The 440,132-nt window shown below is 40.8% G+C and overlaps 3 protein-coding genes and 1 long non-coding RNA gene across 16 annotated transcripts; 2 read left to right on the forward strand and 2 right to left on the reverse strand.

Moving 5' to 3' along the window:
* Positions 1-16,195: 16,195 nt before the first annotated feature.
* Positions 16,196-74,138, reverse strand: LRRFIP2 (LRR binding FLII interacting protein 2). 8 transcript variants are annotated; one of them, XM_055707258.1, is made up of 27 exons: positions 73,605-74,138; positions 63,700-63,804; positions 53,699-53,785; positions 52,179-52,229; positions 49,309-49,362; positions 49,174-49,218; positions 46,067-46,108; positions 45,045-45,110; positions 43,514-43,588; positions 42,728-42,775; positions 42,609-42,653; positions 41,154-41,201; positions 41,002-41,055; positions 38,657-38,794; positions 36,274-36,318; positions 35,488-35,601; positions 34,965-35,036; positions 30,253-30,423; positions 29,605-29,697; positions 27,501-27,593; positions 23,615-23,716; positions 23,231-23,363; positions 21,814-21,863; positions 20,257-20,377; positions 19,125-19,204; positions 17,871-17,975; positions 16,196-17,119 (listed from the first exon to the last, which is right to left on the reverse strand). In XM_055707258.1, exons 2-27 carry the CDS (start codon positions 63,787-63,789, stop codon positions 17,009-17,011), a joined length of 2,133 nt encoding a protein of 710 aa, XP_055563233.1. In that variant the 5' UTR covers positions 63,790-63,804; positions 73,605-74,138; the 3' UTR covers positions 16,196-17,008. The 8 variants fall into 8 exon arrangements, with proteins under 8 accessions (XP_055563233.1, XP_055563226.1, XP_055563227.1 ...); XM_055707251.1 differs by lacking the exons at positions 38,657-38,794; positions 41,002-41,055; positions 41,154-41,201; ... (6 more) ...; positions 49,309-49,362; positions 52,179-52,229 and having other exon boundaries at positions 73,605-74,129; XM_055707252.1 differs by lacking the exons at positions 38,657-38,794; positions 41,002-41,055; positions 41,154-41,201; ... (7 more) ...; positions 52,179-52,229; positions 73,605-74,138 and adding an exon at positions 73,459-73,477.
* Positions 74,139-74,253: 115 nt separating this feature from the next.
* Positions 74,254-166,871, forward strand: GOLGA4 (golgin A4). 6 transcript variants are annotated; one of them, XM_055707237.1, is made up of 25 exons: positions 74,254-74,530; positions 105,105-105,200; positions 114,076-114,174; positions 118,686-118,751; positions 119,885-120,199; positions 122,203-122,250; positions 122,683-122,739; positions 127,356-127,454; positions 127,990-128,128; positions 129,571-129,758; positions 130,761-130,844; positions 131,682-131,829; positions 138,020-138,198; positions 139,256-139,387; positions 140,390-140,545; positions 141,489-145,783; positions 146,544-146,665; positions 147,698-147,828; positions 149,768-149,881; positions 153,355-153,375; positions 153,554-153,622; positions 154,240-154,315; positions 159,155-159,258; positions 164,321-164,407; positions 166,739-166,871. In XM_055707237.1, exons 3-25 carry the CDS (start codon positions 114,088-114,090, stop codon positions 166,790-166,792), a joined length of 6,771 nt encoding a protein of 2,256 aa, XP_055563212.1. In that variant the 5' UTR covers positions 74,254-74,530; positions 105,105-105,200; positions 114,076-114,087; the 3' UTR covers positions 166,793-166,871. The 6 variants fall into 6 exon arrangements, with proteins under 6 accessions (XP_055563212.1, XP_055563213.1, XP_055563210.1 ...); XM_055707234.1 differs by lacking the exon at positions 74,254-74,530 and adding an exon at positions 94,290-94,599; XM_055707238.1 differs by lacking the exon at positions 114,076-114,174 and having other exon boundaries at positions 166,739-166,870.
* LOC129735862 (uncharacterized) lies at positions 79,303-84,084 on the reverse strand. The gene is made up of 3 exons (XR_008731745.1): positions 83,952-84,084; positions 79,881-80,046; positions 79,303-79,449 (listed from the first exon to the last, which is right to left on the reverse strand). It is a non-coding gene; the product is annotated as an uncharacterized LOC129735862 (long non-coding RNA).
* Positions 166,872-186,294: 19,423 nt separating the features above from the next.
* On the forward strand, positions 186,295-416,675 carry ITGA9 (integrin subunit alpha 9). The gene is made up of 28 exons (XM_055707897.1): positions 186,295-186,673; positions 194,913-195,040; positions 196,324-196,430; positions 202,930-203,053; positions 210,989-211,056; positions 213,355-213,484; positions 215,037-215,122; positions 217,712-217,780; positions 221,018-221,155; positions 223,316-223,421; positions 224,867-224,961; positions 227,945-228,035; positions 228,586-228,631; positions 231,616-231,770; positions 238,679-238,839; positions 303,800-303,955; positions 316,938-317,014; positions 332,492-332,642; positions 357,033-357,119; positions 358,537-358,616; positions 361,893-361,982; positions 364,672-364,780; positions 367,495-367,602; positions 384,631-384,756; positions 385,348-385,467; positions 387,147-387,248; positions 395,925-396,044; positions 411,797-416,675. Exons 1-28 carry the CDS (start codon positions 186,501-186,503, stop codon positions 411,893-411,895), a joined length of 3,102 nt encoding a protein of 1,033 aa, XP_055563872.1. The 5' UTR covers positions 186,295-186,500; the 3' UTR covers positions 411,896-416,675.
* Positions 416,676-440,132: the final 23,457 nt, after the last annotated feature.

Consider the following 440,132-nt stretch of genomic DNA (forward strand, 5'->3'; position numbering starts at 1 on the left):
GCAACTTTACTAACAGCAGATCTTACAAGCTATTTTACAATCTGCATATTGAAGCCAATGCAACTAATTGCTGCCTTCAATGTCATGCTGCTCTTCGATGTGAAGAAAGATGTAATGTCTAGTGTTCAGCCAAACTCTGAGAAACAGCTGATAGCCCATGCTATTTTTTGTTAAGGATCAGTTCCAATAAAAGTGAAATCAAACAGATACAAAGGTATTTTTGGAATGCAGTTACTGTAGATTTTAGTAGAATCGTTGATACTACTGTCCCGGTCTCCCCTGCCTTTATCCCTGCTAGAGAAACACTTGGTTGCATTAAGAAGCCAAGATCTCTTTCACTAAAATGATCCCCAAATCCACTTGTCGTGTCTCATACGTGAAACTGAAAGATGCTGTCCATGCAGCGCAGGAAAACAGAGGGGAAACACAGCTTTTAAAGCTTTTTGCACAAACCCCACTGCCTGCCTGCAACCCAGAACCCTGCTGAACATGGCTACTGCCTCACAGTTTCTGGGGTTTCTCAAGTACATGGCTGCAGGTTTTACCTCTGCAACAGCTCACGTGTCCCTCAAGTTTTATACAGACATATACTGCTCATACAAAGTTTTTAATTCTTATTTATTTAGCCCAAAGTAGAGGACGAGTGGATTTTTAAGGCTTCTGGGTGCTGGGATGTTTGTTTGCGGGAAGGTTTGGTTATTTAGTGGAAAAACCCTGTAAACTGAACCAGTCACAACTGGTTCAGAGGAGGTAGGCTGTGATGAGAAGGGGTGATAAGCTGAGGACAGTTAGACCACAGCCGTCCTGCCTTTTACCACAGTATACTTCTAAGCCATTTCCTTCTAATGCAAATATAAAGTGATAAAAACCACATGCCTAAGTTACATGCAAATAACACAGTGAAATTCGCTGTTGACTACGCGTATTGGTCTAACTGCATGCTTGTGATATGTACATGTAGGGGCTATTGCTACTCAAAAACATGGGTGCTGCAGGATGTCTGCAGGACTTGCAGTTTTATTTATCAGGAGTGCAAGTCAGAGTTTGATTGTTATCTATTAAGTGTAAAGTTCTGTTGTCAGGACTTTGTCAACACTTGAAAGACATGTCTTCTCAAGTAATATGTCTTGTCACAACTCATTTCCAGTGATTTCAAGCTTCTACAATTGTAAGCATTACAGCTGCTCTACTCCTGATACAGAGCTGCAGAATTAATGCAATACTACGAAAATGGTCACAGGCAATCTGGTGCTTCCAACGAAAATAAGACGGAATGGGATCAACTTTTGCCGTGAAAGCACAAAGTAGTAATGGGCACAATGCATTCTTTATCTTGCTAGAATAATTTTGTGTCCTATACTGTACAACAACTTACATGCTTGAGAACATTGATAACTCAGCTACCAAAATAACCTGCAACAGGTGATATGAAAAACTACTTGTGGGTTCCCCTCACATGCAGCTATAAACAAGAAAGATCTGCATAAGGATTATAGCAGTCTGCCAACAGCTAGCTACTGGTGATACTAGGTACCAACACTAATAAATTTTAAGAGAGATTCAAATAGTGGACTAACAAGTTCAAGATTTTGAAACAGCTGGGGCACAGGCAAACACTTAGGAAGCGCTGTGGAAATAAAAAAAAAATCTCAGAGGAATAGTTTGAAAATGTGTTCCTTTGCACCTATAGATATTGACAGGGAAACAGGTCAAATGATGATTAACAACAAGGAATTGATTGACAGGTTTTACCTAATGAGACCAAACAATCAGGAAACATAGTTCCACCATAGGTAAGTTTTACTTCATTGTATTACACGTGCCCTGATAAGGCATACAAGGCAACACTTTCCAGTAATTACCTAGTTCTCAGAAGCTTAACCTCAGGAACTACCAGACACCTCTTGGACAAATACTTTCATAACACCTGGAGGCAACCTAATACACATAAGTCAAGAAGATCCATCTTTGCGAGGTATTATTTGCGAGCACACGGGAGCCATTCCCTTTGTTTTCTAATGAATAAACTCTGCTGTCAGCAGCTCCACCAGCAAGTCACCCACAGACTCTATAGCCACAGTTTCCAAATCCCCAGAACTTCTCCCAGAGATTTTCTTTTACAGAAGTCAGGATGAACGAAGATGAGAGTCAACAGGTATTGAAAACAGAGAGGCCCATAAGAAAAGGCCATTCACTGTTCCCAGTGAGCACTAAAAGACTTCAAATCAGAAGCTTCATCTTCTCAAGAAGATTTCGTTCTTCCCCCAGCTGAAGCTTTGCCATTTGTGGCAAAGGGAATGCATGGGGCAAGATAACCTATCTAAAATAAATGAAGTAATTCCCAAAATGAGGAAGTCATCTCTCATAGTCAACCAAAGCACACTACAAGAAGATACAGGTCTCTGCTGTGACAAAGTGCTCAAAGGCCCCAAAAGAAAGCTTAGGTAGTCACAGAGTACGTGCTCCCGTGGGAGGCACAACTTTGCAGGAAGGTGCCTCGATGGATTAGTCACCTCAGGGAGACTTTTCCTTTCCTTTCCTGGAACAGCATAACATTTTGAGGCTCAAATTGTAAAATAACAGTAAGAATAAACTGTTTCCAGGCTGATTGTGTGATACTAGCTGAACAATTACTCAGCAACCAAGACTTCATATCTAGTCCCTTCACCCTTAGTATGAAGTCTCTAACCACTTTCACATAATTTAATGTAATTTCATTTCTCATACCCATAAAGGGTGCTTGGACCAACACTATTTGCTTGACAGCTGGGGCAGACTAGCAGAAAGAAAGTGCAGAAGCTGTTGCTGAGGCTCAAGCGGCAGCTCACTGAGCTCAAAGCACCGCCAGTCACCGGCCCTTCGCCACCACTTGCCATAGGAGGCACAGCAGCCGGACACACACACGGCACGAACCAGGCCAGACTGCAACGGGTAACACATTTGTTCGTTCAACTCATGCGTGGGGGCAGAGAGGAAGAGAAAGAATAGATGGAGGGTGAGTCAGAGACATCAGCCATTCCTATCTTCAAGCACAGTCACAAATAAAAGAGCAAAAGGAAAACATTTCCAGCATGAGCATAGTCTTTCAAAATTTTCTGAATCTTCCAGTTTGACTGTTTTACCCATAGCAAAAGGCTGGACCTCCTCTTAAAAATACTAACTAACAGCTTGTGTTGCATAGTTTTGATCTGCTTTTTTGGTGAAAGCACTCTGTTTCCACCAAGATTCCTCAGTCCACCAGCAACCAAAACCGGATCACTGAGTCTCTGTTGTATTTAACTAAAATACATTTTCCTTTTGAGCCATTAGCGTGGTTTTAGTCCACAGTACTCACAGGGACCATGCCACTGCGTAAGGCTTCAAGAACCTCCACGCAGGAAAGACTGACTGTACCTGCAGCCTCAGCAGATGGCCCGGTAAGCAGGGTATTTCATTCATGACCTGTATTTCTCTAACTCGTGTTTTCCCCTCCAAAGTATCTCCTGTGTCAAAACCAGACCTTAATTTGCAGTGCACTCCTACCGCACAGCATCATGCTTAACGTTGTCCTGATGCTTCATCACCCCTAGACGGAGCTGCAGTCATTTCTTATGCCAAGACACCACCAGGTTTCTTACTGTTTCATCGAGTCCTAACTCTTCTTGAGAAAGCTTTTAACATCCGTCTTGAATACGGTCCAGTTCCCAGGAGGTACAGAGCATACCTACTCGCCTTCATAGAAGCTTGCAAAATAAATGCTAGTAAACTCCTTAATGCAAGCGAAAACACACAGAATGTGCATATGGGCTTACCAAAGCCATGAAAGTTTATGAATACTTTAACCCCAGGGCTGGCTGTCCTGCTTCTGCTGCCCTCTACTTCTGGGGCAAAGAACCTTCTTCCTTCAGAAAGCTTTGGGAAAGGCTGACGGCTGAACTCTGGCACGCTCCTTTAGACAAGCTCTAGCGAAGAGTACCAGCCAGACAACACTTCCACTATGAAGATGCTTTCTGAAACAAAGGTGTGGAAGGAACAAAAATCCCTTCTTCAGCAAAGGTCTTCCAGCCTAGCTCATCATAGTGAAATGCCAGGTCAGAAAGCAAGGGGCTGCCGAGCTTCAGAAGCCAGGTAACCAGCATCTCACTAGGTAGCAAGAGACGCAGCTCAGACTCCTGGCAGATTAGCGTTCCACAGGACACAGGGTCAATAGTTCTGTTTTTCTTCCCTCACAACACCATTAAGAGTGGGAAGAAACATTGGTGAACCATCTAGGTGAATATCATTAAGGCATAAAGACAGTGCTGTCAAAAAACCCCACTCAGAAACCGTTAAGGCAGCAATTAAGCTGTGAAAAATAGCACCAACATTTATAACTTTAAAATTTAAGATGGCAAAGGGTGCTGTTAGTGTTTGGTGGTTACTCCAAAGATGAGAGAGCACAGCATTCCTGGCTGCCACTCACCAGTCACTCCCAAAGGAGGGAAATCTGACCACATGTAGCCAACTCCAACCAAGGACAGCACCACAGAGGACACAGGGTATGATTGCAATAGCTGCCGTGTGTTTGAAAGGTGCCGCCGTTCATTTGTCACAGCCGCAAGCATGAGGCCAGCTCCCCTCCTCCCACTGCACTTTTCCTTTTGTACTGCACCCACACCAGTCGTTTCTGTTACAAACCTCTGCAACACTTCACTGCAAGCTGTTCCAATCATGCGTGCACCAAACACAGAAGTGGTACGGCCAGCTGCTCCTTCCTGCAATACCAGCTTTGCATCAATTTATCCTACAGATGATTCCAGGACTGTTCCTGCCACGGAGCTCTGGGAAAAATACACCACATCCCAATGAGCTCGATGGGGATCACTCTGGGTTAATCTGTGTATTAGTCAATGCACACAAATCAGAAATTTTAAGGTCCGCAAACACAGAGACAAAGGACAGCCTTGGAGCTGGCTCCTCTGGTACAATATCTACTACTGGGAGGGTGACCAGGAGAAGCAGATGGCTTGCACAGGCCCTGGGCACACAGGTTAGGTGCTCAGCATTTAAGTGCACAGCCCTGGAGTCCAAGGCCCTGTCCCTCGTACTCCAAAAGGAAAATCGGTCGTTTGAGAGTCAGGACTGACGGAGTCAGTGCTCAGAGAAAGGAGCTAACCTACAGGAGGGCTCCCAGCCATCCCGTTCCCTCGCTCGGGGGCTGACACAGGGCTTCTGCCCAGCATGGCTCTGCAGCCTGGAGCAGCCTCTCTGGAAAATGGGCTCTTTGGTCTTTCCCACTCCTGAATGAGTCCCAAGCTTGACAAGAGGACTAGACACACAAAGCAACGTATAAACGCAGAAAATACAAAAGATCTCCTTTGCCAACAGGTAATGGACTGACGTGGACAGTGACAGGAGAGAGAAGCTGATTGCTACCTGAACTCTTTTGTACTAATATCAGCACTTCTTGAAAGTGTGGAAGCTTATTGCCTGTACTTAAATATTCCCTCAACACACACACCAGATGCTGTAAAAACACACATGGTGCTCCATTAGATGAAACAAACACACCTACCCTTCAATACATGACTCTTTAGAGCCCAAAGGAAGAGGAGAGCGCTGCCCAACTTCATCTGTCTGCTGCTCCTTCATCTCCCAGAAGTTTACTCTGGGTGCTGAGCCAGTAAGTCCTCATGGAACCACCCCACAGCCAGCCACCAGACGGCTCAACAGCTTCCCTTGTTCAGAAAGCTTTAATGCTCACTAGATCATGCCCTGAAGATAATTCAGGCAAGCGCAGCTCTTTAAAAGACGATGTCTACAACTGGGCTGCACATGAACTCACTCCCAGCTGCACCTCTTGCCATACATCTTGCATTCAAGAAAATGTAAGTAAGTATTGAAGTTAATCCTCCTCGTGGTTTAATTAGCAATTAAAAGAACAAAAAACCTAACTATTCCCTGGCACCGGGAAGTGCTATTAATTCCACTTCTCTCCGACTGTATCTCCTGCCTTTCCCTTTACCCACATCACACCCTGAAACACATCTTCAACACAGCATTTGTTAATTTTTAAGCCACTGTATCTTTTAATTCAAATTATCTATAGCTGTTTTTCACTAGCTTTTCACAAACTACACTGAGAATAAATTCTACAAATGTGCCAGTGTAATGGAGAATTTTTTCTATACATAATTTAAGCAAATATGACTGACAAGTGAGGCTGCCTTTCTTGCAGCCACTGTGCCTGTTTCATAGCCAGGGATGAAGTTCTGTTTCTCACAAGTCACCGCTTCAGGAAACTTCCCTGCTCAATCACTAGCACTTCCAAAAACTCTTCACATTTGCAAATATATTATACCGAAGATTAATTTTATTTCATTAAAGTGATGCCTTATATTGCACTTGATGTCTGAAGATTTTTTTCATGATCACTTACAACGATCACAAAGTTTTATTAGCTACAGTGCAAAATCCCACGGAACATGGTAAACCACACATTTGGAAACATGAAGACCATTCAGGCAATTTAGCTAATGAACTATCAGGCTGAAAAAGCTCCCCTCACCCCAATTCTATTTTACTAGAAAATGGTATAATGAAATGAGGGGCTAAAAAGTTTAAACTTTGAGGTTTTGTTTTTCAATAAAGAGGTTTTGAATAAATACTCAGGTGAGAGAAGAGGAACAACTTCCAAAAAAAAAAAAACCAATTTAATGAATCTTCTATCAGGTCCTAACCCAATGTACGTAAAACTTGCCTTACTTGGGAGTCTGACAAACATTCCTCATGAAAACTGCAGTCTCATAAACAGTGTATGAAGAAAAGTGTCTCACTAGATACTTCATGCTACATTGATCTGGTTTATGCAGGACGTAAGAACCCAAAATATCTTTGGGAAGGTCTTTGGCCTATTAGACTTGTATTTAAGTGGCTTCAACAGGATGAGGTTTTGATGCACATCCTGACATGTCTCATACCCTACTCTTCACTGATACATGCTTTAACTCTCCTGGGACAGAGATGACTGCTGTATAAAACATCATACAGCATGAAATTGAATATATGTACATACATATTCCTCCTTCTATGACATCCCAGACACAACTCTAACTCTACAGAGATGAATGTGGGCCAAAAAAAACCCTCATCACTTGATATTGTCTAGTTAAAATTCATAACCTACTCTCACGAGACTAAAATACACATTCCAGTCTTCATGGCTGATACTTGCAGATACTCAGGTGTAAAGTTTAGGAGGTACTAGGCTGAAAAAAGTCAGTCTTGTGACAAAGAATGTGGCTTTGTGGGATGATTGCAGAGGATTAAATCACGGGTCTATTCAGTAAGAACATGTCAGAGACTAGCTGAAAGGAGTCTCAGTGACAAAAATAGCATTCAAAATGCCCAGGTTAGAGTTAGCTCAGAGCTCAATGTGTAACAAGTCTGATCAACACACAGATGTATTACTAAAATACAGACAGATCCGTTTTATAGCCAGGTCAGATACTACAGTTATCTTGCAACTCATTGGATGCACCCATTTAGCTTCGGAGCCTGTGAAAGTTGCTCATCTTAAAAACACGTATTGCGCGTCTTCCTTTCCAGTTTCAAAGAGATACACTTTTCCCTGATTTTAAAATTGGAAGTTTTCAAGATAGTGTACAATGAAGTCACAGTAGCATATGCAATTTAGCAAATGCTTCAATGGCCAACCAATTCCGTATTTGTCAAATCAATATTTTATACTGGTACAGAAGAGGTTTAACTTAAGTATAACTAAACCTGAGTTACTTTCGACTTCTACTTCGCTAGGTCTGCCTTCAGCATACAGTTCATAGAATCATAGAATGGTCTGGGTTGGAAGGGACCTTTAGAGGCCAACTAGCCCAACCCCCCTGCAATAAGCAGGGACATCTTCAACTAGATCGGGTTGCTCAGAGCCCCGTCCACTCTGGCCTTGAACGTTTCCAAGGATGGGGCACCCACAGCATCCCAGGGCAGAGAGGTTGTGCTGCTGCGTCACAACTGAGCACAGAATCTGCAAGAGGTGTTACCTCCCCTTCCAGTGGCACCAAGAACTATTCAGAAAGCCTACACCCCCCCCAAGGAGGGCCCAGCCAACAATCCTACTGGAAAAGAAGGGAAGACCCCACATTACATTCATGCGTTGTCACAAATTGTACTAACTCCTGACAACCTTAACACATCAATAAACTTGGATTTATCTGCTCAGAGGTGTTAAGTTCTCCTCTGAAAACACATATTCCTTGCTAAGTGCTTATTTTGCCCAATAAATGCCCCTTTGTAACAGTACACAACAGACAGAAGCGATATTCTCTCCCTTTGGAGTCTGAATTTACCTATCATCACCTATCTACTGGTAAGCAAGTTATTTGTTGCACACTGGAAGAAAATCCTCTAAAGCAGGGGTCCTCGAACTTTTTAACCAGGGGGCCGGCGCGCGGATGAAGTGGCAGGCAGCCATCTGCGGCTGCTTGGTTTCCCCCCCCAACCCCCGGCAGGGGGGTGTCTGTAAATACCGGAGGCCGGATTGAGGACCCTGGGGGGCTGTATCTGGCCTGCGGGCTGTAGTTAGAGGACGCCTGCTCTAAAGGGTAAGGCTGCATCTGCCCAGTGTTAGAGAGGCACTCCAAAAAAAAAGGAAGGATGGGCTGTTATTCGTTGCATAAGACTTAGCCTGGGGCTCCATAACCTAAGGCAGAGAAAGCATATAATAAATACACTCACATTTGCTAGATGTCATCTGGCAGTTTCCAGAGAAAACCCCGCCTTGCTTTCTTGAAAGCCCTAAGCATACCACCGCAGAAGTGAGAAGCAGCAGCACCCTAAGTTTCAGAAACCCTCCTAAGCTTCAGGCAGGCGTCACAGAAGCAAGCTTTCTAGCCAAAGACGGCAGTCCCTGCAGGCTGCAGGGGTGCTAAGGTGACAAAAAGCACCTGGAGGGAAGAGCTCCTCCTGCTTGCATCCTTCTGAGACTACAGGAGGGGACAGCAACATCTGGTTTACAGTCCTGCTTTGAACTGGTTTGTACTGCTAATATCAGACTCTTCTTCAAAGGCCACCCTGGAGCCTTCTGCCCAAAATAATCCCTGCCATACCCTGCCTCTTAAGAAAGGCCACAGTGCTTCACCGCGTTACGCTGAGAAGTAAGGCACATACACAATTTGTGGCATCATGTTGCCCATGTTTCAGAGGTGGTGGCCTTTCATGCGCTGGGTGAACAACTGTTATCCCAGTGGTGAAGATGCCACGCTGGTAACATTCTGAAGACATAACCGAGAAGGCTCAAAAGACTCCCCTGTTCAAAGAGTTTCAAGGCACATTAGCTCATTATACACCCAAAGCTTCAAGAAAACACGAATCTTAAGGCATAATATAAACCAATGAAGTAGTAGACATTAAGCAGCTGCCAGCTGTACCTACAACATTCATCTCTCCATTCAAGAAAGAGTAAGATTTAGGCTGATCCTTTTCAAGCCCTGACCTGCCATTAAGAAACACAGTATCTGGCTTTCTCTGGCAACATGCTGTTTATTAGTAGCTCTGATTTCCTGTTTCCCTTCATCCTTAAAACATTGTGAAACACAAACACCACAGTATAGTTTGGTTTTAAGCAGTTTTTCAAACAATATCCAGCTCCCGTTACCTCTCTGCTGACAAAACAAGTGGTTGCATACATGACACTGTCATATAAGGTTTCCAACACTACTTCACGTGCATTTGTAAGAGACGCTAGCTTGAAACAGTCTACTTCCCTAAAACCACAGTCTAGGAAGTACAGAAATTGATCAGGACACAACCCTTTCCAAACTCCCCTTACCAACTAGCCTTGCCCTTGGTGTAGGATGCTCCACCTCCCTTCCATTCTGGAGTTCCTGCCTGGGCTCTGCTGGACACCTCTCAGGTCCAGGTCTTGCCTGCTCTCCCCATGCACCCATTCTGGCCACCAAGTTACTCTTGCTGGATGACTCCCGGTGATGAGGCCTGTGGAGGCCATCATCTAAATCCTCATCAACACTACCCAAGTTGTGGTCGGGGCTCAGATGCATCAGCACTGCTGGTAGTGGGGTCAGTCACCTTCTTCCATCAAAAAGCCACCACCCGTTGTTCCTTCTGAGAAGTGTGGCCCTTACCGCGACAGGACTCAGTCCTATCTGGCTTTCCCTGGAAAGTCTTCACTTGTGCTAGGACTGGTCTGGATCCTTCTCTAGCACCTTCCAGCTTTCTCTCCTGATACTGCTTCTTCCTTACTCAAGAGCCTTTTGCACACAACTTCCCTCAGGTAAGGCACATTGGCTGAACTCAACTGAGCACTTGCAGAATCTACCTGCCTCAACATCAGGTCCAGTTCTCCCACGCTTTCATTTTGTTCAGAAATACTGGGATTTGTGTTTCCAACGTTATGTTCTTCCAGGCTTTGCCCAAGACTTATTTCCTCCTGTTTGGAAAAGGCTTCCAGGCGTCTCTGGAAGAGCAAAATTCTAAGGATACACTACACAAACCGTTATCTCTAAATAGCACTGCCTGATGGACGTTTGTGGAACACATTGCCAGACAGTCCAGACTCCATCTGAAGAAACAGTCTCCAGCTCTAGCATTATGTTAACAAGGAAAAAAAAACCCAAACCAAACTCAGAACAAAAAGTCCTACTGAACTACAGATTAACAACCCAGAGAAGATCTGCTTACTTTTAAAACCCATCAGTCAGAGCAAATGGAGAATTTTCTAGAAAGATTTACAAGACTCAGTCTGCGGTCACCAAAATAAGCTCGCACAAATATAGCCTCCAGAAAGCATCCTGAAAGCCTGAGTGCTCTGCCTCAAGAAAACATGAGTTCTAACACCAGGAGTCCAGGAAATTTGAACTGCGCCTCACAGCTATTCTCCAATTAGCTTTTTTGAATACTGGGCTTCGAAAAAGTAGTTCATCATAAACACTAACAGGCCATGGGAAAGGAGATCTCTCTAGACAGTGGTTCAGTAGATCAGGTCACTAGGAGGCAGGGACACAAGAGTCAGACCTTTCAAATGTGTTCCCCATTCTGCCAGGCATCTTCGCTCAAAACCTTTAGCCTTTGCTGATACTCAAGTCTGCTTCTCACCACAGCTAGCACGACCACAGCTAACGCAGTACAGAATTTCTCCGTTCTCATATCTTATCTCACCATTACGACACAGGAGAACTTGTGATGCATTTGTAGGTACGCAGTCCTCTTCCTTACTTCGGGAAGGTGGAATGCCCAGTACATTTCCTTATTACCACACTCTGGGTATACTTCCTTTATGGCATCAGCACTGGCAGATCCACAGCAATCCTCTGAAACGCAGCCAGTGGGCTTATTGTCACCTGTTGTGGCCTTTGGCTCACTCCGAGGGATTTCTTCACATTACACAATATGTTGTAGAGCTCCCCTAGGGAAAAGAAAAATACACTGCTTTTAGGACAAGGAATTGTTTCTGTTGCATTACATCTGCATCCCCCCCAGTTCACTCTAAGAGAAGTGACAAGTCAAATTAATCAGAGCTACTTACATGCAATGCTCTTGTCCTGTGACAACAGGGATTGTTACAGGCACTGGAGGAAGCGCTCCCACATTCTGCCAGCTAGGAAGGCTTCACCGTGATTAAGCAGCTGAAACAAGACTGATAGACCCCAGGAAAGCAAGGCTTCAGATAACTGGCAGCTGGAGAGAAGAGAAACCAAAACTCTGCCAAGCATGAGCCACAGGCAACTTGCAGGGATGTCTGCAGGAAGAAAGCAATGGGGGTACTTGCAGGGGAAAACTCAGAAAACAGAAGCCCCCCTGACAGACAGAAGGTAAGGTTCAGAACAAAGATGGGAAGGTGGGATGCCACCACGTCACAAACCTCCTGACCTCAGTAATTCCCAAGCAGCTTCTGAAGGCAGGAGCCCAACAAGGCTGACATTGTCTGATGGAGGAACAGCGCAAGCCACGTTGGTGCAGTTATTTTCAGCTCCACGTACACGTATCTCAGTCACGTTATGAGGAAACTGAATGATATATAAATCAGGTGTCACAGACTGACCATTAAACAGACAGCGCTGACTCTCCTTACAGAAAGAGGAGAAGCAAAACCCAGGAAGTATTAATGACTAGAACAGGGGTAAACCAACAAGATCCCTCCTGTGTAGCCAGCTGCTTTGTCAGGAGTCAAAAACATTCAGAAAGAGACCTCAGGCTTATCTGGAGCAGACTCTGACACTCCCCATTACTGCAAAACAAAGGTGCTGTTCAAAATATGTCACTGCACTTGCTGTGACCAAAGCAGTGTTTGTAAATAAAAGATTTCAGACTTCAGGCATCAGTTTTCTCCCTTTAAACACACAGGCTTCTTGGTTTCTGTTGCTTGGAGCTTCTCCTCTCGCAAAGCCAGAGCTAGAGCTCTGCTGTTGGCTTGGTTACCCTTTCAGTTGCACAAGGCTGCTGGCTGCAAGAGAACCATCCATCGTCACACATCAGAAATTGAGGATAAGCACGGGACAAACTGACACAGGCAACCAAAGCATCTTACTTGTTGGCATTTCTAGGCAAGGGCTTGCACCCTGTCCCCAGCCCTGTCCTTTTCTTGTTTCTTTCTTTTATTCACTCTTTTAAGTTGTCCAGGCTCCTTTTGAATGGTGTTCACAAGGACTTGGCCATCTTCTACCTTGGCAAGTAACAGAGGTGAAGAAGTCGCCCCCAACAGCCACGGCGGGGAACCGGGGAGGGGCAGCCGGGCTGTGAAGGCAGCAGGAGCCGCAGGCAGGGGGGCCAGGAGCCCCGGCCACCCGCACCGCTGCCAGTGCCCTGCCCAGCGCCCCGAGCCACCCCAGTCCTCGGGACCTGCAAGGCCCCACATGTCTGGGGGTTATATTGTTGGCATTTCTACTGCCCAGCCTGCCAGGTCTCACCCCTGTAGCTCTTATGGCAGCGTGTGCGCGCGCTCGTGTGCACGTGTGTAGATCAGCTTGCAGCTAACGGACTCCAGGTTTTCAGTGGGAAGTGTGAGGTGAAGGTCTTTCTGGCACAGAAGGTGGATTCACGGGCTCTGTGGAGTGTGGTAGAAAAAATTGTGAGCGCATTAGGCACTCCAAAGGCGGCATTTTGCCCTACAAAAGACAAATCAGGAAAATCTAGTTTCTCTTTACTTTTTCGCTGCTGCTGTCTGCCCTCTAACAAACACTGAATCATTCCACTGGGCCCCAAAAAACCCCCACGGACCAAGCAAAACCCCCACAAGCTCAAGGGAAGAATGAACTGTGGTGGGTGTTAAAAATCACGCCCTCAACAAAAATGCTGGTATTACACCATGTTACAATTATCCTTACGCCCACTTTCTACTAACTTTGTACCTTTTTGTGGGCAGCAATTGGGCATAACCCTGCGTACAAGAGGCACTAACAACCTTCTCTCTCCACTTGCAAGCATCTCCAAAATTATCTGATTTAATTATATGAAACTCAACTTGGTTTTTTGTCAAACAAACACCAGTTAGTCTGACCGAAAATAACAACTTTCCCTATAAACTTTCCATTATTAAAACTAAAGTTTGCTTTTAATTCAGCCGCCACGATTTGTGGTCTCCAGCAATATTTTTTTTTTCATGCCTTTACTTTTATCAAAACAAAATAACTTCATCATCTTTTCTTTTTTTTTTCTTGCTGCTGCTTTTTGCGGTACCCTCCCAGGTCATCTCAACAATCTCAGGAACACTGTGAGATATTTCTGTAGATCATTTTTTGTTTGTAAATATCTATATTCCAGTCCACGTCGCTTCCAGAGGGCAGAAACTGGATACTCCAGTCAGTGAACAACCTCCAAATCCAGGCCCCACCAAAGGGACAACAGGTGAATACAGGACCCCGGAGGGCGCAGTCCGGCCACAGGATGCTGACATGGAGGTTGACAGTGGCCTGGTTGAAATGGCTGATGTTCAGGGGGACACAGTGATGCCTGCATAAGGGGGGCGGTGAGTGAGAGTGGACACTTGTCTCCCAAGATGTTGCCACCTCCTGAGGTCAAGCAATGCCACCTCTTTATTTCAAAGCATGGTCCTGAAATCAAAGACTTTTCTGATCTCTTTGGACTTGAGCAAGATCATGCTGATCTATCTCTGTTTAGAGGTCATTCTCTTGTGGGGGATAGAAAGGTAAACTCCACTACTGAACTTTGCAGACATTACACTAGTACAGATAAAAGCACTTGAACCTTCTATAGCTCCTCCAGAGAGCTGGTAAGATGAATCAAGTCTTTTGAAAGAATTTCCCCCCCCTCCCAGTACTACAGAAAAATGAGAATGAAAAAGATCCTTAGAATTATCAATACTTTGTGATGTGTCCTTTAAAGCCCAATTGACTTGGTGCTTGTAAGATTAGAATCCTGGTGTGACCACCAAGTCTTAAACTCCCTCATGAACTACCCTTCTCTAACAAATTATGTCTAGAAAGCAAACCCAAAACTTTCTTTCTGGGAAGCTTTGGGAGACATTCTGCATTTTCAGTGTTAAAGTAGAGCATGTGGATCTAGCATCCCATCTGCTGCACATGTGTTTTGACTAAGTTATAGAACAGAACACACTTTGTTTCTGTACTGTAGAAAGAGACCACGGGAAGACACTGACATAGAAATGGAAAAGGATGACACCAGAAAGGAAACAACTGCTGTCTGCACTCCTAGAATAGTTATTGACTTGACCGTTGTATTGACTCTTCAGGAGGAAATTAGTAATCGGGCATGTGCAAGTAAAAAGCATTTTTGTACTCAAGATTTTGTTTTGCCACCAACTAAACATGATTGCTTAGACTCCCAAGAAAAAAAAAAAACCAACAACCAATAAAGAGCTGGCCAAGAAGCACCACTGTGCTGCAAGTGAGCTTTACAAACACTTGTTAGATGTCAAGGGCCAAACTTTGCATAGGCAGCTACTAAGCAGCATAAGCCATACTGGAGGACTGGTTTTAAAACTTTAGTATCCCCTGCTAGAATGTATAAAAGGTCTGTCTACTATGTCATTTGCAACATTAACTTGCATCATAACTAACAGCACCATTAAAATCACGGCTTGAAAAGCAAAGTCACACTAATTTTCAAATAAACCTAAGATATGATATAGTCATTACAAAAATGTTGTTGAGTTGCATGATTCCACCAGGAAGTTTTGCAGTAGGCTGGTAACTCCAAATTAGTAACTCTTTATCCAGCTGACACTGTTCAATATTGAAATCACAGTTTTCCCTGTGCCATAAGTTGTCCAACTTCAACGGTGAGGTTTAGGGGAAGTGAACTAAAAGATGTGCTCCCCAACAAGTGACAAATAAGGTTTTAGCTGAATTTTGTCCATGTCAACACTCACAAAAACCCCGAGGTATCCCTTTATCTTCAGAGCACACACCACTAGGAACAAGACCCTGACAGTTTCTTCTGAACAAGTACACAACAGAATGCAAAGAGTTAATGGCACAATGATCTTTGTGATCACCAAACTACAATTATCTCCTACTTAATGAGCAGGCCATGGGAGATCTGCTGCTTACATTGAAAACAGGGAAGGCATTTTCTCTTGCAAGTCCAAGAGGCATTAAAACCAAAAGAGAGCAAAAGCTGCAGTTTTGCACTGTCAAGATGGCTACCCTTTGGAAAGCAGTTCTGGTACAAGCAGAAGTACTAACCCTCTGGACTGCAAAGGTCCCAAAGCCTGCCTTGCTTTGAGCAATACTCCTGAAAGGTAGCAATCTGCAAAACTGCAAAAAAGACAAAAGCATCTGATACAAGTCCAAAACAACAATTCCTCTCAGATCAAATGTTGGGCACCTGCTGGCCTCAGTCCAACACAAGGGCAGTGTCACTTCAAATACTTCAAAATTGCCACTGCAGGTGCTGCTCATTTCCTACTCCTGATATGCCAGCTTGAAAAGAGTGGAAGTTCTTAAGAGCATTCACTGTCCACACAAACTAGGTTCCAGACAAACCCCACACAATTCCAGAAAGCCTCTTCTTCCTTGTACTGCCCCCCTCCTCCACGGCAGTACTGTCAAAAGAGTAGCAGACCAGGTTAAGAAGTCGAAAAAAATTTCAAAGTCACTATTTCAGAGCCAAAAGATATTTTTCAAGATTTTTTCAAGAACATGCAGATTGGAACTGACTGTTCTGCAAAGACTTTGCTTTGTCCTGTTGGTACCTCTGTATTTAAAAGAACACACAAAACATCTGGTTTCAGTCAGTGAAATGTCTATTTAATTAACTCCTCAGCCACATTTCCCACCCCTTCCTCCCACCCTAAAATCTCAATTCACACTTAAGCAGATGTCATATAATTTGATAGTGTACAACAGAAGTTTTTAAATCTGTACTCTTAATACTAAGAGTATCAGGGGCTAGTATTTGACAATTACCTGTAACTCAGATGTGCCCATGCAAAAAAGCAGAATTTTATATACAGTCCCTATTTTTTCTTATAAATTTAAATATCTTACAAAAATGCATTTTCAAAATGTATAAAGTTTAGTGAATACCCCAAATGTATCTTAAAATAAAACATTATCTGATTTCAAAGGTTATTTCAACAATGAAGTCTAAATTGCACCAGATAAAAGGCACTTGTGCTGTGTGATGTCTTGAGCAAATATATGTTAGTTTATAATACAGTAATACAGTGTCTTCTTGAATTCATGCAGTTGTCTCCGAGCATCAAGCATCATTAAAGCAGCCAAAAGAGATCGTGAGTAAACTTGATTCCACAGTTGTAAAAACATTTTCTATCGCTAAATCGAACATACAGCATTGTGCTCCAGCTCTGACGCTAGAATCAAACGCTACAGAGAAATCGCTGTCATTCAAATGGGAATTCAAACTACGTTTCATTCTCTCATAAGTTACAAAAAGAAGTATGCCATTTAGTTATGAAACTATAACACCAATGAACAGTTCAGTGTTCAAATAGTTTGTGCCAGTGAAAGTCTGTATTTAAAAACAAGCTAGGGGCTAGTTATTCAAGGAGCAGTGCATCATATTTTCCATTTCCACTTCACTGTTGAGATAAAAGCGCAGTCCTATTTGCCTTCATCTTCTCCAGCCTTTTCATTAAGTGGTTATTGGTCATCTCCATCTCTTCTATCTTATCCAGTGCTGTTCTTAACTATAAAATGAAAGCAGAAGTTACGATCACCAAGTTTGCTTGGACTTTCTGCTACTCTTAAACTTTAGCAAAGGAAATTAGACCAGGAATATGAGTATTATATGCTTTAAAAGAGCGCCACATAGGTTAAAAACCACTTCCATTATCACAGTCAGATGAACTGGAACTCAACTGTTAAAAAAACTGGGAAGCAGTTGACACATGAAACAAGCACTCATTCCAACAGAACTAGGTGCCTGTGAGTTTCTATTACGTTATATTTCAAGGTAAAGTCCTCGCCACCATTTTTACTTGCTGATGGATGTATACACAAATGTGTAGCAGCCATCACGCTAGTCATGCAGCAGCTCTTAAGCAAGCATGATCAACAACTTAGTGAAATAGAACTTCTTCCCAGCCTCCTGGGAGGTGCATGTTGGAAACTTCCCAGGCTGGCACTTGACACAGGGAGCGTTCCGCTCCCCAGTAATTTTTACAGAAGGATTAGTTTAAATAGTACAAGTTATCATGTTCAGACGAAAATACAACTTTGGATCCTTCCTTTCAACGAAGAACTGCACTGATTGTAATTGTTAGTTTTATGTGCTACAGTTATTGTCTGAATACAACACTGATAGACTTGGACATCTCCTCAAAAGAACACTTAAAAGCTGCAACCAATAATTACAAAAAACCAGAGCTTGGAGGCAGAAGACAAAGCAGTACAAGACTGAAAGAAGCATATAGCTGAAAAGGAAATCAAGTCAATTACCTCTCGCTGAAGCTTCCGCTTTTCAGCTTTGAGTTCATCTTCTACTTTTTCTGCATTTTCTGCTGCATTTTTATACCTTGCAACCTGCCCCTCAAGTCGTCCAATCTGAAAACCCAAACAAGACAGAAGGAAAGACTGATTACTTGGGTTGTCCACCCTGAGCTCACCTGCTACCAGCTGTTCTTCCCTTTCTGAAAATTCCCCACAACACAAGGCATCCTGCGAATTATCCACAGTACCCCTCTGGAAAAAGGGGGATTAACTGTGTTAAAAGCAGCCATAATTGCAAAGAGAGTGTCTAAAAAACCTAGTAAAACAGATTGTGGGCAGAATCCTGGAATACCCTTCACTGCCTGTCCCTCCCTGGTGAGGGTCACAGGAAAGAGTAGAGAATGCAGCATAGAATAGGGCACAGCTAAGAATATACAGAAAGTTGAAGAACTAAAGAGAGGGGAGCTGGAAAAAGAAAAATCAAGAATTGGGGAACACATGGGATTAAAAACAAAAGCTAGAACTTTGAAAAAAGCAGGGACCATGTGAAAAGGTGCAAAGTAAAAAGGAGACTGTAACTTATCATCAAGACATGATGCATGAGAGGTCTTGACCTCAAGCACAGAATTCAGCAGTAAATAGGGGGCTTGAGATAAACCCCAGTTGCAATCTGCAGGTGTTAACACTCACTCGCTGGACTGTTATATTTATAGCTCCCTGCTACCCCCAAATCCATAGGATAAACTAGTAGCCTGTTGCTGTACAAAAGAAAACAACTAGGCATCTCAGTCAAATGATAATCCTTTATGTTATTTTTAGTGATGTACAGAGATGCTGAACTATAATACCACTTTACTGACTTAGAATCACAAAGTGTGCGTAAACCAGTGTGAGATATATATATCTATACACACTCTTGAATTTCAGAGAGTAAATTATGTACCTTCCACAGTCTATACAACTTTCTTACAAATAAGTAAGCTACATAAACTGATTTTCTTGAACTACTAGTTTCAGTTCCTCTTTATATTCTGCCATACATTCACATCTTAGTAAATTTTCTCTTATGGTTAGGACCATGCACAGGTATTGAATTGCAGAAAATATGAAAAAATACAATTGTAGTGCCATTCTGTGCAAAGTAAAGAACAACCAGTAAATCAAATGATGCAATATATTTTCATAGGTTTTGTTGAAGAAAATATTGTAAAAGCATGCAGAGCAAGTGAATTGATAACAATAAATATGAAGATACAGACTTACATTTTGTTCCAAAGTAGTTATATCTTGTTCGGCTTTTGAAAGCTTAAATTTGTATTCACTAATTTGTCTGTTGGCATCTCCTAGACAAAAATAAACATGAATATATTACTCAAGGCAACTCTCTAAAATGGTAGTTCCTCGTTTAATTAAAATTAATTAAAAAGACCATCTTTTTTGAGAAGCCTCTGTACAGGATTATAAAGAGGTAGATGTTCTTTCAGAAAACTTTGAGAGCATGGAAATAGTTTTCCTGTTATTTAGACAACACAACTACTGCTTCTGTTAAGAGTGTGCATTAAATATCAGATGTATAAATGATACACATGCCTTTTAAAATACATTTCTTTAGATCAGCAAACTCATCTCTCTCTCTCTCTCAAAAAAACCAGAGAACACAATAACCAACACACACTGCAAAATGGGTCAAATCACAATAGAAATAATACCAGCAGCATTTAGCATAGAAACGTGTAATAATATTTGAATGATAAGGAGCACAAGGCTTGAAACTGCCTGACAAACTCCAAGGAGCTCTGCAAATTATTTTGGTGTTAATTTTAGCCCTGACATTGCCAGCACTCTGCTCATGTTCATTGCTACAAGCATATTAAATGACAATCTGTCAAATAAGTAAAGTTTTCAGCTGAAGAAATAGCTTGCTTGAAATGGAAAGTAGCTTACATGCTTCTATGAAGCAACACAATATTGTGTTAAACTAATAATTTTTGATGTTTTGCTTCAGCAAATAATAGACTTTTAGATGAAGTTTCTGTATCAAAGACTCCATAATATATAAAGAAAAAAATCCGGTAGAATATATTATCAAAATACCTCAGTTGAAATTCTATCATCTAAAAATTGACATTGTTCCAGTAGTGGCACCCACTCTAGGCAAGGTCATCAACTGAAAAATAACTTCCCAGAATGTTGTTCAACACTGAAAGAGGCAGATTTTTAAGCTATTCTACTGGAAGAAATTTCCTGCAAGGAGTGACATCAACAAAAAACTAGCTGTTCAACAACTGTTCATTCACAATACTATTACTGCACAACAATATAGGAATGGGAGGTGGAACAGAGTCTGTTTCCTCTCCCCAGTAAGAATACCTTTAAGCAGTAACCATATACTTACTCTGCATTTCAATTAGCTGCAAGTCAGAACCGTTCTCTAAGCCGATGATATCTGAATTCATGCCATCGCTTTTAGAATATTTCTGTCGCTCTTCTTCCAACTGCATCTTCAGTTTTCTAACCTGAAAAAGAAGTGTTCTTTTGTGAGACTCCTAGAAATTCAATAGTTGTGTATCTAAATGTTTAACGAGAAAAAGGCAAAGCGGGCTTTAGATGCCACTGGCTGAGATGGTTCCATAAGCAGGAGCAGGAGAGCCGTGCAAAGGAGGCAGGGACCCAGTCCCTGAGGCCGATGGCTGCAGACCCCATTGCCCTCTGTTGGGCGAGTGCCCTCTGCACGCCAATGCACAACCCAAACCCACCACTCTGGCCAGTGCTGCAGAGACCTCTGCGCAATGCAGGGGCACCCAGTGACTCCAACAGAGCTGCCTTTCCAGGGGAGAAGGCGGTATGAAACTCTGTTTATGCCTTTCTTCTACAGTATAGCTTTTACACTGTAAACACGTATGAAGATAACAAACGATATCTTAGTGAGTTTACAGAAAGAATAATCCACAGCTTTTTGGGGGGTCCTTGTACTCCACCTGGAAGCAATAGTCCTAGACAAGCCTGTAGCACACATTAAGTCTTAAATGATTCCATTTTAAGCTACAGCAGCCGTGTCTGTATTTTTCCAGTAATTGGGGAACATAGATTCATCATCTATGTGCTCTGTATCTGGAATTTATGAAAATGAGAGCTACTTTTTGACTCCCTTATTAAAATACTGCCCTACAGATAAGCAATACGGGAGTTATACTTGCAAAACTCCCATTCGTGATGCAAGTCAAATATTTTAACAGTGATTTCTACAACTATATGGTGATAAATATGCACAGAATACTTTCACTTATACACACACATTTTATACTAAATTTTATTGGCATTTGAAACCAACTATCTATACTAAAATTAAGGTACCTTCCCAGCAAAACCAAAACATTGACCACTTGAAATTTGCAATGTGTTCAGCTAGAAGCACAAAAGCTATGGTATTCTTAACAACTGTTCAATGGCTATGCTTTCATCAGTCCTCTCTTCTCAATACTGAGCTGTATTAAATACAACTACTTTTGATAACGTTTATTTTTTATTTGAGTAACTGAAATGATCAAAGAAATAATACCACTTAGCCCTTTGGAAGAAAAGTGCCACTTGAGCTTATGAGAATGTCATTTTACTGACTTCAGTGTTTCCGCATAAGACAAAATAAAAGAAAGAACAACTTTAATTACATGCACTAATGGCAGTCTCAGCAGCAAGTTAGATTTCACCTAACCAATTAGTGAAATGAGCATTCTTTACCAACCAAGATCTAAGTCACATGGATAAGGACACTAGTGAGAGAAGCTGATAATTCTGGTAGCCAGCCAGGTAAGAAGTTGAGTATTTTATTTTGCTTCAGTGCCTAAGTATCTGATTGAGCACCTTTGGTGCTTAATATTTGCTTGTTCCTAATATATTAACATTCTGCAAAAGGATACAAAGTTCTATTTCTGAAAAGAATAGCTTATTTTACCTGGGACAATAATTCCTCCTTCTCTCCAGCCAGTTTTCGTAGCCGGATATCTAAAACCAAAGAACCCAATTAAAAAACAGAGAAATCTGTAAGTAAGATGATGTTTTTCATAACTTTTTGTTCATTTTCTAATAAAATGGTTTTCAAAGTTAAAACTAATAGCACTGGGAGCACAAAACTTTGATATCTCACTAATGACATACCAGCCCTCAGTTAAGAGCAGAAAAAAGGGAAAAACATTCATTCACACTGTTTATTAGTGTAACAATTTTAAAAGCAAGATCTGACTTTAGTAATTCTTCAAAGCAAATTAAAAACAGCAACTTTTTTTTTAATAATAAAACAGTTTTGTCTCAGTATCTAGAACAGCCGTTTCCAACAAACTTGTCCTCTGATTCTCTTGAAGATTTCTGTCTCTTCCAGGAACACACTAAGCTTCCCCATCCGTTTAGAAAGTTTGTAGAAAGTGTTCTCAAACCAGAAAAAACTATTTGGGAAAGTACCCACAGGAATGTTGCAATATCTCTAATCAGTTAAGATGACCAGCAATGGCTACAAAAGTGTCTGTCAAGCAATGCCATGCTAAGATTAGAGCAGCTCCCTTGAAAACTGTGTTTGACAGTAACAAAGCATAAAGACATCTCTATTTCACCATGATGGAGCCACAGCAGAAACATGTATCAAGTGAAACTTCTGTCAAAACAAAAATATGTAACTATTATGTACTACGTAAAAATATAATGCAAGTCTATAGATACGCTTCTTTGCACGTCAACTAGCAGAGTTTTACAGTGGATTGACTACGCATTCAATAACTTGTTAAACTTAAGGATAAAAGCAAGTCAAAATAAAGCTCCCTACACCAGTATCTTCCTGTTGTCTATGTCATTTTTTTGAATGTTTTTAAACTTTTTTTCCTCTAATGTGATGACAGACTGCACTTGCTTTACACTAATAAAGGCAAAAGTATTTCAAGGAAGGGGAAAGCATATCCAAAAAATGGTTTTCTATAACAAGTTTTTTTCATTGATTATACATACTTTTAAAGATTTTTTTTCTTGAAACAATGGAAAATACATTCATACAAAAGATTACACTTTTAGGAAAGATCTTTTCTGACAGTAATAAAACAAACTGGATCAAGAGATCCAAACAGTTGCACACATCCAAGCACATACTATATTTTGCTTTTTTTTAACTCAAAACAAATGATCTGTCTTTTTACTCAACATTTTAAAAAAACCCAACAAAAAAAAAAACAACCAAAAAGAAAATTACAGTCTTGAAAGTTGTGTAAGCATGTATTTCAGAAGCATCACAGGTATCTTTTCGTGGCTGTAAATCACAAACCACTGCAAACAGAAGGGAAACAAAGTCTTCAAACACTCTATAAAGTTATATTTTTTGATATTTTTACCTAGTGGTCCTTCTCCTGCAGATTCCAAGACTTGAGCAGCTTCCTGCGATACAACTGTTATTGCACCAACCACTGATTCATGGTTTACATCACCGTTTGGTGTGCCATCTGGAATAATAACTAATCCGTGTTTCTAAAAATACAAAAGAAAAAAAACCCTATTGATACAAGACCAGTGCTAGAACATAACTGAACAGAAAAGTTTTTTAAAAGCTTTTCAATTTGATCGAAACACGTACAATGAAATGCACCACTTATCCTACCCTAAGGTCAGGTTTTGAGACTGCACAAGAATAGTAACCATCCTTCCTCTTTTTCATTGACCTTGATTTCATGCCAAATGCCTCGAATTTTGTTACTGTAAAGTAGCTGCTACCAACATACCTCTCCTCTCTTCATTGTTTCCTTCAGGTCAGCCAACTCCTCTCTGAGCTCATCTCGCTCATTCTTAATGCAGTCAAAGTAATCTTTCTGTCTTTCTAGGGCCTGGGTTCAGGCAGATCGCAAGAAAAAGAGCGGCACAGAGAAAAAGCACATGACAGAGAGATTTTTCTACAAGTAAATACAAAGAGCTCAATAAAAGTAAAGAAAAGAAAAGGGGTAATTAATAAATAGAAACATACACCTCTGATAACTACCTTTTACAAATTTCATATCTAGCCTTATTGCTGCATGTTTGTCACGACACATTTTTTCCCCAGGTAACTCTTAGTAGATTCTAGCATAGATTTTTCTTTAGTGGATTCCATTTTTGGTAGATTTTGATAAACTAAATTGAATACCAAAAGAGTAAGTGATTCTTTTTGAATACAAGCACTCTGTGGCCAGAAATAAAATTTCATAGGGTATAAGTAGTAGAAATCTTACCTCATAGAAGACCTTGAATAATACTAGTTTATTTACTAGTTGCTTAAGTATTACAATGACTCTACTAAACCCAAAAGCAACCAGTTTTACAGGGGACAAAAAATGCAGCAAACACCAGCAGCACTATTTTAGCACACACAAAAAAAAGGACTGCAGCTAAAAGCACAATATGGACGCAGATGGGTTTGCCCACCTATGCTGGAGCTGTGTTAGCTGGCAGCTAATCAGACACTTGCACTTGACTGGGCAGCATCCTATTATTCCATTCAAATTCAATACTGCATGCATTATAAATAATCCTGACCACACAGGAACTGCAAAAGTGCACACACATTTTGCCAAGAAAATTATCTAACTAAACCTTATGTCATGCATCAATGTTTAGGAATGGACTGATACTGAGAAAGAAATGAAGGTGTGTACCTTTGTTTTGTAACTGCCCCACATACCTGCAGTATGCTGAATTTTAATAGTTATCTAGGATCTGTATATTAGAGCCATGTTTTAATGCATTACTCTTAATTTCAATAGAAAAGTTTAAGAAGTGCTGTTGTACTTGGTTTATTAGTATGTAAATGCAACATTTAAAATTTAAGTAATTTAACATGTATGAAAGCATTAGCTGTCACATCATAGTTTAAGAATTCATAAGATGTCCTTTTGTTTCCTAACACATACTAGAACTCTAACTACATTATAAACAGTGTGAAGAACCCTAATCATTAGATTTTGTGTTCCACTTAAAGATACATACACCTTCACCATTTCTGAGGAACAGAGGCAGAGATGGAGGGGGAAATAAGTTCACTGAGTTGACAGAAAGTACACAGAGCCCAGAATCATACTGCAGACAGATTCTGTATGTTTAGCAGTGCCCTGGGATGCTGCTGACCTTCCCAAAACATCCTGTCTATCCTCACCCCCTATGCACAAGTCTTGGGAATCAGAAAATTTTGAAGGGGAAGGAACTGAAACTGATATAACTCTATTTCTTTACCTATGGAGAGATTAGCAATCATTATTCAATGTTGAAAAACTTTAGTAATAAACTGCTAGTATTTGTATGCTCAGGGATTACAATACATGACATGGATTTCATATGAAATTTACTTCTGCAACTCTGCTGTTGGGATGGGGCACAGAAATCAGGACAACTAAGCTCTGCAGGCATGTTTTAACATACCAATACAATTATATGTGACAATTTATCAAAAAGTAGATTTGTCTGGGGTCCTATTTTCTAAATATTCCAAAAACCTGCACGAAGTCTATACCAAACTCAGATACGCCATTGCTAATTGTAAATTGGCAATGCATGTACAGTTTGGAGCCACCAAACAGTAAAACAGCTGTATATTTCAGGAATATAACCTGGAAGTTACAGTTAAGTGTCCTCAACTTGATCTAATTTAAGACCAAATACAACTGCAAATTTCAATCACTTCGTAGAAACAGGACAATGAAAGGCAGCAGGTGTAAAACAAACTCATGCTATCTCTGTTCTGCTTGCCTCCCTTTCTTCCCGAGGTAGCATCAGGCTAACTTGCATACATGGTAGAACTAGGTCACAATTTTAGTTATAAATTACTCCTCTATGAAGCTTCTCAGATTTCTGAAGCTGGAATAGAGTGAAAATTAAAGCTACTCGGTACTGGGGAGAAAGACTTAAAAACTGTGAGCTAAGAAAAGTACACAAGTGTTTTTAGATAACAGAAGTGAGAAAGAAAAAACAGCAGTATTTTTTTCATTTTAAGAACCAGAAGATTACCATTTCGAGATGGTAAAAAAACCCTCCAAATTAAAAATAAAGAAAAAAATCCCATTATGGTGTTTACAAGAACGCAGAAACTGGCAGGAAAATTTCAGCTAAAGGAAAATGTATTTTTCTGGTCAATCTGGCTGGTAGCTATTATGTTGAACATTAGATAAATTATATGTTCTGTACTAACTCTGGCACAAAAAAAATTGCACAAATCTAGACAGTCCAGAACACAAAGGTGAAGCCTAAGTATGGAAATAATATGGCTAATTAAAGGTTAAAAAAAAAACCACTTTCAGAAGAATGTTCAGAAAGCACTTGTAAATGTTAAACTATTATTTTATGATGGAAGAAAAGATTGAAATACAAATTGAAGGACTGAAACATGAAATAAATATGGATTGAAATAAGACAGTATAACAGGGCTTTTTTTTTTTTTTTTTTTTTTTAAAGTGGGCATCATCAGGTAAAAGATAACTTTTCAAAGTGACTTGAACTCCAGCAAATACACAGATTTCTTAGAAAATTGCTTTATGTCAAAATCTGACTTAAAATTCAATTAGAGCAAAACAACCCTAGAGTTACTAAGAGGCAGAAAATTCCTTTCTGAACACTTTCCAGTCAGCAACCTCTCACCACCCAGGCAATCTACTTGTGGACCAGAACAGCCACAAGTTCAGAGTCCTGTGGTTATTACCAACGATCAGGCTGACTCTTAACAGTTTTACTCCTTTTGTGCTGCCCAGAAGCAAAGCTGACAAACCCTGCCTGACCTACACTAGCTGCATAGTTAGCATCAACAGTTCTTCCTTCCACAGGAGCCCTACAGATGGTCCTCAAAAGGTCCCACTTAACCACTGTTTTGATTCGTTCAATTCCCATACCTGGTAACTCTGGTATTTTGTGTGTGGTATCACCGTACCAGCTTGGTTCAGTGATGCATCCAAGCTAACCAGCCCTAGAAAGATCAGAAGTGCAATACAGGAATGCACAAGTTGACCACAGAAATCAATTCAAGGTCAATTTTTTTATCTCTAGGTATGACAAACGCAAGTGTGATGTACAGTTGTTCAATGAGGCCTCTCTACATTTTGGTCCTTAGCTCCTGCAGCATTCTAGGTTTTCTATTATTTAGAGTATTTAATCTCTCTTATCTCAGGTAGTGTAGACCATTTCAAAATCCACTAATTCCTATGCAAATTGTTAAGATGATGACAGAGGCAGGACTCAAATGGCAAGCAAGCTTTGAAGTGTTCAGGTTCTGAAAACTTGTATTTGCCTCTAGGGAGATTAGATCTTTAAAAACAATTTCAAATCTGCATAAAATTCCTTTTTTTTTGAATAAGGAAACAATGACTTTTTCAAGCCATGAATTCAGGTAAAAGATGTTTTGTAAAAAATTGTAAAATTGTATACATAACAGTTTATTATGTTATAGATTTCATTTGTATTATTCATCATTATGCAAGTAAAGATGAGATGGAGCTCATTTTATAAAGAAGAGAAAGATTGCAAAACATTTTAAATATTTAAATTGGGACTGGCCTTCATTTCTTTGGTGTACACAGCATTCCTTGGGGTGTGGGGGGCATTCATCTACTTCTAAAATGCAAAAATACCTTTCCCCCCATATTTGATTCATACCCCTATTCTTTTATCTTTCCAATTAATTGTCTCCTGGAGATCAAACACCTCTTTGGTTATGGAGTCTATATTCTGCTGCATGCGTTGATTCTCCTGTAGTAAATAGGATGAGGGAAGAGTAAAAGAGGAAAGAAGTAAAGAAATGGAAAAAAACCCAAACATTCAAACAGATAAAGGAAATAAGTAACAGAAGTCAACCAAAGAGTTTATGAGCATGAAGATAAAGAAAAAAAGACCAACTTAATATATTCTTTATGAATTCATGCAAGAGAACAGTAATGAATTTTATTCAATCAGTGTTGATAGGAGAATTTAGTGCAGCTAGAGCTACTTTTCTTTAGTAACAGTTCTCACTGCAGACTCAGGATAACATCTTTCTACAGGAAAATAAACTTCCTTGTAATTTTCAGATACTTTCAAGTACCATTTGGAAGAGAAACTAATGTTAACAAACAGTTTTAGGAGTGTTTTACAAAATAGAAAATCTTCTTGAAAGAATAAAGGAAGTTTGAATCAGGCATCCAGGGAGTGAAATAGGGCTTCTGACTGCTTTCTGATACTAAATTAATATATATCAAGCGCAGTCCTATTTTTATTTAACACTGCATTTTGCTGCTTGCACTGCAAACATAACTACAATTCTTTACTGTGTTCATACAAATATGTATGAAGATGACTTAATTTTGAAGGCTACAGACAATTTTTTGCCCTTCTAGTGAGTAAACTTGATTTTGCACCTGGGAATGGAAGACAATGTGTTTCTGCAAAACACTAAATGGCTTCAGCTAGATCTTCTGTTAATGTTAATAGACAGAAAAGTTACTCAAATGTTAAATATGGGCCAAATCTTTGAAGGAACTGTATGCATTTGGTGAATATTCAATGCATATGCTACATTCTACCACAGCAAACACTCCAGACAAATCTACTGTATATTCTTGTTTCACATACTTTAAAAAACCTAAGCGGAAAAACCCAAACAACCAAAAATCAAAGTAGTAAAAAAGCTTTTTAATTCACATTGAAGTCAAAGAGAACCCAGAGCAAGCAACAAAGCTAACAAACCAGAACCTGCTAAGCTTTTTGCTTGTCAGCATCAATCTGCCACTAAATGCTGCTACTTAGGCTTATCTAATTTGTTTTCTTCTGCTAGTAAATCATATCAACTCCAGGTTCGTGAAGCTTATTATTTCCTCAGTAACCACAACAGATCTGGGACTCTTCAAAAGTCTTTTGGAGTTACTGTACTACTAACCTGGAGAGCACAAGAACTTAGTGGGGAAAGAAACTGATCAATGAAATGCAATATTATATAGCTTTTGAAAATCTGGTAGTGGAAACCTTGGCTCATCAATTTTAACTGAAACCAAATGGCAGTGGGAAAATGATGTATTAACTGAACGAAGACTTCCAGCGCAAGAATTGAAATCAACAGGAAAAGGACACCTGCATACTGTTGATCTCTGTGGACATACCTTGGTGGACCATTCCAAAATGAAGACTCACAATAGCTCTAGGACTTCAGGGAACACCGATTTGTTTCCAGAGGAAAAAGGTGGTGGGGAGGAGGAGGAAACACACTGAACAGGGCAAGGGAAGCAAGAGAACACACCGCACACCCAGTAACATGGTTATGACCCAATACCATTGCTGACCACTGTTGCTACATTTATTCTTGACTGGTAAGTAAACAAATATTCATTACTGGAAACTTCAGTGGCTGATGCTCAAAAAAGTTGAAATAACTGAAATGGAAACTTTTGGGAAAGGCAAAGAACAACATTGTATTATCCATGCATTAGAACTGGCTATGCAAATGTATTTTAGCCATACAAACATTAGTTCTGCCCTTGCAAGGAAGAAAAGATACAAGGAACCTTCATGAGAACCACAATTCTCACAAGAATTAAGGATTTTATAAGATGTAACACACATGAAAAACCTGCAGAGACTTCTTCAGCTTTATAGAGTTTGATATCTTAAGTTCTATGCCCTAGAAGAAAATAAATTCTTTCTTAAAAATGTGAGATTTTGTGTGTGATTCAAATCTTAGACCATATTTATTTGCAAAAGTTCTATCAAACACTATCTCATATGAACATACCTCTATCAATTCATCCCTCTGTCGAAGGCCCTCTTTAAGTTCATCCAGCTTATGCTGCAGAACAAGGCACGTGTGTTTCTGTCTTTCCAATTCCTGTATTAAGTAAAGTATTTTTATTTACTTTGGCTTTGACATTTGCAATATAAAGTTTAAAAAAAAGTTAGTAGTATCACTTAACAAAACATTATCTAAGAAAATACTGTGACAATCTGAGAAATTTTACCTACCAAGTGGCTAAAAATCACAGAATCAGTGTTTTAGGTAAGTTCTCCAGATACTTGCTATACAGAAGACTTTATTTAATAAAATGTAGAGTAGAAAGAAAAGATACACTTAAAGGCTTAAGCACAATATTAAAGAGAAAAGCACAGATACAGAATTTATCTAAATATTGTTGTTAAAAGCTGTCATAACAAAGTGGGACTGAACATGTCCCATTTGATGTAAATGCACAGTTTATCTTTAGTGTGTTGAATTAATTAAATAACTCTTTTCCTGGGGTGGGGTGGTAGAGTTGTTTTCCTTTTTCAAGAAAAAGGACGCAATACTCAAAAAATCTTTGATTACTGAGATAGACTTAGTTACTAGGCAGTCCAGGCTTCTATGGTTTATTTTTATAATTATAAAAAAAGTCTTAAAAATCAGTACCTTTGACTTCTCTTCATTCTCCCTATAGAACTCTGCTATCTGTTCTTCTTTCTCCTCAATGACATCCTTTAGAGTATCCACTTGGTAAACCAAGTTGTTTTTCTCATTGTCTAGTTGAGCATTGGAAACCATAGCTTTCTTGTACTTCTCTTCAACTTCAGCTAGCGAATCCTAGATAATAGAAAAGCTTACATTAGTCTAACTTTCTGATGCATTTTCATAATACTAAAATACCATCATAACACTGAAGGGTGCTATATGTTACACAGCAAAATTATGCAAACATTTTTGTTTCTGAATTATATTCCTGTCTTCCCTTTAGAGATACCAAGTCACAGTTCAACTTCCATTATCCAGGTTAGGTCATACACAGCAAAGAAAAGTTATCATTACAAAAGTATGAAAATTACAAGATAATATTCCACTTGTGTTTTCTACTCTGCCATCTTCACAACTTAACCTATAGGGATGGAATAGTAATACCACAGCCTTATTGTATTTTCAGTGCATGCACGAGAGGACACCTCAGAATGAAGCAACAAATCTGACAGAGAACTCAGACAATTAAATCACTAAAAAAGATCACAGAAATCTCTAGGAGTAAGCTTTAACTTAACACTCATTATTTAAGTAGTGCTGTTACCTCAGATTCCAAGATTTAAGGCAGTCACATTTTTTCAGTAATACTGATTCTCTGTTTAAGCAGGCATTTTGTCTATTTTTTACCAATATTTTTGGGTAAAAAAAAAAAAAAAGCATGTAAAAATCCACATGCTTGATTCTCTGCTTGAAGGTGCACATATGCCTTGCTATGTATTTTCCTATACACGCAATTCTCTCACATTTACCAAAATAATTTTATCCATTCCTCCCCCCGGTACTATAACAAATGTCAACTATTCAAATACTAGAACAGCTATTACTCCAGGAACTTTTAAACATGCAATGATTTTAACATGCATTCTTTTAAATATACAAAAATTTTGTTTCAGAGTCCCAATTTTAGACTTGAAAAAGAAATGTTATGCCATTCTCTTTCCAAAGTAGACCTGTGTCCTACTACAAATCCCTTAGTATTTAATGTAATCTGTTCTTTCAAGGCCTAAATAGCATAACCTCCATTTTATATTTTTTTATATTATGACAGTAAAAACACTAGCACAGGAAGGGCACCAGGCTTGGGTTTTCCAGAAAATGGAACAGTAGGACTAAGGACTAAGATGTTAGGGGAGAAGGTGGTAACAATCTACGTTTCCTAAGGAAACACTAAGGAGTGCTATCTGTTATACAGTAAAGTTACACAACCATTTCTTTCGGAATTGTATTTGTGTCTTCTCTTTAGAGATACCAAGTCACAGTTCAATATTCCAGTATAAAAAAAACAAGAAAGCCCAACTCCCAAACATATTCTGAATCTCCATTTTGAGAAAGTTGTCCCTAAGTATGTATTTTACCTTTTGTAATTTTATCATAACCACATGTTTTTATACCTCTCTGTTCCATTCACTGAATTCTGGAATTTTGTGCTGGAGAAACACAGTATTTTAGAAACTCCAGAAAAAATAACTTAAGATGCATCCTGATAGACTACAGATCAGAAGTGACAATGAAAATATTGAAAATAAAAGAAAGGTACTACTGTAATCTGGGAAGTAGAAAATAGCAAACAGTAAAGATTCAGGATAAGAGAGAAGAAAACAATGAAAAAATGAAGAATATATTAACTGCATTCAAGTAATTCTTAAAGTCACAGAAAACCTCTTTTTTGATGGTGTAAACATGACAAATCTTGTGAAGATTGGTAAAACAAGATGTCAGAGTCAGCAAACCTTCCAAAGATTTTCAAAGAGTAATTCAATTTAGAGGAGAAAAGAAAAATTAAAATGAATGCTGCAGTCTTTTTATGGGGAGATACCAAAATTTAACAAAAAGTACAACTAGGAAAAAAATTCCAATTTGATTATTTCTGTGAGTATGGTGAGTGGAAGCATGCAGTAATTTAGGCTGGCAAAGATCTGGATGCCATCTGGTCCAATCTCCTAATTAAACACAGCCAACCAAGATCATGCTGCTTACAGCTCATCTCCAGTTCATTTTAAGGATCTACAGGGATGTACACTGCAGAACCTGGTTGGACAACCTGTACCAGTGTCTGCCAGCCTGCCTGGTGCAAAGTCTTTTTCTTGAGGTGTAATTAGAATTTCTGCCCTTACAGTGCAACTTATGCCTGTTGCATTTTGCCCTGTCACTGCATCTCTGAAAAGAGTCTGCCTTGTCTTTATAGCCTCCTATCACGCAGCTGAAAACAAAAACGATACTGCTGCCCATCACCCCAAGACTTATCAAATCCAGTTGCCTCAGCCTCTTATTGTATGCCACATGCCCCAGGACTCCAGCCTTAAAGAGGAGACTAGGTAAGGCTTACAAGACTGGATTAAAGTGTCATCAATCAACAAGTTAATGGAGGAGAATATCTGCACTGATGGAAAAAGAATAAATTTATTTTGAGGCAGAAGAGTCAGAATTGCTTCTAAGAAAGAAAACAAGCTATGCCTAAGGGTCTCCAATCAGTTAAATAAAACCTGGAACAGTGCTAAGACTTCTCTGGAACTGTTCCTTCTTTTCAACTGAAGTATTACACATGTTCCCAATGTTCAAGAATTCCATGCAGTTTCAGTAATCTCCCAGTTTCATGAGAAATAATACGGATTTGGAAGAATTTCCAAAACACTTGAATGAGGCAATGGGATGACTAAGGATGAAGCAGTTGGAACAGGCATGAATGGAAATAGATGAGGCTTTGCACATAACCTAAAGCTATGAAGAAATACTATCCGTAATTCTACAAGGCTATGCAATTTAGCATGCTTGGCTAGAACAAGATGATTAAACCCAGAAGACATGAAGACAGTACTCTGTTAGCTTAACAAAAGAAAAATATTGAGGAAAGAAAAAGGATCCCTTTCTAGTTGATGCAAGGGAATATAGAAAGAATCAAAAAACCTGAATCAGAGACATGACAAGGTTTTGAGATCTAACTAAATCAGAACTATCCACATTGGATTTTATTCTGCTGACACCCAGCAGATTTGTAGCCAGATAAACATCAAACTCTCAGCAGCATGAGGAATGAGCAACCAGAGACACAAAGGCAGTGTGATTACAAATCGCTGTTACTTAACCACTGAAAAAACACTTAAAGGTAGTGTAAAAGCAGGTATCCTAGTAACTCTTCTAATGTACACAAGATAAAACTGCTAAAACAGAAATGGAGAAAAAGGCAATACTTTCCTAATCAGAAAGAAAGATACCTGAAAGAATCTCTACAGAAGGCAAATTAACTAAGAAAACTATTATTCAGTACTAACAATAGCATAAAATGCAATTCAGTGCTCTTTGGTAACCGTAATGGATTACAATAAATAATACTGCATCAGTAATGATTCGGAACAGTAGCCATGAGATGCTGGCAAACATGCAGAAGTCTGAAAGTTAGATCTATTCTGAACACATGAAGCAATCTCATGTTTTATTCAAATTTAGTACAATCATAGCTATGTCTAATAATCTTGTAATCTACTGCTCTTTAAAGTCCTTTTAATATTCATATGGCAATATGATTAAAACAAGACACTACATCTGAGCATATGGCTGTCCGATTCCAAGTAACTTATCCTCTAAAGAGGAAATAATTTTTACTACACTGAACAGCTCAAATTATGTATTTTCTCTTCACTATACTAACTAATATGTTGTTTAATCAAGGAAATTCAAGGAAGCTTTTAAATACATTACTGTAACATGGTCTACTACAAGCAGCATTCATTAAATGCTCTATAGGGATATAAAACTAATATGGAAAGATCTCTTTACTTCTACGTGGAATCATTCACAATTAGATAACAGGAAAGAGAACAGAACAAATAGCCTGAAAGATCTGCAAGCCCCATCATTTGCTGTATTCAGTTTCCCTTCAACACAGAAGAGGGGAAAATAACCACACTTTAACTGCAAACTGCTAATTGTGTGAAAATGTACAAAATAAAAGCACGCATATTAATTTAAACAAGCTGAAATACAGACAAATCCCGTTAACCTAACGCTGAAAATATCAACCTGTAATTGAGACAAAGAAAACGGGAATGTAAACCACAAGCATAAAAAAGGTATTTCTTAATGGCAAAGAATTAAAACAAAATTAATCTTCTCCTGCAAGCAACATGCCTGCCCAGATTCACGGCAGTACATCTTTCAAAATTATTGCTTTAGTTTTGCGTTATAAGATGTAGTATTTGCTGAAACCAGTTCTTTGTCATAACCATATACCATTTCATTCTTCCCTATTGAATACATAGCAGTTATTTTGAATATATATTTGCTAACAAAACTCAAAAAAGCCCAATTGAACATCTCATTACCTAACCAGAAAACACCTGCTAAAAATATGAAAGTTTAATACTATTTTAACATAAACCAAATAATGAACATGTACTCTCTTATGTACATTTACATCATATCTTAATAATTTACTCACATGACAAATTTAAATGACAAATTTAAACTGATGTTCTCTATGCATTATAAGTTAGATACATGTTTTAAAGAAATTGAAAAACTTGTTAGTAAAGTGTTATATAGTTAGTGGAACCAGCGATATCTCCATTACCCAAAAAAACCCATACAGAATGCATGCTTGGGAAGAGCCCTGATACCTTTAGTTCTTTAAGTCCCTGCATGTATCTCCCTTCTACATCGTGTATCTGGTCCTTAAGATCATAGATATCCTGCAGGACATAGGAACGAACCATTGCATAAGAAGTATGGGGACATAACTTACAGTTGAAAAAGCATTAAAAGGTTTACATGCATTTTGTCAAATGCCAAAGCCTGCAATAATTCATAGAAACTATAATTGATTCACAACAACTTGATGGAAACTAAGATTTTGTTTAGATCTGTGAATCCAAGCCATGTCAAATGGGAAAGAGTAGTTTCAGATTTGACATAAACAAGGTCTTGTTCTAATATAAGCTGAACTGTTAGCACCACAAATATTTATGAACACAACAAATACAGTTACCAAGATAAATACAGAAAGCTCTCGTGACTGAAAATTACGTTCTTGTAACTTTTTCTTACTATTAAGAAACCAGAAGTTCTATAGCAAAGAAAAATTCCTCCTAACCACAAATACAATTTTAAACTAGCTCCACATTCTCTGAAAACTCTGTTTACCCGTAATTCGCTGAGGGATGCATCAGGATCCACCAAACTGCTTGTGTCTCCACTTCCTCTCCTGGATGAGTTGCCACTCAGTGGAGTTGCACTTACAGAATTGCGAGATGAGGGCTTAAAAAGTGAAAAACATTTTATCAGGAATAATATAATAATTTCTGGTATATATTCTTTATAAATTTCTTCACAGTCATAGAACACTCCTCTCTTTTCTTTTTACCATTTCTTAATATTAGAAATATTTTCCATTATTTTCCAGCACTTACGCTTCTTCCCAGTGAAACTTTGGTTCCTCTTTGATGACTCATCAGTCATCACAACTTTACAGTTCTCAGTAGTCTGTTCAAAAGACTTTCATAAGGAGGCTGTTAGTGCTGAAAAACTAAGTTTAAGATATTTCTAAAAATTCTAATTTCTGCTACCCAGGATTCAGAAGAAAGCCTCCAGTGGAATCTAGTATATGGATTTTTATAGCCCTAGACTCTTAATACTCAACCTTTCCTGCTAAATATTTCTCACGCAGAAGATAAATTCTACAAGAAACTAATAGCTGCTAAAAATAAACTTGGTAAAAAAGAAAAGATTCTTTTCTTGCAAAATAAAAGACACAAAGCACTTATTTTGGAGATTAAAAATACGTCTAAACATTTCATGCAAGCTCTTAAAAATTACTGAAATACACTCTGCTAAAAATACACAGCTTTATACTTTTTGAGCTATTTTAATGCTTGTACATCTGTGGATGAACATTGACTTTTCAGTAATTTTTCAAGGAAAAATTCTTACCCTTGAAAATATTTCTGAATGTGATTTTTCACTCTTTTCTTCCAGCTGAAAGTGAAAAGAGAAAGTGATCACAATACACCTTTTGTAACAAGGGACTACTGAATCACCATTTTCTGTTCAAAGATGCTGAGAAATATTTAAGAACAAAAAATAAAACAATGGGGGAAAAAATAATCAAGAAGTTAGCACAGATCGAGACAAGGAGAAAATAAAAATAAGAATTTAGCCTGAAAAAGCAAGTTTCACCTCAATTGTAAAGTAAATGAATGCTTGTAAAGAAAAAGCCAGAAACCTTTTTTTAGAAGGTTTTAAAAAGTCATTATCCGTATTAAAGTACTGAAAACAAAACATGTTTCACTATTTTAAATTTCAACAGGGTAGTGACTACAATACTTGGTGGCATAACAAACACAAAGCTTCATGCAAGTGCATTTCAGACAATCAGTGACACCAGCGTGAACGTCCTAGTTATTAAAACCCCATTTGTTCCTTCGATCTTCTTGCTGAAACCTGCAGTTACATCAGGACAAAACCAATTCAGGTAAAAGCCCCTAAGTGAAGTGCACTAATTAATAGCAACCTAAAAAAATACTTTCAATTCATATTTTATGTATTGAAGCCTAAGCAAAACAACTACCACAGCCCCTTCTTATTTAGAAAACTCTAATATTGCAAAGTTATATTGTAGATCTCTGTATTTTCTTCATTTCTATGAATCACAACAGGTGGAGTTAAATCAAGACCTTAACATGTCACCATATTTTAAAAAAACAAGTATGATACATTGAGTATGGTATCTCAATATCTTGCTTTCCCAAGAACACACGTTCTTCTCCAAGCCCAGGGAGAAGAGACATGGAAGTCTGCTACAATCACAGTAGAAACAAATGTTGCTTTACGAGATCTTTCTTTTTCCTTCTATTGTGGTTTCACATTTCCGTAGCAAATTCACCATCTCCAATGATGTACTGAAACTGTAAATTGCAAATATTTGTCACCACTGTGATACTAAAATGATGAGAAGAACCCAAATGATCTGAAGTCTCCAGTTCAAAATATAAATTTGGAATTTAATAATACATATAATGATGAGGATGATACTAAAAGCAACTGACAAGGCAGCTTAATTGCCCGTCTCAGCCTCCACGTTTTCTTTTAGCAGGGCATTATTTTCAGAAAAGCATGTTTATTAGAGAGAAAGCTAAAATTTGAAGTGGAAAAATGGTCTCTCGTGCTTTGAGCGGGGCTAAACACCATGCACAAGTTACACAGCACTATAAGAGTATTAAATCATCTGAAAGCAGAATCACAGAACCGGTGGGTGTAGGGGTTACTCTAGCAGCCAACTAGCCCAGCCTCCCACCCAAAGCAGAATCGCTGCGGCTTTATCTAGCTAAGTCTCACCAGTTCCTGAGGGAGGTTCTCCAGCATTGCTGTCACTTGTCAGAGTTCAACACTAACCTCCTCGTGGAGCTTCTCACAATGTCTAGTCTGAACGTCCTAAGCTGCAGTGCGAGGCTGCTGGTCCTTGCAGCACTGCTTGGCAGAAGTATAAAGAATTTGGCTCTTACACCTAATCAAGCAGTTGCAAGCTGCTCATCACCAAAGAGCATCCCCTTTTGCCCAAATAAATAGGCCCAGTTCTCCCAGCTTTACTTTCTACTGCACATACTAACCCTGACTATTATTTCAAAGATGTCTGAAACCAGAAATTTCCCTTTTTTTCGCTACTATTAAACACGGGAGTTTTGACTGGAAGTAGCAAGAATTTCTAGAACTTACAGCAGAAACAAAGAGAAGGCAGCTAGGTTTGGTGTAAACAACGTTCAGACTGAAGGGATGCACAGGGAAGTTGTCATGATAATTTTCCTGTAACACGCCCTATTGACTTGGGATTCAATGCAAGAGCACAGCCAACAAGTGCTCCAGTAACGGATCCTGACAAAATCTCATCTTGGATGAACGAACATTTAAAATGCACTGAACAAGGGCACAGTTGTAAGTATTTATTTTTGTCACTAAACCAAGCAGTATTATTCATAAAATACACACCAAAAATACACATTGATAATTCCCTAAGAAAAACATGCCAATATTTTACATTTAAGAGATGCTTAAGCTTATCACATACAAAAAATGTGAAGGGTTAACATTTGACACATGCTTCTAGCAACAGGCAAAATCCCCTTTAAAATAAACCAGCATGCTTTTTAAAAATTCAGACTCCAGATATTTTAAAACAAAAACCAGCCCCAACTCCTCAACAAACCTATGTGCCATTAAATAGCTCTGAATGCTTTTACAGGATTTACTTTCAGAGTATGAAAAGAAAATCCATGGTTAGTAAGTTTCACCACAGTATAGCAACAAGCATTAAACTCACACTATTCAAACCTTGGACATCATCTGCCTCGGAAACAATGCTTCCCCTGCGGTTGGAACGACTAAAATAGTCAGCAGCAGTTTCACTTTGATCAGAAAAATCAGAGGACTTCAAAAGACAAGAAGAAGGGTGAAAAAACTGAAGGTGATACCACAGAAGGAACAAAAGTTTATTTCAAAAAAACCAAACAGGAAATCCTAACTTAAATCTCCATTATTGCCATTTATTCTTGCTTTTCTAACAGTTTAACAGCTGTAAAATCTTAAACACACTTCTAGAGTTTCGCTATTTTAGTGTCTACGTGAACGCATGCCGCACTGATACAAATACTTGAGCATGCATATGCATTGTTTTTTAAACACTCCCCATGTTTATTATTCTTACAGTTTACAGTAACTAAAAGCAATCAACATTTATTATTGATCCAATTTCCTCATTCGGAGTAATATAAAAATACAAGCATTCCAGATACAAAAGGTTTAGCACCAACAGATTGCCAAACAAGCTACAAAAATTATTTTTTTAAAAAAAGCTTCGTAGATCATAAAAAGATTATATAATCACAAGTCGATAAATAAAAAAACATTTCTATTTATAAATGTTGTCTTTTTTCAAATCAATACAATCCCAACACTATTAGTTATGAATATTATCTGAGTTTCCTGTCATTCAAAACTCTTAAGAGGCCTTGTAATAGAAGGCAAACTTACTCCCCAAAGCTGTACATCAAGAAAGACACGTAAAGAGGCGAGGAAAAAACACTAACGCTACACATCAGTGGTAAAATTGACAAAATATATCTAAGCACATTACAGTAACAACAACTGCCATGGGCATTTAAGTCAAATATTTAACTGAGAAAACATCATATGTATTAAAAATAGTACTTAATGAGAAGAGTAGGTTTACCAAAAGTGTTGTCTTGATAACGTTCTACTTCAAAATGCAGGATTTACAGTGAACGTTATATTTAGCTTTAAAGTGATTATATGCGAAAATACTTAAACGAACAGTTTGAAAATATGTTGCCCTTAACCAATTTTCACCGTTTAAAAAAATAATTCTTTATTTCTTTGTACTTGATGTACATGAGTGATGTAGCCTCATCTTAATCCCGATTCAGTTTAAGAATTATTCAGGTTTTCACCAGTGTTTTCTGCAGTTTCCATATTCTCTCCTACTTTTCCATTCGATTTCCAGTAACTACTGAGCAAATTTCCAATGCACTACCCAGACAGAACGCAAATCATTAACCATAGAAACAGCAGAAAGTGAAAGCAGTAAGATTTTTACTTCATCAGCTTTTCAGAATTATTTCATTAAACCAATATTTTGGACTCAATCATTCATTAGTATGAGTGAATAGTACATTGGCATTATTGATGTCAAATATACATACTGATACCTGGTATGCGTATGTTCCTATATACGTATAAAGAATGTACTTCAGGAATGATTCTTAATGTTAAGAAAAACTAAGGAGACAAGCAGTATTTTCACAGTTTGAGAGACTTTACAGGTGGATGTTAATACCTCTTAGGTTTTAGAACTTCATTAATGAACAGCAAAATTCCCCTTTTCCTACAACCTCAAAAATTCACTCTGACATCTCTTGTAGCTAAAAACATACAGTATCTGATAAATGTTATTATAGAGACTAAGCAAATGAAAACAGATTTAAGAATATGTGAAATGTTAAGAATATGTGAAAAATTAAAAAAGGACCAACCGTTTCAGTTTAACCCATACCAGAACACTCATCTGCTTTTTTGTCTACCATGACAAATAAGCAGCTGTACCAAAGAAACTTAGACAATTATTCTGTGGTAGAAACAGAGTAGAATTATTTAAAAGTTACTGTGCAGCATGAAAAGCCATCTTCGGAATGACACTTCCAGCACAATACAGATTCAGAAACAAATTTCTCTCCGTTTCAAATACTGGTCACTGCAAAAATGAGCCAGTTACTTCTCACTGCATGATATAACAAAGTTTGCATTAGTCCTCTTCCCTGAAAGACTTTTGCAGGCATATGATAGTGAGTTTCACATGGCTGCCCCGACTACAGCATAAGGTGACAACTCCAACTGCGCACTATACTCCGGTTTCCAACTGCTTCCAATTATATACATTACAAACATTTAGAAAAAACAAATTCCTTATTGCTTCTACATTTTACTGTCTTACTGCTAAAACTTTACATCTTGCTAAAAATCACATCTCTGACACTGAATTTTTTTGATGTGAACTGAAAAATCAAGTCTGTGTGTTGGTCAGTAAAATGATCATCAGTGTTGTGCGTTAGTATCAAAGCATTCAGCAAATCATGCAAGAGGAACGCTCACCACAGGACTACTTCGAACTGAGCTTGCTCTTGAAGAGTAACTGTATTCAGATGGCTAAAGAAAAGTTATGAAGGAAATTTTCACAATTTTCATAGATTTTTGTCTCCAGAAAACAAAGATAATGGAAGAAACCAAAAGCCTATTACACTTACAGTGCGAGAACTATACGAGCTATGTAATCCATCACCACACAACGATGCCTGAGAAAGAGGGAAGGAAATACCATCTACATTCAGTCTCAGGAGTAATTATGCCACACATACATGGAAATTCTTATGCACTGTACTCCATCTTATCCCATCTGTGCACATTCCAGTCAACATTATACTTTTTGAAACAACAAACAATTTGTGAAAGCTTCCAGCAACACTTCCTCCTATTATTAGGTATATCTATTTCCAAATATAAATCTATTTCCTTGAAAAAATAGCCAAATTGGTTTTGAAAATACAAAATCTTAACAATTTTCAGAAGAAAAATAAGTATTTAAACTGCCATTTGGTTTTCACTGTTCTGAACCCTTCAGAAGTTTTAATACACCCTGGGAACTGAAGCGCTATTACTTTGTGCTCATGTATGCCAGTTTTCCTGAAGGAAAATATCTCAAGGTGCAAGGCTGAAATCTATTTCAGCAGTGGATAATAAAAGCAGTTCTGAGCAAGACAATTGAAAAAAAAATAAAAATTACAGTCTCATGCTGCCTTCTCCCTACCTATGAAGGGATTGCTAGCCGAAAGTAGAATTAATTATATGTATATCAGAATTATATACTGATATATATATTAAATATCTATATTATATGTATTATATATATACTATTATGTATAATAGCAGTCATTACAGTCTTGTTGTCTCACTGGATCTTCTAATATTTCCTTGAGAATACGCACAAAGCCAGAGAAGTAAACTATCTCTGCTTGCAATCCAGGTTCAGAAGATCTCACTAGCTCTATAAAAATATTACATAAGAATAGGTCAGTTTTCTACACATGTTTAGTATGACTCTACATGGCAGTATAAGTTGAACTATTGTAGCAGCAAAAGCCATAAAGTATCAGGTACGCATGTCACATTTTAAAGACAACAACTTTTTGTAGAGCTATCTTAGCCATCTGTATGGTGCTTCTAGATACTTTTTAGTTTGTGAAGATGCAATTAGATTTTCATCCTATTGCCTTTTATTAACTTCAAATACGACATCTTACTTAAAAATATTTCAAGTGTATTCACCACAAAGTTCTGTAATCTCCTGACAATGATTTTTCCCATTCAAATGCCTAACTTATTTAAATACTTTTTTTAGTATTATACATGCAGTTGTTTTTTAGTATGGTTGGATTAACTTCTTGTTAATCTCTTCAGCATCACTGCTGTATTCATAAACTTTATGCTTATCTGTAAACAGATGAGCAAACCAGCAACTACTGAAATACTTAAAAGAGGCAATTTAATGATGTTAAAAACCCCAAGCTGAATGCCTCCACAAAACAATACACACAAGCTGCAGCTTTATTTAAAAATATGAAAACAATGCTCATGTAATACTGCCAAGCCCCATGGCCATACAATACAAATTAAAAGCAACCATGCAAATGGTGCTTACGAACCAAACTGATACTTCTTATCAAACCAGTGTTTACAGAAGCAGACACCTATAAAGAAAAGCGTAATTTTACATCTGAGGGTCACTCAAACATCCGAAGATAAGATATTATATCGTACTAACCCTGTAACTTCTAGTTGTTGCCACTGGATCACTGTATAGAGAAGATGACTGTAGTGTGAAGAATAGAAAAAGTCAGAAACACTTTTTTCTATATACATTATTTTTTTAATCTATTGCTCTATATTCCCCAAAATTTCTATAAATAAAAATGCTAAGTTTTACCTCTGTAACAGACAGGAGCTTTAAGAATGATAAACACTCCAAGAAAACCTATTACCTTTGAAATCATAATTAAAATGTTAATTAAAGCAATCTAGTATTTTTATCAGAAGATGCGTAGAAGAGAATTATAAGAAATTAAGTCGTTTTCAAAAGGCACATCAATTTCCTCTAGGTAGTTATTCAAAGCTGACCACGACAGTAGCCCCAAGTACAGGAAGATACTACCTGTCTCACAACAGACCACTGATTTATCCTTTGTACTACACTTTCTTCTACAGTAATATATTGGTGCTAAACTTAAAGACTTTTTTTGTTGTAGGACTTTGAAAAGGCAAATGTCACAGCTGCTAGTTGTTTTCTTTATATCATACAGCAATCATGAAACATTATTTAAAATTTAAACCTCACATATGCAGAAAACAGAATAACTTGCATGTTATCCATTCATTTTATAAAAGCCAACCCTTAAAGCAAGAAATACAATTGTAACTACTACTAACTGTAATAATTTGCAATGTTACAGAAAGAAAGAGAGGCAAGTCTGCTGCATATAGCATAAGTAAGCAAAACCAAGTATGTATTTTATACACATTAAAAAAAATAATATAGGAAAAGGAGACAGACCCGAGTATGGTAGGAAGAAACTGGTTTACTATATCTAAGGCTGCTATAGTTTCTTTGATCATAGTAAATTCCACTCTGTGTGGGGAAAAAAAGAAAAGAGAAAACAAAGACTGCATTTGTACATCTTGTAAAAGTTCCATCTCAACATTGCCCAAACATTCCCAAGCTTAGAGCTTGTACAGAACGATGTAAAGAAAATCCCAATGGTTGACTGAAAATCCATATAACTTTCTGAAGCGAGTAAAGCGTAAATAAGCCCAAGAACTACTTATATATTCTGTATATCATCATTAACTGTATTTTTAATGCCATGCCCAAAGCAGTAAATAGTTTTGGGGTTTAATTTCTCTCGAATAAGTAAGAAAACCCTGAAAAGTTTATCTAAACCATGACAAGTGGAGCATGAAAGAAAAAAAAAAAAAAAAAAAATCGACAAAACTTGCTAATAATTAGTACAATTATTTGCTTGAAAATTGTTTTCCACTAGATACCATCCTGCATCGGCACGTTTGGGGAGACAGAACGATAGACATGCCTAAGAATTTAACAAGGGATGGATGCTTATGTGATCAGCATTAGTCTGTACCCTACCGCTGTTCTTTACACCAAGTGCACGTGCTGAAAGCCTAGCGATTACACTTGGCTTACTTCTGTTGGTCTTGATGGTTCCTACACAAATTGCATCTATATGTATATGTGAGGAAAAACCCCAATATATAAAGAAGGAAAAACAAAGAGATGAAGACATGGCAAAAAGTAGAGTTTTCAGAATGTAGTGCTTCATATCTCAAGAGGCCACAGGAGGCAGAAAGATTCCTGTTAATTTTTTAAGAACTGAGGGAACAGGGAAACAGCACGGGGAAGTGCTGCAATACAAATAATTATGAGTAAATATAAAAATTATTTCAGCTTTGTCTCAACAAAGGTGTCCACTGCTGCTCTGACTCCCCCAGTCCCTGACACAATGGCTAATTCATCAGTGCCAAAACCTGCTGAAAAATTGTATAAAAAAATATTTATTTTCTTGGCACTGTATTCATGTTTCACACTGAACTTTGTAAAACAGTGTTTGGAAGATCACAGTAATCCACATGCCTTTCTCAACAGTTCACTGGGATAACATCAGAGTTTATGGTTTATTCAATCTGCTGTACATGGGTATTTAAAATACCTCCAGCTGATAGTGGACAAAGCATAAACAACAGAACATGTATCTCCATCCTGACTGAATAAACTTTAATTCAAATAAGTGCCACTTTTTAAAAAATAGTTCCAAAAGCCTTCCCCCAGGCCTCCAACAGAATGTGATTTCTATTTTGCTGATTCCATTCATGGGATTCCACTGCCACAAGCAGAGTTTCAAACACTCAACTCCAGGTCAGAATTTAGGTCAATACTAGCAATTCCTTTTTTCCTTAAAACATTTATGTCAGTATATGCCAGCAAACTAATAAATTCATCCATAATTGTATCAGTATGTAGCTCTACACAGTTAGTATCTTTATATGCAGTATTACAGTAGAAAACTAACCAATAAATCTTTATGGGAATAAGCAGCTTTCTTCTTTGAACTATAAGATTCACTGTAAGCATGACTCTAAGAACAAAATTTAGAAAATTAATACCACTATATAACAGCCTCTTCAATCTTAAAATAAAGTCAAACATAAGGGTTTAAAACTTTTGTCATCTACAATGGAAACACCACAGAAAATTCTAATTCCTTGATTAGAATAACATGCCATACTTCTATCGCTGCCTAAAACAACTGCTAAGTGAAACTACAACCAACCTTATCTCTGATGAACGTAGACTTGGCTTAAGCCAGTGTTCACATTTCACACAAAAATATAGACCCAATAAATAAACTAAAAAAGCTTAACATTACAGGCTATTTTAAGTACTATATTGTGTTTGCCTATCTGTAGATAATTCAGACAACACTGCTACGTAAACAAAATCAACTTTTTCAGCTGCTTACAAATGCCTTTTAGTGGTACTTGGTGCTTGTCTTTGCTTAAGAAGACACACACAAATCTTACTTGGCACAATACCAATAAGAATGTGATGCACGACCATCACTTCATAACAATAGTAAGAATTTTTTTTTTAAGTAAAGGTATACAAATCACCTGCTTTTTCTCAGGATTTAAATAATTTTCCATTAATTAAGTTAATTTTCTACACAGAAATTGAGAATACAAATATATGCATACACACATATCTTTTTTAAAAAAAATGTATGTCCTCCAAGTCTATTCTGTGTATGTCCCTTCACTACAGAGTTTAGAAATAACAGATAAATACTAAAAAGTGCTTACTGTAATACAGCTGTCTAATGTGAATTCATGAGATTTTCTCACAGGAAAAGTTTATACGTGCATTCTATGTGAAGGGTTAGAATCATACTGCTATTCTAACTCTGAATGTGTGACAGTACAAATTTATATACATTTTGAGATCAATAATTCAAAATAGCTAGTTAGTGTCATTACACCTTAAAAACAAAGCACAACAGCAGTCTTCACTCAGACATGCAAAGTGTTAACATACAGGGACCAAGTATCTTGCAGATCTATCCTTAGCATTGTCATACTGAAGTAAAAAAAAAGACATTAAAATCATGACGTTAAAAAAAAAAAAGATTAAACTTTTTTTAAAAAAATAAATTACTAAAAAGACTTAAAAGGAAGTTACAAGGAAACATATTCTACTAATTATGAAAGTTTATACCTAAAGAAATGCCATTTATTCAATCTAAAGGGCATTCTGAGGCTGGAACACTTTTTAATAAAATCTAAATTGTTTTTTCCTGATAGTATCCCAATTTCTGAAAAGCAAGATTGTTTTGGACCACAGTAGATTATGTGAAAAATGTAACGTCATTTTGGTAACTGAGTTTTAAATAATTAAACAAATTCTCATATGGTAAATTGTATTAAACTGAGACAGTATTTTTTAGGTTATGTGACAAAAGGCTCATCTCCACACAGGCAAAGGAGCCCAGAGGAGCATCAATTATCCCCGCTGTCCAGGTGTGAAACCCATCAGGATGCTCTGAGGGCTCTCCAGGGCACCTCATAGACTGAGGGAGGTTACTGCCCACAGGGCATGGAAGACATTACAGGATGCAAGGATGCATCATGGGATCAAGGGAGGAATCAAAGGTGGGGAAGGGAGGGATAAAAGTGTTTTCAGATGGAGCAAGTGAGTGATAAAGGAGGAATAGTGAGATTAAATGGCCACCTGTGGGTAAAGAGACTGCTCGTCTACCAGATTTGACAACTTTCAAAGATAAACAGCTTTGTAATAACAGCTTAGCCAGTGTCCCTGTGTTTCTTGTTACTCAACAAAGACAAAATCTGTTGTGTTTATTGTTTTTTTAAGCATACAAATCTTAAACTTTCAAAACAAGCTTGTTTTTTCCCCAGTTCATTTAAAATTTCACAGGTGTAACTTGGCCATTCTCAGAGTAGTCAAAGCACAATCCAAAATATTACTTAGTATCATCCTAAACTTCCTTAAAACACCAAACAAAATAAGAAATTGACAGTAGTTTGAGAACATTACATGATATAGTAATAGCATTCTAGAGTACTACCCAGTGTAATTTTCAACATAAGAACTACTGAGAGGATTACAAGAAGAAAATTCCTTCTAGAGATCAAATTAACATCAAAACCTCCCTGGTTTTAGATTTTGTATTCATTCATAAATTAATATAATCCAGGCTTAATTCATATTATTTTATATTGTTTTCTTATTGACAGAACACTTTGCATTTTCTTTGACCCCTCAAACTTGCTCTCACAAAACATTTGATTACTTCAATCATTTCAGCAGTCCAGTTACTACTGTTTTCTATAAACAAGCATGCTTTTACCAAACTACTTCTTTGGTAAGTAGACACAGAAAATGTTATAATGTGAACACATCAAATCATGCTCATTCCAGGCTACACACCACAAGATCTCTCCTTCTGGAGGTACTTGCTCTGCTCCTGTGAGACCCACTGACATCCAAAGAACTCTTAAGAATGAAATTATAAAAAAAATATATCAATATATATTAAAAAAATTAAAAGCTCTATTCACTGAAAGGCACAAAATAACCAAGGCAGTCAAAGAAATTCTGAGTAAGCCACCCAAAAATTAGCCCAGTTATCTGATGGTTCAAACCCTATAATTTAGTCAAGGGAAAACTTCTTAATTTCTCTCTTAGCATACTTTGTATGTTAACCAAGGCAAGAGCAGATCTGAACAAACCTGTACCAGCTCTCAAGTTTAAAAGTGTCACCACATCACATATTTTACATGCTTTTTCTGTAAACCATTTACTGTTTGCAAAGTAGTCAACACTACCTGATTCAAAGGATTCATTTGGTAAAAATCTGTGTGCTAAATTGCAGAAACACTTAACACCAGCACTTGCAAGACCTTACACAAAATTTAGTTAATCAAAGATTACATTTAATTGCTGAAACCTCTTAGTGACAATCACTCTTTTAAAGTCACACAAAGAAACAGCCTACTCCACCTTGCAAATTAAACAAAAGCAACTCTTGTATTTTAGTTATTTTGTCTCTCTCCAGACCTATATGCAGATCCATGACAAGCTAATTCCAAAAATCTACTAAAACCAGGGAAATGTTTGCAAGCCCTCAACAAAACCATTCTTGAGCACCATATATGACCTAAAGAGGATACAGGAGAGCCTGTAGATACAATAAATACTTCCATTAGCAGTCTTTGGTATGCGTTGTATCATTCAGGTAAGTCTTTGCTACTGTCACATTCTCAAGGAAATCAAACTTTGCATCATACCAAACCCTTCTTTAAATTGTATCCTCATGTACTACTACTTGTTCTTCCACAGATGTTATAAGAAGATAAAATAAAGAGTGCAAGAAAAGATACAACAGTGAGCAGACAACCACCAGCATCAGTTTGGAATGAATGTCCAAGTTACAAATCAGTATTACTCATCTGCAGTAAGTGGCACTGATTAAGGATGACTGCATCAGCAGTAGTATTAATTAATTTAACAAAATTTGACTGCAGAATTTCTGAGACAGGAGAAACAAGAGATTTCCCCACCCCCACCACGTGAATTATCTAAAGGAGACCACTGTTTGATCATTAATAGCACCTTCACATCTGACCATGAGATCTGATGTACAGTTGTAACCACAAGACAATTGACAACTTATGTAGGAATCTTAATACTCTACCATTTAAAGACAACCCAATTAATTTTTACTAGTTGGCAATATCTGAAGTCTGAGCACAATTACTCAGCTTTTTAAAAAAAGAAATAAATCATATTAGACTGGAATTACACTAAAAGATGACACTTACAACTTGTTATTAGATCTATGTTATTTCAAATAATTGACAATTGAACTACATCTATTTCCAAACAATTCTGAAACACCTTGTCTATTTTCAGCAACAAAAATATACTGTAAAGAAATATATGTAGAAAAGGAAAAAAGAAGCATGAGCTATTTACAGTAAAAACATAGTCAAAGAACATGTGACAACAAAGATTCTTTTCAAATGCAAAGACTGAAATACATAAAAATAAACTACCTTGTTAACATTGACGGTAATAAAATACTAGATTAACTTTTAACATTAGACATGATGTAAAATACTGACTCTAAAACTGCTAATACTTAGAAGACTTGAAGCATCATCCGCTCCCTAAGAAAATGAAAACAAAACCCAAACTTTTTTTTTTTTTAAAAAAAAAGCCATGATGGAAAAGAATAAGTACACAGTTTGAACACAAACCAAATATGAATGTCGACTGGACCGGTGAGAATACCTGGCCCTCTCTGAATCTTCCTGAGAAAGAAGAAACGCAGAGTTATTCCACAGGAGGGAAAAAAAAAATAAAGACAACAAAGCAAAAGCAAGCAAAGGTGAGCAACATGCTGTTAGCACTTTTAATGCTGTGTATAATTTCAAATAATCAAGTGTGGCAACAGAACTCACTCAAGTCAGAAGAACTGTGATTTCACCCAATTTGGGTAAGTATGCCAACACACTACATTAAGAGACGTAAATAAAGGGGGTTAATAAAATTAGTAATCACTGTTCAGTAGTCAATCCTTTTTCTGATTACTATATTAATGCAGAAAAGAGTACAAGATTTTTTAAATTAAGAAATCAAAGTAAAAATTAAAGAAAAGCTTTACGAAACTCCAAGTACATTAGTAAGAAATTTACTATAATTACTAGTCAGAATGTGAACATTTTAAAAAGTTATTTTAGCCCTAATAGAAATTCTCATTCTCTGTTTCCTCACACATACTTCAGATTTTCTCCTTTATTATAGAAACAAAGCTTCTTAAGCAAATTGGTCAATTATAAATTCTATAGGTAGTTCTGCTCTACAGTGACAGTGAAAATAATAAACCCAGCTTATAAAATTTGGGGGAGGACAACTAGCTGAGGCAACTTATCTTTTGTTCTGTTGAAAGAGCAGAGAACATTCATTTTGCCTCACACAAAGGAATATGTGAGAAGCAGCAGGAACAAAAGTACAACTATTTAAAAATTAAGCATCAAAATGTTTCACATGACATAAGCTTCCCAAAATTTTAGTTAACAGTAGGTAAGCGTATTAAGAATAACTTATTTTAAACTATCCCACTTGAAGGCTATACAACAGAGCTCAAAGGAGGAATCCTTCTTTACATGCCTCACTTCCTACAGTTTTCAATAGGTCAAAATATTCTGAAGGTTGTAAGCCAGATATCTTTACAGTTAAAAGGTCAGCCTCTAGATCATAGATGGATATCCAAAGTCTAAAGCTTGCTTTCATACTGCCTATAGTCACATGGTTATTTGCTACATTATTACTGGGTACATTAACTTGTTCAATATTATTTTGGGACTATTCAAGAGGCTTAGCTAATACTCTACAAGAAAATAATTTCCCAAAGGGTATGTGTGTGTAAGTTTAACTTTCTAATGATACTTTAGTCTTTCTCTCTATAGCATCTACTTTGAGGATTAAAATGAACATTTATTCCGTAGAACTTTTAAACATATTATAGACAGATCATTACCAATTTTAAATATACTTTATGCCTGTGGTCTAAATGGACAAATGCCTGTTAATACTATCTGCAGCTTGCAAGCAGACAGTTTGCTATTTATGCAAGATTCTTCCTAACCACTGGTATACACCCCAGCTAATAATACGATCTTATAATGCAAAACTTCAGCTTCTGGCACAATTTTCTGTACATTTCCGTAGGTAATGTACTTTGGGTAATGAGTCTTTTCCTGGTGTACAATCAAAAATTAGAAAGCCAGCATTGAGTATTTAGCATTTTCAGGTCAAAGGACGAAGTACTTACCACAGTACATATTACAAACAGATAGCTGCTGCCGGTAGCTATCAAACTCAATTTCTAAGTATTTAAGTTTGAAAAACTCACTATCTAAAACAGGTTAGGTCTCCCAATCGAGGAAAGTGCACACATCTGCTCAGAAACCTCCTGCAGCAGATGTGCCTCTTACAAGTGCAAAAAGAAGGTGGCATTAATTTCAAAGTGAACTTGCTCACAAATGCAATCTGCATTCCACAGTTTGAAAACCCTTGTTCTCCAACAAAAAAAAAGCACTCAAATGTGTATTCTACCAAGAGACACCAGAAATTTATGTTATTTACAAGTGACTATAGAACTAATATACACATGAATGTCAGCTAGGCAAAGAGACAATATAAAGTCAGGACAACTGCAAATAAAACCCTAATGATGGTTCTCGGATTTCTCAACAGAAGTGCTGATTAACCATCACGGTAGTTTTAGCTATTTGAAATTATGGTTACTCTTAGCATATACTACTAAAATCTTCTTGGTCCAAAACACTCAGCAAGCACTCCCCTAAAAACATAAAAAGAAACTCACATCTCCCATATGCCTTTTTAAGAGGTACATTAAGTTTCTGAAAGGAACTCCCTAAAGAAATACTGCACTAAATTAACATAAATTGAACAGGAGCTTTCTCAAATTGCAACCCAACTAGCTCTACTTCTTCCTGCTTAGTGGATTTAATCTAAATAAATGAACAGTCAAATATTTTATCATTATTAATTGAAAATGAGGGGCAAAGGGTAGAAGGATACAGATGATACATATGTGATTTTTTGGGTCTGGATTTTTTTGGGTTTTTTTCTTTTATGATTAATCTTTTAAGTCTTAGAAGTGAAATAATCATCAGTGAGAAGACTAGCATTTGCTACATGACTCAAAGCAGCAGCAAATAAAGGCAAGCCTGCTAAGATGAAAAAGTAAAAAACTCAAAACTCTAGAAGTTAATTGCAATAAAAACATTTACTATGGAAAAAATAGTTACCTAGATTGAAACTAATGTAATTTCATGTAAAATACTTTCATGACTTTAACCAGCACATGGCAAAACCGAAACACTTTCCAGTTTAAGAAAATAAATCTCGTTTCAGTTTGTCTTTTGCTGCCACAAAGTACCCTGCATATCCACATCTATACATAGCTTACATGTAACTGGTTTCAGTAATAAAACACTTTGAAATGACACACAGCAAACCATTAGTAAATTGCTTCCTCCAAATCCTGTATTAGTTCTCTGAGTGGCAAAAACATGCACAACAGGTGGTTTTAGCCTACCATCCATTTCTGGATATGAGCCCATTTTCTATCATATGAATGCTGAGAAAACTACAGAACGTAAAAACAAAAACAAACAAAACATTTACAATATAGGTTAATAACCACACAAAACTGGATTCCTAAATCAAAGATTTGGAAAAATTTACGTTAATTGTCATGTAATCTTCAGTATAATATCAGATACCTACAGCAATTAGAAAACTGAAAGTATGGAATAACAAGAAACACATAAAACCTGGGCAAAACCATGTTTTTAAAATTGCACTTGTTATTACCATAGCAAAACTACCCCCAAATTATCAGTAATACATGGATTTGAATGTAATCATGATAAATAGGAAGTTTTCGGTCTTTCGCATGCTGCATCAAAACCTGAATCAAATTAATAACTTTGAAATAACCAGACTGCTGAAAATCTAGTTCCTAATCTTTTTACTCAAGAAATAAGGGGTTTTTTTTAAAAAAAAAGTATGAGGCAACACAAAACTATATGTGAAAATATTATCCCAAACCTACTAATTTTTTTTTAACATAAAGATCCTGACAATAGATATTTACTGTGAATACTTTCAGTATAATCCATATGGGAAGAAATTGAAAACTGCATATCCAAAGGCGCATATCCAAAGGCACATATCCAAATTATCCAGTTGCTAATTATATTATGAATACAGTAAAAACAGAGCAAAATAATTCTCTTTTTCATAGTTGTATGAAAAAGTCATACAGTCACATTTATTATTTATGCTGTGCTGCCAGTTATCCATGTTTACATGGACCTTTTGCACAGCAACAAGCAGCAAAGAATTTGCCATATGTTAAGTAATTACTCTTACAAAAGCACAAAAGTCACCAGCTGACTCAAGACACAGATGTACTAATTCAAATCCAGAGAACATTAAACTTCACATTAGAAGCTGAAAACTGTTCTTCTTTATGCAAAATTTGTTTATGCCAGCCTGAGTTCTGGACATTATCATTATATTCGCTCTCCTGCTCATTTAAAACCAAAAAAGCAGTAACAAGCAAAGCCTCAGCCTTTTAAATATCTAAAGATAAATATTTGACTAATCTTTGCCCATTTTGATTGCTAGCATTGATTTACAGCATTTGTTAAAGGTAAAACATCCAAGCATCTGATTTCGCTAGAATTTAAAAATCACATTTAAAATGTTTTGTTTTTTTAATTTGAAAGCAAGAGTGCTAACAGCCTATTTTGTCTAGATTTTTTTCCACAATACAAGTGTAACTATTAAGGAAGTTAATAATGAATGTTCAGATTAATATTTCATGAGATGCCACAAAACAAAGCAAGTTACCCTTTTAGCTATACAACCTTAGGCAAAAGAGGAGGGCATGTGAGAGAGGGAAAGTGAGAAGCTAGCAGTTGCCTGATGCTGAAAATAGTAGCACGCAGCTGAATTACACCAAAAGACAAAATCTGATGCAAGTACAGAAATAAGGCACATTAAGACTTTTACTAAAAGTCTGCACTATTTACTAATGATTGACACTACCTCTTTTTGCTGTCGCTCCAGCTCTCTCATACGTATATCTCTTGCTTCTGCTCGAGCTGCCCGTTTGGCTGCAAGCCTGGCTTCTGCCTACACAGAAATTGAAAATACGGAAATTTAAAATGACATTTTTTGTATAATCATTTAAGTACTTAATTTAATAATCTCTTCACAGAAATCACTAAGAATCTAACATCATGAAATGTAAGTGGTAAGGAAGTTGAAGTTCTCAGGATGGCATTTCAGAAAGGATATATACCTAACTCTGTAAAAAGAACATTACATCAAAAGAATTACATGTTGATAGAAGAACTGAGTTCAGAAATATTACTATCACTAATCTGAAGTTTTTTGTCTTTCAGACTTTAACAGGACTTTCCCTATGCATAGTATTTAAACAGGCTTGTATGCAGCTGCAGAATCTTCGGCCACAGGAAGACATTAAAGCAAAAAAGAAAGAATCAAACCGAAGATATTAAACCAGTACTGTTCATGTCATATTTAAAGGCTCTGCTATCATTTGCAATTATTTAAAAAAGCGAATATCACCTAGAAATGGAATTACTTCAAATGGCAATCAAAATCAGATCCACTACTGGACAAAATCTAAGAAAGAAATTTAAGATTCCTCAAGAACAAACAGTGACCGTCACCATAAAGGGACTTCCCTACCCATCCATTCAAGCCCTTATACTCCCAACACCTTCTGCAGACACAGCTCCAAGCACTCAAGAATCTGCTGCAAGCAAATCTAACTAATGAGCACAGCAGAAAGTTAACAAGAACAAAAAAATTCTGAGTTTTCTGCTGTATTAGCGAAATGAATTTGCTTGTATAAGGATCTTACGAACAAAAAAAAGACAAGCAAGACAAACAGTAGAGAGACCACCCTTTTTTCAGTGGCAAAAAGCTGTTATATCTGCACTACGTGTGAAACCTGGTTATTGGCTTACTCAACTCTTATGCTTTTACCACTTTCTATCCAGCCTCAACCAAAAAAGAAACAGTCTTTCAGACCCTAAATGCTCCCTCCAATTTAATCAGTTGGTTAGCAATATTTTTTTGACATAAAATTGATAGTTGAGGAAAATGCAAGCTCAGTTTTTTCATGTTTGAACAATGAGATGGTGAAAATTTTCTCTTAAATTCTTAAATCTGTTTGAAGACAGGTTTTCTGCTAAAAATTCCATCGGTCTATCTAAGACTAATTAAAAACTTCTGAGAAATACCAGCAGCCAAAAATTCAGAACTGCCAACATCCAAAATATTTCAATTTAAAAACGTAAAATTCAATGGGATTTTGCCTTTGGTTAAGGATAGTTTTCTTCTGGTTTTGCCTCTATCACAGCATAGGTTTATGTAAAGTATTAGAAACCTGTAAAATTCACTACAATTGCAAGTAACTTTCTTTTACTGTGCTTCAGGAAAAAGGGGTATTTAACTCAGAGTTTAACTTTAAATTACAATTCAACTACAAACAGAAAAAATCTGACAAATTACAACAATAAAGAAGATAAACACATTGTAGCTTTATTACTTGAAATAGTTTTTCAACTTCCAATTACTCATTAAGACTGTTTCCTCTATTTTGCACACTTGGGTGAAATGATTCTGTGTCAGCACTCTCGACTGCCATAATGTAATCCTTTTTCAGAGCAGCATCAAGCTACTTTTCTTCCTACCTGATGACAGCAGACAATAAAAGCAAGGGAATTCCCATGCAACAGGGAGTCTTTTCTCACTTGCAGCCCTACTCTGTTACTGTCTGTAATCACAGGTCAGTGGCATATACTTTCATGTAGACACCTACGCAGCACAGAAAGAGAAAGGACTCAACCAGCTGCTATGTCTAGTTTTAGTTCTGTCTACAGATCAGCAGATACATACATCTAGCTTTCAGACTCTGGCACGGCTTTATTGTTAAAGATAGAAAGTGCATTTGTTTACTGATTCACACTAAAAATCAATTGACATTTCACCACTCTTACTCCTACAGCCAAACACCAAACTTTCACATTCCTACTGTAGAGGGGAAACTAGTTCTTCCAATTGACTAAACCCTCAACAACAGGACAATTCTACAAACATTTATCATAAAATGGGTGCCTGAAATTGAATAATAAAACCTTTATCTTTTTAGAGAAAATTCTAAGCAAAAAATGGTTTGATATTACATTAATTATTAATCTGAGGAAATAGATTCCTCTAAAAAGTACACAGTTTCGAAAAGACCAAGGAGTTAACTTGTCAGCTGAAGACACGGTTCTCAGGCTTCCTTTACCATACCTTAGAGCAAGGGACAAATCACATGACCATTTGAAAGGTCACCATACCAAATAATTCTTTATTCTCAGCAGAACTGTTAGAGCAGACTTCACGCTATTTATAGAGCATGCAGACAAATGTTAACAACTATGTAATTGAAATTAAAAATTAACATAAATAAAGAAATAGCCATAATTTAAAAGGACATCAATTTTCTTCCTGGCTGCTGCTGTTCACTCTACTGTATTGCTGAAGAAGCCCATAAAAGTTGTGAAAAAAGTTTCCACCAACAAGCTCTTCAGAAATTAAATTCTTCAGCTGTATTGAAATGAAGTCTTTAAATATCTGCTAAGGGAAACACAGTGCCACAACAGCTTTGGATAGACAACCGAGCAGAAAAGATGAAGTTGTTTGCACTATAGAAGCAGCAGAGGAAGAAAATCTTGATACCCTCCCCCCCTTTTTTTTTTCTGGGGAGGGGGTGTCTGTGTGTGAGGGAAACAGCAAAAGGACAGGCAGTCATAATGCTTTTCTAATTCAATTAGTATTTGAATTGAAGATCTTTCCAAATATATCACTATACCTTGCTCACTGGAGCTTGGGGGTCAGCCCAGGTTGCTTTCTACAGCTTGTATTAAACAAATCCCAGTCTTAGAAAACCACAGACTGGCCACTACAGTCTCAATTTCAGTTGCATTGGTCACTGTTCTCTATACAGACTTCAGACCAGACACATAAATAAAATACATTATTTATGATAAAGATATATTACAGTATCGTGTGACTGAAGTACAGCTTGTTAAAAAGTGAGAGAACATACCAAATTCCTATATTCCTGAAGTAAAAATTAAACTGTGGATTGTCTAAGATCTAGAAAATCTGACACTTTATTTTAAAAGTTTCTGAAGGGGACTTCTAACTGCTAAAAAGAAATGCGATAGCTGAATTTTCTTGAACACTTCAACTGCAAATACGAGATATCCAAACCTGTTACAGTCATACCAGTACGCTTACACTGGTGGCTAAAATGGAAAGAAATCACTTGGTTATATATTCTAGATGGCAAACTGGAAACCTTAGGTATAGATACAAAAATTTCGCATGGGATTTATTCAGAGAAGTGATCAAGAAAGGAAGTAAAGGACTACATAGAAGATCTTTGTAGCAAAAGACAGCGGGTAGAAAGATATACAAGGAAGGGGCCCTCAAGACTTTGAATAGGAAAAAAGATCAATTAATAAAGAATTAATAACTAAATCTGTAAAATTTTTGTATAAGAACATTCATACTAGTCCTTATCTTCTGCCTTCTGCCCTAAGGATTGATACATGATTTTAGGTCAGGTGCCATATCTGCATTTCTTTGGGTATTAGCTTTGCTTCGAGTAACAAAACAAAGCTATCTGTTCAACGCTGAGTCCTGGAATTCTTCAGTTCAAGATAGGCACCAAAAATTATTATATGAAAAAAAAAAAGTTATGCTTCCTTGCACCTGCATAAACGCCATTTCATTCTGGAAGAATATGCTGATTCTGGCTGTGTTCCAAGCAGCTAAGGAGCAGTACTCACTTTGCTTAGGTTATTTTATTGCATGTTTATTAAACATAGGGGTAGCACAAGGATGTTCTCCTTCCATTACAGGTGACATGGTCAGTTTCTTCATTTTAACCTAATAACCAATTACCAACAACTACTTAACAATCATTGAGAAGACCATCTCTGCTTAACCCATTTTTTTCTTTTTTTTTTTTTTTAATACATATTCAGCCACAGACTTTTGAAAACATTTCAAACCATTTTTTGTCAACTTCCAAGGATAACATCCAAGATGTTTTTGGCAAGAAAGAAAGGAGAAAGGGAAAAAAACCCCAGGTTTTAATTTGAATGCCTTTGTAAAGATTGAGCCTGGAGTATCCCCCTTCTGATGTGTTTTTCCTTCATCTCTTCACCGCAACAATCAAGTTCTTCACCAAGGTAAGAAACATATTAGTATACAGCATCAATGTGGTAGAAGCTTCCCACCATGTTGAGTGAGGAGAAGCATAACGCCCATCTACACTATGGAGACAGATGTTACGCTTCTCCTCACTCAACATGGTGGGACGAATTCACTGGAAAGCAATAGTTTTTGTTTGTTATTTTCATACTGTAGAAGAGGGGATTCATTAATTAGCTCAGATGCAGCAACAGAAGCTTCATAAGGATAAATCACAGGCTATACTACAATGTTATTCACCTCTGAGAAAATAGGAATGCTTTTCACTGAAAAATTAGAATTATTTTGTCATCATGGGCTACAATATGTGTACCTCCTTTGCTCGCTGTGCTGAGGGCTAGGTGATGTTTACAGTCCTGCAGTTCCCGAGGCAGGAGGCCCAGGAAGGCCGGTCTCTCTGTGTTGGCACAGCCCCAAGGTGCGCCGCGTGCTCCAGCAAAGCATCAGGATGAGGGTTTCACAGTCACCGGATTTCTCAGTGCACTGCTACACACTTTCATATAACGTTTATCACATCATTTCTTATTATGTGAACATGCAGCATTATTCTTCTCTTGTTGCTCATTGCTTTGGTATTCTCATTTCCATGATTCTTAACCTCCTCCTCTCCTTATTACCTCTTACAGACACAAGGCAACACCATCACTCATGGGCCAAATGTGTTTCTTGGGCCTCCTCAGGAATATCTGCCTTCCACTTATTACTGATGCCCCTACTCTTTCTCCAGTTGCCTATAATGTAAAGCCTATAAACAACAAAAACTTAAGGTTTATATGACTGAAAGGTTCAGGTTTCTTTATTTCTGCTGTCTGTTATTTTTTTTCTATTTATTATACCAGATCCATATATTGATTAGAAAATCTCTATATACCTTCTCCTGTAAAATATCCTTAAACACTATTACAAACTGCAAACAAAATTTTGAATTAATGCTGAGGTAGAAACAGCTGTTTTACAAATATGTAAGTGATCTCTTATTAAAACAAAAAATCATCTAGCATCTACAAAGACAATCTCTGTATGAGAGTGGAGTTCTTTGGGGTTTTGTCTTCTTAAGAAAAGTTCAAGCTGTATGCAGAGAGAAACATGTACTGAACTTTGAACAGATTGAATGCGACAAAGACTGTTGTCATCTGGTTTTAAAATCATGATATAGTCTTCAAACATTTTAATATTGAACTCTTGGCTTTTTCTACCCTCTCAATTAACACGACATTTTTTACTAAAGGAAAAACAACTATTCCTTACTCTCTGCCCAAAGTTTGAGCAATTACAGAGTGAATTTTAAATCCAAATGAATCTTTATTCTGTCCCATAAAAAAAACCACCTCTTAGGAGTTTCCAGGCTCCTGATCTACAGTGAAAACAGTTATGAGAACAGTTCCCGAACAGTACAGACAAGATACTACAAGTGGCCATCAAGTGAACAGTGATGCAATCATCCCACAACCTCTAGTTCTTTGTCAGCTAGTTATTCATCCCTGAAGAATAGAAGGTTATAAGATAAATCTTGATTGTCCCTTCAAATGCTGCTTATCAGGTTGAGGCTGGTGAGATGGCAAGTCAGTCTTCTCACTATCTGGCATCATGTTCAATGTATCTGACCTTGAAATGAAGTCAGTGTAAGAACACAGAAGTGACTGAAACCTGTACTCTTGCACGTAAGGCTGGTCTTGGAGAAAGAGGTCTCAAGTACTCAGAGATGTCTAGTGACAACAGTTTGTTACTGAATAGTCCAAATAAACACAACTTGTCTGTAAATTAAAAGACAAGTTAAACAGTAATACAGATGTCAGCTGATGATACTCTGTCCTGAAAAATTTTATAAGCAGAGAACCTCCACAACAAAACCCACAGGGAAAACAGATCTTGAGATTTTATCAGCCATATCCAGTGTAGACTGTAAGAACGTAATCTTGACAGGAGCCCAAGTCACACTAGACAATCCCTATCTGTCATTTGGAAAGGCAGAACTTTCCACAAGACAGACTCTGGTTTACATTCTTTGTCAATTTGAGAAAGGTAACAGTTTCAGTTACAACGGCTAGAAAAAGGAACTAGAAGGTGGTATAAAAGGAATTCTTCGTGTTTTCAAGGGATAGGAATTTGTTAATCTTTTTTTTTTTTAATAAGAGATTACCTGACTCCACATTAACCTTGTCATATTCAGAAGACAATTACCAATACTTAACTTCAATGTAGTTGGGTGCATTTATACTCAGAGTTCCTTTTCTCCTTGCAGGGAATGCCTAGACAATATACCTATACCTGTTCCCACAGCTTTTGAATCGAACTCAATAAACTGGTAATCCTCTCTGTTGTACCAAAGAAAGACTTCCAAACTCATCAACTGCAACTAATCTCTCTTAAGACACTGAATATGGAGTACATTGTTCCCAAAAAAGGATTGAGTAGATCCCTGTCCCTGGATAAGTGTATCACCTTTAGTCTTCCTCAGTTTCAGTAAGCACAGGCAATTCAATGCCAGAAAGGGTAACACACAACAGAATACAAAGTAGGTGCCAAAGAAAGAGGTCTGGTAACTGAGAAGTTCTTGGAATAAGGCAGTAACTCCACCACTGTTGATGTTTTACCATCTCTTTGTTTAGTGCAGAGGCACTGCAGAAGAGCTTGTCTCAATACAAACTCTCATAGCAAGGAAAAGATACGAAACCGCTCTGTACATTAACAGTGCTACTGCTACAGTGAATGAAGGGGTAGAAACACAACAAACAGAAGAAAAGCTTTCTGATGCAGAGGAAAGATGGAGAAAATGAAAGAAATCTCACAAAGAGATCCTATGATAGTGCCCTTGCCTTCCATTAAATATTTTCATATAAGATGACACATCAGATTCAACCACTGCAGAAAAATTACTATACAGAAAGGAATTTAAGGGACCAGTACCAAAGAATTCTTTAGACCACATTTTCTAGAAAGCAGATGCTTATTGGTACCAAAAGGAAGATATCACATGTTTTTTGCAAGTCCCATAGAGCAAGAAAATCTCAATTTTGTCAAGTTAAGAGCGGTGAGAAAGATTAAGATTACTGCTTCCCAAAATCTTAACTTTTGGAGGAAAACACCCTCAAACTTCATATACTACACTAGAATTCTTTGCTGGTATTACAAACTCTGATAATTCTTAGCACCTTTTTGTGATCGCTGTGAATGCCAGAGCACTCCTGTGCAGTTCTTCCATGCAGATCATCCCGAGTGCCAGCATTTTACTTCAGCATATTCTGTTTACCATCTCTTGATACCTAGAACATCTTTTAGGAATGTTTTCCTCACAAGACATCTGACTTCTGGATTACGGGACTCAATTCAACTGTTCTAAGTAACATCTGCTATATAGGTAATTTTAGAAAAGGAAGTTGAAGAACAAAACACCCTTTGACAATAAAAAGATAAGCAAGCCATGCTGCTGAGATAATGACCTCAGAGCAGCAAAGTACATCTACTCTGTATATCCATGCACTGAGAACTGGCATGCCCTATGTCAGTGTGGTAACTGAAAACTTTTCCCCAGCCTCAAATGATAGGGCATATGTACAGCACAGGAAAATCAGATGTTATTTAAAGACTGAACTTAGTTTCATTAACTGGCTTCTGCTGTTATATCCTAAGAAATGCATTCTGTTCCTTTACAATAAAAGTTCTCTTTAGACTAAGTTGGTTAATACTAGGAATTACAGCAACCAATTCAACGACAACAGCTGCTGTCTGACCTGGGATCTGTGGGCCAGCTTTCCCTACACAGACCAAGGGATTAACAGCCTGACAGTAGTACATATTGTGATAATACAATATTCATGATGACATACAACTTTTCACACTATTTAAAAATTGGATAACAATTTTAAATTAAGACTCTAAATGGAATCTGGATATGGCAACACAAAAGAAGCAGTGGTGCAACACACCATCGCAAACCTGTATTAAAGGTAACAAACCATTTTATTCTGAAATATGTTGAATTCTCTTCTCCCTAACAAGCCATGAAAGGTGACCCATGAAATACTGAAATATGTGACTATTAGACAGGGAAAAAAAGAATTCTAATAAGAAAATCAGAAGGAACTTCAAGAACAGTTTAATTCAAACAGGTGTTAAGAATTATTAATAGATGTAAACCTGTTAAAGACAATATGAAATGCCTACCCCTTAAAGAATATGCTTATCAGCACAAAAAATTAGTTATCAGCAGATTTAGATTAATATCAGAATACTTAAGTTATGAGCTTGTCAGCAAGTTGCTTTCCAGTTCATTTTTGAACAAGGAGGAGGGAAGACTTCATATAGATTACTCCCTGGAACAGAAATGTTCGACCAGTTATCTCTGTGAGATAACACCTCTAGCTGTGAGGCCTGGTACTATTTTAATTTAGCATTACGCAGGGGAGGGGGGGAACCCTGAATTTTTGTTTAATTTACATGCACACTCAAACTTTAATTAAGGGGGTTAGCAATGTAAGAGAACAAAGCCTCACAGTAATTTTAAGTAAGATAATACTTATTACACCTTGCCTTCGAGACCCCTTTTTTCTAGGCTAAATTACAAGCTGATGTTACTGTACTGGAACCGTGCAGAGAATACTCAAAAGAAATTTAAAGCCAGACTCCTTCTCCTTCATTAACTTTGTTTTCCCCAAAACCAGGATATGGAACTTGATGAGCGATGACCTAGAGCCCCACATAGAACATTTCTCATAGGGCAAGAACTTTCATTAGATTTGGTGTGAACATAGATTTCTGGAAAGTTACGAATTAAATGAAAATTATTTTTTGCTGACAACATTTCCTCTGCCTACAGTCTGATGGCTAATTTCAAAAAGCATACAGATGCTGTGTTTTCAATGACCTGTCTAATGGTTTCAATCTACCTATTTTGTCTTACTTACACCTATATGTATATACTGTATGCACACATATATAGGCAATGTACATTACAAAGCCCATTAGAATCTGCATTTTGCACTCATTTATGTCATCTGTGGTGAGCAACTTTGTAGATGATGTAGCTCAAAGCTGCTGTATGCACTTGTATACAAACAGTACTAAGGCTTTTGTTTCCAAGTCACAGCACTTCCTCCCAGAAAAACTCAAGTCCAAATAGACATCTGTAAGACTAAATCCCAGCTGCCTCCTCCCTACATCCGGTGGGGCAAAATTCCCCTTTGTATCAAGTTCTTGTTAACTGCATTTTGGCTGGTTCCCCCGGGTCCCTATTTTTCAGGTGGTGACTGTTAATAAAGTCCTGGTATAGAGTACATACTAGGCTTATTTTGACAGAAATGTGACTTACCACATTTGAAACAGAATATATTAAAAATACATTTTAATAATTACTATTACTTATTCAACACTAAAACACTGGCCATCTTAAAAATATTACACACTTTAATGGGATAAGTGTGGTATTTCTTCAGTTTTAGATCTGACATAACTGGATTTCTCATTTATTTTTAACTATGCATATAACTATCTGTAGCAATACCTCCCAAGCCTGAGTGTGATCCTGTAAAGTTAAACTATTCATACAATTAATATCTCACTGTGACAACAATTCAATAAATGTGATTATTTGATTGAAGATACTCTTTAGTTTGTATTAATTCTCATATTTCGGGCTCATTACACTTCTTAATGCACAGCCTAAAAAAAAAATTAATTCACTTTCTGAATAACAAAATAGCCTTCATCCCTATTTCTGAATTTAAGACAATTTGAAATAAACAAACCTCTCTGGCAATATTACTCAGCGCCTCATCTTCTGCAGAAAACCTGTCTTTCACTGGAGTCCTCTTCCGTCCTGATCCAGGAGTTCCCATGTTTATTCTCTGGTTCTGTATTTGCAAAAACAGACAGGAAAAACTCAGTTTTCAGATCTGGAATTAAAAACCAATAAACAATCCACACCACAAAATGTAATTGATTTTCCAACATTTTAGTTACATAATGTTCAAGAAACCTAAGTGCCATTGGCACAAATTCATCAAGTAGTTATCACAACATTTTATGACAGCTTTATAGAACAGTGCATCCTACAAGGTACGCACAGAGCATTTTTCTACTGAACACAACCCATCAATTTACTTACAGCTTCAAAGTTATGCACGACCGTCAACTGCTCCTAGCTCCATGATGACAGCTAGGTACCCTGTTACTTTTCACAACTCCTAAAAATAAGTATCCATTTAATTTATGGACATGAAGAAAACCTATAGGCAACAATGGGTTCAAGAAATAAACTTACACAATCATTAGAGCTCTCTCCAAAACAGAAAAGAGATTCAGCAAACTGTTCAAAGCATCCAAGCAGGTAGATGAGGCTTATTTACATTTTAATGCAGTTGCTCTCATGCAGTCTTCTACTCAAGTTTTACTATAATAGAGGACATTTCTAGACAAACAAACATTATTTTGCCAAACAAGATTCCTAATTTGGCAAGTGAAGAGAGAAACATACTAGCATCATACACCCAGAATAATACATTTTATTCTGCTTCAAATTCTGCAGGTATTTTAATATTCTGTACGTGCTTAGACAAGAGAAATAGAATATTTATTGGTGAGAGAAAAGACAAAGCCTTGAAACTAGATGTCCCCCTTCCTATAAAAACCTGCATAGGACAGATAAAACAATTACGCAATAATCTTACTCATTTCCAGTTGCTATTCTGAGACCAAAACTAAATGTACTCTATAGCACAGGTACACAACAACTCCATTGTATAAAAAACTTGAAGGACAGCAAAGCATTTGCAGATGAGTCAGAGGAATAAACCCACAGTGTCTGAAAGGGCCAGAGAAGATGCAGTTCTACCAGACAGTAATGAACTTGCTCCTGATGGGGAAGAGCAGACATAAGTACCTTCCTGGATTCCATCCATGACTCCACAGGCTGCTCATTCATTTTTGCAGCACAGAGTGTTTGGATAAAACACAGGTATTTGGACCAACACACAGGACTCACCTGCCAGGAAGTGTTTTTACCATCTGCCTGTGGCTCATGGTTCAATTTATTTGTTACTCCCCCATAACATGATTTTTTTGTGGTGTTTGTTTTGGCTTTAATTCTGGTGTTAGGTAGCAGCACACTTTCAGGAAGAAATACAAGACTGCAGCCTCACTTTATCAGAGGTTGGGATGGGTCTTGGAAGCAGGACAGCAGAGCTTAAACTCAGGTTGAAGCGAGACTCTGAGATAAAGCCTGGGACAAGTACTGCCACTTAATCCATTCAGTACGAGTCTGTCTTTTTAGTCTTAAAAAAAAAGCAAGTCAACTTATGTTTTGTACTCAGATTAATGTAGATATACATATGCAGAAGAAACTTTGGAAATCTGTGACAAAAAAAGCTCAGAGCTCAGGTTGCTGCCCACATTTGGAAGAAATGCCTCCAAAAATCTGCATCTTTTCCCAGTAATTTTTATTGGCTGACTTCAAATAAGAAAAGCAGATAGGGCCCAAAGTAGAAGCTGCATCAACACAACATAATACTGCCCTACTACAGAAGGTTTTCACAAGGTTATATATTATAAAAACAAATAAGATCAAGAAATCATGCTATTACAATGGATAGTTCATGTAAGCAAAAGGACTCAGGCCTATCTACTAAAAAACGCCACTAAGCATAAAATAGAAAATGCTTTTAATTTGAATGTTAAGGTTTTTATTTCCTAACTCAATTTTTACCACAAATATAAACTGCACAATAACTGCACACACCGTAGACTTGCACTGCATTTGTGGGCATTCTTTAAACAACACACAACTTCTAACAGACAACTAACTTTGGTTTGATAATTCAGCGAGATTCTCTTTGCTGACAGACTGATTCGGGGAAACGGAATTTAACAGGTTATACTATTTTTAGTATAGCTATATTCAGACTGACAGTAAGTGCTAATGTATATACATAAAGTAGTGAATTTATAAAAATCAGATGCTGATGCTTTAAATGAGCACTTTAAAAAGCACTTCATCTTAGTCTCACTGTAGTACTACAAGACAGACATTGAGATGCTGGAGTGTGTCTAAAGAAGGGCAAAGCTAGTAAAGGGTCTAAAGTCTTATGAGGTCTAAGGTTTTACAAGGAACAGCTGAGGGAACTGGGGTTCAGCCTGGAGAAGAAGCTCAGGGGAGACCTTACTGAGGTTATAGCAAGGCAGGCCAAGCAGCAATAGGACAAGAGGAAACGGCCTCAAGATGCGCCAGGGGATGTTCAGGTTGGCTATTAGGAAAAATTTCTTCACCAAAAGGGTTATCAAGCATCAGAAGAGGCTGCCCAGGGAAGCAGTTGAGTGACCATCCCTGGAGGTATTCAAAAGACACATACATGTGGCACTTCGGGACACAGTTTTAGTGGTGGACTTGGCAGTGCTTGGCTAACAGTTGGACCCTTAAGATCTTAAAGGTCTTTTCCAGCCTAAACTATTCTATAATGGTGCCAAAGTCACTGTGGAGGAAGGCAGCTGTGGCACCCCTGCCAGCCATCTGCCACACTTCTCACATAGGATGAGCACAGAACTCCTGACTGAGCCCAAACCCAAAAAAGGTATCAGGGACAGATTCCCTATGAGTTATACCAAGATGTTGCCTTTGCCTACAAGGAAAAGATAGGAAAGCCAAAGCTCAGCTGAAATCAAAACTAGCGAAGGCTGGTAAGGACAAAGAGAAAGGCTACCACAAGAACTTTGGGAACAAGAGAAAGACTAAGAAAACTGTAGGGCCATTGCTTAGTGATGCAGGGGACACAGTGGGGTGTGCTTGCAAGGACCCTCCCTTGGCAGAATAGTCTGGATAATAACAAATGCAAAGACCATTTTTGTGAGTGTGAATCAAACATGCAAAATTGTCTAACAGGACATTTGCCCCAAACCAGTCATGGTGAAGAGCAAGACTACATCAGTTAGATTAAACAGTAACTAGGCAATTAGAAAGAAGTGTTTGAAATTAAGGGCTCCTCATGAAAAGGAGTATAAAAAATAAGAAAGTCTGTAGCAGCGGGAGAGACCTTGGAGAGGAAACTGCATCAGTCAAAACCCCATTTGCCACTGCTGTAAGTCATCCCACTAAGTGCATCACGGTATCTGTCCAGGCCAGAGAGCACAGCATCCCTTCTGGAAGATGCAAGGTCCTGCATTCCAGCTAGCAGGCAGTCAGTACAGGGCCCAGCAAGGGAGGAGAACCCACACCTTAAGTACAACAACGGGAGCTTGTGAGCTACACTCTCACCGGAGTGTGCAATAAAGCGTTGCAGGGAGCAGCACAGGTACACACAAATCTAGAGCACCCACATCTCCAACAGGAACCATGCAAATAGGGAACCCTGGAGTTGAAGAACTGAGAGTGTAGTTAAACACTGGCCTGGCAAGGCTGTGAAATGTCCAACCCTGAAGATACTAATTTGCCCTAACGAACCACACATTGGGCAGGGGTGACCTCCAGAGACTCCTTCCAAAATAAAAGGTTATGTGGTTCTATAGTTACTATTGCTTCCAGCTTTGAAACTAAGCCTCAATATAAACTTTCTTTAATAAGATGTTTTAATAGTCCTTCAAGAGTCTTGTCACAATTTCTTCTGTTTCATGTAACTTTTAATTGAGCTGATGCATGTCAGAGTATTTAATATTTTACTATACAGCTCAGCACTAAAGAGATCTAGTCCCATTGCTAATAGACTGATTAGTCTAATACTAAAGGTATCATGATGTTATTTCTCAGAAAAATATAAGGTGCCAAATATTTCAAATGCATGCAGAAATATTTCTTAGGTGCTTCACTCTCATAACATGCTAATTATGGATAAAAATTGCTGCATGTTATAAGGAATACATACAGCAACATCAGAATTCTCACAGAAATTAACTACAGGACCCCAAAACAAAAAACAACCACACAAAGAACAGTGTTACACTGGCCTTCCTAAACTGTAAGAGATAATATAAGGAAAGTACATTACTATCTGCTACATTTACAGTTCAGAATTCCTAAATCACATCTATTACTTGTTCATCAATTACTGTAGGCAGAGTTACACGTTGTATTACACAACTGATGAAGTGACATCCTGTCGTATTTCATTCCAAAAATCTGCAGTGTCTGAAATCCCTAGACAAACCAGAAGGCCTGTGGGGAAATCTCTCAAGTTCCCTCTTATTTGTCAGCACCTCAGACATACAGAAATTTTACCTTTCCTAAGTCTTTGCTGTCTGCTCTTTAACTTCTGCCTAAATGTTCTCTTTGTATCTTTATCACTTCGCGGGGTGGGGGGGGTGGGGGGGGTGGGTGGGGGAGGGGGGGGGAAGTGTGACCTGTCTTACATAAAACAGAAGCTACACTACAGTTTCAGGCCCTATCACTCACCACCTTCAATGGCACCACCTGTTCTGATGCCTGGGTCTACGCCAGTGTGTTTGGCATCACATACATGCAAGGCATTCAGACGCTACAGTGTGAACAGGCTATAAATAGACTTAAACTCTCCTTTTCTCTTTCAAGTAAGACCACAAGATAATTAAAATTCACCTGTGTAGAAACAATCTCTGTATATTTGATCCAACAACAGAAAAAAAGCAGCTCTGTTCTAGAACTACGGGCTGTTAGAACCAGCTTCGGTTTCCTAATTAATACTGGAATATAAACCAGCAGCCTTGCATTTCAAGTCCAAAACCACAAACATAGAAGTTTGCATCTTTAAAGCAATAAATTATTTTAATTCTGAGAAGGAGTTGCACCTTTTCTCCACAATATCCAGGCAAAGTTTCTTGCTGTTGCAGCTGTCCACTTGCAAAATTAGTGGTTTTACCTATTATAGACCTTTAAACACCTGAATCAAATGGACCATAAAAGAGGTTCTACAGAATACTGCAGTAGCACTAAACTGCCCCTGTTGCTGGAAATTGTTATCTTTGGCATGTAATAAGACAGATAAACACTACTGGGAAGTTGTTCATCATAAAATGTTATTTGAATGTCATTTCACAGTATTAAAGTACATAAATATCTAGGTTTGCTACAGAATTTTATCTGACATAGCCCTAAGCATTTTCTCAGCGTAACCCAAAGATATTACAGAATAAGTAGTAATAGACTGTGTGATCAATTTCGGTTATAAGTTGATTCAATTTAAAACTAGTGCTTAAATTCTTTTATTTCAAAAGAACAAAAAGGCAATGAAGCCAGTGGGAGACGAGAACTTAACAGACAGGAAGGCCAGAATTTCTTGAAAAAGAACAGTCTAAGAAAACCTAAAAGAAAGAATCTGAATGGAGGTTACCTGGACAAATAATGTTAGAAATATTAATAGATAAGGAGGATGAAATGTAGGAAACAGAATAAAAAAGCCCAGCATTCCTCACCAGCAAACCAATCACAGGTTACTGATAAAGCACAAACAGTGATAGCATTTTGATTTTTGACAGTTCCACAAATACTGAAAAATACACTTGTGAGATCTACTAAAAAAAGGAAAAGCTTTTCCAAATACCTAACTAAAAAAAAAGATCTAAGAAGCAGGAGTGCTATGTAATGATGACAGAGTTTAAATTAAAGAATCTAAATATACTTCACAACTTAACTGAACACTTGCTCTTTACTTCAACAAACGAATGCTGCAGATGAGCAAAGGTATGGAAGCTACCATGCCCACAATTAAAGTGAAGTTCTAAAAGCTGATGTGCTCAGAACAAACAGTGGGAAACCCAACCCAGCAATTTTAGAGAACTGTCTCATGAAACTGCAGCTCTAGCAACACAAAGCTACAAACAAGCCTAAGGTAATATTACTGCAAAACAGCAGAAGTAGCGTTCAAATTTAAGAAAGAGCAGAAAGAATCACATTGGAAATCACGTTATTTGCTTAACCTTTGGTGCTTTGTCAAAGCAACCTAAAAGGAGACACAGAAATAAATGGACATAGCATAAAGGTACACAACTTCATGCAAATTAAAATTATGCAAGACTAACATAAACCTTCTCCAGAAGAACGCTCTATATAAGGGTACAGACTTTGGAATTAGTATGTTTGTCTGTGGGCCCAAAAGCAAATGAGAAAGAAAAGGAGCTGCATGAGCACCACGATCCAACAAAGGATTGTGTGGGGAGACAGGGAGGGAAATAAGAGTTTTAATGCAATAGTTTTAAAGACTTATTTAGAATTTTCATTCAGAACAACCTTGTTGAGATAGAATTAATTGAAGCTAGAGCTATTACCAAAAAAAAAAAAAAAAAGCTGCTAATGTAAGTAAAAGAGCCTAACATTAAAGGGAAAAAGCAAAGACTGAGGAAAGCATATAATTACTGTCTGCCAAAAGATTACAGTGCTTACCACTATGATGGAGGCCAAGTTATTCCAGTTCACGTACAGTGTTTCCATTTTAAATAACCTGTGATCTCTAATCATGGCCCACTTGAGAAACCCTTGGCACAAAGTTTGTGCTCTCAGCAGACAAGCTCATGTTAGCTTCTCCAGGAAAGAAATTTACTCTTTGGATAGTTGACAGTTAATCCAGTACAAGCTGACAACTGCACAATCTACTGCTTCAATGTGGTGTATTAGCAGTTTATTTGCCATTTTAAAATCTGAGAATTGTCATAGAATGACAGCTACTTAGAGGGGGTTGAAATCCCTCAGTTTGTGGGTGTTAGGAAGCTATAGGTGAACAGAAAATCACAAGCTGAGACAACCAAAAGCCCTAATGCAGTCGCAAAACTGTTGCCTGCCAGAGCCATGACTTAAAACAATGCAAGACCGTAACTGTACCAATGTATCCTACACTCCCGTAGAACTACCAGCTATCTTTGGTGACCTTCCTCTGTCTTTGCAAATCACCAAAATTCCAAGACAGTATCATGCAGTGATGCACCTTCAAGCAGTGGTACTTACTTTATGAAGCACAAGATCTCTGCCAGTCAGTTGCTAACAGCTGCGCTTTGAGATAGCGTTACTCCACAAATTAAAACATGACATACAGGATATTGTCATCAGTGACAAGAAGCGTCTGCAAAGCTCTTATAATAGTCCCTTCACCAGAGGAACTCCGAGGGCATGATGTAAAGCATACATTGATTCTCTGAAACCTGCGTAACAGTTGGACTTTTCTAGAATCAGTGCTACCATAAATGCTGACGATCCAGGAACAAACTAAGAAACTAAACATGATTTTAAAATATGAGGAAATGACAGTACTATAATGAGCACTGTGAAAAATGACAGGAATGCATAATAAAAAGAAAAGTCACAAGAATCTTCCATAAGTCTTTATTCTAAAATGGAACCACCATCATTTTTACACTGTCAGCTTTTCCAAAATAAGTATCCTGTCATTTTGCAAAAGAATGATTCATTACTCATTAAAAAAATCCAAAAACAACCCCCCAAAACAAACCAAAACACTGCTGTTACATTGAAGCTCCTTTTTTTAATGAAACAAACAGAGCCGCCCATGGTAACAACCCACATTCAGGAACAAGCTGCAACTATTTAAGATATTTTTCCATTACCAATTTAATACACTCCTACACTCTTTTCTACTACTGCTACAGTTACAGTACAACTAAGAAAAGCTACTGAAGCAAGCAGGACAAATCCTCCTGGGTACCCCCTTAGAGCTTTCTCCACCTGCTGTTTCTTCAATCAGCTGAGATCACTCCTGCTGACTAGTCCTCTGCTGTGGTAGCAGGCTGGTAGGCTTAGAAACACTTGTTCCCACCTGGCCCTTTGGGAGGTGCCTCTTCACCTCTTCCTTTGGAGCAGCTCTAACTCTGTATGCCCAATACAAAAAAATATTCACTTTAACATCTTCACAAGCAGACAGCACTATCTACATAAACTATTTTCAAAGATATGTAATGGATAAATACAATCTGTCCATTAAATACACAGACATGTTACCTAGTTTCCAGAAGTTTAAGCTAATAAATTTGGATTACTTTCTCAGAAAGCATCTCTGTTTTTTTTTTTAATGTTAAAAGACTGTACTGATCCGTAATTATCACATGCACCTTCACATCAGAATCTTAAAAACACAAACAACAACATAGTATCAAATCTGTTAGTGGTTTCTAATCCTCTGCTGGCATTACATACCAGAGATAATCAATTATATGATACCAATCTATGTTTTTGAGTACATGTACATGACAATTTGTGCGCTATGTGAAAGTCTAGACCTTAACATGTTCTACAGATCCCCACTGACTTGGAATCCAATATAAACAGAACTTCCTAAAAGTTCACATCTGTTAACATCTCAAAAGATGGCATAGTACTGTGAGAGCCACTGAAGAAAAAATAACCTCCTTTGGAGCCAGTTCAGATGAAGTACTGATGATCAGAGCAACAAGCTTACACCTGACACATTTCACACAACTGTCTTCTATTCACAAGTTCTCAACTACAGCCAAGAATTCAGTTCACGTAAGACTGAATTCACACTCTTAAGGTAAACATCTTCGAACCCCAGTAACACAACACAATGGAAAAAGCATGTCACGTACATCAAACTATTTCGCACTGCTAAAGCGACTTTCATCTGTTCTTACATCATCACTAAGCAATTACATTAACCAAGAATGCAGATGAATAACAGATGATAACTGTTTCTGGGCCCCAATACCTTTAATTACATCACTCTACAGTTAAGACACAATGAACATCTAAAGAACTCACCAGACAAGTGTTGATTTAATCTTGCGGGAAATTTGTAACAAAAAATGCCACGTATCTCCGAAGATGTTCATTGGTACTTTAAAGGGATAAAACTGATCCTAGACTATCCTCATGTCAAGCCAAAAACGTGTGTCTCTCTAAATTGAGGGAGTCACTGAGTAGGTCGTACAAATTCAATGTAGTACCTCTTCATCTACAACGTGTTGCTGTTATCAGTGAGACACATAACACTGGCCTTCAAAGTACAACGCTAGGATTCACACTGGAAATCACTTGAAACACACAGAAACCACAGCCCAGAGCTGTTTACCGACTCCTTCCAAAATCACGAATGTGCCCATCTCTCACCTTTGCAATGACAGCAGCAGGGTGTACTAAGATTAAAGAAATAAACGTGCTCTAAAATATTGTTTAAAAAAAAAAAAAAAAAAAGCCCGACTATGCATCAGAAAGCCTGGCTGCACCCTACCATAGCTCTCCACCGAGCGGGCACGCCCTGCTGCTGGGGAACGGCGGAGCTGCGGTAACGTGCTTCGAGGAAGTGCGAGAGCACCAGGCACTGCGACACACAGCCGTGATCCCGGGACACCCTCCTTCCCCCCCGCCCGCCCGCCCGCCCCGCCGTGCCCACCTGGCGCGGAGAGCGCCCGGCGCAGGCTGCGGACCGGCAGTGAGCAGGGCCCGGGGCCGGCGGGTGGCTCCCGCCAGCCGGAAGGGCTCGGCCACTGCCGGCTTCCCCTCGCCCGCCCGCAGCGGGGCTGACAGCGGCCACCGAGGGAAGGCCCGCACGCCGCCGGCGTTACCGTTTCCCTTTCTGCTCACCTACCTGACGCGGCAGTCCCGGCTGAGCCGCCGGGCCCTCCCCGCCTCCCTAAACCCGAAGAACCGGGTTCCCACCCTGCCTCCCCGCCCCGTCCGGGTTTGTATGTGTACGGCACCCTCCCCCCGCGCCCGGGCCCCAGGGAGCCTCACCTGCGGGCCAGCCCGCCGCGGCCCCAGAACGCCTCAGCGGGGGTGGCTCACTCTCCCTTCCACCCCGTTCCACGGGTGCAGGGGGCTCGTGGGTCCCGGCGGCGCCGCAGGTTCCTTCCTTCCCTCGCTCCCCACGCCCAGAGTCCAAGGAACAGCGGCAGAAGCCGCCCCAGGGCGAACGCAGTGCCCGCCGGGCAGGAACCGTCCAGGGGCCGCGGCAAGGCGGCTGCTCCTCGCTTCGACCTCTCACGGCCCCCGGCCCGCTCCGAGGGGCCGCTGGAACAGGAGCTTTCGGCAAAGACGAGCCGCACCGCTCCAGGCCGCCCTTCTCTCCCCCCCGCTCTTGCCTCCTCCCCTTCAATGCCGGGCGGTTACGGCCACATCGAGAACTCGTAGAGGAAACAGCGGCTGATTTCAAACCGCCCGCAGGATCCTACGGGAGGAGGAAGAGGCCGGCGCTGAGGGGAGGGTACGCGGCAGCGGCGGCGGGACCGGCGCGGGACCGAGGCCGGTACTGCCGCCCGCCCCTGCCCCTCACGGCGGCCGGCGAAGGAACCGCGCAGGCGCCGGCGGCCGCCCAGGGGGAAGGGGCGAGAGGGCGGCGCATGCGTGGGGCGGGTGGCCGCGGCGGCGGGGCCCTCCGCGCCGCGCCGCTGGCGAGGGGTCCGCCCGGTCGGCCCGGGCGCTCGTGTCCTGAGGCGCCTGCTCAGCCCAGCTCAGGGAAGGCGACGACCCCGGCCGGTAGCCCTGGCGTTAAGTGCTCTCTGTGCTGGAGGAGAAGCGGCCTCCTCTCCCCGCGTTCCTCTAGCAGGCAACGGAGGGCGGCGGGTCGCGCCTCGCGGTGAGGAGGGCTGCGGCAGCCAGCTCCGCCGCGGCCCCCTCGCTTTACCCCCGGGCAGGCCGGCTGACTGCTGTAGCGGGGAGAGGTAGGTCTGCCGCCTTCGCCTTTTCCTTTTCTTGTCGGCTTTAACTGGGGTTTCTCTGGAGCGGCGTTCTCCAGCGAGCGGCCCAGCCGGGGCCCCGGGAGGCCGCCGCCGCCTCAGCGCGCCCCGCCGGCCCCGGCCCGCAGCGCGGCGGGGGCTGTGGGGGCGCCGGGCAGGGGCTGCGGGCGCAGCTCTGTGGGAGCATCTACACCTGGCAGCGGCCCAAACGCGACCGCACTTCTGCACTATCGAAATTCCAATATTAGCAAGCGTCAGAGTCCTTGCGGATAATGCATTTAAAAAAAAAAAAGTAATCATGGAACCCTTAAATTTATTCGAGTTTATACGCAAAAAATCAACTGAAGTTCACGGAAGTGCTGGTGGTGCTCTGCTGTGAAAAAGACTTGGGATCAGACCTGGGGGTCATTTGCTTTTCAGCACCTCTGTCAGTAAGTGCAGGGGGTGTGTAAGAACGTGGAGATGATCGGAGGTGTGGAGGAGGTGGCATTTTGCACGTTAGAAATCACATGGGAATGAAAAAGCACTGTTGAAATGACAAGACTACTGCTGGGACTCAAGAACATTCACCAGAGTCCTTGGCAGAGGTCAAATGTCTTACTAAAATAAGCTCAAGTGGATGTGCATAAAGTAAAGAAAAAAGGACATGCAAGTAAATTAAAACTACTATAGTAGAGACAAAACAACTGCCTTGAGTTTCCCTAGTATGTTATAACTTTCTGTCTGAGAAATCCTATACAGCCTCAATCTTTCCTTGGTTGATCATGTATCATAGCATCACCGTGCTTATTTTTAACATCACATTAATTTCTGTAGTAATAGGTGATGATCTCACCACAGGGAGCTGGAGTAGAAAGTTTCTTGTGGGACATCTGTAGGAAAGACCAGAAAAAGTACTGGCTTAACAACTGTGGTTTTATTTGAAGTTAGTTCTTACAGAAGGACTTACCTGCTGATTTTCTGGGCTTTATGGAGAGTCTTCATTAAAAACATCTTAGATCATTTTGGTTTGGCTGGGAGAACTTTTTGTTCCTTCTGCAGTGGGGGGGTTGTGTGGAATCTTCTGAAATGTGGGATGTCCCAGGTCTGTGTGGAATGATCCTCCGTTAATATATTTCTATATAAAGGGGAAAAAAGTTTTCAATTGTTTGTACATTTTTTTCTGATGAGGTGTTACTATCTGCAGACGTTTAGTCTTTTGATATCATAGGCTGCACATTCTTCTTTAATGATGCAGCAAAACTCATGTCTCCTTGAGAGCAGACATGCATTATTTTTTTTTTGCTTGAAAGGGCAATTGTTTACTTGACTGAGAAGCAGTGCACAGTGTGTGTATACACAGTGCGGTTACTACAGGCAGTGGTACAGGATGTCACAGTAGCAATTCTGAGTTCAGCATCATTAATGAGTAGTTAAACAGTCAAGTTATATACAGTTTCATTATAAACCTTTAATGGGCAGCCAGAAAATGAAAGTTACATTTGAACTTTTGCTGTGAAACGGCTACAGTTACAAAATACACAGTTGTTTATGAATTACTGAAGCTACTATGAAGCTTGCTCTGTTAATGATGAGTTTCTGCTAAAAATGAATGAAGGAATGAATAAAGTATCACTGGATCTGCCTTTCAATATATTTTTCTCTTCACTGTTGTCTTTTTATATGGTAGGTTAGTATAGATTCTTCATCGTATGTAATTGAACCTGCTGATTTACACTCTCCCTTTTCTCTGGAAATCTCTCTGTAAAACAGTTTGGTTCAGTTGAGGCATTCTGTGGGTGAAATCTTTGTTCTTAGATGGTCACACAAGAAAGTATGTCTAGGATGAATCTAAGTCAGTTGTATAGAACACTTTCAACAATGTCAACTTCCCACAATAGTTTGTATACAGTTTTAAAGTGATTTTGTTGCTGAAACAACTTTGATGAGAGAAAAGTGTGTTTTCCTGTATAACATTTGCTGTTTGTGCAGGTTTGAATATCTTCTTTTTTTGTCCTCTTTTCTAGCATTTCTAGTCTTCCCATGAAACTTTTGTTTCATGATTATTATATCTTCTGCTTAACACTGTAATAGTGATGGCACACATGTAGGATTATAGTCTTGATTTAATCCCTGATATCATTCTATGTATTTCCCCTTCTGTCTCCCCCCTATTCTTCACTCTCTCTCTCTTACCACACCACCCCTGTCACTTACGGAAAGAATAACTTTTTCAACTGGTAGATTGGTTTACTGGTGGAGGCCCATTGGTTTAACATTGCATTTTAAAAAGTTCTGACCGCCTACATCCACTTACTTCTCTCATTCTCATTTTGTCCCTTTCCTCTAGTTTCCATCTCCTCAGTTTAGATACCATCACTCAACAATTCATTTGGCACATTTGAACATACATTCTTTTCCAGCTGTAGTAGATCCTCTCTTAGAGATTCCCAGTGTTCTTAGTAACTGCTTGTTCCCCCTGTCCCCACAAAAAAGGTGTTCTGCTACTCCCTTGTGACAGGTGGAAAATCAGCTTTGTGTGGCTATACCATAAAGTAAGTGCAAACCCCTTTTGTAAAGCAGAGTGTAACTTTTGCTTGTTTGTTTGTTTTGTTTTTCAAAACAGTTGGTGGATGTGCTTACAGGAGGCTTCTGCTCCCCCACCTTTTGTTAAGAGTTTAATTTCTGCTAAAGATACATTTCTGTCATAATCAAAAGATCTTTAAAATGATTCAGTACTGGTTTTGTTGAAGCATTTGTCTTTATTCAGAGTAATGTCAATTTCCAGTTACATTCAAAGCAATAAGCAAAGGGTTGTATTACTTAAATGTAAATGATGGAAAACAATTTAAGACTTTAAAGAGAATATTTGAAATAGTTACAAGGCAGAATGCATGCAGACTGTATGCTGAATGTTATCACAAAATTCATTTAAGTCTTTTGTAGAATTCATTGGAGTGCCAGAGGACTACTACCAGGCTTCCTCTGTAAAGTTTTTGCATACATATGACATTTACCAAATAGTGGGAAAAAACAACCGTTCAAAGTTCCTGGCTGTTTGTTGTGGGGTTATGCAAATTTCACAGCTGTTCTTGTAGGGATTAATATAGACAGGAAGGTTTCTGCTACTGGTAGGTAGCTGCAGAATCAGTGAGATTAAGTTTTTCCCTTTACCTCATTTACTTCTAATAGTGCAAAAAACTGTAGGGCACAGTAGGGATGATGCATTCTGATGGGGATTAGCACCCACAAATCTTGTTGGTGTTTTCCAGCAGTAGAATTGCATAAGTTGCTCTGGATCAGATTTGTTGCATCCTCAGCAGGGAAATGGGTTAGACTGTCTGTTGAATGGCTGTGGGTATGGCTAACTGAAAAATTTGCATTTTGGTGTTTTCCCAGAAATCTAGATTTCCAAGTAAATGCAATCTTTCGTAGAAAACTTCATTTTTAACACATATTTGTTAATTGGCATAACAATTGAAAACAGTGCTTCCCACTTTCTAAATTTTTATCTTTACTGTTTTGGTCGTCGTTTTGTTTTGTTTTGTTTTTTTAAGGTGTTTACGTACTAGAATATTGTGGTTTATGTTTATAATGTGTTTATAGGAAGATTTTTTTAATTGCTATGGATTAGTAACAACTTTTATAGAGTAAAATTTTAAGCACTAGAGTGTTCTGAACTGGGTCCCAAGGTCAGCTTGATAAATGAGATATAAGGGGAAGATACTGGCATTATTTTGATTGATCGGATTTAGATGTAGATAAATTATGCAATATCTTCACAAGTTTTGTGGACTGAGAGTTTGTGAGAAACCTTTATTTTTTTAAGAAAGTGATGCTATATTCTGGAAAAATTAATTTTAAAATGAAAGTTTTCCTTCACAATTTGAAGGTTTTTTTATTATACATAGCAGTATATTTAATTTTCCTCTAGAGTTTTTCATTATTATTGCATTGTAAAAACAACTAGAGACCCAAGTATTGTCATCCTTACAGACCTGATAGATGCACTTCTAAATTGTCTTTATGTTCTGTTTGATATATATGGAGATACTGATAATTTCCTATGCTAAATACCTTTCTTGAAAACTCAGTCTGAAGTTATGATCTATTCTTTGTGTTACGTATCCCGCAAAAGAACTTGTTTAAATGCTAGTTAATTTTACTGATGACACACAAGCCACATAAAGGAAATCACCTCACTCTTACATAGCTGAGTTTGCAAAACTAACAAGCAGGGTCTATATTAAGCTTAAGTCAGTAAACGTGGGTCTTTTAGTATGTACTCACATGTTTTTCTTAGCCAGTTTTCTGATAGCTGTTATATTTTTTATGTAGAAATGCCATTAGAATGTAAAGTTTAAATATGACTTTTCAATACATTTAGATTTTATAACACTAGAATCGAATGGGCGTTTATCAGAACTCTCCTATGCCTGATACCACCACAACCCAAATTATCTTCACCTACTACAGTGCTCCCACCAGCTTTGCAGAGGTGAACAAATTATTAGTGTAACTAAGATATATCTACTATGATTTTTTTGTCTTCTTTAGAAAATATAATAAAAATAAAACTACTCTTTTATTTTTGCTTGCTACCTGAAGGAACCACTCCTTTACAATTCTCTTCAAAATCTCAAGTCCGCAGATTCTCCATGCAACAAAAATAGCTTACACTGAGCCTTCATCTTACTTTCTCCAGCAACAAAGTTGACCCTCTGTCAAATGTATTTATGAACAACCAAATGGAATAACTGCAAGCCAAACAGAGAAAGATGCTTCTTTTTGATCGGTATTGAGCCTACACGCTGCATGCTGCTGCTCGCTGCTCCAGTGCATTTCTCCTCTTCTGTTGCTGTATGTCTGACATAAATCTGCATCATTATTTGAAGGGGAAGGTGGATGTTTCCTTCACGGAAGTACTGTTAAATTGGAGAACCAAAAGAAGAGTGTAATTTAAATTTTAAATGTCAGGCTCTGAACTGCACTGCACTTTAGAGATTGTCAAATCTGTATATTGGTCACAGAAGCTAGTCCTGGGAATTCAGGAAAATCTGTCTATAAGGTATATGCACTCAAGTTCTAGAGCAAAACCAGCTTTCCCAGGTGGTAATTAGAGCAGGTAGTAGCTCCAATGCTTGAGATTTTAGGACTATCATACTGTACAAATATTTTAAAAAATAATGCTCCTATTCTTGACATTTTAGAGAAATGCAATGCTAATGGAATTCAAACACTAGGAAGCAACAAGGAAGAAGAAAAATGTGAAAAGCTCACAGAAATGTTCATCATACTTAATTAATTTAAATTAAATACAGTTAAAATCGTGTCTTACTTGTCTGTAAAGTCTAACCTGTTGACATTTGTCTTTAGTTTAGTCATTCACTTTATACTGGATTTTAATATAGCATATTCCTCTTCAGTCTTTCTTATGACGATATGTGGATCTTTCATTCAGCTAGGGAGTGAAGCTACTAGAAGACTCCAAATGTCTGGTTAAAACACTTGAACTGGCCAACCTGCAAAGTGGATATATAACTTGAAAGTATTTCTTAAAAATAATTAAACTAAATTACATTTATAATATTCCTTTAAATGTACATTGCATTTTAGAGCTTGAACATCGGATTACTACTTAGATTTTGTAGCAAATTTATCTCTATGTGTACTCATGTTTAATTATCTGAGGGTTATGGCAGCTCAGCCTTTGTGACTTGGAGTAAAAAGCAAGTATTTGTCTTTATGTAATGTCCAGTTCTGATCTAGGAAAACTTTACATTGCAGAGTTCTCTATTTGATACATGAACAAGAAAAGATTATTTGCAATTTCTAAGGGGTTTTTTTTTGCCTTTTCAGAGGTTTTTAAGATGATCATGCAAATAATCGTGATTGTTAAGGGATATCCTGTTACACCTGTGCATGATATCTGTGCAACTCTGTGAGACTTCTTGAATTGCATTAGCAAAAGTCAAACCAATTGAAACGGAACAAAGCTATAGATGATGCATCAGAAAGAATCTGTCTTCTGCTGTTTCTAGGCTGAGCAAATGTAAAAGCAGTATAAAAGCAAGCAGATGTCATGCCACATGTATACTGGGCAGTTCTACTTGCAGCATGATTTAATTTTGAAGAGTGACACAATGGTCTTGCTCAATGTTTCTGTAGCATTCAAAAGGAGATCCAGTAACTTTTGTGATGATTCATGCCTGAGGATTTTCTACACTTACTATTTTGAGCAGTTCAGCTCAAAAAGAGAGAGCACACACAAACTGGATTACAATTTCTTGTGCAGACTTGTTTATTAGCATCCACCTAAAGAGACCCAGTTGCTTACTTATGCAACCTCAGCTCAGCTTACACAGGTGTCACCAAGGGCATCACTTTTGAAAACTGGGATTACACAACTGTAATGAGGACACCATTTGGCAGGGAGAACTTTTGTTACAGGAAGTGAGACATGAGCAGGAAATAATGCTGGGTGACTACAGGGGCCAAGGTCAGGTTTGTGGGCCTGGATATTTCGGGAAGGGGACTAACCACCCCACCACTGCCAAAAAAAAAAAAACCAAAACCCCAAGCTTTCTACATGACTACAGAAAGCATATCTGGTGTCACAATGAAGGCGCAACAAATAAGGATATTTTTTTAATACTGTTTTTACAGTAACTTTTCAGAGCAAAGCTGTACTTTGAACCACACCTTAAGCTTTTATGCAACAACCTAGTTTTGTTACTTTGTTATAGACTTCAGATTCTTTTAACTACTTAATGATGAAAACATATACTTTTAGGGTTTATTAATGAAAATAAAACATCTCAATCCATTGATTTAAGAATCCTTCAAGTCACCAACAGAGATTGTAACTTCTGTTTATATATATATATATATATTAAAAAAAAATACACATAAATGCAATATGTATAAACCAGGACATAATGTACTAAAATATTAAACTAGGCTAAATGTAATCTCAAGCAGGTTGCAGTGTCTAATGACAAGCAATTTAAATGACAATTTCATGCTGTTAGGTTACTCCTTCACTGAAGGTGTTGCAGTATTCTCCTAACTCTCCATGTCTGCTTTAATTCAAAACCTTTGAGAAGAAATTTAAATAGTCACCAGACCAGAATAAGTAAGATGTGTGCTGACTTTTCAAGCTTTGCCTGTTTCCTGAGGAAAATACCACAGCTTTCAATTCCTGGTAAAGGAAGACAGCCACGTTCATTTTTAGAACGACCAGTTTTGCACCTGCGTTTATCTACTTTTGTATGTTACAGAGAGGACATTTGGCTGGGTTGCTTGTAAAAGATGGTACCAGGCTTAACCAGTAGGATAATAACTGCTACCTAAACATAAAAATGTGGTTGATACAACTAAAATTTAGTTACTTGAAAATACATAACAGTTGTGTTCCTTATAATTTGTCATCTATAAGTGTGGAAGTAATGTGTGGACTATAACCTAGAACAGGAAAAAAGTGGCTTCCTATCTATATGTTTTTACTGTTAAAACATGCACACCTCAATTTAAAAAAAAAAAAAAAAGCCCCAAGGGGGTGTGAATTTTTCATGCGGGATGAGGAAAAACAGTAGAAACTCTTATTTCAAATTAGCTCTTTGAGGTTTGCACTTGTTCAATATTTATCAGATTTAAAGAAGTAGTATAGTACTATATCCAGAAAGTATACTATGAGATGTTTTTATAAAGAGTTACCCCAGAAATTATTGAAATCAAGAAAAAAGTTGTAAGGAAGACACTGAACTGAAACTCATCTAAGTTTTTCTTAGATGCAGTTATTTTACTTACTGGCTCTTTTTTTGGGCAACAATGTATAAGATTAAAGGGCACCACTGAACTAAACTATTTTACATCCGCCAGTGACTGTGCTAGGTTAAGATGAGAAATGTGAGTTTTGTTGGGAGACTTTGTAAAAAATCCAGAGGCTTTTAATTTGAAATTACCTCAATACTGAGAAATAAAAGGTTACAGCCCAACATATGGCCTGGAAACTAACACCAGTGGCTCACCCAGCTGCTCTGACCCAGCCTGTGACTGGCGCGGTGCTAAGTCTGTAGGAGGTCAGCAGTTGGTGGGAGGCACTGTGGGCTTCCAGGTGCCCCACAGTGAACGTGAGAGTAAATGCAACCCAGGACTTGGAACTCTTTGGCTGAGCACAGAGGAAAAAAAAAAGGAGTGGAGTTTGTAGGGGTATAGTAAAGGTACGAAGAGAGAGAAGTAGGTGCAGAAGTATAAGCCTTTATCTCTGATAGCTGATGAAAGCTGCTGCTGTTTGCAGCCTCTCACTGGCCAGGAGTAGGCTTTTGCTGCAGGCTGCTATAATAAAAGTGCTCCGAAGGTCAGGATCACAACGATGTGAAGGCTGTTAAACTGTGGTACTGAAGACCTGACAGTGGTATTCTTAACACTGGGCAGTACCACTGCTCACATTTCTCAATGCTGTACTGTTATCTCTGCAGTGATGCTGTTTTCTGATCCTTTGTCTCTTCTGTATTTGCACTGTGAGGTCTGATTCTGAGTCCCATGTTTTGGATTCTGTTAATAGTTTATATTTTCAGTATATATACTTTCCCCCTATTTCCAAATATGTCAACAAACAGAAGTATACTTAAGTATTTAAAATACAAGTCAGAAGGTGGTGTTAAAAAGCAAACAACTCTTGGTTTTGACTTAAAATCTAAAACTATTTTTTGTGTTAACTAATGTACATGGTATGTTTCTCATTCCTGAAAGGAAGCATTTCACTTCAGTCAGCAGGCCTTTTAAGTGTTTACATTCTCCTCCCCTGCACGTGCCCACCCCCCCCACCCCCCCTTCCTCCACCCAAATCATCTGTTCTGGAAACACTGGAAGCAAACCTCAGTTTTCTGTGCTTTTGGTATTTGTATCTTTGAATAGCCTTCGCCTTTGAGCAGTCTTAGTGTTAGACAAAATTAACAAAGCAACAAAATTCCTCCACTACAGCAAAAAAGAAATTAATTACACTAACTGGAAGTAAAATTACTTGTTGTCATTAGTGGAGTTTATTTCACAGGAGTTAAATTTCTTGTCTGCAGTGGTAATCTTCTCAAATAAGCATGAAGGAACTCTCTCCCCCTTCATTATTTCCTTTGCACCCTATAACAAAGCTTTTGACTTGATCCTTTCTGCATTTGTCTTCTTTAAGAGTGTGTCTGCATAAATGACGCACCTGGATTCATCTGTTTGTAAAGCAGTGCTAAAAAAAGACAAAACTGAATGCAAAAAGTGCAGATCTTTTAAGTTAAAAAAATTTATTCACTTTTGGACAGAGTGATTTGAAGACTGTTCATGTACCTGTCTCTCTGCACTGGATTGTGTTTGCCGTCTACCACCTATCTGTGTTCTCTTTGCTCTGAGGCTTGTGTTGAACAACCACTGTGTTTACCTGTATTATGTTTGCTTTTCTAGTTTTGGTTTTGGAGACTAGGTATTCTCCTGAAGCAGCAATTTCTCCTTTGAGCTGCAGAGAAGTACCACCTTGATTCTGAAATATTTCAGGCTGCTGAGTGAGGTAAGAGAAGTCACTTCCAAAAAGTGCTCGGTAGCTTCATGGCAGGTTTGCAGGCTGTAAGGTGATGGCAACAAGAAAATGCTTATAAGTATGCACTTGGTACTCTGGATTACCAACACCACAGAAGCTAAAGCAGTCTCGTTCATGGTGGTTTGTTATTTTGTAATAGTCCACAGTTACCTCCCTGTATTTAACTTCCTGTGTGGCTCCACCTGTAATCTAAATGGACTGTACCAGAAGACCCCAAGACCCACATGGCTTGTGAGCAGTATATTAACCAATGGGACTTTCCAACATTGCTCGTAGCCATAAGAAATTAAAAATTTGTAACAAAGGTTGGCAAGAACAAAATTTGATCTTACATGCAGTATGTTACTTGCTTAGTATTGTCCTTAATGGACTGGCAAAAGTTTGGACCACTAGGCTATAAAGAATTAAATATCTATAAAAATAGTTCAAATAATAAAATTAGTGAATGCATGAACCTTCATATTGTGCCTAATCAGATTAACTGAAAGCAATTTTTAGTACATGGAGGAAGAGGAGAAATTTGCACTTAAAGTATTTCCTGCAGTACTGTTAAGAGTACGCTTTGAACAAAGGATTATATAATAGCATGATGGTGGTTAAAGCATTATGACAGCAAGTGAAGAGTTATCTTGCTTGCAGTATCTGAACAGAGCCAAAAGGAAGTTATGCCTTCCTTCTAAGTATTTGTGTGCATATTTATAGTATAATTCTGAAATTTTGTTTGCAACACTTTTTCTCACCACAATGGGCTTTTTCTCTTCTCTCAGTGTCCTAACTGCAGGATTACCTTGTGGCAGTTTATGTTGAAGAATGAGTTGAACAGAGGTCTGGGGAGCTACATGATGTAGGAATAACATTTTTTGCTATTTTGGATAGTTACAGGGATTAACTGAATAAAGCAGAATAACAGAAGAACAATAAATGACACTTTACACTTGGAAGTGGAAGACTTGATAACATGTCTCTATTCTAGTCATTACTGGTAGGGGATAGAATTACATCTCAGTGTTTCCATGAGTTGTTTGTTGTCTGTATTTTGACCAAAGTATCCACATCAGGCCCACCTGTCTGAGCAGAAGGTCTGGCCTTCATCTCTGGTAAATGGGTCAATGTAGCACTTCTCTGAAAAAGTATTATCACTTGCATTTCATATAAAAGATTCACAGAGTAAAAATTAGAAATTCTTGTCCTTGTTTTGGCTGAGATAGAATTAATTTCTTATTAGCAGCTGGTACAGTGCTGTGTTTTGGATTTAGCATAAGAATCATGTTGATAACACACTGATGTTTTTACTTCTTGCTAAGTAGTGCTCACTCTAAATCAAGAACTGTTTAAGTCTCCCATGCTCTGCCAGTGAGCAGGTGCATGAGAAGCTGGGAGGGAGCACAGCCAGGACAGCCGACCCAACTAGCCAAAGGGATATTCCAAACCACAGAATGTCACACTCAGTATATAAACTGGGGGGAGTTGGCTGGGGGCTGCTGATCGCTGCTCAGGGACTGTCTGGGCATCGGTCAGTGGGTGGTGAGCAACTGTATTGTGCATCACTTGGTTTGCTTTTTTCCTTTTTTTTTTTTTTGTCTCTGTTCCTCTCCTCTTCATGACAATTACTATTGTTGTTGTTACTATTATTCTTTGCTTTATTCAGTTATTAAACTGTTCTTATCTCAACCCACAGGTTCTAACTTTTTCCTATTCTCCTCCCCATCCCATCAGTGGGGACAGGGATGAGCGAGCAGCTGTGTGGTACTTAATTGCCAGCTGGGGTTAAACCGTAACAACTCTTTAGTAAGTAGTGAGTAGCATTATAACTCAGAGTTTCTATGGTTGCATGCAAATTGCTGCTAAATCAGAATAAGAAGCTTACAATATGGTTCCTGGTTTCATAAGAAGGACCTGGCAGTATCTGACATAATAAATTTTCTGAAATCCTTTAATTTAGCCAGACAAGTAAGAAATGACACAGTTGTCTTGATCTTCTTGTACCAAGCTAGTTTCCTTTATGTTGTAGGACCAAATGAACTTGTAAAATTGCCGGTGTCTTTCTAGCACTGAACTTTCTGACTACCACCTCAGTCAGATGCAGAGACAGTGAATGCAGGTTAATACTGAGGCAGTCCCCATCAGCTCAGCATCTTTTTTACCTTATCTCCCCCTGTTGATATGCTAAATGAAGTTTCAGCTGCTGGAGGACAAGTTGAGGTCAGCTTAGTTTGTAAATTGAACTTTGTAATTGAAGCCTTTATGTTAACACCCACTCCCCTTTCAGAGCCACAGGAAAGTCCAGGTGGTTTTAAGCAGATTACTGGCGGAAGTACTTGTGGGAAGACTTGTCACTGTTTCGTGGTGATAGTTTGTTGGTTTGTGTGGGGTTTTTTGTGGTTTTTTTCCTCTGTAAATGTAACATTGTAATACTTCAATTACAGGCATCAGTTTGTTTTGGATATTTGGAAAACTGGTATTTTGCCATTTAGAAGGCAACTGATCCATTTTAATAGATATGCTCATCAATGTAGAATATTTTATATTCATAAATTAGAAGGTATATTTTATATTAATAATTAAACATAACTGTGCTGTGAGCTGTACCTGGTATTTTTTAAGCCAAATGCAATGTCTCTGGCCTTTTTGAAATAAGCAGGGAAAAACCTCATGTGTGTGCGAGAGGAGCGTGGAATCAAAGTGACAAAGTAAGGTGAGCAAAGTCTGAGAACAATTTGATTATTACAATTTGAGTGTAATTTGAAATAGTGCATGTTAACAGATGAAGATGGAAGATCACATAGTTGGAACATTCTGAACAGTTTGATAATTGCTTCTTTTTAAATAGTAATTTTCTCAAGTAAAGAATTGCTTCATATCTCAGGATTCTGCATTGGCAGTATTTCTTTGCAGATAAGGGGGATAATAAAAAGGAAGCATGTCAGCATGCCATCCTTACATACAGGCAAGCTCCTAAAGACAATGAAATAACATGAGAATACAAGGGGAGCATCTCTTTTCATCGTGTGTATACACAGTTAAGTAAGGATGTCTTCTAGACCACAGGGTTAAAGATACTTTAAATGGTACATTTGGGAACAGTATCAAATGGTCCATGTTTCAATCCCATATCCACCACCAAGTTGCTGTGCAGCACCTGGGGCTTTCCAGAACTCTACTCACCTGTAAAATGACTCATGTTTATTTTATGGGCATACCATCAGACCTACCACACGCTTGTTTCTGAAGCACTTGCTGTCAGAAGAAATCCAGATATCGTATATGCAAGTGAATACTGAATAATAACTCTGCTCCTGTAGTAGTTCAGCAGAGCTGATGAAGTATTAACTATTTTCAACTGAAAGGTAAGTTACTTTTCTTGATGTAGAAGTGCCCTATGGGCCTGTCCTTGAGGAGCAGGTCAGATGTGAAAGGAATATCAGGCCTAAACCCCTCAGTCTCTTCAACCAGATATTCCATCCTACTCAGTGGATGGCAAAGCTTGTCATAAATCCTGGGAGTTAGGAAGAGGAGTAAAGGAGGATGAGAAACATTTGCCTCCAAACCATTTGAAAAGTAAGAGTACTAGGGAATTTAGAGTATGACAATACTAGAGCAACATTATAGCAGTATTAGGATATTATCTTACACGTTGACAAATTCCTAATCTGAAATTAGTCAGGTGTTCTTTAGAGATAAGTTACATTCATAACCTTCACATGTCCTGAATTCAAGTACTGATTGATAGATCTAGCTACACAAAACTGCTGTCTTTGTGCCTTTATATGTAATGGCTTTGTGTAATCACAGAACAAAAATGTGTATTTTTTCTGTTTTGTAGATTGTAGAAACTGTGATGCAGGGAAGTAGTATAATTATTCATAAATCACTGGGGTTTTTTGTGTTCTGCATCCATCAGTTTTGTAAATGTGATGCCACAGAAGGAAAGTGAATGTTTTCCTTAATGACTTATCAAACTATACTGTATTCTAATTGGGAAAAAATATTTCCGGAATCTCCTTGAAATAGTTCCTTACCTTGATAGTTGCAAATGTTATTCAGTACGCTTCTTTAAGAATCTGTCATGCTATGACTCAGTGACTTTCCTCAGCAGTGAGTTCTGGTGGGTACAACATCTGCACTGATGCGATTTTAGATGTTCTGCATTTTAGCTAAAGGGGTTACACAAATTAAATCAGATTTTTTAGCTCTTCTCAACTGAATAACCTCAGTGTCTCAAGACCTTTGCAAGTATTCTTAGCCCTGCTGACTAGAAATGATTAAGCAAAGTCATTTGCTGTTTCTTAATGGCAGTGCTTTAAGGGAAAATATGATAATAGAATCCGAAAAATCCCAGCAGGGAGATAATTGTGCCTTAGGAATGTGTATCTCAGTATGTTTGAAAAGTATCTAAAGAAGCAGTCATTCCTTTGACCTTTCTATCAGCATTTGGGCAAGCAAAATGGAAAACTAATCATATGTTTGTAGGAAATTGGGTATCTTCACTGTTCCTGATCAAAATAGCAATAGAATCACTTCGATGCAAAATAGCTTGCCCAGGGTGGGTGACCAGGCCGTGGGGAGATCTGGGAACAGAACAGAGGTCTCCTCAAACCCAGCCCACTTCGCTGCCATGAAGAAGCTCTGTCTTCAGGAGCAAGGTATTTTCTCTTTTCAGATACAAGGTCCCTGCCCATACAGATTTATTGGAGGAGGGGTTATGTGTTTGTCTTTTAAAAAAATAATATTTTGATTTTAGAAATAAGAATTGAAGTACTCAAATGAGAATCTGCTGCCAGCTAATTTCAAATCAAACTCGTGACTAGCATCACTGTTGGTATAAAGGATCTGCTGTTTTATAGCATCATTGTCTCCCTTTTTGTGGCATTCACATCTTATAAAGTACAATTAAAGTGAAATGGAAGTTAGGAGAAGGGTTTTGATGCTCTAGACATAGCAGAAAGGAAGTGGCACTTAACAAGGTAGTAATAAAATTACTTTTGTTTTAGGAAAGTAGGACCCTTGTAGGATGAAATCCTGTCATTCCCTTTTAAATCTCTACATGTCTTATATTCCCGTTCATGAAAATATAGCTCATGGTCTTTCAGCTGAATAAATCCAAGTATTTTTCCTCCTTTTGCTGTCCTAACTACTGACTGAACTTGCACTTTGTACTTTCAGAAAGAGGTGCGTAGCATGGAATGTGATCTCTGAGCAACTTTCCCACTATACCAGAGAGGTTCCTTTCCCTCCCAAGGTGCAGAGCTGCATTGCCTGTCAGCTTTTCTTCACTCTGAAGTGAGTTAATTCCTTTTGTCCTAGCAGTCTGAACAGCTGCAGCCTTTAGGCTGTCTTTCAGCTTTCTTGGACAGTGCCCTTACTTTTCTTATAGCCTTGTGCATTTTGAACACACTCGTGAATCTGAGTTTTCCCTCAAGTTACTCACTGTCTTTATTCAAAATGGCTATTAATGAACAGTTTTGCTCAGGTTTACTTTCACTGAGATCAGACCTATATCTGAGCACCACAGGTGAATATATGAATACACAAATACAAGCAAAGAGACTGCTAAGCAACATGGTAAAGAAATTTACTATTTGATATCCAGCAAGTTACTCGGAGCAGCCCATACTTTGTATATGGAAGGATTGTACAGTTGGTGTAGAAACTTTGAGTTTTGTCAGTTTCCTGACCTGAATGTTTTAAAACTCTCATCCCACTGTTGGTGTAGTTTTGCATTTGTAATACTGATAATGACTCTGTAGAGGCACAATCTTCCAGAACACTGTCACCTGGTGGTGCTTGTAAGTCACAACATTAGAGATTCAGAACTAAAAATGGCCATCAAATCAAGCTAGGCAAATGCTCTGATTATCCCTTTTATTCATATGAAAGCTTTTAGGGTTCTAATCACGGCACTATAAAGGATTTACTCTGCACAAGTGTTTCTCCTCGTTCCGTTGGCTGCTGGTACAGTGAGTTGTCACAGTTTTCACTGCGCTGTCAGATAGTGTGCTGTCGTTTGTAACCTTTGTGCTGAAGTAAAGATCAAAATACTTCCAAACTGAAACTGATCACCTGTGCATCTATATATGGTACATTCTAACTGCTTTAACATCAACATTAGTATTTTGAATTTTATGATTAGGAGTAAAAACTGCAATTATTACCAAATGCAACATTCCATAAACTGTCTGTAAAGAACAGTGGAGTATACATAAGCTCTGGACAGTATCTCCTGTTACAGGATTAATGCTCCCTTCTGCTTAGGTTTGTTTACTCTATTGGCAGTTCATGTTCATTTATTTCTAAAGTAACTCCCTCAATGGCAAATACTATCCAGTAGGAATAATAAGAATATTTTGTATTAAACATTATTTTAACAGCCTGATGATGATGTAAAGAAAAATTTAAACATGGCAAACATGGCAAACCTGCTTTCCAAACAAAATATGAACCAACATTAAAAAGTTATCAGAAATGCTACATATGTTATGTTGCTTTCTTTTATGTCTTTCCATATTTGTGACGGATGACTGGATTGAAAGAACTAGCTGCTAGCAAGTTCATTCATTTTTTATAAAGTACTGGAGTTGTAGGTGTGGAAAAAAGAGTATTGAAAGCCATATTCATAATTTATGGCCATGGCTTTTTTGTGACTTCCAGAAAGCTGCAGTAACTTAAAGACAGTATCTTAAAAATCGGATTAGACTGGGCTGGAGGCCATATGCATGAATAGTTCAACCATCATTAGCAACTGGTTGAGATAGTATCAGTTCTTTGGGTAACAGGATTACTTGTTACCTGAACTTGAAGTAGCACTTAGTAGGTTTACTTCAGTTTAAAGTTAAGCAAATTGCTCGGCAAAGAATGTTCCTGAGCGATCTGAATTAACTCTGGCAACATAAAGCTATCCAGCTTGTGCCTGCTTCTGTCTTTCTTGCAGCAGCACCTCTACTCGGGGGACTTCACACAGTTAGTCAGCAGAGAAGTATTTGTTTTTGTCAGTTTAATTTTCTGCAGACTCAACATGCAGAAATGACTAAGGGAAGGGTCTGACAAGGACTGGAGCTAGCACAAGGCAAGGAATGGGACTGCAGTGGTGTGTGCGCTACTGCCGTTGACAATTAGAGCAGTGTCAACTGCTATGAAAACACAGTCTTTTATATGTATGCTCTGTTCCCTTTCCCATGGAAATACCTTAATGACTGCTATAGATTTAATTTGGAACAGACCTGTATTCTTAATTATCTACCAGAACCAGTGCTGTTTGCAGATGCACATTTATCTTTCACAGACAGTACCATAATGTCGTATTTCTCTTGTTTAGCCTATGTTAACTGGTGTACTTGAGGAAGATAAAAAAGGAGACGCAAGTCTTCGCTTTGAACTACTACTTTTAACCTCACAAAGGAATCTACTAAGATCAGATCAACCTCTAAAAATAAGGTACTGTTCAGTTAAGTAAGGGATTTTGACACCGTGTGTAAGAATATGGTTCCAGACATTTCCTCCATGACTTCTGTGGGGTTTATAGTAAATGCTTTTTATGTTGCAATACATTTTAACCAAACTTGCCTAGGTGCTAAAACATTTAAAGCCCTTTTAGAAGGCTTATGATATTATTTTGTGGAGTTACAATATTTATCTTCAGAATTTGTATACTACAGCTTAATGTGGGGTATGGATTCACGTGTTTCATGTGTATTATCTGAGCAACACTAGACACACAGCTGTGTATCACAAAATACCACTTTGTACCAATTCAAAAGGACAGAAATTCACATTCTGCTTGATTTTTTTTTTTAAATGCCACCAATCTATATATGATTAAATGGTACATACAAATAGTATCTCATCTTTTCCTATAACGCAGGTTAGGCAACTGCTGTGGAGAACAAGACGTTATGATGTACACTGGCATTTACACAACAAAAGACCTTGCTGTGCTAAAAAAATCCCCTAGAAAATATCAAACTGCTCTACAATTACCACATTGGGTTAGTATTATTGCAAGCCATTAACAGAGTTCCAATTAATTAATCACCTTACCATTTTCTGCAGCAACTAAGACTTCAGTGTAGGAAAAAATAACTTATCCATAGTTTCTGGTCTTGTACTTGTTCTCTTCTGCATAGCCTGTAGCCCTATGAAAACATCTGCATTATGAGAAATGGTCAGAACATACTATCTCAAGCTCTAAATTTTCCAGGGAAGTGATACAGAGCTCTCGTGTTGGATACATTCTACAAAAGAATTTAAAAAGTTCTACTTTTGTATTTGACAGCTGTAGGAGCTAGCGTCCTTTCAATTATGCATCTATCTGTCAAACTCCCATACATTTAGTGACTTAGGTTTAAAATTAGAGTGTAATTTGTAGATGCTGAAGAGGAGAGTCTGAGCTAGCATTTGTAATAGAGCACATAGGTATGAGAGAATCTTGAGATTTATTAGGAGACTGAAGGTTGCTAGAGGGTTTCCCAAAGCATTCATCAGGCAATGCTCCTCTTGCTTGCAAACCTCTGAGTTGTACAGCTATGCTTCTGCATGTTATATTTAGAGGGAACTGAGGGTACCTGACTGAAGTAAAGAATTTTTGCTTTTTATGACTGCAGTAAAAGCGTATTATTTGAAATTGCTCAGTTTATCTCATTTTTCTCATAGACTACTATTCAGGTGGGGTTTGCCCTTTTAGTCCTGGAGACTTTTTCCTATACCTCTGTTTCAAGCCCACCTATAGAAAAGAGAACATAAAAATCTTTAAAATAGTTATCTGACTTATGGCTTGTAGGTTCAGACGAGCTTTTTTGAAAGTGTTCCAAATCAACAGTTGTTTTCACTAGAAATCAGTAGATGTCATCTGATGTATGCACAGCAGCCTTAATGGGAACACGGGGGGGGGGGGGGGGGGGGGGGGAGAGAACACTATCAGTCTCAGTTTAGCTACAGCTAAACAGACTGCTGAAAATTACCTTTTTTTTTATTATGTAGCAAAAAAAATAGGAAAAACTAAGTGGTTTTGTTTGCTGTGGATTTATCGTGGTGGGTTTGGTTTGATATTATTTTAGTCAGTGTACAGCAAACAATCCATTTCTTATCCAGTGTTTTGGTTTTTTTTCACAAATTACTCGAAGATGACAGGACTGCATTTCAGTGAAAACATCTCTGGAGGTTTGTGATTACTGTGTTACAGCCTCCTTAGCACGGCACTCCCAAGGAGACCACACGGTTCAGCGTTTCTTCCAAACAGCAGAACGTATATCTAGCCTTAATAAAATAGCAGAATGTCTACCTAGCCTTCATAGAATAGCCGAGTGTCTATCTAGCCTTCATACAGCATCAGCAAGTTCCAAAATAGTCCCATGTTGGGGGTGAGTGGCAGCTGCTGCTGGCAGCTCCGCGCCTGCAGGCACAGGCTGCACACACGGAGGCACACAGATACACACAGACACACGAATCTTATCCAACGAGGGCTCTGCAGACATAAGTTCTAACCTTAAGTGGCCAAGAACATTTCCCCCCAGGTTTTAAAGAGTAATAACAACAGCAACGGCGGCAGACGTGGCGCGCTACCTGTAAATACAGCTCAGGCTTACCGACTCCCGAGTGCGCAGGAGGTTTCAGGGAGGACTAAATGGCAACAGCGTGACTTTCCTGTCGGCCGACAGGTTTTCAGGGAGTTTCAGAAAGCAGCTCCCCAGCATTTTTTAGTGGGAGGCTTTCACAAGCGCCAGCACGGAGCGCCTCGTCCCCCGGCGGGCGATGGCTGCTGCAGCCGGCTGTCACCGGGGCCTGGTGTCACCGCGGGCGCGCAGAGCCCTCCGACCCGGCGAGTCAAGGCTCGGCACTGACTTGCCGTACCGCCCTTGAGGTGAAAAGGATTTATCGATCGTCGCTTATCCAGCCACCACCGCGGAGCAGCCTCCGCAGCACGCAGCCCAAAGCGGCGGCCGGCGCGGCCTCGCCCGCAGGACGGCGCTCGCTGCCCCTCAGCGGTGGCGAAACGCGATGACTCCCGGCGGGCGGCCGGTACCGCCTCCCGCCCCGCGGCCGCCGGGAGGGAGCCAGGCGAGGCGAGGCGGCGCCCGCCCTCCGGGCCGGCAAGGGGCGGGGAGGCGAATGGCGCCCGGCCTTCCGCCGGGAGGTTTGTACCTCGCCGCACCCCGTACCGGCCGGGGCGCCCCGCGGCTCCACGTTGGCCGCGCAGGCGCGGTAGCCGTGGCGTTCACCTGCCCCGCGGTGGGGGCACCCAGGAAGGAGAGGCGGCGGCGGCTCCACCGGGCCGGGGCGAGCGGAGGTCAGCCCCGCCACCGCCACCCTCGGTGCCCCTCGCCCGCCGCACGGGAGGCGCTGCCGAGCCGGCCGGGCGCCGCACCCCGCTCCCCTGGCCGCCGGCCCCGACCCCCTCCTCCCTCCCGCCACCATGTTCAAGAAGCTGAAGCAGAAGATCAGCGAGGAGCAGGCGCCGCCGCGCGGGGCGGGGGTACGCGCCGCCCCCCTCCCGCCGCAGGTACCGGGGCTTTGGGGGGAGCGGGGCGACCGCATGGGCCGGGCCGGGGCCCTGGGCGGCCCTTAGCGTCCGGCCGGGCGCCGGTGGCCTGTCACCCGGCGGGGCTGGGCCGCGCGGGGCCCGGGAAGGCCTCGGCGTCACGCTGACCGCGGGCGGGAGCGGGCCGGGCGCGGGGGGCTGAGCGGCAGAGGGTTCCGCCGCGGGCCGGCTCTGCCGGGGCCGGCCGGCTCGAAAGCCAGCTTTGTTGTTACCGAGCCGCCTCTCGGCCTGGAAACGCCTCCGGAGGCCTCGGGGGATGCCGGCTGCTCTGCAAAGAGGGGTCTTCTGGGGGTGGAAAAAACGTCACTCCGCGAACGTGAAACGGGATGAAACAAGATTTTAGAGGAGTGACCGGCTCCGTGCACTGGGTAGCAATCCAGCACCGAGATGGCTGGCTACCTTCTGATGGAACTAACACATTTGTTCTTTCAATTCCTTCTGTTTCCATTGTTCACACGGCTGGTCCGCTTACCTTAGCCTTTTTTTTGCTTTTTTTTTTTTTTTTTAACTGTGGAAACGTAGAGAAAAAATACATATAAAGCTGGCAGCAAGGCTTTTTTTTTTTTTTTTTTGTCATAACTCAATTGGCTGTTTTTCTCTTATGTGTACTTTCACAAAATTATAATTATTGTTGGATACCAGAAACTACTGTTTATAAATGACAGTAATGGACATTAGATGTGACACAGGTACAGAGTATCTTGGAAAGTGACAGCAGGCAAAAAAACCCCGTGATGATTTCATGTGTGTGTCCAAACAGGATAAATTTCTATCAGTTCAGATTTGGGTAGAAGGACTTTGAAAAGTTGAGTTTGTATTGGAAAACTGTGCTGAGAAAGATAGTGTCTGCTTTTGTGGCTTTTTGCTGGGTTAAGCATCTTAGATTCTAAAAGAATAAAACAGGTATGAACTCTGTGTCGTGTGGATATTAAGCTGTAGGCAGATAATTGGGTTAATTATATAAATAGGCAATCGGTTGCTTGGGATTGATCTGAATGTAACTTGAACCACTGGGGAGATCTGACACTGCATAGTCTCAGTATTAGACCATGGTTTCAAAACTGCTGACGTTCAGCTATGTAGTTGTTTTTTTTAATCACTCGTTTGTTAAATAGTGGTGGTATTTTTGGAAATGGATCTACTGTAAATCTTTGTGTAGCTTGTTGAGTTTGATTTTAAGCCCCTTCATAGTTAGTAACTCTGGGTTTTCTCTAGTTAGTGAAATTAAGCACATTTTTGTCAGTGGCAGTTTACAGTGCTGTCCTGAATTGGCATATGTGGTGAACTTTCAGCGCAGTGTAAATAGATCTAGCTGCAGAACTTAGTATTTTCAATAAGCAGCAGCTAAATTGTGAAACCTTGCACACAATATTGTAACCCCTTTAGTTCAGGATACTCGGTGCATGTGTTAAAGGGTTGGTACTTGCTGAAAATCAGACTTGTGAATAAATTTGGCCCTGAGTGCACATGTGCACCCAACAGCATAATATATTGCAATCTTTATTTGGCTGTTAAAATTAACATGGACAAGTTTCATGAAACCTAATATAGGTGCTTACGATAAATGATACTTGCACCTAGTCTGCTATACTAGGGACAGAGTCAATCATGTAACTCAGTGGTTGACACGAAGCAGAAAATGAGAACAGATATTTATTTTCATTTTCATGTAAAATAGTTTCTTGCAGTGTTCCTTATTCTTCAGTTGCTCTCAAGTAATGCTAAAGGGGAATTGAAGTAAAATTTGATCTGAAAAGTAAAATAGGCTAGTCTGCTTGCTCCTCATAGCTCATTTGAAAACAAGTCCTGTAAATGAGGAAGGAGTGAAAAGGTTTTGAGGGCTGTAACATGTGCTGGAGCTGGAGTCTTGCAGAGAGCGTGGAATATACTTTTGTTACCTCGCTATTAGGAATTCAGATCCTTAAAATGCATTTCATTTATTGGGTACTCTGTCATCATATGGTTTATCAGCTACTTTCTATTGAGACATTTTCAAACCAAGTTTTCCCATCACTTTAACATTTCTTGGTTTTATGAGACTTCTGTTTGCATTAATTTTTGCTCTTTTCTTGCCTGTACTGTGTTGTAGGGAGACCTCACTCATGCTCTATTTGTATCTTCACTTTCAGACCTAGAACTTTGCATTTGTACTCAGGTTTGTAGTGTCTGAAACTAAATTTACTGACCTAAGACTAATTAAATCCAGAGGTAAAATTTCCAAACTGTAACACTTTCTGAGGTGGTCTTTGTAGGCCTCCCTCTGTCATGTGAATGGCTTATGAACTGATGTCATCTGTCAGATTGACTATCCTCACAGGCTGAAGAACATGTGAGTTTCTAACTGCTGAAAGGGAGAAAAAATACTGCAATTCTAGGTGTCTCTTCATCATACTTGATGAAGATGGTCACCTGACAACAGATATCAAGAAAAAATATAGACACTCAATGTATTTTTTCCATTAGTCTTTATTAATGCTAGTAGTCTGTATATAACTAACAATACTAACACCCCCCCAGTCATCTACAGGTCTTGGGAGTCTGGGGAGGTCATCCCTGACTGGAAACCAGTCAACATTATTCGAGTTTACAATAACAGAATGAGGGAAGACCAGCTAACTACACAGCTGTTAGTCTAACCTCAGTTGCTGGAAAAATTATGGAGAGGATCGTACTGGGTGCTATTTAAAAGGCATTTAAAGAACAATACAGTCATCATGGGTTCATAAAGGGAAAGTCCTGTTTAACTGATTTGATATCCTTCTATAATCAAGTCATCTGCCTAGTGGATGAAGGGAAGGTGGTGGATGTAGTTTTTCTGGATTTTAGTAAGGCTTCTTGCACGCTCCCCGACAACATCATTATGGATAGGTTGTCCACCTGTGGGATGGGCAGGTACACAATGCGCTGGGTGAAGAAGTGGCTGAAGGGCAGGGCTCAGAGGGCTCCAGTGACTGGGGCTACATCTGGCTGGTGACCAGTTGCCAGTGGTGGTCTTCAGGGCTCAATTCTAGAGGCAGTTTTGTTCAATATTGTTATTGATGATCTGGAGGTGGGAGTTGAATGCACACTTGGCAAGTTTGCTGAAGATACAGAATCATGAGGTGTTATTGACTCTCTTGAGGGACAAGAGGGCCTTGCAGAGGAATCTACATAGATTGGTGGAGCATTGGGCAGTCGTCAATGGCATGAAACTAAACAAGAACAAATGCCGGATCCTGCACCTGGGCCGGAGTAACAACTGATGCAAGTGTAGATTGGGAGAGGAGTGGCTAGACAGCAGCCCTGCAGAAGGGTCTGGTGATGCTGGTTGCCAGGAGGCTCAACAACAGTCAGCAGTCTGCCCTGGCAGCCAAGGGGGCAAACCCCACCCGGGGGTGCATCAAACACAGCATAGCCAGCCGCTCACAAGACATGGTTATCCCGCTGTCTTTAGCGCTGGTGCAGCCTCACCTTGAGTGCTGTGTGCGGTTCTGGGCCCCACCATTCATAAAGGCTGTGAAGGTCCTTGTCTGCATCCCAGGGAGGCACCCAAGCTGGTGAAGGGGCTGGAAGGCATGGCCTCTGAGGAGCGGCTGGGGACATGGGGCTTGTCTAGTTTGGAAGGAAGGAGGCTGAGGGGTGACCTCACCGCTCTCTGCAGCTGCCTGAGGAGGGAGGTGGAGAGGGACTTGCTGAGCTCTGCTCCCTGGAACCCACTGCCAGGGTGTGTGGGAATGGTTCAAAGCTGCATCCATCAGGGGAGGTTTGGACTTGGCATGACGAATCATTTCTTTAGTGAGAGGGTGGTCAGACCCTGGGACAGGCTTCCTGGGGAGACAGGTGATGCCCCACGCCTGTCAGCGTTTGAGGCATGCGGACAGTGCCCTTAATACCACGTTTTAACTTTTGGTCTGCCCTGGCGTGGTCAGGCAGTGGGACTAGATGATCGCTGTAGGTCCTTTCCAAGCGAGCTGTTCTACTGCCTGCACTCTCCATGAGTCAGATACCAATGGGACTGTTGCTTCGCTGAAAAGTCGGGGGGGTTCAGCTCCAGAAACACTTCCAAGGACACACAGCACAAAATTGACAAGCAGGAAGAGGCTATTATTTTTATTTCTGTTGTTCTGAATCTGTTCAGAGTCAGTGGTCACAAGGAGTGACACAATGCGCATGTGCAGCCAGGAGCAGGCTGATGCGTTCCTCAGTTTAGCTTGCAAAAGCATCCCTTGCCGTCTGGCAAAGGCACGGAGCTGCAGAAAGTAGCAGCAGGGACTCAGACAAAGGAGTCCCAGTTTGCTGAGGAATGACAACGTGAGGGATGAGGATCAGGACCAACCCCTCATGAAAGAAGAAGAAGAAACGTGTGGCACCTTTGGTTACTTTCCAAAGTATGACAGGTACCAATCAAAAACGTACTTTTTGTCTTCGGAAACGTGCTCCGCCGCTGTGCTTCTTGGCCAGGGATGCACGGGAAGCGCCCTCGTGCCTGCCCTGCGCTTGCCTTGCAGGCAGGGAGAGCTGACAAGGGGCAGCTCCTGATGGGGCAGCGAGCCTGGAGCCCTGCCAAGCAGAGGCTGTTCTGCACAAGCGAGAAGCCCTGGGGAAACGGAGCCGAGGGCAGAGCAGAGCTGGCTCCTGCCAAGGCTTGTGATGGGCAAGAGAGCCAGAGCGCCAGGGCACGGGGGTGCCTCGGAGGTGCAAGCGCAGCAGGCGAGAACCTGGCCGAAAGGGCTCGGAGGAGCCCTGACAAGGGGCTGTGCTCGGTGCGACAGAGGACAACAAGCAACTCCTGGGGGGACCACACTGGGCCCCCCTCCCCGGGAGCCCCGAAAGCTTCCTCCCCCCGCATGCGGGGCATGAGGCCACCTTCGTGGAGCACGAGCAGCGGGCACCCAGCCAGAATGGCCCAAAGGAGCCCTGGCCAGGGGCCCTGCGCGGTGCTGCAGAGGCAGGCAAAAAACCCCCGGGGCGGGACGCTTGGTAGCCCACCGCGGGGGAAAAAAAGCCTTCCTCCCCCCAGCTGCAGGGCACGAGAGGCCACCTTCGCGGTGCACCAGCAGCAGGCGATGACCTGGCCCGAGGGACCCGAGGAGCCCTGACAAGTGGTCGCGCTCAGTGCTGCAGAGGAAGGCGAAAAACCCCCGGGGGCCAGTGCCAATGTGCCCCGGGGGAAAATTCCTTCCTGACCCCAGGCAGCGCTGGCGATCGGCTGTTCCCTGAGCATGTGAGCGGGACCGGCCTCCTAGTCCCACGGGCCAGGCACGCCTCCCGGGAGATGCCAAGCCTCTCCCTCTGACCTGGAGCCATCGCAGGGGCTTCCAAGAGTGACCAAATGCCCCCGGCCCGAGCTACTCAGGGGGCAAGACTCCTGCTGGCACCTGATGGGACACCAGTGGGTGCTCCAAAGCTCCGGGACCCCTGGCAATACCGCTGCATCTTGTTTCTTACGGCTGCTGCCCCTGGCTCCACGGGGATGAGGACGGCGAGCCCTGCGGCGCTCCTCAAGAAGGCGTTCCCGTGGTGTTGCCACCGCTGTCCAGCTGAGAAGGCCCGACAGCCTCGGGCACCCCCAGGGGTGGGTGGTTCTTCTCCTCTCCTGAGGGGCTGCTGTCTGTCCCCAAAGGCTGAAACAACATTTCCACCCATCGGATGGGCTTTGGCCGTGGCCCTGCCGGGAGCTGCCCTTGCAGCGGAGAAGCTCCAGCAGCCTCGTCCAGGCTCCAGGCTCCCTCCCTCAGCCCCCAGGGAATTCCATGATTCCCTCGAGGGCTCCCTCTCGGGTGTCTTCAGGCCGGTGCCAGGCCAGCTCTGGCAGGGCGACACGGGACGATGCCCCTTTTATACTCCCCCGGGGCACTGTGACAGCGCGTTGCCGTGTGACGGCACTGTGACATGGGGTAACACGGGGGGTGACACATTGCCCCATGCGCAGCCCCACCCCCACCCAGCACCCTTGGGAGGAAGGGCTCTGGGGTGCCGGCCCCGAGGCAGCCCCTGTGCCCAGGAGGCCCGGGGGGGCTGTCCCTGCCCTTGGTGGCCATGCACAAGGCTGTTCCTCTCTCAGGTCATGGCAGGCACCGTCCCTGCAGCCCAGAGCCCAGCCCTGTCGCCGTCTCCTCTCTGCGCCAGTGGCCCCATAGCCAGGGGGAACAGAACCTAGATGTGGCTGGATGCAAAGCCTTTTGCTGGGGACTAAGGGGTGTGATTTTGGCAGTCACGGCCTGCAGGAAAGCCAAAGTGTAACCAGTACCATAGGTTGGGATGGATGGTGCCAGCAGGCCCCCATGGAAGTGACAGTGTTTTTGATAAAGAAGTGAGCGGAGGTTGCACTGACGTGTTTGAAAGGTCAGTCAGTGCACAGAGCACAGCCAAGCAAATGGTGACTCTTCCACAGCGTAAAAATAGCCCATTGCTGCTGTGGCTGTTGCATCCCCATATCCCACTGAAACCGAGCTGCGCAGCTCCTCTGTGAAATGCACATGTTGGCCGTGTTTATACGAGATGCAAACAGACTTCAGCCATAAAACTTCCACAGCTCATTTGTCACTGTAACCTGTCTGAGAGTTACATGCCTACCTGTGTTTGTGGGCTGATGTTTACATCTTACCTAAACCCTGGGAAGTCTCTTTTTTTCTTTAGGACTTAGCATTTGAAGTACAGAAAGAGTAAGGTAGCTGCTGTTCTTGTCATTTTGTACATTGGTGCCAAAACTGGCATATATGTTGAGACTGTTTAAAGAAGGGCATTTATACCATAGACATTTACTTCGTTGTGGTGATGCCAGAGGTGAAAGACAGGGGTTTGTTTCCCTGTGTAGGAACTTTGCAGAGATGTAAAAAGTGTGTGTGATTTCCTCAGTGTGCCTTACCAGTGCACCAAGGGACTATGCCGCTGCACTGTTTATGTTGAGATCATCTTCTTGGAAAGTAGTCCTGGATTATTTCATGTTCTTTTACCGTATTTATCCTTGCACTTCAAGAGCTGTTTTCCTCCTTTGGCCTTCATCCTTGATACCTTCCTTGAAAGTGGTGGCAGCCTTGTCAGCCTTTGTCTTGCTTCTTCCAGTTGTTGTCATCTTCTGTAGGACCTCCATGCCCCCATTCAACTGCTTAATCTTTGCCTGCCTTCATCCCAGGCAGAATTTGTCATTCTCAAACCTGAGGAATGAGAAATGTCTGTAATGGTACAGGTGAATTCTAACCAGGGCTTTGCATGATGCTTGCTTTCCCTGTGGAGATATCTTGCCTGATGCACAAGAATCCATTCATTTGTATCATGTTAATGGCTCATAGTCACCCTGTGATTTACTCATTCCTCCAGGAATGTTTGCCTACTCCCCAGTGCTTCTAAACTGGAGCAGAAACTCATGGTGCCTCATCTGACATTGCATTACCTATTTCTACCCTGTAGCTCTTCACTCAGAGTTTATTCACATAGCAGCTCTCTCTTCTGTTAGAGCTTCCAGCTGGTAGGGAGAATGGGGGCCAGAGAAGTATACCATGAGACAGAGCTTTTTATGCCTTGTGGGTGCCATGAATATGAGGTGGGCCAGGAAGGCTACATTTCTTGAATGATGGTTTTCTGCAATCTAAATTCAAAAGACCTGACCCTGAACCTCAGTTTCCTACGTTTGATAACAGCGAAGTATGAAGGGTGGAGCCTGAGAGATGTGTTAAGGGGGCTTTTGCCCATCAGTAGCCTGATTGTGTCCAGCTCCACACAGTCCCCACCAGCAGATCCAGCTCTCCACTGGCTGGGCAGCAGATGGACTGTGTGAGTGGGCTCCGAATATGAGGCTGGGGGTGTCAGTCCAGTCACTTTCAAAAAGGATGTCTGCCTCCCAGGGACAAAAGCATCCACAGCTGCCATTAACTGAGCTTCCTTTTGGGAAGTTTCACGGAACAAAGTGCCCAGTCACCCCAGATACTGAAAAATCTACAAGAGGCAAAACACTGTGTGTTGCTGTTCGTGGCACTGCCGTCTCTGGGGTTATGCTTTACTCTCCAGGCGTGTGAATAAATGTTGATGAGGATTTGTTCAATGAATTCTGCAGGCATTTAGTCAAGAGGAAGGTTCTTGCTGGCAACGCTGATAGGGGTAAGGGGGTGGCTGGCCAGGTGGCCATCTGGTACTAAAAGGCAACTGCCTGTCTTTAAGAGGCCCTATGCATCTGTAAGATAGCTGCCAAGAAGGACTGAAGATTCGGCATGTCAGATGCTCACCTGAAACTGCCTGATAATGTTGATGTGATGAAATCACTGATGACATTCAGATGCAAAGGATTATTTTTTTTTTTTAATAAATAAATTGTGGAAAACAGTCTTCTAGCACACAGTGGTCTATTGTTTTACAAAACTGATGCAAGGAGTGTGAATATCTGCCAGACTGTGTCTGCTTAGATACAGAATCTCAATATTTTTGATGCAAGCCCAGTGTGTGACAAGACAGACCCTTGCATGTGTCCAAACATGGACCTGAGAGATCAGCAGGCAGAGCAAGGCTAGGGAGGAATTCACTTGCCATGAGTACCCCTGCCCAGAGAGCGCTGGGGGAAAAGACTTGAAGGAGCAAGGATTTCAGACCACATCGGATTGACGAGCTAAAACCTATGCTTTGAGTTATGTTTGAAAACAAACCCATAGCCAGTGCCTTTTAAGACCTCTGCTAAGGGCCACACAATATAAATGCATGCTGAGATAAAAACATTATCTATAGCTGTAGTAATTGTGTTCCCTTACTGTGTGGGATGTAATCCCCTAAATTGGGCCTCACCATGCAAAAGGCAGATTAAGATACTTGAACACATTTGAAGGCGGGCACCCAAGCTGGGTACCTCTGAGGAGCAGCTGAGGACTGTGGTCAAACCCCGGGACAGGCTTCCTGGGGAGGTGGCCAACGCGCCACACCTGTCAGCGTTTAAGGGACATGTGGACAGTGCCCTTAATACCATGCTGTAGCTGTTGGTCAGCCCATATTGTGGGCAGGCCGTAGGTCCTTTCCAGCTGAATTATGCTGCCCTGTTTCACCTCCTCTGTTCTAGCCGACTTCAGTTGTATTCAGTCTTTCTGTTCATTGCATAAGATCGATGAATATTTGTGCTGCAGAGTTTAGTGCCATTGAAATGGCTGTAAATTGACAAGAAGTCTGAATGCAGCAGTGAAAACTTTAAAACCATTGAGGGGAGTGAAGAATCAATATGTTCATACTCCTAAACAGTAGCAAAGCAGCAAAGAATGTTTGGAAACCGTTTTTCTTCTGTATGGCGAGGGCCAGAAGCAGTCTTTAAAATTGCTGGCATTAGGTTAGGAAGTCAGAATAAAAGGAGGAGAACAGGCTATTGGCACAAATAGTTTGTTCTTGTTTTTCAAACCCTAGAAATAGCTCTGGTGTGAAATCTTTCAGCGGGACATAGAGTTCCATGATGAATGGTTATTTGTTACTAGGTGAGGTGTTTGACTTTTGGGTTGTATTTTCATATGGGAACATGGGGTCCACTTGGTCAGACTGGTAACTGTGACTGATTTTGGAATTATCTTGTGCTTTTTATGATAATGGCATTAATTCGTTAGTACCCATATTTTACAAAATGCACCCATACATTTAGGCTGTAATTGAGTCTAAATCTCTGAAAAACTGTCTTATTAGGTAGTATTTTTTCATTCAAACTGTCACTTATGTTTTAGAACATGCAAGTTTGTCTTGTGAGACAGGCATTTTGCAAGGCAGAATTTATGTATGCAACCTTAGCGATTGTGCTGCAACAGCGTTGAAGGACCTGTGGTAGCTTTTTTGCCTGTTTGGTTTTTTTTTTTTTCAACACTTTGTTCATTCTGGTTATACTGTAGATTATACCTAATGAGAGAGCTTGCTAGTTAATTTCTTTGTATATAAAACTTATTGATATTTTAATGTTCATTACATTTAAACTAAATTTTTTTGTTTGAATTTTGAAGTATGAGGCTGACAAGCTACATTTGGGTTGGGTTCGTGTGGCTTGGTACAACTTTAGACAGCATGAATTTGTGAAATTTCTTCAAGTAGTTGCTTAGTGCTGACAGTAACAAGTTCATGTTGACATCGTTAAATGTGTCATTTTCTTCTGCCCTTTTTCTTTGTTTAGATTCAATTTTATAAATGAGTTTTTTTGTTGTTAATAAGTAATAACTGTACTATGTTGCTAAAGTATAGGAGGCTTGAGTTTCAAATCTGGTTTGAGAGGACCATGGTCAGAAATAATCAAAGCAAGTAGTTTCATTGCATGCTCTTGTGGCTGATTCATGGTATGTTCTGCTCTAGAGGCTTTGTACTAAGGTAGAATTTGCCATGGGCAGTATGTGGAACTGGTTCTCTTTAAAAGGAAGTTGTAGATCAGGCTTCACTGACATGTTATAGTTAGTAATTGTTGAAGTATATTATGATACAGAATAATTAATTCTGGACTTCACAGTTATTGCTTACACATATTGATATATGTGATCTCTGTGTAGGTCCCATCCAAATCCCCTCCACCAACTGGCAACAGAAGCAGGACATCTTCGTTTACAGATCAGAATGATGAAGGCACCTTAACACCAGACAAAGAGGTCAGTTGAGAACTGTTTTTCTGTCTTTTTCAACTTAAAAAAAAAAAAAAGTAACTTTGTGTCCTTGATTAACTTTTTTTTAATTCCCCAATCTCACAATTTTCTGTTTATTTATAGATATAAATATTCTAATTTTTAGATTAAATATCATAGTGCTTAACTTCAGTAAATCAGACCTTCTTCAGGCCTTAAAAATCTTATGCCTGAACTGAACTCAGTGAGGTAGTGGGACAGAAGTTACATTCATGGAGGCTAACTTTGGTTTTTATGCCTCTTTTGGTTGAAAAGTTGGGGGAATCCGGTTGACTACACAGGTAACTTGAGGCTGGTGAGCCTAAAGGCTTAAACTGAGCCCTTGTGAATGTTTCTAACCATGCCAGTAATAATTGTGAAATTTACCACCCCACTCCCCATAAAACCCAACCCAAAAAAACCAAACGACAAACCAAACTGAGTCTAAATTGTAAATCATAAAATATCATTTAAATCACTGCCAGGATGATAGATAACCCTGACTTGCATAATAGAGCAAAGAGAGGAGGTAATCTGCACTCATCTTATTTCATATTGAGTACTATGGCTTTATTGAAATGGCTTGATTAAAACAGAACAAACAAACAAAAAGCGCCGACTGTGTGAGCATGAAAATTGGCTGGTGGAGGAAAGCAGAGGACTTCTGCGATTCTGTGAACTTCAGAGGAAATACTGAGTTCCTAGCTGGAAAATTCAGTTGCTGGGTTTTGCTATAAAAAAGATTGTTTTCTTGCAGTGGGACAATCCACTTATAATTTTTAACACCACGTCTTCTTCAGGAGATGATCCTCTATACCTGAAATTTGTCTGAGATTCTGTTATGAACGCTACCTGTGATTACAGCTTGGCAGTGTGCTTCCTGCAGTGATAATAGAAATAAAAGGAAGAGTACCTTGTGGTTTTGTTTTGGATTTTGGAAATGCAGTATTGAGTTTTCTAATAAATGCTTGGTTTTTCTACTGTGTATATATATGTATGTAATAACTTCCGTCATGGGTGGAGAGAAGTTTTATGTTAACTAATGCTCCAAAATGTCAGCAAGCTGTGCCACTCAAGTTATTGAGTGTTTCAGTAAGGAGAGTTTGCTGGTTTTTTGGAGTTGGTTGGTGGTTTTTGTTTTCTTCCCCAGGAAAAACAACCTGCATTTCAGTTCTTGATGCAGAGTATAGAAGTGGTATATTACTGCATGAGAACTACCACTGTGGCCTAGAAGTAATGAGGCGGTGCTGAGAATTGGTGTCATCTCCTATTTCAGTTTTATCAATTGACTTAGTAAAAAATACTAGCGCTCATCACAATTTGGATAACATTTTAAAAATAAATACATTTCCAAATGTTGCTGGGTGCTACAGATATGTCACCTGTTTGTATCGATGCTTTCTGCAGTGTTCACCATTTCTGTGGAGAGCTACATTTTGACTTTTACTGCTTCATTAGTTACATGTTGCCCCCCAGCAGACAGATTTTTTCAGACTGCTTTTCCAGACAAACAGGAGAAGCAAAGAATTCCCCACAGGACATGCCAAGTTATGTTGGAAGAACATTATGCTCTAAATACAGTGGTAACGTTGGAACAATCAGAAAGGCAGAAGGAGAAAAAAGATTTAGAATGAAAATGGAGTACTAAAATGACCTCAGATTTACAGTTATCCTTGGGCTTAGGAAGCTGCTATGAGAGTTATACTCGTGAAACACACACTGTAATTAGAAATTCATAAGGTAGAGAAGCTGCTAAGGGGGTGAAAACCTCTTCTTTTTCTGTAGAGACTGGTTTTACATCAAATGGAAAGTTCTACTAAATAACGATAAATTTAAATTATCAAGACATGAAATCTCCTTTTTCTAAATATTTCTCGTAAATATTGACAGAATGATTAAAGGCAAATTGTCTTTGAATTTATTTTTTTATTTTGGCTTTTTTGTTGGATTAGATTTTCATAAAATTCAGTTCAGTGGCAGTATTACTATGCTTAAAAAAGATGCAGATATGACATACTGTCTCTGAAAATATATGCCCTGATTATATGGGTATGTTACATCTTTTGGGGGGCATTTTTTGCAGTGTTCTCATTTGATCAGGCAGATGTTTGTGTCATTGGCAATGGCATTACAATGAACTGAAGTTGGACAACATTTAGTACACTGAAAAGGATTGAAGAGTTTCATACGCTAAAACATTCTTGCAGTATATGAATAATGGCTAACCCTTTTACTGAAAGCTAAGCAAAATTACAGTGTTTCATAGTTCTCTTGTATGTTCTGTGTACTCCCTCTGGACTATTATGTTTTAGTATATCTTGAATAGATCATGTTTTCAGATTTTTCTTGCAGAAATAGCGAAGTTGCAAGGATTGTATGTGAAAGCTTTGGTTTAGATTCAGAATATTTTTAGAATAAAAACAATTTCAGAGTGAATTACAGTTATAAATGACAGCATTAGTCTGATCAAAGAATTACAGTAGAACATACAGGCAAACATTCTTCCTTTATGTTCTGCAATGATGAAAATTTTTTGGGTTTAAAGTTCCAGATCATTTCAGTTTAAAAAACCAACACCACTTGTGTGCCTCATTCATGGAATACTGAGTAAGTTTCTTTTTCATGCCCACTCTCTTCTTCAGCTTCTATTTTAGATGAGTTGTGGATCTCCAGAGGCAGTATTACAGAGAAGCTCGTAATTTTTTTGAATATAAGGAAAAAGCAGAAGTCTAGTTCTGTATTCTGTCCTTGCAAGTGGCCCATAAAATATGATTACAGTATGAGATAGAAGCTTATACTGGTATTTCCATAGAACGTCTTCAGACAATTTGCATGTCAGATGCTTTCTGAGTTGGTCCTGGTGCCATTTGAAACAGCCCTGAATGATTAAAACACACTTAGTGTTTCCAGTCTTTTCTAGGGAAGAATAGTGTTTGTTTTTCAAACTGTTACTGAGTTGACTCTTGAACAGAATTTGAGGTGAAATAAACCAATCATATTCAGTATAGTTCCTAGAAGTTCAGCATTTTCTTTGTGTTCTAGAATATACTTATTTATAAGTTGGGCCCACCTGCAGAAGCTAACACAGCTAGTTTTGGAGCGATCAGCTGAGAGCAAACAAGTGATAGCTTGCTGTGGATGACCTACCAGTCATGCAGATCCAAATACCACTCACATCCTCATGAGTGTTATGGAAGTGACAGCAGAGCACAATATATATAGCTCTTCTTAGAGCTAAAGATAAACTAGCCTCACTTCAATGCTGTATAATGACTGTTTTTTTAAAATTAATTGAAATGTTTTTCTAGCATGAGCATTTAATAAAGCAAGACAAGTAAAGCTGAAATAATATTCCCTTGATACCTTTGTTAAGGCTGCATCTTTCCTGTATTCATATACTTAATTTGAAGTGCTTCTAAAGAGGTGTTGCCATGCAAAGGGTGGTGGTTTAGATATGACTATATTTTTTTACCTTTCTGACATGAGAGTTTAAAAATAATTTTGGAGGCTGTCTAACCTAGTTTGTATCTAAAGCCTGGAATTTACAACTCCAGATGCATACAGCAGCATGTTGAGATTGCTCATCAGAATGAAAACCTAACCAGAACAGCTGTGTTTGGGTTTTGTACTACATCTTTCTGAAAATGCAGTTCTGTGCTTTTAGATTCTGGGGCTTTTTTAATTGCAGAGAGAAACTTTCAGCTCTTCAGTTTTTCCTATTTGCTAATCACAGTAGGGATGAGGCATAAAAGGTTGTGTTGCAAATTGCACAGACCTTCTATAAATAAATACTTGTGTAAATCAGCAAATTAGTGAATTATTCACAACCTTTTTCTGGCATTCCCCAACTTGGACAAATAACCAAATTTATTTATTTATTTTACTGTGGGGAACAAGTTAATTGTCAGTAAGAGTTGTACTCTGCACCTTTGGCCTGACAGCTGTCATCTCACAGTTCCTTGAACTAGATGAGCAAATACCGGCTTGTCTCTTAGACAAAGCTTAGTCTGACCCATTTCCCTCTGTCTTACTGTGCTTGTATACAACACAGCAAAACTGCCCACATACAATTATAGAAGCCTTTAAGCATTAACATACTACACATGCACATATACCATGATGCAATTTGCTAACAAAATGTATGAATTTTCAAAGTTCTTGATAACAGATTAATCTGAAATTTGGAACCACTGATTCTCCTTTTATTTTCTGAAAGGGATTAAAGACTGCTTTTAGCTATCAAACCTGTATTATATGTATGTAACATGCATTGATCCAGCTACTGCCATTTCCAGAGCAAGGATACTTGGGTCAGACTCTTAATGCCTGTTAAATTCTGGGTTTTGTTTCACAGCGTGTTAAGGAAGCCCTTTGATCTGGGGATCACATACTTTGGCCTTTATGCCTGACTCATCAGAATCATAGCAAGGGAAGATTACAGCATGGTAATTCTTCAGAGGGAGGAGCAATAGCAAGAATAATACAAACGTAGTTGGTTCTGGAGTTCAGAAAGTCCATAAAGAACAAGTAAAGCTGCTGAACTTAGGCCAAACTTGAGGGCTACAAAAACTGTTCAGAATTTTGGAAATACAAAAGTTATTTGAGAAATAACTTTGTTGTTCTTTGCTAATACTGAAGGAAGCATAACATCATTTGGTGTCTGGATTCATCACCTAATTTACCGCATTTGTAACTTTCTTGCCAAGGTAGAAATGTTTGTCGGGCAGTAAGATTTTTACTTGCAAAAAAAGGAGTTAAATACTGTAACGAAAGATTAGCAATATCATAGCCTTAATTTGGTGCCTAAGATTAAGGTTGGGATGGGATAGGGAGTTCGTTTACCTTGGAGTATGTTTGAAACAGAATGTTGGAAGATTTTAGTAGGGTATCTACAGCAAGCTTCAAGTACAATTTGAAGGCATTCAGAGGATTAGAGGAGGTTAGTTAAAGGATTATTTACATCTTTGCACATTCTGTCTGTTTCCAGTATGCTTCAGCCCAATTGGATTCCCTGCTTGTCTTGTTTTATTGATCACTTTACTGGCACAGCACTAATGTGGTGCTAGTGATACATTAGACAGTATACCACCAGATATGTTTAATGTTTCTGAAGCTACTAAGGTAATTCAGAGTGGGTTTTAAGCCAGAATCTGAAGTGCAAGAATCCATTGTGGAAATATTTATATCTATCTAATTTTGGCAGACTAGCAGGTTGGTTCTTGCCTTTTTTCCAGGCATAGGTGAATAATTTTTAGTGACTTTTAATACCCCCTCTCCCCCCAAGTTAAATAGCTAGCTTTAAAGCCATACTGAATAGGTGTTTAAAAAAATTTTGAAGCGCAGATAAAAACACATATATATATTGGAAAACATTAGGTAGTGTAATTATAGGACTCATTAGACAGCTCTGCCTATAATTCAGCTGTAAAAATGTAGCAGGTAATGAGCTGGTAGAGTAACAAAAATACTGTGAGCAAGCACTTAAAATATTTTCACTGTTGGGCACCCAGCATCTGAGAATGGTGGATGAGCTCACTAATGAAGATGCAGCCAGTTCCAAATGTGCTAAGGAAATATCACTCTTGGACCGTGACTGAGGATATTCCGTCTTTGGTAGCTCTTTGAAGTGTGAAACTTGTCTTGGCTGCTGGGAAGGAAATATTTTGCCATGTTGTATTGATACAGTGATTACTGTTCTGCCTCAGTATTATTGTTTTCTGCCTTTATTTGTAGGGTTGGCTCCTTCCCTTTTGTGCTTGCCTTTACTCAAGCAACAGTAGGGTGGAGATGATAATGATTTAGTGACATTCTTCCATCAGGGTTCTGTCTAACATCTGTGAAACTTAACAGTATTGTTAATTGCATCCTACTGTTCATGTAAACTGTTAGTTATGATGGAAACCTTGGAGTTGTATGTCTGCATCAGTTTATACTCACAAGCTTTTTTTCTTACTTTTTCTCAAAACCGTAACAGTTGGTAACATGGATCGGCATATTTTAGGCTGTTGATAGCTTGGATCTTCCAATCTTGCTAAAAGGGGGTTACATACATTGCCTATCAATTGCCTACCAGGTAGTTTGAGTGAATTTTTTAAATTAACTTTTTTGTTGTTTAAAGCTTTTTTTTCATCTTACCCTTAAGTTTTGGGGTTTGTAATTAACGTTTTGTGAAAGACTTACTGTCTAAGCCTCCTGTTAGAACTTAGCTGCACTGACATGGTCATGAAATTCTAAGGGATGACTGAAAATATAGCAATTCATGGATGCTGAACATACTGACAGATTTCTTTTTTTTTTTTTTTTTTAATTTCAGATGAAGAATTAACTTGTTAGAGATTGAATAGGAATTTTTCTTAATGCAAGTCGCTTGGTGAACTATTTAATGGAACTTGGATTAAGCAAAATCATTCTATGGTGGAATGTCAAAATTTAGTATTTTGAGAAGCAAACATTAGCATTTTGTTACTGTGAGGAAGAAAACTTGAACGATATGTAATTCCTGAAGTTCTTGATGGTTGTGTTTTTAAAAGTGACGTAACTAAGCTGAAGATAATATATGTTACATGTTGAAAATGTTCATAATCTCTTGGTTGATGATATTTGCCATAACCCATTTTTGAGTGCTTTGCAAACTGTTTCATCACCTTAACTGGTCTTCTCTAAACATACAAAGCAATTTTTATCACAAGGATTTCATCGTTGTATTTGTGGTTGAGAATTTGCATGCTTCTAATTGACAAGGCTTATCAGACTTGCTTGTTGTGCTACTGCTGTGTGTTCGTACCCTTGTGCATACATAGTATTTGCCATTTCTTTTTCTGGCATATACCCTTTTCAAGAGGTATGTCTAAAAATGCATAGCATGGCCAAGGCTGTGAGCTTCTACAACCATCACCACTTGACGAAGATTTTCTGGAATCATTAACACTTGTCAGCTTCCTTCTTTTTGTTTTGCCGAAAAGCTCAGAGGAGGAAAGAAACTTACGTGGTTTTTATGCACTTGAATAAACATATGGCAGAAGCTGTAACACAGATTACTCTTAGGAATTACACTTCTAACAGGCTGGGAGAACGGGACTGGTGACCAGTCTGACCAAACTTGGCATATGGTTGCAATGGGCAAGTGTGTCTGGGGTGAGGAAGGAGGAAGTCTGGGAGCAAGAAAGATGGGACCATCTCTTTTGTTAGCAGCTTGTCTTTGTAGTTGCTTAAAGGTGAGAAGTTTCACTGGAGTTTCTCAGACCTAGCTAGTTTTTGGCAAAGCAAGTTAACTATTGCAGTGCTTGTCCCATGCCAGCTTTGGGAATGCCATGACAAGAGCAGCTGAATGGTAGAAGGCAGAATTAATTGTCACTGTACTTACCAGTTTGAGAAGTAAATGTTGGGCATAAGTTCTCGAATTAGTGCTCTGCAGATACCTGGTCTGTCAAGACAGTGCAGTTTTGTAGTGTTCTGGGTGTTGGTTTGTTTTTTCACCATGAACCAAAGCTGCTTTTCCTTTTTACCTTTTTTAGCTCTAGAAGGTTTCCTGATAGAACTAGCAGGATTCTCGAGCAATTGACACTTGTACAAAGGGTGTGTGTATATGTTTGTATATAGTATAGTGAATCAAATAGGAGGCAATAAAATCACATTGTTTAGGGCATATTTTGCTTTGTTTTCTGCAGGATTGGTAATTTTGGTCCCAGTTACTCAGGTTTTTCAGTAATTATTTAGTTTTTTCCAGTGTGGTAGTACATTAGAGAAAAGACACAGGGAGTTACTACCAACATTCAGAGGCTATTGTGTATGACTGTCCCTGAACATGAAGCACTTAATACATTTTCTAAAGGGATTTTGTGGACACAAATTGCAAGTCGGGTAGCATTCCAGATCTTACACATGAAAATATTTTTTCTCTCTCAATTTGAATTTATGTATTAATCTGCTGGAGTCAATGTAACAGTCATACAAAAAAAATCAACCTCTAACTTACTCTGTAATAGATTTGATTCCTAAAATTACTGTTTATTAACTCAAAATACAATTGTGAAATAATGAGAGAGAAACATACTGTGTTTTGGCTCAGTGAGCAGACAGCATAGTTCCGCAATCTCAGGCTATAAGAAAGTTGAACCTTGAACTTTAGTGTGAGTAGTAAAATCATGAGAGGAATATCTTCAGAAATCTTTTACAGCATCCTAACAGCATTAGATTGCATTATATTACACGTATATATCCAGTCTGAATTCAAATTCCAGTCTCTTTATCTTCATGTTTTTCCTCTCTAAGAATTCAAATCTCTTTGATACTGACTTGATAAAATTGTTAATTTAACTTGTAGTGTTTTTACAAAATGGTCTGCTAGTAGTTGGAAAAAATTAGTAAGGAGGATTTTTTTTTAAATGTAGTTAGAGCTTTACTGAAGAAGAGCACTGGAAGATAAATAGTCAAAGCATGCAATTTATATTGTTTATAATGGAAATACTGATAGAATTTGTAGAATAATGAGGTTTTTCATGCGTAACAGAGCAAAGAAGGCTCAGTGGTATTTGAAGATGAGTCATCCACAGAAGTTTAAAAAAAAGTACAATATCCATGCCTGAAATGTCTTTATTTTTGGCTAAACTAGGATCATTTTTGTTTTTTAATTGTGTGTTTCTTTACTTCTAAATAATGAAAACAGTGTTTTGGCTGTTCTAAAATGACCTAATGCATATTTTCTGGTTACATCCTGCCTTTATCAATATCTGTTGTCTTGTAAACTGCTGCATTGTTTTATGATGTTTTTAATAGTGTGGGAAAATTGAGTAAAATTGTGCGACGTTCTTTACCTTATTACTTGATTTATTTTCATTTTCCTGCTTTTTACATTGAATGACAGCTGCTAGCCGGGATGATAGCAGAACCTGCTTTTCTCTCTGAGTATACTATCTTTGCTTTGGATCCCACCAAACAACCTAAGCCACAGAGTGATGGTGTGGTGAGTCCTCCCACCCCTCTTAGTGATGCCTTTAGCAGGGGGAGGCGACTACTGTACTAGAAGGCAAACCTAGTGTTGCTTGTGGCTTGTTCTCACAAAGGCATCTATCTTAACTACCCTGTTGCTAACCCTGCACTAAATTTCACGGAGGTAGTACCTGATAGCTCCTGGCTGGTGTGCTGTATGATGTGAATTTATTGTAACATAAAAAAATTAACATGTTTTCTGTTACACAGGTAACCATAGTCTATACAACTTTTAAATAATTGTTGCACAAGTTGTGTGTTTGTTGCATAGAATTCATTAATGCCATTGAAAGTCTTCCTCTTCATTTCTATGTATGTCTGTATGTATTTAAAGATAAATGGATGTGATAAACGTTGAGATAGTTTTTGTCTAAAAATTGTATTCTTTTTGCTGTGTACAGTGAAAAACTCAAAATGTTATTTACTTCTAATGGTAGCAGGAAACATTTATCTCACATAGACACTGAAATTCAGCTACTTCTACTTGGTAACCTGGCAGCGATTATTGTGGGAATAAATAGTCCTTTTTTAATAGTTTTTATTTTAAGTATGCATTTCTTTGCCTGGAAATATGTTTATAGTATGGTAAATAGAGAAGCTCAGTGAGAAGAAGACAAGGAGTGGAGGAAAAGCTGCTGGCATAGGGAGGAAAGCAGCCTTCTGGCTTCTAATGGACACACGTACAAAGCTGTGTTCTGCTCAATGTTGTTACAGGGCTGGGATGGCATCTTTCACATGCTTTGGAGGCCTGGCATTCCTGAGTGCATATTGATTCAAAACAGTGTCTTTTGCAGCCCCAGCTCATCCTCATATGTCACAATTACTTTGCTTTTCCAGTTTAGCAGGTACTTTTTGCTACTCATGAAGCGGGTGACAGTGACAAGTCAGTGAGAGCTGTAACAGGATAGAATTTTGATAAGCAGATGGACATAGCACAACACAGCATGTTGTGGGGGACTTGTCTCTCTCAAGCTAGATTAAAAAGGTGATCTGTGGAAGGTCTTCATTTGTTATAAAGGGTTATGCTTGTTTAGAGCATGCCCTTAGAGCACATACTCTTTACTAGCTCAGTCGTGGTGTTCCCAAGATTGAGCTTTTTGATGGGGAGCAAATAGGACATTCAGACTGTGCTGAAATCTTTAGTTTTGAAATAGGTACTAGATTCTGTGCGACCCCCCCCCCCCCCCCTCCCCCTAGGTATTTTGACCGTATATTCCAGGTCTAGTGATTACTACTAAAAGTTTCACTGCAGATTTAATTAAGCTTTTCTACCCTTACAGCAGTAAACAGTTGTGGGCTGTTTGTCACTACACTACAGAATATCCCTAGTACAGTTGCATTTTGAAAAACATATTTCTGTGAATGCTCAAATGTTGCCTTTTTGTTATCTTTTAGTACATACTTTAGTGGCAGGAATCACTGATTTGCATATTTATATACAAGACTGCATACATAGCAAATAATTATAATGTAAGAATTATCATTAGTGTGTTGCCAGTGTGTATTAATACTACGTTACCAGTAAAACTGATGATGTTCTCTGAAGTTTTTGGGAGCTCTAGAGCTGTACTTTCACAGTAAGAACTGTGGGGGAGAAAATGATGTAGACGCTCATAGGGAAGAGGAGGGCCCATTATATACAAATATGTATTAAAAAAACCCAATTATATACATTTGGGAAAACTAGATAAGCTAAAGATGCAGGGGAGGAAAGTTTTCATCAACACACACAAGTGCATATTCTGCTAAAACAGACCAGTATTTTAACCGTGTGTGTGCAAGAGGTGTGATCCAAGAGCAAACATCATCAAGAACTGTCTGTAATTGTGGAATTTTTAGCATAGATGAAGTTAGTGTAAACTCTTTACCAAGTAACCTGCATGGTTTATGTCACATGAAGAAACAGCTCAAATATTATCGGAGCGTTTTTTTTAAAGGAAAATTGAAAGAAAATGAGTGAAGAAAATGTGTACTAAGCTCTCCTTGCTCCATCATTTTGGAATACCTCATAAAGAGGGAGAACAGTAAAATGTTTTGAAATGCAGATATTAAGTTTTCACGCTTTACAGCTCTTTAGGCTTACGAATATATTTATACCATTGAGAATTATTTTATATTTCAGAAATAGGGACGTATGGAAGCACAAGTGTCACTAGAACACCCTGATCTGCTCCAGTTAAACTTGAGTTCTGGTTTATACATCTTAATAACAAAAAGCATCCTTTTTATTAGAGATTGGAAGTGTAGCTCTCTTTGGATACAGATATAGTTGCCTATGTTTTATACGTTCATAGAGGAAAGAAAGAATTCTGCTGGTCTCCAAAATCTGTGACATCACCCTTTTTAAGACTTTCAAAACACCAGCCTGTGCTCTGTGATCCTGGTTTTTCTGAAACATCTCTGAAGGCTTATGAAAAGCAAGGGCTTTTAAGCTCTTCAAAGACATGAATCTGTACTTACATATAGCAACTTCCATTCATGCTTACCTTTCACTGTGTGGACACCAGAATATGACCCTTTGCCCTAGAGCACAGTGACTTAGAATTGCAGTGGCTAGATACCTGTGGTGTTTCAGTTTTTATATAAAAGATAGCCACTGTATCCCTTTTATGGTTAGTATCAATAGAAAGTCTAATCCCAAATATAGGTTCTACTTCTTTTCACACAGATTGAATAGAAAGATGTCAGTAAAATTAATAGGAAAATCTTAAAAGTGGCGATATCAGTTATAGTTTTGAAATGACGTTTTTTAAGGATTCTCAGAAAACAGCATCCATGGTTTTTATATTCATGAACACCTTATGAGATTTAATAATTACTTAATCTTGTGGTTTGAAATAGATCTTAAATATTAAATTATTCTTATGAATTAGATGTACAGACTGTCCATAGTTTCTTTTACTTCTTGTTACGGCTATCAGAATATTTGATTTTTGAAAGAAGCGGTTGTAGTTGGTTTGTATTTCTTGGTAAAGTATGTGTCTTCCGCTGTTGTCGGTCCAGTACGAGCACGGTAGATGCTTTGTAAACGATAAAGCAGAAGATAAATCTTTTATTTGGATTACCCTTATTATTAACTTTCCAGTTAGGGGACGAAGAAGATCAGGTAATGGAGCCAACAATGAAATGTAGGAGTGCTTTAGTTTAAAACTCAGTAGGAGCCGTTAATCCACTAGGAGTCAGTGCCCTGTGACAGGACAGTGCTCTGAAGCAGAATGCCCATTTTGTTGAAGCCAGGTGAAGCGCAATTTCCAAATCCAAACAGATTTCCTGTGTGGCTGGTATTGGTCATTTAGCTTTGTCTGAATCAGGGTGTCTGCTCATTTCTCTGGCTTCCTTAACTCTCTGGATTTCTCTTCTGTTGTGGTTTCTAAGTTCGCTTCACAGCAAACCTGTCTGAAGCCCTTTTACACCAAATCTTTCCTCTTCTACATTTAGCATTTGTGTATACTTACCTGGGTGTTCACACAGAGTAGAAGCTGTGGGTGTGATCATGTAGCAGATACACCCCTGGAAGATTACGATTGATATTTTAGTTGTATATACACCTTAGATTTTACAGCTTGCCTATAACTATCAGGGTACATCTTGATTAAAAATTAAGTTACACTGCTTTTAGCCGATTTCTGCATATTTTGTTTGATATGTCTCAGTGATTTGCTTCTTTTGGAAAAAATTCATATCCAAGATGGTTTCTGGCATGTTTTGCTACTTAGTTTGACCTGGTTTAAACACCAGAAAACCATCAAGATTTGTACAGATGGGAAAAGCAGAGTAGACAGACTAGCAACAGAAAAGTCTGAACGCTGAGGGGGAGAAAAAAAGAAAAAGAAAAAAAAGAAAACCCCTGAAAAACCAACCCCCAAACTATCGTTTTCTGTTGTGTTGGTTTTGTTGCTTTGAGTGGAGGATTTTTTGGCTTTTTTTTTTTTTTTTTTTCTTTTTTTGGGAGCGCAGAGTATGAGTGAACTTTTGCACAGGTTGTTTTTTCTCAAAGTCTAATTTTCTTCCTGTGCTTGTTTGGAATCTTAAACAGCCTGTCACCAGCACTTTTTTCCAGGTGGTTTCCACATACCACCACCACCTGCCCCCCCTGTGTGTTTCCACTGTTACTCACGTTGGCTGTAAACAACACTGGTCATCAATTAGGTTTTTCCTGCTATCATTTTGTCTTTCTGGTGTTTCTTTGATTTGTGCATAAATGTTACATAAATAATCATTATGAATAATGTAATTGGAGATGTCAGCATTTGCAGATGTCTCATACTAATCCATGCACACATAGCCGCTTTGTAGTTCTGTATACTGCAGCAATCTGTTTTGAATTTAACAAACTAGCTTGTTTGCATGAAGACATCTTAATAAACATTCAGCAGAAAGTACTAAAAACACAGGCAAAGAAAAAGCACAAATGCTATTTGTAGGAATTGGTGAATTTCAGGCCTTGTAGTCTATTTCTTCTAACAGTTGTTTTTCCTCCTGTAGAACTTGAGTAAACAACCGCTCCCCAGATCCACAGAAAACTATGGCAGTGGACCTGCCTCCCCACAGGTATGGCATGGATGTGAGGGGGGTGTTTCCTCCTTCACTGCCACATTGTCTTTGTGTTATGTTATCTTAAGTGCCCGGTATGTATCTTCGTGCTGGAGTAGGGGTGACAAGTACTTGCCCATCAGAATACTAGGCTGTTTTGTTTGCGTCTGATCTCATGAGCTGGTATTAGGCATTGTCACTGATGCGCAGAGCATTTTTTTGTAGGGCCAGGTTAGCAGTACTGCAGGCTGCCTGTGTTGAGGACAGCCAGCACGAGGTACAGGACATTAATCTCACTTTCAAAAGTAGAGAGCATACTGCATAGCTAGAAAGCTGATTTCTAGCTGAAGGTGAAGAACTGGTAGGCTTAAAAAAAATTTAGTGACATTCTTTAATACGTCTCAGAAAAAGTTTAGCTTGCTGAGTGGGATTAGCAGTGTGTCCCAACAGTTGATTGTGGGGGCAACATCATGCAGTGATGCTTTCAGATCGTTCTGTAGCACCAGTACTATTTGGTACCATAACACAGAACCTTTTGTTGTAGAACAGCATAAATGCTTTAGCTGCATAAATCAATAATAGCATTTTTTAATGTTTTTTATATATATATATGTATAATAGTAAAAATCATAAAGTCATTTCAAATAAAATAAAAACTAGAAAAGGACTGTTTAAGACAGCATGCTAGCACTATCATACAAGGTCTTTACAGTAAAGTTGTTCTCTTAATCATAGGAAAATATCTTTGTGTCTTTGAGATAAATACAGTCTTCTGTTCAATGCACCAAGAAGTGAGTCACAATATTTATTTTTTTAGATTTGGGACAACAGTAAATGCAACTTTATTGTAGTTACATCTTTTTCACTTTTTAAAGGGCTTACACAGAAATACATCCGTTTAGAAGTTTAAACCAGAGCTGTAGTTCATTGGATTTGGTTGCTGTCTGAAATTGCCCACATCTGGTAGTTGCATGCTTCATTTTTCTGCACAAGGAGGTGATTCTTCTAAGGGAGTGGTCACTGTTTGGTGTCAGGCATGTGTCTGGCAGTGGCTTTTCCTTTGCCCAGGTCAGGTCTGTTTCCTGGACTTTGGTGTGTCTTGTCTGCCTGAAAGCAGTGCAGAAGTAATTACTTGCTTTGTATTTTTGCAGCTAAGTGACACTCAGTCTTTCACCCAGAGGCTTCAGCTCCGAGTTCCCTCCATGGAGTCTTTGTTTCGAAGCCCAGTAAAAGAGTCCCTGTTCCGCTCTTCTTCTAAGGAGTCCCTGGTACGAACTTCCTCAAGAGACTCATTGAATCGACTGGACTTGGATGCAGCTGGTCCCACCTTTGATCCACCATCAGACATTGAAAGTGAAACAGAAGAGCCGCCGGGCAATGTGGACAGCCTCAGCAAAGAGCAGTTGCTGCAGCGACTGCGCAGAATGGAGCGCAGTTTGGGCAACTATAGGGGAAAATACTCAGAGGTAGGCAACGTTGTGACTCACTTGCCTGGGCAGAGAGAGGAAAAAGATGGGGCTAACAGATACAGCAGTAGTGGATAATCTTTTTGTTTTCCTGTCTGGAGCAAATGGATCAACTTCTAGCTAACATGGACGTTAAATTATTATTGTAAGTCTAGTTATTTTTGGCCTAGATGGGTCAGATGTTTTTCTGGTAATAAAACTTGGAAATCCGTTTCTTCTCTTGCTTATAAATATTGTCATATTATCAGCAATAGAAATTAATTAGTGGTTACTCAGAGCAAGTAGGCCTATGAAGGTTTCCGCTGAGAGCAGCGGCAAGCATAGCTTGTACTTGCATGGCAGCAAATTCTCTTCTGAAACTTGGACTTGAAATGCACAATGTATGTTCCATGCATGAGTGATAGGCAAGTGTTTTGGTTTTAATAAGTTCTATTCCCCATAATTTCCAGATATTCCCTGGAAGGAGTTCAGTCAAGGACTGTTTCTTCCGCTATTTTAGTGAAAACCAATGATACAAGTAGTTTTGCCACTCTTTTCCAAACGGTTGAGAAAGGTGAAGCTTTCCAAGTGGTGGTGTTGCATTTGTTTACTTATAAGTTTGTGTCTGTGTTGTATTTAAAACTGGATATTTGCACTGTTTTTTACAGTTCTTTTAAATGTTTGTTGCCCTTCAATACAAAAATTCCTGTGCAGACTTTTGGCTATTAGTGTCAAAGTCCCTGGAATCTAAAATATCTATACAGCAATTACAGTACTCAGCATGTGCCTGAAAAAACAGGTGTCTTCCATTAATTCATTAATTGTTGCCTCCCATTGATTTTTCATTCTTTTCCAGCAAGCATAATAAGATAGTTCTTTAAAAAAGTGTATGTAAAATGTCTTGCTGAAATGAAAACTCTTCAGGTTGTGAGTTTGTTTTGGTGAGGTTTTTGTTGTTTGGGGGTTTTTTTAGTGTAGTCTGTCCAGCAAGTATTAATTTTCTCTGTCAAAAAGGCCTCACACTACTTTTTTGAGTTTCTTCTGTTGCAAAGAATTACTCTTTTGGAACTTGGGAGAAATTAGTCTAAATATATGATGAGTATTTGAGATGTAATTTTTTTTTTCCTCAATTAAAGTAGGATACAAAGTTAGCATATCAAAAATATGGTAAGGGAAACTACCCATTGTAGTTTTAGGGTTTTTTTAAGTGCAAAATAAGTATGACCTTGACATTAAAAGTAATTTTGAATTCTGAAAAATCCTTATTTATTTTAAATAAGAATTTGAAGATCGCTTTTGACTTAAAGAGTTCTGGTTTGGACGTTTTAAATTCGTTTTCAAATTATGAAAAATTAAAGGAAAACAGAATATTCTAGTTCCAAGTGCCATTATGCTACTTTAGCTTTGGACAGCTTAGGCAATTGTGATCAAATTTTTAATTAAACTAAATTGTGTAGTTACTCATGAAGTCCTTCTGTCAGCTTACAATGAGAAATATTGTCCACTTCCAGTCTGTCTTTGTTGTCTGGGTATATGCAAAGCACATGGGATGAGAACTTTCAGTATTATGCAGACCCTTTTTGGCTAGATTTGTAAATTTATTTTTTAGTTTTGTCTCATTGTAAGACTAATTTTACTTACGCTCTCTGGGACGCGTACCCTTACAAATGCACATCCCTGTGGGTAGCTGTCTGGGATGTAACTTTCTGATACAGTCGAGTTTTGACTGTGTGTATTGAAGCATGGCTGTTCTTAGAGGTCTTTTCAGTGAAGGAAAAACTGCATGAATGCTGAGTAACCTCACTGTTTCGTCACGTAAGCTTTGGGTTTTTAACATGTTGGAGATATTTTATAAATGGAAAAAGGAAACATTGAGAAAATGAGAAAATGTAAGTACATTTCTGTCAGCTTTCTCAAGCGAAGTGAAGAGTTCGAAAATGCAGATAGTGCTACAGCTAAGTAAATTATTTTGATAGCTATAAGCAGATGCATTATCATCATTGTACCTGATTTCTGTATTTTAGCTAGTGTCTGCTTACCAAGTTATCCAGCGGGAGAAGAAGAAGCTACAGGTAAGCATTAATTTTCATCCTCTTTTACCTGAAGGCTTTTCTGAATCTTAAAGTGTGTAGTACAGATACGGATTTAATTTTCAGTGCACTCTGTGTGTGGTTACACAGTATGTTGTGTACGTATGTGTGTGTGCATGTATAACAAAAAAATCTGGGCTGCAATTTCTAAGGAAGCCAAGATAACATTAGTTTGTCAAAATAAATGTGAAACTGTTGTACTCCAGCCTTTGTTATTGCATCAGCTGAGTTCAGGTGATAGATTACCAACCCACAGTTGGCGTTTTATGGTAACACTTACACATCAAGCTTGGCTTGAAAGAGAAGTATAAAGCTTTAATGCTTCTTCTGAAATACAATTCAGTTTATTTATAATTATTTATATATAAAGTTACATTTAATAAACCTGATGTTTATTCTTCCTTTTTTTTTAAGGGCATTCTGAGTCAAAGTCAGGATAAAGCACTTCGCAGGATCGGAGAACTAAGAGAGGTAGTTCTCTTTATTCATTGAATATTTACTTTATACCACATATACGTAGGATCTTTCTCTGCCTAGTTTTTGATTATTTTTTTTTGTTCACTTTACAGAATATTTGATACCACATAGCAGGGGTTTTTGTTGCATGTTTTCATTTATTTATCTGGGGTTATTTCTCTGGCTTCTTTCCTATTCAGCAGCTTATTGTCATACTCTTCAGACAGAGCAGCCCATCATACCAACTGCAGTGCTTTTCTATTCATTGTGAAATCGGTAGAAATGTGTGTGGTTCTTGCAGTGTTGTTTGGCCCAGCAGTAGACACCTCTGTGCAATTTGTTTCTCTTCTAGTATTGAGAAATAATAATGTTGGGCAAAAGCAAGTAATAGGAACTTTTAAGTAAAGATTTTAAGGAGTACCAGTAACAAAATTTAGGATAATTTTTTTTTTAAATACTCATCCTGATCTCAGTTATAAGTTTTACTTTGGTTTTATGGATTTGTAGTATAGTTTGATTTCAATCATAAGATGAGGTAGGTTGTGTTATGATTATTGTCTCCTTAGGTTATAGTGAAATTAAAAGAAGAAGCTCTAATGTATTTGGTATTGATAATAAATACGTTGGTCTTAATTAAAAGACATGTACAAATTATTGGGTGGAGGAAATTAAAAGGGCGGGTTCACAAAAGCCACATTGTCAAACCTCGATGAGGCAGAATGTGAAGCTGAAGCCTTTTTACTGCCCCGAGAGCCAGTGCAGCATGGGGTTGAGAGAGGGGCGCGAGGGTCTCTCTGCTCATGCTCTTCCTTTGCTTGGGAGCTGGGTCCCAGCTCGTTCAAAGCCATGGGCTTGCTCTGTGGCTGTGCTCCTGATTAGCAGCAGTGCTGGCACGGAGGTTGCAAGAGCCATCAGACCAGGGGAGGTCCCACCTTTGCCTGAGGGCAGACTAGCTGCAGGCAGTTGGGTGTCCTGCCTGCAGATGGGCCAGTGTCTGTCCCTTGAGGGCAAGGGACAGGGACTGTGAGCATCCAGCCATGGATGCACCCAGGGCTTATGCTGGCTCCCAGGGGCTGGCCCTGTGCCACTGCTCGAGCAGCCAGTCATTTCGAAGGAGGTCACCGGCAAATTGCGGGGCATTCTTCAGCCATGTGGGGTGTAATGCAGGTAATCAGGCTGGGAGTCATGTGTCCCATGGGGATAGCATTTCGGTTCAGATGTGTGCTGCTTCTGCCCCAGCAGCTGTGAACAGTGGGCAGCATGCAGGGTGTGCTGTGCTCATCTGAGCTGAAGCCAGTGCCTGGGCTGTTGCTCTGTCGCGAGCTAAACTGTCAGCCCGTAGTGCGGAGAACACTCAGCATTACTGACAGAAGTAGCTTGCCACTGTTGGGGTTTTTTTTCCAGCTCACTACAAGGTTAAATGAAAGAATCTCTTTCTGTGTTAAGGCATGTATCTACGTGCCTTAGTAGGTTTAGTTTTCTATCTTACTGGTATTTGGTAAAGTTTGTAAAGCATATATATATGAGTTAAAGCTTTTGATTATGAAAAAGGGTTGGATGTGTGCATACTTATTTTTCACTTCTGTCATATTCCTGATTCATATAGATATGTTATATATATTTCAGATTTTATATATATATATTTATAAAATTATTTGGCATAAAATTTAATTTCATTCTTATAAATCTTGTAGATTTAAAGATCCCTCAAATCTAACGCTGAACTTTTTTCTTATTAATTTAAAACCTTCAGAAAGTGTTTTTTGGGTCTTTTGGAAGACCAGGTGTTACATGGTGTTAGGTAAACCAGACTTAAAAGAAAAATTACAAATAAAATGGTATGTTTCCTTTGTGGAAGCTAAAATGCTACTAGTTAGGTCATTCATTAATGTAAGAATTTATCAGAAATTAGTTTTAAAAATCTTCATCATACAGTCCATTTCCCCCTTAAATACATTGAATCAGGTAAGTTTCTTCTGACAGGGCCATGCAAGAATAAACTTAAGTCTCCTTTGAGGCCAAGTTGACGGTGTGAAATAGTCCCTGAAATTCAGCCTGTCTTTTGCTTACCTTAGTTTTCTCCTTTTAAGAGTAATTCCTCAACAGCAGTCTTCAAGCAGTCTTCAGTGTTGTTAAAACAAGGATCAGAGGGGACTTTGGGATCCAAAGAGGACTATTTCTGTGTTGATTTCAGTAAATCTCTTTGCTGCTTGTTCTTGCACTGAGCTGTGTTGCTTTGCTTGGAAGTTTTTGTTTCTAAAGCTCAGAAGCACAAGGCAGAAGTGTGACCAGTAGCTCTTGAGAACCTCTGGCTATGCAGGGTTAAAAAGAGGATAATAGTTACTTGGGAAGACAGAGGAATGGTTTTCCCAGTGTCCTCCTTCCAGCACTGTCCTGTCTGTGCATGGCTGGGCAGGCTCAGCTCCCACAGCTGCGGTTCTCACGGCTGGTATCAGGCTCAGCTACGGCAGCCGGGATTCACCCTTTTAGGTAAGGGGCAGGCAGCAAGACAGCAGAGAAGCAAGAGTCAGAGATGAAGAAAAGCAGTGCAGGAATTGTCCAGTGCTGTGTGTTTTGTCTCTTGTTGCTTTTTCATCCTTTCTATCATCCTGTATCTTTGCCTAGCTAACAGAACCCGTGTTTATGGGTGTTACTTGTTTTTATACAAGGGATCTTTGCAGAGTAAATGGTCATAGAAGCATTAGCTTTGTGGGTTAAATCACTGGGGAAATATATATGATGAAGTAAATATATAAATAAAAAAAACCCCAAACAAATAAAAAAAAGCAAGCAAGTTTGGGCACTGCATGCATGAAATGTATGTGGTTCTGATTCTCTCGATAAGCAGTTGTTTGAATTAAGTATATTTATTTTCTATTAGAACAATAATTATTTAAAGAAATTAAGATACTTAAACTTTAAAAGCGTAGGAAGTAAATAAAAGAAACCTCCCTAACGCAGTATTTTGTAAGATTATATAGATCTGACTGCTTCGCTTAGGCAAACATCTACAAGTTTCTAAAGATGTTCAGCCAAATGAATCTAAGTAAGTAGCAAGTTGTAGTGGGTTTGCACGGCAAGGGTTTGGTAGCTGGGGGGCTGTGGCTTCTGTGAGAAAATGCCAGAAGCTTCCCCCATGTCTAACAGAGCCAGTGCCAGCCGGCTCCAAGATGGACCTGCTGGTGGCTAGGTCGGAGCTAATTGGTGACGGTGGTAGCACCTTTGGGATAACATATTTAAGAGGCGGGGAGGAAATCTGCTGGAAAAAAACCTGCAGTGGAAGAGAGAGGTGAGAATATGTGAGAGCAGCAATTCTGCAGCCCCCCAGATCAGCGCAGGAGGAGGCAGGAGGCGCTCCAGGCACTGGAGCAGGGATTCCCCTGCAGCCCATGGTGAAGGCCATGGTGAGCCAGGCTGTCCCCCTCAGCCCATGGAGCCTGCAGGGGAGCAGATCCCCACCTGCAGCCCGGGAAGGACCCCACGTTGGAGAAGGGGAATGCCTGAAGGAGGCTGTCACCTGAGGGACGCCCATGCTGGAGCAGGTTTGCTGGCAGGCTTGTGACCCTGTAGGGGACCCACGCTGGAGCAGGTGCCTGAAGGACTGCACCCCATGGAAGGGACCCACACTGGAGCAGTGTGTGACAAACTGCAGCCCATGGGAAGGACTCACATTGGAGAAGTTCATGGAGAACTGTCTCCTGTGGGAGGGACCCCGTGCTGGAGCAGTGAAAGAGTGAGAGGAGGAAGAAGTGGCAGAAACAATGTGTGATGGAGTGACTGTAACCCCCATTCCCTCGTCCCCTTGCACCCCTTGCGGGGAGGAGGTAGAGAAATGGGGAATTAAGTTAAGCCCAGGAAGAAGGGAGGAGTGGGGGGAAGGTGTTTTTCTTTATTTGAATGGTAATAAATAAAACTAGTTTTCCCCGAGTAGAGTCTGTTTTGCCCGTGACAGTAATCACTGAGTGATCTCCCTGTCCTTATCTTGACTCATGAGCCTTTCTTTGTATTTTCTCTCCCGTCTAGTTGAGGAGGGGAATGATAGGGCTGCTTTGGTGGGCACCTGGCATCCAGCCAGGGTCAAATCACCACACAAGTGAAGCCACATAGTGGAGTTCCTTGATATTCTCTGGCTTTTCCACTTTAAAATGTTCGCGCAACAAAAAAAGCCAACTTTCTGCTCTTATAAATGGCATTTCTCATGTTAGAATGCTAACCTGGTGAATGAGTGTAAAACAAAGGTACATTTCTGCTGTTTATGTTGACTTAATCTGGTGGCTAAATGAAGAATCCAGTTTACTGAAGTGCAGTCTTCAACGTCCAGGAGAAATGTGTGCATGGAAGACAGTTTTAAGGAGCAGGCTTGAAGTGACCCCTACACAAACTTACTTTTAGGAAGGAAGAATCCTTTGCTTCACATCTAGAGTCTTGCTGTTTTAATGTTGGTGTTGTAATAGGATGTTCTTACTACATTGTGTGGAATGCTGTATAGTAAAAAAATACCCACTTCATGGTTGCCTTCTGGGGTCACGAGTGCGAGGAGGTATTTTTAATATTATTTCTTAATATTTCGATATGTCTTTTAAATTCACATTTCAGTTTTCGTTTGAGATGCATTTATTTATGATTCTCAGGAGCTTCAGATGGATCAACAAGCTAAGAAACATCTCCAAGAGGAATTTGATGCTTCCTTGGAAGAAAAGGATCAACTTATTAGTGTCCTTCAAACTCAGGTAAGATACCTTACTCAAGAGATGGTTTTTAAAACTGCTGTGCCTACCTTTTTCCTTTTTTTTTTTTTAAATTATGTATTTCTTGTAATGCATATCCATGTTTTATTTTAATTGCTGCAATGTTGTAAAGGTTATTGAGAATGTATGATTATCTAGAAATTAAATGCATCCTTGTGATAGAGGATACCTTTGTAAAATGTCACTCCTGTTAAATATGATTGCTTGATCTGTGCTTAAATACCTTTGTAATGTCTTTGTAATCAAGAACATAACATTAACAGGTTTGAACTAAAATTGCTTTGGCAAAATGTATGTATTTTCCTTAATTGGTGTTTGTTTCTTCACTCATAGTGGTACTATTTTTGTTAATTGGAATTTTATAAATTTTGGATTTTATAAAATACAAAAAAATTTCAGGTATTTTCCTTTCTCTACTTGCTGTTACAAATTTCATTTAACTCTAGTTTCGAAGATGAAAACATGATCTACTTAGAATCCTAGGTTTTTTTCTTAACTAAAAGAACATTTTGTTTAGGTGTCGTTGCTGAAACAGAGGTTACAGAGTGGTCAGATAGGCACTGAATTGCCTGATCCAAATATCCAATCTGAACCACAAGTTCAAAGTCCAACAAAAGAAATCAGTACAGAAAACACTGTGGAACCAGGAAGCAATGGTAGGTATTGCAGCTTTTCCAAGAGATCTTGAATTCTGGGGAATAAGCCTGCTGTTATTTCTGATGGAATAACAATACTTGAGGCTGAATGTGTCATAGTAAGGATGAATTTTCTAGAGGGAGACAATTGTTTTGAAGACAGTGTGGCAGCTAGAGGACAGGACGACCCTTCTAAGCTACTAAATTTGCTTAAGAATTCAAATTTCATATGTCTTGCCTTTGCCAGTAGTGATGACAGTATAATGATTATTGCTTTTGCTGGTAAGGCTGTTACTATCCTCACTTAATAGCAAGGACTTGTCCCTGGAGTTTAGAGGGAAGACTGGTTGCCAGTCTGTCACTCTTCACACCCCACACCCCTTTTTTTTCTTTTTTGTTGGTTGGTTGGTTTTTGCTTTCCCAGGAACAAGTAAAAGCAAAGCAGGTTTGGTATTTTTGCTATTGAATAAGCTGAGTGTTTCTCACGTCAGGAGGTTATTTGAGTTATGGGACTCCCAGTATTATGTATATTTGATTACTAAGCAAGGGACGTTACAATGCTGATACCAATGAATGACACTTTTATTATGTATCCTTCGTAAGAGGTAGTGTTCAGGCGAAGGTGAACATGCATCTTGAAATGGTCTTTGTTGAGCATCTGCCTTGATTTTTGTTTATTAGGATGATATGAAGCGTTAGATCAGTGATTTTTCTTATCCAGTGTCATGTCTTTTGCAGTGCTTAGGAAATAACATAAGATTCACTCCCTAAGAATCCGGGTTCATGATGTTTCCTCTGTCGGAATCTGCTTCTGGATTATAGTGTTACACTAATATATAGGGTTTTATATATATAGTTATACTGTTACACTTATGGTTGTTAAATGAACCTCTGAGTTTGATCCTATTTTCATGCCAGGTATTCTTACAGCCTCCAGAGCATCAGAGCAGAACACACAGTAAAATATTACCCAATGTGCTAGTTACGCAGAGAGGAGTACAGCTCAGAAAGATGCTAAACATGGCCTACTGAATGTAGTATTGCAAACTTGGATACTTTAGAATTAACGTCATACCTAGCACTGGGAAAGCAGGAATCTGTGTGCTTGTGCCTGAGAGATGTGATTTGCTTTGCTTCGTGTTTTTTCCTGCCTGTGAATATTCTGCTAGTAGTATCAGGCAAGTTTTTAAACCACGATGACTTTTTTAATTGCATAGAAAACCTTGTTGAATAATAGTTTGGTTTTGGAGCTTCCATAGTAACTGGGGTTTTGTAAATTGATTTGCATTAATTTTCTGTGTGTGTGTGTAGCGTGTTTCTGGCAGTTACTGTAATCACTAGGAAGTTTTGCAGACTTCGCACAACTGTAGAGACCTGTGAGTTGCCTGCAGCGTGAATGATGAATGCAGCTCTACATTTTAGAAATGGTGTACATATGATACCATTGGTATGTTGCCTTGTAGAGGGTAATGAAGATTCTGCTAAAACACTGGAAACGCTTAATCAGAGGGTGAAGCGCCAAGAGAACTTGCTGCAACGTTGTAAGGAGATGATCCGGTCACATAAGGAGCGCTGCACACAGTTAACCAATGAGAAAGAGGCACTTCAAGAACAGTTAGAAGAGAGGCTTCAGGAACTGGAGAAAATGAAGGTATTGAAAAATGCTCTTTATGGGTAGCTAGTAAAATATGATAAGAATTCCGATATTTCAAAAAATTATTAATAGGGCAGATCATTAAACAAATTGTCCCTGTACCTTTTTGGAGTTAAAGGTGCAAAACCACCTGGAATGAACACATTGAGCAATTACTCTTCTTTACAGCTTTTTGAGTGTGAAACCTTACTGTATGAATAACATGCTATTGAAATGGTGTCAGTAATAAAGTACCTGTGGGAAATTGGGGTGAGGAAAAGACTGTCCTAGCACAGAAGACACAGAAGGGAGGTAAAGTGAGGAAAGTGGAGCAGAGCTAAACCTTTAAGACGTAGTGGAAGAGGCATCAGTTATGTAAATGAATAGAACACACAGAAAGGCGAGCACAATATCGTGAAGATAACATAAGTGTAGTCCCAAAGCTAAATTAATATTGTGCTCAGTTTTCCTTTTAAGGCCATTAATGCTGAGTGTGGAGTAAAGAGTGAGGTGGCTGATAGTTCATGGAAACATGAAAATGTGCTAAGTATAGCTGTACTCAGCTTCAGTTCTGGAGATCAGATTCTCTTCTCTGAGCACTAGGGTTTGAAAGAGCTCTGCAAGACTTTATTTTATGAACCTTTTCCACAAGGCCAGTAATAAGCATTACGTTACTTTGCTGAGATCCTCCTGTAAGCCAAGATACAGGTAATAGAGCAGGTGCCTTGGGCATGTTTTTTGGCCATTTTACTGTAGTAGCTCTGACATCCATGCGAGAACTGTGGAGGCTGTAACAAAGCCTTCAGATAACAGATTTATTATGGAAGCCATGAGGCAGCCAAGCACTGGGGGATTTAAACGTAATTTAAAGCTGCCTACCTTAATTTCCCTGGTTTCTGTTCTGTGCTGTTCCTCCAAGGCATAGTGCCGGCTGAGAGTCAAACCGAAGCTGTTTGTCAGAAGGAGGTATTTTCTTACCGATGGCAATGCTTTAAACTTGTGGTTGGGGGTTTTTTGCAGGACCTTCACATGGCTGAGAAGACTAAACTGATTACACAGCTGCGGGATGCCAAGGATTTGATTGAGCAGCTAGAACAAGACAAGGTAAATAAAAGAGTTTTCTTCAAGCTCTTGCGTAGTTTTTGAAGATGTTTAAAACTCAAAATACCTGGCTTTTGGGGATTAGAAGCTGTTACTAGTAGTCTGATGTGATTTGGTTTATGTTTTAACAATCAAGTAATTGAAGCTACTTGAGAATTTTATTGTATAGATACTATAGGGTATTTGTTAGGCTGTACTTAATACTGCAAGGTTATGTTATTTAGGGCGGAACGATTATGCCAGCTTTAAAAAACAAAAAAACCACAAAAAATCCTTCCAAACACTAGTGAAGATGAGATACAATGTAAGTGAATTAAAAAATGACCAGTGAAGGGAAAGTAACTGTAATTTCTTATGAATATGAAAAGTTTCTCAGGGTACTTTTTTTGTTCCTTAAAGCTTTTTTTTTTACCACAGTCTGGCTACTTGGAGTAACTTCTGGTGGTGTGATAAGCAACATGACTAACAGTCACCATATGTGCATGTTCTCTAAGAAGCCGCCACTCTACAATGCTTTTAGGTTTGGTTTTTTTTCAGAATACATACTTCAAAGAAAAGTGTCTGTACCAGAAGGAGGAATTTTTCTGATGGTCCTTAGTTGTTGGAGGAGTTCTTTTCACCACTAAGATAAATTTTGGCTACTCTTCAAAATAGCGCTTGTTCTTACCTTCTTTTTGTTAGCATCTTCTTTTTTCTGACACAGGAAAATACTGCTATCTCTGGTCTTGTAGTAATAGACTAAATTTTATTCCTGACAAGGTTCGTGTCCTGGCTTGAAATTGTTTCAGCTATATGTTTTATTTATTTGCTAGCTTTTTATCACAAGGACCTTTTCCATAGGGCATGGTAATTGCAGAGACAAAGCGACAAATGCATGAAACATTGGAAATGAAGGAGGAGGAGATAGCCCAACTGCGTGCTCGGATCAAACAAATAACTACAAAAGGCGAGGAATTAAAAGAACAGAAAGAAAAATCTGAAAGAGCTGGTAAGAAATTCTGGAGATTATTAGCTTTTGCATTTAAACATGAGAAAGCTTCAGCGTGGTCTTTTTGCACTCTTTCATCAGTAGTTGTTTGGAACGGATATAAAGAGATCTTCTTTTCTCTAATGTTCTACATATCACCCCTGCTAAGCATCATTACTAACTTCACTTCTGGTCAGCAGAGTTTAAGGATGTCTTTGACTAGTTGGTCTCTTACCGATTCAGCTGGAATTAGGAAGGAGACTGCTGAAGGGCAGCTGTACTTTCCCGTTTGTAGGACAAAAGTTTGATAGTTTTGTGTTGGTGTAACTTCAGGAGGGAAACCTGCAACTCCCTATAAATTATCATTATAACGCCACCCATGTTTTACATAGAAAATACAGCAGTGTGTAAGAGGTTGGGAAGAAGCAGAAGCAAGAGGATGTATTATAACCATAATAAGCACTTTCTTTCAGTAACTATAGCAAAAGTATGTCTGATTTCTTTGCAGTGAAACAGCAGCGAATGACTCCTTTTGCTTCAGGCTTTGGACCGCGCGCGCGGTTATGTAACTATTAGACGCTGTAGTTTGCTTTTGATGGAAGTTAGGTAGCATTAATTATGTGTGCTTGCAGTTCTCCTTTACCTGTAACAATTTTAAAAGGCCCATCTGCCCCACCTTTGTTTTTTAACAGTGAAATTGTTTTGGACTGTATCTACAATTTTTTTAGAATAGTTTAGTTTGTTCTCATAAGCATTTAAAGGAGTTCACTCTTTTGTTAGAAGGTCAGATGTGGTTAGTTTGCATAAAACATGTATTCTCTTTCTCTAAAACGTGATGAGATGTTCTAACAATAGAGTTATTTTAGATAACAGAGGGGGTTATTTTCAATCTACATAGATTTAGATCAGAACTTTCAATTTTAAAGATCAGTTTGGGTAGATCATTCTGCTGTAATACAGAAAAGCAGCTTGAACACTCATTGTGTGAAACATTTTGATTAGATGTCCTACTCTCCTATGCTTTCAGGTTGAATATGTCTTTCACTCCGGAAATTCATATTTCAGAAGTCAGTCAGCAGTCAGCCTTGCTAAAGTTGAATTTTGTTCAGTTCTTAGAGACTAGGAAGCTTTTCTTCATGATTTAAAAAAAAACAAAAACAAAAAAAACCAAACCAAAAACAAAACAAAAAAGAATAGCTGAGAGTATTTTAATACTTTTTTAGATACAAAGTTATTGTCACAGTTGTTTGAAACGCAGCGGGTTTTGGTACAGTAGAAATCTCTTAATTATGAACTATTATCTACACACTCTGGTTAATAGTAATTTCCTCAGGTTTGTATAGCCACAATTTGAAAATGGGATAGAGATGATGCTCAGGATACATGGAAAACTTAACTATTGTAGCAAGAAGTAATTTTACTTATGAATAATGTGTTGAGTACACCACCCTTTTTTAAGGGGGATTTGTGTGTTGAATATGCTCACTTTTAAATAAATTTGGAGGTACTTCTGGTGACTTTTATGGTGCATAGGCATCCGCTTTGCGTTTGAGTGCATTTATGTTTGTACTCTGTTAAGCATGCATATATGAATATTGGAACCCTTGGAAAATAAGTTAATACTACTTCTAAGACAGGCAAAATTATATGGTGACCTTTATTAGGTTTTCTTGGCTTTATGCATTCCAAAAATCTTGTGACATACAATAGAAGTATATTTCAGTACAGTTGAACTAAACTGTTCAGGCATGTGAGAACACCACCATCAGTATTGGGAGAGCCTGAAATTACTTCTAGGTCACAACTTTTGAGGTGCACTGGTTTTAAGAATTTGGCAGTTTCTTGTGTTTGAGGTCAACATGTTTTAAGTTCTGTTTCTTGCATATTTAATGTGAGATGACTTTAAATACCAGACTTCTCTTTTTCAATATCATGGTTTAATGAAGAATTGACTTCATGGAATATTATGTTTGTAGAAATGTTGATTTCATTGATGTTATGGCAGAATAAGGATAAGCATAATATACTTGGATACTTTTGCAGTGCTATATTGTAGGCTAAAAAGTGGTATATTCTTCCACTTTATGTTTTTAACTTGCCCAGGGTTACATGTCTGGCTTTTTTCTTTGTAATTCAGTGAACTTACTGAAACGCTCCGGTGTTTGATTTAACATTGATGCATTTTTGTCTACTGAAACAGTGAAAATATATGTATGCTTGTTTTGTGTGTGTTGTGTAAACTGTAACTTGGTCTCCCCAGTTAAGTTCATTTTTTTTTGTAGTTAGAGGTACATTATGTTGAAATCTCACAGAGCATCTTGTTTTTGTGCATCCACACATGCCAATAAGTGAATCATGGTGCCTTTCCCAAGCCTTGTATGAACAGGACTGGGGTAAGGGCTCTCTTTTCTTACATCACACATTGGGTGCTTGAACTGGGCTCTAAAAAGTAAATTCTGTGCTTCTCAGGCACTTTTACTGGAAGTAACTGCAACTTATTATTTTATTTTTTTCAATGATTTGCAATGTACACAGAGTATTTACATTTTACTTCAACAAAGGTATTTGTAGCATTTATAAATATACTGGCAAACTGAAGTTTGTGTCTCCTGAGACTACATGGCATAAGTCCTTTCAAACTTGTCAGGATGCAGATTATTGACTGAGTTAATATCTTGTACAGCATACCCCCCAAAAAAAGTTATTTAGCAAGCAAATTCAATTTTCTTTCCTTTGCCATTCTTTGTAGGTGACATTTCCTTTGCAAGCTTAATTAGCATATCTTTTGCACCTTTCTACAGGGAAACAAAAATCTTGTACTGTTTATTCAAAAACCTGCCTAGATGCACTACAGGAAAGGAATTCAGCCTTTGTGTCTCAAACTTTTGACAAAATGCCTGCTCTCAGCCTTCAGTAAGAAAACATCAGATCCCTCCTTTGGCATCCTGTTTAGCACTTTCTTCACGATTTTCAGCAGTAGATGGCACTATGGTTGAAGATACGTGTCTGCAGCACTGGGAGAGTAAGGAAGGAGTCTTTGCAGTATGGACTGGTGTTACACCGGGTATGGGATGCAAGGCGAAGGGAACAGGGACTGGTACTTCGGAGCAGCATATGTCAATCGGTCAGGTCTCTAGCACATGTTTTATAAAAACCAGTTTTACAACCTTGCAGTTCTTAAACTCTGCTAAGGCTCCTTTTGTGTAATTTATATACTGCACAGGAAGGTTTCCAGTTTGTCTGGCTTGGTCACGTGAATGGGATTTCGCAAGACTCACCTGAGACTCTGTTGGTGTGCTTGTTACCACTTTTTGATTTGCCACGGTGACTTTGTGAGACTTTGCGAGACTTTGCTTAACCTTGATTAAAAGGTCTTTCCTCAACAGTAGCTCTGCTGGTTGGGGAAGGATACCGACAGTGCCTTTACTCTTTGCATCCAGAACTGACGTATTTGCATAAAAACATGGACTTTTATTCCAGGCTTTTATCCACGGTAGAATTAAAATCTCCCATAGATCAAAAATAATAGTAATCATTTAGACCATGTTATGTGTACATGATGATAGTTCAGCCCTCTGCTGGTTTGTTGTTACGCTACACTAGAATTAACTACTTCGAATAAAAATGTTCCGTTTTGCTTAAGTGCTAAAAGTGCCTGAGATGCATATAATTTAACTTTTAGACAGCTAAGTGTGTTCCTGTGAAGTGTTGCTGCTTTGTGCTTTCATAGCCCCTTGGCATTTTTATCCATCAGCTTTTGTCTAGCTTTTGTGTTAGCATCCCGCTTGCGATGATGGTGATGCAGCTGTCATACTGCATGTTGCTCAGCTATTACTGATAAGTAGTCAATCCTAGTGTGAAGCTAGGTCTTCTGTTTGGCAGATTTGTGGGCTGTGGCGAATGCATTCTCTTTTCTTTTGCAGAAGTAAGGTTTCTGAAGTGAAAATAAAATATGTATTGCTCAGAACAAGGGTCAGAAAACACGTATGGAAAAGTGAAATAACTTAATCTTTTACTTGCAGCCTTTATTTTCAAGATACACTCTGTAAAGGTCTGTAAGGTTTGTTTGTGTGTTTATTTAAGAAAAAAAAGAAAAAAAAAAGCCATGTATGGTGCTTTAATACTGAAGGACTTAGCCAGTTTTGCCAGCTATGCATGCTTCTGTAAGGGCTGAGTGGAGCATCAGGGTAGTCGGTGTGGCACAGGCTGTGTACGTAACAGAGTTGTGCCCAGGGTGGTGAGGGGGGGGGTGACTGGAGTCCTGTGGGTCCCAGGTGGCAAATGCCCTGATGGAGACTGTGAAGAACTCTGCTTGGAAAATAAGGAAATACAAGCCTTGTGCATGGCTTTCATTATGTTTTTAACTGTTTTCCTGTTTAAAATAATCTCCATTGCTCTTGATTTTTTGTGATGAGTTTTAATATTTATTATTCAGAGTAGAACTGGGAGTGAAAAAGTGGATACAGTGATAAGCTTTAGTATTGCCAGTCAGTAACAACCCTTTTTTTTCGCTAAAACACGATTGTTGCTGTGAGTAGTCAGAAAAGGGCTTCCTCAGAAAACAGAAGAAGATTGGGTGAATGCAATTTTATGGAATTAAGTTACTTGGAAACATATTTGCAGCACTGTCTCAAAAGTAAAAAAGATTGTGGTTAAAAGCTTCGGTTTTGAATGTTATCAGAAGATGTGGAATGGAGAATGTTGCTTACTTCTCAAAATCATGCCTGAATGTTATTAAAGATAGTTTCAAAAAATCAAGGTTTATGAGAATTGCTGTCAATGTCTACTAAGTAATGGTGAATCAAGGAAACTAGAGATGTGTCTGTCTGTTATGATATTTCTTTTTGGGATAGAACTAAGTGGAAGAAAGCTTAGCATAATAAATTAAATTTTAAAAATTACTTTGTTCTGTCTGCTCCCAGAGTAGTATCCAAGTAGTACAGGGTATAGTAGAATAATATTCTTTTAGGATTTTTGTGCTCTGATAAATTACAGTCTTGATATTGACACTGTGATTTTGAATTTTACAGAGGTGTTTTGCCAAAGTTCTTTTATGCAAAAAATTAACCATATAGTAGATTGTTCTGAGACTGAATTGTCCTTTGATGTGCAGCAGGAGTTTTCCACATTTATGATCCATTGAGAAAAACAGGTTTCCCTAACAGTGATTAAATTCTAGTCTTGCGTAATTCTGTATAGATTCTGCCATCAGTTTCAGTGAGGAACTCAGATACTGTTACTGATGATTAATAATAATATGATAGTGATGATGATAATAAACCAGCTCACAACACAGGAATTTATTTTCTTTGTTTTCATATCTAAGCGATCATTTATGAAGTGAATACAGTATGTTAGAATATGTTTCCTTAGCATGGGAAAAAGCTGTGGAATTATTGCTTCTGATTTGTAAATTAAAATGTGTTTCAGCAGACTTGTGCATCTTGTGCAAATGTAAATAAATCACTGCAGCTTGAGTGTTCTTCTGAAAAATTTTCTAGATTTTCAAGTTTTCTGGAAGCAAATCTTAATATTTTTTTCTTATATTTTATCTGCAAGTTTTAGAAGCACAGGCCATTCTTCATAATGCACAAGCATTTTCCCAGTGTCTCTGAATTGCACTGATAGTAGTTTACATTAAAAGTAAATAGTGAAATAATGAAATTAGCAAAGCTATCTGTATGGACTCCACCAAACCCACAGTTCGAAGAGAAGATTATCTAGGTTGTACAGTTTGAAATGAACAGCTCTAGGTAAATAAAGGGCCTGGTATTATACTTCAGTGTTGTATTGAGGAAGAGCACTTTCATGAATCAGTAAAAACTGACTTGCATGGCAGTCATTCCTGGTTTATGCTTCTGTCTGCTTGTTTTACTGGAAGAACTACTTGTGAATTGCCTTCTCATCATGCAGCTTTTTTCCTCTTCTTCAGAGTTACTCAGCAGACATAGGCAGAAGAGGAGCCATAGTTTATTTATACGGTTTATGTATTTTATAGTGATTTTAGGGGAAGAAATAGAAGCTACAGAATGTATTGGAAGACACAGCTATTTGTCAGTTCTCTTTCCTTTCTAGGTAATAAACCCATTTGATGGATTCCTAAGTTCATTCATCTGTTTTTTCTGCTATTTACAGTTACTGAGAACTCAGTTCTTCTGTCAGGGGACATAGATATTTCTTGACCATCATATATTTTTTTTTTATTTTGCAGCTTTTGAAGAGCTTGAGAGGGCTCTGAGTATTGCACAAAAGACAGAGGAAGCCCGGAAAAAATTACAGGCAGAAATGGATGAAAAAATCAAAGCAGTAGAAAAGGCAAGTGAGGAAGAGAGGGTAAATCTTCAGCGGGAGTTAACCAGAGTGAAACAAGAGGTGGTTGAGATTATGAAGGTAAAAGCTGAAACTCACCCTGTATTACTGGCTTTTAAACTAATCATTCAATTACAATTAAACTATAGTTGTAAAATATATTAGTATATCAGAACTTTGTTCCAAAATATTTTCTATTTAACAAATTCTGTAAAAAGTAATTTATGGGATTAAACATTTACTTAAGACAAAATAGAAAACTCCCCATATAGACTTTTTTTCCTCTAATGGTGAAAGTATGTTAGAGGCATGTAAAAATGAACAGTATTACTCTTTGTTTCACAGTATTTAATAAAATTATTTACTAGAGGTACACTTGAGGCTTTAAAGGGAGTCAAGAAGAAGAAATTAATGGCTCACACATCTCCACCAGGATTTGGGGTTTTAATACTAAGTACTTCTAATGATTATCCTAGACCAGTATGTGTAAACATGTAAGAACTTGTTGCCAAACCGTTTGCTAGTTAAGAATTGCTAACATTTGCTCCATCTGGCTTATTCAAGTAGGAATTGCCTGAGTTCTGTGTGTGCTTTGCAGAGCTGTAAGAATTTGAACACCTTTAAACTACAGTGCTTGTACTGACATTTTGTTTTGTTATTAGTTTTTTACACTAATGCTTTCAGGGGATGACTGACTTCAACTACATTATTCTTAAATAAAGCACATGCGTAAGCTGTAGATAGCTGTCTATGTAGAGTATCACCAGTTGACTTTCTGGCTCGTGAAATAGCAAGAACGCATGGAAAGCTACAGACAGAAGTTTATTTTCCAATTTATTATCACATTTCAACCAAAACTGAAAACACTTAAGTTCACCTTGATAGAAGAGTCTTTAGAACATGTACTGTTTCTTTTATTTAGTAGAACTGCGAAAGACTTGATGGGGAAGGTGGATAACTTCAAGCTTGAAATGAGAGCTGTCAGGGCTTAATATGAAGCGCTCCAAGTGATTGTTGCATATTCAAAGACATGGTTCTGGTTTCCTCTCTGTTGCACTGGTTTTCTTATTAAGAAATGATGCAAAGTATTTTGTTTCTTAGTATTTTGAAAATAGTTTTTTCTGACTTGGATTCACAGAAGTCTTCAGAGGAGCGTGTTGCTGAACTAGAAAAATTCCATAAAGAGGAAATGGCTACCAAAGATCAAGAGCTAAATGAGCGATTACAGGCCCAAGAAAAGGCGTTCCAGGAGAAGATGAAGGCAGCTCTCGTAAGTGTTCCTAAAATGTGTAGAAAGACATTTCTCTTAAGTGTGAGGTGGGGCTAGAAATCTTAATCTGACTCTTCCGCAGTGAGAGTCCTTCAGTGCTCAGATATGAGTGTCCTCCAAAAGTTAAAGAGCTCAGAGACTTCAGCAATATGAAGGGAAAGCGGCTGCAATGATCCAGACTGAATAATGATAATTGGTCGCTATCACTGCTTGCTAGCAGCTGCATCTTGTGGGAGAGACTTCCTTTTTTTAAACACTCTTCTTGTTAGACTTGGGGGTTTTTCATTTCTTCCTCTGGATCACTGGCAGTTAGCCACAGTAACCAGAGTAAAAGAGGTACAAAGAATGAGGCTGTTACTTGGAAAGTGTCGGTAGCATTTTGTCTGGTTGCATTGTGTTACGTGAACAGGTTCACTATTCATAGTGTTTGACCTCAGAAAAGAATTTTCTTCTAGGTCAGGCTGGGAGGAATCATTGGGATTCTTTGCTTTTTTTCAAAATCCACTTTAGATCATCGTGTGATTTTACCTAACAGATAGTAGATACTCTTTTGTGCTTCTCTGTGATGGTTGGTGACTAGGACTGAGGAACTTGGACAGTCCCTTCCAGACTATATTTTTCTCTCTCTCAGGTTGTATTTTTTAATTATAAGGAATAGAAGCTTAAAAATACATTAGCAGTGGAATCAAGTGAGGACAGACCTTTATTCCTCTAAGGTGTTACTCTCGATTAGTCATGGTGAACAAAACAAAATGAAGCTGGATTGCTTTATGGTTTTCATTCATAGAGAAGTAGAAGACAAATGGTTCCCAAGAAAAGAAAATGAAAGTGATTTATAACAGTTTTGTTTTCACATATGAAATACAAACTATGTGTGTTTGTGGAGAAAATACAGGTGATTAGTGCATGACTTCTATTAATTGGTTTGTAAATACCCTATTTTACTGGTTTTCAAGGTGTGATGACTATAGTTGATTGTTTTAATTGTAATTTTTGATACAGGAAAAAAATCAGAGTGAGTGTTTAAAAACCCTTCAAGAACAAGAGCAGCAAGAATCCCTAGCCTTAGAAGAATTAGAGCTGCAGAAGAAAGCAATACAGTTAGAGTGTGACAAGAAAGTTCAGAAGATGCATCAAGAAGTAGAGACTTTTAGAACTGTGAGTAAAGATTCCAAAAGAGAATGTTTACAAGAATTCCTTTCAGTATACATTTAACTGTGTCAGGTTTACAAATACTGTGGATTTCTTGTGATTGGGTTGGTTTGTGATTGTCACAGTGCTGCTTTTTGTAACAGAAATTTACTGTATTGCCATGGTATGCTGTAGCCCCTTGGTTTTTTACAAGATTAGATGGCAAAATACAGAAGTGCATTCACTTTATATCATGGCATGGGATATGAATTTGTATCCATCTACACAGTTTTTATGTATGTTATGCAGGAGCGTTAACACTTAAACTGTTCAACTTCTGAGTACTGATACCGTACAAACATTTGTAAGGATATTGAGTAAGTAAAAAAACTTGCATGATTTTTTGAAATGTCCTTTGCTTTATGTAATGGGTAAGATTATATTATCTGCTAATGCAAGTGTGTAGTGTGTACATTATCCCAGCACTCCCAAATGTTAGTTTTTAAGTTATATATATAGAAGTGTTTTAACTTTACAGTAGCATTTCCATGAGTGATGGAGTTAAGATAACTCAGTAGATATGTACAAAGTTCCATAATACTTGAGCAGGCTTCTAATATCTTTCATCCTGTGTATTGGTACTTTAGCTTAATAAGAAAATGTGAACATACCTCTCATAAACATGTGAATTATTTTATTTGAATTGGTTACATTGTTTCCAAGCTTGTATTAGATCTGTTTTCGCTGCAGTGAAATAGAAGATTTTTTTATTAAATATAACACACCATAGTGGAAGCAAAGTTGAGAACAAACTATATGAATGAAAGGCTTACATAAGAAGTTGATACTCACTAAAAATAATGGAATAAGTGACTTGTAGTTATGTGAACCTAGTGAGACTTTGTTAAAATTCAGTCAAATTGATAACTTTTGAATATTCATATTCTTTTAAAACTGTGTTCTCTAACAGAGGATTCTTGAACTGGAAAGCTCTCTTGCAAAGTATTCACAAGATGACAGAAAGCAGTCGGAGGAATTAAGTACTCTGATGGAGTCTGAAAAAAAGCAGCACAATAAGGAAATTAATGATATGGTTGAAAAACACAAGAAAGAATTGGAGAACATGAAACAGCAGCAGGAAAAGCTTTGGACAGAAAAACTTCAAATCTTAAAGCAGCAACAAGTAACTGAAATAGAAAAAATGAGAGAGAAACAAGAGCGAGAGATAGATACAATTTTGAAAGAGAAAGAAACAGCTTTCTGTGCACACATAGAAGAGATGAATGAAAAAACGTTAGAAAAACTAGATGTGAAACAAACAGAATTAGAAGCGCTATCTTCTGAGCTATCAGAAGCACTGAAAATACGTCATGATTTAGAACAAGAGCTCTCAGAATTGAACAGCAAAATGTGTGAAACAAAGCAAGAATTGGAAGGGAGGTTGGAAGAGGAGAGGAAAGGGCACAACAAAGAGGTTGAAGAGTTGTTAAAAGAGCACGAAATGTCTGTTCAAAGCATTGAGAAGGTACTCGGAGAGGAGCTCAACAAACTCAAGCAATCGTTGGAGGAGAAAGACAGATATCTGGGGGAACTAAAAGCACATGAACAGAAACTAAAGGAATCTGCAGAAAGATCTGAAGCTGAACTTGTTCAAGTGTCTGCAAAGCTAGATGAGCTTTCAGAGTCTCATCGGAGTACATCTAATGAGCAGGCAAAGATTTATGAAGAGGAATTAGCAAAGCTGCAGCAAAAGCTGGCAGGTCTTGAAGGTGAAAAACTGCAGCTTAGTGAACGCCTAGAAAGAGCTGAATCCCAGCTGAATGAAGTCAGGAATGAGTTGGAGGCATACATCTCTCAGGTATGTGACCTGAAACAGCATTTGCAAGAGCAAAGCAATGAAAATACACAAAAAGTAACCTCTCTGACACAACAATATGAATGTCAACTGAAGGATCTACAAAGAGAGGCTGATGAGACAAAGAGAAGTCTAACTGAGAAGGAAAATGAAATTGAAGACATGAAGAAGTTACAGAACAAGCAAATGGAAGAGCTTAAACAGAAACTTTTAGCTGCAGAGGAGAGAATTACTGCTTTGCAAGGAGAATATGAAAGTAAACTAAAACGTCAGGAGAACAAAATGGAGAAAATTAAACAGAAATCAAAAGATATGCAGGAAACTTTCAAAAAGAAACTTGCTGAGCAGGAAGCTAAACTAAAAAAAGAGCTTGAGAACACGCAGTTGGAATTTAGTCAGAAAGAGAGTGAATTCAATGCTAAAATGTTGGAAATGGCACATGCCAGCTCTGCTGGAATCAATGATGCTGTATCAAAACTGGAATCTAATCAGAAAGAGCAGCTAGAGAGTCTCGCCGAGGCTCATAGGAGGGAGTTGGAAGAAATTACCCAGAGTTGGGAAACCAAACTCAGTCAGCAGGTTGAAGAGCTCCAGGAAAAACATGAGATGGAACTGCAAGAGAAAGAGCAGGAGGTTGGAGACCTGAAACAGAAACTTGCCACTGTTAGCGCTGAGAAGGAGGGCTCCCAAACAGAAATTACCCGTCTGAAGGAAGAACAGGTGAAAAGGGAGGAGTCCCTGAAGGAATTGCAAGAACAACTAAGGCAGTCAGTGGCCAAGGTGAATGCTTTGTCAGGCAAGGAGAGTGACATGAAAACACAGTTGAAAAAATTGGAAAGTGATCTTGATCAGTCCCTGAAAGAGCAGTCAGGACTTCAGGAACAGCTCAGCAAGCAGAAAGCAGTTGAAGAAAAGGACAAAGCCAAAATTTCCGAGCTGGCTGATACACTGAAAACACTTGAAGAGAAACTCCAAATCGTGCAGTCATCTCAGCACAAAGATCATGAAAATTATGAGAAAAAAATAGAGGCAATTCAGCTAAAAGAAACTGAGTTTAAAAGGCAGGCAGGAGAACTTGCAGCCCAGTTAGATGCTTATTGGAAGAATGCTGAAGCTTTATTGCAAACAAAAAGCAATGAATTAATTGAAAAATGCTGTGAAAAAATTGGTGTAGTAACAAGAAGAATCGCAGATTGCGAGCACCGAACTGCGAAAGTTAAAGAAGCAGTGTTAATTAAAGCAAGTAAGATTCTTGAACTAGAAGCTCAACTTCGAGAAGTTACAGAGCATCATTCTGTTGCAAGGACTTCTTTGCAAAAGTCAATGCAACAGTTGCAAGAGAAGGACAATTTGATTACGTCCATGAGAGCTGACATTGAAGGCCTTGTAACAGAAAAGGAACAATTGCAAAAAGAGGGAGGGCATCAGCAGCAAGCAGCATCCGAAAAAGAAACTTGCATAACACAGCTGAGGAAAGAGTTATCGGAAAATATCAATGCTGTCACCTCAATGAGGGAGGAACTCCAGGAAAAAGAATCTGAGATCTCTGCTCTCAACAAAACAATCAATGACCTTAGTGTTAGACTTGAAAGTACAGTAAGTTTAACAGAGAAGGAAGCAGCCATGGCTCTGTTAAGCAAGCAACATCAAGAGGTTCAGTTGCAGTTGTTAAACCAGGTACAGGAGTTATCGTCCAGAGTTGAGACACTGAGTCAAGAAAAAGCGTCAGCTCTTGAGCAAGCAGATCATTGCACAGCCGAGCTGTCAGAGTGGAAGATGAAAGCACAAACCAGATTTACACAAAATCATGATACTATTAAAGAATTGCAGAGCAAACTTGAATTAAGCAATACTGAAGCCAATAAAAAAGATGAAGAGCTAAATAAACTGAAGGAGCAGCTGGCTAAACAAAGCGAGAATCTTGATAGTTTAAAAAGTGAATTGGAACAAAAGCAAAGCAGGAGGGAAAAGCAAGAGAGTGAGCTAACAGCAAAGTTAAAAAACCAAGCAGCAAGAATTGCTGAACTAGAAGAACATGTTGCTCAGAAAACTTCAGAAAATGATTCTTTGATGGAGGAACTTAAAAGGTATAATGAACAAAAAGACACACAGCAGAAAGAGGTAGCTTGGCAACTCCAGCAGGCAGAGAAGGTGGCTTTTGAAAAGGATAATAGATTTAAGGAGGCTGAAGAAAAAGTGCTTTATCTTGAGAAGCAAATAGATTCACTGAAAGCTGAATTTGAAGCAAAAGAGAGGGAATTTCATCACACGAAGTCAGCGCTACTTAAAAGCAAAGAGGAGGAACTGAAAGAATTAGAAGAGAGACTGAATGCAGAGAGCAGTACTAAGCTGGCAGATCTGAAAAAGAAGGCAGAGCAAAAAATCGGTTCTATTAAAAAGCAATTGATATCTCAGGCGGAAGAAAAGGAACAGCAATTTAAGCAAGAGAAAGAAAATCAGTTAAAAGACTTAGAACAAAAAGTGCAGGAGAGAGAGGCCAAAATTGAGTCCTTGGAAGAAAAAATGAAGTCAACAAGAGATCCCACAGAACTGGAGAAAGAAATGCTGCAAAAAGTAGAGAGTGTAAAAGCTGCTGTAGAACAAGAAAAAAATACTATGCTTGAGGGTGTCCGACAGACATACGAAGAGAAAATGCACGTGTTACAGAAGGGCTTAACTGGAAAAGATGAATTGTTGCAGAAGTATGAAAAGGAACTACAAGAGAGTAATGACTTTCATTTAGAACTGCAAAACAAACAGGGAGAACTCCTTAAAAAACTTGAATGCATTGAGCAGAGCCATCGGGAGGAGCAGAGCAGGACTGAAAGCCTCAGGAAAGAACTTGAGGAGCAAACCAAAAAATACTCATTGTTAGCAGATGAGCATGCACGTTGCGGTGGTGATTTAGCAAGCAGTAAGGAAGAATTAAAAGCTAAAGAACAAAAACAATTTGATATGGAGAATATAATTGGAGACTTGCAGAAAAAATTGCAGGAAAAGGAGGCAGTCAGTCAGTCTTTAGAACAGAAGATAAAAGAGTTGGAGAATAATCTAGCGAAGGAGAATGAAGTGCATAAGATTGAGATGGATGATAAGAGTTTGAGATACGAAGAAAAACTAAAAAGTTTACAGCAACAACTGGATGAAAGAAATGACAGTCTGAAAGCTTGTGAGGAAAACGCTGAAGAAAAGGCTAAATCTGGTTTGGAGCTGCAGCAGTTACTAGGTGATATGCAGAACCAGCAGAAGGACTTGCAAACTAAACTGGAAGAGACTGAAAGGGAGAAACAGAAACTACGCAAAGAAGTGAATAATCTTCAAAAAGACTTACGTGCTCTGCGAAAAGAACATCAGCAAGAGCTTGACATAGTAAAGAAGGAGTCCTTAGAAGAAATGGAGCAGAAAATCAGGTAAATTCTTTGTTCCTGGACTTGTTACCATTTCTTTGCTTTATCTTTAACCAGTAAAATCTCAAGAATACTTTTTTAAAGCTCAGTTTGTAGCAATGAAATAACGACTGGTGTTTTCCTGTCATTTTTCTAAATACACTTAAAGAAACAGCAAGGAAGAGCTACTTGAAAGTTGATCTTCATAAACATGTAAAACTATTTGAGTCATCAGTTTAAAAAGTGGTTTGTCTTTCGGCAAAGCACTTTTGTTTTTCTTATGTGATGGTCATTTTCCGCATTGCCAGAACATAAAATACAGTTCTGTTTTTCTCAAGCAGGAGACAAGTGTATTAAATCTTAGTACTGAGAGCTTCATGTTCAAATGATATCAAGAATTGTTCATATGTACTGCCCAAAAATGTGCTATACTGCTCAGCACTCTAATGGTTTCTCAAGGGAAGAATTCCCTAAAAATTCTGTTTTTCTGCAGCACGTTCTTTACTTCCAGTTCTTAATCTTCTTCACCAGAAATTCCCTGTCTTTTGGAAGGGTTAGTTCTGGGCTGTTTTTTAAATGAAACACCTATGCCTTCCAGGTGAATTCAATAGGAGGAAAACAAAAGAGCCTCCCTGAATCCCACAGAATTCATATAATTCAAACCCATCCCATTCTAAAATAGTTTTGGAGAAATTCCCAGATCTCCTACCTTGCTAAATTGTTCTTGCACTCTATTTAAACATTTTATTTCCTCACTGTAATTTTTTTTATTTTTTATTTACAGATGTGAACAAGAAGACATTGAGTTAAAGCACAACTCCACCTTAAAGCAATTAATGAGAGAGTTCAATACTCAGCTGGCTCAAAAAGAAAGAGAACTGGAAACAGCAGTAAAAGAAGCTATCAGTAAGTGAAATACTAATATAAGTGTAATCAGTAAAATAGCCAGAAAACCAGATCTTCAGATGTTTTGAGGAAGGGGTTTTACCTGGGACTTTGATAAAGTCAGCATGTTTTATTACTGCCTTGAGAACTCAGGGAAAGAACTTGCCTTTGTTGCTCAAGAAGTAATGTATAAATGTTAATTGTAGCAGTTAGGAAAACCCCTATGTAGGTGTTCTTCCTTACCCTGCAGAGTGGTTCTTTGATCTAGCACTCCGTATCTGTCATTGCAGAGTTACCTGTGATAGCCATAGGTACCTATCTTTTTATTATAAATTCAAAAGGAAAAGGGAGTAGAGTTTTAGAGGTGAAAGTACATTGTGAGGTTTTCATTGTAATACTGCTTTGGCTTCAGCAGGACAAACCTTTAATGCTCCGTTGTTAACTATATGGCACTGAAGGGTGCCTTTCAGAGAAACTTCAGTCCGTCTGGGAATCAGAATTGCATTTTCTTAGCTGCATCTTGCAGACTTCATTCACACTAACTACTAACAGGTACCAGCTGGATATGGTGTCAGATTGCTCTACCATGTGATTAGAACTAGAGCACAGCATATTTCAGCTTCTCTGTCCATCTCTTGCCACCACAGGGTAAGTTGGAGGTTGAAGAAGTGAGCTGAAAGTATCTTTTGACTCAACAGTTACTGGAAGTACCCCTACAAGTGAGGAATTTCTGAAGATTTGCAGATGTTTCAATCACTTCTCGAGATAGAATTAGTTGATAAGTATTGGTTGTGATCTTAAATTTTCTCTAAAAGTTCCAGCATCGGGTAGAAAAAATTGCTTCAGATACCAAACTGCAGACAACAAACTTCATATATGTTGGGATTGAGTGACTTAATTGTCACTGACAGTGAGGAAGAATGAATATTCTTAACAATTTGTCCTTACGGATGCTTTCCACAGTTGTCTTTAAGCTTTTTAAAATACTGTTCTGGCATAATTTAACAAAATAAATATGTTTTTTTTAATATGGCCTGACTTTTTCTTTTACAGGTAAAGCTCAGGAGGTAGAGACTGAATTGATAGAAAATCACCATGTAGAGACAACACAGCTGCACAAAAAAATTGCTGAAAAAGACGATGATCTGAAAAGAACTGTGAAAAAATATGAAGAAATCCTTGAGGTATCTTTCTGAAAAGTGATGTGACTGCACACATTTTGAAATAACTCTTCCCCTTTTCTCATTGCTCATCTAGACAAACTAATTCTTACTGGTATAGATCTTACTTCTTGAATTACACTTAATAGGTGTGGTGACCTAGCTTGCAATTAAAACATTTGTTTCTGTGTTTTATGAACATGAAAGAATTCTAAAAATTAAGCCCTAACTCTGGTCATTCAATAGAAGTTAGATAGGTTATAGAGTCATAGAATAATTAGGTTGGAAGATACCCTTAAAATATCATAAAGTCCAACTTTTAACCCAAGACTGCCAAGTCCACCACTAAACCATGTCCCTAAGCACTGCATCTACATGTTTTTTAAAGGCTTCCAGAGATGATGGTTCCACCCTCTCCCTGGGCAGCCTGTTTCAATGCCTGACCACCCTTTCAGTGAAGAAATTTTTCCTAATATCCACTCGAAACTTCCCCTGGTGCAACTTGAGGCCGGTTCCTCTTGTCGTGTCCCTTGTTATCTGGAAGAAGAGACCGACCCCCACTGCCTTACAGCCTGCTGTCAGGTAGCTGTAAGGGAGCAATGTGGTCCCCCCTGAGCCTCCTTTTTTCCAGACTAAGCACCCCCAGTTCCTTCAGCCACTTCTCATAAGACCTGAGCTCCAGACCCTTCCCCAGCTCTGTTGCCCTTCTCTGGACACGCTGCAGCACCTCAGCATCCCTCTAGCAGTGAGTGGCCCAAAACTGAACACAGGATTCCAGGTGTGGTCTCACCAGTGCCAGGCATGGGGGGATGATTGCTTCCCTGCTTCTGCTGGCCACACTGTTCTGGGATACAAACCGGCAGAAGTTTGTCTTCCAGATTGAAATGAGGAAAGTGAGCGAGTTAAATTTAAGCTTTACTGGAGTTGAGGTGGTGGTCATGGTGTGTTGTTTCTTTGACGGATTTAAATACAGTGCTTGTGGGCCAGCCTCACGCTCTAGCTCCTTTCTCTGATGCTCTGTCCAGATTAGCATTATAACCCTTGAAGTAAGGTTCTGTTCCATGCAGTGTGCCGTCTGTTTGCATAGTTGATTAATTGTACTAATTTAATCTGAAGTACTACTGCATAGCAGAGCAGGCAGCTCGCTGCCCTGGGTGGTTAGCGTGAGTGAAACTAGGGTTTTACTTTAGTTCAGCAGCGGAGACGTGCACTTTGAACTGGAGTGCTGTTTTATAAGCTCCCTAATGTGCTATTTCACAAAAAGGCCAGAGGGGACACAATTTTAAAAAATAATTTTTTCTGTACAGTGCCATATAGGTGGGTTAAGTTACTAGGATTTAGGTCATTGTATTTTTCTCTTCTAAATTTACTGTTCACACTGTCATAAAATATACAGGAAAAGTTCATTTCCTCCCTGCCGTTCTTGCCACTGCTTCTTTCATCCATGCTGCACAGTGCCCTCCAAACCCTTGTGAATGGGAAGTTACTGTTTCTGAAAATGTGCTTAAAACTTTTTTAGGAACTTCTTTGTGCAAATGGCTGAGGAAAGGGTTTAAGTCCTTGTCACTTCCATAGTATAGGAAGTGATTCTGTATCATTGTGTGTTCCTTTCATGAAAGTCGTACAACGAAGCACATACTCCAGTAGTAATTCAAATGCTGGTTTAGTGCCTGATAGAAATGGCTCTTTTTAAAAAAAAAATTTTTCAAAGAACTAACTGTAATTCTAACTATGTAATCTTAACTGTTGGAGGCCTGCAAAATCTGGTTAAGCTCCTGTGTTTGTTTCTTGTTCTTTTCTATAGCCTTGTAGCGTAACTAACCTTTACACTGAATTTCAAGCATATTCTTCTGTATATAGCATAACTCTTTTGTTTATTGCTTTCTGTCCACTGTAGTTAAGATTTTGAATGGTTAGATGATTAATTGTGTAAGTAGGGTTTTTTTGCCCCTGTATTTTCAAGGCTCGTGAAGAGGAGATGACAGCAAAAGTTCATGAGTTACAAGCACAGCTAGAAAACTTGCAAAAGGAATACAAGCAAAGGCTGGCAGAAGAGGAGCATTGGAACAGTGAAAAAGTGAGCTGGCACTAACATTTATTTTTATATGTTTAGGTATGAAATGCTTAGTCTTCATAAAATTCTTTAGTTTGTTCTTAATTGTTTTAATTTATATATCTGGCCTTCACTTTCCCGTAAAGTTTCTATTCTTTTAGACATTAACTTCTTCAAAAGTGAACCTCTTTAGGATCTGCAGTGTTTGATACTACGTTGTTTGAATGGCATGTTAAAAAGTCTGTTTGTGTTGTGGTTATTGGGGAGGGGAGGGTCCCTCTACATGTGTTCTTTATGTTTACTGGAAGCCCTTTAGAAGGAAAGGAAATCACATTGGGTCATTTTTAGCATAATATTTTAAAATTCAAATTCCAAATGGCTCTGAAGTAGTGCCTTGAATATATCAATTATGGATAGAGAGGTCTTCATTGAAAGAAGATGGAGTACGTGCTTTTGTCTTTCTGAGACTATGTTTTAGTTTGATGAATTCTTTGATGAAAATATTACTACTTATTATTACACTAAAAAGAGGAAAATTATATGAGGTATTGGGTCATTGGTGAGAGTTCATATTAACTTCATTTTTATTTTTTTTTATTTTGACAACAGGAAGCAATGGGGATACTAAATGTTTTTATTTGATACTACAAACTTACAGTACAAATTACCTCGCTGTCCTAATGTTTGTTTCTTCTGCCTTGCTTACAACACCCTTTATATTACTTTTATTAACTGTTCCATGACATGAGTGTTGCTTTCATAACAGGAAAAGAAGAAATACTTGTATCAAACTGCCGTGTATTTTTAATCAACCCTTATCCACCCACTGATGACAATCTTGCATAAACTTATTATCTGGAGGAAGATTCTTTTAAGAATCTCCTGAACCCTAAAACATGATTCTGAAAAGTATGAAGAGTACTTTACCTTTAGGACTTACTTATTAACTGTTTCACTACTTACTTTGTTACAGAAGTTTTCTATAAATACAGGTAGTCATTTAGCATCATATTGTGCATGCATCTTCGGGATTACATATTCACTGATAGGTCGTGAAAGTTACATCAAATCTATATACCAGCAATGGTATTTGATGTATTTCTCAGTTCCTCCCAGAAGTGTATCGCACAGGTTTGCAATGGTAACATAGAGCTGTAAAATATTTGAATATTGCAAATATTACATCTCTACGTAAAGATGAATCTGCTTACAATAAACAAAATAAGGAGCTAATTTTGCCTGTCTTTGGAATCTTGTCCACAATTCTCCACTCCTTGGTATTTCCATGGCAGACTTTGGGGAAACTCAAAAGGAGTTTTTCCACTTGTGGTGGGTATAAACCAGCTGAGAGAACTCCATTGCTGGTAAATAGCTTTGTTTTAAAGAATAAATGATGTCTCATTTGAGGGGGAGGAAAACCAGGTTGTGTGGTAGTGCATGTACTGAAGCGCAGTTAAAGCATCCAGGTATGAAGTGATTGCAGAATAACAATGGGATTTTTTGGTGAGTTTATGACAGTTAAATATACATGATTTTGCTGCCGTACAGGCATCAAGCTTTCTTAAGAAATTTTGAGAATTCCAACTAAATTCAAATACAGCAAATGGATAACAAGCTTTCTTTTGTACAGCTCTGATTTAACTGAATGTGAATTGCATATTTCATCCTATTCGCAATGGTGACTGAATCTCAAAACAGCATTACTATTCTAGTAGTCTGACTGTGCTATTGAACATGCAGATAGCTCCTGGTACATCCTCCATTCCAGTCAAAGCTCAAATGTTTGGACTGTTGTAAGTGGGCTTTCCACTTATTGTTTTGTCAGTATTTCAGGATTGGATTCTCACTCTTTGATGCAGTCTGTTCTGCGGCCAGGAGGTAGTTTTCCTTTTTTCCTCCTTTAAAATTAAGAGGGTTAAGAAATTAAGAAATGTTCTTCTTAATGTCTTAACTTATCCATTGCCTGTCCTATATATATATATTTATATATATATGAAACTAATTTTTCTATTACCTGGTACAATAGCATACATTTAAAACTGATACAATAGCATATATTTGCAACACGACGGAGCTAGACGAGAGAATTGGAGGGGGCCTGTAGACCTTGTCCACATACCTGAGCAGAAGTGTCCACACCTACATCTGGATTTCACATGTGCATTCTAATGCATTCTGTCATCTTAATTTGTCATGGTATTTTTTGGTGTGCCTTATTTCTCTTTTGTTTTGTAACATTTTTTTCTCTCTTTTTTAAATTTTTTTCCCTTAGTACTAGTAGTAAAACAACTCAGAAGTCTTCTGTTGACTATTAGCAACTTTTTGTGGGCAATTGATTTGTTTTCTAAATTTGGAGTCCCCTGGGTCACAGAAGTTTGTCTTACAAAACCTGCTGTGATGCTTGTTGTCAACCTAGGCCAAACATCACACATAGCATGTCTGCTTTGACATGAAGCATAACTATACATTTGAACAGTATTTTTCTGACTGTGATAAACAGTTGGCAAATACTGACATCCTTAAGTGTTAGTGTTGGGATATACAAATGTCAGAAACTGTCTCTTCATGAGAAAACAAGTGTGTGGTCAGATGATTAAGCTCTTCAGAAGCAAGAATTGCACTTACAGGTTTGAGATCGGTAGAGGAATGATTTTCCTCTATATTCTGTTATCAGAGTGTAGGAAAACCCACAGGTTTTATGAATCTACAGAGGTGGGGAATAGCTTCCCTTCTCAGCACAATTCCAAAGAGGCTCGGGAAGAAACAAGTGGTGTGTACCACTTCTGTGTTAAGGTTCAGGTTAACTTTGAAAAAAAACCAACAAACAAACCAAAAAACACAAACCCCAAAACACACACAAAATATGTGATGTTAAAATTATTTTACAACCTTGAGCTATACCCATGAGTACTAGAGCATTATTTTCCTTAGAGCTGCAACAAGGAAAGACAGACATTTAAGCTTGAAATTGCTTCTGTACTTCATAAACATTGCTATCTTTGCAAGATGTAGAGCTCATGAAGCTCTTAAACTGAAGCTATTCTAAGATAAACGTTCAGATTTCCAAATGAAACTTGGAGAATTAAAGAAAAAGGTACAATATTGTGAGTAGTATTAATAGTTGTTAGGGTTTTCTGGCTTGTGCTTCATACTCATTCAGTTATCATTCATCTCCAATATGCATTTTGTAAAGACTTGGAAACACAAGGTTCTTGAAGTTATATTTATAATAATTGTCTTATGGAATCAAATGAGATAGTTTAAATATCTAAACTTTATGTACTGTCAACACAAATAAGTTAAACTATTTATGGGACTATTTATACAAGTGTATGTGTGATTTGGTCGTTTCAATGTGTATCATCCTTAGTTAACATAGTGTCACAACTAGGAGATTGAAAAAAGGTGATTTATTTCTTGTTTTACCCGTGTCCAGTGCTTGATATACTCACTATTTTTCATACATTTTAATCTTAATTTTTTTGTTGTTGTTCTAGGTCACAATAACAGATCTTCAGGTAAGTCTTAAATTTTATTGATTTTGCTCTGTAGATAATTGTTTCACAGCAGTTTGAAAGCAGAAATAACACTCAGAAGTCTGTGTTTTAAAAGGAGAAAGAGGTTTATTGAAAAGGTGCCTATGATATATATCCTCAGCAGTTTCTTGATTGTTTCTGTATGTGGCTGTTCTTTCAGGCACAGCTTGCACAGAAGACAACCCTGGTCAATGACTCAAAACTGAAAGAGCAGGAGTTCAAAGAGCAGGTAAGAGTGCCGTTTGCGCGAGTGAAAGGTGTTCTTGTTCAATACTTTGTCTTTGCAATATTTTGTTTGTTCAAGTGATGATGTAGCACATCTCCACAGAGGCACTGTGGAAATAATAGGCATGTACAGTAGTTTTGACTCATACTTGCTCTCGGAAGATCTCTGTGTTTTCCAAAGTACTCCTCTAACCCCTGAGAATGAAAATATCATTGCTTGTGATACATGTTAGCAAAATGTTTGCATAGTGAAACTGAATGGTGCATTTCATGGATCTTTTTTTATATACTAAACCTTTTTTGATGTTAAGTACAATTTTTGTTATGTTTTCTTTTTTATGTATGTTTATGTGTATAAAATAGAGGAGTATATGTGTATATAAATATGTTAATATGCATAACATGCTATATTCTTATGTGTATATACACATGTAGACACATTTCCTTAAGTAGTTTAGGGATAAGTTTTTAATGACACAATTTTTAATGTTTTTCTTCCTTAAAAGGCAAATGTATTTCTCTTTCGTAGAGGGAGATGATGTTTAGCTGAAAACTGTTACAATTATGCTTATTTTAGATGCTTGTGAGCACAGTTGATCATGTTGACTGTTCTGTATTTAGATTCATGTCCTGGAAGACCGTCTGAAAAATTATGAGAAGAATATGTATGTCACATCAGTTGGAACACCATATAGAGGTAAGTTCATACACATTTTTCATTTGTTTGGAAAACATGCTTTGGTTTAGACAATTCATTAAAATGTCAATCCCTTTAAAACACCTCTGTAATATTTTATGACATCCTTGTTTTATCTTGTCTGTTACAATAGAGCTGCTGTGTGATTTCAGATGGGCAAATCATGCAGCATTTGTTTTATGCTTGGTTTTCTGTCATACAGGTAAAAGAACTCTATATCAGAGTTCTAAAGCTTTCTCTATCCCTAGGGGGAGTGGTATAGGCAGTGGCACTTGAAAGTGGGTGGGGAGGAATTGTCCATTTGTCTTGGCTAATTAAATACACATTTTATGACTCTTTAAAATTTTAACAATACAAATATTAGATTAGACGTTTCTTGTGTTACATGTCTGGGCATTTCTCTTCTTGTGATTAGAGTTCCTTTGCAAGACTGCTTGCTCTGACACAGTAATCAATAAAATATCATCCAATTTCCGCCTGTAACCTTTGTGATATGTGTCCTTGAAAGCATTTTTGGAGCTGAAAACCCCTGTGCATATCAGCCAAATAAGTCTCGTCGGTATTTGACTCGTGGTGAGTGTGAGGAATACAACACAACAGAACAGAAGCGTTACGCCACGTTGTGCCTGGAGTTCTGCGTGACGAGCTGTGACGGAGGCCTGAGGGGTCCCTGCAGGAGAGCAGTTCCGCAGGGCAGGGCCCAGGCCCAGCCAGGAGACAGGGGCAGGCACGGGCACACCTACAGCATGGCCCGGGCAGGGACTGAAGGGCCCAGGCTGAGCTATGTCCCCTGCGCCCTTGGCAGGAGATGGGGGCACTGGGGGTCCCAGGAGAGGCTGGTCCCAGCCATTGAGGCCTATGAGCACCCCCAGGACCCTGGCAGAAGTAGACCCGCACTGGTTGTGGGCTCTCCTTCTAATGATGTTTACAGCTGGCCACTTCGAAGACAAGAGTATTAGGCCATGGACGTCTGAGGGAGTACTGCTGTTCTCAGGATCTTGAGGTTTACCTTGTTTTTCCAAGGAAAACATCTCAGGCATTTCTTAAAATGAGTACAAGGAAATGCACAGGGAAATGAGCAGGTATTGCTCACCTCACAAGGGTTTGCAGCCATTTGGTTGCGGAGCATGTCCTGCTTCAGACTGAGGGCTTGGTCTCAGCCTCCCCAGGGTCAGAGATGGAGGGTTTTGCCATCCTGTGGAAACCCAGTGAAACTGGATGAACACAGAACCCTTTCAAAAGCCACCCGTCACACCTGCTCTTTCCAAATTTGTCTGGATGGTCAGATGATCTGGAGACGATCCACAGCCCTACCCCCATCCGAAGGTACATGTCCCCTGCCCACAACGTGACGGAGGTAATGCCCAGGCTGGGACACAACTGCCCGTTCAGTCCCTTCTGCGTGGGCAGGCCTGGGAAGAAAAAGCAGCAGAGATTTCCTCAGCACGCACTGGTAGGGAAAGGAGGAGGTAGGAAGAAAATGACAAGAGAAGAGAACAGAATATTTAAGCTGGAAGGGGCATACGACCATCATCGAGTCCAGCTGCCTGACCGCTTCGCAGTGCTGACCAACAGCTAAAGCGTGGTTATTAAGGGCATTGTCCAAATGCCCCTTCAACAGTCACAGGCGTGGGGCATCGACCACCTCTCCAGGAAGCCTGTCCAGGGACTGACCACTCAGAAGTGCAAGGAAAAATATGGTCAAGAAAGAAGTCACATCTGGGACGTCCCTTTCCAACAGGATGACCTCACCACGAGCAGGGTAGGAGCAAATGTCCCTTGGTGCATCAGTAAGGAATGGTGAGGAAATTCTGTGCGTTCTTTCTACATCTCTGCAAATTTCATGCAGAGGGAACCAAAAGCCTGTCTGTCGCCTCTCGCATCTCCCCACAGAAATGAGCGTACACAGTACAAATGCCCTTGAGATCGTATGGGCATCCAGCTGAATTGACAGGGACGCCCATCAGCTGTGCCCCGTGCATGGCCACTGAGGGCAGGGACAGCCCCCCGGGCCTCCTGGGCACAGGGGCTGCCTCGGGGCCGGCACCCCAGAGCCCTTCCTCCCAAGGGTGCTGGGCGGGGGTGGGGCTGCGCATGGGGCAACTGTCACCCCCGTGTTACCCCATGTCACAGCGCCGTCACCCGGCAACGCGCTGTCACAGTGCCCTGGGGGAGTATAAAAGGGGCATCGTCCCGGGTCCCCCTGCCAGAGCTGGCCTGGCACCGGCCTGAAGACACCCGAGAGGGAGCCCTCGAGGGAATCATGGAATTCCCTGGGGGCTGAGGGAGGGAGCCTGGAGCCTGGACGAGGCTGCTGGAGCTTCTCCGCTGCAAGGGCAGCTCCCGGCAGGGCCACGGCCAAAGCCCATCTGATGGGTGGAGATGTTGTTTCAGCCTTTGGGGACAGACACCAGCCCCTCAGGAGAGGAGAAGAACCACCCACCCCTGGGGGTGCCCGAGGCTGTCGGGCCTTCTCAGCTGGACAGCGGTGGCAACACCACGGGAACGCCTTCTTGAGGAGCGCCGCAGGGCTCGCCGTCCTCATCCCCGTGGAGCCAGGGGCAGCAGCCGTAAGAAACAAGATGCAGCGGTATTGCCAGGGGTCCCGGAGCTTTGGAGCACCCACTGGTGTCCCATCAGGTGCCAGCAGGAGTCTTGCCCCCTGAGTAGCTCGGGCCGGGGGCATTTGGTCACTCTTGGAAGCCCCTGCGATGGCTCCAGGTCAGAGGGAGAGGCTTGGCATCTCCCGGGAGGCGTGCCTGGCCCGCGGGACGAGGAGGCCGGTCCCGCTCACATGCTCAGGGAACAGCCGATCGCCAGCGCTGCCTGGGGTCAGGAAGGAATTTTCCCCCGGGGCACATTGGCACTGGCCCCCGGGGGTTTTTCGCCTTCCTCTGCAGCACTGAGCGCGACCACTTGTCAGGGCTCCTCGGGTCCCTCGGGCCAGGTCACCGCCTGCTGCTCGTGCCCCGCGAAGGTGGCCTCTCGTGCCCTGCAGCTGGGGGGAGGAAGGCTTTTTTTCCCCCGCGGTGGGCTACCAAGCGTCCCGCCCCGGGGGTTTTTTTGCCTGCCTCTGCAGCACCGCGCAGGGCCCCTGGCCAGGGCTCCTTTGGGCCATTCTGGCTGGGTGCCCGCTGCTCGTGCTCCACGAAGGTGGCCTCGTGCCCCGCATGCGGGGGGAGGAAGCTTTCGGGGCTCCCGGGGAGGGGGGCCCAGTGTGGTCCCCCCAGGAGTTGCTTCTTGTCCTCTGTCGCACCGAGCACAGCCCCTTGTCAGGGCTCCTCCGAGCCCTTTCGGCCAGGTTCTCGCCTGCTGCGCTTGCACCTCCGAGGCACCCCCGTGCCCTGGCGCTCTGGCTCTCTTGCCCATCACAAGCCTTGGCAGGAGCCAGCTCTGCTCTGCCCTCGGCTCCGTTTCCCCAGGGCTTCTCGCTTGTGCAGAACAGCCTCTGCTTGGCAGGGCTCCAGGCTCGCTGCCCCATCAGGAACTGCCCCTTGTCAGCTCTCCCTGCCTGCAAGGCAAGCGCAGGGCAGGCACGAGGGCGCTTCCCGTGCATCCCTGGCCAAGAAGCACAGCGGCGGAGCACGTTTCTGAAGACAAAAATGTTTGTCGTCACTACGTACCATAATTGGGGCAATACCCCACAGTTCCACGCACCACCTCCTCTTCTTCTTTCATGTGGGGTTGATCCTCATCCCTCACGTTGTCATTCCTCAGCAAACTGGGACTCCTTGGCCTGGGTCCCTGCTGCTACTTTCTGCAGCTCCGTGCCTTTGCCAGACGGCAAGGGATGCTTTTGCAAGCTAAACTGAGGAACGCATCAGCCTGCTCCTGGCTGCACATGCGCATTGTGTCACTCCTTGTGACCATCGGCTCTGAAAGAGATTCAGAACAACAGAAATAAAAATAATAGCCTCTTCCTGCTTGTCAATTTTGTGCTATGTGTCCTTGGGAAGTGTTTCTGGAGCTGAACCCCCCCCGGCTTTTCAGCGAAGCAACAGTCCCATTGGTATCTGACTCATGGAGAGTGCAGGCAGTAGAACAGCTCGCTTGGAAAGGACCTACAGCGATCATCTAGTCCCACTGCCTGACCACGCCAGGGCAGACCAAAAGTTAAAACGTGGTATTGAGGACACTGTCCGCATGCCTCAAACGCTGACAGGCGTGGGGCATCACCTGTCTCCCCAGGAAGCCTGTCCCAGGGTCTGACCACCCTCTCACTAAAGAAATGTTTCGTCATGCCAAGTCCAAACCTCCCCTGATGGATGCAGCTTTGAACCATTCCCACACACCCTGGCAGTGGGTTCCAGGGAGCAGAGCTCAGCTCGTCCCTCTCCACCTCCCTCCTCAGGCAGCTGCAGAGAGCGGTGAGGTCACCCCTCAGCCTCCTTCCTTCCAAACTAGACAAGCCCCATGTCCCCAGCCGCTCCTCAGAGGCCATGCCTTCCAGCCCCTTCACCAGCTTGGGTGCCTCCCTGGGATGCAGACAAGGACCTTCACAGCCTTTATGAATGGTGGGGCCCAGAACCGCACACAGCACTCAAGGTGAGGCTGCACCAGCGCTAAAGACAGCGGGATAACCACGTCTTGTGAGCGGCTGGCTATGCTGTGTTTGATGCACCCCAGGGTGGGGTTTGCCCCCTTGGCTGCCAGGGCACACTGCTGGCTGCTGCTGAGCCTCCTGGCAAACAGCACCTCCAAACCCCTTTGCAACTGCTATTTCTCTGTCCCAGGTGCAGAATCTGGCATTTGTACTTGTTCATTGTCATGCCGTTGGTGAAACTTAGATTCATGAGACTGACTGTCAGTATAAATATTCTCTTATTTTTGTTTACACAGATGGAAACCTTCACCATACCGACGTTTCCCTCTTTGGGGAGCCTACTGAGTTTGAATACTTGAGGAAAGTGCTATTTGAATATATGATGGGTCGTGAAACTAAGGTATGGAAATTTGTATATATGTTTGACATGTGATTTGGGTTAGAATACAGGTTAAGATCCTTGCACTGTAGATTTGAAGTACCATGTGCTTGTGATTCGTTATATTCTGTTAATTACTGACAGAGGGTTTAATAGGCTTTCATGTTTTTTTTCCCCGAAGAGGCATGATCTGTATCTTAAAAACTTTTTCGGTATACTATTATGATTGGCAGGGGGAAGGGGGGTTGTCATTCTGTCACTGATGTACCTGTGAAGACAAAAGCCTTTATAGGTAGGTGTGTATTTATTGGATAAAGTCCTGTTGTTGGTGAAGCTTAATGTACTGTGAAAGCTGGTTCGTACAGTATTAGCGAAAGTGCTCTTTTGATGTCATCTTAACACAAAGATGGTAGGTAACAGGGGGATTAAATAAAAGTTTGTCCGTAGCTCTGAAGATGTTGAAATACCTATTTAATTGTTGCTTAAAAATGTTCCATAGGGCTCCCAAATCTATAAACCTTCTCTAGGTAGTGTTAATTTACTCTTAAAAGTAGTGAAAAAATGCACAGTAGGCTTCTTGTATGTTGCAAGCTTGTGAAATCATTCTTAAGTTGGAATTTTACAAGCTTGTAACAATACTGATGCTTAGAAACTGACCAGGTTCAAAAGGAGTATGTCATAACACAAACATTTTTCTTGGATGGTAAGTGCTATGTGGCTGAATTTTTTCTATTTGTTTTGTTTCTCCTCCTGGAGTTCTTCCATTCTTTCTTGCCCTGCTTTCAACTCGGACTACTATTAAGCAAAGGGGTTTTGTGGCGGTTTCTATGTTAATTAGCATTGTTCTCATTATCCTCTGTACAGAATGAAACTTAGTCTGTGCAGGACATCTTGTTCTTATAGGATTCCTCTTTTTCTTTTTATCCCATTTTTCACTTTGATATTAATTCCTTTTTTATTAAAAATACAAATCCCTGATCCAGAAAACCCAGAATCACTATTTACCTTCTGATCACAAGCCTGTGGCTCATCGGATGACACTCCTACTTTTAAGAACAAACAAGTGAAATCATTGAAGAAAAACACGTACATTACTGGATGTTATGATCTTGAATTGTAAGGGACTTAGACGAGTGAATGCAAAAAAATGTCAGCAATATTTCAGCTTCAAACAAGTCTTGAGACAGCTGCAGACGACTACTGCAGATAACTGATGGACGTAGCAAATTTGCATTCAAGAAAACCTTATCTAAAACATCTTTTTCACGCATTAAGGCTGTTTCTTACTGATCTTCAAAACATTACTATACGTGCCTCAAAACTTTGGATTATCTAGTTGTGAGGATATTCTTTTTCCCTTTTAACAGTGATGTACTAAAATTTGCACTTGATTTCTTCAATAACAGCAACAAACAGCAATCAGTGTTAAACTAAGTTGACTTTAGCTCTCTTCTGTCTGTGCATAATCAAATGCTTTGATTAAAAGCTTTGTGAATAAATACGTATAACAAAATTTATGGTTTTATGCATTTATATTTGCGTATGTGTTTGTAGACATAGATATGTGATTATTTACCCTGGAGATTACATTGTATTTAACCAGAAGATGCCATTGCAACATTGCCTGCACACTGGCTCCTAAAAAGCAATGAATACTGGGAGGAGAAAAAATAAATCAGAAAAGATAACATTCCTATGATAACTTGAGAAGACATTGTTTGACAGTTGATGTGATTGAAAAGGGAAGTGTATATTTAAGCAAACAACCAGCAGAAATAATTGTCAAAGGACTGCAGTGTTTAGCTTTGGGAAGTGAAATGTAGATAGTTAAGGGAGAATGACAAGTGTTGTTCAAATTGAATGTGTTTGTATTTCTCTCTATTGTATGTTTATACTAATTTGATTACCTCTTAGCAATTTTTAATTGGTATTGTCTAGTCCTCTATTATTAGATGGTCAAGGTTGTAGCTGAACTGGTATTTACTAGTGGAAAATTAAAATGGAATGAAGGCTGGCATTTTTACTAAATATGAAGATACTTTGGTCTCTTCACTTTTGCTTCAATAAGTACTTCCCAGCTGACTTCATCTGCTGGTTTTCTTTCAACCATTAGATGTGTTGCTGGAAGACACTGAGCTTAGTGTCTGCTCTCATAGGGATTGTATAATATAATCACAAAATTTACTGAGTTGTGTCTTGAAAACTGGTTTCATGCTGCTACACTGGAAAATCATGAGCAATGACAATGTGATCGATAAAATCAATACACAATCTAAGTGTGTTAGTAAAGTATTAACATACATTTTTTACTTTTTCCACAACACAGTCCTCAAGTTAAGAGGTCTGTATCAAGATTTACCTCCTCAGCAGAGACATACCTTTCTCTCAGCTTTTGCTTTCTTGGACCAGACAAAGCAAATTTTTCTAATTTTCTCTTGTAATATCATTCAGGTGGCCTTTCTCTGTGCATTTCTCCCTTTATGGTGCAAATTATATGCCATGTCTTGAAGGTGGTTCAGCATTGGAGTTAGTGATCTCTATAGACATAATTTTTCCTTTATTGAACGTAGTTCAGAAGAATCTGTGCAAACTGTCTAGGGTGGATTGCCATTTATGCAGCCTGGTAAATTATCCTGGGATTGTATTAAGTAGAGACATTAATGAATGTATCAGTTGTATTACAGCAGTAGAGGCAGAGGAGAAATGTTGATAGTGGTTCGGTATTTAAAAGTCAGGAATTCTGGTCCTAATGTGTAACCTGCCCTATCACATCCTTTGTAAACTGTTTGACCACGGTGTGCATGTCTTCACTGGGGGATTTTACGGGCTTGCCCTCCCATTCAACTTTTTATTTTTTGCCTCTTCCTTGACAGGATATATGAAATGAGATTGCCAGCTTTTTTCTAAGCATGCACTTTATTCAGAATGTTTGAACCTGGAATGGTATATACACTACCAGGTGAAAGAAAACAATATTTTCTACAGACACGTGAACAGTTTTACTGTCCAGCTGTACTGCATACTGAATCTTAAGTCTCACAGAAATCCTAGATGCTGTACTTCTAAATTCACTGTGCTGTTTGGAGGTGCTCATTGTGCTCTGTGGCCAGAAAATCAGTCCAAGTTTTGTATGTCTGTAGTAAATGTGTGTGTTGATACAGCTAGGTGCGTGGAACAATATAATGGAATACATGTGTCGGAAATCGTAAATTTATGCAGATCTTTTTCTGGCACCTTGACACGCTCTTGTGCATTGCAGAAAAACAAGGGGTATAAAACAAAAGGTAAAACTTTGATTTTGGAGTTTCTGCCTTTGACCAGCAGATCTTGAATTGTGAAGGGGGCTGATCATTGTCATTGTAAAAATATTATTTTCAGAGATTTCATATTTAAACACATCAACCTCGTAGAAAGAAATGGGAATGCCAACTCATCTCTTAAAGCAGAACTAGTTGTTACGTTTGGGAAAGCCCTAGGGTCTTTCCATAGGTAGATACGGAGATGCACAGAAAGGAACGTATGTGTGTCTACTCACAGACTTAAAGAGTTATTAGGGATTTTTTAGTGGCAGAATAGACTATTAGAGTGATAAGGTCAGCCTATATTAAACATAATATCCTAAGTTCTGCGATCCTTGTAACTTTGATTTATAACTATGCAACTGTGAATAGTGTTGAATAATTCTGCTTCAGAAATCTCCCTTGTGACATCAAAAACTTGGAGAATTTCAAGTCATTGCTAGTGATAAATTACAAAATCGATGTTTTCAGGAAAGAAGGTTTTAGATAGCCCCTATTTAAGTTGGCACTTACATATCTATGCTTTCACGGAGTACCTGCAAGTGTTAGCTGTTTTTTTCTTTAAAATTTGCATGCCATTGTGTCCTGTAGAAAATGGTTGAGAGGACTTCCTTGATAACACTGTCAAAATGAGTTTGAATAGATTGTAAGCTCAGTGCTTTCTAATTGTTTAGCCCTAAATAAATGTGATGAGGCTTTTGGCAAAAGAAGTTATTAAAGTGTGATGTTAGTCTGTAGCATTGAGCACATTCCTTTGTATATCTGGGAACTGCAGTAGAGGCACTTCCTACTTAATTATAGGAACTATTGGTACGTTAATGTTTTTGAGCTGAAAGTGTTCAACGGGGTTTAGTTTCTTTTGCTTTCACTTGGTTTCTATCCCTAATTAATTGATATACTAAAACAATTGTTGCACATTAAAGCTTTACCTCTCCATTTTAAGCTGCAGTCATTTTTGTCCTAGGACTGCTTTGTTGCTGCGGCCTCCCTCTTCATTCCACATGTGAGACTGGTAATAAACAGCAGACACTGAGAGGAGCAATCTTATCTCATCCACATTCTTTAAGAGCAGCAGTTACTGCTTTTGTAGCAATCACCTTGGTGCTGAGCTGCACTGCAGTTGTTTGACCTTTCCTGCAAAAGTCACCTGGACCTTGTTTTGTGCCTTTTGGAGTTTCCCACTCATCTGTTTATAAAATGGAAATAATAATCATTGCCTGTTTTGCACAGAGATTTGTTACTCTTGCATCTTCTGTCTGAAGATGTTTAAATATTCACTATTTAAATACGGGGTTACTGTATACCCGCTAAAAATATTTACACAACTGGAGTTCCACATCTGACATTTAGATCCACTTTCTCAGTGTTTAATTTCTTTACAAAACATTCAGATGGTGCAAATATAGTTGAATCCGTATAGTTGAATCGCTCTCGGGTGCCATTCACCTGAAATGTGCTTTTCAGAAAGGCCACGCTGAGAACAAATGTGGTAGGAGCAGTATTTGTAACAGCACATTGTCTTATTAATGGACCAGTTGTTAGAGCATGGATAACACAGAGCTTACAACTTACATAGTCTTACAGTAGCTGGAGTTTGAGACAATGTGAAATGAAGACGCTTCATGGTTTTCATGTAATTTGCATAATGTCATGCATATACAATGTAATTACTCATTTGACATTACTGAAAATAGTATCCAGTCGTCTTAAATGAAATGTGTTTTAAAATATTACAAAGCATTTTAGTGCGTTGTATTACTTAAAGAATACCTGTTTCTTTTTAGACAATGGCCAAGGTTATAACAACAGTGCTGAAATTCCCAGCAGATCAGACTCAGAAGATACTAGAACGAGAAGATGCTCGACCGTTGGTAAGTCATATAAGTAAACCAAATTTATGCAAGAGGTTAGGTTGCAAGAATAAGGAAATAGAAACTTTCTTTTAAGTCTGCTTTTCTCTGTGTCCACATTCAAGAGAACTCCTTTTCTTCCTCCTTTCCTCTTCTTCAGTGGGATGTTAAATTCCAGCTGTAGGTTTGAGTATATAGCAAAAATGAGAAAAAAAGCAAGCATATTTTCTTAACTAGTATTTCTTATCATCATTGAAGCTATGTTTCTGATAACTGTGCATACAACAGCACAAAGCAGGTTCAGTTGTCACTGCTATTCTGCAGATTCATTTTCTAATCAAAAAATGAATCTGACACAAAATTAGTTTCTTAAATTCAGAAGTTTCTGTGGAGTCATACCAGTTTTCTTGAAAAATATCTCGAGATGTTTTTCAGCCATGAGATAAAATCTGTGGCAAAACTAAGAGCCATTTGGCTTGTAGAATAGAAAACTGATTACCTCAGTCACCTGGGATACGTGTGTTTGAAGTGGGATATGTACACTTTATGTCTTAAGTGACTATCCTAACAAGATTGGGGGTTTGTGGTTGTGTTTTTTAAGAGCCTGCTTTATTTTTGTACTTAAAAAACATCAAAATACATCAGGTTCAGTCTGGGTCAGAACAGGTCAAAAAAAAGTGTCTTAAGGACTTTGGTTTTGTTTCAATACACTTCTTATTATGTGACAGTTGCTTGTTATTTACCAGCTGGTCTATTTACCAGAAAGGCGAATTTGTGTTTGAGAAGCGGACCCAAAAGAGAGGAAGAATATACAAGTACAAACATTTCTTTGGTATTACTATTTTATGTATTGGAGCTATTTTTCATTAAGGTAAAAACTGCAATAATAGTCTTCTCTACATTGTATCTGGAGTCAAATCCCTCTCTTTGTGGGTCAGCTGAGTGAAATATGTAGGAATTAAAGTGAGAGGAAGAATTGTGTTCTATTTCTTTCACTGGCCTTGAATATATATTTATTTAGCACTTGCAGAAACAGAATAAAATAAAAATTCTTACATTTCAGCTGAAGTGGTTACATTAAAGTCCTTTTGATCCATTGTAACAAATTTAAAAAAAAAAAAATCTATTTCTTCCGCTTGAAATACCAGCTTTGAGGAAAGTGTTAAAAGTTCAGTGTTTCCCTGTACACTCAGTCAGTTTGAGTGTCTTGCAATCTTAAATATTTAAAATAATTTTAGAATTATATAAATGCTGATAGTACTGCAGCTCCAATAACTGTCATGCATCCCAGACATGATTTTCTGTTGATGCTCTCTCTTTCTGACCTTCAAGTAGAAAGCTGGTGCCTTTTTTTTGGTTTGTTTTTTTTAAAAGGCAAGCTAGAATACTATCTAGGAAACATTTTAAGTTCTCTGTTGGCCAAAAGTGAGGTTAGAGAGGTGGACCTTATTTTGCAGTCTCTTCAGCTTACTGATATTTTAAACCTGGTCTTCCTAAAGCAGACATTCACAATTTCTGATACTAAATAAAATTCAAATTCATCCAACAAATTTTGGTCCTTGATATTTAAATTTTGGCTACAAGATACAGTGACATTTTTGCAGGCTGCAAGTGCTTTGATTGTTAAGAGTATTGTCATTCAAAGAGCTTCATGTCCTGATGGAAAACTTCTTGGGTTTCACGTAGCAGTCCTTTCCTGGCTCAGCTCTAGCCTAGGAATTTTCTCCTTTTGAAATCCACAAAGAGATTACATTGGACTTCTAATGGAAACTGAAATAATAGGGCATATTATGGAAGTTTTAGTAGTATTTTTTTTCTTTGCTTTCAAAGTTACAAAGTTTGTTTACTGAAGCACAAATTATTTTGGGGGCGATTGTTTTGTAATTCTCTTCAGGAGTAAAAAGTTGGAGGGATCTTCATAAACTATTCAGTCAAAAAATATGCTTGATTTTTGGTTTTTACTAACATGGCAGTAGTGTATCTCCATGCTTAGTACTGAAGCGATGCTGATGTTTGAAAATATCCAGTATTTAGATCTCATGAGCAATAAAGTTCTGAACTACAATTTAAATATGCTTTGTCAACATAAATCTTTGTTGTTTCTGTATTTTAGTTTATAGCCAAAACATCTATAACTAATATTGTGTAAATTGTTCATTGACTAAATGTGTGTAGTACTAAGTATCTGTGAGTAACTGTTTACCCTCTTAGTGGGCATATGTTTAACAGGTTTTTGAAAACTTTTTAACCAATCCATAGGTCAATACATTGATCTAGCACGTTTATCACCTTCACTAATCTAGCATTTATTACGTAGTTATTGTGATCTAACTACAGCAGTCTCATCCATAGGCAGTAGATGTCCACAGAGTTCTCATCTACACTGTTAACCAAGTAGTCCAATAAGCTGTTTTCTTCCTGGCTTTGTAGTTTGCCTCACCTCGCAGTGGTATCTTCTGAATATCCCATCAGTCTGTGCTTAGTTAGCATGTGGGTGAGTGAAGCCTAATACATACTTGTTTTATTTAAAGATTAAACTTGTAGTCTGAGATTAATTGTTCTTCTGCCTTTTTTTTTCTTGCCTGCTTCTTTTTGTTTAAAAAAAAATAAATTTTTTTGTTCTGCATGTGTATGATAACTTTGTCCTACTCTTAATCATGTTTTGTTTTAAAAAGCCAAGTTTAAAAATGGTAAACAAATTTCAAAGATTCAAAACCAATCTTTCAGAGTTATAAGCATAATTTCAAATGTTGGTTGAGCTACAGAGATTATTTTTTTTTGGTAGGAAAAAAACCAAATCAGATTTTAAATCAATTAATATGTAATTGAATTTTATTGTGCTTGGCTTTGTTTTGTCTTTTTTCACTTTCTGGGCATCTTTTTTGAATAAGCAAATAAATCATATTTATGGGACATACATACTGTATTGCCTGAAATGAATTATTATATCTAAAACATAAGAGAACGGATTATTCTAATAAACAATTGATGAAATATTTTTTTAGAGGAATTTGGGTATGGTTGCATTTAAACATCAGTACCTTTCCAAATCATAGTATGTGGTATCAAGAGAAGCTAGAGCAGAGAGATCAGGAAGAAAAATGTGGGGAGCTTTACGCACTCAGTTTATTGTGTGCTTTTTCAGGTTTTATTAAGCTACTTCCATTATGAATCTGTAACGCTATTTGTAGCATTACAGAAAAGAAACAGCTGATTTAGGCCTAAAGATGCAGGTTGCATCAGACTAGCCGAGCTAAACAAGCAACACACGAGCAGCAGCAGTTGAGAGAGGAGGGCTGTGGAAATACAAAGGTAAAACTTGATAAGTTTATAAAAAACTTGATAATTTGAGTCATTAGTGGTGCATGATATTTAATAAACTCTTCAGATGAATTCTACAGGGGTAAGGTCAGCCCAGCTTTCCTTTTCCTGCTTTGCAACTGGAAACCTTTGCACAGTTGCCGGGAAGCGATTCAGGGGGTGTTAAGCAATCGCTGTCTGTCAGCTGAAATGCCATGCGGTCGGCACGCACCACTGCTGGGGCAAAATGGAGCAAAATGGATTAACTGTGGTGGTTTCCATTGCCGGTTATCACGATGCAGTAGACAGGCTATCTTTCTCTCTTGCAGCCATGCAAATTTAGCCTTCAGTACAGAATAATATCTGTTTCAAAGGAAAAAATCTCCTCATCTTAGCAAGCAGTCATGGTTTCCACTTGATTTTGTGTTCTTTTGAACTTTTGAATACAATAGCAGATGCACTTTATTGCACTTAAAGCGCAATAGAGTTTGGACTGTTTGCCTCCTAGCCTTGATCACTTCTTGACAAAATCAGCAACTGTTTTTTCTAGCCCTCTGTTCAAAATAAGTGAACTGTTGGTAATGATAGGGCAAAGCTATTTACAACACTGTTGCAAAAAGCATGTTTGGAACTTAAGTTTGCGTCATGCTGTCTGTAGTGCTCGTGTAAAAAGTTCAGGTGTTCTCAGCTGCATTTGAAACATATCACAGAAGGGCTTGATTTTGACCCTAATGTCAGCTGTTTCCTGTTACACTTTCATAACTTAAGCTAATATGTATGGAAACCTCCGACTTCATTATTGGATTGTAGTTTCTTACTGTATCCCAAATATTTTTGGTGACTTATGTCAGTAGATAGTCAGCAAATGGGATAATATTCTTGCATGTATATAACTGAGAAATTTAGATTATGCTGACTTCAAAGCAGTAAGTATTTGCCTGGTAGAGGAGGCTTTTTGTTAGCCCCAGAATTTTACTTCATCGTTTCAATTTTGATGATAAGCCTCAGGCAGAGAGGACATTGTTGTTTTTCATTGGGTTAAGATGCAACAGTATGGTAGACTGTCTATTTCCAGTGAGACTCTGGACTGTTTTTCTACAGTTTATTTTATTTTCATCACAGTTTCTCAACTGTTTTGCAGATACTGGAATGGAATTACTTGCTCAAAATCAGTTAATAATTTGGCAATTTGACTTAGCTGAAATTCTCCATCTCCTATTCCTATCAATAAACAGTAATGTCGTCATGATTTTAATATTAAATGCTTCTAAGTTGCTCTCAATAATGTCACATTTGTTCATTTGTTCTAACTTTTCCTTCTTCCAGTCATGGCTACGACCATCTTGAAGAAATTGCGACGAGAATGTCTCATGACACTGCTGCTTAGAAGTATGTTTATATCTCTGTTGTTGTCCCTTGAGAAGGGACAAGAAGAAAAGCTGTTATTCACGGTCACAAATGGAATAGCAAGAACCAAAACTCAGTGACACCTTTGGACCATGAATATAGATAAAACTGCCTTGACAAGAAACGCTAATCAGGGGTTATTTGGTGATGAGTCTTTTTTTCTCTTCTATTGAACACTGTCTTCTATTTTGTGTTAAAGGTTATTTTTTTAAAGGAGAGAAAAGACTTTATCCTAGGAAGGAATTGCCCACTACTGTATCTCTATACAGGCTTTACTGGGTGTTTTTTAAGAGTTGAAATAAATGGTTTGTTTCTTCTATTTATTTTTTTATTTTTGAATGAATTGTGCAATACATTTTTGGATGGGTAGCGGTTGAGGTGATTTTCCTGATGAACTAGGCACTCTTGATGACTACTCTTTCCCAATCTGATCTTACGATTGTTTGCTAAAGGTCACTTCTATATGCTTTTGCCTACAATAAATCCAAATTGCAGTACCTCATTTGTTTACTCCTAGCTTTTGTACTTATATTTTCTGGATAAAAAGTACGTTACTGTAAATTGTAAATACTTAATACATAACTGTATCATATGCTGATCTGTGACTGTTGACAGGACTAATCTGACAAGAGCTGAGATGAAATAAAGTTTATTTACTGTATAATTTTGGAACTTCCTTGGGGTGACTTTTTCTTTTGAACGGATCCACCGGTTTTGTTCTTATTCCTGTTTGAGACATCCTTTGCTGAGAAATTTCCAGGCTGAAATCCCTCTCATAAGAAGAGCTATTCAGGTACATCGAACTGTAAGAAGTCAGTGGAGACCTTCAAATTTTCAAGTGGTCACAACCTGTGGAACAGACACATGGTGAGCTGAAAAGCTGGTGTGAGAATATAGCGAGTAGGGAAGTTTGCGTTGTAAAAGTTTTGAATTATCTATTTTTGTTCTTTTAAGTAATGCCTGCCTGGTCATTTTGGCATGTAAGTTGTGTTCCTCTGAAGCGATATGCAAGTATGGATGAACTGAACTCGTTCTCCACCTACTTTGATATTTATCAATAACTGTCATCTGTACTGCATGTGCTCATTTGCCAGGATGGTTCAAGGTGATCAGTCCTCCATGAAGGTAAGTTTTAGAAGTTTTATAGGAGCAGCAATCCTCTGAATAGCTCATCTCTGAACATAAGCAGGCTGCCTAAATATACTGCCTGCCTGAAAGATTCTTCTGCATACTGTTAGGAGGTGTTAGTTGCAGATAATGTCAGGCCTAGAACCTTCATCCTGCTACAAGGATGCTCAGTCTGTTCCTCTGGGTGCTGTCCTGTTAGCCAAGGATAATAGGGGGTCCTCCTGACTGCAGAAGCAGGTTTGGCTTGTGTGCAGTGGTCCAGAGTGACAGATTTGATTTGTTGTCCAGCTTCAGCTCTTGTGCCCAAGGGCACTACCCGGAATTTTCTGTTTCTGTGTACCCCATTTCAGTATTTCTCACACAGTTGTCTAGATAATCTTAGCTTCCTCCTGTGATATTTGCGATTACCTCAACGTTGTTGGCATTTCAAGACTCTGCATCCCCAGTATTCACTTCTGATCACCTATGGAGTTCAGCCTTTTCTGCATAACTCTCCCATAACTGCTAATCTTTCCCCCATAACCATCTGTTAGATCCAGCAATTCCTCATAAACAACACTGCCCTTTTTAGCAGCTTCTCAGACTGTTCCCTGTCAAGTTCAGCTATTTCTCTTGTCATGTCCAGTGGTTTTCCATGTCCTGTCCAGTTAGTTTACCCTCAGGTCAGGGCACAGAGAGCAGCCTAATATTTGTGACTCCAAAACAATAAGTACACGCCAGTGACATGTAGGATGTTTGATACCGTTGGGTTTTATTTTGGTTTGGGGGTATTTTTTGGGGTTGGAGGGCAGAGGCGGGTTGGGTGGATGGGTCCCAAATGGGCTGGGATTCACCTTTTTTGTCATCTGCAGGAAAAGAAATAAAAAACCTGATTTTTTTTTTTTTGTGCAGTTTTGTATCCTAATGAAGCTGGGAGAAGGTGCAACAATTTGAGTGCTCTAGGGTCTATTCTGGCTGCTAGCTGTCTCAAGAATACGTCTGGTTTTAAATTACTGCTCATGATCTGAAGGGACATGGCTTGCCTTTGATAGTTAAGGGTCCAGAGTTACATCTTTATTTCCCACTGCCTTGTCTCTGGCAAAATCTTGCCATTTTTTTGCTGCTTTATTATTTGTAGCTTTGGGAGGGTTTAGGTGAGTTTTTTTCTGAGCTCTTTCCATTTATCAAACATCAAATGTATTGTATTTGGTTTAAAAGACCGATACTCTTCGTAATGGTTTCACTTACGAGACCTCTTTACTTCTGTTGCGGAGCAGGATGGCATCCTCCGGCGTGCTGCCTGACACAGCCGCAGCCTGGACCAGACTTGACATGGGTGCATTTGGCTCTGAAAAATGCATGTTCCTTTCGTGCCTGGCTGAGGATTTGTAGGACTTTGCTATCACTGTCATTACAGCAATCTAAAACATGATTTGAGTTTCAGGTTTCCACGTATGGTATATGTTGTCTTAGGCTTTGGGAAATTAAATACAGGGATCTGTTATTTTGACAGTATCACTATGATTGCTTACAGTTCTCTTGTCCTCACAAATAGGCTATTTTTCACGTTTTCTGGTTTTGTTCTTTTCCCTCTCCATGAAAGATACTACTTACAGACTGTTCTTTGTCAAGCGTGACCTAAGTCCAGCAGAGCAAACTGGAATAATCTGTGTAATACTCATACAACATTGGATGGAGTAAGTATTTTTTTTTCCCTTAAGTGACCTAAAAAAGAATGCAAGGGGGATTATAGAGTTATCTTTGATTCTTTATTTTAAGCTAAAATCAGATAACCACTCCCCAAATTCACTTTTTGAAAAAAATATTTTTTTTCTCTTCCATATATAACTCATAGGCAATCGCATAACTATTCCTTAACATAATGGGAAAGTGTGTTAAGTACAAGAGTTTTTTCAGACTGAAATTTTAACTGCTGCTAGATTTTTTTTTAAAGAGAATATATAAATAAGACATTGTTTTAGAGTTTAAATAAAGGAAATTAGTTAGGGTGAGAGCAGGAAAATGAAAGCTTCACTTTGACTAGTGATTTTTGTTGTTGGAGTGTCATAGAATAATGCAAGTAGTGCCAGTGTGACTATAAACTAATACACTCCAGGCCACAAATATTTCTGATTATAAAATAGCCTTGTTTAGACACATGTAGCTAAAAGCCAAAGGCTGTGTCAACGTTTTGGCTGCCTTTTTAGCAAAGGTTGGAGGATCCCAAGCTTGTTCAGATCAGATTGTTACATTCTTTTGCAGCAGCATCTTTTATTTGGACTGTCTTATGTTGAACTTTCCCCTAGTCTGAGATGCAGTGTACATCGTATTTATCATTTTATGGACTCATACACACATGCATAGAAAAAAAGTGTGCATATAAAGATAAGACTTCAGATGTTTATCAAGCGTCCTCTAGTGTCCTAAGGATTAAACATTGTGAATTTAAATGAAAAATACCTGTATTATTTCAGTGTCTATGCTGATGTTTATTGGCAACATACTATGTCAAACATTTTATGAAACGTTATCTGTAAATCCATCCAACTTCCAGTTCTGCCATTTATGGTCCCTCTTTCTGTAAGCTATACTAAAATGTGTTTTCTCTCCTACATAGTATGTGGCATCTGGTTCTCTCCTCTAAAATAAGGATTCCAGATTCTCCGAAAAGTAGGGTGAATACTGAGATGATTGATTTCATTTTGTAAGTCTTGCATACAATCTTATTGTCCATCCATGTGTGCTACGGAAAATATTTATTTTCCCTCTATGGAGTTTGTTAAATAGAGAAATTTGGTTTTCATTTGCACATCAGGATGATCAAAAACTGGCAGCCTCTCCTCAGTGCGTGGAATATCCAGACGCAGCTATATAAGAATCCTCATGGCTGTTCCTAGACACTGGTCTTCAAAAGCATTGCTAGCGTGGAATTTTCAAACTCTTATTTGGTTGTGTATATTCATAATGCTGCAAACTAGAGATGCTAGAACAGAAGTAGGCATGAAGTTGCATGTTATTGCACATTGTGTCTATGATCTAGGAGATGCCACCTTTAATACTTTCTTCTCTCACAGGCTCCCGGTTACACCAGTTCTAGTCTTCCTTTGTTAACACTGAGTTCATTTCTCGGATGTGTTACAGTGATCTCGAAGGCATGTTGACTCCAAGTAACATGTCTCTAGAGATTTTTTTCAGTTGTAGAACCGTGACAGCTATTATGTCATGCAGTTGCCGCTTAATACCAGGTGACATTTCAGAGGAGCGGTGATTAAGCCCGCGGTAACACCGTGTTACCTGACGGCCCTGCGTGCACATCACGGTGCAGCAGCGGGCAGTGATGGAGGTACAGGTGCGGTGCAGACATCTGCTCTAACACTTGACTTGCCTCTCTTGGTTGCAGCTTCCAGAACAGCCCAGGTCCCGTCATCACCTGGGGGCCCTTGGGCAAAAGGACGAGGTGGTGGGTTTCTAATGAGGCGCCTTGCTGTGAGCAGATCCGCTTTGGTTTGGCAGGTACAGAGACCAAGGCCCGCGCGGCCCTGGGGGCTGAGCAGGACCAGGGTGTGGGGGGCACCCTGGGGGCTGATGTCAGAGCAGGTTGGCACACCTGCGGCACCGACATCTCTGCCTGCTGAGCTGTACCAGCCTCTCTTTGTGGCTGGAAGGCTTGAATTTCCAGCATTTCTGTAAGCGTTTAACTTCACCGAAAGGAAAAGGGATGAATAGCAGAGTGTATGCTGTAATCTTTGCCACTGTTTATATTTTGGAAACTTCAGTGGTCCAAGAAAGTATTTAGCCTTCTTGTTTAGATCTGTGATTCCTACTTGTTATAGTGCTGATGTCTGCAAGAAAAATAGCTGTTGAATTTAGCTGCATTAAGCATCGTCCAGCTTTATTGGAGCAGGGGAAGCACTTAGACAGTTTCTAACTTGGTTGAGGCGGTAGTATATCTTTTGCAAATTAATCAAAATGATCAAACAAACAGCACGTATGAATTTAGAACAGGCTTCTCTCTGTGCAGCCAACATGACATGAGCTCTGTGGTTCCTGAACTGTAAGTTCCTGGTTCTGCCGAGTCCTGCCAGTCTTTCTCACTCAAGCCACAAGCTCTGGAGAAACAGCTGAAATGGGAAACTAAGAATGAGTATCTAAATGAGGAAAGAAGTAGGTACAGAGTAGTTATTTGAGATTTAAGGTTCATCATGGCAGATCAGATGAGAAGTATTAAATATATTTCTGGCTTTGTGCTGAAGTTGTGAGTTTACCACGTTGGCTGTGTCTCTGACCAACGCTGTGGCTGCTCTCGCAGCTGATCACCCATTGTGGGAGGGGGTAGAAGCCATCGGTTGTGAGCAGGCACAAGCTGCCCAGAAGCAGACCTCCCCACTGGCCATGAGATTGTGTGCTCCAAGACGTGAGAATTGCTGGAATGGAATATCCTGTGTTAATGTAACTGGATATTCTGGTTCACTTATGCATCTATATATATCTTTATGGATCCTACCAAATTATCGTCCTTGCTGATGCAGCAAATTTTTCTGGAAATGAACTGCAGGATTGAAAATGATAGGCTTTCCTTTATCCCTTAACAAAACGGGTGGTGCTTCCCTAGGCCCAGAAGTGAAAAAGCCCACTGGAGATGGTTTAAAAGCTTGAAATAGATAAATTGCAAACAATACAAAACCAAGACATAGCCAATGCAACAATTCTTACTGGTGTATGTTGTTGTGATGGCTGTCTAGGGCTTATAATATACAGAGTAGTGTGCCTTAAAAATAATGGAGGTTATTTCCCTTCCTCATAGCCTAGGCTAGGAGCAGAGCTATATGGTTCTTTTAGAATTTTAATAAGTGGCTAAAAAAAAAAAAAAAAAAAAAAAAAAAGAGAGAGGAGGAAAGAGGTGAAAGACTAGAGTCTTCCTTGTCTTTCTTTACAGTACTGAGAATAGTAATAGGCTGAGCTATCTTCAGAGAGCGAATGTTTTGCTTTTCACACTGAATTCCAGCTTTGACTTCCCTGAAAAGTGTTTACACATGGAAAGAGACTGTCCTCACCTTGAAGCCCTGCAGCCATGGCCAGTTATCTGCTCATTATTTAAAGCACAGCATGCTTCAGCCCCCAGATTCCAGTGCTGTTACTCACTGAATTCAAACCTGATCCAGCCACAAATTCAGTACAGGAGATGTCTGGCTTGGTTAAGTGTGGGGTTTTTCCCCCTCAGCTTCGGGTAGCACGTTCAGGAGGTGATGATTCTCAGGGTGTTACACAGTTTCAGGTGAAGCAGAGTGTCTCAGTATTTTACGCAGGTTCTGCCGTGGTGGGACCTCACTTCTAGAATGGACCAGGGAGAAGTTGCTATAAACACAGGGCGAGCAGGAGAGATCCCGGTTGCCTGTACTTTTCCTCAGGATGAGGATATCCCCATGCTACCTAAAAATACTGTGGAAGTTGTGCTGGTCTTACAGAACTCTCCTTGTTCAGCCAGTGCGTAAACACAAAACTGCTGTGCCAGTCCTGGGAATGGGGCCGTGCCTTTCTCTGTGGGCCTGTCTGACTGACAGCTGTAGGGGATTTTAATGTTTTGGTTTGGGTTTTTCTTACTGTTACTTGCTTAACACAGTAATAGAAGAAGAGGGGAGAATGCACTCTTGGCAAGGCCAGCATGAAGAAGGCCTTACAAGGAGGCGCGTGGTTGCTGTGTAGCATTGCTGCACACGGCCGTGTGTAGGACCAGCTGTGTTCAGGCTTTCAAGCACGGGCAGATAATCCTGCCTTAAGTTACTCGTGGTGGTGCGAAACCACCTTTTAAAAAAACAAGTTTAGTGATTAGAGACAGCCTTTTTGCTTGGAGAGCTGGACTGAGCCTCGCGCCTCCTGGATGGGGGGCACGTGGATACCTCGATAAGCTGGCAGGGCGAGCCAGAAGTTCTGGCGGAGCCAGCAGCATCCTCTGGGCAGGAGCACTGCGTGGCACAGCGCTGCTGGGTGGCAGCAGCGTCACCTTGTACAGGTGGTCTGCTCAGCCCCTCTTCTATATGCTGCGATATTTTTTTCATTTTTTTTTTTTGGTATGTGCAATTTTTTCTGAAGTGTTTCAGTTTGTCTTTGCTGTCCCTTGCCAGGGCTTGTGCATCAGGGTCTCTGTGGAAATAAGTTTTTAAAGAGGCAGAAGGTGGGGGTGACTTTCAGGGACAGCATGGGTCCTCTGCTTGTTTTATATAGGGTGGGAAGACTGAGCATAAGCGGCCAATGCATGAAGTCACTAGCTTATTTTTAGGTTCAGAATAACAGTGTGTATTTCTGGGAGGGATGCTGATTATAGGGAAGACGGAATTAATGTTTACTTTAGATAAACTCTTAATATTGACTCAAAATAGAAGTCAATTTATGTATTGTTATAGACATCCTTCAGCGGGATCCTGATGGTTTTCAAAAAGCCCTTTGTGGCTGCAGTAATGGCATACTATAGTTAGGGAATCAAATAAACACAGTGGACAAAAGGAGGTAAAAATAACTTCAGTTCATGCCCTTTTGACAAGGTGACAATTAAACTTGGCTTAATATCTCATGTCACTGCTGCTGTCAACTAATTGTGAGCATAGTTTGTTTAATGTATCGCACTGGGATGCCTGGACTAATTTATCATGTGTCAGGGAAGGCAAGGTAATTAAACATCTCACCTGATTTCATGCATGCTGTGACCGGTCCAACCAGCGTGGTCCCAGTTTTGTTGGTGATGTTGCTGAGGACAGGGGCATGGCTTGTTTTCACCTGGGACATGCAGCTCTGTAAGCACTCCCGAGGAGGGTAGGGAAGCATCACCTACTCTTTCATTTCTTTCCAAAGGTTCTGCTCTTCTCTGAAATCGGAGATGAGTTTGAGCTTGGACTATTCATTTCTTACAGAGGAGCCTCTACCAAAACCCCAGTCTCACAGCTTGGGCACTACAGTCACCGTCTCCATTCTGGAAGATATCCCAAGCCTTTTCTAGCATTGCTAGTGCCACCTGGTCAGTCCCCATCACCTGAGCGAGAGGGCTAAGAGTGTGCAACTTGGTTTTAATAGGGTGATGCTAGAAGTGACTCAGTAGAAATCAGCAGGTGAACCACGAAACTGTGTCACATCAACCTCCAAATCTGTAGTATTTTCTTGCTGGTCTGTGGGATGACAGGCTTGTTACTGCCAAATTCCTCCCAGAACCTCTCTTATACCAGGGCCAGTTGCTGAGGTGTGTGAATTATGTCGCTCATAAACAAGAGAGCCTGCTGTGTTATCACAACTGCTGTGTTTCTCTCTTCATGTTATTCGTAGCGAATACCACTCTGGGAATTGCAAATTCCTTGCCTTAATTCTGCTGATTTTAGTTGAATTACACCTGCAAAAAATTTTGTCCCCAGGGTGTGGGGGGTTTGAGGGGTTTGGAATGTTTTTTGATTTTTTTGTTGTTTGGGTTTTTTTAAAGTCGCTGGCATCAACACAGCATCTGTCTTGCTATCTGGATGCTCAAATTCAGTGTTTTTCACATTATTAAGCTGGATAACTCTGCTGCTTCTGGCATATCTCATGCCGATAACAAGTCCTATGTGGTCCCACAGTTTACTTTTCAGAACTACCGTGTATGTGCAGCACACCCCAAATAAAACCATAGTATAGTAGACAATTCAGAAATAACTGGGTCACAGAAGGGTCCTGTGTATCCCAGATTATTTTGTTAAGGGCTCAAGCTTGGAGTGCCCGTGCAAAAAGTGCCTTTTCTGTGTGGGGAGGACAGGTTTGGATCTCTCAAAGATGATAAATAGGTTATTGTTCACCTGAACTTTTCACACAAGGAGTGTATGATAGTTAACATGTGGAATAATAAACATTGAATGGCTGGCTAATGGAAAGCAGATGTGCCAGGAATGCCAAGCAAAACGTTTGAAAGCTGCGGTATAAACTGGACCTTTTGACAGTGGCCAAAGCTTGCATGACCACCCCAATCTCAGACTAATAGATTTAGAAATGGAGGCTAACAAGGAAATTCGACACACCACTTTGATGTATAAATCAGTGAGATTTAGTATCCTGTAGGAAAATGGTGGATCACAGGATCCACCATGTGGCCAGTATTTTGTGACTTTCTCGTATCTAGCACAGATTTTTCCACTTGTGAATTTGGTTTTGGTGCAGTGAAATGAGATAAATGAGACAAAATCAACTTGCATTTGCCTTAAAAACTTCTAAACAGTCCAGATCCATTAAAGCTTCTGGTAGCCCTTCCCTGGGTTTTTGTGGTTTGGTCCAGGCTGTTGCAAAGGACCTCTATCCCTGGAGGTTCACTAAAAAGTGAAAACCAAATGGAGGAGAAAATGAACTGTCTCTCTATAATTATATACCTAATGTCTTTGTCTTGACCTGTAATTTTATAGAAAAATAAGACACACAAATTTAATGGCACGTAAGTTGGTGTCATCTTTAAGTCTGGTTACTTCCACTTAGATTTAAAACGATTTCTGAAAATAGGGTAGGTCCTGGGTTATAATATTTGTGTTTGTTTTGCAGGTCTCATCATCAGCTAGTCCTCTGAGCATGGCCACAGTGCAGCTAGTAGGAAGGCTTAGCTCTCTGTGAAGCAGCAGTCTGTAAGCTGCTGTGATAGCTTGCTGGAATACGAGCTGCAGCGTGTGCGGCGTGGCTTTTCCCGCCCTGGGGAACCGTAGACTCCAGCTGTGCTCAGCACTTGGAATGTGCAGGTTGAAATCAGTGGGATTTTTGCATGGGAGGTGATGCTTGCAGAATTCTGCTTACAGTTGATCCTTTTCACTGCGATGTTGCAGCACGTTGGTTCTCCTTATGAGACTGCCCCGTTGTCCTGAGGGTCCTCTAGGAGAAAGGGAAAGAGCTGTCGGTGCTTTGCAGCTCAGCTACAGACTGGGGATAGGGCTAAACTACTTAAAAAAACTGTGATAAGGATCCATTGTGTCTCTGTGTCAGATACCCAAATTCCTATCAGCCTTCGGCTGATATGGAAACTGCAGGTTTTGTGGCAGATCTAATCCCCTCCCGATGCTGGACAAAGAACAGTAATCAGTAGGGGGATTTCATTTATCATTTCTTTGATGTATTTCTCCAGGTAGCCCCAGAAGCCTCAGGGCTAGCAGTAAAGAGGTAGTCTTCTGGGAAAAAGAGCTTTTATGTGAAAAGTCACAATTTCAGCATTCACCTCCTTTCCTTATAATCACTATGAGGTTACGATGAAGATTATGGAGAAAAGCTGAAGGCTGGGGCAAAGCCTTTTGAGAGCTAGCGACACATTTTGCTCCGACTTGCACGATACATTCAACAGTCTCATCTGGTCTGGGTTTAAAACCCAGCCATGGGTGAGAGCTGGCTAGTTAGCCAAGAAACATCGTTAGACAAGACTGAGACAATGCCAGCAAGTGAGCGCAAGTAACAGCCTATCGACCTCCTCGAGTATGGGGATAACCACGAGTTACAGTTTAGGGCTATCACATTTTTGGTTGCATTTCAGTGGTTGTTTAGGAGGTACTGACAAAGGCTTGCCCTGGTGTAGTGCAGTTAGTATTTCTGGAGTTTCTCTGTAGTCACAGATGAGAGAGGGGTTTTGTCTTTTGACTGTTTCTGAAAGCCCAGCTCCAGATGCTCTGCATTGTCCACTGGTGGAGCTTCCCTTTCCCTTAACCATATCTCTTGTACCTTGATAACCTGTCCCCTTCCTCAAAGTGATCCTGATGGACATCTCTCAGTGGACATGAAGGAAACAGAATTTCTTCATCGTTTTGCTTAAAAGAGGCCTTGTGGGGCTGGTGCAGCTATGTTAGGGGTAACTGCCTGACTCACCTATGTGCTTTTGGAATATAGTGCCACAGGGCTTGGTTTTGGATCTACGCATTTTTATCCACTGGTCTTCCTTATAACATATATACATCAAAAGAAAAAGCACATAGAGGATTTGACTGCAGTATATTGCCAAATAAAGGTGTACCTCCTCTTGTTATGATCGTATTTTTGACCCATGGATCCCTGGGCTGTGGTAACGAGGTTCGATCAACTCAGAGTAAGTAAACATATGATCTCACCTTTGCCAGTGTGGAATAAAACTGGACAGTGACAGGCCTGGTAGTGAGACCAACGCGTGAGCCAAGAGCATTTCCAAAGAAGCCTCTGTGTGTTTGGTTTGCAACACGTGTGTGTACATTTTAAATATCTGGTATATGAGTATGTACAGCAAGGTTGTAATTCTAACCACATGCAAGCAAACATATGACAGCTGTCAGAAAGTATGAAAGACGCAAAACGTGGCGACTGCGTGCGGTTAGCAGTGTATCCGAAAGATAGCCTGAGTCCTGGCTCACCCTAAACACGTGCTTGGCTTCAGGTCTGCTGTTCAGGTCCTCTTAGGTCAATAAAGCACAAGCATGCACTCAGATTTAAGCGTGTACTTTATGAAGCACATAGCATAGCTGAATAGAGACTTCTTAGCAGGGGTCTTCTCCATGTCTATGAAAATGCAGAAATCTGGACGTACTAAAGAAAGGAAGAAAAAAAACCCAAACCCAAACCCTTTATCAAATCAGAAAAACTTACCTGATGGATTTGTTTTCCTTTTTCCTTGGCTCAGATAAATTCCTTCAGTTACTGGTATACAGTGTATAATAAATGTTTTATAAATACATTTTACATTAAGTGATGCAATTTCATTTGGGCAAAAATTGACCATAAATCAGGCTGAAATATATCCCAACATTGAAAGCCAGGGCAAGTGTTTAAGTGCCATGTTAATGCATAGTTTTTAAGGGGGTAGCTCAGTGGTGAGGCTGGATCATGAAATAAACTGGATTGCTGCTGAAACAGTACAGTTTAAGAAAAGAAATCCCTTAAAGACAAAAAAAGGGACAATTGATTTTTGCATGTGAGGCTCTGAAAATTCTAGCCTTCCACTCTATTCTTTAGCTATCGTTATGAGAAGGTGATTTTTTATTAAATCATCAGTTTCTGTTTCACCTAGGTGTTGCATTGGCTCCGTCTTCCATCCAGATAAAACTTTCTGGCTTCTCAGTCTGTTTGGAAAACTTGCGGAGCGTTATGAGAAAGGTAAGAGACAGCGGCTGAAGAGGTGACAGCAGCAAATAACAGGACCAGCAAGAGAAAAAAAATTCTTTCTTCTCCATTTACTCCGGCTGGAGGACCAGCTACAGCCAAATGGAAGAACAGACTGGTAGGAATTAAATGCGTATGTTATGTGAGGAGATCAGCATAGGCACCTTGTTCAGTTTTCCAGTGGGAACTCAACCTGGACATGTTACCTAGTAAAAGTAATTCATCTTGCGTTTGATGCAAAAATTGAGGGTGACATCTCCTTAATGTAATGGGAGTAACGTAGGATGGTACAGTTTGTGCCATGACAATCACAGTCTAGATTTGCCAGGAAGTCTGGGTGCTGCGAGTGATTTGATGCCTGACAGGCTGAAATGGTACAAGCTGAAATGCAGGCGGCTCCTTTCAGTGTGACTGTAGTCGTTTTGGAAAGACAGATCTCTGTCCCTGCCAATCCATTTCCTACCTCATTCTCTGGTAGGCAAGTGAATGCAGGGAGCCCCTTCTTTATCCAAAATATGTGCCATTAATCATTTATATATATATATATATAAAATACTTTGGCCTTTTGTAGTTACTCCTTTTATGTACTTTTTACAAAGCAACAACCTTCTTTCTGACAGCTTCAGCAGTGATGAGGGCTTGCAAAGAAAGGAGGAAAGACAAGTCTTTTCTATTCACCTTACAGTGCACTGAAAGGTGGCAGTGCTTTTCTCTCCCCCTCATGGGGGAGGCAACCACAATCATCTTTTGCATGAAGCCACAGCGGGAGAGGAATTGAAGAGGATGCTCTTTACCTGGTAGGCAAGAAGAGCTACAAAAATATGTCTGGAAAACATCTCATCCGCTGAAGGACTAAAGAATTTCGATCTCCTGAGCTCCTTACAGCTGGGTCTGGAGGTGGATTAAACCACACAGCGTCTGTGGGAACTGACTAAAAAGAAATTGCAGCATTATCATCAAGACCTGATTTACAAACGCAGTCACAGATCTCCTTGTACAGAGAATGCACGTGGAAAATCAGCGAGTTTCACAGCTGCAATGGGAAAACCTTAACACAAATTCACTTAAAACCTCTTTGCTAAGCACGTAATGACATAAACTTGTGGATAACGATGGGGAGAGGCAGCAGCCTTTCTGCTAATGAGCTTATGGGATGACTTCCATCATTAGTACGTCCCTGCTGATGGATGCTGGGGTGGGAGAAGGGGATGTAGCCTCTCCTCAGCTGTGGCTGAGAGCGAGCGAGCAGGAGGGAGCTGGGAGCAGATTAGAGAAATCCACACCTGACCAGCTAGGATTCAAAAAAGATGGGCAAATAACCTTACAGCAACTGTACTTGTAAGTTGTGGGGGCATGTGGGAAGTCAGTGAAGGTGCAGAGTTACTTCTGGATATAGCTGGCTTAAAACAGACAGTAAAACCTCAACCACAATAATACCACGGGAATGCCACAGCACCACTCCGATACAAGTGCAAGGAAAGGCAAATGATTAGCATACCAAAAAGCAGTGTATTAACATTCAGTAATGTGTTGGTAAAAATAAAGAGAATCGTACCGAGTTCAATAGGTGCAGCGCTGGAGAAAAATTTTATGTGTGTGTGGGTGTGTATATACTTATATATATGTGTATAAAACAAATAAAAAATCATGTGCAAAGCAGCATTTGGTGAGGAGAAGCCTCCAGGAGGGAAACTGCCTGTTAACACTCAGTCTGGGTGAACCCAGTCTGTGCACAGCTGAGTCCGTACGCAGCGTGGGCAGGGGGGCATTTGTTTTACAGATCACAGAATGGTCGGGGCTGGAGGGGACCTCTGGAGACCACCTAGTCCAACCGCTTGCTCAAGCAGGGTCACATACAGCAGGCTGCACAGAGTCACGTCCAGGCGGGTTTTGGATGTCTCCAGAGAAGGAGACCCCACGGCCTCTCTGGGCAGCCTGTGCCAGGGCTCGGTCACCCTCAGAGCAAAGGAGTTCTTCCTCACATTGAGAAGGAATTCTTGCGTTTCAGTTTGTGCCCGTTGCCCCTTGTCTTGTTGATGGTCACCACTGAACAGAGCCCGGCCTCATCCTCTTGACCTTAACGTAGTTGTAGACATTGATGAGATCCCCTCTTTCCACAGTCAGAACATTACTGTGTTGTTTGGGTTTGTTTTGTTTTGTTTTGTTTTTTTTTTTCCTCAGTGCTACAATTCAAGTTATTAATTAAAAAATGTTGTCAAGGGTGCTGTTTCACTGACGGTCCTTAATCTACAGATAACTTTTCTAGTTTAAAAACTAATCTGGAGACTGAGCCCTTCCAAAACTAAAGCAGGTTAAAGTCCACTTGAATGCTTAATTGATATAGGTGGGTATAAGCTACAAATTAGCCCTATGGTGCAGGTATGGAGCCTCCTTAGATGATGTAAACATCAAGGTTCAAGCAGCAAGAGCAGGGATATAGAAACACAGATAACAGCTCTTCGTAGTTTGAATGGTTCCTTCACAGAGGATTGGCATACCATTTAATGTATGTTTCTCAGCCCTGATTTTTGCCATCATATTCACTTAGCAGTACGTTATTACTATGCTTGTCATTGCAGTTGGATGCTTCCCATCGCTTCTGGAAATGGCACACCATGATTTTATGAGCTAAACCTATGCCATCAAGACAGGCAGTTTCTGTTTCTGCTCAGACTGACAAAATTCCCATCGAATTAAATGTTGTGAGATGACTTCAGTATTTGGATGCACAGTAAAAGAAAGAAATGGATGGAAGTGCGGTGTTCCTGGCCTTTCTCTGGATAGTCTTCCTTGCCAAGAATGGAGAGCTGAATTTTTTTATGGACTGACACAGTTCCTTATGTATCACTTCTAGTTGAAATAAGTCCTCCCGAGAGCGCCCTACGATGTGAGAGACAAGTGTTTCATTCACCTCATCCAGCCGCTTTGCTTCCCTCCTCCCTCTGGAGATGGATGAACCCGTCGCTCTCTCCAGCATGTCAGCCCACGTTTCCTTTAGCTTTGTCAGAGAGGTGTCTGAGCATCATTTGGTGCCTGGGTAATTAATTGAAAAGCCCCGTCACTTTCTGGTTTCAAAAGGCAGAGAATTTGGCTTGGTAGTGCTAATGGGATTGCATGTCATTTGTGGAATTTGCTTAATCATGGCGTATTGACTTTCTGCCTGAATCAGATTACTTTTATCCATGTTGATTGCACAGTTATAAAACCCCCGTGAAAATCTTTTCATTAAATGTTATAAATCTCCCTGTTAATATGATGTAAATGCCCTGTTGTTTTCACTTGGTGCTGTAATGAGAAAATCAGTCCTTTCAGTTTGATCATACACTAAAAGAGATACATATAAGGGATTTCTCCTCATTATTTGGTATTGATTTATACTGTGCCACTTAGATCTGAGACTGGAAAGTGGTCACTTCTCCATAACCCTGGACATACATGAAGAGAAGACTTGCACCACCCCAACCTTTTTACAAGACACTTTGAACAAGAGCTTTAAATAATTATACCAGTAGGCTTTATGCAGCTAGTATAAAATACCTTGATGACTGGAAGCCTCTCTTCCTCCCTTGATCTGTTTTGACCACAGAATTAGGTCGTTATTACTTCTGCGTTAAACTTGTCCCTGGAATATTCCTACACTAACGTCCACTTTCTGGCATCACGGTCAATGTCAAAAATGGCAGTTTCTAAACAGCAATGTGTCCATATGGCCCCAGGGTGCTTGCTCTGGGGGTGATGCTCAAGGATGTGCTTATAACAGTCTTTTGCTCGATGAGGATGCTCCCCTGCAGGAACAGGCTACGCTTTTGAAAGAGCCCCGTGGCTATCGTGAAACAGCTTGCCACAAAATTCCCTCCTCCCCAAATGTGCATCCTGGTGCCAACCCTTTGCAGAATACGACCAAGCTTTCACCGAGGGCCTTCCTGCACTGAAAGGCGATGCAACCTGCAGCAGCGTCTTCCTACGCCAGCTTCCAAACAGCCCCACCATCCCTCACTCTTCCCTGGGGAAACAAACTCCCCACCAACCATCACGTACCAACCGGTAAGTGAGAAGTACCGGTCCTGGGCGCCTGTCCCCACAGGGGCCCGCCAGGAGCAGCAGTTCCCATAGTACCGGAGTTCTCGTGGCTCCCAGCGAGGGGAGAGCGTGGGATGAAGCAGCCCAAGCCAGGGCTAACAACAACGAATGCTCAACCCCCATTACCCCCGAAGGAGCATTTCTTCTCCAGGATCCTGGTGTTGACCCCTAAGAGGGATCTAAACACCATTTCTCATGAATCCTGAGTGCTAAAATTTATTGCTTTTTACTGAGCAACAGCGGGACAGGCTCTGGGGGCCCAAGGGGTTTGCAGCACATACCCACCGCCCGCTTCTCCTGCAGGGTGACATGGCACCCATGCCTCAGCCACCCGGCGGGGCTGTCCTCTTGCCTTTGCTCTGGCTCACCTTGCACCATGTCTTTGGGGTTGCTCTCAGATACTCTCATTATTAAAATATTACGGAAATTATTTTCAGCTTGTACTCAGCGGCGAAGGTTGCCGCTTCATTCCCAGTCCCGAAGGACTTCGGCCGGCAAGGCCAGGTCTCATTTCCCGCCCCCCCCCGAGCGCTTTCGCTCCCGCGGCCCCGGCAGCAGCGGCCGCACCGACCCCTCCACCGCCGCCCCCCGCCCCTCAGCGCCGTGCACGGGTCCCGCGGCCCCCTCCGCCCGCGGCCGCCCTCGCCCAGCAGTGCCGGTGCGCCGGGACGCGGGAGGCACAGGCGGGACCGGGAGGGGAGGTAGCGACACCGGGAGGAGGCCGGAGCTGGCGGGGGGCGCCGCGGGAGAGCAGGATGCGGGGGGGCGGCAGCGGGAGGGGCCGGGGAGGGGCGCGCCGTGGCCCCCGGCAGGGCCGCCTCTACCGGCGGGCGGCGGGTGCGGACCAAGGCCGCCAGGGGGCGCCGGCGCGGCGGGGCGGAGCGGGGCGGGCGGACGGGGCGCGCAGTCCCCGCGCGTCGCGGCGCGGGGCGCAGCGGAGCCGCGGCGGGGCCGGGCCGGGCCGGGCCGAGCCGAGCGGAGCCGAGCGGCGGGGCGGGCACAAAAGCGCCGCGCCCGGTCTCGCCGCCTGGGAGTCGGCGCCGGGGGCAGCGCGGGCGCGGCGGGCCGGGGCTCAGCACTCAGCGGCGCCGGGACGGGCGGCTGCCCCGGGGCTCGCGGGATGCCGGTGGCCGCGGCGCGGCGCGGAGCGCGGGGGCTGTGGGCGCTGCTGTGGGTGGTGGCCCTGGCGCGTTGCTACAACGTGGACGTGGGTCGCCCGGTGGTGTTCCAGGGCCCGAACGGCTCCTTCTTCGGGTACTCGGTGCTGCAGCACTACCACGACAGTACGCGGTGGTGAGTAGCGCGGACCCTGCGCGCCCGGGCGCAGCGGCGCTGGCGCTGCCCGGGCATCCCCCGCCGCGCCTCCCCTCCCGCGGCGGGACCCGAGCTCCCTCGGTGGGGCGGGCAGCGAGGCCACCGCGGCGCTTCCCCGCGCCGCTCCCCCGCGCCGCCCCCGCCCCGTCGTGCGGCCGCAGCCCGGTGCAGCCCGGGGTCTCCAGCGCTGGGGCGGGGGTGCCGTCCCCGGGCTGGCAGCCGGCGCTCGGCAGCGTGAGCTCGCTGTGCCCGGGCGCCGGCGGTCCCGCGGCCGGTGGCTCGGCGCTTCCTCGCGGGGAGTGCCTGGCAGCTCATCCCCCGGTACGAGCGCACGGGGTGTGCGAGCTGACGGGCCGCGCCGTGCTGACGGGGAGCGGCCGGTCCCGCAGCAGCGGCCGGACCGGGCAGGGGCAGCGCCCCGCGGGCTGCAGGGACCCTGCCTGCGGCGGCGGCCGCCCCCTCTGTGCCCGCGCTTGGCGGGAGCGGCCGCGGGGGAAATGGCTGTGTAACTAAAAAAAAAAATTAAAATAATAAAAGAAGAAATAAAAACAACGATAGGAAGTTTGTCTACATCTCAAAAAATTATGCAAACTGGCAAGCTGCTTGTTTTTCCCGTTGAGTGAAAAGAGCCTTGGAGCGTAGTTAGGCTCTCTCTTGTCTGGGTCAGAGGCTCTTTGTTAGGTTTAAACCGGATTTCTCTTAATTGGACCTAGTTGATGTCATCTGGTGCACTTCTAATGCAAGTAGGAGCCGCTGCTGCCAATAAACGTCCACAAAGCTTGTCTTTATCTCTTACACTTAGATATGACCCGATTAATCAGCTATTGATGTTGGAACTGTGGTGCACTGTGATATAAATAAATGTATTCGTGCTGGCGTCCAGTTCTTTAAAAATGACTTTCTTTCACACCCTTTAGTTTGCAAGTAGTTGTATGCTCTGCCTTTCTCCATAGCGGCTTTCATGGAGCATTCACTTCTAAGGACTTATCAGAAGACCTCATAGAGGAAAAGCGCTGCGGGAGAAGAAAAGCTCTCAGTTTAAAGCGGTGCTTATCTTGGGGCAGGATCCAGCAAAGGTTGCGAAGGCTGGATGTGACTTGTATGCAGCACAAACTGCTGGGCATTCACAGTGGTGTGACTGAAATGCTGATCTCGTGGGGTGTGGTGGAGTGAAAATGATACAATTTGTTGCTCCTTGCATAGGTGTCTGTCACTGGTCGGTACCAAGAATTCTCTTCAGATAGCACCTGTTGGCATGTTCTTTTTTGAAGGGGAGGTGGACTTGGGAGGAGAGTCCCAGAGATACCCCACTTTGTTTGGAAACGATGCTGGACTAGCAGCGCTGGGCATCCGTCTGACAGCAGGTGTCTGCAAGAAGTCTCGTGATCAAAAGTAAAAACTCCAGTTATGCAAACTCTGGTTTTCTGAAAATGGAGCTTCTTCATGGAGCCTCAGCTACGGCACCCGGGGGGTGTGTGTGTCGAGAAATGTCTAAGATCACAAAGTGCTTTTAAAAAAGTAAATTGCTAGCCCTAACACCCAGAAGGGTTAACAGCAGCTTAATACAGTAAGCATCAGCACTGGCAAAAATGATGAGGGTGGGGATTTTTCCCACTGATGGGAAAGCTCCTCTTTTCAGCTGTGGAACTGGGGAGTTTGTTCTCATGGGTGCTTCAGAATACCGTGCCAGGAGAGGCTGGGATAACAAGTTTGGGGAATACATTTTTTACACTCTCCTTGATTCTAGTTTGCTATGTGCAGTTGTGCTTTTAATGTGTGCACATATCCTGAAGGTCAAGGGACAGTGATGAATATCTCTGGTCTTAAAAGGACATGCAGCTGCCTTCCAGTTTTCTGAAGATGCTCACCCCTGTACTAGATGGGTGTATTTTGAGTGCAGGCACGGGTTTTTTTGCATACTCCAACATAATATCCGTTTTATAGCGTCAATTTTAAGCTTTTAACTTCTGGAAAGCTTAAAAGATCTGGCCAAGCTTCCTTGGCATTCAGACCATCGAAGGGCTGAACCCTTGTCAGTGCCTTTAGCTATGCCCACTTCAGCTGGGCATAAATGCTTCCAGTATTATGTAGTACTACTTTAAAGCTATATTTATACTGTACAGAATCTTATACATCCCTTTGGAGCATAAAGTCTCGATGATTTCAAGTCTAAACTGATTACCAGTTGCAGGTTATTGAAATGCAAGGTATGATCCCAGTTTATTGGATGAGTGCAGAGGCAAATGCTTGGTAGAGCTCCTTCCATTTTTCAGTTTTTGTCAGGTTTTTGTGTGTGAAGCTGTTGCATGCAAAGCTATAGAGCTATTTCTCTAACTGACTTGTAGAGTGACTGTGTGACTTTTTTTTTTTTTTCTTTTCCCTTTCAGATGTGTTTTTCTGGGGAAAGGCTGAAGTCTGTTATATGGAATATGTAGCAAAAATGTTTTCTGTTCATCCCATTGTAGCATACAGCTCCTCTTAATAGTCATAGGGTTATTGTCTGGGTTTGTGTGTCAGTTTTCTTCTTAGATTTGTAGCTTTTATGTACCCAAAGAAGAGTTATGATTTCAGTTTTCTCATGTCTGGTTGGACTATGCGCTGCAGTAGGCAGTAGTTAACTTTAGGCAGTGATACTATGGACAATCATGGCTTGCCTGGTGAGCTGTGCACTATGTGAGCCTGAAAAAATGTGATTTATCACATCTGAGGCTGATAGGGTTCTGGTCTATCTAAAATTATTTAATGTGTTAATATGCTCTCAAGCTTTTAAGTATCTTGTGATAGTTCAGGGCTTCTTGCTCTTGATTGAGGGCATGATACGTGGCTAATGTACCTCTGATCATGAGAGCTTCTTAAATGAAGTGTTATTGTCAGTAGCCTGTCCATGTGCTGGTGTGTGAATACATATTTGTTTGTATATATATATATGTAGTCACTGATTTATATTAAAATGGTATCTGTAATGGCTAGGTCTTCAGTGTTTCAGCTGTTGGATTTCTAACCCGGCAAAGGCTTCTATCTCTATCTACCATAGACCTGCAGGTTTTCAGTAACTGATTCAGGGTTTGGTGATTCTTGAGGATTTATATGAGCCAAATGTTCTGGCAGGAGGAAAGAAAGGGGAGGGTATTTGGTTTGAAATATTGCATCAGATTAATGTGAATAGTCAGGAGGCTACACGGTCCTTGACACAGAATAGTGGAATATGGGTGTTCAGCCTCCGCTGTGGCTGTAATATAGTGGTTTTATATATATAACCATCACATAGTGGAGTAAGTTGGTGCCTCTGACCTTTCTGAAACAGTTAATTGCAACGATGCTTCCGTTTAGGAGTTGATTTTGCACATTTTTTTGGTCTCAAGAAAAGTTTGGCATCACAGATGTGCTGAGGTTATTGTATTTCTGACAATGTCTCCTTTTCCTTCCTTAAGCGGGTTTTATGGCTGTAAATCTCGAAAGATTTACTCAGTTCCTCATCATTGCCATTTTCAGCCGAGTAAGGAACCAGGTGGCTGCTTGCATTTGGAGCACAGACGAGCTGAAGTGCTTCTGTTCTCTGGATATAACTTTGAGGCCTGGAGTAAAGAGTCAAAAAAACAAGAAACAGCCCCAGACAGTTTAAAAAGAAACAAATGTCATTTTTTGCCCCAATTCAAAAATGTTAATAATATGACATTGCTGATGGCTCTCTTTTAAAATAAGATGTTACTTTATCTCTCTCCTTTCCCCTCCCTATGCCCCCTTCTTGCTGACACCCCCAAATCCCTCAGCAAGTCCAGGGTGACAACTTTATTCTTTCTGGCAACATGATCTGGCACGAAAAAGTAATGGAGGCAGTTTAGTTGCATGGTGTCCTGCTGTGAGTTTTGCAATGAGGAATGAGTCTGGTTTCTGTGCTGTGCTTTGTTCCTCTGGCCCTGCTCTTCACCGGGGTGCACTGCCGCTGGTGTAACGAAGGCTGTTCTGCATCTCTGGCTTGATGGATAGGTGTTGTTAGTGCGTGGTGTACTTGTGTGCAGCCAGAGGGAAGGTGCGGGAACAGACCAACTCTGTGGAGGCTGGGTGTTGTGTTAATGGTATTGTGTTGCATAAACAATGTAGTGATGCTCTGGGTGCTGCCACGATGTTTTGGGGAACCAGGGCTTGCTGTGGTTGATCACAAGTCATCCATCCCGCTGCCCAAATAATAACCCTCCTGCTTCTTGCTCTGCACATAATGGATGAACCACTCGGGTTTTTCTTTTGAGGGCTTAGCAAGTGACAGAGACCTTTCTGAAGGGAAGAAACTCAGCTGTGCTATGCTGGTGGTGCACCCTCCTCTGGTGCTGCTTTTGAAATCGGCTGTGGCATGTGAGGGTATTTAAAAGACTTTTTTTCTCTGCCACTTAACATTGCAGCGAGGTGAGGTACCTACACTCCCCAGTCCTTGAGCTGTGATTGCCTAATCACTGCTGGCATGCTGTAGGCTGATACTTAATGTACTTGGCATCTCTCCATGCCATTGGTCAGTTCGACACTTTTGTTCACTGTTCCTTCTGCTAAATGCAGCACTTAATTTCCAAATCTGTATGTCCCGAGGGTCAATCATCAGCAAAGTGATAGTTACTGTTCTGCAGGAAGTAATTTTAAGGAGGTGTGGATTTCCCTGTGGCCAAGAAAGCTTCTTGTCATCCATTAATATTGGCTGATGCCGCTCCTGCAGTGTGACGGTTTCTGGCCATGCAGCTGTGTAGTTGGCTCCATACAGATGAGGGCATTTGTCCTTCATCGTGCGAGTATGAATGCAAGAAGAGAAGGTTCAACAGCCTCTCTGCCTACTGCTCCTCATGTGGACTTAGACCCCAATACTTCGCTCACAGAGCTAGTGGGATATGGCCAATTCTTACAGATTTCTGTGCACATCAAGCAAAAGCAACCCTAAAGTGGCCCCAAACCCTGCTCCTACTACCTTCAGTTCCCTTCCGTAGAAAGTAATCTGTTTCTCTTGATGGGGTTTCCCCTTCAAGGCGTCTTCATGCAGTTACTCACAAATATCGTCGGGGCTTCCGGCAGAGTATCGTGGTTGTGGTGAGAACCTGCACTTATCAATAACCCCTTAGGAAGGCCCAGATTGTAAGCCTTTTGCCAAAAGGCTGGAGAGCTGCTGTTGCTTACTTGCTGACAACCCAAGTGGTCCTATAGCAGCACTGGCAATCTGTCCCACAAAATTAGGCTGTTTTAAATGAGAGCTGGTTATACTAGTTGCACTATGTTGGAAGGTTGCCCAATCATAGCAAGAGGACAGGGTTGTACTTCTGCTGGCTGTTTATGTATCTTCTGTGTTTATGCCAGGCAAGACTCCATCCACAGCACTGAAACGTAAGAAGACTGTATTAGACTCTAAGGCTTTGTTTTGAAATGTATTTCTGTTTTGATACAGTACCAGAGAAAGACACCTTCTCTGGTTGCAGCTTGTTTCGTAGAAATTGCAAGAGGGTGTTTGAATATGTAGGGGAGATACAAAACAGGCAGGTTTTTTTGCTTGATGAGTCCCAAAATATTTGGATGTAAACGAGCCTTCTATCCAGGTCTGTTGCAAAGCCTCATGACAGTTAAATAGGTGAGTTTCTTTCACAGTTAAGCTGTTATATGCAGAAAGAAATGAAAGAGTAAAGGACTCTTTTCTTGGCAAAGGAAATATTCCAGTCTCAAACCTTTGAATAAAACCAGAGTAAGTGGTATGTGGCAAATACCAGCTTGACCAACTGAAAAGCATGTAAAACGACAGAAAACTTCCCACTTCCCTGAAGGTAACTGTTTTGGGGGCCTGGTGAGCATAGGTCATGCCAGACGGAGCAGGAGATCTGCAAAGTTTTTATCTGCTGGGGTCTAAGTGCAAGAGTGAAAGAATAATACAAGATCCTGAGATGATATAGGGCGTGATGAAGGTGAAATACCAAATTAGAATGTATGGGCATTCAGGACAATCCAAAATAGATTTGGTTTTGGCACGTGTCACCAGTTGCCTTTACTGGCTGCTTCCTTCTGCTCAGTACACATGAAGAAACGGCAACAGACGTTTTCTTTTTGAAAGGTATTTTTGCACAAGACAGCAATATTATCTCTGCCAGTAGCCTACTCAAATCATTAATAATAATTTCTTCCCATTCAGCTTTTTAAAGAGAGCTGAAGAGTGTTTGTGATTTAGGCTCCTTCATCTCCATCTTGCATTCTACAGCTCAAGGTATATTGTGGGCTAATTGCTGAATCATACTTAACTTTTTTTAGGTTAGAGCAAAGATGCTTTTAAGCTGGAGGTCGATGTGGCTTACGTTATCTTATTGTTGTAACAGGTCATGGAAACAGTTTCTTGCCATTTGCAACTTGAACCCGTAACTCTTTAAGCTAGTAATATCCCCCCTTATTTATTTTTGTTAGACCCCGTGAATGTTGATAAGTGAATGACATGCATTCATCGCCTGTGTAATTGAAATGATTGGCATTTGATTTTCTGCCCGCTGCTTGCCTAGTGGGATTTCCACTTGGAGCTATTATTTCAGACTCCTTTGCTCTCGCTCCCCGATGTGTGCAGGCTTTGTAGGTTTTAGCAACTTAAGTATTTTGGACATTAATTCCTCTCACTTGTGAAAACATGATGTGCGTTGTAGAGTGCAGCCCCATCAAACTTCTCCAAATGATACAGCTTAGCTCATGAAACTTTGGAGAAAATGGTCACTTAATGTAGGGGTTCCTCTTCTTTTTGTAAATATATTTCCAAGTGCCACAGGACAGTTTTGTTGCATCCCACATCCAGGGAAGTGTCTAGGGAGTGGAAATGTGCTGCTGTGTGTATAGACCTGACTCTGATGCAGGAGCAGCTCTTCCAGGTGGCTCATGGACATGTGTATGCCTTGTGCCTCTGCTCATTTGCGTTTACTGAGGTGGTGATGATGGGTGGTGGTTGGGGATGGAACTTTAAATGAGAGGATGAAGGACAAGTTGTTTAAAACAGGGAAAGCTTCCGTTTTAGAGCTGCCGCCAAGCTGTCCATCTGTGCCATGGGTGGGCTGTGCATGCAGACTAACTTGAGCAGTGTCTCCTTGGTCGGCTGCTGCACCCGGCTGGATCTGCACACCTGACTGCTGGAGGCTTAGCCTTTCGGAGGTGTTTGCCCTTAGTTCCAGCCCTGGGCTTAACTTCAGTGAGGATTTTGTTGCATGCAGCAGCTCTGCCCTGCCTCAGCAGTGCAAGGGCTTCAGCAGAACTGAAACTCAACTACCTGGTGCTCCCCACCATCCTCCCTGGGAGCTGCCTTGCTCCTGCTTAACCTTCCTCCTCATCCTTATGTGCCCAGATCCGGGCTCACAGTGAGGTGAGAAAGATTGTCCCTTTAATGAGGAGGCGGTAGAAGGGCTCCCTTAATACTTACGTTTCCACTGTAATTCTCCTAAGGGATGCTTTTGGAGGGCATACGAGCAGCTGCCAGCTTGCCAAACAGTTAACTGGATCATAACATAAGTGACTGAAAAGTGCTCGTCATCTTTCAAGAGTACCTTAAGGAACCCTATAGTCAGAGCTGTGCATTGGTGCTTCCCAGAGACCATAGCTCTTCTGTGGGATAAGTAGTCTAGGTAAAGTCTTTGTGGCCTTAGTGATAAATACTGGTTGATAGCAACCTGTTGTGGAAGAAATTTGCTCCTGTGCTGTTGGCTGGGGTTTTTTTACTGTTGTCTGTTGTTGTTTTTTTAAAGCTGTAATTACGCAAAGTGTTCTGAGAATGGGGTGCCCCAGCTCTCTAAACAAGCTTATTAATCTTTGGCTGGTTGGCAAGCACACTGATTTCATCCTCTCGTGGGTATGTGTATTAACTCTGGTGGGGTTTTGGACTGATAGGGATCTAGCTAAAACTGAGGAAAAATGGATGCAGCTGCTGTTGTCCATCCTAATACTTTCCTTAAGTGCTTTCGGGGGGTGAGGTGCGGGGATTGCTTTAAATGTGTTACAATCCTAATGGAAATTTAACTTGTTAAAGTATTTGTGGCTTCGTTGGGGAAAAATGCCTTTATTGTGTGTGGTGGTTTCAGTTGGTGTAAAACTATGACATTGGTTCAAGGTTGCTGAAAAAAAGTCCTTTTGCCAAGGAAGCTCTGGCAATGTGAACCTTGCTGCTGTTTGTTTTATTACTATTTTTTCTTTTCTCCTGAAATTAATCATTTGTTACTTTGCTTTTGGTTTCCAGGGTCTTGGTTGGTGCTCCCAAGGCAGAATCTAAATACAGCACCTCTGTTCAGTCCCCAGGAGCGGTGTTTAAATGTCGAGTCCACACCAACCCTGACAGAAGATGCACAGAGCTGGATATGGGGCGAGGTGGGTAGTTACGATGTTTTGGAGGGAGAAGGGGGGGGAACCAAAAAGACCCAACCCAAATGGCTAGCAATCCTCCTGCCAGCTTCAACAAGGCCCCAAGACGTTGAGAGGGATTTGTCAGCCTTTCCTGATGGATTTCGAGCACCGGTAGCAAAGGTGTCATATTCTCTTCAGCATTACAAAATGTCACCTCACCTGGTGCGGGTGTCCTCCCAGTTCACTCTGCCCACACTGCTCACTCTGTCCAGTGACTAACCAGGCAAAGGTGGATTTTTCCCTGCTTGCCCTAACCTGCTGTCTTTTCTCCGCCTGCTTCAGTATGACTTTGCAGCATGTTGGAGGCTGTGTGAGTGGTTGGGAGTGCTGCTGCCTATCCCAGGCAGTGCTGAAGTAAGGGGGTGTGGGATGATCCCGCACAGTGGGGTGGTGGGCCTGTGATGGGTGGCGTTACTGGCAACGAGGTGATCTGTGGGCTCCCTCATAAGGCAGCAAATCATTCCTTGGGTTTGCTGTTTGTGCTAAAGGAAATAAGTTTCTCGGTGAGAGCTGTGCTTGTACGCTATTGCACGTGGTCAGGACTGACTTTGGTTTCTCTGACGTACTGTCTGAGACAGGGGAAGATGGAGTCCTAAAGTAAAACTGTGATCTAAAACCTTGCGCTGGATTCTGATGGAGAAAATGGAAGCCTTTCAATATTTTGCTTTTCTTGATGAAGCGTGTGTTACTGCTTTCTTAGCCTATAGAAAAGGCATGTTAGTGTTCATCTTTTCATGACTGAGTCAAGCAGAATTTATTTCTATGAAGCTTACATGTTTTAAAACAATGTTTTGGCCAAGTTTGATTTTTCCTGCTATTGTAATGTAAACTGCCTCTCATTAATTTGTGAATACTGCCCGACAGGACTAAAGATTTAGACCTCAATTTTTTTTTAAGTGCCCAAGATCCCACTTTCCAGAGGGCTTTGATTGCATTCTGCAGGCAATCCCACATCTCTCCCATTGACTTCAGTTAGGCTGTTGATTCAAGTAGAGCTATGGACATGCTGTAACAGCTGCTGGTTGTTTGGGACAGGGTCTGTCCTCTGCTGTGTATCTGTTTGGTGCCTGGTAAGACTGAGAGCATCGCCCCAATTAATGCATACAAGAACTAATCAGGATGAAAGGGAAGAGAAAAGCACTGTCAGGCAGATGTTTGACGGGCAATCACTTTTCTTGTAGGGGTTCTTTGGTGGGTACTTAAAACTCATACCTCCTTGCTTTGCTGCCTTTTCCCTCTTTCTGTAGGCAATTCTCGGGGCACACTCTGTGGAAAGACCTGCAGAGAAGACAGAGATGACGAATGGATGGGTGTGAGCCTGGCTAGACAGCCAAAAGCTGGTGGAAGTGTGCTGGTAAGCCCACTCTTTTCTTTGATCTCACTAAAACTGTTGCTGCTGTCTGACTCTCATGCTAAACATGTCACGATTAATGTGTTCAGCAGTGACTGACGGAGTCCAGCTTTACAGGCAGCAGATTCTGTAGTCCCTTGCTTCAAGTGGAAGGAAAAGTGAGCCCCAGCCAGAAAGTTTTATTTGTAGCGGGAGGACTTCAAAGCTGTCACACCTGACTTGTGTCACCCAAGGGCTTTCTCCTAAATCTGACGGATTAAATCTTTGAACCAAATAAATGGAACTTTGTCTGGGAGGTACCTGCTAGTTCGCTCTTATTGTCGTTTGCCTGTGTTTTTGTAGGGAGTATGTACACATCCATTTTCCCTGAGTGTATGTGTTGCGTGTCAGAACTTAGAATGAAAAATGTAAGATGAGTCTTTGTGGCAATATTTTTTCTTTATGTATATGAATTTTCCATTAATGAGGCAGAAGAGTTGCGAGTAGAGATGACTTTGTTGTGTGTGGGTGGCCTTGTTGTCTTGCCATGCACATAGACAGGTCAAGGAGAGCAGATGTGATCCTTAGGATGTGGAATTTATCTTTGCAAAACAAAATTTCCTGTGTTGGAAAAAAAATAATTATCAAGAGAGCTGGGCAAAAACCTCTCTAAAATACATGGGTATATTATGATCAATAGTTGTCTGTGTTTACATCCACAGTTGGGTCAGATGGTCTACTCCAGTGAGCCTGTCTGCAGGAATGTTAATTGAAACACACACACAAAAAAATTGCAACACAAGTTGTGCGTAGTATATGTGGCAGGCAAATTTCAAGCTCATGTCGGGGTAACCCTGACAACAATCTAATTCTGAACACTACTGTTTAGGAGTTGGAAACTCGCAGTACAGCCCCATCTTTCCAATGAGAGAGGGGATTGCCCTGGTACGTGGCATCAAACTGTCACAAAGCTGCTACTGATGTAGATCTCGTACAATGGTTACTGTGCCCATGGCCTCTGTAAGGCAAGTGGACTAAGCTGTTTCACTCAAAGGTGGTTTTTTTTGACATATGCTTAGAGTCCAAACACTTATCGCCCCAAGTCATAGCACACCAGTTTCCCCATGGGGGAGCAGGATGTTTTGATACCTTTCTGCAGTAGTACTGTGGTATTTTACCTGATCGTCTTTTTCGGTGTACAGCTTACCAGGGCTATAGGGGCTAGCCGATACTTTGCTTTTCTTGGGTGTTTAAAATGTGTTCAGCACTAGAGGAGGAGAGGAAAAAGTGGGGCATAAATAAAATACACTGTAAACATGTACAGCAGAGCACAAAATTACAGCATTCGTGCCAGTGTAACCAATTCACATTTTCAAGGGATGTCTTGATCTGTCTGTGTGTTCAAAGTCCTGTGTGACAGTGAGGAGTAGCTTGAACAGATCAGGGTAACACTGAGATACAGTATCCTCTCCATTTTCCAGTCATCAGGCTGAACTAGACCAATTCTCGTACCATTTTCAGAAGCTAGCACATGCGCCTTTTTTAGGCAATGGCGAAACATTTTGGTAGAAGTGGTATCTAAAGAATAATGATTTTGTGTATTTTGGTTTGAAGGAGAATGGGTAGCACTTGATGCTTGGGTGTCGTCTCCATAGGCAGAGGCAGCAAAGGAAGGGAAAGCTGGTGGGATAAAAAGCAGGGCAACTACCAAGACTGGGGTTCACTGGCTGAGGGGAGGCTACAAGGGTGTAGCAGGCTGTGAGGGCTTAGATTGGGACTGAGGGGATAGAAAAATATCAGACATAAAGCAAGTTAAAAGCAAAATGCAGCTAAAATAAAATGCATAGCTGGCAGTGTGCTTATTCTGATGCAGTTTAGGCTGGTAAAATGTCTCCACGCTGATTTAAGGCAGTCCTAAAGCAGCCCTCTGACAAGATTGTACTGTCCTCTCCAAGTAAATCATGTTGGGATGCTAAGGATGTTTAAATATCTAATTCTCATTTATATTTATCCCCTAAGCACTCGGTCTGAAACTACTAATTATACATCTGTGCACATCTGTGTGTAGACAGAGCCTTTCCATCCTTCATGGATGGAGAATACCTGGCTGTTTCAGGGCATTGTTACTTTCTGGTTTAAGATAAGTTTTTGATGAAAAAGATTAATGACTTTCCCATAAACAGATGGTTTTTAATACACATGTTCTTCTAATTTTAAAGATTGGGATTTCTTTAAAATGTGGCTCTTCTTGGAAGCCCCTGTGAGAAACTGGTGTTCTGAGAAGACCTCTGAATGTGTGTTTGTGGCCCTATCTGCCAATTGTTAGTGTTTTAACAAAAGTACTAGCTAACTCTCGAGCGATTCCCTATAGTTAGGAGTGTGTGCAGACTTTATTGTCAGGCATTACAGCTCTACTGCATTTCTTGCAGGGATTCCTTTAAGTCAGAGTGGTATCTTTGTGGTCAATAGCCCTGGATGAACTTTTTTTGTTGCTTTTGCATAAATACAAGTAGTTGCTTTTTAAACGCATGTGAAATATTTATGCTCTTGACATCCTGTATTAGAGGAATTAGTCTCATAGCTTAACTGTGGATTGTGCAAAGAAGTTGTTGCTTTTGCTTTTGAAACTGCTTAGTGGCTTAAATTTCTGTCTTATCAGCCTTCCTCAACTGCCCGATAAGAGTACCGGCTTCAGTGGAAAGGGGTGGTAGGGAAGGTGAGGAGTGTGCGGGGGGCTTTAGCTGGTGTTTGGTACCAAATGGATTGTGTTTGAGTCCATATTGTGCCAGGATGTTACTGAAGCAGAGTTTTACATTTGTGTGACAGACTAAATAGAAAAGCATCAAACAATGAGGATTTAAACAAATGAAGTAGTAAGATTAGCTAAAAAAAGCTCTGGGTTTGCAGAGCTGGCTTCCTGTCCTTGGGTGTGCTATCAGTCAATCTTTGCATAAATCTCTGTGCTGCAATAATACAGCTGAGATTGCCAGCTCTTTCCAAACTGAAATGGCAAAAGTCCTCCTTCTACTTTTGCTGGGAGAGGAACTGGGTGCAGAACATTATGATTTGGAGATAAGCCACATTCTTCAGTTTTGCTCTTCCTAAATACCTGCCACGCCTGCTGTTACTCTGTTTATAATCAAGTGCTGCTATTTTTCATTTTAAGTAGTTGACTTACTGGCACATTTAGTGATTGTGTGTATGTCGGTAAAACACCCCATCGCTGCAGCAAAGCCAAAGTCCTCCTAGGGAAGAGCAAACCAGAAGTGGTCTGACAGCGGCAGGTTCATAGAGTCCCTCGTTTGGACTCTGATTTTAAGAGTCAGTAGAGGGCTCTGTGAGGACCGTGCATTCAGGTGAGTCACTCGGCCTCTGAAGTGAAGCCTGAGTGTTTTTGTGTTGCTTTTCCTATGGTGCAGAGCTCATGGCTGGCATTCAATACCGAAGAGAGCAAAGTGGTTGCAGTTCTGAAATGGCCTATTCATTATATTACAGTAATGCAGTGTCTGCCATCAATAAGAGAGCTCCATGTGCTTTGCTTAGAAGCATTTTATTTTGCTGCAAGAGTTTACATCCTTTCTTCCCTGTTCTGTGGCAGAGCCAGAGTCTGTGTCCCAGCAGCAGCTGCTGAGCACCAAATTGTACTGATGGTGTACACAGGGTATGCATGTATACACTATGGTCTGCATGTAAAGAAAGGCGTATAAGCTGTCAATTGTTTGCAGTCACTTTAAGGGAAAAAAAAAAACCCAAACCAACCAAAGAAAAACCCTCTCCACAGCATCTAAGTTCGGGTGACTCATCTCTGTTCCCCAGACCTGCTCAGACATGTGCCATTGGAGAAGGAAGGTTGTAGCCACCTTTGGTAGCACATCACCTTGCCTCAGCAACACTGAATAATGCAGGGACCACATACTGTAATCCAGCTCAGCATTTTTGGGAAGGCAGGAGAACAAAAAGCAGCTGTGGACAAGCTTTGTCATGGCAGGGAGACAAATGTGCTGGTTGCCTGGCTGCAGAAAAGTGTTTTGGAGAGGAAGAGGAGCTGCTGAACTCTGGTCCATTGGGAAAATGTCAAAATCCACAGCTGTGGTATGGGGGAGTCTGGGGAAGCCCCTGCTGAGATTACAGAGGTGGAGCTCATCTCTTGGAGCTGCAGTTATGAGCTGTCTGCAGACTCAGGCAGTCAGTGGTGAACTGCAGTGTGCCTGAACACATGGCATGCTGAGGTATAGAAAAGTGATCATTAAAAAAAACCCCAAAACCAAACCTTAACAGCTTAGGTAAGTATGCCCAGAAGTGTTAAACTGAGCCCACAGCCTGCAGCTGATTTTGAACATACTTCTTATGCGGCAGCTCCTTTTTTTTTTTTTTTTTCTCCTTAGTGTTCTGTCTTTCTTGACCTCCTGTGCCTCACTCCTGAGCAAAGCCTCCTGCTTGTGATGAAATGCTGCTGCTTTCCCCGACTCTGTCATTTGTGCTCCTCTGGGAGAGATTAGCAGGTTAATTTATGTGAGTCCCTTGCAGTTTCTGAGATATAAAATGTCGAGGAATTTACAGTATCACAATCCTTTATTTATCTTTACATAATTTTAAAAAATACTCTTGGTCTGTTTCCGTTTGAGTCTATATCCGGAGTTGGGGTTGACTTGATTGTCACTTTAATGGTATGTGTCTTTATGATACTGTCTTTAAAAGGGCTGTGCATGTGTATATTTATGCTCGCAGCACAGATCCATCAGGAGAGAAACTATTTTCCTGGTTACTCTGAAAATGAGTGTTTCATGTGCTGTTTTTTTGTGTTTTTTTTTTTGCTGTTGAATTTTAAATAGGTGATGCATGGGGATTAAAATCCTCACCGGGCTTCCTTAAAGCCCGTAAGGGAGTCTGCAAAGCTGCTCTTGCAGGACTCCTCACATGCATTTGGCTGTTGAGCAGAGTGCCATCAGAAGCATCCTTCATGTCATGGGTGGCAGCCTGTGACACACAGTGTGGTGCAGAGCTTTCCACAGCCCCCGGAGCCCCCATTATCCCTTTGCAATAGCTATCTTCAGGATACGTGCTTCTCCTTTGAGTACTGGAAGTTAGGAAAGCAATAAATACAGAACTCCAAATGCAGCGCTGCGAACAGCAGAGCAGGCTTGTGCACAACTGGTTTTGTTCTGTTTCAGTTAAATAATAAAAATTCAGTGTTATTACCCTTTTATGTCTCTCTGGGGTTAAGTATGTGGGAAGGGGCCTGTGTTGATTGCTGGATTGAATTTTGAGCTTCCCAGTGGTTGATACGCTTCCCAGGTCCTTTACTGGGCAGGTTACATGACTGTGCCTGTCTTACGGGTATATTTTTTAATGATGTTGAGATGCTCCCACGGGCAGCTCTGAGATGCTGCGGCAGAAAAGTAGGGTAGCACAAAGGGAAGGAAGACAGAAGGTGTCTTGTCTGAGGAGGATTAGGTCGAATGTGGGTATTGTGACGGGGGCTGACACAAAGTTTCCAGGAGAAGCTGGAAGTACGTGGAGAAGATTTGTAGCATAGAGGCTGCTCTGTTCACACGGGACCAAGCCTGAAATGATATGAATTGACACATCTACACTGACTTCAGTGACTTAGACCAGCTGGAGCTACGGCCCGGCATGTGCTCAAGTTCAAAGCCTTTGCTGTTTCACATTTCATTTCTTTTTATTCCAATTAACCCCTGAGCATCAGGCAATTTGTGGCTTGTCTAGCAGCAATGCAGTGTTAATTTTTGTAGCAAGTGGGTTCTGAGGACTTGTATGTGGGACTGTGTACGGCGGTTGTAGGGAGCAAGTGTCCTGGTAACACTGGTTTGCCTCTGGTTTTGCAGAGTGATCTTATTCTTCACTACAAAGAGAAAGGTACCCTGATCTCTGCAGATCATCTGCACTTTGACTGATATTGCCACTGTTGTGACAAAACCTCTGGCATTTGCACTTAAATTTGTTACCAGTAAATGAGGCCTAGCTCTTCTGTCACCAGAAACAAGGCTGCCCTTCCCAGAAAGACAAGCCTTTGACTCGCACGGGCATTTTCTGGCGGGATGATCTTCTAATACGGTCTTAGTAACCATCTGAGTCTAAGCATCCATTCCGATCTTCTTACGTGTATTCTTAATGTCTTTTTTCCTTGTTTCCCCCCCTTTTCTGGCTTGGCTGAGTTCTGTTAGTGTATCTTTAGTTAGAAAAGCTTCATGGGCCATAAGGATTCATACACAGTGAGAGATCTTGAAATCTCTAGCATGGGCTCTGTCCTGCTCTGAGACCTGTTGCTTTCCTAGTCATGCACATGTGAAAGCTGAGATCTGAGCTGCCAGGTCAGGCAGCATCCTGAGTTGCAGAAGATAACAGTGAGAAGACACTTTATCTAGAAAGAGTGGGACATGAGGATGTTGTGGGGTTGTGGGGGGAAGGTGATGCTGAGAGGTCCTGGTCATGCATGCTGTGCCTTGGTCAGAGGCTGTCCCGTGTCTCTGGATCAATAATGTACGTGATCTGATCTGTTTAGGCATGTGCACATCGCTGGAAAAACATCTACTATGAGACAGAGTACATCCTGCCCCACGGCTTCTGCAACATCATTCCCCCCAACCTGCAGCCCAACGGGAGGAAGCTCTTGCCCTGTTATGAAGGTAAGGAGTGTGGGGGCTGGGAGTGGGGCTTACCTGCCTTGCTGTGCTATCATTTTACAGCTGTTGTGTTTTCCCTTTATTTCCAAAACCATCCACAGCAACCATCACTGCTGGTTTTTGTTTTGTTTTGTTTGTTTGTTGTTTTTTTTTTTAACATACAGCTGCCTTGCAGCCCAGCTGGTGTGGTGGCTGGGTTTGAGATGAAGTTGGGAGAGTAGCACAATGACTGGATGAGTCCTGTGACTCGCTGTGCGTGGTCACACTTCTAATTTTAACGTCAGCATTTTAATTTTTTAGCGCTTTGGTGCATATGAGACTCTTGTGTCGTGTTTCCTTTCCTAAAGACTTCAGAGGACAGTGTCTGCTCAGCCAACAGCAATTAAGTAAACCAGAGGCATGAGTGTGGTGTTAGGAAGAAGATAGGATGTCTCCTAAGATTTCTTGGCCTTCAGAGAAAGGTTTCGGGGGAAAGCACCTTCTTGGTTTTTCTTGCCTGTCCTGGGCATCTTCTCTCCCCTCTTGCCTGTAGGAACTTGAAGAAGCGTGGGAGTTCAGAAGTCAAAATGCAGCAGAGTTTGTTGTAGGCAAGAACTCTGATTTTATTTATTAATTCCCCCGCCCCGGTCCAAAGATGGCAGCAGCCAGCACTATGCCAGTTGGTGACATTACTAAGTGGGAGAGGGATAAGGCAGTGGATGTCCAAGCAAGTTTCCCTGATGCTGGCAAGCAGCCGCATCCCATCTTGGCAGCCTGTAAAGCCAGCTCTGTGACAGAACTTTGTCTGCTCCATGCCCGCTCTTTCTCCTGAGGTGGCTTCTCCCCTCCCTCTGGACTTTGCTCTGGGACCTGCCACTGCAAACTCATACATCTTGAGATGGCCCAAACTCATGCACTGAGCATTTCCCAGCCTTGAAATTGGTCATTATTTGAAATGTGAGGGGGATTGAGTCAATTGACCCAGCCACGCCAGCTGCTCTGCAGCAGAATACAAGTAAACTATGTAAGCCTTCCTGTTGTGAGCACCGTCCTATTGTATTTGCCCATTATTATTTTTTTTTCTTTTGCATTTGTCAGCAAAGCCAGGATAAGACCTCACACTGAGGTAGTGTACGGCAAATCATCCAGTATTAACTTTATGGTCAATTAGCATGCGTGGGGAAGCTGCTGGGGCTCCCTGTGTCACTGCTCCTGTGCCACCTTAAAAGCAGCTTGCTTGAAGTTGTGGCAAGGAGGTGGTTTCTGGAAGAGATGAGCCACTTGTGTTTTTCTGTGCGTCATGTCTTCAGAGTAAAACTGCTGCTAATCTGACAGGATATTTGCCAGGAATTGCTAGAAAATAGAAATGTGTGGGCCTAGTACACGCAGAGCAGCCAGTGGAAAGTTGGCAGGGCTGGTGCAGTACGATGTTGGCTTAATTTCACTCCATGCTAGAGTGAAAATTGGAGGTTTGGGACTGATTTTCTCCCCTCCCCCCCCCCCCCCCCCCCCCATGAAATAACAAACTATCATGAGGAGTGGCTGCATTTGTGTACTCCTGGATCTTTTAGGTTTCGATAAAAGAAGCTCAAAGAGATAGATGTGGTACTTCATGCAGAGGGGTTTGGTGTTTGAGGTGTGCTGTGAAATAAGATTGCAGTCATCCTTGTAACTAGTTTCCTTCACTTTCTGGAATCAGCAGAAGAAATTCTCCTCCGCTGACCCTGGGGACAGCCCAAAGGGGAGAAGCGTCTGGTAGGGGTAATAAACACGATGTGTAATGCAGCTGAAGTGCTGTTACGCAGAAAGCCTCTGCGGCCATCGCCGGGCAGCTGCCAGAGCCATGGCTGCAAACCCTGCACTGGGGAGCACGCCTTCAGCTGCCGAGGTCCTGGTGTCTCAGCCTTACCTGGGACTTGCCATGCATGAATGGGTGCAGGCGGTCACATGCTCGTTTCCAGAAGCCCCCTCGTTAACACAGCTAAGTTGACAAGCCCCATGAGAGGCTCATGTGGCCGCATGGTCCCCAAGCAGAGCTGACCTTCACCAAACTGGCAAAAGGTGCAGCCCAGCTGAGTGCACATCAGTCCCCAACCATTTCTCTGTGTGTGTGCGTCTTGAGACAGATTATTCGCTTGTGTAACAAAAGTCTTGTGCCAGAAGCGGAGAGGAGTCTGACCTTGGAACAGACATACTTAATGCATACGGTATGTTTTCTGTCCGCATAAAGCAGGATTAATAATTAAAGACAAAGGAGGAAATGGAAATTTCCTGACTGGATGGTAGTGGTGCAACAACATAGTAGTCTCAATCCATCTTATTCTTGTCCGGCTTCCCTGAAAGGGCTGACAGAAGTCTGGAAGCGATTGAGAGCTAATGAGAACAGCAGCAAGCCTAACAGTTAAATGCAATCTCTCTGAGTAGGAGCTAATCTGGTATAGATGAACTGGATGTCCTTTGTGGTATAGCTGGTGTATGGAGCCACAGCCTTCCAGGCAGTGCTTTCACTTGGTTATTTTTCTTGTAGTTTTAATGGCCTTCTAAAAAAAGGGGAGCTGTCTCTTCATTCCCCCCATGCATTCAGTTTGCAAAGCAGAAGGGTGGCGGTGTCTACTGTGAGAAGCAGCCCAGCTGATAGGGAGAGCTGGGATGATTTCCTACTCCTCTGCTGCGGTAGGAATTGTTGGTGGAGGTGGGGAAGACTGATGGACCCTTTGGTTAGTAAATAAGGGGAACAGCACATGCTCACGTGCCTTGCCTCCAAAGGGATAAACAAACTTTCCTACAGGGTCCAGACCACATCTGTTTTTTTGCAAGCCATCAAAACATCCCTGCTTTGTGGTGCAAACCCAATACCACAATGCTAGGTCAGAAGATTACTACTGTTTCTTCCTAGAGTAGTAAAGCACTGTAAGATGGGAAGGAAGAGGCTTCCAGTGCAAATTATAGTTTACTGTAACTAGTCACTTTGCTTCCATCTGTGAAGATGGTAGATACAGGATTTTATTGCACTCTGGTGCTTATGCTATGTTGTGGCATTGATACTTGCTTGGAGACTTTTAGAGACACTTGCTCAGAGGGGAAGTTGAGGAACATTAGCTTTTAGAATCATCACACATCACAGCTTATCCATTTTGTTTGTATATAGTTTTATCCAGTTACTTCTTCCTCAGCCTTACCTCTCTTATAACCTGAGATCATCATGGCTACAAACTGCTACCATCCTCTCTCTCTTTTTTTTTTTTTTTTTTTCTTTATGTATGTATTCATGGCACATCTTCAGTGTCAGAGAGGCGAGGCAGTCACCTCTTCCAGACTCAGCCACATCTTACTGCTTTGCTGTCAGCTGTTGCTGCAGCAGTTAGTTTAGTGGCTTGCAGCCTGTGTAATCAGGGGTGCACAGCAGTCTGCGGGCAGATGAGAAAGTACAATAAAGAAGTGTAAAAACAAAGGCTCTGTTCATGACAGCAGTTGTTGCCTGGAGCTACATGAAACTACCAAATCCACTCTATGCAATATCTAAACTTAATGCAAATGTTGCTATTCAGGTGTGCAAAAGCTGTGAGCTGACACAGTGACTACACAGTTTCCTGCTGGCTGATTGTTTCACTGCATTGATGGATGGCTGGCACTGTTGTACGAGTGACAGGTGTCACTGCTGTGCACCGAAGTGGAGGGGATGTAGAAGCAATCTTGGTTTTCATGCCTCTTTGGCTCACCTGGTGCTTGGGAGAAGCAGATCAGCTCTAGGGAAGAGGCAGAAGCCTGTAGTGCTGGGACATGACTGTCCCAGATGGGGGGCTGTGATCATGGTTGCATGGGTGGAAAGGAGCCCTGCTTGGCGGGGGGGGGGGGGGGGAATGTACTGCTTCAGATGGAAGTTAGGTGGGCTGATGGGGAGGGATGGTTCTGTGCTGAAAGGGTTATGCTGGAAATCCAGGAGCCTAGTGTCTTGTCTGGACTGGGCTGTTGGCTCCCTGGAGAACTGTATCTGTCTGGGTGCCCCCACACCGTGGTGCTGACCTCTCCTCTGTGTCAGTGGAGCTTTAAATGCTTGAATAGCCTTCATGTCTGGGATGTTTGGGTCTCTGTGCTTCTGTTTCCTCTTGCAAAATGTCACTAAAGCTGTTTTCCCTTTCAGAGGTGTTAGGGAAAGAGGTTAATCTCTGTGTGATGTTCTCAGAGCTCATAATGATAGCGTGGAGGCTTGATACCTGTAGGGAGGAAGGATGGTCATTGTTTTGCATCAATACTGCGTGCTATACCTCATTACTGTAATGAATCCATTTATTCTTCTTCTGTAAGCTGTATTCTTTTTCCTGAGAAGTATTGTCAGGTATTTATTCAAGTCAAAATGTTTTGATGTCTTTTCTTAAGTTCACAGAAGCACCGCGTATATCCAAACTCTGCATTTACTTGAAATGCTGCGATCCATCTATCCACTGTTTAAAACCAAAGCATAACTAGTTATTTAAGTGAAATGTAGGGCCATTAGTTTGACAGATAGTACTGGCAATGTAAGTGACTTTAAAAACACTGAACTTCACATAAAGCCATGAACAATGTTTTTGGAAGTATGAGCTTCAGTGAGCGTACCGACTCAGTTTACTGTGCAACTATTATCATGCAAATCTTTGCCATTCCTTATGCATTGCAGTTAATAGTAATTCTGTTCATTTAAAGAATGATTTGGGTTTTTTGTTGTTTGGCAATGAAAACAATGATGTGTTTCTGTTCTTTTTCTAATACATTTATTGCTGATGAAAATCAGCTGTGTTGTGTCCTCTGATATTGGGACTTTTGTTTCAAGTTACTCTGAGATCTGAATTTGGTCTCTCTTTTCTTTTTCTTTTTTTTAATTTATTTTTAAAGTAGGCAAATTTAATATTGTAATGAAACAATGCTGTGAATTCAATAAGCTTTTTGACTTGATTGGAGAAACAGTTTAATTTTTGTGCACATATTGCTTTATCAGAAGAAAATCCTGTATATCTTAAGTAACATAGCAATTTTGCACATTATTTAAACACAACCACGTGAAGCTACGGATTCAATAACTGCCTTGTTCCATTGCTGAAGCTGCCACCATTCCTTCTGCCCTTCTACGGTTTTGCATGCCCTTGTTTTTAGTTTGCAGCTGAATTCAGGGGCCAGCTGGTGCGAGGGGGACTGCTCGTGGTCATGGGCACTGTGGGAGGGGGTCTCTCTGGCAGCTGGGGTTACTATGTCTATGGCAAAGCACTGATGGCTGGGGAAGCCGCCATTATGTTTGAGGCTTTTGTGTGTTGCCTGTTCATAAAAGAAGAAAAGGAGACATTTGAAAATCCAAAATCAGAAACAAACTTGATTTGCCATCCATCCCGCACTGAGGCATTCCCTGCCGTTACGGCATCATTGGCCTGACCTAAATCCTTCAGTGTGTGAGTTAAATGTCCTATGGCAGTTTCCCTCTTTCATTTTAAAGCCAATTGAGCTGGTTTTGTTTTGAAGGAGGCACTTAAAGAAACAGTGAGCCAAATGTAATGCAATTTTATAGGGAAGTATGACATTTTATATCCATCAGATTGTCGATGGGGTCCACTTGCCGTGGTTGATTAAGGGCCTTACACAAAGCGCCGTCAAGGCTTGCTCTCAAAACAAAAATATTCTTAAGAAATCCTCTGCCTTGTACCCCGGGTGATGGGTGGGCTTATTTGGCTTTTAAGAGGCCATGTCATCACCTGGGTGGTGAGTAAGACCTAGCCAGGGCCACAGCCTCTGGTGCCCAAGGGGATGGTGGGCGCTGTGGTCTTGTGGTGGCTGGGGGCCTGGAGGCCATGGCAGCTATGGCTCTGTGGCAGGCTGGGCACAGCTCTTGTTTGCCCTCCATAAAAATAAATAAATAAATGTGCGGTGAAGTGGGATTTCAGAAGGCAGTCTCTAAAGCCTTGAGCTCAGCATTACAAAAGCCTCCTGCCAAGCACAGCAGGTGAGGCAGAATGGTGCTTCCAGACCTCTGGGGCCACAATGGCTAGTGTTTGTTTTGAGTTACAGTAGGTCTAGTGCAGTGCAAAACCGGGAAAAGGCAAAGTCTGTTTGAAGTTCAGTACATTGTGTAAAGGGAAAACCTTGGCTGGGAGTGAAAGCCTCTGAATGGGATGGATGTGGAACTTGCGTTTTGTCCTGTACAAAGATGGGAACCCAGCCATAGCGATGGCAGGGCCTTTAGGCCGTGCACGGCATTATTTGTCAGGAAATGCCAGAAGGAGAAACCTCATCTCCTCAGCCCTCTGAATAAAAAAATGTTCATATCAATAAACAGATATTTTTTTCCCCAGGCGAGAAGCGCCTATTTCTATGTATGTAGAAAACTAGTGATTCAGAGTCCTAGCACTTTCTGAATAGATATGAGCAAATACAGTCTTCATTTCTCAGTGGAATTGTTGTCATGCATTCCCACTAGGAATGTAGGACATTTGTGTGTGTGAGACCAAGTGTGCTTCTGGCCCTCCTGGTCTGCTGGGACACACATCTGTTTTGATAGGACCCTGCCTCAGCCAAGGGTGTTAGGTATTTTGCCTGTAATTTGTGGATCAAGTTACTGTTATGCAGGATCTCCAATTAAACCTCTCCCTGTGCAACTGGTGTGACTTCAGCACATTCCTTAAAATCTGAGCATCTTTATGATGCTGGGAAGAGGCTATATATAATATATAAAGGGGGAATGAGTGTGTGTATGTATGTGTATGTATGTATGTGGATATCTATACACGAACAATATTTTGAAAAAATTATGAGAGAAGGCAGCAGTTCATAATTAATTCCTCTTAATCTTCAATAAGATAAAATGCAACTGAAAAGGAACTTGCTTGGTTCCAAAGAGGCAATTGCTTATTGATTTCATTAAAATTTTTATCATTTAGCAATGAGATAATGGTGCTTATGGAAAAAAAAATTTCAAATCACAATTATCAGGCTATATGGTGAATGTTTTTGGAGCCTGAATGACTCTAATATGCAGGAAGTGGCAATATGCTGAAGCTGGGCACTCATTAGTATGGTAAATATTTGAAAATAATGCTCTAGAAAAAACCTGCAAAGGTTCTGATCCAGCTTTTAAGTTTCAAATGCTATTGAACTGAAAACATTTGGATTAAAGCATGGTGGAAAGTTATTTTCTTAGTCCCCTGCCCTCAACTTAATGTATTTCTAAAAATATTTTTTCTTCTTTTGCAAAAAGATAAAGTAAAAAAAGTAAAAATTCCTCAGGTTTGATAGAGGAAACAATTGCTACATAAAATACAGAAACAAAAACTGTAGTGATGCTGGTTGGGTCCCCTGTGGACTGGGAGCTCTGAGCAGGTGGCCATTAAAAGCAGCAGACTTGAGCATCGCTTAAATGAGACACTTGTCTGATCACTCAGAAATGCAGCGGCCTCTCCTCACTCACTACCTCCCTCCTGGGGCTGGTGTCCTGAAGCATCTATTTACCAGCAGTGTTTATGGGGGCTTGGGTGACTGTCATTGTAGGGGAAAAAATCACTTCATTTCTCTGAGGTAGCGATGGGCCTGAGAATTAAACCTTTTAGTGCAAGGTCAGTGGCATGTAGGCATGTGCCTCTCCTTTTTCTCCTCCCTTTCCAGCTGTGCTCATCTGGCTGCCAGAGGTGGAAGCCTGTTCTTACGCACCTTTACTGGGGTGATGCTGCTGCTGTTACCATGTAACTGTGATGCTGCTTGTTTAGTGTCTCCCTAGGCAGCACACTGGCTGTCCCCCCACTTTCAGGTCCCTTACTTTACCCCACAGTGTGGGTGAGGGTGCCATGGTGCACAGTGGTGCCAGGCATTGTTAAAACTCAGGAGCCCTGCATGCTGGTATCTCTGCAGGCTCTGTGTGTAGTGGTGCAGAGGGCTCAGGGGGGAGAGTGTATGCTGTGCCAGGGATGACCGTGGTTTGTTTTCTTCCATTCTCCCATCCAGAGTACAAGAAGAAGTATGGGGAGGAGCACGGCTCATGCCAGGCAGGGATTGCGGGCTTCTTCACCGAGGTGAGTAGGGGCGCACACACAGAGAACTGATGGGGATGTTGAGTGGCTCTTCTACTACATGCCCCAGGAGTGGAGTCCCGAGCACAGCTTGGAGAGTGGGCTGGGTGCTGGAGATGGCCCCTTCCTGCCAGCAGACACCCTCCTGCCTTGTCTGGCCTCCAGGGAACCTGCATTTTTCACACCTGTTCAGTGGTTCATATGTAAGTGTATGTGCCTCTCAAGGTCTGTGGACAAGAATAAATGAATTGACTCTGGGAAGCATCCTCAAGGAATGTTTTTATTGTGTACATCCCAAAAATTTTGCATAAAGGTATTTCTGTGTCTAACATTAACTTGTTAAGTGATGATATAAGACAGTCCTCCCTGAACAGTTTTGTTTATGTATGTGTAATGTGGGTATATGTATATATGTGACTATGTATATGCACATATATGTACATAAGCTAAACACTTTTTTTTTCAGTTCTTTATTGCAAAAAGATGGAGAAAAAATAGTGTGGTAAAAATATATGCTCCAGAGCTGTTTTAAATATTGGGCCATATTCTTTCCTGGACAGAAGTCTATCAGCCATGTTTTATTTATGTCAAAGATGAATTTGTTCCCTTATGTATGTAATGTTTTTTGTAACGTTTTAGGGTTGGGGTTTTTTTGGTTTTTTTTTTTTTGTTTGTTTGTTTGTTTTGTTTTGGTTTTTTAAGGAAAAATAAAAGCTATTTCAGCATCAGGCTCCTTATTACTGTCATGTCAAGTATATACTCACTTTTCTAATTCTGCAGAATTTATTGTCCAGGCTGATATAAGCAGAATAAAGGTGTCCTCTCTGAAATGGCAGAAGGTGATTTCTGAGTAAACTGGGATGGCAGGCAACGTTGCCACAGTGGCACCGTCTGATAACTGGATGTTCAGCCAGCAGCAGCTGTTTCCTGGCTCGTCTGCTCTCTCCAGCCTGTTTGTGTTCCCATGCTTTAAATCCTTCTTTGCTACCCTAGTTCAAAAGATATCTTTGAACTTTCATTGCTTTAGCCTGATGGCAGCTCACTGAGCAGGAAACGTAGATAAATGACTTTTTGGGTCAAACAGGCAAGCCCCTACCGTATATTCAGCACGGCTGATGGTAGTTGTTCCTGCCGGTAAATGATCCTTTGACCTCAAGGGCATGGCCCCTCCCAAGGAAAAAAATCTGTTGCCAAGTATGTCCTGCTCTTTGGTTGGGTTTGCAGTCCTGTCCCCATAGTCTTAGTAGGAAAATCCCTTGTTTAACATCTGCCCCTGACTGGAACTGGTCACCCGAAGGGATCTCAGACATAGGAACATTTTCCCACAAGGATGGAGTCCACCCATGGCTTTGCATTGGACAGAAATGTGAGGCAAAGCAGCTGTCCTTGTGTCTCCTTCAGGGATGAAGAATTTACCTTAATGCTTCCCAGGCTTAATTTGGTCCCTTGCTGGCAGTATTTAAAACTACATCCAGGAGTAAGGTTTTTCTGCAAGGATGCTAGATATTCTGGGGCAATGTTTTCTCAGTCTCTCTTGCGTGCAAATGTACCTTGGATTTTGATTAAAAAACATTATCCATGAGCATCTGCCTTTGGGTGCTGGATCAAACTTTGCCTGATTTCTAGTCTTTTTAAATCCTGCGTCATGCTGGATGTCTGTAATGAACTATAGCCAGGTTGTCTCTTGCAGAGTGTATCTGATGACACAGAAGGCAAAATGTTCCAACCACAGCATAACACACATGCTGATTGTTGAGTGTATGGCAGCTCTTTAGCTTCATAGGCGTAAAATCAAAGTCCTTTGTGCTGTATCCTTCATGATTAGTTGGTATAGCATGTCAGCCAGCATAGTGACATGGTCTGTAGCTGAGTGGTGGGTCTGGGTGGGCTGGGGCATTTCTGTCACTTGGTGAAGGTCTTCTGTCTTCTGGAGGATGGTTGGGAAAGGCAGCAGGTGGAGAGAGATTTTTGGGAAGACTCTGTTAGTGGGGATATATTTGATGGTTAGTAAGGCTGAGGAAAGTCTTCTACTGAAGTGGTAGAACAGCTGATTTAGAAGTGGGCCATGAACGGGCAGACCATATATCTCTAGGATGTGTGCAGTGACCTCTGTGCTTGGAAAGGATACTTTCTACATGCACGCAGAATGGAGATCGCTACAGATGGAATTATAATTGGTGTTCTAAGTTAGTATTCTGTCCCTTCTCCATTACTGTGTAATGCATGAATTTTTGTGCAGTTTTGATTTTTTTTTTTCTTCCTTATTTTTCCCACCACACCCTTCTGTTTTTCCTGTTGTAGGAGTTGGTCATCATGGGAGCACCGGGATCTTATTATTGGACAGGAACTGTCAAAGTACTGAATCTCACTGACAACACATATTTCAAGCTGAATGATGATGCTGTGATAGCCAGGCGGTACACGTACCTCGGTAAGCAGTTCTCTGGTGCTCACTGTGAGAATGGATCAGTGCAACAACGTAGTCAAGGCTTTGATGCTATAAAGGTGATACTGATTTTTTGGGGTCATGTATTTTTATGAAAAACATAAAAGGAAGAATGTCTGAATTAAAGAGTTACTTACTTGGAAAAAATATAAGCAAATAATATTCCATTTTTGTTTGCTTGTTTTTAAAAAAAACTTTGCTGTGATTTTTTTGATTAATATAGAAAATGCAGTTCAACTGAAAAGCAGGTTGGATGGTAGTGGGCCTCCTACATTCCTGCCTTTGCCCTGTGACAAAAAAGTTATTTGTCATTGTTTAGACTGCATGTCTGATTAGATCTGTCTTTAAAATGTGTACAACAAATAATTACAGAATGCATATTGCAGATACAAATTTATTTCACCAAAACCAGCACCATATAATTGAGTCATTGGCAACAGAAGGAGCTTGTGAAAGGATTTGCTGTAGGTTTGAGTACGTCTTCAGTTTGGTTTTACTTGCTCTAAAACCAGCTAACGTCCCTAAAATACTTAATTTAAAGGCTTCCACCTAATCCCCAGTGCCTGACTGCTGAGACCTAGGAGGCATTTCAGTCAGTAGTTTGATATTGTTTGACTAAAGACTCACACTGACCTCTCATTTTCTCCTTAACCTTTAGTCTTTAAAAAAATACCACTTAGAAGATACGGCTTGGTGATAGCTAAAGAAGTGTATATATACATATTTGAGGACATAAATAGGATTTGCCACTGATAGACCTGAATTATAGTGTTTACCCTGTAGACAGGAGCCTCATAATTTACAGCAGAAGAGCAAGGCAAGTACAAGACAGCCTTAGAAGGAAAGTACTCATCTTTAGTCATTATATATCATTTTAATATATCAAATAAGACTGAATCTTTGATCTCCTTCTTTCAAATACACTCTTTCTTTCTTTGATCTATCCTCCCATATTTCTTCTTGCCTAAATAAAAGTCTTTTTAGGCCATTAACTTCTCTGACCTCTTTGCCTACTGTCCTCCACTCTCCCTGTTGACCGAAAAGGCATGTAATTTTCCAAGCCATCCTCAGCAGTGATTTTAGCCAAAGGAGGACACTTGGGTCTGGTCGATGTGGGACTGTTGCTCTTTGATGTGAAACTTTCTCTGTGGTGATGCGGTTTCTTTGGTCTCTGCGTGTGTGCTTGTTCCTGTTTTACTGCTTCCCTTTCTGGACTCATGGTTACCAAACTACTCCTTGTACCTGCTTTGTGTGTTCCATGCCCAGCTCCACACACACCTTTCTTCTTCAGCTTTTCGAAGAGTACTGGAGGGCGTACTGTCACTTCCCATTGCTGTGAACTTTTGAGCAGAATATTGGTGCATCCCAAGCAGAATGGTTGTTGAACGCTGCCAATATGCAGCCCAGGAGGAGCAGTGAAACCCAATGAGCGTGATCCAGCTGGCTGACCTGTTTCTCAGGCTCTTTCCTTTCATGATTACTTATTTATTTATTTATTTTTATTCTCCTCACCTACCCCACCCCATCTCCCGCTCAGGATATGCGGTGACAGCAGGTCATTTCTCTCAGCCGACTACCACGGATGTTGTTGGAGGAGCTCCCCAGGATGGAGGCATCGGAAAGGTGCGGCTTTTGTGAAACAATAATGTGGTCAGATGCAACGGGGCAAAAAAAGTAATACTGATGCGGTTGCCACATATCTTGGGAAGCCAAGAGATTTTTGCCTACAAGGTAGTTTTGGAGTACTGAGCAGGGGAGAGGTGAGGTAGTTTGATGAAGTAATCAAATTTTCTTGACCTGTCCCTCCTGGTGCCTCACATCCCTCACCCCCCTCTTTCCTCTCTCTCCCACTCAATCCTTACAATAGTTATTTTAGCAAGACATAGGCAACATTTCTCTCACACTGCTTTTGTTTAGCATTTGTAACATATAATTATCACTTCAACCTTGCCTGGAAATGAAAAAATCTTGGAAAAGAGAGTTTGGCTTCTGCTTGTTTTCTTCATACATTTGACTATTTCGGTATTTACTTCAGGGTAGCATCTCTAATAGCATGAAAAGCCATTTACTAGGTGATTGATGTCCCTCTTAAAACTTAATAATACTTTGATGTTTAGTGGATTAGAATCTGTGTTGCTACCAGCTGTACTTAGAAATCTTGGTGATAGGCTCTTGAAAAGGAGAAAAAGAAAAAAAAAAAAGTTTTCCTGTAGGTATACATATATTTGATGTCCCAAGATGTAAGAAAGTGAGTGGCTAGTTGGAAATGGCTGGTGAGTTAGGTGTGCCTGGTGTTCCTGTACCAAGTACCCGGCTGCTATCTGGGGAACCCCGTTGAGGGTGAGCACTGTGACCCTTATACACTTCTGAACCAAAGGTGGAGAAGTGGGAACTGGAAGAAGGAGGGAAGGCTTGTAATGGATCTGCTTTTGTCCCTCTTTTTTTCAAAGTCCAGTCCTCTGGGGACCTGCTACCACTGTGTGCTTGAGCAGAGTTGTCCTGCAGCCGCCTTCCATCTTCCATGCTCCATAGGGACATGAATTGTAGCTGAGTCATACCAAGAAGGAGTGAGAGGTCTCCACTACCAGGAACACTATCCCTTGGCTTAGGAAGATTATTTTTGGTGGTAACCATGTCCCAGGGGATAGCAGTGCAAGTGGGAAAAATGGAATAAAAGTAGAGGATGAACGTGGCACATACACCTGATCTGGCATGACTAGGACACATGGAGTAGCAATGCAGTTGCTACTGAGAGGATATGTGCGTGGAAAAGATGTAGTCTCCTTTACCCAGGTGCTCTGTTAGGGCTGCTCTAATGCACCTTCCTTCCAGCCTGTTTTCTGTGTGGAACACATTTAATTTCTGTAAAAGGAGAGGGGAAAACCAGCTGCTAACATGAGTTCCATGAGAAAGCAGCTGGCCCTGCAGTTTAAAGACTGGTGCTCTAGTTACAAAAGCTCGTATTACTCTCCCTTGGCATGGGTTGTGGGTAGCAGAAACCCATGGCAAAGAGGCAGTAAGAGGTGTTGAGTACAGGACATTATGCTGAGCAGTCCTGTTGTGCTTTCCACACTCTCTAATAAGCTAATACTTTCCACTTCCCTGATAGAGAGTGATCAGCATTGTCACACCCTTTTACTGAAGGTAAAGCCAAGATTCTTAATGAAACTGAGTAATTTCTCCAAAGTCACCAAAAGTGTCATTAGTTAAGACTGATTTTGGAGCTGTGACACCTGGTTCTCGCTGCTAAACATGTCACTGCAAAACCTAGGCAGCCCTTTATACCTGGGGCAAGTGTCCACAGTGAATCTGTGCTGTGTTTTCAGCTGAAAACAGCTTTGAACTCTGTCTTACCACCTAGTAATAGCTCGCCCCATATTCAACGATATCAAGTGCTTGGCTCTGCCACCTGGCCTTGGAAGTAACGGATCCTCTGTCCTGTAAACTGCGTGAGCGCTTGCTAGGAGGGAGCCTGTCAGATGCTGGAAGATTGTAAAGGCTGACTGAGCCAGCCTTTCTGTTGAAGGGAGTCGCTTTCTACAAGCCGTGAATTTTAGATCTCAAATTGTGGTACAAGATCTGTTACTGAACTCATGTCAATACTTTTATCCCCAAGAGTTCCAGGTTAAACAGTTTCTGCTGTGCAAATGAGCAACGAGTGGACTGTTTGAATAGTTTTCTGATTTACAGATTGTTTCAGACAGAAACAGTGCAAGTGCCTTGGGTGGTCCAACTGGGATTTCTGCTCTGACCTTTGCTAAAGCATCGTGAAATTTGTAGTGCAGTACGTGCAGGCACGTGTCCTTGAGAAGGGAAGGCTGGATAAGGGAAGGGGAGCAGGGTTATGCCTTTTCAGCTTTTTCCCCTGCTCATTTCCAGGCAGTCTCCAGATGTCACTTGTTTGAGGATTGGAAAGTTGCTTTACTAGTTGCTTTTAAATACCCACATGTGCACATACACATATGCGCACTAAAAAAGTAGATGACAAGTTACTGTTCAAGCATTTCTTATGATAAGAGGCCTGTGATTCATCAGGGGAATGCGTAACTCTGTTTTGTCTTTTAAAAGAAGGCTGAGCAGTAAAGTGGTCATGAAATTGGATCTTGACACACCATGATCATGATATAGATATTATTTGGAAAGCACCAATGCCATGCCATTATGCGCTTTGTAATTAGTATTTGTTAACTTTTTTCTTTTTTCACATTTCAGGTTTATATTTTCAGAACAGACAGACGATCAGGCTCTCTAATAAAGATTTTTCAGGCTTCAGGAAAAAAGGTGAGCTTTTACATATGTGTGTTTTCTTTTAAGTAGAGAAGGTAGAAATAATGGCAGGGTCATCTCAGAGCATCATTTACATTCCACTGCTTCATGAGTTGTCAAGCAAATTCTGTTTCTTCTTATCCTCCCAGAAAAGCTAAACCTGTTGTGCAGACCAGCTGTACACCCTTTCTCCTGTAGCAGTCATGACTGCAATGTCTGCTCAATGCCCATGTGACTGAAATTAAAGCTCTTGTTGAAAATTGTTCTAGTCGTTTTCTTTAGCCTTACGCAACTGTAGCAGTGTGTTCTGAGCTGTGGGACTTGGGGTGCCAGGTGAGCCTAGATGCAGAGATTTCCTCTTAGTAGATGTTACTGGGAGATGTGGGTAGCCTGGAGCTTAGTTTAATACACAAAGCCCCAGTCTGTTTTTCTGTGTCCTGCTGTGACAGCGGGATATATTAGTTATGCTGTTTTCTGAAGGAACAGCTTCATTGCCTCAAGAGATGATGATTTCCCCTTTCCCACCATGAATCAGTTCTGCATTTTGCTGTTAGGACTGTTGTCTCAGAGATGAACTACTTTCCTCCCCCCACCCCCTCAATGAAATTTAGTGAATGCTAGTGAGATCCAGCTTCCCCCTGTGTGGTGCTGTGTTTGAATGGTGAACAGCTTGTATTCTTCGCTGTGGGCTTGCTGGAGGTGTGTTACAGGGGCAATGAAGTGGACAGTATGTCTAACTATAGGTTAATAGCAAAACAGCGTCTTTGGGAATAATACAGTGAAGAAATGATACCCCTTACCTGGGGTTGCCTGTCTTCTCCTGGAAGGAGAGGAAATACAGAAGAAAAAGGTTACTGGGGGCTTCTGGCTCTAAGAAAACCTGTCATCCTCAGAAGGATCTAAAGTGTTTGGCTGTATTATCAAGTTCAGAGTGTTAGCATATTTTGTTATTTTTCCCCAACAAAACACAGTTGCAATCTTTAAAAATGTGCCTGAAGCAGGGAAAAACTGCAAGGATGTATACCTACAAGGATGCTGTGACTTGTATTTTAGGGTCTCTCTAAAATTTGTCTTTCTCTGCTCTAGCAGAATTGCAGACAGCTTGAAAGGAAAATACCTCCCAGTTCATCCAGGGCATCTCCTGTGTTTGATTGCTTCCTGTTCATTTCTTTCCCTGTTGAGTTTTAAGTGTCCCTAAGGATGTGCTCCTGGAGAACTATTCCTCAACCTAATAAACAGAGCTATCAGGAAGTTTCCCGGTCTCAGCCAAAAACTTTCCTTTTTCAATTTAATTGTGTTAGTCTTATATGTAACTTAACTAATCAAGTATTTACATCCTTCAAGTAGTTCTAGGCTGTCCTTTCCTCCTTCTGCGTTAGCATCTCTCCTACAAATTCTCTAGAATCCTAATGAGAATTTTATTCTAAAGTGAAGGCTGTCCTAAATCATGCTTTCTTTTGGGATTGAAATACAACCAGACATGCTCAGCAATAAGCGCTGCCTGGAAATGATCTCTCACAAAATGCTGTGTCTTTCCCAGTGGTGTGAAAGTTCATTGCTCTGACATTCTTGTTAGACAGATGTTAAAAGCAGGCCAGTTTCTTCCTTCCCTTTTTTTATTGCTGGAGGGTGAACTAGGAAATCAAATGCAGACAAGAGAACAGAAAATGCAGTGCCTTGGTACAAATGTTAAGTGCACAAACTTCAGGTTCTCACAGCACCGTGAACTCACCCATGCTTCAGACATACCATGTTGTAGTTAAGTAAATAATAACCTTTCCCTGAAAACTGCCTGAATACATAGTGAAATGCTTCTCATAACTTTCGCTCCTTACCCATGAGAAATTTGTTTTAAAGCCTTAGTGGATTAAAAAACCCCAAAAAACAACAACAAATAAAAAATCCACAAGGGAACTGAAGCTACAAAATAACTGGAATCAAATGATGTTTGAGGTCTGACCTTAAACCCACACAAACACAAAAATCTGAATTACAAACTGAAACTCTATCCTTAAGTCACCCCAGTATATATATTTAGCAGCTTTTAAATCTTAAGGACTGAACAGAACAGAGTTGCTGCTGCCCATCTCCTAGCATGCCCAGTAGCTCTGGCTCGTGCATCTAAACTTACCAGGCCTGGAAGGCAGTGGGTCAGAGATCCACAATGAGGAATGTAAAAGCATGCAAGAAATGTGATTCATTCTTTTTAACCTAAATAATTATTTCGGTAACCTCAATTTTTCCTGCTACGTAAACAGCTTTCAGTTTCAAATAAGAAGCGGTATCTTTCCAATTTTCCTGTGGAAGCTGCTTTTAATTTTGAGACTATGGTTTGTACTTACTCTCAAAGAGTATGCCTTGTAGTACCTTAGCAGAAGTGAATGAAATAAGGGTGGAATAACACTCTTGCTTTTGGTTTCCTCTTTGTGTTTGAATGTGTTTTCAAATTTGTAATGTGAATGCTGGCTGGGAAATTGTTAGCATTTACTGTTAACCCATATAAAAAAATATGTAATGAAATTTATTTCTTAAATTTAAGCAATTAACTTTTATCAAGTAATAATAACTGGAGATTGAAAGTGGCTTAAGTTTTTTTGTGTGTCAACTGGAAAGCTTTTATTGGAAGTCTTTTTGTGTCACCTTACCTGCCTGTACATGAGAGGAAAGGCTATGATCAAACCCCATAACTGGTACCGCTATTTGAAGGTGACGGATACAAACAGATACAAATAGAGCAGGGGAAGATAGTCCACAATAGAGGTAATTTTAGATGCCTCTTTTCATGGGTACCCTACCCCTCGCCTATTTTTCTTTTTTCTTTTCTTTATTTGTTTAAGGTATTCCCAGAAGATCTGTGGTACCCAACTTCAAGTCTCTTTAGGAAGTCTGGCACTGGGCATGAATAATCACTAGCCAGGTCTTAGTTTGGGAAACTTATTTCACATATTCCTGGTTTTAAGCTTTTGACAAGTGAAAGCTAGTCTAAGCAATCTCTTTAAGTGTCTCACTTAAGCATGGCCCAGGATATAAGTTTTATTCTGTTGGTAAAACAACCAAGCTGATGCAGTGTTACAGTGAAGTGTTTAATTCCTGCCAGATTATCCCCTAAGCTTTCTCTGTAGGACTACTTGTGAATGATAAAGCAGCAAGTCATCGATTTTTAAAAAAAAAAAAAAAAAAGCAAGCCTAAATGATTTCCTCCTGTGTGTGGGCAGATACTGAATGCTTTGTTGTGACTCGGCTTGGTTACAGATGGGCTCTTACTTTGGCTCCTCCTTATGTGCAGTTGATCTGAACTCTGACGGGTTGTCAGACCTGCTGGTCGGAGCACCTATGTTTTCTGAGATCAGAGATGAGGGTCAAGTCACAGTCTATATCAACAGAGGAAACGTGAGTATGTACAGGAGATGACTTGGTAAGGGATGAGGGTGTGGGTCTGGGCAGGGTAACGCTAATGTCTTTCCAGCACTGCCTGGTGAAACTTGATGTCTCAAATAGTTGGGCTCTGGAGGTCTCTGGCAGAGGATGAAGTCACGGAAAACTCATCTGGTATCGTGGTTTCCCATATGCCAGCCCACATTTATCACAGAGCTGTGAATCTTTCGAGGAGGTCTGGGCAAGTTTCTGGTTTTGTGTTGAAACTTGGTGGTATTTGTGGCTTTACATGAATTTGATGCCAAACCCAAGTAAGACTCAGCAGCTTTGACTGAGTTTCCTTTGTGTTTTGGGTGGTCATTAGGACCTACAAATTAGAACACAAATGTCTGGGGATTTAGGAGACCTTGTGGAGAAAAATCAGAGATTGAATTCGTGTTATATTTACATTATCCCCCACAGATCGACTTCAGGGGAAGTTCCTATCAGCTGGAACTGTTGAATTTCACATGACCCAACAACAGTGTTGGAGAAGTCTGAACTTACTTGCATGGGCAAAACAAGATCATTCTCATGTTGTATTTATAGGAAAACAATGGGGTCTTACATCTTATTAAATATTTAATAATTGTTCATGTCCCAAACCTGCTGTCTCAAAGAAGTTGTTATGGACTAAAATGAAACTTGTTGGTTTCATCAGTATCTTGTGAACTTTGATGTATGGAGTTTGTTTATGCTGGACTTAACATTCACCACAAGTCTGACAGGCAGCATTTGGGAGACTTCAGAATTGCTTTTCGTGTAATTTTATTTTCTGTTATCACTTCTCCTTTAAAGGAGCTTTACTGTTTCAGTTTGATCCGCAGGCTCTCCCAGTTCTTATACTGAAGTGTTGCTGCTGGGCCCTCAGGCCAAGCAAATAGCCCACATTTCCTGCTCACAGTGAGAGTGTGTATAAGTTATTTATCTTTTTTAATAAAACAGCCAAGAAGCTAGCAGGAGTTTCTTATGCTCCTGCAGCAAGAATTACTTACAGCAGCAATGGTTTGCAGGACTGTGGGTTTCATTTTGGGACTTGGACATTTCAAACTGTTTCATACTGCAAGCACCATTGCTTAAGAAGTCATTGCAGCCGATCAGAGCAAACTGCATTGTAATACAAGCATGCATAGTCATACTAGATTTAATACACTTATATTTTGCCCTTCCCTGTGAGGACTGCAAAGAAAGGAGTTGCACATACAGGCCTGCCTGTCTCCTCTCTGTTGTGTTTCAATTTCATTATGTGGGATTTTCTTAAAGTCAGCAACTCCCTGCAGCCAAGAAAAAGATTTTATTACATGTTCCAGAGGGCAGTTTACTCTCATTCACAAAGGAAGCAAAACCAAACCAAAACAACCCTTGAGGTGGGTACAAAGTTGGATTGCATAACTAAATGTTGTTTTCTTGTGGAAATGTTCCTTTCCCCTTGAGGGAAGACTGCAAGAAACTAAAGCTTATGTATCTGACCAGAAACTGGGTGGTCAAGAAATACCAGATCCATATAAGGCTTCTCATGGCATAGGAGTACAAAGCTACTTTATTCTGAACTTTCCTCTGAATGTTTATTTCATTGAATCTCTTTTCTTATTCTTAATTTCAGAAGGCTTTGGGGGGACTTTGCTTTAATCCCTCTGTCCAATACTTAAAGAGTTTTCAAATCCAATTGCCCAAATGTTCTTTGCTTAGGGGAGAATTCTCCTCAACTCATTGGAGTTTAGCTGAATAAGCCTGGACTGAGGATTTCACTCCTCAGATGTAATCTGCCAGCAGAACAAACTCTGGGCTGTTACGTTTTAGGCATCTGGAAACCTTCATGAGCTCACCAAGCCCTATGACTGCTTTTAGTTACATCATTGGGTTATCATTTAGTTAAATTAGCATTTTAGTTGTATCACTCGTGTGCTTCTTCACCCCCCTGCCCCACCTCCCTTAAAACAAAAAGACAGAAGGTTAAACATCCAAATAAATACTATTTCTAGCACCCAGGTGATCCATGTGTAGTGAGGGTGAGAGCTAGGCTGCAGCTCTGCCCCAGCTGCTTCCCACAGTGCATGGGCACGTCCCGTGGGAAAGCTCACCTCATCCAGGGCTTGCACCGTTTCCCTGACACTGTTTTTATTTCCTGCTTGCTAGGGAGTGCTGGAAGAGCAGCTTGTCCTGGACGGTGACAGCGCCTACAACGCACACTTTGGGGAGAGCATGGCTGCCCTTGGTGACATTGATGATGATGGCTTCCCAGGTTGGTGTGCTTTCTTCCTGGGATGTTTCTTTGGAAATGCCAGCAGGACTGGCAGCACTGCCAGTCTGCTTGCATGGCTGGGTGCTATGTGGCATCTATTGCTCCTCCAAACCCTGGACTTGCACAAAGGTTATATGTGCTTGTGTAGGATTTGTCTGCAAAAGTCTTTTGTAACTGATTGTCCTTGAGGTGGGTTTAGTTCATGTCCTTGCAGCTTGCACCCCAATCTCATTAACACTGCATTGCTTTCCTTGCCTGTTGCATTTTCTTCTTCCCTGTATGGTTTATAAAAGGCTTTAGATACCCACAACCTAAACAAAACTTATGTCTGACTTCTTTCTTCTTTCCCATTTCCTTATGTCTTCAAGCCTTTCCAGTTTTGTTGACCTAATCACGTTTCTTAGCATGATGTGTAATTTAGAAGTAGCTTCTCAGTCTTGATAGCATGTACTCTATTAATAATTTCTCTCTTTGCTTTATTCTATCTCTGCTCCTTTTGAAGGCTACTTGGTGTGAGGCCCGATGCTGTGATAGCAATAGGTGAGAGCAAAGTGTTGACGCTGGCACCTTTCTGCCCTGATTTCTGGCAGTGCAGATTAAGGACTTCCAAACAAAGGATGACTTACTCTGTGTGCCTGAATTGATTTTTTCCAGCCCACTCAGGGCATGGTAGCCCATTAAGCCTAATCCAAACGTTGCAGATTGCCCTCACAGATGGTAGGCATGCTCTTGCTCTGCACCTGGACATGCATTTTTGTGTTCTTGCTGCTTCTTGTGGGTCGACTGTGATGGAGAGAGAGCAGAGTGTGTTGAATCAGTCCGTGGCTATGAAGCCATTGGGAAGAGTTTAATGTTAGCAGCTGTGTAGTCACTAGATCCGACGAAGAGAGGAGAATGGGAGGTGGGAGCACTCTTTCTGCAGGAGTTTGCAGTTAAATGGGATCAAATGTAATTTGAAAGTGCACCCTCAGCAGCCTTTTTTTCTTCCTGCCTATCCATTTGATATACCCAGCCTCATTCTGGAGCCTTGGATTTTCAAGCAAACTTAATATAATACTACAATAAATGTTTTGCCAATGCTGTCTTGGTTCACAAAGCTGGTGTTGCCCTGGGTTGGAGATTTTGATATGAAAGGATTCTAAAATAACTTTTTGATCATGGTTGCTAGTTAATTAACACATTTTCATAACAAGCACATTTCTAATTAGGCACAGCAGAGCCACATGCATGTGCAAATTCGTATACATTTGTGGGTTTTTTTAAGTTTATCTTAACATGAGTTCTTCCTTAAATCAAACAGTTCCTCCTAGCCAGGTTCACGTGAGCTGCTGATCATCTTTGTCATGGGGAGTTATTTTCCTATGGATAGCTGGCTTCTAAAATTGGGAGAAATTTGGATTAATGGAATGAATTATGAAATGTTTATAATCTGTACTGTTCTACAGATGTTGCCATTGGAGCACCTAAGGAGGATAACTACATAGGAGCAGTGTACATCTACCATGGGGATGCCAATGGTATCGTACCTCAGTATTCTATGGTATGTGACGTTGTTGTTTATGATACCTATCTGAAGTCGCTTTCCCAGGGCCTGCAGAAATAAACCATACTTAGGGGTCCCTTTATGGGTAGCTTTGTCATAGCTCTACATTCTTTTCTCAGTCCTGTGTGAAGGTGGCTTCTCCCGATGTTTTTCAATATCTATGCTTGTAGGGTAAAGTTATGTTAGTCAGAAGATATTTTTCGCTATCTTTTGTTATAGCTATCAGCTGTAGCTTCCTTTTTGAAGCAAATAAAGTCTTAGGGTTTGACTGTCAGTTTCTAGAAATAATACTGCCGCAGAGAAGAAGTTAAAACATGGAGACGTTGAGCATACAAATTATGGAGAGCCCAGTGGGGAGTTAGGAGGCTGCATTTTCTTCCTGCAGAAGCAGGCTTAGTGAGAAGGAAGAGGTAGTCAGTTTTCTTTTGTGCCCTGCAGAAGCCTCTTTACCCATCTTGTTGGCCTCCTCCTTGCGATGTGACAATGTATCACAAGGCCGTTCTTGGGTGCCATTCCCCTAACCGTTACTGTGAAGTGAAGTCTCAGCTGGGATATGCTATAGCATCTTGTGCAGAGATGACACAGTGCAATTTAGCTGCTGTAGCCAGGCGGTAGAGAAGATTAATTTTGTGCTCATGCTGCCCAACATGTGTCCCCTGGTTTCTGTCTAGCATGTTTCTTTTTTTCAGGGAGCCTGAATATTCCCTCCTTCCATGTGTTTGAAGTTCTGGTTGTTTTGTTTTGTTTCTGGGTGGGATCCTTCATGGTAAATCATTTTAAGAAGAATTAAAGAGTTTAGTGGTTATATTGGAGACTCTTCTAACAGTCCATAGAAGTTTAGTCCTTCTTCCTTTGACCGTGTATATGCCATGTGCTGCTTTTTAGAAAAAAAAAAGATGTTGAATGACTTTCTGGATATTTCTGAAATGCATTACTGTGTGGCATGTGGAGGTTTCTGCCCATTTCTTGCTGTTCTTCTCTGGCTGTTGGAAAACCTGGAGATTTCCAATTCTTGCTGAAAAGGGTCAGATTTTTATCTTTTTTTCGTCATTCATGGGAAAATTTTACAGTTTTGAATGAGGCTAGATCAGCAGGTGGGAAGTGAAACGTCCGGCTTGCAATCTCTCCCTCCCCACTGGACCAAGGCCAGCAGACATAGTGTTTGCCTCTCTGCTTGGTCAGTGGGACAAAGCCCAGCTTGAGAAGGTGGCAGAGTACTGTGGTCATTGACTCTTGATACCATTCCTTTTATTGTCCCCTGGCCTGAGGCAGCTGAGGGGGCACCACTTACGGGCAGTGTCTCAGTGCCATTTCCCAGTGTGTGCTGCAGGGCACCAGGCGCACCACCAGTTCATCTCCCATGTGCAATCAAAAAAGCTGTGTAACAATCCAGCTCTTTACCTGCCTGCCCTGGAGTTGAACCCAGAGGTGAAAGACGTTTTGTATCTTATTACTATACTCCTGAGCCATCTTAATGCCTTGGATTTCCTTTTTTAAATAAGCTGAGAGGTGAAGGGGGACTGCAGGGTATATGTTTTCACCCTTTTCACTTTGTGTCCTCTCCTTCATCATTTAAATTGCTGATCAATGTTGTTCCCTCACGTCCCTTCAGCAGCTTTAGTGGTGGCTTTGAGCAGGAGCAGCTTAATTGGCCTTGTGGCCTGCTGTTTTCATTCATGGCACTTAAAAGCAGAGCAGCATTATACCTCTGCCTTCTAGGCCATAATAGCCTGCAGATGTCCACTGGGATGTCTGCAGGCGGGATTTACCACCCTGACTGGGACCCCCCAAAAATGTGAATGTATCGAGTGTAATGTGGGGAGGAAGTTACTTCCAGTTGTCTTAATCTTATCTGCCCACAAGTAGGAAAAGGACATCTGTACACGGTGAAGCACTGGCTTCCCTTTTAACTGGTTGTCAGGACTGCAGGATATCTTTCTTCCCCTCAACTTGCCTTTTTTTTCCCCATGAATTTCCTGTCTGACCTTTTGTCCAATATTATGTCCTTTTATGGGAGGGCCAGGAAAAGCTGGTTGCATGTCACAAGCTGTGGAGCACCACCAACAGCCTCAAAATTACTTCATGGGATAGGTTTCCTCTGTCTGTAACTTCTGCAGTCAGATGTCGGTTTGAGTTCAGGTCTTCCACTGGTGGCCCAGCATAATGAATGAGAGCTGGGATACATCTGATTGCCTTCTTAGAAAATGAGATTTTGATATATTAATTTGCTTCAGACAAAGGTGTTTGCAATTCAAAACGTTTAGATAATGTTTTTGTTTTAGTAATTAAGAAAAAAAAAAAGAAGCTATGTTAGAAGTTAATTAATCTTTGAGTTGGGGAGGCAGAAATGAGATGCAGCTTCCAAACTGACACAAAATACTGCATAATAGCTGATGGAAACCAGAATTTCCAAGTGGGATGAAAATTAATCATTTTGATTTTGAGTATGCTGGCAAACTCTGTGCAAAGGAATGGCTGTGCAGGATTTTCTGTTTCAATTAATCATTAATTTTGTGAAGATGCCATTAAAACTTTTATTTACAGAAATAAAGGTAATGCAGAGAAAAAAAAAAAAGTGAGAAAATCTCTAGGGTGCAGTTAAATTTCCTCCCCGCCCCTCCCGCAAGAAATCTGTTTGATGTGTTCTTTATTTTGCTTGGGTCTGCATGAGGGTTGTAATGCAGGTGTGTTTTTTACTCCCAGTCAACACTGGCCTCCTCCTAGCCCAGAGCAGAAGGGCTTCCTGCAGTCAACAGCCTTCCTGCTCAGGGCTGCGTGGGTGCAGTGTGAGCCTGCAGATGTGTGGCACTTCCAGCCCATGGAAAAGAGCCCCGGTGACCATGAAAATAGGGCTTGAAGGTTTTGGAGGGTTTGTGGTTTTGGGTTGTGGTTGGGTTTTTTTGTTTGTTTGGGGTTTTTTACTTTATTGAAGGATGCTTTGTGTTACTGACTGATTTCTCTCCCGTGTTTTCTGCTGCAGAAGCTGTCTGGGCAAACAATAAACCCGATGCTGCGCATGTTTGGCCAGTCCATATCAGGGGGAGTTGATATGGATAGCAATGGTTATCCAGGTATGTCTGCTGCTCTGGCAGTGAGAGTACTAGGGAAATGCGACCACAGGATAGAAAAGAGCAGAGGTGATCATTTTCAGGTTGCTGGTTCCTACCATTGTGGGAAGCCAATGAAGCTGAGCATTTTCTTTCCTTTTCCCTTTGTTATTTGAAGCTCTTGGTAAGAATTTGAGCTGATTGCTTAATTCAGGTGTTTGGGGAGTCATGATGAAGGACCAAGATATTAAAGTAGAAAATTTCAGTATCTGGCCAAGGTTGTAAGTTTCTTGGAAGCTACTCAGTCATGATGACAATGTTTTAAAAAATAATGTAGACAATAATATAATAGTAATAATCAAAATCAAACAGTGAAGTAGAAGTGAAGTAAAATCACAGATCTAATTCTCCAGTTATAATACTTATGACATAATTATATTTGAAGGGACCAACTGGCTGATTTAAGTCAGAAAAATGCTTTTTTTAGATATATGCTCAGCAATTTAGCGACTGTTTTGAGCCAACTGCATTCTGTGCCTCCTTTGTAACTGCCTCAATATTATAAAAATTTCAGATATGACTGTTGGAGCCTTCTTGTCAGACAATGTGGTACTTCTGAGGTGAGATGAACATCTTTTTCATCTGCTGTTGTCTTCTCTTTGTCTGTTTTCTGTTTATATCTTTTGTGGTCTGAGTCCTCCACCACTCCAGTTTTCTCCCTAAGTTACTGTGGTCAGAAGCAGCAAGCTGGATTACTTTTTAAGTAGAACCTTAGACACGGATGATGTCAAGTAATGTACAACCTAATTTAAACAGCATAGCAAGGGATGGCAATACATAGGACTCCCAAGACTATGAAGAAAACAAAGGGTTAGAGCCAGAAGGAGATGTGTTGCATCTCAGTGCCTCTTTAGAAAGGTTGCTCTGAATTTATAAGCAGGCTTTTTTATTGTTCATACATTTACATAAAGTAAATAAAATATGATTTAAGGGAATGCAGTTGAGTAAAAAGCCAGCTGTATATGATGCCAGGAGTAATTTTGCAAGTTATAATGGGATGCAGAATGAAATGGGAGTCTTCAGGGAAATGAAATACAGGGACATTTTCAATGCACACAGGATTTGGGGTGCTGTTTCGGGTATATGAGTTAAGTGCAATTGCTTGTTTCATCTGATGGAGAGAGGTGTGACAGTTTGGTTCACCAGATTATGCAAGTGGAGAGTTAGAGTAGGAGCAGGCTTGAGATACGCAGACCTGGGGAAGAGAACAGGAAGTTTGTATTATGCCAGTAGCGCTGTTGTTACACTTGTTAATATTTAATGGAAAAATCCTGTCAATACCTAGATGTCACTAGGGACTCCTTTATCTCATTGGAAGACACAGGGGTGTGGTGAGACGGGCAAGACAAATGCTGGAGCTGCAGAATGGATGTGCCAGCCTGCTTTCTTGTTCAAGGCAGGAAAAACTTGGCTCTGTTTCCATTTGAATCTGTGAAACAAAACAAAAACAAAAAGGAGGGAGTGGAAGAAGTGCTCTTGATGATCAGTGTGGCAGGTGGTCAAGTCTTCTGAAGAGTTTTCTCTTCCTTCATCGTGCACAGCCAGTTGCTGCTTCTGTGAAAAGGTGTGCCATGCCCCAGATGGGATCTTGCAACCCTGTATCTCTGAAACTACTAGAAAGAAAACTGTGCATTTTTCTCTGGCATTACTGTTACTTGGGGGGTGGGGGTGGAATCTGAAAGGCTTGCTGTGATGTTTAAAACAACATGCATCACAACAGCATGGTGACCTCTGTCCACGTGTTCAGTCATGCTTGTGCATTTCAGAGGAAATTAACACATTACCAACTGACTTTGTGGGCAGCCTGATTAATTGCTGCTACTGGCGATTTACATGTGTCCTTCTTGCTGTTTAGATTCAGATTAGGATAAAGAAATAAGTTTTGGGGTTTTTTCCTCACCCTTACCCTTCCAGAAGCCTTTGTGAAGTCCTTTAGCCAAAACCAACACATGTTTTGCCAAGTGACATTAAAGGCTTTGGTGGAAGCCGCGGTGACTTGGGGTGGATCGTTGTTGTATTGCTCGTGTGTGTGTATGGCCATTTGACAGATGCATTGGGTGTTTTTTTTCCCAGTGAATAACCAAGTGAGCTAATGTTAAGGAAAAATCACACAGTGCAACATGGCTGGAGAAGTATTGTTTTTTTAGATCAGTTATAGCATTTACTCTTTTACGTCTCCCCAAGCATTTGGAAAGAGGTTTTTTTGAAGGTGTGAAATGATCCAAGGAAGCTCACTCTCTTTCCTCCTTTTCTTCTCCCCCTTCCCCCGCCTCTCTATATATTTCTAGAGTTAGTATTTATCTTCGTCCTCCATCTGAAAATGTGAACTTGCACTGTTATTTCAGCTTGTGGTAAAATAGTCCAAGCAGCTGTCTTACAGATTGATGTGAATCTTGTTCCACTCAATATGAATTAGGTGTAACCATAGCCCCCACTCTCTTCTCCCCCCTCTCCCCTGCCTCCGAATAAAGTGGCTTGTGGAGTGAGAGTCCTGAAGTGGTTTACTTGCGTGGTCTGGCTTTGCATGGCTGCCGGGACTACGTTAGAAGTGAATCTGCTGGTTGCTGCACATTTTTTTTTAATACTGGAGTTGGTTTTGGAAGAACATGTTCATGTTGAACATGTGCAGAATTGAAACCATGAAGAATAACACTCGGTGAATTTTTGAGCTGAAGTCCTGTGCTGGGGATGGCTCAGGAGAGCCTGGGTTTCTGGGCTGGTTTTCTGCACCAAGCTGGTGGGGCTTCCATGTTGTATGACAGAGGAGACCCACCTGGGCTCTGATGGCTCTTGGCTTGCTCTGTGATTCTGGCCAAGATGGTCTTCAGCTGGGAATAATTGTAGCAATGACCTGGTGGTGGAATTGCAAGGGTAGAAAGCTTTTGTTCACAGTGCACCAGGTGAACAGAGTTCAGCAGCAGGAAAACAGTATTCAATCCTTACCACTTGCCAGGAGGGAATCAGCCAAATGTTCCCTCCTCCAGAAAACATGAATTTGGTGGGTTTTGTCGCCCTTGTACTGCCAGAAAAATTGTATATGGATCCATCTCCTACCCGTGTGCTCCCTCATTGACTTTCAGGCCACCAATTTGACTGTAGACCATTCTCTGAAAACCTAAGGTCTCCACTTGTCTCCACTTACCTGTTCCTGGTCATCTAGACTGCTTAGCAAGCAGTCTCACTTGCATGAGCATGTTGTCCTTGGTTGCCATTGTGCTACTTTTGTAATCCTCTTCAGTCATCCCGAAGGCTTTATGCAACTTTTGCTGGAGAGTATTATCACTATTATCATCTGTTAAGTTTCCCCAGATGCCTGCCTGCAGTCTGTATCTGAGCACTGAACTTCAAGCTGACATTTTGGTTTTTATTCAGACACTAGTAGTACTTGCCAGCTAGGTCAAGTGCTAATTTATCTTACATTTGAAATGCACTCTCTTATTTTTCATGTCTGCTTGAAATCATGTGGTTTACGGAATTTATTTTCCTTTGGTTGAGAACTTCCCTCTGAATGATCACTCAATTCCACTTCTCTGTTGATCTCCAGATCCAGGCCTGTCATTACCATGGACATCTCCATTTTCCTGCCTGTATCCATCAATATCACAGCTCCTCAGTGCCATGATGGCTTGCAGCCAGTGAACTGCCTCAATGTCACAGCATGCTTTCGCTTCAGTGGCAAGCGTGTTCCTGGAGAAATAGGTAAGGTGTCTGCACCATCCCTGGGCATGCTAGCAGGTTGACCTGGAGTTGAGGGCTCCCTTTGGAGTCAGTTACAGAGCTTTTATGTAAAATAAGTTGTTTTGAGGTGAGCTGGGCTATACAATTCCAGAAAGTTGGAGGCTCCCTGAGAAATTTCTTAGGCATGCTTTTACCTTCTGGTGAAGCTGATTTAATACTAGGGCAGTTTCTTCCTCAGGGAAAGGAGGGAAATGTGTCCTTGGGCTTACTGTGAGGATAGAGAACACAGAAGCAATTGGTGTGTTATAAGTTCAATATTCCCTGTTTACCTCTTGATAATGCATTTTTGTATTCATACCCTCTCTCAATGCTATCAGAAAGCAGCTGTGATTTGCTCCAGATTAACAGGTTTTGAAACTCTACAAGGAGCTCTTGAAACAGAGCTCTATAAATCTGAATACCTACCAGACACGAGCGAATCCTTTTCTGTACATCAGTTTACTTGTCTGGAAAATTATTATAAACAGCCCAGTATTTTACTGATGTCAAAATATCTTCCAGGTTAGTCTCTGTAAAACACATGGAGTTTCTTGGATGAATGGAATTGTGTAAAGGCTTGCACAATTACACACCTTAGGTCTTGGCTGCGTTGAAATAACACTGAAGTCTTTTACATCCCAGTGTTTAGAAGTCTTAGGGTATTGCCTGAAGCGGTGTGGGATAGATACAGTGTTTCTAAATATTGTAAAGTCTGGGTTTATTTAATTCAGCCACGGTATTTTACTTTCACCATGCTTTAGGAATGGCAGAGGACTTGTAGTGTGCTGCTTAAGGAAGATACCTCAGTCTAACTGTGCTGCATTTTTTCAGTGGATCTGATGAGGAGCTCAGGGAAGCAGTGCCTCTTCCTGCTTTGTGCCCCAGCCTTTCTGAGCCGCTAATTGAAAGAGTAAGAGTTGCATCTCTGCATCCCCTTAGGCAGAGCCTGCTGCAGTATTTGGATTTTAAATGAGTCTGAGAAGGTGGCAGCTTCTTGTTACTTCTCCTGCCATTCACATGGAGTGAGAACTACAAACTGTTTATTGAAGTTGCTCTCTGCAGTTTGTCACTTTGTCACCTGAACAGCTCAAAAGAGTGGAGTTACTAAATTTAAGGTTCCTCTGGATTTTAACATATTGGTGCAATTGAGACTTCAGTTGCTTTTTGCACTTTTTCCTTGCCTGTAAATGATGACTCTCAGCAGACAAATACGTGCTTTGATAGAGTAGTTTTTGTACTGCCTGGTACTCTGTCCGTTAAGAAAACACTTATCTCTGAGTGCTCCAGGGGTGTTAATTCCTTTCTGAAAATTACCTAATAGATTTTCTGAATAACTAGGTTTTCTTATGTTCCTGGGAGTACTGCTTAAAATGCGTCCTTTGCTTTAATTTCATGTCTCTGGAGCTGTGGCTAAGAGGTGAGCTGCCTTTTTTTCCCCCAGTCTAAATATCTGTTCCCCTTGTTTGCAAAAGACCTATCTTCCTGTTCATCATGTCTTGTAAGAGCCAATTGAATTCCCCTGTGTTGTGATACAAACTGTACTCCCAATGATTTATTGTGGTGAAAGCACATGTGCATCTTCTTTGGCAAGTAACATCTATGTCATTACAAGGAATTTTTTGACTATTAAGTGAATGATTATAAAACTTCCAACCATTGTCCTTTTATACAATGCTTCTAGCAAAATGATTTGTCTTGAAAAAACTGCAGCCAGAACTATCTGACTGTATAAAACTCCTTGGGGATATGATTTGGATAAAATACCTCAAATAAGCTTTCAGTTTGTAGTCTAACAATCAGGTCAGGCCATTTTAATTATGTTGCAGTTGAAGAGTGTCAATTAACAAAGGGTGGAACAATTCATGGAAATACTGCAGTGGTTCCTCTCCTGTGTGGTTAAATGTGGGGAGAAAAAAAAAAAGAATATCCCTGTAAATGCATAATTGTCCAGTTCGGATTCTGAAAGGCCGTAACACCTCTGAAAGGAGATATTAAAATGCTGTGTCAAAGGTTTGTGGCTAAAAGTGCTGGGGATCATCTCATCTCTGGATGTCTGGGGGCAATCTGCTAAGTCAGGTAGGGAGAACACAGTGCTCACTGGAAACACTGCTCCCCTAAGGCTTGTCAGTATGGACACTCAAGGCTGCTGCTTACTGGTGAAAAGCTGGGTGTTGCTCTTGCTTTTGGGCAGCTGAAGTTGGTAACCTACTACATAATGTTTAGAAAGCCAAGCGGAACGTACAGGCAGCATTCTTCTGTGCAAATGTTTATCTTCAATGCTTATTTGAATGTGTGGTTATTTTGTTAACTGGCATGTGAAGGGAAGTTGTCTTAATCTAGCACTGCTGCACACTTCCATATAAGCATATATACCTCCCCTACTGTCCTTTTCTTTTCTTTTCCTTCCGCTCCCCGCCCCCCTGCCCCCCCCCCCCCCCCTCAATTCTAGTGGTAGTTGCAATACTGCTGGTCATGTAACAGCTATTTGAGGATCTGTGTTCATAGATACTGTTTGATACTGCCAAAGACAGTGTAATTCCCATCCCTTTTGTGGATACTCTTTGCAGACTATGGTCTTCAGAAGTATGAATTTATTGCTGAAGGGTTTTCATCTGAACAAAGAGCCATGCCCAAGTGAAGCATGCACTCTGCACTGTGTGCCAGGCATTGTCTGACCCTTCACTCTGCCTCAGCGCTTGCTGGAAAGCTGAGCATCTAGTCATAAACCCACCAACAGAGACAGCCTCTGGTACGTCTTGGATGTGTGAGAAATATGGTATTTTAAGTTTTCACCCTTTCATCTCAGAATCTTACTCAAGCTGTTCCTCCCTCACTTGAGGGGCCATTGCTTTGTCTCCTCTGAGGTCTCTGTATCTGCAGGGAGGGCAGGGATGAGGGAAAGGCCTTTCGTAGCCTGGATGAGCAAGCTTCAGCCTGTTCAGACCCTGCACTCCTGGGTGACTAGGACAAGAAAACAGAGGCTGCTGGCATCTCTGCATCAGGTGCTGCTTCTGCATTCATCCCTGCAGGAGAATGGAAGTAAACTTGCACTCACTGTCTGGATAATTTCCCCTACAATAATAATAACAATAATAATGGTGCCAGGATGAGAAATAGGTGAATTTTAGTGGCTATGAAATGAAGGGGTTGGGGCATTTGGCTAGAGTTAGATGCACTAGATACTGCTTCAGAGTTTCTCCTGTGCTCTTCACTTGAGATGTGCATCACTTGTGTGTTGATCTGTGTCTAGGGTAGTCCTCATGTCCCAAATACTGTTGCCTGGAAGACTGGTGTGAGATTTAGTGTGGGCTGGCAGGTTGTTTGATATTTTCACTGTGGTTGAATATGTTTCTAGGACTGGAGAAACATGTTGGATCCAAAACTTGACCAAAGTGGACACTCCTCTTCTTATGTGTAGGCTGCTGTAGTCTGGTGCAGGAGTATTATTTCTGTCTGTCTCTAGTGTTTCTAGTCTGCTTGGATGCAGGCCTGTGTCAGGGCTGCTGCCCTCTGAACGGCTCAGAAGCAGGGATGCTGTAGGGAGCTGTTGTTCAGTGTATAGAACAGCAAGGATGGTTCCCTACTTAGTAGGGACGACACTATAAGGGAGTATTTGAAACAAGGTTTGAAGCAAGGGGAAAAGCAAAGCTTTTTGGAAGAGGGTGGGGAGAATGTCCTATGTTTTCATTTGCTAGGGCAATTTTTTTTAATACTTTAATTACCTAATGATTTTCTCAGCAAGCAAAGTTCGTGAATCATTTTCTCATCATTACTGGTAGAGACCACAAAGAAACACATTCCTCTTCCAATGGCTTTTTCTTATTATTCAGTAAGTTCTTCATCTTCTCCTTGTGGTGCCTCCCCTCCCGCCTGCGAATCAGCACTGTAGCTAGTAGTTTAACTAGCACTTATGGATGTACTTATTCCTGCTGGGCATTTTGCTGTCTGCTTTTTGTGTGCTGTAGCATCATCTGAGTGGGTGATGAAGAGATGTGCCGGGTGGCTCAGGGTGTGTAACCCCTCCATTAGCACAGCCAGCTGTGATCCCTGTTTTAGCTCACTGAAATCGCTGCCCTGTTTCAATCCCTCCTCACTTCTGTCTACTTCAGAGCTGCCTTTAGTAGGGGCATGACTTGCGTCATGTGTATGTGTGTGACACTTAGGGTGAAAATCCATTCTAAAATGCCTGCTGCCATTTACTTGGTGCATCTGTTACTGCTGGAGTAACTTGCTTGGTCTGCTGGCTGATGGTCCTTTTACAGGTATGACCAAAAATTTCTCAGAGATAGCTGTTATGGAAGCTTTTAGGCATTTAACTTTAGTGATGGAAGAGGAATAATTAGAAGAATCAAGCTATTCATCTGAGCTCATCAAATCCATGCCAGAGTTTTGTTTTGACCACGTGAAATTGGGTGGTCAGATCCCCAGAAACATTTCTAACCAGATATGCTTAAAGCTGCTAGACAAATATTTGAAGGCATTACCTGGAAGAGTTAATTTGCTAGTGAAAACTTGCTTCTCAGTCTCCTACTGGAGTGCACAGGAGGAACTGACACCAGCAGTAGTGCTAAGTTTGGACAGTTATCTCCCCACCCTGGTTGCTTTTTGGAAGCAATGAAGCTGGGGAGGGGAAAAAAAAAACCCCAACACCTCCTTACTCATGATATTTCAGTTTTTCCACTGATGTGACATCATTGGATATAACATAGAAACAAGTTGTCAAAATAAAGGGGAGGCAGGGGGAGGATGGGAACTATGCTGCTTGATTGAAAACATCCACTGCTGTTTCGGAGAAATGGTAGCTGGGATCGCTTTTCTTGGAGGCCTAGGCCTCGGGTTGGGATGTGTCTCTGCGCCTGCAGCGAGGAATTGTTCAGTGTCAGTCCTATGTTGTGCTTCCTTCAGAGAGCCTCCGAACCTGGCCAGGCAACCCTGCAAGCTTTCCAAAGCTCTCCAGACCTGCCTTCCTTTGGTGCTCCTCCTTTGAAGAGGGCTGTGTCTCCCTACGGGACTCTTTGCCTCTGCCTACGCAGGGCCTGGTTTTGCTAACGGGTTTGCTTGTCTTTATTCTTGGGACACGGGTGCAGATCTTGGCATGCGTGTGTGCATGTGAGGTCTTGAAAGCAGAAGGGAAACAATTGGGGATGGGTGTGGGGTGTGCACACTTTAAAAAACTAAAAAAAAGTTAAGAAAGAGACTGCTGGGATTTTAAACAGGCTGAACCCTGTGTTTCCTGTTTAGGCGGTGCTCTTCAGTGGGACTGAGCACACACTACTTCAGTGAGAGTTTTTGGTGCTGAGCTTGTCAGAGTTTGAAACACTTTCAAGGCGTTATTCTTTTAAGCAAATTATTCTGCCAAAAGCAAGGGAAAAAAAGAGTTCAGGTGGAGCCCTGTGGTGGTAGTGAGGCTGATTCCTCAGCTGTGGCTTTTGTTACTACCTAGGGTATGTCTCTGGTTGCTTTGTGTGAACTTGTGAGTAAGCTTTTCATCAGAATATGACGCACAGCAAATGGAAGTGAGGTCAGTTTAAATTACGTGAATTATGAATGTTCACCAAGATTTTTGCACCAAGTTTTATGATACCGTTAAATAAATGCTTCAACGTAGTGAAATTTTAGTGGAGAAATGATTGAAGGTGATAGCATTGACAGCACTGTTAATTTAGAGAGATTAGGATTTTCATCGATTTAAAACAGTCCACCACCACAAAACCAAATAAAAACACAACAAAATCCAGCAAAGATCCCTTGCTGAAATTTGGTATTGGAGACCCTGATTGAGGAATATGTTACATTTACATTGATTGTTTATAAAATTCTGGCTTCAAAAAGTTTGCCTTTATGGGGAGTATATTATCTGGCATCAGTGTTTAGAGCCTGTAAATAAAAGCCAAAGCAATAATTTGGCAAGCACCTTACAATATGTAAGGAATCAACACAGGAGCTGGTGCTGACTGGTATTTATCAACTAATTAAGCCATTTATATTGAGCCAGTCTTATGGTATTCCCATTATTGCCCTGATAACAGCTGAAATCAATGCAGGCTGTGGTCTGTGATGGGTGAAAGGACCTCAATGCCAGCATTTTCCCTCTCTGTAGAATGCAGCAGAACAAGCATTGATGCTTCTATTGTAGTTTCATTGCTCCTGTTGTATTTACCAAAAGGAAAGTTGTAGTCAGCTTGGATTACTCAGTTGCTGTACGACTATTTCAGGTAACAAATAAGTTTTCTTTTGGGCACAAGATACATGCAGTCACAAACCAACCGATTGTATTAAGCTTCTTATCCTGTAGAACAGCAGGAAACAGGATTTACAGAGATACAGCTCGTTAGTTTGTGGGAATGTCTTCTATGAACTGCTAGGGGTGTGTAACATCGAAGAGGGGGATACCGAGTACAAGGCAGCTACCTCTAGTTAAGATCTAAATGCTAAGATGACTGCAAATCAACAGAAGTAATCATCAGGAAGTGTCACATCCTGGCTGACATTTGCATGGTTTGTGCTTTTCTAGAAGGAAAACGAAGCTTGAGGCTGCAGCTGCTGCTTGTGTTGTGGTTTTGCTTTTTCTGTTAGCAATGTAGTTTAAGCATCTTTTGTTTCTTAAGTGTGTGTGTCTAGCTGTATTTTTATGCATTATTTCCTATGGGAAAGGATGGGCTGGGGAATGGTTGGGGAAAGTAGCAACACAAAACCTGGGAGTTCGTTAGTAATTGGATTTGGGTTTGTACAGCCACAGGAAACTTAAGTGATTGATTGAGGGCTTGCAAGGGTTGACCTTTCTTCAAGCACATATGCCCTGGGGGCAACAGGATCCATTGATACGTGGTTAGAAAATAACTATTGTTCGCTGACATCCTTTGTTTTCTTCTTCTTCCTTTTTAAAACAGGTTTGAATTATAACTTGACAGCTGATGTGGCAAAGAAGGAAAAGAGCCAGCAACCCAGAGTTTATTTTGTGACTTCTGGAGAGACAGTGGGGCAGATTACAGAGAAGTTACAACTGTCATACATGCAGGAAAAGTGTGAACATTACCTAGCATATGTCAAGGTCAGTTCATTCCTGTCCTTCCTTATGTTGGCCTCTCTGCATTTCCACTCTTTTATCTATTTATTTATTCAACCAATTATAGTGGTGCTGCTTGACTTCGGACATTCTTTGTTTCCTTGACAGTTAGATGAAGTTTTTTGGGTGGAAGCTCAGAACTTTTTGCTTGATGTAATTTGCCTGTCTGAGGACCACTGGGTCTTCAAGACCTGGTGCCAGGAATATATATTTTATTTACTTTTGATCAGGTGCATTTGCAGGGGAGTTCGTTCTTCTTCTGGCTTGGTTTGTTGCTACACTTATTATATTCAAAATAAGGAGGCAAATTTTTGTTTTGGCAGGAACAGTAGGTTTAATGCTTAATTTTGTGTAAGGTCTGACTGCACGAGGGGCTGGAGATGCAGTCTGCATGGGAGTGACAGGATAGCATGGAGTCTGTCCTGAAGCAGCTGGGCTCTTGGGTTTGAGGAGCACCCTGGGTTACATCTGGGCTTGAAAACAGCAGTGGCATAGCTTAATTTCACATGTGTCTATGGGATAGAGAGAATGCTTTCCAGACATGCTGGCGCATGGAAAGGGTCTGTTCTTCCTGTGACAAACTCTTTGTCCAGGGTCTGCTAGGACTGTAGTATCTTTGCTTGGCAGCAGTTGTTGAGGAAATTTCACCCAGGTACCATTGTGCTTGCAAAGTAAGCACAACAGTTTCCTTTTCAGCTAAGATATGTACAGAATAGATTTAAAAATTATTTAAACCACCTGTCTTACAAGCACTAATCTGTATCCCCAGACTAGTGGGAAGTATGGCTGTGTGGCGAGTTGATTATTGTCCTTACTGAAGGACATAGTCTCATAGATGAATGTGGCTGGAATTCAACGGCTATCACTTGGCACTGTCTTGTTTTGAGAATCCAGCAGGTCCAGACATCCCAAAATGTATAAACTTTTCCAGGAAGCTTCTTTGTACCTAAAAACTGTGAGAGCAGGAGATACAATTAATCCTTTGTCTTTATCAATGTTTTGTGCATGGCTGTTGAGAGAAAATAAAATAAATACAGGGACCACCAAGGAGGAAATACTGTCCTGTTAGGTTGTGTGGATCTCTGGGAAGCCACTAAGTATCTTTCATTGTTTTTTGTTTCTAGAAGAACCTTTGCTTTCTGCTGTGGAAAAGCTCATTAAACAAAATGTAGACCCATGAGATTACCATTATTTAGAAAATATGGCTGTGAGTTTACTAATTCTGGTCTTTCTCAAGTGAGCACACTGGTTAGGCTTTAATGTATTGAGTTTGGATGAAAAGGAGCCATATGCATTTCTATCTTAACCTAATAATAATTTCTTTCCCACTAGCCATGTTATAGGTTTTGGGTACTACACAGAATTCATTAAAGAACTATATATGCCCAGGAAACTACTTAATTTATTGTAGCATTTCTAGCTGATGTTGGGAGTGTGAAGGTAGTAACTGTAATTTCCTGGGAAATTTTATTTTTGTAAGCAAGAGAAATTTTTGTTTAAAAACACCAACAGCTTAAAGCAAACCAGCTGCTTAACAAACAAAGCTTCTGGCTTTCTATATGATACAAGCAGCTATTTTTCACAGTTGGAAGAATAGCAGGAAGTGTCATTTGTTTGCGTAAGGGAGATCGCAAAGTAGTGAAGAAAGATAATCCCTGTGCTTTTGTGAGAAAGGTGATACGATCCATGAGTCTACCTAACATTAGAAACATCAAAGAGACCTCTGCAGATTCTGGAGGAGTGGAAATGGGGTCATGATCTTTCACTGCTATCCTCAGGTAACAGCTAGTAAAACAAAAACAAAACCCCTGAAAAACAAAAAACCTCCCCAACCTCCAACCGGAAATCTCCTTGATCACATAGTTTTGTGTTGCAATGGGTGATAAAAGATGTGGCCTTAAAATATATTAAGTATTTCACTTAAGCGTTCCTTTTATTTACTGTATGCCTGTTTCGTTCACCACCATGGCAAATTGTTTGCATTGCATCCTAATCTATTCACTTTATTGTTCATTTGAAACCCTGGTGACAAATAGGTTTATACGGTAACATGTGGATGTCAGTTCTGGACTGCCTGTGGTCAAGGATAGAGAAGCTGTTTGGACTTGTGCATGACCTCGTGCTAGCCTGACAAACCCTACTGGGTAAACAAGGTGTCCAGTCCACATGGCAACCAGCAGAGCTCCGTAGGTGACAGTAGTTAAATGAAAGCCTGTGCCAGGCCTTGCTTGGGTGATGTTGTCTTACCAACATGTAGTTCTGGCATGCTGGGAGGCATAAACCTGAAGGACTGAGAAAAGTTGTGAAAAAACTAGACCTATACAACCTTGCTGTAATTTCTTTTGACACATTTGATCTCAAGAGACCCCAGTGAAATGGAGACCTAAAAGAGTTGCAGTCTGCAAATAAACTGACAGGGACACTCATTACATTGTTTTGTGTTGATAAGTGTCAGTGTTTTGAGCATGACTCCTTACCTATTTGTGATTCCCTCTCAGGACAGGAGCTACTGTTCTTACTGCTGCTACTAAATTTGAGTATCAATGCCTGGCTTTCCTTATAACTGCGACTGAGATAAGTGGATTCCAGGAGGTTTGTAGGATATGTGTAGCTCAGAACTTGATCTTGTACAAGGCAGGCTACCAAATTACAGCTCGAGTTGCTAAAATTATGGTTGTTCATGAGGAAAACATGTTTTTCTGGTTGAGAACAGGGAATGAAATGGAAATGCTTGGGGACTTCAGAGTGCTTTCAGTTTGGTTTTGTAGCGAGCATGGGGAGGTAAAGGAGAGATGCAGTTTCCTGCCTTTACCGCCCCCCCCCCCCCCCCTTCATTGGCACCTGTTTGATGATTTCTCGTTAAGAAACTTTAATTCTTTAGTATACATAGACAGTAATTCCAATAAGTGCCTCAGGTGTCATCTACAAAAGCTCCATCTGTTTTAAATTAAACAACCTTTGGAGGTTTGACTGGTATGTTCAGTAGAAAATGGACAGCTGGTGCAAGTGGCTGTTAATCGAGAAGCTGGGGAGCGTGGCTGGTTTTCTCCTGTCAGCACATAGCTGATCCCTGCGGTCTCTCAGGAGGTGCTTTGCTGCTGGACAGTTCCTCCTCTGCTGTCTGGGGATGATGGTGCTGCCGCTACAGATCTTCTCTCCTTCAACAGTGATAAAACTATGAGCAGCAGATAAAACATGTTATATGGTAGCTTTCTTCAGTTTTGCTGGAGGAAAATGAGGTGGAGGTTTAGATGACTAGCATTTTTTGTTGGATGTTTGGGTTTTTTCTGAAGGGATTCGTTTTTTGGTAGAGGGAATGGCAAACATAAACGCCAGTAAATGGAATGTGGTACTAAAAGAAGAAGCAGAGGTTGCAGAAGTGGGTAGAAGCAGAAAAGATAAAGAAAATAAAGGGTTTGGAGGCTTTACAAGTGTCTCCTTACTCTTAATAACTCGGCCTGCAGCTGAAATAGAGTTTTCTCTTGGGAACTGCACTCGTTTGATGGTGCTCAGAATTGAGATGTGTGTTTTATTACGTGGTGCGATCAGGGCCTGGACTCTGAGGAAACATTGTTTCCCCTTTCCAATAACTGCCCTGGTTATTTCCTGCTTACGTGGGCTTCCCTAATATTTAGTATAGATTTATCTGTGGATAGAATGAGACAATTTGATGCAGATGGCAAAGCACATTGTGCCTGTAGATTTATGTGGGGCGAAATCTCATCTTCCTTGATATATCACAAAGATGTAATGGTGATGATGGTGAACGCCCTTCATAAGATTCCTGCATTTGTTGAAGAAGTATGGTCTGGTTTCTTACGCCACCGTGGGCCAGCCAGCTGGGCTGCCTGTTGCTACCAGTCACCGCTGTCTATGTGCGGAGTGTAATAGCTTCAAACACCATCAGCAGTCCTGGCACACGATTAAACCAGACACAGCATTTATATTTTCCAGAGATCTTTATCGTGATGACTGTCTGGTTGTTTTAAGCAGTCTCATGTTGCTCATTGTATTAACTCTTAATGGACCCGGCTGTAGTTCAAGGAGATAACAGGGCTGAGAAGCAACAGAGGAGCAGTGATACCAAGGGCTTTTCATAGCGGCGTGTAGGTGAGGAGCTCGTACTGTGTTTGTACAGGCAGGTTTGGAATAAAATGTTGCCTTTTCAACAGAAATTGCACAGCCGTGTTTTGTTTGCTACTGAATTCTGTAGCCAAAAATTCACATTTTTATAAGTATGTTTCTGGCTTTTGTCTGCCATGCATCACTGTTACCTCAGGTCTCTAAAGATACCTTGGGCTGCTGATCTCTTACAACTTCATCTCTAGTCCTTGCCAGTTTTAGTCACTGTCTGTGGCTGTGATTGTTTCTCCTTCTGTAGCTGTTTGATCTCATCACAGGGGGACACATATATTAAAGTATTTTAATTCATAGTAATCTGGCTTTTTTCTAGAATCTGGGTAGCAAAGTATTCAGTCTCACAGTCAGGTGTGATATAGAGATGGTACCACCTTCACCATTTGCAAGAAATCACTTTATTCTGAAAGTTGTTTGCCTGTGAATTAGCATCTCTGTGTGGCTGGTGGTGTTACAGGATAAGAGACATACATACATATGAGACACATAGCCAGGGACACTTGAGCTTATTTTGAAGGTTGGTAGGTTTTTTGGTTGTTTTGTGTTTTGGTTTTTGGGGTTTTGTTTGTTTTGATATTTTTTTAATGGAATGGGCTTCTCCCATACTGTCAATGCTGATCTTTTTAGAGAGCTGGGGGGCGGGTTTAGCAGAGCTTGATCACTTACATCTAGCGAGGCCTTTCCTGGGGCACTGATGCTGTGAGGGGATGAGTCATGTGTTGGATGTGGATGGTAACCACTGCTTTGTGGAGAAAGAAGTGAAAACCAGACCCTTGGCAAGTGCAGCTCCCCTCAGCAGTGACCCAACTGTCTTGCACACCTCTCCCTTTAAGAGAAGAAGAGAGGAGCAGGTCAGGGGATGACACTTGAAGCTGACGACTGCTTTCACAGCAGCAACAAGTATGAAAACTTAGTCATGATTATTTAGGATTTCACAGAGTCTGGACCACTAGGCAGGCGAAGGGAGCACTGACCTGTTCCAGCCTGCAGCAGGAAGTTTATCGTCGCTGCAAGACAAAAGCTGCTGTGTAGTTTTGCCAGGAATGGTGACTGCAGTGACATTCAGTGCTAAGACCAAGAGCAGAGTTGATATCATTGGGTTTGTTACTTTTTGTTGGTTTATGTAACTTTCTTTTTGCCCTTTTGCCAAGCTGACTGGAGAAACTGTTAGGCTGAGTCAGATGCAGTCACAGCATATGTTCAGCTTTAAAGGGCTGTGGAATAGGTGGGAAGATCATGAAGCACAGGCATTTATTTACTGAGGCATGTTTTCCAGAACAATTCTGTTCCAAGACTGCAAAGTGTGCTCTCATAATCTATTAGCACAGCCTGCATCCCCTCCAGCAGAGCGAAATAAATATAGTATTTTCTGTTGCCTTACTTTGCAAAGTAATCAACCCTCTCCGTTCAGATACATTCTGGCCAGCACTGTGTAGACCTGATGTCTCACCTTGAAAAATAAACCAGGGAGAAGAGAAGCTGCACTTTTTCCCTGAGTAGCTCATATGGGCAAGGGAAGAACCATTGTTACCTGCATAAGTCTGGGTTCCTTTTCATTGCCTCTAAAATACAGGGATGTAGACATGCCAGAAAGAGTATTAGGAGTTGGTGGGAAGACTGACATCTTTGAGCTAGGCATTAACTGTATTAAGATTTAAATACTGTTAATGACCGTGGAGTTGTCTTTGGCTTTTCCAAAGGTTTTTGCAAGGTTCACTGAAACCAAGTAAGATTGTCTTTCAAGGGTGAGCTTATACTCAAGTTCAAAATTGTGCTGCGCTCAAAATTGTTCTGTGCAATGTGGCCAAAAGGAAGCTGCCAAATATGCCTGGCACTAGTATCCTTTCAGAGGGGACCCATGCTGCAAGTAGTTAAGTGCTGTAAAATCTCTTAGGGCTGGCAGCACAGATACATGGGAAAGCGAATCGTTGCAGATACTGTGTTGGGGCTTTTTGTTGGGCAGTGTAGTTAGTAGGGCTGTTTGATAGCCCAAAGGGTCTTGTGTTCTGAGGCCAGTGGGAGGTTTTCAGTTGTGAGATGAAGGCAGAGGTTTTGCCCAGATGCCCTCCTCTGCCCATCTTCCCAGGTTTTTAATGAAATCACTTTTTTTTTTTTTTTCTCCTCACACTGGTAGGTGACATAACTGGGTGGCAAATATCTCCTCCTTTCTGGTTGGAGAGTATCTTTGAGTGTTTTCTGCTCTGTATGAAGCTTGTCCATTATAAAAAACCAAACAAACAGCCAACACCCATCCCCTTTCAAGTTTAGTGAGGTAACTAATTTTACTTTAGTTCACTGTTGCTCATTGACTTTTGCCAGCATGTATGAAAAAGACCAGGTATGTTGTTTATGCCCCAGACAGAAACTTAGTTGCTGTGGTGGAGCTGCTCTCAGACAAAGTGCCTGGTTAATCACATTCATGAATCCAAGTAGAGATTTTATGGTCCCCAAATGAAATAAATTTAATCTTGAATGAGGGTCAGTCAGCAGACTTACAGCACAGGATCTGCTAAAATTCTGCTTTGCCTGCCTTGTATTTCTTTTTACTTGTGTTTTTTAAACTGTAGTGTTCCATGTTAAACCCTAATGGGATCCAAATCTTTAATCTTGAGCAAGCCCTTTGATAACTTGACCCTTTGATATATTCTGTAATGGGAAAGAAATATGATTTATTTTTCAAGGACAGTCTCAAAAATACATTTTTCTTAAGTTTTAACAGAGTTGAGAATTATTTCTATTACATGTACAAATCTAAATGAAGTTTGACGCTTCACCGCTGCTCTTAGACATACAGTAGCAGGCATATGCCTGGCTTTACTGTCTGCCACTGATGTGTTTCTGTGTGATACTGTAGTTCCTCAAAAAGATTCATTTGCAGATTAAACCTTCTGGAGACTCAGGAGGGGCAGATTTAGGTCTGGATGGAGCATGGCTCTTTTAGGGAGGAGGATACCAGAGCCTACAGTTTGGAGAGGCCATCCATGGGGCTGTTGTTTGAGAGGAGTCATCACGTTTGCCAGTGATGGCACTTTTAGGAAGTGAATGACCAAACAGAGATAAAAGAGGTGCTGCACTCTGTGCTAGGAAAAGTAATTTCAAAAGGCAGGTAATGGTGGACAGGAATATTTTTGCTTTCTCTGGCACTCCTGGTTAACCAAAGAGCTTTTTTTCTCAGGTGGAAAGAAACAGCGAAGAAGGCAACACTACCATTTTAGGCACTTTCTAAGCTTGTTTTTTTGTACAGTCACAAAAACTAAACACATGATGGCAAATTGTCCTGTAGAAGTTTATTAGTACTTCTTTGGGACAATTTTACACCTAGGGGGAATACGCTTAATGCTAGAGTATTGCTGCAGAAAATTACAATAGGGAACAGCTTGTTTGTCTTAGTGGTTTTCCTGTTTATAACACGTGGAGGAATATCAGTCTGTGCGGTAATCTCGGTCACACACATGTACACAATCAGCTTATCCTGTCCAAACTGGGAAGTGCCTAAAATTATCACCCTTTCATTTTTCTGTCCTTAGGAAGGAATGAGCAGGGCACTTCATTCAGGAATCATTGGAGGCAACTTCCAACAGAAAACTCCTCTCTAGGCTAAAAAGAAAACAATTAATTTTGCTGGCTGTGGCTTCTGGGTATGTTCCAAACTAGAACCTCCTCATAGTCAGAACAGACTCAAGTCTCCTGGAAGACTCTTAACAGATGCTGTATTTGGTTTGGGTGGCAACACATAATGCTAATCCAGTGCCTTAATTCATACCAAAAGTGCCTGACAATATGTTTGAAGAAATGTGGGAGTAATAGGTTGCAGGCATAGAACTCCTTTGGCAGAAAATGCTTTTTCTCCTTTTCTCCCCTACTGCATAACTTCAGTTGTGGAATTGAATTAATCTTGAACTCCTGAGGTCCAGAAACAATTGAGGAAAGGTGCATACCCTGTGCCATTACCTTCACCCCCATATGCCCACCTTTATTTCTGTACAATGGGGTAGTTACAGATGGTATGGTTGTGCTGGTGATCAAAAGTTACATCCCTGCTCATAGGCTTCCACTTTGTTGCATAACTTTAATTATTGATTCTCCATGTAGAGCTCCGTGACCTCTCCTGGAGTCCCAGTTATTTTAGGGAATGTTTAATATTCTGTCCCTGGAACCTGCATGTTGTTCTGTGCTAGCTGTGCTCCTCTGGAGATTTGAAATAGGTAGTTATCCAGACGTTCAAATTGTTTTCCACTTGCCCACCATGTCTTTGACCTGATGGCATATGCTTAAACTTGTTTCCTTATTTTATATACCAGATGTTCTCATGGATTGGATGCATTAGGCAAACTAGCTTGTGCTGCTTTGCTTTGGTGTGTCATGATTTTACAATGGCCTTTTCTTCCATCAAATGTTTGTGGTCACAGTGCTGGCTTTCAGGGGTCATTTTTGCTTTGAAAATAGGATCAGTTTTGAAAATAAGCATACCTCTGAAAGCTATCCTCAAAGCAGTGAAGCGGTCACATTTTAGAAATACGTGCAATCTAGTTTTGAAGGGTTTGTTTCTTATGTTGGCATCCTTTGGTTGGCTTGTGATGTAATGTGCCATTTGTTTTCATGTAGTGTTAAAATTTGTATTGTTGCATGTGAATTACACAACTTTAAAAGAAAAATTTTCAGAAGGGGATACTGTAAAGGCTGCATAGAACATAATTAATTGATTGATTCCCAAGCAAAAAGTAACTGTGACTGCACCAGAGAGGTTTCTCTGATCAAGTTCCACCAAGAAGGTAATGTAGCAACTTGAGTGTTTCACAGAAAATTTCACCAGAGGATCTTCTAGTCTGCCTTTATTGTCAAGTTATTGACCACTTTCCCCGCCAAAGTTGCACCTACTGGTGTTCATGAGTTCTGATACGTATCACAAGCAGTTTCTTGTAAATAAAGTCCTTGAAATAATTTGTGAATGTTTATCTTCTCCGTGAAAACCTGAAAAATATTTAATAATGAACAGCTTTTGCATGCTTTTTATGCAAGTTGGTTTATTTTATTGTCATTTCATTGTCATCTTATTGTTCTAGCTATTTTTAATCTCCATTTATGCATAGGTTTTAAAGCACTGAATTACTCTGTGATGTGTGAATGTGCCTGATAGCATAAGGGTAGGACTGGGAGATAGCCTGACTTTAATAACAAATAATAATGAAAAGGAAGAGAATCATGCAATAGTTTACATTGCCTTTTTTTGTCCTGTGAGAAGACCCAGGTCTGGTGTTAAAATTCTAGACTGAAATGTGAAGAGTTAGCTGTAAATCTAAGGGAATTTAATGTGAGAGTAAAGTAAATTTACTACTTCCTCCTTTTGGCACACACACTGCATCACTTAAGACTTCCTTAGAAGACAAAATAAGTTAAAAATACAACTGGTTAAACTTGTCATGACTTAGTAATTTTCATCCTATTAGCAGACACACAGCTTCTCATTTGGCAAGACTGACTAAAGGGAACTAGCATTAATGTAACTTTGGTGAGAAGAGTGTAAAAATAGAAACAACTAAGACTGTAAGTTAAAAAGAGGGTGTATGTCTTACATAAATTCATACCTTTTTTCACATATTTTTTACTTGCTAGGATATAGAAAGCACCAAGTGAAATGTACTGTTAGCCATGAAAAAGTAGTTTTGGTGATGTCCAAGTGTATAGGGACAGGTCTGATGGAAAGGCTTTTAAAATCCCTTCGTTGTAAGAGACTAAGCTCTATCACTCTGCATGCAAATTTGTCTGGCATGCTCCTATTCTGGGAGCTAGAAAAGATATGAAAACTGAAAAGCCAGAAATTTCATTGTGCTCCAAGGAGTGAAAAAAAACAAAACAAAGGTGTTGAAATACACGTGAAGTTTTTACCCTCTTGCATCTCCACTTTTCCCAGGAGACAGGCAGTGGATGATGGATGCTTTGAGAACCTCAGCTTTCCAGTCAGTTATCTGTAAGATAGGCTGGATGTTTTTGGGAAGTGTTGAGGTTTTCAGTCCTTAAATAATAGTTAAAAAATACAACATGGCAAGCGTTCCTGCAAGTGCAGAAACAGCAACAGTTTTGAAGCAGCACAATGAGTAAACTTTTTTTTTTTCCTTTGGTCGTCAGGCTCTGCTCTGTCCTTCAGGTACAAAGTATTTGAGACCAGAGTGAAAAATCATAAAACGGAACAGTTTTTGTTGGTGTTTTCTCGTAAGGATTTTCTTTTTTTCAGAGAGAACAGGTGGCTTCATGCAACTGTTATAGCTATAAACTGCTCCTTTAAAATCATTGAGCAGATCACTGAGTGGTTCTGAATCACTCTTCTGGTAATGTGCCACACAAGGGCTACCATTGCTTCATGCCCTCATAAAATATAAAAGCCTGACAAATTCACATGGTAACCAACCCGATTTTGTATGAAAAATATTACCCCTGTGAAACTGAGTGAGTCCAGTTCCTATTTGTGGTGCATGACCCTCCAGCCCAGAAGCAGCTTGCCCAGGGAAGGCTGCTGGTCTGCCCCCATTCAGTGAGCTCTGCAGTTCATGGTGAAGGGGAGGCTTGAGCCCTCCAGCTGTAACTGGCAACCCATGAGCTCCCTGTGAGTTGGATATGTCAGTGGGGCCCTCACACGTGAGCATTCAACCCATACCCTGCTCAGTTGCAGGAAGGGAGCTGGAGGAAGCAGTTTCCATTTCCTTGTGTTGCCCATGCAATCAGTTCCATGAAAGCTGCCCCGTCCACTCTTGAATTGCAGTGGCAAAAATCATGAGCTGGCTTTGAGAGTCTGAGCCCTGGAGCACAGCCAGGTTTGGGAAGCCGGTCCAGAGTTGGTGTCAAGACAACACAAGCACTGCAACACTGGCAATAGAAATAAATGTCAAAAACTACCCCAGGCTTGTAAGGGGTGGGGATCTCTCCTGGAGACCAGAGCAGACCGTACTGTCATTAAGACAGCATTTGCAAAGCCTTTCCTGAACTCAGTAAATATTTCTAGTGTGAGGGAATGAGTGAGTATTTAAGCTGATTGGGACGGTGCTTCCATGTCTGGTATTTCCATTCCTACTAAATGCACTGGGGCAGGTTGTGCTGCCTGTATCTCTGTTTGACCAATGCATACGTAGTCAACCGTGGCAAAATGCATCCCTGAAATACTGCGTGAAACTGTGTGGTGACACCGTAGCCATAAATATTATCCAAAGCACTGTTTTTTATTTGTCCCTTCCAAGAACCGAGACAAATGCCAGGATTTATTTTTAAACTTTAGATAAGCGACTTAAATATTTGTGATGGCTCATTTTTCTTTCCTTACTATTTTTGGGGACAGTCTTAATTTTGCCTTACATTGTTTCTGTTGGTCTTTTTTGATGTTGGTTCTCTCCACTTCTGTAAGAAAATGACCTCACGTCCTGTGTTGATTGAAGGAAGGCTGGTGGGTTCAACACAAGGTTGCTTGCTTCAGGGAATGAGCAGAACGTATTTTCAGGGCTTCTGCCATGTCCCTCTCCTACCCACCAAGACAGCTATTTAAAAATGTAGTGTTTCTGACTGAACAATCTGTATGTAGCTTACCTTTGGTGTTAACACTGTCTTTTTCACCTTGAAAGGAATACTGAGTGCAGCTCTGGAGAGCTGCATGGTAGGCACACAGCTTAACGCCTAATACTTGTGTATTATTGCTATTAATCTGTTACTCTTGTAAGCATTTATCTGATGTCTGTTCTTAATTCTTTAATACAGTGGTTCTTACATCATCAGCCTTGAAAATGTTGCCAAGGCAATAAAGGTAAAATGCTGCTTAGTAAGGTTCTGTAGATCTCTTCCTACTGCTTTTCTGCCTACCAGTACCGTTTGGGAGCCACTGCTCCCACCTGTGCCAGAGGCACAGAAACAGCCGTGATTCATCATTGACTTCATCCCACAAAGTCAATGGGATTAGTAAATTACAGCAACATATCTGCCTTCTGTGATGATGCCTCCTAAGACCTATATGTCTCTTTACTGACTGCTTGCATTGATGTAGGATTTTGGACTGCATGCTGTAGGGATCAGGGACAACCTGTAGAGGAATTATAGAGGACTGTACGAAAAGTTAATTTGTAAAAAGTTTGTGAAATGTTAAAATGAAAAAGAAAAAAAAAAAGAGGGAATTATAGAGGACTGTATGAAAAGTTTATTTGTAAAAAGGATGTGATGGTTGGTAAAAACATGAAGTATGAAATGTTAAAAAGGAAAAAAGGGGGAATTGTAGAGGAATTATAGAAGACTGTATGAAAAAATGTATTTGTAAAAAGGTTGTAATGATTGTTAAAAACATAAGGTATGAAATGTTAAGAAAAAAAGGGGGAATTGTAAAAGAAGGAAGCTGGGTTAATTATCATTGATAATATACAGCTGGGGGCTGGCTTCAGTGGCGGTGGGTTGGCTGATGTAGATAAGGTGCAGCTGTGGCTTGTTCTGTTAAGAGGCTGGGCAGCCAAGGAAGAGGGGGCAGCTGAGGAAGAAGCAGGAGAGGAGAGAGTGGGCTCTGCGTGAGACAAAGAGAAGGCAGCAGAGGGATTGTATGAAGAGTATGCTGGTATGAGATGGTAAAAGACCTTGTTGCAGCTTGATAGTTTGGAGAGTGCTGCAACAACAACCTTGGTACAGATCTTTTTATAAGCAGCAGCAGTGTTCATGGCTATAAACAAGCAGGGAGACTGTCACTGTGATGGATGGGGAACTTGTAAGGTTTGGATGTTTGAGGGGTTGTTTCCTTAAAATAGACATCCCCAAAATAATCCAAGAAAGTATATATAAGCTGTCTAAATCTTTTGAGAAAGCAAAGTTTAGGGCGGAGGTCCCGTGAGAAAAAGTTTTCCTCTCTTACACTTCCCACTTCTGGCTAGTCTGTAGATGCTTTGTAGGGCTGTTTCTGGGAACATATGTACTCTCATCCTTCTAGTTCCAGTCGGAACCAGAAAGAAAAGTGGAAAAATAATTATCTCATTAAGAAAAAATAAATCCAAAGCTTGAAAAGGCTCATGTAAAGCTTTGTTATGTTTTATTTTTGATATAGCTGTAGTCCTCACCTTCTGAACAGTGCAGTATTCTGCTTGTGGCTGAGAAGCAGAAAATAAAAGAAGTAGATATGAAGAAGTTAAAAACATCAGCGATGTATATATTTAGAGATGTGTATCTCATATACTTCTAATGTCAATATGCAAGGAGTATTTAAATGAGTTTAGGATATGATGATGTGTTTCTAGTTGTCATACTTCTCTCATCTTCCTCTTCAGCCTGGATGTTTTTCTCCCCAAATCCTCTGTGTGTAGTTTTGGAGAACTTAGAGATCTGTGTTACACATGATGCAGAGGGAAATCTAATCAGTCGGGTAAATGCTTATGCTTTGCAATGTATTTTGCAAAGGACTTGTTACAAAATATAATAGATTGATACCTGGGAATCCTCTTCACAACAAAATGGGTGTTGTTTACCATGGTGGTTTTCTTACTACTGAATTTCTTCTCATTCTGCTGAATGCATTCCTCCAGTGCTAGCCTGGATGAAAGGTGTAGGCCATGAGATGAGCATTGTGTAGCAGTTTTCCTTTGCCAACATCTCAGCGTTATCCAAAAAGAGCTTGATTTATGATCCTTGGAAAGCATGGCATGTAGGTTAGTGTAGACTGCCAAGAAGCGTACTGCCAAACTTAGACTCCACCTAGGAGCTCATTGCTCTATGTTGGACCTACAGCTGACTCTAGGCTTTGGCAGCGGAATTTAGTGTAGCTCTATTGCAAACTGCTGCTTCTGTTTTAAAATCTTCTTGTCAGCTCACAACTGTCAAAACTGTGCATCTGTAACTACAGGTTGCAGAGTTTCAGGTGAGTGTGCAAATTTCCTTAATGGGAATGTAATTGGTAATAACATAGTTAAGGAGAGGTATGATCAGGTTTTGCTAATTTGTATACTACTTGCAATTTTGAACAGAACTTACAGCTTTATTCTCACCATTTGATCTGCACTCCACACTCAGGAAATTTTGAGGTGTTCCAAGAAGTTATTTTTGTGGATGCATGCTACGGAATTTGGGTCTGAAAGGCAGGACTACATCAAGCTGTGGGCTGCAAATTATCTTACATGTACAGTAAACACGTTTTGACCCACTGGATTGCTCCACTTGATAGATGGATGAAACTAACTAAAAATACGCAAGGTTATTTCATTCCCTTAGGAAAGGCGTTTGGTTCATAAGGTGTCTATGCAAAAAAAAATCTTTATTTTTACTTTACCACTAACTTATTAATATTGTGAATAATATTGCTACTTTTTAATATGCATTTTCAGCTTATCCTTCATTTTATACAGGCCATACGTTTCTGAGTAATAAGCTGGAATAAACTCCACTCATTTGCATAACTAAGCCTTCTGCTGTTCCCCTTTTGCCTTGGAGCAGTCTTGTTCATATGAAGAGAGAGGAGTGATGCTGATTTTTATGTTAATTATATTTACAGAAACCACCCCTAATCAAAATTTGAAAAAGAAAGTTTGTTTAGAAGGAAGTTTAAAAGACATCTTCTCTAGGAAAAGAAAACCAGTAAGGGTATATTATAGTAGTGTCCAAAAATTCCTAACAAGACATGAACTTTTACTGTGCTAGTCATGAACAAAAAACATGTTTAGGAACAGTCCTTTACCGTTTGGATGTGATAGTCTGTCAGGACTGTTCTTACCCTCTTTGCTTGAGAATCACCACTGGGTAATCCAAGGAAGGAGAAGGCACTGAAGGGAATAACAGATGGCTGCAACTCTTGCATACAACATGCTATATTCCATACTTATCTTGGATAGACCTCTTTTGAGCCTGGGTTTTACAAATGTAATTTGAACATGTAAAGGGATAAATATCCTTGATTTTTACCAGCCAGTGGTTGGGGAACTGGCATTAAGCCATTCCCCCTAGAAGTTTTTACCACCACATGCAACAAGAGTGTACCAGGCCCTTTCCTATGAAGGCAGTGGTGAGCAAGAAGGTGAGCCTGGCATTGGGAGTCAGCACTACCCTTCAGTGGGAGGGCAGCTGTAGAGTTCACCCCACAACCTGTTGTAGCTAGATAATATGTTTGGATGAATTTTGTTTAATCGGTTAAGTCTATACCTATTGCTGATTGAAACTTTGTTACTTTCTGTATGTTCTTATTTGTGACTTTAAAAAAAGTACATTGATGTTTTAATGCTGCATTTGAAAATGGATCTTTTCAGTTGAGAGTCTTCAGGTTTTGGTGAAGCACTGAAAACAGGTGCAATTTTCCTTTTCTGTGTACAATAAAGTGGTTTTTTTCCCCATGTAATCTCTTTCCCATACAGTGCAAAGGGACTAAGCTATGATGCTGAGCATATTTCATTCCAGATCAGTCATTAAAGTTTCTTACCTCATAGCACGTTAGGCCCCCTAGAAGAAATAAGTGATTCTACTTGCAGGAGAAGGTAGTGTGACTTAAAATATTTTTGTGAAGTCTGTCTGGAACAAGATGCGTGAGTGGTCACCTGAGAGAGAAAGTGACAGCAGTGCTGGCACAAAGGAGGCTGACATGCATAACTGGGTGATACTCATCTCATCACATGTTCTGTGTCCATAGCTATTCACCTTTGGTTGCCCTTACAATTAATAGTAAGGAATAAGCATTTTTAGGGCATGATTCTCTTGGCCTGCTCCACATGTGTGTTTTAGGGCAAGACAAGTCATACTCCCTTGACTAGTTCTCCACTGGCTTGTAAGAAAGCCAAGGGCAACTTGTTGGAGGTAAACATCTGTATTCCAGATGTCAACATTTAGCCAAATGAATCCCACTCAGTTCAGTCTAGTGTTGTCTGACATTATTTGCAAGTTAAGAAGGGAAAATGCCCAGTTGGTAACGATGCACTGATCTGTTTCCAATGTTCTATTTATTATTAAGTGAATCAGATTGAATTTTAGCCAAAGGACTGGAACAGAGAAGTGGTACAGTCAAAAAACCCACTTTCTACCCTTCCCACCCCACAGTCAAATAACAAGAAAAAAATCAGGCTTTGCAGCTATAAATCTGAACTCAACGTGGACATACAACGTCTAGTTGACTGAAAAGAAATTAAAGCATAGTGTAACTGCTGTCCTGTGTTCCTGTCTCTTCTGTCTGGTGGCTGTGGTGTAAAAGAGATAGGAGTCTTTTATACATCCAAATCCTACTAATTTGCTTTGGCTTCACTGAAATGCAGTGTGATGGCTATCCATAATCAGCAAATTTGTATTCCTGTGTTACACCTTGCTGCTGTAATGGCAACCAGTGTTTGTGGGAACTCTTCACAGCCTTTCTATTGGTAGTTGTAGTAGTAGTTGGATCAGAGCCCCAGTGAACAACCCAACAGCTGTGAAAGATGTTAGTTACATGATTTTAAATAGTTTATATTACGCTCACTGAAGAGCTTAGTGGTAGCATTGTTATGGTCTACTACTTTATGTTTGAAATGCCTGTAAAGTTACCTTGTGTTTGAAACCAGCCATATTTTACACCTCATCTTTTGAAAATTGAGTGGGCATAAGGGTAAAATCAGCTTTGCTGGATGTGAGTTGTACATGAATGCAATAGTACAGTGCTCTTACAGTTTTTGTCATCACTTAGGAGTTTGGAGAACAGATTGTGGAGCATAGAAGGCAGATGGTGTGGCATGGCAGTGTTAATCCAAGGGGCTAGCTGAGGCTTGTGTTTGGACTCTGCCAGGATAAGGTGCCATCAGCTTTTTCTTCTTAGCAGTGTCCACAGCTGTATTAAATAGTTTTGCAAATAAACCTTTAGGAGTGCAGGCACAATAAATTTGGGCATTACTTCTGCTCTAAGCATTCAGAGATGCTTCCAGCTTGGTGTGGAAAGGAATAAATATATTTTATTTTTCTGTGAAAATATTATTCCCTCTTGGATAGGAATAAAATCTTTTGTGTTGGTGGTTTGTTTTTTTTTTTCCCCTCTGGTTGGTTGGTTGGGTTTTTTTTGGGGGGAAGGGGTGGTGATGTATTGTGAGGCTTAACCAAGAGGTGAAAACATGCACAAGGTGTTTTGGATTTTTATAACGGATACATAATGTGGCATTGAGAGCTAATTGAATAGATTTATTCTTTTGTCTCTGTTGCTGTGTGATTAGACATTTCTCTAGAAAGTTGCATGACACTTTCTTGGCCCCTCAAGAAATAAGGTATTGATGAAACGTCTGTTCTCATGTTCCAGTTGAGTTGAGATTTTATGTCAAGATTTTGCTGACTCACTTGCTTTATAGGATTTACTACTAAGAGCTTTTTCAGATCTCTCTCCGGTCATGGGAAAATAGAGAAAACAGTTAAAATGTGAATGAGCATTACTGAGTAAAGCCATAAGGAAGTTCTTCTCTCCCCTCGTTTTGTTGTCACTGGTTTTTTTTGGTTGGTTTTTTTTTTTTTTTAGTTTTGGTTGGATCTAAAATGCTTTAGGTTGTTTTTACTGCCTGATAATTAACTAGATTCATGACAAAATAGATGGTAAAAAAATTATTTAATCCATCCCTGAACAGTTCACAACGTAGTTTTAGATGTGCTGTTAGAAAGAGATAGGAACAAGGTGAGCAGCAGCATCCCTCTGGCAGACTGAACTCTTAACTAGTTTCAAAGAGAGGTTCCTGGAGTGGGAGAAACAGTGATATGACCTTTATTTACTGTGGTAGGAAGTTACTGTCTGTACAGAAGCATGCAGTAGGGGCTTGGAGGGTGCCTAGCTGACCTGCTGTGTAGATGAAAATAAATAAATTAAATTATGTTCATGAAAAATATTAGTTCCTTGTGGAAACTTTAGCAGTCATCCCCTTTATTGTTTTTCTTCATGGAAATCTACAGTTTTCCATGGGAAGTAAACATCTTTGCAAAAAATCCACAGGTTTTCCCTGGAAAGCTTTTACTTATCCTCTTGTTGAATCATTGTCAACTCCTTTGTTGAGCTGAAATAAGTAACTATTGAAACTGTACGTAAGACCAAAGTAATATTGGTAGTACATGTGAAGCTAAAAGATCATGGGGCTGGTCTTGTAAAAGCTGCTGTATTGAGGTGTACAGTGTACTGAAGTCAATGGAGAGAGCTGTGCTAATCTGAAATGGCTTTTGCTGAGTACTGTGACAAAGTGGTGGTGTTTGGTGGTGAGGATGAAGGTGTTGGGGATAGTAATGAGAAATTATTGCCTTTCTATAGCAAAAAAACCCCAAACCCAAAACCTTTTGCTGAGAAATTGCATTTTTGCTTCAGCAGATGTACTTCAGCCTCTTTCTCCAGTTTTGTTGCCCTGTAAACGAAGGACGGGGTTGGCTTTGCTATGGGAATAGGCAGGGAGAGGACAGAAGAATGCTCGAGGGGAGACCTGGAGAGAAGGAGTTCTTGGTGTCAGTGGGCAAGCAAAACAATAAATAAGCTGCAGTAGTGACTTCTGGTGTAGGCAAGTATGTTCCTACAACTATGGCTACCATCCCATGTGGCCTGGTCCAAACTAGAGCGCTGCAACAGCCTGGATTTTAGATTATTGACAGTATAAGCAGGGACCAATCTACTGCCTTAGTGGTTACCAATGTGCCAGTGATGAGCACCATCTCTGAGGACCCAGGCACTTGCAGCACTGCGCTGGTGCTGCCCTGTCAAGCTCCTTTCCCCCTTCCCAAGAGAGAGCATCCCCTGCCTGTGGGGCCCCTGGTAGAGGGTTCATGCAGTGGCCATGAATCACAGACCTGGCACTTCCATCATTGGTAGCAGATGTGAAAATGACTCCTGGGAAGGTTCACTTGACTTTGGCTGACTTCAATCTGTCCTGTTTGCTCAACTTCCTAAATGCCTGGTAAGGAAGTTGTTAAAACATGCACTCTGTGTCTTTCCTTCCCAATAGTGTTCATCTTAAAAGCCTTAGAAATGCAGAGAGAAAGAGACAGTTTCTCTTGTTCTGTGCCAGCTTCTTTCAAGGTTAGGCTGCCATGATAAAAATAAATACCTTTCTGCTGGTCAAACACTGCTTTCAGTGGAAAATGATGGCACTTTAAATTTTTATTTCTATAACCCTTTGGCTTCTATAATGAAACTTAAAACTTCCTTCATGTCTTTGGCTGCTGCTTTTGCTGAATTAGTATCATGTTTCCTGCCTTAAATGAACAGCGAGAAAAACTTCAAAGGAAACAAGCAGACAGGCGAGAAACGTGTCAGCAGTCAAGAAAAGTCAAGCAGTTTTCCTGCTTAGCTAAAGGACTCTTTAGTCTGCAGGGCCTCCGCTGCAGGGATTAGGTAGCAGGGACTGAGGATGAAGTGGAGCTGGTAAGGGAACGTGTCCATTTTTCCCAGTAGCAGTTTGTGTTTAAACAAAGTGTACTCTCTGTTTATATGGCCATGACCACACATGTGACAGATCTAATTTGCCACCTTGTGAATAGAAAAGTTAATCTCAGTAAGGTGGTTTGTTTTTCAGTTAGTCTACCAAAAAGTAACGTTAAGGAGAGGCTGAGCTGCCTTCACAGTATGCTGGATTAAAAAGTCTAAATTTGTGTCTAGCACAAAAACTTTCAGAGTTTATTTTCACTGTTTCTTTTCTATACTAAACACTGCTTCTTTCAACATAAGAGCAATTCCTTCTTCTTTCTTAGCCCTGGCAATCTTTTTAGCTTTTCCTTTTAGAGATCACTTTGCTTCATCTTCACTCATCAGTGTGATTAAGTTTTAGGATCTTGATCCTTGGTTGCATTGCAAAGAGGAGGTTCATTTCTTAAGGGACCCTCACTGCTGCTGCTTGGCATGCTATTCCTGTAACACACTTCAGAAGGGAGAGTTAGTTCAGGTTGTTGTGATTATTTCCTGTAAACCTGGAAAAACTACTTCTAGTTACTGGTGGGATGAACTTCAGTTCAGCACCTCGATGTTAGTAACCCCCAAACTTTCTGAATTACATGTAGTTACTCAACTTCACCTTAAAACAACTGATTTTGCATCATCCAGGATGTCTCCATTCCTACTGATGAATTTATCTTCACTGCATCCTTGCTGACATCAATGAGGACTTGTAGCCTCTGTCTGCAGGTGGAGGAAACTGAGACTCGAGGTCTTTTTGCTCTCCCTGCTGGCTGTGTGGCCAGCTAGTGTGACATGTCAGGCAGGGATGTGCTAGCTGAGAGGAGCAAACATAATGCCAGGCTTGATCAGGTACTAGCAGCTTCTGACAAAGCAGGGAGCTCGCTGGCATCTCCTGGTTCCTGCCTGAAGGGCCTTCTCACTTGCTGCCTGTGGGAATGCATCTCTGTTCCTAATCCTAATGGTTGCCCAGAAAACCTGCCAGAATTAACACTTCTAGGTATTTCCATAGAGGCCAGGAAATGCCAGACCTGTGTACAGAGAAGTGGGGAGAAGCATTTCAGCAAGTTAGAGATGCTTGTGTGGGAGTTGGGTCCTAATCATCACAACAAGTTCCCCTCCTGCCGCTGGGCTTTGGCCTTATTCCAGGGTTTCAGCTCACATCTTGGAGATGTTGGGTTTTTTTCCCCTTTGATAGACTTAGGAGTGCATCTCAGAATAAGATGGAATAAAATAGTTCATGGGCCATGGCATGTTGCCATGTAAATGAATGGTGGGTTTTAATAGTTTTCTTAGAAAATAAAAAGAAAATAGTGGATACTTTTTAAAAACAACAAAAACAAAACCCCCAAACTAAATAAAGCCTTATAGTGTAAGCAAGTGCCTGATGTGATGTTTCTTGCTGGTAAAATTTTGTAGCCCTCATCTGATCTGTAAACCAGGCATGGCAAATGCTGCTGCTGCAGAAAGCTGCCTTGGGGCTATTGAGTAGGACTCGTAGGGGAGAAGGAATGTTACTGAAGATGCTGCTCATGCCTATGCTCTCCAAGATCTGTTTCAGGGATGCCCCCCTTTTCCTGGGCTGGGTGGCACAGGGTGTCCCTCACCACATGGTTCATTCCTGGTGACCCTAGGGTGGTTTGGCCACCCTTGTTCACTGCAGTGAGGTGCTGTGTGGTTGCTGGTTCAGCAACTGTCCTGCAAGAGCCGTGCTTCTGCTCACCCAAATCCATCTGGCCTGCACATCACTGAGTGTGTCCCAGGAGGTTGCCAAGGGGCTCGTGCAGCTGTGGTTCTTCCACCTTCTCCCTCCTCCTCTCCTTCCAGTCTGAGGGCATTCCACTGGTACGGGGTCTGGGGTTTGCAATGCTGCTGTGCAGTCTTGTAGGAAGGGGCAGTGGGGGGTGAGCTGCCAGCAGCAGGTTCAGTGGGGCAGGTTCCCACTGGCAGTCAAGACCCACATGTGTGAAAACTGGTGACAAGAAAGCACAGGCATCAATTTTTTAGGCCAGTACTCACAGGATGGGAAGCTAGGGGACAGTGATAGTCAAAAAAATGCTGACAGTCCCCCAGAACCATAGAATAATCCAAGCGTTCTAGTATAGGATTAAAATGTAATGAAGAATTTGGTAATTTAAACAAATTACCTGAAGGCACTGGAGTGCTGTTGCTGCAATACGAGCTCTCCGCTGCTTTTGCATATGACCTTGCTGAAGGGAGCACAACTGTACATGCAAGTAAGGTTCGGAAACCTCCTTCTGGGGCTTCTAACCAATGTTTTTGTGTGAAGATTTATAGCTGTGTAATACACATTCCTCCGGATTAGCATGATGATATTTTAGGTATCAGGGCTGCATCAGTAAGTGTGTGAAGAAAACCTTGACAGGGCTGGAAGCTGAGATAAACTCTCACGTTTGCAGCCATAGCACTGGCAGTCACACAGCTTTGTGTTCAGTGGTACCCATGGCACGAGGCAGCTTATAAAAGGCAAAATTGTCCCTGAAGGCTTCTGATGAATTTCCCTGACCCCCAAGGGAAAGAAAACAGCAGTTAATAAAGCAATGTAGTGGGTTGCATTGGCTGTAGCCAGCTGATTCTACCTACCAGTATCACCCAGGATATGAAAAGGACATTGTAGGGAATCTGGCCTCTATAAGACTCAAAAAAGACCACATATGATTGTATTTTGACTCTTAGGAGGTAGGATAGAAGCTTTCGGTTTGGGGTTCCCTGCATGTGTTAGGTGACGCTTTCCTTGCCATAGGCTTTGTCTTCCTCTACTTTCTATTGCAGGTCTGTTTCTGTGCTGTTTTCTCACAGCCCTTCTTTTTGTTCCCTTTTTTCTCCACAAGAGCCAGAACAGATCTGGTCTTTGATGTTTTTATGGCACTGCTGCTTTCCCACAGTGTGTGGCTGCTGTGTCTGCTCTGACACCAGTCCTCCTAGGCAGCAGCTTAGAAAATGTCTTGTTTTAATGACTGAATGAACTCGCACTCTGTCCTATGATTTTTGACATTCATTAACCATTTTATGCCACCATGTGTAATATTGCAGAACAATAGTTTTATGTCCCATTATCTAGGAGCACAGTCCTGATAGTGTTATCTAACAAAGACTTCCATGTAATCAGAAGCACTTCCCTTTATGTCGAAGCTTTGCTTTACATGGCTTTCTTGAAATCACAGACTGCTATCGTGCAATAATATATATAAAGCTATGTGAAGTCATCTGTCACTCGTAGAATTAGCTAGCAGGTCAGCTCAGGAAACTTTACAAATCACTTCAGTGTGTTTCTTAAAGAGATGAGCACAGTAATGTGCTCTGCTATTTTCAGTTGCTACCCTCATTTACTTACCTTTTTTTCTTCAGTTGAATTTCATGCTTTTGGCAGAGGGGCTTCTTTTCTTGTTTGTGTTAGGACAGCATCATTCTCTTCTACTGTAAATGAGATTCTGTATCCTGTGGTGTCCAGTTTCTGCACTTCCCAGAAAAAAATATAAAGATTCCTCTTTTTTTCTGGACATATTTGAAATATGAAACGTTTACTTTTTTAAAAATCTATTTTGTTCTACAAGAATTCCTAAGAGCCTAGGGTACTGAATTAAAAAGAAATAATGAGAAATGCAAGATCAGAAAGTAGATAATCTCCTTTTGTTCCACTGCTCCTCATTTGTTGTGTTTCAGATACAGTACTTATAGTGTGCCCTATTGCCATATAACACTAGCAGAGATAATTTTTAGTCAGTGTTCCAGACAAAAGTGAAAACTGCCTCAAAATTCTCTATTTGTGTAGTACCTGGTGAAGAAAAATGCCACTCAAAAAAAAAAAAAAGTTATCCATTGCATGTGCGTAGGCAGAGCTACAATTTTACTTAATGATCTAATCCTGGCAATGTGTTGTCTGTCTGTACGTCTGTCTCCTGAACCACCAGTGGCAGAGAATGCAGTTGCATTCTCAGTTCTTCATTTTCATCAGATTGCTTCATCAGGGTCAAAAGTATTTCAGGAATTTAATCACACAGCATGTTTTCCAGAGGATCCCATGGGCGTACGGCATGTGGAGTTATATGCCATTGTACTCCAACACAGTGTAAACAGGATTACTTGAGACCCTGGCCAAGCACCTCTTCAGCCAGTCTTTCACTAACATAACATTTTCAATAAATATTTCCTTGTTTTTGAAGTCAGTGCAGGTCATTCCTTTTACGAGGCAGGTATCTGAGTTTAGTTTCAAGCTGCAGACACTGGTTCTTGTTGTTATGCTTAATGTTGGCTTTAGACTTACAGATGTCAATTTGGGGGTGCATTCTAGACATACTGAAAAAAGAGAGGGTTTTCTGCATCAGAAGATAAAGGGACACACAAGGATGCTCTAGCTGCATAGCAGTAGCATAACTATAGCTTCAGCTTCTTGTCATTTAGAAATAGATGATGGATGAAGAATCTGTTATAAAGAAAACATGTTAATTGTTCTAGTTGCTTAAGAAAGATTTCAGTCGTGCTGCCATGTATGTGGGTTGAAAGGAAGGTTTGACTTGGATGAATTTCTGAAAGAGGAAGATGCACAGGAAATGTGAATGCTGAGATGTGTGGGAGGAGCAGTGAAGCAGTGAGCTGTCTGCTTAAAAGCTGAGAGGGCTGCTCTGTCAGGTCACGGCAGTGTTGGTGTAAACTGTTCGTGGGAGATGACACAAGTGCAGGCAGTGACATGGGGATCAGCCTGCATCATTTCACAGAGCAGACCTGCTTCCAGATGTCAGCAATGTGATGTGATCCTTCCCCCCAAGGATTTTTGTGGGAACCTGAACTTTACTTTAGGTAGGGGTCAAGTTCCAAGAAAATTTCAGGGAAGTAGCCAGGCTGTTGCTTCCCCTTAGGACTTAGGCTACAACAGCAGAGTCAAAATGAGCGTAAATGGGGAATTCTGCACGACAATCAATGGACAAGGTTGTGTTTCTGCTAGGGACTTATTTCACAGTTGGCTTCTGCAGGTGGTTTTTGGTGTGATCGGGTCAAACTTAAGTGAGTCTGTCTATGCTGTGCTGTAATGTTTTTATGTGCTAGGGATACCATGAATGAATAGTTTCAGTATTTTCATATCTATAACTCAGTGGTTGTCTACATGTGCAGGTAATATGTTGAAGACTCCAGAGCGCTTCCTTTTCTAGAAATGACTTTGGGTCTTTAATTCTCTTTCTGTGTTCTAAAAAAGCCCTTTAATTTTCCTGGGGTGTTGAGTGGGCTCTCTGAGGAGCTTACCCATCCGTTGCCTTATTTTTGAGGCATGGAATTTTCAAAAGGCTTCAAAGATGTCAATTGCGTGCATGGTGTTTGCTCAGTGTTAATATAGATTTGATCAGAAACAGTACAGATGATGTGTCTGAAGTAATTTCTGAAAATGGTGCTGTGCTCTTTCACTGAAAATGCCTATTCGTCAAGGAAATTAATTTTGTCTTTTCAGGAAGGAGAGCTTTGGGAAATGTGGAACTCCTGGGTTGGTTGGTTGGTTGCTGAATAAGAAATAGACTGAAAAGAAAAGCTCTCCAGAACATACTAAACTCCTGGTCATATCTCAAAGTGTGGAAGAAAAAAAGACTTTCTGGATGAAATACCCAAACTTAAATTCATTGCTTCATCTAACCCAAAGAAGCTGCACTTGCTTCTCATAAATCTTTTATTGTGTTGGGCTACAATGGGTATTTACTGTAGATTTGCAAGTCCTGAGTCAGTACATTCATACCCAGGAGCCATGTTGTATGGATTTATTTTTACTAGGGTTTCCAGTGCTTTTCTTGAGTGATGTGATCCACAGCCCTAGAAATTAATCCTTCTGTGGCAGAGATCGTGAAGCTAAGGATTATTGTGAAGGTTGTAAGCTCTGTCGTATATAAAAATACCAAGTAGTACAGAAAACCTTGCAAGAATTACATGAAATTAGGTCTGAACTAAAACTTCCCCTAGTGTGGATGTTTGAGGCAGGACTGCTTTCCCTCTGTCCAGAGCCAGACCGGTAATGCACTCTTCACTGGTGAAACTTTGGCCTGCTCTTCAGCTAGAAGACTGTATTAGCCAGTTTCTAGAAGAAAAATGGGGAGCCAGTGACTGATTCACTAACACACCACAGAATTAACTGGTTCATGTTAGATAAAAGCATCTGTGCTTTTCATATCTAACAGAATCTCAACACTTAATTCAAGTGTCTTTTTTCAGGTTACAGCCTTGCATGCCGCAGGAGATGGGTCTCCTTGAAATGTTTGCAGTGCTACCCACCTTCTTCTCTTGAATGGTACCCAACAACATACATTATTTCTCTAAAGTGGCTGTTACCCTAGCTTTATCAAAATTAGATTTCATGTGCTCCAGCTACCTTTTCCCATTCTCGATATGTTTCTAAATTTCTCCATGGTCTTTTCTATTTTGGCTAAACAATAATTTGCCATCACTTGCCACTTCATTGCTTGCTTATTTTTCCCAGTCATTTAAAATTGCATTAAACAGTGGTCCTCACTCTTTGAATGCCAGACCACACTCTCAACCTCTTGCTATGCCTCTTCTGTTAAAGGTTTAACATGATAAAATTCTGGCATGAATCATCCAGGGAAGGAAAATGTTCATGGAACAGACAATGCCTGGAGTGTGGACCTGAAGTTCGTAGAAATTGAATCACATCACTAGGAATTTGCCCTCATTAACCTGTGCCCGCCCGCCCCCCCCCCCCCCCCAAAAAAAAAAAAAACAAACCCCAACCTTAAAAAAAACCAACCTAAAAGCAAGCTAAAAAGGCAAGAGGTGCAGGTAAAGCCTTAAGTTTTAAGCTTGATTTTTTAAAATTTTTTTTACACAAAGAAGTTACTTTATTAAAAGGAAATGGTGAAATAATCACCTTTTTCTCCTCTCAGACATGTTTCATGCTTTATAAATGACTTTGGAAGCACTGAAATGTCATCACTGAACACCTAAAGGTAGGAAGTGTCTGTTCATCTCCATGCTTTGGGTGAATTCAGTCTGGTCTGGTTCTTTTTCTTGTGTTCATGGGTCCCACCATGGGCCCCCCATGAGACAGGCAGTAATGTTCCAAGTTTCCCGTTTGACAAACGCAATGCTAAACATGCCTGGGTAGTTACTATCTCTAGCAAAGAAATCCTGGCGTTTGGTCTCCAAGGCATGCCTGCCTACCATTTGAACTGAAGGGATCATTTTATTAGCTGCTACCATCAGCAGTCACCATCTCCTTTGTGAACCAGCCAGCCACTAGCCAGTGTATGACAAGCACTCCTGACCACCCAGTTTGTTGTTTAAATAATCCAGAGAGTTTTTTTAAAAAAGGCAACCCAGACTCTTGCACCACCACCGCCACCACCAAACTTGGCATGTCCTAGAGAGCTTTGTTTGGAGCTGTTCTTGTTTCCCTAAGAGGGAATAATGTTGTATGTTTGAAGTCCTGGGCTGGGAGTTCAGTAATCTGAGTTGAATTCTCATCTGTAAAGCAGTAATCTGGTGTGAAGCTGGAAAGGCACTTACCATTTTTCTTTCAATTACTGATCTTTGCATTGCCCTCCTCTCTTGCCCTTGAGTCGTCATGCCTGTTTGCTCCACAGGCTTTTTGCACTTTGAGGACAGTCTGTAACTCGCTTGCAGTTCCTATGGTAACCATTTGTTTTATGCATTTGTGTATTACTGGAACATTAATTCTCTGAATCCTGCTCAGAATTCAGTGTGGTTCTCCTAAACAAATTAATTTGTGGTTTGTTTTTTTTCTTTTTCCTTTCCACTCTTGTTTTTCTTACTTTTTTTTTTTCTTTCCTCCCCCACTCCCTTTGGGTGTTTTGGCAAAGCCAAATCTCAGTGTCATACACTGTGGTACAGAGAGCTTTGGTGAAAATGTGCAGATTGGTTGCTCACGACTGCCAGTGGTGTTGTAAGAGATGGAGCACTCCAGGGTCAGGGGCCAAGGCAATAGATCACAGAGATGCTTTTAAGTTGGAGGCATTGATTGTTTGCTTTAAAATTCTTCTCATCTTCCACGCATTTTGTGTGTGTGCACGTATCTGCCAGCTGGGCTACATCAGTCTCATTCTGTAAATATCTTTTTCATAGTGCTTTCAATTGTGTTCTCTATTTGGGACCTTCTGTTAGGCTGCTCCACTCTATTTTAGTGCTTTGTACAGCCACAGCTTAAACCTTGTATGCCTATTAGAAATATCTGTTAATGTTTCTCAACAAAAGCAGAATAAGCTGTTATTTGGCCTGTTGATAGCAAAGAATTGCACTAAGGGGCTTAAGCTATAACACCTCAAGCTGTGACCTTGCTAGATCTCCTAAGTAAAAGACAGCCTAGCAAGCTGGGAAATGGCATAGGAAGACTTGAAGACTGAAAAGCTGTAGCAAAGTGTGTCTGGGGCTTTGGGTTTTGGCCTGCCTTCCTCTGACTTAGCAATGAGCCAGTTGCCCAGTATGATAGTGCTCTGCTTTTATTTCACATAGACCAAAAAAATTTTAGGCTTAGTTTATCCTTCCTACTTAAGACTGTTGTAAAGCAAGGGCCTCACTGTTGCAGTCTGGCTGTGTTGCTAAATGAGGTAGGCAGATTCCTCCACGAGGCAGGTGACTTTGTGTCTTGGTGACCAGAGAGAGTGTAAAAGAACAAACACCTAAGCATCTAGTCATGAGTCTCAACTGACGCTGTTGACCTTAGAGTATTCCAAGCCTACTTTTCAGGAGATATCAGCAGCACAGGAGTTGATGGAGCCAATATTTCATTTGCTCCTCTTTGCTTCCAGCATCTGGTACTAGCTTAGCCCCAGAGAAGAACCAGGGGAGATAAAGATGTTTTGGTTATAAGATGGACCTGGGAGCAGTGTATTTCACAGCTTTTTCTCTGAATCCCTCTCAGAAACCTGGAGGATGTGTTTTGAGAAACTCAGATCTCCTAACTCAGTATGGCAGAAGGCCTCTGGTTGAGATTGAGTTCCTTGTGGATGCCAAAAACTTACCTGGGTTCACAAAGTGATCACTTGAATCCATGGCATAATACTTAAAAGATAAATGCAGAAATACTTCCCTGGGCTCAGGGATCCTTTACATAGTGCTGGAGGCTGAGACAGTGTGTCGGGGGTGGTGGTGTATCATTGTGTGCTTGGCCTTCGCTTATTCTTGTCTGATGGGATTTGCAATTGGCCATGGCTGGGAATAGGCACAGGCTGAGACAGGCCTCTGGTCTTACCCAGTACTGTTACCCCATATTCCTATCCTTGTGAATATTTTAAGTTAATTATAGTTGAAATACCAGGGTCACAGAGATCTTTAAACAGGGTTTTAATGCATTTAACATGTCTGCTGGTTCTTCGGTTGGCCGACAGCCATTTTTCAGTAAGCAGCTGCATAAATAGTGTCTTCATCCAAGGCTGCACTCAGTGTTTTACAGTGACAGGTAGAAAGATACAGAAAACCTGTGCCTGTAGGCACATTACAGGCAGGATAACCTGCAGATGTGCAGCAGGGGCTGAGCTGGGAAGAGGGACAGAGATGAAGTCTGTACTATAACCTGAGGAAGGAACAAAAGAGCTTTTTACAGCCAAAGGAGTAATTGTCAAAGGGATGTGAGACACGGAGGTCCAGGAGTTGAAGTCAGAGGGCTGTTTGAAAGGGCATTTCCTCTTACTGTAGTTGACCCTCCCAGTTTTCTATAAATGTCTCATTTAATAAAAAGATGATGGTGGCAAACCATTCTGCAGTGTTCCTTTGCAGGTGTGTATTAGTTCCCAGAGACCATGAGGGAGGAGGGAAAGGTTCTAAACTGACCGTATTGTTGAACAATCCTAGTTTTTATCACTGCTTTTAAGAAATCAGGTTTTTGCACCGCTTCCTGTTCCCATATCAGCTGGAACTGCTTTTACTAACCAAGTAGGAAGCAAATATTTAATTAGGTTGTGAGTGATGTGAAAGCGAAGCTGGTTTGAAAGCCCTTCTCCCTCTTCTACCTCTTGTTTAATATTTTCTTTTTTCTCCAAGTTACCGTTGCAGAGGCTGAGGATGAATAGCTTGGCAATTGCCAAAAGAATGAGAAAATATGTAAGCTATTCTCTGGTTTTATATTTAGTTTTAAAAATAGTGGCTGTGTTTGTGCCTGGTCAACAGGTTCCTTGACAAGGCAAACACATTCTTTTCTATTGCTGGATCTAAAAGAAATCCTGTGACTTAACAAAAGGGGAAAGAAAGGCTCCCAAAGAGAGGTTGAAGCAGCTTTGGAAGCCTTTTGTGGTGTAGTATTTGGCATCTTAAAAATAAGGGGAAAACCTGAACTCCAGGGGAAATGACTGAGCTGGGGAAGATTGTGTGATTTCAGATATTATTAAACCCTGGCAGATGCATTGTGTGATGGGCCAGGCAGCTGAGAAGTGCTGTAGAAGATCTGATTTTTATATGGGATAGCAAAGAGCAGCTAAAGCTGATGGATATGTTCATCTAATTCTCAGAAGGCAAAAAACAGTGACAACTGGCAATGCTCAAACATCTGAGTGTGTTTGGTCCCTTCTTGGATTGCACCAAAATTATTAATGTTCTCCTTTCCTGGTATACACAGAAACTCTGATGACTGTATCTGAGGGATTCAGACTGCTTAGGTTGTTTCCATCTGTGGAATCCCAAGAGCTTCTGTGCAGGCTCCTTGGCCCATGTACCTCACAATCTATTAATCTGAAATTTTATAGGTCTACTTTGGAATAAGTTAAGGAGGCATTTCCCCTCGACTCAGGGACAAGTGTGCCTGACAGCAGGTGAAGAACATTAGTTTGATTCTCCATGGTCACTTTGAAGAGCAGGGGTGAATGACCAAAGAGGAATGGTGAATCTTCCACAGATTATTTCAAGAGGTACAGTGCCAGAGGGGAGGAAGACCATGAGATCTTAGTAGTTTTGTACCCTGGTGTTGTCACTGTTGTATCCTTTCATGCCTCAGAAATTGCACTTTCCAAAACAGATGTGTCCTACCCAATGATGGTATCTGCTGTTCCTAAACGCTACATAGGATTTGAGTCCTAAGGGACTGTGAACTGATTTCTTCGTAGCCATATATAAAGTATAGGGTCTGAAACAAGGGGTTGCTTCAAAAAGAAGCAGCTAGCATTTAGCAGGCTTGGAAGAGCCATGGCTGGGAGCAGAAAGGATGCCAGAGCAACATGAATAGGCAGAGATGGAGACTGGCTGGGTTTTGGACAGCCCATTAGGGCCGATTCAGGAGCTGAGAGGAAGCACCCTATGGCTTTAATGAAGACTTTCGTTTTCTGATTCATTTGCGAAGTAGTACTTATATGTCATTTCCTTATCTGGTGAATGCTGGTTAATTAGAGGCTATGTGAATGCTAAATGAGTTTTGGCTCAGCCTGACACTGGAAAAGGGGGAGGTAAAGGAGAAAGAAAACTGAAAAAGAGAACAAAGGTTGAACAGAAGTGTTCTTGACAAAACTGTCCATGGAAAATAACCAAAAAAATGAAACAACTCGGACATTTACAAGTCAAATATTTCATTATGGTAAAAGCAATGGATGTTTCTTTTCCTTGTTAGAAATGGTTTTTACAGAAGGGAAGTAGTAGAAACAAAGAATTAAACTTCAAAAGCATTTACAAACCTATTGAGAATAGAGGTAGGTGGTGGGCTGGTGGTCACAGCTGCTAACCAAGACAGTGAGTAGGATATTCATTCTGGGTATGAAACGAATGTTAGCCTCTCTCTGCCTGAGGAGAAGCAGCAGCCTAGGTGAGAAACAGAAAGATCTGTAGAAGATGAGGCCCTGAAATGAGGATTTCCAGATAGCAAAGCTGTGGCAGAAAAATGTCGGTCAATTCTTTCCATTTAAGCTCCTTTACAAAATGCTTAGAAGGCTTCTTATGTGATTCTTTCATTATGGTAGACAAATGAGGTGAGTTGTCTCCAGCCAAAATGGCAGTGGAAGAGGCTGTGTGACAAACTAATGCAGTAAATAATTGTCTTTGCATTTCCAGGACCAGCTGGTTTTCACTCAAAAGTTCTGAGCGAACTTGAATAAGAAATAACAAACTATCAACTGCAGTTCTTAAGTTGCCACTTAATATGCTTTTTGGTATCAGAACAATGGCAAATGTGATACAAATTTAACAGACTTCATGGAGACTAAATACTGTTCATCTTCCCTATGTACCAGCGAAACTGACAAAAAGTTTAAAAAGAGTAGAATTATTACATCTGTAACTGGTATGATGGAATGAGGAAAAATCAATGTGATTTTCATAGGAGGTTATCCATTTCTCACAAATCTGTTTGCATTCAGTAGAAAGGATCAGTGAAGATACCATCCTGAATATTGTGTAAATTAATTTCTGAAAAGGTAGCCTAGTAGAAATGAAGCCCTCAAGAGGAAAGGACCTGTTGTGGATTAGGAGCTGATTGAAGAGTGGGAGTAAATAGTCTGGTTTTGTAGTCAAAAGTATTATCAGGGTGTCATGGAGAACTGTTTGGCCTGTTCTTCATAAGTGATATAGAAAAGGGATGAATGGTGAGATGATAAACTCTGCTGATGATACAGTAGTATTCAGTGTAAAAAAAAAAAGAATAAAAATTGCCAATGATATGGTAGTATTCAGGGTAGAAGAAAACTAAAGGGTGTTATTCCAGATTTGCAGAAAGGTTTTGCGCTGAATGGGCTTTAAAATGGCTGATTAAATTTCCAGTAACGTACATGGCATAAGCCAGCTCTAAATACACACAATTATAGGGTTTAAACTAGTTATTACAATTCAATATAGAAATGTTGAAATCATGGATAGGTCTTTGAAAACATCATCTCGAGTGGCATCCAAAAAGTCCACTCTTGATCAGAATTTATTAGGAGAGAAGCAGAGTGCCAAACTGAAAATTCGTTTATGTTCAGGATATCTCTGTGGTGCATGCATATGCTGGGGGCTTTCACCTTGCTCCTCTTTCAGAAAAGGGTATGATAAAGCTAGAAAGAAGTGTGGAGGAATAAAGATAGAGTGAGATGACTTCAGAAGGTGATTCAGCAAAATCAAGGAAGAAAAGTCATGAAGGGTTAATAGCAAAAATTTCAGGTAAAAAATAGTGTCTGAACTTGGGAATATCTAGCAGGAGTAGTTGTATTCCGTCTTCTCTCAGCTCTTGTAGTCTGCCCCTCAGTGTTGTTTGTATACGCCATACCTGCTGGTTCATTTGATCCCGTACAGCTAGTCTGGGCTCTTAGCTGAAGCTACATTTTCTCGCTGCCCGTGGGAGGACCCTCACCACAAGGCTGGCTCTGTGCTGTTTTGATCTGGGCTTCACAGTCCAGTGATGCTATTCTACTTCCTATCAAGCGCTGTAATATTTGGGGAGAAAAGTAAGCATATGACCAAAACTTGATGGTTAAATGATTAACTTGGTGGTGTGCCCTGAATCAGGCTGAGAGTGGGTATAAACTTTTCTTGCTCAAATTGCTCTTGTCCTGCATCAGAAATAGGGGTTCTTCGTGGGAGAGAAGGATGGGGAGCCAGTTTGAGATTTCTCTTAGCAGTTTTGGCTGGAGAAAAAAAAAAGCATTCCTCTTGGATTTGTATCAAGATGGTGAGAACCTTTTTCACCCTTTTTACACTAGGGTCCGTGTGCAACTTGGTGCATGCTGGCTTGAGGAAGAGAGCTTGTAGTCAGTCTGACCCCCTCACAGGCAGTTTGGAGGGTCTGTGCATTTCATTCAAGCAAAGCACTGTCACAGGAAAGGTTTTGAAGTCGTGCCTTGGGATGGACTGATCCCTGGGAGGCTACAGAGCACTGCAGTGTTGATTGCTTTATAAACCTGGTGGGGAGGAAGAAAAAATCCATGCCAGTACTTGTGGGTGTCCCCTCTAATTTCTGTAGAGGGTAATTAGCTACCACTCTTGATCACAGGAAAGAGTTCCTACTTTGTAACTAAGACTCCATTGCTTCTCAGAGGTTTTCATACTTGTTTATTCATCTAGTCTTCTCTTGTGAAGCCTGTCACACCCCAAACCAAACCAACACCACCAACAAAAGCCTGGTAACATACTTGTAAAGATTGATACAAAATGAACCAGTAAACTGAACTGGCATAAAGCCATGTTTTGTTTACCAAAAAAACCCCAGTGTGCATGTGAAAAGGAAAAGTGGGTCTGTGAGTGAAGACTCAAGCTCTATTCCAACAGTCTGTTGACACTGCAGGGATGAAATATGGTTGTTTATATTATTCAGCAGGGGATTTCAGAGTAGATTCTTTGCTTTTATCTGCAGGGGGTAGGAAGTGCTCAGGCCCTCGCTTGAGGTAGTTATAAATATTAACTTTTAAAACCAGTGTTGAAACTCTACAGAAACCTATAGAGCCAGACAGCAGAACTCATTGATACAGATGTTTTTGAGAACTGGCAGAGCTGTCTACAGAAGAAAGGAAAAAGATGAAGCCTGAAGACATCGTTACTTATCTGTAGTGTCAACTGCAAAGCAAATGAGACTCCCAGGGTGCTGCTTTGCTCTCATTCTTTGATTCAGGTCTGTCATGTTAGGTTGACTCCTACATCTGATCATGGCAGGAAAAAATAACCTTAACATTGAATTAAACTCTGATATGTGGGTTTTCACTGCTGTCAATATAGCTACTTTCATATTTGCTAATCTCTAGAGGCATTGAAGTCAGGAAAATACTATTGGAGAGTGGGAACGCAGCACGCTGAGGGCTGGGTTGCAAATAGACTGTGTATTTCACTTCTGTATCAGGATGTACTGCAGGATTCAATGTCAGGGTAAAGAGAACCAGATATTTGCATCATTATGAGATAACGTAATAACTATGTTTGACTGAAAGGAACAAAGTTTTAATGGCTGAACAAATCCTCTGGCGGCGCAGCTTTTTCCATTCCAAACACTTCCCCCCCCCCCCCCCCCCGTCAAACTGTGAGGAAATTTTGTGACGCTGCTTGTAAAAAGTAACACCGGTAAGCTGACATTATTTAGGGGACAGAAGGTCATGCCAGCTGCTCTTCAGAGAGTGCAACAGATGTTCCTTCCTAAAAAGGACATGCTGTACTCTTTCTCCAGTGTTCTGGTGTCTCCAAAATACTGTATATCAAGTGCAGCAGCTTTTGCGCAGAAGTCTTGGCATTAGGTATTTATAGTTACTCCTACACATGATGATTCAGCCCCTCTTTTACACAAAAGAACACAGTTGGTTAAAGCCTACCAAAAATTGTCAAGTGGGAAAAAAATGGATCATGCCCCTGGGGTTTTACTGCTGTATGTTTTGATTCGGTAATGAAGTCCTGTGGTGGTTTTGGTGCTTTGGTGGTTCTCAGCAGAAGCAAACAAAAGGAGGAGGAAGATACACTCCTTTAATGACTTGGCTACTAGAAATGCCCAAACCTGATGTAAAGACTTGCTGGGCTGATTTTAGGCTGCTACTGGTTAACCTCCACTGCTTCTATGAATTGTCGTAAGCCCGCTGGGGAAAGAAAGATGCTGCAAATGTAGACAATAAAACATGCTCCATTTAACTTCAGTTTTGCATTTAAACTGACATTATAGGTGGCTAGTTCCCTTCCTACCATCCCGGGATTCCACCTGCTGTGTTACATGATGCATTTTTACCCATTTACTTTGATGAATGAAGTATCAACATGTGTTTTAGCTGAAGGTTGATTAGTTTGGTGCTCAGTACCGATTTGGCCAGCCACCAAACAGGGTGATGCTGGGGAATTGCAAGGCTACTGAGCAAAAAGAGCAGTCACTTCCATGTTGCTGCCCTACACTTTCTCTGACCTTTGGGAACTTGCTGTTCACAGTCCAAAGCAAGTAACATCCAGCTGCTAATACTTTGATTTACTGGAAGTTGGAGATAATAGGGATGTAGTCTTCCTTGTGCCAAGAATTTTAAAATGTCAAATTTTTGCTTAACAGACCAAGTGTCAATACGAGAGGATGATGGAACGGGATTCTGGACACATTATGAAATGAAACAAGTTGGGTTTCATCTGCTAATTATTGAGTTAATATGCTTTCTTTCTTTTCTCTCCCTCTTTTTATTTTTTAATTTAAACAGTACTACAAGGGCTACACAGTCCTATCACAGCATTCGGTCACTTAACTTGTATGCTTGTACAACTCCTTTCCTGAGACTAAAGTCAGATGCCAGTGCTCTGGAGGATGCAGATGCAACATGAAGTCCCTTTCTCACCTGAGGTTCAGTTCAAGCACAGATTTTGTAACTCAAAGGCACTGTGAATTAGCAAATTAAAGAACTGCAGCAAGAATTAAGCATTACAAAACTGAATAGTCCATAGTCCCCAGTCATGTCAACGAGAGTCAACTACATGCAGTCATTTCTGTATTTGACTATAGAAAGTTCACAGAGTGTACTGGAGCTCATTGATTTTCATGAGACGTTAGGTTACACTGAGACAAATCTTAACTGCTACTTCTGCTACTGTGCTTTTCACCATTTAACTACTTATTTAGATGAAATAAACTGGAGAAGTCGGTGGGAGATGGACGACTTACAGAATGGCAAATATTTAATACAATTAAAATAATTATTTCATGGTTTTTTGGCAGAAAAAGAGGATGTTTGTAGCTATGGTATTTCCTAAACCTCGCTGTCGTCACCAGAATCTACTCAGAAATTAGTCTCAAAGGCAACAATATCAGAGATGAGTTCCTTAGGAAACCTGGAATCTTTCCTATGTGTGTCGTCTTAATCTGAAATGTTTTCTGTTTTTTTGTATTAAAAAACCCCAACCCACAACACGTCCTGTAGATACACTGTTTCTGCTCATGTTACCAACAGTGCTGATCATCTGGTGAAAGTCCCGTGTTTCTTTCTTAGGATCTAATGTCCCATTGTAACTCTAATTTTGAAATGGTTTCCCTTATTTAGTAACCATTCTGTTTTTCTTGCTGCTTTTAATCTCTGTGGGTTTTCCTGCATTCTATAACAGCACTCAAATCTCGTGCCAATGTTGCATCATTCACTGTGCAGCTGAGTCTGAAAGTAGCATCATCAGACTTTTTCAGTTTCTTTTTTAATGGGAGCTGTAGTTGTTCTGAAAACTCTGTCTGGGAAATCTTGCAAGATGAAATCCTCTAGTACAGCTCGAGCTCTGGAAGTGCAAGGTCTCCTTCAGTGCTCTGCTGCTCTGTCTCATCATTGCACACCCTGTCTGCAGCTACTTCGGTAACTACATTTAAGATTTGCACCTTGAACCCTGACAGCTGTAAATCAGGAATATGTCCTAATTAACCTCTTCCCCTCCTCCACAGGGTTGCTGTGAAGTGACAACACATTGCACAGGGAAAAAAAAACAAACCCAAAAAACAACCCTCATATCTTATTTCCCACCTCCTGAAACAGCCTGCACCTGGGTTTCAGTAAGTCAGCTGCACTGGTGGCCATGCCATTGGTACACAGGGGCTTGGCTTCAGCCCAAGAGCAAGACAGTTTTTCTACTGGTCAGATGTCGCCTGTGAAGCGTGCAAGTGCTCAATTCATAGCAGCGTTATGTGGTGTTCACCCGAACGCCGTGTTTCTATTGGTGCACTTTGCTCTGGCCTAGTGGGTTGTTTTTTTTGTGATATGAATCAAATGATGTGTGATTACCCTGGAGACTATTTAGTGTTTCTGTGAGCCTCATGGGAAACAATAGCCTCATGCTTTGTTTTTAGCTCAGGTGTTTTCCTCTTGTTAACAAACAGGATGGCCGTGGGAATTTAGGCTGAAAAATGTTTTGCTTTGCATTTTTATGTATTTTTCATCAGGGTGCCTAGTAGACAGAATCATAGAATCATTTAGGTTTGGAAAGGCCATCAAATCCAACCATTAACCCAGGACTGCCGAGTCCACCACTAAGTCATGCCTGTAAACAGCACATCTGCGTGTTATTTTAAACACTTCCAGAGATGGTGATTCCACTACCAGGGCAGCTTGTTCCAATGCTTGTCCACCCTTTCAGTGAAGAAAATTTTCCTAATACCTAATAAAAGTCTCCCCTGGCACAGCCTGAGGCCATTTCCTCTTGTCCTGTTACCGACCCTCACCTGCCTATGGCCTCCTTTCAGGTAGTTGTAGAGAGCAATAACGTTCCCCCTGAGGCTCTTTTTTTTTTTTTTTTTTTTTAGCCTCTCTCCCCCCCCCCCCCCCCCCCCCCCCCCCTAAACAACCACAGTTCCCTCAGCCACCTGTCAAACTACAGCCTGTAGTTTCCTGGATCCTCCTTTCTGCCCTTCTTGGTAGATTGGTGTCACATCTGCTAACCTCCAGTCTTCTGGGACCTCCCCAGTTAGCCAGGACTGTTGATAAATGATTGAGAGTGGCTTGGTGAGCACTTCTGCCAGCTCCCTCAGTACCTTCAGGTGGATCCCATCTGGCCCCACAGACTTGTGTGTGACCAAGTGGAGTGTCAGGTTACTAACAGTTTCCTCCTGGACTATAGGGACTTCATTCTGCTCCTTGTCCCTGTCTTCCAGCTCAGAGGACTGAGTACCCTGAGGGTAACTGGTCTTGCTATTAAAGACTGAGGCAAAGAAGGAATTAAGTACCTCAGCCTTTTCCTTATTCTCTGTGGCAATGTTCCTCTCAGCATCCAATAAAGAACGCAGATAGTTGTTGGTCCTCCTTTTGTTTCTAAGGTATTTGTAAAAATACTTTTTGTTATCATTTATGGCAGTGGCCAGCCTGAGTTTTAGCTGGGCTTTCACATTTCTATTAATTAGTCTCAGGAAAGTTCCTGAAAGATAGGTGAATAGTATTATCTCTGTTTTACAGGTGGAGAGGTGAGTTAGTGAGACAAAATAATTTACTCAAAACCACTAAGGAAGGAAGTGTCAAGATCCTAGGATTAAAACTGTAGCTTTGGTTCAGTTTTGGGTAAGGTTCAACAGGAGCAATAGGACAAGGTCAGACAGTAAACAGGGGGACCTTGTCCATGTCGTGCCCTGTGCAAGCTGCACCCAAGCACTGAGGTCCCCAGTGGTCAGTTCATCAGAGATAATTTGTGTTGGAATTAGTTATATTATGTAATTGAAATTTTGTTAGTTGGATGTAGTGGAATTTCTTTGTTGCAGGAGCTCTCTGTTCAGCAATTATTTGAGCTGTTTAGATGTGGCCAAGAGGCTACATAAACCTCCAGAATTGTGCAGATCTTTTGAGGGAAGTAATTTCTGACCTCTTTTTTCAGTTTCCTATTCTTTACTAGACTGCTGAAGAAATCAGAGTCTAAGTTTGAAAGCAAAACCAGGCAAGAAGAGAACACGGTGACATATTTTGCTCAGACTTGAAAGCTTCCTCTGCATGCATTTCTCCTTGATGTAGTTGCCTCCAGTCAGTAAATTTTGGTAGGTTTTGGTAAAGAAAGGTATTTCTTCTTCATGCATGATACCTTTGATATTTTGAAACTTGGTTCTGTTCCAGTTTGGAATGAAAATGGCAAGTGTTGCTGGAGGAGGATGGGGACTACAATGGTGTATCATCCTCTTGGCATCTGCTGTCTTGCAACTCAAAGTTCCCAGCCTTAAGGTGGTTTGCATACCTGGAAATCAGCATATAAATGTTTATGGATTCAAGCACAGGACTTAGTTTTTATGGCCAGTGCTATTGAACTAAGCATCACTGGGAAGTTCTCTGCTGGCTGCTGTGGTTCAGTCACCTGTGGCACCATGTTGTAGCATAGTTCCTGGCATAGTTTTGGACCAAACTACCCTTTTCCAGTGATTCCTGGGCAGACTTTGGGAGCTGGCATGTGCCACATATGGCTTCAAGTGCTTTGCGTGTGTGAGGCTCGGAGGGAAGAGAGTTGCCAGATGTGTTTGCTTGTCATCTTATCAGAGTCCTCCCAGGGGCCTGCTCAGGCTCTGGAGTTAGAGCAGGGTTGAATTTGACCTATTAAGGATTTTTAAAGGGTTTAAAAGCTCTTCTTCTGTTACTGATTTTTCTTAAAAAATAGCTCCTTCAGTGATCTAGGCTCATTCTGAAGTAATTTTTATTTTTTTTTTTAAACTAGGCATCAAATGAAGAACAAGTCATTACGTTATCTCTGCTGGTGACTTAGCCCCAGAGGAGCTGTCATGTCAGCTTGTGGGGCATTTCACACTGGGGAAAGCATTAGCAGGCACTCTGCCATCTTATTTTCTCTGTCAAACTCCCCCAAAACCATACCATGATTCCCCAGTGGCAGCTCAAGACAGCTACAGGAGCCTTGGGGCACTGATTCTGTTATTGTGCCCTTGCTGTTAAAAGGAAAGAGGAGAAGGGAAAGCAGAAACAGGGTGTGTTTCCTGCAGCAAAACCCTGATGCTTTAATGGCGCTGTAGCTTGCCTCACCTGGTCCTGGAGCACCTGCAGCCATGGTGTGTGCTGGCCTCGGGTGCAGAGAATTTAGAGAGATGTTTATCAGTGGAGGGATTTGCTTTGCATTTGACAGGCTGGTGAAGGCAGGTAGTGTGGCTGGGGTGGTTTGCAAGGGCACCCACTGGGATTCATGTGGGAATCTGAAGGCCCATGGCATCCCATGCTGATTTTCTTTCTGTCCCCTATTCCTCCAGTGAAGGAAAACTCTCTACCCCTCTCAGGGGAGCTCATTTTCCATGCCCAGCTGCATTTGGGTTCTTTATTTATAATACTGAAGGTGAGGCTGGTCATTAAAGCAGCAGCATTTCCCAAGGTGTGTTTTTCCATTCAGAGGAGGCTCTCTGGAGCTACTCCAGATCACATGTGAAAGCCTTTTTTCCATTTTAGTGAACCTGTTTTTCCACAAGCAGTTCCATGCAGCCCTTGTCCCCGTGTGGAGCTGCGCCCAGAAAGGAGGCACTGCGTTGTTCCCAACACAGCCCTGGTGACAGCGAGGTCCCCTTCACATGCTGATGTGGCATGTGAAACCCCTCTTCTGCAGTGTCTTAAAGCCACCTCCGTCCCACGGGGCTGCACTTGGAGTTAATTTAAACCTCCAGGTGGTTTAATAATCCTCAGGGGACATATAGGTAGTGGCTAGTCCCCAGAGACCCTGGCAGAAATTAGGGATTAATAAAGTACAGATACCACTTTTTATCCTTGACCGGGAAATGAGTCCCTGGAACGTTTTGGGTCTGTGCATTTTGAGGCTTTCAGAGTGGAAGAAGGCGATGACCCTTTGATAATTTTTGAGGGGAAGTACAGCAGCAGAAAGTGCTGATTCAGGCATGTTCCCTGCCTTGTAGTGTGTCCTCCTTTGATTTGGATGGGTTTAATGAGAGAATATATGGGGGTTTGGTCAATAAATTGAGATTTCTGCATCCCTTCTAGAAGCTGGCTGTGGCGAGACTATACCCAGGAATGTTCTTGGAGAATTTAAAAAAATAAATTGGAGGAATGTAAACATATAAATCCTTTCGTCAGCTTTGCAGGTGGTTCTTTTCCACTCAGAAACATCCAGAGGTCCCTCAAATTGCAAAACTGCAGCTACATAGTTGTCAGTAACTTGGTTTAAAGCTCCTTTACCTACTGCTACAGAGTTATACTCTTGGGATGATGATCTTTTCCAAATCCTACTGATTATTCCTGTTTATTTTATTCTGAATGTTCTTTGCTTTTTCTGCACATCTAAGGAACTCTTTTCTTACTTTAAAAATATGTCTTTGCATGTTCACATTTTTTATTTTAAGTTGCCTATACCTTTGAATTGTAAATAAACTACCTTTCTTTTTAAGGCAGTTTAAGCAAACAGACAGATCAAGAAGCTTAAATTTCATTTTGTATTATTACTATGTAGTTCTTCTGAAAGGCATTACTTGGAATAGTTTGAAAGACCCAGTTGCCTTTATAAAGCAGGGACCACTTCTTATGAATGCCATGCCAAGGAGGGGAATGTTGCTCTCGAGGGTTTCATATTATCAGGTTGAAGGGAACGTGACAGGTTGTACTTTGTCATGGGGCACTTTCTGTAACACAGTGAGATGTATATATGAGCAACATCTGACCTGGCCTTGTTAAACCCTCAGTACTAAAGCAGTCTTTCTGTGCCAACACTAGAGGAATCCAGAAACTTTCCCAAACCCAAGCCCTTTGTGTGTCCTGTCTTTCTGATGACTTTGAGAGCAGTCTTTATGTTACTTAGATCGATCAGCATGGGTGGTTGAGCGACTTTTTGGTGGGTAACATTGTGCTTTAAACACAAGCTTTGGTGGCAAGCAGGGTGGCTTACAAAAAATGAAACTGGTGTCCCATCATGGTCAGCTTGGCACAAACAAAAAAGGAAGTGTTTTTTTTCTTACTCTGCTGTGTAAGATTATTGCACGGCAGTTGTCGCTTTTGGGACAAGAATAGTCAAATGTGTGAGACAGACATGTGTATAGCTTAAAAAAGCAGGAACTTTCTGGTAATAATGGGATAATTCTGTTTAAATGGATTTGCATGAGGAAGAGATATAAAGAAACTCTAATACTATACTACTTTTTGTGAAGAGAGCTTTTTTCCTACCGACTTAGTTTGGGTAAAAATGGGCTTGGTTTGATATAAGAAAAAGCTGCTTTAATAGAAATGTACATTTTCTCATCTTTTGGACCTCTAGAAGGAGGAATTTTACAGTCTAGTAAAGCTATGTAAACTCAGCGATTGCAAGTGATCAGTCAGTTGTTCTGCCAATAAGCACTAATGCTTTTCCATGTGAAATTCTTCTGTGCATTTCTGTAACTCCTTAAATACACTTTAAAAATGCTTATCCATTATAACGTTTATATTTGGATTAGAATTTTTTCTCTGTTTATCAGAAATGGAAGCTGAGTCAAGTCATATGCGGTGAATGGTGTTTGCAAGTGAGAAGAAAATTGTAATGTAGGAAAGTTGAGATATTATGCCTAAAAGGTACAGGGAGTAAGGAGTGACTGAGGTTTCCAGGAAAGAGCAAGTTATATGCAGACATTGACGTGGCCTTGAGAAAAGACACTATGTAGAAGTGGAAAACATAGGCTTTTTATAAAGTTACATAAATAACCAGAAGTTTAAAGATCAGAAAAAAGATCAGTTTTTGAAGCTGTGGACATTTCATGCTACAACATTAGAAAGCGTATTTTTTGTCTGTCTGTTTGCTTATGTGGGAAGATACAGTCTAGAACAAAAGGGTGGTTTTTTGGTTCTCCAACAGTGGTTGGTGAGGTTGTTTTTATCACCTTATGGTGAAAGTATTTTTCTGTTTGGCATAGTGATTTCCATGGGAAACGGTTGTGAATTGTTCCCTCATTTTTATTTCCACTTTTTTCCCCTCAAATTCAGAATTAATTATTTCTAGAGTTGGGTTTTTTTGTGTTTTTTTTTTTTTAATTTTATAAGTCCTTTCAAACTTTTCTGTAAGCAATCACAAAGAGTTTTGAAAATTTATTTTTGTCATCAAAAGAACTCATAACTTTTCCCCCCCAGTTTAGCAGAAAATTTTCTGAACCTTGAATATAACTGCTTTTATTGTTCTATCAGAAGAGAAAGAGAAGCAGTCTCTGGATTCCTGCTGATCTGTAATTACGGCCATAATCTCTGGTAGCCTTTTATTTCAAAAAAATCGGTTTAAAAATGGAAAAGAGAAGATATGGAAGCAAGCAACACAGACTTTATGTTAAGTAGTTGGCTGATATGAAGAGGTCAACCAGTTTTTTGCAGTAATATTTTGAAGTTCAAGTGACCGAAAATAGCACTGTTTATTTGTAAATGTGAACAAAATGATAACCTGTACTTTGCAACTTTTTCAAAATGGATGCTTGGACACGGTATGAAGTGATATATGGATTTATTTTTTTACAAAGGTTTATTTGTTGGCTAATCCAGCAATTTATGTCAAATAAAGGAAAAATAAAACACATTCCCTTTTTATAGAATTTTTAGTTTAGAAAAAAAACCCAAACACACACAATCACAAACCCTCTAACCAGCTGCAGAAGATACATGAAGAGCAACTAAGGTGGCACTTTTAAAAAATGTGGTTAAGTAAGTATGATCACATTAATATTTCTGTATGACTGCCATTTTGACAGCTGGGAATACTCAGAGCTCATAAACTGAGTCAGTGCTATTCAAATTTAAAACACTACCTGATCTTGCAACAGTGCTGAATTTTGGGCAAATAGTTGATCTTACTTGTTTTAGCTGCAAGCAGAAGCATGAGGCCCTTACCTGAATTGTCTGCTTCAGCTGAGCATATCCCATACCCTCTGATCCCTCTCAGCATATAGTATGGAAGCTGAAACAGGTCCTTTTGGAAACTGGGAAGTTATAGACACGGATAAAATGTTTAAAGCAGAGATTTATGGATTGCTAGTGTATCCCCTCACCCTAAGGAGGACTGGAACCACATCAAGTTATTCTCAGGAATTTTCTTTGGGCTGTATTTATTGTGCTGAAGATCAACAATGAACTCTTAGAAAAAAGAAGGAAAAAAAAAAGCAGATCAATGTAAAGCCAATAGCCAAAGAGAGCAAAATTTCGTTTCATTTCCAAAGATTTGACTTTTAACTTGATTGCTGGGTTTTTCTAGAACATGGTGGAGGTCTGGGAGGTCAGGTTGGTTGTGTACATCCTTCAGCCTGCATTTTTCAGTGAGGCGTCCCCTTGCAGCTGTGGTTGGCCTGACTGACTTGGATGGAATTCTCGTGCCTGCTTCTTCTCTGTTCCATTAGCTTGCAACATTCTTCTGATGTACTCTATGTAAATTAATAGCTACTCTGTGGCCATAAGAATATAAGCCGTTATGGAGCCTATTGCAGTATTGGGAGTTGTTGTGTGTTTAGTTGTTTTTTTGTTGTTGTTGTTTGGTTTTTTTTTTAAGATCATTGATTTTTTAACTAGGAAGAAGAAAGATTAAATTTAGGTAATGTTCCAGATGATTTACAAATATTCTCTAATTGCATTATGTTGCAAAAATAGAGAAGCCTGGATCCCAGCAGAGATCATTAATATGGCTTTCATGTGTCTTCATGACCCCACCCTTCACTACTTTGATTAAACAGCAGGAAAGGAAAGAAAACCTCCCTCATAGCTTCCCAAAACAATTGCAGTACTTCTGTTCCTTTTGCTTTAGTTTGGCTTGCAAAAATTACAGCCTTGGCTTCATAGAAACTGCTATAATTACAGCTGCAAAAGGATTTCAATTATAGCACCCTTTTTTCACACTATCATACCTTTTTGGTAGACTGCTTTTTGGGGAATGACATTTTCCGTGTGGCGTGGCTGTGAGAAAAGAAACGGGACTTTCTCTACTTGCCCTTGGGTTCGGGCAAAGTTGGAAAAATACACACTTGAACCATTTTGGTTTTTCATCTTTTTAATGTCTACACAGACAGCTTGCTGGCTAAAGCTAAGAGCCAAGTACCCAGCGCTACATCAGTGGGTCTGACTGAGAAGTAGAGACAGTGTACAATGATGCACATGAGCCTTTATTTGGCCTCTGGTACATTTTTTTAAGGGGTCCTTTTGTCTGATTTTCTATGTTGGGTTTTTTGTGTGTGGTTTTCGGGTTTTGTGTTGTGGGTATTTTTTTTTATTTGGTTGGTTCGTTGGTTTGGGGGGGGGGGGGGGGCGCGGGGTGTAGCTCTGTAGCTCTCATTGAGCAACTAAGATTGTGAAGTGCCAGTAGATGGTTATTGAGGAGACTGAGGTCTTTAAACTGACTCAGTAAGACTGGGAATTGACAGTGAGATTAGTGAAAAGTAGCACACATTCTGCTTGGACTAAAAGGTGAATCTGGAGATACAAACCTGTCGTCCTCCAGAGTGGCTTGATGACGTCGTGACTCCCAGTGCATGCAGTGTTGCTCACAGCACACAGACAATGTGAAGATGCTGGTTTCGTGCATGCATTACCTGGTGAACATACTTCTTCCAATTGTTTACAACTTTGGAAGCCTAACAAAATGTTAATCTGAGGGTTTTTTTTGCCTGAGTTACTTCAGGCACTGCCAGGGAAGGATAGTGGGGCAGATACACTTTGTAACTACAACAAAAGCAGAACAAGGCAATTATCAAGAGTTGTTCTTAGAAGCAGAATCCCATTTGTGTATTTGCTTTTTCCTCATGTGTGCTTTCCCATGAAGTGGAGGTGAGTTGCAAGATTCAGGAAACCTATGGCTAGACAAAAAAAAATGGAGTCATTATTCATGCAACTGGAATTAGCTGGGATAATCTGTGTTTCATTTGCAGGTCAAGTACCTGGACTGTAGCTCTGTTTCTGCCCTTGCACCATCACATGCTGTGCCCTCTGTTCTGCAGGGCTGTGAGCTAGATCATCAAAATGAACTGCCTCTGAAAAGACTTTTTAAGGAGAAGGCAGCTGAGCCCAATCTAAAGCCTGGCTGTGCGAAGAGCCATGCCAGCGCAGCCAGGAGAGTGGCCCTGCAGATATAAGGCGTAGCCTGATGTTACAGCCAGATGTTATATAGCATGGAAGTACAGCTGCTGTGATTGGGGGTGTATGAATGGTCTGGACAGTGCTCAGTCAGTCTGCAGCAGGGTTCCACATGGGGGGCTCTGGGGCTGCTTTTTAAGTTTGTTGAGAAAAATGCTTTTGTTTTTTATGCTGGGTTTTTCACACACACTGCCTCCACTCATCCTCTCTCCAAAAGTATTTCCTTCTTCTATTGGACTTTGTATTTGTTGTTATCTGGCTAGCCAGATATTTGTATTGTGATATTAAAAAGAGGTGGTTTTAGGAAAGCAAGAGTATACTTTGTACTTAGTTCAGAGACTGGTGATCTATTTTTGATTGGTTTATGTCCTGCTTCTGGTGGGGGTGGTGGGATGGAGAAGGCTGAATAGGTGAATTTTCCAGCAAGAAGACGGCTAGAAAGTAAGGAGAGTTAAAAACAGCACCAGGAGTTTTTAGGAATAACTTCCAAAGGGGGAATGCATAGCATCTCCCTTTTTTGGTTTAAAGGATACACAGTGTATATCTGAGAGCTTCGTATATAAACGACTTCTGACAGTGTTGTTGTAAATGGCTGTGGAGATGTTCTTCAGCCTGACTAAAGGCCAAGGGCTTTCAGTAAGTAAGAAGCGCCCCAGAAGGTTTATAAAGCAAAAATGTCATTTGTCTGCCTTTCCCACGGCTGTCTCTGTGCCTCTTTCCTTTCCATGGCACAGCTTGTCAAGGCCTCCTGACACCCACTTTCCTTGGGTGAGCTTTGCAAGATCTAAGCTGATGAACAAAGAGTGGGTTGAGGAACTATGGGATGGATTGGCCCAGCCCTCACGCTGCTCTTAAAAGCATACATGTGTTCTTACCCCCAAAAAAGTATATGAGGTACAATTTTGCCACCTTGAAATCATTGGGTATTGTGGCAGCATTTTGAGTGGTAGTGATGATGTAAAGATGTGTCTCCAGTAAGGTCTAGGTTGTACCCAATCCTGAGCAGTGTGGTCTGAGGGCCTGGGAATGGGCTCACTGCAGGCAGTGACGGGGAAGCACTGGAAGGCCAGAAGTCTACTCTAAGCAGGCTGAAAGAGCCTGGTGGCAAGCAGTGCCATGGAGAGGAGCTTGGGAATGGTTTATTGCTCTATGTTACTGCTGTATTCAGAGAAGTGGGACTTTGCATATACTCTTCAAGTGAAAACAGAAGCTTCTGACTGCATCTTCAGTCTCCGCTCCTAACAGACATGGAACAGATAGTTTATTTTTGGTGTATTAGTTAGAAGTCTGTCCAGTCTTCAGTGTCACCTACTAAGGTATTCTCTTTCCATCCCATCCTTTTCAAATGGTCTGTATTTTTTGATTGTCATGCATTTGGGGGTCTGTTTGTTAATGTACTGTTTACTCTCAGTAGGGATTGCTCAATCATTTCCTAAGTAATACCTTACATTCAAACCATGTATTATGTCTGTTTTGAGAGAAAGGTGATTTTAAGTGTTCGTGGGATTTGTGTGTGTGTGTGTGTAAGAAGCAAGCCTAAAGGGGCTAAGCTTGAAGTTTGAACATGATTGATAATTGAGTAGAGGTCTTCCAGAAACTTTCAAGTGTCATGTTTTTGTAATAAATGCTTAGTATGTTACAGTACAGTGTAAAAGACAGTGAAGAGATGCAGAATATGTTACCGTTCTACCAAATGGAAACAAAAATTGGCCTGTTTTGAACTGCTGCACTTTTTATAGCTTGTTCTGTTCGCTCAAGACTTGGTGGGAGCCCATGATACTACCCAGGATTTTTCAGTGTGGGGAAATGATCAGACCAAGGGCGGATTTTCAAAACTATGGGTGCAAACTGCATCTGCACTCTCATAAGAATAAAATAATAGCTATATGCACGGTCAGTTGGGAGGGTAATCGTTTGATTTGTGTCAAGCTGCACGCTCATTTACCCAGAGGTCCAAAGAGAATGCAAATGGGCAGGTACCATTTAGGTAGTGATTTTCAGAGAAAACTGTTTTTGACTAGTGATTTAGCTGTGTTTGACTGTGACAGTACTGCTTTGAAGGTTGTGATCAGAGACATCCATATGAGAACCCTTGGTTGCTGGAGTCATTATTTGAGGTGTTTAGTAAATTTCTATCCATCAAATTGGAAAGTATAAAAATGTTTTCTTAGACCAAGTGCTTTAAAAATAACTATTAAAGGTGAAAGGGAGTGAAGGATGTGTGAGTTTTTCGTTGTGGCATGTCACAAATGTGTTTCAGGAATGCCCAGCTGCAGTGGGACAGTGGTGTTCACCTGCACTTCACCTTTGGGGCAGCGGTTTCATCAGGTGTGCAGGTTTTCACTGCTTTCTTTGCCTTTTTTTCCAGTAGAAATTATTTCTGGACTTACTGCATTGAGTAACCCAGATTTTGTGTGAAAAGGACAGTTTTCCTGTCTGGGTTTCCAGGGAAGGAGATTAACGAACCTTTATAACTGTTATTTTGAATCCGAAGGTAGTCATGGCCTCTCCTGGGTAGCCAATTTTCATTTTAAATTCCATTTACGCTAGCCAAGAAAGTAAACTGGCAAACCTTCAGTCTTTATATAATTTCATCTTTGCAAAACATTATGTGGTTTTTGTAGTATACAAAGAATACCACACTTATCTAAATTACTATTTCCTAAAGTATTAAGGTTTAACAACATTGTGTATCTGTCTTGCCCAAGGATTTGAACCTTTTAGTAAAATGTTTCATCCATCTACAACAAGCTGGGGAATTGCTGGCAGCAAACACTTGTTACTTTAAGATCCTCAGGAGGATTTGTAATATATTTTTATGTTGTTTTGGGTTTTTTGTTTATTTTTTTAAATGCCCTTTCCAAGGAAAAGATGTGGTTCTTAATTTGGTCAGCTCTAAAGGTAGACCTTAGAGATTATATGTGCTGCAGACCAGCAGTTAAAGGAGTGGAAAAGTCAATTGAGGCTATTTCTACATAACGGAAAGGGTTTTCCTCTTGGACGCCTTGGAAAAAATTGCTGGAGGTGGATACCTACTACCATAATATGAGCTTTATTTTTCCCTTTTTGTTTCTTCTTTAAATGTCATATGCTGAGAGAAGCCTCTTCTTTACTGATGATCAGTGGTAAAAACGGGTTTCTCTGGAAAGAGAATTCCACCCACTTTAAATAAAAAGAAAACCTAAAAATCATTCCATATTTTTAACAAAAAAGAGCTAAGTAAGCCTTTTCTTTTCATCCTGTCACTTGTGATGTCTCATTTTATTCTTTCTTGCCTGACTGAGGCCTTTTTAAAAGGAATCAGATCACTTGTGGGTGGCCATAAATCACTTCTGACATCTAGGTTTAAACACCTACTGTGTTGCACGGAGCTTTTTACAGGGCATTTTTCCATTCTTAGTAGAAAGTTTTGTGCCTGTTGAGCTGTACTATACCAGTAAGTCTAGGGTATAAAATTGCCTTCATGATGTTATTTGTGGGTGTTTTAGTGATTTCAGATTACAGAAATTTCAAGCTGTCACACTTGAAATCAATTTGGATAGTGAGGAAGCTGAGAGTAGTTGTTTGGACACATACATTTTTCCTTACAGAGAAAAGGAAGAGGTGCAGTGCGTTTTTAGGGAGTTTTTTTAACTCATGTCCCTTCCTGTGTTGTTCTTTAAGATGAAAAAACATTTCTGACCTACTGCCTGGCTACTCCATGGAATCCATAAGTGGGGCAATCGGTGTTTGCGATACTGCAGCTGTACCTTGTCCCCTCAGAATTTATGTGGGCGTCTTTTCCTCTGTGATTATAGCCTCTTCAGAATAAGATTGTGATGCATTAATGAAATGAATCCTAGCAATAATATTAGCCCATCATTTGATGATGGTAATAAAACTGTTCACGCACAAAGGCAGAAGTATGCCTTTTGTAAAGGAGAAGGAGAATGCACTCATATTTCAGCAAGTTTATGCTGTGCTTTTAATGCATTTGTAAATATGGACAATGTCAAATACTGTTTACCAGAAATAAACACATTAAAGTAGTCTGGAAACTTAAGAGTCCCAAAGACCGGGTGAGGAACTCTCTGACTCCATATTGTTAATTTTTCCTAATACTTGCAATACAAGGGAATTTCCAGCAAGCATTAGGTGTTTTGAAGTGTCAATATACCAAAGAAGGATAGGAAAGCTGATAGGGCTGTAGATTGACATAATTGTACAAGCAGTATAATGAAAATGCAAGTATGTCATGATGGCTCAAGAAATTAAAGGAACAAAAAATACAGTTTGATTAAATAAATAAATAAAAACAACAAAGTCATCCCCCCCTCCCCCCCAAGTAACAAAATAATGAGGTTGCTCAGTTAAGGTGTTTGTAAAGATGTAATAGAGGTTTAGGGGATTGCAATTTTACTTTGCATTTTAGGTACTATGATTAAAAAAAAAAAGAAAGAAAAAAGGATTGTACAAAATCTGTATATATAAAAGTTAATACTTGTAGAGGAAAAGAAGGTCACCAGGAACAGTCAACATGGGTTCACCAAGGGGAAGTCATGCCTGACCAACCTGATAGCCTTCTATGATGGAATGACTGGCTGGGTAGATGAGGGGAGAGCAGTGGATGTTATCTACCCTGACCTCAGCAAGGCTTTTGACGCTGTCTCACCTCACGCCCTCATATGTGGACTCAGGAGGTGTGGACGAGCTGAGCGGACAGCGAGGTGGGCTGAGAACTGGCTGATGGCAGAGCTCAGAGGGCTGTGACCCGCGGCGCAGAGCCCAGCTGGAGGCCTGCGGCTCGCGGTGCTCCCCAGGGCTCGGTGCCGGCTCGGTCCTGGTCAGCTCATCCACCGGTGACCTGGATGCAGGGACAGAGGCACCTCAGCAGGTTTGCCGGCGGTACAGACCGGGAGCAGCGGCTGCTGCCCCAGGGGCTGCGCTGCCGCTCAGCGAGGCCTGGGCAGGCCGGAGAGCTGGGCAGAGGGACCTCATGGAGCCCAACAGAGGCCCGTGCCGGGTCCTGCGCCAGGGAGGAACAAGCGCCGCACCAGCACGGGCTGGGGCTGACCCGCTGGGGGGCAGCTCTGCGGGGAAGGGCCCGGGGGGGCCGGGGGGCGGCAAGTTGCCCGTGGGCCAGCAGTGTGCCCTGTGGCCAGGAAGGCGGGTGGGACCCTGGGGTGCCTCAGGAGGAGCGTGGCCAGCAGGGCGAGGGAGGGGATCCTGCCCCTCTGCTCGGCCCTGGTGAGGCACGTCTGGGGTGCTGGGCCCAGTGCTGGGCTCCCCGCTTTGAGAGAGACGGGGAACTGCTGGGGAGGGCCCAGCGGAGGCTACGAAGAGATGAGGGGCTGGAGCATCTCCCCTGTGAGGAAGGGCTGAGGGAGCTGGGGCTGTTCAGCCCGGGGAAGGGAAGGCTGGGAGCGGATCTTATCGGTGTCTGCAAATGTCCTAAGGGCGGGTGCCAGGGGGCCGGGGCCGGGCTCTGTTCGGTGGTGCCAGCCACAGGGCAAGGGGCAACGGGCACAAACTGCAGCACAGGCAGTTCCGTCTGAACGTGAGGGAAACCCTCTGTGCCTTGAGGGTGACCGAGCCCTGGCACAGGCTGCCCAGAGAGGCCGTGGGGTCTCCTTCTCTGGAGACATCCAAAACCCGCCTGGACGTGACTCTGCAACCTGCTCTGGGAGAACCTGCCTTAGCAGGGGTTGGACTAGATGGTCTCCAGAGGCCCCTTCTATCCCCAACCATTCTGTGACAGCATAGCAATCTAAAAGGGAGTTGTCAGTGTAGTGTTATTAAGTGGGGTTACTTCTAGCAACATTCTTCAGGGCTCAATAGAAAGGTTAAAATTGATATATAGTCATTAAACATCTGAAAATAAGTACAAAATTATTTCTGCATTTTGCAGATAACACAAAAATACTTGGTTAAAAGGAGAGGACAGGGATTTTTTTTTTTTTTTATAAAGTGCTTTGGATTAGCTACAAAGTTGAGCCACTCAGGCAAAGTTTATTTTAGGCTAGCTAAGTGTGAGGTCATACATCCAGGAACGAAGAATGTGAGTTCCACCTACAAAAGGGAAAGGGGCTTGTCTCCTGGAAAGTGGGGTCCTTGAGAAGGATTTCAGGGTCATAGCATACTGACAATTTCACGTGACTTCCCAGCAGGACGGTTGGCAAAAATGAGTAATGAGTTTTCTGGGTATACAAACAGAGAGAATGGTACCTTGGAGCGATTCTTCTTTATAGATCACTTCTTTGGCCAGGGCTAGAGCTGTGTGTTCACTGATGAGATACTTTCTGTTTAGATGATGTTGTAAACAACTATAAAACCTGTTCGTGTCCAAGGGAAAGCCTTAGAAATCTGAACTAGTCACAGTGTTTGTTTGAGTGAAGGCTGAGGCACCTAAGAAAGTGTTTGTAGTCTAGCAGAGAAAGGTGTGACAAAAACCTGTGACTGAGAGGTGATGCCACTCTCACTTAAAGAAGCCAGACCCAGGACTTTTTAAGTTCAAGAGGAATTACTATAGGACCTAACTATATGCATGTCTGGAAAATATGCTGTAACTAAACAAATGATTTCATATAGTGGAAGGTTAACAAATGAAATGTAATGTCTGGGATATACAAGTAGGCAGACTAAATGATACAGCCTATTACTGCCTCTTAGGTTCATTTATTTTTACAAAAAGCAGAATTTCAAGGACCATCATTAGTATCTCAGTGTTTGTTTCTAAGAGTTTCCTGTTGATAAAATAGGGACAAACTATAACAAAGCAATATCAGTTTCTCTGTACTGGATTTTTGAAGCATTACCAAAGCAGAGAGATAGGACAAAAATCCCACAGCCAGTGGGATTAAAAAAGAGCAGGATGTAGTTTATGTCTGGGATTGAAGACACAATTTCTGAACAAGAAATACAGAAATTAAGGTAAAGGTAAAAATATTATAACTTGTCAGTGCCAGTGGGTATGTATTTAATACGTTCACAGCATAGTTCTGTGAATATAACATGCTGCTGGTAAATGTCCAAGTGTAGGCAAAGCCATGCAATATGAGTTAGTGCTTGAGCTGGCAGTGCTGGGAGTTGATACATGCTTCTGGCCTGTGACTGTTTTGTGAAGGAGCATCTCCGTGTCTTGAATCTGACTGCTGAAGCTTCCTACACAACTATTTTCCTTCTGTTTTCTGTAGCTATCATAAGCATTTAGAGGTGGCTGGTGGTGATTTAGTATGCCCTGCTTGTAGGGTCAGAGCTTTGCCATCCTGCCCTGTGGCTTTGGTTTCCCTTTATTCTCCATGTCCCCTTTGCTTTGTCTTTCCCAAGCTCCGAGTGCTATGCTTCTAATGCACTTGCAGCTCTCTCCAAGTACTCTCTGGCCTCCACAGTTGTTCCTTGCACTGCCTGATGTTTTTCCTCCGACATGCTTACTGTTCTCTGATCTGTTCTTACTTCAGCATTGCATTGTAGCCAAATTGGAAATGAACAGAGCCTGGAAAATATGCTCCAAAAGTTCATGCAGCAAGAAAACTTAAGGCTTCACCCCTTAAAATGAAACAACCTCAGCTTTGACCTAGTTTCATAGCTAGGGCGAGCATATATATTGCTGTTGGTGCTGTGCACTGTAACAAAGCTGCTTCCAAGCTTGGTGCTGCCGAGCATGCAGCCTTTGAAAGCTGAGTTAACCAAAGGCAGTGCTGCCATGCTATGTATTCCCAAACTGGAGGGCAGTGAAGAGCTCTCGTTCCCTTTGGAGCTGGAAACAAGGGTCAAAGGGATACATACCTCTTTGGCTGCTGCTGATGAAAGTTTATGCTTGAGACCTGGATAGATACCTTTCTCCACAGTATTTGCTCTTGTTTTTTAATGGGTTGCTGTTTGTGGAGGAGGTAATTTTGTATCATAACCCTTTAGAAAAAGTGTACATTGTGCTCGGGGTACCATGCAAATGATAGAGGGAAAGTAGTGGTTATTTCTGGGACATCCAAGGAGAGTAGCCAAGCAAAAAGAGGGATTGTGGAACAGATGAATTTCATGATAATGTTAGTGCTAAGTGTGTTGTCATGTATTGTTGAGATTAATTTGAAGTTCCTTTCTACAGTGAAAAAGTAGAATTAGCAGGTGAAGCCACTGAGCCTCCAGCAGTTTGAATGTTGTTGAAATATAGCACAAGCTATTTCTGCTCCTTGGGTGCTGGTGGCTATTACCTGCAGACACTCTCAGGCATACTGTGAGCTGTTTGCAGATGAAGTGGTTGGGAAGTCAGACACAATTGCTTTTTGGAATCTAAAGTAGTTTTGCTGCCTGACAGAGACATTTCACCCTCTCTCCATTCTGGTATTTGTGTAGACTTGCATCTTGGCCTAATGTGCTGTACACAAAATGAAATAAAAAATAATAAAAAAAAATCAGCTCTGGAGGTGAGTCTGGCTGGCTTTGCCTCTGTTAGGTAAGAGAAGGATGCTTCTGTTCAGAAGAATAATCTAGACACATCAAGATTATTTTACAGCTCTACTATACAAGATAATATCTAGTGCAGACAAACTTGTCTTTTTATGATTTTTTTATTATATCTTCCCAAAACCAGAATTTAAAATAAAGCCAATCCCAAGTACCACCCCCGCCCTTATTACTCCCACTGGCTATAATCTCTTTCAGACCTCTCCCCAAAGATTTGTGTGTATTTAGCTAGCAAAGTCTGCAGTTGAGTAAGGGCTAACTCTGCCCTTTCCCAGCTTTGCTGGCATCTCTTGTCTTGCCCCAAGTCACAGCATATTTCGGTTATCCAGTTAGAGTCACTGCATATCATCTAGAGCAGTTTTCTGCATAGGCCATAAATTTCTGTTGCCACCAGTGTTACATGTTGTGGAAGTGAAAGACAGGACTTTGAGGAAGTGCTGCTGTTAGGATAGTCATTCTTGTCCAGGTGGACACTGTATAAAACAATCAAATGTAGGCTGTAGATGTGTAAAGTAGCAATACCTGCACTTAATTGCATTTGGTTAAAACCTTATTACGGTAAATGCAGTATTGCCATTGTAAAGGGCCAGTTTTTCCATTCTCCGTGAAAGCACCTCCAGCTTCAGAGTAGAGCTCTCTGCTTTGATCTGGGGAACGGTATGGCTTGCACTTATTTGTGGAAACATTTGCCTTGTTTGTTTTTAAAGCCAGCGGAACTTGAAGGGAAAGTTTTGTTTTTTCTTGGTTCCCCTGAGAAACACTCGTTCATCCTGCTCCCGTCCATGGGTTTAAACAATCGTCCTTTGTTGTCATACAATATCCTCTAGCCCAGCCATCTCTGAGAGCCGGGTAGCTGTATCCGCTGATGTGGTTGCTGAGTGGGAGCCTCTACCTCTACCATGGAGTGAAACCAGGGGGAAAGCCTTATCCTTGCTGAAATGAATGATGAGCTTTCCATTCAGTAATTTCAGAGGTGAATGGGCTAAAATGACCGTGATGTTCCTGAAATATGTTCTGATTCCTTTCTCATATTCCTTTTGGTTTTGTGTTGAGTATGAGCAGAAACTGGGAGCCTGAAGGGAAGAGGGTGTTAGCAAAATGGTGTTTGAATGATTAAAGGAGAATGGAAAAGGAGGAGAAAAGTGGTGGGCAGGGAGAAGGCATGGAGGCAGGGTGTTACTGAGGTGGTCTTGAGCCTGCTGATATTAGGTACATACAGGATGGGAGAGCTAGAGGCTAATGAAATGTCCTTGGAGTCATCCATAATGCTTGTGCTATGTAATAGATAAGTTTCCTTCAACTCTTTTCCTCAACATTATATGGTTAGTAATATTAATTCCTGTTAATTAGGTTGTTACAGAGTAACGAATGGGGATTTGTCATCCTTATAAAGATTTCATTGTTTCCAAAACAATATGGTTCCCTCACCTGCTTCAGTTACCACAGCTCATGTGTGTGCAGAAGCCATAGCACAGGCGAGTGAAGAGGTCGAACTGTGGGTCCTGCTTTCAGAAGGTTTCTGGCAGATACCTAGCATGTGAAACTTGAATTGATATTAAACATACAAGTGGACATCACAGAGGAGCTCTGTTCACATTTTTAAATTCATGTGGCAAAGTAGACAATGATAACATTTCGTTTAGCCGTATTGATTTGACGTCCTGCTCTCAAGACCGTTAGAACCTACCTCCTCCATTTAATAGTGGAAGAATAGACTTGTGTCACGTTATTGCAGCACTCATCCCAGGCCCCTATTGTGGATCTATTCATTCTCCTGTGACTGAATGAAGGATTTATATTTTTGTGCATAGCGGATTTTTTTTTTTTAAGTAAACTTGTTCTAATCTCAATAATATGTCAATAAGAGTAAATGAACACCATTCTCTTGCACACAGCCTTTCTCTCTGAAGCAGGCAGGCTATGTGTTGCTTTCTTTGCAGGACTTCCAAGCACCGTTTCTATCAGCTCTATTCAACTGAATTAAAATACTGTCAGTAAAAATGTCAATGATAACCTTCTTTCATCTCATTCTATCCTCTTCTACTGAGGAAGATTCTGCTTACTTTCAATCCTGACACAGTGCTACTATATTTTTCCTTTAGCTGTTCTTTGTAGGATACTGGGCTTAAGTAGAACTTTCTCTGTTCCATACATGTGTTTCTTATAAAGTTGTATCAATGGAATGCTTTTTGTCACAATGGCATTGAAAGGATCATAACTGCATATTGTCAGGCCTTTAATTCTAGTCACCTAAAAAGAAGAATCCATCAAAATATTTTCTCCACTGCTATTGTGATGCTTCATAGCTGTCCAGGCTTTCTGTCTTCTGCCCTGACTCTTCTAGCAGATATTCAGTCACACTGACCATTTGAGATACCAGGGTTAAAAACTGAGGGGACATTTGGACATCTGCCAGTTGGTACAGACCAATGCTGTTCTCAAACAAATCCACTGCAAGTCTAGGGAATGCAGCAGGATAATCTCATTCAGGCCATAGATGTTTGACCTACTGATAATAAGGTGACCTGCTAGATGTGAGATAGACATACTTTATAACAGTGTGAGATAAAACGTGCTCTAGGAGCCCGATCCCAGAAGGGGTGTGGATCCTGTCTCAATTCACATAAACCTGTTAGATGCTCTTGAGAAGTGATAGGCATCTCCAAGTGGGAGCTGGCATTTAATCAGCTGCTTTGTGGGCTGGTCAGTGGGAAACACTGAGGAGAGGAACAGGTCCTGTATCTTAGCCCTCCCTATAGCTCCTGTGTCCTCTACAGAGATTTTGGGAGAAGCCTTTTGATTACTTCACTGTTGCCTTTTGGGATGCACTTGGAAAGGTGCTCCTGCTGTTTGGTTATTTTTTTGGTGGTTTTATTCAGAAGGAGGAAGAAATTCTATCTGGACAGCAAGGGAATGAGGGAAGGATGGCTGCTGTCTCTTATAGAGCAGCTCAGGGGTTTACTCTGTGTAGAAGCAGGCTGAGCTCAGGCACAGTGCCGTGGAGAATCCCACAACCAGGAGCTGTCAGCTGCAGGACAGCACTGTGCTTCCAGTCTGAGCTGCGACACCCAGCAAAAGGAGTATAGGACCAGCAAGAAGGGTTTCTGACCACCTCATTGGGCTGTGGTTTTGGGAGGGGGATGGGGTGGTTGGTCCTTAACCTCAGTCCCTGGTTCTGAGGGCAGCTTGTGTGAGATTTTGCACTGGAAGTTTGCTGGATGACACATACATGCAGCTGTTTTTATCTTTTGCTAGATGTATACACGAAGAAAGCGAGAGGTGAGCAAGCAAATACAGTATATGAGTGCTAAAGTTAACTGTGATGTTTTGACCAAACACTGCTCCCCCAGGTCCATGGACATGTTGAACTTTTAGCAGACTTGTTATCATATATGATGATCCAGGAGCCAAAGGTCTTAAACACATCCTCTAAGAGCTTCATACACAGAAACCCCTGTGTTCAGCTTCTGCATCAGAGTGGGAGGGAAATGCTGTATAAAGGGAAACAGGTAGTTGAATTAACTCATATTCTGGGCCCAGTGCATTTTAAGACACTATTGAAGGAAATGTCTTTAAAGCTTGGTTTAGATAAAATCTTGTATCAGCAGAATACAAAATGTGGTAAATCCAGTGGAAAAGACAAGTATATGATAGGGTTACATATGTGCAGGAAGAGTCTGGATTTAATTATTGTCTCTATCTGCATATAATTCCCTGCTGAAATAGATCATATTTGCAGAAAGAGAGTAAAATAAGTAAATGTTTGAATTGTTACCCTATTCTTCCTTCTTTTGGGTTCTCTTTGTTCACCAAAGTTCAGGTCTTCATTTCACAAATGCCCATCGGCTGCTGAACTTCCTAATTATCTGTATTTCTGTAGTGTCAGTATTGCAGGTATCCAGTCATATGTTTCAGAGATTGGCTGCATCTGGCCTGGTACCAGGAAAAAGTTGGGCATCTGAGCCCAGCGGAGCTATTTTCTTCATAGCAGAGTGACACTATTTCAGATAGTTGAGGAATTTCCCTTATTTTTCATCTAAAAAAAACCCAACAAAAGACTGAAAATTAACTATAAAAGAGAGAAAGGGAATGCGTGACAAAAACATAACTGAAACATTTGGTCCAATAAAAGACCTGAAATTCAAATGTATAGATAATCTGTGAAACTATATTGTCATAATGCATGTTAGTACAGAGCTGGAAAGTCAAGGTCTGAGCTCACTAATACATAATGTTGCATTTGGGTGGCGTGTAGTGACTCTTCTTGCTGATTATCATGAAAGGATTACCAGTAATATATTGCTAAGCCTTTGTAACCTTTGACGTGGAATATTTACGCTATTGATTGCAATCTCTCCCTTGCCGACATGAGTAATACCTTTATCATTCCCCAGCTGATAGCAGGAAGCCAGGTGCACCGGGGGGGGGGGGGGGGGGGGGGGGGGGGAAGCGCACTTATTTAAACTCAGAGTGCAACTGTACCCAGCTGGGGTTTGGACTCACAGCTCTTCCCTCGCTGTCTCACGGTGTCCTCTCAATACATGCAGGCTCCTGGGTGCCTGGTGTTTATTTAATACCAGATTCCCTCAAGATTTGTGGGTTTTTTTTTTTCTCTCCCACAACATTTTTCCAGTTATCAGTGTTTGTGAAGAGGGGTTGCTGACCTGATGGAAACAGTTGTGTGCTGGAGTACACATTTAAGAATCCTGTTCTTTCAAATGCTAACTCTAAATAACACTGGAGGGTATGACACCCTGCAAATCCTTTGCTCTTTTTTCCCTCCCTTCTCTAAACTTTGGGATTCTTCAGAAGCCTTCTAATGTTTGAAGTTTAGCAACAAAGGCTATTTGCCTACTTGTTGAATTGTAGCTGTCACAAGATCTTAAAAGAAAACAGAAGCATGTATTATTGAAACATCAGGCCTCTGATTGCCTTCATATGCTATTAATTTGACAAAAATTTCACCAGTAATATGAAAATGAGCTTTTACCAACCAAGTAAGCGTCTAGTTTTGCCTTTTCTCTGGAAAAGAGTTTTCAGTTGGGTTTCTTCCCCCTTAACTACAGTAACATCTTTAACAAAATATAAAATTATATATATATTTATATATATATATGTAGATAGGTAGATAGATAGATAAAACACCAAACCCAGCTTGTGTGTGGAATAGGAAACTAGATCTTTTCTAGACAATTTTGGCATAAGCATGTTTTGTCTGCCTTTGTAGTGGGGAGATACCAATGCTCAAGTTGCGCCAATCTGAAATAAATTGTTACAAGTCGTAGAATATCTTCATCAAAGTAAATGCAGGACAGGGGAAAGCTCTCATGACAGAAATCGTTTTTCTTTTGCACAGGATTAGTAGAAGGTTGAAAGTATTAACTTGCACTGGGAATTGGCTCCAAGGGATCTAAACTTGCACTCAGTAAGTGTGGCAAGGAAGTTAAAGTTAAGTCACTCCTTACTCATTTTCAGGTACAAGAATAACATGTATGCATTTGCCTGAAATGAATGGAAATCTGTCTTTCAGTTTAAAGCCAATTTGTCTAATTGATGTTGTCATTGAATTGCATGGCACTTAAGCCTTGTGTCCTGAATGACTCGTGGTTTAGAGAGGGAGGCTGAGATAATAGGAGAAGGTAATTAATTTTAAAGTCAAGCACTGTCATCATATTGATTCATAAAACCACAATGTATGTTTATTAAGACGTACAGCTGATATTCCATTTGATAAATTGTGGAAGTAGTGGCCTTTGGCTCTGAAGGCTGGTGGACACTTGAGTCATTTTTGATATCCCTCAACAGGGAACTGTTTATCTCTTGGCACCTGAGTTGAGGACTTATGTGATAGCGACCTGTGAGCTGATTAAAGTGTTATGCTGGATTAGCATTAGCATGCTGGCTTTTATTTGTTTTACAGCATTAATATGTTACCTATTAAATCTGGATTGTCAAATTTATTTTGTGTGTTTTAAGGCTGTAAAAATTCCTATAGTCTATTATTAGTGCTTGTTTAAAACTTGAAATAAATATGTTTAGACTAAAAGTTTCAAAGTGTTTGAAAAGCCAGGTTCTTGAATTTGTTCTTAGTCATCAAACTAAACAGAGCTTGGTTCTCAGAAGTACTGAAAAGCTGTGCTGAATTCAGTAAAAGCTCTGGAATCTATGCATGGGTTGATGTCCTCAGGATCAAGTTAGAGGGAGAAGGAAGAAGGCCCAACAGATCAGAGAAAGAGGAGAGAAACTCCAGAAGGACATGAACAAGGACGAAAGCAAGGGGCAATCGTAGAAGTCACACCAACAGTTATGTGTATTTCAACATCACTTGGTGCTGTTGAAAATGACTTCATATTCATTGCTTTAAAGGATCACATTTCATCCTTTATTTCTGCAGGACTCTTGCTGTAGATTGTGGGGATTATTTACATCTCAATTTATTTCTCAGCCCATTGGCCGTAATTAAAAATGGAATTTGGCACTCTCCAGAGCCCCTGCTGGAGACTTTCACCTTGCAGAAGAAAGGGAATTAGATGTGATGATTTATTGGGCTCATGTACAGTCCCCTGACTGTACTGTGGCACTGAGCTGAAAGAAAGCTGAAATGATATCCAGCCCTCTCTGGCAACCACTCACACCATGAGCAGAGTAAATCCTATCCCTTGACTAAAACCCTGTCTTGTTCCATCCAAATTTGCCTGAGTTTTTGATGTGTGTGGGCTCTTGGTAGCACAAAGTTAAGGTTGGAGAAGAGTGGCTGCCCGCCAAGGCAGTGTGTCTTTAGGATGTTGGAATCTGTGCCTGTGTTTGTATTGTCACAATATGCCTTGGGCTGAGCCTGTGAAAAGTGCAGAAAATGATTTCTTACAGTCATCGCACTCCATCATCAAGAGGGAATTGGAAATGATGTTCAAAATCACAGCTCTGACGTTTGATTGCTGCTCCGTGATTACTTTTCAGATTTTTAGGACTTTTTGGTACTAAAGCCAAACAGAAATGCAGTCATAAATCTGGCAGAGGCTCTGCCTGCTTGCTTTCTTCTCCCCTGCTAAGCCAGAAAACAAAAAGGAAGAAATATGTGGCCATGCACAGCTTCTACGACAGCACTTAAAATGTATATTGCTTTGAGGTGATTGTTCTGGGAGAGGAGATGGCAAGCCTGCTCTTTTTTAGGGTGAGCTTTCAGGACCACGGTGTCTTTTGAAACAACTCCAAGCATCTTATTGCTTTCTTAGGTCTGAAGTGTGCGCTTTTTTGGACTCAGAGTTCTTTGTCTTTGCTAGATACTAGTGAGGGATCATCCTGTAATACCTTTGATAAAACCCCTGCTTGTTCATACCAAAGGACCTTTTTCTTCAGCTCAGAGTGATGTCATGCAATGTGCCTCACAGGGCAAGATAAAATATTCTGATGAAAGGATACAGCTGGCTAGGGCTGTTTCCACTGCAGAAAGGTATACTGGCAGAGGGGTATTTTACTGGGACTGAAGTGTATTGGTTTCTGCAGAAGCCTTATTGCAAAAGTTTCATATGTCTAGAATGAAATCTGGTCTGAGAAAGAGAGAAGGGAAAATTCCCACCACCCTAAAAAAATTGTTTGTAAGAACCAGAAAATTACATGGGATAGCTGATGGCTTGCGGGAAACCCAGCTTCAGGTCCCTGGTGTAATTCAGACACAGTGAAAACTTACAGCAGTTTAGTGACAACCAGTCTGTACAGACTGGATATTTATTGCTATTACTCACTAAACCCTTGTTACACAGTTATTTCTGTTGATAATATGAACTCCTTGGATATTACACTTGTTTTAATGTCCTCCAGACATTTTTTCCATTAATGAAGCTGTGCTGTCCATGTGCTATGATTTGCCAAGGATGTTTTTTCATGATGCAGAAGTGTCTTCAACTTCCGACACTTCCTCAGCATAGCAGCATCATGGTGAAAAATGGTGAATACACGTAAAAGCTGCTTGTGGAAATTATTTCCCATGGCAAATTCATTAGGGCAATGTAACTGATGTGAAAATCAACACATACAGTTTCCTTGAAAGATTTTTCAGTCTGTCTCAAACCTGATTATAATTGCATCTTTTGACTTGCTTTTAGAAGTCAGTAATACTTAAAGCAACCTGTGGGTTGTGTCATCTGTATATCATTCAGCCTCTGAAAACTGTACATTTGGGTAGACTGAAAGAGAAAGAAACTGGCTGTATTTGTCAACCTAAAATAGTACTTCTTCAGATTGTGTTTGGGCAATTATTCATCATTCTTTTTATGTGCTCACATCCCAGACAGTCTGTGGTGTACCTGTGAGGCAGAACTGTCTTATCTCTGCCTTACTGAGGACAGATCCCACAGATTGTTGCCTTTGTGTTTGTAGGATTGTGAGCAGAAGGGACTGAACATGTGGCAAAATTAATAACTGGGTAGCATTCATACTTTCATCCTTAATTAAAGACAAGTGGGTATGTGAAATATATTTCCCCAGGGCTGTGGTGAGGGAATATCCACACATGTAATTAATCTAGCTGCTGGAACTCACAATTTCACCACTAAAATGAAGCAGAAAGAGACACCAGCAAACAGTATGGGCTCACTCCGACATTCATTGAAGTCAATGGGAAACTTGTCTTTTGACTTCAAAGGGCATTGAACTGAATCCTGCAAGATCATATTAAAATGCTTAGAAGTCATTAAGCATTTATTCTTGCCATACTGCAGTAATAGAGCTAGAAAAACTATAGGTGGATTTTAATTTAACCCACACCCTACATTTTTAATTGTTCCATGTTTACACAGTTGGTTGCATACAGTTGGATTAGGTGGTGATTTGCCCAATGAGTTATTGTGTTTGACTGTTGCTGCATGGCATGCTTTCTTAGTCTTGTTTCTCTGTGTATGTAGTCTAGTATGCTGATACAATCCTCGCTTAAGTTAATACACGTGATTTTCTATGACAGCAAAGCTAGCAGCTTCTATGAGTTGTAGTATTGTTATTCAGTAATCTCAGTATGGTACAACTCCTAGCTGATGGTGGGACTGTGGAAGGGGCTAAAAAGTGCCAGTGTCTCTTCTGCCAAGGGGATTAGCAGTGCCCCAGAGCATGCATAGCCCTTTTTATGGGATAGGGGAGAGGTCATAGAGCTGCCATCATCACCACCACTATGTCTGCTGTGGATCAGTGTCCCTTATCAAGACAGCACAAACCACTCCAAGCAATGCACGGTCTAAACTTCAGGTGCTCTGGGCTGCTCCTGGGCATGGGGGGGCTAGCAGGCTTTGGTAACAGGGGAGGGAATTCTGGGGCTGGCTGGAGGCTTCAAGGTGCAGGAGGGTAAATGTCATTCAACCTGGTCTCTGCTTTTATTCGTCTGGCTAACCAGTGATTTGGGAATTTGGTTAGTCACTAATCTTCAGTCTACTTCAGAGGTCTGTGGCCAGTCAACGTATTAGGGAGAGCAAATGGTTGCCTTGAAACAGATCAGACAAGGTGGTCAGAAAGCCAGTTTGTGCCGAGGTTTTCCACATCTGAAAGATGCAATTTAAATTGCATTGCATCTCAATTACTTGTTGTGGTTGGCAGGCTGTGTTCAGAGAAGCCCACTGACTGATGCAAGGTGAAGTTGAGAGTTGGCCCATCTGAAGATTTGTGGTGCTTGCTTATGGTATTTATTTATTGCTTCCATTTCATCTGTGCTGAATTCATGCCAAGTTTTTAAGTAGCTAAAATTTAAGAGGATTGTTTGCCTATGAAAAAGTAGAAAATTTGCCACTTCTGTTTTCTGGTAAATTGGATTTTGGAAGTCAGGACTCAACAGCGTATGATGAGCATTTTGTCCTCACACAGTAAACTGGATTTAGATGTTGCATATTGTGACAAATGGTAGGAGTTTTGTGGCTTAGGCTCAACAAAAGGCAATCCTTTCGTGCCATCAGATGAATAATGTGGCACTATTTAATACATCTGCTATGATGCCTAGAATACAGCAAATAAACTGAAAAACTTTCTTCCTTTACTTACTGGAAATGTTACTGTGCTGAGGGTCAGGGGAGCTCTGAGTTTTGGTTTCAGAACTGTGCTGGAAGATGGCTTTGCTTGGTTTATAGCCACATTGGTATCTTTACCCGTCCATTCAGTTCATTGATATTGCAAAACAATGAGGCAAGATGGATTATTTTTTTTCTTTTTAATAAGTGAAGCACACTGGAGGTGATGTCAATTGAAGTCTAGGATTTAGAAACCCCAGAGATGAAGATGATTTACTTTTTGCTTCCACATTGTGCAGGACTAATGGAAACACTTCCTATATTTTTTTTTGTTTTTTTAAAAAATGTCTTGGTTTCATTGAAAAATACTTGATTTATGGGTGTTCTAAATATGCTATTACTTTTGTGGAACCAAGAGTAGGTCCTAAAAGAATAACTATTTTTTTTTTACTTTTTTTTATTCTTCTGCCTTGTTTTGGTATAATGTGCTTATTCCTGTTTGGCATGGAGAAGAATAAAGGAAGTAGAGAAGCCGCCTTCTTGTCTGCAGTGTTGATTATAAAAATCTGCTTTAGTTGTATGTATAATTGTTGTATGTATAATTCTGCTTGCCTTTATGCATAGGTGCAATGTCTGTTTGCTTTCTTTTACAGAAAAGAGTCAAAGATGTCATATCTCCAATTGTATTTGAAGCTGCGTACAGCCTTGGGGCACATGTGATAGAAAGAAGAAAAGAGGACAAGGAACTACCTGCTCTTAAGCCCATTCTCCGCTGGAAGAAAGGACAAAAGATAGCACAAAGGAATCAGGTCAGATTTGGACTATGTTATTTCCCTAGAAGGCCTGTGGCTGAACCGATAGTGGAAGTGGATGTAAAAGAGGCTTGCCAAGCTCCGGGTCGTTGGCACCCAGACGCCTTTTTGCACAATCCCTGCTGTTGCTGATGTAAATGCTTCTCCGTGATGTAGTAAAGACTTGTGCTGACAAGGTTGGGCAGCGCAGGCTGAGGTTGCTTTCATGTTTCAGGGTGGGTGTTTGTGCTGGGAAGAAGGAGACTGAATAAGGGAAGGGGTGAGAAGGGTCCTGCTCTGGCTGGTTCTTCCCTTTCTGTAGGAGGTTCTTGTGAAAAGCTTGGCCCTGGCCCTCTTTCCAGGTTGAGACTTCATTAGTGCCAGAAGGACAGGGCTGGCTCCAGGAGGGGACATAGGAATTTGCCCCTCTGTGTGAGAGCAGAATGGTGGACAGAATAAAGAAAAATTTGCCTGGCCTAGCTGCCCTGGAGGGCTCCTCACATCCAGTCATGTGGCAAGGGAAACCTGCTCCTGCTGTTAGGGGCAGGACATGCCATGCTAAAATAGGGTGGGTTTGTTTCAGAGAAAGTAAAGTGTAGGTGCAGCAGTGCACTTATGAGGATCCTACTTTGTTCCACTGCAGTGCAGAAAAGCCTTTTTTCTTAATTTTGCTGAGAGCAAGAGAGTTCCCTTAATGTTTGAAATACTTCTCGTTTAGAGAGTAGAGACCCCCCCTGCCCCCTGCTTCCATATTGTTCTCTAAGGAATTGAAATGTATTGGATTATTCTGCCTTTCTTGTTTGTCTGTCTTGACCTCACTAGTATCTTTAGAAAATGCTGGTCAATTTTGGCACGTTTTGACAGGAGTGATCAAGGCAGTGCTCATGAAGGCATTAAACACCTTCAGGGTTCATGAAGCAGGAAGTCATGTTGAAGAAAGAGACCCTGTTAGTGACCTTTTGAAAGACTCCAGTTTGAGCGCAGTCCTTGTTAGGTGCAGGACACTCTGCCCAGGAAGGAGCCTGCAGGACAATTCAACCTCTCGCTGGGCTAGCACTGGCACATCCAACCATGAATCTCCAGGCTCCCCAAGGAAATCAAACTTCTTCTGTAGCTTGTAAAACTTCTTGTGTGTCAGAATTATAGGATAATTTAGCCTGGAAGGGACCTTTGTAGTTCCAGTTCCTTGCTCAAAGCAGAGCCGGCTTAAAAGTTAGATCAAGTTGCTCACAGTTGCATCCAGTCAAGTTTATTTTCCAAAGCATACTTACAGAGTTACGAGCTGGCATTGCTTGTGAATAGGAAACTTTTTTTAAAAAAACAACTCTGAAATCCAGTCTGTCTGGATTTTGAGGCTTTTAGCAGTGAATTGTTAGATCTGGTTTTTAACCCTGGGAAGTTCATGTCTATTAAGATATGCTTGCATCATCATCTCACATTACTTTCTGGTGCTGCTCATAAGGATATGTTATGTTGTGTTGAAATTACAGGTTCCTGAATATTACTATAAAAAAAAAAAAAAAGTAGTAACGAAAATGCTTAAAGAGATTTGCTTTGTCATATACCCAAGTGTTCTGAACTGTATTTGGCTGTAATCCTTGTGCTTAGAGACACATTCAAGCATGCTTTATTTTTATAAATGTATGAATGAAAGATGAATCTAAGAATGACATTTTTATGAAGAGGGATTGTGTGGCTGTTATGTATCTGAATGCTGTATTATTGCAGTGATATGATGGGAATTCATGGAGAATTCCTATCGTTTCATTGTGGAGCAGTGTGCTGAAAACCTAAGTGTTACATGGACGAAACTGCTTGGATGCTTTACCACTGGGTTTAAACTCAAAAGGTCACATCTTGCCCTGCAGGCATAGTCTCAGATCAATATTAAAATACCTAAATGCTGAGATTATAGAGCTGAAACAAAAATACTTTGGGAATTTCCCCGACTTGTTTTCTTGTGTAATTTGGATGATAGGGAGTCAGTTTAACAATCCCTTTCCATTTGCTTTCCAGATGTTGTTCGCTTAGCTTTGTCAGAAAAGGATTTTGACATGGGGTGTGCCAGCAAGTGTGCTTTCAGCTGAGGAAGTGGGAAGAGCTTCAGAGTTAGTGTGACAGTCATGGTGACAAAGCCCTGACAGCGTAGCCTCGAGGTGTGGTGGCGGAGTCCTCAAAGACTGATTTCATGGGAAAATCAGGGCATAGTGTTCTCTTTCAGGCTTCTGGTTATGTCAGAAGTAGAAATTGTTTTAAAAGGCCAAGAGGAATAGTAGGAACCAAAGTTGATATAATGAAGGATTAACAGTTTCAAATGATCTAATGGTTATGGAGGGACCTTACAATTTTGGAAGTCCAATTAAAGACAGGTTCAGTAGGCTTTGTTTTCAGAAGACACAGCACAGGTGAGGGCAGGTGGATAAGCTTAGTGTTAGCTCTGAAGTCTTTAAATACAGCTAGCTGTGTGTGGTTTTCAAAAGCCCTAGATCCTATTGATCCAGTAAGAAAAGGCCTTTTGAAATCAGAAATGTTGCATCGGTTGTTTCAAGGCACCATTAAGATACTGTTAAGAGATTGACACTTTTCTTAAAAGCCCAGGTGGCTGGTTTTTGTGAATGAATGCAGGAGAAGCAGCTGGAAGTAGTGAATAGCTGAAGAAATGGGAGGGAACCATGACTGGGCAGGAAAGTGGGAGACTTCTATCTCTCAAAATCCAACTGCAGGTCTACTAGACTTACTTGAAAAGCCAGTTATCTCGCAAATGTGGGCTTTATAGTCACCTCGGTATGATTTTTATTTAAGCTAAAGTGATGTTAAAGCTGAAGTGATCAATTTCACTGGGATTTCAGTTTGTTTTTCATGAACCAGATGTTCCCTGCATACACGCATGACTTCCCAACAAGAGTGTACAGCCCTATGGCTCACAAACAAGGAGGTAGGAAAGCCACTGAGAGGCTTCTTGACCTGAAAATTGAAGATTGTATTGAGCATATGAAGTTCTTCATGGTGCTTTGCTCTAATCATTAAGGAAGCTTGGAAATAATGTTCATGGATACCCACCACCAGAAGTGACATCCCTCTAATGACATAATTGCAGAAAAGGATTTTGTTGGATATTCGTCCTTTAAATCAGTATTATGTTCCATGTGAGCAGTCAGATCTTGTACTAATAATTTAAACCAAAACAGAGCTATAGTAGTAAAGCAGCACATGGATATGGGACACGATTGAAAATGCTTTTATTTATTGGTCACCTTTATTTTAACAGTATGCAGCTTTTACTGTAAGTCAGTTCAAAATACCTGTATTTAAGAATAAAACAAAAGAAAACCAAACATTGACTGTTCAGTGAAGGAGCCTGCTTCTATTCCTAAATGAAGTGTGCTTGAAACAATCCAATATGATAAATAATTTGAATGCCTGATTGATTTGAAGAAGAGGACATTAACTGAGGTTTCCAAAAGAAAAAGCATGCAGTTTTGAGAATTCATGTGTTCATGTGTTGTCCATTTTTTGTAAGCAAAGATCCTCTGATACTTCAAAATGAAGTAATAATGTAATTAAACTGGCCTGAGGGACTATTTAGCCCAGGATACAGTAACAGTTGATTTCTCAGGGACTTAATTATTTTCTTGGTTCTTGTATATGCTTACCAGAAACAATGGTTGCTATAGCTTGTTGTGGGGTTTTTTTTGTTTGTGGGGTTTTTTTTTGTCTGTAGCAAAAGCAAATACTTAAGGGTTGTGTGTACGTGTCTATTGATAGATGTCTCTGCCACTTGTACTATTGTTGGGTGGAGACTGATTGTGCCGAGAAGGTTACAGTTTCCAAGTTGTAAGTGGCTAACGGGCTCAGTTTTATTCAAACAGAAAATCTCTGATGGGTCAATACTGGGGCAGGGTGGTGCAAGGAAAGATTCTGCTTTTTGAGTGTGTATTATGGACTTTAAAACTTACCACCCTAAGGATGACTTTCCATTAGCTTCTTTGTGTCCTCCCAAATCCAGTTGCTACTTCTATCCACTGGAAAAAACTAGTAAGTCTTCTTACTTCAGGGAAATTAATGTGTATTTAGAACTTGGTTTGGCTTAGTACGTTGTAAGTGATTTGTACTATAACATTTATTTTTGTATACCCATTGTATAAATACTTGTCAACCAAGAAGGAGAAAGATCTGCCAAATACAGTGGGGATTTGTTCCTAGTAGTGTCCAGTAATGTATCTTAGAGTTCAAAATGTGGTATGCTAGATTTCTGCCTGTTCTAAATACTGTAATAAAATCACCTGCTGTTATGTGGATGGAGACACCATTTTTTATAGGAAAATATTCTCAGTAGATTTAATTGCGTCAGTGTCTTCAGGACTTCGTGAATGGGCTGCCACAAAACTGCTTGTAAGTTATAAGAAGAGACAGAAAATGTTTAGGACGTTCTGTTCCCAGCTGTGCCATTGACTTGCAGTGAGAATTTGGGTACAGTGCTGTACTTCTGGGTGACTGAGGCTGCAAGTCTCTAAGATAACCTTCACCTTTTTAAAGCAGAGGACTTTTTTTTTGGAAATACTTGTGTTTGAAAAGCTGGTTAAGTATTTGCACATAAATTAGGTTAGTTAGCAGGTATGAGAAAGTATAGGAGGATTTTTATGGAGCTGAATTATGAATACCTTTGCTGATTTTTGGTTTGCTACACAAATAATAGCATGCTCTATTTTAAAGCACACACACTGCTGATCTCATACTGAAGACAAGGCAATGACAGATCTGGACAGGCTGAAATGTAGTGTCCATACAGACAGCGTGGTCCAGGTTTGTCAGTCATGTCTTCTCCAGAGCAGAGATCCCAGTGTGCTTGCTTGAGTCAGGTCATGTCCCTGCCAGTAAATTGAGCTGTGCCTGGGGCACTTATAGGCATTGGAGTGACATTTTTATGCTGACATTTATAAGCTGATGGAATGGCTCTTGGCACAGTTTTAGCCTGTGCCAACTACTGCAAAGCATTCCCATGCATGGGTCAGGAGTTAGGATGCTCCTGTCTTGGAGGCCAGGACAGTTTACTGGTACAGCTGAAGCCTCAGTACTTTAGCATGCCTTCAGTAGCTGGATAGGTGGAAAGTTTGAAAATTAGTTTACTTAAACCAAGGCACATGGGAAGTCTTGGGGAGACTGCAGGAGTCGGCTTAATTACCATGTTCTAGATGAAATGTCTTGCCACTAAACTCTTTCCTCCTTGGGCAGGGCAGACTCCCAAACTTTTCTGTATTTATTCTTGCAGAGATCCACTGTGTGCCACTCTTCCTGCTTAACCACCATTGTTTTCCCTTTGGTAGGAGTGGGATTGCTGACAGTGATTTCCACTCCTCCCTTTGGTGGTGTCTGTCTTTTGTTTGATCAGTCAGTGCTGAACTGGCAGTGACTGGCTGCTGTTCATTCCAGGAAATCTGGAAAGGACCCACCCTGAGCATGTACATTTGTCTCCTTTTTTCCTTATTCCGCCCCCCCCCCCCTTTTTTTTTTTTTTTCTTTAATGGCAATAAAGAGGAAAAATTTACAAGTCTGGAAGAGATTTAGAACTGAACAAGAACAGCAGGTGTCCAGACGTATTGTACCTCTGAAATGTTTATAATTAGCAAACTTACTGAAGTAAGAATGAGTGGAAATCAGTGCCTCTGGTATGCATGCTTCTATATGCTCATTCTTAAGCAATGACAGGCTTGACCAGTAATTTTCCAACTTGTTCATATTCCTATTTAACAGAGAGGAAAAACAACATAACTGAGAATGTGTAAGACATGGTTTAGTCCCCAAGTTTAGATCTCATGAGCTTCCTAAGAAACAATAGCCAATATCATATACTAACATACACATGAATACACATACATAGATAGACCTACATGTCTCTGCATATGTGCTAGCGCAGGGTCAGACTACAGTGTAATCCTTTCTTAGGTGGTAGGACGTGAATTAATTTAATTTATGGGTGGTTCAAATAAATAGGTAGAGAAAGGAGAGATGATCAGATAAACATCTGCAAGCTGAACTCTAACTTAAAGTCCTACTGGGTAGTTTCTGTGGTTCAGCATACCAGCTTGCAATTTCCAAACTACTCTGTGGATGGAGAATTGTAATTGTAAGAAAGAGGGAGTTCCTGCTTACATGTGGAGCTATAAAAGAAAATTGTCATGTTCTTAAAAAGCCAGAGAGACAGGTGACAGACTTCAGGAAGCCAGGCTCCATTAGCTCTGTTCATATATTTTCAGCAGTTATGTGAACGATCAGTAAAGCTTAATTGGAATAGCTAGTATCTTGAAAGGAGATAATATGACAATATTAGTTCATTCAGTTCAGAGTACCTCAGAGCCAGAAAAATCCTTGTCAGTTCAGAGCAGCATCCATAAATACAAAACCACTGAAGTGCAGGTGGATTATAGAAAAGGACTTTCACATATCCTTGGGGGTCTAAATGAACTAAAGGTAGACATAAATTGCATACCTGATGATTTGAAGACTTCTTTTTTTGCATTTTCAGCTGACAAAACAGCTGCCACATTTGCTTTTCATTTGTTGTTGTTATGCTTTTATACTTTTAATTACGCAGTTGTGTGATGAGTAACAAAGGTTTTGACTCCTGTTTTAAAATGTCTAAGTATGAAAGCATCCTGAGTGAAAAAGATACATCTCACACAGTTCCACTTTTAATAGTAGAAATAAGGAGGTTTAGAGTAGAAAATGTTCTCAGATATCATTAAAGAACCCTCCTGAGATGACATAATTGAGTTATTCTGTAGTCATACCACGTAAATGGAAGACCATTTAAGACAAGACAGGAAAATATATTGAGAAAAGTGTTACAGAAATCCATCCTATAATGGTATGTGGAGATGGGACAATTAACCCAATAGATCTTTCCCGTCTATTGTTCCCTGAATTTATAAGGTCTGAAGTCTTGTAAAATGAGAACACTATTTGGATGATTTAAACTGTTAATGATTTAAAAAAGAAAAAATTGCCTCAGCTTGAAAAATGAGTGAGTCAGACTAGAAATCTAATAAAGCTCTGAAAAGCTGGGGGTGTATTTCTATTGCCACCAATTGTAATTCTTCATCCCAAAGGAATATGAGGACAAAAGATGGCATTGTTAAATCCACTCACTGCTGTGAGAAGTAACTCATACATATGTTTAATAATTTATGCTTGCCTTCATAGCTAACAGGTTTCATGCCTGATCTTTTCTGAACAGCTGATTTCATTTGGGAGTTCCTGTTGCTCTTACATGAGCGTCCTCTCTCCTTTTTAGCTTGGTGCTCCAGCCCAGCTTTTAACATTTAATGGAAAGCAGGATGCAGCTGGAATAGAGGAGAAATGATTGCATTTGGCCTTAGATGGCTTGACAAGTGGCAACGTGCTAGTCATGAGCCATGGGCCCAGAGCCTTCTGCTCAAGAGAGTGGATGAATTCCCCTGTAGCCTTCCCCAGCTGGAAAAGTCTGACTTAAATGCTTGCACCCTTACTAGTGTAGTAAAGTATTATTTGCCAGTTTCTGTTTTCTTAACACTAATGCACTACAAGTGAGCATCTGTTTTCTTTGCATGAAGATATGGTCTCATGAAGTCTGCACTGAGCTGAGGGAGCTTACTTGCTAACCTTGGTCCTCCACACCACGCGGTACCAGCATGGCTCTTTGGTTTCGTAGTAGGATTCTGTTGAATGCTTATTGCTCCCCTGTTATTCCTGCCTTCATCATGTGTTTGCTCCACTACTCGCTAGGGGTATTGTGGAAATCATGTGTTTGCATTTGAGCCAGCACATCTGATGAAATCCTGTGAAGAGTTTTCCACAATATTGATTAATTTTCTAGTGGGAATTTAAATCATTCTGTGCCTGGCTCAGCAGGAGATACGAACGGACCATTTCCATGGGTAGTATAGTGAAGCATAGGATATCTGGGGAGAGTCAGTTACTGTTTCTGTGCTCAGTAGATCTGTAGGTAATAGCTTTATTTTGCAGGCAACTTGAAAAATTTCAAGACAAAATAAATGCAGTTCTAACATTAGGCTCCTATCTATATTTAGGCATATTAAAATCTGAGTTACTGATTTGTAAAGCTATAAAACAGGAAATATTTCCTAGAAAAGGCAGTGAGACTTGCTTACAGCTCAGTACTTTTGAAAATCAGATTGCATATCCTGGTCCCTAAATAAGGACCCAGAACCCGGATTTCCAACAGATAACATGGTAGTAGCCATATAGCATCAAGATCTAAAAAATAAAGAATTGTTAGATTAACAAGCCCCATTATCCTGCATCCTTCAAATAGAATTGCTGTTGTGTTACTGTCATGATCTAATTGCTAAGTCATCCCTGCACATACCATAGGGTATGGTGACAATTTACTGGAAATCGGTGGAGAGGCTGGAATACTGTATTCTTAACCCAGATTATTTTGCCTAGCCTGCGTTATCCTACTGAAGTACATGGCACAGTTTATGAAGTTAAAGGAATTTATCCTAAGTTACCAAAGGCCAGCTCTGCCACCTTTTAAGAGGTGTTATGTGAACCTTTTGGAGAGTGATGTGTGAGGAAGTAAAGGCCTGATCTGGAGTGAATCACTATTCTCTTACCCAGACCATAAAATGACATGTTTTTAAGGGTTCTTTTGAAAAGCCCATTTCTGCCGCATCTCTTCAAGCATTGTCCTTCAGCTGTCATTTTCCCTTTTCTGTGAAAGGATAGGCACTGCTCTTACTGGAGCTCAGTACTAGCAACCTCTCAAAACTCTTGATTGTGCATTTTGGCTACAACCTGAAATTTCCATGTGCTTCCTTGATTTTAGAAGGCTGAATGTCTTAATACTTTTTTTCTTCTTCTTTGTTTATTGGATGATTTTCAGTATTTTCTGTGGGCAGGAGTGCCATAAACACAGGGGTTTTTTTGTTTTCTGTTTCCTGTTCTCTTCCCTACTCCCAGAAACATAGGTGTGTTTAATTTTAGATAGCCATTGGAAGAAAGTGAAGCAATTTACTGAGCTGGGTTTGAAATCCCAGATCACCTTCCTCTGAGAAGACAGCTCTGACCATTAGGCTGAAGCCAGGCTCCTTCTTGGTGTTTTACCTCCTAGAAGCACTTCTTAGCAGTCCACCTTCAGCAGGAAGGAAAAGGACGATATTTTCACACCTAATACCCAGCAGCTTTGTGCTTAGGATGCAGTACGTAGGGATTCATCCTCCTCCTACTTCCTGGGGAAGAGGACTGTATGTTTACCCCTGGGCTTTACCACAAAATGTGAAATTTAATCCACTGTCTCTCTTCAAGAGGCAGAGTCTTGCTTTGAGGCCCTGATCCGAGTGTCTGCCTAGACACATCCCCTTCTTATCAGCAGGCTCTAGGTCTTTCCTTATAGTACATTTAATTGTGTACAGACGTGTATATTCACTCTTTATAATGAGTATATCTTAATGTAGGCTTTATGACCTACCCTCTGAAGAACATGGGCAACATCTGTCTCTGTTAACCTTTCAGGATGTATCTGCCACATTCCTTGACCTCCCAAGAAGCATCATCTTTTCTACTTAGAAAAGCTGCCATGCAGAGTTTGAGAAAACTGTGCTTGTCCAGGAAGTTTGACCACCTGGTAGGAACTGCTGTGGAACAATTCCCCATAGCTGCTGGGTTCTGTGCAGCAGGGGAGAGCGCAGAGAGGAATTCATGGAAACACTGGATTTGCTCTGTGCCTTGCTGTAGATCTGATGATAGCAGGAAGTCTGACAGAGTCGCTTTGCATATAATTTAGGTTAGCTTTGTTACTAGAGCACACTTTTACTGTAAAAATGCATTGGGATTATCCTGTCCCTGCTACCGAGCACACAAACACCTATTTCTCTCCTGGAAATGCTGGACGGAAGTGTGGTGGCTTTGAGATAAGAGCTGCTGCTGTCTTTCTCATCCAGGACAATTTTTGCCCCTTCCCTCCCTCCCCCTGAAATTTTTCTTGTATGTATTTCTTACATAAAGAAGCTTCCTGGCCATCTCTGATACGCATATTCAAAGCTGTGAGGTACTTGGTATAATATAAGTGGAATCCAGTAAGAGTCCATTGGACTTTAGTAAAAATGCTGTTCAGAATTGCTCCTTTTCACTTTGGATAACAGTAATGGCAAAAATTATGAGATGTTTCCACAGTGCAATGAATTTGTTTTGTCCTGTTTCCCTTTTTCCAGTTCTGGATAATACATACAACCCACTGGTTACCTTGTTCAACACTTTTAATATGTAAAGAGCTCTATAGATCTCTATAACAGGTATTGTAAAGCTGAAGCCACTTTTAAGATTGCTTAGAGTTAAAATTAGTGATTATGTTGTAGTAGGGCCTGTGCACATCTCAGGAACGGACTCTTGCTCTAACAACAGGCAGTATTGAGTTAGGTAGTTATCAACTATTTGGGTAGGCCCAAAGAAACTACAGCCCAAGTAGACCAAGTAAGGACACAGTAACAGAGTATGTTATGATGTTATGAACATAACAAATGTTGTGATGACTTAAAGCATGTTTACTCCTTAAAGTTTTAGGAGGGATTTGAACAGGCAAGAATTAGTCAACTGGAAAGGCAGAAGCAGCAACAGTCTGGGGATGGGGGACGCTCAAGATAGTAAATGGACGAAGTAGACTGTGAGAAGCTACAGGGTTGAGGCTGTAGCAGGCAGAAAGGGGGATGGAGCAGAGTCATGGAAACATGTATCCAGACTGGGGAAATAGTGGAAAATAGCTAAATAATCCATAGATGTCATTAGCCTGTGATGGAAGCGGGCTGCTGAACCAGCTGCAGCTGCATTGATGAGTCCTAGCATCTGGCTGAACTGGGAATCCTTTCTCCCCCCAAACCTGAACTGGTTTAAGATCCTCCACAGAAGCAAACGGTTCACTCCTACACAGTTATGGATCTGGGGACTCATTATCCTTATTTCTGTCTCCCGTCCCAGTACTGTGTAGGAACTTGTGTTTCTGTGACATAATGAAATACTCCCAGTATGTTTCAAAATAGCCTGCTGTCTAGTGCATGATATGTTGGAAGAGATACGTGCCCAGTAGTTTTAGAAAATGAGGTATTTGTTCATTCTTTGTGAAGAACGGCGACTATAGATTTAGTAATAAAATTCCAGGAATATTAGGTAGGTAGTTAAATGTACTTACAGTACTTTATTCTTTGAAACATGCAGGTCATATCTTTGATCACTCTGTTTGCTTTGCCAAGATTTCTGCGGTGGAAATAGGGAAACTTTCAGGCAACAATATTTTTATAGTTTATTTTTCTTTCTCTTCTGAAGGTCAAACAGTCTTTCCTATATATAGCTACTATGGTGGTTGAGGATAAGTTCTGAGGACATTTGATACTATACCTCAGAAATGTGCTGTGTGTTGAGACTGATACCTTGTGCCTGTTCCTGTCTCAGGGCTATTCTTGTTCTTTGGTGTGGTAATCTTAAGGAAGAAGGGTAAGTTTCGCCCTTGTGTTTAAATCCTCAAAAATTTCCACTTTTGAGATTCTGAGAAAGCGAAAATTGGGAAAGTGAAAGGGCAAAGTAAATAGCCCCAAATGAACTGATCATCTCCAATCTTTTTTCTTTTTGCAACTCAGTACCATTTACAGCATAGTTTGATATCTGCTAGTCCAACACCAATGGACTTCATAAAGGTCCAGTCCTTTTTGGAGAGCACCGAGCTGCTTCCTTAGCCAGTAATCTTTCTGGAGAGACAAGGACTAGAAATCTCGATGCCCTCTGGGTTTAAGATTCAAAGTCTTTCTCCAGTCCTGGTACAGTTGGGCAAAGCTCTTAAAAAAAAATGTATTAATTCTGTATATTCTTTTACTGATTCCCCCCCACCCCCAAGTCTCTCCAGTGCTCTCTGACAGTTATGTGTGTCCTGCATGGATTTGCTTTGTCTTAGCATTTATGATCAAAATATATTTGCTTTGGTAATAACAGTAAGGAAGCCAAGTGTGTAGAAAGGAACCTTCGTATTAAAGGAAGAGAACAGTGGATTGTCAGGTTTCCTAGCTGAACAGTGTTGGCAACCCTATAATTTGGTAAGTTGAAGAGCATTACAACTCAGAAAGAATGAATCCTTCAGCCTGAAAAGTCTATGTTCAGAAAGGTATTGATCTCTGTTCTTAAGAGCAGGAGAAAGTAACTATCATCTTGATGATATTTGGGTTTCTTGGATGCCAGGAACGTGTTCCTGTCCCCTTCTTTCACTCACTGGTAGCTGCCTTGTTTAGCCATGACAAACTACTGCAGAGATTATCATAGGCTCATAAACTTCTTATGTATTCCCCTTCTTTTTGTTGCTTAAATAGCACGCCCAAGTCTAGTGGCATGTCGTTCTTTCTCACAGTTCTTATCTTTATCAATCTGTTAAATTTCCTAAGTGATAGTCTTTACCAGAGTTCAGAAGATTGACAGTGCTTCCATTATTTGAGGGCATCGCTGGAACATAACAGTCTGTAATTTTCTGTTGCTTGCAGGATGGCAGAAATGTTTCCTACCATACATAAAATCTAAAAAAACCCCCCAAATTCCTTATCTTTAATATAGGCTAGTGAAGACGTTTGGTGCATAATTTCCTTACTTGCACGTCTTAGGACTGAAAATAGTTTCATAAATAGTTTATTTTCTGTTTCATTTTCATGCATATGCATTGGGAAGAGAAATAAGAGTGCCAGAAATATTGTGTGTGCAGTAATCCTTGTCAGATGAGAAGTGGGAATGGATTGAAGAGAACCTCTGAGAGAGTCTGATTTTGGTGAAACTTCTTGTTCACTTAGAAGAGAATAAAAATGGTTCTGATAAAGATGAAATTTGCCTGCCTTGGAATTTCTTTAACACTGACACCATATAGTCCTGTATCACAGATTTTGGTAGGGTTTTATTTCATCCAAGCATATTCTTTCTTTGAATTTTGATCTTACTCTTTTCATGCTGTAACAGTTCTTTTCTCTGTTTTTCGCAGACTGTTTTTGAGAGGAACTGTCAATCTGATGACTGTGCTGCTGATTTGAAACTTCAGGGTAAATTATTGCTGTCTAGGTGAGTAGGTGAACTTTGTTGTTGTTCTTTCTTTCATGCTAGTATGTCATTCATTTTATGTAAAATGGCACTGAAAAATCAACATATAAACACAAACGTTTTATATCCAGACTAGAAGGATGATGACAGTGATACCTTCTTTAGTGCAGAAAAGTCTTGACATGTACACAGAATCTGAACTCTTGTGGTGGTGGGTTCTGTGCACATACCGGGTAAGACACCTTCCCAATCACAACAGACAAAACTGGAGGGTAAAAAAACCAGCACAGCAGAGAGGGACAGGGAAAGTAAAGATGCACACCCTAATCAAGTACTAATGTGGACCATGGGATTTTTCAAAGGTGATAAAATACTGTTTGTGGCATGGTAGGAAGTAAAACTGCCTGCAGAAAAGCTATTTTGTTAAGAAAAAATGTCACATGGAAGATTTAAGAAAACCCTCAGAACATGGCAAACTATCTTTTTCAGTTTCTGAACTTGTACTTTTCTAACTCTCCTGAAATACTGCTCTCCTTTGTCAGAATCTTCTTGTTAGCAGCTTGGGGAGGGGTGTCTGATTTCACTTTCTTCTGGGATAATAAACCTCATCAAACAGACCAGAGGTGAAGTTTGTGTTCTGTCCGTTGTGACTGGTGATCCTAGGAAAATGCCTATTGTTTTGCCAGGATGTAGTTATTCAATTTTGGGATAAATCAGGCTAAAGGTGAATTTTACACATCACTTCTGTTTCCTTTTTTTCCAGCATTTTTAGCACATTTTTAGAGATGGAAGTGCTGATGCGAGTTATTTAATTGTGTGCCAGAGGCTCTGCTGTTTGATGGCGAGGCTTTCTGTGAAATGCTTTGCTTTCAGGTCAGGAAGGAGAGGGGAAGAGACTTCCCTGCTTTGGGGGTGGGGGGAAGGAAGAAGTTGTAGTCGGGAGATACACACACATTTTATGTATGTCTACAGCATGCTGTAACCGAACTTGGAGGCAAAACTGAACCAGAGTCAAGTCTGAGAAGTTATGGACTTCTCCAGACACGACTAAAGTCCACAGGAATGTTTTGAGGGATTGGCTGGGAGCAGGGTTGGGTCTCAGGTTGCAGAGTCCGAGTTTTGACTGCAGTTAGTCTGGATTTTTGACCTTGCACTTGATCTTTGTGGTGAGCAAAATCTGTTGAAAGCTGGCAACATGTCTGTGTGGACTAGGGAAGCTAGTGAGAGATTGTGTCCAGCAATTGAGGAATAATCAATAAAAAGCAAGGGACAAGTCCTAAAACCTTGTCAGTAAGTATATAGTAATCATAGCAGTAAGAGCTGTATTTGTGATTGGAGCGTTATACTGTTTATTTTTACAGCTCTTATTTATGTTATCTTGGCAGTTTAAAAGCCACAAAGTGAAAAAAGCTTTGGATATTCAAATACAGTTTCTACCTTTGTATAGCAAGGTGTTGAACAAATGCTTTTGAATTTTCTTTATCCAGTGACACCCTGAAGTCCTGTTTGAAATAGACAGGATGTCATCAAATCCATGAGTCTGCACAGAATGGGTTTTCTTTAGCTAAAGGGCTGTGTAAGCTTCAGTTATTAAGAAATGTAACACAACAGATATCTCTAAAGAAAACAGATTTTTTTAATTATTGTTACTGTTATAGTTGTGTGTAGCAGTACAAAAAAATGCTAGGGATTCTGATTTTAGAAAAGTGCCAGTCTTGAAGAATATGGTAATTTTTCCATCCCAGTGCGTTTTGCTAAAGAATCCTATCAGCATTTTTCCATGTTATTGCTATTTATGCTAAGTCTGTGTACAAAGCAGGTTTTTTTTTTTTGTAGGAAGAACAAAAAAGGTAACTTGTTTATTAGTATCTGCACTAAACAATTGACTTCATTGTTAGCAAGGTTATGGCAATGCCTTTGTCTAAATAATTATGTCTGACTAAATTTGGTGGACTTACTGGAAAGAATGCAATTAATGACACACTGGTACATTGGCTTGAAATAAACAGGATGTTTATGGGAAAGCAGCAGTAAGTGCTGTCTGTTGCATCTGCTTCAGCTCTTTGAAGATGCCACTGGACATGTGGATAGGGTGACCTGGTTAAGATGATCTATTGGGGCTTGCAAAACTGCATTTTAAAATAACTTTTATTATTTCTCACCAAAAGTTTACAAAGTAAGTAACTTGCACAGGTCTATTACCACCTAATTAAAAGGTAGTCAACAGAGAGAAGGTGTAAATAGTTTGTTTTCCTGGTGGAGAAGACTCCACAAGTGCTTGTGCTGGGGCCAGTGGTATTCAGCATATTTCATAAATGATCAGGGAAATAATCTGCCAGAAAGGTGATAAAGTTTGCTAATCATACGAAACTATTCAGAGAAACTAAAAGAACAAACAAGGAAGTATGTTTTCATGAAGCATGTGATTAATCTGTGGATTTTACTGTTGGAGATGTTTAAATGCTGAGTTTACATGGTAGAGAAGTGGCAAATAAGAATGCTGGAAGCTGTGGAAATATATCAGCAAATTAACACTCTGTGCTTGCCTTGTTCTTCATAGGCCACTTGCTGTTAGACATAGTTGGATACAGGGCCTCTGCTAGATGGACTGACTTGGTCCGGCTGTCTTATAGATTTTTCATGAATCTGTAGCATGTTAGAACGAAAAGCTGTGCAGAGAGCTGTATATTGTAAGGTATCGTTTTGTCCATTGCTATATAATATGCTCTCAAATGTGTGCTGGTTAAAGCATATATGTGCATAGGAAGTTAGCTCAGATTACATTATCATCAAGAGAATTGCTTGTTGAGGTCATGCTTACGAGCTCAGGAGCTGCACAGCTACTCTGATACAGAGTTCGCCTGGGATGTGTTTGAATCACTAGAATTATTACCTAGTTAAAAGATTGCACCCAGCTTTGAAGAGGCCAAGCTGGCATACCAAATTACTAATAGGAAAACCAGCCCATGCTGGCAAGAACTAACCAGCTCTGCTCTGAGTTTGCTATTCTTGGGATCCACCTCCTCCTCTGAAAAGTTCTTCATCTGCCCTCAAATTGGGAGCACTTGCATGTTGATAAGAAATAGACAGCCTGGGACGCTAACAGTCTAAGTAATGACCTAATGCGTGGCTGTTTATCCAAAGTGCTCAAGCCAAGCAAATCTGCATGTGTATGTTAAAAACTTCACTGCTGTTCTGTCCAGACATGATGGGGTTTGCCTCATTATCTCCTGTTGTCGAGGTGGTGCTGCATGTGGTTATGGCGCTGCTGGGCAAGCTGAAACCTTCCACTGTGAAGTTGGAGGAGATGGCAGGGTAGAGCTACTTGAAAGTGGGTGATGATAAAAAACATTATAGCCTTCTAACTATATCTGGAAGCTTTTGCCAAGATTTGGGAGGGTGAAGGTGGGATGTGGTGGTGATTCCTGTATTCTGGTTTTTTTGAATACTTCTATTATAGTGAAAGGTGTTCTTGAAGGCTTGGGCTGAAGACCAGGGTAACATGCTGTACTGGAGTGAGGAAGAGTTAGAATGTATTTATATTTGTTTTCAGTTAGCAGATGAATCCCTTTAAGGCTAGTCCACCTTCGTTAGCATCGGTTTGCATGTAAAGCCATCCCAACTTCCTGAAGGGGTTGTGGGATGAAGGAGACAAGCTCTTTCTGCTTGTGGCAGATGGTAGGAGGGGCAAGAGTCATGCACCAGAGACTAGGAAAAACCTTCTTGTGCAGGCAGTTTGTGCTGGGTGGCAATGAGGTGTGCAGAGATGGTGTGCTCTGTCATCCTGAGTTTCAGGACTTTGCTAGATAAGGTCCCTACTGACCTCATCTGTTGCTGGCAATAGTCCGGTGTTGAGGAGGATGAGGATGGATTGTATGGCCTCTAGAAATCTCTTCCAACCAACTTTTTTGCCGTTTTCTGCCTTGTCTTGACATAAATTCTCTCTGTAACCTGAGCAAAGTGGTCTTAATAAAAACCAGCTCTCTGCCAACACAAAACCACCTGCCTAGGATGGTTATGGGCATCTTCCAGTGCTGCAGCTGGAAACCTGCCGGTGGGACTCTTTGCCTCTTGCAGATACCACTTCTGCCAGCGAGAACATGCAGCATCATGAGAGGGGACAGTAATATCAAAGGCTGGACCTGGAAGAGCAAACTGTGGGGCTTTAACTTCCTACAGCAGACAATACGAGATGTAGTGCATGTAGAAACAGCTACAGTGGTGTGTGCTAGCATTGCTACAAATGGTCCTTTTAGTGATTGGCTGTACTTACTTGTTTGAATATGAATGATGTTAGCCTAAAACTACAGATGGCAACTTAAGAGTAAGGGAAAAGGACCATGGAGTCTGCTGTGGACTTGGTGAAGGCAGTGTTGGGAGAAACTGAAGGAGCAGGAAAGAGTCTTTTCATCTTTCCATTTATGACTCTTCAAATCCATTTTTCTTAAAGAATAAACATGAGGTTTTGGCAGCACAGAGCAGAGATACTACTCATTGCCTCCCCTTCAAAGAGTTTCCAGTGTTAAATCTTGCAGCTGTCATAGGAGATAGCAAAATCTGTCCCTGTTCATGCAGTAATGCCCTGTGTTGGGGGTGGAGAGGGAGCAGGGCGATTTCTGAAGGATGAGACCTAGAAGTATCTTAGTGTAAAGAAATTATTTATTGCATACAGGTAACTTTAATGGCACAAACTGAAAGAGAAATAGGAATAGAATATTTTGCAATAAACTTTTTTATGGCCATAGCTTTGGGACAGCAATAGGAAACCAGTTTTCCTTTCCAGCAATCCAGTACTGAAAATCAAAATGCAATTAAAGTGTTCTGTTAGCTATTATTTTCAAATATTGTTTAATATTAAAAATGTAAATATATTTATTACGCACCATGCTTGACTTCAGTACCTCACTCTGTTTTCTCAGCACAGCAAATGTCTTTTCCATCAGGCTTCTGTAGCAAATAGCACATTTTTATTGAGCCTCTCTGCAGCTACTTGTTTAGAAGCTGAACTGCATCTGTTTCCTCAAGATGTGCTGGGAGAAACTGAAGTAGGTGTTCTGTAAAAGATGAGACCTCCCTAGCCTTTAAAATCTACTAATCCATTCCTCTGGTATTTTATATGAGAGAAAAGCACTCTGGCCTTTTAAGAAGAACCAGTAACTGCTGAGGGAGCAGGGTTGACAGGAATACACATCATGTCTGACATACCAAGGCAGTTTTCAGGTCCTGAGCTGACGACTGTCTGCTGACTGGCACTCTGCAAAGGCAACAGCAGTTATCAAGCCATGTTAAGGCTGTGATGGGAACCAAGTGAAAACCCTGGATTAGACGTTTGAGTAACAGTGGTGGTGTTTGAAAAAACAGACTTTCTTCCAGCTATAATAAACAAGCCAGCTAAAAAGACTAGAGGAGAATGGGTGGTGGCTTCGCTGTGAGATGCAGCTAGGAAGGAAATCCTGTATGGCTGTGTAAATATACTGACAGCCCATGTGTCACGAGGAATAGAGCAGCTTTACCAAAAACAAACAGTACAAGAAGAAAGATGATGTTGCTGCATGTCATGTAGCTGCTGTATTCCAGCACAAGCTGTGTGCATGGTATTTAGATCAGGTTGTAAGCACAGACTATGAGCCCCCTTGGATAGAAAATGCTGTAATAAATATTGCTATTCCTGAGAAAGGTTCCAGGAGGAAGTCTGTCTTCCATATATTTATGTGACATGAGATTACCCTTCATCTGTCATTAGAAACAGAATTACTCACCCATTGGAGTGCTTCTGAGTGTATGTTTGGCTGTTTAGAATAAGCAGCTTGCTTTTTATTTTTTGGTTTAGAGCATCCACCATTCATTAGACTCAAATTTATGTTGTTCCCCTACAGACTGGCTGGGGTTCCCCTATATACTGCTGAAAATTGTTTATTTTGGACATGTGAAATTGGAAGCAAAAGTTGTAGAAAGTGAAAGAGGTGACAGGTGCATTTTGCAGAATTTTTCAAGTTTTTTCAAATTGTGAGGGGTTTTTGTGCTGGAGACAATGCTTTCAAAAGTTCTTTTGTGAAACAAGATTTTTGAGAAATGCCCTTTTCCAGCTGAAAGGTCAAGTTTGTGACTTGGGATGTTTCTGGTTCTGTTGCTCCCTCTGGAAGTAGCCAGAGAATGCACAAAACCCCAGTCTGTCAGAATTTCATTGAATTTGAAATGTTTCCCTTTCAATGAAATGGTAATTTATGAAGAAAAAGTATTTTCCAGTATTTTCTGGTCAGCTCTTCAGAAGGTGGTTGCTTTTTTGTCCTCCAGTTCCTTCTGTGACTTACTGAAGGATTGACGTGTTTTTGTATTTGATAGGCAGGTAAATGATTTGATGTGTTGTTTTGGTATGTAATCTCAAAGTACTGAACCCAGACCTCACTGAAAAGACTGGGGGAGTATGTGCACCACCTCCCTGTGCCTGCCCCCCCCCGCCCCAGCCCTTGAGCTTACAACTGAAGTTCATAGGCATACAATTTGTATTAGTGGTGAATGAATAATTTCACAGAGGTGACTAGCTGTACAGCTGCAAAACTGGTGTTTTTGCAAATACTGTGTATAGATGCAAGGATGGATATGCTCATGGACCTATTAAAGGTGGTCCTAAAGGACCTATTCAGTGGAAGGACTCCCTCTGGTTCACTGGGCACATCATCACACTTTAGGCACCTGGATTTGAAAAATGAACCTCAGCAGTTTCGTGTTGACTTGTCAAATTATTACAGAACCTGAGCTGAAGGAATCCAGAAATCATAGATAAAAACATGTGTTATGACAGCTTTGTCCAATTTGCTTTTCACTAGCACAAGATGTAATGGCACAGAAAATAGGTTAGTGCAATAACAGTGCAGAAAGTTAGTGCCATCTGAAGAAAGAAGCAATAACATAACATTTTGATCAGGAAAGTTCAAAACTTTTTGAGTGTATCTCATTAATATGGTAGTATTTTATATTAAAAAAATTAATAAAGGTTTTCACTGATCATAGGCTTTTGCAAACCTATGGAGAAAAGCTGCAAGCCTGTGGTTTAATGTGGGAAGCAAAGCTGTTTCATAAACTTGACCAGGCTCACGCCTCAGTGCTTATCTTCCTTTGATCACATAACAGGGATTTGTTTCCAGAGCGGCCTCATGTTTCATGGCATGCCCATTGAGGTTTTATGCCCCTGAAGTCCATCTTAAAAAAACAGTCATGATGAGGAAAAACAATATCCTTCCATTTGGAGCTTAATTACACGCTCTGATAATATCAGTTTTTCCCTTCCTCTTCATTCATAGCAGATGAAGAATTTATCTTCACTTATTTTATCTTTCATTGAACAGACGCTTCTTTCAAAACTATTTTTGACATTCTGTTTACCCTAGACATGCTATCCTAAATAGCTGAGCTGCTCAGATGGAGCTAATTTTCAGCTTTACCAAAAACAATCAAAGAAAAATGAGCAAATGCTATGGTTTAGCATTTCTAGTGCTAGGAAAGTGGTCTTGAGCTTTCAGTCAAGACTTTGTGTGTATAAAGCTGTGTACACCAACATGGATATTCCCAGCCCCCAAGACACCAATACGGAGCCATGACTGAACTGACTGCCGTCATGTGCTGCCCACTAGTTACTTGGTCATACCCCAGTGCTGTCCTAACTCATGATCTTTTACACTACCAAAGGAGTTATTTCCAGGGAGAAAAGAATGACAAAATATTGGGGAAAATGGATATGAGTGATTGCTTTTTTTTCCTCAAAAACCAAGTTTCACACTGTGATTTAAGTGATTTCATAAATCATTATGTAGTTTAATGTTATTTCAAAGTAACGTGCTGTACTGTAAAGAGTGCAATGGAAAAAATGCTTATACCATTTCATGTATATTAGTACATCTGTAATTCTGTTTAGAATTTAAATTTTTTGGTGAATCCAAGAAGCAGAATTCTGATTTCTAATTTATATTTACTTTTATTTATCTTTTACCTATAGACAATTGTTATTAATGTATTGGATACTGTGTTTATTGAATAATGTGTTTACTAGGCACATGGAAAACTTTGTTGTAGCTCATGCAGGATTGGATTTGCTGTTTCCTGAAAGGATTGCCCAGCGCAGCCCACAATTAATCAGGATGTAGTACAAGTTGCAGTGGGAGCATTGTCTCAGGAATGAGTGAATGTTTTCCCTTGTTGAGGGTGAATGGGGATAAAGGAATGGCAGCTTGGTTTCCATCTGGTTAGTTGCGCACATAGCTTCATAAATCCCTCCCAAAATAAATAAGTCCAGTTTGATAGCAGTGGGCAGTCCTGTTCCTTTTCAATGTACAGTGATTAAACCCATATGGATGATGATAGAGTCATCAAGTGATGAGTGGTAACAAACCTCAGTAGTCCACATCTCATACAAGAATACAGATTCCCAATCTCTATTTTCTAGTAACAGGACACTGATGATCAGTCAGGGATGCTGTACAAGCCAGTCTTACAAGACTTTTTTAATACTGGGGTGTTTTTTTTGTAAGAATCACTTGACAGTATCTGCTGGAGTAGGATTTTACGATTTGTTGTTTGTTCGTTTTTGTTGGGGTTTTTTTGTTTGGTTTTTTTTTTTAACTAGACCCTAAAGAGATGTTATTTCATATAATTTGAATTCATTGCCGAACTAATGTATAACCTGGCCCTTCTTGTGAACATCTCAACATCAGTATTTTATGGACCTAAGATAGTTCAAGTTGCCATGTTGTTTTTTGCTCTAGCAACCAAAGGATACAGCTAATAAAACAAAAGCTTTACCTTGGGCAGCACTGTCATATAAGCTGCTTCCAGAGGTGGAAGTTTTTGGTACTGTACAGACCACAATGAGAAGCAAATGCACAGTTATGTATTTTCAGAACAATTCTTGGCTGATGCATACGTGCATGTGTACATACATTCATATACACATACTCTTTTGTGATGCAGCTACGTTAACTTTTTCTGTAGTATGTCCTTTTGCTCCTGCAAAACAAATTTCCTGAAGTAAGAAACCTGCACTGTTTCTAACATTTCATCTCTGATTAACTGCCTTTTTATTGACCTCTGAAAGTGGTTACTGGATAGGGCACTGGTCTTTTTCTCCCTTATTGATGCTCAGCTGAGTATGCTTTTTAAATTACATATTGCACCCCAGCATCCCAGGAATGGGCAATTGATAGTTATCTTTATTAATTTAGTAATTTAGTTATCTTTATTAATATTAATTAATGTAGGAGATCTGTTTCTGAAGGCACAATTTCTATGGTAAATACATGGTTTACATGATGACTTAGTTAATTATCTAATTCCTAGAATTCATCCTCAAATTTCAGGGCCAGATCTGTGGTCAACAATCACCTGTTTAAATAAAGCTCTTCAAGTATTTTAACAAACAGGGAAAACATTTATCTTTTGCATTTCTTTCTGCCACTAGTAACTAGTTTTTGTTTGTGTTTGAACCTTAGGATGCTGTCTTACATACATACGCAAGGATAACTTTGTCCTGGGGGCACAGTACCACTGATTTCAAGTATGTTGCTTGTGGTGATAAAAGATGTTGGTTTGTATGTGTGTCTGCAAGGGTGAAAGATTAGATTAGAGCTTCTGTAGATGTTGTGCCTCATCTTGGTTTTGTGTGACAGTTTCATAAACCAGGGTAACTCCATTCAAAGCAAAAGCTGTTCCCTGGAGTAAACGCTGTGTGAAAACAGAGACGGCTCTTTCCCCATTGATTCTTCGGTTCTGTTTATAAAGGATTGTGAACATCTGGGTACAATAGGAATTAGTGATAATAATAAAAGGCACCAGATTTCTGTAGGTTGATAAGATAAGGGATACTTTTTATGTGAATGTTGTGCCCGGCTCTGTCCTTTTTACTTAAAATTTTGAAGACAGAGATAGCTGGGACTTTTATCTGTTGTGTTGTTACGGGGGATTTCTGTGGAGAAACTATGTTTGGGGGAAAGGGGACGATTTCCAGAGTAGTTCTGAATAGATGGTAACTAGCTGTAACTAGAAATCGGTCTGTTCTTTCAATACCATAAAAAAAGAACAAAAAGTGTTTCCTAGTGTGCTCCCCACCACCAATTATTTACTACTCAAATGCATTAATTTTTAAAATTGAAGCTTAGGAAAGGTAGAAAAAGTAATGCTCTGTGCCGTATTCCTGAATTACAATATATATGGGTATTGAAGTGCTAGAGATGGCAGCTGTGCTCCAGAAGGGTGCCAACACAAGCAGTTCCACCTCCTCGGCCCTGGGCTCACCACAGTAAGCGCTTCTTTTGTATGGGATATTTGGTCCCTTCCTATGGGGAAACATTGGCACATTGTTACTTAGTCTTCACAGGGAGGAATATTGGTATGATATTACTTCCAAACTGTTCTCTGCTGACACAGAACCTCAGCTGGCCATGCTGCAAATTCTTTATGTTTTTCCCATCTCCTCATGTTATCTGGTACTCAGAGCACACTAGAAAGTTTCTGCTTGAGAAATAGAAATAGGAAATCTCATTAATGAAATGATCTGATGGGCTCAGGGCTAGTTTACCGTGGCTGGCTTAGTGCATCTCACATAGATTGCGGTCATCAACTTCATGAGGTCTCTTAGCACCTTTGCTAATGTAGGTTTCAGTGCGAGAGGGGGGAGGCAGCAGCTTAGCTAATGCAGAGTAAGCCATGACATCTTGAGTATTCTCCTGAGACCTTAGTCTAGATTGGCTGTGAACTTTGCAGAGAGAATTCACCTTGGATGCACATGCGATGGCAAAGCAGTGTAACCAAGCAGGGTAAAATCCAATAGCTTTTCTCCCTGTGGAGTTATCTAAAATTTTTACTCTGTTTGGATTTGTTTATGGGGCTGCTACCTCTCAGTTTTGCACTGAGACATCAAATGAATTCCCGGAAGATAGCTGAGGTTTCAGCTTTTTGTTGGCCCTTAAGGTTTAAGTATTTGCAGAACTCCTCCTAAGATTCAACTGACCCTAAAGCCTGTGATCAAAACCCAACAGAAGAAAGGTGTTCAGGGTTGATGTAAAGAGTCTGTGGAGACAAAATTAATATTCAGGTATCATAATAACTGGAAAGACCAACTGCAGTGCTGGTTGGTGAAGGTAGAAATCTGTTTGGATCTGTCACAGGACCAGTGTTGTTGACTCCTCACACATTTTACTAGTTTAAAAGCAAAAGGTGGGACTCTTTGTTTAATCTGATGGAAATGGAGGGCAGATGGGACTTCAGGTTTTTTAAGCATTTTTACCACTTGCAGTCTAACTGACCCCAGCTGTAACTTCCACCGTCCATCAAGCAAGAGTGGTGATTCATCCATGTAGGTGCTGATTTGCTGTAAGGAAAGAAAGGCTCCTAATATAAAAGGGAAAGTCAGTGACCCAGACTAACAGGGTAAATGTGACCTCGTCACATTCCTTGCCCTATGTGTGATCTGTGCAGGCTGAGAGGAAGTGCTAAATGCTTTTTCAATTTTTTTTAAAAATTCTCTCTAGTGCAGGAAATAGAGAAACATGTCCCTGCGTACCTTTTGGAATGCAGATTATGTCTCCCCTGACCCACGTTAATAAAAACACCAGTATCTTGGGGGGGGGGGGGGGGGGGGGGGGGGGAATGAAAATTGCAGATCTTTTCACTTTGCCTTTCCCAGCTCGTCTTTCTTCCCTCACTGACCTGCACTGCACTGACCTGCAATGATGTGGTGCAGGCATTAACAAAGAACGTTAAAGCATGCAAAAAAGATGATACTTGTTTTATCCTGGAATTTAGTTTCCTTTTCTTAATCACTTAAGAGGAAAATGTTCAATCTTTCTACTTAAATTTGATGTGTAGTACCATGGCCAGTGAATTCAAAACGATGGCAGAAATTTGGAGCCTGATTTTCAGAATTGCTTGTTACCTGCAAGTCTGGGTTATGTGCATGAAAGCTGCAGGTATTTAGCACTTCTGAATGTCAAACTTCTTTCCCTTTCCATGCAAACTTTGACAGCTTGACATCCTTCATATGCCTGAACATACGTGTATATAAATGTGATTGCCCATATTTAACGTATGTATACATCTACAGCCTATCCAGAACTTTTCTTCAGTTCATTGTGTGTAGAGCTGGATGTAATGAGATAGTGGTGTTCTGTCCAATTAAGTTGTTATATCTTCATATTTTTCCCTTCTTTCTTTTTTGAGCCTGTTTTTATTTTTAACCTCCCTTCTGTGATGTGAGCAAGGTTGCAAGGGCCATGGTGAGGATGCTGGTGGCTTTATAGTTCTCATCCAACAAAATATAAACTGAAAACCATTGCTTGATTACGTTTCTTAAATTGTTTGACATATCTTGTTGAGTTGAAAGAGTGGCTTTAGTTTGTTTTCTTGTTTCTGGTGGTTGACAACCATTCTTTAGTTGACATATTTTGACTTGGCAGCTAGGCTACTTAATGTGCAGCAGGTGCTGGAGAAGGATGGCACCAGGCTGGCAGCAGAGCTCCTCCAGCACCACAGCGGGCTGTCCACACCCCATGACGTTATTCTTTTAAGCAGCAAACAGGGCCTGGGAGCTCCCCTGTGAACAGGGAGATTCCTAATCCTCCTTTTACTACAAGTGAACCTGATTCATTCCAGATGTACACAGATTTAATGACTCTGAAAGCTGCTCTCTTAAAATGGGACTTAGAGGACCATCTCATATAGCCTTTCAGAGGAAGAACTGAACTCATCTTCTACCCTAAAATCAGTGAGGTTTTCCAGAGTTTATTAGTGTGTGAATTTTGTGTAGGAGCAATTACAGCGTGCCCTTAGAAAATGGATTTTCTTTCTCTGCTGAGGAGGATGTTGTTATAACCATCATATTGGTATGATGCACTTTTAACAGAGGAGTTATACCTTTAGAAAGGAGTAACACAACCAGATGGTGTTGGTTTTGACATTATTTTTTGTGGGTTTAGCTTTAAATAGGATTTCATTCCGAGTATTTTTTATTATTCAGTGGAGAGTATTCTCAGTTGTCTTTCTGTTAAATTTCAAAGTGCTGATACCACCAGTTCAGAGAGGATTCTATAGTGTGCATTGCATTTAGTATCAACTCTGCATAAGATAAACAACTTGTAATACTTATTTGCTTACTGAAGTGATACTTCCAGATTTTGCTAAAGGTTTTGATAAATGCTGATTCAAGCTCTGAAGTAATTGCAAGAAGTGAGATTATAAAATTCATGAGAAATAATTCACAGTAATAAATGGTTGTTTTATTTCTATGTTTCCAAATATGCACTTCTGATTATTAGAAAATCCCAGCAGATTGTTTAGCATCTTCATAATTTTCCTGCTTTTTAACAGTAAATGTTGAAGTTGAGGCCAAAAGGTGAAATGCTTCTGAGTACTCTCATATAGTTGTGCCATTAATTTGGTATATGAGGAGCAACAACTTAAATTATTTGGACCTCTCAAACTAGTTTTGCAGTCGATCATGCACTGTATATGCTTTTGCAAATGTTTATTTGCACTGATAGTTGCCTATAAGAATAAACTATAATGTTTAAAAAGCAAAGTGTACAATTATTGGTAGAATTGCTTGGTGTCTGCAGTTGATTGTAAGCGTGAGAAAGCAGGCACGTTTCCTGGAGACTTACATCTGTCTCATAGGAAGCTGTCATTGAAATGTAAGCCATAATTTTGGGCTTAATAAATGAAGATAATCATAAATGAAGTACAGGAAACAAATATGCTATACTGTCTGCATTACATGGAAAAGTTACACTCACAATCCACAGGCAACAGCTCTAAAGCCTGAATCTAGACCATCTTCCTCCAGGCTTCTCACTCACCAGAGCCCCTGGCTGCTTTGGTATGTACCTCCAGGAACCCACGCCTAGAAACTTCTTGGCAAACACAGGGAGCCAGAGCCCAGCAAGCTCTGCCTTTGGAGGTCTCTTATGGCTGTGCTTGGCAGAAGATGCTGAAGGGTTTATAAGCACCGCATTCTCAGAAACACCAATTTTATGCAGATGCTCTGGCTGCAGTACCATGAACAAGGCTGGCAGAGGAGGGCTGGCAGCAATGGAGGGGCAGGCTGCTTTTAAACACAGCTCACATCCTGCACCCCAGCCGTTTTCAGAGAGCTGCTGATATGCAGAGTAGCAGCATGTGCCAATGTGTATCCCCAGCACAACCGTTCCTTCATAGAAACTGAGTGAATGAAAGGTGGTTTGGTCAGCTACTGATTTCTCCATGCCGTTGCATGCTCCTACATGCACATGTGTTGTGCAGCAGCGTCTGGCAGGGTGGGTGGTGTTGAGGGTATGTTTCCTCAGAGGTGGTTCCTCCTTACTTTCAGGCTGGCTGTCCCCTAGAGGAAATAATTGAGAGCCTCTCCCTGCTGTGTGCTGGAAGTCTCTGCTCTTTTCTAACCAGCTACTCAGTGTTTTCTCTGTGACAGTCTCTGTTTTTCTGGCATGTATGAATGGTCTTGGATTCCAGTTATGATAACTATAGCCAATTTGATATTTGGGCTATTTTTGCATATTTTTATACTTAGACCTGGTGTATTTCATATTATCTTTTACTTTAGTTTTAGTTCCTAGACCTGCAGATATGTGCACTGGTATTGTATTTTCTTGTGATTTATCTTTAGCCTTGATTCCTAATTGTTAGCTTATCTTCTGGAGAGCCCAGTGTGATTAAATATCAAATAATAAATGTGTGTGTATGAATGTATATTTATATTTGCCTCTGTGTGTGCAAGTCTGTTTACTTATAATCTGTTAAATAAACAGACAAAAAATCTGTGTATTTATTATCTGTGATGCCATATTACAGTAGTGTATTGATTCATGATATATGGCTGTTACTGTAATTCAGCCATTCTCTTAGTATTCCACTTGTAGAAGATGACTCCGTCATGTTAGGACCAGCATAAACACCTGAAGAAAGATTAGTCACATTCGGTGGACATTTGTTGTAATTTCCATACATTTTTCCTCTTATACCAGTTTCTCGATTTTATTTGACCCTCTTTTCAGTTTCTTCTATCCATAGCATAACTGTCAGAAGATTTTTTTTTTAAGTTACTAGAATGTTCAAAATAAGTTTAAATTATTGAGAGACAAACTGAAATGCCTCGTGTATTTGAATGTGGGCATAATATCTTGCACTTGCTGCATTTCCCCAGTCCAGTTACTTTGCAGACTTCTACAGTTTTATTCTCACGAGAACTGTAGTAACAATAAGTCACGTGAAGTTTTTCCACATGAGGATCATAGGGTTTCCTTACAGTGACAAAAGGCAGTGTCAGAACCAGGACTCAGGAGCAGCTCGTTCCCAGTATGGCCCACCCACACCATGCATTGGCCATATAACACATTCCTGAATTACCAATTGCCAAGCTCTTGAGCAGTTGAGTTCTAACACATCCGTAGGAGGAGAGGAGGCCTAGAGTGTAAAAGTTGCCCAGAGTTAAACCAGTGTAATTGTTTCTGCTTACAGTGTTGATGACAAAACTGCCTACCTGGCCCTGGGAGCAGTGAGGAACATCTCACTCAACATTTCCATCTCGAATGTTGGGGATGATGCCTATGACACCAATGTTTTCTTCAATTTTTCTGGGGAGCTCTTCTTCATCAAAATGTGGCAAAAGGTAAGAAAGACCAATCTTGCTGTGAGCAAGTCTCTTAACTTTCAGCCAATTTAATGGCAAGATTTAGGGACAGAGGGTGGCCTGGTCCACACTGTGGAGACATTTGGAAGTTATTTCTGCTTCTGCTGGGCTTGAATTTCTTCCAGGCTCTTTACTGAGTTTTTTTCTTTTGTGGGTTTGATCTGTGTAAATTACAGTCTTTGTGTTTCTGTAGAAGACACAACACTGTTATTTGGGGTACAGTAATGAAAAAGAAAGACTGTTTGGTTGAGGTGTTAAGAGGTAGAGGGAGGCTGATTTGGAAATCGGTAGGGTACCAAATGGCACTGAAATACAAAAGATGCCTCTAGTTTGAGTGGTGCCACACTGTACGCAGCAGTCCTGGTCACCTCCTGGCCTGGGCTCCTAGGTTTTCTCCTTGTTGAAACCAAGATACAAGGCTGTTCTTTGCTCACATCCTGGTGCAAGTTTGGGTTGTGGCCATGGCACATCGTTAAATCCAAGAGCCTGGAAGTGCTTTTAATTTCACTCACATGGAGTCAGCTGAATATTTTGAATTTTAGTCTCTTTACATTTAGATTGAATACTCTGATGTTTTCATTAGTATGAGTTAATTCAGAGATAAAGTTGTTGAAATACAAACACTGAATTGAGCTTTTTGCAAACTGATGGCTGCAAAAGCTGTTTGAGTGTGAATAATATGAAAATAATTGTGCAAAATGGGAACTGTGCAATTATAACAACATTTGGTCTGTCTGTTCCTGCTTTTCACAGTCGGTTGTCTCTCTGCTGGAGCTTTGGAAGCCATAAGAGTGATATTAAAAACAGTAGTACAAGTGTTGTGAAGTATGGGATTGACTCGGTCCATTGAACCAGTGACATTTGGCCATTATTTGTCATGGTTTATGACAGATTTCAGTTATAATAAACCTCTTAAATTAAGTCATTACATAATAAACCAAAATACGGTAATTTCTTATACATGTTAATTCTTTTAGTGTTCAGTTTTGGCTATTATGTTTAATACGGTTGCAAGCCTCAGAAAGTTGACTGTATTATAAGCTTCATTTTCAGACGTTATGTGCTGCAAGTGTGCAGTTTATCAAGAGGAAAAAAGCAGGGGATAAAAGAGACATGCCTTATGTCAATGTGCAACTTCTCCTTCATGGAAGTTTTATGTGAAGACTTTTAGGGTCTGGCCCAGCTCCCATTGAAGTCAGTGGGAGGGTTTCCATTCCTTTGCACTGGAAAAGAAACAAAGCTTGATGCATGTTCTTCTAAAAGGTTGTAGTGGGTTTTACACATATGGATTAATTGGATCACCAGTTGCCTTTGTTGTTGTTGTTGGCCAACACTGTGAGGGAACAAGCTGAAGGTGATGTGCTGTGATTCTGTTTCCCTTGGTATTTTACCTTGAGTCTGGGTCTACAGCAGACTTGAAACATCTGTGCTGAATGCCGCCTAGAAGGAGCAGTTTCTGGAAGCAGATGACATTGTTGTAAGGTTATCTCACTACTGAAGGTGTCTTCTGCTAATAGAAGTTAGCATTTCTTTTTTTAAAAAGTACAGCACACAGCAAGGAAGCATGTAGGCTTCCTTCTTCCTCACGTCTTGCAAACAGGACCAGGGTATAGTCTGCTATTATTCCGGCTGTTCCACTCTTTTTGTGATTAACTCGATAGGATTTGGGTTTTTTCTGATAATTGTTTTATTAACTTTTGAAAACCGAGTCACAGGGTTGTGCTGGGCTATTTTACTTCCTTTTAGTTAGCTTTTGCTTTAGGACAAACCAATATATTGTTGGCTACACCATTTGTCCAGTTGGGAAACTGGATTGTGACCTCATAGCCTCAATTAGTGTTACCCTAAGCTCTTTGAACAATTTTTATTTTATTTTTTTTTGTAAAGTCTCACAACCTCCATGTTTCATAACCTACTCCCGTCCCTTGACATCCATGCATAATATGTACTGTGCACGTACTTTAAATAGATTTTGTTCCTGGTTGAACATTGCCCAAGCAAAAATCCAGAATGTAAAGCCAGGATTGAAAATGACGACTCCTAAGATTTCCCTTCGTGGAGCAATTTTGGAATCAGAAGAGCTGCTTGTTGTGGGAAACTTTCAGCAACTGCCTTTTAATGAATAATGCTGACATGGAAGAGAACAGTCTCTTCCATGTGGTTGCTTGATCCTTTTGCTGCAAGGTGACTCCGAGAACAATGATCATGTGTTGAGCTTTTGTAACCTGTCTCTGGAGTCCTTTCAAGACACCGTGAGTCCCCTCTGTGTTTTTCCTGTGTCCCCACTGGGGACATTTCTAGCAGATTCAGTGTGGTTTTGTTTCTTTCTACAGAGTGGTTACAACAAGACCTGACAGTGCAAAAGTTTAATGCTGGGGTTTTTTTCAATAGCTAGCGAGACAAAATGCCACATCTTGTGTTCGAAAAGAAAGGGGTGGCCTAGCTCAGGAATGAAGATGATGATAGCATTCCCTGAAGGGTATGAGTGGAGATAGCCCCTCTTTCTGCAGACTTGAAATTTCATGAGGTGTGGTGGATAGAGACATTACTAAGAAAACAGTCAGCCATTGGGATAATGCCACCAGGGAAGTGGTGGATTCTCCAACACTGGACACTTTCAAGATTCAGCTGGAGACAGTGCTCTGGGCCATCTTGTATAGACTGTGCTTTTGCCAAGAAAGGTTGGACCAGATGATCCTTGAGGTCCTTTCCAGCCTGGTATTCTGTGATTCTGTGATATCTGGCAAGGCTTTGCTGCATCTCTGCGAGGTGAAAAAGCATTTGCCAACTGATGTTTGGGAGACTCCACCTATTCCACTGTCTGATTTTCCTGTTGTGCTGCAGCCAGTCCTCCCTGTCTCCATGGACAAAGCCAACATTTTCTTTCCATAGCTTCTGACAGACAGTCCCTCTCTCAAGAGGCACAGTATGTGACACAGGCTGACTTCTCATTCCTGCCTGCACTCCCTCTAGTGCTTTTAACTCTTTCACCACTGCTGCCCCTTGAAGGGGCTGTCTTTACCAAGGTGGTGCTGTCCTGCACTCAAAGCATCCCTCCACCCCTTTTAAATACAGGGGGACTTCTATGGGGAAATGGGTGTAAAATACTAATTCTGTTAACTGAGGAAATTCCTGAAGATGTAGGATACAGCTATAGGTTTTGTCCCCATTAGCTTAGTGTGCACATTCTTTTCCTTTGTGTTTACATTTACTGCCTTACAGGTAGGCCAGTTATTGTACCTCTTATTGGGCATGACAACGCTTTTGTTGTGAACCCTGTTTTTCAACTCCTAAATTTGGTGGGGTTAAACTCTTTGAGATGAGATTTTAGAAGGCAGTTACAACTTCCATTGCTTATTTTAGAAGAACATTCAGCTGAAATGACAAAGCCCTTTCAGGGCTGGGCTGAGCCTGGGGTGTGGTTTTGAGAGCTAGGTGAAGATCAGACATTGATGTAACTCCTGTGCTAAGTTTCAAACCCACTCTGTGAAAGCCGGTTGTTTTATGGGTGTATGGAAGTACTGCACTGAAGTGAATTTCAAAATGTATCCACTAAGAAGAATGCTTTCTATACTTTTGAAGTATAGAAAGATTTAATTATGTTCTCTTTAAAAAAGAAAAATGAGAGAGGGAGAAAAACACTTCACCTGTCCACTTAGATTTTTTTTTTTCTTTATCATGTTGACAAAGAAATCTTAGTCCCCTCTTCTGTGTACAGTAGATCTTTTTTAATTTTTTTTTAATCCTAAAGTTTATTGTCCTGTAATTTTGCAGCTTTGGGAAAGCATCCTATTTCAGAGTCTGAAAAATCCACTTAACAGAGGTGATACCACTTTAGTATAGAGGAATGCAGAGTGCTGCTATGTGCTGAGTCTGGAAAAAGAATAAGAAGCTATTGCTACTAATTTCTACACCATTTCACATCTATTGGAATTGCCTCCTGGCTTGTGATTTTTTGCTGAAAATGCATGTCAGCAATAGGCACTTTGCTAAACGTTCGTTAGCTGCTGCTCAGCGCGGAGGGGTACTTGCAGTGCAATTGCAGAAAAAGCACTGTAAGCTTGCTGGTAGTGTCAGTTAACGTGGTGTAGGGCAAAGCCATATCTTTTTTTAAATCAGCTTAGCTATGGCATGAGATTTTTTTGGCAATAGTATAAAAATAGCATATATGATAAAATAATAGTAAACCCAACAGCAATAACCCAATATGTATAGCATTAACCTCTCGCTGCTCTGCGAGGGCTGGCAGGAATGTTATCAGCTATAACCCCATTTCAGAGCTGGGTACGGAAAGAGTAGGTCAGGAAATCCCATTGCTGACCGTCATTTCCAGCCATGGATTGCTCCTAAATTTCAGACAAGCTCCCAGCATCCAAAGCCAGCTGTGTGTAACATTCCTACTGCTTCTCACAGCAGCTTTTGCAAGCAACAGCTGAGTGAAGTTAGTGGGGCCGGGCCAGGACAGGGTGAACAGTGAGGTTATGCTTTCCTCAGGCGCACTAATTTCCCATGATTTCTTCATAAGTATGTACCTGAAACTCTGGTGTTGAGTATGAATATTGCTGATAACCGGAGTCACACTGCTTACAGGCTCTGGGGTTTTTCTGCTGACAAGTAATGCGGTACCATCTCTTTCTGGCTTAGCAGGCAGGTCATGCAATTTGGATATCAACTCTTTCTTCTTTGCTCCCAGAGTGCTGGCTGGCGTCTCTTGACTAGGATTGCCCAGAAGAGCCGCAGACGCAGGCAGAGATTAATTTTTTCCAAGCTGGAAATTCTCTTACACCAGTTTCCCATACTGCTCATACTTTCTAAGAGTGTTAAGGCTGGCAGAGGCAAGATTCTGACATGGCACAAAAGCCAAAGACACGTGCCCTCTTTTGGATCCAGCTGTACCACTGGAATAAAATCTAGGTCCTGTGAATTCATTATGCCTCTTTTTTCCAGCAGTTACTGCCCCTTCGGATCCCCTGGCAGACAAGCTAATGTGATCAGTCTCAATTCACATCCAGCTGGTTAGCAGAAACCTTTTAAATTAGTGGTTTCATTTAATCCAGCTGATTTTGTGTGGAGTGACTTGGACTGATGCCTGTAAACCATTCTGCCAGAGGGTCAGAGGGAAGCGATGCCAAGTAGCATGGAAGCTGTGACCCCTTGCACTGATAGAAGGTGCATCTGGGAGATTGCCCAAGCCATACATCACTTACGTGAGGGGATCTGAACCCTTTTGCCAGGAGAGTTTTTATAGCGAGGTCTGGGGAATAGGAGTAGCATGGCAGTAACCATTCCACGTGCTGTCTCTCTGTTTTTGCAAATCTAATGCTAAACTTTTGCTCCAGAGTGTACCAAAATGTTTTGCGTCTCTGGAGGAATATTGTCCAGTTTCTTATTTAGGAAGAAACCATACCTGCAGTTCAAGCTATCTGACTTAGTCATTTAATTTTTTACTTTCTGTGAATTCTCAACGCAAGCTTCAACTTTTATGCTTCCCCTAGGGATAAGTAAGGAGCAGCACCTTTTTCAGGCCAGGGGCTGTTAGAGCCATCTAATATCCTTCTGCTCATAGCAGGTAGAAATTGAAGGCTTTTGATGCAGACTTTCCACTTGGGATTCATGTATCACACCCACATTCAGGGAATGGGCATTGGAGACTGGGTTTAGTTGTGTAATTAGTACTGATTGGCGTGTTGTAAATTTTTGTCCTATACTGTGATTTATCACGTACATCTGAAAGAAGTCTTTGTTGTTTTTCCCAACAAATTAACTTGATGAATAGAATGAAAAATCCCTAAAGTCTTTTGGCAAAATCCCAATTAGAATAAATTATTCAGAAGCTGTGATTTTGCAGGACTTTAGATCTTGTTCTGCTCAGTGTTGGAAGAGCCTACGTGAGTTTGATTGTTAGATCCCATTTTCAGGAGCAGCTTAACACTTTGAAATCTCACTGAAGGTGGATAGTGGCTAAGGCTGCAAAAGCTCAAATGACTCCAGCTTTGCAGAACCGAACGCAACTAACTCCAACTACCTTTAAAAATCCAAGTCTTTGGAATTTTAAGCTACTTTCAGGGCAACAATGAGTTGCAGTAGGGATTCTTCCCCCCAGGCATTTCCGTAGAAAGCAGTGAAACCTCAGATTCAAGAAGACAGGACTTTCGTTGATATGCCTGTTTCATTGGGGGGAGGTTAGTTAAAATGTATTTTGCAGTACAAAAATGTGCTATAACCTTTTGTGAGGGTTTGGGAAGGGGGAAGTTGGTTGGTTGTTTTTAAACAGTTTGCTGTCAGTGAGCTATTATCCAACATCCCTGTTTTTAAGGACTTGATGGTCCTGGGATAACATATGTGACCAGATATATTGGGAAGTTTTATGCTAATCAGCTGGGGCTGTACTCTTGAGTTGCGTGATGTGGAAAGTGTTTGTCCTGGAAACAGCTTGCCATGACTCTTAATTTGACTGTTTGCATGTTATCTGCATAACTGTTTTGAGGAATAGCCTGGGATGCTTTGTGTGGCTCAGATGATTGAGAGAGGTTTTGTCTGACTGCCTAGCCCACCTCTTCCCTTGGGGCTGTAGGGGAATGGTTTTCTAAAGAACAGCTGTGTGGATGAATACAGTAATGCAAGGTGTACTTTTTGTAGAGGCTATAAGGCAGCCTGTGCTATAGCAAAGCCTGTGTACCGTGAATCCTGACCTTCTGGCTGGTGTACCACCCAAGGTGAGGTTTCACCAGCGTTGGCCACCAGCAGAAGTCCTGGTTTCCATCCTGGTGAGGGTGGGCAAAAGAGGGCTGAAGCACTGAAATTACAAAACTTCCTCGAGGGGGTGGGGAAGGGCTCCCTGGGTTGCAGGCGGTAGCTGCCTGCCCCTTTTCAGTCCCTGTATCCCATAGCTCACTGGCCGAGTTGCTTCTCCCTGCATCCTCAGGAGGTGCACAGAGCCAGGAGCTACTGCCACAGGTGCATCAGCGCCGGCCATGGGAGAGGGCTTTGGAAAAGGGATTCAACTGCCTCGGTTGCTGAGATCCAGCCACACCAATCTAAACTATTATCTTGATGAACTGCATTGCCAGGGCAAAGGGGAAAACCATTCACAGAGGGTAAAGCCCAGTATACAGCAAGCTCAATACACGTGATCTGGAATGTGTTTATTTAAAGGCTATGCTGTCCCTATGGAAAGATCACCAGTGACTTTCCTGTGTTCTAGTGTCTCTCTTTATTATATTTTGTTCTTAAACTCAGTGGAGGGAGACTTGCCAGTGTTTGAGGTAAGAAATCTGTGGGGCAGGGTTTGTCTCTGAGTTCTTAGCATGAGGCTTGAAATTATCCAAACTTGGGCATCCTTTGAAAAAAGACAAGTAATAATTGATTTGTATGGCTTTCAATGGCTTTCCTTACAGCAAGAAATGAGGATTTGTTTTTGTTGTAGCTTGATTCTTAAAGTTTATCAAGTTTCTGGTATGAAAGGTCAGTTCTGTTCTTGCTGGAGTTTCTTTTGGTCATTTCTAAGACAGGTGGCTCGAGATGGTGCCAGAAGATAAATGATACCCTGAGTAGAAAATCCAATACAATTGTAAACGAATATATATGTATGTTTACACTATATATAAACAAATAATGTATTTGTATGTATAACATACATGTATACATATATATATATATATTTACGTTGCTTAGTCCTGTGGGATGTTGAAGCCACTATGCTATGTGGCTGGACGTGGTAGCAAATACTCTCTCACCTAGTTCAGCTTTCTTCTGTGGTGCTGATAAGATTTATTAAAGAGGATTTTGGTTTTATGTATAGATCCTATCAAGCACAAGGCATGATCCTGCAGTCATACTTCAGGCGTAGCCTCTCTGAAGTCAAGAGCAGTTTTGTCTGTAGAAAGACTTAAAAAAACCCAGCTGCACAGTCAAAAAGATGAGTAAGGGTGTGAAGAGTTCTTGGCTGAAAATCCAAGGAGGGGCCAGCGCTGCTTAAGAAATCACAAGCTTTCCTTTCCTTGGTTTGACACGGGCCCTGGGATTTTCTGACTTTCTTGCAAACTCCCTGGGTTCTTACGGTGTGAAAGGAAAGTCCCAGCCTTATTTTTCCTTTCTGTCACCTCTCCCTGTTTCTTGCTCATTTTTGCTTTTTCCCTTCTTTCAAAAACATGGTGGAAAAGCTCTCGGGAGAGCCTTGATTTCTTCTAGGGATTTAGGTGAGGCAAGCTCCCTTTTCCCAGAGCGGCTGGCAGTCAGCCATGTAACCATGGGTTCAGCTGGCATCAGCCTGCGTTCCTGTTAGCAGAAGCAGGCATGTTAACCTGTCCCTCCAAAGGAGGACTTTGAGCCCCAAATCTATGGGTTGTTTGGGGTTTTTTTTTTATTAGGAGAGGGAGCTTCCTGTGGTGTTTCATCAAAACCAGAGGTGTTGAGCAAGACAGGGAGGGAGAGGTGAGAAGCATTTCAGCTGGTTCTGTTGCAGGCTCCAGGAGCAAGCGGGGGACCCCACCTCCAGGCTGCTCAGCGGACCCCCCGCCCAGGCAGGCTGCAGGGGACCCGAGCCAGGCACGTTCCCAGCCGGCAGCTTTTGCAGCCTGCCTTTGGGAGGACGCCAGAAAACCTGTGCTTGACTTTTGGCTGTAACCATCTGCAGAAGAGTAACGCAGTGATTTCCACTTAACAAGGGAAAAAGGAGGAGTGCACTAAAAAGTTGCTCTGTAAAGCAGAGTGGCACCTCTTAAAGTAAAGCCTCACAAGTGAACTGCTAAGCTTTTGTTTTACAAAAGGAAAATCTATACATTAAACCCCCCCTGTTTCAATATCCCGGTGCAGTCGGTGATGGATTATACCTTTGCATTTCAGCAATGTCCCTGTGTTATGTAGTTTTATTGTGTCATCGGGTTTTTCTTTACAAGTCCAGGTACGCCTTATATTTCAGTTTCTGACAGAGAAAGACCAAAACCCCCAAACCTGTATGTGCTTGCAAAAGGCATCTTCTGGGGTTTCAGTTTTGGCTTTGGTTCTTGGGGATTGTAGGCTGAGCTAAGGCTTATTAATTCCAGGAAAATAGCCCATGCCAAACTAATTATTGTTATTACCTTAATATTATTCTTCACACTTGAAAATTACCACCCATGAAGAAGGAGGAGAGGAGGGTAAGGCTTGATTTCATTGATTGTTATTTCCTCATCCAGCTTGGTTTTAAATATATATTTTTTTAATTTTTTGTGAGGTTTTCCATTTGATTTTTCATGGAACCGTGTAGTTGATGACATCTGAATTTATTTCCTGAACTTGTTATTAATTTAAACATTTCATTATAACACTAAGAGTGAATAGCTGTGGTAGTGAATATGTGTGTATTCATCTGTAATTGATGCCTTATGCACCAGTATATGTGGACATATATTATCCATGCTTTCAGAAACAGCACTAGGAAAAGAATGTTGGTTCATTTCTTTGATTTCTGCTGCTTTTTTTCTCCTGCTTTTAATTTTAAAAGAAACATGTTTTGAAGATATGTTTTTATTATTACAGAATAATGACATGTATAAACCGTGGGTTATCTGTAATATTTTTTAAAAAAATTGTTAATGTTGCCACACAAACATGATTTAGCAGTGTGAGATGCATGTGTGTGTGAACACGTATATACATACATCTACATGTGAAGTGAGATGAAGGAAAGCTTACCCCAGAGCCCTTTCTCCTCCCAGTGGCTTCCCTGGTTTTTCCTTCTCTGATTTTTTTCCTGGATTATTAGAGAGCATGGACTCATACAGACAAGAATGCACTGCTGTTATAAAGCTTATTGTAATATTCCTATGCACCGATCATGAGGGAATAATAAAGTTAAAATGGTATGTGTTCATCAACAATTTTTTTTAAATAAAGGTGTAATCAATGCAGTTCACTGCTGACAGATTACAACAGCGTATGTAATTTGGATACGCATGTAATGATATAAAGAATATAGGAGCATGCCAGTGTATAATTCTGGACATACTTATTTTGATTCTCAAGATTTGAGTTTTCTTTTCTGGATAATTTCATTCTGTCTGGACAGGCATTAATCCAACAAAGTTTATGCAGTTTTATAGAGAAAAACTTTTATTTTAGGAATAGCACTGCTGAACTTAGCTTAACATGTGTCAGGGATATTTTGTGTAATTATATTTATGGTTCTTTTTAAATATATCACTGTGGAGTCAGAAACCTGATTTTCTCTTTGTCTTTGTTTTCCTCAGGGGGTTACTATGGTTTTGTATGTGGAACTTGAAGGACGTGGCGAATACACAGAAGCTGCTTTAGGCTTTGTAGTATAAGGGTGTATGTACTAGCCAGTGTAGTGTTTTCAAAAGGTGTGTTTTCACATTGATACAAGCAAAGGTTTTTTTTCTTGGTTGACAAACTGATAGGGCATTACTAAGTAGGCACCACTTTGTAATGCTTTGGTACGTATGGATCGTGGATTTTTTCCACTTTACACCTAAGTCGCAATTTTTCATTAACTCTTTGGCCTAACTTGAAAAATATCGTGGCAATGCATGATTCATAAGACTGGCAGTTTTGCACCAGGTTGCCTTTTGCAGGTTTCTTTTTTAAGATGAGACTTGTAATCAGGGGATGCAGATGCAGCAAATCTACGTCATGTCCAACTGCTTTTAAGCATCCCTTTTGCAAGGGGTGGTCTGTGTTGAATTTCCTATCACAGCTGGCTTGTAGTCCAGCAGTTATCTATGCATGGGCATCTGGCTGCTTGGCAGAATTGTTGGACCCATCCAGTAAAGGGGCCAATTCTGAAAGAAGGTGCAAGTACATGGGGAAGATGGAGTTCGGATTAAGTTTAGTCCAAGTTTCCAATTTTGTGTTTGGCTGCGTTATTATCTCAGGGACTGTTCCTGATGCTGTGGCACTTGCAGCCAGCACTGGGACCCCCCTGGAGAGAAGCATCCAGACTAGTGCTCCAAACAGAGAGTAGGTTGCTGATTCCACTTCCATTTGCCTTGTGGGTGGTGGGAGTTCAGCTGGCCAGCTTGCTTCCTCGTTACTTTGTTCCTGTTTACTTGTGGTGTTGTTGGGTGCAAAAGGCTGTTGCCTGCATCATGCCAGGAAATGACCCTGTGTACCTTTAGAAGGGAGAGCTCTAAATCTCTTGCAGTAAGTGAAAAACAGTATTTCAAGTGACGGTAACAAAAGATTTGTTTTCCAAGGTAGCTACCTAAGACAGTAGCTGGGGAAGGAATCTAAATCACCTGAGTGCACTTGGGAGGGGCAATGAATTTTTTCTGCTATCCTGTTGTCTACGGTAGGAAGCAAATGAAAGGTGTGCTTCACACCACTTCTGGTCTGTGCAGCCCATGGTACTGGTCCTGAAAAATAAGAATATGAAATGATTGGTGTGATTAAAATTCACATTAGAAGCAATGGTTGCCATCCTTTCCAATATTGAGCTGGAAAACTAATGCAAAGGTAAATGGCATGTATAAAACTACTGCAAAAAAAACCCCCACAAATGTAAGCATAACCTGCACGTGCTTGGCTCCTCAACTGTGATATCTACTGATGGTAATAACCTCTGGAGTACAAAATAACTGCTGTAAAGTGGCTGTGTTTGGGTCATTTACCTTGTGTGTGCACGTTACTGATTTTGGCTCCAGGAAATAGTTTCTTTTGCTTGGCTGCAAGTACACAGTTACCTTTATATTTTGCTTTGTGTCTTGCTAATGAATAGGGCAATGTATGTGTGCGTGGATGTGTGAGTACGTGTATGGAAGAAAGCAGTGGAATTTGTTCAAAAAATGGTACAATATGCATAGACCAAAAATAGAAATACTTCTGATAACACTCAGTCAACTCAGGGATTCTTTATGTCCCTAATCCTTCTCCAGCTAAGGCAGAACAGCCTATTCTTTTTTTTCATCAAAAATAAACTTTTGGTAGAATTGATGGAATAGTCAGAACTTCTGAAAGTTGAATGATTGGTGTTTCCAATTCAGCTCTTTGATGCAAGAGCAAAAAAAAGTCTTAGATTTTTTAAATTTTTTTTTTTTATGCAGCAGCCATCAATCTATCCATGTTTATTTGTAGGGCAAGGAGTATAGCAATAGCAACATTTATTTTGAAAATATTTTCAAGGTCAGGTGTCTGTGAAGGTACCTGACAGTGTGATATCTTACCAGCTCTGATACAATTGTGATGTATCTGAACTGCCTGTGGAGGAGAAAATAAAAATAATTAGGTTATGGTCATGAGTGGAGTTAGTGGGTTAATCCTAGTTTGTAACCAGTATACTTTTGTCTGTCTGCCTCAGCTGGAAAATAGTGTGAGCAGTAGACCTCAAATGAAGTTTGATGTTATCTTTTTTCCTTTCTTTCTTTCTTTCTTTCTTTCTTTCTTTCTCTTTTCCCCAGTGACTATACATAGTTTTGAAATGCTGCATGCAAAGCAAAGCAAGAGCAAAGGGGCCTGTTTATTGTTTTAGCCAGAGAGTTCCAAGCAAGGAATTCTTTCTCTATTCCAAGCAATAATTACATTTTTCCACTATAGAAGTACTTATGTGAAAGGCACTTGTTTCTTAATAGAAGTTATGAGCCTGATTCTTTAGTGAGGATTACAAGAACAGGTGAAAACTGGATCACTGGAATGGCTTTTGTTTGGTTTTATTAGACATGATTTCATACAGACTTAGAAAGGTAGTAATTTCTTGGTAATGATGGACATGAATTATATTAAACTGTTCAGTAAGTAAGTCGAGCTTGCAAAACTGTTTTGTATTCCAAGGTGGATGCTTTGCTAGTTTGCATTTTTAATGTTTTTTTTTAATTGTGGAATGACAGTAACCACCCCATCCTACAAGCAGGCAGACCTTTTGCATTTCTTGGCCCTCTGAAGAGGGGAAATGACACTGTGAACAAGAAAGGCCACTTTCAAGAGACAGCTGATCATAATACAGGCTTAAATGAAGTTGTCATGTTAGAAGTAACTTGTCATTCCTTAGCATCCTTTAAAGGAATGAAGGATGAGAGAGAAGGTCCATTTGCAATAGGGAGAAACTAGAAAGGGATCCAAGTGCAAGCAGGGCTCCCTGCCACCACCTGCTGAAGATGGATTTTGCTTAAATACTGTGAGGGACAGAGGAATTAATCTTGCATCCTTCCCACAAAAATACCCGTCCTTTTTTGGTAGAAAATGAATGAACTGACTTTGGGAGCAGTACTGATGTTCCTCCATCTCCTAGATCGTTCTTCCATGGAAGCAGGTAAATCCTACCCCAAAGCCACCCCCAGCCTGAGACAAGTGCTTAAAAGCAAGGAGGAGAGTTGGCAGAAAGTAGTTGGGGGAAGCTCTCAAGCCCTTGAGTGCTCCTCCAAAGCCTCAGATAGCAAAACATCCAGAAAATGGTTTGACAAGAAGCTTCCTTGGGAAGTTTCCAGTGCCTGCAGTCAAGGTAGCTGCTGGCCTCTTTTTTGCAGCCTTTCAGCTCAGGTGGTTCCTGCCCGATGGAATTTAGGAATCATTGGAGGCTCATGGGGATGGGAGGGAAAAGGTAGCTTGAGCTTTCTGGTCCGGGGAAAACATTTGGTTTGAGTTGTGTTTGGGAGTTAGGGAGGCCTTCAGGAGCCTGAGGTTATCCTGACAGGATCAGCAGCCCCCTGCTCTGAGAAAAGAGGCGCGAGTGCCAAGCCTGAGCTAACGTGTCTTCCCTGGAGCATGGAGGTAGCTGCAGGGGCCAGAGCCCCAGCATGAGTTCCCAGACTGATGGTGTCAGCAATGATGTCACTCCTCAGATTCTAATTGCTGCTGAAGGGGGCGGGGTGGCCTCAGAAATGCAAATTTGTCACTAAGAGCTGGATTCCAAAAAATACATAGTTGATCTGCTGAGAACTCTTTTCCTCTGTGACTGCTTTTGAACCACTGTCTGTGGAAAGGATATAAAAGAAAGAATAAGGCTCTCATGTCTATTCCAAACTTTTGTGAGACATAGTAAAGACATCACAGTGAAAGTCTGGCTGGCTCCAGCTGGCTGTTACTTGTCTGGACAACTCCGCTGGAGCCAGTGGTCATCCACCACTGTAAAATAAGCTACCACCCTGTACCTGGGGGGCACTCCATTAGTTTATCCTACATAACGAGCTCTATGCGACTTAGTCATGTTGGGCCACTGTGCCCAAATTTAAAGCAGATTCCTTATGTTATTAACAACACCCAGGTCACATCCAAGGTTGCTCCAGTGGATGAGTGTTGTTGTGTGGGCAGGTGGAAGTCTGATTTTTAAGCTGCTCCTGTTCTGGTGGCATAGTATGTGTAGCTGTGCATTAACATGTATGGAAAAGGGTCGTACAGTCAGGCCTGACCAAGCAGCGTAGCTGAAACATGGCCAGCCTTGCGATGAACAAGGGACAACTGACCTGACAGCTCTGTGGGGATGGTGGATCCTGGGGATGTTCCCTGGATTATTTCCTATATCTTGAAGAAATTAAGTGCAGCAGTTCTCAGCAATCAGGGAAAAGAAAGATTTAGCTTGTGTAGTACAGTGAAAGCTGATGTAAGTCTAATCAGTCTGTTAAAAATCAGAGTGTGACAGCAAAAGAGGTGAAACTTCTCAGAGTGGCACCAAATCCCCCTTTCTCCTTATAGCTTCACCACCTGCCTTGCAGGTCTCTTAAAAGATGGGAGAAGCAAAAACGTGGATCAGTTTTGTTGACTGGTTGTGAAACTTGGGGTTTAATCACTTATGTGAGCTGAGTGGACAATTTCTGCTGTTTCTTCAGCTTCTGAGACAGTGTGCTTTAAAAACCTGCTGCACTAGCTTTTCACCAGTTAAGTTAAACGTTTTTGAGAGAGAGAGAGAAAATAAGCATGTTGGGAATATCCAGTAAATAGAAAAGTTTTTGTCTTTTTCTCTCTTTTTACTCAGAGATTTGCTGTTTCGGCTGGGATTGGTGAGCTCATGATCTATAAATAGGTTCCATCCAGGGAGGGGAGGGAAGAGGCGGGAGGCTCTAATTAATTATATAGAAGTAGGTTTTTTTTCACAAAATAAGCAGCAAATCCAAGATGTTTGAAGCCAGGCTTGCTGGGCTTGGGGGTGGGGTGTGCCTACAGCATTTACTAGTGAGATCATGGAATAGGACAGGAAATCTCTCCCTAATGCCAAAGAAAACTTTTTTTTTTCCCTAGTTCTTTTTATGAAACAACTGTTGAGGTTTCCCAACCCCTTTTCAAGCTTATTGTCTGATTATGAGTTAAAGGATCAATTCAGTATCAGAATACAGGTCCAGATGCTACGGTCCTCCAGATCTTTATATGCACATTTGGCTGTGTGCATGTCAGTGTGCTCGGGTCTGCGGTTTTGCTTGCTCATGTAAGTGCTGGGATGACAAGGGTCTTTGCTGGTGAAACAGCAATTTGTGGAGCTGCAGAATTTATGATGTGCAACATTCACATTTGCTGATTTGGTTTGTTAGGCAGTATCTGTGCATTGAAAAGTAAAGGAAAACTTTTGGTCCCTGTGACACCTTTAAAATTAGACCTTTGCAACACGCGTACAAAATCTTTTTATTCTATTGTATAATTTGATTAGGCATCCAATATTTTTAATTATTGCATTCAAGGATAGATGCCAATTTAATTACAATGTCTAGCTAAGCAAGTCTGTATTGAATCTGTATCTCCCTCTTTGTAATGTTTCTCCTAGCAGGTTATGATTAACAGTAATTTTCACACTATAGTTGCTATTGCTGCTGTTTTATCATTGACTTGTCCTTCATCTTATTCACACTGTTGCATTCACCTGTGTTTGGAAATTATTTCCAACAGAAGAAACCTGTGAAGCTCAGGTGGCAGACCTGTTTTGTTAAAAGAGTAGAGCCATCTTAACTACTTTGTCATGAATATCTTTTTCCTCCTTATGTGTGATTCTGTCACACACTTTGGCAAGTGAAGTGCATGCAGAAGAGTTTCTGAACACAAGATGTTTGCTTGAAGTTGCCAAGTAAACTACGTTAAAAAAAAATATGGAATAAAACTCTTGAGATTTTCACTCTGAGAGCAGAAATTTTCCTGGACCTTTGATGGCCACCTGTGCTGGATCACTGCCATTCATCTTCAAAGCTACTGTCAGTAGTAGGATTATTTTTATTCCCTGTACCCTTCCCTCTTGCAGCTCCCAAGAGGCCCCATGGCCTTCCCAGGTGGCCCGGTGCCACTACTTCGTGCCACCACCACCACCACCTGGGGAGCTGGCCTCAGGGAAGCAGTGCATCCTGCCACCATGTGCAGTGTTCCCTGTCCCTTTCTCTGTCCATCCTCTGGCGTGTGTCATGCTGGGAGCTGGGTGTTGATGACTGGTATTTGAATACTATGTGCATTTTTGACTCCTGAAACAGATGAGCAAAAAAAAGAAACCCAAACCTCAAAACTGCTGACTCAGTTTGTGGGACACTGAGATTTCCAAATGTGAGTGAATTGCTGATGCCTTCGGCGCTGGCTGTGGGCTGAAGGAACTGGGGAAGGTCCGTGCCTGGCAGGGGCCAGCCCAGAAACACAGAAGAGGTATTGACTGTCTGTTCAGCTAACAGAGTACTGCTGGCAAAGAGGCAAAGCAGGCATCAGACTGCTAGTTAAACAAAAAACCCCAGGGGCTCAAAGGGCTCCCAAGGATGATAATCGGAGCAACTTTTAAGAGGTATCTGAGGTAGATCAGACCCACCATTTTGGTCATTTCAGATTATTTTTACTTGTATTATCGTACAGTGTCAGGAAGAGTTCCCAGTCAGTAATACCACTGATCCTCTTTGTGTTCTTGCAGTTCTAAAATACCCAGTGAAGCCCCATTTTGGAGGAAAGTGTGGTATCTGTGGAATTTTGAGTTAGAAAAACCGAGATGTTGTATGCATAAGAAGGGGCCTCCAAGATTAAATTACTCTGAGCTGCACTTGCTCTCAGTCATAGGGAAACTCAGCCTGAGCCAATCTTTTTATTTGAAAAAAATCCTCAAGCTTTCACGAGCTCAGGCATCCCTAATTGCTCTGTACATGTGGGTAACTATGACCCACATTCTTTGGTGACCTCAGTTGCTGTGGAAAGAAAGTGCATCAGTATGCTCAGGGGATGGTTAGTAAATGAATTGAGAAATCTTCATATCCTTGAAGCCTCGGTGAAGGCATTAAGAGGATTGTGAGGCAGGGAGCAGTAAGGTTAGGAGCAAAATAAAAAGTTATGCTCTCAAAAAACTTAGGGAAACCCACAAGCTGTTGATAGCACAAGTGAAGGGCTTAGAACAAGATTATGAAAAGTGAGTTGAAGAAGCCACCTAAAACATCATCAGAGAGGTGAGCCTTTATTTTAGATTCCTGACATTGGAGGTGTTTGTGCTACCTGGCTTAGCTAGCTAAGCAAACTTTGCTAGCTAACCTTTGCATAGGAAGCAGATTACCAGCTGTGAACAAACTTATGTTCAGTGATAGCTCCCAAAAGTAACATGCTCTTAAAATGCAGGTCAGGTCTATATAACTGTCCTGTTGGGTGGAACAAAACATCCAGATGTTCATCTAAACTGTCATTTGGGAAAGTGTCCCTCTTCACCAAAAGTACAAACTGAAATTACTGAGGTATAAGTATGTTCTTTAAGTCGGGGTCCACGATGAGAATTAAAACCAGTACAAAGTTAGCCAAACTGTATTATTCCCAGCGCCTGCTGTAAACTGCTGCCTTTGGCACAGGTCAGAGAACTCACATTTCCAAGTAACTATTGGGAGAGTTAGTTGTAAAGTCTATATACTGGAGAGCATACGACAGGTAAATGCAGAGTATCTAACTTTTGAGACTTAACATAGCGTGGACAGTGTAAGTAGCCCTCCTTTGTGGTATTTTTTAGTATATTTGTTTTAGGACTGCTTGGATGAGGGTAGTGTTCATGGTTCCCTGTGGAGTCAAGTGTAATGGTTCACAGACAGGCATTCTAGAACAAGAAAACCAGTGACAACATGAAAAGCAATAATGAGAGCGTGTGCTCTGGCAGTAAGTGCAGGGTTCCTCAGTATTCACTCTTGTCATTCTTCTTTTGTACCCCTTGGAAAACATGCAGCAGTATAAAAACAAACAAAAAAAACAACAACAAAAAAAAAACCAACCAAAAAAAAACCAAACTAACAAGTTAAATTCTCAACATCTTCAAAACAGGAGTGTTCTGCCAACATATTATCAAGGCTTCCAGGAAATTTTCTCTGCTGTTCCAGAGTATATGTGCTAGTAGCCAGGACTTGCAGGGGAGATTTTTTCCCATCTAGACAACATCAAAAAAGCTTTAATTTGCGTATAGTTAAGCAAAGAGAAATATAAACTGCTGGTAATTTATTTTCTAATAAGTGTGTATGTGGGGGGTGTTCTCCTTAAAAAATAATACACAGTTTATCTTAACAATTCTGCAATGAAGATATTTTCAGTGCCTTTCATTAGTGGTTTTAATCCATTTAAAAATAACAGCTAGTCAGAAGAGTATTTAAAATGGTGAAATCAGCTCTGGCACAGATAACCGTCAGTATTCAGGGTAGTACTGAACTTACCCTAAGTTCAGAAGTTAATATAACTTTCTGTTGGCTATCTGTATGATTTTATTTAAAAAATCAGAGCCATATCTAGCACATCCTTTTGCAAGTTTAGTATTGCTCTGTTGCACCCCCTTGTTGACAATTCAGATGTAGTATCTGCTAGTAGCTTGTGTGCTTAGAAAAGCAGAGAGCTGGCAGACCATAGATGAGTGTTAGCATAGCTGAATCCTCACTTTCTGTGAGGACACTGGTGAGTGCAAAGTAACACAGGTGACCTATACTTCTATATTTGCTTTTGCTGATAGTCATCATTTGGTAGAAGAGTTGTCAGGTAGATAAAAGCCTGATACTGGGGATTGTTGAAGAGGAGTTAATGGGCTGGGGGGGAATCCTTAAGGAGATGCTTGAGGTAAGGAGCTTGCAGCCAGTCATAGGTGGGGATAAGGGGTGGAAACAAGTTGAGGAAATGTGCTGATGAGTCTGGGTTGGGGCCAACATCAGCCCAGAGGAGTTGTTCTACCTTTGGGGAAGGAAGGAATGACCCTAAGGGTGGGAAAAATAAAACCACAGTATGATTATATGAACTGCCAGATCAAGCTCAGGAAGGTTGAAGGGTTTGGCTGGACACAATTGAGGCAGAGAAGGGTCAGAGCATGTCAGCTGATCAATAAGTCATCACATACAAGCTATGTGAGACTCCCTCGGGGAAAAAAAAACCCCAACCATATGCAATCTGACTTGAAAATTATTTAAAAAATATATTTTGATATCAAAATTTTGATATAAAAAAAAAGTCAAGGTGAAGCTAAGGAATTTTCAATATTCTTCTTTGGGCTGTGCCATTTTCACTTGTGATGGCCATTTTTGGTCATCTGCATTCAGGAAGAGGGAGCTCCATTAGGAGCAACCTGTTGCTTTGGTATGTCAACATGAAGACTCTTCCCAGAGGCAGTCTCTGACCTGTGACTGTGTTTTATCCAGAGCCAGACAACCATTCTTCCACCAACAGTTCTCTCTTACTGTTTTCTTAAGGCATTCTCTTTTCCTTCTTCTTAAGTCTTAGATTTGGCAGCTAACCAAGTTGAAAAGAACTCTTCAAGGTCAAAGTAAACAGTATTTAAGAAATCTTCTAAAAATGTTTGTTTCGGGAGGGGTGGGGGCAAATGGCAGCCATCTTTGAGAAGAGTTTGGTTCTAATAAGGGGCGTTTTGTAGCACCATACCTAAAGTAACCTGGTCTTGCGCTCCAGCTGGCACTGGTCCCACCTTTGTACCATGAAAGCATCACTATTAAGTGAGCATACTATCAAGGGAAGACAGGCTTTTTAAATGCCAAAATACATGCAGCGAAAGACTTATTTGGTATGACCTGTTCTAGTGCTGACAAGCTATTTTCTTCCTGATAACCTACCTTATGTGGCCAAAAAAAAATGCAGTTCTCTTGCAGTTGAGTCATGATCTCTTTGACAGGAAAAGAGCCAGAATCTGGAGTAGTTCAATGTTTTATATTCCCAGATAACCAGCTAGGTGAAGCCAGCAAAAAGATACTGTGAGTTATTCCAGGGTAATGATCCTATAATCCAGCATCCCATCAATGTGGTTAAAATGCTTTACTCATGTTGAAACACTTCTGGACCAAGCTGAATGCATTGTTTAAAGCATTCAGCTTCATCTAGCTTGTTTACCTGCCTTTAAAAAAAAATTACTGTTAGCACCTGACTTTCTTCTGGTTGTATCAGAGATGTTTGGGGCAGTAAGGACTTGACTGCGTGTAGTGTGGGGCTCAGAGACAAGAATATAAGGAGATACGGCTCCTAGACACATCCCTTGTTGTTGTTCTGTGGTCAGATATACTTAGAGCTCCCATTTTCAGCAACTGCCCGCTTCTGCTGAGGCAAGTATGGGCCAAAGATGCTCATGGAGGAGACACCTGGTGTCCCACAGTGCAGACTGCACCAGGTGAGTGTCTGAAACAGCAGAGAGATGGGAAGAACTGGGAAAGAACATGAGCATTGCTGAAATTTCTCCTCTCTCAGGTTTTAAATGTAGCGAATATCAATGTTCCAGCTTGCTGCTTCTAGGCATTATATTAATATGATTGTTACCAGCTTCCTGCACTACTTATTTAAAACCACACATAATATTTACACTTCAAAACACTTATGTCCAGAAGTAAGGCCATTGTGTTACATCTCTGCTTATACCCCTGATCACATACCCCAAGGAGTATGTTTGACAGCATTATGCTACAGAATTTAGGTTGAGTTGTTGTATGCCCCGTATTAATGGAGTTAGAACTTGACCATTTCATTGCTCATGTTGTAATTATCAGGAACTTTCTTTCTGTGATAAAGGACTTTGAGAAACACTGTGAACCAGCTTGAGCTGAATGTTTCTCATACCCAGGTCTGGATTTGTTATGTAGTAATTATATAGCTATTTGGCTAATTAGCTGGCTATTTATCTGATTGACTGTCCTAAGAATATAAAATGCTGTGAAAAGTTTCAGAAAGAAAACAATTTTTTTCCAGATAGAGCTTCTGTCTCGTTGGAAGAGAAACGTCCAACTCCTTTGACTATGTTTTCTGAGCAAACTAGAAGCTGCTATGAAAACGCATGCAATAAGCTGAAATCTCAGCTGGGTTGTATTGTCATAGAGAGAAGCATTGCACACTAAAAGTGTTACCTAACATCAGCAAGAACTGGCATCCAAAATTTCTGTAAGCCCTGAGTTGCTCTGCTTAAGATAAGACAGCACCAACCCTTCAGCCTGCTGGAATAGTGTGAAAATTGAATTTATTTAGTGCTTACAGAAACGTGAAGAAACAATTTACTCTCTCTCTCCAAAACAGTGCACTGCAAATAAAGCCTGAAGCCAGACAGTGAGCACTGACAGAAAACCAAAATGTTTACTCATTAGCTGAGCTTCTCCATCCTAATCACATAGCAAGGCAAGAAGTCCATGAGAAAAGTTTTCTTTTAGAAATGTGCAAGGGCTGAACCACTGTGGTGCAGGCAAACTTATTTCTGCTGTTTCTTAGCATTGAACAATTTGACTTTGCAGCATTAATGGAACCATAGAATACCTCAAGTTGAGAGGGACCCACAGGGATCATTGAACCCAACTCCCTGCTCCTCACCAGACTACCTAAAACTAAATTGCATTACTAAGAGCTTTGACCAGATGTTCCTTGAACTCTGATAGGTTTTGTGCCATGACCACTTCCCTGGGGAACCTGTTCCAGTGACCAGCCTCCTCTCAGTGAAGAACCTTTTCCTAATGTCCAATCTGAACTTCAGTAATGTTGTATTAATACTAATTAAACTGACTGATATGCTAATGAAACCAGAAGGTCATTCAAGTCAATTTTACTGCATCAGTTGAACTGTTGCAAGCAACAGCAGCAAAACCAGCCAATGCAATGTTATCTGACATTTCCTTAATGGACCATTATAAAACCACTGGCAACTGCCTGCCTGCTGCCAGGGCTGCAAAGGCAGGCAGCCACCAGCATGCCAAATGAAGCAGCACTGCACTTCTTCCATTATCAAGATGATAATTCTTTCTGTTATCCTCTTTTTTGACATCTCTGAAGGGATATGGCCTTGAGGAGAGGAGGCAGCCGCTTGGGTCTGTCTGGTCACTGTCACCACCAGACAGCTATGTAAATAGAAACCTCTCTTCAATGAACAGAGGCTGGGAGTTGATGAAAGAGAGTTCATAGGTTGCCACAGTTAGACAGCAAGGGACATTCGAACAACACAGAACCAAGAATGTTCCCAGAGGAAATAGCTGTGAAATTTTTCATTTGGTTACACAGCTGCTTAGAGTTGGTGTTCACTTGATCACTCGTGTAAAACTGGAGAACCTCCCAGGCTGCTGAGAGGCAAAGGCAAGTGAAGGGGATGCTTCACCCATGAAGCTCTTGCTCTGCTGTTTTGAGTTAAATGGAGGAGAAAATCTAACACAGCGTATGAGAATGTTAGCTTTGTATGACTGAAGGTAGATTTTTGATTTTCTGGGCAGTGCTATCTTTTGTGTTTGTGAAAACAGAAGCCTACTGAAGATTGCAAGGAAATAAATCCATAAAGAAGTTGAATGGGGAGGTTGCTGCTCTGGTGTTTGAGTAGTACTGGAGTACAGGCATCTCCAAGCATGCATTGATTTTCTCCTTATGTTGTTTTTGTATGAAACTAGGGAAATACTGTCTGAGTCAGACAGGAAAGGTAGCATTAGGTCTGTGACTTTGTATAAATGCGTGCCCTGATTTGAACTATGATTTCAAAGATAAAGGAGATCTTGTCTTTCAGATATCCAGGAAGCAGTTAAAAGATCAAGAATCTGGATGCTGTCAGACTCATCATTAGGATAATAGTAATGTCTGTAGAACACTAATGTTGTGCTTGGGTCAGAACATGAAAGGCAGAGAGGCATTCCCTGGAGATGATGGACTCATAGCCTGAGCCCATGGTTCAGGAAGCTACTTCCACATATGCTTGTTCCAGCTAAGAATGGTACTCATGTAAATTTTAAGTGCATATTTAAAGCAGAACTCATATCTGAAGTGATTTGGGAAATGTGCATAAGGAGACAGGGTCTGGGCTTCGAAAACTGATGCAGGTACTGAAAATAGGTCAAATAAATCATATGTGCTGTAGTTAAGAGATCCTCAGCTACGTGTTTAGAATAGAGTTAGTTTCTAGATTCAGTTGTCTAAGTTTAGGCATTCATTTTGTTGCTGCATACTATCATTACCATGGCTCCAGTGATGATCTAGTCAATATTGGAGCCTAGAGAGACATCAAGCCCAGTCTAAACTAAACATCTGCATTTTGTCTGCTGAACCATTTTCTACATCCGTGGACTACAATGGGAGCAGTGACACATAGATCTCATAGCAATCACTTGCTGTGTAGGTACCTAAAAATGCATATCAGATTCCAGAGCTGAATCCCACTCCTAAAGTCTAGTGAGATGAACTTGTCCACAGTGACAGAGCATAAAACTGTCCCTCGTAATCTGGAGGTGAGCATATGCTAACCTGGAGCCAGACACTTACTTTATAGAGCAATGAAACACTCTGCATTCATCGGAAGTACTTTTTGCTGTTGTAGTGGAGTCACCAGTCACTCAAGATAGGGTTGCTCCAACTTTTTTTATTTGTATTATTTGACAGTGTTCATAGTCTGTCAGTGTTTAACATGGGGAGAGGCTCATCCCTCTACTTTATCTGTGCCACCGATGTATCATTAAATAAAGGGTATCCATACCAACGTGGTTCATCCTATGGAGCAGAGAAAGAGGGTCAGGGCAGTGAATGACACCAGGACCAAATTAATGTTTTCTGCAGCATCTGTGTGTGGCACGGTTTGGTCACTGTCACCCCACACAGTTCTCTCTCTCAACACAACTCGGACCATCTGTTGTTCCCTCTGTTTATTAAAAGACAGCTTTCAAATGTGGAACCTGTATTCTGGACCATTTGAAAGCTGTCTTTTAGTAAACAGAGGGAACAACTGATGGTCTGAGTTATCAAAGAACTTGGGCTGATCCCCTGATTATGTGTTTAGTCATGTGGTATTTCTCCATGGTCTGTCTCTTGGAGCAATTTTCTGATTGTTGTGAGCTTCTCCAGGCTGACCTGACTGAGGCAGAGTAAGGAAGTGCAGCCCTGCGCTTTTCCTTATTCAATGAGTATTAGTTTTCTGGGAATAACAGTGCTATGGTGGGAAACATTTAGTCTTCTACTACACTTCATCACAATGGTATTTTTTAGTAATCCTCTTTTTCTCCCCAAATCTATCATCTTGTGTTCTTCTTTATTTTCTTACAGGAGGAGCTGGGCATTGCCTGTGAGTTGCTGGAGTCTGACTTCCTCAAGTGCAGCGTGGGATTTCCTTTCATGAGATCAAAATCTAGGGTAACGTTGTGATATTTGCATTTGCAGATTGATGGTTCGTTTACCTCCTTGTCTCCAAGGAGTGGCTGGAAAGGCAACTGCTCTGGTAAATGTCTGTGACTGACACATTCTGTAGCTTTCTAACCCAGATATCCAAGCCTTTCATGGTTACCAGAATATGCCCACCAGATAGAGCCAATGACGGCACTGTGCGCTGCAATGCAGCGCTCTTGAAAAAGATGCAAGAGTTGCAGCTATGAAAAACTTACATTATTTCCTTTGCAGAAACTTAGACAAGGACACTCTGTCTTATTTGTGTTGTCTTATTCTGTTTTTATTTTTGTCTTCTTTCACATTAAAGTGCAACTGAATTTGTATGAATTACAATGAAAAAGTCTTACTGACTTTTGCGTATTATGGTCTCCTGGTAGCTTTTAAAGAGGATTTTGTTCAATAATAGATGATGATGATGAACTCTCTCATAATCTTTAGAAATCTGGCTGGGTTCTTTCTGTCAGTAAGCTGAGTTGTACAAATGACCAGCCCAGAAAGATGAGAAGATGAGGAATAACTTCAGGATGAACTGAACAAAATGAGTCTGAAATTTTTCAGAAAACTTCAGTTTCAAAAACTAATCCTTTCCATTTGAACTGACATGTCCTTTGACCCAACATGAAAATTTTTGTGTTACGTGTTTTAATGAGTGCAACATGCTCTCTTGAAACATTTAAAAAGATTTTAAATGGGATGGAAAAAAATAAACACAGCAGCAAAATATCTATAATGTAAGAATTTCAGTGTTTTGCTTCAGAATGACATAGTTGGGTTATCCTCAGGGTTGTTTTTTTTCAGCAAGTCATTGAAATTAGCATGAATTTGGAAGCTATTTCACTTGGCCAAAACCTGTTTTGGAGTTAGGCAGAAAAGTTGTTGCATGGAGAAGCTAATGTAGAGCTACGGTGGTCATCAAAGTAGGTTCTCTTTTCAAGATTAGCCCTTGATTTTATCCGTTATGGTGGGTTGTCTGAATACTACTTTAGCTTGTGTGGGTTGCTCCAAGTCTCCATGCAGGCCTATGGCGTGATCTTTGTTCCCCCAAAGAATCTCTTCACCAGCAAGTAACACACAGATGAGTGCTGTGGTAGTTTCAGGTAGTGATCCCCTTCCCCTGGCAGATGATCTCAAGAAATATTTTTGAATGGCAATTCTAATAAAGGCCTTTTCACAATGAAGGAAAAATCAAATTCTCTAGTATTTGAACAGAGACACAATTGCTAAGATTTAAAAGCTACTCTACAGTAGAGGAAGGTCTCTCTTACACATTTCAAAATACAGTACTTTTATACGGCTAGGCCAGTAAAATATATATGGAGCTTCAGAATATATACATTTTGAAACAGCATACAGTGCCTTTTAATACCACTTTTTCTTTGCGCAGTATGACTTCAGCGTGATCTTTGACACAAGCCACTTGTCTGGGCAGGAAGAAACACTTACCTTCCTTGTCACTGCCCAAAGGTAAGGGAGCCTTTATGCACCTTGATGACATGGACATTCCTTGTCACACGCACTGTGCATTGCATATGCTTGACAGTTGCGTGATATTAGTTGTAAATGTGTATGTGTAGTAAATAAGGTTAAATTACTGGGGCTAAATGCATGTCTTTTGGTAATACAGAGGAACCATGTGGCACAGCTTCCTGAAAAATTAGGTGGGATTATACTTCGGCTTTCTTTGGCAGGCAGTTGCAATTCTGAAGGAGTATTTTGTGTTCTTTCAGTTGGAAGGCCCTTGTGTTTCTGTGCCCATCCCTTTGGTATCAAGCTCAATTCAGCTGTGGCTGATGAGCGGCACCAGGCAGACCCATTTGTTCCAGCATTTGAATGAAATAAGTATGCTTGGACGCAAACCAGAAAAGTCAAATGCTTTCATCAGATGGTCAGGGATCTCACCAACAGTTTCCAAAGTTGCATGTCTGTTTTTTCCCCCCTCTGGGTCTTTAGCAAGCTATGACAGACTGCGTGAAACAGCTGGATAGGGTACTTCCCAAGGGCACTTGGAGCAGGCGTTGAAACAGGGTGATGCCAAGTATGTGTGCACAGGGATTTTATCTTGGGCAGAATAGAAGGTGTGACACCTAGTCTGTGCCTCCTAAGGTGATGTGCCACAAAGAAGCAGGTTCCATGTGTAGTTCAGTCACAGGCACTGTTAAGGTGTGTATGAGAACTGATGGTGGCACAGCTACATCAACCTGGGCTCTGAACTGCTGCTCTGATGTGTGACTTGTTCCTGCTTGTGCTTACTGTGTAAGTGGGCCAACTTCATACCCTCCGATGTCAAAATCAGGATCTCCAGCCTGGACTCTCCTCCTCGATTTGATGACACCTCACCAACCGGATGGAGATGAGAGACGAGATGTAGCAGTTGCTGAGTGATTGCTCTCACAGGGTGTAGTCCTCCCCTGCAGTAACAGCTGTAGGCAGGAACAAGATCCTGCAGCACGTGGGGCTGGTATGAAACACTGAAAGTGAGACCTCGCATCAGAAGGGCAAGACCATGTCTTGCATGTTAGAGAAATTTTATTCTTCATAAAGAGAAGATCAACATGTGTTCAGACGACCCCATGATACTTCTGGGACAGGGAGATGCATCAGTATTTAAGTGAATGCCAGCTGTTGCAAAGATGGGTCATCCCTGCTTTAAATTTGCCCAGCCAGTGTTTCCCAGATTGTACCGCTCATTTCCCCGCCTTGGATAGTACAGGGCTTTCCTCTGTAACCTCGCTCCTCAGATTTCTGTGCCCTACCAGTGAGAAAGGTTAGTCAGTGCCTTTAGATGGAGCAAAGAAATAAATAGTACTTTGTACACATAGTGCAAATGCTCAGTGGGGTTAAAAGAAAGTTTCTCATTTCAGAAGGATGGCTGGGAGGATAGTTGAGTTTTGAAGGATTCAGCTGAACCTCCAAAGACAACAGTGCAGGTCCCAGTGCTGACTGCCCTCATTTTTGCTGTGACTTTGGGGAGGTTGCTCAATTCCTTTGCTGTCCAAGTGGTGTAATAAAATCTTTCTACCACAAGAGTTGCAGGGAGCCCTGGGGTAAAGTCAGTGATAAGGAAATGGAGAGGAAGTGTCTGTGCTGTGGCCAGACTGCAATGAGTGGGGACATTGTTTCTTTCCACACAAAGCTGGAGCTAGTCTGGCAGAAATGGCTGGACACAGAGAAGCTATGTCATGCTGTCATGGGAAAGTAAGTATTGCCCTTCAAGTGGCCACTTAAGCGTATCCCTTGAAGCTACAAATTTGGCAGTAGCATCTGTAACGAGAGAATAGTTCAGTAGTGGGAGAGATCAATTGGAGAAAGAACTAAACATTACATTCCATTTACTCTTTCTGTTTAAAAAAACCAAACCAAAATTCAAACCCATCTTCTGTGCTTCATGGCGTGAACTTTTTTTCTAGAGATATATTCTCCTTTCCTCACAGTACCTTTGCTCCATTTGAAACAGATAAGCACATACCTATGAACTCTGTATGGAATTCTACTTTCTTATTCTGCTTGCCATCATGGTATCTCAGTATTTGTGTTGGATGAGAAGTGTCTCTATTTTGGACTCTTCTTTGAGCATGCTCAGAGGAAAAGCTTTTACTAAGTGTTTTTTTCCTGGGACTGAAAGTTTGTGGGTCTTTTCCATCTGGGCCATAGTTTTATTAGCAGACATGGCCAATGTGTCGGTTGCAGAAAGCTGAGCTGTATCTATGCATGTATGTAGCCGGCAGGCTCTATTTTTGTAATCTGAGCAACTCAGCATCTGCATGGTATCACTTGGGATGTTACTGCCTGCTGTTGCATCAGCGATACTGTCCTCAAATAAATAGGATAGTATCTTTTGTTTTGCCAGTTTGATTTGTGAATAAATCCAATGAACTGCAAGGCAAAAGAGATTCCAGAGTCACTGCTGAAGAAATCGGAAATAGATGTAACATATCTTTCAAGATTGTTCTTCTGAACTGTCGCCCACCAAGTAGACTCACCATCAAAATTAGAATAATTACAAGTTTGCGTGTTGGACGTGCATTTCAGGAACCTTTCCCAGACTTCATACATTAAGTGTTCACACTGAAATAAACTGACTCAAATGGGAGATGATTGCTCAGTTTTCTCTTTCCTCCATCTGTTTTCGACCAGTTGTGGCAACTGCCTTTGAAAATGTAAAATAGAAGTGCTTTTTTTCTGGAAACTAAGTACAGAAAGGGGGAATGAAACCGCTGAGTGGTTACAGCCAGTTCAGTACGAGGGTTTTGCCAAAAAAGCTGCTTGTAGTGGCACCGAATTGGTGCTGTGGTACAACGCAGATACATAAAAAGCACAATTTCATTTACTGAGTCAAGACCCTCTGTGGGGTTTGTGTACCCCTCCCAAAGTGATGTATAGTCAGGCTGGGAGAAAATGAACCCTTGCATTGGAGTCTAAATGTCCTTGTTTCTCTCCACTATGTATGATGGTTGCTTTAGTTGTGCACTGCCATTTGAATTCACACCTTGCTCCAAGATAGGTGTTTTGGTGTGTGCCTGATCTTGTTGCAGCCACAAAACTCCTGCTTTCTGTGTGTGCCCTCTCCAAAGTGGGTGAACAAATGTAACTCTTCATCTTTTAAGAGGCTTCTTAAGGAGAGCTGACATCACTGAATAGAGAGGCTCAAAGTACAAGGCAGGAGATGATAACTGTAAAACTGTGTGATATATTGCAAAGGCTGTCAATTTATGGCGTGTTTCTTTTTCCTTTCTGGCACAGTGGAAACCTAGAACGGACTGAATTTTTGCATGATAATACTCTAACCCTGTCGGTGCCCTTGATGCATGAAGTGGACTCATCTATCAGTGGGTAAGTACTAGTCACCAAATGAAAACAACAAAAATAATAATAATCCTAACAATAACAGCTGAGTCTTTTCCAGCGAAAAACTGAATTCTTCTCTCTGTTTACATGTAGCCAGACTGTTGTTTTTTCCCTGCTTCCCAGACTCTGGAAATACAACCTCATTTGTAATCTGGGAGTTTTATTTGTTGTGCCTTTCATTCCAACACACTGCCTCTTTCTCATTCCTTCCTAGCTCACACTAATTAGTTACCATCACATCTGTAGATATGATGGACCTTAAAATAAAATAAAAAGAGAACAAGTAAATCACATCTTGTTCCTTAGGGCATGTCTTTAAGGATATGGTTGAGAATTACCAGGCCAAAGTTAGGGTCAAATGTTCTGGGATTCTAAGGAGCCTGGTGGAGTCTAACTGTTTGCCTTTCTGTTTAATTTCACAATCAGAATTCACTTCTGCTTCTGTTAATTTTCCCACTCCCTCTGCTCCCCAGCCTGTGAGGCCTCTGAATACCAACTGAGGAACATCACTCACCCTTTTACTGAAATACTTGTATAACACATAGCTGATGTCCTCTCCCTGGGGCTGCATGTGTACAAGTTCCTGCCTTTGTACTCAGGGGTCTTCCCTTCCACTTCTGTATTACAATCCTAATTCTAGAATTAAAGATTTGTGGACAGTCCCAACAGACAGACTGTCCTTTAGCATAGGCAGTGCTCGAATTTAAACTGGGGGACCCGGCACTCGAGGTGAATTAGCATCCATGTAGAGTAAGGAAGTTGACATTCATTCCTGAACTGGGGAAGCAAAAACTCATCAGCAGTGTCCCCAAGAGGTCAGTGTCTGTTTTAGCTGCCGTTTATGGCAACCATCAGGGAATACATACTGTCTAAATGACCAGTGCAGGTTGGCATCAGCAGAAGTCAAAGATTCCCTTGACCAGCATGCTACATGTGTAGGAGCAAAGTTACCTGCACTGACATGTGATTTGTGTGTAAAGCTGGGTAAACTCAGATTCATGGTCTAGTCTGGGTTTTATCACATAAAGCTGCTTTCCTCTCTTGTTGCATAGAAATAAAACCCCTTAATTACTGCCACAATAGTCGGAGTGGGTGGAAGATACACTTGAGCCTGCTCAGAGGAGTGAAGAGTGCTGTCAGACCTCACTAGATGACTAGCAAGGAGAAAAATCTCCTCTATATTGAGAGTGCAGTCTCAGGAGCATGTTCTGGAAATATTGAATGCTTTCATTGTTGCAGATTACGTAGAAATTTAACTCTATATCCCTTGCTTCTTGACGCTTTGATACAGATGGATTTTTGTATAGCTTCACAGATGAAAGCATTTGTATCTCTATATTTAGATTTCTGTTTGTCACCTACAGAATACTGCGTGCCAAAGAAATGATAAAAATTGGTCTCTCTTCTTTCTCTTTGGAATGTACCTTTTTAAAATACAAGGTATCTGAATTTATAAGCCCCACCCAACTGGCTACGTGGATTATTTCTTTCTCATAGACAAAGTTTAGTTAATTCAAGTTCACAGAAATGTCCAGCTACCAGGGAAAAGTTGGGCTTGTTGGAGGGCACAACATTCCCAGGCATGGCAATATTAATAATACTGGGTTTTGGACAGTGTTTTTTTAAAGCTTATTTTTATTAGCTATCCTGCATTTGAGTCTATGAGAGCAAACTTCATCCCTGGTCATAAATAGCCCGGAAGGGCTTGTACCATGTTTGGGAGGAGACTTCTGGCACAACGCCGTAAATGAGAGAAAAAAATCTGCCTCTCCCTGTTTCCCCTAGCAATCCCTGGGATAGGAGGCAGGCCGGGAAAAAGGCAATGTACCTAAACAGGCTCAATATCCTGCCTCAAAAAACTCTGCCCCAAAAGGACAGCTTTGGAAGGAAGCAGAGGTTTAGGCAATCCCTCACCAAGGTCTCTCTGAAATTACACCAGGACCCTTTCCAGCCAGTGGAGCAGCCTGAGATTAGAAGAAGGCGCAAAGGCTGCTTAAACCATTCCTAGTCCTCTCCTGCAGGATTTCCAAGTACTGTGTGGTGCTTCCAAGTCTTTTCCAATAAAACCCTACTGCGTTTTCTTTTGTGATAAGATGATAAGGGTAGCTGAGGAGACTTGGCCTGTGCCACTGTAGTTGAAAGTAAGTTATATCCCCCTCTACTCTTCCCTTAAACGATCTGTTAAGCATAAAGGTGGTGAAGCTCAGATAATTAATGAAGTGTTTATTCATGCAATGCGATGTAAATGGTAGATAAGATTGAAATGTTGCTTTAGTGACTATGTAACTGGAAGTATTCCTGTTAGTAACTGTTTCTTCAGATTAACTTGGTAGTGCAATGATTTCGTGTGTTAAGAGAAGCTATAGGGCTTGCACAAATCATCCATGGCAGAGGATCCTGGAGAAGAGGTTTTGTGACAGGAAAAGAGAAAAAGAGATAAATAGTCAAAAGAATTCTGCTTCAGTGATGGGATTTTAACCCAGGTCAGTTGAGATGTTGCTTATGTAGTCCAGTGTGGTCAAAAGGAAATCAAACCACAAACGATAGATCAATATAAAATACTTGCAAAGAATTTGACATGACCAGAAAGCAAGGGGTTCAGTTCAGCTTGCCACAAATACAGTTAATTTTGTTGACAAACACTGCTTACTAAACCTATGTCTTGATCTTTCAGAGAAGTCTTCCCTACTTCATTTTTCTATGGTGATTCTGTGGAAGCATCCAACTTTGTTCAGTTGGAAAACCATGAATGCCTTTTCCAGTCTCTCAACTTCACACTGCAGGTAAAACGGATCCTTATTTTGACTGCTTTCCTGCTTGATAGAGCATTCTGGTTTTGTATATCTTTTTTTTCTGAATCACAGTATGCTGGGCAATGCATTCTTGATTGGATGCCATATTTACAGCGTGCAGGAATCGTGCATTTCCTTATCTGAATGTATTATAATTAGAATTGCAAATAGGGCCTCTCACTTCCATAGGAATGAAGCTGCTACCGTTTGTTTCTCCTTTACCTTTCATTACGTGCTGAGTAAAGAGCTCTAGTTACTGAAGTGCCACATCTTGGATGCAGTTGCAGGTTCAAAAAGGAGGAGTAATTCTTTTTAGTGGAATGGTCATTGAGCGGAGGAGTGGGCAGCCTTTATCCATGAGAACAAACGTATACCTGTGCAAGCGATTCAGACCTGCTAAATGCACCCGGCATGAAAATATACTATTACTGATACAGTACAGTACAGGGAGGAGACTATGACTCTAGTAAGACAGGTGTGAGAGGGTTTCAATAAATTGCTCATAGCATCTCAGCATTATTCAAGTATTAGCTATAGATTACACTTCACATGGCAGTTAGGTGGGTTCCTGATGTGGCAAAATACATGAATGATTTATTATAACAAACTCTTGTGATACAGCCAAAATGAACTCATTTTGCTGCTGTAACTATTACAAGCACTTCAAATCCTTTTTGACCGCTAGATGGAACTAGGGAATGATAAATCATGCAGAGGTGGGGGACTCATTTATTGTAAAAAAAAAATAGTCTTTCACCTTTTTTCCCCTTTCTGTTCTCCTAGGCATGAATGCCACTTAGCTCGTAATGAGTAACACATGTCTGCCCCCGTGGACAGACTGTGGTCCAGAGCAATTAAGCCCCCACTGTCATGCAGTGCCCTTAGCTATTTACTGAAAAGGAGTGAAAGCAGGATTTCAGGACATTAAAGCTTTTGTAAACCAGGCTATTAATTCTTGTGATTCTGATTTCATTCTTGAGGGTTTATAGGTCTTACCTCCTCCCTCCGCTCCCATAGCCAGTTATTGGTTAAAAACAGATAAAGAACAGATGTACTGATGCTTTAACTAGATGAATATTTTTCAACTAAAAAAAAAAATGATGAGAGGTAAGGAGGTAAGGGAGAGAGAATCTGTATGTCGGCAGAGCCACCATTTGTCCTGCACCATCCTCTTGTGTCTTATGCACACACTTAAAGACACAATATTAATATTTTTTTCATATAGAAGTAGAAAATTATACTCTAACAAGTCACAGACCTGCTCTCCAGTAACGTGGTAAACCTCATAACTGTGTGTGTCAGAGGGGAAGGGTAGAGTTTCATAATGGGCAGAGCATGGTTTGTATCACTGTTTGCTTAATTGTTTTTAATGATTTGCCTGCCATTTATTAAACTTCTCCAGATGGAGAAAAGTAATAGTTTCTTAACCAAGAAAAAGAGATGACTGACAAAAATAAGGGGCTTTGTAGTGGTTTTTATAAGTGAACATCTATACCATGTCCAGTGTGAATAAGGAAATATATCTATGCTTCTTTTTTTGGGTATCAAGATGTGCAATGAACATGTCTTTTCTGCATTAACTCTTTTATCTGACCTCAGATAATCAAGTTTTTTTAAAATGTCTAACATGAAACGTTATGTTTTTATTTCATGCAGCATTTATCATGCTCCATTGTAGCGGGATTTCTCCCCCTGCCTGGAGCCTCAGGGTTTTTGTAAGGATTTGGCATTATGAACCGATTCTCTTTATCATTCAGGCATTTCTTCAAATATAAGCAGTGTTTGAAGAATGAAAACCTGTTGGTTTTAATATTTGTACTTTACACAATTAACAACTAATTGCTACATCTTTTAACAGTAGTGTCTTAGTGTGGATAAATACTCTAAGGGGCTTGGTGGTTTTACTGTATGCATTTACATTTGTGTTGTTAGAAACAACCAGAAACTTTCCTAATAAAAAAATTTAGATAGACATGAAAATGTATTTTCATTGAATTTTTTCCATGGATTGTTTCTTTTCAACAAAAACCCACAAATTTTGGAATTTTCACTGGATATGTTTCAGTGATGGACTGGAAAGTCTTTGAGTTTTTGTTGAAAATTTGTGGGGGGGTTGATAGAAAGCCAGTGTTTTCCACTAAGGGTTTTGTTTAATTGGAAACGCCAGAACTTGAATGGAAGATGTTCACATGCATTTCCAAGCAACTCACTCAGCAAACCTACAGTCCGACAGTCACAATCATCATTACTTTGGCTTCTGCTTCATAAGGAAAACATATAAAGAATATAATGCAGTGGTTACCAGATGGAAATCAGAATGTTAACTGAGAGCGATATTTCTAACAGTCTTCTGGATGGTATTATCAAAATACTCAGCGTACTAGTAGTGTCTCTGTGTATAAGGTAGAAATTTCATGCTGCTTGTATTGCTGACTGGTATTTATCCTGCAAAACTGCTTCTCACTTGATATATGAGCTGTGCCTAAAGACTGTTAGATAAGCTAAACCTTTGACTTCATCCTGATACTTACGAAAGAAGTCTCAGTCTGAATGCATAGAAAGACTTGCACAGTATTTTATATTTTTTCAAGTCTACCTGTACTTCCAGCTCTGGTTCTACGGTAGTTTCCCATTTATGAGTAAACATAGGTGTCATTTTATTTTTATTTATTTATTATACATTTATATACTTTATTGTCTTATAGGTTTACAATGCTGGACCAAGCACTCTCCCTGGAGCTTTTCTTGACATCTCCTTTCCAAACCGCCTCTCTGCCACTGGAGCTGAAATATTTCACGTTCAGCAGATGATGGTGAGTACTTTGTGATGTGTTCTGAGCCTAGAGAGGCAATGAGAACTATCAGTGACTGAAATAAAAAAGGTCCAGCAGAACTAGATGAATCAGTTGCTTTTTTAGACAATAAAAGGTTCTTTGTATCTGTGGCCAGATAACCATAAGTAGCTGAGCCCCTCCAGCTGTTGACTGCTTTCTCTCACCTAGGACAACCAGCTGCTTGTGTGTTCCTGGTTTCTTACAATGCAGCATAAAACTAGGTCAGGCTAATCCTGAAGGAAAAGTGGAGAACACTTCCCTGAGTCACACCTCCAAAGAGGATTGAGTCTTAATCAGCCCTCCCTGATTAAACGGTGTATGTAGTATCAGCAGGATGTGTTACCAAGCTGACTCATCTTCCCTGTCTTTTCCTGTGGTTATTGTGGTTTAATACCAGCAAGCAACTAAGTACCATGCAGCTGCTTCCTCACACCCCCCACAGTGTCATGGGCAGGAGAATCAGAAAAAAATATAAAATCTCCCATGGGTTGAGATAGGAACAGTTTAATAATTGAAATAAAGTAAAATATAATAACAATAATTGTAATGAAAAGGGAAATAAGAAAAAAAAACAAAACAAGAGAAATAAAACTCAAGGAGGAAACTCCCAAAAAACCACCAAAAAAATGAACTAATGCACAATACTTTTGTTATTAAACAATTTTGTTTAAAAAAAAATTGCTTGCCACTCACTGACTGATGCCCAGCCAGTCCCTGAGCAGAGATTTCCACCCCCAAGTTTATATACTGACCATGATGTCATATAGTACAAAATATCCCTTTGGCCAGTTTTGGTCAGCTTTCCTGGCTCTCCCCCCTCCTGGCTTCTTGTGTTCCCCAGCCTCCTTGCTGGCAGGGCATGGAAAGCTGGAGAGTTCTTGACTTAGTATGAACAGTACTTAGCAATAACCTAAACCATCAGTGTGTTATCAACGTTATTTTCATACTAAATCCAAAACACAGCACTGTACCAGCTACTAGGAAGAAAATTAACTCTTTCCCAGCTGAAACCAGGACAGATGCTATCTGCAAAAACATTAGCTGTGTCTGAATACATTATCAAAATCTATTTTTTCTGTGGTCCATGTTATAATTTGCTCTTTTTGAGTGTTCTTTTAACAAATGTAAGTAACAGAGAAAGTTATGCTTTCGACAGTGTTTTTCAAAAGATGATTTTGTCAACTACAAAGAAAATCAAAATAAATTGTGGTGAAGGAGACACATTCTAGATTTCATTTCTAATATTTATTTATTTCAAAGCTTTTGTTAAAACAATAAAATATCATCATTTATACTGAGGTGGCCAAGAGAGGGAAACCTCACTACTGAGATGAATTTATTGCTGAAATTCAGAGTAATCTTTGTGAGATGGAACCAGCTCTTTGGACTTCTTGAGAAGAAGTATTATACTTTCGTTATTGTTAGCTACTTTTCTAGCCTTTTGGATTAATAATATTACCATCCTCCATGTGCAGGTGACTGTGTCACTGAATCTGTGTAAATATAGATCCAATAAGACTTTTCTAAGCAGGTTTCCAAGATTTGTGCTGTTGAAAGGTATGAGATGAAGATATATATAGATATATATATATATATACACAAAAATGGCTTACAGATGGGCACTAAAGACAGAATCACTGACAAACAGATTTTTGGGATACTGTATGAGACACCAGTATTGTATAGACTGAGTCAGTTCTCCAGCTAAACTGAATTAATTCTCCAGCCTATTTCTCATTTTCCATGGCATTGCATTTTCATGTTTTTTTTAGTCCAGCCTTATGTATGAAATATCACCTTCCCTTTGACACACTGTCTGTCAAGGGATCGTGACTGGTTTCCTTGTCCCTTCCCTGGTCTCTGTGTGCTGTGGGACAGGGTGCGTGTTTGTGTTTGGGCAGCAGCAGAAAGGTGGGAGTCTCCTTAACGGATTTTGTCTGCCCAAATATCAGTGTCTCGTCTAGTCAGTTATCCTATATGTTCCTGTGTAGCTGAGAGAGGAATAGAAAACTCAGCCCATCTAACTTCAGCTGTGATAAACTCCTTCTAGGCATTGCTTGTTTCTCTGTGTTGGCTCTTCCAGAACTCTGGACAAATTGTCTTAGACAAGACACCTGTTCTACATGCTTGAATTATCTGGGGTATATGCTACCCACCTGAGTAGGCAAGGGCTAATTTCCAGACATAGTTTGTCATCATTTCTATAAAGACTAAGTTACGCTGGCAAGGATGGGATGGACTGTATGGTTTTGAATAGCTGTTAGAAAAACAAGGCAAAAACCTTAAATCTTGCGCTTAACTTGGTTTTGATTGCTGTTGTACCTCAGATGGCTTGCTTAAAGGAGGCCCAGCTGGGTGGTGTGGTCTTGGGCACTGTGATAATAAATATTTGCAGGGTTTGTATCCTTTTTTGCTAGGAACAGGTTGCATTTGCCCCCACGTTATTTCATGTCTGGCTTCTACTTTGCAGTTTGTCTTTGTAGAAATTTCAAACTGCTGTTGTGAGACCTATTCGCATGGCAGGCAGAGGAGTGCTAGTAGACAAGTATGGTTTTATGAGATGTCTACATGATACACTGGCATACCCTGGGTCATTTCGAGCACTGGTTTTGGGTATGTGGTCAGAAGGAGTCTAATACATGACTTTTTGAGCACCTTTGACATGTTAATAAATGTTATCCAAGCAAATCCTGTTTGGGATAGTGGTTATCCCTGCTTTACAGATAAATAATTGAAACACCAAATGGTTTGCCTGAGGTCACACAGGAAATTTCTGTCAGAGCCAGGCACTGAACCCATGTCTCCCTAGTCTTGCTGTTGTAACAGGAAAAGCATCCTACTCTCTTTCCTCCTGCTTCTCTCCCACTGAGTTTTTATTGACTGAAAAGGGAACTAAAATCATGGAGCTCTTCATCTTTTCACATACCAAATATACTTAAAGAAACAAACAAAACAAAACAAACCAAACAAAAAAAAAAAGCAAGCAGCAGATCGGAATGAACTTTGGAAAACAAGTTATAACAGCTGTTTTTCAAGAGCATTTTTGTAAGAATAGTCATTAAATATTTCAAGCTTTTGCTTAGTTTTAACTTCCCAGAATCTAAACTGCAGTAAAGCTGGTAGTATCCTTTCAGACAGTGCAGGTGTTTCTGTAATTGTACCTTTACACTGATAATCTAACCATTCTAGGTGTCAGTGTTGCTGGACCTTTCAGAATAACTGACATTAATACAGGGGATTAGGAATTGTCATTTATCTGTGACTGAAACTGTTGATACAGCAATTGGTATTTGATTACATCATGGGTTGGGGTTTTTTTAAAGTTAATAATTATTTTGCCACTTCTCTGATATACAGTACAGCTGTGAAATTTACGGGTGAAAATGCATAGTGAAACCAGTAGAGTTTGTGTCTTAAATACACATACATCACACAAGATAGTGCCAGGAACTAATTCCTTCATATTGTGTTGACTGATCTAGTCTTTCAGGCACAAAAAATAATAAAAGGAAGAGAGTCACATATGGCCCACTGGAATGGCCTTTATCTCTGGGAGGTGTTAATAGGAATTATTATCTTGCTGCTCTTAGAGGAAATGACAGTCCTCATGCTTCCTCTGTTCTTGTTGCTCTAAGCTTTTGGCTTTATTGCAGAAAATGCTTTAAGATTTTCTTCCCGGGAATTTCAAGTCAGAGATGTTTTTGGCATTTGGAGTTCTGCCTTAGAGATGTTCAGACACTCTTCAAAGGGTCTTGGGAGTTTCTGCAGCACTTCCCCCAACAAACACCTTATATATAAAGGAAACAAGTCACCAGTGAAAGCCAGAAATAGAAAACTAGAAAAAAAAATAATCAAGTTAACTTCCTCCCCATCAGAAATTTCAAACTAAAAGGAAATGCTAGAAGTTTTACAAGTCATTTTAACTAGGGAATTTCACTAGTGACATTTGATTTTACATAGTAGATACTGAAATTCTGCAGTAGTAAATGGTATTTTGGAAGCAGATAAGAACAAATTAGCACTCGTTTGTTTTTATGTATTTTTGTATTGCTTTCTTGCAGAGGTTTCAAGCCAGGTTAAAAACATAGTAAATGAAAGAACTCAGCTTGTTGGTAAAAGTGTTATGATGGGAACAGTATAGGTGATGGCACAGAAGAGCTTCACCCAAACAGAGTGCAGTGGAGTTAGTGTTAAGAGAGAGATGTATATTCTCCACACTTCAAGCCATTGATTATCTGTTCTTCCACAAAGGGAAACAGTGCTCATTATGCTTGTGTGTGTTTTGGTTTTGAGCTGAAAGATTAGTAATTTCCTTTGGGTATCCAGCTAATTTGGAGGGCAAGGGAAGTGCTACTTGACTTGCCAGCCAAGGAGCTGCTTTCCAGGGCATCCAAAAAGATTGTCACAATGGGAGTTCCTACCAAATTAGCCAGGGTATTTCCTGAAGCTGTTGATAAATTAGCAATATGTCTGGGATTACTCTGATGCTGGATTTATGGAACTGGATCAGATTGTTGCCTGCCTATTTATTTAGTTTCCAGCAAAGGTAAACACGATTGTGATGAACGAGGGACGAACAGTTGGAAATAGGGTTTGTCTGTTTGAACTGGAAGCCAACTGCAGTGCAAGCAGATGATTGTCACCCCTCCTCTGGAGGGCCCAAACTCTGCAGGGATGCCAGGTTGTTTAGACTCCACTCAGACAGTTGTCCCCAGCATCAAAGACACACGGTGTTAACCCAGAGCAAGTACCATGTGCACTTGTGGGGTTTTGGAAGGAGCTATTGCTGCTTCTATTGCATGCATCATGCAGGCCAGCAAGTGCTGATTTATTATTTTTTTCAAGAGCCTGTTTAGGTGAATCAATACTGAGGATATAAAGAATTGTGTTGTTATTGCTGAGATGATAATCTTGTTGTAAAGTGAGATGCATGTGTTGCAAGACAGTCTCTTCAAAGAGTTTCCAGTCTAGGCAATGAAATAAAAGGGAATTCAGAGAAAGGAGGGAGAAGGAAAGAAACAGTGTCCTCAATTTTCTGATGAGAAACTCCCTCCGTGCATGTAGCTTTTGATATCTTAAGTGTAGTAATTAGTGTTTTAGTAATTACTACTAATAGAATATTTTAAAATTACTATGTTTTCTTACTCTAGTAATTAATGGGGAGAGAGAGAGAGAGGCATCGAAACAACTCTGGAGAAGCACTTGCCAGTCTCCATTGACAATACAAAAGCCTTCTAGTCTCCCTGAGTTTCCCTAGGTGTCTAAGCTTAGCCTTTAAGAATTGTCTCCACAGACTGAAAAATGGGTTAAACCTGAGTCTTGTGAAGCCTGCTGCCGTTAAGGATGAGCGTGCCACTTAGCTCAAGCCCCTATTTTCTGGTCCAGCGTTCCCATCACTTTTTGGTTAGGGAGCAAAATAACAAGTGCTTTTGTTGGAAGGACAAACAGAAGTCCTCCAGTTGTTCTACTTGGCATTTTCACTCCATACTTCTGTCTGAGAAGGTGAGACCTGGATTGTGCCTTTATGAAAGCTGGGTATCAGTTAGATTTAAAAAATAATAATAAAGAACAGCTGAACTGGAAATGAATTAACAGCATGGAGGAGTAGAAAATAATTCCTTTTCGAAGTTGCCTTTTAACTTAATGGCTGCCTGAGCATGGGACTGTAGAGAAGTTTGTCATGTTCAATAAGGAAAGCTGTTGAAATGAACATTATTCTTTCCCTGTGAATGTTGAAGCAGAAAAAGTAAAATGGAGTCAGTCCCAGAGCCACAAGTCTTTCCTGGCTGATGACAGGTTACATTTTTAAGGCCAGTTTTGTGTAGCGCTCATGTCATTTTTCTTTCTGGCATTTGCACAGTAATGTGTGCAAGGAGCAGGAAGACATTAAGGGGAAGAGTTAAAGCTTGCTGTCTTGTTCTGTGAAAGGTCTCAGGCTGCTTGAGGTTTTTCTTCACTTGTATAACGAAAAAGAAATCTTTGCAATTTGAAAACCTCAAGTGGAATTTCTGCTTATTATCTGTAGGTTATTATCTTGCAGCATAAGAATAAGATGCTTCAGCTACTGCACTGCCGATGTTTAAAACCATAAGCAAAGGAGGGCTGTCAAAGCTCTTTAAAGTGCTGGTAGTGCACGAGTGCTCCTTGAAGCATATGTTCAGATTTTCAGGCTCACTGTTGCACACTCCATGTACAGAAGCAAACCTGTATATCATTATGTAGAAACCCCCTTGTTTGTTGGCAGCCAGTTTAAAATTGTTTAGTTTCTGTCTTTTGAAGTTTCAGGTCTTGGCTGTAAAAACATATATACGCAGTCCCAGCATGTGAAGGTATAAATATTTGCTGCTAGTACTTCATGTAGCATTTTTTTTTTCCAGCAGCAATGTAAGCTGCTGCTGGTTGCCACTGTTGATACGAGGATTGTATAGGAACATTTTGGATTTACAGCAAGATTTATTTTAGCCCTTTGTATTAGTCATCCCCCCTGTAGTCTCTTCATTTCAGTGTTTGTTATACACATGCTGACATACACATATTTTGGCACCATATTTAAAGGCATAGCTAGATTGCAGGAGGAAATTATTAATTCCAGGGAATGTATTATACAGAAACTTGCTGACCTTCCTGCCTCTTTCACTTTGATTACTTCTTTAAATGGCTATTCCAAAACATTTTGCTTAGGCAGTTGGAGGTGTCTCCCCCACCTCCTGTTTAGAGCACCTCTGCGATAGCAACTAAATCTGGTTTTGCCTGGGAGTCCTGTCACTTGAACTGGTGCATCTGCCTGCTCCTGGGATGGCTGTGAGGGGAGGCAGAAGCATACCCCTTGGTCCAGCATGGCATGACATGGGAAGCAGGACCCCGGAGCAGCTCAGAAAGAGCTCTCATAAACATCTTCCTAATGTCAGCATGATAAACTGAAGCTCTTTCAGTGAAGAGGAGCTTAGCTCTCGTTTAGTTTTCATTGTTATACAGGAAAGGGTGCCTGACCATAAAATTAAGTTCTTTCCTGAGCTGGGACCTTAAAATAAATATAAAGTGGAGAAAAAAAAAATCATGGCATTTTTGCTTTACAGGAGCCATCTGAATCACTATACAAAAGCTGTGTCTTGTTCAGAGTTCACTGCAGTTAGAGCATTTCAAAATAATCTTTTCATGCATTGCTGGATAGTCCCTTGAGGATACAGCAAAATGGCTTAACATGGCAGAAAGTTTTCTGTGACTTCCTAGTTTGGATTTTTAGCTGAAAACTGGGTTTGAATACATTTTTTATTTGTTTTCACCAAATCTTCTAGCAAGGAGAGTGCTGTAGTATTTGCATAAGCTGTGATTATTTTTTTTTTAAATCCTAGAGTATGTTTGTGGAAAATATATTTTGAATGTAGAAAAAAAAAATATATTTCAAGAAAGGCTAGTACTAAGAAAATCAAGGCCATCAAAACATGGAAAAAATGCACTGTGATCTAAGTATTAAATCAGACCATGGCAACATTTGCTGTGTTCACTGGTCACAATTAGCTTCTAAACTCAAGAAGTGAACTCTGTCAGATTACTTAGTTATTGAAATTTTCCAGCACTCTCGCTCCCCATGACCTTCTCTCATGACCTGTCGATACGATGTGCCAGTCTGATAAATGGTTTGGATCAACTAAAAGTGTTGCTACTTTGTGAACTGCCTATAGGTCCTATTTTCTTGGCTGAGTGTGTGCAATTTCAAATTTGAAAAAGGTGGCTGATCTGCCTTTTTATAAAAGTTAGTTTCAGATAAAGAAAGAAGTCTTATGAAGTGAGTTGAGTATATACAGTAGCTCTTATCAAATTAATGAGGGAAGCAGATAGATACCACAGTAATCAGGAGTTTTACTGAGGTATGGAAAAAAATATATGGTAGACTTTTTGTAGCTTCCCAGCCAGAGAAGGAAGCCTCTCCTGGTGAAGGAACTACTGAATGAGGAAAGAAGAGAGCCTACAAACTATTATTATTATTTTATATATATATATATAAAATTTTGAAGGAATGTAAGAATTGCATCCTTTCACCATTTTCCCATTGGTGAAGGTGTTCCTGCCAAAAAACAATGAAGGAGGAAATTCAAGAAAGAGCTGATCGATTAATTCTTTTAGCTTACATGATGATGTAAGGTTATTCCGATTCATAAACTAGCCTTTCTCTTCTGTAATAAAATACAAGATTTGTGGTTTAAATGTAAATTTGGAAACCAAGAAAGGAAGGGTATTTGTGTGTAGAAACTCTAGTTCCCATTTGATGGGAGAAGGATTTTACGCGCTGTTCGTGTATCACAGTGGAAATCAGCATCTTTTGTCATATTTCTTTCCATACTTTGAAAGTACAGCATTCCAGTCTTTTGCAGGGTACCAGGTAGTATCAAAAGTCTCAGTAAATCAGAACTTTGAGGATGTCCTGGAAACAAAGGACATCTACCTAACTTAAAATACAACACTACCACACCACCCCCCAAGAGAGTTGTTTTAATGAAGATGACTCATTTAATCTTCGAGTGTCTACAATAGATCAGCAAAATTGTCCTCTTGAAGGTCCTACCTTCTCTCCACTGCCTCTAAAGAGAACTTAGATCTTCAAGCTGAGTTCAGGTACCTTTTTGATACAGGCAAGTATCTGCTTTAGCAAAATATCCCACCTGAACTGTTTGAGCCCTACAGGAAATGTATTTATCTGCAATCTTCAGAACTTTTCATCCTAACTTCAATGCAACCCATGAGGAAGGTCAAACAATTAAGTAAAGAAAAACTATGGGCTTATTTGTGGTTTATGCACCATAGGAAAGGCTGTAGAAAGGGATGTGCTGGAGACAGGTGGAACCTAGCTGAAGGAGCATGGAACCCCAAGTGCTCTCAGGGGCTTTTTAAATAGAGGCATACCTTAAGATCTATTTGCTCCCTCATACATTGGTTAGGTATTTCAACAACTCATCATAGTGGCAATGTAGCTGTCAATCTCTTGGATTTCAGCTGTTAAAGGCTTATGTATAAGGAGCACGTGACTGTTACAGGTAAACTGGTTTCCATGTAAGATGGTGTTCATTCATTCGGAGGTCTGAACCTTCTGTGGACCTTGCAGTTAAATCAGATGAGTGGTCAGTCTTTCTTCTCACTGTGTACATATGGCAGTGCCCTCTGCCTAAAAAAGAAGCCGCTGTCTTGTAAGGCAGGAACTTTAAATCAGACATCTTAGGTTTTTTTGCTAAACTGGGTAGGCAGCACTAGTTCTTGAGAGTGGTACTTCTGGGGATTGCTGCTAAGTATGTGCAAAGTGGTTGCAGGGCCAAGACCAGGCAAATGCTGCAGGATTATGCTAATCAAACACACTTAACAGGTTATTTAATTGAGCTGTAGGGTTAAGTGCACCAGAAAAACATCTACAGGCGTTACAATCAGGTTAGCACAGATTTATGCCAAACACACATCTGGTATTCTTTTCGCTGGAAGAGCAAAAGCCAGAGCTACAGTGGAGTACTCTATGCTGATTTAATGCTTTAGCATCTCTACTTTGCTGTTTAAATCTTGCCTCTCCTCATGCTGTTTAAGTTTACCTATTGGATGTGTAGAGTACTAGTTTTCCTTAGTGGCATTGCTATTTTTAGTCAAAGTCTTTCAAGAGTTGTGTAAAATGGGTTAATTTAAAAGTTTCTTTTCTGTTGTTTCAGTGGCTTTTAAATTTATTGCCAGAATCAACAAAACTGCTCTGATTCAAACATGTTTCATTATCTGTGAATATTAAACGTTTTTGGCATATGGAGCAAGTACTCAGATAACATATTTACATAACTTATTTGTCTACTGTTGAAAGTCTGACCTTGTCTGGAATTTCTTGTCAGTACCTTTTCTTTTTTTTTTTTCTCAGCGTGACATGTTAGGTTAACCATGCCTACCAATTCATCTCTGTTCGCCTACTAAAGGGTGAATCAGTATCTTTATTCAGGGCACACATATACATTTTTTCCTTAATATTAGGATGAATGTGCTGTGGTTAGTAACAAAGAAACAAAAGTGCATCTGTTATTTATTATCCAGTTTGCAAACTTGAACCACTGATCAGGCATTTGTACATAAAGAAAACAGTAAAAAAAAAAAAAGAAAAAAGAAAAAAACCAACACAAAATAAAACAAAAAAAAAAAAACTAGTAAGAAAAAAGAAATATGTAAAAACTATCTGGCAGCAATTTTGAGAAGACTATGGCCAAACTGTTGTTTGGAGCCAGCATACCCCAGGGCTGATGAGAAAGGCATCCATTTCAGAGCTGAACAATGTTAGCAATTTTCTGAAATGACTGACCTGTGTTCAGACCTTGAGCATGTTTCCTGCAGCTAAAATTACTATTTCAAATATTTTGTGTCTCATGACACTTCCCCTGAGCTTGCCCCCACACTTTGTCCATGATCGGACATGGGTTTGGTTCCATACTTACAGCTGGTTTCCACCTTCACCTTGCTTTGTGTCAGCTTAATTCTGCTGGCTTCCAGTCTCTCACTATATAATAGCTAGTGATGATTTAGTTCAAGAGGGGAATCAGGCTTACTGGAAGACCCTGGAGACACTTAAGTTTTAACACCATGATGAATTCTTTTGCATTAATGGGAGCTATTGTTGTCTATAAGGAGTAAGCTGAAGATACACATTTACTTGCCTGTTTATCTTGTAAAATGCTTATCATTAAGTATGGGATTAGCCTTTGGTTTCTTATATGCAGCATGCAGCAGGGAGATTGTACCTAAGGCTTAACTGGAAGCAACAGATAGTTTCCTTTTATTTTTCAGTTTCATTCCTCCAAGAGATTCCTATCACATGCACATACTTAACCCTATGCCAACTGCTAATTTCTTCTTCCCTGTGCTTGGTCCTCAGCTGACCTTCCCAGCTCCCTGTCTGGAAATTCTATTAAACTTCCCTCTCAGGCTGACATCTTTTGGAGGATACAGGGCTCCGAAAAAATGGAGGGGCTCACCTTTGATGCCTGTTGAATGAGTTGAGGTTAAGTCTAGAAGAGGCCGCTGTCTTTCAGTCTACCTGTGAAGTTTATCCTACAGGCAGTGTGTCCTGAACCCTTAAAATGTTTGCTAACAAATGCCAACATGCCTTTCTTAAAGGCCCCAAAGGCTTGCTAGCAATTGCCATGTTCTGACAGTAGCTACGGATGAGCAGAAATGAGTACCCTAAAGGTGGGTGACAGAGCTGCTAGTAGAAGGGGGATATGCTGAGGCAGTGAGGTGTATTATTCCTGCTGCAAACTCCAACCCCCCTAAACCCATGGCTCACCTGAATTAGAAATGTTCAAAGTGTTTCATTGACAACCCTGGGAAGTCAGAGAGGATGAACCCTGTGGTCGTAGTAAATGCAGCATGCTATTCCCATACAGCCCAATTAAACATACTGCAGCTTTTTTTAGGATGTAATGTTTATGGAGCGTACATGATACGTTTTACATGCAAGTGTTTCATTCAGAAATGTCCTCCTGCCACTTTTTCTAAAGGGTGGTGTAATCGGTATGATTAAAAATTGTTGCTATTTTATGGGTTTGCCCCTGCTCTGTAAGACTTTTCAAATATTCAGAGTCCACTAAAGTTGTCCTGTGGGAATTTCTTCCTTGTTGCAGACACAGCATTTTTAAAGTATGAAGTAACGCACTTGCTTTCTCCAGTGGTTACGTCTTGTCTCTGAGAAGCTTAGTGGTTTGTGCTGACAACAAAAAGTTGGCACAGTAACCCATTATATAGGCTGTCCTGTTTAAACATTGTCTCTCAAGTGTGTTTATGGGCCCTTTAAGGGAACAACAACTGCCAGTAAATTAACAAAGCTAGAGACTAACTTGTCTCTGAACGTGTGGCCATTTATGGGGAGAGTAGGCAGCATAAGGGATATTCCCCTTTTCTGTATGATGATGGATTTAGTAGTGTTATTAGCCTTTGCAAGAGTTATGGTGCCCTTTAGAAGCCTGTTATGCAAGGTGCCATTTACAGTCTGTGTAGTACAAGTGTTCTGGCTTATATGCAATGTGCGTAAACACAGAGAGATATCTATGCACACATTGAACACAATATAAAAATACATATATACACACACACACACTCTCTCATGAGTGAGTAGTGATTTTTCAGTCCCTTAGATGTTGGATGTCCAGCTAAACCTCTCTAAAAGGTGGTGATTTTTGAAGCGTCACGTGTCCACCTTCTGAAGGCAGGCCTGTTGGGTGTCTCAGTGAGGAACGCAGCCATCACATCTCTGTATTGGAAATTGTAGATGGCTATTTTGGCATCCAGTGACGTTCAAGAGTGCAGGTGAGATCTGAATGCAGGCTGTGCTGGCTTGAATAACTCTGATATTCCACAGTGGGAATATTAGCGTGATTTTTTTATTATTATTATTTACCTTTCTTAGCCTTGGGGCTGAGCAGTTTGATAAAAGTTCCTGTGAACTTCAGATTAAAAACTAGGAAAAAACTAACGCACTTGAAGCATTGATGTTAGGTGTTGTGCAGTCTATGACAAGGTGTTCCTAGAGAATAGGAACATCCCTACATGTGGACAGCCTGGTAAAAAGAAACTATTGTCAGTAAAAACTTGCATAGGAAAATCTTACTTTTGTTCATGTTGGTTTGCCTCGTGTGGAAGTTGAAGACATTGTTCGAGATGGTCAAAGCATGCTTCATTCTAGTTAGAACAGTGACAAATCATAATAAATAGTCCAAGTTATAAATTTTTGTGGAGATTTTTAAAAAAAAATATTTGGGTTTCCATCAGAATAATCACCCATTACGAATTTTTTAATTTAGAATTGAAAATCTGAAAATGTAATTTTTTTTGCAAAAATACAATTATTTTTTTTTAATTGGAAAGTTTTTCCAGGAGTTGAAGTGTGGGATCGGTAGTTGCTGATGTTCAGTTCTGTGTCACAAATGCTATTACTCTGGAAAAAAAAATTATATATGTAGCAGCCAATGCTATATGTGAGAGTGTAGACTATTGTATGTAGAGAAGAAGAAAAAGTAGAAAATAATTTAAGGCATTTGGAATTATTGTTATGCCATTTTTTCTTCAGTGTAAATCTGCTCAATGAAATCTGCTAGGTCAGGTTCAAAAAAAAAAATCGCTTCCAGTTATGGAGGAATTCTGTATAGTCAAGACTGACTGTAACTTTTTTGTTCAAGAAGGGTTTGCTTATGTAGACATATAACAGTTCTAATATCTAAGAAACCATATGAATTCCAGGAGTCCTGTTCATAGGAGTTAATGCAATATCCACACTCACGGGTGAAAAAAATGAAAACTTGTTTTTAGCAAGTGTGCATAATGTCTATTTTGTGCAGGTTTGGAGTCATCACCCTTTGCAGAAGTTCTGCTGGGCTGAAGACCAAGGTGTGCCTTACAGTGCTTCTTTACTAACATCTTAGTTCAGTCCAGAAAGTGAACTCTGAAAGCAAAATCCCCAGCCCTCCTTACGCAGGGAGTTGTGGTTCACATCGCAGAGTGCACCAACTGGATTCCTTTGGGGGCAAAAGAAACACAAAAGAGCACTCAAAGGGTGCACTTAACACTCACTTGTGGCTGCAGCATAGGCAGGCCACAGCACCAGACTCAGAGCGACATAGGAAAGTATGTGATATGGACATCAGGTGCTGAGGATGCTACGGTTCACCTTTTTGTCTGACCAACTTTATGTGCTACTGTAGACTTTGTCTACATCTGTCTGGGTACAGGTTTTAGGTACGCTTCCAGTACAGGAGGCTTAATTGTATTGCCAGTGCACCACACTGCAAATGATTGTATACAGGACTTTAAAACAGGTAGGTACCTTCTGGAAAACAGAATGAAACAAACTTCAGCAGAGACAGCTCTGACACAGCTCCTTGAAAGTCCCTCCTTGGGAGGCTACAGGGCTGCTCCTGCTTGGTACCTTGCTCAGGACAGAATTTTTATTTCTCAAGCTGCAGTCTTAATGTCTTAAAGGATTTAAGAGAGCTTCCCTTCCGTTCCTGTTCCCCCTGCCCCAGTTTTGTTGTTGGTTGTTTGTGTTGGGATTTGGATGTTGATTTTCCTCTGTGGTTTCTGTATAGTCCTTGTACTGAGTACAAAGGTAACACACATCTCTTTCCACACCCTCTGCACTGCTCCGAAAACCTCCTCCTGCTATTTCTGTGAGATGTTAGATCCCAGGTCCTGGGAAGATTACTTTGAGGGTTGTTCCTTTCTGTTTATTGGCTGCTGAGATGACATGGAAATTTCAAAAAAGCACTAGTATGTCACGTACCCTGAAACTGCAAGACTTTGTCAAAGAGCCGTTCAAAAGATGTGTGCAGTTCTTGCATCTATAAATCGTAAACATTTGCTCATGTAAAGCCCTTAAACTTTGCCAGAAATGTTCTTCTCTATGTACCAGATTATGGCGTTGGTCACAAGGAATAAAACAGGTGGCTGGGGTAGCGCTGTGTTTGAAAGGAGAGGCTCACACATGAGGCCAAATCCTGATTTGTATTTCAGAGATGCGGTTCAGTCTCAGCATAATGCAGGCAGGAGCTCTGTGCTGAGATGTTATTTAGCTGGTTGATTTCCTAGAGCTGAAGTTTTAATTGAAAACAAAGTTTAATGAAAAATTACCGCAGTTATATCTGACTGGTTGAGTGAACCATTAAACTTGTAAAAATTGAGGAAAGTAAGAGATGATGTGAAATGTAACTGTCTGACAGTCACCCTAACAAAACCAGCCAACCAACCAAAAATAATTAAAAAAAAAAAAAAAAAAAAACCAACAACAAAACACAGCTATGACCAGTCCTTTGGAAAGGCTGAATTTCCTTCTGCCTCAGCATGATCCACCCATGTGTCAAAGTTTTTAGTTACTTTTTTCCTAGTTCTGTGGCTCTGCTGTTTCAAAGAGTGCTAAAGGGAACAGAGTGCTTCCCAGGTGCCTGGCGTTCTTTCCTGCCTACTGGCTGTCTGCATACGCTGACCGACCACAGATACACGGATGAGTATGACCTAATTTCTGCCTGGTTGAATTCCCCAAATTCTGCAGACCAAGCAGTAGTGTCTGCCGCCTTCTAGGAAGTGGCATCTGCCTTTGGCTACCAAAACAGGCTACAGGTGACCTGCTGGTCTGTTCCAGAGCAGCTCAGGTGGCAAGAGGTGCTTGGTTCTTGCATGTGTCCCTCCTAAGATGGGTTGAGGCATTGAATTTAGTAATTGCCTCGTGTAGGATTGCTACATACTTGGCAGAGAGAAAAAGGTATTCCCAAGTTCAGACTTAGTCCTCTGAAGGTGCCTGCCTTTGTTTCAGCTAAAATGTTTTAAAAAGGATGAGATGTAGCCAAGCTTCAGTTTAAGAAAAGATAATCATTTAGAGAAAAAAGGGCCAGGTTTATGTTGCTTCATGCCAGATAATTTATTTTAGTCTTGTGAGGCATTTCTTCTTTGGTTTGTTCTTACTCTGTGTTTGTACAGGATGTAAAGCAGAACTATTTGAAAAGTACACCAAAAGCTGGGATAGTGCAGAAGCTCATACTGTCCTTTCTGTATCTCTTGCATGAATCTAATGACATCTGTCCAGGTCTCTCTAATAATTCAAACTTTCAGAGAGAAAAAGGAAATAGTGAATAGGTCTTGACTCTTTGCTGTTCTTGATTTAACATAAACCTTCTGGTTGATCTGGATCTAATTCCTATGTGAATGAAAGGAAAATAAATGTCAGCAGGCTTTGTGAATCTCTTACCCATGATAAATAACGAAAACTCATTCCAGGTGATCTGGACAAATGGAGAACATCATAGTCTTAGTTTTTAGTTGATCCCAAGGAGACTGTAAACTGCAGGTAGCTACCTGTGCCTGTATCTGTTGGGAACGTAAGTACAGGTTATGTAAAGATAGGTTATGAATACGTACTTCAAAGAACAGATATGAAGGACTTGTAGACTAGTGAAGCAGAAAAGGTGTATCTTACCAAGAGACATAGATATCACTTGTCTGGAAAATAGCATTTAAGATCTCGATAGACTTCTGGGGTTTGTTTGCTTTTTGGCAATACTTTGGTTAACTCAGCTATAAACTGGTTAATGCAGAATCAGACTCAGAGTGTGCACTGATTTCATATTTGTAGCAATTTTTTTTCTCCCTCTTTCAAGGTTTTGTGATTTGAATAAGGTACAAGTTTTCATCTTCTCAGTGTAGAGGTGGTGGGGAGGTCAACAGCAGGATGTGTAAGAATGTCACTTGGTGGTTTGTGGGAAAATCTCTCCCACTCTTACAATGATTAAGGGTAGCAGCGGGAGGAATTTGCTGATACTTTGTTGTCATAGTTTGTATTAAATTCCAATAGATATTTTTTTCAGTGAATATTCATAAGCCGTAAAAAGAGAGGAGGGTTTTCTAGTGCAAGGTTTCTTGACTGAAGATAATTTTATCAAAGCTTGGTAAGTTTCACTTGCTTCAAGCATCTGCTTTTCTGGACAAGTGAATAAGCTAATGATACAAAAAGTTTATTTTTGTACTATTTATGTTGAAGGCAAAGGAGCAGATTTAGTGTCCAGACTGGTGCATTTACACAAAGATTTTGTTTCTCATTAGTTCCGATGTAAGCTGTGAAACAGGCAGACTGGCCAAAGCACCAAATAATACAGTTATGATAAAGGTAAAGAACGGGGTAACACTGTTGACTTAAAATGCCATGTGATCTTGCTGAGATTTTCCTCCCCTCTCTTATCTTCAGGCTCCTACATGTGAGCTAGGTTAGATACATTTGTATCCTACCTAGTCAAGAGGCACAAGCATATCCAGAGCATGACTGGTCTGGCTTGCTTCAGATACTTTGTTTAGGATTATTTGACTCCCAAAATGCTTATTTGTCTCTTTTTACTACTAATTGGGAGTCCAGACATCCAACTCGGATGTAGGTGTGTTTTCATGGACAGGCTGACCCCACCTTCTTGTGTCATTAATTGAATTCAGAATAATAATTGTGATTTGTAATTGTGCTTGCAGGTTGGTCAGGACAAAGGAAGCTGTTCCTTTCACAGAAACCCCAGCCCATGCGTTGTTCCTCAAGAGAATGAAAATATTTTCCACACAATATTTGCTTTTTTCACAAAGTCTGGCAGAAAAGTATTGGTAAGAAAGTCCACTTAGGGCAAACTTGAACATACAGTGGGGCTTACAAAAGATTTTGCGTGGCTTAGCATGAAGAACTCAAGCAGATGCTCATTATAGAGCTACTGTTTGGTGCCTGTGTACCAATACCGATGATGTGCTGTGGGGATATCTAGCAACTTAAACAATCTGACTTTTAAATGGAAATAGGAGGTTTCAGGATGTGCAGTGGGGAGGGAGTTACCTGACACGGCAGCACACACTCGGTGACCAGAGCCCTCGCTCCCATGTTTTGCCAAAGGCACGTGAGGCAGCAGGGCCCCACACCATGCTCAGCACCTGACCTGTGCACAGGGCTGATGTGCAGCAGTGGCCCCGCTCCCCTGGCCCCAGGCACTTTCCAGGCAAGAGGGCTGAATCTTATCTGGCTTGCTTTCACGCAGGTCTCTGCCTAGCTGTCTTCAGGTCTTGAAAGTTGCTGCTATTTCAATGCAGGAGTGCTGTATTTTAGAAGTTTGCTATGTAACTTAGCTGGTGTGCTTGCTAATTGCACACAATTTGTCACTGAATTTTTTCTTCCTTTGCCTAACAGCTTTTTCTTATTTCCTGTAGGACTGTGAAAGACCAGGCAGGTCCTGCTTAATTATACGCTGCAACTTAAGCTCGCTAGCCAAAGCAGAGTCTTGCGATATAAGTGTCTACACGCTGCTGAACACTGAGATACTGAAGAAGGTACTTGCTGCGTGTGTAGTTTGTCTTAGATACCAATTTCAGCATGCTTATGGGTGCCAATGGACTCAAAACTTGCATTCCTTCCTCTCTTTACTAATGTGTTAAAAAAACACCATGGTGTAAAAAAAACCCAGATCTGTTTATCAACAGTGTGTATGGAGGTGTTAATCCTAGTTCTTACCCATTAGCCATTAAGACAGAAATAAACTGAGAAATTTATACATTGAGAAACATGAATGAGGCCCCTAATTGTATGCATGGTGTTAAGGCTAGAGACTTCTGAAAGTTGAAATGATTTCTCAAAGTTCTCATTCTGAAAAATGAAAAGTAGAGTAAGTGCATGTAAACTGTGACAAACTATCATTCCCTACGTGTAAACAGAGACGTGGCAGTTTTTTATAATTTTTAACTTCAAATAATTATTATTCAAAGAAGATACGTAGTGACCATATTAATGCTGACCTTGACATTTGTGACAAGAAACAAATGGTTGCAAGTTAATTCCTGTCTTCTCTGAAGCCACTGAATGAGACAGCAACTCTTTTACATTTCTAGTGATTGACTGTGTCTTGCCCCATTTTCCTTTACTTACAAAAATGCTGACGCTGTAATTGTGGCAAGATGCTGTAAGATTGTTAAGGAAAAAGCTGATAACACAAACCTACCTTTGATGATAGCTGCTAGATTAAAAGCATTGGAGAGAGCACCGTTATTAGAAAGCAGTTACTAAAGCAATTGATAGCCCTGAGTTATTCCAGCTGAAACCAACCAGTCTGCTAATGTTTGTTACAGGAAATATAGGCAAGGCCAGAGGCTTCAGGTATTTGTTACATGCTTATAGAAATGCTGAAGCATGTAAGCAAGTAGCTGAGTGCACACGAAATGTGCTTCTCAGAAATTCAGCCCTGTCACGGCATGGGTTCATCCTGTCTGCTGGGTCCTTTCCGAGATGAGCATTAGCAACACTCCTTTAAAAGATGTGCAGTGCTTCCGTGTCTCTGGGTCAGTATCACCACCGCATGCCATTTGCTACCTACCACCCATCCTCCCCAAGGTGAACAGCATACAAATGGCAAATCTATGAGTTGAAATGGCAGCTTATTGGAATGTGCCTGTTAAAATTCACTGTGTAAAATATAGGGAAAGTATGTATTAATAAGGGGAAGTGTACACTGAATATTTAAGCTATTTGCAGTGCACAGGTTCAAATAATTAAGAGGTTTTCACCTTGGGATATAGTTGAGTTTATCCCAGGTTTCAGGTATCCCTTTTCTATTCACCTGAAAACCAACCAGGAACTTTTCTCTGATGGTTTATACTGAGCCTGTCTGTGTTGATTGGCAACATTCTGTCTTTTGCTTTTGCAGTAAACGTGGGAAATGTTAACAGTCCAAATACAAATGATGTGTTTAAAGTCCAGTGTACATAATTTTGTTTTAATCCGAAATAACGTGCTCAGTTTTGTCTGTCTGTTACGAGTATGAGTTATACTTTTCCAGACAGGGTTTTTAAAACCAGGATATTGCTTCAATGTCAACCCAGCCTCCACTAAGCATTGTCTAGATGTGTTTAATGTTTATTACAGTGGCAAATGTTTGATGTTTTTGTTTGAAGGGGGTGGTGGTGTCCCGTCCCCCCCCCAGCCCTGAAATTACATTCTTTCTCTTTTTACTTCTCAGGACAGTTCATCAGTCATCCAGTTTGTCACAAGGGCGAGGGTGCAGGTGGACCCTGACCTCAGAGTTGTGGAGGTGCCCAACGGGAGCCCAGAAGAAAAACCAGTAAGTAAATAAGTCTGAAGAGAAAGGTTTCCTGATCCCAGTGGGCTGGAAATCATGGAGTGGTCTATGCAAACTGGAATTTGTGGCTGGCCTTGGGCTGGGCTAGCCCATAAAAGTGCCCAGGCTTTGTCTGCCTAGACTAGCAGTGCTGTGCATTGTGCTTCTGTGGTTTTGCTCTCTGTGATAACCATGCCATGACAGTGAATGATGTTATGTGGAGCAGGAAGATCTGTGTTGTACTAGCCAAAAGTGTAATACTTTGAGATATTCATGCCAAAATTAGGTTTAGCTTCCTTTTCTAGGGTTAACATCTGCTTTAATCAGATTTTCCTTGAAAACCTAGCAAAGACTTGAAACCCCAGCAAAGTCTTTTCAGATGTGCCAGTGTGAAATATTTGGAAGTATTGATGATATTTTTGGAGTTGTGAAAATGGGACAGAAGGTCTAAACTTTCAGAGATCCACTTAGCTGTTCCATTGTGCTGAGCTGGTGGAATTCATGTACGACCTGATACTGCATTTTGTGTTGATCTGTGTGAGTCTGTGTCGTGATTTAACCCTGGCTGGTAAATAAGTACCACGCAGCTGCTCGCTGACTCCCCCCTCACCCAGAGGGATGGGGGGAGAGTTGGAAAGGGAAGTAAAACTCAAGGGTTGAGATAAGAAAAATTCAATAATTGAAACAGAATAAAAATGAAAGAACAATGATAACAAAGGTGACAATAACACTTCTAATCAAAAGGGGATAGGAAAAAATAAAATTCAGAGGGAACGGAAGAAGGGAACACGTGGTGCACGGTGCAACTGCTCACCACCCACCGACCGATGCCCAGCCAGTCCCCCAGAAATGATCTGCCCACCCCAGCCACCCCCCCAGGTGTCTATACCAGGCATGATGTCCCATGGTATGGAATACCCTTTTGATTAGTTTGGGTCAGCTGACCTGGCTGTGTCCCCTCCCAATTCCTCGTGCCCCTCCAGCCTTTTTGCTAGCAAGGCCTGAGAAACTGGAAAGTCACACAACAGAGCCAAAACACAGCACTGCACTAGCTCCCAAGAAAATAACTAACTCCATCCCAGCTGAAACCAGGACAGGCTGGATTGAAAATTGAAGGGGAAATATTAAAGTTCAAGGTGTGGTTTTGACTGTAAGCAAAACTGTACAGGGTCATGTACAGTACAATCTACTGGAGAAAGAGGAGGTAATGGTTTGGTGTCCTACTACCAAGTTGCCTAATATTTATGCATAAAAATTGATCAGGATGCCACACCCAAATTCAGCTTTCTTTTTGCCATTTGAAGTTTCATTTCTTATTTCTCTCACATGAGGATCAGAGGTAATCTGGACTACTTTCAATTTCTCCTTTTGCTGTGTATTTTTGGAACATGATGTAGATCTCTCTCAGTTATCCTTTTTATCCCCAGTGATTGTCATTACCCACAGCCTATGCAACCATTCCCTCATTGGTTCCATTTCAGTGAGTGCAATTGAGGTTTGAGCGTGAGAGTATTGAGTTCAACACAGTTTTGGGAAGCACTGATGGACCAAATTAAAGCACTCATCTCAGACATACTGAATTTAAAACCCTACAGACAAAGGAAGAATTGATCCTGCATCTACTTCCTACCTTCAGTCTGAAAGTAGAGATGCCACTACAGTGACCGTCTTCACCATCATGTCTGCAACCCTAGGCTTAACTTTCTATTTTATTAGACGTGTCAGAAAAAGGAATTCTTTTATATGACAGGACCTCATTTTTTCCCTTCTGTTATTTTTTTCTTTGTCAGGTTTCTGGACCATTCTAAGAGCATTAAAAAATAGACTTGGCAGCTGAAATGCAAAACATAGCTAACCTTCCCTGGGAATGTGCCTTAGAAGTGACCTGCAGCCCTGATTGCTAATATATTGCTTGATCTCTCTTTAGCTCTGCAGCTTACATAGAGCAAATTTTGCAATTTTATGGCAGAATTTCATTAATGGTTAGAGTAACACCTGACTGGTATGCCGATGCTCCAACTGAAATGGCAGAAGCCAGGATCATTCTGACAAATAGTTTGATCTGTAAAGGGTTTTAGAATGTCTCAGAATGATAGGCACAATGGAAAATGCATGGGATTACTATTATTTAACATTCACAATTTAGAAATGCTTTTATCTAGGAATGCAAGGTCTGCTGTATTTCATTGTTATCTAATGCTTGAAAGAAAAAAGACAACAACAACAAAAAAAAAAAAACCCCAAACCATTGTCCTTTTCCCGTTCCCGGAAAGCCTTTTGTCAAGCCTTGATTTGCAATGATTATGAAGTGCACTGTGTATGCTGGGAAGCTATATTAATCTTCAAACAAGAGCTTGCTCCTAGTGCCTGGGAAGCCCTAGCTGTAAAGGAGCATGCTTGACATGTTGTAGCCATGTAGTATCAATTTGTGATTTCAAGTCTTTTCTAATGTGAGTGCCACTTGCTTCTCCTTTATGCTGTTTCCATATGTCCGTTGGCTTCGCCATTGCTGCGTGTTTTGCATAGGGTCATGTTCAGGGAAAAATTTAAGACATGTGGTTTGGCTCAAGGCATTCATTTTTCCCCCTTTCCCTTTTCTTGTGGAATGCAAAAGGGAATAGTTATTTATTGCAAGCCACAGCTATTCAGCTGGAAGTAGAGACACGAGAAATAAAATGTCTTTGTCCATACTCCTTCCTTCTTTTTTAAAGCTCATCCTGTGTTCATTTTATTGACCAGGGACTGCTGTACCATATCTGTTTGGACAGCAGCTCCTTCTGAACACTTGTGCATGGACTTCCTTAGAATCTGTTTATGAAAGTGTTCCCTAACAATGGAAAACATTTATTTTCTTAGCCACTTTGTCATGGTAAATGTGAAAAGTTTTGCTTTCTACAGCCACATGTAGACTTATTAGCACTTATTAGACTTTAATGCTTCTTTAGAACTGGGTACCCTTACTTCACTGGGCACTTTTACAATGTAGTGTACAATATCGGAGTGTAAACTATCTGTGAAGGAGACAAGAAGAAAAGGAAGACTAATCATTTGTGATGCTAGTGTAAGTGCCACCGGTGGTGGCAGGACCAGCTTTGTCAGAAACACTAGTAGACTGTTTGTGAGGGAGATGCAAAAGCTTGTGTAAATATCGGTAATCTGGATAGCAGACTGTCTTTGAAAGGAAGCTATTTAAAAAAAAAGATCCATTTATGCAATTTTCAGAAATAATTTCTCTGGATTTGGATATGGTTTTATGTGATTTGGAATGATATATTTTCTGTCTCCAGTTACAACAGGCTGTTTGAATTCTTATGTTGAACAAATCACTTGAAGGTGAGCAGAGTTTGGATTTGGCTCTGTGGTGACAGTTGTATTAACATGAGTATATATTGGCTGAAACCAGTGGTGTGGTATTTTCAGGAGACATACTTTCTTTTCTTAAGCATGTGGGTTTACATGAAGGTTTGGCTTCCTCCTCCTCTGCATGTGAGGCAAAACCAAGAAAAAGCTCCATGAGACCACGGTGGTCAAATACCAGATCCAAGAATTCACATCCTCTGCTCGATGCTTGTGTGCAGGAGTAGGAGTGCTCTTATGGCGCAGAAGGAGTTCCCTCAGTGAGTGCCATTGTGGAAGGAGGAATAGGCTGGGTTTCGCTATGCCAAAACCAGCCAAATGTGTCCAAGTGTCCCTGTCTTGAGAGTGAGGGAATGCAAAACTGAATAGATGAAAAGGGAACCCCAGATAAAATGCACACAGCTCCTGCAACCAAGTGTCCTGTAAAGCTGAAGGCTGCTGTACAGCTGTCTGGTGCTGTCAGCTCAGCACAGGTATGTTCTATCGACCCTTTGAACCTTTCTCTCCTTTGCGTGGAGTTCATTGTTCTTTCATTTTCAGCCCAGTTGTAATTCAACAGGGGCAGGCAGTTGCCTTACATGGATTTTTATTTTTTTTATCCATCCCCCACCCCTACCCCAGATTTAGATGTGTTTGTGTCTGAGATGAGAAACAAATATATTTCAGGAAAATAACAACAAAAAAGAACAACTTAAAATAATGACGTTTATGGCTCTGAAGACCTACAGAATGTTTCTGAGAGGTCTCTATATGCATATATATATGCAGAGATGTTTAAATGCATGTTCATGTGCCTAAGCTTGGTAACTTCTGCCTGCAGTGCAGAGGGCTCCTGACTTTGTCCTGTTCTCCCTTGTCTGCACTGGAAGGAGCAGCCTGTGGTACTAGACAGTGCTCATGATGTCCCAGCCTTTTTTAATGCATACCTCTTCCGCTCAGCCAGCAACCCACACCCACACCCGGCTCTTGCGTTTTAGAAACAATCAGCATTTTAAGGCACCTGTTCCTTCCAGCTTACCTCTGGGATTGGTGCAACATCCTAGCCTGGCTGGAGCCAGGTATGTGCTTCCTCCAACAGCTTTGCAGCCTCCCTGCCCATGGCTTATTTGCTGCCCTTATTGTTTTCACCATGTTTTGGTTTTCATTTTGTTATTTTGCCTTTCCATCTGTTACTGTAACAATCCCTTTATAGATTTTTCTGGTCTTTACAGTGCAGTCTCACAGGTAGAAACACACGCTTGGGTAAAGGAACAGAGCGATACACGACAGCAATAAAATACAGTTAATTTCCCAGGGATAGAGACAAGCAGGTAGCAAGGATTCCTCAGGTGTGTATTTTTCAAGAACTTCCAAGGTTGTTCTTAGTGTATGTAAATAAATAAATATATTAAAATGGATGCATATACATATATGTACAGATGTATGGGAGAATGGTGTTGCTACTGCAAGTCCCCCAAGTATAACAGCACTTGAATGGACAAGTCAGCCAGCAGTGCAGTGTGGCTTGAAACACCAGAAATATTCTGGGTGCCAGCATTTTTTTGATAAGCCAGCACCTTCCATTGTGCTGTGGTTCATGATGCAAGTGCATAAAATGCATTTAGTGCACATAAGCAAAAAGAAATGAAAATTTTGCAGTTAGGTATTTCTAACCAGATTTTGCTGAAGTATGTTTCTTGTCTTTCTGAGTCCCAGTGCAGCAACATGTGCTTATTCTGCAAAGGACTTCAGCACAGTATGAACTTTAAGTATTTGCAAAATTCCTACTCTGTTAACTTCTTGCCTGTACATTTTACTGAAATAGGGTGTTTTAAAAGTGTTAAAAAAGTACAGAATTCTGATTCTTTTCAATTTGTTCACTAAGACTATCAGAATATAGCAAATGTTTGGCACAGGCAGAAGATGAACTGGTAAATTCCCTTGTCCATGTGGGTTCAACGTTTCAGAAGTCAGTGGTAGGCTGCAGACCTCTGTGATTTCACAGAAGGGCAGTTACACTGTGTAAAACCTGACTGATGTGTGAGCTACCTACAGGTAAATGGCAAGCTACACTGCCTCCTGGGCTTCCTGGCTTTCAGATCCACAAGTACAGTGTGAAATGCAAAAGATAAATATGAAACTAAACCCCCTCATACATCGTCAAGACAACTGTGTTTTTCACTGCCTTTCCCTGGCGTTTTGTCAGAGTCTGAAAACAAGCCTGTAATCCGCTCCATATTTTATGACCGTTGCCCGTGCTTTCTCTGAGCTAGACTGCTGCTGCTCCAGCCGCCCTCTCGGGGATGCTTTCCCACCCCCCCTTATCAGTCACTGTTATCACTCCTGTCTTCTCCTTCGGTCAGGGCTGTGGGAAGTGTGCTGGGCTGGGGACTGCCTTGTGCTCCCCAGCGTGTTGGCTGCCCTACAGGGGCTGTGCTGCTGGGGTGGATGGGATGAGGAGCTCATGGTTCGCTTGAGGTTGGCTTTTAGGGGCTGCGCGATGGCCAGTGGGTCAAGCGGCAGGCAGCGCATGGCACGCTTCTCTTCAGTAACATCACCCTCTGGCTCCAACCTCCCCCTGGGGATGCCTTGCTTTCCTGGCCTTCCGCCACTTACTGTACTGGCTTCTTGCTGATCCTCTTGATATGCAATGTATGCTGACTCTGCTCAGTCTGGTTTGATTGGGGTTTGGCTTGGGGTTTTTGTTGTTGGTTACTTCTTCACCAAAACTCATTGCAGTGGCGGCGTATTGATGCAGGCAGATTTTGAGGGCTTGAGAGGGATAAGGACATTAACATGCACAACATCTCTGCTCCTCTCAAAACCAGAAAGCTGTGAACAGGGTTTTTTTATCCTTGTATGTTGAATCCAGACTGCTAGAAGAAACTGCATGGATAAGAAGCTGCCGTTGCTCTCTACCCTTATAGCTTGAGCTGTGACTGCAAAAGCTACAGCCAAGCTATTCCAGCCAGTGTGCTTCAAACCTGAAATGTGGGGCTCTTGCTGTAGAGATGATGTATGATTCAATCTCTGCAGCTATTCCTGGCTTTGCCTTTTTGGCAGCATGAAGGACATACAGGTCTATTGTACTGGAGGTTGTGTTACGTTAACATTTACTCTCTGAGTAATGGATAGAAAGCACCACCTCATTTTGCATCCAGGGATTACTTGAAAGGTCTCTTCACTGAAGTTGGTAATACTTAAAATGTCAGGAGGGTTTTTTTTCTTTTAAAGTCAGAAAGGAAAATAACATTAGTACCTTATCATCTAAGAAATAGTCATCTGACTTGTGTCCGCAAGATGGATGCTAACCATAGCCTCCGTGAGAAATGGACTGCCACATCAGATCGTCTTTCCAAGCTGGCTCAGAAATAAGAGGGAGGCACAAGATTTGTGTTTGATCTCTCCTTCTGGTTTTTCCCTTACACTCATCTTGGCTATGAGGGAAACTCTGCTGCTTAGGAAACTCTCTGTTCAGCAAGATGTCTTTAAAAGTCTGACAAAGGCTTTGTGCTAATGTCTGAAACACTAAAACTATTCTTTTTCTCAGGTGAAAAACTCATCTGTGTTTGAGAGGTATTTTGAGCATTGTGACACTAGTTATGGGAATATATTTGGATGATGCTGTCTGTGTATGGCTTTGTTCCTGTCCATTTGTTGTTTTCACGTCTTTTTGTCATCAAATACTTGATAATAGCTTATCGATAAAAACCGGTGTGTGTAAATCAGCTGTGTTCAATTTCCTCCTCCATAAAAGCTGTGGTCTTAATCAGCCTGTGAAACTGAGATGAAGGATCTTTGAATACTTCTTTGTGGGAACACTGTGACAGAATATAGCCTTACTCACCTGCTTTCTCTCATCTGTGCCTGTAATTTTTGTGGGTGTTCGCTGAGGTTGCATATGCTTACAGAAAAAGACATTAGTGTGATCCTGGGAGGCTGTCCTCTCCCATTTCCCACTTGAAACAGGGCTGTTGCCCACACTGGCTCAGGATCCCCACGGCTTTGTCTGAGTGAAGCTTGGAACCCTGCAGGGATGGAGAACCCAGAGCCTCTTTGGCCCCTCTTCCAGTGCTGCCATCACCTCCCTATTGCAGCCTTTTCCTGAACGTGCACCTTCAATGTCCACAGGGTTGTGTGGGGCCGTGTTCCCTTTGCTGTCTCATAAATAATGCAGTCTGAGCAGTGTCACCAGTGACTGGAGGTATTTCATGGGCCTTCCACGGGCTTCTTAAGATTAATATCTTGAGGTTCCATAATTGTATCTGACTCTAACTGCCGGATTTTCTCTCACTTTTAACTACCAATTTTTGTTTTGTTTTGTTTAAAAGATTGATTTAACAATTTGTATCTGTGAAAGGGTTTTGATATTTTTAAGCAAAGATGAAGAAAGCGGTTTGTGAAGGAGGGAGGAAAACCCACTACTTTGCTTTCCAAAAGAAAGCCAGACAAAGCAAACATATTACCTTTAAAAAAATCTGTGCTGCCTCTCTGCATTTGCTGGATATTAAATTGCAAAATTTAAGATAGAAATAGCCCTCACTGAGGAGAACTGGTTTTGAGTTTTCCACTGAGGAACTGGTTTTGATTGAAACAAGAGACTGGAAGTTCACATAGCGTATATAAGCAGTATAATTTGCTCCCATTTTCTTCTTAAGGCAGACTGTTAAGGAAAGCTCTTTGTAGGATGTATTTCCCTGCCATATACGCCATACAAAAAGGGAGAAGAGAACAGCAGGAGACTGCTTTCTGCATTCCCAGAAGAACCCATGCCTGCACGCACCCTTCCCTCTTTCACACAATGTGTCTGGTGAATCACAGCAGGGACAATTTTGTATTCAATAGAGTTGTATGTGTGTTGTCTTATTTTTTGCGGAGAAAAGTTAACAGGCTCAGTGTACATGAGTGGTTAATGTGAAGCATTGGGCTGTTTGGCAAGGCTGGGAATGTGATAAGTAAGACAAACCATGTGAGATGTCATGGCCATTCCTGCCAATCCAAGGGATGGAGTTTTTCATGCAAACCTTTGTGCACCTTTGGTGGCCCAGCAGCAGAACAAGTTCATTGTCTGGGGTGGGGGGGGCGGGGTGGCAGTGTTAAGAGTTTTTTTGGAGTGGAAGCTGATATCCTTTGGATCCAAGGCATGCCTACTCAAAAGTCCACTTGAAAGCTTTAAATCCCTTGCAAAAAATAAATGGAAAGCATGAAATTCACATTCCGTATTTGTTTGGCAGACAAAACATGATCAGTGAGGCCACCATGCAATGTGTTTAATAAGATGAGTACATGAGAAAACAATACAATTTCCAATCATAAAAAGATCTTTTTCTAATTGCTTTGTAGGTGGTCTTTGAGGCTTTGCACAATCTGGAGCCTCGTGGGTATGTTGTCGGATGGATCATTGCCATCAGTTTGCTGGTGGGAATTCTCATCTTCCTGTTGCTGGCTGTGCTCTTATGGAAGGTAAGGTAACACATGCAATGTAAACACCAAGGCTAGTCCCAGGAAAAAAAGCATAAATTCACCCTTGCATTTAACATCCATTTGCTTTAGGAACTAAATAATTGTCCGCTCCATTACAGGAGCCATTGGCCAGCAAAAATATTTTCATATCCAGGGTTTTGTGAGAGACAGGGAGACACTCGTGCTGTAGAGAAGTGGAAAAGTGGATATTTTATTTTTTTTTTGTAGGACCTCTATTAAAAGTTGAAGCCTCTGATACCATTTCAGGACAAGTGAGGATGCCTCTTAGAAACCTGCTGTTATCTCGCACTTAGATATTTGGTATATCTCTATGGTTTTCTGATGTCTGAGGCTCACTGATTTCAACAGGGATTCCTGAAAATCAGGTCACTTTTTTTGACCAGCTAAAAGATTGGGTGCCTGCCTAGCAAAACCCAGTTGGTAGCTACTGTTTTCAAAAGGTAAATGCCTAGGGGAGAGGAGTATCCAGCAATAAATCTTCAGATCCTTCAAACAAAGAGTTCCAGATGAGTGAAATGCATTACCAGAGCAAGAAGCATCAGGGACCTGTTAAAAGCCAGCCTTCACACCATCTCTGATAAGATACAGTTCTTGTACCCAGGCACTGTTACACGGTAAAACTGGGCTGATGCTGACACTTAGCAGCAGCCATCTGGTGTGGTAAATATGAAGGGTAAGGAGCTTCAAGTGTTTTCATTCCTCAGTTCCCTGTTACCAATCCATAAATTTAAAAGGCCACGGTCAAGGTCAGGGACTGTCTTTGAGAGAAGTAAATCTCAAATGTACATGTGGGAACAAGTCCAACCTTATTTTGCTTCCTGTGGCGGAGGTCCAGCAGGCTGATTCGCACTGTTTAGCAGCATGTGCGCTGCGGGCTCTGCTCACCGGCTGTGCCGGGACTGGAGGTCGCCGTCCCGATGTGCTGTGAAAGGACATTGCGCTGCAGGTCGTGAGGCTGTGAAATGGATTTGCAAACCTGGGCAAAAAACGGGCCCGTGCAGTTGTTATTCTAAGTTATACAGATGTGTGTATAGCTGTGTTACAGAGTATACACTTACTTCGTATATTATATAAGTTTTGTATGGGTTATAGATGTAAAGTATTTTTTAGTTAGTTTTGAAGATTTTTAAGCATATACTGGCTCGCTCAAAATTGACTGTGCTTCCCATTTGGAAAACAATGTTTGACCACAGTCTAGAATATCTTGTAACTTCTGTTTTTCTGGCATGCGGGAAATGCTTTTGTTTTCTGTGGCAGAAAGAGTGAAGGGAAAAAAAAAAAGTCTGTGCAGTTGAGATGGCAGAATAACCATAAGAATGGAAAAATGTGAATTGGAAGAGGGCCAGGTTTTATGTCGCAATGGCACACAGTTTTGAAAAAGGAGTTACTGCCACTGATACCTATATGACTGATTTCATATGCTTCATTTCCTGAAGGTAAAAAGGCACTAGATTAACTGTTTGAAAATGTGCAGGCTAAGAGGAATAGCACCTTTCACTGAGAGTTTCTATGAGAATCAGACAGAAGTTCAGTTCTTGGTCTCCACTAGAATTAATACAGTCCTTTGCTTCCTGGCTTTATCTTGAGACTTGAGCTCTTTAAAACTTTATAGGGATCATCCTAGTACCCATGAAGCAAGTGCCGTTTCATTGCATGAAATCACTGAGGGAAATTCTGAGTGACAGCAACAAATAATTACAACTAACACCAGGCTTACATAACCCTTTCTGCATGCCATGTTAAAGAGGCAAAGGAAGGAGAGGTGCTTTTTCCAGAGTCCTGTGGCAGAGATGGCGATAAAAGGCAGGCTTTGTCAGCTGCACTCCAGGGCTTTATCTGTGGAGTTGCATGATTACTAAAGGAACCAGTAAATTCAGGTTTTGTTTTAAAGAAAACTGATTAAAAGTGTGTAGCTGCTAGTATCAGCCAGTATTTTTATTTAAGTCTTAGTCTGGAACATAAATATACATAAGTAATACTTTGCACTCAGTAGTTGCTATATTTATTAATGTTACTGGCAATCTTAAAGTTGCCTGAGATAAAACTGACATGGGAAAGTTGCAGTCCTGCAGAGGAATCTTAATTGTCTGATTATAAATATTTGTTAGACAAAATTGGCCAAATATATCCTACAGTCATTCCTAAAGTCTGTGTGTGAAGCAGTAAAAATACCAACTTACATTAGAAGTGGTTTAGTCTTTAAGTGTGGAATGAGAGAACAGATTTGAATTAGATGGAGTTTTGGGCATCTAGTGAGAACTAGAAATGACCCACATTTTAGGACTAGAGTATAAACTAAATTGTATTTTTATTAAGAAATTAATTAGAGCTGAACCTAGAGTGGTCCTGGAAGGCAGCTGTTTACACAAAGCAGAGCAGGAGCTGGAGCAAACCCATGGTAAGGGGACTGAGCAGTGGCAGCAGCGCAGGGCTTGCTGGCAGTGGCTGTGACAGCCTGCCGTGGAAGGTATGCTCTTCCTGTGTGCACGGCTGCACTGTGAGTGGTGCAACACAACGGGCAAATCCTCAAACACGCTGGTATTCTGCGAACAGAGTAAGCAGCTCCTTGAAGTTGCAGGAAGATGTTAGAACACGTGTAAATATTTCACATTACACACTGGTAGAATGAACGGCGTTAGCAGGAGTGAGATCTCGGGGACATTCCAGCCCAAAATCCTAATTTGAATCTAAATTTCCACGCTTTAGAGGGTCCATGTCAATGGAAGTGATGTTAAATGCCTGGAATAAAAGCTTATTTATTCACATGCAAGACCACAGCCACATTTATACACACATAATGAGCTTTTTAGCGTAAACTTGATCAGTTTTCAACTGGCTTTGCTTCTCTGTTTATTTTAGTATTTCATGTAGACACCGTGTTTCCTCTGGTTTAAGTGTGTGTGGATTCAGAGGGGGTGAGCAGCTTTTCCCTGACTTCCACGAGATGCCATGTGTAAGGCAGGCTGGCAAGAGTTGGCCCCATTTTTGCCTATTTTGTTGGATAGCCCAGTTTTATCCTGACACTTGTGGCTATTCGTATCTTGTTCATCCACTCCAGAAGCCTTTGTGCAGGCATCGATGGAGACATGCTCCCAGTTTTTCCGGTTGCTCTGCAGCACAGCTTGCTCTCCCCACTCACGTCTTGTCTGTGGTCTCCCATGTGCAAGAGGAGCAGGGGGGGCTCTCATGCTGTTGCCCATAGCAATACATCTTGTTTTTTACTGTGGAGATTGGCCTGCAACTCTTTGGTGGCCTCCAGATGCTTGTGGAGAGTGGAGCAGGGGAGGAGGTCTCTTTGCTTCAGGCCAACTACCCATGTGCTAACCGAGCCCGTGGTTTCACAAGCACTGGCAAAAGTTCAGAAGGGAAAGGCAGTCGTGGCTGGGTTATTTTGGGGAGTGCTCTCCCACACACGCTTCCCTCAGATGTCAGGACTGCAGCCGTGTGTGGGGACAAGGTCCCCTTCGGTCATTGCAGATTTATGCAGGCGTAAACCCAGGGGGGAACTGGCATACTCCGTGCAAATGAAAAACTGAGGCGTGATATATCATAACACAATAAATATTCTATTAATAAGAATAGTGCTTTACAAGGCGGTGGATTGAAGTTTCTGCGTTTGAACTGGCTTGAGTTGTGGGGTGAATTAGATTAATGCATTTTAGATAAAGTGCACAGAAAGAAAAAAGAATAATTATTTGTACCCAGAGGATATCTAAGAGGGGATGTGTAAGCGAGTACCGGACTGGACATTTGGGCAGCTGATTGATCTGTGGAGCCAGTTGTGGAAGTGATTTGCAAAACAAAGGTTTTTATATTCATTGCAGTAACATTATTTTGTTTCTTTGTGGCACGTTTAACACAGGAGCTGGACTTTTATCTGAGCCTGTCTCTGGTATCCAAGCTCCAACTTGTCTAAAATGAGGTTTCTAGCACTGTTTTATAGCTTTTGTATTCCTGGGGTAAATAGTTGATCTCTGGCTTTCCCTTATGTAATAAGACACTTCTGCTCCAAAGTCTGGATCTTTGACGGGATTGCAGAGAGAAGGACCAGCAGAATAGCACCCACGTATGTTGGTTTTTGATTAGCCAGAGGGTTCCTGCTCTTCAGTATGTGCCAGACAGAATGTTTTTGCCCTTTCTCTTAAAATGAGCATTTGAAGACTCTTTTTAGTTTTTAGGAGAAATACTGTGAAGACACTTCTGTCTACTCAGCTGAGTTAGTGCAGGCTTTGAACTGGTTATTTCTAACAGGGAGCATTAATCCTACCAAGTGCTGGACTAGCGAAGTCCTCATTTAAGCAGAGATGGTATGTGTGGCTGTAACTGCTTGCTAGCGCTGCTTTAGGGGACAAACTTTGAAATATAAAGCTTTCCTTATGAAATATGAAGCTCTTAAAAAAAAAACCAAAAACAAACAAACAAACAAACAAACAAAACTACCAAAAAACTGAACAAACCCAAGCAGGTTTTTCAAAGGTATGTTTGGGTTTCTTGCTTAGAGAAGCCTTATGACTTTTTTCTGTGAGTGCACAGATGTCTTTTAAAGAACACCTTGTATTCCTACATGGAGTAGTTGCCATTGCCTCACATATTGTTTCAGCATTCAGAAAATATCTGAAGCTAACAAAGGCTAAAGCTAACTTGAAATTCACCTATGCAGCAAAACCCGCTGTTTTCCCCTTTTTGAAAGGTGACACTTCCCTTACTTAGGGCCTCAAACATTAAGTCTCTTTACATACAGCTCACCATTTTCCAGCAGAGGGGAAAAAAAAAAGGAAGAAGAAAAAAAAAAAGAGAAAAAAAAAATCCCAGCCAAAAACCTCTGCACTTATTCTTTGCCGGCGGTTGCTCTGTATGCTGTGTTACAAGCCTTAAAACATTTTCTCTCCCTTTTATCTACGTACAGCTCAGGTGGCAGAGGCTACCTACCATCTCCTGGTCAGTCCTTGCACCAACTCTCTTTGCAGGTGGCCAGGTTTTGGAGTAGTAGCTCTGCATGAAATAAAAGTATTTAGGGGTTTGTTTATTTGTTTGGTAGTGGGTTTTGGTTGGTTGTTTTTTTTTTTCCCCAGAGTTGAATAGGCACATTCACTTATGGTAAGAAACCTCTTCGGATTTGAGCATAGGAGAAGTGTTTGCTACACCTCCCGCTCTCTTCTTCCTCTCCCTCCTCTCCATATACCCATCTATATCTATATATCTGTAATCTATTTATGTTTGTAATCTTTCCAGGAAGAACACTTTTCAATTTAAAAAGTCTTTATTACATTATTATAATTATTGCCATTATCACAACTGTATAGCTTCAAATGTTGGTTTTAGAGGTAGGGACAGAGAAATCTGTTAAAACTGACTGACATTTCATATCCCTAATGAAAGTTGTTGTGCTTATTCAGAGTTCGCATGCTTCTTCCTTTCTGTACATATAATTCCAAGAATAAACCATTATTTACTATGGTGATGCTTTAAAATTCAGACTATAATTGAAGTTCAGATAAACAAGGTGATTAGCTCAACTTGCTGTGAGAGAGCACTTACTAGTGACGAGTGATGGGAAGGATGGATTTCACAGCTCACAAAGGTCTTCGCTGTAGAGATGTAGATAGATGCACCAGGTGCCTTAGAACTTGAGAGGTCTATACTACTTTGTTTTTTTCTTTTTTTTTTTCTTCTCTACTATCTCTCCTCAGTTTAAAACCATGTCAATACTAATTTCTCACACTTTCTTCCAAGTTCCTGCCCAACTTTGTTCTCTTAATTGATTTTTCAGCTTGTTTCACTTACTAAAGTGTGATCCCTACCTGTAGTAACTACACAGGTCATACCTGTCCTGTCTGTCCATCAAAACTGCAAAAACTGGGACTTCATTTGTATTCTCCAAAATTCTTCTTTCTGTAGCCCTCAAATCATGGCTTTCTGTAGAGTTTTTTCTGATAAACTTTTCATCTTATTGCTTTTGTTACCCACTTATCTAATTGCTTCAAGTAAGTTGTTACTTGCTATCTCATATGTAGGCTTCTAGGGGTACTGGTTTTTTGACACAAATTCTAGGTTCAGTAGGCCTAGAATTAGACTTTTTCAAAATTATCCTGTTATAATAAAGATACAGTCAGTTGATAATTAACTTCTGTGATTCAAAACCAAACCCATATTATTTCCCAGACATGGATAGGTCTTCATTACATAAAGCAGCTGAGAAACCTTGAGGAAGGAATGGGGCAGTGGAGGTGGTTGGTTGTCTGTATAAATTTCATGTTTCACCATTAAATGTTTCACCAGGCAGAAGTTAGGTGGATCATTTGAAGCCTGCTTATTTTCTTAAAGAACAGTCAAAACTGTGTTTCATTGTATTTCCTTCTCCTGTAGCAAAGTGTGCATCACAAAATGTTTGTAGACTCTTGGCTTCCTGAGGGCAAAAAGGTGTCTATTCCTGCAACAGTGACTCAAATGTTGGGTTTTCCGTAGTAGATTATTTGGGTGATTTGCTGTGCTTTTTGAATTCTGGCTGAATGTTACAGGAAGGCTGCGTTTGGGCATCTTTTATTTGTTCCTACACAAGTAAACGGTTAATGCTGCTGTTGTAGCCAAAACACTGCCTTCCCCAGTGAGTCTGCTGGCTGCCATGTAATATTTGTTCACCACCCTCAAGAGCAAGGTTGGCAACGTCTCGGTGGTGGTGTGTGTCCAGTACTTGTGAAATGCCTCTGTTATCTTTCTGGATAAAATGAGCTATGTAAACATACAACGGCAGTGTTGTGGCTGAGTGTTCTCTCTGGTCTCAGTGTCCTCTAAATGAGAGCTGTGCAATGCCAGGGTACTTTGAGACCATCACAGCCATTGCAGCTATGTTGCTGTCATCCTGGCAAAGTGTGACCAAACTGAATCCACTGGCAAGATAAGGTAGTGATGTGATTCAGAACGTCTTTCTGAAAAGTAGAAATATAGCCACCATTTTCAGGAGCCCAAACCAGAAAAAGAATACGTGTGTAGACTGCAAAATTGCAAATAAGTACTTAAGGTTCCAAGGTTCCTTACTGCCGGAACGCAACATGTGTATTTACTGGAAGTTGTTAGCATCCCTCAGACCCAAATGCCAGTAACAGTGAAAATGTGACTTGCATAGTCTGAATTCTCTCTTTAGGCTTGGTGTCACAGTGGGAAATGCTGTATTATGACTTACACCATCCATAGCCATTTCCTCCTGGTTAGGCTAAACGCATGAAAGTAACTTGTTCTGATAATTATGGACGTAGTAGAACTTTCATTAAAATATTTCTGGCAGGCCAAACGTTTCAAAATATGATTTTAAAGCTACTTTTTATTGCATCCAGAAATAGTCTTTAATGTTTAGTCTCTGGTTTTTAAACAAAGCCAGAAATATTTCAGTAGTTTTTCTTTTTTTTTTGTTTGGAGAGGAAATGGAAAATGTGGATTGAGATATGTCTTAAATTAATTGCACTTACAGAAAGTATACATCTAATTACTGCCCTATTCTCTGCTGAGATTTAAGAAATCAGTATATAATAATTTGTTCAGACATATATGCACTAGACTTTATGTTCTTTCTCATTTTTGAGACTGATAATCAGAGATAAACTTTGGATGATGGTTGTGTTCATTCTATGACTTCTTTTTAAAATAAACTACTTGGTAAAATTTTGCAATAGGAAAAAATCCTTAAACTATTTAGAAATGTTTATAAGTTTTAATGTTGGCTAATTCGCTCTTTGATTACACTTATAAGCATATTGGTAACATCTGTCATGCAAGTGACTGTACAGTGTTACCATCCTGCAAGAAGTTCATGCTTTCATTAAACTCAAGCTACCAGAACTCAGCACTGAAAGATCTTTAGAAGTCCAGTCACTGGAGTTCTCCTTATTTCTAAAGTACTCTAAGTACTAAGTCCTTAACAAAATATATTATGTATGCACAAATGAACCAAATGCTAGGTGAATGAGTCGTGTCTGAGGCAGGCTATATCTTACCTAACGTGGTAAAGATATTCCAAGGGTAGACACCAGAACTACTAGCTTTATTCACCACATTAGCAAGTAGGTCCATTGAAGCCAACTAAACAACTCCTGGGAGAAAACTTGCAGAGAAGTGGTTAGAGGGACAAATTATTGATGACTGGGCTTCCTGTTTAGAGTGGGGTGACGCTTGAGCATCAGTGACAACAGAAAAGCATGTTACATTAAAAAAGCCAAACTACTAAATGCGATTGTATGTACTGGTGTCTGTCTCTGTGTGCAGACACACATCTAAATGCATCTTTTCCATGTATGCTGCTAGTGAGAATTGTGTATCTGCCTTGAGGTACCTAGCCTTAGTGACTGGCTTTTGAAAATTTGGCCTTCGAGACAGACATAAAGCATTTGGTTAAATTAATAGTTTGTTTAATGACTGCTTGAGCTAAGTTTAAGAAATGATTGACTGTTCTTAGCAAAAAAGAGCACTTTTCTTATTATTTCAACATTACAAAGTAACTGCCTAAAACTGTGTGTTTAAAAACTGCTTGTTTTACTACTTCAGCATGTAAAATAAATTTCTTCCTAAAATCTATGCAGGACTACAGTTTTTCCCCCTAGGTGTCAACAGTAATATCTTAAGTCAGTTAGCCAAGCTATATGAAAGTAACTTGAAAATTCAGTACAATTTTGTGTACGTTGCTATTTCTTTTCTGCCATAGCAATGTCTTTCTGTTGTAATACATTGGGAACAGATACAGATGCTAGGTACCAAATTCTTCCATAGTAGCTTAGCAAAATGTTTGTAGAGGAAACCGCCTCTTTGTGCAAGCTGCTGGACTTCTTTGCCTAGTTCCCCATATAGTAAGTACGTATCGCATTGTGTATATGTACAAAGTATGTATTGTGTGTGTGTATACACACACACACACACCCACCAGCCACTTGTGGAATGGTGATGTTTGAAGCACATGTATTTATTTTCTTGTACGTGTTTCATGTACATGAAACGTGTACAGGTACATGTTCCACTGAGGAAATGAGGACCTACATGACAGGAAAGTTAAGGGATTTGCATCTCAAAGTCAATGAATGACAATAATCAAAGCCAGACCCCTGGAGTACTCATGAACTTACCTTAGCTACACTATCATCCTTCTTCCTATATTACATATACAGTTTCTGCTATAACTAAAGGCAGGACCTGTGGCTGCTTTCCAAACATTCCTTTTCCTCACAGGGGGGCCTAGGCAGTGGCAGTTTGCCAGTCTCCTTTTGAAAAGCTGATACACATTATCTGTTTGTGACCCCTCGTACTGTGGCCAGGGTTCCTTGATTGGGAGGAAGGAAATAGTGCATCCTCTTGGAGCTCGTGACTTGCCAGAATTATCCAGGGCCATGCAAACCCAAGTGAAAAGTACTTTTTCCTGCCTTCTTGGTGGTAGTAAAGTGAGATGCACTTAACCAGTGATCAGTCTCTGCATGGGTAAACACTCCATGCTTCCAATCCCAGCAGCGCTGCTTTGCAGAGATTGGGGGTGTTGCTGCTTTGCCAACAGGTGACATCTTGCTTGGGGTGAGGTTCCTGGATTATCTTTGAACCATGATAAGCTGCCTATTTTTCTAGCTGTGGTACTGTTTATGAGAAGAGAGAAGTGCCCAAGGGGCACGGACAGAAGAGTAAGCTAATTCTTTCTGAAGGGCCACAAGGTGAATAGCTTGGGACCTCTGCCTAGATTAAAGAGGTGCAGCAGTCAAAGATTGATGATATAAGCCTAGACTGTTCATCAGGTATGGCTGGATAGTGCTTGCAGTATATGAAAAAACTGTATAATAGAGAAAAGACATCTTGTCATTAAGGCAGTAAGCCCAAAATATCTTGTCAAAACCTAGTTCAATGGGAGATTTCTTCAGTGATTCTTAAATTTTTGTTTCTTTGTTACACCTGTGTCAGTGCTTACTTCACTCTCTTTCCTTCTTACTTGTTGGTTTGTGCTATGGTCAATATCCTCTATTAGAAGGCATTTGTCAGCAGAATCATATTGATAAAAATCAATAATTTATGTGTGCAGCTTAGTACCTCCATATACACTAGAGAATTAAAAAATTGTACAAAGTGGCAAAAATCTGATGTAGTTTTGGATTCTGTTTGAACATTACATTTCACAAACCTCTATTCCTAGCTCAGTTAGAGTCTCAGAACACTACTGTAAATCAAGGTATAATTTCTTTGTATAGCAGTGTATAACTATTCTTATCAATTTTTTTTTTTCTTAATGGATTACGTTAATGGGAAAAAGACTTTTAAAAAAATACAAACCATAACCGTTCCTCTATGGCCCATGTCTCAAACTATTTCTCTTTCTATTTTGATTGGGAGAATAAACCTCATTGGGCATGATAAAAATGCTTTAGACATTTACCCAACAGTGAATATAAGAAAGGCAGTGATATTGCTTGCCCTCTGATCAGATTTGGGTTTCTTCCCAATTACGGATTAAATTTTATTTTGTAATATCATCATTCTTCAAACATACTTAAAACTGGCACCCTAGAGAGATAGTCACAGGATGGTACTACAGGAAATGTTGGCTAAATGTATATTTTTCTAAACGTCAAAAATATAAAATGTCCAGTAATTCAGTGATCAATCTTCAGATGTGCAGAAGATAGCAGCAGAAAAAAAGACAATTTATTGTGATGTTAATTCAACACTTTGAAATCACTTTGATGGAAGCTTACAGTTTCTGTGAGTGCTTGAAGAATGCAATTTTATGCAACTTTGTTAGATGTGACTTTTCTGTGATTTTTAAGGGATTTAAACCTGACATTGACAGCTAGAAGGAGTTGTGTGTGCTAGTGAAAGAGGCTTTAGATACTCAAGATGAAATAGAGGACTTGACAGTGCTGTCGCATGGCAAGAAATAACTTCACAATAACAGGTGTAAATTCCCAGGCTACGAGTAACACGGATTTTTTTGTTGCTTTATTGTTCAGTTTTGCCAGGAGCATGCTTTCTGCTCAGCATATACTGTAGATGGCAGTAAGGTTATGCTAGAAAAGGGTACATGGGCTGGAATAACTAAACTAAAGGATGTGTGTAAAACCTATGGATGGTTTCAGGTTTTGAATCTAAGCCACCTATTTACAGCAGCTTATACTTACTTGAAGAACCTCCAGAAAGGATGGGTTGCTCTTTGTAACTTCCGATAATGACCAGGTCAGCTTTGTCATTCCTTTTTGTTTGGTTCTGCCTGAATTTGTTTGGATTTGTTTAAAAGCAAGCAGACATCTTTGCTGCTTATCATGGCAGATGTGAAACACTTCTGTGGATTCACAGACAATTCAAATGCTCTCTCCTTTCCCTGGCATGGGGTAGGAACACATTGTGAGTGACACTGATAGCTCCAGAATTTTGGGACTATCCCTATATCCCCAAAGTCTTCCATGGCCCTCTTTCTCCTTTGTGTTTGCACACAGAAGAAACAAAGTAGGACATGGTGCCCTTGGCACAGCAATTCCCCTCTGGTGAAGTCTGCCAGGGTTAAGAGTAAAGCACGGTGCATGCTGAGCAGTGTCCTGCTCCCAAGACCTTTCTTTCAGCCACACTGACCCAAAAGGCCCGTAACTTGAGGGCCTTCTCAGTGTTCTCAAATAATTTTCACCCAACTCTGAAATGTTGGCTGTCGTTCGCTTTTTTTCATTTCCTGCATTGTCGTTGGTGGCTGATGCCTCTTCTTCCATTGTAACCCTTCAGCTTCCCACAGTACCCTTTCCTTGCCTCCTACGTGTTCTGCTATTGCTCTTCCTCTCATGAGTGCCTTCCCCAGTCGGATGTTTACCCACCAAAATATTGTCATCAGCCTGTTCCTTGGATGTGGTGGTGCGAACTCACAGACTGTGTGATGGGATCACAGCTCTGGACTTGGGCATTCCTTTGCCGTTTCCATACATCAGTATGTGTACATGCACACACATGCATATGTCTGTATATATGGAAAGCAAAGTCTGGGAATGTTGAGCAATGTTAGAGACTCATTGCCCAAGAAACATGACTTGGAGACTATTTCCCCCCTGTAAACAGCCATTCCATAAGTGACATTACAGCAATGCTCCTGTTAAAGCTGAGGACCTCTCCTCCCTGCATGAAATCCAGGACTGAGTCCCCGCACTGCTGTCCTCGCTGGGTTTTATGAGTCCTCTTAAGGGCTTTGCATTAGCCACAGAAGAAGGATCCTCTGGTGTCACTTCTGCCCCAGTGACAAAAGAGCCAGTGTATACTTGGTCCCATGTTGCATCAGTTCTCCTGCTTTAGTCCAAGTGTCCTCCTCCTCGTTACCCCTGGATCTCCTCACTGTCTTTTAAATTCCCTTGTTCTCTCCAGCTTGCCACAGGCACTGATCTGCCCTCACCATATGGGTTAATACTGCTATCATTTTTTATGAAATCACTTTATTGTAAGGAGATGAACATGTGGGTTGTGTGTTCTCTGGTGAGACAATGACTATGTTGTGATTTCTTCACAGCCATTACAAAGAAAACCCCTTTCTGGTGATGATAGGGACCCTACTGTGTTAAGTGGAAATATACAGCGTTAACACTAAGGAACAGTATCCCGTAACAAAGCACATCCTTGCCTTCCAGGGATGGGAAATACATCTAATCCCTGATAACTATTTAAAAGAAAAGGGTAAAAAATAAAAAATCCTTTAAGGTCCAGTTTCTCTTTTTGCTTGCACTTAATTTAAGTCCTCTACATAATTTTAGATTATCCACATCATTTACAGCAAGTAAACTTATATAGATTTGTAGTGGAGTCACCTCTAGATGTAGGGTTTTGTGCTTCATTAATATTTATTATAGTCTTCAGCTCACTTTTTTGCCCTACTGGAAAGTTATACAAAAACATTCTGTATCCAGAAACAAAACACTAAAATACCAATACTATCATAACCAACTTTTAAAGATAATTCCTAAAGCAGATGTTCACAAACAGACAATTTTTATTAAAATAACAGTGGGAAGGAGTTTGCTTTTGTTTGTTTGGCCCTCAAGGAAATTAAAAAGCCTTTCTATAATTTTGATTATAACTTCAAGAGAGGATTTTATTGTATCAAGGATGTGGTTGCATGAAGAATGGAAACCTTAAGGGTTTAAAACCTGTTTTTAAAAGCTACAAATTGAACTTCTCTTGTTAATCTTAGGAAACAAAGTCCTGTGGCAGTTTTCTTTTCTAATGTGCAGAGCATGTAGGTCTGTTATAAAAACTGCCAATACAAAAATGGCACCCACTTCTTCAACACATCTGCTCCCTGAGCATATATAAGGAGTATCTGTAGATTCCTGTGACTAAAAGAAGTACCTATGATTAATCCTACTGGGGCAGAACAACGAAGGAGTAGGTTCTTATGCTTTTTTTTTTTTTTTTCCCCATTATCAATAAAATAATTCACCTTCATTTTAGACTATGAAAATTTAGGGGAACGTGCTATTTGCTCTAAGTTTCTATTGAACCAAAGAATGTTGGCATCAATGGTGAAATTTCACTGGGATTTTATGATGGTGCTGTCTTGAGGACATCTCAAAATACATCCTTTGCACTGGTACAGCTTGTAGGTACAAGTACAAAAATTACTAGTAGCAATATTTTTCTGCTAAAGAAAGAACTTGATCTGACTTCTGGAGCACATTTGAAAAACAGGGAACCAGGGAAATTCTTCTTTAATTTTCTTTTTCTGAATCCTTGCATACAGTGTTCTGAAAGATGCTGGGAGGTGAAGGAGATGTGGCCCTCCAAAATTCAACAGTGTCCCTTTTGTGAGGTGGTTTTTCAGAACAGAACCACCATTATCCATGCATTTGCATGTCTTGAGCAGCAGATAAAGCTTTGCTTATGATAGATGGGAAAGAGACAATGTCTGTAGTCTGTACACAAGACTATGAACATTTGTTCCTGGAGAATTGGGCTTTTACAGTCTAATTCCGGTTATTAGTGGGGACCTCCAGAAGGTCATGGGACCTCTGTAAAATTGAGATCATAGGCATTTATGTGTATTTCTACGTATTGTGTATTTTTAAAGTGGTTGTAGGTGTGTGTGTAATGTACATCTATGCACTCAGCAGGGTGCACCTGTCTCTAGATTAACAGCATGCCCCAGGGCTGTGGTCCACGGTTACCCAAACAAGGGGCTTGTTAGGCCACACTGCAGAGCTTCTTTGTCCATTGCACGGAAGCCAAGCGGCAGAGGCGTGGGGTGGTGAGAGGACGGTGTGTGTCTGGTCGTATGTTGCTGTGCCTTCAGGGTGTATCTGGGGGCACTGGCATGGACCTGGGCTTTAGGAAGCTCTGCTGGAGAAGCACCCTCAGCACTTTGAACAAGCTGTCTTTCAGACCTCTCTGAATTAAAATGTACTTGAAGAAAATTAAAGTTGCTAAAGAACTGAAACTGAAAAGCCCAACTTAACAGAAACTTAGCAGTGACAAAACTGCACAAAATATTCATACATATAGCCAATTTGGGAATAAAGAATGGCAATAACTGGTTGATAAAGGAAGACTAAAGCATCATGTTTTACACAGCAGGAGTAAGAAAACAGGTTTAGAGTGGTAGGAGTTACATAAATGTTTAATTATGATGAACAAAATATTGATTCAATGTTCTCAATAGTGCACTGCTAAGCTTGAGGAGTTATTCTTGCATGCTTACCAAAGTCTGTTATTAAAATCATTTTTGTTTATTTGAAAGACTTAAAAAGCCAAGGATACGAGAAGTTTTTATCCAAACTGAAATGAAAACTACTTGCATTTCTTTAACTAAGTACAAAGGTTTATGAAACAAGGAGATATGCAAAAGTGATTATCTGCCCTGCAGCATCTTGAAAGCTTGTGGAGGAGTTATTGTTGATGCTCCAAATTTTGTAGGATCAGGCTCGTATTTTGCCTTCCGAGCTGTAGATTACGCAACTGGTAACACCGAAATGAGGGAAGCTGTTTAGCAAAAAGAAGAGCCTGTAGCTATCGGTTTCCTCCAAAGCATCTAAAGATAAATGATCCTTAGATAGAGAATTTGAGACCTGAACTTAGAGTGGTTACTGGCAGGAGAAGAGGTACCTGTGGTTGCACACAGCAGTGGGCTGATACTTCTGGAGACAGGTACGCCAAATGGCAGCAGAGCTCTTCAGAACGGTGGTGGGGCACCTGTGATAGACAATAGACCGTGCTGGCTTTTCTGGAAGAGTTTCTTACAAGAAAGGCTGATAGTTGGAATTTGGGTGCTGGGAGGTGGGTGCACTGTATTCCTCTGATCTGTTGTTTTGTGCCATTGTGGACACTGAGAGTACAGTTCATAAAGCTCTGGCAGCATTTACTCAGGACCCAGGTGCTAGCCTGGCTTTAGGTTCAGATCCAGATTATGCGTTAGTCTGTATGTGAAACCAATAAACCTGTATTCACCTCTTCTGGTCTGTGTTTATTAGAAATACTTCATATAATATTTTTTTTAAAATGTGTTTCATATAAGAGGGCTCTTCCCTCAGAGTAGTTCATCAATAAGGAGCAGAGTACCTGTGAGGATTTGGGACCCAGTTTGATCTCATTCATATTGATGTAAACAAGGAGCTGTGATTCCAGATTACCACTAGGAGAAATTAGATATGAACACCTGTGCTTTTTTTTTTTTTCCTGCACACCGTTTTCTGACAAAGTAAGCTTCAACTTAACAATACTGTTACTTACCGCTGTCATCTCTTCTTGATTTGCAGATGGGCTTCTTCCGCCGGAGGTACAAAGAGATTATTGAAGCTGAAAAGAGCAGAAAGGAGAATGAAGATAGTTGGGACTGGGTCCAGAAAAATCAGTGAACTGCCCACGAAAACTAAAGCCCAGTCATGTGACACGCGCTTGCTAGCCTGTAGGTCCTGCTCTCGTATCTTCCATATGTGGAAGAAGGAATCTTCTCCAGATTTTTCGGAGACCCCACTGACGCTGTGTCTTTATCACTCCAACAAGCTAGGGAACATATCCTGAGGCAACCACTGCAGCCATGTCAGGTGACTGGAGCGATTTACACTTCATTTAAGAGCTGAACTTTGAACTTTGGTAACCAAGCTGCAGTGCAGAGCAATATTTATGAATCCAACTATGTGGTATACCCTCAGGGGAAGACTGTTACCTAAAAATATTTTTTATAAATATAAGCTTTTTATATTGATTATGTCTTTATATTTGTATCAATGTTTTATAGTTTCTATTGAATAGCTATATAGTTCACTCAAGCACTGATATCTGGCTAAATCCTTGGAAATACATATATGTATATATAAAAATCCTATTGTACTTTTAAACTTCAACACAAGAGAGAAAAAGAGAGATTTGCAGATAAAAATAGCTGAAATCCTCATACACTTAATTTGCAAGGCTTGGTAATGCTGTATATAGACCGTTTAATGGCAATAAGCCAAAGTCTTTTCTCTATCTCTCTTTTTGAGTTGAATTCGGTGTTTGGTTTATAAACTATAGAACCTAAAGTATGACACAGATGTGATGTTCTGTATCTGAGTTTATCCTTTACTGGCCTGAATGGGAGAGGATGAAAATGCTTCCTCGGTGGCACGTAGCAAGACTTGTAGCTTGCTTTGGCTCACTGAAGAAAGAGCATCACAGAATGTTTTCCTTTGGGAAGTTTCTCTTGCAGTCCCTAGTACTTGATAATGGTCTAGGACTGTGCAGTTGAGATACCAGAGGGATGTAATTGGGCCAACCACTATGGCATTGATAAATTCCTTGGAATTAAAAAACAATAATGAAATGACGCTACTGTTAATGATTGTGATCTGTTGCTATCAAAGCAAATGATAAATTGCTACAAGCTACAAGTGTTATGACTGCCTTGTGAGTTTTACACAGGAGTCTTGAGTTTGTTTATATGGTGATTTTAAAGAGAGATAAGTAGATGCAAGGGTTAAAATGTTGGAATCTTTCGGTCTTGAGATTCCCTATCTGTATGTTCCAAGTACTGAATGTCATCCTTCCTCAAGCGTTAAGAAGGAAGTTTAGTCAAGGTGCAGATGTTACTGGATCTCAGATTGCCACTTTGTTCACTGGTAATTCCTTAGTAGAACATTTGCTGCATTAGAAGAAACTTAGTTGTAATTAATTCAATCACGTTTTTTCAAAAAGCCCTTGTATTTCTGAATAGGAATAGTAGAACTCTGTAAGACTTGGGTTTAGATTCTACTTGTACTTTGCACCTTGTGTAAATAAGAAGCAAATGTCTGGTTGGCATAAAATCCACGTAAGGGAAAGAAGGGTTGAGCTCTGTGGTAGCAAGTGGAGGAGAAACAGGAATGAATGGTTGCAGGATGTCTCCTTCCATGAGGGTAAGGTAAAAGAACTGCTGGAAGTTTGGAAACTTGAATGCAGAGAACATACAAGAAATATGCTTGAGAACAGGTCTTATTCTTACTCTTCCTTGCCAAATTCATTACAGCTTCACATTTAAAAAAAAAAAAAACAAACACATCCGTATTCCTGTTTGCTGTTTTCCCCCCACTGGCATTAAGTGCCTGCTATTACTATAGTATTGATCAATATTTATTAACTTAACTATCTGCACCCATTAGGCAGAAGATGGTTTTTAAATGAATGAATGAAGTGTATTGATTCAACGTTTGACAAGAAAAGCTATTACTCTATTCAGTTATCTTCCTTAAAACAATCATGGGTGATTTGACAGGTTTTGTATGACAAATGAATATTTAAGCCAGAATCTGAAAAAAAAAAACCTGCTGAGGCAAAATCCTGTTATAACCACGTGTAATGGACTGCAGATTTCTCATCAGAATGCAAAACCAAAAGGCTGATGGCCTTTGACTGTTGTATTAGAGGCTATTGATTTCCTCACAGAATGATATTTCTGACATCACTTAGCTTTGCTAGTATTTAAACCTAATGTATCTATTTTTTTGGTTTTGAAAAAGCCGTAAGACTGACAGAAGTTGGACATGAGATTGATTCACAACTCTGAATTGAATAAGAAATTACTTAAAATACTTGCTGAAAAAAAAAAAGTCCATTTATTTAGAAGGAATTTTCAGTATCTGCTCTCTTTAAAACTACTACCATCCCCAAATTATCAAAAAGTAAATTTGCCGAAAAAATAGTTCAGGGGACAAGTGAAACTAGTTGTGAATTTAACTGAATTTGAAAGTTTCTATCCAAAAATAGAGAAATTTCACTTTGAAAAGTTTTAATGCCTCATTTCCACTTTCTAAACAGAAATTTACTTTCACATCTGCCAAAATGCAATATTTTAAAATTCAAGATCATTTACTCCTTTGGAACATCTTTTTAAAGTATATGAAGAAAAGACTTTAAAAAGGTAAAATGCCCATTTAGCATTTTATATTGTGGTGGACAATTTTTAATTTTTTTTTACTCAAAGCAAGGAATGTTTTTCTTACTTGGTTATAGTAAAAAACAAATAAATGTAAATCCCACTTGATATTGCCCACACTGGAATTTTTTGCTCTCTGACTTGAATTGTCTACTCTTGATCCAGCACAAGTTGTCACACAGTGAAAATGTAGTTGTTGGCCAGATTAGTGACATATTCTTGAAATAATCCATAAATTCTTAGTAGTGTCGCTGTTAGGTACTCAGTAGTTCTGTTGTCACAGATGCTTTTGTTTTTACATGTATACTCTTCATTATTTTTTTTTTTTTTGGTGTCAAATTCCATTGTCGCTCTTGCTTGGTTCCAGTTAGGATAGTCAGATTTGACAATGAAACATACCAGTGCTTAGTATTAAAGTCCTGTAGATGCACTGTTCCACTCTTTAAAAAGTAACCGAACAAACCTAACAAAAACACCCCACTAACATCAGTTGGTTGCAATTAGTTTCTAACGCAAAAATCTTATGAAAACTTAATATACTCCAAGAATGTGTAGGAAATAGCTGGGCTATAGATCTGCTGGTTGATTTTTGTTGGGTTTTTTTTTTTTTTTAATTAAGAAATCATAATAAATGTAATGGTATCAAAAACTAGAGACATGGTTACTTTGGAAATTGCTTCCAGGGCTCTGGAAGTTCCCATCTGTCAGCTGCTTGTGAGTTTTGTTGTGCTGTACTGCTTGTGCAGGCAGAGCTGGGGCAAGTCGTTGTACTGGTTCTCTCTGGTTAATCCATTTCAGGACAAAGCCATCAATTGCCTTGGACAAATTTGATTGAAAGGTTTGCTGAATTGGCATCGCGTTCTTTTTGCAGCGGTCTGACTTTGCACTGGCTCTGAGCTATGCAGATGGAAGCTTGGAAGTGGGGCTGTAACATTTTCAAATGCGTCATCTGGCACCTGAGAGATCTTTTGTTTGACCCCTGAAGCTCGCAGGGTGGCTTCTTACAGATAGTACCCTTGAAGTTGCTTTTAGGGTAGGAAGGAAACAATCTCAGTAAAATATGATCAGGAAGAAAGGGGAAAAAATATTAGAGGAAAATTCATTTAACGCATAGCCCATGCTGTTGCAGCCCTACTTAATTTCCATCTTGATATCAAGATCACAGTCACTGCGGAGTTTTGTGGCCCACAGCACAGGGATTAATTTCAATACCTGAGAGCTGAAAACGTTTGCCACCTTTCACAGTGTGTTTTGTGACCATTCCATTTGAAAACCAAGCGTCTACTTGGAGGTGAATTTCCATCAGTTCACCCCTGCAAGAGCAGGGGTGGTGTACTCTGAGACTGTGCCAATGGTATACTCTGGTACTTGGCCATCGTAGCTAATGAAAATACTAGCTATGTTTTTCTGAAGAAACCTAGTTTTTAATTTGCTCAATTACAAGGAGGAAGTCAGCAAACTGTAGAAAACACTGGAGCAGTCTCTGCATCGAAATCGCCTCGCAAATCACTTGGATTATCTGAGAGAGAATTTTTTCTTGATGTGAACCCCAGGCCTGTAAACCACTTAAGCGATCCTTTCATCTCAAAGTGGCAAAGGCTTTTGCAATGCCAAGCATACCAGCGAGGACAGCTGATATGACACATGAGTGGGAAGGATCGTACGTACGAGTCAGTGATGCGCAGGTAGCTCGGCTTGCTGAAAGCAACAGTGGCGCAAAGATTGTCTTGGGCAATATTTAGCATTGACTTTCTCGAATGTCATCTTATTATGGGCACTTTTTGGAGTCTTGCACAAGTTTCAAGCATCCAAGCATAGTATCCGTGTGGCGTGGGAATATATAATATTGCTTTCAGTAAAGGAATAAAGGAGTTATGGAACTAATTTCTACCTTTGTCCAAGTTCATCCGCTTGCTAAGGTTTCTTGGAAAGTAGGTTTTCGTTCATTTAGTGTACATTGATTAAACTGGCATGAAGACTATAAATGCTTTTGGAGCATGGTTTGCATATGCAGTAGGGCACCTGCAACATCGTCACTCCTTTTTCTTAGAATGTCACTCCTATGTATTGTAAAATTGTGTGTTTCTTTTTGTGAACTTGTGGTTGGAAGAATGTGTTCACTCTTATTGATGTCACCTGTATTTAGAAGCTTGTGTTCACCTGTATTCTAATTCACTTGCACTGTTTTGGAAATGTCAGGTTTACAAAAATACAACTTTTTGGAATAAAAAGTGGCTGCAAAATTATCCTAATAATATCATTTTGTCACTTAATTTCCTTGTCCAGCTGAAGTATTTTTCCATTAATTGGGTGAGACATATTCTCAGTATGTTTGAATTAAATGGTATGTGCATGTGTTTATCTGTGTGTGGATAATGGACATCTTTTGTCATAATTCTGTGACTTGTATAAAATCAAGCTATTTGGAGAGTAAGAGTAAAAGTAGCTTGACTACAATATTGTAAAACCATGGAAATAAAATAATAGCCGTTGGAATTATTTATATTTCAACAGTATTGCTCTATCAACATCAAATAAACCCCCAATGGTGGTGATAACTGCCTTATGATAAGTGTCAACCTGTGTAACTTAAGTTCTGTTTCAATTTATATGAATTTGACTGGAAGTCAAGTTATTCAGCTTCGTGTATTTTTTCTGCAAGGCTTTATATTCCATGGGTAGCTAAATAATACATTTGAAAGATTTTTATTTTTTTTTACTCCATACATCCCCATGCTTACTTTGTCAAAGGGAGTAGAAGCTGGATGGAAGCAGTAAAGAAAGCTGATTGACACGTGTGGCTGTGGTGTACCTCTTTCTATTTAATACCCGTTAGAGGTCACATCAAAGTTTTCTCCTCATTTTGAGGATGGGTAAAACCTCTGTGGTAAAATACGAACTGACCTGAACCTTGCTTCTAAAATGAAATCTAAGAACTGGACGTGAAATTTCAGGCTCTCCCTTTCCTCATCTTCGGCTCTGTTCCCTGCTTGTTGTGGAGACACTCTGTGTAAGTCTTTAAATGTTCTCCAGCCATACAGAAACTGTGCTTTCTCCACATTAGGCTGTTGGCTAAGTATCTCAGAAAGGCTGGGCAGAGTCAGGACCTAACCTGTGCCTCAGAGCACATCTGTACCGGTGGAAGACCACGGCTCTACATACCCCAAAGCCAGAGGCGGTAGGAGACCTGTGAGTAGATGTGGGTCCTGGCATAGCTGGCACCCTCCGAGGTATAAATAAATGTTCTTGGTCAAGAAAGCATTCTTCAGCGGAAAGAAAACCTTGGCAAAAGCTGGAGGAGGAGGATGCTGCCGAGAGGAGTGCAATGTACTGTTTGCTTTTGGAGATGAGTGGAAGCTTTCGTGGAGCAGCAGGTAAAATAATAATCAGAAAGTGTTAGATCTACTAATAATACCTTTCTTTTATGGTGGGAGTGTGTGTGGGGGAGCAGGCGGAGGGGACGAGGACAGCTGAGCTAACAGTGCCCTCTGTGGGGCTCACTCGCCTGTCTTCTGGTCCTGAGCAAAGAACAGCAGCCTGTAGGTTGCAGGATTTTGTGTGCTGCCCTCCCCCTAAGCGGCATTTAGAACCTCTGAGGACTTCCATGACAAAGTGGCTTTGTTTTAGAAAACAAAACCTTTTGCAGATTTCTTCCAGTTTCAAAACCAGGTCAAATTTGAGAAAAGGGACATGTTCTTTTACTACAGAAAAAACCATGCTGCTGGCTCAGCCTGGACACCTTGGCTCGCTACGCTGGCCGTTGGGCTGCTCCCAGGACTGGGCATAACGGTAGCTCCTCTGCTAGATCTTTTCCGTTTAGTAGTAAAATACCCCATGAGAAAGAGAGACGTGACTTTTCCCACACCTCTGGGGTCTAGCAGGGTGGATACTGACCTGATTAGTCCCAGGTAAGTTGTTTTGATGTGTTTAAAGTTCTGAGTGTCCGTAACACGCCAAGTAGTTGAGTCCCAGAACGACTAAAGACAGGGTCGTGGGAGTCATTAAAGGTGCAAAGTAGATCTTCTGGGCCTCTGCCCCAGTTGGCTTGCTACCAGAATTAAAATACAACAAAAGCAGCTATTTTATGAAGACTAAGATGCACAAATAGATTTAAAGTTGTATGACTGCTCACTCCTGCACATCCCAGGTTTTAACATTTTAAATGGCTGCAAACGGAGATTTTATTTGCAAGTGGTTTTGACAGAAATAAAGCGTGATAGTGGAGAAATTAATCATCTTAACAAAAGAGCAATGGAAATCCATTTTTCATGTCGCAGCCATGCTATAATTTCATGTGACTGTTGGAAAGGATTAATTCATGGATTTCCAGTTCGTTTCTTCTTTGCTTTTGATGTAGTTAGTGTTGTTTTCATGCCTGGACTTCTAGATGTGCAATGTTTTGGTAAGTTAACCAGCAGTTCAAGAGCTGTAAAGAATCAGAAATTAATGAAGTAGTAACCCTGAGCAGAGATTTCCCTGCTGCAGACATGTATTCAGATATGATGTATTGACTTTCATGAAATTATTCTAGATTTATGCTAACACAAGTGAGAAGGGACTCAAACAGGCTCCCTTGAAGCTGAAGGACACACATCGTGAGATGAGCTTTGCACTAATCTGCATAAGTGGCAATGTACAGTAATTTCTGTCATTTAAACAGTATTCCTCTGGGTTTGCTATCTGAGAGCTGTGTAATTCAATCCTAATGATGCTGCTCCGTGTTATATTCAGAAAGAGAAAAGTAATAGTAAAAAAGTGATCACTTTATCCAGCAGAGAGACCACTTCATAGTAAGGATATATTCTGTCCTACATCAGCCTCTCAGTGGAGATGGGGCACATGAGAACTGGACGTGATCTGCCCCCTTACCTTTGTCTAACCTGGATAATCAGGCCGACGGCTAAAATTCCTGTTACGTATTTTGCTGTGTTGATTTTAGGAGAATGGCACAGAATAAGAAGCTGGCAATAAGGTGATTACCCAGTAAGAGATCAGAATACCTGCTCAGTATTTAATCAATGAAGTCTATGTGTAGGGTTGGGTAGAAGATGGTAGAAATGGGGTAAAATACTTTTCTCCATTTTAATTTTCAAGGTGGGAGGTGAGAGACTGTATCTAACGGTGTAAGAAAATACACGTTTTGTGTAAGATTGCCAAATGCTAACATCAAGGTAGCGTGTTGCCCTGTTTCTTAGATCAAGACTGTGTCCATGACATGGCTTCATCAAAGGAGAGACCCATGCTTCACCTTGACCAGGTGGCACATGTCACCCTGCAATAACCTTGTCTCGTACTCCACTGCCTGCTCCGCTGTGCTTGTCCCACTCTCATTCTCATCTTACAGACATTACCGACTTTTTCACCTGGTCTCTTCTTAAGTTTTTCCTTTGCTTCATAGGTGTTATTACTCTTTTCCCTCTATTTGTCTGAATAAAAAGGCTAACTTAAATGTAAGCGTGTTTTCCCAACTTGCACTTAGTTTGAAATATATCACTTTTGTTTCAGATCCAAAGAAAGATTTGTCCTGAAAACTTGGCAGTTTTCCCAACGACATCAGTAGTTCTGGGGCCTGTGGGCGGCCGTGTCAGGTACTGTGGTCCTTTCCTCAGCTGCTTTTTCATCTAACCCATTAGCCAGGTTGAAGCGTACCTTGTCAAAACGCTAATGAATGTGAAATCTGAAACAGACAGACAGACAGATAGATGTGTGATAGATAGATATACATGCATATGACTGAAACTTATTTTGGAAGTGGACAAATCATATAAAAAGACCAAATCTGCCAAAGCCTCAGCCCTTCAGAATAACGTAAACATTTTGTTTGGAAATTCTGAAATGCAGTTAGGAGCATGGGATTGGAAAGTCCTCAAGTCCAGTCTCCTATTTTCATTGGCAACTACTCCTTGTGTTTCCTTTCATGAACTAACTGAACAAAGTCCAGTTGAACCAGTTAAATTCCTTTTCCTTATTATTCTTGCTAAAAGACTATTCTAGCACCTCGTTTTGATGGTGCTGTTAATAGTGATTTTAATCCAAATTTGTTCTCTTGCCAGCAAGGTCTTTTAATTTAGATGGTTCCCTTCCTTCCTTCCTGTTCTGAATTGATCTTTCCTGAATACCGGTGACCAGAAGATGACACTTTCTTCCAGATGAGGTACCAAGTTCCTTGTTCAATGCCTTGTACATCACCTGTACGTAAGACTGGCTCTCCTGGCTCCATGAAGGTTACCAGCTCTCTATGAGATGTCTTGAGTGATGAAGGACATTGAAAACTCTAGCACAAACAACCTTTCTCAAGAGCTTTTAATCTACCCTTTTGTGGAGTCTGGAACCCAAATATTGTACGTGCCCCATGGAGAAGGCTGTTATGAGATGAAGAGAACCATCCCATGGCTGCGTCTGGAGCTGTAGACATTTGGAGTATGATGCCTTCCTGCTAGGTGAGCTGAAATGGAATCAGAGAAATTCTCCATGGGAGGCTTTGGTTGTATTTTAACAGAAATTAACTGAAATGGATATATAAATGCATAAAGTGGTTTGACTTCGGTGGTTTTTTTAATCAGAAAATTCCCAACTAGTGTTGACCTCATGCTAGATGACCAAAACACCCATTGGTCTTATATATGCTTGGAGTCTTTCCCAAGATATCATGCACTTAAAGCACCATTAATCATTGTCTGATTACTTTCATCAACGAGGTATGGGTGGAAAAAAAGTGCTCTGAGCTGGTGAGGTTGTCAATTATAGCTGACAATTAAGGGGCCAGGTGCATGTTTTATTTAACAAGATAAGTATCTCCCTAGATGATGAGTATGTGAAAGTTTGTAACCACACAGGTATTTGGTACTTGATGTGCCAAAGTCACCTCATTTATGATGGCCCTTTTTTTTTTTTTTTTTCTCTGTGCAGCGGGGTTTTTGTTGGCATATGAGCACATCGCTTGTTGAATGATCATTGTCCTCTTTCTCTCTCTGAGTGCAGGCTAATTTACCTTAGTATGCACTGGAAATGTCATTTTAATTTATTTATTTGGTTATTTTTCTGACTAGAATACCTGTCGCATACTTCTGAGTCTTGATATACCCTGCAGAGAACATAGTCTTGCAACAGGGTGATGAATTCTTAGCAGTGTTTTAAAAATAATGACTTTTTTTGGCAACAGGTAACAAAAGCTGACATATACTGTGAAAGGGGCACTGTTAGTTATCAAACATTTCTGTTTGGAATAATCTTTTCTTCAATAAAATGAGAAATAAAATGGTCACAGTGTAAATGGGTCCTAAAGCTCACATATTTTCGAAGGAAAGAATGATGGTAGGTTAAGTGCCATGAAAGAATCTGGAGTTACCCCTTTCTGGTGTGATTTTTTTCACTAGGTAACTCTGGATGTCCTTATTCCTTGGCAGTGTAGCATTGAGCTTGGGCTAAGGCTTTGGAGACTGCTTAAGTAATATTTACTAACTCAGTTGGACTAGATGATCACTGTAAGTTCCTTCCACCTGAACCGTTCTGTTCTAGTTCAATCACTTTTCGATTAACTAAGACCTTTATGGTTGTGATTTAAATGCAGCTTTGCATTTATATATTTATTAAATGTGTAGCTGTACAATTTTTAGAGATATTTCCGTAATGCCTAGTGTGGAGAATTCTAGAAGGATTAAACTGCTTTTATAATGGGACAGAATCCTACCGTTCTCATGAAGCAGTGGTGCATGCACCTTTATACTGGCAGAGTGGGTCTGCCCTCAGGGATTAGGGCGTGTGTATTTAAATTGAGACATTTCTGGGATACGGAGAATACACAGGAAAATAGTCAGAGACCTACTGACATGTAGAAGAAAAATCCACTAATGGTTATTAAAAGGAAATAGATCACCTCTGGCTCAGGAAATCCTAGAGATTCCTGTGCTGGGAGCCCGACGAGTGTGCTTGGGAAATGTCAGTCCCCACTTGACCTGCTCTTTTTTCTGCGTCCACCCCCAGCCAGCATTGGAGACAGGATGCTGGACAAGATGGACCTTAGATCTGGTGCAGATCAGGCATTTATACATTCTTATGGCTTTGAAGTGGCCTCCATCAGCAAGGGGAATTCTTCAGATGAGCTATGGCACCAGAGAACTCCTCTGGTTTCCTAAGGGAACTCTCTTTGTTTTGTTTCAGTGGTTGCAATAACAACAACAAAAATATCCTGTTTCCATATAAATAGGAAAAAACATCCCCACTCCCGTGTAAGTCAGCTGTCCTCTGTCTTAGAGTAATAGAACATAGTAAAAGAATAAGGAAGGCTGAGGAGACCACTTTGGTGGTTTTTTAAGCTTGACCTTTGTGTCTTGCAGTTGGAGAGTGAATTATTTCAACAGCTCCTTCACCTTCCCAAAAGACTACTTCTGAAGGAAATTAATATTTCAGACTAAACCTACAAGAGGCTCCCAATATCAAATATCCCAAGTATCTTGTATCTAATGCTCTAAACCTCCAAGTTCCCTATGTGATTGAGACACCTCGAACCTCACCAGTGATACCTAAATAGGCTGTTTCCATCATTTAAAGTTTTCACTCCTTCTGGTATAGCTCTTTATAATACTTTTTACTATCTAGCATTCTCCCATCATATGTCCAATAGTAAATACCTTCTCCCTGCCACCCGGAACATATGTTACTGCAGCAAAACATTTCAGATTGTTCCCAGAGGAAAACTGTCATTCAGATGCCAATCAACAGCATTAATAATGACAATGAATTGACTTCTACTTTGCTTAGCTCACCCTAAAAGCCAAATTGCTGCTAAAGGCTAGACAGGAACATGACTGAAAGTTAAAGGTGTTCACCTAAAGAATATTGAAGGGCTGTAATTTGAACTGTGACTTGAGTCTCTGAAGAGCAGGTGATGCTTCTTCCACGTCTTTGTGTTGCAGCGTAACGTGAAGTGCTAATAAATGTTTATGCTTGTTTCTCTGCTCTTTTTTTTTTTTTTTTTTTCCAGCAGAGATGTAGCGCCTTGAGAGGTGGCAGGATGAAAGCTCAGAAGGACAGAGTCCTCTCCCTTGGGAGCAGGTAGGGCCTCGAAGCACCACCAGCGTTGTGATGAGCATTACCATAGCAAGCATTTGAATACTGAAATTACAAGAGATGCTGTGTGGGAATATGAAGCTGGATCCTAATTTTACTTGTGAGTAAAATTTCAGTGGAACTGTCGGTGGTAATGCGGGCGTGCACATGCTGTTCAGCAGAATCAGTCGTAGTCCTTGACAGAGCCTGTGACAGCAGATATGGCTCAGAGAAGTTCTAACTAAAGTCATAATCAGTTTAGTGCTGGCAATTTTTTACCAGGGACTAGGCAGACATCAAAAACTCATTTCATGTAGACCACTAACACATGTCAAATTAAATTAACTACTGGGTAATGTTGAATATGTACTTTTAAAGCTGAATAACAGCAGGCTCTGCTACCTGTCCCCTGAGCCATTGTTTGTACATTTATGTCACACTAGTGCCCAGTCGCTCCAAGCTCCAGATCCTGTTGCACGAAACAAAAGAAAGGCTCCATAGTTCTGTGGTGTCCGAAGACCCTACAGGATTTTGATCTTTATCCTGTTGATTGATCCCGATGACATACAAATCTGCCAGACATTGAAAACTCCACGGTCAACACAAGGAGTGTGAAAGGAGAATGAAACACAAAATTTTGGTTTTTAGAAAAAGTGGTGCTGGCCCTACAATTTAAAAGCAAGGTGTTCTAGTATGATGTAGTATTCTCTTTGTCACTTCTGGACACACGTTGAAAGATAGCTGCAATTTTAGAGTAGCATAAATTTTGATATCACTCAAGTGTTCATTGTATTTTATATTTACTGGTCTGACCTCAATTACTAAAAATTTGACTACCTAACTTTGACAACCAATGAGTCTATGCCCTGCTCAAACAGTGGTATGCTACAATAGTCTTAAAGCTGTAGGCTGAGTTAAGAAAATATAGGTCATATCCTCTAATGTGAATACTCTCCTCATTTGTCCTGAATTTGAATCACTGATGTATTCAAAGCCACCTTGGATAATTAGGAGCATCTCCTTAAATTGCTTGAGTCTCATGATGCCTACAACAATACCACAACAGCATCCTGCTGTGTTACTTACTGTAACACCCTGTGTCTTTCTGCTGCATCCTATCCTGCTTTCCTGAATCCAGTCATTTTATAGAAACTGCAGAAGTGATGGGGCAGGGATCTTTTTTTCGCTATTTGGCATGTCCTCAGTTCAGTCTGTGACTTCAAACATTATATTATGGATACAACAAACCTCAGACTACTTGAAACCTGGATAGGCCTTGAGTCCAAGATGGGGGGGGGGGGGCGGGGGGAACCCAACATTTGGTTGCTAAAAAAACATCTTGTTCAGTTTAGGTGTTTTCATTTCTTTATGGCAAGCACTTCCAGCACAGCCCCAGTGGAGGTAATTGGAACAGCCAAGTGAATGTAAATCTGAGGAGGATTAAGCCGACTGTCTATAAAGCTCATGTAGCTCTCGAGCAATCCAGCAGTGATCAATTCATTATCATTACAAGCAGCCTGCCAAAGAAAACCTACAGGCTATTGAAGGCAAGATGACTGTAAAATTAGAGATCAGACTAACTCTAATGTTCACTAATGGACATGAACATTAGCCTTGCAGCTTCAGCCAACAGCGTTCAAGGAGACCCTGGTGACATTTTTTGACAAAGTCCTTTAGGGATTGAAGATTTTCTTTTTTTTTAATTTAACATATTTATTTTTTATTGGGAGTTAAAGTGGTTGAGGAAAGAAAGAAGTTGGAAAGGATGCTGGAAGTGGAAAGGAATGAAGATTGCCCACTGGCTTGTCTTAAATATTCCTTTCCTAGGTTTTTGCAATATTCAGCCATGGAATCTCTGAGTGAACATTTTCTCCCCACAAAATCTTACTTTATTTATTTTGCAGCCCAGTGCTAGCACTGTCAAGCACTACATGCCAAATGAAACATTGGAGGCAAAACTGACACCATATAAACTCAAAAAAAGCCAAGTCTCTGTGTACAGAGAGCTACTCACTGTTAGTGAGCAGATCTTGAACAGTAAGTAGAAAAAACAAATGATTTCTGCTGTCATGACTGCTTTATTGTTAAAAAGCTGTGATGACCTCTTAACAGAAATTATGATTTTTACGGTCTGTAGGAGGCAAGTAGCCTCTGCACAGCAGGTATAAGACCAAGTGACTTGAAAAGATATCTTGGTGTGTAAGCAGCAGTCCAATTTCCCTGTTACGTTTAGCATTGCATCAAGAAACTCACTCCCCTTCGATTAATTTTTTTGTTGCCAAAATGATGCTGAAACAAAATTTGTTGCGCTCCTTTTTTTCAGCTCTGCTGTGTCCATTATTCTGACTAAACTACTTTTACGCCATTAGCTGTCCACAGCTCCCCCCAGGATTAGTTCTGCCCGTTTTAGTTCTTTCATACACCACTTTATCATGTTAACTTATAGCGGGCCCCATTATATAAAGTAGCACGGCCTCAGCACTAGAGGTTACATGCAAAAGCCTGGGCAGGACTTCTGCACTGGCAGCTGCTGAGATTTTGGGTTGGTTGCATGTTTGAGGAATTTATTGTCTTTGTGTGGACTTCAAAAAGTGCATTAAGAGAAACCCAGGGTTGTTGAAAAGCTGTCTTTTTACTGAGTTTTCTAAAGGCACTAAACAGAGATTTCTGTAATTCGTGCCAGACGCCTGTGCTGTCACACACTACCACAGAATATTTTGCATCTTCCCTGCAGCAGCTCCGTGCAAGTGCTGCCGGCGGCAAAGGGGGACCCACTGCTCCCTGGTCTGGAGCTTGCCCCCGGCTGCTGCCCCAGGTGCCCCCCCGGCTGCAGCCCATAGAGCACTGGCCGTGCTGGTGTGCAAAGCCCAGGGTTACGAGGGTGAAATCGGAATCAGCCTCACTGGCTTTGCAGTGTGCTTTCCCAAAGATATGCCTGGAATAAAGCTGAAAGCTTTGGGACTGTGAGGCTTGGGCAGGGATCCAGGAGATGCTGATTCCTATGGAGTCCCCATCCTTAAGAGAGCTGCTTTGGAGCTGAAGGCAACAGGGGTGGCTGAAGGAGGGCAATGGGTGAGGTGTGCCTAAGGGCTGGGGGGAGAGCGGAAAAGTCAGGGAAAAGCTCGGCATCAATTAGGTCCTTGGCTAAACTGGCCCAACAAGGTTTATTTTTAAAAGAAGTGCTACGTGTGAAATTTTTCTGTGATAGTTACACACTCCACATCTCGGAGGGGATGCAACTGAGACATACCTCTTAATGCTGAATGAACACTGCCCCAGCACTGACTGAAGCGCAGTATGTCCGAGACACCCCTCAGCTGTGTGTGGTGTTCTCACACCAATATGTTTCCTTCTCCCTCCCATACTCCTTCTTTCTCTATATTTGTTATTCTACTTCCCTTTTTCTCATATATTGTTGTAATTACTCTAACAACAAAATCCTGAATAAATTAACAGGATGCAGAAAATAAGGAGTGCTTACCCCTTTCCTCAAGAAATGTTGCTAAAGCCATAAGTGATTCACCTTATGGAGGCAAGACAGCCATGCCCGATCCATGTCTTATCATAAGCTGCTTGGTATTACCTAGCTGTCACCGAATCGATGGACACCCGTTACTTTAGGGGAAGGGGGGGGGCGGGGAGGGGGGGAAGTAAATTTTACATTTGTGTGGCAAAAAAGGAGAAAACGCTTGTGTTGAAAAGCAGTCAAAAGCTGGGAAAGAGCAGCAGAAGGGCAATGCACTATCTGTGTAGCTGTGTGAATGAAAATGCAGTCCTGTGGTACCAGAGCTGCTTCCAGGACCCAAAGCGAAGCAAGTCCCCCATGCCCCCCCACTAGAGAGCTGCTGGTCTGCCTGTTGTAGGGTGAAATCCTGTCCCCTTGAGCTCACCGCAATCCTTTGTTGTTGATTTTGGCGGGAGCAGGGGCGTAACTTAAATATTTTATGGTACCATCACATAGCATAACATCTTATAATTCTTGGGGGGAAAAAAAAAATAAAAATCAGCTATTCATTTGTGATGCCATGTGGCAAAGGATGTGTCCATATGGCCGTGTTCACAGCAATCAAACAGATAATGCCACTGAATTCAGTAGGCACCATCGCAGCACAGCCCTGCGGAGGCTGAGAGAGAAGAAAAAAACCCAAATACCCATTGATTCAAATGAGGCCAAGATTTCACCTCATGTTTTTAGTGTAGCAAATGTTATTGCAAGCCCACACAGAGCCAGCGTGAAGCACAAATTACCACAGGAATTTGTCATATTCATTACCAACCTAGCATCGTTAGTTTATATGAGTGTAGGCAATTAGAAGAGAGGTTTCAGTTTCTTTCTTTGAAAATGTGAATTTTATTAACAAAATGACAAGCTTTCTTTCAATGAAAGCAAGTCATATGCTGCAGGAAGCATCATAAATTTGAGGAAAGAGCTGAGAGCCAATGTTTAACGAAGGCGGCATCATTCCACATACTAGAAAACAGGCAATAACTCAATTCCTCGTGTACATGGGAATCCAGTAGAAGAAAAGTAACCATGGCTGAGGAGATTTCATTTGCAAAGGCAGATTTAAAGCTACTGAAGACAGAGTAAAGACACTCAGGGGACATCAGTTGACCTCACTGTGGGATACCGTACCTAGATTTGGTTATCTTCTGTTGATTGCTCTTCATTTTTTGGTTATTTGCTGATCCCCCCATATCATATAAACCCCTGTATGTGAAGGGAAGCTGCACTACTTATTGTGCGTGATAATATTTCTCCCAGCAAATGAACACAGCTGGTGAAGGTGCCTCCCTTTCCTCCTGCGGGAGTTAGTCCCACCCTGGTACGTTGCTGTTAGCTCAAGTCCAGTTCCAACAGATTTTTTTTGAGTATCGGTGCGAGAAGAGGAAAAAACTATAATAGCAGTTTTGCCGGTGGATGTAGAAACATGATGGATGTTTGAAAAAGCTGCACGCGGGGGGGGGGGGAGGGAAAGCCAACCCAGGTTGCAGTCTGGTGTAAGCACGACAGGGTAGCTGCGCTCGCTGGGGCTTTGTCAGCGCGCGGGACCCACGGGAGCTGTCGGTGGGAAAATCCTGTTCTCGAGCGACCTCTCGCGTCACGCCGGGTAACTCCTGCTGGCGCGGCCTGTTCCCTCTGCCCGGCTTCCAGCAAGGTTACGCCAATACCGCCAGCTCGCTCCGGGGGCTGCTTTTGCTCTCTGCAGCAAGCTCAGTTACACTTTCGCCCCTCGTGCTGGTTGCTCTCTCAATGGGCTGCATTGCACTGACTCCCTTTTTTTTTTTTTTTTTTCCCCTGAAATCATCCCGACAGCACTAGCGAGAGGATTTCCCCCCTCTTTTAAATTAATTTTCATGTATATTCACTTCTGTTCGGAGTCTTCACCTTTCAGTGAAATGACCAGATGTCTCAGAAAGCCTGGAGCAATGCTTGCATCAGGAGACTTCGCCCCCATCCTGAGTGACTGCAGACTGAGATGCCAATATGTTCTGGTTTGTAATGGATGATTGATTTGCAAGGCTGTTTTGCTCTGATTCTTTGCTTAAAGAAGCATTGGGCCATTTTTAATTTTTATTTTTTTTTTTATATACCAAATAGTATTTCCCCTGTCTGTGGCCTTGTGTCCAAGAAAGCCAATCACATTACTTTTCTGTGTAGCTGCTCTTTTGTTTGGTTGTTTGGAGTTTTTTTCCTCCAGAGGGATTCATATTGTTTGAATCTTTAATAGCAGTAAAATTACGTTAGGGAAATAACCAGGTCAGTCGCCTAAATACCTCTGAATGTACAATGGTCATCGACGGTGGAAGCCCGCTCGCCTCTTGGCAGCTGAGTGGATGGAGCACCACGCTTTCCATCTTATCCCTGGGCCCGCTAGGGACCTTCTCCCCTCGTCTCACACCTCAGATCCAAACATCTAAGATCCACACTTCGTAAGACTTTGTAAGTTGTGTCTTCAGGCACCATGGACAACCCTGTGGTGAAGACCCCTCAGGTTCTGCCAGGGTGTGTAGACGTGCAGCTACGTTCCACCTGTGCTAGTGGTAGAAAGTCCTCCACACCCAGTGAAAAGAACATAAAATTGTTTCCCTGTGTGTAACCCCTCTCCCTATGAACATTCACCCCTGAAATACCTGTATGGGCCAGGCCACTTCTGGGGACAAGCCTGCAAACAGCCAGAAGGTCGGAATTTGGACCTTAGTGGCAGCTGCCATAAGACTGGAAGCAGGATTTAGAGGTTACAACCTCCCGGTTTATAGTCCCCCAACTTCTCCCTGAGAATTGCAGCATAGCTTGGTTGAACAATAGTAAAATTACTAATTTAATCCATTCCAGCTCCCCAGAGCTTTTGAAATGCGTGCTACAAATTAATTACACAACTTTTACAAATAACAGGGACTGAGCTTTTAATTCCTCATGCAGCGGGGAGCGTGCTAACCCCTAACCTGCCAGCAAACACAGCACTCTGCTGTACGGACCTTTGGTGCTCTCTGGCCAGAGAAAGGAGTCTCTGAGTAAACGGTAATCAGATTTCCAATGTTTTAAATTGGAAATGGGCTCTCACAAAGCAACACTCTCACGTGATCTGCTTTTAGGTGCCAGGAATTGCTGTTTTATTTTTTTAAAGCATTCTTTTTCTCGCAGGACTGTAGCTGGAGCTCCTTTGGGTAGTAATAAATGATCTGGAAGCAGTCACCCATCACGCCCTTTGCTCACTAAGGTGAGTGTGAGTTTTTCCACTGCGTTCAACAGGCAGGGGGTCTGACTGTAAAAAAAAAAAATAAATTTTTTTTCCACTCTGAGATAGTGTTCTTAGTTGGTGACATTAATCTGCCTTCTGAGAAGCAACCTTTTTTGTGTCAGGTTCATTTTTTGAAAGCTTTATTCACAGTTTACGATATATGGATGCACTGGCCAGCTCCTCGGGGAGGATTTTTGGCTGACACCAGAAATAAATCCTCAGGAGACCCCTTTTGTGCCGAGGGAAGAGGACGCTCCCTGCGGAGCGAGGCAGCCCTGCAGCGGTGCCACTCACCCCTAGAGGTCGCTGCGACCCTGGGATTCGGGCGCGCCCGTCCGGTGCGCGGCGGCTGCGGGGGACAATGCGCTGTCCCGAACTCGCCAAAGAGCCTTTCCCCATCCCTCTTTCCTTTTCCTCTTCCCATTCCTTTTTCTCTTTCTGGGGTTTAAGGCTTGCCGCTAGGAACCAGCAGGTAGTCGGCTTTTTTTCTTTTTTTTTTTCTTTTTTTTTTCTTTTTTTTTTTTTTCTCCAAATAAAATGGGTTGAGTTCCGTTGGCTGGGTAGGGTTGTTTGTTTTTTCTTCCTCTTTTCTTCTCTCTTCTTCCTTGACACTTGGGAAAATGAAGGATAAATATCGTCAATTCGTTGTTAATTATTTTAAATTCAGTAGAAAAATCACCTTCGGCAGGTGAAGATGAGTTCTGGGCTCTTCAGTGTAAATTCCTCATAGGAGTGAATGTTACTGCGCTGCACAATTTAGGCTGCATCTGATTTAACGTTCTGGCACGACTTACCAGTATCTCCCGTTTCTTAAGCATATGATTCCAGATTTTTTTTCGAGTTAACTCTTCAGTTTTGATGCAGATTGTCGGTAGCGCTGAGGTTCAGTATTATGCGGGCTGGTTCAAAAGCTGCATGCTACTTTTGCAAGGATTTTGTACAAAGACTTCTTCACACTTTTAGTTTTGTTTTGCCTTTTAGAACAACTCAAGGATGGCTGGAGTTAGGCTGTCAGTAGCATTCTCATGAACTGCAGGCTAGCGTTTTAATTTGGTGGGGGCAAGATACCAGACTGTCCCACTCCAAATCACTCTTTTTCAGGCTTTTCCAGGTCTGCTGAAAATTTTTGAAACACCTTGAAATGTAAGCTTCTTTGTCTCAAATCTAGAAAAATAGAGATATAGCAAAATGTGAAGAAATATCTTTTCTGACTTTTCACAATATTGTGATCATATTCTGCCCACAGAAATTTGCCAAAGTTCTACAGTAAAGCAAGTATATCTAGCCAGAACAAGTGAAAGAACAGTTGGCCAAAAATTCCTCCATAGAAAACTTTAAACATGGAAAAATATCCATGGCTAGAAAGCAGCGTATTTGTGGAGCTGGGTAGGCTATGGTCCCTTCTATATGACATGCATTGTAATTGAATAGAGCAGAACCCCACCTTTGCATCATACTGCAAAATATGCAAATTCCTATGAATAATGGATTTAATCCTATTAGAAAAGAGATTAAAAGTAGTTAAACATGTCAGCCTTGATTCTGCTCTATGACTTGTTAGCAGAGACAGAAGTATATGCTTATCCAGTTGATGAACTGTTGTGGCATCAGCAGCCACAGCCCTCTCCTGGGAACCTGCCGTATTTGCAAAACCTGGCTGTTACAGTTTCCTTTATCTGAAATGACTTTTCAAGTAGCATCAGCTATCTAATACTATCCATTCTGGTGATAATCCTATGCTCATTTGTTTTGGACTGGCCTAGCGCTTGGAGGAGAAATCACAAATCCAGAAAGGATGCTGTGCATTTTTTATTTATTTTTTTTGCCTGGCTTTGCTACCGACTCTTGGTAAGCCCTTTAGCAAGCCATTTAAACTCTCTACATTTTGATTTCCTAATGTGCCCAATATTCAGCATAGCTACACTAGTAAGCGATGTTGTGTGGGAATGACCAGTTATTAAGACAAACTGGATTATCCTATTTGGACAGTATTTGAATTATAGGAAATGCAGGCATTTGGTTACCGAAATATCTGCTATCTGACCAAATAGCTGTGATAAAATATCACAGTGGTGTAAAGAAGACATATTGTGAGGTATTACATAGTTACATGGAAAAACAGGAGAAATGCCACTGCCATAGCTCACTTAAATAAAGATATAAATACAGAAACTGACCTTTTCTAGGTTCCTAAAATGAGTTGTGTATGTTGGGGGTGGGTAGGGTATATGTATAACACTTAATGGGGTGTAAGAACTTAGGGGGGGGGGGGGAGGAGGAAGAGGTGATAATGTTGGCTCCGATCACCTTCTGTTTCTTACGAAAAAGGGAATGATGGGAAAAAAATGTGAATTTTAGAGGTTGGTTGAGTTGAATAGAATGGGGCATCCTCTAGTAAAGACTTTCTAGGCAGCTCCAGCTGGGGGAACCTAATGACCTGGGCTGGCCACAGTGGAAGTAGCGGGCTGCAAAGGCTGCAGCGCTGCAGTGTCCTGAGGCAGAGCCACAAGAACCCTCTGCCAGGGGAGGCCACAGCAGCCAGGCAGCTGGAAAAGTCAAAAATGTCTGTATTCATACACAGTATGTGGGAACCTACGTGGGTATTTTGCTAATACGTGAAGTTATACCAAGAATCAAAGTTCTAAGCAGAACTTTCTTTTAATCCTTATTTTTTGCATTTTCGTTTTCCATTTCAATTTTTTAAAAATCTTCTTTACTTGTGGCTGCTTAAATGTTTGGCAATTTGGCCCTACAAAAGATCATTAAAACCCTGTTGAAATGTGAAATGTCTGGAAAGTATCTGAAAAGCTATGCAGCTCAGTCGTTCGGTTTTCCTTCAGCATGGAAAGCTTTACTTTTTGTGAGATGGGTTTTCTCTGCGTGACAGACCCCTGCTCTTTCCTGTAGTGTTGATTTATCAACTGTCTGCATTACTTTGCCACTGTTTTTGCTCACAACTGTTACGACGGAGGATGAGACCGTATCATTTTTTAGTATTGGTGGCAAAAGTCTTCCCGCAGCACGCCTGGCCTTTGACTGCGAGGTGGTACCACCCGGGAGAAAGCAATGTCCTACTTTCTGAATTTTTCTGCTCTTGTTTAGCGAGAGAACAGTGTGTTTTATCATTTAGCCGTGACATATGATGGGGCGAGGAGATCCAGAGAGATTTCTCAGAGCTGCCAAATTTGATGCAGTTCTGTGAAGGATATTTCTTACCAGTGAGAAACCCTCCCATTTCTTGCTCCCTTCTCATCACCAAAAATGTATCTGTTCCTCTCTCTAGGTCAGCCTACTTCCTGGCAGGCTCACAGTGCTCCAGAAGTAGGACGTTGAAAGGGAGAGAAAAACATCAAATGGGAGGGTTTCATCATTTCTCAACTAGCTCCCACCAGCAGGACCAGCAGCACTAGCTCCTCTGCCCCAGACTGTGCTTCCTTGTGTCTCATTTGGGACTTTTGAGGTTTCTGCTGTAATTAGGGACATAAGGAGGATGCTCCCGCAAAAAGCAATAGGGTAGTAGTCCTCAGGAGCTGTAAGAGGAGATGGACAGCTGCCCTGAGGGTTGTGGTCCAGCAGGACCAGCAACAGGGGATGCTCTCAGGGGCCAGAACAGAACAGAGAAACGGGTGTTTCTGGTGGCTGCTGCAGTGAGTAGCAGAGAGGAGAGCGGTGACCTGGCTGCCCATGAGACCCTGCTTCTAGGACACCACAGCAGTGCCAGCCCTGGGTCTGTTTAAAATGGTGATTTTACTGCTGTGAGGCAGGGAGGAGGAGGCAGAATTGGCAAGAAGGGTGGAGAGCAAACAGAACAAAAATGAAGTGAGGGGAAAGCGAGGTGTGCAGACCCAGCTCGGCTCCTTGCACAGGGCAAACAGCACTGGAGAGTCCAAAGACAGGGAGAAAGAGCAAGGAGAAGGAAGAGCCGAGGGAAGGGGGAAGGGAGGGGGGCAGTCCTGCCTGTGCTGCTTACGGGCTCAGCATCGCTTCCCTCTGATGTTGTACCTTCCCTTCCCACCCAACGGGAGGGCACCAAACTGCCCAGAACAGAGGGGAACGACCAAGTGAAAATGCCTGCCTTTCATGCCACAGGCACAATCCAGGTGAGGATTGTTTTCTTCCCAGCATGTCTGCTGTGCTAGACTTAAATTCACCTTGTCAAAGAGCAGGCACCTGCCATTTCTTTAGAAAAAAACGCAGCCTCTGCCACGGTCCCCGGGGACCAGCAGAGACAAACAGCGCAGCAGCTTGCTGCGACGCTTGCTGTTACGGGGATAAAACAGCGCGGCAGAGGCCTATTGATGCCCGATAGAAACAATGGAAGCCAACTGCTGTGGTGAGAAAGCGGCCATTTGCCGTGCCAGCTGCGGCCAGGGACGGCGGCGGCAAGGGCCGGGAGCGCACACCCGGGCCGGGATGCTGCAGCGGTACTGCCCAGCCTGCAGCCCCGCTGTGCCCTCTGCCACGGCCCGGGTAGCTGCTTCTCAGCAGTTACTAGCTGGGGAGAGACGTGAGGAAAGGAGAACCGTGGCCCATGTTGCCTGTAATCTGATTTTTCTGTCTAAATTTTACCCTGCTGCGGAGTTTGTGTTCTTTGAGGGAGTCGGTGTGGGCTTGTCAGATGGAAAGCAAGGCAGACCTTCCCCAGCCCATAGCTCTGGCTGGGTCGCGGCTCAGTGACACGCTGAGAGGATCCGTGCAAGTGCTTGGCGGGGCTGTGGGCTGCCTGCCCTTACCCTTGCCCTTGCCTCTGTGGCAGGCTTTGCATATGATGCCGAACCAATCCTCGGTCTCTGTCTCACTGAGCGGAGTGCTCAGATCTACCAAAGAATTCCCATTTGTTTCCCTCCGGGATGTTAGTGCCGCAGGTTGTGTGGGATCACACCTCTGCTGCAGAATGACCCCGAGTGCAGGAGAGCGCCTATGGCAGAGCGCGCTTTTTGGCCAGGGCTTGCCAAGCTGCCATGCAAATTCTGTTTTAGGCAGACGTCAGTGCAATGTGCAGATCCAGGTTTTCCCCCAAAGCTTTACATCATTAAGCTTAAAGCCTTGCTCATGATTCACTAACTAGACCTGACCCTGACACAGAGCAGTGACGGGAGCATGTGGGTGCTGCTGTTCTCCAGCTGTTTAGCCACAATATCAGGTGTTCTGAGGGATGGAGGATCAACAGGGAACTCCATGCATTGTCACACACCACCGAACCCTTCTGAGACACAGTTACAAGCTCAAAACAAGTAGCAGAAGACCGACAACCATGAAAATAAGGGGAAATTAAAGGTTTGGGGGTCTGGTCCTTTCAACAGGTATTACCATGTGAGATTCTCCCAGGACTATAAAAAGTGGGCAATGGTCCATTCTGCTCATAGCTGTGGCCAGTCTTCATAGTTTCAATGGAAGAAAGTGAAACAATGTCCCAGAAACCACGCTATGTGTCCAAAGATGGGGCTGTAATTAAGAAAACTGAGTTTTTTCTGGTCTCTTAGGTGATCAGCTGAAGCCCTGAATGTGGGGATAATACCCTGTAACCATTGCAGATCACTAGTAGGTAGGTGATGGTCTCCTTCCAAATACCTTTGGAGACCTCATCACATCAAGGGATCTCAGGATTCAGCTGAAAAGCTCAATTCTCTGTTATGCCATCCCTCCCATAAACTTATGGGGCAAACTAAATGAGAAGAGAAATGGAGGCGAGAGGATGGCTTATGCCAGGCATAGCTGGGGAAAAAAATGGTAAAAACTTCCAGACACATCAGCATTTCTCCTGATGTCTTCTCCTGACCTGTGATAGTGTATATAGTTGGGGGAAAAAACACAATACCAACTCCTACAGTAGCTGTTCTGTAAGGCTCATTGCTAGATAAGAGCATCGAGTTGTGGAGCGAGGTCCTGCAGCCCACTCTTCCGAAGCATACGCGGGGCTGTAGAAGTGTGTGAGGAAACCACAGCAAGCATGTCATCCACCTAACCTGGCGGGAACGGCTGGAAAAGCAAGCAGTATAGCCGACAGGCTCGAGAAAATGATTTCTTGGCTGTACCTTTCATGCTCCCTAGTGTTATAGGGAGTAGTGTTATAATGAGTAGACGTCAAAATGATCTTACTGATTATTTACATATTCATAAACAGACTTCATATAAGAGTTTCCTATTGGGCATATTTATAGGAACTGTGAATATGAAGTTAATAGTACGAGGAAAAATGAAACCTTTAAATGCAGTCATTCACTGGCTTCCTACTTCTGAGAACCACTGTGAAAGGCAGACATGAAACAAGTAACTTGTGTTCCAGTAATAACTAGTTGAATCTGCCCAAACTGGCATATCAGATGGCTGCTCAAAATTGATCATGAGCCATGTTTGGTTGGGAACAAAAATGGCAGCAAAATTCTTCTAGTATTGCAGTAACTGCAACAGAGAAAAATATCAAAAGTGGGTAGAAAATGATTAAAAAAATAATAATGTAGTATTGACCAAAAAGAGGGGATAAAAAAACCTGTGTGCCATTTTTAGCTAATTCTTTAAGAATAACTAAAAAAAAAAAGTGTCACTCAGTGACATATTGCAGACAGAAGACATCGAAATTTGTTAAATAAATTAAGAACTGTGAAGTACTTGCTCAGCTTTATTCAGTCCTCTGCTGTATAAGAAGGAAGCAGGAGAATGTACTTGAGTGTTCTACCAGTTTGCTTCTTCAACAGACTCATTCATACAGTGAAATCTTTCTTCTACTAGGGAAAAAAAGGGAGAGAGAAAGAGAGATCTCTGGTCAGTACAGCAGGTTTCCATCTGATTTGTTCCCAGTACATGAGAAAACCATAGCAGATTGTATGTTGTGCTTACTAAAGAACATACACATGCATTTAGATCACTTACAGCTCCCTTTTTTATGATGCAATTGTGAATTATGTTCTTTTTGCATTTGTAATTAGAGGGCAGAACAGATGTGAAAGCTTAGTTTAAACTGATATGTCCATTAAAATAACCTAGACTGCCGAGTAATTGTTCACTATAATGGGGGAATGTGCCCATTGTAATGGTGGTTTTGTTTCCCTTCAATGTATTGAAGGGACACAAGTTCTCAGCAAATGTTGCTCAGATTGAGAAAGTTCCTGAAAGAGGGTGGTACTGGACTAGTTCTTGTTTGTTTTGGAGGAAAAAAAAATATTATGCCAACATTGCCATACCTTATTCTAGCACAAGGCATCAGGCTGACAAATTTGTGAGAAGTTCCCTGTTTTTTTCATAAGGAAGCTTTTGTTTTCCTCAAGGGGGACTTTTACTCACAATGGTGCTTAGGCTATGCAATATTTTAAAATATTAAGTGTTAGGCTTTCCATTTTGAACCAAGACTGAACAAGGACTCAGGTTCTGATCAAAGGCAGCTGCCCAGTAATCTGTAGTTATGCTTGATTGAGATAGGCTCTGACAGCCAACATAACAATAGACAGACCATTCTTTAACATATTAACCCTTGTGACCTAATTATCCATCCAAAAAATGCAAATAAGATCCTCAGCAACCTTTTTAACTATTCGCTTCTCAATGACATTTGATTTTCCTTTTGCAATGTCAGTGCGCTTGTGTTAAAATTTTAAAGATGTTTAGCCTTTCTGCTGAACAGATGCACACATTAAGCACTTGCATGGCTCTAATTGAAAACCTCTGTCTTTAGACACCAGTGTTCACTGTAACATTTGCAGGCTCAAGGTTGAAGATCTTGGCTAAAGAGAATGTTAACCATCTCAGCTACATCGTTTACACTTTTGCTGATGATCAGTAAATACAGTTGAAATTGTAAACAGGGGATGGGGGGTGGCGGTAAGGGAGCAGAAGGGAAAGGCGAGGGGAAGGAGGAAAGGAAAAGCTGAAATCACGGTGCCCTCTTTTTTTGCAAAGAAGTCTGGATTTCTCTGAGTCATTTCAAAAAAGCTGAAAGGGGATAACTCACACGACATGATGGAAAATATAATAATGAAAATAAATTCCTGCCAGTGAATTGTTTTTTAACTGGCATTTCATTGTTAACTGTAGTATGTCTTCGGCATCTGTCTTTTTCCCTTTTCCCCTTTGGAAGCAAAGTCATAAAATCCACTGAAAGTTAACCCTGGTCTGCTCTGGGGTCAAGATGATTTAGGTCAGGATCTGATGGACTTAAAGGTAAGGTTTGAATTCAAAGTGTGACAATCCCCACGTAGTTACTCATCGCCCCTAAGTTATCCTAGTGATGTGCTCATTTGCAGATGCTGTTGCACCCCTTCCCATTACGTTTTGTGGTGACCCATGGCGCGAAAGTACGCAATGGTTTGTTGGTTGTCTGCTTCTTTAGTTTTTTTCCCTATTTTTTCTTTCTCCACCTCCACGTGGCGCCTCCTGCCAGCACTTCGGGTGTACACATGGTTCTTCCGTGAGCCGGGCAGGAAGCCCTCCGTCCCAGTATGTCTGTTTTTTCTTTATCCCATAAGCTCAAACACATCATGTGCCTGTTCCTTTGGACTGGGTAATGGAGTAATATCACAACGAGGAGTCGTGGGATAAGAACCTGATGTTCGCTCAGCATGTGTTAGCTTAAAATGCTCTGTTGCTGAAGTAAACCGAAAAAACCCTGCCATCTAAATTGTTGGTGTAGCTGGGTTTTGGCCTCTCTGAGACACGTATTTCCTAGAATTTTGATTGTACAGAAAAGCATACATTAGTGCAAGCACAAAGCATGACAAAACTTGCACCGGCATTCACTGCAGAGACCAGCAGATGAAGTCTTGTAAGAAGTGCAGAATAAATCAAAACACAATGAGCAACACCCTGGGCGTCCACCCCTTAACGCAAAATCTCTGGAGTTGCTTGCCTTTTCATCTACTGCTTGGTTTTTTGAGAAGGAAGGTCTCACTTGCTGACTTTTTTCCTGGCTAAAGATTTACTTTTCGCTTTCCTTTTTATAAACCGGAGACTGAAACTGCTGACACAATTGCATGATTCAAAAGTACTGGGATTTCAAGAGAAATCCCAAATATCTCATCATTGGCAAGAAACTCACAGGAGCATCTTCAGCTGAAGACGTTTGTGATTTCTATGGTGAGACTTGTGACACACTCGAGTGTGTATCCACCCAAGAGTGGCCGCTGCGCTTGTGGTGTACCTGGGCTGCCTTTACTCGTGCTATCGGGGGATGCTCAGCAGGAGCTGATCTGTCTCTTGCCGTCTGTAGGGTGGCTCTGCCTCCACACGGCTGCTGGTTTAAAACTAGCTTGGACCGTGGGCAGAACTCGCCGTCTTTGTTGTGACTGCAGCGCAGACACATATTGTGTTTCTCCGCCTAAAAGAACAGAAGACAAATGGGGATTTGCGGCAATCTGCATTAAGAGGTTTATTCACTGTAAGTGTTAATGATAACTAGAGAAAAATAATGTGCCAGAGCGTGGTGGCAGCTTACGCTGTCAGAGAACACATCTCATCGCACCTCTGACCAACACAGCTGTGCTGTCAGAATGGGATGGAGTTGGCCTTCGTAGGGGAAGCGAATGAGAAAAGAAAGCAGCAACCATCAGCAAATAGTGCCAGAAACGCTGAGCTCCTGCCTGGTCGCGGCTGCGGCGCTGGCAGCCCGTGTCCCCCTAGCAAAGTTCTGCCCCTTTTTTGGAGGTCTGTCACAAGAACCTCTCCTCCTCCCGACTGCCCGGGCATTTCCAGCCGGGATTGTGCCTTGACTTGACTTGTGCAATTTGTGAGCTTAGCACAGTCTTTCCCACAGAGGGAAAACCACAATGAATGCCCTAGTGCACAGAATGAGAGTGGGCTACGATATTAGTTTTAAGACTGTAACAGGATTAGGTATAGTTCTGTAGCTTTGCCAGTCTTCGAAGAGCCAAAATCTGCCATGACTAATTCACTGATAAGTCTATTGCCATTTCTTCCCCCCTT

The sequence above is a fragment of the Falco cherrug genome, chromosome 4, assembly GCF_023634085.1.
Source record: "Falco cherrug isolate bFalChe1 chromosome 4, bFalChe1.pri, whole genome shotgun sequence".
NCBI classification, from domain to species: Eukaryota; Metazoa; Chordata; class Aves; order Falconiformes; family Falconidae; genus Falco; species Falco cherrug.

Excerpts from the sequence above, each read along its gene's own strand:
- GOLGA4 (XM_055707234.1), top strand. The coding sequence starts at position 94,513 with ATGTTCAAGAAGCTGAAGCAGAAGATCAGCGAGGAGCAGGCGCCGCCG. Across the intron at positions 94,600-105,104 it reads CCGCCCCCCTCCCGCCGCAG|GTCCCATCCAAATCCCCTCC; the intron begins GTACCGGGGCTT and ends ATCTCTGTGTAG. Across the intron at positions 147,829-149,767 it reads AATATGAAGAAATCCTTGAG|GCTCGTGAAGAGGAGATGAC; the intron begins GTATCTTTCTGA and ends TGTATTTTCAAG.
- ITGA9 (XM_055707897.1), top strand. The coding sequence starts at position 186,501 with ATGCCGGTGGCCGCGGCGCGGCGCGGAGCGCGGGGGCTGTGGGCGCTG. Across the intron at positions 203,054-210,988 it reads GCTCTTGCCCTGTTATGAAG|AGTACAAGAAGAAGTATGGG; the intron begins GTAAGGAGTGTG and ends TCTCCCATCCAG. Across the intron at positions 364,781-367,494 it reads CTCTCAACTTCACACTGCAG|GTTTACAATGCTGGACCAAG; the intron begins GTAAAACGGATC and ends ATTGTCTTATAG.
- LRRFIP2 (XM_055707258.1), bottom strand. The coding sequence starts at position 63,789 with ATGGGAACTCCTGGATCAGGACGGAAGAGGACTCCAGTGAAAGACAGG. Across the intron at positions 42,654-42,727 it reads CAACAACTAGAAGTTACAGG|GTGTCTGCTTCTGTAAACAC; the intron begins GTTAGTACGATA and ends TTTTCTTTATAG. Across the intron at positions 17,976-19,124 it reads TAACTACTTTGGAACAAAAT|ATTGGACGACTTGAGGGGCA; the intron begins GTAAGTCTGTAT and ends TTGGGTTTTCAG.